The following is a 576,716-nucleotide window of genomic DNA, read 5'->3' as shown; positions in this document are numbered from 1 at the left end:
TTTTAAGTCTGATTAAGTCTCATTGAGCTTCTTGAATATATTGGTTTATAGTTATCATCAAATTAGAGAATATTTGGCTATTCTTTAAATATTTTTCTGCCCCCATTGTTTGGAGATTCACAATATACATATATTAGATAACTTAATATTGTCCCACAGATCCCTGAAGTGAAGTTCTTTTCTCCCCCTAGCCTTTTTCCCCCTCTCTGCTTCCATTTGAAAACATTTCTATTGCTATATCTTTAGTAGATGATCTTTTCTATTGCAGTGTCTAATCTTCTGATAATCCCATCCAGTGAATTTATTCATTTCAAATATGTCATCTTTTTCAGCTCTGGAATTTCCATTTGGCTTTTTCTTCCAGTATCTTCCATTTCTCACTTCATTATGGCATTTTTCTTTATGTCCTTGAGCATGCTTATACAGAGTTTTATTTATTTATTTTTTTAACGTTTATTTATTTTTGAGACAGAGAGAGACAGAGCATGAATGGGGGAGGGGCAGAGAGAGAGGGAGACACAGAATCGGAAGCAGGCTCCAGGCTCTGAGCTGTCAGCACAGAGCCCGAAGCAGGGCTCAAACTCATGAACAGTGAGATCATGACCTGAGTGGGAGTCGGATGCTTAACTGACTGAGTCACCCAGGTGCCCTGACTTTGCATATATTTTTGAAGCTTTTAAAGTTCTGTATGTTGCTCTTGAGAAGTGTGGTGCCAGCCTAATTTTCTTACCTTTATAAGTAATTTTATCTTTGTGCCTGGAGGCTTTGAGGTGTTACCTTTGTCTTTAAAATTTAGTGATTTTTTTCTAAGATATGTCTCAGAGTTCATCATAACAGGTCATTTTCCCCACGCATGTGGTGAGCCCTATCAGTATTTATATTTAAGTACTGGAATATATTTAGGGACACCTGGGTGGCTCAGTTGGTTGAGCATCTGACTCTTAATCTTAGCTCAGGTCTTGATCTCAGCGTTGTGAGTTCAAGCCCTGTGTGGGGCTCCAAGCTGGGCATGGAGCCTTCTTAAAAACAAACAAACAAACAAACAAACAAACATTAGAATATATTTAAATTCACTTCTGGACACTTAAAAAATTTTTTGAACACTAGTTTTATTCTATTATTTCATTTTGCTTCTTCAGAAATTCCAATTATGTGTATTTTGATTTGTGTGTGTGTGTCTGTTTTCCATCCCCACAACATGCTCTTGATCACTTTTTAAATATCTTTACCTCAGTTTCATTCTGCTGTTTTAGTCACTTTCTTCAATGTTTCTGTTTTTGTCTTTGTGATGAGAACCCTTAGGTTTACTCTTAACAAATTTCCTTTATACCATACAAGCAGAGTTAGCTATAGTCATCCTGCTGTACATCAGCCCCAGGACTGATTTGTTTTATAACTGGAAGTTTATACCTTTTGACCACCTTCCTAGTTCCCCTTCCTCTGCCCTCCACCTCTGGCAGCCACAAGTTTGATCTCTTTTTTATGAGTTTGGTTGTTTTGTGTGTGTGTGTGTGTGTGTGTGTGTGTGTTTTAGATTGCACATGTAAGTAAGAGTATACAGTATTTGTCTTTCTCTCTCTGACTTATTTCATTTAGCATAATGCCTTCAAGGTCCATCCATGGTATTGCAAATGGTAGAATTTTCTCGATTTTTTTATGGTGGATAATCCATTCTTCCATCAATGGATTCTTTTAAATTTTTATTTGAATTCCTTCTTTCTTGGGCATGTTGTAGTTTATCCTTCATTTTTTTTTTAATTTTTTTTTTCAACGTTTATTTATTTTTGGGACAGAGAGAGACAGAGCATGAATGGGGGAGGGGCAGAGAGAGAGGGAGACACAGAATCGGAAACAGGCTCCAGGCTCTGAGCCATCAGCCCAGAGCCCGACGTGGGGCTCGAACTCACGGACCGCGAGATCGTGACCTGGCTGAAGTCGGACGCTTAACCGACTGTGCCACCCAGGCACCCCTATCCTTCATTTTTTAGACACATATGCCTTTTTTTCCCATTCCTTTCCTGAGTTTAATCAATTCTTGTTGCCTTTCATTCTGGGTTCATTTGTTTGTTTATATCTCTTCTTAGTGTTGGAATTTATGATTGTAAGTGCTTTTTAAAAAATTGTCTTTACATGCTTGTTTGAGACTATATAATTCAGTGTAGAGTTTTGTGTTATAGTATACTACTTTGTGGTTGGTTTTGGGGGAGGGGAGACTTTTCATCAGCTAAAAGTATTTTTTTTTGTTTGTATATGTGTTTTTATAGTTGCTTTGTATAGAGTTGGTTTAATATTTTGCGATTCCTGGAAGATGGAGTTCAGCCAAGATGGAAGTACAGGTTTTTGGGGTCTTGGGGTTTTTTTTTCATGAATTTGTGGTAGTGTGGAGGGCAAAATTGTTTGTACAACCTATTTTTCAAGATCTTAATTTAACTTTCTCTCTTCCTTTCATTGTGGTATCTCCAAGGCTTTTGCAGTCATCCAGACAAGAGATTGTGGTGGCCTGGACAATGGTGGCAGCAGTAGGATTGGTGAGAAGTGGTCTCATTATTTTGAAGGTAGGACTGACAGGATTTACTAACAGATCAGCTGCAGAGTAGGAGAGAGAGGGAGATGAGTCCAAGTCAAATGACATCAACATTTTTATTTTTTATTTTTTACCAAGCAACGGTAGAATAGAGTAGCCATTCACTGAGATGGAGAGAACTGATGGAGATGCTGTTGGAAAGGGAAGCTATCAAGAAATGAGTTTTAGGGGTGCCTGGCTGACTCAGTCAGTCGAGCATGTGACTCTTGATCTAGGGTCATGAGTTTGAGCCCCTCATGGGGAGAAGAGATTACTTTAAGAAAAAAGGAAAGAAAGAACTCAGTTTTGGACTTGTAAAATTTGAAATGGATGTTACTGATCTAAATGGAGATTCAACCAGACAGTTGGATAGACAGGTATAGAATTTGAGGGAGAGGCCCAGGCTGGAGATATAAAGTTGGGAGTCACCTGCGTATAGATGATATATAAAATCATGAGACTCAACAAATGTCACCAAGTGAATGGGTATAGATAGGAAAGAGAAGAGGACGAAGGGCTGTGGTAGAGGAACTAACATTTATAGATTACAGAGAAATGAGGAGGAATATGAGAAAAGAAAAAAAAAAAAAGACTGAGGAAGAGCAGGCAGAAAAATGGGAAGAGGACCAGGAGAGAGCAGTGTCCTGAAAGCTAAGAAATGTAAGTGATTCAAAGAGGAGAAAGTAACTGACTATGACAAATGCTGCTAATAGGGTGAGTAAGATGAGCCCTGGGAAGTGACCAGTGGCTCTGAAAAAGTGGAGACTATGGGTGACTTGAGATGAGCAGTTTAAGAGTGGATTGGGTGCACACTTGATTGTAGTAGGTTTGGGAGAGAACAGAAGGAGAGAATTGCTGATAATGAGGATAGGACCTTTATTCTAGAAAGGACAAATAGGACTGTAATTGAAAGGGGTAGTGGAATGGAGCAAGGGATTTTTTTTTTTTTTAAAGATGGGGGGAAGTATTTTCTGATAGGAATAGTCCAAGGAATCCTTATAAAAAGAATGTCTAACAGTGACCGGTGAATTTCCTTGAAATTGTAGGATGACAGTAGAGGCAGGGGAGAGCGTTTAAGTGCAAGTCAGCTCCTGAGGGTAGCTGCATGTGTACCGCAAAGAAGCTGGGGTTGTGGTTGTGGCTGGTGATTAAGATTTCCCTCACAATTAATCATGGCCCCTTTGCTAAAGAGCCTTACACACTGGGTAACGCTTAATCTTTTGTTATTACCTTATTGCGGTATATAAGACAAAGTGAGGACGTTTGCATTTCATCTACGTTGGAGGTCATTATACATTGCTATACTGCATGCCTGTGCGTGTATATATCCTATATGTATTGTGTATATGGCAGTGTACAAAGCAGACAGCTATCTGTACACATACATCTCTGTGTGTCTATATATACATAGACACACATTATATATGTATATATATAGACATGCGTGTGTGTGTGTGTGTATATATATATATATATATATATCTCCCAGTATAGCAATGTATAATAATCTTTAATTATAATGTGTGTATGCATATGTATGAAATATATAAAAATGGGATTCCCATAACCATACATACACACACACACACACACACACACACACACACACACACGCAATGGATCCTATATTGCTGTGGTGGGTGCTAAATAATATACATTGCTATATGTCTGATACAAATAATTGAGAATTCAAAATTTCTTTCCAGTTCTTTTTTTTTTTTTTTCCTTTCCAGTTCTAGTAGTTTTTGAGCTTATCACACCACATAAAACATATAGGTTACTTATTTAATAGCCTGTATTAAAGTGATAAATGGGGGCACTTGGGTGGCTCAGTCAGTTGAATGTCTGACTCTTGATTTTGGCTCCAATCATGATTCCGGGGTCATGGGATCAAGCCCCATGTCGGGCTCTGAGCTGAGTGTGGAGCCTGCTTAAGATTCTCTTTCTCTCAAGAGGGACCCTTTTGCACTGCTGGTAGGAATGCAAACTGGTGCAGTCACTCTGGAAAACAGTATGGAAGTTCCTCAAAAAATCAAAAATAGAACTACCCTACGACCCAGCAATTGCACTACTAGGTATTTATCCAAAAGATACAGGAATACTGATTCAAAGGGACACATGCACCCCAAAGTTTATGGCAGCACTATTGACAATAGCCAAAGTATGGAAAGAGCCCAAATGTCCATCTACTGATGAATGGATAAAGAAGATGTGGTGTGTATATATATACAATGGAGTATTACTCAGTGATCAAAAAGAATGAAATCTTGCCATTTGCAACAAAGTGGATGGAACTAGAAATAAGTCAGTCAGAGGAAGACATATATCATGTGATTTCACCCATATGTGGAATTTAAGATACAAAACAGATGAACATAAGGGAAGGGAAGCAAAAATAACAAAAACAGAGAGGGAGACGAACCATAAGAGTCTCTTAAATACAGAGAAAAACTAAGGGTTGCTGGTGGGATGTTGGGTGGAGGGATGGACTAAAGGGGTGAGGGGCATTAAGGAGGACTCTTGCTGGGACGAGCACTGGGTGTTGTATGTAAGTGATGAATCACTAAATTCTATTCCTGAAAAAATAAAAATAAAAAATTTCATTTATCCTATAAAAAATAAATATCAAGAGTAGAAATTTAAAATGTGAAGGACGTGGCTTTATTTAAAAACCAATATTGCATGCACACACGTGCACACACACACACACACACACACACACAGGAGCTGAATGTTCATAGCCTAGAAGTCCTCTTATTTAAATACTGGTACAGGGGCACCTGGGTGGCGCAGTCGGTTAAGTGTCCGGCTTCAGCCAGGTCACGATCTCGCAGTCCGTGAGTTCGAGCCCCGCGTCAGGCTCTGGGCTGATGGCTCAGAGCCTGGAGCCTGTTTCCGATTCTGTGTCTCCCTCTCTCTCTGCCCCTCCCCCGTTCATGCTCTGTCTCTCTCTGTCCCAAAAATAAATAAACGTTGAAAAAAAATTAAAAATAAATAAATAAATAAATAAATAAATAAATACTGGTACAGAAAATCAAACATTGTTTCAGTGAACAGTGAGTCAGTAGATTCATAGAAGTGTCAAACTAAGATTATGTACTCCAAATGTATATTTTTGTTACAACTGAATGACTCTAAAAAACTTCCAGTGAAGCTTATCACATCAACAATGACATTCTGAAACATCAGAGTCTTCCAGATTGTCAGTGGAAATAATTGATAAACAGTTTCATTAAGTAGCAAAATATCAATCAATATAATATTTTTCAAAAAAGTATTGTTTTATGTTATTTCATTATTAACCCAATCTGTTTTTGAAATTGCAATAATGTCAGACTTCTATTTTTTTATTACTAGAATAATGGAGTTGCATTATATCCACAGAGGTTAGAGAGAAATTATTCCCTTAGTTTGTAACTTGACTGAACAGTTACAGATTTTTTCTAAAATAAATAAGGACATTTCTAAAACAGCAAAAACCTATTTACACTCCAACTATCATTTATTCTTTTCTCAATTATTCTTAGTATTTCTCAGAAACACTATAATGAAAATAATGATACGTATAGTCTGCTATAGTTTTTTTTTTTTTTTCTGCTATACATTTAACATGGCTTTACATATGTGAAAAAAAGGATAATAAAATCATAAAGTCATCTAGGGGCACCTGGGTAGTTTAGTCGGTTAAGCATCGGACTTTGATGCCAGGTCACGATCTGCCAGTTTGTGGGTTCAAGCCCTGCATCAGGTTCTGTGCTGACAGCTCAGAGCCTGCTTCTGATTCTGTGTCTCCCTCTCTCTCTGCCCCTCCCCGACTCATGCTCTGTCTCTCTCAAAAATAAATAAACATTTACAAAATAATAAATAAAATCATAAAGTCATCTAAAAAAAAAGATTCTCTGTGTCCCTCTGCCCCTTTCACCCACCCCCCCTAAAATAAAATAAAATAAAATAAAATAAAATAAAATAAAAGTTATTTGTGATGCAAACCATACAATTAAAGCAATCTTCAACTACTCAGGTCTACTTACAACTCCTCTGAAGCAAGCAGGGCAGGCATTATTTATCAGCATTTTTAGGGACAGATGATGATAAGGCAGTCTGTAACTTGGGGTGGGGGTACAAACTGGTTGGCCAAAGAAGGCCAAAGGAGATACCAAGAGCTAGAGCATGAAGCTAAAAGGTTGAAATGCTGAAGAACCCATAACAGAAAAACAGAGGGCACAGCACCTTCTGTCAGTGTTTTAGACAGGAAGCTTCTGGCTAGGCTTTTACATACTGTCTGACATGACATTTGGGTATTTGGCTCCAGATAGAGGGTTCCAAGTGGAGAAGACAATATCAGTACTTCCAGCAGGCATGTCAAACTCCAAAAGGTTAAGAAGGCTCATTTTGGGGTTGCCTGGCTAGCTCAGTCACAGAGTGTAACAGCTCTTAATCTCAGGGTTGTGGGTTCAAGCCCTGTGCTGGGTATAGAGATTACTTAAAATCTTGAGGTGTCTGGCTGGCTCAGTTGGTAGTGCATGCCATTCTTGATGTTGGGGTTGTGAGTTTGAGCCCCACATTGGGTGTAGAGATTACTTTAAAAAATCTTTAAAAAATAAAATCTTTTGGGGCGCCTGGGTGGCGCAGTCGGTTAAGCGTCCGACTTCAGCCAGGTCACGATCTCGCGGTCCGTGAGTTCGAGCCCCGCGTCGGGCTCTGGGCTGATGGCTCAGAGCCTGGAGCCTGTTTCCGATTCTGTGTCTCCCTCTCTCTCTGCCCCTCCCCCGTTCATGCTCTGTCTCTCTCTGTCCCAAAAATAAATAAACGTTGAAAATTAAAAAAAAAAAAAATTATAAAAAAATAAATAAATAAAATCTTTTTTTTAAAAGACTCATTTCCACGCCCCCCCCCCCCCCAACAGCCTCCTCTTTCAAGTCTTTGCTAATCATGCAGTTGTCTGAGAAGGACATGTTAGAGCCACCATTGGCTTCTTCTGGTTTATCTCTACATCTGTTTCAGTGTCAAGTAAGCCCTACCAATCATATTAATGAAAGGGCTCTCAAGTCAGTCTTCCTGTGTCTCCATCACCACTTCTTTACATGGTACAGTGTAGGGGCTGCACAGACAGAAATTGGGAAGACATTTGTAGTCAGCTCTGGTTAATCCACAAGGGGAGCATGCATGTAACCATGGCTCATGAACCAGAATGTACGAGAATAGCAACAGCTGGTAACAGGGGTCAGGACAGTCAGAAAGATCTAATTCTGTCAGGAGAGTGTCTTGAAGAACAGTCAGGCCCTAGTCAGGCTACCAAGAATTGGGTCTATATCCAGTTCTTTCCAGGGACTTTTTCCACCCACTCATTGCCAGTCTAGGTTGGGCCTCTCACATGTGGATCACTGGAGCATTCCCCTTCAGTGTTTCAAAGATGCTGCTTGGGCTGGAACAAAACTGACCTTCCCCAGTTTTCCCTAAATTATTGTCACTATCTCCTGTCTCTCTCCTTCCAATACCTATCTCCCACACCATCAATCCACCTTCCGAAACAACTGGTTCAGAATTATCTTTCTCAACGTGGAAATTACATACTGCTCCTGTGTAAAAACAAGGAAACAAACTTAGATGTTGTCCATTCAGCAACCTAAGTCAGACTCCTTAAAGTTGGACCATATTGGACACTCCCCACATTTGCTGCACGCTGATTCTCCAACCTCAGCTCCTGTCACCTCTCCTATTATCCTCATGGGAGTTCTTCTACAAATAAGTGCAGTTTCTTCATGCCTGTGTCTGGTTACATGCTTTCTTCTGCCTGGGATTCCCTTCACTTTTTTCCCTGCCTGGAAGAGAAGGAGAAGGAGACAGAGAGGGAGAGGGAATAAGGGAGGGAGACAGAGAGAGAGAGAGAGAGAGAGAGAGAGAGAGAGAGAATAGATTTATTAAGTATATAGGAATTTTGCTAGAGTAAAAAATAACTCCATGGAAATAAAAATTTTCAGCCTTACTAAGACGCCTAACATAGAATTCTGCTAAGTATGTCATGAGGACTTGGAGAAATTCATAGAGAGAGAAAATCAATCAGCTCAAAGGAACTTAAATATAACCTGATTATCTGCCTCTATAGCATAAAGAAAAAGTAATCCCATGAAATCATTGCTTATAATAAAGACATCCTATGTTGACAAATGGACTATATGATAGTTCAAGAAGTATGTTTTCTCAACATTTCTCCTAATTAAAGTCATGTACATACCATTAAGCCAAAGTTAACTTTGGTCTAGGAGGAATGTCTACCCAATAATGTGGGAAATAACTTGGACAAGAACTTCAGTTCTTTAAAGAAATTCATACTGGATGTGGTGAAGAAAATTTGAAACTCCAGAATATTGAAAAGTCAAGATCTGGGGTTTGATTAAAATTCTGGAGGGCAAACAAATTTTTTTAAAAAGATGGAATATTATGAGTAAATATTTAAAGAAACCAATAAACAAAAATACAGATATCTATGATGGAGGGGCTGGGATTAAAGATATAATCCATGAGCTTGAAGAAGATGGCCAAAACATGTTGAAATATATGCTTGTCATCTTGAAACCAAGAAAGAATATTGTGTAGAGAAATGGGATAAAATATTGAAAAGACAGAAATCCATATAGATGTTACAAGGAATTACACAAACTTTTCAAAAATATAAAAATATGCCTAATGAAGACATTAAAGGGAATGTGAAGTTTAAAGTCCTCTTTCCTATGGAAGAAGAAAATGCAAGATTGAAAAGGAGCATATAGGAGGAAGTAGCAGCCTGAAATGCAGAACTTACTGAGAGGACAAACTTAATGAATTCAGAAGTCTCAGACACAGAACTCTTGTTCACAAGCAAAATGAAACCGAACATTTTAATCATTGCATTGTGCACTTGAAACAGCCAGGTCTGCATCCTGAATGAGGCAGCAAACACGATATAATGAAAGAGAAAATGAAAGATGGAAATTCATTGACAACTGGTAAATCATTGGAATGCGGTGCTAAAAGATCAGGAAAAAAAAAAAAAAAAAGATGATGTATGTCCCGCGTGCGGAAACTATACGAATATTAGTTGAAAATGATAGATTCAAATCACAATTGAAATCATAACCCAAAAGGAGTAATAGGAAAAAAAAAAAAAAAGGAGTAATAGGGTGTGAGCAGGGAGAACAACAACAAAGAGTTGTGGCTTGACTTTGGATCTCTGCAGTTAACCAAAGTACAACTGGAAAATAAGTACAAAGCCCTCTAGCTGAAAATAGAATCTCTTAAGGAACTCCCTGAGCAGATATACATTCTTTAAAAGAAACGGACTCAGGAAGACTATAAGGACTAAATAGAAACAGCCAATGTAGAGGAGACAAAAATTTACAGGCAGAAGAATTCAAGACATGGAGGGTGATTTCAGAAAACAAAGAGTCCATGAATAGCAATTTGCTATCATTAAGAGAGAGCCCATGACAACTGACTCCCTGTTGATGCTATGGAAGGAGCCCTTTCTGGAGAGAAGAAAAAAGTAATTGGCCTAAGATAGGAAGAAAACCAAAAAAATCACTGAGCTTCTAAAAGCAATGATCAGGAAGACCTGATCCTCTAATCCCTTCATAGAGAAGTCTTCTGAGTCGATTCTTTTGACTCATTCCTGTGTCAGCCTACACCATCCTCATCAAAGCCTGTTTCACGGATTCTCATCCACTCTTAGTCAAACAGAGTATAAGAAGTGATTTGGAGACTGTGAATGGGACTCCACCTACTTTGAGATCTTCTTAAGAAAGATCTATATAAACATCTACCTCTGATTCATGGTCTGTTTAGCTTCATCAATGAAGTTGGTGACCAAGATGTCCACCGTCCTCCCACCTCTTAGTGGTAGGGAATCCCATCTGCCCCTCCCCACCTGCACCTTAATCAAAGGGATGAGACTGAAAGAGACTGGGAAAATCTTTGTGATCCTGAGATCCTGAGGCAGGGAAAGGACATCCACCACCTGCTCCTATGATGACAAATGAGTAATCTGCCTCAGAGGTCAGCAAACTTTTTCTGTAAAGAGCCATAGAGAATATACTATAGACTCTGAGAGCCCTGTGGTCTCTATTGCAACTACTCAACTCTACTATTGTAGGCAACAATGTGAGTGGGTGTGACTGTGTTCCAATGAAACTTTATTTACAAAAACATATGGTGGTCTGGATTTGGCCCTCAAGTAGTAGTTTGCCAAGCTCTGATCTTTCTGACAAAAACTTTGCCTCATAAACTTCATTTAGGAAGACTGATCACGATATCCCCTTTAGCCCACCCTCCAGGAATGTTAGAGAATCCTATCCTCTACTGATCCTGGAGATAACTGTGACCATATGGCCTACTTGTCATTGAAGAGAGGTGGCTAGTAATGGCTTAGAACTTGAGAACTAAGTCACCATCTCATAAAATGGGGCCTAAGGAAGATTTATGTCTTTTCCAACAACAACAACAACAACAACAACAACAACAACAACAACAAAAGACTTACATGCTCTTCCAGATACTTCATCTCACCCAATTAATTGGTGGAAAGTCTTTTATCCTTGAATGTGGTGATTCTTTGTGATGACCTCAGAAATAAGCCTCCAAAGTTAAGTCATAAAAGACCAACAATTCCAATCTGGCTCTTTCTGTTTAGGAAGTGTACCCTTAAATTTTGGTGCCACAAGTAAGGAACCCCAAGCCACACAAAGAGGCCACATGTAAGTGTTCCAACTAATAGCCCAGGTGCTGGCCAGATGACAGCCAACATCAACCACCAGAAATGTGAATGAGGAAGTCTTTGAGATGCTATCAGCCCCTGTCTGACTATACGAGAGATCTTAAGCAAGAACCCCTGAGGTCATTCAACATGTCCCCAACCATTAGAAGTGATAATACAATAATTGTTTTTTTAGGCCATTAAGAATATATATTAACTAACTTGGATTTAAATTAAAAAATAAAATATTAATAAATTAAAAAAAAGAATGGGGTGTTCATTATGCAGGATATGTAACTGGGGCAGATTTTGCTAACTGAAAATGGGGTGCTGCTATAACAAAACATGCAGTGGCTTTGGGAGCAGGCAGTGGGATGAAGATAGTAGGGCCTTGAAGATACTGGTCGCTGAATCCTGATGGCCCTCCAGGTGAAGGATTAAAGGAAAGTGAAGAAAATATTGTTGGAAGCTGGATGAAAAGAGACTTTTGTTATGTAGTGGTGGAAAGTTTAGCAGTGTTGCTACCTGTAGTAACGTGGAAATTAGATGGAGTACCTAATGAACTGATAGATCCAGCTAAGCAGATTTCTGGTCAGATGTCAAAAGCGTTACCTAGTTTCTTTAAGCTGCTTATCACAAGGTAGGGACAGAGATAAGCAAAAGAAGGAATTGTGAGGGGTGCCTGGATGCCTCAGCTGGTAGAGTGTCTGACTCTTGATTTCGGCTCAGGTTATGATCCCAGGGTTGTGGGATCAGGCTCTGCGCGTGGAGTCTGCTTAAGATTCTCTCTCTCTCTCCCCCTTCTGCCCCTCTCCCCAACTCGTGCTCTCTCTCTCTCTCTCTCTCTCTAAAAAAAAAAAAGTCTATTAAAAAAAAGAATTGTGAAATATTAAGGATTGAGCAAAATTAAAAATAAAACTACCATATGATTTAGCAACCCCACTTCTGGGTATATATCCTAAAGAACTGAAAATAGGATCTTGAAGAGACATTTGTACCCCCCATGTCCACTGTAGCATGATTCACGGTAGCCAAAAGGTGGAAGCAATCTAAATGCCCATTGATGGATGAATGGATATAGAAAATACGGTATTTATACACAACGGAAAATTATTGCCTTAAAAAGAAAGGACATTTTGTCATGTGCTACAAAATGGAGGAACTTTGTTTGTCATGTGCTACAAAATGGAGGAACTTTGAAAACATTACACTAAGTGAAAAAGGGCAGTCATGAAAGGACAGATACTGCATGAGTCCATTTATGTGAGCTAAAGTAGTCAAACTCATTTGAACAGAAAATAGGATGGTCGTTGCCAGGAGCCAGGGGGAGAGGGAAGTAGGGAGTCGCTCTTTAATGAGTGTACAGGGGTTTAGTCACGCAACATGAGCTGGGGGTTCTTGGGATGTGTTGCACAACAACGTGCATGGGGTTCACAGTATTGTACTGTATACTCAGAAATTTGGGGGAGAGTGAATTTTATGATGCTTTACCACAGTAAGAAAATATTAAGGATCCAGGACTTTATGGGTTAAAACATTACAACGTTTCTTATTTTCAGACTCTCCAAGTGAAAAACATGTTGAAGAAATGAGTTTCAAGGCAGAGATCAAGTCAAGTGCACTGTCATGTTTTCATGGTGTAGACATGAAACCAAGAGTGTGACTATAAAACTTTTTGTAAAGGTCTCAGAAAGATTTGGGGTGCCTGGTTGCAGAGCATGTGACTCTTGGTCTCTGGGTCATGAGTTTGAACCCCACATTGGGTGTGGCACCTACTTTTTTTTTTAACCATTTCTTCCTTTTATTCAATAACATCTATAGCTGCTAATAGCTGCTGACAGAATAGTTAGCCCTTTTCTCTTTCTGTAACATATTATTACCTTAAATAATTACTACTTATTATAAACAAAAATTAAGACAAAAAATAGACAAATTAAATGTAAATGTAATAACCACCCTAATATCTCAGGTTAGAGCCTTCCAGAAATTTCCTATGTAAATATATTCATATTGTTATATTTTCAAATAGGAAACATTCTTTACATGTTGTTTTTCAAATTACTTTGATAGTTAAAAACTTAAAACAAACTTTTTATCTCAACAATTGTAAATTTGCATCAACATTTAGGTACTATGTAATATTTCTTTTCCGAGCATTCCATTATAATTTGAAATCAATCCTAACAGTTGAAACTTTGTGATTTCTTTTTTTTTTTTTTTTTTTTTTCATTTAAATTGAAGTTAGTTAACATCTAGTGTAGTGTTGGTTTCAGGAGTAGATTTCAGTGATTCATCACTTCCATATAACACCCAGTGCTCATCCCAACAAGTGCCCTCCATAATGCCCATCACCCATTTAGCCCATCTCCCCACTCACCTCCCCTCCAGCAATGCCCCCATTCTCTGTATTTAAGAGTCTCTTACGGTTTGCCTCCCTCTCTGTTTTTATCTTATTTTATTTTCCCTCCCTTCCCCTATGTTCATTTGTTTTGTTTCTTAAATTCCACATATGAGTGAAATCATGATATTTGTCTTTCTCTGGCTGACTTACTTTGCTTAGCATTATACACTCTGGTTCCATCCACATTGCTGCAAATGGCAAAATTTCATTCTTTTTGATCGCCAAGTGACATTCCATTGTATATATACCACATCTTCATCTGTTGATGGACATTTAGTCTCTTTCCATAATTTGGCTGTTGTTGATAGTGCTGCTATAAACATTGGGGTGAGTGCAAGTGCCCTTTGAATCAGCATTTTTGTCCTTTGGATAAATACCTAGTAGTGCAATTGCTGGGTCATAGGGTAGTTCTATTTTTAATTTTTGAGGAACCTCCATACTGTTTTCCAGAGTGGCTGCACCAGTTTGCATTCCCACTATCAGTGCAAAAGGGCTCCTCTTTCTCCGCATCCTCGCCAACATCTGTTGTTGCCTGAGTTGGTAATTTTACCTATTCTGACAGGCGTGAAGTGGTATCTCATTGTGGTTTTGATTTGCATTTTCCTAATGATGAGTGATGTTGAGCTTCTTTTCATGTGTCTACTGGCCATCTGTATGTCTTCTTTGGAAAAATGTCTATTCATGTGTTCTGCCCATTTCTTCACAAGATTACTTATTTTTTGGGTGTTGAGTCTGACAAATTCTTTATAGATTTTGGATATTAACACTGTATCCAATATGTCATTTACAAATATCTTCTCCTATTACATTGGGTGACTTTTAGTTTTGTTGATTGTTTTCTTTGCTGTACAGAAGCTTTTTATCTTGATGAAGTCCCAATAGTTTATTTTTGCTTTTGTTTCCATTGCCTCTGGAGACATGTCTAGTAAGGAGTTGCTGTGGCCGAGGTCAAAGAGGTTGTTTCTTGTTTCCTTCTCTAGGATTTTGATGGTTTCCTGACTTACATTTAGGTCTTTCATCCATTTTGAATTTATTTTTGTGTTTGGCGTAAGAAAGTGGTCCAGGTTCATTCTTCTGCATGTCGCTGTCCAAGTTTTCCCAGCACCATTTGCTGAAGAGACTGTCCTTTTTCCATTGCCTATTCTTTCCTGCTTTGTTGAAGATTAGTTGGCCATACATTTTTGGGACGATTTCTGGGTTCTCTATTCTGTTTCATTGATCTATATGTCTGTTTTTTTGCCAGTACCATACTGTCTTGATGATTACAGCTTTGTAATACAGCTTAAAGTCCTGAATTGTGATGCCTCCAGCTTTGGTTTTCATTTTCAATATTACTTTGGTTATTTGGGGTCTTTTCTGGTTCCATACAAATTTTAGAACTGTTTGTTCTGGCTCTATGAAGAATGCTAGTATTATTTTGATAGGGATTGCATTTAGTGTGTGGATTGCTTTGAGTAATATAGACATTTTAACAATATTTGTTCTTCTAACCCATGAGCATGGAATGTTTTTCCATTTTTTGTGTCTTCTCCAATTTCTTTCATAAATATTCTATAGTTTTCAGCATACAGATCTTTTACTTCTTGGTTAGGTTTATTCCTAGGTATCTTACGATTTTTTTGGTGCAATTGTAAATGGGATTGATATCTTGATTTCTCTTTTTGATGCTTCATTATTGGTATGTAGTAATGAAACTGATTTCTGTATGTTGATTTTATATCCTGTGACTTTGCTGACTCCTTGTATCATTTCTAGCAGTTTTTTGGTGGAGATGTCGTCTGCAAAGAGTGAAAGTTTGACTTTTTCCTTGCCAATTTGTATGCCTTTTATTACTTTTTGTTGTCTGATTGCTGAGGCTAGAACTTCCAGGAGTAGGTTGAACAGTGGCCATCCCTGTCATGTTCCTGGCCTTAGGGGCCAAAGGTCTCAGTTTTTCCCCATTGAAGATGATATTAGCTGTGGGTCTTTCATACATGGGCTTTATGATATTGAGGTATGTTCCTTCTATCCCTATTTTCTTGAGGATTTTTATCAAGAAATAATGCTGTATTTTTTCAAATGTTTTTTCTGTATCTATTGAAAGGATCATGTGGTTCTTAGGGCATTGAGCCTACTTTAAAAATCATCATCATCATTGGAGCACCTGGGTGACTCAGCCAGTTAAGCATCTGACTCTTGATTTTGGCTCGGATCATGATTTCACCTGTAAGTTCAAGCCCTGCATTGGGCTCCAAACTAACAGTGGGGAGCCTGCTTGGGATTCTCTCTCTCTCTCTCTCTCTCTCTCTCTCCGCCCCCCCCATCATGCTCTCTCTCTCTCTCTCTTAAAATAAATAAATAAACTTAAAAAAATTTAAAAATAAAAATCATCATCATCATAATCTTCATTATCATCATCTCAGAAAGATTTAAGTGGTGCATCAAAGACCCTTTCAAACAGACAAAAGTCTCTCTGAAATCTTAAACACATGCTTTTGGGATTCTCTGTACTAAACAATAAGGTTTCTAAGAATCTTAAAGTTGTAGTTCCACAGCAATCTTACAAGGAGCCAAGGTAAAAAGAACTTATCTTTGTGATATTTGTGGGTGTGGTTTTTGTTGAATGTAATAAACTCCAATAAGATTCTTAAGAAGTCCACTAAGTTTTTAAGAGAATTGCATTGGTGGAAATATCACCAGCTTGGTTTAAGAGGGACAGAGACATTACAAAATAAAAGAAGGCCTTTGGATCTCTGAACTACCATGAGCAGGAAGCAGTGTATAAAACAAAAACTCCAAACCAGGAAAAAACCCACTCAGCTGAAAACACTAGTTCGTTCTTTCTTTCTTTCTCTTTCTTTCTTTTCCTTCCTTCCTTCCTTCCTTCCTTTCCTTTTTAATTTTTTTTTCAACGTTTATTTAATTTTTTTGGGACAGAGAGAGACAGAGCATGAACGGGGGAGGGGCAGAGAGAGAGGGAGACACAGAATCGGAAACAGGCTCCAGGCTCTGAGCCATCAGCCCAGAGCCTGACGCGGGGCTCGAACTCACGGATCGCGAGATCGTGACCTGGCTGAAGTCGGACGCTTAACCAACTGCACCACCCAGGCGCCCCCCTTCCTTTCCTTTTTAAAGTAAGTTCAATGCCCAATGTGAGGCTTGAACTCATGACCCTGAGATCAAGAGTCCCATGTTCTACTGACTGACTCAAGAAAGGATGACTCACATAGAACTTGCAGAAATAGTACAGAGAATTCCCATGTATCCTTCACCTAGCTCTCCCCAGTAGTAACATATTACATAAAAAGAAGCACAATTATGAAAACCAGGAAATTGATATTGGTACAATACTATTAACTAAACAACAGATCTTATTTAGATTTCACCAGTTTTTACATTTTGTATGGCATATCTTTTCAATATTTCTATGACTTTATACTTGAAACATATTTCTTGTAAACACGTAAAGTCTTGCTTTTTGTCTATTGGTTAATCAATGCCTTTGAATAAAGCATTTATTCCATTTACATTTAATCTAATTATTGATATGGTTGGGCTTAAGTATCCTATCTTGTTATTTGGGTTTTATTTTCCCATTTGTTCTTTGGTTTTCCATTCTTCTTGTATTCTTTTGTGTAAATAGCATTATTTTGTATTTTATTTTTATTTTATTTTATTTTTTTAAGGTTTATTTATTTTTAAGAGAGAGAGAGAGAGACAGAGCGCGAGTTGGGGAGGGGGAGAGACAGACAGAGACACAGAATCTGAAACAGGCTGCAAGATCTAAGCTGTCAACACAGAGCCTGATGTCGGGCTCGAACTCAAAATTGGTGAGATCATGACCTGAGTTGAAGTGGGATGCTTAACCAACTGAGCCACCCAGGTGCCCCACTAGTATTATTATTATTTTTTTAATGTTTATTTTTGAGACAGGAAGAGACAGAGCATGAAGGGGGAGGGTCAGAGAGAGAGGGAGACACAGAATCTGAAACAGACTCCAGGCTCTGAGCTGTCAGCACAGAGCCTGATGCGGGGCTCGAACTCACAGACTGTGAGATTATGACCTGAGCTGAAATCGGACGCTTAACCAACTGAGCCACCCAGGCACCCCCCAGTAGTATTATTTTTTAGCATTTTATTTTACCTTACCTCTTCACTTTTTGGTGTTATATCTCATTTTGTGTAATGTTTAGAGGTTGCTCTAGAGATTGTAATAAGTATTTTCCAGTTACCACAGTCCATCTTCAAATAATATTAACTGTATTTATAGTATAAGAGCCTTATGATTGTTTACTTTCATTTACCCACTTCCACCTGTGTTCTTATTCACTTATGTTTTCCTTCTACATATATCATAAACCCTACAATTATAATTAATTTGTTTTAAAACATCAATAATTTTTAAAAGGAAAATTAAAATATATTTAAGAGATTGAAACAAATTTTGAATTTGTTTATTTTGAGAGAGAGAGTGGGGGAGGGGCAGAAAGAGAATCCCAAGCAGACTTTGCACTGCCAATGCAGAACCTGATGCAGGGCTTAAACCCACAAACCATGAGATCATGATCTGAGCCGAAATCAAGGGTCAGATGCTTAACCAACTGAGACACCTTGGCGTGCTGAAACAACATTTTAAAAATAATTTTTTTTAACGTTTATGTATTTTTGAGAGACAGAGAGAGACAGAGCATGAATGGGGGAGGAGCAGAGAGAGAGGGAGATGCAGAATCTGAAGCAGGCTCCAAGCTCTGAGCTGTTAGCAGAGAACCCAACGTGAGGCTTGAACCCACGAACCGTGAGATCGTGACCTGAGCCAACGTTGGATGCTTAACTGACTGAGCCACCAAGGCACCCCCAAAAACAAAAATTTTTTAAACCACATCTACCTTTTCTGTTCACTATTCTTTCCTGCCAGATGAGTTTCATCTGGCATCATTTTCCTTCATCCTGGAAAATCTCATAATACAGGTCTGCTGGAGATAAATTGTCTCCACTGTGGTCTATTTGAAATGCCTTTATTTCTCCCTGGTTTTTGAAGGATATTTTCACTGAACATAGAATTCTAGATTAAGTTTCTTCTTTTAGTATTTTATTGTCTATTTTCATCTATTCACCACTGTTTCTATGAAAAGTTAGCCATTGTTTCCTATATTTAATGTGCCATTTTTTCTCTGCTTTTTTTTTTTTTTTTTTTAATTTTTTTTTCAACGTTTATTTATTTTTGGGACAGAGAGAGACAGAGCATGAACGGGGGAGGGTCAGAGAGAGAGAGAGGGAGACACAGAATCGGAAACAGGCTCCAGGCTCTGAGCCATCATGAGCCATCAGCCCAGAGCCTGACGCGGGGCTCGAACTCACTGACCGTGAGATCGTGACCTGGCTGAAGTCGGACGCTTAACCGACTGCGCCACCCAGGCGCCCCTTCTCTGCTTTTTATATTTGCTCTTTATCTTTGTTTTTCAACTCTTTGATTATGATGTACTTAGATTTTTTTTTCCTTTGGGGTTTATTCAACTCTTGGATTTGTTAGTTGATGCCTTTCACCAAGTTTTAGAATATTTTCAGTCTTATCTTGTTATATATTGCTTTTGCATGCTTTCTCTCTCCTCTCCTTCTGAGGCCTCAATTACCCATATGTTAAAGCATTTGATGGGCACCTGGGTGGCTCAGTCGTTTAAGTGTCTAACTCTTGATGTTGGCTCAGGTTTTGATCTCACTGTTGAGTTCCAGCCGAAAGCATTTGATATTGTTCCACATATATTGAGCAGGGGTTTTGAGGGGTTTTGTCCCTGTGTTTTCCTCAGCTTGGCCACTTTCTATTGTCCTGTGTTCAAGTTCATTGATCCTTTTTTCTGCTGTGTCTGGTTTACTGTTAATCCTATCTAATGAAATTTTCTTTTCTGATACCATACCTTCTACTTCTCACTTTTCCATAAGGTTATCTTTGTATGTTTCTGCTAAATTTCTCTACTTTTGTATGCATAGGTCTGCCTTTTCTCCTAGATCCTTAAGCATTTTAACAAAGTTATTTTAAAGTTCTTGTCTGTTCATTCCAACTTCGAGTCCATCTCTGTATCTGTTTCTATTGACTTCTTTCTTTGCTTTCCATGGTTCACATTTTCTTGCTTCTTCATGCATCTTTAATTTCTGATTGCACACTGGGTGATATGTATAAAGAAATCACAAAGAGGGGCACCTGGCTGGCTCCGTCAGTAGAGCATGTGTCTTGATCTCGGGGTTGTGAATTCAAGCTCCATGTTGGATGTATAGGTTACTTTAAAAATAAAATATTTTTTTAATCATAAAGAATAAAGCAAACAATATTTTCTTCTAGAAAAGTGCATGCCCCTTTTGTGTCAGGCCACTAGATTTCGCGGTTGAGTCAATTTGTTCAGTAGTTAGCCTGGGTCTGAGCTTTGTTGCATCGTTAGTTGGATTTAGTTCACCATTGTTTCTAAATGTTTTGATGGTAGAATCAGGACTTTCCATTCTGCAAGGCATAAGATCTGAGCAATGGCAAGTTTCCAGAGATCTCTTTGTACTTTATAGCTTGGCTATTAGTTCTTTAAACCATGGGTGATCTCTTTCTGCTTTACAGCTTGGTTGCCAACTTTTGGGGTTATTGAAGAGTTCTTTGTTCCCTAGTACTTTGTTCTCCAGCTTTCTATACCTCGGGAAATCTCTGTCTGTCCTTCTGTAATGATACCAGCCTTTCGATGACAGTTGCTTTCCACTCTGTAGAAAACTATATTTCTTAAGCAGAGCTTCTCTCAGTTCTTTTCTCCTCCCCTCAGCATTTGTAACTGAAAGTCATAGGTGTCTATTACCACACATATTTACAATCTTTTTTTCTTGTAATGGGAACTTCCAAGATCCACTCTCTTAGCAACTTTCAAATATGCCATATGGTGTTGTTAACTGTAGTCACCATGCTATAATTACCTTTCCACGATTTATTTATTTTATAACTGGACGTGTCTATCTTTTTACCACCACCAATTTTCTGCTATTGAGTTGTATGAATTCCTTATATATTTTAGATATTAACCCCTAATCAGATACATGATTTGCAAATATTTTCTTCCATTCCATAGATTGCCTTCTCATTTTGTTGATGGGTTCCTTTGTCATGCAGAACCTTTTTACTTTGATGTTGCCCCACTCATTTATTTGTTGTTTTTGTTGCCTTTGTTTTTGGTGTCAAATCCAAAACATCATTGCCAAGACTAATGTCAAACAGTTTACTGCCTATGTTTTCTTCTAGGAATTCTATGGTTTCAGGTCTCACATTCAAGTCTTTACTCCATTTTCAGTTGATTTTTGTGTTTGATATAAGATATTGATCCAGTTTCATTCTTTCGCCTGTGGCTGTCCAGGTCCCCGACACCATCTATTGAAGAGAATATCCTTTTCCCATTGTATATTCTAGTCTCCTTTTTTGTGTTTCAATTGATCATATATGTGTGGGTTTATTTCTGGACTCCTGATACTGTTCCATTGATCCATGTGACTGTTTTTATGCCAATACCATACTATTGTGATTACTATGGCTTTGTAATATAATTTGAAACCAGGAAGTATGATGTCTCCACTTTGTTTTTTTTCTCAAGGTGTTTTGGCTGTTCAGGGTCTTTTGTGGTCCCATACAAATTTAGAATTTTTTCTGTTTCTGTGAAAAATGCTATTGGCTTTTTTTTTTTTTTTTTTTTTGAGCAATTGCTCAAAAAATCTGTAGACTGTTTTGGGTAGTATGGACATTTTAACAATATTAATCCTTCCAATCCATGAGCATCCTTCCATTTATTTGCGTCTTCTTCAATTTCTTTCAGCAGTGTCTTGTAGTTTTCAGTGTATAGGTCTTTTATCTCCTTGTTTAGATTTAATCCAAGGCATTTTATTCTTTTGGATGTAATTGTAAATGGTATTTTGGGGAGGGGGAAGAAGGAGCATGAGTGGTAGAGGGAGAGAGAATCTCAAGTAGATCCACACCCAGTGTGGAGCCAATTCAGGGCTCGATCCTACAACCCAAAGATCTTGACCTGAGCCAAAATCAAGATTTGGACGCTTAACCGACTGAGCCACTCAGGCACCCCTTTATTTGTATTTTAAAATTTAAATTTTTGGGGGCGCCTGGGTGGCTCAGTTGGTTGAGCATCTGACTTCGGCTCAGGTCGTGATCTCGCGGTCCGTGAGTTCGAGCCCCGCGTCGGGCTCTGTGCTGACAGCTGAGAGCCTGGAACCTGTTTCAGATTCTGTGTCTCCCTCTCTCTCTGACCCTCCCCTGTTCATGCTCTGTCTCTCTCTGTCTCAAAAATAAATAAACGTTAAAAAAATTTTTTTAAAAAAATAAAAATTAAATTTTTTAAGGTAATCTCTACACCTTCACTCGAATGTACAATTTTGAGATCAAGAGTCGCATGCTCTACCAACTGAGCCACGCAAGCACCCCCCCTTTGTCTTTCAGAGAGTTCATTATTAGTATAGAAACAACAGATTTTTGTATATTGTATGTTGATCTTGTATATACAATATTTGAACATTGATTTTGCATCCTGCAAATTTACTGAATTCATTTATTAGTTCCAACCATTTGTGTGTGTTGGTGGGGGGGGGTAGCCTTTAGGGTTTTCTATATATAAAATCATGTCATCTGCAAATACAGATAGTTTTACTTCTTCCTTTCTGATTTTGATGCCTTTTATTTCTTTGTCTTGCCTAATTGCTCTGGCTGGGATTTCCAATACTATGTTGAATAAAAGTGGCAAGAGTGGGCATCTTTGTCTTGTTCTTAATTTTAGAAAAAAATGCTTTTAGCTTTTTCCACTCTTGAACATGATGTTAGCTGTGGGCTTGTCATATATGACCTTTATTTTGTTGAGGTACATTCCTTGTACACCCACCTTGTTGAGAGTTTTTAGTCATAAATCTTTGGTAGAAGGGACACCTGGGTGGCTCAGTCAGTTGAGCGTCCGACTCTTGATTTCAGCTCAGGTCATGATCCAGGGTTGTGGGATCGAGCCCCACTTCAGACTCTGTGCTGAGCATGGAGCCTGCTTAAGAGTCTCTCTCTCTCTCCCTTTGCCTCTCTCCCCCCTCATGTGTGCTATCTCTCTTTCTTTCTCAAAAAAAAAAAAAAAAAAAAAAAATTAAGAGGCACCTGGATGGCTCAGTTGGTTAAGCATCCAAGTCTTGGTTTTGGCTCAGATCATAATCTCACAGTTCATGAGTTTGAGCCCCAGGTCAGGCTCTATGTTGACTGTGTGGAGCCTGCTTGGGATCCTCTGCCTCTCTTTCTGCCCCTCCCTTGCTCATGCTTTCTCTCTCTCTCTCTCTCTCTCAAAATCAATAAATAAACTTAAATAAATAAATAAATAAATAAATAAATAAATAAATAAATCTTTGGTAGAATTCACCAGTGAGGTCATGTGGTTCTGGACTTTTTGGTGGGGAGGTTTTTGATTACTGAATCAATCTCCTTACTGGTAATCTCTCTGTTCAGATGTTCTATTTTTTCATTATTTCAGTTTGGGTAGGTTTTATCTTTCTAGGAATTTTTCCATTTCTTCTAGGTTGTCCAAATTGTTGGCATGTAATTGTTCCAGTTGTTTCTTAGTTCTTTGTATTTCTGTGGTATCAGTTGTAACATCTCCCAGTTCATTTCTATTTTATTTGTTTGAGTCCTCTTTTTTTCTTGGTGAATCTAACTAAAGGCTTGTTGGTTTTGTTATTTTTTCAGAAAACCAGCTCTTAGTTTCACTGATATTTTCTTTTGTCTTTTTTAGTCTCTATTTCATCCATTTCCATTCAAATCTTTGCTATTTGCTGCCTTCAACTAACTTTAGGCTTAGTTTGTTCTTTTTTATAGTTTCTTGATGTATCAGCTTAGATTGTTGTTTATTTGAAATCTTTCTTGTTTCTTAATGTAGGTGTTTATTGCTATGAACTCCCCTTTTAGAACTGCTTTATCTGTATCCCATAAGTTTTGGTATGTTGTTTCCAATTTCATTTGTCTTAAGATTTTTAAGATTTTTTTTTAAAAAGTGATTTCCACACCCAATGTGGGGCCCAAACTTACAACCCTGACATCAAGAGTCGCATGTTCCAGGGGCACCTGGGTGGCTCAGTTGGTTAAGTGTCTGACTTCAGCTCAGGTCATGATCTCACAGCTGGTGGGCTCGAGCCCCCCCATCGGGCTCTGTACTGACAGCTCAGAGCCTGGAGCCTGTTTCGGATTCTGTGTCTCCTCTTCTCTCTCTGCCCCTCCCCCGCTCACACTCTGTCTCTCTCTGTCTCAAAAATAAATAAACGTTAAAAAAAAAAGTCACATGCTCCATTGACTGAGCCAGCCAGGCACCCCTTAAGGTATTTTTTGATTTCACCTTTGATTCATTGGTTCTTCAGTAGCATGTTGTTTCATCCCCACACACTTGTAATTTTCCAGTTTTCTTCTTGTGATTGATTTCTAGTTTTTTAACATTGTAGTCAGAAAAAAATGCTTGATATTTCTATCTTCTTAAATTTACTAAGACTTGTTTTATAATCTAACATATTGACCTGTCCTGGAAAATGTTCCATGTGCTCTTGAGAAGAATGTGTTCTCTTGTTGCTTTTGTTAATGTTAAGCTAGAATTTCTGATTGTTATCGTGACTGCATGTTCATGTGATCATCAGGTCAGTGGTCTTAGAAATAGCAGCCTGCCCCATAGTCATACTGTAAGTTTGGCATGTGGCTGTTACAGAGATGGTAAATAGTGGTAGGCTTACGCTGGCAGAGGCAAGGAATCTTTTAAAGTTTTTTCTCTGAGAATCTATCTACTTTGATAGAGCACTATTAGTTTATATTTTGTCAATTATGTACAGAACAGTTTGTAAAAATCTGGAGGAAGTGACATAACAGTTCTAATTTTTGAAATGGTGTGTTAGTAACTCTTTATTGATGGGGGACCTGGACAGCTGCCCTGCTGGTCTGTATCTTAATCAAATTCTGGTTTTACTTCAGGAAGTTCCCTCAAATAAATTCTTTCCTTCTTCTTCTTCTTTTTCTTTTTTAAGTTCATTTATTTATTTTGAGAGAGAGAGAGAGAACAAGTGGGCAAGCGGTAGAGAGAGAGGGAGAGAGAGAGAGAATCCCAAGCAGTCACCACACCATCAGCACAGAGCCCTATGTGGGGCTCCATCTCACGAACCATGAGATCACGAAACCAAGAGTTGGATGCTCAACCAACTGAGCCACCCAGGTGCCCCTAGATTCTTTCCTTCTTTATTAGTCCTAGTGATCTCGTTTAAGTCCATAGTACTCTGATCTGGGTTATGATAATACTCCTCTCATTAGCCCCTGTCACTTCCCATCCATCATGCATATCATCACAATAATCTTTCTAAAAGTATCAGTTTATAAATCAATCTTTCCCACCAGACTGTGAGTTGGTTTTTATTCATCCAGTGTTTCCCTAGGACCTAACACTGATCTGACCGTAAGACAGATGTTTAAACATGTTTGAATGAAGAATGGACAAATTAATGAACCAATATTTAATAGTTGATGTTTAATTTTGAAATGTTCACAGACACCCACCCAACCCCTTTCCTCCACCATGCAAACTAAATTTTCTTTGTGTAGGATTAAAACACAGTCTTGGCTTTCCCGAACTCTCAATAGTCCAAAATTGGAAACTATAGCCTAGACATGGGAGGACATGGCCAACTAACAGCATGGATGGGATGGGGAGAAAGTCGAAATAAAGAAAAGTGCCTCTGGGTTTACTCAGACCATCCCAGTGAAAATCTACTTGCAAGAAAGTGAGAATTAATTGCACTAAGAATTAATTTTACTGAATTCTATAGTTCCTTATCTTGCCTTTGTTTGTCTTTAGTTTTTAAAAAATAACTGATAGCCCTTATTTGGACTACTAAAAAGAACTGATCTAGAATAATACCACTGGGACTGTCAGAATTCATAGTTGTTGGTTTTTTTTAACGTTTATTTATTTTTGAGAAGAAAGCAGGGGAGGGGCAGAAAGAGAGAGAGAGACAGAATCTGAAGCAGGCTCCAGGCTCTGAGCAGTCAGCACAGAGCCTGACGTGGGGCTCAAACTCACAAACTGTGAGATCATGACCTAAGCTGAAGTCGGACGCTTAACGGACTGAACCACCCAGGTGCCCCCAGAATTCATAGTTTTATCTCTTAACTCTCTAGAGTGGTATTTATCCCAGGGACTCTGCAATATGCATTGATTAGCAGGTAGAATGTTTTCTGCAGTCCGATCTCCCACCCCTAACTAAGAGCTCTATCTAATTTTACAATTTTATATTTTACAATATTGTTTATAGATTTATACTAGCTTAACTTCAAAGTTAATATAATCGTTAATAGGGATAATAGCATGTAATACATTATTGAGATTTTCTTCTCTTATATTTTGGCCTTCATGCCCCTTTCCTTAGCTGAAGATGGCAATCTGCAGGAAATCAGGGACTGTCAGTTAGGACAGTGTCAGAGGAATGTAAAAAGAAAGTAAAGAGTTACTATTTAGCTTGTGACATTTAAGATGAGATTTCACACAAAGGCAATAACGTTACAAAAGAGGTTTGTTAAAATAGAGAGTTTTTCAAATTCCTTCATTTCCCCCTTAGCATATCTGTTTTTTGTTTTACACCCAACGTGGGGTTTGCACCCACAACCCCAAGATCAAGAGTTGCGTGCACTTGATAAGATAATAAGATAAGATAATAAGACAGCCAGGTGCCCCACCCCCACCCCCCTTAGTATATCTAGATCCAGTCCTGAGGGAAAGACACCACACAATTTTAGGAAGAGGAAAATGGAAGTGGGGGAAAGCTTGCCTTTGGTCTTGGAGCCTTGCGGGGAAAAGGAGAGAGACAGAAGTGGGGGTGCTGGTGACTCCTGATCTCTGTCCCTTTTTGCCAACAAACCTGGTCAACGCCATATCACATTAACATTGGTGGAGGAGTTTGGTGAGGCAGATGAAGGGCAGTCCTTTAGCTTTCCTTAGCTCTCCTTCATTCCTGGATCATTTGAGAAGGACTTCGGAGTCCCTACAAGCCCCCAGTAGAGCTTATGGCAGGTAGCTGCACTGGGGGTTATGGGAGCCTAATATGTGAAAAGCAGTCATAGCTGAGCGCTGGATTACCTGGGCCAAAACATAAAGGAAGACAAAGTAAAAATGCAGAAGGGTCTTCATTATCAGTGAGGCCCAATTACACAGGGAGCTCCACTTGCATCACAAAACTAAGAGCCCCAACTATAAATTACACCGACTGCAGACCTCGCCCCAGGGTTCTGGGAAGACCAAATGTAACCAGGAGGATGCTGTTATCACTGCAGAGGCCAGAGAAAAGAGCACATTTCCAAGGCAGCTTTTCCCTCCTGGCCGCAAGGCCACAGCAAGCCACACCTTTTCCTTTCTTCGAGAGAATCAAGGGAAGGGCAGAGAGGAAATCTGAGACTGGTGATTTTTATCTTAAACACACGAAAATTTGTGAAAAAGCCCTCTTCAAAGTACTGCGTCAGGCAACGATTACCATTTAAATAAAATTTAAATTTTATTTCATACTACTCAAACAACGCTAACTTGTCAAGACCAAATCAATTAGTTATAAAGAAAAATAAACATTTTTTCTGCTCATGCAAGTTACAGTGTGAATGAAATTTACAGAACCCCCCCCTCTGGAAACATATATAATAATATTTTCTTTTTTTTTTTCAAGAACACCGTAACAAATGGTTATTGTAGAATTGTACTTGTATTACATTTCTTGCTAAAATCAACTCTTTGTATTACAAATATAGAAACCATTTAAATATGGGATTTAAAATACTGTACCTGTGTATTGAGCTATACATCGAAATAACATTATTTTCTCCAAACTTGTTCTCTTTCTTTATTTCCCAAATTTAATCCTAGCTTTTATTATTTATTTAAATCCAAGTTAGTTGACATGCAGTGCAGTATTGGTTTCAGGAGTAGAAGCCAGTGATTCATCTCTTACATGTGACACCCAGTGCTCATCCCAACAAGTGCCCTTCATAATGCCCATCCCCCATCTAGCCCAGCCCCCCCCCCCCACCACCTCCCTTCCAGCAACTCTCAAATTGTTCTCTGTATTTGAGAGTTTCTTATGGTTTGCCTCCCTGTCTGTCTTTAACTTATTTAGTAACATTTTCAAAGTTTCACAGTATGTTGTCTTCTAAGCAACTAAGTAAACTCTGAAAACTCATTTTTAACCTAACTTATAGAGTACAGGGTTCACCAGACATGAAGCAACATATAATACTGGAACAAGTTGTGGTAGGTGCTAAAACCCTAAGCTTTAAGGACTTCAAACTGGCCATTGTGAGAACAAGGATGGATTTTCACCCTCCAGAATGTATTGTTCAGAAAAGAACAATATCAGCTATTTGAGAAAAGAACAGATATCAGCTATTTCCATAGACACTATAAATAATCTTCCTTGAAATGACAAAACAAGGCAGAGATATATCATAATATTCTTTAATTAGGGAGGTTTAAATCAGTTCATTAAATTTTTAATGGGTTTATAGACATTCATTGGGTAGGGGCAAGATTAAATAGGACCAGAATATCTATTTCACATCAAGTCAATAATTACTTAAGAATTTATTACATGTAAGGCATCTTTCCAGGTGTTATAGAGGATCCAATAATAAGAACTCAGTTTCTATTTTAAAATAAAACAATAAAATAGATGCTATAGGCAGCAGATAGTTATTGTTAAAAGAAGGTGATATATGAAAAAAGATAATGAAAGTTCAGAGAGGGGAATGTGTCTCTAGCACTGAGTATAGCTCTTTGTACTCAGTGAAGACTGAATATATATTGTCGAATGAATGAATGGGCCTCACCTATGAGGTTAACACAAGACCCTACAGATAAGGTTTAATTTGAACAGGATTTTGAAATGCAGAAAGGATTTGGATCTGGAAAATGAGTGGGGAGGGCATTTGTAGGGGAAGAGGTATATTTCAAAGGAGTAGAAGAAGCACAGGATATGTTTAATAAGCAGCGATAAAATCAGTTTGGATGGAGTGGGATTTTATATACTACAGTCATAGGCAACACCAGAGAGCTTCAAAGCAGAATTGACCTGGACTAATCTGACTTCTATGGCTGGTCTGAGGAGTTTGGACTCTATGTTACCAATATAGGAGTACCACTGAGATAATTGGGTGGGTGATGTGGTCAAAGGGGTATTTCAGGATGATGAAACTAATAGCACGTGCAGTATGGGTTGAAGTAGGAAGAGACCAAAGAAAAGAAGACCAAGGATAGAGCTTTTGCTATAGTAGGTTCACAGCTTTTTAAGGACCCTACGCTCTTTGAGGAGAGAAACTCCACCTCTGTCTTTTTAACTCACTACATGCCTAAACACCATTGTTACTAAATATATGTTCATTTCTGCCTGATCTTGGTTAGTGTTGGGGGCAATGGAAAGAAAGGGATCCCTTAATTTTTTTAAATTAAACAACCAACAGTTAGGGGCAACTATATTCTCGGCACTATATTTAAGAGATATTATAGAAGATGGTCAACAAGACTTAAGAATATTGAAGATGAGGAGAAAGGACGTTCATGTTCTTATATACGTGGACATCAAATGTGGTAGATCTGGTGGAAAGATTGTCATTTATCACTTCTTTGAATTGTCATAACCCTTGGTTTTCTAAACCATCCACCCTGCAAGAATGAATAAGGGAGTAGGTAACAACTTCATTGGTAACAAAAATTATGCTTGATTCAGACTCCATAGTCATCAGGGTGACCAGTCTAGACACTGTAATTTGGCCCAGGGAACTTGTAAGTTCTAATTGGCTCCATTTGGGTTTTCTTGGTGTTTCACTCCCAGAAATGCTAGATCTGTTGCCATGTTCCATTTCAGACTTACCTTAATCTGGCCACTGTGGTCACCTGTGACTGCTTCCACACCTTCCATCGAGCTCTCTCTCTGCACCTGGATTGTAATGACTGTATTAGCCTCTGAGAAAGCATTACACATTCTTAAATTCCTCGTCATTTCTCTGGGGTGTTTTAGGAAGGTGTCTGAGTGGCATGGTAAAGTCAAGTCCCCCCATATCCCTTGCCTCCGTAATCAATCTGTGCCCTAGGTATGTACATTCCATTCTTCTCAGAATAAAATGTCATCTCTCCATATGCTACGTTGTTGGCTTCTTGCATTTTGAAGTCTTATACTTGATGCAAATTGGATGTGATGTGCCAGGCAAGTATATACATGAGGTTCCCCCCTTCTTGGAGTCATGCTTAATAAACTACTTTAATACAATATTCCTGGAGACAGATGATAGTTTTGTTGTTTTACATCTGAGGAACAACTATAACAAGTATAATAAGAATAAATTATTTGCTTTATATGATTAAATTATTAAAGTTCATCAATTATAAGCTTGACTATGTAACACTGTCTCCCCCATCCCCCATAATGCTGATAAATGCTTAACAACCAGCTCTTGGTGAGAATCTGGGTGCAATCTGTAGCATTTCCCAGTTTTTGTGGTATAAATACTTCCAACATGGCTGACTTCAAGCTACCAAAGCGATGTCACTGAACTTGGAATTGGAGAGAGGTGTGGACAGTCAGCTCCTACAAGCTCCAGCGTACCTCTGCCAGCCTCTAGTGGGAATTTAGAATTTCCTTTTCCCTCCTTGAGCATTTGCCATCACAAATAGCCGGTCACAACACATTTCTTGTAGCATATCTGCTTTGGGCATCTTGTTTTTGATTCTAAAAGCCAACCTTGGGGAGGCACGTGCATTGCTAGTTGCTGGTTAATTCTTTTCCAGAGATAAACAGCATTAATTTAGGTACAGGCGGTGCAACTTTGCCCAGTTTTTCAAATAACTAGTAAGACAGTAGGTGGGAAAATATAAGCCTGTCTTTAACAACTTTTAAATTCAAGCAAAAGAGGGGACGGATGTTCCATCAGGTGGCCACAGGGGGGGCCTGTATGAGAGCCACCTCTCTGAACTAGGGGTTCAGAGGCTTGGGGTCTAGTCTCAGTTCTGCTGCAAACTAACTGTGGGACCTTATGTATTAAAGCCTGCTGGATGTTAGTTTCTTCACGTGAAAAATGAGAGAGTTGGGCTAGATCTATAAAGTCCCTTACAACTCTGTAATTCACATTACACAAAATAATATAGAATATAATAATGAGGTGAGGTTAAAAATTATACACATAGAAATTGTATGAAAATTATAATAATATACCCAAGATAATTGAAAACAGGCACACAAAGAGATATTTGTGCACCTGTGTTCATAGCAGCATTATTCATAATAGCCAAAAGGTGGAGGCAACACAGGTGTCCACAGACAGATGAATGGATACATAAAATGTGTTATACACATACAAGGAGGATTACTCAGCTTTAAAAAGGAAGGAAATTCTGGGGGCAGCTGGGTAGCTCCGTTGGTTAGGCGGTCTGACTCTTGGTTTCAGCTCAGGTCATGATCTCACAGGTCATGGGTTTGAGCCCTGAGTTGGGCTCTGTGCTGGCAACGCAGAGCCTACTTGGGATTCTCTCCATCTTTCTCTGCCCCTCCCCCACTCATGCCGGGCACGCCTTTGTGTGTGTGTGTGTGTGTGTGTGTGTGTGTGTGTGTCTCCCTCTCTCTCTGCCCCTCCTGCTCTCTCTCGCTAAATAAATAAACATTTTTTTTTAAAAAGGAAGGAAATTCTGTTATATGCTACACATAGATGAACCTTAAAAACATCACGTTAAGTGAAGTAAACCAGTCACAAAAGGACAAAAACTGTATGATCTCACTTATACGGTGCACCTGGAGGAGTCAAACTCATAGAGACAGAAAGTGGAAACTAGAGGTTGCTAGTGGCTAGAGGGAGGGGAAAAGAGGGAGTTGTTGTTTAATGGGTATGACAGACTCTGGAGATTGGTTGCAAAGTAATGAACTGTAAACTTAAAATGGTTAAAATGGTGAATTTTGTTATGCATATTTTGCCACAATTTAAAAATCATATAACCCAAAAAATCATGAGGACATTTTGCAAAAATTTTGTAGTGATCTTGGGGCTTTGCCAAATCTGGTTCCTGAAATAGCTCTTGGAAGGTGATAATGGAGTCATGAGTATAAATTAACATCCTGGGGATTTCCAGTGAAGTTGTTAGGAGACACTGTTTATATGTGATGACTAAACATTAACTTTCTGAATTTTAAACATTGTAGACATGCTGATGTGAGGATTAACTAAAATTTTAAATATCCATTTTCTCTGATTACACTAAAGAATGTGCTCAAAGACAAGCCAAAGTAAAAGAAAGAAATCCAGTTGTAAATGATGGAACCAGTGGCTGCCCCCATCTGCTGCGATCTGTCTTTTTCTGAATGATCATTTAACCCTCCCTGGAGCTCACAAATTTCTAGCCCAAGCATAGGACTTTGCCAGGCAGCCTGGCTTCCTGGAGGAGAGGCAGTGGGAGAGGAAGTTCTGAACATCTGGCTTTGTTTCCCCAGTGGTGCATTCCTGAGTCACCTCTGCTGTAACAAACTGCTTAATTTAAAAAAAAATTTTTTTCTTGACGTTTATTTATTATTGACAGACAGAGAGAGACAGAGCATGAGCATGGGAGGGGCAGAGAGAGGAGGAGACTCAGAATCTGAAGCAGGCTCCAGGCTCTGAGCTGTCAGCACAGAGCCGGCGCTGGGCTCGAAATCATGAACCACGAGATCATGACCTGAGCCGAAGTTGGACACTCAGACTGAGCCACCCAGGTGCCCCAAAATGCTGAATTTTTAAGTAATATAACATTGTCCTGCATTTTATTCTTCACTGTCTTGCAAACTGAGGCATATAGGTAAGGGGAAGTGGGAAGTGTGGGTGACAATTCCCAACAGTTTGCTATTAACTTTCTTTTCCACCCAGAAAAGCAGTGGTTACACAACCATTTAAGGCGATGTAAGGTCAAGGCCCTTCCTTTGAATATAGACCTCACTGATGGGTGGTTCCTGTCACCTTTCTTGCACAAACTACATACTTTTTATTTCCAGTTTTAGTTCTTGAAACTACAGCAAGAGACAAACACTGTGAAGCATTTTGAACAGAATTTATCCAGATTTTCATTTTTTCCAAATTTCTTATAGTTATCCTACTTATACGTAGTTCTACAGAATTAAAATTTTTTATTAAAATATTTTTAGGGGCACCAGGCTGGCTCAGCCTGTAGAGCATGCAACTCTTGATCTCGGGGTTGTGAGTTCGAGCCCCATGTTGGGCATAAAGATTACTTAAAAAATAAAATCTTAATTTTTTTTTGGCATTTGTCATTGTTGAAGATATCTAAAACTTTCAAAGAAACGGGTCTTACTTTAAATGAGTATTAATCAGTTTTTCTAATGTTCACTTGAATGTTAGAATTATGGAACTGACATAATAAGTTTGGGAATAAATTCAGCTAAGTGATTTACAAGTCTTGGTATATTTACAAAACTCACAATATTTCCAAGAATATTTCTGCTCTGGTGGGAGGAGAAATTTGTGGCTATACCAAAGTTGCCTGCTAGCCCAGCAGCAAGCAGCCAGCCCACCCATCTCTTCTGTACCTGCACTCGTTGCCTAGATGACCTCTTTCCTCTCATGGCTTTAAATGCCATCTACATACACTGATGCCTTCCAGAAATGTATCTTTAGCCTTGGTCTCTCCCTTGAACTTCAGTCTCCTGTAGCCAATGGTCCACTCTACATCTCTACTTAGAGACCCATTTAGTAGGCATTTCTTCTTGAATGTGTTCAAAGTGAAACTCTTCATTCCACGTCCCTCAGACTTGCCCCTTTCCCCTTCTTTCCCATCCTATAAATGGTTATTCCATTCTTCTAGTTACTTAGGCTAATAACCTGGCTGTCACACCATACCCTCAACCTGCAAGTATATTCTGTCAATTTTACTTTGGAATTATATCTCAAAGCTAACACTTCTCTCCACTGCTGAGAGATTAGTGCAAAGCATCTTTACCTCTTGCTGCGACCATTGCAATAGCATCCTAATTGGTCTTCCTGCTTCTGCCCTCACCCCCGGTTGTGTATTCTCCCTAGAGCAGCCGGAAAGATCCATTCTAAAATGTTGTTAGATCTTGCTGCTCCTTTACTTGAAAGCTTTCCGTGAACTCCTTGTCATTACAAAAAAAAAAAAAAATCTAAACAACTTATTGTGGTCTCTAAGGCTCACTGTGGTTTACCTCCCAACTCCCTTGTCTAGACTGCATTTCCTAATGCTTTACTCTCCTTAGTATCACTGGGCCACACAGACTTCTTGCTGGCCCTTGAATGCACTAAGCATATCCTCCCAACTCCAAACTGCACCCCACCACCTTGGTCCCAGGACATTTTTACTTTAGGATCTTTCCAGAATGGTCTTCCCTAGATATCCCCATGGCTCCCTCCTTCATCTCCTTTAGGTCTTTGCTCAAACATCACCCTCTCATCAGCCTGTGGATTTGTCTGAGATGATAATGATAATGATATTAATATCCACATATGCTGATTCATTAGCTCCCTACTTCTAGAGGCTGAGTCCCCAGGTATGTCCGAGTGTGTTCAGAGGCAAGCCTAATTGTTCCTCTCCACTCCAGTTGCCTCTTGGAGGTTTAATTTCAGCAATGCCCTTGAGAATACTGCTCAGCCCTGCCACAAGTCTACTCTACTCTCAAGGTACCCGAGCCACACTCTCCCGTACCCTGTCTTGGCTTCGTGTTTCCACCTAGGAGCCTAAGCACAAAAAATACTTGCTACCTCCATCATTCCAAAAGGAAAAACCCATCTCTGGAGCACCTTTCAAAAACATCAGGCATGGAGGCTGGGGAGTGTGGATGAACACTGCCCACAAATTATTTTCAATGTAAGAGAGCCACAGAATGATTGAATTTGGGGCTGGAAAGAGTGTAAGGACCATCTAAAAATAGACTAAAACCATCATTGTGAATATTTTCAGTGAAGTTGTATCAGATTGTCAATGAACTTACTCTAAAATATCAACTCACTTGCATGCACAATAAATGCCAATGTCTCCCTGTTGTATCTGGGACAGATGGAAAATCCTCAGCTAATCAGTAAAGCCATCTGTCAAGTGACTCTCTCTATGTGTGCCTGTACCAACCACTATCTCCTTCTCTCATCTTCTCTTTCTTTGCTCATCTTTCAGGTGTTTCTTCTGCATTCCACAGCCTTGGGTGAAGTTTAAGCTCATTCATTTTTGAAAGAATGCCTTGTGCATTGTCTTATATTACTTAGCTAGCATGTTTTTAAGAGTGTAGACCATGCTTATTTCTTCTGTTGGCTCCCCTAACAGTTCTATGTTCACAGTAGATTGTTTATATATATATATATATATATATATATATATATATATATATGTATGCTTCATGCCCAGCATGGAGCCCAACACGGGGCTTGAACTCACAACCCCAAGATCAAGACCTGAGCGGAGATCGAGTTGGCTACTTAACCGACTGAGACACCCAGGCACCCCTAAATAAATTTTTTACATGAATAAATTATCAAAAAGTTCACATCATATTTCACCATTAAACCCACCTATGAAGTGTGTTCCTTTGCAATAGATCATTCATTAGTTCATTTCATTCCTTCATCAGCAAATGTTTGCTGTTGTGGGAGATGGAATAAGGGAGTGAGAAGAAAACTTAAGAATACTCTCTTGGCTTCTGTGTGAGCAACTGGGTGGACTCTTGCACCATGTATTGAGAGGGGATGACTAGGAGAGGGAGAAGCTTGAGGATGTTTAGGAATCCAGATTCCTTAGAGATAATTCAAGCATCCCAAGACACTAAGTTGCCAGGTCTTCCTTTGGACCTTCATACATGTATGGTGCTCAGAGGACAGGTTCAATCCAGACAATTTTGAGAAACAGCAGGAGATAGATGACTTCCAAGAAAATTCATGTGAGGGACACAGTCTTTAGACTGTTGGTGTTAGGGAACAAAGATAAAAGAGGGATTTATAAGAGGGGAGGAAAAGAAAATGATTTTTTTTTAATGTACACAGTCTGAATACAGTGAAACTTGTTTGCACATTTTTTTTTTTTTTTGGTAAAATGATTATGTGGCAGCTAGAAAAGAGTTGGTCTGAGCATTCTGTTGTAGAGCATCCTATGGAGTATCAGAGAAAACAATTTCAGTTGTTTATGGATTCTCTAGAATCCCCTGAGAGCTTTGCTATGGAGCAGAGCTGGCTTGCTGTCCCAGTAACATCACAAATATCCTTCCATTTGCCCATCACATCCATACCATTTCCCTCTCAGGACTTCTCAGTGGAACTCAAAGCCGTGGAATGGATGTAATCATCTAGGGAGGGAGTACATACAGAGAGGAACAGAAGCCCATGGTGGAGTCTAAATTTACCAGAAATGTTAGAGATTAAGTAGAGGAGGAAGACCAGCAAAGATAAAAAATAATTGTCACTAAAGTAGAAGGAAAAGCAAAACACTGTCATAGCTTGGAAATTGAGAGTAGAGAGTTTTTCCGGAAGAGTGATCAACTGTGACTAAAGTTGCTAAGATGTCTGGGATTTAATTAATTCTCTTGTGCAGTGTATTTAGTAGAACTAAGAGTTTCAACCCAAGGCCACAATACACAGAAGGAAGAAATAGGTTTATTTTCAAAAGTGTTTGGATTAATTAGATGCGGAGTTCATTGCGGTTAACATTCATGAACTGGTATGCATTATATATTATATACTATATATATCAAATATTCCTTTATTTTTTAAATCGTGGTAAAATAACATTACCATAGGGGCGCCTGGGTGGCGCAGTCGGTTAAGCGTCCGACTTCAGCCAGGTCACGATCTCGCGGTCCGTGAGTTCGAGCCCCACGTCGGGCTCTGGGCTGATGGCTCGGAGCCTGGAGCCTGTTTCCGATTCTGTGTCTCCCTCTCTGCCCCTCCCCCGTTCATACTCTGTCTCTCTCTGTCCCAAAAATAAATAAACGTTGAAAAAAAAATTAAAAAAAAAATAACATTACCATCTTAACCATTTTTAAGTATACAATTCAGTGGTATTAGGTACATTCCCATTGTTGTGCAACCATTATCACCATCCATCTCCAGAACTCTTTATATTTGGCCAAATTGGAACTCTGGCCTATTAACCAATAACTCTCTCATTCCCTCTCCCTTACTTCCAGCTTCACTCTAGGTACCTTTTTACAAGTGGAGCCATACAATATTTGTCATTTTGTGACTGGCATATTTCACTTCGCATGATGCCCTCAAGGTTCATCTCTGTTGCAGCACATGTCTGACTTTCTTTTTTAAGGCTGAATAATTTTCCATTTTATGTGTAAAACATGTATTTTTGAATTTTTTAAAATGTTTATTTATTTTTGAGACAGAGAGAGACAGAGCATGAACGGAGGAGGGTCAGAGAGAGAGGGAGACACAGAATCTGAAACAGGCTCCAGGCTCTGAGCAGTCAGCCCAGAGTCCGACGCGGGGCTCGAACTCACGGACCGCGAGATCGTGACCTGAGCCGAAGTCGGACGCCCAATCGACTGAGCCACCCAGGTGCCCCAAAACATGTATTTTTGAATCCATTCATCAGTCAACAGAATTTGGGTTCCTTCCACCTTTTGTGAGTAATGGTGTCATGGACATGAACGTACAAATATTTCTTTGAGACTTTGCTTTTTTATTTCTTTTGGGTGTGTGCCCAGGAGTGGATTGCTGGATCATATATTCTACTTTTTTATTTTTTTGAGCAACTGACATACTGTTTTCTACAGTGGCTGCCCAATTTTACATTTCTACCAACAGTACACAAAGTTTTAAATTTCCCCACATCCTTGCCAATACTTATTGTTTTCCATTTTTTTATAAAAATTTTTTAATGTTTATTTATTTTTGAGAGAGAGACAGAGCATGAGTGGGGGAGGGGCAGAGAGTGAGGGAGACACAGAATCCAAAGCAGGCTCCAGGCTCTGAGCTGTCAGCACAGAGCCCTATGTGGAGCTCCAACCCACGAACTGTGACATCATGACCTGAGTCAAAGTCAGACGCTTAACCAACTGAGCCACCCAGATTGGTGGCTCATTGTTTTGATAGTAGCCATCCTAATGTCTATGAAGTATATTTCACTGTGGTTTTGATTTGCATATCCCCAATGATTAGTGATACTAAGCATCTTTTAATGTACTTATTGGTCATTTTTATATCTTATTTGGAGAAATGTCTATTCAAATCTTTTGCCTACTTTTTAATTGGCTGGTTGTTTTTTTATTGGTGAGTTATAGAAGTTTGTATATATTTTTGATATTAACCCCTTATTAGATATAGGATTTGCAAATATTTCCTCCTATGTCACAGGTTGCCTTTTCACTCTGTTGGTTATGTCATTTGATACACAGAAGGTTTTTGGTTTTTTTTAACCTGTATGAGGTGGAACTCTCCATTCCCCCCTAACCAGTTTTATTGAGAAATAATGTAGAAGTTTTAAAATTTTGATATAGAGAAGTCATATATTCTTATAATTGATTAATTCCATCTCAGTTCAGTGTGGCTTATGAATTATGAATCAAACAACCAAAAAAAAAAGAAGAATATTGGTTTCTTTTCCATGTTTTACTCAGAACAAATTTGACAATAACTGAACATATTGTTGACCACCCCGTGATTCTTTTCCTACCAGGAAAATTTATGGTGTTTCTATTGAAAATAAATCATTCAACCTTTTCAGTACATTTTAGGAGAAAAGAACTTCAGAATAAAGTTTACCTTATTTTCCTTTGTTTTCTAAGCAGGTTGATTTCATACTTAGAAAAGTGGTCAGGTAGCAAAAAATCTAACGTTCTGAATGTATTTTCAAAACTGTCTTTTTAAAAAAAATTTTTTTTCTAAGTTTATTTATTTATTTTGAGAGAGAGAGAGCAAGCAGAGGAGAGGGAGAGAAGGAGAGAGAGAGAGAGGATCTTAAGCAGGCTCTGCACAGTGCAGAGCCTGACACAGGGCTCAAACTCACAAACCTTGAGATCATAACCTGAGCTGAAACCAAGAGTTGGACGCTTAACTGACTGAGCCACCCAGATACCCCTAGTTTCAAAACTTTCTGAAGGTGGTAATGAGGACTGTGAATCACATGCTACCTTATCATATAAGAGATGGATTCACTTTGATAGCTGAAAGAGATATCAAAGTGTCAATACTGTCCACATTGTTTTGATAAGAAAAGCTATTAACAACATCTCTCCCCCAAACCTGCAACCCCCTATGAGAATTTACTGGCTTGCGGATGACTACAATGGCAGGTTTTCCATTAAAACTAGTCCTACACAGGACTTCTGGGGAAGATGGAAGAGTAGGAGGATTGTAAATTCACCTCGTCTCCCAGAGACACCTAGATTAACATCCACATAAGTGTAACTAACCAAGAAAATTACCCAACGACTGGCAGAACAGACTCTCCATAGCTAAACATTGATAAGAGGCCACACTGAAAATAGAAGGAGGCGTGGAGATATGGATAGAAACAAAACTGACCTACAAGACTGTCTGTGGGAGGGAGGGACACTACAAACAGGGAGACCCCACACGGGGCACAGGAGACCCGCACTGGGAAGATAAATCCCCATAACACTTGGCTTTGAAAAGCAGAGGAGCTTAGCATCATGAGTTTTTGCGGATCAATGGGGTTTAACACCTGGAAATTTAAAAATCAGTGGCTTGGCTTTAGGATAGGTGGAGGGTGATGGAAACGGAGTCCCTGCCCTTAAAGAGACAGCACAACAAACAGCCCCACTGAGATACAGCATAGAAGCAGCAGTTAGAAAAATGCCTGGGGTATACAGGAAGGAGATTTATCTACTAATCTCAGAACATGTGCTGGAAGGTTAGAGATTTTTAAGAGATTTCTTCAAGAACAAAGAGCTGGGGAGCGCCATTTCCCTCCACTTCCCCTGAGGCTAGATACAGACAAGCATCAACACTCTCCACTTAGCTTGCTAACACCGTGCACCCAGCCCCCTCCAACCTTCCCTTAGCAGGAATCCACCCCAGGCTGGCACTGTGCAAGCAGCCCTGACAGGGGCAAGCACCATCCCAAAGTCACTCCTGCCCTGAGGAAGGAAGTTCCACTGTGGCCCAAGCAGTGGGCTGGGGGCAGACATCTGGTCTGACTCCAGGCCTTGTGCACCAACAAAGCTCCTCAGGAGACAACACAGGGATAGCACCCTGCATTTTGGTACTACCACAGCTCCAGCAAAACCTAGTCTGACTCAACTCAAGCCCAAGGCAGCCCCAGACTGGCCTACTAACAACACAAGGACAAAACCCTGCCCACAACAGGCAAAGAGAGCCTCTGCAAACAACTGGACTGAAGGCACATGCAGCTCAGGCACTATGGTGGGACATGCAACACACATAGGAGATACCCTTGAAGTGCCAGGTTCTGTTGAACAGGGGACACTGCATTGCATGGTACCACAGGACCTCTATTCATAAAGCTTTTCTTTCTTTCTTTCTTTCTTTCTTTCTTTCTTTCTTTCTTTCTTTCTTTCCTTCTTTCTTTCTTTTTTTGGGCCACTACTTTCAAGATCAGGAGATGTAGCTGACTTTCCTAACCCATAGGAACAGGCAGAGAGTTAGACAAAATGAGGAGACAGAGGAATATGTCACAAATGAAAGAACAGGATAAAATCACAGCAAGAGAGCTAAATGAAATGGAGATAACTAATGTCTGATAGAGAATTTAAAGTAATGATCATATACAAAACAGATGAACATAAGGGAAGGGAAGCAAAAATAATATAAAAACAGGGAGGGGGACAAAAACATAAGAGACTCTTAAATATGGAGAACAAATAGAGGGTTACTGGAGGAGTTGTGGGAGAGGGGATGGGCTAAATGGGTAAGGGGCATGAAGGAATCTACTCCTGAAATCATTGTTGCACTATATGCTAACTAAGTTGGATGTAAATTAAAAACATAAATTAAATTAAAAAAAAAATAAAGTAATGATCATAAAGTTACTTACTGGACTTGAGGAAAGAGTGGAAGATCTCAGTAAGTCCCTCAACAAAGAGAGAAAACCTAACAAAGAACCAATCAGAGATGAGGAACTCAATAACTGATATTAACAATACACTAGAGGGAATAAATAGTAAACTAGATAAAGCAGAAGAATGGATCAGTGACGATAGAAAGCAGTGGCTAATAGAAAGCAATGATGTGATACAGGAGAAAGAAAAAAGATTAATAAAAAATGAGAATAGACTAAGGGAACTCAGTGACACCATCATGCATAACAACATTCACATTATAGAGATCCCAGAAGAAGGGAGAGAAAATGGGGCAGAAAACTTACTTAAAGAAATAATAGCTGAAAATTTCCCTAATCTGAGGAAAGAAACAGAATTTGAGATCTACACCAAGTAGGTCCACACCAAGATACATCGTAATTAAAATGGCAGAAAGTAGTGATAAAGAGGGAATTTTAAAAGCAGCAAGAGAAAATAAAGGAGTTACATATAAGGGAAACCCCATAAGGTTATCAGCTAATCTTTCAGCAGAATCTTTGCAGGCCAGAAGGGAATGTCATGATATATTCAAAGTGCTGTAAGAACAAAACCCTGCAGGCAAGAATATTCTATCCAGGAAGGCTATCATTCAGAATAGAAGGAGAGATAAAGAGTTTCCCACACAAACAAAAGCTATAGGAATTCACTGCTAAACCAGACTTACAAGAAATGTGAAAGGGGATTCTTTGAGTGGAAAGGAAAGAACATAAGCAGGAGTACAAAAAGTAGGAAGCACAAAAGCAGTAAAATTAAGTGTATCTATACAAATCAGTCAACGGAGTCACAAAATAAACGGATGTAAAGTATGACAATATACCTAAAACATGATGGGGTTGCAGAGAAAAGTAAAAATCTAGTGTTTTTAGGATGGGTTCAAACTTAAGCAAAATTCAATTTAATATAGACTGTTATATGCATAAGATATTATAGATACACTTAATGGTAACTGCAAATCAAAACACTGGTAATAGATATGCAAAACATAAAGAAAAGGAATCCAAGACATCACTAAAGAAAACCAGAAAACCACAAGACAGTAAGAGAAGAAACGAACAGAGAAGAACTACAAAAAGAGCCATAAAACAAGTAATTAAAATGGCAATATGCACATTCCTATCAATACTTTGAATGTAAACTGATAAGAGCTGCAATCAAAAGACATAGGGTGACAGAATGGATTAAAAAGCAAGACCCATCTTGCTGCCTACAAGAGACTCATTTCAAACCTAAAGACAAATGCAGATTGAAAATGAAGGGATAGAAAAACAAATGGAAATGTAAAAGAAGCTGGGGTAGCAATATTTATGTTAGAGAAAATAGACTTTAAAACAAAGACTGTAACAAGAGACAAAGAAGAACACTACATAATCATAAAGGGAACAATCCAACAAGAAGATACAACAATTTTAAATATTTATGCACCCAACATGAAAGCACCCAAATACATAAGCAATTAATAACAAACATAAGTAATCAATACTAATACAATAATAGTAGGGGATTTTAACACCCCAGTTACAAAAAAGGATAGATCATCCAAACAGAAAATCAACAAAGAAACAGTGGCTTTGAGTGACACATTGGATCATATGGATCATACGGATCATATGGATCATATGGATCAGTTTCAAATCAGAAACTTCCATCCTAAAACAGCAGAATACACATTCTTTTAAAGTAAACATGGAACAGTCTCCAAAATAGATCACATATCAGGTCACATAAGTCTCAACAAATTAAAAAAGACTGAAATCATACCACACATCTTTTCTGATCACAATGCTATGAAACTAGAAATCGACCACAAGAAAAAATCTGAAAAGGCCACAAATACATGGAGGTTAAATAACATGCTACTAAACAATGAATGAGTCAACCAAGAAATCAAAGAGAAAATAAAAACTACATGAGGACAATTGAAAATGAAAACAATGGTCTAAAATCTTTGGGATGCAGCAAAAGTGGTCCTAAGAGGTAAGTTTATAGCAATACAGACCTACCCCAAACAAGAAAAATCTCAAATAAACAACCTAACCTTACACCTAAAGGATCTAGAAAATTAAGGTCAAAACCCTAAACGAGTAAAAAGAAGGAATTAAAGAGTAGAAATAAACAAAACAAAATAGAAACTAAAAAATATATAGAGAGAGATTAAAGGAACCATAAGCTGCTTCTTTGAAAAGATCAACAAAATTGATAAACCTTAGGCAAAACTCAAAAAAAAGGGGAGAGAGGGAGAGACAGAAAGAGAGAGAGAGAGAGGAGATACATTAAAACCAGAAATGAAAAAGGGGAAATAACAACAAACACCACAGAAATACAAACAATTGTAAGAGAATATTATGAAAAATTATATGCCAACAAATTGGACAACCTAGAAGAAATGGATACATTCCTAGAAATATATAAACTACCAAAACTGAAGAAGGAAGTAACAGATAATTTGAACAGACCTATTATCAGCAAAGAAATGGAATCAGTAATTTAAAAAACTCCCAACAAACAAAACTCTAGGACCAGATGTTTTCACAGGTGAATTCTACCAAACATTTAAAGAAGGCTTAATACCTATTCTTCTCAATATTCTAAAAAATAGAAAAGGAAGGAAAATTTCCTAATTCATTTTATGAGGCCAGCATTACCTGTATACCAAAAACAGATAAAGACAGTACAAAAAAGGAAAACTACAGGTCAATATCTCTAATGAAATAGATGCAAAAAACCTCAACAAAATATCATCAAACCAGATCCAACAATACATTAAAAATATCATTCAGCAAGATCAAGTGGGATTTATTCCTGGGATTCAAGGGTGATTCAATATTTGCAAATCGATACATAATACATCACATAAGTGAGAGAAATTATAAAAACCACATGATCTTTTCCTTTCAATAAATGCAGAAAAAGCATCTGACAAAGTACAACATCCGTTCATGATAAATACTCTCAATGAAGTAGGTTTAGAGGGAACATACCTCAACATAATAAAGGTCTAATGTGAAAAACCCACAGCTAATATCATACTCAAAGATCAGGCACAAGACAAGAATGTCCACTCACACTACTTTTATTCAACATAGTACTGGAAGTATTGGCCACAGTAATCAGATAAGAAAAAGAAATAAAAGACACTCAAATTGATAAGAAGTAAAACGTTCACTATTTGCAGATCACCTGATACTCTACATGGATAACCTTAAAGACTCCACCAAAAAGCTACTGGAACTCATAAATGAATTCAGTAAGGACACAAGATTCAAAATCAATGTACAGAAATCTCTTGCATTTTTATACACCAATAATGAAGCAGAGAAAGAGAAATTAAGAAAACAATCCCATTTACAATTGCACCAAAAATACTAGTATACCCAGGAATAAACTTAACCAAGGAGGTGAAAGACCTGTACTTTGAAAACTATTAAAGCATTGATGAAAGAAATTGAAGACAAACAACCAAATGGGAAGATATTCCCTGCTTATTAATTGGGAGAACAAATATTGTTAAAATGTCTGTATTATGCAAAGAAATCTAGATATTTAATGCAATCCCAATGGAAATACCAACAGCATTTTTCACAGAACTAGGACAAATGATCCTAAAATTTATATGCAACCACAAAAGACCCCAAATCGACAAAGCATGTTCTTTTTCTTGAAAAAGAACAGAATTGGCAGTGTTACAATTCTAGACCTCAGGTTATATTACAAAGCTGTAGTAATCAAAACAGTACGGTAGTGGCACAAAAATAGACACATACATCAATGGAATTGAATAGAAAGCCCAGAAATAAACCTATGATTATGTGGTCAATTAATCTTTGACAAAGGAGGCAAGAATATGTAATGGGGGGGGGCGCCTGGGTGGCTCAGTCGGTTGAGCATCCGACTTCGGCTCAGGTCATGATCTCACAGCTAGAGCTGTGAGTTCGAGCCCTGCGTCAGGCTCTGTGCTGACAGCTTGGAGCCTGGAGCCTGCTTCAGATTCTGTGTCTCCCTCTCTCTCTGCCCCTAACCCACTCGCATTCTGTCTCTGTCTCTCTCAAAAATAAATAAACATTAAAAAAATTAAAAAAAAGAGTATGTAATGGGAAAAAGTTCTTCAACAAATGATGTTGGGAAAAATGGACAGCTACATGCAAACGAATGAAACCAGACCACTTTCTTACACCATACATAAAAATAAATTCAAAATGCATTAAAGGCCACGGGTGAGGCCTGAAACCCTAAAGCTCCTGAAAGAGAGCAAAGGTAGTAATTTTTCTGACATTGGCTGTAGCAACATTTTTCTGAGAAAAGGGAAACAAAGGCAAAAATAAACAATTGGGACTACATCAAAATAAAATCTTCTGGGGCGCCTGGGTGGCTCGGTCGGTTGAGCGTCCGACTTCAGCTCAGGTCACGATCTCGCGGTCCATGAGTTCGAGCCCCGCATCAGGCTCTGGGCTGATGGCTCAGAGCCTGGAGCCTGCTTCCGATTCTGTGTCTCCCTCTCTCTCTGCCCCTCCCCCGTTCATGCTCTGTCTCTCTCTGTCTCAAAAATAAATAAATGTTAAAAAAAATAATAAAAATAAAAAAAATAAAATAAAATCTTCTGCACAACAAAAGAGACAATCAACAAAACAAAATGACAATCTACTGAATGTGAGAAAATATTTGCAAATGATATATCTAATAAGGAGTTAGTATCCAAAACATATAAAGAACTCATACAACTCAACACCAAAACCAACAAATAATCTAATTAAAAAATGGACAGAAGTCACAAACACACATTTCTCCAGAGAAGACATCAGGATAGCCAACAGACAGATGAAAAGATGCTCAACATCGTTAATCATCAGGAAAATGCAAATCAAAACCACAATGAGATACCACCTCACACCTGTCAGAACGGCTAAAATCAAAAACACAAGAAACAAGTGTTGGCACGGATGTGCAAAAAGCGGAATCCTCGCGCACTGTTGGTCTGAATGCAAACTGAAGCAGCTACTGTGGAAAACAGATGGAGCTTCCTCAAAAAATTAAAAATAAAGTGTTGTATTATCCAGTAATTCTGGATTTACCCAAAGAATATGAAAACACTAATTCAAAAAGCTGTGTGCACCCCTATCTTTATTGCAGCATTATCTCCAATAGCCAAATTATGGAAACAGCTCAAGTGTCCACCTATAGATGAATGGATAAGGAAGTGGTATATGCATAAAATGCACTATTACTCAGCCATAAAGAAGAATGAGATCTTGCCATTTGTAGTAACATGGATGGGTCTAGAGAGTATAACGCTAAGCAAAGTTAAGTCAGTCAGAGAAAGACAATACAGTATGATTTCACTCATGTGGAATTTAAGAAAGGAAACAAACAGGGACAACAAAGAGACAAAACAAAAAACCCAGACTTCTTAACTATAGAGAACAAACTGGTGGCCACCAGAGGGGAGGTGGGTGGGGGGATGGGTGAAATAGGTGAAAGGCATTAACAGCACTCTTTTTTTTTTTTTTTAATTTTTTTTTTCAACGTTTATTTATTTCTGGGACAGAGAGAGAGACAGAGCATGAACGGGGGAGGGGCAGAGAGAGAGGGAGACACAGAATCGGAAACAGGCTCCAGGCTCCGAGCCATCAGCCCAGAGCCTGACGCGGGGCTCGAACTCCCGGACTGTGAGATCGTGACCTCACTGAAGTCGGACGCTTAACCGACTGCGCCACCCAGGCGCCCCATCAGCACTCTTATCACGATGAGCACCGAATAATGTACAGAATTGCTGAATCACTATACCATACAGCTAAAACTAGTATAACACTGTATGTTAACTATACTGGAATTAAGAAAAAAAAAATTTTTTTTTGAGAAGCAGTACAACACAAAATAAAGTTAGAACTAATTTTAAAATCCTGTCAATTTATCATACTGGTAAAACCAAGAATAGAGACATACTGATATTCTAATTATAAAACTAGTGAAGGGCGCTTGGGTGACTCAGATTGGTTCAGGTCATGATCTCACGGTTTGTGGGTTTGAGCCCCTTGATGGGCTTTGCACTGGCAGCACAGAGCCTGCTCTGGTTTCTTGGTCTTCCTCTCTCTCTGCCCTTCCCTCGCTCATGCTCTCTCTCTCAAAAATAAATAAACATTAAAAAAAACCACTAAAGGGTGCCTGGGTGGCTTAGATGGTTAAGCCTCCAACTCTTGATTTCGGCTCAGGTCATGATCTAATGGTTTGTGAGTCTAAGCCCCACATTGGGCTCCGCACTGACAGCGTGGAGCCTGCTTGGGATTCTGTGTCTCCCTCTCTCTTTGCTCCTCCCCTGCTCTCTCTCTCTCTCTCTCTCTCTCTCAAAAGTAAATAAACTTTTAAGGGGTACCTAGGTGGCTTAGTTGGTTAAGCGTCTGACTTCTTTCTGCTCAGGTCATGATCTTCCGGTCCTTTGGTTCGAGGCCCTGAGCCCAGCTCTGTGCTGACAGCTCAGAGCCTGGAGCCTGTTTCAGATTCTGCGTCTCCCTCTCTCTTTCTGCCCCTCCCCCACTAGCGCTCTGTCTCTCTCTCTCTCCAAAAAAAAAACAACAAAAAAAAACAAAACATTAAAGAAACACTAAAGATTTAAAACATAAATAACAAAACTAGTGAGAAGTGTCACAGCAGAATCCGAACTGTATAAATATCATGTAGCTATTACTATGCTAGACTGGTAATTTCATGGACAAAGCTATGAGAGCTGCAATATCTGTTACAGGGTCAGAGAAGTTTGCAGAACATGAACTCTATAAATAAAGTGGAAACAGATCTTTTCCAATGGAAAATTCCACCGGGATCGTGACTTACACACATTGTGCTGCCCCTTGCCAAAACTGATTTGATTCTTCATCAAGGTGGCTAGTTTAAAATGGTTAAATATTTGTATCAAATAGATTCAATTACTCCAACAACTGAGCTGTTCAAACAAGAACAAGTAATAAGTGTCCTTTCTTTCTTTATTTTTTAAAGCATTTTTTTTTCCAACGCTTTTTTATTTATTTATTTTTTTTGGGACAGAGAGAGACAGAGCATGAACGGGCGAGGGGCAGAGACAGAGGGAGACACAGAATTGGAAGCAGGCTCCAGGCTCTGAGCCATCAGCCCAGAGCCTGACGCGGGGCTCGAACTCACGGATCGCGAGATCGTGACCTGGCTGAAGTCGGACGCTTAACCGACTGCGCCACCCAGGCGCCCCTCTTTCTTTATTTTTTAAACGTTTATTTTTTGAGAGCAAGAGAGAGAGAGAGAAAGAGCCCATGTGCGAGGAGGGGAGGGGCAGAGAGAGGGAGGCAGAATCCCAAGTGGGCTCTGTGCTTACTACACCAAGCCTGACCAGGGGCTCGATCTCACCAACGGTGAGATCATGATGTGAGCTGAAATCAAGTCAGACACTTAACCGACTCAGCTACCCAGGTGCCCCAAGCGTTCTTTATTTTTTTAACCACGTTCCAAGATTACTACCCACATTCCATGTCTGCTGATAGTCGGATGGAACTTAATGTGGTGGAGGTGGGAAAGAGACAGGCTACAAACTGGACGTATCTCCATGCCCTAAACTACCCTTTTGCTACTGCTCAACAAGCCCCCAGCCTGGAAAAGCATGTAGCCTACGTTTGGGAGGCTGTATCATAGAGTAGAAAGATTTTAAACCCTGAGATATCCAAATTCAAATCCTGGCTTGACCAATGACTTGGTATGTGAACTCAGGCAAGTTACTGAACCTTTCTAAACTTAGTTTTCTCATAAGTAAAATGAGGATTCATTGTTTAACTACTATGGGCGAGGGTTTACTGTGAACGGGAAGATCTTGGGGGAAGTCACTTTTCCTCAGGCAAACTAAAGTGTCTAGAGTCCCACTTCCAGGATGGATACCTGGTCAACCTGCACTTTAAGTCTTCCTGGGACAGTATATTTAAATTAAATGTGAAACCCATTGCTGTACAATCTTGTTTAAGTGATAAACATAAAAACCTTTTACTGCGGGTTTTTAATGTTGGAGAGAGTATAGCATATTAATTTAGAGAATGGACTTCTGAGTCCATCTGACACAGCTTCAAGTACCAATACTATGTGTTAAAGTAAAGTGAGTTTCCTTTACCTTACTTGAGGTCAAATTCAATTTTCCATGGTTCAATACAGTAAAAGGACCAGCATCTTTGCTAGGCCCTGGGTACATATTAATACACAAGATACATATGGTCCCTAGTCTCCAGTGGAATAATAATAACACCTATCTCATAGGGCTCAGTATAAAAATAAAAATAATGGTAATAATTCTTACCAGTAATTCAGTGCTCTCTGTGTGCCAATTTTAATCATTTTATGAAAATAATTTATTTAACCTCCCAATAACTTTATGAGATGGGTATTCTAATTATATTCCATTTTATTTCAAGTTTTTAAATTTTAAAAAATTCTAGTTAGTTAACCTATATGGTAAAAGTGGCTTCAGGTATAGAATTTAGTGATTCATCACTTACATATAACACCCAGTGCTCATCACAAGTGCCCTCCATAATACCCATTACCCATTTGACCCATCCTCTGCCCTCCTCCCTCGATCAACCCTCAGTCTGTCCTCTATGGTTAAGAGTTTCTTATGGTTTGCTTCCCTCTCTCTCTAATTTTAAAGTTTTCCCTTCCCCTGTGTTCATTTGTTTTGTTTCTTCAATTCCACATATAAAAGTGAAATCATATGGTATTTGTCTTTCTCTGAATGACTTATTTTGCTTAGCATAACACACTCTAGCTCATACATGTCCTTGCAAATGGCAAGATTTCATTGTTTTGCTTTTTGATAGCTGAGTAATATGCAAACCCCCCTCCCTCCATCTTCTTTATCCATTCATCAGTTGATGGATATTTGGGTTCCTTCCATAGTTTGGCTATTGTTGATAATGCTGTTATAAACATTGGGGTGCCTGTGCCCCTCCAAAATCAGTAATTTTGTATCCTTTGGGTAAATAGGGCAACTGCTGGGTCATAGGGTAGTTCTATTTTTAATTTTTGAGGAACCTCCATTCTGTTTTCCAGAGTGGCTGCACCAGTTTGCATTCCCACCAATAGTGTAAGAGGGTTCCCTTTTCTCCACATCCTCGCCAACATCTGTTGTTTCCTGTGTTGTTAATTTTAGCCATTCAGACAGGTGTGAGGTGGTATCACATTGTGGTTTTGACTTGTATTTCCCTGATTAAGAGTGATGTTGAGCATCTTTTCATGTGTCTGTTAGCCATCTGTATGTCTTCTTTGTAAAATGCCTATTCATGTTTTCTGCCCATTTCTTAATTGAATTATTTATTTTTTGGGTGTTGAGTTGGATAAGTTTTTTACAGATTTTGGATACTGATCTTTTATCAGATATGTCATTTGCAAATATCTTCACCCATTCCATAGGTTGTCTTTTAGGGTTTTTTGTTGTTGTTGTTGTCTTTTAGTTTTGTTGATTGTTTCCTTCACTATGCATAAGTTTTTAATGAAGCTTCCAATGATGAAGTCCCAATAGTTCATTTTTGCTTTTGTTTCCCTTGTCTCTGGAGACATGTCTAGTAAGAAGTTGCTGTGGCTGAGGTCAAAGAGGTTACTTCCTGTTTCCTCCTCTAGGGTTTTGATGGTTTCTTGTCTCACATTTAGATCTTTCATCTATTTTGAATTTATTTTGGTGTAAAAATAAATGGTGTAAAAAAGTGGTCCAGTTTCATTCTTCTGCATGTTACTGTCCAGTTTTCCCAACACCATTTGTTGAAGAGATTTTTTCCATTGGATATTCTTTCTTGCTTTGTCAAATATTAGTTGACCATATAGTTGTGGGTCTGATTTTGGGTTTCCTTCCTTCTTCCTTCCTTCCTTCCTTCCTTCCTTCCTTCCTTCCTTCCTCTCTCTTTCTTTTATCGGCTTCATGCCCAGCATGGAGCCCAATGCAGGGCTTAAATTCACAACCCTGAAATCAAGACCTAAGCTGAGATCAAGAGTCGGATGCTTAACCAATTGAGCCAGCCAGCCCCCCCCCACCCCATTTCTGGGTTTTCTATTCTGTTCTATTGATCTATAGGTTGATTTTTGTGCCAGTACCATACTGTCTTGATCACTACAGCTTTGTAATATAATATGAAGTCCAAAACTGTGATCCAGCTTTGCTTTTCTTTTTAAATATTGCTTTGGCTATTTGGGGTCTTTTCTGGTTCCATACAAATTTTAGGATTGCTTGTTCTAGCTCTATGAAAAATGCGTTGGTATTTTGATGGGGATTACATTAAATGTGTAGATTGCTTAGAGTAATACAGACATTTTAACAATATATGTTCTTCTAATTGATGAGCATGGAATGTGTTTCCATTTCTTTATGTCATCTTCAATTTCTCTCATCAGTGTTTTATAGTTTTCAGAGTACAGAACTTTTACCCCTTTGGTTAGGTTTATTCCTAGGTATCTTATGGTTTTTGGTGTGATTGTAAATGGGATTGATTCCTTGATTTCTCTTTCTACTGTTCATTATTGGTATATCAAAAAATGCAACATATTTCTGCACATTTATTTTGTATCCTGCGACTTTACAGAATTCATGTATCAGTTCTAGCAATTTTTTTTTGTGGAATGTTTTGGGTTTTCTATATAGAGTATAATGTCATCTGCAAATAGTCAAAGATGGACTTCTCCTTCGCCAATTTGGATGCCTTTTTTTCTCTGTTTTGTCTGATTGTTGAGGCTAGGACTTCCAGTACTATGTTAAATAAGAGTGGTGAAAGTAGACATCGCTGTCATGTTCTTTATTGTAGAGGAAAAGCTCTCAGTTTTTCCCTATTGAGGATGATATTAGCTGTGGTTTTCTCATATGGCCCTTATTTATGCCGAGGTATGTTTCCTTTAACCCTACTTTGTTGAGGGTTTTAATCATGAATGAATGTACTTTGTCAAATGCTTTTTCTGCATCTATTGAAAGGATTATATGGTTCTTATCCTTTCCTTTATTAATGTGGTGTATAACATTGATTGATTTATGAATATTGAACCACCCTTTCAGACCAGGAATAAATTCCACTTGATCATGGTGAATGACTCTTTTAATGTACTGTAGGTTTCGATTTGCTAGTATTTTATTGAGAATTTTTGCATCGATGTTCATCAGGAATATTGGCCTGTAGGCCTCTTTTTTAGTGGAGTCTTTGTCTGGTCTAGGTATCAGGGTAATGCTGACCTCATAGAATGAATTTGGAAGTTTTCCTTCCATTTATATTTTTTGGAATAGTTTGAGAAAACTAGGCATTAACTCTTGTTTAAATATATTGTAGAATTCATCCGTGAAGCCATCTGGCCCTGGACTTTTGTCTGTTGGGAGATTGTTGATTACCAATTCAATTTCTTTGCTGGTTATCAGTCTGTTCAAATGTTCTACTTCTTCCTGTTTCAGATTTGGTCTTTTATATGTTTCTAGGAATTTATCCATTTCTTCTAGGTTCTCCAATTTGTTGGCATATAATTTTTCATAATATTCTCTTATAATTGTTTGTATTTCTGTGGTATTGGTTATTCCTCCTCTCGCACTTGTGATTTTATTTATTTGGGTCCTTTCTCATTTCTTCTTGGTAAATCTGGCTAGGGGTTTCAATTTTATCAATTTTTTCAAAGAACCAGCTTGTGGTTTCATTGATTTGTTCTATTTTTTTTTTGTTTTAATTTTTGTATCATTTATTTCTGCTCTAATCTTTATTATGTTCCTTCTGCTGACTTTGGGTTTTGTTTGTTGTTCTTTTTCTAGATTCTTTAGATGTAAATTTAGATTGTCTATTTGAGATTTTTCTTGCTTCTTGAGGTAGGCCTGCATTGCTATATACCTCTCTTTTATGACTGCTTTTGCTGAATCTCAAATGTTTTGAACTGTTGTGTTTTGATTTTCATTTGTTTCCATGTATTTTAAAATATCTTATATGATTTCCTGGTTAACCCATTTATTGTTTAGTTGCATGTTCTTTAACCTCCAGGTATTTGTGGTCTTTCCAATTTTTTTCAAATTTCATAGCATTGTGGTCTGAAAATATGCATGGCAAGATCGCATTCTTTTTGTACTTTTTGAGGGCTGATTTGTGACCCAAAATGTGATCTATTCTGGAGAATGTCCCATATGCACTTGAAAAGAATGTGTATTCTGCTGTTTTAGGATGAACTGTTCTGAATATATCTATTAAATCCATCTGATCCAGTGTGTAATTCAAAGCCATTGTTTCCTTGTCGATTTTCTGCTTAGATGATCCATCCAGTGCTGTAAGTGCAGTATTAAAGTCCCCTACCAATATTCTATTATTTCCTATTAGTTCCTTTATGTTTGTTATTGTTTTATATATTTGGGTTCTTCCATGTTGGGGGCATAAATATTTATAATTGTTATATCTTCTTGTTGGATAGTCTCCTTTAGTATGATATAATGCCTTTCTTCATCTCTCATTACAGTCTTTAGTTTAAAATCTAATTTGTCTGATATAAGTGTTGCTACTCTAGCTTCTGTTGATGTCCATTTGCATGATAAATATTTCTCCATTCCCTCACATTCAATCTGCAGGTGTCTTTACATTTAAAATTAGACTGCAAGTGTCTTTACATTTGAAATTAGTTTAAAATTAGTCTCTTGTAATGGGTGATGGGCATTGAGGAGGGTACTTGTTGGGATGAGCACTGGGTGTTGTATGTAAGCGATGAATCATGGGAATCTATCCCCGAGACCAAGAGCACACTGTATACACTGATGTTAGCTAACTTGACAATAAATTATATTCTAAAAAAAATAAAATAAATGAAGTCTCTTATAGGTAGTATACAGATGGGTCTTGTTTTTTTAATCCATTCTGACATAATTTTTCTTTTGATTGGAGCATTTAGTTCATTTACACTCAGAATAATTATTCATAGATATGTAGTTAGTGCCATTTTATTACCTGTTTTGTCATTGTTTCTGGAGATTTTCTCTCTTCCTTTCTTGTCTTTGTCACTTTTGGTCTTTTCTTTCCAGTTAAAGAGTACCCTTTAATATTTCTTGCAGGGTTGGTATATAGTGGTCACAAATTCCTTTAGTTTTTGTCTGGGCTACTCTTTATCTCTCCTTCTATTCTGAATGACACAGCCTTGCTGGATAGAGTGTTACTGGCTGCAGATTTTCCCCATTCAGCACATTGAATATATATCATGCCATTCCCTTCTAGCCTGCCAAGTTTCTGTGGAGAGATCTGCACCTAGCTTTATGGGTCCTCCCTTGTAAGTCAGGGGCTTCTTTTGTCTTGCTGCTTTTAAGATTTTTTCTTTATCACTATATTTTTCAAATTTAATTACAATATGTCTTGGTGTTGGCCTGCTTTTGTTGATTTTGATGGGAGTTCTCTGTGCCTCCTGGATCTGAATATCTGTTTCCTTCACCAGATTAGGGAAGTTTTCAGCTATTATTTACTTAAATAATTTTTTGGGGGGGCCCACTTTTCCCTCCCTTCTTCTGGGACTCCTATAATACGAATGATATTATGTCCCATGGAGTCACTGATTTCCCTAAGTCTATATGCTTAGACACACTTCTTAGATACAAGGAGTCTTGTATACTTCTTCTTTCTCTCTTTTGTTCAGTTTCATTATTTTCTATTACTTTGTCTTCTAGGTCACTGATTTGTTCCTCTGCTTCTTCCAGCCTGCTGTTATTGCATGAAGCCTGTTTCCGATCTCAGTTATTGTATTTTGCATTTCTGACTGATTCTGACTTTTATCCCTCTGTCTTCCATTCAGGGCCTCCCTGAAGTCTTCCATTCTTTTCTCAAGCCCAATGAGTATCCTTATGATTGTTACTTTAAAGTCTCCATCAGGCATAATATGTATATCTATTTTGATTATGATACTTAATCTAAAGTTCTTATTCAAATTCAACAAATTGTCTCAGTCATATCCTTTATAGCAAAGGGGAAAAAACAGGTTTTCCTGGTTCAGGATCATGTGTTTCAGTTCGCTGCCATGTCTTTTTTTTTTTTTTTAATAGGCTTTATTTTTTTAGAGCTGTTTTAGGTTTAGTGGGAGGTGCACAGTTCCCATAGATCTTGTCTTTCCTCCTCTTGTCCAGATTCCCCTATTATTAGCATCTTGTGTTGATGTGGTACTTTTGCTACAATTGATGACCCAATGTTGTTGACATGTTATTATTAATTAAAATCCATAGTTTCCATTAAGGTTTACTCTTTGTGTTGTACATTCTATGGGTTTTGACAAATGTACAATGATAGGTATCTTCAACTACAGTATCATATAGGAGAGTTCCACTCCCAAAAAATCCTCTGTTCTCCACTATTCATCATTTTCTCCCACACAGCATATAGCCTTTGCATACTGGTTTATACCTAGCAATATGCATTAAAGGTTCACCCACTTCTTTTGTGATTTCTTTTCTTTTTTTTTTTAATTTTTTTTCAACGTTTATTTATTTTTGGGACAGAGAGAGACAGAGCATGAACGGGGGAGGGGCAGAGAGAGAGGGAGACACAGAATCGGAAACAGGCTCCAGGCTCCGAGCCATCAGCCCAGAGCCCGACGCGGGGCTCGAACTCCCGGACCGCGAGATCGTGACCTGGCTGAAGTCGGACGCTTAACCAACTGCGCCACCCAGGCGCCCCCTTTTGTGATTTCTTTTATCATGTCTTTTTTGTCTCCCTTCATCTGAATCAGTTCCTCAGCCTTCCTTTGTCTTCTATTACCCAGGTATTTTTGAAGACTAGAAGCCAGTGATTTCATAAAATGTCATTATCTCCCTATCTTCACTCTCTTTGTTTAAGATAATGCCCATGTTTATTGTATTATTTATTTTTAGGAACTTAAACTGTTTTTTAAATTGTGCTAATATTTTTATTACATTTTTTTACAGTTGTTAGTCTTCTAGTTGATAAAGTTGCATTGGTTTCAAGTGATTTTACTTAATCCAATTTTCCTGTAAATCTATTATTTTTAGTGTGCAATTTTGCCAAAGGCAAATTTTTCTGTAAAAAGAATCAAAGGCAAATAGAGAACTAGAACTGGAAGACAGGCAGAAAAGTAATAATATCCTGTTAGCAGAGTCCCTGAAGAAGAAACAAAATAACGGAAAAGAGCTAGTACTTAATTCCATTAATTCAAGAAAACTTTCTGGAAATGCAAACAGGACTGGCTCTATACACTGAAAGGGCTCACTGGGCTGTTGAGAAAATGAACCCAGAATCATCAACTCTAAGACGTATCCTAATAAAGTCATTAGATTCAAAGATAAAGTAAAATTCTCACTGTCTCTAGGTAAAACTGTAATGTGAAAAGGCAAAGGAATCAGACTAGCATCAGACTTTTCAAAACCAAATGCAAAGTATGATAACAATTGAGGAGAAATTTCAAAGCATTTAGTCAAAGAAAGTGTGAATCAAGGATTTTATATTCAGCCAAGTTACCCAAATATCAAAGCTATAGAAAATGAGTTTCAACAGACAAAAAAAGTATGGAATTCTACATCAATAAGCCCTTATTGAGAAATTTACTAGAGAATGAACTTCATCCAACCAAGTGATGACCAGAATAACCATGGCAAAAGGGCTGAGGGTAAGCATTTAATAATCTATAAATATACATGCAAGACAAAAACAAAGTAGGGTATGAGGGTGGACCACTAACATGCAAGTATTATATATTATGACACAGTAGAAATAATGCATTTTAAAAATGGGGAAGGGGGGCGCCTGGGTGGCGCAGTCGGTTAAGCGTCCGACTTCAGCCAGGTCACGATCTCGCGGTCCGTGAGTTCGAGCCCCACATCAGGCTCTGGGCTGATGGCTCAGAGCCTGGAGCCTGTTTCCGATTCTGTGTCTCCCTCTCTCTCTGCCCCTCCCCCGTTCATGCTCTGTCTCTCTCTGTCCCAAAAATAAATAAACGTTGAAAAAAAAAAATTAAAAAAAAAATGGGGAAGATAGGAGAAGGGAAAAAGGAAAATAGAAAAAGTTCATCGTTAGATAGGTATTAGGTGGGTATTAAAAGATACTGAGAAATTTGGGGTGCCTGGCTGGCTCAGTAGATGGAGCATGTGAGTCTTAACCTTGGGGTTGTGAGTTTGAGCCCCACATTGGGTGTGGAGATTCCTTAAAAATAAAATCAAAAAAAAATAAATAAGGGGCGCCTGGGTAGCTCAGTCGGTTAAGCGTCTGACTTTGGCTCAGGTCATGATCTCTTAGTTCCTGAGTTTGAGCCCCCCGTCGGGTTCTGTGATGATAGCTCAGAGCCTGGCGCCTGCTTCAGATTCTGTGTCTCCCTCTCTCTCTGCCCCTCCCCCTCTCAGGCTCTGTCTCTCTCTGTCTGGAAAGCAAATAAACAGAAAAGTTTCTTAAATAAATAAATAAAAGATAGTAAAATAATTAAAAACTGTGGTAAACCAGAAAATAAAAGGTTAATTAACAAAACAGGGGACTGAGAGCATTAAAAAAGGTATAAGTGCAAGAGTGACCACTAAAACAAAAATATAAACCTTTCTAAAAATTATAAATAAAAGAGCAAAGAATGCACAGCTCATAAATTAAGAAAGAGAAAATGAAACAAAACATAATAAAATGTTTTGATAGAATTAATATCAAATATTTCAGCCATAATAATAAATGTGAATGGGCTTAATTTATTTATTAATACAAAGAGATTTTCAATTTGGCTCACAAAACTAAACTCAACTATATGCTGGATACAGAGATAATACCTAAAACAAAGAGATTCAGAGAGGTTAAATGTAAAGGGATGAACAAAAGTGTATCAGGCAAATGGAAACAAAAAGAAAACAGAGGTAGCAATCCTGATATCAGACAAAGTAGACCTGAAAATATAAAAACAAAACCTCATATTAACTCTTGGCTAAAAGGGGAATTCAAGCTCAAAGTATCTCATTTTTTTTTATTTTTTATTTTTTTAAGATTTTATTTACTTATTTCCAGAGAGAGAGAGAGCACACGTGAGTGAGCTGGGAGGGGCAGAGAAAGAGGGAGAGAGAGAATTCCAAGTAGGCTCTGCACTGTCAGCACAGAGCCGGACTCAGGGCTCCATCCCACTGAACCACAAGATCATGAGCTGAGCAGAAATCAAGAGTCAGACATATAACTGACTGAGCCACCCAGGTGCCCCTGTAAGCATATCATTTTAGACAAACAATAGACAGTGAAAACGCTACATATCAGAATCTATGAAATGCATTTAAAGCAATGATTAGAGAAAATTAATAGCACTGAATACTTTTTCAATAAAAATGAAAGACCAAAAATAACAAGTTAATTTGTAGTTTAAACACCTAGAGAAAACAGCATAAAGCAAAAGAAAGCACAAGGAAGAAAATATTAAAAGATAAAAGCAGAAATTAATGAAATAGAGAATAAAAAAATAGTACCTCTAATTAATATATCAAAATCTTGTTGGCTTTTTTTTTTTTAACATTTATTTATTTTGAGCGGGGGAGGGACAGAGAGAGAGGGAGAGAGAGAATCCCAAACAGGCTCTGTCTTGTCAGCTCAGAGCTTGAGGCAAGGCTCTAACCTTGGAACCATGAGATCATGACCTGAGCTGAAATCAAGAGTCCGATGCTTAACCAGAATGAGCCACCCAGGCACCTTCCCGTTCGCTTTTCTTGTGGAAAAATTAACGAAACAGACAAATCACTAGCTAGGTTGGTCAAGAAAAAAGAATGTACAATATATAGAATGAGAAATGATGAGGCAAAAGCCTTTCGAACAAATATTTTTAGAAGTCTTAAGATACTACTTTCCTGACCTCTATGTAAATAGATTGCAAAATCTAGATGAAATGCACAATTTCTTGAGGAAATATATCTTACCTAAGCTGACCCCTTTAGAGTTAGAAGACTTAATCAGATTCCACAGAAGAAAATGGAGACAATTATTAAGAAACCATCCAACAAAAATGCACAAAGCCCAGATGGTTCCAGAGATGAATTCTACCGATTCTACTATTCTTCCCATTATAGTACTTCTCATGCTGTATTGTGATTGACTATTCGTTTGTCTTAATCCTCCTGTACAATGTAAGTTCCAGAGGGTCCATCCAAATCATGTCCAACTTGCTCACCACATTATTCTAATAGCTTTGTTTATATAAACTTTGTAAAATGGTCCTTACGATCTATATAACAAATATTTCCCTACAATCAAGAGGTCAATTATTCATTCGTTTATTCATTATGCTACAGGAAGTCCTCACTCTGTACAAAGACTCTTCAGGTACAGACTCTAAAGCTTGTAGTTGTGTTGCCTCCTGTCTCCCAATGATTCAACCCACATGATCCATTAGAAAAATGGATAATTGAAAGAGGAATTGGCCAACAAAGATAAAAGTGGAACAAAGGAAGCAAGTGATAACCAGGAGTGTAATGCAGATCACATGTAAACGGGATTAATAAGAAATACCTCATCATGGGAATGTTAGCACTACTGCCATTTGAGGAACTCTAAATATGCAGCAGTAGCTAATCAGTGAAGGCAATCTTAACAACATAAATGAAGAAAGGGATTGTGACTGAAAAAGATGAAGATGCCCAGAGGAACTGAGGCTGGCAAAAAAAATTCATGTTAAAGGAACTCTCAGCGGTATTTCCCCACATTGAATGTTCAAAGAATAAAATGTAGAAAGTTGATCCAAACTTTGACAGTGTGCCAAGGCATAGAGAAGATACCCCCGTTCCAGGTGAAAAGTTGCACAGTGAGAAGGCAAGCACTGTCCAACCCGAGAAATAAAACATTTTATTTTTCCATGTATCTCATTTTTATTTATTTTTTTATTTAAAAATATTTGTTGTAAGTTTATTTATTTTGAGAGAGAGCGATCACAGGAGGGGCAGAGAGAGAGGGAGAAAGAGAGAGAATCCCAAGCAGGCTTCACACTGTCATAGTGTGGAGCCCAATGTGGGGCTCGAACTCATGAACCATGAGATCATGACCTGAGCCGAAATCAAGAGTTAGTTGCTTAACTGACTGAGCCACCTAGGCACCCCCATGTTTCTAATTCTTAAAGTACGGTAAATTAAATATTAGTTTTACTGCCTTTTCACTTTATCATGCACTTGTAACTGACATTAGAGCATTTTTAATGTTTTGACAAAAAACTTGATGGTCACAGAACAATTGTAACTTTTTCTATTGCTTATTAAGAATGCTTTGCCAGGGCTAACGTGTAACTAAATATGGAAGCATCCAGGTTTTTGCTTGTTTTTGGTAATTATCTGCAATGTATTCATATTTTCAACCATCTACTTGCATATCATAAATCTAACTTAGGATTTTGAGTTTTATAGCATTTGATTGAAGAGAAGGTATGAATCACATTAAGAAACCATCTTCGTAAATATTCCTGGATGAATTTAAGATAAGATTTCTGTGTTTTCAACATTGACCCATTGATGCTTCCTGAAAAATAGTTGTTATTTACCAGTAAGGACTCAAGAATCAGATTGCCAGAATTCAAATCTCAACTTAATTTCTTGCTGTTCTGCCACCTTGGGCAAGTTACTTAACTTCTCCCAGCCTCACTCTCCTCATCAGAAAACTTAGGGAAAATAAGAGTACCAACCTCATGGATTGTTAGAACTTATACATATTAAATGAGATAGCAGGACACTTGGAACATAATAAATTCTCCATAAACTAGAATTGATATTGGAGTGGTCATGAATATCACATCCTCCTGGAGATTAATTTTCACATGTGTGTTGTCCTGATTTGTAGAAGCAAGATACATTGAATTCTGCTATAATTTGAAAATGAGACTGTTGGGCCTTTGTACAAAATCATAAATGATTTCTTTTTTTGTTTTTGTTTTATTTTCAAAGAAAATAAATGATTGTTAGAAAAAAAAAGATGTTTTGCCTGTTTACTATAGCTAAGATATGGAAGCAACCCAAGTGTCCATTGATAGATGAACACATATATATACACATACATATATGTGTATTTTTTATGGCTGAGTAGTATTCCATTAAATGTAATTATACATATATATTATAGATTTTCCATATATATAATGGAATATTATTCACTATAAAAAAGAATGAGATATTGGGGCACCTGGGTGGCTCAGTCGGTTGGGCATCCAGCTCTTGATTTCAGCTTGGGTCATGATCTCATAGTCATGGGATTGAGCCCTGCATCAGGCTCCACACCCAGTTTGGGATTCTCTCTCTCCCTCTCTCTCTGCCCCTCCCCTGCTCCTGCTCTCTCCCAATGAAAAGGAAGGAAGAAAGAAAGAAAGAAAGAAAGAAAGAAAGAAAGAAGGAAAAATAGACGAAGAAAGAAACCTTCCTATTTGCAACACAGATGAACCTAAAATGTCATGTTAAGTGAAATAAGTCAGACAGAGAAACACAAATACCATATGATTTCACTCATGTGGAATCTCAAAAACATACGAACAAAAACAAATACTCTTAAGTAAAGGGAACTGGTGGTTGCCAGAGGGGAGGTGGGTTGGAAGGGGTGAGAAAAATTGATAAAAGGGGTGGGTTGAAGGGGGTGAGCAAAACTGATAAAAAGGATTAGGAGGAACAAACTTCCAGCTATAAAATAGGTCATGAAGATGAAAAGTACAGCCTAAAAAATATAGTCATAATACTGTAATAACATGGTATGGTGACAGATGGTGACTATGCTTCTCATGGTGAGCACTGAGTAATATATAGAGTTGTTGAATCATGATCTTATACAACTGAAACTAATATAACATTATGTGTCAGTTATACTTCAATTACAATTTTTTCAAAAAGATATTAAAAAAAGAATGCTTTGCTCAGTTTCATCACATTTTATGGCCCCACACTACTGTGCAAAGCAAGGACTGCCTATAATGTATTGCCTGGCATTAATATATATGCTTGGTACTATTCTAGGCCCTGGGTCCCAGTGGTGAATAAAACAAACAAAGCCTCTGCTCTCATTTACCTTATTCCAGTGGGTGTAACATAATAAAAAAATGTGCAGCATATATACAAATATGTAAGGATTCAAAGAACATAATTAATGGGGAGATAAGGAAATCATTTGGACTCATTTGTACTGAACCAAGGGGGTAACACAGCACACAGACTTAGAATACTCCCATGATGACTTTATAGCAATTATGTATTGAATTATGTATTGAATGCATATATAAAATATGAATGATGAAAGCACAGAATATGACAAGAAGGGAGCCATCAAAGAAAGGCCAACTGAAGTCCCATAATGGTGATGTGACTGGTGAAATCATTATATTATGTGCTGTAGTTTGTCCTCAGAAATGCAGGCACAGGCACTGATTTTGTTAATACATCAAGAATGGCTCAGTCCTCACTTTCTGGCACCATACACAAAAATAAATTCAAAATGGATTAAAGACCTAAATGTGAGGCCTGAAAACATAAAAATCCTAGAAGAGGCAGTAATTTCTTTGACATCAACTGCAACAACATTTTTCTAGATGAGTCTTCTAGGCAAGGGAAACAAAGGCAAATATAAACTATTGGGACTACATCAAAACAAAAAGCTTCTGCACAGCAAAGGAAACATTCAACAAAACTGAAAGACCACCTGCTGAATGGGAGAAGATATTTGCAACTGGTATATCTGATAAGGGGTTAGTATCCAACATATATATATATATATATATAATTTATACAACTCAACACCCAAAAAACAAAAAATCCATTTAAAAAATGGGCTGAAGACAGGACCAGATATTACTTCAAAGAAGACAAACAGATGGCCAATAGACATGTGAAAAGCAGCTCCGCATTATTAGTCATCAGGGAAATGCAAATCAAAACCACAATGAGATATCACCCACACCTGTCAGAATGGCTAAAATTAAAAACACAAGAAACAACAAATGTTGGCAAGAATGTGGAGAAAGTGGAATCCTTGTGCACTCTTAGTAGGAATGCAAACTGGTACAGCCACTATGGAAAACAGTATGGAGGCTCCTCAAAAAATAAAAAATGGAATTGCCATATGATCCAATAATTCCACTACTGGTATTTACCCAAAGAATACAAAAATACTAATTCAAAAAGATATGTACACCTCTATGTTTATTGCAGTACTATTATAATAGCCAAATTATGGAAGCAACCCAAGTGTCCACTGATAGATAAATGGATAAAGAAGAAATGGTATGTGAACACACACACACACACACACACACACACACACACTGGAATATTACTTAGCCTTAAAAAAGAATGAAATCTTGCCATTTGCAGCAACATAGATGGATCTAGAGAGTATAATGCTAAGCAAAACAAGTTAGAGAAAGATAAATGTCACATGATTTCACTCATACGTGGAATTTAAGAAACAAAACAAAGAAAAAAAGAGGGAACCCAGAAAAACAGACTCCCAGACAGAGAACAAATTGGTGGTCACTGGAGCGGAGGTGGGTGGGGGAAGGGATGAAACAGGTGAAGGGGATTAAGGACATACTTATCTTGATGAGCACTGAGGAATGTATAGAATTGCTGAATGACTATATTGTGCACCTGAAACTAGAATAACACTGTTTTCATTATACTGGAATTCAAAAAAAAAAAAATTATAAAACTTAAAAAAAAAAAGAATGGTTCAGTTTTACAAAGATCTTGAGAGATAAAAGTATAAACCCAGATACCAATATATTAACTTGTGGAAAGTATAATTGGCAAAGTGATCAGACCTTGTGCCCTATAGACAGTGAATTTTTAAATTTTGATTTCTGGTTAGAAGGTTGCTTAAGAAGTATAAGAAGCATAATGTACTAGCCATGTACCTGGCATCTATTCTCCACTAGACCCTATCATATCCTTCCTAACAGAGTGCCAGTTTTGTTCATTTGCAGCTTGTGTGATCACAGGGAATCTGACTCCATCCTCAAACTGGGAGAAAGGTTCTATCTGGTCTAAGCCTGTAACATTAATTTTATCCTCTGGTCAAATAATTGACTGAGGGATGAAGTAAGCTAGTCAGTGCATGACATTTCCATATTTTTAAAAATTTATTCATTAAGAGAGAGAGGGAGAGAGGGAGAGAGGCGGGGAGAGAGAGAGAGCAGGGGAGGGGCAGAGAGAGAGAGAGAGAGAGAGAGAGAGAGAGAATCCCAAGCAGGCTCCACACTGCCAGCATGGAACCCGATGCAGGGCTTGAACCCATGAACCATGAGATCATGACCTGAGTCAAGACCAAGAATCAGATGCTTAACCAACTGAGCCACCCAGGTAACTCTGACATTTCCTTATTAATAAGTGATGCAATAGTGGGCACCTGACCTCTACCAGCCTAATCAGACTGATGAGAAAGTTCTCTCTCCACTCCCCCTCTTCTCTTCTCTCTCCTTCTCCCCCCTCCATCCCCCTCCTCTTATAGTAACAGTGGAAGATAGCCTGAGGACAAAGCAAATTCACAAGAAGCAGAACAGTAAAAATAAACAGAGCCAGAGCCTTTCTTATGAGGCAGCTGGAGCCTGTCCTACACTTAGACTTCCTGTTTGGTGAAATAATACCTTTCCTTCACACATTTAGGACAGTTTGAGAGTTCTGTTACTTGCAGCCAAGAGCATCTTCCAGAGAGAGCATACAGTCAGTACAGAAGATGTTTGTGGTTCTTCAATTTACTCTAGACAGTGCTGGACGTGCCCCTGCCTCACTCCTCATTCTCTGATGCTCACCATCTCCTTCTGACTCATGCCTTCTCCATTTAGATATATTAATACCAATTTTTCCAGAGCAGATTTTGTTCTATTAACTCAGCAATAATTAACTTTCTCTTTAGGCCTGAGGCCTAGAAGATGTTCTATAGTTAAGATGACTTCGTACAATTAGCACAATACACGTGTCTATAACTTAGCTCTCACTGACCTCTGTAATAGGACAAATCACATATCAGTTGACATGAGCACATTCCAGAGTAAACATCACTTCGTGTTCAACCACTTGGTTCAAATTAAGGTCTTTATACAGTCCATTCAAATCTCTACTCTTGGGTGCCTGGGTGGTTCAGTCGGTTGAGCGGCTGACTGCAGCTCAGCTCATGATCTTACAATTTGTGAGTTCGAGCCCCACATCAGGCTTACTGCTTTTAGTGCAGAGCCAGCTTCCGATTCTCTGTCCCCCCTTCTCTGCCCCGCCCCTGCTTGTGCAGTCTCTCTCTCAAAAATAAACAAACAAACAAACATTAAAAAAAATCTCTACTCTTTATACCAGGCTTTAGTATGTCAGATTCTCTTATTTCGAAGCAAGATACAACTATATTGTGAATCAATAAAAAACTTCACTGATTTTGACCTGGAGTTTTTTCAGTTCCCAAAAAAAATAGTAAGTGGCTTTTCCTCAGATAATCTCCCAAACACAAATGTAATGTCACCCATGGGACTGCTATGAATAGATGCTACTAGAGTTCCAACTACAGATTCCAACACCAGCACATTGTAACATTCTTTGGGATTAGCTGTCCCTTGTGTTCACTTGGCTTCTACAAAGAAGTTGAACCATCATGAAATGCAGGACAGTTTTGTATATGGCTGTACTGACCTAACGTCATCGTAAAGCAAGAGAGGCCAGGAACAATACTTGCGTGTTGACTAAAGATATGAGGTGAGAACTTTATGGCAAGATCTAACACAAAAGCAACGAACAACAAATTGTCACATGGTGACAATAAGAAAGGCATTACAGATGAATTACTGAATTCAAATAGCTTCATTTTATCCAGGATCCTACAAAATTAAGCACAAGAAGAGCACAAAATTATTGTGAGCTAATAATACTATTTATTGAGAACATACTATGTATCAGGTGACATCACAGAAGGCTTAGATAGGTTATCTCATTCTGACCTCACCACAACTCTGTGAAGTATTGTTCTACCTATTTTCCAACCTTCTAAAAAAAATGTTTTTTTTTTTTTACTTCTTTATAACTTTGTTTATTTTGAGAGAGAGAGAGAGAGTGCAAGCAGGGGAGTGGCAGAGAGAGAGAATCCCAAGTAGGCTCTGCACTGTCAGCACAGAGCCCGATGCAGGGCTTGATCTCAATCATGATCTGAGCAGAAATCAAGAGTTGGATGCTTAACCGACTGAGCCACCCAGGAGCCCCTAAATATTTATTTATTCTTGAGAGAGAGACAGAGACAGAGACAGAGAGAGGGAGACAGAGGATCCAAAGCAGGCTCTGAACTGACAGCAGAGAGCCCGATGCGGGGCTCGAACCCACAAACTGCAAAATCATGACCTGAGCCAAAGTTGGATGCTTAACCAACTGAGCCCCTTATTTTCCAAATCTTAATGAAAATGTCTTACCCAAGTCCCAAAGCAAGTAAGTGCTAGAAATGAGAGGCACTGGGGCGCTTGGGTGGCTCAGTTGGTTAAGCGGCCAACTTCGGCTCAGGTCATGATCTCATGGTCAGTGAGTTCAAGCCCCGTGTCGGGCTCTGTGCTGACAGCTCAGAGCCTGGAGCCTGTTTCGGATTCTGTGTCTCCCTCTCTCTGACCCTCCCCCGTTCATGCTCTGTCTCTCTCTGTCTCAAAAATAAATAAACGTTAAAAAAAAAATTAAAAAAAAAAAAAAGAAATGAGAGGCACTGACAGGTCTGCCTGGCTCCAAGCTCTGTGGTATCTCCACATTTCCAAGCAGCATTTACAGGCATTTTATTTTCTCATAACTACACAGAACCATCTATGTAAGTACTTACATGGAATTATGAAAGGACATTAAAAAACTATGACATATATAGATTTATGGTTACCTGCAGCCCCAGCTTTTTAACTTCTCTACAACAAATCCCAAGGCCTAGACTTTGTCTAGATTAATTTCATTACGGAAACACAATTGACAAATTTGAATTCAAATGCTCTATTATAGAGGACTTTATAAATCATTGCCATCAATTAATTTCTGTAAGGTTGGGAACACATTTTAAAATTTGATTTACCATAACATGGAGCACGCAGTTGGCTCAGTCGGTTGAGTGTCCAACTTCAGCTCAGGTCATGGCCTCACAGTTGTGAGTTTAAGCCCTGCATTGGGCTCTGTGTGGACAGTGTGGAGCCTGCTTGGGATTCTCTCTCTCCCTCTCTCTGCCCTTCCCTCGCTTGTGCTCTCCCTCTCAAACACAAACATTAAAAAAATAAATAAAAATAAAATAAAATTTAATATACCATTACAATTTGTCTCAAAAAGGATGTGCCATTTATAATTCCACCAATACTAATGTATGAATATGTTTGTTTTCCCCTTACTCTTAGCTATCCTGGATGTTATTACACTTTAAAATTTTTGCCAATCTGGTAAGTGTAAATAGTATTTTCTTTTAATTTGCATTTCTATTTACATTTATTTATTTTTGAGAGACAGAATGAGACAGAGGATGAGTGGAGGAGGGGCAGAGAGAGGAGACACAGAATCTGAAGCAGGCTCCAGGTTCTGAGCAAGCATTCAGCACAGAGCCTGATGCAGGGCTCAAACCCACAAACTGGGAGATCATGACCTGAGCCGAAGTCGGACACTTAACCGACTGAGCCACCCAGGTGCCCCTAATTTGCATTTCTATATTTAAGGGTGAAGTTGAGCACATTGTCACTGATTTATTGTCCATTTAGATCTGTTTTGCAGAGGTCTATCTGGTTGTCTTTTGCTCATTTTTCCTAAGTATTGAACATTTTCTTGTTAATTATATGAACTCTTTTTTCTAAAGTTTATTTATTTACTTTGAGAGAGAGAGAGGGGGAGAGAGAACATGAGCAAGCAGGGGAGGGACAGGAAGAGAGAGAGAATCCAGTCAGCACAGAACCCAATGCAGGGCTTGATGCGGGGCTTGAACTCATGAACCCTGAGATTATGACCTGAGCTGAAACCAAAGAGTCAGACACTTAACTGATTGAACCACCTAGGGGCCTCTACATGAATTGTTTTTATAGTAAAGTAATGGACCCTTTGTAATGTTTTCCCTTTTGTCATGTTTTAAAAACAAATGTTCTAAAAAGAAAAAACTGTTCTAAATTGTCATTCATCTTACATTGTATATTTTTGTCAAAAAGAAATGTTTTAGCACTATAAAATATATTAATTGTAATGAATAATCCCATCTTTCCCTCAATAATTTGAAATGTCATACGTGATATTTCATTATTTATTAGATGCACATCTTTTTGACATTTTAAAACCTTTTAAATCAGAATATGTTTTAGAATCGGTAAGCTTTCATTACTGCTGCCGGTCAGATGAAGGAGTTGTCATTGTTTGTGTATGCACGAATTGTTCATGGTTGTTAATATTTCCATCACATCAACTGACTTATTCTTTAATTTTTTTAAGTTTATTGATTTATTTTGAGAGAGAGACAGAGCATGAGCGAGGGAGGGGCAGAGAGAGAGAGGGAGACAGGGAATCCCAAGCAAGCTCCACTCTATCAGTGCAGAGCCCGACAAGGGGCTCGATCTCCCACGCTATGAGATCATGACCTGAGCCAAAATCAAGAGTTGGGCGCTTAACCGACTGAGCCAGCCAGGCGCCCCTCATCTGACTTATTCTATAATTAAGGAAAGAGAATTCAGTGGTGCTCCGGTCAGCCTAGCCAAGTCGACACATTAACAAAGCCACCACAAGATTGTACATTGCTTTTCACACATTAATACAGTGAGCTACATGTATAGAATTAATATTGCGCCGTTTTTATGTTGCTACAATAAGTGCTACCTGATTTTTATGTATTATTTGACTGGGTCCCTTTGAACATAATTTTCTTTACAATTTTTGCAGTGATATGTATTAGCGAGATTGGGCTATAAGATTTTTTCTTTTTGGTGTTATCTTTATAAAGTTCTGATGTAATAATATTGTGCTAATTTTATAAAATACTGGAAGTATTCTTTCTTATGCAAAAAGTTAAAAACCTGGTCTAAAATAATTTATTTCATATATCTCTAAAATTTGAAATAAAAAGTGCTGAAACTCAGATCATGAATAAAAGTGATGGAATGTTACAGCATTTACTGCATTTCCAAACAAGTGAGTGTGATAAATCAGGAGCTATATAATACTTCCATTAAATTTTTTTAAATAAAGTGATTATTTTATTCTTTTTTTAATTTTTATTAAAAAAATTTTTTAATGTTTAATTTTGAGAGGGAGAGACAGAACGTGAGTGGGGGAGGAGCAGAGAGAGGGGGAGACAGTGAATCTGAAGCAGGCTCCAGGCTCTGAGCTGTCAGCACAGAGACTGATGCAGGGCTTGAACTCACAAGCCATGAGATTACGACCTGAGCTGAAGTCAGATGCTTAACTGACTGAGCCACCCAGGCGCTCCTTTATTATTTATTTTATGTTTATTTTATTTTTGAGGGGGTGGAGGGGCAGGGAGAGAGGGAGATACAGAATCTGAAGCTGGCTCCAGGCTCTGAGCTGCCTAGCACAGTGCCTGATGCGGGGCTTAAACTCACAAACCGTGAGACCATGACCTGAGCCAAAGTCAGATGCTTAACCTACTGAGCCACCCAGGTGCCCTTATATATAATACTTCATTTTATATTCAGTTGGTATTATGGTTATTTCAAAGGTCTGGGACAATTTAAACTCTGATAAAAAGAAGTGGAAATTCTCCAATTTCTAATTTTCAGAGTTATATGGAAGATATGCAACATTTATTTATATATATATTATATAATATATAATATATATATTATATATTATATAATATATTATATTATATGTATTGTATATATAATATAATATATATTATATATTATAATATAATATATAATATATATTATAATATATATTAATATATATTTATTAATAAATAAGTGAATGTTGTAACTGTAGTGGCTCCTTAATGCTTGAGTATCTCTTATGTATCACTTTCTATACATCATCTCACTTAATCACCTACCGTCATGTACAGATGAGGAAACTGAGGCTCAGAGAGATGAAGTTACAAGCCTGAAAGCGTGAAGCTTTAGTCTGGTGAGACAGCCAATACTCAAACCAACGTTCACCTAGTACTTAAAATTATGTTCTTTTTCTCCACTGTGCTGCTTCTCCATAGGAGACCTACTGCAATCCAAGAACATACTTAGCCCACCAGTTCTTATCTCGAATATCTATAAACGAGTAGGGAATTTCTATGTGTGAACTGTCAAGGGCCACAAATTTCCTTGCTCTACAGGTACCTACTCATCACTGAGAACTGAGATAATCCATTAGGAAATACCAAGTGTGAGAAACTATATTTTTAGTAGACTTGAAAGCAACATGCATATGGCAGAAAGTTCTACTTGCATGGGCTCGTTCATGCACTTGAAAGGGTGCTGTAAAAAAATGGAATGTACACGGTTCATTTCTGTCTCACATGCCAGATAAGAGAGCATTTCTGGTTTCTTTCTCAGAGTTCTGAACAGCCTCACCAAAACCAGAGGCAGATTTGAGATTAAGATTGGATACTCTCCAGGTGACATTAATCTGTCCATCACTGAGTTCTGAGTCAAAGCGACAGCATGACCCGCACTCGTAAACTTGTGTAAACCTCGACGTGCTCTGAGGCAGGTACAGCTCGGCTTCCTGCAGTGGTGGGTGAAACCTTAGGCACCAAACATGTGTCATATTCATAGGAAAATTGCAGGGGAAGTTTCTGCTTGGCTCATGTCATAATAGATTTGCTTCTTTTGCCCAAACAAGTTGATTTATTTAGGGATTTACTAATTTACTCTTGCTAAACATGTTGATCAAACTTGATCTGAGCCAGGCAGAAGTAGGCCAAGCAGTTTACCAGTAATACGGACAAAAATAAAACTTGTTTGAAGTCAGGTAGCTTGACTAATCACATAAGGAACTTGTTTTACACTTGTACACACCCTTCACCAGAATGTTCAGCTACTCAGACTTAAGAAAGAAAGGCAGATGCATTCTATTGTAGATGGCTTAATTCATTTGAAAACATCTCATGGCAAGAGTTGGATATCGATCCAAATCAAGTCAACATATGTTTATCAAGTGGCCATGGTATGCAGGGTCCTGTGCTTGAAGAAGAAGAAGGGGAGGAGGAGGAGGAGGAGAGGTGAAGGAAGGCGAAGGAGGAGAAAAAGAAAAAAAGCAAAAAAAGGAGGGCAAAAAAGTATCTCCTTTGGCGTTGGGAGTGGGGAGTGTTTCATCTTTCCTTGAAGCTCCATTTCAAAGAGCCCAAGTCAGTGGTGTCCTAAGAGTGAGTAAAGTCAGACTGAGCTTCCGAATGACTGCATCTTTCAAAGTACCGTTCATCCAAGAAACTCACAATGTTTGACCATCAAGTTTTAGCTTTGAAGAGGAAAAGGCCTAGACGTTTTCTGGGAAGAGGAGGCTCCTGGCTCCTGATAAGAAGGCCATCAGGATAGGCTTCTGGCTCTGTCTCCCCAAAGCAGACCTGAGAGTAAAGCAAGACTCTGAGGACCCAACCTAAAAATTGTGGACAAACGCCGGTAGAGATGGGAGGATTCCTAAACTGGTGAGAGTGAGGGCTTGGCGAGCGGGAGCCTCAGCCTGGGGGAAGAGAATGGCCAGGCCCCAGAGAGCCAGGCCAGAACTTTTCTATTGTCCGCTAGCTTCTCCCCTACACTGCCTTGGGAGAATTGCATGGAAGTGATAGCTGGGCCAGCTGGAGTCTCAGGTTACCAACAGGGCGGCCCAGAAGCCTGCTGGGGTTAGGTGAGGCACTGATGAAGACGGGTGCCGACCCACCAGGCTCTCCTAAGCACCCACACCTGCACCCACTCCTACCCTAGACACCGGGACTGGTACGACACATTCCAAGAAAGTTGTTCCTTACCAGCACAGCAGCATGTTGCCGTGACTGAAGAGCAAATCCCTGACCCAACCATGAGTTTCCAAGTGTGGTGGCAGGAAACAGGGCTGTAGACTGTCGCTTTGTGGTACCTGGGGGTTCTCTGCCCTGAGGCTCATCTCCTCTATTATCTTAAAGTCACCGAGGGGAAGACAGACTGGGCCTGGGCATTGGCTCTTCGCTAACACGTAGAGTTAGCCAGAAACATGACAAAACTGAATAGTGTACACCACATGAATTCAGAGAGCAAAATTATTCGTACAGATGGATCATGAATTTCAAATAAGCAACAAATATTCTCACGGAAGTTATTAGTAATATGAAGCTGGTACAGGAGATGAAAAAAAGAACGAGTGGAAATAAGTTATGAAAAATATAATACATCACACAATAATGATAATAATGATAGTAACGGCTAGAAAGTATATATTATTGGGGTGCCTGGGTGGCTCGGTCGGTTAAGCGTCCGACTTCAGCTCAGGTCACGATCTCGCGGTCCGTGAGTTCGAGCCCTGCGTCGGGCTCTGTGCTGACAGCTCAGAGCCTGGAGCCTGTTTCAGATTCTGTGTCTCCCTCTCTCTGACCCTCCCCCGTTCATGCTCTGTCTCTCTCTGTCTCAAAAATAAATAAACGTTAAAAAAAATTTTTTTTAAATAAAAAAAAAAAAGAAAGTATATATTATTTACTTTGTACCAGGCAGTACTCTGCGTGCATTTCTTACAGTTACAGATTCAACAACAACTCTATGAGATGGGTACTACTATTATTTCTACTTTACAGGTGGAGAAACTGAGGCACAAAGAAGTTAAAAGAATTGTTCAGGTTGGGACTAGGATTCAAACACAGATCTTCTGGCTCCGGAAAACAAACAGCAAATGGATACGGCCAAAGCAAGAATTAGTGAACAAGATCAAAGTGAAGGGAGGAGAACAGGATAAACGTAAGTGAAATGAAGGACAGAAGTACCAATATCTGGCTAAAAGAGTCTGAGGAAAAAAAACAAAGGGAAGGGAGGAAATATTTGGAGTGAATGGTGGTAAGACTTCTAGATTTAAAGCGCTCAGAGAGTGCCAAAGAGGACGGATAAGGAAAAACCCACACTTAAACCCACTATAATGGCATTTAAGACTAGCAAAGACAGTAATATTAGAAAGCTGACACAAAGAGCCAATCCTTCTCAAAGAAGCAAGACTCAGAATCCATGTTACAGACCACAGAATTAAAGTTGTTTGACCAAGTAAGAGAGCCTGATTAGGTGCAGATCAAAGTCTTTCACTTCTGGGAGTTACATTTTCTGGATGTGGTAAAGTTTCCTTCTTGCTCCGACAAAATTTAAAAGTGGAGAATGGGGGGCGCCTGGGTGGCTCCGTCGGTTAAGCATCCGACTTCGGCTCAGGTCATGATCTCACGGTTCGTGAGTTCGAGTCCCATGTCAGGCTCTGTGCTGACAGCTCGGAGCCTGGAGCCTGCTTCAGGTGCTATGTCTCCTTCTCTCTGCCCCTCCCCCCATTTGCACTCTGTCTCTCTCTCTCTAAATAAAATGCAGACATACAAAAATGTTTTTTAAAGAATGGAGAATGAGGGGTGCCTGGGTGTCTCAGTGGGTTGAGCGTCCGCCTCCTGATTTCAGCCTGTGGGATTGAGCTCCGCATTGGGCTCTGTGCTCAGTGTGGAGCTCGCTTGGGATTCTCTTTCTCCCTCTCACTGAGCCCCTCCCCAACTCTGCGCATGCTCTCTCTCTCAAAAACAAGCATTACAAAGAAAAGAGTGGAGAATGAGAGGGATGCGTGGCTCCAATGATAGAAAGGCCGCTGTGCTGTGTGGTGCCCCCCATCTGTGCTGTTTTCCTCTGCGCAGACACTCTTCTAGGGAGGAGTGCACTCCACTAGCCACTGCTGAGATCCCACATGAAAGTTCTAGGAGACATGTGAGACGAGGAGAAATAAAATTAAAGTTAGGCTGAAGTTAATCCAAGGCTAGTGGAAAACCGTTTTAGGACTAAGAAAAGAACAGAACGTGAAGAGAGAGCTATACAAGGCAAAGTTGGGACAATTTGAGAACTCAGATGACTGGAAGAGACTGAACCACACCGAATATATTTAAATCCACAAGTTCATAATTACACTCTCCTCTCCCCCAAATAAGTTCCTCATAGGTCACTGTTAGAGGATGCCAGTAAAGCAATTCATCATTTAGAAAACTAGTAAATAAAGGGAAAGAATCAGGCATTTATTCTGCCTTTTCTATACTCACTACTGAGTAACTTAATAGATTAGAGGAAGCTGTTTTTCTGAGAAGTATAATAAAGAGGAAATAATCGAATTGAATATTATTCATTTGCTATAAATTAATGGAACTTACCAATGCTCACCATACCTGCTGACATTACACAAAAAGAAACAAACATGATGTGCTCCCTCACGGAAGAACATAGCAGCATGTTTGAAGCAGCTTTGCCAAAAACTTTAACCTGAATCTGAGAAACGACCAACACTGCATATGAAGAAAGAGGAACATGTTAAGCCACACCATGGAAGTGCCATTGGCAAAATACAGACTATAGAAAACTCAGTCGCATCTGTAATCCAGTTTTCCAACAAATAAAGAATCCTACAGTGTATTTTGTGGTTAAAAAATAATGAAGATGCACAAATAAAGAAAACCTCTTAGATCTCTTCAAATATGACCAGTAGAGACATTTCTGCTTGACTAGTTTTATTGATTGTATGTAATTTGAAGATGATTTCCAGTAACAAGAAATAAGCAGTAGATTCAAAAACCAGCTCTTAACATTAAAAAAAATGTGTTTTCCTTGCCTCCTTTTCTAAAAGCCCATTATTTGCACTGACCAGTGGCTTACGTAGGGACTGGTAAACAAATAATCATTTTTCTTCTATTTTTCTACCATCTGTTCCAAAAGAACAAAACAAAAATAAAAGACTCTAGAAATATTTCTTAATAAAAATAATAAAGAGCCACAATTTGATTGACAACTAGCCTGAAACCAATGCAAGTCAGAATACAATGCGATGCCATTTTAAATAGCTGAAAGAAAATAACTACTGGCTTATAACTCTATGCCCAGGGAAAGAGCAAGGAAAGAGCAAATATATATATATATATGTATATATACATATATATATACACACACACACATATATATATAAACATATATATATATATATATATATATATATATATATATGTTTTTAGACCAACAAAAATTCATAGAATTGGCCATTGAACAGATCTACACTCAACACCAAAAAATAAATAATCTGATTAAAAGATGGGCAGAGGACCTGAATAGACACATCTCCAAAGAAGACATATAGGTGGCCAAGAAACACATGAAAAGATGCTCAACAGCATCCATCATCAGGGAAATGTAAATGAAAACCACAATATCATTTTACAAATGTCAAAATGGCTAGAATCAAAAAGACAAAATACAGCAAGTGTTGGCAAAGATGTAGACCCACACTAAAGGAAATTTTAAATGGTTTCATTCAGGCAAGAGAAAATAGAATCCCAGATGTAAGACTGGAAATGCAAGAAGAAACATGGTAAAAATGTGAGCTAAACCAGTCAACACATTACCTAAACTAATAATAATAATGATGATGGCTTGTAGAATTTAAAATATATAAAATACTTTATTTAATTTTTATTTATTTATTTTGAGAGAGAAAGTGCTCTGGATTGCCAGCCCCGGGCCTGGCATGGGGCTGGAACCATGAGACCACGACCTGAGCCAAAATCAAGAGTCAGTCACCCAACCAACTCAGCCACCCAGGCACGCCTAAAACATTTTAAAACATGACAACAATAGCATATAAATTAAAACAAGGAAAGTGGTACTTGCGCTGTTCAAGAGGAGGGTAAAAGAAATAAATAACAATAGGTTTTTTAAAATAAGTCTTGGGGGGCGCCTGGGTGGCGCAGTCGGTTAAGCGTCCGACTTCAGCCAGGTCACGATCTCGCGGTCCGTGAGTTCGAGCCCCGCGTCGGGCTCTGGGCTGATGGCTCAGAGCCTGGAGCCTGTTTCCGATTCTGTGTCTTCCTCTCTCTCTACCCCTCCCCCGTTCATGCTCTGTCTCTCTCTGTCCCAAAAATAAATAAACTTAAAAAAAATAAATAAATAAAATAAAATAAGTCTTGGGTATATGCTGCAATCTTTAAGGAACCACTAACAAATAGTAAAACATATAAGTACAAGACTAAGAAATGGAAGAGGGGGAAAGGAATTTAAAAAAATGAAGTAAATCCAAAAGAAAGCAAGTAAGGAGTAAAGGAGTGACACAGAGCAGGTGAAACAAATCAAAAGCAAATGGGGGTGGATTTAAAGTGAATATGTCAGAGATGCACAGCTGGCTCAGTGGGTAGAGCATGCAACTCTTGATCTTGGGGTCATGAACTTGAACCCCACGTTGGGCACAAAGATTATTCTTAAAAAAATGAAATTCAAAGTGAATATGTCTGTAATTACACTAAATGTAATTCTATTAATTGGTCTAATTAAAATACAAGGACAGGGCACCTGGCTGGCTCAGCTGGAAGAGCATGTGACTCTTGATTTCTGGGTCATGAGTTCAAGCCCCACTTTTGGCCGTAGAGATTACTTTAAATAAATAAAATTTTAAAAATAAAACAAAATACAAGGATAGGTGCATTAAATAAAAGAAGAAAACCCAGCTATATGCTGTTTAGAAGTAACATATCTAACATATTAGGGTACAGAAGAGCTAAAAGATGAAAAACGATTATGCAAACCTGATCTGAAGAAAGCTGGTCACTGCCATATTAATATATAAAAAGTTGATCTTAAAGCAAATACTGCTACTGAATGAAAGAAGTTCACTTCTTAATGAAAAATAGTTCAATTTAACAGGAATATAATCTGCATATAAATATATATACTTTGTATGGAGCTAACTTGAATATATATGTGTATACACATATAGATATACATATATAGATATACATACACATATATACATATGCTTACTGCTCACTGGGTGACCAGGCTGTGTCTCAATAACCAATCCAAGGAATGCAAGAGGAGACATCACTAAATATCCTTAAAAAAGATAATCATGAAGAATTTTGTGCTACATGGTTGGAAATTTGGATAAATGGGAAAGCTCCTGGCAAAATACAAGTTACAAAAACAGACACAAGATGAAGCACAGATATAAACAGTCTTATAATTATTAAAGAAATTCATAATATAAAAACTCTCACATACACATATACAAACACACAACCCATGGACTAATTATTTCAGTGATAAATTCCAACAACATTAAAGGAATAAATAATGCCAATATTACAAAACTTCTTCCAGAGAAATGGAATAAAAGAACCACTTCCCCATTTTGTTTTAGGAGGACAACATCATTTTGATACCAAAATCTGATCAGGAAGATTAAGGGACAGTAAGGACAATCTGTCTCAGAAAGATTGATGCAAAAATCCTAAACAAAACAATAGCAATGCTAATTCAGCTTGTCTAAAAGGATAATGGATCTCAACAAATTTGTGTTTATTTATTGTGCTTATTCCTGTAGTGAAAGCTTGGTCCAACATTTGCTATACTGAATACCAAGATTTACTACAAAATTATGGTAAGTTTGACAGTGTAGTATATGGACACATAATTTAGGACAAAGGTGACACTACAGAGCAGTGGGTAAAGAATGGATTTGTAATAAATTATGCATAATTGGACATCTAAGTTGGAAGAAAATGAAGTTTGGCTCTTAAACTGCACACAATAATCAATTCCAAGTGGATTGGAGCTTTGGGTGTGAAAGGCAAAATAACAAAGCTTCTAGGAATTGATACAGGAAAGTATCTTCATTACTTTGGCATAGGGAAACACTTCTTTTTTTAAAAAAAAATTTTTTTTTCAACGTTTATTTATTTTTGGGACACAGAGAGACAGAGCATGAACGGGGGAGGGGCAGAGAGAGAGGGAGACACAGAATCGGAAACAGGCTCCAGGCTCTGAGCCATCAGCCCAGAGCCTGACGCGGGGCTCGAACTCACGGACCGCGAGATCGTGACCTGGCTGAAGTCGGACGCTTAACCGACTGCGCCACCCAGGCGCCCCAACATAGGGGAGCACTTCTTGAAAGAGAAGCAAAAAACCCTAGCCATAAAGGTAATAGATTGTTAAATTTAACTGGAATAAAAATAAAGACTTCTATCCTTCAAAAGACACCATTGAAAGAGTAAAAATGTAATTCAAAGATTGAAGAAGATACTTTCAATACATATAAATGGCAAAGAACTTGTGTGCAGAATATACCCCCAAATATCTACAGAGCAATTTTTAAAAACACCAAAAATATGATGGCAAGAGACTTCAAGAGGCCCTTCACATGAGAAAATATCCAAATGACCACTGAACATAGGAACACATATTTCATCAGTAGTCCTCAGAAAAATGTAGATTAAAATCACAAGGAGGTGGAATATATATGAAATTTAAAATGAATCTCAACAAATTTTAGAATTGGTCTCATGAAGACCACCTTTTCTAATCAGAATGCGATTAAATATATAAGATAATAATAAAAGATAGGCAAAACAAAAAATAGCACATGTTTGGAAATTTAAAGCCACATTTAAAATAACAGGTCAAAGAAGAAATTATATTGGAAAGTTGAAAATGCTTGAACAGAAAGAAATGAAAAAAATACAGTACCTGAAAATCTGGTGGAACACAACTAAAATGGTGCTAAGTAAGATATTTGTGTCATTGACTTCAAACATTACAAGAGAAGTGAGGTTGAATTTTTGGGAGCTAAGCAGGTGGGTTCTTTAAAGAAAAAAAGTCACTTGCTAAAAGAGGTTTGATCTTGTTTCAAAATCTTCAGGCTCTATACTGTGATTTTCCTGTTGTGACTTGCAACACACTTCTTAGAGCATCCAAATTAGTGCAGGTTCTTTGAGAAGCATTGGATCTGCTGAGGCACAAGGACCAGAGCTGTTTGTACTGTAGTCTGAACTGGCTAGACACAAATCAAATCTGGCAGCTTTCTCAGTCACTTGGCAAATGTATTGGAGCAGGAAAATAGGAAATTAAAAATGCTGCCTCCAGAATTCAAACACCCAGCAAGTATTGTATCACCTTTTCTGGGGTTGTGGACAAAAGATGAAACATCTTTTCTGTGATATGGGTGAAAATATCTCGACAGTGTCTAACCCACTAAAGGCATAACTTCTGGAATGTGGCAGGATCTTATATTTTCACAGATTCACCCCCACCAAGAGATGCTGTAAATATATGACATACATAGCATCTGGGGTCTGCTATTTCCAGCTCTCTGGATCCTACTGGCATGCTATCATCCATGTAGCAAATTAGGGTGTTGCCCTAAAGTATAACAAGCCAGTCCATCATGTGTGGCAAAGAACAAGAGTTAACTATCCTGAGCCAGGAGAGTAAATGTGTACTGCTGTCCCTATCAAATGCAAGCAAATGGTTCTACTATTTCTTAAATTATTTACATCTATTAAAAACAACCACATTACCCTTCACAATTCACATTTTCTATGTTTCCTTTAAAATGGTTTGTGTAGGGTGCCTGGCTGGCTCAGTTGGTAGAGTATGCCACTCTTGATCTTGGGGTCATGAGTCTGAGCCCCATGTCGGGTGTAGAAATTATTTAGAAAATAAAAAATAAAGTGGCTTGTTGCACTACCTCCTTGTTCCCCTAGAACAACTCTGAGCGCTCAAGGTTCCAGGTGGCCACAAGTAATAACATTTTGCCATTATGTACTAGGAGCTGCTACCTTCCCATTCTGGAGTATAAAATGATTCTCTTTTGCTTCTTATTCTTATAACCAACACTATGTTCTCGACAAATCCTTCAATCCACTCTGGTTATGATTTCTGAGTCAAAGATGTTATGTGGCAAGCAACAGAAACGAATTTAAGCAATATTAAAGAATTTGTGGGGTGCCTGGGTGGCTCAGTCGGTTGAGTGTCCGACGTCAGCTCAGGTCATGATCTCACAGCTCGTGAGTTCAAGCCCCGCATCGGGCTCTGTGTTGACAGCTCAGAGCCTGGAGCCTGCTTCTGCTTCTGTATCTCCCTCTCTCTCTCTGCCCTTAACCCACTCACATTCTGTCTCTGTCTCTCTCAAAAATAAATAAAAACATTAAAAAAAAAAAAAAAGAATTTGCATGAGATTCTGGAGAGCAGCCAGCATCAAAATAAAAGATGAACAATGGGGTGCCTGGCTGGCTCAGTCAGTAGAGCATGTGATCCTTGATCTGGCAGTCGAGAGTTCGAGCCCCATGTTGGGCGTAGAGTTTAAATAAAATAAATAAAGGATGAACAATGAATCCTTGGGGAGGGTAGGAACCAGTGTGGTTTCAGGGAAGTCATGGACCTGCAAATGACTCATCGAAAACCACCTTTCCTCCCAGGGCGTGTCTGTTTCAGAGTTAAATTCTAGGAGACAGAATAGATTGATTTAGGATTAATATAGCACAAGAAGAACAAGTGATTAAAGGAAGTGATAGTAGGCAGGGCAAAACAATATATTACATAACACAATAATACCATACACTCAAATATGAGCCCATTTTTGGAAATGAAAAAATTAGGAAATGGAGGAATGGGAACATACCAGGATCCACTAAATAAACATATTCACTGTTATTAGTTTTCTAAGTAATGTTTTCCTTGATAGATTAGGAAAAATACCATAGGTATTTGGAACGATTCAAATGCGTATCACTCATAAAAATTGCCAATAAACATGCAAGCAGACACAAACAACTTTACATTTTGGTGATATTCGTGCCTTCATTAAAACTTTTAAAGTTGAAAGTTTTTCCTCATAACAAACATAGACATGCGGGTTACACTGCAGAAATATATGCAACATAAAGCAAAGTGTTTCCTATAATTCTGACTAGCATCTGAGTATGGATATTCAAGTGAAGCTTCTATTTGCTAGTAATTTAGTGGGCAGTTTGGTGCTAGGGTCTATAGGATCTTGAATCATTCTGATTATTACTCCTATCGTACTATTATAATAATGCCTATAATATTTTGTTTTTTAGGTGTATCTTCTGGCTATTGCCTAGGATGCTATTAACCTCATTGAAACATGGAGCCCACTTCATTGGTACCTACCTTCATCCCCTGACTACTGAAAACGGTCACTACAGCACTTTGAAAATTTGGATCCCTTTCTAACCATTGTACTTTTCAACGTCGTAATGGGGAAAATGTATTTAGAGTTCTCCTATTAAAGGATGAGTGAGTAGATGGATTTGATAAATCCAATCTAGCATTCCTATCTCCCTTTCTCTATTTGATAAAAAGGAATTATTGCAACTTCATTCCATTTAGTGTTGGTCACCACCGAGGCCAGGTTTCAGATAACTGAGTAAGCAAACTATTAAAATCACTCTCATCTGCCTGAGCAACTATCAGCAAATTTGGTTCTATCTGAAATTCTTCCTCATTCCCTAGCCTGACACTCTCACAATGCTTTCCATGGCTGTTCTTTTGGGTTCTGGCATGAACAGAAGTCTTTTGTTGTGTGAGCTTTCTCCTGTAGGGGGCCTTCTCCCATTTAGGGTTTCACTTTGCAACTGACTCCAGGTGCCTGCTGGGATGTGGCCTCACCGTAGACACAGAAGCAAATGAAAAGTGATGGAAATGAGGCATGAGGCAATTTGGCTACCTCTTACCTGGCAACCATTCGAGGCGAGGTCATTCATTATAAGATCTCTAGGCAGAGCGGGAACATCTTCATCAGATGCGTGGAGTGAGACATTCCACTTCTGCCTGCGAGGAATGCTCAGTGGAATGTGAAGTGGTCTACATCATTCAAATTCTCCTCTATCTCAATTCTTGGGATCTTCCACTCTATTCCACTTGGTGTCCTAATTTTGCATGAGGTCTGGTGATGCGGTCAAAAGCAACTTAACCTTGCAATTTTGCAACCCACAGGATGGAAATTTGAGTTTGATTTTCTGTGACATCAGTATTGAGGCGAGTAACCTAAAAGGTCCTTCGCACAGTTCAAGGCAGCTCTTAATTCTCTATGCTGAGCCAAGAACTTTGATCTTAAGTCTGTTATTAGCTTTCTTTAAAGTTCTTCAGCACACGAAGACACTTGTCGCCCAGCCTTCCTTCAGCAGGCACTTCATTACAGTTGGCCTAGGTAATAATGGAAGCAACTCTTGACTCTGCATGCCGTAGTCCATCCAAGAGACACTCTCACTAATCCCCAGGCCCTCAGAACCAACTACGCTCAATAACCATTTCTTGAGGATCTGTGCCCTGTAACTGTTCCCCACAACAATTCCTGTATCAATCAGAGTTCTTTGTAACTATATAATCCATTCCAACTAGTTATCAGAAAAGGAATTTGGTAAGGGATTTTGGACTGATCTCCAAATTGAAGGAGTAGTTTAAATATGAGGAAGATACCTTTTTTAAATCAAAATATATATTTTTTTCAGGAATAGAATTTAGTGATTCATCACTTACATATAACACCCAGTGCTCATCCCAACCAGTGTCCTCCTTAATGCCTTAATGCCCGTCACCCCTGTAGCCATTCCCCCCACCCAACACCCCACCAGCAACCCTCAGTTTGTTCTCTGTATTTAAGAGACTCTTATGGCTTGTCTCCCTCTGTTTTTATATTATTTTTGTTCCCCTTCCCTTATGTTCATCTGTTTTGTATCTTAAATTCCACATGTGTGAAATCATATGATATTTGTTGTTCTCTGACTTATTTTGCTTAGCATAATACACTCTAGTTCCAAACATGTTTTGCAAATAGCAAGACTTCATTCTTTTTCATTGCCAAGTAATATTCCATTATAATATATTATTATTATATATTATATTATTAATATATAATATATAATACACACACACACACACACACACACCACATCTTCTTTTTTTTTTTTTTTTTTTTTTTTTTTTTTAAAACATCAATGTCTGGATCCCACCTCCCAAAGTGGCCGATTTATTTGATCTAGAATTTTGCCTGCGTATTAGGAGTTTTTTTTTCAACGTTTATTTATTTTTTTTGGGACAGAGAGAGACAGAGCATGAACGGGGGAGGGGCAGAGAGAGAGGGAGACACAGAATCGGAAACAAGCTCCAGGCTCTGAGCCATCAGCCCAGAGCCCGACGCGGGGCTCGAACTCACGGACCGCGAGATCGTGACCTGGCTGAAGTCGGACGCTTAACCGACTGCGCCACCCAGGCGCCCCCACACCACATCTTCTTTATCCATTCATCAGTTGATGGACATTTGGGTTCTTTCCATACTTTGGCTATTGTCAATGGTGCTGCTATAAACATTGGGGTGCATGTCCCCTTAAAATCAGCATTTTTGTATCCTTTGGATAAATACTTAGTAGTGCAATTGCTGGGCCATAGGGTAGTTCTATTTTTAATTTTTTGAGGAACCTGCATACTGTTTTCAAGAGTGGCTGTACCATTCCCAAGAGGAATATACTTTTAACTCAAGCACAACCCTTGAAGTCTATTCATATGATTTCATACTTAGAGGTTATCCTGAAAATGCAACTGTTAGTTCCTCCCCACTTCCTCAAACACTGGAAAACATGTCTAAGAAATAAACTCTGATCTGGGGCGCCTGGGTGGCTCAGTCAGTTAAGTGTCCGACTTTGGCTCAGGTCATGTTCTCACGGTTAGTGAGTTCAGGCCCCACATCGGGCTCTGTGCTGACAGCTCGGAGCCTGGAGCCTGCTTCAGAGTCTGTGTCTCTTCTCTCTGCCCCTTTCCTACTGGTGCTCTCTCTCTCTCTCTCTCTCAAAAAGTAAATACACACTAAAAAAAAAAAAAAATGAAATAAGTAAATAAACTCTGATATTCACTGATAATTTCCTGAAAGGGTAGCATACTCCCACCTGACTTAGATTACATTCACATTTGTATATATATGTATATACACACACACACACACACTTAGACACACACACACACACACGTATGCATATATGTGTATATACACACATATTTGAGTATAGTTGACTTACAATGTTACGTTAGTTTCAAGTGTACAACATAGTGATTCAACAAGTTTATACATTATGTTGTGCTCACCATAAGTGTAGCTACCATCTGTCACCATACAAGACTATTACAATGTCACTGACTATATTCCTTATGCTCTGCCTTTTATTCCCATGATTTATTTATTCCATAAGTGGAAGTCTGTATCACCCACTCCCCTTCACCCATTTTGGTTACCTTAACATTAAAACATTTTTTTCAGGGCGCTTGGGTGGTTAAGCATCCAACTCTTGATTTTGGCTCAGGTCATGATCTCAGCTCAAGTCATAATCCCAAGGTTGTGGGATCGAGATCAGGACTCTATGCTAAGAACAGAGCCTGCTCGGGATAGTCTCTCTCTCTCTCCCCCTCTCCCCTGCTCTCTCTCTCTCTCTAAAATAAAAAAAAAAATTGCCTATGATAGCCATCAGTGAGATTCTTAATTTTCTGTGTCTATTAGTTATCTACATGCAGATACATTTTTTTGGAGACTTCTGTGCTATCCAGAGTTTGTGATTTCTATTCTTAGGCATTCAGAGAGGTTCAGTTTTTCAGGAAATTCTTATTTTGAATTTAATCTTTGTGCAGTCTGATGGAATTGGAAGACAAATATTCCAAGGGATATTTTGGGCCACTGTTCCCTGAGTTCAAGATCCTCTTAGTTCATTTCTATCCTAGTTTATGGTCCATACCATCACCATACAAACAACAAATGTAACAATTATTATTACACCATAGGTTGACACAATAGCATGGGTAAAGAAGAGGAAAGAAAGAAATTTTATGTAAGATACATCAGCAAGGAAATGGAGGTAGAGCCTACGTTCTTGTTTCTATAGCTGGTCTTGAGGCTATAACTTGCATTATCCTCCCCTATGATGTATTCCACATTTTGCATATCTCTGGCTAACACTGTGGCTGGTTGAAGTTTTTTGCTTAATGGGGCAACCTACATCTTTCTTTCTGTGGGGCGTAAATCCTTAAATCCTTAGCGGTGCTACTTGTAAAGGACTACAATAATCTGCTGATAATTTTGATCACTGCATACAGTATACAGTATACAACAAAGGACCGCCGGGGATCACTGTTCTAGCTGGACTTCTCCCAGCATCTACTGTGAAGCAGCAATCCTATTTCCTTCTGATGGTCAAGGGTGATTAGATTTGCTCCTACCCAGTACCTCCTACTCTCTACCTGTTTAGTGCTAGATTGCTCAATCTCTGTGCTATTGACATTTTGGATAATTCTTCGAAGAGCCCCAAAGGGACAGGTGAGAGTCTCTGTCCAGTTTTCCCCAGTGAATGCTCTTTTCTTGTTACTATCACTTTTTTATTAAGTTTATTTATTTTGAGAGAGAGAGAGAGAGCATGAACCAGCAGGGGAGGGGCAGAGAGAGAGGAAAAGAGAGAGAAAACCTTCAGCAGGCTCTGCACCAGCAGCACAGAGCCTGACTTGGGGCTTGAACTCACAAACTGGGAGTCGGTTTTGGCTCAAGTCATAATCGACTCAGCCACCCAGGTGCCCCATCATTACTATCAATTCTTGACTAGTAAAACCTATGTTTGGAATATTGAACATCCTCCAAATAGCAGCCACATCAGAAATGTTGAAAGGCAATTTAAAACTAGAGTGTGAAGGGGTAATTTATGCAAGGAGGGAATGCGGGGCAGAACAAAGGAATAAAAGTTCACTCCATCCATTTTGGAGTAAGCAATAAACTTGTGATAGCAACTTTGAATTCACAGAGAGAAGAGGGAAAAAAATCCCCATATCCAGACATTCAAAGACAAACACTGTTAATATTTTTCCAAATGACATTTTCTCCCTTGTTATAAATATAATGCACACTTAAAAACAATTTGGGAAATGAAAATAAAACTTCCCATAATTGCATCATTTAGAAAAAAACACTTTTAACACTGAGACATATTTGCTTTCATCTTTACAACAAAATTTAAAACCTGTATTTTCTTTTATAAAAGTAATATGTGGGGGTGCCTGGGTGGTTCAGTCGGTTGAGCTTCTGACTCTTGATTTCAGCTCAGATTACGATACTGGGAATCACATATACATGTGTCCTAAATTACATTTTTAAAAATTTATGAAATAAAATCTCACTCTAAATACTGGTTTGCAACTTGCCTTTTTCTTCTGATGATGTATCTTGGGTATCTTTTAACATAAATGCATTAATCTATCTTATTCTTTTAAAAGTCAACATAGTATTTCATTCTATAAGTACATCCAAATTTAACTAAATATGGCAGACATTACAATAATTTAAGTAATTTCCAATTAAAAAATTTTTTTAATGTTTATTTTTGAGAGAGAGAGACAGACAGAGCATGAGTGGGGGAGAGGCATAGAGAGGGAGACACAGAATCTGAAAAAGGCTCCAGGTGCTGAGCTGTCAGCACAGAGCCCGACGCGGGGCTCGAACTCATGAACCGTGAGATCATGACCTGAGCTGAAGTTGGACGCTTAACCAACTGACCCACCCAGGCGCCCCAATAATTTCCAATTTTTAAGTTTTTTTTATTAAATTTTTTTTAACGTTTATTTATTTTTGAGACAGAGACAGCATGAATGGGGGAGGGTCAGAGAGAGAGGGAGACACAGAATCTGAAATAGGCTCCAGGCTCTGAGCAGTCAACACAGAGCCCGACGCGGGGCTCGAACTCACGGACTGTGAGATCATGACCTGAGCCAAAGTCGGACGCTTAACCGACTGAGCCACCCAGGTGCCCCAATTTTTAAGTTTTATAACAATGATCACAGGCATTTAGTGTGTGCATATACATACATTTGCACAAATCCGGTATATAAATCATTCATTCATTCATTCAACAAGTATGCATTTAATGTGCATTATGTGTCCGATGCTATACTAAACAATGTGGATGTTGCAAAGCACAAAACAGATATAAATCCCTATCCAAATGGATGTTACATTTTTAGTGAAAGAGATCAGACAATAAATAAAATAACTAGTAAAATGTATTATATATTTGTATATATATACATATAAATGTATGCATACATACATACATATAAATGTATATAGAAGGGATAGAGGAAGGGATATAGGGACATAAAGGGGACATTTCACATGGATTACTAGGAATCTATGTCTGTAGATAGATTCTACTGCTGCCATAACAAATGATCACAAATTCGTGGCTTCAAGCAACACAAATTTATTATCTCATAGTTCTAGAGGTCAGAAGTCAGAAATGGGTCAAAATTTTATTGGGTTAAAATCTAGAGTTGGTAATGCTGTATTCTTTTCTACAGCTCTAGGGAAGAATCTGCTTCCTTGTGATTTCCAGCTTCTTGAAGCTTTTTGCATTCCTTGGCTCATGGCCTCCAGTCAGTAACCTCATCATTGTACTTCTTTCATGGTCTTATCTCCTTTTCTGACTCTCCTGCTTCCCCCATTTACTTATAAGTATGCTTGTGATTACACTGGGCCCACTCAGATAATCCAGGATAACTTTCCTATCTCAAGATCCTTCATTTAATTACATTTGCAAAGTCACTTTTGCCATTAAGGTAACATATTTACAAGTTTTGGTGATTAGGATGTGGACATCTTTGGAAGGCCATTATTTGGTCTACCACAGAAGGCATCCTCTATTTTCAGTGAGGATATGTGGGAGGAAAAGAACAAGTCTTGGAGAAATCCGTGGAAAGAGCAATCCGTGCCAAAAGAACAGTAGGTGCTAAGCTTTGAGGCAGGACTATGCCTACCCTGTTTGAAACAGAAGGCCAAAGAGGATGGAGTAGAGTTAGCGAACAGTGGATGAGAACAAGGTAATGAGGTGGTGGTTGGTGCCAATTATGTAGGGTCTTGTAATAACCTTTGACTTTTACTCTGAGGGACGTGAGTATCCTTGCAGTTTTAAGTAGAGGAGTAACACCATTTATGTATATTTTAACAGAATCACTAAGTGCTGTGTGGAAAAATGAAAGTTGGCAAAATTGAAAATGGGACATCAGTGTGTATCAGTTATCTATTGCTGCGTAACAAATTACCCTAAAACTTAAAGACTTTAACATGACTTATTACTTTTCATGATTCTTGTGGGTTAGTTGGATGGTTCTTTTGCTCCATGGTGGTGACTGCTGGTGTTCTCATTCTGTTGCATTGAGAAGGGAGTTCAGCTGGGACTAGAATGTCCAAGATGGCTTCACTCACATGTCTGGCACCTCAGCTGGTTTGGTTTTAAGGAAGGGGGGCTGCTCAGGCCTCTCTCATAGAATAGTCAGACATCTTACGTGGCTTAAGGTTCCAAGAGAGCTAAAAGGGAAGCTGTTGGGTCTCTTAAGGTCTAGGCTTAGGTACTGACCCAGTACCACTTCCCCCCACATTGTATTAGTCAAAACAAATCAAAAGGCCAACTCAGTTTTAGGGGGTGAGAAAACTGACTCCACCTCTTGATGAGGAGGATTGACATGTACATTCAGTTAGGCGGGTACTACAGTATTTGAGGTAAGAGATAATGGTAGCTTGGGGAAGGGGATAATAGAATTGGTTCTATTATTGTATAATAGAATAGGAGATTGGTTGTAAGCTGAATATATGTTGAAGGTAGAGCTAATAGGATTTGGTAAGGAATAGTGGCTTAGTCTGCTTGGGCTGCTGTAACGAAATACCATCAACTGGGCTGCTTAAACAATGGATAAACAAGTTATTTTCTCACACTCGGAGGCTGGAAGTCTGAGATCAGGGTTCCAGGATGGTCAGGTTCTGGTGAGATCTCTCTTCTTGGCTTGTGGATGGCCACCTTCTTGCTGTGTCCTCAAATGGCCTTTCCTTGGTGTATGCTCACGGAGAGAGATCTCCCCCACCCCGTCTTGTTGTAAGGCCATCAGTCCTATCAGATTAGGACCCCACCCCATGACCTTATTTAACCTTAATTACCTCCTTTTAAAAGCCCTATCTCCAAAGATAGTCACATTGAGGGTTAGGGATTCCACATAGCAATTTTGGGGAATGCAATTCAGTCCATAGCAAACATGATGTAGAATGTGAAAGAAAGAGGAGTCAAGGATGACTATAGTTTTTTAGTCTGGTCGATTGGAAAAAGAGATTCACATTAACTGAAATAGGGAATAATGCTGAAGAGCTGGGTTTTGGGGGATTGATATGTTCAGATATGTGAATAAGGTACTGGGATATGGGTTTGAGCTGGATATGAATTTTCTGCAGTAGGGACATAAAGTGGGGTTATTAGGTTATAGATGGCATTTAAAATCATCAGAATGAGAGCAATACGAAAACAAGTGTATCAGAGAGGAAGTCTTTTGAACAATTGATTGTTCGGTTTGGGGAGATGAGAAGGAACGACAAAGGACTGAGAACTGGCTAATTAAACTGGCTAACCAGATTTATCAATGTGGAAGTCATTAGTGATACTGGCAACAGCAATTTCTGAGCAGTGACAGCCTGATTACGGACAGACCCAGGAAGAATGGGAATAGAGGTATTGTAGAGGTTTTACTGCAAAGAGGAGAGAAATGGCGGGTAAGTTGGAGCTAGAAGTGGAGTCAGCAGACTCTTTTAAGATGGATGATAGGGCAGCAAGTTTGTATGGTGATGGGAATGACGCAGTAGAGGACAGGAGAAAGAAGAATAATATAGGAGAGAAAGGGAAGAGTTACTAGCACACAGAGAAGGAAAAATACTCCAGTTCTTTGCAAGGCATGGCCCCTTCTCAGTGAGGTACTTCCCAACTACCCTCTGTCAAATGCAACTCTCACCCTCACCGCTGGCAACCCTATCCTTCATCTTTTTCTTGCCTTCACTTTATTTTTCTTTATAGCAACGATCACTTTCTAATACTATACGCTTAATGTGTCCTCATCTGTCTCATCTCATTAGAAAATAAACTTCATGTGCCTCGGAATCAGCAATCCTTAGAACAGTACCTGTGCATGGTTCTGTTCATGCAAAGATTTGTTGAAGGCATTGAAAATGGTTGTGTCCTCTATGGCACAAATCACATTGCCAGGCACAAATTAGGCATGGAAATGTCGGTTGAACATTATCAAATCTGTAAGGTTAAAGTACTTTGCATCTTCTTCATTATAGATTTAAAAAAAAATTTTTTTTAATGTTTATTTATTTTTGAGAGAGACAGAGACAGAATGCGAGTGGGTTGGGGCAGAGAGAGAGGGAGACACAGAATCGGAAGCAGGCTCCAGGCTCTGAGCTGTCAGCACAGAGCCCGACGCGGGGCTTGAACTCACGAGCTGTGAGATCATGACCTGAGCCGAAGTCAGACGCTCAACCAACTGAGCCACCCAGGCGCCCCAATTATAGATTTTTAAAAATAAATTGAAGCTGTACTGTTTAAGGCTCTTCCTCAGTAACACTGAAGTATGTCTATATATCTACCAGGATATAGTTACAGGATTTGAAATGAATGTTTCCTATCATTCTTTCAAAAAATTTTTTTCATAGCTTTATTGATATAATTCATTTATCTGCAATTCCATTGATTTAAAGTGACAAATACAAGTTTTCAATATATCCATAGATATGTACAACCATCGTCACAATTTTAGAACATCTTTATCACCTCAAAAAGAAACCCCATGCACTTTAACGATCCTTCTCCTATCCCCGTCTCCCAAGCCTCTCAACCCCAATCTGCTTTGTATAGATTTGCATATTCTAAACATTTCAAAGAAATGGAATCCTATACTACGTGCTCTTCTTGGAATGGGATTATTTCACTTAGCATGTTTTTAAGGTTCACTCATATTATAGCATGGATAGTATTTCATTCTTTTTCGTTGCTAAGTATTACTCTATTACAAAGATGTTCCATATTTTGTTCATCTATCCATTTGTTGCTGGCCATTGGCTGGTTTCCACCTTTTCATTGCTGTGAATAGTGCTGCTATGAACATCTGTGTCCGAGGCATACATTTGGCAGTGGAATTATTAGGTCACGTGATAATTCTGTGCTTAACTTTTTGAGACTATCAGTCTTCTTACAACTGCTGCACCATTTTACATTCCTACCAGCAATGATGAGAGTTCCAATTTCTTTGTATCTCCACTAACACTTGTGTTTATTTATTTTTATTATAGCCATCCTTGTGGTTGTGAAGTGGTATCTCATTGTGGTTTTGCCCATCCCTTTTTATTCCCTCCAATACCAGCTTCCCTCTCCAGTAAAGAACTAGAAGGAAAATCCTTTTCTCCTATCATGTCCTAGCATTGCTTGAAAAATAAATCTGTGAATTGGTATGTATACACTTCACAATACCCCTTCAGACCCTATAGGTATCTTTTAAATATTATGGTTATTGCTTTAAAACTGGTCCCTGGGGGCGCCTGGGTGGCTTGGTCGGTTAAGCGTCCGACTTCGGCTCAGGTCATGATCTCACGGTCCGTGAGTTCAAGCCCCGCGTCGGGCTCTGTGCCGACAGCTCAGAGCCTGGAGCCTGTTTCAGATTCTGTGTCTCCCTCTCTCTCTGCCCCTCCCCTGTTCATGCTCTGTCTCTCTCGGTCTCAAAAATAAATAAACGTTAAAAAAAATAATAATAATAATAAAAATAAAACTGGTCCCTGAAGGTTCTGGCAATTTCCCATGATCCCCCCCGCCTCCACTGGAATTTACTTAATAACTACATAACCAGGCAAAAGCTAAAATAGAAAATATCCTGAGAGCCTGTATTTCTCCTCTTTGTTGATTATGTGATTGTTTTTTAATACCTCAAACCAATTTTGATATCAGATGTTTTTCCTTACAAAGGTGACAAATGTGAGGATTTATAAACACAGGTGTGCTCCAAAGGCCTAGAGCTTTATTCGGAGTCAAATGTGGGCAAACGGAATGCAACAGTAAGAGGGGGAAGGAAAACCATTCTGAAAACCACACCAACATTTTTTGCTGAAAATGTTTTACCTTCTGCTTCCAAGTTGGGGTGGCAGTTCTCCTTTAAAAGCAAACAAAAATATGTTTTGCCAAATACCCAAACTATGTGCATGCATCTGAAGCAACAGAGCAAGGAGACAAGGTGGAGTTACCTTCTGCAGGTTACCCAAGGTTGAGAAGTATTTCCTCCCCAAAGGGCAGCTACAGATGGGACCCCTGGAGCAATGCCTATGCAAATAAGTGCTGGCAAAGAGTCCCTGAAGTACTTTGAGAAGTCATCACGGGTTATGAAACTTTGTGTTCTAATCGTTATGGGAAGCAGTGAAAAGCAGTTTGAGTAACACAGCTGTCAACAGCTGAACAGGAGTGGTGGCTGGAGAAAGAGAATGAATACAGCTGATCTATGTTTTTTGGACAGTTGAGGTCTTCGGAGGGGCCAGTCCAGCAGAATTAGGAAAAAATACCCTTTCTCAGACTGTGGCATAATAAATACTGACTTTAAAAGTGTTTGTAAATTATGGGCTTCTCTGGATCTAGAGGGAGACATATGAAAATGATTATATTTCTATCAGAGGGGTTCCCCCCCCACCCCCCTGCCCCCATGGCCAAGTCATCTCTAATCAGGGAAGGAGGATACTGGTGGATGTTAGCAGGGGCAGACCTCCCACAAACTCAGAATTATTCGTCCCAAATCTACAAAGCAAGAGTCTTCAGAGCCTATTTCATCCACAAGGAATTTGGTTAATCAATTCACGTATTCAGAGAGCAGCAGGTATGCAGAAAGGTATGGATGGATGGTCATTACTTTCTTGCTTCGGAGTTGGGAGAGGCCCTAAAGCTTACCCAGGGCAGAAAACCTTCCTATGACACACTCCGGCCTGCGGCTCGAAAATACCGCCATGGTCTAGCCAAATTGTTTCATTTACTGTTTCTTTGCTCCTAAATTAACAAGGAGGAAAGACCATGTGTACAACACGTGCTCACAAGCATCACCAAATATACTTGTGTTTTCCCCACTAGGCCTAGGCCATCCAGTTTACCAAGTCTTACCCTGAGTTTTATCTAGAAGATGCTGGATTGCCACTCAGTTACCCATCTTGATGACACGAACCTCATTCTTCAAAAAACACTTACAGAGACTTACAAGCGCTATGGGTTCTGGGTGGTGGTACCTCATAGTAGTAAGTCTAGTAAGATATGGCAGTACCTGTCCCAAATAAAAAGCTCACAACTTAGTGGTGCACACCTATTATTATTATTACCAACCTCTCTCTCTCCCCCCCTTTTTGGAGAGCGACGTCGGGAGACGGGTATCAAAGCTAATATTTAATTGAGCACTTACTATGCGAAAAGATACTCTTCTAAGAGCCTTAGCATGAACTCACTTTGTCCTCAAATAACCCGAGGACGCAGGTACCATTCTATCCCTATTTTACAGATAAAGAAGCTGAGGAACAGAAGTTAACTACCCCTCAGGGTCGCACAGCCACTCAGTGGCGGAGCCAGCAGGCCGTCTAGCTATAGAGGCACAAGGAAAAAGGAGTAAAGCGAGACCGGGCGGAGAAGGGGGCAGAAACGGGGAGACAGGCGGGGAGCAAGGGGGAGGAGCGCAGAAGGCGGGTTTTGCCCTCGTCAGACAGAACGCTTACTGATTTTCATTATCTCCATCATTTGACCTCCAGGTGTCACGCCCAGGAATGGAAAGTGTAAACTCCCAATTCCCCAAGGTTCGGCCTCGAGGCTGAAAAGACCTTCCCATTGGTAATCGAGGGCTCGCTCTTCCTCACAACCTGGTCGGGACAGCCGCAGGGCCAGCAGCTGCGGGCGAACTACACTCCCCACTACTCATCGCGCGGAAGGCTGGGTCCACACGGAGGAAACGCGGGGGTGTTCCAAAGCAGCCTGGAGGAAAAAAAAAAAAAAATCACGTACATATTCCGCCTCTTTCCACTTTCACACACGCCTCGCTTCCGTCGTCTGTTTTATTAACAGACCATGCAGTGAAGTGTGTGAAGGCGTTCTGTCTTCAGGCACAGCAGAGGGCAGGCACCACAACAGAGCGCGGGCGCGAGGTCCCCGGGCCGTGCGCGGGGCGGAGCCAGGGGCGGGGGGGAGGGGGCCGTCGTGCAGGCCGGAAGTGTGCGAGGGCGGAGGGAGAGGCGTGAGTGGTTGCAGCCGCGCGCTTCCGGCCAGTGCGTAGACGTCGGCCGGCTGCAAAGGGCTCCTCGGCAGGTCTCCGGCCGGCACCTTGCGCACTCGTCTCGCTCCAAGGCCCTCAGTCTCCGCTCATCTCGCCGTAGGCCGTGACGACATGAGCAGCAAAGAAGGTGGCGTCCTCGGCGGCACTGGGCGTTATTTGTTCGAAGGGGGAGGATCTCCATCCTTTTTGTCGGATTTTCCACCTCTCTTCACCCTTGAGGGATGCCCTCTCCCCTTGCAGGCTCGGGGAGGCGGCGGCCCCGGTGATTTCCCGGCCACATTGGTCCTGTTGACACCTCTCTTTTTCTTAAAGACCTGTTATTTTTAATCTTAGTTCGGTAATTGCTCCACCTTGTGCCAGATCAGGGAAGCCATTGGTGGAAGCCTGAGTGAGGTGAGCTGAAGGTTTGGGGAGAAAAGGCAAGGCTGCTTTTCTGCGAGTCCGCTGGGAAAGCCTCTAAGGCGAGAGCCCCGTGGACGCTGGTTTAAGAGGAAGGAAGGGGTTAGCTGACGTTACGTTTTAAGTCTTGTTGGTGGAAGAGCCCTGTCCAACTTTTTTCTCCTTCTCTACATAAGGATCAGGAGGGTTCAGGAAAAGGAAGCATGACAATTTCCCACATAACCAGAGAAGAGAAGGGAAGGATGTTAATTCATCTTCACCTGTGATGTTGGCCTTCAAATGTAAGTTCTCTGTAATGTAAGTTGACGAAGGGAAGAGAACTAAAGAGGTTGTAACAAGGATAATTTAGACATGTTGTGCACGCAAAAAAAAAAAAAAAAAAAAACAAACCCAAAAAACAAAAAAACAGCCCATCAGAATTTAAGATGTGGGTGTGTGAATCTTTTACTTTTCCTGGAGGTTGGCTATGGTGCTAGGTCTGCCATTAAAGTCGAGATTACGGAAGTCTTGACTTTTTTTTTTTTTTTTTCATTACAGGTCTACAGGTAAACAGTTAACATCAGACATGCCATATAACTAAAAATTATTGTGTACTTGATATATAAATAAACGTCAGATGTGGTATATGTATGTATATATGTGTGTATGTGTATATGTTTGTGTGTGTGTGTATATATATATATATATATATATATATATATATATAGTTAATAACTTTTAAGCATGTGATGGTTTTGTTTCCTCAGCCAGACTTTTGAAGACAGGGACCACACTTTTGTTTTGACTCTTAACATTTTGCACAGAGTGGGAACTCTGTTAGTAAATCATATATATACGTGTTATGTATATACTATTCGTATATATAATGTTTGTGTGTATGTACGTACTTTTTCACAGTTGTCCTTTTAACTGGGTCAAGTTGCTCTTTATTTCAAAACAAACCCTAAAACAAAATTCTCCTTCCCTGTATCCTCCAGCCACCCTCCTATACCTTACAGTTGTTGTGGTTCAGGAACCTGAGAGGGCTTGAGCTGTCCCTTCTAACTTGCAGTCATCTGAAGGCTAGATTGGGGCTGCAGGATCCACAGCAATTGGCAAGTTAGGCCTTCTGCCAACAGCCAGCTCTCACTTCCTCACATGGTCTCCTCCATGGGACTACTTGAGTGTCCTGATGTTACGGCATCTAGCTTCCCCCAGTCAGAGCAAGGAGGAAGCCATAGTGTCCTTATGCCCTGATCTCAGACATGATACATAGTCACTTTTGCTACCCTCTCTTAGAAATGAAGCAGCTTAAAAACTTCATATTTAAGGGGAAGGGAATTAGTTTCCACCTACTGAAGGTGGAATAATTTGTGGGCATATTTTATTTTATTCATTCATTCGTTCTCAAGTTAGTTAATGTACAGTATAGTCTTAGGTTTAGGAGTAGAACCCAATAATTCATCTCTTATATATGACACCCAGTGCTCATCCCAAAAAGTGCCCTTCGTTACTAATGCCCATCACCCATTTAACCCACTGTCCCCCCATCAACCCTCAGTTTGTTCTCTGTATTTAAGAGTCTCTTATGGTTTGCCTTCCTTTCTCTTTTTATCTTATTTTTCCTTTCCTTCCCCTATGTTCATCTGTTAAGTTTCTCAAATTCTGCATATGAGTGAAATCATATGATATGTCTTTCTGTGACTAATTTCACTTATCATAATGCCCTCCAGTTCCGTCCACATTGTTGCACATGGCACGATTTCATTACTTTTCATCGCTGAGTAGTATTCCATTGAGAGAGAGAGAGAGAGAGAGAGAGAGAGAGAGAGAGAGGGAGAGAGAGAGAGAGAGTGTGTGTGTATGTGTATGTATACATACACCACATCTTTTTTATTATTATTATTATTTTTTTATTCTCAAAAAATACACTGTCTTGGCTTCAGGACTAGAACCCAGTGATTGATCACTTATGTATAACACCCAGTTCTCATCCCAACAAGTGCCCTCCTTAATGTGCAGGCATGTTTTAAAACCACCACAGCACTTACAGTGATCTTCAGAGGTATAAGACCACTTGTGATTGATTAGAGAGTGTATTGATGTGACTGTATACACAGTGGAAAACCTGCAATGGGCCACCTATTCCCCAGCCTGATACTCTGTGGCACATCTGACACAGAGCTGCTTGTTTCCAAGCACATGTTGCTTTTGTATGTTTCTGTGCCTTTTCACATGTAATTCTTTAAGCTCGGGGTTGCTTCTCATTTGGTACCCCCATTGTCCATCTGGTGAACTGTGGTTTTCCTCAAGACCCTGCTCAAGTAGCTTCTTCCTTTGAAGCCTTTGTGATTTTTCTCTCAAGCAAATTTATTGACAGATACTGCATTTATTAATTAACCATTCATCCATTCAGTCATGAAATACTGATCATCTGTCATGTTCTAGTATGTGTTAGGAGTGAACAAGAAGAATGTGGACCCTGCTTTCCCAAACCTTTACATAGATTTATTGTGTATTTTATTTACTTATTTACAATTTTGTCTTATACTGGACTAAGCTCGAGGATAGGAATTGTCTTATATAACTTTGTGTTCATAGTATTTAATTCACACTAGTCATTAATGTTCATAATAAGTAAAAACTTTTGATTGTCTTGAAATAGTAGACAAAATCCGAACTTAATTATTATCTCAATAATAAAAGGGCAGATGTCTTTGGTCCTTGTCAGCCTGTTATTTGGTTAATAGTTTATTCAAGTTTTGGGTTTTTTTAATTCATGCAAAATACATCTGGGTGCTCCCTATAGGGCAGGCAGTTTGCTGGGTCTTTGGGGTAACAATGGTTCTGAAATAAAGCGGTTATTAATTAAGAGTTAAGTGGTTTATGGGTATTTTATTTTATTTATTTATTTATTTTTTCAACGTTTATTTTTATTTTTGGGACAGAGAGAGACAGAGCATGAACGGGGGAGGGGCAGAGAGAGAGGGAGACACAGAATTGGAAACAGGCTCCAGGCTCTGAGCCATCAGCCCAGAGCCCGACGCGGGGCTCGAACTCACGGACCGCGAGATCGTGACCTGGCTGAAGTCGGACGCTTAACCGACTGCGCCAGGTTTATGGGTATTTTAGTGACTAGGGCTTGGAAATTCAGAAAGTTGATGTCATTAAAAGTTATAAACTTTAATTTTTTAATGAAATCAATTTTTTTGAGGGGGAGATAATATTGCATATGATTAAAACAAGGTGATTAAAAATGTTATGTAACTTAGGTAGTTGGAAGGAATTTTTTAAAGTCCTGTGTGATAGTTCTGTGATAACAATCTCATGTTTACTAGATGGGGTATTTTTTTACAGTATATACATCTTATTGTGAGGCTGTGAGTGGCAAAACCCAGTTAAAGCATACCTGTGTTCAAAGAACACAGTCTGTAATTTCCAAATACTTTAAAAGTAAATGAGATGATTTGCTCTTTATTTTTATATTTTATATCTTATATATAGAGTAAATAATAGTTAAATAAGAGTAAATAAATAGTTTAAGAGTAAATAGATAAGAGTTAAATAGAGTAAATAATAGTTGCTCTGTTGTGCCTAATAACAATAATAGTTGCTCTATTGTGCCTATCAACAATGTTTGATAGGCTCAAAGTATAGAATATGCATGCTTATGGTTGTAATAATGTGTTCTTAGCATTTCAGCAGGAACTTGATGCAAGACATGACAAATACGAGAGACTTGTGAAACTTAGTCGGGATATAACTGTGGAAAGTAAAAGGACAATTTTTCTCCTCCATAGAATTACAAGGTGAGTAAATATCTCTAAAATTTGTTCCAGTGGCATACACTTTGATATGTGTTATATACGTACTTTGTAATGCTTTATACTTCAGTGGACAGTACATAGCTGGTAGAAGATTCTGTGATTCTATGAATACTGGGATTGGAGAATGTTAGCAGCAAGAAGATTTTAAGAATAAATATTTTAATCAGAATAGGGAGGAAAGTTTTTTTTTTAAGTATTAGTTTTGAGAGTCAGTGAGTGTGAGTGGGGGAGGAGCAGAGAGAGAGAATCTTTTTTTTTTGGTTTTCTGATTTTTAAGGAAATAGGTAAGGTATTTCTTTTTTCTTTTTGTTAAATTTACATCCAAGTTAGTTAGCATATAGTGCAACAATATGCTAAAAGAATTTCAGGGGTAGATTCCTTAATGACCCTTACCTGTTTAGCCCATCCCACCCCCCCCACCCCCCCACAACCTCTCCAGTAACCCTTTGTTTGTTCTCCATATTTAAGATTCTCTTATGTTTTGTCCCCCTCCCTGTTTTTATATTATTTTTGCTTGAGAGAGAATCCTAAGTAGGCTCTACACTGTCAGTACAGAGCCCAATGTGGGGCTCAAACCCACAAACCATGAGATCATGACCTGACCCAAAGTTGGACACTTAACTGACTAAGCCACCCAGGCTCCCCAAAAGGGAAAGTTCTTATTTTCAGAGCAACTAGGAATTTTGTGTTGTTAAGAGCACTCAGTGATACAGGTATTGTTTGTGAAAATATTAAATTTCTAGTGATTTACCAGAGCTTATTACGTTAAAGCTTTACTTAGATGATATATGCAAAATTTCAATATTAGATAAATGTGGAAATCTGCTTTATTTATGTTCCCACTCGTTTTCCAACTCATTGCAATCTGCTTTTCTGCCTCACAGCTATTGAGATTGCCCTTGTTACCCTCATGTTGCTAAATCTAGTACATACTCTTAGTTTACATTTTTGCAGCATATGATACTACTGACTAATTTTTTGAAAGTTCCTTTTCCTACAGCTCTGAGACATCTTTTCTTTGAAATTCCTTTCTGTAGGATTTTGTTATTTTATTTTTCTACGTAGGCTCTGTATATATCCTAGATTCCTTGGTTGTATGTATGTAAAAGAAAACAGCTTAAACTAGCCTAAGCAGAGGAGGAAAATAAATTTTAAAGATTCAGGAATTTCTTATGAATGCAGCTGAGTATCTTCGTCTTTCATCTTTGCTTCTTTGTTTGCATCCTTTTTCATTTAATCAGCTTTCTTTGCTTCTCTGTTTTACGTGAGGTTAGAAAGTGCCCACCCTGGGGCACCTGGGTGGCTCAGTCAGTGTAGCATCCATGCTTTCAGGCCCCGTGTTGGGCTCTGTGCTGACATCAGGCTCTATGCTGACAGCTCAGAGCCTGGAGCCTGCTTTGGATTCTGTGTCTCCCTGTCTCTCTCCCTTTCCCAGCTTGCGCTCTTTCTCTCAAAAATAAAATAAGACATTAAAAAAAATAAAAAAAAAAAAGAAAGTGCCTTTCCCACCAATGCCCAGGGAGAGATTGTTACAAATTACAAATGCCCCTAGAAGGATTTGCACTATGTATCTTATAAAGCATTTAGGGAAATCCAAATATAATTTACCATTTTTCATTATTAAAAATATTACTGAAGTGTTCTATTCACTCATTTGCAACTTTTAAGATAACTCTCTAATAGTTTAGTTTTTATTCTATTAAGTGGAAGTGAATTTGCCATACATAGATTTCTTGGAATTAGGCACTGTTAACCGTTTCTTCATCTTAACCTGACTAAAATTTTTGCTTGTTTTTTTTAATGAGTTCTCAGTTTATATTATGAAAGGAAATTAAACTGTTTTTGAACTTGAGCTTATGGAAAGAAGCAACACTGTTTTGATTAATTATGAACAGTTTTTCAATACATATTGCAATTTAAAAACAATTGACATCAATATTCATCGGTTTAAAGAAATAACAGAATTGTGGAAGAGCATCTTAATATTTTAGAAAAAGCCATGTTATTTTGTAAAGTCATCTTGTAAGGATTTCTCTACCAAAAATAATAAATTCTTATTATAGTAAACTTAGAAAATAGTAATCCTCAGAATAAATTGTAGAAAAATAAAGATACCGAATGAAAGAAGTCAGTCATAATACCAAAGATAGCTACTGTCAGTGAGCAGATTTCATATTTTATGCACTTTTTTTTAAAGTTCTGTGCCTAATGTGGGGCTTGAACTCATGACCCTGAGATCAAGAGTCCTATGCTCTACTGACTGAGCCAGCCAGACACCCCTGATTTTACTTTTTTTTTTTTTTTTACATATTTTGATTTGATTTGATTTTTTAATTTTTTTTCTTTTTTTAAATTTAAATTTTAGTTAACAGACAATGGAATATTGGTTTCAGGAGTAGAATTCAATGATTTATCACTTACATAAGCAGCCAGTGCTCATCACAAGTGCCCTCCTTAGTACCCACCACCTATTTAGTCCCATCTCCCACCCACCTCCTTCCATCAACCCATAGTTTGTTCTCTATCATTAAGTCTCTTGTTTATTTCCCTCTCTTCTCTCCCCCTCCCCCCACTTCCCACATGTTCATCTGTTTTGTTTCTTAAATTGATTTTACATATTTTTTTTTAAATGTTTATTTAATTTTGAGAGAGAGATGGAGCATGAGCAGGGGAGGGGCAGAGAGGGGGGGAGACACAGAATCCAAAGCAGGCTCTAGGCTCTGAGCTGTCAGCACAGAGCCCAACATGGGGCTCGAATCCAGGAACCATGAGATCATGACCTGAGCTGAAGTCAGATACTTAACCAACTGAGGCACCGAGGCGACCCTGATTTTACATATTTTTAATAAATATAATAAATAAAATAAAATTATGGTTTTGAGTTAGAAGCATCCAGATACAATATTAATTCAGTCCTATGTTTGTTGATACTTACTATTTTAATAAATTTTTTAAATGTTTATTTATTTTTGAGAGAGAAAGGGAGAGGGAGGGAGGAGCAGAGAGAGGGAGACACAGAATCCGAAGCAGGCTCTGGGCTCCGAGCTGTCGGCACAGAGCCCGGCACAGAACCCGACGCAGGCCTGGAACTCACAAGCTGTAAGATCATGACCTGAGCCAAAGTCGGATGCTTAACCGACTGCGCCATCCAGGTGCCCCTGTTTATTGATATTTAGATGATTTCAGTTTTTCACTAACAAAGCATCTGGCTGGTATATTGATTATAGTGCTCCTGATATGGAAGAGATTTTGACAGAATCAGAAGTGAAATTGGATGGTGTTAGACAAAAGATCTTGCAAGTAGCCCAGGAGCTCTCAGGAGAAGACATGCATCAATTCCATAGAGCCATTACCACAGGTAAGTCCAGGTTCACGTCAATGGTAACTTTTTTTTTTTTTTTTAAACCAGTGTGTTACATGATTTCTGTGTGGGTTGCGTTAATTTTAATGGACACTTGGTGAAATATTATTAGCTTTTAAAAATTGGGACTTCTGCATAATAATGTAAAGGTAATCCAAAAACATTAAATTGGCTTTATTTTTCTGAGTAGAATAGTCATCAATAGCTTTTAATAAAGTAATTGAAAAAAGACCTAACAGAGTGAACTTTAGCCTTGAGGGCATAGGGTGTATTCAGACAAGGCACGTCGCATTTCCCACTATGGGGATATCTTACTGGTGGCTCTAAGTTTCAGTTTCAGGGAATGTATCACCTAGCCAGATGGACCCAAACATCTCGCAGGGCGACTCCATAGTGGAGTTTTAAGATAGTACTGGGTTTTATATAAACACAAATCACTTCAAATATATACAGATGAATCGCATAAATAGTAAAGTGCTTGGTTCTTTTCTCTTCACCCTTTTTTTTAATGTGAGTTCACTGACAGGAGAGGTACTGTATAATTAAGAAAGACAAATTCAAAGGTTGATTTATAGAAGTATGTGAAATTATATGTTCTTTCTATCAAATAGCAGATTCCACTGAACTCCAGGCGTTTCATCATGAGAAATGAGTTTATGTGGTATCTGCTCAGTGTATGTCCAATTTTAGGGTGAACATTTATAATTTCACTTGTTTTCAGAAATGTCAATCTAGTATGTTCAGATGTCTTTTGTTGTTGTTGCCCAATGATTACATGTACAGTTGACCCTTGAACAATGCTGGGATTAGGGGCGCTGACCCCTTGCACTGCCAGAAATCTACATAAAACTTTTGACACTCCCCAAACTTAACTACCAATAGCCAACCATTGACTGGAAGCTGTACCAATAATGTAAACGGTTTATTAACATGCATTTTGTATATTATGTGTATTTATTGTGTTCTTACAATAAAGTAGGAGAAAAAATGTTATTAAGAAAAACACAAGGAAAATACATTTATAGTTCTGTACTAATTTATTGAGAAATCCACGTATGTATGGACTATTACAGTTGAAACCCATGTTGTTCAAGGGTCACCTGTTGTGTGTGTGTGTGTGTGTGTGTGTGTGTGTGTGTGTGTGTGTGTGTGTGTATGTGTGTGTGTATTTTCTATTGAGGTATAACTGACATATAACATTATATTAGTTTTAGGTGTACATTGTATATATTATGAAATGACCACCAAAATAAGTTTAGTTAACATCCATCACTGTATATACAGAATTATTTTCCTTATGATGAACTTTCAGGATCTATTAGCACATTTTAAGTAGGCAATACAATATTATTAGCTATAGTTGCCATGCTGTGCATTGCATGGCACTTTAGACGTTTGTACCTTTTGAGTCCCTTCACCCATTTTGCCCATCTCCTGCCTCTGGAAACCACTTGAAATGTCTTTTGATATTAGTGAAAGAAAGTACCTGCTCATCTCAGTTAAAGCTGGGGTGTATTACTAGAAACTGAAGTGGTAACTCAAACAGTTAATGAGGAGTCATTATAGTACATTTCTGTCATTATTATTTACTACCAGGGATTTGTTTTTTTAAGTAATAGTGCATATAATGGAAAAGGTTTAATGAACTCAGTCTGTACTGTCATGTGGCACGACCTTGACCATGACAGATTCGGCAGGACTGGGAGAGAAGATCTGAGTATCGGTGAGATGGGTGAAGCAAAAGCTGAGACAATCCTCGTGAAGAAAACGTGATAATATCTTCATGATCTTGTAGCAGAAAAGATGTTTTAAAAATGACACAATCATTGGGGCGCCTGGGTGGCGCAGTCGGTTAAGCGTCCGACTTCAGCCAGGTCACGATCTCGCGGTCCGTGAGTTCGAGCCCCGCGTCAGGCCCTGGGCTGATGGCTCAGAGCCTGGATCCTGTTTCGGAATCTGTGTCTCCCTCTCTCTCTGCCCCTCCCCCGTTCATGCTCTGTCTCTCTCTGTCCCAAAAATAAATAAACGTTGAAAAATGACACAATCATTGCAGTGCCTGGGTGGCTCAGTCACTGGTTAAGCATCCTACTCTTGGTTTTGGCTCAGGTTATGATCTCACAGTTTGTGAGTTTGAGCCCTGTACCGGGCTCTGTGCTGACAGTGCAGAGCCTGCTTGGGGCTCTCTCTCTCTCTCTTTCTGCCCCTCCCTCACTTGCCCATGGGTGCACGCATGCTCTCTCTTTTTCTCAAAATAAATAAATAAAGTTAAAAAAAAAAATTGGGGCACCATGGTGGCTTAGCCCATTGAGTATCTGGTCTTGGTCTTGGCTCAGGTCATGGTCTCACAGTTTGCGGATCGAGCCGCGTCGAGCCCGTGTCAAGCCCTGTGTTGGGCTCTACACTGACCGTGCAGAGCCTCCTTGGGATTCTCTCCCTCCTTCTCTGTCTCTGCCCCTCCCATGTCATGCTCTCTCTCTCTCTCTCTCTCTCAAAATAAATTTTAAAAAATGACACAAGCATTAACTGCCGAAGGAAAAATGGATCAATTGAATTTCATCAAAATTAAGACATCATTTATCAGACCTCCTTTTCTTAAGTTGAAAAGGCAAGCTGAAGTCTGAGAGAAGACATTTACATTCATGTGTTGGGTAAAAGACACATATACAGAATTCCTACAAATCAACGAAAAGACAAGCAATTTTTTTTTTTTTAACGTTTATTTATTTTTGAGACAGAGAGAGACAGAGCATGAACGGGGGAGGGGCAGAGAGAGAGGGAGACACAGAATTGGAAGCAGGCTCCAGGCTCTGAGCCATCAGCCCAGAGCCCGACGCGGGGCCCGAACCCACGGACCGCGAGATCGTGACCTGAGCTGAAGTCGGACGCTTAACCGACTGCGCCACCCAGGCACCCCGACAAGCAATTTTAAAAATGGACAGGGGCTCCTGGCTGGCTAGTTGGTGGAGTTTGTGATTCTTAATCTCTGGGTCATGAGTTCGAGTCCCATGTTAGGTGTAGAGATTCCATTTTTAAAAGATGGACAAAAAACTTGAACAGGGGCCTCATAAAAGTGAATATTCATATGGCTAAGAAGCCTATGAAAAGGTGCTGAGCATTATTGCCTAGAGTGATGCAAAGTAAAGTCAAATGAGATACTATTCACTCACCGGCATGATTAATTATAAAGACTGATGATGCCACTTTTTTTTTTAAGTTTATTTTTGTTTATTTTGAAAGAAATAGCAGGTGGGGAGGGGCAGAGAGAACAGGAGATAGAATCCCAAGCAGGCTGTGCACTGTCAGTGCAAAGCCAGATGTAGGGCTCGAACTTACGAATTGTGAGATCATGACCTGAGCCAAAGTCAAGAGTCAGATGCTTAACTGACTGAACCCCCTGGGTGCCCCTGACGATACCACTTTATTATTATTATTAGAGAGAGAGCATGAGTGGGGGAGAGAGGCAAAGGCGGGTGGGGGGGAGAGAGAGAGAGAGAAAGAATATCCCAAGCAGGCTTGATCCCATCACCCTGGGATCATGACCTAGGCTGAAATCAAGAGTCAGGTGTTCAACCGACTGAACCACCCAGATGCACTAAGACTGACAATATACTTTAAAAAACTTTGGCAGTACCTAGCTAAAAACATGCTCCTACTGTATGATTCCTTTTGGATATGTACCCTTAATAAAAGTGAGGCTTGTGTCACCAAAAGACAAAGGCAAGAAAGCTTGTAACAGCTGTAGTCATAATATTCTAAAACTGAAAAATGACCCAGACAGGAGAGTCGATAAGTACATGATGGTATATTTGTACAGTGTAATACTACATAGCAATAAAAAATGATAAACATGCATCCCAGCAAGTATGAATCTCATATACATTCTGTTGGGCAAAATAAGCAAACACAAAGGAGTATCTATACTGTATAATTCCACTTATGTAAAGTTCAAAAAGGCAACATTAATCTAGGGAGTTAGAAGGCAGGATAGTGGTTATCTAGGGGTGGAGGTTAGGGGCAGGCGTTTCTGACTGGAGGCATGAGGGAACCTTCTGGAGTGATAGAAATGTTTTGTTTCTAGCTGGGTGGTGTTACATAGTTGTACACGTATGTAAAAATTCGTTAAGTTAAACATTTGAGATTTATGTTTAAGATTTATGCAGCTTATATATAAATTATAACTATCTTTTTTTTTTTTTTTTTTTACAAAGTCACTGTTGACATTTTCTTTTTTTTTTTTTTTTAATTTTTTTTTTTTTTCAACGTTTATTCACTTTTGGGACAGAGAGAGATAGAGCATGAACGGGGGAGGGGCAGAGAGAGAGGGAGCCACAGAATCGGAAACAGCCTCCAGGCTCTGAGCCATCAGCCCAGAGCCCAACGCGGGGCTCGAACTCACGGACCGCGAGATCGTGACCTGGCTGAAGTCGGACGCTTAACCGACTGCGCCACCCAGGCGCCCCATTTTCTTAGTTCTTTTTCCAGAGCCGATCTTTGTATTGGGAAATCACATCAATAATCTCTTCACGGCCTGGGCACCTGGCTGGCTTAGTCAAGAGTGTGTGACTCTTGATGTCAGGGTTGTGAGTTCGAGCCCCACTTTGGGTGTAGAGATTACTTAAATAAATAAAACTTAAAAAAAAAACCCTTCATGGCAGTCTTGTGGTGAAAATATGTGCCATGTTTAGTGAAAACAGCCATACCATTCATATTAATGACGTCCTTTGTCAGAATCCCTTTGGTGAGGTTTCTCTTGGGCACCCTGACATTTCTAGTTGTTAGGCTGGGCAGATAACGTTTGCGGCAACGTTTGCCTTGTTCTCTTTGATCTCCTGAAATTTTTATCTGCCTCTTCCAGTGGAAGTGGATTGGGGAGGAGGTAAGCTTAAACATCCAGCACGTTGACCTTTGTCAGTTCTCAGGGTTGACTGGAATCCAAAAGTGGCATTTCCAGGCCACAGACATGTTGTAGGTCTTTTCGTGGCTAGAGATCAGGAGGAGTGGTATTTATCATTTGTTGATACGTGAGTAGTATACTGCCATGAGGAGTGCCAGTGACTTAGTGCTCTTGTTCCCCCCCCTAGAGCTGGAGTAGTAGCTTTGACCACACTAGAGAGATCCATGGCAGGCAGATTTCAGTCATGGTGGTCCTGCTATGTGTAAATAGGCACGCGTGTATAATCTCAAGGACTGTACTAGGTGGTGGAGTTGGTACTGGGGAGCAAGTTGGATCTCTCTCAGTTTCTAGAAAGTCCTTGATCTGAAGAAGCAGTATGGTCTAATGTCTTACTGCATCAGAGTAACCAAATCACATTCTACACCTTCTAAACATTCGATTAACTTGGGTAACTAGAGGCAAGAGTTGGAATAGCTTCCATAAGCTTGATCATTTTTCTGTCACATCATGCAGTAAGCCTATCTCATAAAAATTCATGGCAACATAGTACATATACTAAAAGCTGACTACAGTTGTCTTCACTTTGACTTCAATCCGTGCTTAAAACTTTTACACTTTGGTAAAAACTTGCATATTTTCCTCACAGTGTTGGTGTGTTGTCATGTGATGATGTATTTAGATCTGAATTTCAAGTTAGTTCAAGGTTAAGCCCTACGAACCCAGGCAACTTAAAGTTCTGGTGGGACATTGTAGATCTGCTTGACTTGGCCCAATAATGTGTTTGGTATGTTCTTCATTCATCACTGAGTAAAGTGTAAGGAAAGACTTTAAACCAGAGCGAGGACCATATGGATAGTGATATGAAAAGAAACTAGAAAGTTGCACTTGGCTCATAGAACAAAACAGAGAAATGCAGAAAAAAAGGCCAGAGGAGTATTAGTCGTGTTTCTTAGGAAGGAAACACTGCACTCTTGGAAAGAGCTTAGGTAGGGCATTAATACAATGGGAGCGATCTTTAGATTTTCCCACTTCAGTGTATCATTGAGGATTATTTTAAGCACCATATTTCATTTTAGGTCCCTGTCTCTTCTTTGTCAGTGTATTTAAAAAATTTTTTTAATGTTCTTTTTTTTTTTTTTTTTTTTTTGAGGGCGAGTGGTGGAAGTGCAGAGTGAGGGGGGAACAGAGGATCTGAAACCGGCTCAGGGCCGATGGCAGAGAACCCTATGCGGGGCTTGAACTCAAAAACTGTGAGATCGTGACCTGAGCTGAAGTCAGACACCCAACCGACCCAGGGGCCCCTTTGTCATTTTTTTCGAAGATTAGCTACGTATGGATTAAAATTTTAAAAGTCCTTAAAATGAGATTCTTTAAGTGGAAACAAAGTTTTTTTTTTTTTTTTTTCTTTTAAAGTTAAGGAATAAAGCAGTTCAATAAAGAGGTATCTGGGACTTAAATTTTTGCTGACAGATATTTTATTTGATACCATAAGGTTATTTACAACTAGAGAAGCATTAACAATATGATGCTTCTGAATAGCTTGCTGCTTGTAATTGTTAAATGCTTGTTTTGGTGTTACTCCAAATAGTTGTTCTTTTGACTCGAAGATAAAACAATTCTGGCATTGAACTAAAGGAGTTCTGTGCTTTTCCTCATTAAGAATAGTGCTAATGGCACGCAGAGCATTTCCCTAAGGGATACTTGTGTGAGCTCAAATGTCGAGTATCCTCCTAATAATTGAACAACAACAAAAAGTTAGGTCTGTTTTCTACACATTTCTTATCAGAGTAGATTACAGATTGTCCCAAGGGATGGTTAAACAAATGAACAAATAATTAGTTGCTTGAAATAAGTCACTTAAAAAAATGTTGGGCTCTGTCATGTTTTTGTTTTGTGTTTTTCTCCTGTGGAGGAATTAACAGTTGGGGGAAAATGTTCCCCATCTCAAAGAAAAAAATTGTTTATACCACTCTGATAATAATGAAATTATTTAATTTTGAGACATTTTGGTGCACATAACTAAGTTCAGACCCTAACTAATATTTTAATTCTCTTATTCAGGAATGTGAATGATGTGTTAAGTGGATGTTTTGTGTCAGAGATTTTTTTTAAGCCATTGTTCTTTGTGACCTTTGCAGTATTTCTAAGTTAGAGATATTATGTTGCTAATATTCCTGAATTACAGATATATAAGTTAGAGATATTATGTTGCTAATATTCCTGAATTACAGATATTATATTTACTGCTAAGTAAGTGGGGAGTCTCACAGTGTTTAAGCAACTTGCCCAAGATAAGTTACTATAAGATATGGTTGGTTTCTTACCATATGGATTTAATTTACCTGTTGACTTTAATTTTTTTATGTTTATTTTTGAGAGAGAGAGACAGAGACAGAGTGAGAGCGGGGGAGGGGCAGAGAGGGAGGCACAGAATCCGAAGCAGGATCCAGGCTCTGAGCTGTCAGCACAGAGCCTGATGTGGGGCTTGAACTCACGAGCTGCAAGGTCGTGACCTGAGCCAAAGTCTGATGTTTAATTGACTGAGCCACCCAGGTGCCCTGAGATTTATTATGTCTTAAAAAAAAATTTGTTTTAATGTTTATTTAGTTTTGAGAGAGAGAGAGTATGAACAGGGGAGGGACAGAGAGAGAGGGAGACACAGAATCCAAAGCAGGCTCCAGGCTCAGAGCTGTCGGCACAGAGCCCGATGTGGGGCTCGAACTCGTGAACCGTGAGATCATGACCTGAGCCACAGTTGGCTGCATAACCAACTGAGCCACCCAGGTGCCACTGTTATTTCTTAAAATAAGTCCAGAGGTGGGGAGAATTTCAGAAAGGACATCTCTTCACACTTCAACATACTTTCTGATTTTGTGCAGTGCAGCTAGGGGGCAAGCTGCAAAATTATGTTATTTGAGGGGTGGGGAGACTAGGGAGTTGCTTTAAGTCCAGAGATGCAGCTGTGAGGATTTGTGTTGTGCAGCTGAGTTGTGGCCCCCACCTGTGAACCTCCAAAGAAATGTGCTAAGGGGACAAGCAGATAGCATTTGGGAGGTTTGTCAGGAACCAGTGATATAAACAGGTGTTTCATGCAAAGCATATGTGCTCAGATTGCGTAATAGTCTTTGAGGTTGGTTCAGCAGAGCTTTGCTTTGTTTTGAGACATACCCCATGATGGTGAGGGTAGCAACTGTCTCTGCACATAGGGGAGAGGTCTGGGGGAAGGGAATCTGTCCTGGGCACACCCTTCCCCCCAGCCCCCCCAAAAAGTGACGTCCAAACTTTTCTTCTCTTCCACTCCCTTTATATATATCCCAGGGGTTAGAGAGAGGATGATGAGAGAGGAACAGAGATTTGATGAGTGTGGAGAGAGTTGGAAGCTGAGATGGAGGCAGGCTCCCCACACAGTCAGGGTCCCCGGTCACCAAATGACTGTCATTTTAATGGAGACAGTCACGGGAAGAGTTTGATGATGTTCCCGATATCAAATCATGCCTCTGACAGTGGCTTCATTTAGATAAAGAAAGACAAATGCAACAAAAGATCTTTCCATCAGCATCTAAAAATCAAGAAATAATTTGAGAGTTATCAGAATGATTTGATAAATAACTTATGCTGTATCTTATAGCACTTGATAAGCGGTTTTATAATAAACAGAGTTTAGCATAGTACGATAGTACAAGAATGTATTTGAAATTTGCGGTTTATATTGCCTTACGTAACAATTATGTTCCTGTTAAAAGAGTTGGAATATTACTGCAAGGGACAAGGGAGTTGACGATGCTGACAGGAGACGTTTAAGGGATCGCTATCACGAGTAAGTGAGATAGGAAGAGAATGTGATCCTCTGGTATTAGCAGAGTCATCTTGGAAGGATTTAGAAGATCCCCAGATTACTATTAACTTTTCTACTCATTCATGTTTGCTTTTTGAACAGATAAAATCAACTGACGGAGGTGAAGTAGAAAGAGAGCTTTTGCTGTCAGACAGGCTTGGGCTTATGTGTTTTCTCTGATGTTCCTTAGATCTATAACCTTGGAGCACAGTATGCAACTTGTTTAAATTTCAGCTTTCTCACCTGTTATGGGAGAACAATAGTAGCTGCCTCACGGGTTGTTTTGAAAACTAAATGAAATATGTGTACGGGAGGCATTTCTTACTTTGTTTGGCACATCACTGTTAATGTGTTTGTGTTCCCTTCTGGAATTTAGCAGAATTAATCTGTAATAGTGTGCTAAATTAAATTTATTTTCATTTTGGATTAAAAACTCAGTAATACTTATTTTCTGAACACATACTCTTCAGTGCTGAAGAAAAAGCCCTGTTCAAATAGACAGTATCCAATTAGGCAAAATCCAAATTAGTGAACTTGTGTTTAAGTTTTACTGTTGATAGTATAATTGGATATACTCTACAAAGCTAAGGCTTATGGATATATTTTTGGTGTATAATTTATATATTTGAGAGTAGATTTTTTTTTTTTAGCAGAGTGGCATGTGAATCAAACCTACATCTGATTTTACTTAAACATTTCAGGGATCTGAAAAAGCTAACTTTTGAAAAAAAAATCTGATGGTATTCTTAAAAATAGCTGGGTGGCTCAGTCAGTTAAGCATCTGACTTTGGCTTGGGTCATGGTGTTGTGGTTCGTGGGTTCTGTGCTGACAGAGCCTGGAGCCTGCTTTGGATTCTGTGTCTCTCTCTCTCTGCCCCTCCCCCACTCACGCTCTGTCTTTCTCGCTCTCAAAAAATGAATAGCAAAAAAAATAGTTATAAATGTAATTTTTAAAAATTGAGATACAATTTATACACCATAAAATTAACCCCTTTAAATTGTGTAATTCATTGGTTTGTTTTTTTTTTGTTTTTTTTTTTTTAGTGTTTATTTATTTTTGAAGGAGAGAGATACAGTGTGAGCAGGGAGGGGCAGAGAGAGAGGGAGACACAGAATCGGAAGCAGGCTCCAGGCTCCAAGCTGTCAGCACAGAGCCCAACGCAGGGCTCGAACCCACAAACCGTGAGATCATGACCTGAGCTGATGTCGGACACTTAACCAACTGAGCCACCCAGGCGCCCCTGTAATTCGTTGCTTTTTACTGTGATTATAAGGTTGTGTAGCTTTCACCACTGATTCCAGAATGTTTTCATCACCCTGTAAGGACACCCCCTACCCATTAGCAGCCACTCCCCATCTTCCTTCCCCCATGCCAAGCCTAGGCAGTCACTATTTGACTTTACCTCTCCATGGATTTGCCTATTCTGGATATTTCATATAAATAGAATAATACAGAATGTGGCCTTTTGTGTCTGGCTTTTGTCACTTACGATAATGTTTTCAAGGCTCTCGTATATATCCTAGCACATGTCAGAACTTTATTCCTTTTTAAGGCTGAATAATATTCTCTTGTGCATATATACCACATTCTATTTATCCATCAGTCGATGGACATTTGGGTTGTTTCTGCTCCTTGGTTATTGTGAACGATACTGCTATAAACGTGTCCACAAGCCTTTGTGAACCTGTGCTTTCAGGTTCTTGGGTATATATATACCTAGGAGTGGAATTGCTGGGTCATATGGCAGGCAATTTTTTTAAAACACTGAAAGCCTAGGGGTGCCTGGGTGGCTCAGTCGATTAAGCGTCCGACATCAGCTCGGGTCATGATCCCGCGGTCTGTGAGTTCGAGCCCCGTGTTGGGCTCTGATCTGCCAGCTCAGAGCCTGGAGCCTGCTTCGGATTCTGTGTCTCCCTCTCTATCTGCCCCTCCTCCACACACACTTTCTTTCTCTCCCTCTCTATCTCAAAAATAAATACACATTAAAAAAAAAATTTAAAACACCGAAAGCCTGGAAAAAAAGGCTAGTTTAGAATGAAATCTCTGCCTGGTCTGTTTGCCTTTCTTTATATATGGTTTTTTTATTTTTTTTAATCTTTATTTTTGAGAGAGAGAGAGACAGTGTGAGCGGGGGAGGGGGCAGAGAGAGAGAGGGAGACAAAGAATCCGAAGCAGGTTCCAGGCTCTGAGCTGTCAGCACGGAGCCCGACACGGGGCTCGAACCCATGGACCGCAAGATCATGACGTGAGCCGAAGTTGGGCGCTTAACTGACTGAGCCACCCAGGCGCCCCCTTTATATAGGGTTTTTGATGGAGATTTGGACTGGGTGTATACTGCTTAAATATTATAAGAATAAGTGAAAATAATCAGAAGCGTTTAATTGGGTTTCCTTGTATATGTTCTAATAGGAGAACATGGAGAAAAATAACAAATTACATAAAAACAACCTACAGACTTCTCTCTTACTGGCAGCTGATTCTGTAAATAATTCTAATTGGATTTCATCCAAGGCAAAAGCAGAAGGGGAAGGCATTGTTTGATGGAATATGGCAGTAGGTTGAAATTTTTCACCTTGGGGATTATTCACTGAAAATAGCGGATGTCCTTTTTATCAAGTTGAAACATAACTTGTTTAAACATCCTTTTACCTAGATGTGACCAAAAATGCTTTTCAGTGTTTGGGGCCAGATGTCCTTGAACTCTCTGTGTGGTATATCATGAAACCTAATAACCATGGAGCAAAAATGGCCACCTCATCCATGAAGTAACTTTAAACAAACACATCCCAGGGACAACTTAGATGGTGACTTTAGATACACTTGAAAATGTACTGTTTGACAGCCATGCACATTAATACAGACTGACACCACAGATAGATTTTGAGGGCTGTTGTTCTGTATTTCTTTCTGCCCCCGTGAAAAATAAATCCGATACCTTGAAGACCTCGAATTCTGAACTTTATCAGTTTGAACTTTATCTTATAAGAATATTTCTTTCTTAGTGGACTTAAATCCAAAGTACTATATATTAAGTAAAATTGGAGAATTCTGAACATTTGAATAGCAGATTTTAAAATAGTTTTGCCAGAGCACTTAAAGTTTCCTAAAACCAGTAAGAGTAGGGAGAGATTATTTTGAAGAATTTACTAAACATTTGAGTCTCTTTCTCAAGGTGCTTTGGGGTGGGGAGAGGAGAAAGTTGTGAAGACATCATTCCTTCCCTCAAAACTCTGGGGTGCAAAAAAACGGGCATTCGTAACTTGGAGCTGGCTGACTAAGTTTTATGTAGTGGGTATGAAGAAATGCCTTGGCTGGGTGTATCAGAACATGTCAACTTTTTTTTACAGGTGGAAGAAGATTTGAGAGAAGGCAACATAGGCACAGAATAGCACAGAATCATGAAAGTATATGGTGTGAGAGCCTAGAGAATAAAGTTAAGGCCTGGAGAAGAGCTGAACTGGGGATTTAGTGGGGGAAAAGTTTGAGAAAAAGTGAAAATGTTTTGTATGGACTTGAATGTAAGGAGGCAGGTAAAGCGGGAAGGGCACGAGCTTCTGGGTTGTAGGAATGTCTTTTTACTATGTGACCTGGGTGAATTTCTGAATTTCTTCTGGGCCTCGGTTCATCTATAAAGGAAGGATAGTGATACAGTCATGTAAGGTTATAATGAACATTAAAAAGATGGATGTAAAGTACCAGATACATTATCTTCTGTATAACTGACACTCAAGACTTAGTAAGCTGCTACTAATATTTTATTTATATTTTTAAAAAGTTTTGTTGGAGGCTTCAGGGACTGGGAGATGTTTGTATACTTCTGTTCATAGCAGCATTATTCACAATACCCAAAAGGTGGAGGCAACCTAAGTACCCATTGATGGATGAACAGATAAACAAAATTTCACATGTCCATACAATGCAGTATTATTCAGCCCTAAAAAGGAAGAGAATTCTGACACAGGCTAGAGCGTGGATGAACCCTGAGGACCTTGTGCTAAGTGAGATAAGCTGACCACAAAAGGATAAGTTCCATACCATTCCACTTCCACGAGGTAAGTAGAATAGTCAGATTCAGAGACGGAGAAAAGAATGCTGGTTGTTAGGGGCTTGAGGGAAAGGAGAAGGAGGAGTTATCTAACAGGTACAGAGTTTTAGTTTTTTAAGAAAAAATAGGTGGTGGTGACGGTTGCACCACAGTGTGAATGAATGCCACGAAACTAGACACTTAAAAATAGTTAAAATGGTTAGTTTTATGTTGTCTGCTCTATTTGGTGAGTTTAATACTACTGCGTATGCATTCATTTGTAAGAATGCAAACATTTTAGCAACAACTTACTACTGATTTTTACGTCATTCGACAGTGCTTTGTTGCAGAAGCGAATGACGTTTCTGTGTTGTTGCCGTATAATCTAGTTTCACTAAATGGATTTTTTTTTTTGACATGTCATTAGGAAGATTAGTTCCTACCATTCTGAATTTGAAAAGTACCATAGTGGGGCGCCTGGGTGGCGCAGTCGGTTAAGCGTCCGACTTCAGCCAGGTCACGATCTCGCGGTCCGTGAGTTCGAGCCCCGCGTCGGGCTCTGGGCTGATGGCTCAGAGCCTGGAGCCTGTTTCCGATTCTGTGTCTCCCTCTCTCTCTGCCCCTCCCCCGTTCATGCTCTGTCTCTCTCTGTCCCAAAAATAAATAAACGTTAAAAAAAAAAAAAAAAAATTTAAGAAAAGTACCATAGAGATCATTGTATCTAGTACTTCTGTTTTACAAATGAGGGACAGGCCTGGGAGTTGGTTGGACTTAGTTGATTTTATTAACTACAAATCATTTTAAGAATGTATTCGTTGGAACCGATTTCCATGCTTTGAGTGGGCTCGTGGATAAAACAACTGTACAACTGATGAATTTAGCCAAATATATTTTTCCAGTCACAGAGGAGTGTGGTTTTACCACTATAGATAGCATCTTGGTTAAAGAAAGTCCATTAAGAATCAGGAATAGTTTTGTTTTTTTTTTAATCTTTTTCTGTTTCTTATTTATTATTGAGAGAGAGAGAGAGAGAGACAGAGCACAAGCAGGGGAGGGTTAGAGAGAGAGGGAGATGGAGAATCTGAAGCAGATTCCAGGCTCTGAGCTGTCAGCATAGAGCCCGATGCGGGGCTCGAACTCACGAACTGTGAGATCATGACCCAAGCCGAAGTTGGATGCTTAACTGACTGAGCCACCCAGGTGCCCCAGGAATAGTTTTTAAAATACTGGTTTGCTATTTCACTGCTTGTCCCCCCCTCCCATTGTTGAGCGATAAAACTTAAAATTATTTCTCTTTGACTATTCAAGGCATTTCATCTGTATGGTCCCTGTACTAAATTTAGCTCCATTTCTACCCTTTCATGTCCCACCATTCCTTAAAGGACTTCTAAACAAAGGGACATCTACTCTGGGATGCTATCCTTAAGCATCATGAAGAAGGTCCTAGAATTTCAGTTTTGAACAGGATCAAGTTCTTCCACATGATTTGACATGATTTGCCCTTGCTGATCTTTGTAAGCAAATTAGTGCAATATAGTGGTATTTGTTCTAGAATCACTAGAATGATTTCAGCCACCTTGTTCAGAGAGCTGAGGTGGTCAGAATCCTTTTGATGTTGTTTTAACTTTAAATATTTTTGTTTTTGAGAGAGAGGGAGAGTGTGAGCCGGGGGTGGGGGGGTGTGGGGGAAGAGAGAGAAAGAGAGAATATCTTAAGTAGCTCCATGTTGAACGGGGCTTAATCCCACACAGCTGGGATCATGACCTGAGCCCAAATCAGGAATTGGATGCTCAACCAACTGAGCCACCTAAGTGCCCCCAGATGTTGTTTTATTTACTTATTTTATTTATTTTAATTTTTTTAATATTTATTTTTGAGGGAGAGAGAGACAGAGCATGGGCTGGGGGAGGGGGCAGAGAGGGAGGGAGACACAGAATCTGAAGCAGGCTCCAAGCTCTGAGCTGTCAGCACAGAGCCTGATGTGGGGCTCGAACTCATGAACTTGGTCTCAAGTGAGACCGTGACTTGAGCCAAAGTCAGACGCTTAACCGACTAAGCCACCCAGGTGCCACCCCTCCAGATGTTGTTTTAAGTAGCAGGTTTCCTGTTTCCCACTGTTTGTAATCACTGCATGTGTATTACATTTTAATTTTTTATTTCTCTATGATTTTATGGGGTTTTTCCCCCCAAATGGGCACTTCCTTGTTAATTGAATGTTCTTATAAAACGTAATCAAAAATTATTAAATAGTTTTTCAGAAATGGATCTACCTCATTTAATCATGTTTTTTGGTGTCTGTTTGTGCAAGACGGGCTAAGCACTAGGGATAGAACTGTGCTCAAGGTAGTTGTGGTACTGCCCTCCTAGCAGGGGATACTGCTAGGTATTAGATAAGGAATTTTACATTATTGAAATACAACTTTGATTAGTGCTAGAAGGGAAAGGCACACGGTACTAGGAGAACATCTGATAGGGGTTTGGCTTAGAATGGGGGTTGTCTGAGGCAGTTTCTTCAGAAGTCGATACTTCCTGGAACCCTACAGAATCAGTAACAGTTTATTAGGTGAAAGAGTGAGAAGACCGTGTTATGATGCTGAGGGAAGAGCATATAAAATCCCTTGAGGCAAGGGAGGGCACAGTATAGATGAGGAACTGAAAACCGTAGGCACAGAAAGTGAAGGAGGTTACAAAAGTTTTGCATTATAGACACATTCATGTTCTCTGAATTCAGCTTAAGCATTTTGCCTACTAGCATTTCACAGTCAGGATTCTCCAGAGAAGCTGGAGAGAGAGCAAGCGAGGGATTGATACATGTGTTTAAAAAATTGACTCGTGATTGTGGGGGCTAACAGGTATGAAATTTGCAGACTAGACTGGAAGGCTGGAATTTTAATACAGAGTTGATGCTGCAGTCTGGAGTCTGAAATCTACAGACTGGAAATGCAGGCAAGCTTTCTCTGTTGCAGTTTTGGGAAACCGTGTTCTTTGTTCATAAGGCCTTCAGCTGACTAGATGAACAACCTCCGCCCACCCCCATTATGGAGGGTAATCTGCTCTACTCGGGAGTTCTACTGATTTAAATATTAATCACATCTAAAAGTAGCCATTGTACACAGTATTGCTGTAAGAGAATAGAAAATAGGCTGGTTTAGTTTAAGCGATAACCTCACTTCTGGTATCTTCTACCTTGACTTGCACATTGGAACTCGTACCTTGACCATCAGATCAGCTTGAGATTATCGGTGTATAGATGTGATTATCCTCCTTCAGGCTTACACTGTTAAGCTGAGACAATGACTGCTTGGTGGTGTCACTGAGCCATAGCTTGAAGGTTCAGAGAACCTTGAAGGTTCAGAGAAATTTATGTTACCACCTTCAGCTGGTACATGACATAGTCCTGGTTCCTGTGCTCTCCCATCCCTGTCGATTAACATGTGTAGAACAAGAGCCTTGCCACTTGTGTTTGATTCCAACATTTAAAGCACTGCTATTTTTGTGTAACCTGGCCCTGAAATGTAAGCCAGCTGCAGGAATTTGGGGACAGGGTTATGCCTAGAAATACTGAAGTAGTGAATTCTATTAACTGTAGGGAAAATTTGTATTGTAGAATATATACAAGTCTTACTGATTTTAAGGATTTTAAGAACAATTCTGACATTATACAAATATGGGTTTATGGACCCATCTTTGAAATTTAACCTTTTGTGCGTTATAACTTGACTGTAGTATAAGTTGAGGCTGATGTAGGTGGAGGGTGAAATTAAGCAGGGTCTTACAAGCCATGTTAATGATTTTGCTCTCTATTCTGAGAACCATGGAGAGCTATTTGGGCTTTAAGCAGGAGAGTGATGTGATAATTCTTTATTAAAAAGGCAAATATTCAGTAGTGTGAGAATGGATGAGAAAAGGTCAGAAGTGGATGGGGTGGGGAGATCAGGAGACTCTTAGAATTGGCAAAACAAAGAGGGGGACTGCATGTGGAAGGAAGATTGTGAATTCATCGTTGGGCGTATTGATTTTGAGGTCCTTCTGATGGAATTGTCAAGTATGTATTTAGATATATGTGACTCTGAGCCAGAGATGTGAAGTTGGGGCATGGCAGGGTTCACTGAAGCCAAGTGTAAGTGAATTTGAGAGAGCCTGGGGCTGATAGAGGCAGAGACTAACAAGACCTGGCCAGAGAAGTAGAAAAAAAGGGAAATCGGAGGATGATGCATTCAAAGGGACCAAATGAAAACTTGTTTAAAGAATTCCTCCTTTCAAGTGGTCAGACTACTGACTGCTGCTAAGATTGAGACTGAAAACATGTCCATTCAGCTTACGAAATAGTATAATCTTAGTGAGAGCTGTTGTGGTGTAGCGATGGGCTCAAACTAGGATGAAGTAGGTTGAGAAGTATGAGGTGTGGTTATCGAGGAATGTGGCAGAAAGTAGCTCTGAAGAGGAGAAGAGAGAGAGGACCAATAGATGGAGAGATCTGAGCATGTTTTACTGACCATTAGCATCCAACAGAGAACGTAAATAATGTGGAGCATCGAAGGGAGAATCTGCCTTCAGCTTCCCACTGGGATCGCATCTTTATCCTGATCCTGGGGACAGTACAGCCTCAAAAGATAAAGTACCTCCTCTATAATGATAGGGGTAAAGGGGAAATAATACCATTTTTTATTTTCCTAATTCCCTATTATATTCATCAGGGTCTGAACAGGAAACGAGCCGCACAGTAATTTGAACAGGGCAAGTTTAACACAAAGAATTAACTGTGTATGAGGGGAAAAAAAGAATTAACTGTGTTGGAGATTATCTGATGAGAGGAAAATTGTACTCTAAAGAGTATAGGAATATCAGAGGGACAGCCACTACCCCAGGGCTAAGGCCAGGGCATCCAAGAGAGGAACAAATCTGGAAGAGTGCACCCCTCAACCCCTTGAGGGCGTGGCCCATTGGGTGGCAGGGGAGTTTGCTGAGGTGTGGAGCAGATAAAATTCTCTGGGAAGCTGTCTATGGGGAGGTGCTGTGCCATCAGACTCCTTGCGCACAGTGGTGGCTCCCTGGGGAAGCTGCTCCCGAGGAAATGCCACGTGCTACTGGCCACCTCAAGCACCAGGTTGCCCCACATGTAGAAGGCTGCTGGGGGGGGGACACACTAGAACGAGGAAGAGCGCCTTCTCCTCCTCTGCTTTCCTTCCAGTGCTGTCTACCAACAAAGTTCAATATCGTGCCAGCTGGCAAAGGAGAAACGTTTTAGAGTCTGCCTCCATTATCCGAAATAGTGGAGCTGAGAGACGGTAAATTGGCAAGTGATGTCTATTATTGATCTTTAAAACTTTTTCCACTGTTTTGCTATAATGATTATAAGGATGAATATCCTTGCGCACGTGTCTTCTGTGTGGCTCGTTCATAAGAGCTGACCGAAGGAGAGCCTATTGACAGATACAACGAGTGGTCCTTAGGTTTTGCTTTTTCTTTTTGTGTGCACGAAGTTCTTTCTGGAAGGAAATGTGAAGTACAGATTGTCTTTGGGAAAGAGAAGTGGGTGGTCACCTATTCTTAAAACTAAAATTTTACAAAAATATTTTTTATTGTAAACGTAGAAGATGTTATCTATTCTGTCAACCTGAAGTTTATTGTTTCATTTCTCAGCATGTTATAGTTTATTAAACAGTGACCTGTTCTATCCTGTCCTGTTCTGTCAGCTAAAGGCACCGATTTCTGACCTTGCTTCAACATCACTCATGGCCCCAAATGAGTCAGGATATTTTCATTCAGTTGTTTCCTCTTACTGCTATCAGAACCAAGTCATCCACTTCCTTTTGTGTCTTTGACCCTGCTGCGGCATTTGATGCGACGATACCACAGTGGGGTGAGCCTCAGCGCTGAGGCCGCCACGCCTGACTGTCGGTGTCAGGGCTGGGAGTGTTCTTCCCAGGTGCCAGGGAGACAGCTGGGACTCTGGGGATTCTACTCAGTCCTGAGTTTTCTTTCTGGAGACAGAATTCCTTCTTCTCTTGTTTCTACAATAAAGCCTTTACAAAGAATACTGTTTCTTAACTCAGCAGTAATGATAATCATTTTAAGAAATACTTTCTCCCTGTATCATGTTATAGATTATGCCATAATAAACTAATATTGAAAATTGTGGCCATAGAACTTTGGTTTTTATATATATATATATATTTTTTTTTTTTTAATGTTTGTTTTTCTATTTTTATTGTTGAGAGAGAGAGAGAAAGCGCGTGCAGGCCGGGGAGGGGCAGAGAGAGAGGGAGACTAAGGATCCGAAGCAGGCTCCATGCTGACTGCCAGCAGAGAGCCAGATGCGGGGCTCGAACTCATGAACCATGAGATCATGACCTGAGCTGAAGTCGGATGCTTACCTGACTGAGCCACCCAGGTGTCCTAGAACTTAGTTGTTTTAAAACACTTGAAAAAGTATAGTACTACTTTCGACCTTTACCAAAATTTGTTTTAATTCAGTGTTAATTTTGTAGAACTTACATCTGATACAAGATTGTATTGCTCATTTGTTTGTTTGGTTTTTTTTTAATGTTTTTATTTTGAGAGAGAGAGAGAATGCACATGGGGGAGGGGCAGAGAGAGAGATTTCCGGGCAGGCTCTGTTCTGTCAGTGAGTCCGAGCAGAGCACTACACGGGCTTAATCTCGTGAACCATGAGATCATAACCTGAGCCCACATCAAGGTCGGACGCTTAACCGACTGAGCCACCTAGGTGCCCCTGTTTCTTTTTTTTAATTTAAATTATCAAAGTGGAAAGGAGTTATCTATTCTTCGATCCATTTTGGAGTAGGAGGAGAAAAATAGTATTTTGTATTTTGACTCCTTATTCTGCATTATTTAAAGTGTTTTCTACCTATTAAAATTTCAAGAAAGATCCAAATGGTGTTTAATTTTATGCTTCATTTGATTAAATCGTTATCTGTTTTGTTGCTCTAGAGAGCAAAAATTAATTATATAGTTTCTTTTAAAGCGTTAATAATTTTTATAATAGCCTTTCCTTAAATCAATTTTTTTTCTAAAAATCTTTGACATTTCCCCATAGCAGAGAGAGTAGATTTCTAAGACTAATGCCGCATGAAGTAGAAAGAAGAACTTGAATCCATTTGTATTTGAGCTGTTCGTAAAGTTCAGTGACAGAAATGTTTGCTGTGTTCAGTACTGATCCCCACCATCTATCCCCAGGTAATTCTTAGTAGTCTAAGTATTGAATCCAGTGCCACCATTATAGTAGGCATCCATTAAGCTTTTGATGAGCTAGGTGTTGTGCAATTTGAAGTTTTTTTTATTAATGACAGTCTGACTAATGTAATGGTTGTTCCTTAGCAATTTTCTTGGTTGGTATTTCAGGACTGCAGGAATATGTGGAGGCAGTCTCTTTTCAACACTTCATCAAAACACGATCACTTATCAGTATGGATGAAATTAATAAACAATTGATATTTACAACAGAAGAATATGGAAAAGAAAATAAGACCGTAAGAATTTAAAATCACTTCACATTTTTATATAATTTATATAACCGTATAATGGTTATAGGAGGTTTGCTGGCTTATAATGCTAAGAATATTGAGATGGTAGTGTTCTTTTCTAGAGTGTGGTTTCCAAGATTCCCAACTAAGGAAACGGTTTTTTAAAATAGTTTTGTTAGTGGATGGAACAAGAACAGCTATGGGTATGTTGGGGGGAAAACAATGCCATTCACCTAAAGCGCTGTTAAGTGATTCCTGTTAAGTCCACTTTTGATTTTATTGTGCATTTATAGTGTGCCTTTCGTAAGCACTATCTCATTTAATTCTTTCATTAACTGTATGAGGTAAGAATTTTTACTCTCATTTTGCAAAGAAGTGGGCGTTAGAGAATTTAAATAACTTCTCAAAAGCCACACAACTAATTAAGTGTGGCAGAGCTAAACTTTGAAACCAGGTGTTTTGAAATGTAAGCCAGGTGCCCGTGTCCACCCTGCCACTGTTTCTCAGAGTGTGCTGCAGGAACCCTTGCACCAAGTATCTACCTCAAAGGAGTGTTTTACAGGATTTGATTGAAAGGCTTTCAGTTAGGCAGTGTATATAGCATATGACCCATACGTGCTCAATAGTTAATATAAAATTGTTATTATATTAGGTGAGAGCTCTTAATTGCTTACTAAGTCCCTAAAACTTGTATCTGAAAATTATATAGCTATTCCGAATTAAGAAAAGAGAAACTTTTGCACTTTGACTTTTAAGTGCATACTATTTTTACGCTGGGTTTCAATATATAGTGTTCAGGCAATGAAAGAGGAGATTTTGAATATTTGGTACTTCCTGAGATACCAATACACTTAAGGATAAAATTAGTTTTTTCCTGTCTTTATTTTTCATAATTTTTCCTTTATTGTTTTTTTTTTAACATTACTCAGAGCCGGAATGGGCAGGCAGAAGATGGAGGAAGCTGTAGAAATACTGTTTTCTTGAATATTAACTAAAATGTTAGCATCAAAAGGTCAGAGTTAATTTGGCATGACAGATACAACCTACTTTAAGGAAGCCACGTATATATTTTCTCAGTTTTTAAAATTATATGAAGTTTATTAAGGAGGATATTCATTTTTGAGAAGTAAAATTCCTGTATGTCTTTTATGTGTTTAGTGAAGATTGCATTGCAGAAAGAAGTAAAGAGCCTATTTGATCCTCTATCCGAAGTTACCACACCCTTCTTTCAAGTTCTTTCTAATTCAGAATGAAGATATCAGGGCAAGAGTGTAAAGAGAAACTGAGAGTAAATGCGCTGTTTTCAGGATTTAGGTAGTAAGTTATTTGAAGATTATGGTGTCATCATATTCGCATATGCTTTTCAAAACAAGACCACATTCATAAATAGTTTTTCCTTTTAGTGCTAAAGATTCTTGGTGCTAAAACTTCTGGGATTTGATAGCGGAAGGTATTTTGTTCTGACTTGCCTGTTGAGAATATTGTCAAAACCATTTAAATTTCTCAGTGATTAAAGTTCACATTCCTTAATGTGACTTTCTACCCCTGAAAGAGTCATCCTTTTAGAGTCCTTTTAGAGACATCCTGTACCATTTCTTACTTTAAACTTGACTCAAGGAGATACCTCACTCGTTCCTCAAACATATGACACAATTCTCACCTGCATGCCTTTGCGGTTCTCTCTGCCTAAAATGGCCTCCAGTATAATTGCAACTTCACCTAGCTGAGTCTCATATGGACTTCCAATAACAATTTAGGCATCTCCTCTTCCAGAAAGGCTCCAATAGAGCAAGGAAAAAATTGTTGTGGAAAGAGGAGATTGACATGATGGTAATGATGATAGCAGCTAACATTTATTGAGTATTTACTTTGTGTTGGGCATTATGCCAAGAACTTGGTAAATGTTATCTCATCCTTAAAATAAACCTCTGAGGTAGGTACTGTTATCCCATTTTACAGATGAGGAAACTGAGGTTTAGAGAGATGAAATAACTTGCCCAAGGGCATACACCTTATGAAGCAAGGTCCTGGAAGAGGTGGGAGGAGATGGGTCAAGGTCATTTGGAAGAGTTAACCTCAAACAAGAGGAGGGACAACTCATCATCTGAGACTGGAGGATAGAAGGTAAAGATGGATATGGACATAAATAAGTTTTTTTTGGTTTTGTTTTGTTTTGTAGGAATAAGGTAATTGAGAGAGCTTGTGCCAGATGATCTGGCACATGGCCAGGTCAGTGACAGTAGACAAGATTGTCTACTCAGAGTGGAGAGGTTTGGGATTGAGTAGGGGGCTAAGGAGAGTTCTGGTAAAGGTTTGGAACAGTGTTTGAAGAATCAGGAGAGAGAACTAGAGGAATAAGTAAAAAGGATTGGTGAGTAATTTGTATAAATTCTGTATAGCTGTGACTATCATTACTGTTTTTTGGGTTTTTTTGTTTTTTTTTTTTAGCTCTGTGGTACTCAGCCACTTGAATAAAGCACTAGTGCGAGTAGATTTTAATATTGATGCAGGGTTGTGTTTTTGTTGGGCAGGTGCAGTAAAAAAACAAACAAACAAACAAACCCACAAAGGAATCTAAGGGCACTGAGGAGGAGGTAACAAGAGAGTAATAAATCATGATGGTCAGTGCTGAGTGGGGATGGAGGAGAGGCCAGAAAGGGACTGTAAGGGACTTAGGAAAACGTGAGTGTATCACCAACCTAGAGGGCTTTATGACTTGTCATTTAGATAACTAAGTGACCGTCATGCAGTAAAGTCATCAGACTTTGTTTTCAGAATGTTTTAATTTTATTTTGTATGTCAAGTGAGGTTGGGAATAGTTGATTTTAGAATGCTACAGTATTAGATTATGAAATTATCTTGAAGTCATTTAGTTCAACTTTCTACCCAGGGCATGAGTTCTTCTTGTAGCGTCCCAAATGGTCATTAAGCAAAAAAGATCATTTTATTTAGAGATTAGCATGACTGATCTGCTCTTGATTTTATACTTTATAATAAATGTGATACATGCATATTCACTCTTTTTCACGTTGTATTTTCTTTGTGTGTGTGTGTGTTTTCTTTACCAGCCCTCCTCTGATGCACAGGATAAGCAGTTTGGTACTTGGAGACTGAAAATCACACCTGTTGATTACCTTCTGGGAGTGGCTGATTTAACTGGAGAGTTGATGCGGATGTGTATTAACAGTGTGGGGAATGGGGACATTGACACCCCCTTTGAAGTGAGCCAGTTTTTACGTCAGGTTTATGATGGGTTTTCATTCATTGGCAATACTGGACCTTACGAGGTTTCTAAGAAGTTGTATACTTTGAAACAAAGTCTGGCCAAAGTGGAGAATGCTTGTTACGCCTTGAGAGTCAGAGGCTCAGAAATTCCAAAACATATGCTGGCAGATGTCTTTTCGGTTAAAACAGAAATGATCGATCAAGAAGAGGGCATTTCTTAGAATACCGTCCTCAGTTGTTATTCTCTTGAGAGACCAGTTTGTAAGACTGTTATTTAGTATTTCGTGGGGCTTTATTGTGGCTTTTAAATAGAAATGTTTTCAGTCGTACTTGTTTTAAATTGTAAACAAGCTGTACATAAAATTATCGAAACGAATCATTTCTTACATCTTACTCATGAAAGTTTGCATACAAAGGTTTGCATATATGCCTATCTGTATTTTTGCTGGCTGTAGTTGATCGTTTATCTTTGTAACGTGAACATGCTTCAGAGCGCACTTTCTGCCATACCTATTTTAATTTACGTTGTGTGAAGTGTGGAGTGGTAGTATTTAGCGGAAGCCATTTATAATTTAAGTTGGTGATTTTGTTATATATAGAAAAGATTTCCTAGCTACACATCTGGACTTGAGCTTCCTGTTAAAATTTCTTGGTAATATTTTGTGAAGCCTCCAAAATAGGCTTATTCCGTAGAATAAGAATTAAAAATTATTAAGTTATCAATATACTTAATTTTATGAAGTATTATAGTGAGAATTCATATTATATTCTGGCCAGTTTTTAGGCCATTTTGAACCCATTTGAAAGAGCCTTCCAGAAAAATTAACAGGTAACCTAGATTTTAGTTTCTACATTTAATTTTTTTATCCTTTAGCACATAAAGTCTGGTAGTGAATTGGAGCTAACGTCGTAATATTTTCCCTGGTGTTTGAGTTCAATTATATACTTGTACATACATCTGAAAAGCTTTTAGTAGTGATTATTTAGCAATTCTTTTGTTGTCGTTCTATTACATTAGGCATGTTTCTTATAGATGCATCTATAAGAAATTACATTTAAATAATTACAGTGAAGTTTGAAATTTTTGAAATACTGAGTTAATTCAAGCCTTTATAGTTGTCCAGTTGTGTTACTTAATAGTATAAAAAGTTGCCAAAGAAAATTTATCATGTACAATTCAGCAATAAGACAATTGTCAACACAGTTGGGAATAACAGTGGTAGTCTTTAGTAATATTTAGAATTGGAACTTGCCTACTGAAATTAGTTCTAGATTATTCCCTGTGATGTGAAACTGATGTGAGCATGACACTATTGGCTGACAACCAGACATTTCCATTTGGTTTTGTGAGTTTTGAGAATCTAGATACTGGATTTTATTTTTGGAACGATTAGCTGCTCTGTTTGCAAGGCCTGATTCTTTGAAAGTGAAATTTTCCAAAAAAAATAATCATGTAAAGGCAAATAAAACATAGACATGCCTAATAAATTAGGTTGGTTGGTTTGTTTTGGTGGTAGCATTTCTTTTGGTTTCCCTATTTGAAGACACACTGCTAAAATATAGTCTCATTACGTATTTCTGTTTCTTCTGCCACTTGAAGTTAAATTTATAATGTTAAGGGTAACATAAATAAATGGATTGATGAATGTCTTAAAGATGTTTAAAACTGAAGTCTTTAAATAAAATATTAAAAGAAAAGTTAAAGCTTATTTTTTGATCATATTGAGAAATATTTAATCAAAAGGTTGTAGAATTTTGGGCCTAAATAGGAAGCCTAGTACAGACTAACTTAATATGGAGATTTATTACTTAAAAAAAAAATTTTTTTTAATGTTTATTTTTGAGAGAGATAGAGTATGAGTTGGGGGAGGGGGGGTGTCAGAGAGAGAGACAGAGACACAGAATCTGGAGCAGGCTCCAGGTTCTGAGCTGTCAGCACAGAGCTGAACATGGGGCTCAAACTCAGAAGCCATGAGATCATGACCTGAGCTGAAGTTGGACACTTAACCGACTGAGCTACCCAGGTGCCCCAAGATTTATTATTTCTCAAAATAAGTCCAGAGGTGTAGGGAGGGCTTCAGGAAGGACATCTCTGTACATCCCATTGACCCAAACTGGGTGACATTCTTATCTTTCTAAATTATTTAGTGGAGAGGAGAATGATATCACCTAATAGACCAAAATACCGTTTTTCTGAGAGGAGAAGGGCAAATAAAAGAAACTGAATTAGGGCATTATCATCATATGAGAAGGGGAAAATAGCCTTGGGGTAGGCAGTCAACAGTATTTACTACCCATGGATTGGTGCCATCGCTGTTGGCGGTGCATATTGCATATTAATATGCAATAGTAATTGCATATTAATATGCAATAGTAATTGCATATTAATATGCAATAGTAATTGCATATTGTAATTATATATTGCATATTAATAGAGTAGGTGTTAGGACAGGATAGTAGAGGATCTCTAAATATATCCTGAATGTTTTTCAGTTTTAAAATAGTTGCTCTGATAGCATCAAATGTTGTCATGTTTTTCATTTTTCATCTTTATTATAAAAAGAAAGTGGTTCTAGGTTACATGGCAAGTTACTGACAATTCCGGAATAAAATTGGGTTGTTTCCTTCATAAGTAATTCCTGCATGTATTAAATCAGTGGTTTTCAGAATCCACATTGCATAGCCATAGGGCTTTTCGAGGGTGCCTCAAAGAAAGGTGCTACGTAAATGGGTGATTGGCAGAATGGATTTAAAAACTTGATTCAAAGTCTTTGCTCTCTACAAGGATTCACCTTAGATTCAGACACAAATAGATTAAAAGAATAGAAAGATATTCCATGCAAAGAGTAACCAAGAGAGAACTACACACAACATAGACTTTAAGGCTGATGTTTTTGTTTTTGTTGGAGACAAGAACAATATGTAATGGTAAATGGCTCATTCCATTGAGAATATATGGCGATTATAAACACACACACACACACACACACACACACACACGTTAACCACAGATCCTCAAAATACACGAAGCCCGATCTGACAGAACTGAAAGGAAAAATAGACAATTCAACAATATTAGTTGGCAACTTCCATTCCCCACTTTGAATAATGGATAGAAGAACAAGACATGAGTAAGGGACTCGAGGACTTGGACAACATGATAGACCTGAGAGACCTACGTAGAGCACTCCACCCAGCAACAACAGCAGACAACGTTTTTTCTCAAGTGCGTGTGGAACAGAATCCATAAAATGTCAGGTTACAAAACAAGTCTCAATACTTTTAAAAAGCTAGAAATACAAAGCATGTTCTATGACCACAAATGGAATGGAATTAGAAATTAATAACAGGGGCGCCTGGGTGGCTCAGTCAGTTGAGCGTCCGACTTCGGCTCAGGTCATGATCTTGCAGTCTGTGAGTTCGAACCCCGTGTCAGGCTCTGTGCTAACAGCTCAGAGCCTGGAGCCTTCTTCGGATTCTGTGTCTCCCTCTCTCTGTGCCACTCCCCTGCTCATGCTCTGTCTTTCTGTGTGTCAAAACTAAATAAACATTAAAAAAAAATTAATAACAATTAAATTGGGAAAATTCACGAATCTGTGGAAATTAAGCAACATATTCCTGAATAACCAGTGGGTCAAAGATGAAATCACAGGGAAATTAGAAAATCTTTCAAGAGGAATGGAAACCACAAAACACAATGTATGGGATGCAATGAAAGCAGGATTCAGAGGGAATTTCTTTGTATCTTTAAATCCCTACATTTAAAAAGAATGGGGTCAAGTCACCAACCTAAACATCTATCTGCCTTTAAGAAACTGGAGAAAGAATAGCAAACTACAAAACAATTAAAAGAAAGGAAATGGTAAATATTAAGAGTGGAAATAAATGAAACAAAATAGCATCAGACCAAAAGGTGGTTTTGAAACAATCAACCAAATTAACAGAATGGGCGTGGGGATTGCAGGTGACTGCTAACAAGCACGGGGTTTATTGCTGAGATGATAGAAATGTTCTAGAATTAGTGGGAATGGTTGCACAACTGTGAATATATAATACCCACTGAATTGTACACTTTAAGATGGTGAAATTAATGTTTTGTGAATTGTATCTTTGTAATCATTTTTAAATGCTTTTTAAAAAGTGGATTGATTGCTTCGTTGAAATTTCCTAGTATTGCCTGTGAAACTGGGTATGATATTTTGCTTGTGGGAAGATTTTAAGAAAAAAACTATTTGTTCAGTTTCTTTATTGTTTAGGACCATTCAAGCTTTTCATCATTTCTTAATGGTAAGTTTCAATGAGTTATATTTTTCTCAGGTTTTTTGATACAAAGTGTTATTAGTATTACTGCATTTATATCTTGGCTATATCTGTAGCCATAATATATATTTGTGTTATCTCTCTGTATATACTTTTTTTCCTTCTACTCAGTTTTGCCAGATGTATTTCCATTATGTTAGTCTTAAAGAGTTACCTTTTGCTTTATTTGGCTTTTTTCTTTTAATTTTTCTTTTCTTTCTTCTTTTTTATAAATTCCAATATGGTTAACATACAGTGTTATATTAGTTTCAGGTATACTGAATTCAACAGTTCTATACATTACTCACTGCTCATCATGATAAGCGTACTCTTTGTTTGTTTGAGAGAGAGAGAGAGAGAGAGAGAGAGAGAGTGGGGGAGGGGCAGAGAGAGCGGGAGAGAGAGAATCCCAAGCAGGCTCTGCACTGTCAGTGCAGAGCCTGATGTGGGGCTCCAGCTGACGAACCAGGAGATCATGACCTGAGCTGAAGCCGGATGCTTAATTGACAGAGCCTCCACGTGCCCCAGTTAAGTGTACTCTTAATCCCCTTCACCTATTTCACCCATCCCCTCCACCCATCTCCCCTCTGGTAGCCATCAATTTGTTGTCTATAGGTGAGAGTCTGTGTTTTTTTGGTTTGTCTCTTTTTTCTTTGTTCATTCGTTTCTTAAATTCCATATATGAGTAAAATCATATGGTATTCTTCTTTGACTTATTTGACTTTGCATTATACTCTAGGTCCATCCATGTTATTGCAAATGGTAAGATTTCATTCTTTTTAGTGGCTGAATGAATATTCCATCGTGAGTGTGTGTGTGTGTGTGTGTGTGCATATATACACCACTTCTTTATTCATTCACCTATATTGCTAGACATTCGGGCTGCTTCCATACTTTGGCTGTTGTAAATAATGCTGCAGTGAGCATAGGGGTGCATAAAACCTCTCAAATTAGTGTTTTCGTACGCTTTCGGCAATACCCAGTAGTGGAATTACTGGATCATCTGGTAATTCTATTTTTAATTTTTTGAGGAACCTCCATGCTGTCTTCCACAGTGGCTGTTACAGTTTGCATTTCCACCAACAGTGCATGAAGATTCTTTCTTCTGCACATCCTTGTCAACAACATGTTGTTTCTTATGGTTTTGATTTTAGCCATTCTGACAGGTGTGAGGTGATATCTCATTGTGGTTTTGATTTGCATTTCCCTGATAATGAGTGATGTTAAGCATCTTTTCATGTGTCTCTTGGCCGTCTGGATGTCTTAGGAGAAGTGTTTGTTCATGCCTTCTGCCCATTTTTTAACTGGGATTTTTTTGGGATTGAGTTGTATGAATTCTTTATATATTTTTGGATACTAACCCTTTAGTAGATCCGTCATTAGCAAATATCTTCTCCCATTCAGTAGGTTGTCTTTTAGTTTTGTTGATTGTTTCCTTTGCTGTGCGTTAGCTTTTTATTTTGCTATCGTCCCAATAATGTATTTTTGCCTTGTTTCCCTTGCCTTAGAGAAATCATTGCCTTTGCTCTCTTCTAGGGTTGTTACAGTTTCAGGCTTCATATTTTGGCCCTTAATCAATTTTGAGTTTATGTGTATGGTGTAAGAAAGTGGTCCAGTTTCATTCTTTTGCATGTGGCTGTCCAGTTGTCTCAGCACTGTTTGTTGAAGACTGGCTTTATTTTTGGTAGTCTGTTTTCTGTTTCATTGATTTATACTTTTATTCTTTGCTTTCTTCTACTTTTCTTTGGGTTATGTTCTAGTATCTTTAATGATTATAATATTTTTTACATTTTTAAAAAGTGTTTATTTATTTTTGAGAGAGAGAGAGAACACGAGAGCAAGCGAGGGCAGAGAGTGTGGGAGAGACAATCCCAAGCACGCTCCGCACTGTCAGCGCAGAGCCCAACACAGGGCTCAAACCCATGAACCGTGAAATCATGACCTCAGCCAAATTTGGAAGCTCAACTGTCTGAGCCACCCAGGTGCCCCAATATTTTTTACATTTGTAATTTTTTTGAGATTTTTTTTTTTTCTCCAGGTCTTGAACACTGGTTTTATGATTTGTTTCAATAAATGCTTCTGGAATACATAGTAGTAAGGTATGGTGCTGACTAGTCTCCTTTCTGTATAGCCCTGGATTGACCCACCTTGATTTCCTGTTTTTAGAGGTCTAAGGGTTCCCCCCCCCCCCTCCCCAGTTGGGGAATTAGTGCGTGCCTGATTAGCTTCTATTGGCTAACTTTTATTGTTTTCCTCCCCATTCAGCTGTTAACTCTGTGGCTTCTCTTAGTATCCTCTATCTTGTCTGTTCAGAAAAAGTACCTTTGGATTGTTACAGAAGTTACAATTGTTAGTTTGTTTTTGAAGAAGTGCTTTGATTGTCTCTTCATGTACAGTTTGTTGCATCCAGAATTACAAAGGTGTTTTTGGCAACTGTTGCTGCCCAGGGCTGTATTCATTGCTGCTAAGCCAGAGATCAGTTGGTCTTCCAGATCCTTCACTAAGCCTCTGTCAGTTCCCAAATTGTTTGGGATGGCTCTCCAAACAATGAACAGGGTCCTAATTTCATTGGCATTCGTGAGGTTTTCAATATCACTGTTCAGCACCCTCTTATTCTGTGCTCTGGGGATCCCAAAGGGATTATGGACAGGATCAGTGTCCTTGGACCCATTGTACTTAGAGCCACCCAGAAGTCTAGGAAGTACCTCATGGTCAACAATTTGTTCAGTATGATAAGTGTCACATTTGCAACTCATAGCTATTTATTTATTTATTTATTTATTTATTTATTTATTTATTTAAGGTAAGACTTGAAAAGTTTTTAGGTGATTTGTATATCAAATTCTAACCCACAGGTTAATAGCAGCATTGCTGTTTGTCTAAAAGTGCATTTACACAAATGCAGTTGATTCTTACAGCTCTGAGGTAGGCAGGGAATGATCATATCCCCTCCCCATGCATATGCTTTCCTTCAGATCCTTTTATAAATAATGTAACTAAGACCTAGAGAGGTTGGTTAAGTAACTTGCTCAATGTTATCTACCACATGTTAGACAAAAATTTGGGTTAGAAGCCACATCTAATGAAGTTTAGATTACAGCTTTTCTGCATAGCACACTACTTTTTGTGGTTCTAATATTACATGGGACCTTGAGCGGGTTTACCTTCTGCCTTAATCTTTCTGAAACTTCATTTTCTCATGTGTTGAATAATACCTACCTTACTTTTCTCAGATGTTTTTTAAGAGTGGACAATATAATCTGGGTGAAAATGCATTACAGAGTATGAAGAACCCAGGAATATAACTTACTGACTAGACTATACCTGCAAAATTTTGCATGTCATTTTAAGGAGATTCATCAACCCTCAGAAATCTCTATGAATGCTCTAAAACTAACTCCCTGAATCCCAGATTTAAAACATTTTTCATAAGAACAATCTGAAAATGTCTTTCACCCCATACCCTTGTATAAGCATGTTTCCTCCATTGTGATCTATTGACAAGGGCAGAACTCGATTTTGTTCTTTAAGTGAAATTCTGATGTTACGTTAGAATGTTTCTCTAGTGAGAAATGTTCCTGACTTTCATGTCCTTCTCAAATGGGTCTTCAACCTTAAAAAGCTAAGAATCACTGGTCTAGATGGTGTTTCAAGGTCCCACGCATCCTCAAAGTCTTTGTAAGTCAATGGATCCTAACTAGATGAAGCAATTCTCAGGGTTTATGAAGTAGTGGGATTTTCTTTTGGTCATTTGTTTTTTAATAATAAATGAATTTTTGTTGAATGAATGCCCCAAAGTTGTGCCCTAATAAAAGTTTTAATTTGTAGAATCACACTGATATTTTAATTCAGACATTCACCTATCATGACTGTTCTTAGGTTTATATAATTTGTGTGTCTCAAGAGAAAGGTTTTTTGCTTTTGTGGAATAAAATATACATAATTTTCAGTCATGCCATTTTCAAATTTAGGGTTCCTGTTTTTTAACCTTTATGATCGTTTGATTCCCCGCCCTTGAGATATACTTGACAGGCAACACTGTACCTTTAAGGTATGCAAAGTTGATTCGATACATTTATAAATTGCAAAATTATTACCACAATAGTATTAACACACCGCCTCCATCCCATCACAGTTACTTTTTTTTTTTTTTACACCCATTACCATACTTAGTTACACACCATTTCTTTTTTGTGGCAACAAACATTTAAGATCTCTTTTAGAGACATCTAAGTATATGAAACAATACTATTACCTATGTACATTAGATCCCCAAACTTGTTAGTCTTTGTGTACTCTTTGAGCAATACCTCCCTGTTTCCCCACTTCCCAAACCCTGGCAATCACCACTTTTTGTTTTTTTTATAGACTCTGTGTAAAGGTGATATCATATAGTATTTGTCTTTCTCTGTCTGACTTACTTTACTTAGCATAATGCCCCTCAAGTTCTTTCCAACTTGTCGCAAATGGCAGGATTTCCTTTTTTCTCATGGCTGAATAATACTACATTGTGTGTGTGTGTGTGTGTGTGTGTGTGTGTGTGTGTGTATTGCATCTATATCCATATACCCATGGACGGACACTTAGGTTGTTTCCATATTTTGGCTATTGTGAGTGCTGTAGTCAACATGAGAGTGCATATATCTTCAGTATCCAGTTTTCACTTCCTTTGGATATATACCTTGAAGTGGGATTGCTAGATCATATGGTAGCTCTTTGTTTAATACTGTTAAGGACCCTCCACATTGTTTTTGATAGTGGCTGCACCAATTTATATTCCCACCAGTAATGCACTGGGAGTCCCGTTTCTCCACACCCCTGTTAACACTGATTATCTCATGTCTTTTTGGTGGTAGCCACTCTAACAGGTGTGAGGTGATCTCTCATTGTGGTTTTGATTTGTACATCCCTGATGATAAGTGATGCTGAGCACCTTTTCACGTACCTGTTGGCCATTCATATGTCTTCTTTAGAAAACAGTTCCTCTGCCCATTTTAAAAGTTGTTAGTGTTTTTGCTTTTGAGTTGTATGAGTCCTTTATATATTTTGGATATTAATCCCTTATCGGATGTGTGATTTGCAAATATTTTCTCCTATTTGGTAGGTTGCCTTTTCATTTTGTTGATTGTTCCTTTTCCTGTACAGAAGCTCTTTAGTTTGATGTCATCCCACTTATTTATATTTGCTTTTGTTGCTTGTGCTTTTGCTCCCAAAGTGTTTATTTCTTACTGGTCTGCTTTTCCTGGAAAAATCCTATTTGTAACCCCTCTCAACGATCTTTTGAATAGTATATGCAGTTGGATATGCCAAATCACAAGTGTTGCTTTAAGAACCATGACAGAACAGAATCCAGGCAACAGAAGAACACAGGACTCAAAGTCCAGAACTTTTTTCCCCATTCATAATGCAAATAAAAGCCTCCCAAACTTCCTGTCTGATATAATGCACACATGCAAACATGTCCCCATAGTCGTTCCTAGAACACTTCTTAGTACTTGTGTGTGGAGGTAAAATGGATAGAAGGCTACAGCAACATCAAGTGGGCAGAACCCTAATGCCACTGATTCTTTAGGAATGAAGATTTGGGTCATCCACCAGGTAGAGAATCTCAATTAACTGAGGTTTTGGCTCAAGACAAAGGGAACAGAGGATGAGTAGTACAAGAAAATTCTAAGTATCAATGATCCCGTCAAGAGCAGTTGCAGAAACAAGGCCTTGAGTGACGATGCCTATTTTCTCCTTGCTTTTCAAAATGTGTGTTTTATGTATTAATCAGTTGTGTCCCTTTTTCTTCCTCTCCTTTTACTTTGTTATTTTATATAGAGCGTGTCATCGGTGGCCACCCTTTTTAGTTTAGCGTTCAAGTTACAGGATGGCCAAGGCAGTTGGTATTAAACTAGAAGAGGCATAAGCCTCAGAGATGGAGAGTGAGTGATAGAACTTCACTGGGGAGATGAAGGAATGTGGGGGAGACGCCTTGATGGCATGGAGGATGGTTGCTGCGCTTTAGGTGGAGGCATGATGTTTGGGAAGTTTCAACCCTGCTGGTGGGATGTGTGTGAGCTCCCGGTACAATGCGGTGGAGTCTGCCGGGCATTACCTGTTGCTACTAAACCTGCCTTCTAAACTCTCCCTCCGTGCCTAGGGGCTGGAGGCCTGGAAACCACATTTCCTTGATCCTCTTGCTAAGAGGATTTTACTTTCAGTGTACCAATGAGAGGCACACGTACCGCTTGAAAAACAAAAGAGAAATAGAAGCCGTTATCGTTCCCTCAGCATCAGAGGGCAGGCCTCGCGGCTCGTTCCGAAGGCATACGTGAGGTTTCGCAGGGGCTTTTGCATTCTGTTAATCATCTGCTTCTGTGCGACAGGCAGCTGAGATCATCCGCCGTGGTTTCCTGTAATTCCTGTGACTTGTGGATTTCCTGAATTTGCTGGCAGCTTTCCCTGACCTCCCTTTCACCCAGCTCTTCCAAGGTTTTGGAAGCACCTGTATTAAATCCTTTCCTGAGTGTAATACCTAGAGTGCTTTCTGTTCTCCTGGCCAGAACGCTGACTAATAGAGACAGTTTTCGGATACGAGATACAGATGGTTCTTAATCATAGGAAGAGATGCCTCATCTCTCTCATAAGAGAAATGCAAATTAAAATGACAGTTTATCAGATTTCATTTCTCAGATGGGCTAAGATTTGAGATTGAGAACACCGTTGGTATGGGGAAAATAGGCACTCATGCTGCTGTGAAAAATGGAAATTGATATTGGCCTATGAAATTGATACTGTTCTCCACGGGGATGTTGAGGCAGTGTCTATCAAGTTTATTCATACATTTATGAAATTACACGTTCAAAAAATACTCCTACAGCATTGTTTAGAATACAAAAATGTTTGAAATATGAGTGTTGTCTTATAGAGGACAAATTAAATAAATTATGGTACAGCCAAGGGCGCCTAGGTGGCTCAGTCGGTTGAACGTCTGACTTCGGTTCAGGTCGTGATCTCTGGGGTTGGAAGTTCGAGCGCAGCATCGGGCTTGCTGCTGTCAGCCTGCCAGTGCAGAGCCCGCTTCAGATCCTCTCTCACTGTCTCCCTCTCTCCCTCCGTCTCTCTCTCAAAAAATAAGTCATTAAAAAAAACTTATGGTACAACCATACGATTAAATGCTATAAAGCCATTAAGAATGAGACAGTTTTGGGGCGCCTGGGTGGCTCAGTCGGTGAAGTGTCTGACTCTTGATTTCGGCTCAGGTCGTGACCTCACAGTTTCGTGGGTTCGAGCTCTGTGTCAGGCTCCGTGCCAACAGTGCAGAGCCTGCTTGGGATTCTCTGCCTGCCTCTCCGTGCCTCCGCAATTTGTGCTGTCTCTGTCTCTCTCAGAGTAAATAAATAACCTTAAAAATTTTTAAAAATAAGAATGAGACAGTTTTCGCATGTACTGTTATGGAAAGACTTCCAAGTTATTTTAGCTGATAATAGCAGAATGTAAATATGCTAGTATTGTGGGAAAAAGTTAAAAGAATATGTGTATATGTTTTTGTTAATGCACAGGATACCTCTTATTCAGGCATGAATCCGTACACAGGGCTGAAAAAGCCAGGTGACATATTTATAGGCTTTCTATCACGTAAAGAGCTCAAAACCAAGGACAATATTGGTGTTATTATTTTTATCAGTTTTGGTTCAGTCTTGTCCAAGGAAGATTTGAGATGTAAAACGATGTGGGTTTGTGGAAGGTAGACCAGGGAAGGCAGAAGCTTTTGTTTTTAGTAAACAGTGAGAACAGCTGCTAAAATCACATTTTGATCCTGAGTTTGATAGAATACACGCGAAGACTTGTTTCTTAGTGTCTGCAGCTAAGTTGGGGTACACTTTTTAAAACTATGTTCCAGGCTATTTTTAAAGACTTACAGTGTTACAGAGTTTCATTCCACCTCTCCATCCCCAGAAAAACTACCAACCACAAGATTGGAATATATTTTCTTCTGATACATATTTTAATGTTTTTACTATAGATAATATATTGATCCGTAAATAATTTGTTTGGTTTACATTTATTTATGTTTTCTTTTCATTTCTTTAAAAAAATTTTTGGGGGGGTTTACTTTAAAAATTTATGTCGGGGCGCCTGGGTGGCGCAGTCGGTTAAGCGTCCGACTTCAGCCAGGTCACGATCTCGCGGTCCGTGAGTTCGAGCCCCGCGTCGGGCTCGGGGCTGATGGCTCAGAGCCTGGAGCCTGTTTCCGATTCTGTGTCTTCCTCTCTCTCTGCCCCTCCCCCGTTCATGCTATGTCTCTCTCTGTCCCAAAAATAAATAAACGTTGGAGAAAAAAAAAAAAAAATTATGTCAACAGTGTCCCAGTGTACGTATCTTTTTGCAACTAGTTTTTTTTTTTTCATTTAATATTAGGGTTTTGAAAGTCACCTTCAGCAATATGAGTAATTCTAGTTAATTCATTGTAGCTGCTCCCTGGTGTTTTACTTTTCAGGATAAACCAGTTCTCCATTTCCCTTCTGCTGTTAATCTGCTGTACCCCAGACCACTCCTTCTCATTTCTTAATGAGTTTAGCTCCTGATTTACTCTCACTCTCTCCAACACTTAGGCCCATTTTAATCCAATGGCAGGTTCAAGATACGTGAAGATAGGTGCACCTGGGTGGCTCAGTTGGTTGAGCTTCCGAGGTCGGCTCAGGTCACGATCTCACGGTTCTTGAGTTCAAGCCCCACGTCAGGCTCTGTCCTGACAGCTCAGAGACTGGAGCCTGCTTTGGATTCTGTGTCTCCCTCTCTCTCTCTCTGCCCCTCCCCCACTCACACTCTGTCTCTCAAAAATGAATGAATGTTAAAAAGAAAATGGAAAAAAAGAAGATGCATGAAGAGAACTCTTTTAATATACTGGCTTCTCACGTATTTAAGCCTCTTTCTTCCAGTTGTATTTCCTCCACTGTACCTCTGCTGTCCACTCCCATGGTTATGCCCAGGACCTTACCGTCACTCTATACTTATTAACTCGTGTTCTCAATTGTCTGCATCCCATTCTCTGCTTCACGCCTGTCTTTTTTTTTTTTTTTTTTTTTTTTTATCGGTTTATCAGTTTCTAGTATCCCAACTTCAACAATTCTTAGAACCCTGCCCTGGGACCTTCAACCTGTCAATCCAGTTAACTTTCCACTGCTCATTAACCCCTTTGTAGCCTCTTTTCCTTTATCTCCCACCTTCAATTTCATTGCTATTTATTACTGCTCCCTTGCATACAATGTCAACTCTCTGGCTCCTCTCTTACTTCATCATACTTGTTGGCAAGACTAAAATCCAGATCGAATCCATCTCTAACTACTTCACACCTGCCTTTATGACACGGAGCTAGGACAGGAAAAATAGCCACACCAACTGGGCTCATCTCAAGCTTAAGACCATGAATTTCATGTGGGTCTGTCTGATTATTGCCTGGCAATCCTACTGTGTTTCCTTATTCCATTTCTTCTTCCTCTCTCATAGATGACTATTTCGCCTTGTCCCCTCTTTTAGTTACCTCCCATATCACCTCCCTATCCTTCCACTTGGCCAATGGCTATGAAAATTGAAGTAAACAAAGGCGCCTGGCTGGCTCAATTGGTAGAGCGTGCATGCGACTCTTGATCTCAGGGTCATGAGTTCAAGCCCGACGTTGTGCGTGGGGCCTGCTTAAAAAAAAAAAAAGTGTTGATAGTGTTAAAAAAAAGTTTTGAAGTAAACAGAGGAGAATTTCCACAAGCTCATCACATTTCACAGCCGGCACACGCAGTCACACACTCGATACCTTCCTGCCTCCTGCTACTTGTGCTTTTCTCTAGGGTCAACCTCTCCACTTGTGTACTGGCTCCTCTCTCGTCCATTCAAGGACTAGTCCAGCAGTTCTCATCTCTATCCTGAAAGACTGATTTTTGTCTTCCTACTGGAACGTCCCATCAGCATACAAATGTACTTTTATTGTGCATATCTTTGCTTTTTGAGAGAGAGAGAGAGAGAGAGAGAGAGAGAGAGAGAGAGAGCACGAGATCTGGAGAGGGACAGAGGAAGAAGGAGAGAGGCAGGCTCCACGCTGAGTGTGGGGCTCCATCTCATGACCATGAGATCAAGACGTGAGCCAAAATCAAGAGTCAGGTGCTTAACCAATTGAGCCACCCAGGTGCCCCTTATTGTGCATATCTTAAAAAAAAAAACAACAAAAAAACCCCCAAAACCCCCAACTCTTTATCGCCACTTTCTGAAAGAGACGTGTATACTTTCTGAATCCAAATCCTCTCTTCCCATCCTCTCTTGAACCTTAGACTTTTATCCCTAACATTTTTTTCCAGAACTGCTCTTCTCCAGGTGTCCATTATGTTATTTAGTTCAGTATCTAACCTTCTGTCCTCATCTGACTCCACCTGTCAGCACTATTTGACAGAAGTGATCATTCTCTCCTCCTTGATACATTTTTCTCCACTTGCTTCCAGCCATCACACTCTTGTCTTCTTCCTGTTTGACTAGCTGCTCCTCAGTCTCCTTCGCTGGGTCCTTCCCATCCCCTTCACCTTCTAACATTGGACTCACTGCCTAAAGCTCAGTCTTGAACCTCTTCTCTAACTACATCCATCCCCTTAGGTGTCTTATGCAATCTCCTGGATTTAAATAAATACCATGTGTATGCTGACAATGGCAGCCCAGACCTCTCTTCCGAACTCCCGATGCACATGTCCAGTTCCTAATTCAACATTTCCCTATGAATGTCTGATACACAGGTGCAAGTTAACATGTCCAGAGCTCAGCTGCTCTTCTCCGTTCACACCTGCTCTACGTGTTACCTGCTGCTTCTCAGTTGGTGATGATTTTATCCGTCTGGTTGTTGAGCCATACATGATAATTAATAGTCATCCTTGACTCCTCGCTCTGACTCACATTCCACATCCAATCTGTCAGAAATTCTGTAGGCTCTATGTTTAAAATACAGCCAGAATCCCAACATTTTTTATTGTCCTGGTCCAAACCATCACCATCTCTTACTTGGGAGTGTGCAATAGCTTTTGGCTTCTGCCCTTTGCCGCTGAGAAGCCAAAGTGATTTTTTTAGCGGGCAGTCAGATCACTTTGCTTCTCTAAGTCCCTGCAGGGGCTACGGATTCATCCAGACTAAAACAGGCAAACCCTTGCAACGGCCGACAAGACTCTACAAGAAATCTGCCCGCACCGCCCCCTCCCCGCCCCCGCCATTCCTTCATTTTAATCTAATATTCTCCCTTTGACTCACCGGCTTCCAGTTTATGGATGTTTACAAGGTCTGTTTCTTCTGCCTGGTTGCTCATTTTCCCCAGGCATCTGCTTGTTAATTCCCTCCTCACTTTTAAGTTTGTGCTAAGATGCCACTTTCCCAATGACGCTTACCTTGACCTAATAATTTCACTTGCCATGTGCCACTTAACTCCCAACTCAATACTGCTGCTTTATACATTTTCAGAGGGTGGCATTTCATAAACTATACCATGAATGGAGTCCTTGAAGTTGTGGGAAGTAGCGTTCTCTTACTACCTAAGTAATATGTAACTTACTTATGCCACGATACTTACTATGTTTCCCTTATCTAATAGGTAAGCTCCTCAATAAGAGGAATGCTTGTCTGTTTGACTCACTGGTGTATCCCAAACATCTTGAACAATCCATGGCATACACTGGTTACGTAGTCAATATCTACAGAATAAAACAGATTACTGTCAAGTTTTTGGGGGCATCCCGCTGGCTGGGTTGGCGGAGCGTGCAACTCTTGATCTCAGGGTCATGAGTTTGAGCCCCGTATTGGGGGTAAGAGATTACATAAAAATCAATAAAATCTTAAAAAAAAAAGAAAAACAAATTTAAAAAGATTACTTTCAAGTTTTTAATATTGCCAATAATCCTGTAGTGAATATCTGTGATAGTTAATTTCATCTGTCAATGTCACTGGACCATGGAAAGCCCAGGCATTTGATCAAGGGTTGTTCTGGGTATGTCTGTGAGGATGTTCCTGGATGAGATTAACATGGACTGAGTAAAGCCGATTGCCCTCTCTAATGTGGGTGGGCCTCGTCCAATCAAGTGAGGACTTAAATGGAAACAGCTGAGTAGGAGCGAATTCCTCCTGCCTGCCGGCCAAAAGACATTGGTCTTTTCTGGCCTTTGGACTCAAGACTGAAGTACCAGCCTTTTCTGGTTCTCGAGCCTCCTTGGCTTTTGCACTTACACCACGGGCTTTCCTAGTTCTCGGGCCTTTAGATTTGGACTGAAACCGCATCGGCTGTCCTACATCTTCAGCTGACTACTTTGAAATTTCTCAGCCTCTGTGACTGGCATGAGCCAAATACTTAAAATAAGTCTCTTTATACAACACACATATACCCCGCCACACCCTGCCCCCCATGGGTTCTATTTCTCTATAGAACCTGAATGCAATATTTTTAGGTGGCCTCTGAGTGAGCATGTGCAAGAATTTATTGGATAACATAAGAGTGAAATTGCTTGGTCTTAGAATATGCCTATTCAATAGTTTTACTAGATATTACCAAAGTCCTTGTACCAGTCTACGCTTTCTTTTGCAACTGTATAAGAATTTGTGTTTCCACATAATTTTGCAAATCCTGATGACCAATCTGATAGGTTTTAAATGGTATCTCTTTTAATTTTTATAGCCCTTTCTGCTGCTAGTTTTTCCTATACTAAATTGCATTTTTGCCAAAAACTGGTATATGTTGGTAATTTTGATGTGGTTTAATCTAATAGTGATTTTTTTTGCCATTCATATTTCTTCTTTTGTAAATTACTTGTTCATATATTTTTGATATTTTCCTATTAGATTCTCATCCCCAACCCCCTTGCTGCCGCTCCCTCCTTTTGTTCTTTATAATTACCTCCTCCTGGTCTGTGTTTGGGAGTGTGCTGTTTTTCTCACACAGAAATGTTTTATTTTAATGCCATCAAATTTAGTAGTCCTGTATGATTTGTGTTTTTATTGCCTTATTTAAGAACATCATCCATATCCTGAGCTCACAAATATATTATCCTGTATTTTTGTCTAAAAGTTTTTAGACGTTTAAAGTTTTGCTTTTTCTCTTTAGGTTTAAAATAAATCTGGATTTATTTGTATTTTTTATTTCTTCTTATTTCTTTTTCTTCTACCTCCTCCTCCTCCCCTTCTTCTGCTTCTTCTTCTTCTCCTTCTCCTTCCCCTCCTCCTCCTCCTTCTTTCTTCTTTCTTCTTATTTGGTACTCCAGCATATGGTGTGTGATGTGTAGTATGGAGAAGAGAAGTTATCGTAGCTTTTCATATGGATTGAAAACCCTATTTTTCCCCATGATTTACCATGCCATCTCTATTATCTCAAGTTCTCATAAGAAACATGGGTTTCTTTTCTAGGCTCCCTTTTTTCTGTATCATTGGTCTATTGCTTATCCCTATACTGAGAAGACATTTGTTAGTTGCTATAAATTTATAATGAGTTTTGAGAAATTACAATGACGCCCACCTTGTTTTTCTTCCAAATTGTCTTGATATTCTTGTATTATTTCTTCTTTCAATATTTGATAGAATTCCACATTGTGTTTTCTTTTTTTTTTTTTTTTTTAATTTTTTTTTTAACGTTTTATTTATTTTTGAGACAGGGAGAGACAGAGCATGAACAGGGGAGGGTCAGAGAGAGGGAGTCACAGAGTCTGAAACAGGCTCCAGGCTCTGAGCTGTCAGCACAGAGCCCAACGCGGGGCTCGAACTCACGGAGTGTGAGATCGTGACCTGAGCCGAAGTTGGCCGCTTAACCGACTGAGCCACCCAGGCGCCCCAAATTCCGCATTGTGTTTTAATCTGCTAGTGACTGTTTTCACTTGAAATATATCTTTTCATAAGGAGAAAAGTATCTGTAGCTTTGTTCCTCTTATGCATGGTTGATTTGTCAGGGTGAGCTATGTGGAATCATAGAGAATTAATAATCGCTGAAGTTGGCAGGGAAACACCAACCGTCCATGCAAGTAAAGATTGCAACTTTAAGTGATCTACTTTGTATAGCAGACATTGTGACTTTCCTACAACTAGCATGTTCCAGTAACAGACTTATAAATCAACAGTTTCTAAAACAATTAAAATAAATATTAATATTACAGGAAAACTCAGGATGACTTTATGATAGATTTAACTTAAATTTTACAATCACAGGCCCGTAAGTTTTTATTAACCTTTTCTTTATCTACTTAACAAGAAGTCAGAGCTAATTAAGAGCCTGTTTTCTCAAAACACCTTTGTCAACAGACTTCCCGACTCCTTTATGCCCACTCTGCCCAAGATCATCGTTAACAATTGCAAACAACTGCAGGGCTGACTTGACTTTGATTCAAGTACCCTTTGCTATCCAAGGGTAGAACAATGAATTTAGGACACATTTTTTTTTTTTTCTTCATGTCTTTTATTTTTCTTGTTCTGGATAGGACCTCCCTGACAGAAGCATAATGCATAAGGATCTTATTTATGATTGAGTGGAACACTTCTATAATTGTACATTTACTGTGATGTTTGCTGTAGGGTTTTTGAATTTTTTTAGGATTTTACTTTTAAGTAATCTCTACACCAAACATGGGCTCGAACTCACAACCCTGAGATCAAGAGTCACATGTCCCACCAACTGAGCCAGCGAGGCACCCCTGCTGTAGGTTTTTGATACACACTTTGAAGAAGTTCTCAGGTTGCCTGGCTGGCTCAGTTGGTGGAGCATGTGACTCTTGATCTCAGGGTCGTGAGTTCAAGCCCCACATTGGGCATAGAGACTACTTTGAAAAAAATGTAAAAATAAAATAAAGAAGCTTTTGTCCTAGTTTGCTAAGGCTTTTTCTTTTTAAATTTATGATTATGCTAATTCTATCAAATATTTTTTCTTGCATCTATTAAGAATATCAGATAGTTTCTGTACCTTAATCTGTTTATATGGTGAATTACATGAATAGATTTTTCTTGTTAACTAATAGATTCTTGTATTCTTGTAATAATGCCGGATTTTTTTTTTCTTATTTAAAAATCTACACTCAGGTTTGGTTTTGCCAATATTTTATTTAGTATTTTTGCATCCTGTTTACAAATGAGATTGGCCTATACTTTTTCATTTTTGTGTTGTTATTCTCTGGTTTTATTATTAGCATTAAGTGAGATCTACTCAGTGGGATGGGAAGCTTTTCCATTATTATTTATAATAATTTTGGGGGCGGGGTTGTGCCTATGAGTCTTCTTTGTCTGGAATTAATTTATCTATGATACTGTATTGTGTTTGCTGTTAGATTTTGGATTTTTCCCTCTTCTTACTTTAGGTTTTCTATTAACCAAGTCTTCTCTTGTAGTTGTTTTTCTCATTGCTTCTTTCCTGTCTTCTATTGGGATAATGAAGTTTTCTTTATCTTCCTTTTCCTTCTACTGGTTTAGAAGTTCTATATTACTTTTTTGGTAACTCTTGTGTTTACCATGCATCCTTGACTTAAAATCTAAGGTTAATCTGTGTTTCTGTCCTCCTCCTGAATTACGTAAGACCCTAGAATTGCTTTGACTCTAATAATCCCTCATCTGATATGTTGTTATTGTTGTCCAGTCTTTTAGGTGCACTTTGTTCCTTCCCACCCTTGCCATCTCCTCTGTGTTGTTGGCTTAGTTTTAGTTAGAGCTCATTTAGATCTACACACAGGCAACCAGATTCTCTGAGTACCATTGTCCTTGCTCCTGTTTCTTCTAGGATCAGTTTGTTTCTTACCAAGTTCTGGAGATGCTAAGCTGTTTCAGTCTCTTTGTCTTCAAATGCTTTGATTTTGTTCTTACTCTTGAATGACAGCTTCCCTGGGTAGAGAACTTTAACCTGACAGTAATTTTCCTGAAGCACTTTGAGAATAATATTCCATTATCTCCTGGTGTCAACTGTGCTATTTTTGTTTTTCCTTTGTGGAAATTCTCCCGCCCCCCCCCCCCCAAGCTGTTTTTAAGATTTTTTTTTTCCTTAGTGTCCACAGTGTCATTACAATGGGTTTAGAAATATGTGTGTGGGATGTATGTGTATGTGTACAGTACTGTCTGGAACTCATTGAGATTCATTGGATATGTGGATTCATGTCTGTCATCGATTCAGGAAACCCTTGAGCATATTCTCTTTAAATACTGCTTTTACCTCATCATCTATATTCTTTCCATCCCCTTTTTGTATGTCTCTTGGACATTTTCCTTTTATCCAACATATCTCTTAGCCTCTTTTTCACATTTTTTCATACACTTCTTTATCTTTTTGGACTCTATCTGGCTAATTTTCCAGTGCTGTTTTGCAGATTTCTAACAATCCCTTCATTGCAAGTTTATTTAATTCATTGACTTAACTTTTTTTGAGGAAAGAATCTATCTATGGAGGTTTTTGTTTCAGTAACTTTAAATTTCTATATATTTTATTTTTCAAATCCTCCTGTTCTTTTTTCATAATGTTCTATTCTTTCCTTTTAGGAATCTCTTTAATAATTTTAAACATACTTGTTTCAAAATCTCTTTCAGACTCTTCCAAAAGAACAAGTTCTTGAGGGGCCAATCCTGTTGCGTGAATGGGGTTCATTTGCTCAAGTATATTATATTTTCTTTATTTTGAATTTACCACCTAACCTGAACTTTCATCTCCTGTCCTTGTGTGGTATTAAAATCCAAGCTTCTGGTGTTTAGTACCTGTTGCTAGGTCCTATTTCTACTGTGCTCACAACCTTGAACATCATCAATTCATGTACGACCCAGTCAGGATTTCGGATCCCTCTGTGTTTCTGAAGGATTTGCTTTCCCTTCGCCTGTTTTCCTTTCATGTGTTATTTCTCTGGATGGCATGGCATTTTACTATAGGTCATTTTTCCATGTTGCCAGATCAGTAGTCGAATTTTTAAAAGAAAAAAACTTTTTTACATAATTTTATGTATACATGGTGGAAAAATCTAGAGACAAAACATTTTTGCGTTCTACTTAAAGAAATAATTACTATTAGCATTATGTTAACGCTCTGTCTAATCTTGTTTCTCTGAGTGTGTGTGTATGTATGTGAGTACATATACACATATCCAATTATAATTAAAGAGAAATTCCACTCTTTTTTCTATTTTTTTAAAGATTTTTTAAAAGTTGACTTATTTTGAGAGACAGAATGCATGAGCAGGGGAGGGGCAGAGAGAGAGAGAGAGGGAAAGAGAGAACTGCAAGCAGGCGCCACATGGTAAGCACAGAGCTCGATGCAGGGCCTGAACTCATGAACCATGAGATTATGACCTTAGCCCAAGTCAGGCACTTAACTGACTGAGCCACCCAGGCACCCCTAAAAGATTTTTTAATTTTAAGTAATCTTTACACCCAAAGCAGGGCTCGAACTCACAACCCTGAGATCAAGAGTCACATGCTCTATGGACTGAGCCAGCCAGGTGCCCTGGTACTGTTTTATAACATCTTTCACTAAAGATAATGTCAAAACATTAACATGTCAGTCCATGTATCCCTACCAGGGACTTTTAAATGGCTACAAAGTATACCATCATGGTGCTATAATGGAAGTCACTCAACCAGTTTATTGTTGAATGTTTAAAGGTTATTTTAAAATGTTTGTCATTACAAACAACACCAATACAAATGACCTTATAAACGCATCTTTGCCTATATCTGTTTCTTCCTTTAGGATACATTGCTGAAAGTAGAATAGGTGGGTAATATGAATGTTTTTGCTATTTACTGACAACTTGAATTTTTTTTTTTTCTGGAATAATTATCAATCAACCCGACTCCCTCTTCTAAATCCTTGTTCCCCAGAAATCTAAGATCTAAATGACATGGACATGTATTTATAGGTCTCTTCCCAGAGCCGTAGGCATCTTCCCAGGGTTACTTAGAGGTAGTTTCTGGCATGACTTTCCTACCTAAGTCCACCCTATCCTGCTTAATAGGATTTCCATGTGTCACACGTGCTCTGAAGTATCAGTACGTGCGCCGAAGGAGACAAGGTTCTCTGTGATTACTTTTCAACATTGAAAAAAAAAAAAGTGTATATGCCTCACATTTATTTATCTGCTCCATTTACCAGCACCCAGCCTCATCCTGCCTCAATGAACTTAATGAGATTAACAGATGCTATTTCTTTAATCTTCAGCAGAGCCCTTTCAGGTAACAGCATCGTTCTGGGGTTATTGGAACTGAAGCATAGAACAGTGTTGAGATGGAATAAAATCCATGGGAAGACAGTCCTCAGGCCTTCCAACTTCTAATTACAATGTATACTTTTTTTTTTTTTTTTTTAATTTTTTTTTTCAACGTTTATTTATTTTTGGGACAGAGAGAGACAGAGCATGAACGGGGGAGGGGCAGAGAGAGAGGGAGACACAGAATCGGAAACAGGCTCCAGGCTCTGAGCCATCAGCCCAGAGCCCGACGCGGGGCTCGAACTCACGGACCGCGAGATCATGACCTGGCTGAAGTCGGATGCTTAACCGACTGCGCCACCCAGGCGCCCCTACAATGTATACTTTTCTAAAGCCATTTTTATGGCAATGCTATATCAGAAACCTCTGGTTTATTATTCAAGTATCATTTCTTGTTAAATTGTAAGTTATGTAAAATATTGCCATTATTCTTGCTTCAAAACATTGAAAAGAGACATGATCTGACTCCAAGAAATTAATTTTAAGTTTCATAATGGCATTCTGATTACGTAAGAATAAGCATATATTTTTTAGATGGGTACATCTAAGTGTAAGGAGTGAAACTACACGATGTCTGGGGTTTGCTTTAAAATTCATTGGAAAGGGAGATAGGAAGAGAGAAAGATGGGATAGTTGAAGGAAGTATGAAAAATCTTGTTTAACTTGTGTGTGATGGGTTTGTGAACATTTGACATATTCCATAATTTAATGAAAAGGTGGTCTTTAAGTTAGGGGAGAGGGAGAGAGGGAGAGTGAGAACCCTGTGGAGACTACGTTAAAAAGAAAAAGTCAGGGGCGCCAGGGTGGCTCAGTCAGCTGAGCATCTGACCCTTGATTTCGGCTCAGGTCACAATCTTACGGTTTGTGGGTTCAAGGCCCACGTTGGGCTCTGTGCTGATGGTGTGGAGCCTGCTCGGGATTCTCTCTCTCTCACTCTCTGCCCCTCCCACTCTCTCTCTCTCTCCAAGTAAATAAATAAACATTAAAAAAAGAAAAAGAAAAAGCCAAGGGAAACTTTTCTGACAGCAGAAACAGCTGAAGACAACTTTGCTATGACTTAGCTTCCTGCTGCCATCTAATGGCACAAATATAGATATGGGACGTGTATGTGCATATACATACACTCCCTCCCCCCAACACACACACACACCATTTCTACTGCTGTAAGCTTGTGTCTGGGTTTCAATTCTTCACTTTTGCTGGTTAGAATGTTAATACTGGAAGGGATATTAGAGATTATATAGTCTATCCTTTTCGTTCTACTGCGAGGAAATTGAGCAAAGCGTATATATATCCCTGTTTGAACATCTCTTTATCTCATCTCATTTTTGAGAGGTAAAAAAAAAAAAAAAAAAGAAAATGTTGCTCTATTTTTAGAAATGAAATGGAGGCACTGGGGGAAGTGGCTTTGCCACTTTTAAAAAGCTAGATTGAAATGATCTCTTTCCTTGAATCCGGGCCCTTTGACATCCATCCCAGAACTGATCCTAGTGTTGTGTTTCCAAGTGTTAACCCTTAAAATGGAATTAGAAGCTGTAAATATCGTTGATATGTGAGTAGGGAAACTGTTCTGAAATTATCTCCTTTTTACACGTAAGGCCTAAATTTTAATTCTGATACCACAACTTCCATTCAGTGGCTGTAAAATTGTGAATGTTCAAGTCTGAAATTCAGTAGTAAAATGTTTAAAGCTGGGTTCAGCAGGAAAAATTTTCATAATTCAATATATATTTTTTCAACCTTTGTATACTCATATTGACAAATGGCTCTCCTCCTCTTCCTCTAATGTTCTCTGCCTGTTCTCCTTGACCCTCTGTAGGTTCTAAGCTAATCTCAAGTTCCCAAGTACGCTCAATGTTTTTCTACCTTCTATTTTTCTGAATGCTCTTTCCTTCTCTTTGAAAGCCCTTTCTTTGAGGCTGAGCTTACATTTTATCATCTTCATTTAAAAAAAAACTTTCTAGAGAGAAAGAGTGCAAGCAGGGAAGAGGGCAGAAAGAGAGAGAGAGACAGAAAGCGAGAGAGAAAGAATCTGATTTGGGGCTTGATCCCACGACCCTAGGATCATGACTGAGCCAAAGTCAAGAGTCTGATGCTTAACTGACTGAGCCACCCAGGTGCCCCTTATCATCTTCATTTCTAATGAAATCTTCCTTAATAGCCTGTGACAAGAAATCTTGTTTCTTTGGTTTGCCATCAAGTACCAGAAGACAAGAAGCTTCAACAACTGGAATTCATTGTCTTCCAGATCTGGAGGCTACAAACCCAAGATCAAGCTGTCAGCAGGGTTGATTCTTTCTGAGGGGTGTGAGGAAGAATCTGTTCCATGCCTTTCTCCTGGCCCTGATGGCATCCTGGCAAGCTTTGGTGTTTCTTGGGAAGTAGAAGCATCATCCCCAATCTCCGTCTTCATCTTCTCATGGCTTTCTTCTTCCATGCATGTCTGTCTTCAAATTTCCCCCTTTCTAAGGATACTAGTCATATTGGATAGAGTCCAGCTTACTCCAGTAGGACCTCGTCTTAACTAATTACATCTGCAAAGACCCTATTTCTAAATAAGGTGACACTCTTCGGTATTAGGGTGTAGAATTTCAACATATCAATCTTGTTGGGGATGGAGTTGGGGAGGAACCACAATTCCATCCGTAAAATTTCTTCTTTTGAACTTTTTTCACTGCCTGGTTTGTATTTTGTTCATGGAATGTATCGCATTCTTTGTGGTTATCTGTCTTGCCTCTCCTTCTAAATTATAAGGTCTTTGAAGGCTGGTTTATTCTTTATATAACCTGTAGCGTCAAGCACGGATGATGCAGTGTTGCATAGTTTTCACTCTAGCTACCTCTGGCACCCAGAGGTACCTCCAAGTGGCAAGAGGCAGGATTTTATTAAAATGGAGGGAAATCCAGACTTTTCTAGGTAATTGCATGTGGTTAAGTTTGTGTACATTGTAGGAATCAGGACAAAGTGATTGGGATTTGAAAGTCAGGCTGAGAACCACGTCTGTGTTAGTCCGTCTCCTGGAGTCAGCTAGGAGTGAGGAATGGATGGGAGTGGGGTGGGGAGTGAGAGAGAGCGAGAGAGAGACAGAGAGAGAGAGAGAGAGAGTGAGAATCAATGAATGAATGAAAGAATGAATGAATGAGGATGAACAAATACAGCTATCAGAAAGCCAGGGAAAATTCCGAGTTAATGACTGAATATGTGGCATGATGTCAGAACACGAGAAAGATGCCACAAAAGACGTGAATACGAGGGTTAGGATTACAAGAACATTCCAAAAGCTGACGCCAGTGTTCAGAGGACAGAGATCCTGCAGGAGCTCAAGGGAGGAAGTAAGTAACAGAGCAAGCACCAGGGTCCAGGATATAAGGCAGAGGCGCAAAATACCTGTGCAAGGGTCTGGGCAACACAAATACAAAGCAAGAAACTAATTTGATGATGGACCAGGCTGTTGCCTTTTCCCAGGGAGCTCGCATCACTGTGAAGGCCAGGAATAGATGCATGAATCCAGCCAATCGAGGCCCCGGTTGGAGAGAGAAGGGGGAAGTTGTCTGGAGCAGGGGGTTATGGACTCACACAGCCCCTGACAACCACTACAGACAGCCTCAGTGCCCAAGTGCGTGTCTCACAGGAGACCAACCTTCATTTGTGGTTCGTGGTCAACAATACCGAACTAGTCAATACTGAAGAATAGCCAAAATACTGAACTAGACAACTAGAAAAAAAAGAACAAGTCGTTGTTCCTTCTCCCAAGATCCTTACGGATCGTGGGGAAATAAAACACATTTGAGAAAAAGTCCACTACCATCCGGGGCCTGGTAAGTATTTAAAAATCCCAAGACGAGTGGGAAAGGAGGCCTTTCTGCAGAGGGAGATTCTATCTCTAAGGCCATGCTCCTCAAAGTGAGGTCGTTGGGCAGGCAGTATCAGTGTCACCTGGGAGCTTGTTAGAAGTGCAACTTACTAAATCAGAGTGTCTGGATGTGGGGCCAAGGGATCTGCATTTAACAAGGGGGGATTCTCACGCATACTGGAGTTTAAGATGCACTGCATCGTGGGGTGGAGGGGAGGATGGGGAGTCATACCGGGAGGCAGGAAGGGAAAGGGGGAAATGCAGGCGGGGACGAGTGATGTAGGAAAGACCATGGGGGCTGATTATAGAATTTGCAATTTTCCAAGCCTTTAGTTAGGAGCTGGGAGCCTGGAGGAGTGGAGAACAGGACAAGCAGGAAAGCAGCACGCACACCTGGAATGCCAGAACGTGACTTTATCGCGTGGACCAGCGTTTCTAAAAATGTGTTCCTCTGAGATGTTCCATGAAAACAGGATTCCAAGAGCAAATCTGTTGGGGAAACACTAGATTCTGTGCACTCCTCTTGGGAATTTACAGGGCACGTGAACACATTAGAGGCATTAAAGTTCTTAAAAAAGCACTTGTGTGGAACTCGCTTCGGAAATGCTGCTTTAGGCAATGGGAAGCCAATGATTTTGAGTAAGAAAGCACCATAATGAAAGCAGACTTCTCCTGGTTTCCCTCAGTACACAAAGCCTTCGCTCAGCAACCCCAGGAAAGAATCTTTTCCTGACTCTTCTTCGTACTTACTCCCAGGGAAAACTTCCAGTTGTTCTATTCCACCGCAAGAGATCTCGGTCAGGACGGTCAGCACACTACTCTGCTCAGAGCCACTGTGGCAACCTGTCAACCACTGCCCCGCTGGTTCTTTGGTCTCGTAGAAACTTAAATACCTGTTCATTAACATGGAGGGCGGCCATCATTCATATTGATGGTCACGTTCGAGCGCTTCATCCAAGTGATCGTGGCATCTTTGGAGCCCTGTTAACTGAAGACCCAATCAGTTAATGGTCTATATCTCTGGGCAGTTTTTAGCTAAGATATACCACGGTAGTCTTTTCAAACATGGTTGTTTAATTACAACTTATCATATATATATGATACATGTCTAGAAAATGATATATATGGACAAATATATCACATATATCTTATATATGTATATTTTAAAATATACATTATCATATATGTACATCTTATACATGTATATTTAAAATATACATGTATATTTTAACATTTCTTTGAAGGAATCGTTCTTTTTTTAATGTTCTTTTCATGTTCTTTTTTTTTTTTTTTTTTTTTTATTTTTGGGACAGAGAGAGACAGAGCATGAACAGGGGAGGGGCAGAGAGAGAGGGAGACACAGAATCGGAAACAGGCTCCAGGCTCTGAGCCATCAGCCCAGAGCCCGATGCGGGGCTCGAACTCACGGACGGCGAGATCGTGACCTGGCTGAAGTCGGACGCTTAACCGACTGCGCCACCCAGGCGCCCCTCATGTTCTTTTTTAATGTTCTTTTTTTTTAATTTGAGAGAGAGAGTGAGAGTGAGCATGAGTGGGGGAGGGGCAGAGAAAGGGGGACAGAGGATCTGAAGCGGGCTCTGTGCTGACAGCAGAGAGCCCGACGTGGGGCTTGAACTCAACTAACCGTGAGACCATGACCTGAGCCGAAATCAGACGCTTAACTGGGCCACCCAGGTGCCCCCATGCTTGTCTTTGTGAAAGCTAGTCTTGTTCTGAATCCCCCAACAGGAACATAGGGGTTTACTGACTAACAGCAAATGGTGGGATCTCCTGGAGCCATATGATGTCGAGAGTTGGTGGGGACCCTCAAAAGAAGCCCGATTGTTTGAATTATTATGTCCCAAAGGTGGTGTGATGTTCAAGGGGGTTAACTGAAACGGTGACAGTTGAACTGTCAAAAGATTCTGTGGGAACAGTCATGGTGGGCACCCGTAGCCCACGGGACAGTCTCTGGAAGATGACTGAGGAGGAGGCATGACCAAGACTGGGGACACTGCAGTGAGGGACCCACATCAGAGAAGAGCAAGCATCGGGTCAAAAGACGAGCACAGGAGGTCGTTGGACAAATCCTGATAAAGGCTTGGAGAGTTCATCCTGGAACCAGGAAGTGAAAGGCCTCAGTACGAACCCTCCAACGACTGCCAGCACTGCCTGCCTTTGTGTTAAAAGGAGGCCGGAATGGGGAGCAAGCTAAAGAATGGGGACCAGCTTCCTCTCTTTGTGCCCCAGTTTCCCCCCTCCCCCTTTGTATACAGCCTCCATCCTGAATAAACTCTGGTTCTCAGAGCTGAAATGGAGAGCATTCATCCTGTACAGAGGCAAATACGGCTCAGAAACACACAGCCAAACCAAGAGAGTCAGGAGGCGAGACCCCCGCCCCGGACAACACCTGGGGGAATTCAGTGGATCTAAAAGAACCCGTGCCATTAGTCGTCCAATGAGGCCCAAATGGAAATTAACAAAGAGTGTGTGTGTGTATCTGTGTGTGTGTTTCCTTCCTATCCTGAGTCAGCACTTCAGTAGAAGAGCAACTGGGTGATGGGGTTTGAGACACTTAAGCCACAGGGGCCACACTCAGATGTGGACGTTTCCCTCCGTTGGCAATTTGCGAAGTGAGGATGTGACTGCAAAGATTTCCTGCCAACCTCTGCCATCTAGTGCCTGGCACGAGAGGTAGTGTCACCGCACCTATTCTGGCTTCCCGTGTGAATGTACGCATATTGATACAGTGTGAGAAAATTCTAAAATCAGCAGGATGGAGAGGACAGCTGATACATGGCAAATTCTATAAAGATTAAAGACAAGACTGGGAGAATATAGTTTGGACCTCAAAGCATGCACACAGCAGCTGTTCTCCTTTGTTGCCTTCCCTTCCCCGAAGCTGTTTGCTGCCCCTCCTTTTTGTCCCTCTGCCCCAACCCTGCCACCCAAGAAAGGTGGGGCCAGGCCAAGAGTCCCTCACCTGTCACCTCTTTGTGTTTCCCCCTTTCTCTGTTCCGTGCACGGAGAGAAGGTCAGTTACCCTGACGGAAAATTCTCTAGAATCCAGTAGACATCATGCCTTCACACAGGCCTATATCCGTGATTTATCGATCCTTTTCAACAGATTTTTATGATCACAAAAGTGACACGTGCTCATTTGGAGACACAGACAAAATAAAAGGGCCCCATCATCTCCGCACCTGTTTATTATATTAGGGGCGTATCCGTTGGGGAGTGGGCGTAGGTAGGTAAGGCATTCTGGCGTGGGAAGGGAAATCCCTGGAAGAATGGCTAAAGAAGCTTCTAAATGAGCCTGGTGAGGGAATCGCTAGCGGCCTCCCGGGCTCCTCGAACGCGGTGCTCCCCTGCCAACGGGGGTCCCAGGCGGCTACCCCCCACCCCCACCCCCGCCGCCGCGCGCGCGTGCGCACAGCCTGTCCACTTCCGACCTCGGGGGGGGGGGGGGGGGTGGGGGGGGGGGCAGCGAGGCTGGCGCGGGGTCGGGGAGGAGGCTGGTGGCTGGGGACCCGGGCGCGGGAGAAGGGACGCTCAGGACGCCTCCTACGTACGTGCTGCGGCTGTACCCCTGGCTGCATCTGGTATCTTCTTTGATTGCATCTGGCACGTCTGCGACGGGAGGTGCAGCCGGAAATAATAACCTGTTCAAATAACAAAAGCCCTTAAAGTTATTTGTAATATGGAAAAGTAAAAAAGCAAAAATGGTTCAACCCCATCGTCTAGCTAACCTCTCTGGGCATTAAAAAAAAAAAAAAAATTCAGGCACAGATTTGAAATACGCAACACAGCATAGAAAGTTAGAAATGAAAAGTACATAGCCTTCCTTCCCAGCAGTACCTTGGTCCCTCTTTTCCAAAGATAAGCATTTTTATGTTCCCCCAAACATGTATGTGTGTGTGTTTTAACATTTACACAATATGTATTTTTACTCTTCTCTTTTTCACCTCATCTTCCTTAGGGATATTTCCCTATTGGCACATCTAGGTCTCATACTTTATTTATTTTTTAATGTTTATTTTTTGGGAGACAGAGACAGAGCGTGAGTGGGGGAGGACCAGAGAGAAAGAGAGGGAGACACAATCTGAAGTAGGCTCCAGGCTCCAAGCTGTCAGTATAGAGCCCAATGCAGGGCTTGAACCCACCAACTGTAAGATCATGACCTGAGTTGAAATCGGATGCTTAACCAACTGAGCCACCCAGGTGCCCCTGAACATCTTTTTATATATAGAAATGGCAGTTATTTGTTTTTCTGTGAATTGCTTGTTCATATTCTTCGCTTATTTTTCCACTGGGTTCAACTTTTTTATTACTAATTTGGCTAGGCTTTATAAATAAGGGAAATTATCTTTTGTCAGTCATTGTATTTGCAAATGCTTTCCACAGTTTGTCCTCTGTGTTTTAACTTTGTGTTTAGTTATTGGTTTTGTTTGGGTTTGGTTTTTGTGACACAGAAAAATGTTAACATTTTATATGGCAAATTTGGTAGAGTGCCTTTAGTGTTGTGGGTTTTTGTCTAATTTTTAAAAAAAAATTTTTTTAACATTTTATTTATTTTTGAGACAAAGAGAGAGAGAATGCATGAACAGGGGAGGGTCAGAGAAAGAGGGAGACACAGAATCTGAAACAGGCTCCAGGCTCTGAGCTGTCAGCACAGAGCCCGACGGGGGGCTCAAACTCACGGATCGCGAGATCATGACCTGAGCCGAAGTCGGACGCTCAACCGACTGAGCCACCCAGGCGCCCCGGTTTTTGTCTAATTTGAAAAGCCCCCCCCCCCCCCCGCCACTGCAATAAGTAAGTAAAAAAGTAAATAAATTCACCCATGCTCTTAATGAGTTAATAAATTATTAATTCAAAGTTTATTTATTTAGAGAGAGACACAGAGACAGTGAAAGAGGAGAAGGGGCAGAGAGAGAGAATTCCACACAGGCTCTGCACTGCCAGCACAGAGCCTGACGTGGGGCTCGACCCCACAAAGAAGCTGAGAGATGATGACCTGAGCTGAAACCAAGAGTTGGACGCTTAACTGACTGAGCCACCCAGGTGCCCCACCCCTGCTTTTAATTTAAAACAGACACACAGCTTTTGTTGTTAGGAAAGTCATATGGTCAATGAAGAACGTTATAAAATACACGTAAGCAAAAGCAAAGAATCCTATAGTCTAAATGTCAGAGAGCCACTATCAGCATCTTGCCATAGAAATTTTCAGCCATTAATTCTGTGCAATAATTAATTAAGATTGTGTTTTAATTATGTCATGAACTATACTTGTTAAATATTTGCATTCTATTTTTAAGAAAGAGCTTCATTGAGGTATAATTGATATATCACAAAATTCACCCATTTTAAATAAATGATTTTTAGTGACATTACAGAGTTGTGCAATCATCACCACAATCAAATTTTAGAACATATTCGTCACGCCAGAAAGAAGCCTTCTGTCTCATTTGTGGTCACTCCCTGTTGCTACTGCCAAGCCCTGGCAACCACTAATTTACTTTCTGTCTCCATCGATTTGCCGTTTCTAGCCATTTTGTATAAATAGAACCCTAGAATATGTCAGCTTTTTCATTTGTCTTCTTTCACTTAGTATAATGTTTTGGATGCCTGTCTGTGTCATAGCTTAGATCACTACTTCATCGTTTTTATTACAGAGTAATATTTCATTGACTGGATATACCACATTTTGTCCATCTACCGATCAGTTAGTTGGTGGACATTTGGGTTGTTTCCAATTTTTGACTATTCTGAATAATCCTGCTATGAACATTTGTCTACAAGTTTTTGTGTGGACACATTTTCTTTTCTCCCAGGTATATACTTAAGAGTGGAATCGTGGAGTCACATGTTTACATTTGGATTACATTTTGAAGTGCTTACTGAGACCAGTCTGTATCCAAACCTTCACTAGAAAATGAAATCAGAAAAAAAAAAATAAAAAAAAAAAATAAAAAAAAAAAAGAAAATGAAATCAGGAGCATCTGAGGGAAAACCACCACTGAGAGACAAGACCTGTCTGGTAAAATTAAAGTTACAGGAATTTCAATAGGGCCTAAGATTACCGTTGGGTCTTATGCTAGCAGAATGTTAAAATGGGTTTCTTCCTGTCTAAATTTTGACTGAGGCACTGATGTAATGGACATCAAATACCAAAATAAATGTGAGACTGAGTCGACATGGGCAAAATTTAGAAAAGATCAAGGATATAAAAGGAGAATCAGAAGAAATATCTATATACCTATGTTCATCGCAACATTATTCGTAACAGACAAAAGGGGGAAGCAACCCAAGTGTCCATCAATATTTGAATGGATAAAAAAATGTGGTATGCCTGTACAATGAAGTATTATTCAGCCTTAAATAGGAAGGAAATTCTGACACATGTTACAACATGGATGAACCTGGAAGACATTATGCTAAGTGAAATAAGCCAGTCACAAAGGACAGATATTGTATGACACCACTTATAAGAGGTATCTAGAGTTGTCAAATTGATAGAAAATAGAATGGTGGTTGCTAGGGGTTGAGGGGCAAGGGGGTAGGGAGTTATCGTTTCATGGGTACAGAGTTTCAGTTCGGGAAGATAAAACAGTTCTGGAGATGGACGGTGGTGATGATTGTACAACAATGTGAATGTAATTTAACTGTACACCTAAAAATGGCATATTTTATGTTTTTTATATATTACAACAATTAAAAAAAAACCGCAGAAAAGGGGTATCAGAGTGTAGTGAGAAGAGGGGAATTCACACCATTGCCCTTTCTCCACATCTGCCCCTCGCCTGCCCAAAGTTAGAGAAAGGAGCTTCAAGGTGGTCACTCTGAGAGCTCAGGTGTCTGCTGAAGTTGGGGAGTATTTGGAATGGGGTCTGAACCTTCCTGGGAAATGCAGAGGGTGAGAAGTAGGTTCACTAACCAGGAGTCAGGCACCTGCTGCTGCCTTGGGAACCTCAAGGCCAAGGATTCCTGAGTATTTCCTGTTGATCACAGTGGGCCAATACAGGCATGGCGCCGTCTGGAGCCTTATATAAGTCCTGCCCAAGAGAGCCACCTGGGAAAGCAGGAGGCTGCAACAAGAAGATTATGTGGATTGGATGGTGATGAGGGTGGGGGGTGGGGTGCCTCAGGAGGGCGCGTGGGAGAAAGAAGGTCATCAAGGTCATCGTGCCCTGGATTGACTCTAAAGGAACGCCCGCTACTTAGCTGCTTGGAACTGAGGCTCCAGGAAAAGCATTCCAGCAACCCCCTACACGTGATCTTTGTGAATAAACTTCAGTAACAGCAAAAGCAGTCCAAAAGAAAGGTATTACAATTTCTCCCTCTTGCCTCTGAGTTTAGAACAATAGGCTAGAATAGCAGCCTCCCTCTACCTGCAGTTTCGCTTCTGTAGTTTCGGTATGGCGCGGTCAACGGCCCCTTGAAGCAGCCCATCCTCCTTCTGTCGAATCTGCCGGAAGCCAATAGCAGCAGAAATCTGCATCACATGCTACGTCAGGATGCACGTCACTGGCCTCACTCCAGCGCCTCAGGAGGCATTTCGTCATCGCACGTCACCTCCAGAGGGGTGAGTACGAAGCAACACGATGTTTTGAGAGCGAGAGAGACACTACGTTCACAGAACTTTTGTTACAGTGTATTGTTTTAATTGTTCGATTTGTTCGGAGCTATTGCTGTTTAATCTCTTACTGCGCCTAATTTGTTAAAAAAAATTTTTTTTTAAATGTTTATTTTTGAGAGAGAGATTGAGCACAAGCAGGGGAGGGACAGGGAGAGAGGGAGACGCAGAATCCGAAGCAGGCTCCAGGCTCTGAGCTGTCAGCACAGAACCCAAGCCTGGGCGCGAACCCAGGAACCGTGAAATCATGACCTGAGCCACCCAGGGGCCCCTACTGCGCCAAATTTCTAAGTTAGACTTTATCATACATTTGTATAAGAGTGAACTTAGTATACACAGGGTTGGGTACTACCCCGGGCTTCAGGCATCCGCTGGGGGTTTTGGAACGCATCCTCTGTGGATAAGGGGAACGACTGTATGGGGGTGAGTTACAGTCCAAAGCCTTATGTACGCTCACGAATGCATTCCAGTCCGTGCTCTGCAACATGCAGAGAAACCACAGAAGGAAATCAGAGATGCTTCTCTCCTAAAGACTAGAGGAGAATGGATGCCAGCCGAGCAGACCAAATTTAAATTTTACCGACCTTGTAAATTTTGGAACTCTAGATAGATTCCTATGAGAAGACAGAGAACTGGACAAGAAAATAAAAGTTACGGACATTTCTCTGTTCTAGAACGACTCCATGACGTGCAGGTCAAATTCTGTGGGGATCCCATGTTTTCCTCAGAAACACCCAGAAGCCTGATTGTTTTTTGTTTTTGTGTTTTTAGTTTTTGTATGTATGCATGTATGTATTTATTTACTTATTTTTGAGCGAGAGAGGGAGGGGCGGAGGGACAGAGAGAGAATCTTAAGCCCAACGAGGGGCTTGATCTCACGACCTGAGCCTAAATCAAGAGGCAGAGGCTTATCCAGTTAACCATTTGAGCCACCCGAGCCCCGCACCCCAACAGATTTTAAAGGGAAGAACTGTTTATATATAAACTTGGTGTACAAATTGTCCTGTAGTGCCTTTAGTTCCACCTCATTTAAAATTTTGAGTAAGGGCAGTTCTAGACCCTATAATGAATATCTTTATTCAAATGCAAATTCATTTATTCAGGTATGTTTTATCTAGAAATATTCTATTTCTGTCCTTTCCTTCCAGTCCCCAACTCCTCAAGGACCTCTCGTATTTTGAAATCTTTAAACCGGCTACTGACCAGGGCTCTTAGTTGCATAGAGACCTTATATTTTAATACATTTTGTTTGTTGTCACGGAGTATAAACTTTATGATTTAGCAACCAGAGGTAAAAATGCGGGTTCAGAATCCTAAAGAAATTGTACAGAGGACCCTAAAAAACTTAGGTGTATTCTGCTTATCTTTTTATTTCTGTTTTGGCTGGGTTTTCTCTGACATCTGTGTCGAGAAATTACCGCTGCGTTGTCTTCTTCCGGTATTCTCGAAGCCGGGTATTGAGGAACCAAAATTTATGACTTGACAAGAAGGAGATGGTGTTGATGAATGTGGGTAGGCCCAATACCAATGTAAGAGATTGTAAGTTGTACAGTCCCTGTGATTTTTGGAAATCTGTACACGACACTCAAAGGCAACTGCAGTAAGGAACATCGAACACAGAAGGGAAACGTATCTCAGCCCAGGTAGAGTCCAGCCATGCGAGGCTGTGGCATCTTGCACACGGAGTAAGATCCATAGTGTCCATGTCACCTAATACATTTGGGCCTTGGCCAAACTACAGCTTTCACAGTGACGTGTAAATATATAATGTACATGGACAAATGACCAGTAAACTTCAACATCTGTTTTTTATCTTGAGTGTGTTTCTTTGTCTTGTCTCTGTGGAAAAAAATCCCGGAAAAGTCTTGAAAGCTAATTAGCTCCAAATTTACTTTAGGAAAGAAGGGCCAAAGAGTTTTGATGACAAATTTGTCTTTGTTCCAGCTGCCAAGCTGGTCTTTGACCCCTTGATTTAGCATGGGTGATTATTTATTTATTTGCACATAGTTCCTTTGTTTTTTTTTTTGTTTTTTTGTTTTTATTTTCAATACAGACATCTCTTTCCTGGAATAGGCACCTGGCTTCTGATTCCCATTGCAAAGTATTTGCCATCTCAAATAAGCTTTAAAGTACTGTACTAAGTATCTGTTTTATAGTAAATTTGTAGGCATTACAAGAGGAAATGTGTTATGTGTTCTGTTTTGAACTTAACTTTCTCCAAATTAATGCATTTTCTTTAAAAATTCTGATTTTCTATCCAGTTTACATATTTTTACTATACCTATGCATACTTTTCTATACTCTTGTCTTTTTCATTGTATTTTGAAATATCTTCTTTTGAGACAGGTGGAGATGAAAAATTAATACTTTAAAATGAGTTTTTAAGATGATCAGTGATGCTCTATTATCTTGGAAGACCAGAATTTGACCAATTCCATCTCATTCTATTATCACAAGGCTTCTGATGGGCAATCTCATTAAAATAATAGCTTTTTACAAATACATACACACATATTTGAGAAGTATATATTTACATATATATATAACATATGATATATATATGAAGGAATCCACTGATCCACACACATTAATATCTCTTTCTCTGAGTTAAAAAAATTTTTTTAATGTGTATTCATTTTTGAGAGCGAGAGCGAGAGCGAGAGAGAGAGAGAGAGAGCACGCAAGCAGGGGAGGGGCAGAGAGAGGGAGATGCAGAATTTGAAGCAGGCTCCACGCTCTGAGCTGTCAGCACAGAGCCCAACGCAGGGCTTGAACTCGTCAGCGCGAGATCATGACCTGAGTCAAAACCAAGAATGGGACGCTTAACCAATCAAGCCACCCAGGCACCCCTCTTTCTCTATGTTTTAGAGCAAAACGTTTTTAGGGTGAAATGAACAGACACTAGTGAAAGATTTGCCCTTTTCAGTTCCTGATCTAATGATGATCCACGGGAAAGGCACAGAGGACCCCTTAAGGTTGTTGGCTCATTTCTTGTAAACTGCAAAACTTATCTACTCCTCCCACTCTGAACGCTGTGAAAGTTTGTAGCGTCAGAAACTGTGTCTGTGCGCCAGCCAGGAAATAGTTCTTTCTGTTGGGGTCAATCAACCTCTGCTGCCCTTTGGTCTTTGTGGAGGTCCTGGGATTGCAGGTTCTGGACCCAGTCCAAGGAAGCTCAGTTTCCTTGCCAAAATCCATGCAACTAACTAGAAGAGTATCATTTTCCCCTTTTTTTAAAGTATGAATTTGAGGGTCACTCATTGTCTCATATAAGCATTGGCATAAATAGCTTATTTTGTCCTTGGGGAGCATGCTCTATCCTACGACTGCCAAGAGAACCTGGAACCTTCCGTGGGTAGAGCAGCTCCTTATCTTGCATGGGAAGGACATTTATATGTTTATAGGCATTTTGTTAACAGACTGAAAATTTGAAGCAAAATGTGAACATGGTGGTAACGTAGTTGAGAGTAAATTTATATCACTATGGTTTCAAAATGAATAAAATATACTTTAATTAGTAAAGGAAGGTTTAATATTTTTATTAAAATAAATTTTACCGCTATGACAACTCTAAAACACAAAGGCAATAAATAGATAACCGCAGTGTGACATTACATCACATTTGTAGGTGACATGAGGTTGGGATTGAGGGATCGAATTCTTGGTAATTGTTAGGAAAACAGAGTGCTTCGGTCAACTTCTGGGTCTTACTATTGGTATATTGTTATGGAAAAACATTTTCTTGCTTAGTCTGCTTTGCCTTTAATAGTCTCGATTATCTCCATGTCTAAAAAAACCTGTAAACCTATAATGCATGACTTTATCATTTTTCATTGTCTTCAAAATGATTTTCATTTTAGATAATGATCTAGTAAATTAATATGTTATAATTAATTATTATGCAAACATTGGATATATAAGTTTGTATTTCCACTTTTTCCTTTCCTTTTTGTAGGGTTTTTTTTTTTTTTTTGCCTCTATTGAAATATTTTCTTAGAATAAAATTCTGGGAGTAAAATTTTTGGATTAAAGCATTGTTCATATTTATTTATTTTTCTTTTTTAAACATTTTTTTCCCCTTTTACTCACTCGACTACTTTTGTTCTCAGTTTCTTAGCATCCTGAAATATTTTGGTCATGAAGAAAAGTATAGAGAATGTTCTCAAATCTGTAAGACCTGTTCTGCTGCCGCTTAAGCACTTGGGTTGACTTAAGGAACATCTAATGAATGGGAAGTTACTCCTTCAGTGCTTTAGGAGGGTGGTTTTGAGATCAAGTCAAAACAATAGGTCTTTATTGAGCATTTACTGTGTGTAGTGAACACAGACCAAAGCACAAAAAAGATTCGGGGAAATTTTAACATGAGCCAGCTCACTCTTTCTACTAGTCCAGAGGCTGTTCAGAGGTCTCCCCCTTCCTGGGCCACAGGTGGGCCTGCATCAAGAGCTAATCTTTCACCAGTGGCGCTTTTACCTCGGTAGGATGGGAGGGTGGAATGTGGTATCGGAAGCAGAGTGGGAGGCCGCCATTTATACAGGGGCACAGAGACATCTGGACATGCTGCATGTGACAGAGTGTGCCTGTCTTGTGCTTTCACTTTGAAAGAACTGCCTTTAGAGCCTTGTCCTGCTCTCTGGGAGGTGAGATGTTGGTCCTCACATCTCCGCTCATGCACAGTCCGAAATGGCCCCAGGCAGTGGAAGCAAGAGGTCTGGGGGAGCTGATGTTGGATATATGAGGCTGGGGCCTTGGAAGAACCCCGTCTTTCTTCCATGAACTTCTTTCTAAAGGGAGAAAAGTTACCCAGAGCAAGTGAGATGGCGGTCCTTCATGTTTGCATGTTTTAGTTGACTTCTACCACCTAGTGGCCATTTTTGAGAAACTCTTTTTCCCCTTTATTTTTAAGAGTATTTTGATACATGCAGACATTTGTATCTGTCAATCCATGTTTTCTTTAAAAATATTAAGAGCAGGGGCGCCTGGGTGGCTCAGTGGGTTGAGCGTCTGACTGTGGCTCGGGTCATGAACTTGTGGTTAGTGGGTTCAGGCCCCTCGTCTGGAGCCCCGCGTTGGGCTCTGTGCTGACAGCTTGGAGCCTGGAACCTGCTTCGGATTCTGTGTGTGTGTGTGTGTCTCTCTCTCTGCCCCTCCCCTGTTTACACACCATCTCTAATATGAAAAAAACAAAAAGGCTACTAAGAGCAAGATACTATAGTATGACAAAGGGAAGTAACCACTGCAGGTGCCAAAAATGAGAGATGCTCATTTCTATTTCAGTTTGTTCTCTTCCATACTGTTTGGATTTTTATGGTCACGTGTAAGATACTTTTATAATATGCATTTTAAGTCTTTAAATAGAAAAAAACTCTTATTAAAAATACAAATGGGAAAACTCAACAATAAAAAAAACAACCCGATTAAAAAATGGACCAAAGACCTTAAAAGACACCTACCAAAGAAGATATTCATATGCAAACAAGCATTTGAAAGATGCTTTAAGTAATATGTCACCAGGGAAATGCAAATTAAAACAACAAGAGACCACTACAACATCTATCTGAATGGTCAAAATTCAAAATTTCCACCACATGGCAGAGGGCTTCCTGGGTGCCTCAGTTGTTTAAACGCCTGACTCTTTTTTTCAGCTCAGGTCCTGATCTCATGGTTCGTACACTGGAGCCCTGCGTGGGGCTTTGCCCTGAGGACTCAGAGCCTACTTGTGATTCTCTGTCTCCCTTTCTCTCTCTCTCTCCCCCTCCCCGACTTGTTCTCTCTCTCTCTCAAAATAAACATTAAAAAAAAAAAAAACCAAACAAACCCAAATTCTAGCAGAGATGAGGAGCTATGAGAACTCTTCATTGCTTGAGGGAATGCAAAACGGTACAGCCATTTTGGAATATAGTTTCGTGGTTTTTTACAAAATCACTTCTGTATACTTTTACCACATGATGCAGCAGTTGTATTCCTTGGTATTTACCCAAAGTAGATGAAAACTGTGTTCACACAAAAACTGCACATGGCTGTTTATAGCAGCTTTATTCATAATTGCCTAAACTCGGGAGCAACCAAGATATCTTTCAGTAGAAGAATAGGTTAACAGACTGGGACATCCAGACAGTGGAATACCATTCAATGACCAAAAAAAAAAAAAAAAAAAAAAAAGAAAAAAAGAAAAAAAAAACCCCAAAACAAGAAAAGAGCTACAAGTCATGAAAAGACATGGAAGAAACTTCAACGCATATTACTAAATGAAAGAAATGAATCTGAAAATGCTACATACTGAACGATTCCAACTGTATGACCTTCTGGAAAAGGCAAACTCTGGAGATAGTAAAAAGACCAGTGGTTGCCAGGGGTTGGGTGCAGGGGGAGGTGTGATGAATAGGCGGAGGATTTTGAAGGCAATCAAACTATTCTGTATGATGCTGTAATGATGGATACACATCATTACGTATTTGTCCAAACTGATAGCAGGTAACAGCACCAAGAGTGAACCCTGATGTAAACTGTGGACCCTGCATGGTTATGGTGTACCACTGTCGGTTCATCCATTGTAACAAATGTTGATAATGGGGGAGGCTGTGCATAGGTGGGGGCAGAGGGCCAATGGGAATCTCTGTACCTTTATCTTAATTTTTTGTGAACCTAAAACTGCTCTGTGGCATTCAAGAAAAAAGCCAGATGAACATAGGAGGGAAAAAAAAGAGAGGCAACCAAGAAACAGACTCTTGGTGAAAGAGAACAAACTCTTGGGTTGATGGAGGAAGGTGGATGGGGGATGGTCTAGATGGGAGATGGGTATTGAGGAGGGCTCTTGTGATGAGCACCGGGTGTTGTATGTAATTCATGAGTCACTAAATTCTATACCTGAAATTAATATTACACTATGTTAACTATCTGGGATTTAAATAAAAACTTGAAAAAAAATAAAACTGCTCTAATAAAAAAAGTTAAAAAATATAATATACATATAATATATAATAATTTTTATATTAATATATAATATTAAAAAATAAATAGGAGACATTTTGAGGGGGAATAATTTCTTTTTCTTTCTTTTTTTTAGAATGGCTACTTTTATTTTAAATGTATTTCTCAAATTCCGGCATCTTTTTTTTTTTTAATTTAATTTTTAATTTTTTAAAATTTACATCCAAATTAGTTAGCATATAGTGAAACAATGATTTCAGGAGTAGATTCCTTAATGCCCCTTACCCATTTAGTCCATTCCCTCTCCCACAACCCCTCCATCAACCCTCAGTTTGTTCTCCATATTTATGAGTCTCTTCTGTTTTGTCACCCTCCCTGTTTTTATATTATTTTTGTTTCCCTTTCCTTATGTTCATCTGTTTTGTCTCTTAAAGTCCTCATATGAGTGAAGTCATATGATTTTTGTCTTTGTCTGACTAATTTCACTTAGCATAATACCCTCCAGTTCCATCCACTTAGTTGCAAATGGCAAGATTTCATTCTTTCTGACTGCCGAGTAATACTCCACTGTATATGTATACCACATTTTCCTTATCCATTCATCCATCGATAGACATTTAGGCTCTTTCCATACTTTAGCTATTATTGATAGTGCTGCTATAGACATGGGGGTGCATGTGTCCCTTCAAAACAGTACACCTGTATCCTGTGGATAAATGCCTAGTTTTGCAATTGCTCGGTCGTAGGGTAGTTCTATTTTTAGTTTTTGAGGAACCTCCATACTGTTTTCCAGAGTGGCTGCCCCAGTTTGCATTGCCACCAACAATGCAAAAGAGATCCTCTTTGTCTGCATCCTCGCCAACATCTGTTGTTGCCTGAGTTGTGAATGTTAGCCATTCTGACAGGTGTAAGGTGGTATCTCACTGTGGTTTTGATTTGTATTTCCTAGATGATGAGTGATGTTGAGCATTTTTTCATGTGTCAGTTGGTCATCTGGATGTCTTCCTTGGAGAAGTGTCTATTCATGTCTTTTGCCCATTTCTTCACTGGATTATTTGTTTTTTGGGTGTTGGGTTTGGTAAGGTCTTTATAGATTTTGGATACTAACCCTTTATCTGATATGTCATTTGCAAATATCTTCTCCCATTCTGTTGGTTGCCTTTTAGTTTTGCTGATTGTTTCCTTCGCTGTGCAGAAGATTTTTATTTTGATGAGGTCCCAGTAGTTCATTTTTGCTTTTGTTTCCCTTGCCTCCAGAAACATGTTGAGTAAGAAGTTGCTGTAGCCAAGATCAAAGACGTTTTTGCCTGCTTTCCCCTCGAGGATTTTGATGGCTTCCTGTCTTACATTTAGGTCTTCCATCCATTTTGAGTTTATTTTTGTGTCTGGTGTAAGAAAGTGGTCCAGGTTCATTCTTCTGCATGTCGCTGTCCAGTTTTCCCAGCACCACTTGCTGAAGAGACTGTCTTTATTCCATTGGGTATTCTTTCCTGCTTTGTCAAAGATCAGTTGGCCATATGTTTGTGGGTCCATTTCTGGGTTCTCTATTCTGTCCCATTGATCTGAGTGTCTGTTCTTGTGCCACTACCACACTGTCTTGATGATTACAGCTTTGTAGTATAGCTTGAAGTCCGGGATTGTGATGCCTCCTGCTTTGGTTTTCTTTTTCAAGATCGCTTTGGCTATTTGGAGTCTTTTCTGGTTCCATACAAATTTTAGGATTATTTGTTCTAGCTCTGTGAAGAATGTTGGTGTTACTTTGATAGGAATTGCACTGAATGTGTAGATTGCTTTAGGTAGTATCGACATTTTAACAATATTGTTTTTCCTATCCAGGAGCATGGAATCTTTTTCCATTTTTTTTGTGTCTTCTTCAATTTCTTTCATAGGCTTTCTATAGTTTTCAGTGTATAGATATTTCACCTCTTTGGTTATATTTATTCCTAGGTATTTTATGGTTTTTTATGCAACTGTAAATGGGATCACTTCCTTGATTACTCTTTCTATTGCTTCATTCTTGGTGTATAGGAATGCAACCGATTTCTGTGCATTGATTTTATATCCTGCAACTTTGCTGAATTCATGAATCAATTCTAACAGTTTTTTGGTGGAATCTTTTGGGTTTTCCGAGGGGGAATAATTTCTGGCAGTTAGGGCAAAAGGAGTATTAAATATGAATGTGAAAAAAGATTAAGAAGGAAAATATTTAAAATGATTATTTTTCAAATGACCTATATAGCATGGAAAATAGACATTACTTTAAAATTCAATTCACTTCCCCCACTTCGGTAAATCAAATTAGTTTACATTTTCCATGCATTTTCAGTAGTTTATCCATATGCACACATGAATGTGGATATTCAGAATTGCCCAACTGATTATGGAAACATCACCATCTACAAAGGAACACAAACAAAATCAGTAGAATTTTCTTTGCTTGAAATACTAGTTGCCAGAAGGGCAATTTGCTTTTGTAAAATGAATTGTATTATAATTAGGTAGCGTAGCTGACACTCAGAGGCCTGGAGCAAACCTTACTGTACAAGGGCCTTTCTGTTGCATAGGTTCTTGTGTCTCATTGGCTGAGCTCTCATCTCAGCTCTCGCTAGATTTGTGATCATGGACAAGAGCTAGGCTCCCCAGCCTTGACTCCCTGGTGGAGGTCTGTCGGTGCTGTCATAAGTACCACTGAGTGGCGTATTTCCACCTACAGGTTTATTTCCTCATGGTTGTGGAGTCTGGAGATGCAATATCAGGGTGTGGGCAGGTTTGGTTTCTTCTGAGGGCTTCTCTCCTTATCTTGTAGATGGCCATCTTCCTTCTGTGTGTGTCCCTGTCCTGATCTCCTCTTCTTACAAGGACACCAGTCATATTGGATTAGGGCCCACCCTAAATGAGCTCATTTTACCTTAATTACCTCCTTAAAGGCCCTGTCTCCAATTACAGTCACATGTCCTGAGGACTTCAACATACAAATGTTGGGGGGACACATTTCACCTGTGATGCCTGACTTGGGAGCATGGCTAATAACCTCTGCCCTGAGAAATTGTGTGGTTTTGAGGTCATGTTTTGAAAGCTCCTGGTGCAATGCCAGACACACAGTTAGGCACTCACTGGGCAAGTGATTATCTCTACTTGTTAAGTTTGGATTTTGAATGTCAGATTTTCTTAGAGTGTGAGGCACTTATAACAGAATCTAGGGGTTTTCTGTATTGGATCAAAGTGCCATCCAGCCAGTAACGGGCTTGCATGCTCATATTGTGTCACCTCCAGCCTCAACACCATTGCACATAACTCCCCTTTAATGAGATACCCTGTCTCTTCACTGAAATCCATCCTTCTCCTTTTGAACGGAAACACTGCATGTACTAAACACACCACTTTCAGGAATGCTTCCAGACTGACTTGTCTGGTTCCAATCTCTCCAGTCACTGCAGCTCACCTGGGAGGCAGTAAGCCATTTCAAGCATAGCAGGTAGGATCATGGTTCTGGAGTCCCATGGTGTCCAGCTCCATTGCCCATGTCCTGTGCATGGGCACGGTATTTATTTATACCCTGTTTCCCCATTCATAAAACCCACAGCAGTATTGTAAGGACCGAATAAATAGGCCAAAGTAAAGCCCTTAGTATAATGGCAGTAAACTATCAGTAAATTCTTCACTTCTGTCAGCTTTTCTTGCTCTTTTTTATATGCTCCCCAGTACCTGTTGCTTTCCGGGTATCTAATTACAAGAGGAGTATCTTTTCAGTGTGCCTGTCCAGACCACTGCAGTTAACTGGGTTACCCCTGTGTATTCCTGAGAAAGGATAGCCCAGTGACTACTGTCACCTATCTCACCCCTGCCCAGTGAGGAAGGAGCCTGGCAGGGGGTGGGCATCTCCCTGCCTGCAGAGCTTTGCTGGGCCTGCCGGTCTCTCTTGCCTCCCCACTCCCTGTGCATCACCTCAGTCTTTCCCAGCATCTTCCCGGTTCCTCTCTTCAATCGCTCTGTTTTCTTTCTTTCCTCTCTGTGTGGTGATAAGCATGTTCACCCTATTCTGAAAGAACCTTCTCTTTTCCCCACATCCCATTGATGATTCCTCCCCTAACCTTTCCCTTCCTTCTCTGTACGACTTCTTGAAGAGGAGGCTGTGTGCTGGGATTTTGTTTCTGTGCCATCCACACCTTCCTGAGCCCCTCCACATTTTGGTCCTGCCCCTGAAGGTCTCCAGGAAACTGCCCGTTCTTCTCTTTGTTTTCAGGCTTGTTAATGTTAATGTCTCTGGGTTTCCCCATTGTTTGTGTCCTCCTTTCTGAAATCCTCGTTTCCTGGTTTTCCCCGACCTTGCTCTGGACTGTCACAGGTGTGGTCAGTATCCCCAGTTTGGTCAGAGGGTCTCCCAGTTCTGGCTCTGTGCCTGGGGGCCTCTGCCCAGCTTAGGGGTGTGTGCGGGCAAGCCCATGTGAAGAGAGGACCTGGTGCCTTTGGAGCCAGGGGCCTGATTGGGAGGGCTTCCTGGAAGTGACACCTTCACTCTGTTCTGTTCCTCTTCCCATTGCTTACACCTGTTTTCTTGCTCTGATTCCCAGTTGCACTCCTTAACAGTGGTAGAACCCATTTCAGTGTTCCGTTCTCATTCTTTCCTTCTCTTCTCTCCTAAGAGCTCAGTTATCATATTTGCCCAGATAACTCTCCCTTACCTTTCTCCTGAGCATCTGCCCTACATCTCTTATCACTTGCTAGGGGTTTCCAGCCAGGTCCACCTCCATCTGCAACTTAACGTCATGCCACCATTATTTCTTCATCCATCTGAGCACTTGCATCCTTTCTTTTCAATGTCTTCCATCCCCACCATCTCTGTGACTTCGGCCCTCCCACCTCCCACCTGTGCTGCTTTCTCTGCTACCTGTCTTGAATCTCATGTCCATCTTTCTCCAAAAATCTGCTTTGTGCATATCACTCTCCACTCTAAAGTCTTTAATGCCTTCTTGCTGACAGGAAAAAAAATGTTCCTGGCCTGGCATTCAAGACCCTTTATCACATGGCCTTAACCTCCATTTCTCTCAGGACCTTCAGATTATGAGACTAACACGCTGCTTACTGCACTAAGGAGGCGCTTTTTAACCTCCATCTCTAAAGATACTGCCTCCAAATCCTCACCTACATGAGCTCTTAGCTTTAGGTTGGTGGTTCGTTTTGGCAAGCAAACTGCCCATCTTTGCTCCCACTCTTCCCTGTGCCTGGAAAGCCCTCCTTCCCCTCTCTCCTCTTTTAGGAAGACTTCCCAGCCATCTGAGCCCACAGTGCTTTTCTGCCTCTCCTGAACTTCTAACTCATCTTTCTTTAGTTGTCCCTGTATAATTCCCAAAGAGCTAAGACCCCTGCAGGCAGAACCTGGATCTTAACCCGGCTGCAGAAAGTGCTTTGGGCAACCCAGGACTCCTAGATATACTGCTGTTTACTAACCACAGTTGTGGGCAGCTCTCTGCTTGGCAGTTTCTGTTTCTTCTTCCCTTTTAAAAAATAAAATTGGAATGATTCCTTCCTGCTTTCTCATATGGTTGTTGTAATAATTGAGAAATAATAATAATAATGATAATAATAATAATTATAATAATTGACAAAATGCTTTGAAGCCCCAGGGGTATAGACAGTGTCAACTGTTGTTGATTATCATTTCAGATCACTCCACAGTCTCTTACTTGTCAGTCTATCTGTGTCTCTTTCTTGCTATAAACAGGTCTAAACCAGACTGCCCAGCTTTAAGCTTTGTTTGGAAAGAACAGTTGCAAAGGGCTATCACTCCTTAAGCCCCAGGACATAAGAAGATTACCAGCTGGGCACAGGGAGCCCGGCTCCTTCTGCCACGCTGCTCAGATGACTGGGTGCCCGGGAAGAGCAGTTTCTTGCCATCTGTCAAGGCGTCTGGCTTATGCTCAAGGATGCAGCTCGGTTTCTCAGCTAACAACACGCACTGGACCCAGAGCGTGAACCTCAGGTTCTTGGACACGCGTGATACAGGATGGTTCTCTTCGCTGTGTGGCCCCATGGAGCAGTCTACACCTCACACGTTTTCTCTCACAATCGGAGCGCCGGTGGGATGCAGATATTCAGTCTCTGCTCACTCCATTTGCCACTGCTGCCAAATGGTCACTATTGTTGCGGGCTTTTCTCAAACTGGTGGGCTTTTTGCCTCCTTGCCTCGCCTCATTTCTCCTCTCCATTTCCTCCAAGTTGGGATTAAAAATGACATACTGATTTAACCTTCTTTAGATATGTACAGTGTTTGACAGTTCTTGAGCCAATTTTGTAGGCTTATTCTTAGTTGGTCCTGGCTGCTGCTGGAAAGCTCATAGTCCCAGAATTTAAAGTGCAAAGAATTACAAAGAATTGCAAGTGAAAGAAACGTTACACTCGGTGCCTGGACCTTGTCACTGCACACCTGCTTACCTAAGCCTTGTTTTGCTTGTCTTTTCAAGCAGCCTGTTAACATTTTTTAACTTAATGGACTTCACCTTTTAGAGTTTTAGGTTTGCAGAAAAATTGAATAGAAGGTACAAAATTTCCATATACCGCACCCCCCCAACCCCACACGGAGCGGTTTCCCTGTTATCAGCATCTTGTACTGGTGTGTTGTAATTGGTGAGCCAATATTGATACACTATTATTAGCCGAAGTCCTTAGACTTCATAGTCCATATTAGGGTTCTCTCTTTGTGCTGTATATTCTGTGAGGTTTGCCGAGTGCATAATGGCATGTATCCATCATTACAGTGTCACACAGAATACTTTCACCGCCCTAAAATTCTCCTGTGTTCCACCAATCTGTCCCTATTGTCCCTGGGGGCAATTGCCCTGGGGGAAGGGAAATGGGGTTCATTTCCTTGGAGGTTTCAGGCCAGAGACTTGGACATGCCAACCCACTGAGAAGAGAGGGTTGGATGACAAAAATCCTCAAAACCCTACCAGGGTGATCAAAGCTAAAGTTCCTTAGCCACCCTCATCCAACCCTGCTCACGAGCGAGCTGAGCCTCAGACGCCTGAAGGAGAACAGTCTGGAACCCAGGTGGTTCCTCATGCTCCGTTTCCCACATCATGGGCGTCAAGCTCCAGTTGTTTATCCACTAGTGAAAAGAAGACATCTCCTTAATAAATCTATATTTCTTTTAAAATAAGTTATATACATTACTTTTAAATAATAAAAGTCCTAAAAACAAATGTAAAAAATGAGATACACGTTATTTTTCAAATAATTTTTATTTTATTTTATTAAATTTTTTGAAAATGTTTATTTTTGAGAGGAGAGTGAGTGTGAGTGGGGGAGGGCCAGAGAGAGAGAGGGAGACAGAGAATCCGAAGCAGGCTTGGCTCTGTCAGTGCAAAGCCTGACGTGAGGCTCAAACCCACAAACTGTGAGCTTATGACCCGAGCCAAAGTCGGAACCTCAACCGACTGAGCACCTCAAATAATTTTTAAAAGTATGGTATATAATAGGGGTGCCTGGGTGGCTCAGTCGGTTGAGTGTCCGACTTCGGCTCAGGTCATGATCTCACAGTCTGTAAGTTCGAGCCCCGCGTCGGCCTCTGTGCTGACAGCTCAGAGCCTGGAGCCTGTTTCAGATTCTGTGTCTCCCTCTCTCTCTGCCCCTCCCCCGCTCATGCTCTGCCTCTCTCTGTCTCAAAAAGAAACCTTAAAAAATTTTTTTAAATATGGTATATAATAGATTTAGCTTCGTATAAGAAAAAAATCAAACCGACAGCAGCATAAACATATCACGTAAAGGAAATCTGAAGGAAGGGAACCCAGGGGTGGTATGCCAACCCCACAAAGCTGTCAGGGAGCCAGACTACTTTTATGTCTCTGCTTTGCTATTCCCAGGCTCCAGCCGTCACATTCATAATTAAGGATGTGGAACGAATTAAAGAAAGAAGGGTCTTCCCTTTCATTTTTAGGACATTTGCCCAAAGTCCCATGAAACACTGAAATACCAGATTCTTCTAACCTCTTCATTCCAACCCAAGGAGGGAATCCTCCGTGGGAGGCTCCACTCTGCACCTGCCTCCTCCCAGTGCTGTCATGGGACCGTTCTTGTGTGCTCTTGCTATTGCCAAGACTTACCTTTCATTCCTGGAGGAACGCCTTGCTAAATACTAGAATAAGTTTAGTTAGAACTTGGGGGAAATCCACACAATCGAAGAATATGAGTATTGTTGGTGACAGTTTGAAGGTAGCTCCCAGTTCCAAAACACGCGATCTGAGACATCGTGTTGCCATCCACGTAGTAAGGCTTTCAGAATGGGGAGTGCTTTGGTGTACTAGTCAGAATGAGCTAAGCTGTCCTGTGACATCCAAATTTCAACAGCTTACTTCAATGTAAGGTTTTTTTTCTTGTTCCTGCTGCATGTTCAATGAGGGTTTACATAGAACTCCGGGGGTGGGTGGGGGGGGGGGGATCTCTAGTAATAGAATCACTTAGGGCCCAAGGCTGACAGAAGCTCCATCTCAAGACACACTTTCACTATCTCAGCGTGGTATCACAGAAAAGAGCCATGAGTCAAGCTTTGGCTGCTAAAGCTTCCACCAGATATGACACATACCCCCTGTGCTCACACCCCAGTGACCAGAGCAAGTCATGGGGCCATAGCCAGCTTCGAAGGAGTTGGGAAGGGTATTCCCACTGTGGGTCTGGAAGATAGCAACTCGAAAGTATTTGGTGAAGGTACTACGACTACTAGTAATTTAGCTCTAATCCGCAACCATGTGCCAATTTTGTCCTTGGAAAGCCCATTTCCAAAATTAAACCTTATGAACAGGCAAACAGTTTCATAACACAAAGCCTGATTATATTCATGGCTTTGTTGTGAAACTGTGCATCACACATCAGAGAGAGGCTCTCTAGGTTCCTGGGCTCAGAGGCTGTCTTGTTAGGTGGAGACGGGTCCTACTGACCATGGAAGGTTCACTGGATCAAGGCAAAATGAGAGAAAGGGGGAAAAAAAACCCTTAGGATAAACTAATGAATTTTCCAAAAAGCAAAAATTTATTCCATTTTAGCCAATGCCCTTTATTCTGATATCACGTCTTTATTATTTGAGTTTACAAAGGCTTTTCTTTATGAAATAGTGGTAATGGAAGTTGGTAGAAAAAGTTTTAAATAAACTTCCTTGGCAAAATAAAATATTAGTAATATTCTATATCTGACTTAAAGACTTAAAGTCACTTAAAGCTTTTTTAAATCAATCATCTGAGAAATCTGATAGTCTAAAAGCCACTCATCTTGTTTTCCTCTTGTTTTCAAAGAAGAAAACTAGGAAATAAAACAGTTCACTCTCCAAACATATGCACCTAATTGGAAAAAGAATCCTCAATCGATTTTTGGACGCAAGTTTCCAATTGGCTAACTGATGTGAATTTTCTTGCCCAGAAGCATCCTTATAGAGACCGGGCCATTGAGGGTGTTTGCCAGAGAGGATGAAAGAACACATTTGCTTTACTCACCGTGAGACACATGGAAAGAAAGGGCTAACTGGGGAAACGTTTTGTGGGCTTAACTTCAGGCACTTTTGTAATAAGACTGTCTCATGACTTTGTGGACAGTTGTCCACATAAGCCACATGAGTGGTCCGTGTTGGACCCACCTGCATGGCTTCCTAAAACTTGGCAAGCCATGTTCTGTATGAATGTGACTTTGTTGAACTGGGGCATTCACAAGCTCACAACGGTTGCAGACACCATCACTTGAGGGGGTCGCCTTTCTCCCGTTAGGAAAAGGTGAGCCAGGAATGTATGCAGATCACAAATCAACTGTGAGAGAACTGGAGCAGGAATGCAATAAAGAGGGTTGGCCAAAGTTCTCCTCATCACAGAGAGGGAAGATTGAAAATCAGAACAGAAGCCTTGAGGTCACTGAGCTGTTTGATGACAGTAAGGATGCCGTGTAATATTGTGGTGATTCATGCTGTCCCCTGTAAATGAGCACTGTGAGAGCAACCACGTGTCATCTGTCAGATGGAAAGAGGGTGGAGGAGGTGGTAGGGAAATGGCCCAGGAGTTAAACCGAAGAATGAATGAGAGTCAGTGTGAGGGAGACAGTGTCTCTTGGGGGATGTTGGAATAAGTGTAGATCCTGGATTTCTAATAGAGAACAAAGTCTATTTATTCAAAGCAGAGAGCGGCAAGGAGGAGGAGCACCCTTTGGCTCTCACACAATGAATTATGTAATAATGAATAAACATCTGGAGAGATTATTATCAGTGGGATTAGCTGTCCCTGCATTGCATGTGGTAAACCAAGGCAAGAGCAGGTAGAAAACGTTGAGTGGTAGATCTTAATATGGAACAAAATGAAGGCACCCTTCCTTTATGGCATTGGCCATTTGACCATACAAGCCCATTGTCAATGCCAGATCTCTAGCAGAGGCTAATCACTGGGAGATAAAGATATGCCACCAGTTAGGGATGTCCCAGGACCACATGTCTAGAAAGAGAGCCCACACTTTCCCATGTATTATCTCGCTATTATAGCTGTTAGACAAAATGCACTGCAAAGAAAGGTTCTTTATAGTATATATTTAGCCTAAAGCTATGATAACATCCTTTGGCATGGCCATTATCTGCTGGTATTTGAAACTGAACCAACTTCCTATTTCCAGGCATTAACAAATGAGTCTTCATGTTGTCATAATGTTATTTCCTGAGTTTAAGACAGATTTCTTTTCTCCAATTCATTCAAGTTTATTTTTTTTTTAAAGAAAAGATCTCCTTTAGACAATTAAATTTCCCAGAATTGTTTAAGCATTGTTATTGTTCTCAATGAGAATTGTTCCTCTTTAGCTATGTAACTGGATGGGAATTCTCGTGCTCATCTATCATTGTGGTACTCAGAAAATTTGTAGGTGACCTGGGAAATAAGTCAACTAGCCTGTCAAGTAGCAGAATCCCAATTTAGAACATTTGTTCTAGTAAGTCTTTGCCCAGAGGATACAAGGATGAATTAGGCATGACATTGCCCTCACAGAACTTACAGTTTAGAAGGGGAGATAAAAAGATACGTGACTTATATAGAAGGCATGATTGTTATGTCTTACTTTTTCTCCTCTCATTGACTGTGAGAAGGGACCTGAGGGAAAGTGTGTGTGTGTATGTGTGTGTGTGTGTGTGTACGTGTTGGGGGGAGGAAATTATGCGTGAAAATGCTGTGGAATGAATGAATGATTACCTAAATAGAAGTCTTGTTGTGTGAAGGGAGAGTGATAGTTTGTGCTCAGGCATTACAGAATGCCATTATTGTCTAGCAACAGACAGCATATCATTGTGGTTAGGAGTGTGGCCTCTCCAGCTGGAGTGCAGATTGAAATCCCTCCTCTGCCACTTACTATGTTTATGATCTTGGGTAAGCTTTAACTTCTTTGTGCCTCCGTTCTCTGGTCTCAAAATGGGTGTAGTAATAATTGGGTTGTCGCAGAGGTGAAATAAGTTGAACAAGTTTAAATTGTGCACAACAGTGTCTGGTAATAAGTGCCCAACAAACATTAGCTATTACTAATAAACTCCTAAGAGATTCCTGTATCTTTAAACACAATTTTTGAAATTCACTGCCCTGGCAAAAGAGTTACACATTTCCCCCCACCTGAGCTCCTGGCTTCTTGCTGCACGTTTTCACCTATAGTATTTAATGTCCACTGGCTATGTCAGAGTTATCTGTAGATATGCATAATTTTAACACAGCAGAACGATTGCCTTAGCAGGAAGGATGGAGGGAGTCCAGGCTGCAACCTCAGATTGTACTGGCATCTATGACGTTGCTCCATTTCTGCTCTTAGGAAGATTTTGGTAGCATTCATGAAGGAAAGCTTTCCAAAATTTTATTTTATTTTATTTTTTTAAGTTTATTTATTTTTGAGAGAGAGAGAGAATCCCAAGCAGACTCTGTGCTGACACTGCAGAGCCTGATGTGGGGCTCGATTCTATGATCTGTGAGATCATGACCTGAGCTGAAATCAAGAGGTGGACATCCAAAGCCATGATGGAAATTATATTAAAAGCAGAGAGAAACTAAAGGTGTCATCTGTTTGTTCATAAGCTACAGAATTCTTGTTGCCTGGCCCTCACCGTGACTCTTTTTTTTTTTTTTTTTCAACGTTTATTTTTGGGACAGAGAGAGACAGAGCATGAACAGGGGAGGGGCAGAGAGAGAGGGAGACACAGAATCGGAAACAGGCTCCAGGCTCTGAGCCATCAGCCCAGAGCCTGACGCGGGGCTCGAACTCACGGACCGCGAGATCGTGACCTGGCTGAAGTCGGACGCTTAACCGACTGCGCCACCCAGGCGCCCCTCACCGTGACTCTTAAAGTACACACAGTTTGGCTTGGTTGTCCAGCTCAGTGGTCCCTGCCTGCCCCTCATCCGAATGTCCAGGGGTGGTTTCAGGGGGCCTATCCTATATACTTATATGGTCCCACTTCCTTGGCTATACTTGATGGTGTGAGAAATGGGCTCCTGACCTGCTCTGGACCAATCAGGATCTCATTCCTAGAAATTTCGAACCGGTTCCATGAGGGTCAGGCTTTGCATGGGGCTGACTCAGAAACATGTGAACTTGGGAGCGATGGGAAACAGATGTGCAGAGAGAAGCATGGAGGCGTGAGAGGGCCAAGGTCCTGCTGGCTTCCCAGAAATTGGCTGTCAGCTTTTCAGAGGACCACCTTCATTATGCCTTTGGACTGTGTGAAATGCCCCTGTACCCTCATGACAATTCTTATTACTAAAGTTAGAGTATATTGGTTTTGGATAGTTGTGATTAAAAGTCTTAATTAATACAATGGTGTGTTGGAATGGGAAAGCTGTCATTGTGAGTAAAGGGAGACTTCTGCAATGTCCATGCCAGAGATTTTGAATCAGATCTGGGTTACAAGTGAGGGTTCAGTTGGGGAAGCAGAACCTCTGTGCGTCTTGTGGAGTAGGGAATATACTATAGAAATTAGACCTTACACAACTGTGGTTGTTTCTGGTGAAGCAGAAGTCTAAAAAGGGGAACTTGGGAGCCTGAGAAGAGTCTTTAAGCAGCCCTGGCAGGGGTTAATGATTTGGAGCTCACAGGGAACCTAGAAGCTGTGCATGTCCAGCTGTAGGGTTGGCATGGTGGAGGGGGCTGATACGGAAATCTGTGGAAGGTTGATGTATCTGTATGTATACTTCCTCTGTGAGAGTATAGAGAAGCATCTGGTGCTGAGCCTGGGATTGCTGTTGGTTAGCATGAGTAGTAGTTGAGAAAGATGCCTGGGCATTGAACAGGGAAGAGAAAGGATAAGCTGGAACCCACCAACACCTTTGTGTTTATCTCCATTGCCTCTGACCAACAATGACCTTTCAAACAAAATAGCTACTGCTTCACTGCCACTTCCCAAATGGCATGCTTTTGGCTACCTGCAACTGGTAACTGTCCAGGGAAAAGGATTCTGCAAAACATAATCCCTAGAATAATCAAGTTGACAATAGAACAGCAACATTCAGTTGCTAAGTTTTATATAATTTTGCTTCTCAAAGTATCTCTTGAACCTGGACCCGTCTTCTCTAGCCTCATTACAAATGCTTATAACCTCTTACCTGGACTGTTGCCTCTTTCCTAAATGGTCTTTCTGCATCTACCACAAACCCATCCATACTACCAGTAAACCAGTGGCCTTAACCCTGACTACACTTTTGAATCACCTAGGGGACCTTTAAAAAACCCAGTTTTGGGTGCCGGGGCGACTCAGTCAGTTAAGCGTCCAACTGTTGGTTTTGACTCCGGTCGTGATCTCACAGTTTGTGAGTTCAAGCCCTGCATTGGACTCCATGTTGACACCATGGAGCCTGCTTGGGATCCTCTCTCTCTCCTTCTCTCTGCCTCTCCTGCTCTCTCTCTTAAAATAAGCAAATACACTAAATAACATAACATAACATAACATAACATAACATAACATAACATAACATAAAAATTCCAGTGTGTATGCTCCACCTCAGAGCCTCCCACAACAACCTCATGTGGTATCTACTATTATTAATACGTTTATGAAGATGAACAAATTGAAGGTTAACAAGGTTAAATGACTTCCCAAAGTTCACAGCTGAGAAGTAGTGGCGCTTAGAGATGTGCATGCAGTTAGCTGAGGGCAGAGCCTGTGATCCTAACCATATGGTAGGATGCCTTCCAAACTGTGCTGCAGAGTTGATTAGATGGATAGCAGCACCAACAGGTGATACAGGACACACAATTGGAAGTACAGGATTGAGGGAGAATTGATGGTAATGGCTTTGAACTTGGTTGGTTTGAATGGCCTCTTAGACAACTAGGTAGTGATGTTCAGGTAGCAGCTGAGATACAATGAGGCCCAGTAAAATTCAGGGGTAGTGGATATAGAGAGGAGGGCATAGACACAAAAGAAAATTCTGAAGTAGAATGGACAGGATTTTGTGATTGAATGCCAAAGGATGAAGTGAAGGAGTATGTGGCATTGTCTCTCAGGGTTCCAGCTTGAGGGAAGGGAGAAAGGGGGCGAGTAAACCTATCTGAGAAAAATGGTTAACACAGGAGTATGGGAGAAGACAGTGAGAATCCTTTTGGAGGTATTAAATTTGAGAGACCAGTGGAGTTTATAGGTTGGAAATAGGAATCTGGAGTTGGAGAGAAAATCTGTAGTCAGACGCACCGATTGATGTGGGATCAGGACAGTCGAACCCTTGGAAGTGGATGAGATAGGTCAAGTGCGAGGTATGCCTAAAAAGAGAAGGTGGCCCAGGACACAATTCTGGGGAAGATTAACATAAGGGATGGGGAGCCAGTGAAGGAGACCCAAAGGAAGGAGTTAGCAAGCAGGAGGAGTACAGGAATAGATAGATTATCAACTGATCAGTCATTGGATGATAAATAGATAGATAGATAGATAGATAGATAGATAGATAGAAAAAAAAAGTTTAAGGAATTGGCTCAAGCAATTGTCAGGGCTGACCAGTCTGAAATCTGTAGGGCAGGTTGGCAGGCTGGAAACTCAGGCAGGATTTGAGGCTTTAATCTTGAGGCAGAATTTTTTCTTCTTAGTTTTTACTCTTAAGGACTTCAACTGATTGGATGAGACACACTTATATTATCTAGGGTAATCCTCTTTACTTAAAGTCAGCTGACTATAGATGCTAACCACATCAACAAAAATACCTTCACAGAAACACCTAGATCAGTGTTTGATTAGATGGTTAACACACAGGAGGTACATCACAATCCACGTCTTAACAACTTAACACCCATACACGTCTCCTTAAACCATTATTAATTTCCAAATAAAGACACTAATATAGCACTTCCATGTAACCTGATATAACTGTCCTGAGTACAACCAAAAATACACTATCCTTTCCCTGAAAGAAGATGCAAAGTCCTGGGGTGATGCTCACTCTTCTTCATATATAACTTACGTGTTGTACTGTAAATTCGATTATTATTAATGCATCTTATGTTATAGGATAAGGTGATAAGGGAGGGGAGAAAACAAAGGTAAAGTATAAAATAATATATCAAATATCTTTTCTTTCCTTACTTAATCCATGTTAAACATGGTCATTGCAGCACCCTCTTAAAATCTTTAATTGGTTGCATCTAAAGAAAAATTATATATATGTCTCTCTCTCTCTAGATATAGATATGGATATAGATACAGATACACACATACACACACACACACACACACACACACACACACACATGCACACACTCACACATCTGGCCTCCCTGATGGAAAACTATATCTCTAAAACCGTAGACTGAAAGGCTTATGGAAATACATTAGGGTATCAAAAAACTAAATATTTAAACTTTGCTTTATGAGAAATATCTATTACATGTTAAATAAAATAGCTTAAATAGCTTAATTCCTTTGGAGTTCTTTTTAGGTTTCAACGAACTGTTTGACAGTTCTAGGTGATACAATGTTGATTATATATTGTACATCATTAGATATAGGTATCACAGACAGATTATTTATGCTAATTGAACCCATAAACGATAATTTACTTTTTGAGGCAGTGCAGAGCTCATCAAAAAAAACTAAAATTAAGAAATGTTATGAAGGCCAGGGGTGCCTGGGTGGCCCAGTCACTTAAGTGTCTGACTCTTGATTTTGGCTCAGGTCATGATCTCACAGTTGTGAGTTCAAGCCCCACTTCGGGCTCTGCCCTGACAGTGCACAGCCTACTTGGGATTCTCTCTCTCCGCCCTTCTCCTGCTCATGCTTGCTTTCTCTAAAAATAAACAAACAAACGAAAAGAAATGTTAAGAAGGCCAAAGCTTTGGCAGAACTTAAGAAATTGGGGTATGTGGGGCACCTGGGTGGCTCAGTTGGTTAAGCATCTGACTTCAGCTCAGGTCACGATCTCTCAGTTCCTGAGTTCGAGCCCCACATTGGGCTTGCTGCTGTCAGCGTGGAGCCTGCTTCAGATCCTCTGTCTCTCTCTCTCTGGCCCTCCCCCCTAAATAATTAAACATTAAAAAAAAGAAATTTGTGTATGAATTATGCTTATGTAGATTAAATTGATTATTTCCCAACAAATAACAAAAAAATAAACAGTCATTACAAAATAAGGAAGAAATTCTCACAATTACAGGCCTTGGTTCTGCAACTGGTCATAGCTGGTGTTTGTAACTACCTTCTTAAACTACCCTGTCTCTTTGCCTTTAGAAAACATCTCAGCTGGCCATGGTTCTTTGCCTGGTGGGGTCACTTAAACTTTCATTCTTAGGAGAGTCTTGGCCATTGGCAGCCTTGCCTGAATTGGGTTGTTACAGTTTTGCATTGACCTTAATCACAGGGCATGGTAATATTAAAAAATGCCCTAAGGGATCTCCTGTATTCCAGACATAGCCTACCTTACCTCCACTGTGGAGTAACAGTCCAGTGTCCCTTTGGTAATCAGGATCAATTAGCCTAGCCACCACTGTACCTCCCTTCCTTGCCTATTGATTCAGAGACATGAGGAGCCCAAAGTTTCCAGGTGGCAGTCTTAACTTCCAGTTAAATGGAATTGTTGTGTCCCTTGGTGGAAGCATTCCTTCCTTTGGAATGCCTCTAGGCCAGCAGAGCTTAATGTTGTAGGAACAGGAAACAAAACTTTTTCTAGTGGATCGTTAGAGCTAAGAATGAGAAGTTCCATTCCCATATCCATCTCTTGATTCCTGCACCCATGAATCCTGGCTGTGGGAGAAACAGTACCATAAATTGGACATTGAATCAGCGTACATACAGAGAGGCTCACGCAGAACCTTGCCCCAGTCCTGCAAGTTATTGCCACTGAGCTGGCACTGTAACTGTCTTCGAAAGGCTATTCCATTATCTATCAAGCCAGCTACTTCAGGGTGATAAGGAAAATGGTAAGACTAGTGAATTTTGTGAGCATGCGTCCATTACTATGCTTCATTTGTTGTGAAGTGAGCTCCTTGATCAGAAGTAATGCTGTGTGGATAAGGTATTCTGATAGTAGTTTTGGCAGAAGCAGGAAAGGGAAATCTGCATTCAGTGTGTCTGTTCCAGTAAGAATGAAATGCTGCCCCTTCCATGGTGGAAGAGGTCCAATGTAATCAATTGCCACCACGTAGCAAACTGGCTGATCACCCTGGGGAATGGCGCCATATCGTTTGTCTCTGGCTGATTGGGCACTCAGCAGTGGCCATAGTGAGCTTGGCCTTGATGAGTGGAAGTCTGTATTGCTGAGCCCATGCATAACTTCCATCCCTGCTACCATGGGCATTTTATTCATGAGCACAATGGGCAATGTGAAGAGTGTCTGGGGAAAGAGGCTGACTGGTATCCACAGAATGGGTCATTCTATCTGCTTGATGGTTGAAATCCTCCTCTGCTGAGATCATCCTTTGGTGAACATTCACATGGGACACAAATACCTTCAAGTTTTTTTGCCCACTCAGTTCTGTCCACATACCTCTTCCTTAGATCTTCTTGTCACCAACTTTCCAGTCATGTCCCTTTCAAATCTCTGGCCATCGAAACCATTGGCCACAGTCCATGAATTGGCATACACTTATACCTCTGGCCATTTCTCCTTTCAAGCAAACTGAACAGCAAGGTTCATTGCTCAAAGTTCTGCCCACTGGAAAGATTTTCCTTTACTGCTGTCTTTCAGGGATGTTCCAGAAAGGAGCTGTAGTGTTGTAGCTGTCTACTTTTGGGTAGTACCTGAATAATGTGCAGGACCATCTGTAAACCAGGTCTGAGCTTTCTCTTTCTCAATCCACTGATCACGGGGAACTCTCCATGAGGCCACAGGTACAGGGTGGGAGAGAGAAGGTTATGTAGCAGGAGTGGGCCCCATGGGCATTTGGGCCACTTCCTCATGTACTCACTTGTGCCTTCAGTGTCTGCTTGAGCCCAATGTCATAGATACCCCTTCCATTTGATGATGGAGTGCTACTGTGCATAAGCCCAACTTATGGCTTATAGGTCAGACCACACTTAGCTCACGATGGGTAGCTCAGGTTGCATGGTAATGTGGTGACCCATGGTTAAATGCTAAGTCTTTATTAAGGCCCAGGAGTGAGTCAGAAGCTGTTTCTCAAAATGAAAATAGTTATCCAGGTGGATAGCAGGGCTTTCCTTCAAAATCTTAAAGGTCTGTGATGCTATTCATGGATGGGGGCCTGACAAATCCTCCATAAGCTTCTCTTATCACCACTGACGCTTCAGGCATCATTGAATCTGCTGGATCATTTGGCCCAAGAGGCAAAGCAGCTTGCATGTCAGCCTGGACCTGTTTCGGAGCCTTCTTTTGTTCTGAGCTCCACTGAAAAGTAGCAACATTTCAGGTCACTTGGCAAATGGGCTTGAGGAGCACACTCAAATGAGTAGGTTGCTTCCAAAACCCAAAGAAGACCGTTAGGTGTTGTGCCTTTTTGTTGTTGCTGTTGTTGTTGTAGGAAGGGCCAAATACACATATCCTTAGAAGGGATGCCCCATGCCAGTGGACCTCTAGAAAATCCACAGAGATGGAAGGCCCCTAAATTTTTGTCAGATTTTTTCCCCACTGTCTGACCTGCAAATGTCTCACCAATAAGTCTAAAGTTATTATTTCCCATTCACGAGGCCCAGTCGGCATAATGTCACCCACGTAATGGACCAGCATGAAGTCTTGTGGAAGGGAAAGGCGATAGGTCCCTGCTTGACTAAAGTATGATGTAGGGCTAGAGGGTTGACATACCCCTGAGATGGGACAAGGAGGTGTATGGCCGATCTTGCCAGCTGAGAGAAAGCTGCTTCTGGTGGTCTTTACTCACAGATATGGAGAAAAAATACCTGCCAGATCAACAGCTGCATACCAGGTACTAGGGGATGTGTTAATTTGCTCAGACAATGAGACTACATCTGGCACAGCAGCTGCAGTTGGAATCACCATCTGGTTAATTTATGATAATCCACGGTCATTCTCTGAGATCCATCTGTCTTCTGCCCAGGCCACATGGGCAAGTTGAATGGGGTGTGGTGGGAATGACCACCATGCCTCCTTCCAGTCCTTGATGGTGGCACTAATTTCTGCAGTCCCTCTTGCAATGCAGTATTGCTTTGGTTGACTTTTCCTAGACAGAGGCAGTTGTAGCAGCTTCCGCTTGGCCTTTCCTACCGCTAGAGCCCTCACTGCACAGGCCAGGGAACCAGAGCGGGGACTCTGTCCACTGCTGAGTATGTCTATTCCAATTACGCATTCTGGAACTGGATACCCACTGTGAGAGGACCTGAGCTAAAACTGGTCACCTGGCCTCCATAAACCTTGTGGAGCTGGTGGAACACAGTGATGTTTTGGGCTTCCTGGAATCAGTGTCAGGACCAAGCCAGTGTCCAGTCACTCATGAAAGGTCTGATGATTTCCTGTCCCCCACTGCAGAATCACTCTGGTGAAAGGCCATGTGTCCCTTTGGGGGAAGGCCAGAGGAAAGATGAACAGGACAGATTTTGGGCAGTTTGGCAGGTCTTCCTCCTTCATTCGAGGAGTTCTGGGTCTGTACACTGACTCAAGTCTGGGAACTGACGGAAGGCCTCAGTCTCTGTGTTTTAACTTGAAACCAAGTTAAGCATTCATTCACTTGACCTAGAACTTTTCCGCTTATACAGATCAAGGAAGAATTTAATAGACCTGCCATCTATTTGACCTCTAGGAACACCATGACTGACCACATCCACCTTACCTTTGGTGATCCATTGCCACCAGTGGCCCCTGCTGCCCCGGGATCCAGTTATCCCCATTGCATTGAAGGATCCGAGTACAGTGGCTGCAGCTGCCACCGTAATTTCTGGCCTACAGAGAAAGATGCTGGGTCACAAAGCTATTTATCAGAGCCCTAGTGAAAGGTGTGATCTCAGGACCCTCCCAGAGTGAGCAAGCAGGTCTTACATGATAATTTCACTCTAATAGTCCAGTCTCCCTGAGCTGATGGATGCTTCCTTTACCGTGTACCAAGACAAATCTGGCATTGCTGCCTTTAGCATTTAGTGTAGGTCGTCTCCTGGTCCATGTTTCAGCCAACGGACCAAACAAACTGTGACAGCTCTTTTCTAATCTCTCAAACTAAATCATTGAATCCAGATCTCTGCCTAGTGGTCTGTATCATTAAATTCAGCCTGATCCAACTTTATGTTCCTTTCACCATTTCCCCACATCCTTAATATCCATGCTTGTATTCATTCTGTCCCCAGACACACCGACTTTCAAAGCACATCTGTGTGTTTGCACCCACAAGGGTCTTATCTTTTGAAACACCTTGGCCCTAAAATTCTGCGATCTTCCCTTTCCACTAGAAATTCTTCCTGACACTTCTTCACACTTTCTTACCCCCCAAATTCTGCAACAGTTTTTTTTTTTTTTTTTTATGCCAAGCCTCTGGCTCTTGGCATATGTATGTTATTTAGTTTTATATGCACGTGTTTATGTTCCCAACTGGAGGTCAGCTCCTTAAGGATAAGAACCATTGCTGGCAGGTGCTAGACGGGGTAGGGGTGGGGAAGGTGCCCCAGCAGCCTCCTTTAATGAACCAAACAGAAGGGGTGAAGGTCCGTCAGGGGGCCTAGAAGCTCCACATGGACCACAGCCTTCCTCCTGCGCCGGCTGCCCAGCCTGGGGAGGGGCTCTGGGACCAGTCCACCACTGCCAGAAGATTCAGAAAGTTGGATTCACATTTCATTTTTGAGCAACTGCTCTCGCATCTCTTTGCCGGTGTGACCTGACCTCTTCCAACCTTCTCCCCACCCTCACATCCCCTCTATGCCTTCCATCAACCCTTTGGTCACTTCCCTAATCGCGCGTCTGGGAGGCAGACTCCCCCCTCCCCCACCCAGAGGGCTGCCAGTCTCCTTTCTAGTACACCCGTTCTCCTCCCCGCACTTCCCCTCTCGGGTTCTCCCAGAAATGGGCGAGAGAGCGAGCGGCAAACTTTCAGAGGTCCCGGAGACAGGCTGTGCGCCGCCCGCCCCAGGCGCGCGGGAGTGAGTGAGTGTGTGTGTGTGTGTGTGTGCGCGTGTGTGTGCCTGCGCGCGCGAGCGCGCGTCTGAGTGTGTAAGGGGCCGAGGCTGGAAAGGAAAGCGGCCGCCTCGCGGAGAAGGAAGGAGCCTCCCCCTTCCTCGTCGCCCCCCTCCCCACTTCCCGTCCAGCTTGCTGTCGCTTCCCTCTCCGCGGGCCTCGGGGCGCACGGAGCCTTCCCACGGCCGAGAAGCTGGAGGAGCCTGTGGGGTGCATGCTGGGCGGGGGACCCCAAGGCGCCCCGGCCGGTGGCGGCGGGGGCCACTGCGCAGGTAGGGGCGCTGTCACCGCAGCCCGGGGGTTCCGAGGGATGGGGGTGGATGGGAGAAATCCAGGCGCGGAGGGCGCGTTCTGCCCCCTGGAAATCGTGTAGGTCTGGGGGTGTGCCTGTTACCATCTTGTGTGAAGTGCACCCCTTTCGAAGTGAGGGAAACCGAGGGCGCGTGGCGTGCCGGGGTAAGAGAGACGTGGGTCTGGGGCTTCCAGGTCCCTCCCCAAGGACTGTGTTGAGACCCCGGCCAGCGGCAGTTTTTGAAACTGCGCTTGTAGGACCCGCCCCGCTAGGCGGGTCCCGGTGACAGGGGAAGGAGTCAAGGGCTTGGGGTTGGGATCAAAGCGGAGACCCTCACACTCGCCCTAGTCCTGAGGCTCAGCTGAATCTCGGGTTCCACCCCATCGGAGACCTGGGAGGAGGAGATTGGGGGTGGGATATGGAACACAGTGCTGGCACTTCCCCAAGGGTCTGCTCTGCAAACAATTTCACCTCCCACTTCCGACTTGGTGACAGGAACGCCCAAAGCCCGGCTGTGGAGACACCGCTGCATTTCCAGCGGCCGGAGCACGGGTCACGCTGTTGATTCTCAGTGTTGACAGAGGCCCTTAAGTGGATTGTTGCTTTCCAAGAATGACAGGACTTCTCCCACAATCCCACTCTTAAAATGTATGCAAAGGAATCTGAGACTTTCGGAGGGGAATAGGTTCGGAGTCAGGGAGCGCTGGGTTGTGCCCTTGCTGCACCAGAAGAGGGCCCAGTAACTTTAGACACATCCCTTAACATCTTGGAGCCTTGGTTTTCTCCTATGTAAAAGGGAACGTTACAAACCTTCAAAATGTGTGCTCAGTTAGACAGATGAGATTTGGGTAATATCAGAGTCCTAAGAGCAGGAGGTTGGAGACAATCTGCCTCCATCTGAATCCTGGACTTAGTCATACCTCAGGTTCCCCTTTTATAAAGTGGGGGCAGTGTCAGTGCCTACCTCATAGGGTTGTCATGGGGTTTAATTGTGGCGGTGGGTGTGAAGCACCTAGTCCAGAGCCTGAGATACACAGTAAGGTCCAAATAACCCTGAGTTCCTATTTTTACCTAAAGCCTAAAATAATTTGGCGTGGTGTGGAAATACCAGTTGGATTTGATTCAGGTATAAATAGCAGAGTGTTTTAAAAGACACTTAATTTTATTATATTCAGGCATGGCACCTGAAGTCTTTTGAAGTTTAGCTGTGAATCTGTGTCACTGATCACGAAGAGCCTGGATCTGGTCTCTGAGCTCGGTAACCTTGGGCCTCAGTTTCCTCATCTGTTCACAAAAAAGACCAAAGAAAAGAAACATGGGGACAGTAATTACCGCTGTTTGTACTGATAGAGCTTCCTGAAGATCAAATGAGGTAAAAGATCTGAAAGTGCCTTGAAGAGTATGAGTCACTAAGCAAATCCAAGACGTCACTGCTACCAGCAGGGATTAATAACATCTGCAATTTTTTAGAGCCCCCAATGTGTCAGGCAACTCTCTTAGGAATTCCTTTGATGAAATCTGCCCTAAACCTTTGTGAGGTGGGTATTTATAATCTTCATTTCCCCTGCATAAAGCTGAGGTCAGGCTTATCCTGCTTCTTTCCCAAGGTCACGTAGCAGGTAAGGGTAAAGACAGGATTAGAATCTTAGTGTGGGTGCTTCTCACACATGTGTTCTGAACCACTGGCCAAACTGAAGTTGTCGATACAAGCTGTGGTTCAGAGTAGACCTAGTTACATTAGAGGAGATAATATATCCTAACATATTTATAGATTCTAAAATATGAGTGAGGGTGCTTGGCTGGCTCAGTCAGTAGAGCATATGACTCTTGATCTCAGGGTTGTGAGTTTGAGCCCCAGGTTGGGCATAGAGATTACTACATACATATATACGTGTATATACATATGTACATACATATATACGTATATATGTGAATTGTTAATTCTGGTAGATGAGACTTTGAAATAATCTTAATTCTTCTTGCACAAATAAACAATGAGAATCTGCAGAGAAGAAAGGTATTAAAATCTTGAAAGGACATATCTCAAGAATTTATTGCAAATATTAGACTAAATGACCTTTGAATTAATGTTTTATTTTAACCTTTAAATTTGCCAGAACTTGTAAGGTGGTATCATGGTGACTTTGCAAGGCTGGGACCTAGGATATTTCTGCAGGGACTTCGCTACTCATCTGACATGCTCCCCCGGAGGGAAATGGACCTTTATTATTAATATTATTATTATTATTATTTATTTTTTAAATATAATTTATTGTCAGATTGGTTTCTATACAACACCCAGTGCTCATCCCAACAAGTGCCCTCTTCCATGCCCATCACCCACTTCCCCCTCTCCCCCACCAAAATGGACCTTTAGAGAAAGTCTGCGTCCCTGAGGGAGAATGAATGCCAGGCCTCTATGCTGCAGAAACAATTCCAAATTCATTTATTTCCTAAATGAAGTTTCTCTTATTCTTCCCCCACCCCCCCCACGGCCAAGCAACACATGCTCATTACAGGAAGCACAGAAAACTACAAATAAGAGAAAGAACATTACAAATCACTATAGTCCCGGGGCACCGGGGTGGCTCAGTTGGTTAAGCATCCAGCTTCACCTCAGGTCATGATCTCACAGTTTGTGGGTTTGAGCCCCACATCAGGCTTCACGCTGATAGTGTGGAGTCTGCTTGGGATTCTCTCTCCCTCTCTCTCTGCCCCTCCACCACTCATGCTTTCTCTCTCTCTTAAAAATAAATAAACTTAGGGGCGCCTGGGTGGCGCAGTCGGTTAAGCGTCCGACTTCAGCCAGGTCACGATCTCACGGTCCGGGAGTTCGAGCCCCGCGTCGGGCTCTGGGCTGATGGCTCAGAGCCTGGAGCCTGTTTCCGATTCTGTGTCTCCCTCTCTCTCTGCCCCTCCCCCGTTCATGCTCTGTCTCTCTCTGTCCCAAAAATAAATAAACGTTGAAAAAAAAAAATTAAAAAAAAATAAATAAACTTAAAAAAAAGTCACTATAATCCTATCAATGCAGGCAAATAGCTTGACATCTCTGTTCTTGTAATCCATTTCTGTGCTATGTTCATCAATTTATATCTTTAAAAAATGGGATGCAAACTATTATTGTTTTGTTGAATGACAATAATAGTGCTTGCTCATTGCTTAAATATCAAGATATTAATCTGGGAAACCAGCCAACATTTGTGATGTGCATTATAACTTTTTCTTTAAAAAAAATGTTAACATTTTGATTGGAAAAGGATTAGAGATGGAGTTGTTGATGTTTGAGTTTTATTGTGGTTTTGGTCAAAGTTTGATGAAAGACCGTCAGAGCAAAAAGAGGGTACAGTGGTGATCTTTAAATAATAACATCTAAAGCCCAGCATAGAACAAAGTTTTTGAGTATTAAAATAGCTAACATTTTAGATTAGGGTGATTGGAATTAGTATCATTGCTTTGATAATGATGATAATAACTCAGTTTATATGCTGGGTTCTTATGCAGAGCAAACGAAGAGCACTGCTTCCAGAGATGTCTTTGGCAGCCACTCTGGGGGTAGGGATGGTCCCCTTGGCACAGCCTGGGCCACTTGCGGCCAGTCATTTTTCAACCAGCACCATTTAGTAATGTAAGACTTTTAGCCTTTGGGAGTCTTTATGCTGTTTGTTCTTGACATTAATAACTTTGTGGTAAAAATTCCTTAGTGAATGTCTTCTGTGCAACAATCATGCAATTTAATGGTCAGATGCTTTGACCATCCTGAATCCATTTTTTCTGTTGAAATCAGTTTACCAGCTGCATATTTGAGCACAGACTTTGCAATCAGTTTAATTTTTTACAGCAAGTGGAAAGGGGAAAGAACTGTGGCTGACCAATGGATATTATTTCTATTTGGCTTTGGAAGGCAGTCAGGAGCCCCCATGCTGTGCTCAGCGGCTGACTTGACCACCGGTTTGGCCCCACCCTTCTTCCTTTTGGCCACTTGCCTACTGTCATGGCTCAGAAATGGATGGTAGAGATTGTGGGGCTTCCTGTAATCATTACGGGCATTGGTCATCAAGTGTTACAAACAGAATCACAGAACTTATTGCTGGATGAAACTTCAAAAGATCATTTGGTTAAGCCTCTTGAGTTCTGGCAGGTGAGGCATTGAGAAGTGCATTTACCAAGTGTGGGTGCTGAGAACAATGTATTTGGTCAATATAATGTAGTTGTAAGTGCAGGAGACCTGTTCACAAATGAAGTAATTGAAATAAATAGGCCTAGATCATCTTTCCCTTGTCAAATTCAGGTTCGTTTCCCAGCCACATCGCCTTGTGTTCATCCATTTAAAATACATGGAAATATTCTACTTGCTCAACTTCAACATTTACCTGTCATGGTAGGACTTTTTCCCTTTACTTGCAGATCGGGTTAAACTCTCAGAGAAATGCAATTTAAACAGTAAACTCCTTGAGGTGCGGGATAGCAGTCTCTGAGGATAAGTCAGTCTGAGAGTACTGACAGTCTGAGTGACAGTAGAGGTCAGAGTCTGACCTGCTTAGTTTATAGGCAGAAAAGGTGAGAAATGGGAGATGAGTGAGTATTAGAATCTAGGTCCTCTCATCGTACTCAGAGCTGTTTTCATTAAGCCTTGCTTCACTCCATAGTTCCTTATTTATTTAGGAATAGGCTGCCTTGGAAAGCAGTGAGTTGGTTTTTTTTGCCACCAGTAGCATTTAAGTTGGTGTTGGCTGATTCTGTGGTTGACTATAATGGGTGAGTCTGCATGGAGGGAGGAAGGTTGGATTGGGTGAGACTTGTAGGAATCCTTATAGCTCTAGGATTCTGTGGTTTTCGTCCTAGAGAATTTGAGCTACTATGTGAATTTCCTATTCCTTTCTCATTGGGGTTTTACATTTTGAACCACCAACCCTCAGTGCCCCCCCCCCCCCGCCCCCGCTCCCTCCCAGATGGCCCTATGTGGAGACAAATTGCTTTCATGGACTGAAAGGTAATATATCTCAAGTTTAATGAGTGAATTGTGTCCTGAATATGGAACCTGAGTTTAAATTTAATTTTGTAGCGTGCACACCAACTTAACTTTTTCATACCTGTTGTCTTCTAATTTGTGAGTGGATTGATAAGATGATTTGGCATAATTGTTAGGCTTGATTTTTGACACAGGAGAATGTATGTGTTTTGCATTTACAAATGAAGGCATGCCTCATCTTACTCAAGCACTGATAGAAAAAGGTGGGCTATTTTACAGGGGTCAAATGAGAAAAGAAGTAAACATAAAGATAAGTTGGGGTTCTCCTGTTTCTAATACACTGGACAGTTAGAACTGCAAAAGCTGTTTTGGGATTGCAAATCCTCTGATAAAAAAAAGTTTATTTCAGCACAGTTCTTAATATTTCCCCAATGCTTTTCTTGATAGCCACAGGCCAGGCATAGTGAAATATGAGACAGCTGTCCTTGGGTGTAGATAATCTGCATCCGATTCGAACAGTAGACTTGGAGGCCTTAAATTACCTGGACTTTTTAAACTGAGATATAATTGGCATACATTATGTTAGTTTCAGATGTACAACATAATGATTTGATATTTGTGTATATTGTGAAATGATTGCCACAATAAGTCTAGTTAACATCCTTCACCACACATAGTTACAAAAATGTTTTTCTTGTGATGAGAACTTCTGAGATCTGCTTTGAAGATCCTGTAAGATCTACCTTGACTGTCAATCCTTTTGTTTCCCTTGGACTGCTTATAGAATTCTAGAGACATTAATTTATGCATTTATTCATTCCATTGTATTTATTTGTCCATTTAAGAATATTTATTTGGCATGTACTCTACACATAGCACTGTGGCATGCACAGCAGGCTGTTTAAAGATGTATTAGGTTATCCTCACCAACTGTCCAGTCTAGAGGAAAGATGTAGCAAAGCCTGCTGTTTTTTCCAAGTGTTGTAAGGTGACCCTTATTGGTTAACAACATTCCTAGGATGCTTCTTGGGAAGGTGTCTCAGGGCTTCCCTATGTCTTCCTGGTCTTGACACTTGATTGTATTGGGATTTCTTTGCTCCCTTAAGTCCTTCCAGCCCCACGCTGCTGCCACGATAATCTTCCCAAAGCACAGATCTGATTAGGTTACTGTTACTCTGTGCAAAGACTCATTGTCCCACAAGCAAATTCTTACCGTTCTTCACATTCCTTGCGAGGCCTTCCGTAAACTGACCCCTAAATCCCTAAAACTGACACTCTGGCTCTTTTATTGCACACGTTATTCTGCCCAGCAAGAATATTATGGAATCTGTCCACTCCCCCACCTCCCCCACCCCCCAATCTCTACACATCAAAATGTTATCACTCATTTAAGATCTAGCCAGTAAAACTTCTCAGCCTTCCCTGGTCCTCCAGAGTCATCCACTCCTTCCCTCTTTTTCTGTTATAGTTTGTTATGTATTTAAGCTGCTTTTCTGACTTTAGCGTAAACTCCTTTAGCTCAAGGGGGCAGTCTGGTTTATTGGTTTACTTCCTTACCCCCTCATCTGTGTACCACTCTCAATGAATTGAATTAAACTCTTTATTATAGTTTACATGCACTAATCCAGTGTGTAGATTAACCACACCTGTTATTTTTATGTCTTTCAAAAGCAATCAAGAGTTTTAAAAGTTCAGTTCAAATGTTTATTGAGATACACAAACCACATTGCCAGGAGCCATTATAGCAGTTTAAGGTAAGAAAAAAATATAGAGTCTGCCCATGCCCTTGAGGAGCTTACAGTTCAGTGGAGAAAAGAGAATTCGTTCTTAGAAAATTTCTGAATGTTGTTTTATCAGAATGATTGGGCGCATTGGGATACACCAAAATCATTTTTTTTTTTTTCAACGTTTATTTATTTTTGGGACAGAGAGAGACAGAGCATGAACGGGGGAGGGGCAGAGAGAGAGGGAGACACAGAATCGGAAACAGGCTCCAGGCTCTGAGCCATCAGCCCAGAGCCGGACGCGGGGCTCGAACTCCCGGACCGTGAGATCGTGACCTGGCTGAAGTCGGACGCTTAACCGACTGCGCCACCCAGGCGCCCCTGGGTACACCAAAATCATTAAGAGTAACGAGCACCCAACAGATACCCAGGGAATGTTGTCCAGGTTGGATAGATGGATGGATGGAGGGAGGAATGTAGGAGGAATCCTTTAATTTATAATTTATCAACTGCAGTCTTTATTCCTAGATATACTAATTTTTTAAATGTTTTTAAAAATGTTCATTTATTTTTGAGAGAGAGAGAGAGAGAAGGGGAGGGGCAGGGGGAGAAAGAGAGACACAGAGAATCCAAAGCAGGGTCTGAACCATCAATGCAGAGCCCAATGTGGGGCTCAAACCCACGAACTGTGAGATCATGAGCTGAGCTGAAGTCAGATGCTTAACTGATTGAGCCACCCAGGCGCCCCCCTCCTAGGTATAATAATTTTGAAGATAATTTACTCAAGTATTGATTCTCATGCTTGTATATAAAATGTGCTACTCTTCATCTAGGAAGAGGTATCCTAGTTCTCCATCTGTAGAAACTGCATTAATCCCCTGGCTGTCGTGTTGTGTTTGCCTAATTTCATTGACTTTCTCCTCTCAGGCAGCTCTGTCATGAGGACACATGTTTTCCAGGCTGGGGGAGGCCTCCAGCTGTCTGGGGACCATGATGAAGGGGAGTGTCTCACACTGATGCAACACTCATGATCTCATCCTCTACCCAGACAGCCAGTTGGCCTTGGGGGTTGTGGAATGAGTTCTGAACTATTTCCCAATCATGCGGCTTTTGTGTGTCTTTCTTTACTTGACTTAAATAGTACTTTGATTGGAAAAATGGACAAATTCTATCATTTTAATCCAACTGTTATTTTCCTCTTTGATTTGGGATTATCTAACACATTTATTCAAATATTGTTTTAGAATTTTTTTTTGAAAAGCATAAGGGATATATATGAAAAGTATTGATATTGTATATGAAAAAGTATTGATATTGTCTCATTTTTCCCATTTTGCTGAGGTAGACTAGGGCTCAGTGGAAATAAAGTGAGATATTCCAAGGGAGTTGCTTTACCTTAGGCTAATCTTGGGATAAATTCATATTGACACTGCCTTTAAATTTTTATTCTGCTTTTTAATGAGGAAAAGATCCCCTCCCTCATTTTTAAACAATATTCAACTCAAATTTGGAGACTGCCTTTTCCAATAAAATGAATAATTATTAATCATTACAGAGCTGGGGAAGGGGTGAGTCAGCCACAAATTTAGTATAGAGAAACACACTCTTTTGGACATGCCTTTGCATTAGTCTGGGCTGAATTTGTTGAGGGCAGGCCAGGCCAGGCCAAGTCTTATTTATCTTCTTACCATTTCTACTCGACCTGAAGTAGGAATAAAGGTTTATTGAGTGGCGTTGGTTTAAAGTAACCTGTGTAATACAGCCCCCAGGGTTGCAGGAGAATTGTTTCTTAACCAGTGGTGGCTCCTGCCATGCTACACGGAGAGGCTTAGGCAGTGGCTGCATTAGAAAGGAGAAGGTAGTGTACTTGTTTTAAAGTTGTTTTATATGCAAGCCCACTCTTTAGACAGACTGCGTGTTCTAGATCAATACAAGTGGGGACAATTGGTAAAGGTGCTTTCATTCACACATTTCATAAGAGAAGAATGTCAGTTGCCCATACCAAAGCACATTGCCATGACTTTAATTTGGAGTGGCAGTAAAAGACTGTGAAGCACGTGGGGGGCTGCAGCAACCCCAAGCCAACTCTTGGTGCTCCCACTGCTCCCAGCACCACCTACGTTCTGTTGCTCATGACGTTCATCACTTACTGTGATATATTGTGAATTCCTGAAGCATCGGACAAATGCATCTCCTCACGAAAAAGGGCAGAGATGCATTGCCAAGACAAATTTCATTTAAATTGTGATGAAAATACTTCAAGTTACTCGTTGTGTTGTGGAAAAGTGATGGTTAGCCATGTTTGGTCAGGAGGCCGGATGGGAGTCGGACCCTGGGCAAGTCCCTTAATCTCTCTGGATCTCAGTGTCCTCCCTTGTGGAAACAAGGGGAATGAGATCAGCCCTCAGTGTAGAATTGTGGTAAAATCCTTCATATAAAAGCTCATCACAATCTATAATATTTTTGTGTAAAGAATTGCTTTTATTATAAACTTGCTGATACTGTCCCTAAGGTCAGTCCTTCCTTTAATCTCAGTTTGCCTTATAGCTTGTCCCTCACATCCCAGTCTGGGTCCCTGATCCCTTAACTAAATCACATTAGTGTTTCTGTGGCAAACTAGCTGCTTGTTCCCAGAACTCAGTGGAATAAATAAAGGCCCTTGATCGCTTTGCATCTGTGCGCACGAGGTTTGCCACCCTACGAGATCGAGCTCGGTGAAGTCAGATGTCTGCAAGACAAAGGAGAGGAAGCCTGTGGTTCTCAGACGGACACTTCTGGGTTCTGGAATTCTAGATGATGCATCACGAACTTGTACTTAATAGTTGTTGTCGTTTTGTTTCCTCTCTCCTGGCCCCCCGCCTCTCTTTTCTTCCTCCTCCATTTTCAATTCTTAGCCTCAGCTACTGTTGGGTTGTCTCTACTGAGCCAGGCTGCTGATAAGCCGTGACCAAGCCCAGCACTGTACAAGGGGTGAGCAGAGGGCCACGGGAAGTGGTGCAGGGAGGGTGGGAACGAGACTTTATGGAGGGTGTGTTGTCCAGTCTAGCTTCAGCACACTTCTGGAACAGGTGTGCACATGGTCCCTCTGCAAGGCGGCACGGGTGGTCTGCTTTGGGTGGTGGGGAGGTTCCTGGACTCAGCTTCCAAGACTGTGTGCTCACTAGGCCTCCTTGGTTTTTGATTCTTGGCTTGACACTTGGATTCTTTGTGCTTTGCCTAAGCCACTAGGGAGGGCCACATTGTGTGGACTGCCTTGCATGAGTTTTGAGTCTTCTCTTGAGGCTGCGTCTTAGATTAATCCTGTATGGCCACGTTCTGCAACCTGAGGGCAAATGATACCTTATACTGTATGCTTCCCAGGCTCCTGAGACTGCTCGTCTTGGAGGGAGCACAGGACAACTGTTGTCATTGACAGGCCTGCAGGGGACAGGGTTGCAACAGTCAAGGTGCCCCCTTACATGCCCACCACCTGCAGTCAAGGTGAGCGAGTCCTTTGGCATATGTGATGCTGTCTTGGGCTCTGAGCATTCTAGAGTTCCTTGTGATAAGGCTTCGTGTCAGTGATTAATACCAAATGTATCACGGAGAGTGATGGTTGCATGACAGAGTATATTGCATTGGCTCTGCAAAGGGAATTCTGGTCTAGACCCAGACAATCTTTGCTTTTTTCAAGGTGCAATTTAATTTTGGTTTTCTCTTTATAAAACGTTCATCTGTATGAAATGTAAGCTTTGTAAGAGTCTCCATTAGGACACTGTCTGTGTTTCGGTTTCTTCTCTGATGGGTTGCCTCTTCCATCGCAGAAAATTCGCCGCTCCTGCTGATATCACTTCATACCCAAAGAGGGCATTCTAACCTTAAAAGAAGTTCAGCTCAGCAGCATGCCTGCCATTGCCTTTCTCTCTAAACTCGGAGTTTGCTCACTCCCTTGGCTTCTCAGGTGTTTTGGCTCCGGGGAAGAAACAGTCATGGTTCATGTGTATTTAATAAAACCATTATGAAAACGAACCCAACCCCAGCGCACACTGGGGTGGAGCAGGACCTGGCTGCTTGCTTTGCCACCGAACCTCACCGGCTCCCTGTAACTTTGGGGAGCTGTTTTCACTGAGGGAGAACTTCTGTGAGCTTGGGGACTTGGCAGGCCAGTTGGCTGATCCTTTGGGTATTCTTTCAGCATTGTCTGCAGCGACTGTGGGAGTCAAAGGCCCTTCAGTGCAAAGATAATGCCAGCTTGTTCCCTGGAACCCCAAAGGAGTCAGAGTCAAAGGGACTTTTTGTTTCGCCAACAGAAAACCCACAGGAAATCCCAGCTTCAGCTACTCCTGTGCGGTCTCATTGTGCCGTCAGATCCGACTGTGCTCAGGCCTCCTTTGAGAGAGGCAGTAACTCATACAAAAAAATAAATGAAAGGATGCCGTTCGCAGTGGCCGGGGATCAAGTGCACACGCCATGTGCACTAACGTGCAGGTTGGGCACTTGCCTTAGACCCCAGTGCCCAGGCTCTTTCAGCAGTGAGCTCTTGGCGAGCGGACTGAAGGGGATGATAGCCACATCCTACTGTTAGGAGAATCGACTGTGGTCATATGAGTAAAGATCTGAGTAACAGTGTCTTTCTCATTGTGGGCACTTGTATTATTATTATGATGATTATTATTGATGGGTTATAATTAGATTTCAAATCTCTAATAGCAGTTCTGTCACTTGCCCTTTGTTAGCTGGGCAGTAGTTATGCTTATTTTGTTGGACTGTTGTGAGCATTACAGGAGATAATATACACGAAGGACTTAGAAAACAGTAGCAAACTAAAACAGGGGAGGCTGCAGCCCTCCACGTGCGGGTGATGCCCTGCCCAGCATCCCAGTTGAGGGGTGAGTGGGGCTGACACTCAGGCTGGGCTGCTGTGCCGAGGAAGGCCTGCCTTTTCCTAATTCATTAGCTTGGAGACGCTACTTTTTCCTAACATAGTTTCCTAGAGGGGATGTCTTTTCATAGTCCATCACCCCCGAGGAGGTGCCCGTTGAAAAATGTGCCCAGTGATACCATTTGTGCCAGCAGTGGCTCTGTCGACAAGAGAAAGATGCTGTTGTCAGGGTAGCAAGCAGGGTCGTCTGGAGGAGGGTGTGGCATGCTTCAGCCGGCTCTGTCTTGCTCACTTCACTGTAATTTCAGTGATGGGATTACCATAGTCGGAGGAACAATTTTGCCATATCCTCAATTCTGAATTTTCTCTAGGATTCTCCTTGAAGCCAAGGGCTATAGTCCTTTTCCTTCCAAGGCCCCCTTCCCCACCACTGCTCTGCTCGTGTCCTCCAGCGCAGACAGTTGTTAACACAGGCCGGAAAAGAATGGGCAAGGGTGTAGGCTGGGTGCTGGTTGTTGACTCTTGGCCCCTCACCCGCCCTTCTGTGCTTTGCTCTTTACTGCTGGGGCTGGGAGTCTGAAAGTGGCGCATCCCTAACTCCCTTGCCAGCTCCCTTCCTGTTAAATTCTGCCAGTAAGAGGCACTTGTGGGACACCAGAGGCAGGAGGAAGAGAAAAGCTTGTGAATTCTGGGTTTTTCAGTGGGGCACCTGCAGACGTGCACTGTAGCAGTGGCAAGGCTGTGTGATTTGGGGACTCCAGCAGCCCTGGCAGGTGGCCTTTGTTTCCCAGGCCCGAGAGCCAATGCCCACCACCTCTTGCCCTGCAGCACATACGCAGGCTCTGGGACACACAGCCCAGGAGCACCAGCCCCTGATTTTTAGCTACTATCCTTTCCTCCTCTTGGCTCCACCTTTCCTTCTCCTTTGTTCTCTTCTAGTTCTTTCCACACCTCTGTGACCAACTCCCTGGATTAAATGTCCTCTGTTTGGTGTACCTGGAGTGGTCCCAGGTTTCCTGTACTCTGTGTATAGCTTGTGTGGACTCTAAATCTGTTGGGTGCTTAGGGGCTGGTACACTCCCTAGGATCTCATAGCACATGGACCCTTCCTCCGTGTTTCATCTTCGTCACATGTGTTAGGATTACTGCCATAGCCTTTAAAGTAGGCTTTCAGCCTTTAGCCTCTTCCTAATCACAGTGGACATTCTGGTCTGATTAATTTCCCCAAAACTCTACTTCACCTGGCTCACACCTCTGCTTAAAATCTTACAATTCTTATGACAGCCACCCTGATGGTGAGAATCATAACTATGGACACCTCTTCTGCGATCCTCGTAACGGAGAGGTCTGTGCAGTCAGAGAGTCATTCCTTCACCCTGGCTGGGAGGAAGGTGGTTAACTCAGCGGTAAACACACCAGCAGTCATGTGAATGTGAGGAAGATTTCATACTGGGCTGTGGCTGCCTCCTCCTTCTTCCCTCCCCTCTCTGGTTCCTTGTTCAAGTCAAACTGCACTGCGCTGGCTGCTCCTCCTCTCCTGGAGGGCAAGTTCAGCTTATAAGCCCCGCCCAATATCCTGGGAAGTTTAAATCATGTCAGTTCTTATAAACTGATGGAAATACATGTACTGTGAGAAGTGCAGATGGTTGTAAGCCTAGATAAGATTGTTATTGTCTTGGGAGGGGGGTTTCTCACCCACAGGTTTTCTGACTTCCTTGAAGTAGTGCTTTTAGGGAATTCCATATTGAAGAAGATGGGAAGACTTAAGGGAAATGAATGGGACATTGTAGGGTCGCCTGGAAGAAAAATAATACAGTTAACGTACAAACATAACTTTATTGATTCTATATAAAAAACAGAACATAGTCATAATAAAAAAAAATCAAACAAGCCTGAAAAATACATCATGGAAGAAGAAATGATCCCTCAAGTCCCACCTTTCTCACTCTTAATTTTTTACCAAACATCCTTCTGGAAGGTTCTCAGAGCCTATGTTATATGCACTACAATATTATAGAAATGGGATCATGCTGCATCTTGTTTTTTTTTTTTTAACTTAATTTTATTCCCACTTATTAGTATAGCACAGAAATGTTTTCATGTCAACAAATACTGCTTTACATCATTATTGTGAATGGCTACACAGTACTCCATGTTTGTACCATAATTTACTCATCCAGTCACATTAAATCCAGTACCATAATTTACTCAATACAGTCACAGTTGTCATCCCATTATTTGCCTTAATTTTTATTAAGTTCTTGTACTTAAGGTGATGCTAGTGCCATAACAGATATTCAGAGATATCGGTGGCTTAAAACATTAGAAGTATATTTTTCTTGAAGGTAAAGTTCAGACTCTCCCTCCCTGTTGAGAGACCAGGCTTGGCTGGAGGGGCTGCTCCGCCTTGCATGACCATTCAGGGTTTCAGGCTGACAAAGGCCCCACTACTTTCAGCATGTGGCTTCCAAAGTTGCCCAGGACTTTGCCACCCAGCTAGCCGGTAGTGAAAGGAAGAGCAGAAGACTTCATGGGAGGTTTTTATGCATTAGAACCAGAAGTGGGGGATACTGCTTCTGCCCACATTCCATTGGTCAGTCAGTCACGTGGCCATATCAAGCCATGAGGAACGCTGGGAAATCTAGTTTAGCTGTGCATGCAGGAGGAGAAAGCAGTAGGTTTGCGGAACAGTGGCCATTCTCTGCCACAGCTTTCCCTACTGGTCACCAAAACTCCTTTCACTTCCCCCTGCCTCACATTTCCACTCACACTTCCCAGAAGGAGACACTGGAGGTCCTATGCAGTCATTGCGTCTTGATCACTTTTCAGGATCTCTGGCTGATGTGCAGTCTTCTCTTTCCTCTAAATGAGGATCCTCATGTTTCTGTGACTTCTGACTTAAAAAGGAAAACCATTATTTGCCTTCTCCCAGCCTCTGTCAATTTTCAGTGGTGGAGCAGAGACGTCATAAAGCACAAAAAACTCCCACCTGGAAGAGGGTAAAATAGGATGTGCACAGTAGTCCCGTGTGCAAAGCAATCACCAAAGCCATTGGGTAGGCAAGGTGGAGTCCCCCCAACAGGCGGTGGGAGAACTTTCTCCATTAGACCTTGATTCTGCTTTCTTAGAGGAAATCTCTAATTGATTGGTCTCCATGGTCTGTCCCACCAAGTTCCTCTTTGTCTTTTATTCTCCCTGGCAACATTTGAAGTGGTTGCTGGGGAGTCTGCCATCTTCATGAGGGTGTGCATAGCTTTTGCTGCTCTCTGTTTGGTGGCCTGAGGTTTTTAAAGGCTCTTCCAGACTTCTTAATTTTTTGAAATTCAAGCTCATGGTTTCTTAGGCCATACATTTCTGTCAAAAATGTAGTAGGGTTCTCTTCTGTTTTTTTTTTTTTTCCACTAAGTTCCTTACACCAACAGATAATCCCAAAGTTTTTTCCCAGATATTATTATCAAGCTCGACTTATTACATTACTTTATCATCCCATGCCCTTCTTTCTCAACCAAATGGTGATTATTTTGAGGCCCATAAGCTCAGATGGGAACGCAAACTCTTAATCAGTTCCTTGTTACAGGGCTGAGTCTTTGGGCCTTTGTCACTCAAGGTTTTTCAATCTTATTTCTTACCGTTTGAGATTTAGAAGCAGCCAGCTTTCAACCCTTTCCAACTCTTACAGTACACACGTTTCTTCATTCTAACCCCTTTCATTTATGCTTGCAAACCAACAAATTCTTGAGTGAGCGTATCTCTTTTTTTAATATTACTTTAATATTTACTACTTCTTTCATTTTGTTACTACTAGCGTTCTACTTTCCAACTCTTTCCCTGGAGCTACAAGCATGGTAGATACTAGGTATGCTTTTTAGTTATTGCAGGTGATGATTTTATTAAATATTTTGCCACTGCATAACTTGGGCCTCCAGCTTTCCAACCTCTAAGATCAGTTTCCTTGTTGTCTCCTGCCTTGTTACTAAACCAGTGCTCCTTGTTTTAGGTAGGGACTTACTTTAAGGCACTAATCATGTATTAGTTCACCTGCTGTTGTAATGTAAAAACCCAAATTCTCAGTGGCATGTCACTTTCAAAGTTTGTTATCTTGCTCATATATATAAATTACATTTTTTTAAATGAAAATTTTTTTTAATGTTTATTCATTTTTGAGAGAGAGAGGGAGAGAGAGAGACAGGAGCAGAGAGAGAGTGGAGGACACAGAATCCCAAGCAGGCTCCAGGCTCTGAGCTGCCGGCACAGAGCCTGAGCGTGGGGCTTGAACCCACAGACTGTGAGATCATGACCTGAGCCTAAGTTGGCCACTTAATCAACTGACCCACCCGGGCGCCCCTGTAAATTACATTTTGAAGCACGGTTGTTGTTTGTGGTGGTAGGGGGTAGGGGTTCTATCCTAGTTAGTCATTCAGGGATTCAGATAGACCAGTTCTCCTCTGTTTGCAACAAATGGCTTCCAGAGTCACCCAGTGAGTCAACATCTAATCAGTAGATAGAAGAAGACAGAGCATGGGACAACTGCAAAGGGGGCCAGGCCTAGAAGTGGAGGATATCACTTTTGTTCACAATTTCATTGACTAGGACTCAGACTCACGGCTATACATAATTTCAGGGGTAGCTGGGAAATGTAGTCCAACCATGTGTCCAAGAGAAAAGGGAAATGGGCTAGTGAGCCTCTATCTGTTTCTGCCTAGGTGGCCGTGTAGCAGAGACTCTTCTAAGAGCCTTACATATATGAACTCCTTCAATTCTATGTGATGGAAACTGTTGATTCCTCATTTAAAAATAGGAAACTGAGATACTGGGAGGTTAAATAGCTCACCAGAGTTCACATAGCTACTAGTGGTGGAGACAGGAGGCCCTCACCTCCTGGCCTGCTGCCTTATTTACCACTCTATACTGATAAAATAGAATACAGGTGAAACATAAAAGTGAAATATAGAAACGATAAAAGTGGTGATCACAGATTGAAAGATTAAAAAGTGAGATTTAGAAGTGATAAATTTTAAAACTACATAAAATAAAGAGAAATAATCATAATTTAGAAGCAGAGATACAAACTTGAGAGAATGATACACAAACTTCAATGTTGCTTAAGGATAAGATGTGATGAATGAACCATAATGGAGAAAAATTAAAGAAAGTAGAAATTAAGAAAAAAGTGTTTATATGTTGGTGGGAGTGCAAACTGGTGCAACCACTGTGGAAAACAGTATGGAGGTTCCTCAAAAAGTTAAAAATAGAACTACCCCATGATCTAGCAGTTGCACTACTAGGTATTTACCCAAAGGATACAAAAATACTGATTCAAAGGGATACATGCACCCCAATGTCTATGACACCATCATCAGCAATAGCTGAACTATGGAAAGAGCCCAAATGTCCATTGACTGATGAATGGGTAAAGAAGATGTGGTGTGTATATATATACAATGGGATATAACTTATCCATCAAAAAGAATGAAATCTTGCCATTTGCAATGATGTGGATGGAGCTAGAAAGTATTATGCTAAGTGAAATAAGTCAGTGGGAGAAAGACAGATACCATATGATTTCACTTATATGTGGAATTTAAGAAACAAAAGTGAATATAGGGGGAGGAAATAGATAAATCAAGGAATAGATTCTTAACTATAGAGAACAAACTGATGGTTACTGGAAGGGAAGAGGGTGGGGGGGGATGGGTGAAATAGGTGATGGGAATTAAAGAATGCACTTGTCATGATGAGCACCAGGTCACGTAGGGAAGTGTTGAATCACTGTATTGTACATCTGAAACTAATATTACACTGTATGTTGACTAACTGGAATTTAAATAAAAATTTGGAGGAAAAAACCCAAAAAAGTGTTTATAAAAATACATGTAGGGGCGCCTGGGTGGCGCAGTCGGTTAAGCGTCCGACTTCAGCCAGGTCACGATCTCGCGGTCCGGGAGTTCGAGCCCCGCGTCAGGCTCTGGGCTGATGGCTCAGAGCCTGGAGCCTGTTTCCGATTCTGTGTCTCCCTCTCTCTCTGCCCCTCCCCCGTTCATGCTCTGTCTCTCTCTGTCCCAAAAAATAAATAAACGTTGAAAAAAAAAAATACATGTAAATTGAAATAAAACATCCAGATGAAGTGAAAAAGTAGTAAAATATAACAAAGGAAGAAAAATGTTAAATAAGTGAAGTAAGAATTAATTAAGTGAAAATAAAAATGTTAAGAAAGGCAAAGCAAATTCAGGACTCAGTATTTAGTAAAACAGAAAAGTATGTCTCAAAACAAAGGAAATATAGTCATACCTTTTTTTTTTTTTTTTTTGAGAGAACACACGTGACCAAGTGAGCAGGGGGAAGGGTAGAGGGAAAGAGACAGAATCTTAAGCAGGCTTCACACTCAGTGCAGAGCCTGACGCGGGGCTCAATCTCCTGATCCTGACATCATGACCTGAGCCAAAATCAAGAGTCAGACGGTTAACTGATTGAGCCACCCAGGTGCCCCTCGTCACACCTCATTTTATTGTGCTTGCAGATATTGCATTTTTTTTTTTGAAATAAATTGAAGGTTTGTGGCAACGTTGCAGTAGGTGAGTCTGTGGGTGCCATTTTTTCCAACAGCGTTTGCTGTCTTCATGTCTCTTTATCACATTTTGGTAATTCTTACAATATTTGCAACTTGCTCATTATTTCGTTATGGAGGTTTGTGATCAGTGATTACGACTTGCTGGAAACTCAGATAATGCTTAGCATTTTTTAGCAATAAAGTGCTTTTAAATTAAGGTACATACATGCTGTTTTAAGCATAAGGCACACTTAAGAGACGACAGTACTGTGTGAATATAACTTTTGTAAGCACTGGGAAATCCAAAAATTGGCCTCCCTTTATTGTGATACTTGCTTTATTGTGGTGGTATGCTTGTACAAGCTTCCTCAATGCCAAATGAGAACAAAATTGAACTAAAAATACAAAATAATAAGTGAAACCAAAACAATATAAAATTACAAATCCTTTAGAGGACTATGGGATTTTACAAATTAACTGGGAAAACAGGAAAAATTAGTGGCATCATAAATTCTGCCCTCACAGTGCTCCAGTCTGAATTGATGCCTGTGATTAGGGGGTTCCAGGTAGGCATTTTCAGAGCAGAGAAATGGGGGGTGGGGGAGCACCACTAGGTCCCCTCCTCCTTTATAGGCCCTAAAATGCCTGAGTGGAATGATGTCCACAGGATGGCAGAATAGGAAGCTCCAGGCCCTTGTTCTCCCATGGAGATGTTTAAAAAGACAAACACAAATGATCAATTAGAGACTGGCTGAAATAACTTCACAGGAGCTCTGGAAAATAGTCAAAGGTCTATAGTAACTAAGTGAATGCCCAATTAAGAAAAAGTCACATTCAGAATGGTAGGTTCTACAGAGTTTAAACAGCAAGTGAATAAAAAATAATTATAAATCTATGCTAATAGTATAAAGATGTCATTTGTGACACCAATAACAAAAAGAGTGGGTGGAGCTGGGCAGAAGTAGAGTTTTTGTATGCTATTGACATTTAGTTGGTATTGACTCAAATTAGATTATTATAACTTTCGGATATTATATGTAATCCTCACGGTGGCCACAAAGAAAGCATCTACAGAATACACACAAAAGGAAACGAGAAAGAAATCAAAATGTGCCACTATAAAAAATCAACTAGACACAAAGGAAGGCAATAAAGGAGGAAATGAGGGACAAAAAAGCTGCAGAAAACATGCAGAAAACAAATGGCAAAATGGCAGAAGTGAGTCTTTCATTATCAGTAATCGCTTTCAATGTGAACAGATTAAATTCACTGCAAGGCATAGATTGGCAGAATGGATAAAAAAACCGTGATCCAAGTGCATGCTGTCTACAGAGACTTACTTTAGCTCTAAGGACACATACAGGTTGAAAGTAGGAAGCTGGAAAAAGATGCTCCATGCAAATCAAAAGAGAGTAATCAAAAGAGAGCTGAGGTATCTGTACTGATGTTAGGCAAAATGGACTGTAAGTAAAAAACTGTTATAGGAAACAGAGAAGGACATTGTGTATTGATAAAAGGCTCCATTCACCAAGAAGAATGGACAGTTATATATGTACCAGATATCAGAGCTCCGAAATATGGGAAGCAAACACTGCCGGAAGTGAAGGGAGAGAGAGTCCTGGGATGGAATGTCTGTGTAATGCAGCAAGCAGGCTGGCTCAGCCTCTGTCGTGAGTCCCACAGCACTTGATGCGGACATCTGTAATCTGTCAGCCCCTGTACTTCTTGTGAATTCTGACTTCAGCTGTGCTGCCCCTGCAACTTGGTGATGAGCCTCCCCACCTTCCCACTCTCCTGTCCGAGGGCTTCTCTTTCCTCCAAACCCCGTCCCCTCCAGCAAGGCTTTTTGTACGTGTCCAGATTAATGACGTGGATCACTTGCCCTTGGCCTCTTGCACACATGGTCTCTACCACCCATTTAGCACCTTTGACAATTGATGCTTTTATTTTTTACTTATATTTTGTCTACTTGTTGGTATCCTTGAACAGATCTTCAGTTCCTTGGGGGCCAATGCTTTTTTAAGTCACTGGCACTTAGCACTGTAACCTGGGTGCACAATCTTATTTTTTTGTTGCATTAATAGATGTCTCTTTAAATTGGACCCAAACACCGATCTTAACCTTTAGCATTAGCTAGTGGAAGCATCATAGCTATTACATTGGGCAGCATAGCTAAGCTACTGAATTTTGTGAGCCTTGGTTTCCTAATTTTTAGGTCTGAGGTCTCTTTTTTGTGCCTCTACTATATGTGTTAGGCCAAGTGCTAATGCTCTCACTTAACCATCACAACAGCCTAAAATGGAGGGGGTACTATTCTTATCCCCATTTTTCAGATGAGAAAATAGAGGCCCAGAGACATTAAGTAACTTGCAAAAGTTATGCAATTTATAAATGGAAGACTGGAATTTGAACCCACATCTCCCTCTTTGCTTATTATTATTATTTTTAAAAATTATTTATTTATTTATTTATTTAGAGAATCCCAAGCAGGCTCCATGCTCAGTGCTCAGCCTGATGTGGGGCTCAATCCCACAACCATGAGATCATGACCTGAGCTGAAATCAAGAGTCAGGCACTCAACCGACTGAGCTATCCAGGCGCCCCTGCTTATTATTTTAAAGATCTGCATATACTTACCGTTCAGTCCTTGAAGTTCTTCATCGTGCTTGTGATTTAAGTTCAAATGCTTTGTTACTTCTTCCCCTCCTCCGGTGCTAGGGAGGCAGGCAGAATAATGGCCCCCCAAAGATCTCTGTATACTAATCCCTGGAACCTGTGAATATGTTACCTTACATGGCAAAAGAGACTTTGCTGATGCGATGAAGTTAAGGATCTCGAGATCAGGATACTATTTCAGACTTTCCAAGTGAGCCCAATGTAATCACAATATAAGTGAAAGAGACAGGAAGGAGATCTGAAGATGCTAAGCTGCTGGTTTTGAAGATGGAGGAAGAGGCCATAAACCAAGAAATTCAGGCAGCTTCTAGAAGCTGGAAAAGTCAAGAAAACAGATTCTTCCCTAGAGCCTCCATAAGGAAAGTAACAATGCTGACACCCAGATTTTAGCTCAGTGACTCTTATGTTGGACTTCTAACATTCAGAACTGTAAGATAACACATTTATAAGTCTTCCATTTATAAATTGCATTACTTGAAGCAAGTAAATTTGCAGTAACTTGTTACAGCAGCAATAGGACACTGATACAATAGTTTTTCTGCTTTTCTTGCTCTCTGGGAGGTTACTGAACTAGTTCTAAAACTCCCTCTTTCCCTTCACATCTCTCCCCCGCCCATCACCATTCCAAGTCACATTACAGAGCTCTCTGTCTCCACTGGATTGTCACTCTCTGTGGGTGTGGAAATGTTCTCACTTCTACTTAAGGCCATCCAGACTAGTGGCCTTCCTGGCTGTTTTCTCTTTATAATTTGTTTTAATGTTTATTTATTTTGAGAGAGAGAGAGAGAGAGAGAGAGAGAACTCAAGTGTGGGCAGGTGGTGGTGGTAGGGAAAGAGAGAGAGAGGGAGAGAGAGAAAGAATGCCAAGCAGGCTCCATGCTGTCAACACGGAGAGCAGGGCTTGAACTCATGAACTATGAGATCATGACCTGAGCCAAAATCAAGAGTTGGCCCCTTAACCGACTGAGCCACTAAGGTGCCCCTTTGCTGTTTTCTCTTAAAAGGTGGTGCCCAGAAAGGAAAAGAATAGGCCATATGTGTTCTTAGTAGAACAAAGAACAGTAGGTCTCTTGCCTCCTTAACTTGAACATTAGGTCCTTTTCAGTGCAAGCCAAGATAATGCTTAATTTTGATGCCCACATCACATCACATTGGCCAATCAGGTTGAGTTTACTGTTCACTACAACTCCTAAGCTTTTCACATCATATTAAAGCAGAATACCTGATGAATTGTTCTTGTATCTTTTAGAATGTCTGCCATCTTGACTCATGTAGCTTTTGGCTCAAAGAGGGAAGAAAAGTGTACTGAATTAATCTCTCCAGGGAAAGATTTAAAGACCGGGCTAATAAGGAGAGACAGATGGAATTCTGAAAGAAAGATGGTGAATTCTAGAGCTAATTTAATTAAAAGGCTATGGGAACATTGCGTTGGTGCATAAATAAAATATGACAATCAGTGTCATCTAAGAAGCCCTCAGCAAAAATCTAATCTCATTTTTAAAATATTACATAGAAATGTTATTTAAAAAAATTTTTTAATGTTTATTCATTTTTGAGAGAGAGAGAGAGAGCATGAAGAGGGTAGGAGCAGAGAGAGAGAGGGAGACACAGAATCTGAAACAGGCTTCAGGCTCTGAACTGTTAGCACAGAGCCCAATGTGAGGCTCGAACCCACGAACCGTGAGATCATGACCTGGGCAGAAGTTTAATCAACTGAGCCACGCAAGCGCCCCACATAGAAATGTTATTTTTAAGCAAATGGTGTTATGCCATAAAAGAAGCTGAGAGAAGCACAGAGGCCAGGATGGACCCAGCCAGACAGGACCTGGCCATACTCTGCCCATCCCCTCCCCACATGCTCTTTAGAGGGCATAGGATCTCCCAACCATTTCACTCAGTGAAACATCTGTGACATTGACAGCTTGAAGGGTAAAGGGAAATGCTCTTAGGGAAAAGAGAAGGCTTTCATCCTTGCCCAGCCATCATGGGCTCCAAGGATGACTGGGAACTTGAGAATCTAGAGAGGGGGAGTTCAGGATTAGCTTTAGCAAAGGAGGGTGCTGAGGTTATTGAGAATTTCAGAAATGGAACAGTTCTTCCCTTTAAAATTCAGAACAGCTGTGCCCAAGCCCTCTGGGCTTCCTAGAATTTGTGTTTAAATGTTTATGTATTCCTATGCAAATCTTTCAAACAATGTAGCTAAAATGCAGTACCTCAAAGTAGGTAAACCAGTTGGCTCCCCTGCATGGTCACCTTGCATAGCCTGGTTGAGTGAAGACAGGAGCCCATATCCTGAAGGATGTCCTTACAGAACAAGTGGGATTTAGTGCCTCCTAAAAGAAGGAGGAAAGCAATTGGCAAGATTATTTCCATTAACTTTAAGGTACCCAAGAGGACCACGGAGGTGTCATTCTCTCTGATTTGGATAAATCTGGGGCAGCCCAAAGGTTGCCAAGGGATGTAGGGAGAGAATTTTAATTTGCACACTTGAGCTTTGCAGTCTGGCTGACCCTTTTGGAGTTTACCTGTCTTTAAATGGCAGAATCAGAACTTTGATGCTTTCTTACCTTCAGTGACCTTTCCTCAGCCCTCCTCTCCCTGATAAGCTACAGGAACATTATTCTGCTTGTATGATCTGTTGTGGTAGTAACACACACAGAGTAATTGCCATTCAAACTTCTTTTGGATGTGCTTCACCCTTGTTGAATTAAGATCAAATTGCTTTCTACTTCGGTAAATCCAATTCAGATTTCTAACTGACCATAGGTTCAAGTTTTAATTTAAAATTCCATTTCTTTTAAAAATTAGCAATTCAAATTGCAAAGTTGGTAGGGCAGCCCAGAGTCTGAGTCTGTTGGTGTTGGCATGTGCCTTAGCTGTCATCTGTCCTGAGGGATGCTTTGTTGAACTCTTCTGGGGACAGAATAGTCGCTACTTTAAACAGATTATGTGTAATAATGTAAGAGAAAGTGCTTTGTACACCATAGAACATTCAACAAATATTAACTATTATTAGCATTTGTAAAGGTGCTTTTTCCATCGTTGCTCGCTTTACTTATTATAACACATGCTTCCATATTGGACTCCTAGTTTGCTTTATGTGAATATAAGTCAGAATAACCTTATAAGTCATTTAGGAACACTTTTTACTGCATGCACTCATTCCTGTACAGGTGAGGGATGTGTCACCCAGTGGTACAAGAGACGATTTTCAGAGTCACAGGACTTGACAAGGAATAGCACTAACTCACAGTCTAACGTTTTCCTTTTGCCAAGGAGAAAGTCTGTTTGCTGCTGGTGTGTCTTTAACTTTCTCTAAAACTAATTTCCCTTGTAATAAAGATGGAGGCAAGTGGGCTTCTGTCCCTAGAATCTTTGGCCAACAACAAAAAATGCTGTTTTTCATGGTCTTTATTTGTACAGTTAGCTTCTAATTATGGCAAGTGATCGTCATATCCCAGTTACGGTAGTAGTACCAAAAAAATTGTTCTTCAAAATAGATTTATTTAAGCAAAAGAAATGAGTCAGTTTATGCAAAAGTATAAAGAAAATATTGTTACAGGTGATGATCTGCCATAACAGGCACTTGAAGTGGTGTTAGACTGGGTGATTTTGGGGACACATGGCTCTCCGTGGTTCTTGAGAGTCAGGCCATTGATCAGAGTGCTGACCTTTATAACAGACAACATGTGCTTTACTCTGTGTCACATGGCAGTCTCTTAAGGATTTGAAGACAGTACTCATGTTTCCTTCACTTAGGAAAGCATTCCCTCATTCTTCCAGTTCTTTCCATGTTCTTTGTATGTTGCCCCCTTGGCCCTAGGTATGCGTGAGTCTGTTTCTCTGTTGGGGAAGCTTCCTGTTCATCGTGTATATAAAAGCAGTCTTTGTTCTGAATGCAGGGATCAGTTCCTAAAATGAGATGAGAAAGGGAAACTGGGGCTCAAAGGAGACTAATAATGATGACATAGAAAGAAGAATCACCGTGAGGGAGATGCCTGGGAATGGTTAGGAGGAACCACTGGGTACAGATCCAGGAGTGATGTCTCTGTCCTCAGATGTCTTTATATCAGTGTACGAAGTAGGGTTTGTAAGCAAAATGAAATTGAAATATTCATATCAGGTAGTGAACATGGACAGACTTGTGTTGGAAAGTCTGCAGGGGTGTGTTTGCAGCTTGCTTCTCTGAGCTCGAAAGTTTCTTATCTCTAAGATCGTCTGGTTGATTAAATAAGGGGTTACATGGGAAAGGCTTTGATAATTCCAGAAGTGCTTTGCAAATATCAGAAATGGTTTCTTTTTCATTAGATCTATTATTACTTTATACTGTCACCATTTTAACATTTATATTCTATTCTATATTAATACTTCTCATAGTCGTCTAGCCTAGTGCTTTATTTAAAAGGCTCTGGGGCCCACTGGCCCCCCCCCCACCCCCCCACCATCCCCGTAGTCTTTCATAGAAGGGTCTTACCCTTCCTGTGTCCTGTACCTTGATTTATTGCTTGATTGTCTGGATTTCACAAACTGGAGGTTTTTATCAAGAAGGCCCATGGTTGTATCCAAATCCACGCATATTGAACAATGACTTTTTATTGTCTTTATAGTGTTTGACAACTTGGCTGGCTATAAAATTCTTGAGTGCCTCCACCCCTATCCCCAAACTGTATCAGCAGTGTCACTCAGCCTTGAGTGTTGTTTTGGAAGCCAGCTTGAATTTTGCCCTTTGTGTATGTGACTTGAGTTTTCGGAGATTCACATAGGATTTATTCTTTTTCTTCGGAATTCAGTGATTTTACCAAGATATCTTGGTGTTGGTCATAATATTTCAACTGTTTTCCCTGAGTGCTGTGTATACCTTTTTTTGTACAGTTCGTTAGGTTTTTTTGTTTTGTTTTGTTTTGTTAGGTTTTGTTTACTTCATAAATGTTTTCTTTGATTGTATCTTTCGTACCCTATTTGTTTTGTCTTCTTGAGGGATACCTGTCATCCACATGCTTGTTGTCCTGTATGTATATTATTTTCTCTTTAATAATTTTTTCTTTCCCTTGCATTTTGTCATTTTCTCAAACTGATATTCCAAGTTATTGACTCAGTTTTCAATTGGAATGGTACTTCTTGTTGCTTCTGAAATGGCTTCGTTTTATGAATGAACTGAACAAAACACTTGGGCAGGCATCAGCTAGCCAGTGGGAAATCTTCTTAGATTATTGTTTTCTAAAAATGTTAATGTTTCTCAAATTAACAGTTGAACAGCAGCTGCTTTCTTCCAAACTCATTCTTGCACTCTTCTTTTTTTCTGAGTGGAGTATCTTGGAAAAATACTTCGCTTCTCAAGAACTGGAGAGGAATGTATTAATCTTGGTGTCTGCTATTAATTTCAGCCAAATTTTACAGTATTTGGCAGATATCCCTCATAGGATGGAGATGCAACTTAGTGTAAAAACCATGGCCCTGGAGCACTGTGTTGGTTTTAATTTCTGCTCTGTCAGTCGCCAGCCACGTGAGCTTAGGCAAGTTACTTAACCTCTTGGTTGCCCGCTTTTCCTCGTCTGTAGAAAAAGGCTACTCATAGGGCTGGTATGAGAATGAAATGAATTAATATTTGTAAAATGTTGATAGCAGTGCCTGGCACAAGTGATAAATGGGCATTTTATAAGGGCATATTCAATGAATGTGGCATGTGATCATGCATTGTCAATAAAGTTTTTTCCCCAACTTCTCATGCTTTGTCCATTTTAGTGGGCTTCACAGAAGTGCAGTTAACTTGCCTTTATTCCATTCCTTGCTCCAGAGGTTGCCTGATTTGTTTTGGTCATAACATGTTTGTTTGAACATTCATTTGGAATTGTATGCAGGATATGTGTCTGGCTGACTAATCAATGGCTCTTAGATTCTACTTTTTCCCTTCGTGAAGCCAGATCACTTGCCAGTCTTTGGCACTTAGTAGGGCCATGATTTCTCAAAACCCACTGAATATATTTCTGGGATCGTGTCCGTGAGTTCCTTTAGTACTGGATCATCTTTTATCCGCCCTCATTTGGGGACATGAACTCATTTGAAGTGGCTAGGTGTTCTCTTTCCATCTTTTTGCCTCTCTTGGGCTTCAGTTCCTCCTAAATTATGCTACCACTATCCTTTCCAATCTGAAGATCATTTTCTTTAATAGAGGTTAAGGCTGAACATCTGAGCTATGTAATTCTGCCCTGTCTTCTCTTTTATCTATTACCGTTGTGCCCTAACTTGGGGGCCTGTCTCCACCTGCTTAACTTTCTTGCCCAGGTTTTGTTTGTTTGAAACACACATATTTTGCTGTTCTGTGGCATGGATTTTTTACTCTGCGCTTCTTGGTTCTTTGGCTGTTCTAATAATCAAATTAACATAGGGCAGATTAATAGGAGAAAAGCGAATTTAATTGTGTACATATGGGGGCCCCAGCAGAATATGAGACCCATAGGCAACCAGGCAGTTAGGCTTATATGCCATTCTGAGCTAAGGAGAAGGGGGTGGGGGTCTGGGACCACAAAGTGGAGGGAGGCAATTTACAGGTTGCCATGCAGAGACAATGGGACCCAGAGAGGTATTTGATCGCTAGGCCCTGCTCACTTTCCCACCTGCTTACCACACCTGCTTACCTTACCTAGCCCTGATTCCTGGTGGTTGCCTCTGGTGATAGTTCTCTTCCTGGATCAGACCCTCTACCTAAATTCTTTTAGGCAGTTAAGGAAGAGGTAAAAGTTTTTCTTGATTCAGTTGGGTCTTGATTGCCTTCAGCTCAAAATAATCCATGTGCTAAAGTAGCATATTTTGGGGAGATTTGTTCTGAACCTCTTCACTGTCCTTAGCATATCTACAGAAGGTGTAACTCATTCTGGCCTTTAGTATTTTTGACTTGTTCTCATTTCTTTGTGACCCATTTGTCCTTATTCCTTGTTATTTCCTTTCGGTTGATCTTTTTTTTTTTTTTTAATTAGGTTTTTATTCCAGTACAGTTAACATACAGTATTGTTTGGTTTCAGGTGTACAATATAGTGATTCAACAATTCCATACTTCACTTAGTGCTCATTGTGATAAAAGTACTCTTTAGTCCCCATCACCTGTTTCACCCATTCCCCCACCCGCCTTCCCTCTGGTAATTATCAGTTTGTTCTCTAGAGTTAAGGGTCTGTTTCTTGGTTTGCCTGTGTCTCTCTCTTTTTCTCTTTGCTCACTCATTTTATTTCTTAAATTCCACATTTGGGTGAAATCATATGGTATTTGTCTTTCTCTGTTTCACTTATTTCACTTAGCTTTATACTCTCTAGCTCCATCCATGTAGCAAACGCCAAGATTTCATTCTCTTTTATGGCTGAATAATATTCCATCATCTTCTTTATCCAGCCATCTATCAACGGACACTTGAGCTGCTTCTGTAATTTGGCTATTGTAAATAATGCTGTGATGAACATAGGGGTGCATGTATCCCTTTGAATTAGTGTTTTTGTATTTTGGGGGTAAATACTCAGTAGTGTGATTGCTGAATTGTGAGGTAGTTCTATTTTGTAAGAATGTTTATTTCTTTATTTTTGGGGGGGAGGGAGTGAGTGGAAGAGGGGCAGAGAGAGGGAGAGAGAAAATCCCAGTAGGCTCCAGCATGTCAGCACAGAACCCAATGTGGGGCTTGATCTCATGAACTGTGAGATCATGACCTGAGCTGAAATCAAAAGTTGGTTGCTTAACTAACTGAGCCACCCAGGTGCCCCTAGGGTACTTCTATTTTTAACTTTTTGAGGCAACTCCATTCTGTTTTCCACAGTGGCTGCACCAGTTTGCATTCCCACCAAGTGCACAAGGGCTCTTTTTTCTCCTTGTGAATACTTGTTGTTTCTTGTGTTTTTGATTTTAGCCATTCTGACAGGAGTGAGGTGAATCTCATTTTAGTTTTGGTTTGCATTTCCCTGATGATGAGTGATGTTGAACATCTTTTGTTGTGTCTGTTGACCATCTGTGTGTCTTTGGAGAAATGTCTGTCCATGTCTTCCCATTTTTTTTTTTTTACATACTTATTTATTTATTTACGTATTTAATTTAAATTCAAGTTAGTTAACATATAGTGTAGTATTGGTTTCAGGAGCAGTATTTAGTGACTCATCACGTCTATATAACACTCAGTATTCATCCCAACAAGTGCCCTCCTTAATGCCCATCACCCATTTAGCCCATCCCCCCTACCTACCTCCCCTCCAGCAATGCTCAGTTTGTTCTATGTATTTAAGAGTTTCTTATGGTTTGCTTCCCTCTGTGTTTTTCTCTTATTTTCTTGTTCCTTCCCTTCCCCTACGTTCATCTGTTTTGTTTCTTAAATTACACATATGAGTGAAATCATATGATATTTGTCTTTCTCTGACTGACTTATTTCACTTTTCTGCTCATTTAAAAACTGTTTATTTTTTTGAAATAGAGAGAGAGAGCAAGATGGGGAGAGGCAGAGAGAGAGGGAAAGAGAAACCCCAAGTAGGTTCCATGTTCAGTGCAGAGCCTGACGTGGGGCTCATACTCACAGACTGTGAAGTCGTGACCTGGGCTGAAACCAAGAGATGACGCTTAACCGACTGAGTCACCCTGGCACCCCCTGCTCATTTTTAGTTGGATTTTTTTTTTTTTTTTGGTGTGGAGTTGTGTTAGTTCTTTATGTATGTAGGATACTAACCCTTTATCGGATATGTCGTTAGCAAATATCTTCTCCAATTCCATAGGTTGCCTTTTAGTTTTGTTGGTTGTTTCCTTTGCTGTGCAGAAGCTTTTTATTTTGATGTGGTCCCACTTGTCTATTTCTGCTTTTGTTTCCCTTGTCTCAGGAGACATATCTAGAAAATATCTAGAAAAATGTTGCCATGACTCATGTCAGGGAAATTACTGCCTGTGCTCTCTTCTAGGATTTTTATGGTTTCAGGTTTCCCATTTGGACCCTTAATCCATTTTAAGTTTATTTTTGTGTATGGTGTAAGAAAGTGGTCCACTATCATTCTTTTGCATGTAGTAGTCCATTTTTCTCAACACCATTTGTTGACAAGACTGTCTTTTTCTCATTGGATAGTCTTATCTCCTTTGTCGAAGACTAAATGGCCATATAATCATAGGTTTATTTCTGGGTTTTTTATTCTGTTCTGTTGATCTGTGTGTCTGTTTTTGTGCTAGTACCATGCTGTTTTGATTACTACAGCTTTGTGATATAACTTGAAGTCCAGAATTGGGATACCTCCAGTTTTGTTCTTTTTCAAGATTTCTTTGGCTATTTGGGATCTTTTGTGATTCCATACAAATTTTGAATTATTTTTTATAGCTCTGTGAAAAATGCTGTTGGCATTTTGATAGGGATTGCATTAAGTCTATAGATTTCTTTGGTGAGTATAGACATTTCAATAATTTTTGTTTTTCCAATCCATGAACATAGAATGTATTTCTATTACTTTGTGTTATCTTCAACTTCTTTCATCAGTGTTTTACAGTTTTTAGAGTATAGGTCTTTCACATCTTTGGTTAAGTTTATTCCTAGGTATTTTATTATTATTTTTGGTGCAACTGTAAATGGGATTGTTTTTTTAATTTCTCTTTCTGTTGCTTCATTACTGGTGTGTAGAAATGCAAGAGATTTCTGTACATTGATTTTGAATCCTATGACCTTACTGAATTCATTTATGAGTTCTAGTTCTTCTTCTTCTTCTTCTTCTTCTTCTTCTTCTTCTTCTTCGCATAGTCTTTAGGGTTTTCTATACATTGTATCATGTGCTCTGCAAACAGTGAAAGTTTTAGTTCTTCCTTACCAATTTGGATGCCTTTTATTTCTTTTTCTTGTCTGATTACTGTGACTAGGACTTCCAGTACTATGTTGCACAAAAGTGGTGAGACGGGACATCCTTGTCTTGTTCCTGATCTTAGGGGAAAAGCCTCAGTTTTTCACCAGTAAGTATGGTGTTAGCTGTGGGTAGTTCATATAAGGCCTTAATTATGTTCAGGTATATTCCTTCTAAACCTACTTTGTTGAGGGTTTTTATCATGAATGGATGTTGTACTTTGTTGGCTGTATTCTCTGCATCTATTGAAAGGATCATATGGTTTTTACCATCTTTTCAATTGACGTGATGTGTCACATTTATTGATTTGCAAATATTGAGCAATACTTGCATTCCAGGAATAAATCCCACCTGATTGTGGTGAATGATATTTTTAATGTATTGTTGGATTTGGTTTGCTAATATTTTGTTGAGGATTTTTGCATCTGTGGTTCATCAGAGATATTGGCCTGTAGTCTTCTTTTTTTGTAGTGTCTTTTCTGGTTTTGGTATCAGAATAATGCTGGCCTCATAAATAAATTTGGAAGTTTTCCTTCCTTTTCTATTTGTTTGAATAGTTTGAGAAGAATAGATATTAATTTAACTCCAACTTGACCTGGTCACTTTTTCCACAGGTTTCCTTCCTTTGCATGTGAAGGATACATTTTGTGTGGCTGTCAGATTAAATTTGATGCCATCCGCTGTAGAGAATCTTTAATAAGCAGCCTCTGTTTGAAACCAAACCGGCTTCAGCACATTTTCAGCTTGGAAAGCTTTTGTGTAAAGAGCGTTGTAAATCATGCAAGGTCGTTAAGTTTGGACATTATTGCTGTGCAGGTTTCGTCTTAGAGTTTTTAGTAATCTACTTTTTCTGGAATATTTTATAGATAATCACTAAATACCATTGAACAGTTATCCTTTGGAGGATTACATCTGAGAGTTAGGTCCTGTAGACTCCTTAGGAGTTAAATCCCAAGCTCTTAGAGACCTGTACTTATCCAAGACTCTCATACAGAAAGTCAGTGTTTGTTGCCTATAGGGAAGGGTTGAGGCTGAGAGGGACGCCAGACTTCCTGGGCTCTGGTCTCGGCTCCAGCACTGGCCAACTGTCTGACTTTGGACAAATTACTTCTCTGCTGTAAGCCTCAGCAATCTTATTCTGGAAACAGTGATGATAATCCTTACCTTATTAGGTTTTGGTGAGGATTAAATGACATAAAAATATGTTAAATCCTTAGAATGTGCCTGGCACCTTGTAGATACTCAGTGAATGTTGGATGAGTTCATGGACACCAGTTATGTCAAATGCACCAAGCTAGTTTTGATGTTTATTTTCAAATCCTTGCATTCTGAGTTGTCTTCTAGATCACATTTGTTATGTGTATCATAAAGCCTTATAATTTGGGTGTAGGTGGTAGTGTGGACTGAATATCGTGGGCAGTAACTAGGCTGTTACAATAACTATATTGGATCCATAAACTATTGGGATAAGACTGGGCTATCAATCTTAGAAATAGCATTAGTAAGACTCTTCATTTCTGTAGCACTTTCTGGTTTACAATGTGTTTTCTCATGTCCTATCTCATTTAAACATGTAGAAAAAATGCAGTGTAAAGAAACAATTTTCTTTTTTTATAAGGTTCATTTATTTATTTTGAGAGAGAGAGTGCATGCCTGTACACGCATGAGGGTGGAGGGGTAGAGAGAGAGAGAGAGAGAGAGAGAATCCCAAGAAGGCTCTGTGCTGTCAGTGTGGAGCCCACTGTGGGGCTTGATCCCATGAACTGTGAAATCATGACCTGAGCCAAAATCAAGAGTTGGATGCTTAACTGACTGAGCCACCCAGGCACCCCATAACTGCCTTTCTTTATGTTTCAGCATCAGGCTGGGTCTGACCCTGGTATGCAGAATCAGATCGGTGGTCTGGGATGCCATCAGACAGCTCTTTGTGAAATATTGGAGCATTTGTTGGGTACATAGAGTATCCAGCACTATGCTAAGCTCTAAAGGTGGTTATAAGAAAAAGAGCTTTTTTTAAAAAAAATGTTTATTTATTTATTTTGAGAGAGAGAGAGAAATAGGCACAGAGAGAGGGAGAGAGAGAGAGAGAGAGAGAGAGAGAGGAAGAGAGAGAGAGAATCCCAAGGCTCCACGCTCAGCACAGAGTCTGATCTCATGTCTGTGAGATCATGACCTGAGCGGATATCAAGAGGCAGATGCTTGACCAACTGAGTCACCCAGGAGCCCCAAGAAAAAGAACTTTGAACTTCTGTGGCCATGTGTATTTAGTTCTGCTTAAGAACATAGTTAGGGGGCGCCTGGGTGGCTCAGTTGGTTAAGCGTCCGACTTCAGCTCAGGTCATGATCTCACGGTCCGTGAGTTTGAGCCCCGCGTCGGGCTCTGGGCTGATGGCTCAGAGCCTGGAGCCTGCTTCCGATTCTGTGTCTCCCTCTCTCTCTGCCCCTCCCCCGTTCGTGCTCTGTCTCTCTCTGTCTCAAAAATAAATAAAACGTTAAAAAAATAAAAAAAAAAAAAGAACATAGTTAAATGAATTTGTAGTCCATGTAATTATAAAGCCTGATGGCCTCAAACGTTCCACAAATAACCTTGAAACTCAACTTCTAGAGGGTGAGGATTTGTGTGGTGTCCCCGATGCCCCTTTGTTTCTACCCTGCCCCGACCTCCATCCAGACTTACCCCTCATTGTAATTCTGTCTGGCTCTCCCCCAAGATTATTGTATAATTGAAAATATGCCCACAGACATAATCTCTGGATGAGCAGATTTAAAAGAAAGCTGATCAGAGTGTTCCAATTGTAAGCATGTGAAAAGAATCTCTCTAAGAGACGTTCTTGATAACGAAAAGCTGAGAACCGTGATGCTCTGCACACAGCTTGTGGAGATTTATATGGAATCATGTGTGCATCTTGCTGTTGGGCTACTCCTGACCCTAAAGTGGTGTATCTTGCAAAAATGACGTGCCTGTTTTCCCTTGGATGATCGCTGGGCTCTGAGGTTCCTCTCCCTTCCCCTTCCCCTGCCCTGACCTAACACACTTCTAGTGTGGCCTTGCTCTAGTGCGTCTCTGGTTGTTAATGCTCATTCTCAGAGTCAGGGAACTAGGTGAGAAGAGGATTTTATGTGAAAACAGTGGTAGGTTGATTTTTTGACCTCAGAAAAAGAGTTCACTTTATAATCAGACATATATGCTCTTTATAGATATTCCCTTCACACACACATTTGCTCTCAGAATTTCCTCAGCCAGGATGTCCCCCCAGGTGACTGCATCCTTAATGGCTCTGCCATGAAGGAGAACTGCAGAGAGGTCCATGCACGCCATTGGCTGCATCCGTCAGAGGCTCACTGGTTGAGGATTTACTCTTTGTCTTGTTTTCCATCCTTAAGGACTCTTCTTTGGTCCCTTACCCCCCTTGTGACGTCCTTCCCCCCTGAGCTGGAATTCCTGGTCCTGGTAACTGTGGGTGTTCTGCAGGTGTGCCATAGTTCTCTTCTCCCCTTTTCTCTGATTGTTTAGTTGAATTACTTCTCCTTTGTCATCATTGGTAACAGTTGTATGTGAGTCACCCTCTTAGGGACATTTTTAGGTCTAGATGCTACTATCATCCATTATATTGAAGAGGATAGTGCCAAGGGGACCGGAAGAGCCCTGCATCAGAGATCTGGGCCTCTCCCTGTGGTCAGTCATCCATTCAAAGTCCAGGACCCTTTGTCCTGGAACTGTCCTTCACTAGCTACGAATCCACCTGCTTGTCCTGCCTTCAGCCTCTACTTGTACACAGGGCAGCTGGGAGAGGCCTTCTCAGATCCTTCGGGTCAAGTCCAGATATTTATGTCTACGCTTTTCTTCTGACTTACGATTCCTGACGTATAGTAGAGTTCTCACTAAATGCTATGGTCTTTTCCCCTTTCTTATTTCCCGTTGAGATAAAATACAGTCAGTTTGACGTGATTTATTTTCAGTAAGCCCATGTAGGCCCTTTTCATTTGTAAGCACTCACAAAATACCTTATTATGAATCTTTGGAAATTTACCAGGTGTCTGTGTCATGCTCATTGGTTTGCCATCACTGGACTTCACTTTGCAGGAATGACCTGTTTCCCCTTTTGGAACACGGGAGGGTGTTTGTGTGTCTCCAGTTTGTTGACATGTCCCCTATCCTCCCGGGTTCGTCCAAGACGACCACAGCAATTTCCCAATCTCGTTTTCACCTTCCTTCGGTATCAGTGAATTAAAGCCAATTTATTACCCAGAATTGCCTCATTTATTTCAAAATAGGCTGTGTGCAAAGGAAGCTCTATTCCCTTAGCGGGAGCTAACTCAAGTTTTAAAGCCCATTCTAGAGAAAAACAGACGTATCTAGTTTGTGTTAGCTGTTAAAAACCTTTTTTTTTTTAAAAAAAAGAAATAGGCCTTTGGATGTTGCTTCAGGGTGAGAAAAATAGCCTAAAGACTGAAAAGGTAAATGAGGAGAGAGAAGGGAAAACCCTGATTTTGAGTGTTTAGAGTGTGTGAAATGTCACTCTTTGCCTTAACTGCTCCCCTAAGGAAAATGAGGAGGTTTTAAAGCAGTTCTTGGTCAAGGAATGTACATGCAGAGGATTTCTGTAGCTCTAGGGGAAAATATAGATCTACTAAAATTTTACTAAGTTTCTTTTATTTGTCAGAGATTGCTTAAAGGTTGTCTGATATTTTTCTGATAGTTTGGACCTTTTTTTCGGGGACTTTTATGTCTTAACGCTCACCCACTTATTTTCTCTTTCTACCCTCTTAAGAAGGTGAGACAAAAAAATACCCCAAACAAAACTAACTCTGAAGCAGACTGTTGAATAACAGATTCCACTCCCCACCTCCACCCCCCAAAATCTCATGTACACGAAGGAAGACAAGGGAGAAAATGAACAGTTCTTTTAAAGACTGTCCACGAAAATTCTGAGATGTTATAAGCATTCAGCAGTGACTTTAGATGCTGGGAAGAACTTGGGGAAAGAGACTAAAATTTATCGAGCATGTGTTGCCGCTTGCCACAAGCTATGATGGCTTTTGCCAATTCACGTTGGTGATTTTATTGTGTCCTCAGAGCGGTCCTTCAAGGTGTGCAGGTTATGCCCGTTTTACACCCGAGTGCACTGAGGCTCCACATGCTAAGTGACTTGCTCAGCATCACTCAGATGGGAACTGACAGAGGCAAGATCCAGCCCTTGTGCTATCAGACCCTCTCTGAATATTAAACCGGTAAACCTCATGCATAACGGATGAAATTAGTCATTTACAGAGGTAACTCAGGGCTTGTCTGTAAATGTCCTACACTCCCAGGTGACTTTGCTGTGATCTCCAGGCAGGGCTGCAGTGAGATTGTAAATAGGAAAACTGACATCTGAACCATGGTACCGGTCTTATCTGAAGAAAGAGCACTGCCAGAGAGGGCTGATCGGGATGGAGCCGTAAACAGGAGGACAGAGAGGAAGAACTTGTTGTTTCTGCCCTGCTTCGCCTGGGAAGGGTGGCGAGAACCAGTGAGGAAGGGTGCCTCACTGTCCTGTGTGGCAGGCAGGCAGCTTCGTGACGTGAAGATGTTTGCTCCACTGTCCTGGTCGATGCCAGCAGGTGTGAGATTGCGGCTATGCTGAGAGAAGGTGGTGTGGACACGTGGCTCAGAGCGCAGGCTCTTGAGGGCCTGCACCTTGCAAGGAAGGGTCGAATAACATTTCCAGATGAGAAAGCTGAGACTCGGGGAAGGTGACCTTGGACGAGCCAAAGAGGGGCAGTCTAACTTCAGAATTCTCTTGAGAACATCATTCATGTCACCTCGGGGATGTTCGGCAGTAGCTTGTCTTCTGGTGGATAGTTGATGGTGGACATCAGGTCGCATGGGTGACTTGAGCTCACAGAGCTGGGCACTGTCGCAGCTTACCGGTGAGTGTGTGCCCAGTGGGGCAACCATCCCTCACCGACGCACACCCACCTGCCGGGGAGCACGGCCTCGGATTGCGGGCGTGACTTCCCCTGCTTGCTGTCTGGCGGTGTGCCCGGCTGTGCTACCCGCGGCTGTGTCCTCACCACAGGCGAATCCTAGCCCTCAGGGGAGCGGCCAGCGCCTCGGGCTCTTTGCCTCCTCTGGCAGATGGCCCTGATCTGAGTGCACATGTGGTATCTATCTGAGAGGAGTGACTGGTGGAGACGGGAGCATCTCATTTTAATAATTTAAAAATCATAAAATATGCCACTTTGGGAACAAAAGCTTTCAAAAGGAGTTTAGTGAGGGTGATTAGTCGCTTTCCACAGTGTGGAAACATATTGCTGTAACCAAAGCGTGCTTCAGACACTTGAGCATCAAAGCGTCTGCGGGGGCTTATTCTTAGTGGTAAAATGTATTGCTTTGTTCGAGATCATTCCACAGTAACGAGGCACTCTAAAGGCAAGAAGAGACAGGAATTCTTTATGATTAATTTGCACTGCATGAATGTAAATGGATACTTGAAAAAAGTTTGTTCTCTTAAATATCCTAAGTATTCCCCAGTGTCATCTTCCGAATTAGTGTTAAAGTATTACTGTTTAGACAAACCCTTCCTTGGTGGGTAGCATGAAGGTTACCTCCAGTCCACCCCTGCCTCGTTATCATCAACTCCAAATGTCATTTGGATTTGAATGAGTCAGAGAGATTTGAGCTTTCTGGATGTAGTCATGGCCTCTTAAAACCTGGATGCTATATATAGCATCTCAATATGAAGTGAGACTAGAAAAGTTTTATAAAAGAGGAATCCTCAAGTGTAGACAAAAGGCAATCATATTCTATTAAAATATATTTCCTTACATCTCAGACCCAGGTTGAGATACAGGTCCCCCTCAGCACCTAGCCGCGTGCATATGGAGTCCAGATCTTTATGCCACAGGAGTTGTATAATGCTGATCTCTCTTTTATTCCCTCGGACCAGTGCGCCAAATTTCCATAGTGAAGTGTGGGGAAAAAAATACCGAATTTCCTCCTGTTTTCTAATAGGGCCATTGAGCAGTACATTTGCAATGCTATAATTGTATCATTTTTAAGGTCAGGCATTTAGAGTGGCACAAACCTTTGATGTGGGCTTAAATTCTGAGTATTATAAAAATTTAGTGCCAAGTAGGGACTTCCTTGAAAGACGCTCCAGTCTCCAGGGCACTACTTATGTGCAAAGTGCTGACAATTTGGGATCATTTTTTAATAAACATATCGCAAATTTGGCACACAAAGCAGGGCATTTAGAAAGCCATGAAAATAAGCCCCATGCATAAAATACGGCATTAAAAAGGTAACTGTGAACTTTGCAGATGGACTAGCATGAAAAAAAGCGATCTTTTGCTAGGGTGCATGTGAGAGCTTGCAACTCTTTGCTGCACGACTAAGAGCAGGAACTTAAGTTGTTTGGTTGTTTTGAAATAATAGCTACAAAGAGGGCTCCTTCTGGTTCATCCATATTTTATTAGGGCAGCAGTTAAAAAATTCATTAGAGACACCCATCTGTAGCTAGCAGCACTCTTGAGGGGGGTTCAGATGGCGATCAGAGTTTTGAGTAGCACTTTACATGAAAAGAAAAAGACAATCGTTTATAAGAATTAATAGCACTGCGGAGAGAGGTTGTTCAGTGACTTCAGAGCAAACGCTTTCACGTGGTCTGTGAATCTCTTGCTGCTAAATTCCTCAACTACTTGCTTCAGCTGGAGGAAGTAAATCCAGGCATAGAAAGAAAAGAAAACAGAACACAGAAGAGTGGGTCAGAGAGGTAGGAAGGTATTGGTTGGCAAGAGAGTACAGGTTGTGACTTCGTGCTGGATGGTGTGTGTGTGTGTGTGTGCGCGCGCGTGTGCATGAGAGAGTGAGAGAGACAGAGAGACAGAGAGAGAAGAGAAAGAGAAAGACAGAGAGACAGGGAAGGACGGAGAGAGAGACACACACACACAGAAAGAGACAGAGAAAGAACAGATCGCTATTGGCCTCTAGGAGTCTACTAACAGTACAGAAAAAGGCTTAGAGTCAGGCCTGAGGCTGCTTTGCTTTAGATTTGCCTTGAACTCTGCCTCCAGGTGCCCATGTCCAGGTGTCTTTGCTTCAGGATGATATTCTTGCCTTTATTCCTGAATTGAAAATAAAAACAGCTTTTGAATGGTTACTCTGTGCCAGGCGTGGTATAGGGCAGTGAAGTTCATAATCTTATCTATCTCTCCAGCAATTCCATGAACTAGAGCCCCCTTTAAGGAACAAGACAATGCAAGCAGAGAGGCTGGTGAACAGCATTCACCGAGAACTGGGAGATCTACATTTTAAACTCCAGCAGTCTGTCTCCAGCGTCCATAACCTTTCCTAGTGTAAGGTACAGGTCCATAAACCATGTGTGCACACATGTGTACCTGTTTTTTAAATAAGTTTTTTTTTTTTTTTCGAATACTTACAGATTTATAGAAGAGTTGCAAAGACATGACAGGGTTCTTTTTCCTCAGTTTCCCCTAATGCTAACAGCTTGTATAATCATGGCACAGTTATTACATCTCAGAAATGGACACTGGTACAGCGAACTAAACTACAGATCTAAATCAGATTTTCCACCAATATCCTTTCTTTGTTGCAGGATCTAGTCCAGAATCCACACTGCATGTTGCATGCGTGGGTTTTGGCCCTTACACTCCAGAGTGGGCTGAATGTTGACCTGCTGTTTGGCCCCCCGTTCCCCTCCCTGCGCCTTAGGGAAGTGAGACCGCTCACAGCAGCTGCCTGCCTCCTGGCCCCTTCCTCATGGGAGGGCATGTTCTGGGGCCCAGGACTCCCACTGTTTGACTGAAAGTGGGAGCCTTATCCAGGCTAGAAGATTTAGAACAGATGTATGGGCACATATTTTAACTTCAAGCCACACTTTGTCCACATGTAGAGGCTCACAGCTAACAGCCACATTTCAAGAAACAAAAAAGTTGAAGGGAAAGAGAAGATTCTGCAAAGCAACATTCTCTGTGGTGTGGCGAACGTTGTTTATGACGCACTTGGATTCTGAGCACACCAGGATGTTAAATAGGACTTTCTCCTAGAGCAGAGGTTCCCAGGCCTGGTTTCCCACTGGAATCCCACTGGGGGCACTGAGTCTCATGCCTCGACATTGTGATTTCATCAGCTTGGGACTTTGGAATTTTGGAAGGATACCCCAGTGACTCTGCTGGGCAGCCAAGTTTGGGGACCATTCAATGTTTCCACTGGAGAGCTAAAACTGAGGACAAGAGGTGACTAGTGTCCACACACCAAGAATGGTGCCAGACGCATCGGGCTGCGCGTGGCAAGACCGATATCCCACAGCCCACGCGTCCTGGAGCCCACATGGTTACCCTCAGTCATTTCCAGTCACTTCTTTCCCCCAGCTTCCTCTTTTTTCAGAATTCTTCCTTAGGTGGCATCACGGGCTCTTCTGGATTTCCACCAGCCAACTGTGCTTCCCCGTCTCTTCTCTCCAGCACAGGGCCCTGCCTTGGGCCCCAGTCCCACCTGTCTGCCACCTGGGCTCCTCACAGCCTGCTGTCTGCCTCCTTCTCCACAGGGGGCACGCCTGCCTGGGCCCCAGACATTTTGAACTTCTTTGAGCTGTTACCTCCATTCCTTCCCTCCACTGACAGTGACCTCACCTCCTTTATGGCCTCCGTAGCCTCAGTCTTTCAGTTCAGCTGCAGGGTCAGCTCCTCCACGAGGCCCTTCCCTCCCTCCTGTGGTAGGATTGCTTCTGGCCCATTCTGCACCTGCTTGTTGACGTTTCTGCCTTGTCCACCAAGCTGTGAGCCCCTTGAGGGCAGGGACTGTGGCACTGAAAACGCATTACAGACTACCTCACGGTTATAAAAATTCTGTTATTCATAGGTTGCATATATTGTCAGCGCCCACGTAACTACCACCCGCTTGAGCGATGGAACGTTACCCTTGAAGTCCCTTGCGAATCATGTCCCCTCCCCCAGCCAGCTTGTGCTGTGTCTATCATTCTTTTGCTCATTTTCTTACTTTTAGCACATACCTGTCTCCTGTGTTCCAGGCAGTGCCGTCTTGTCAGTTTCCTTGACTCAGTCAGGGCTGACATTCTTGCCAGTTATGCCACAATTCTGGGTGGAACCTGTCCCTTTTGACTGTGAGGCTATTATAGGAAGTGATGTCTGCAGCTTGGGAGTCCAAACGCTGGCATCTGGGTGACCACAAGGCCGATAGGAAACCAGACAGAGCTTTGCTGTCACAAACTCCCAGCGGCTGGCTGCGAGGGCCGTGCCCTGCAGACCTGTCTGTACCCGCAGTGCGTATGGCTTTGAAGATTATGGAAATGCTAGATCATGGTGAAGTGGCTGTGCTTACCATGAGCAGCTGGTGAACAATCCCATCTAGGAAAACAATCTGTCTTTCAAAGGGATGGAGAGTGTCAGCTTGTGAAGAACAACATGTCAGCAAGTCTGTGGTGATAACTTTGCTGGGAGAATTCATTGACAAGAGCACTCGCTTGGCCCCCAATCGTTTGTGTGTCTACACACTGCTTGGGGAAGGGTGGTGGAGGGTGGGAGACTGTGCTGACAGCACAGAGCCTGACTTGGGGCTCGAACTCACAAACCTCAAGGTCATGACCTGAGCCCAAACCAAGATTTGGTTGCTTAACTGACTCAGCCACCCAGGCATTCCTGTGTGGTGTCCTCTTAACTGTTCTCCTGGTGGCCTCTCTCGCTTCCATTTGGTCCCTTCTCCACAGAATGATCTGTCAAAACGTGCAGATCCGATCATGCCCCTCCCCTGCTTCAGGTCATTCAAAGACTGTCCATCCCTCTCCAGGCAAAGGCCCAGGCTGGATGTGGCCAGGACACACGGCGGCGTCCAGCCCCGTCCCGCCCCTGCCCATCAGCAGCGTCCTCCACACCACGCCACCAGCTGGCCTTGTTCCTTCCTCTCTGGCTCTTCCCCGCAGCATCCCCTGTGACCTCTTGCTCATCTGTCAAGCTCAGCCAGATGTCACTCGGAGACCCCGCCAGACGAAGCCAGGTGCCCCATTCAGCACCATGGCTCAGCACCATGGACCTGTCCATCCCCCCGCCGCCAGACCTACCTGTGTGCATGTTTGATTCCTCTCTCTGCTCCCCCAAAGATGGCAAACCACGAGCAGACAGGGCCATGTGCACCTGCGTGCTGTGCTTTCTCTAGGGTGGGGTTTGGGTTCTCTGAGAGGCGGACATCAAGACAGAGTGAGGCATGCAGGAGGTTAGGTGAGGGAGCTGCCCGTCTGTGCAGGGTAAAGGAGGGGAGGAGCGCCTGGGTAGCCCAGTTGGCTAAGCAACTGACTCTTTAAAAAATTCTTTGTTTTAAATGTTTACTTATTTTTGAGAGATAGAGAGAAACAGAGCATGAGTGGGGAGGGGCGGAGAGAGAGGGAGACACAGAATCCAAAGCAGGCTCCAGGCTCTGAGCTGTCAGCACAGAGCTGGACATGGGACTTGAACTCACAGACCCCAAGATCGTGACCTGAGCTGAAGTCTGACGCTTAACCCACTGAGCCACCCAGGTGCCCCAAGTGTCTGACTCTTGATTTCCACTCAGGTCATGATCTCACGGTTTGCAGGTTCGAGCCCCACGTTGGGCTCTGCACTGACAGTGCGAGCCTGCTTGGGATTCTCTCCTCCTCTCTCTCTGCCCCTCCTCTGCTCATGCGCTCTCTCAAAATAAACAAACTTTTTTTTTTTTTTTTTAAAGGAGGGGAGCAGGAGCAGGCAGGGGAGCTGCAAGGGAGGTGGGAGGAAGAAGGTCTCAGACCACAGCACAGACTTGCTCCTTAGAGTTGCCCTGTGTCCCAGAGGCCTCTAAATCACCCTTCTTCTCGCCAGTCCCAAGAGATGTTTGTTTGGGGTGACACGAATTCAGAAGTGTTCTGGAGTTCATAGAGTCTCTGCTTTGCTGAAGGGCAAAGAACTGTGAGGTAAACCAACAAAGCCAACTAGATTACCCCATTCATCTAATGTCAGATTGAGTTCTCCCTCTTCTGTGATGGAAGCATAACATCCCGTCCTGGGACATGGCTTACATCCCTTGCAAGCTGTTAGGTCACAAACAGCTGGGGGCGGGGGTGCCGTCTTGCTCACGTCCGCATCCCACACAGAATCTAGCGTTCAATAAGGAATTGTTGTATTAAAACGGATTGCACAGTTAAAATGGAAGCGCCATAAATGTTGATTTATTCCACACTAGGACTCGCCCTGCTTGCTAGAAGCTTCTCACAACAACCCGAAGCCACTTCCGAATCCTCAAGTGCTCTCTGAACTATCGAAGAAAGATGAACTCGTGCTCAGCAGAGTGTTTGTGTTTTAGTGTGTATATTATTGGATTCTGATTCTTTGAAAACAAGCTAATCCACAGGGATGTGTGGTTTCTTTACGATTCAGAATCTTTGGTTAACCTGAATGTTTTAGAAAAGACTTCGGCCTCAACCATGACAAATAGGATTAAAATTCTTTCCATGAGAAGAATACATTCATTTATGCTTCCACACTGTACATTTCTATCCAAGTCGTGTTTTGTAAAGTCTTATGTGTCTATTCTTCTCTGACTATTCTCTGCGTTCTCAGCAGTGGCCCCGAGTGCCCGTATTTCTTCTTCGGGAGACAGACATGCTTTCCCCACAAGGCCCTGGGATCATCAGATCATTGGTGACTCACCCAAGCCCACATGGGCACTTCATGTAGATTTGAACTTTGGGTCTTGGTTTTAGGTTCTTCCAAGTAAATTCACATGTATCGTGTTTTCTTAAATTACATATTTTAGATTTCCTATTTAAAAATAAATATTATCTGGCCAATGTGTATTGGAATGCCTTCTCTGTATACTAGGATTTTTAGGGAATTGTAAGGGTATCAGGAAGCTTATATAGAGCATAAGAGGGGAACAGTTTATATACACCGAAGAAAATAGCAAGCAGTGCTGGGTGTTAGTTAGTAGAGGGGCAGGAGTGATGTGGACCGTTGTTGAAGCCCTGTGAACTGGGTGATCAGGACAAGGGAGCTGATGGGGAAGGGCGTTGGAAGCTGAAGGGTGGGAAGGATTTGTCCGGTAGAAGGAAAGCACTAGAGACAGGTAGATAGGATTCTCTCTGATCTGACTGGTTGACTAACCTAGGTTTCCCCCAGTTTTCCCCGTAAGTTAGATAAGCTCATGTTTCCAGACACCTTATTTATTTGGACTGTGTGTAGAGGCCTTCTGACACCTGGGTCTATTCTAAGCTCTTGTCTTTCACTTGCTTCCAATCCCAGAGCTCACGGGGCTGGAGGGGGGGTGGAGTTGGGGGTTCTGCACAACCAGGGACCGGCAGGTCTGCGTTCCTCCCCCCAGCGTCTACTATGGAGTGGGAGGCTGTGAGGGATGGAGAAGGCCACGTGAGGCACCTCTCCCTCCTCAGCCTGTCCAGGGCCAGACGGGCAGAATGCAGCCATCTCTGGGTGAAAGAACAGAAGGCACACCTGGTTTCCCTGGCCAGCTCTCAAAGCCTGAGTGCACTTCGGGCCTCCCTGCACCTTACCGTGTTTTACTTCCTGCCCGCTCCACCCTGAAGTTAGGTGTTAGGAAAGAATGTTGTCCTCCAAGGTCTGAATGTGTCACAACCTTTCCTTAACTGCAGGCAGGGCATGATGGAGGGCTTGGGTTTGAACAAATCTAAGATGTAGTATCTCAGCCTGGATATATGGTAATCATTGATTTCTCGCCAGAGGGGACATCATACATTTCTTCAAAAAATAAAAATCGAAAAAAAAAAAGTGAAAAAAGGGGACTTCGCATACAGGGAACTGGGGGTCTTTTCTAGAAGTTTCAGAGCTGCCATCTGCCCAGTGTGGGTTTCTTCTAATCCTTCTAGCTCATTCCAGAAGTGCCCTCCAGATCCGGCTCTCTTGAGGGTTAGGGTTCATAGAATGTGGTGGTCCCTGCCTCTTGGGCTGCCCTCTGAGAAGGCCCACGCTGGGAGATGGGATGTATGAGTGGTCCGGTGGGTGCAGGAGCTGGGCCATCCACACACCAGGCCCTCTTGTCTCATACCCACATTTGGTGAGCATTTTTCTCATGTCTGGTCTTCTTGGCTTGTTGTTCATGCGGCACGGTGGCCCCCTGACATCTCACCAGAACCCAGTAGGAACGTGGGTTTCCACCCGGTAGCTGCTTTGTGCAGCATCTGTAACCTGGCTTAGGGGGATTTCAGAACCCTCGGTTGAGTAGCTTTAGAAAAGGCTCATCTAGCTGTAAAAGAAATGACATTTCAAAGAAATTACTTTCCCCTTGGCATCGCTGTTTCGACTTTAGAAGGGTTATCTGGGAGACAATTACCTTGCATTAAAAAAAAATAGTTAAAAGTCTTTTTAAACCAGAAGACAATATAGGTATCACAGGACTCCTTTCTCAAGGTAGGAAATTGCTGAGTTGTTTTCTGTTGGTAATTGGAGCTAGAATTCAGTGTTCTCCCTACTGCCTTTGGGATTCACTGTATGGGCATATGAGAGTTAGCCCCTCTTTTTAGCCAACCCCTGCTCCCTCCTGAGCTCCCACGGCCCCATGAATCCTCTTCTTCTTGTGATTGGGGCCCTAACATGCAGGGGACATCCTCAGGTGGTGACACCCCTGAGGGAGAGAATGGGAGGCCCTTTGGGCCACATAGCATGGTGATCCAATTTGACCTCTTTAAACATTTAAAAAAATTTTAATTGGGACAAATACATAGAACATAAAATTTACCCTCTTAGCCATTTTTTAAAAATGTTTATTTTTGAGAGAGAGAGAGAGAGAGAGAGAGAGAGAAAGAGCATGAGCTGGGGAGCATGAGCAGTGAGAGAAGGGGACAGAGGATCTGAAGTAGGCTCCACCTTGACAGCAGAGAACCTGACATGGGGCTTGAACTCACAAACCATGAGATCATGACCTGAGCTGAAGTCAGAGGCTTAACCAACTGAGCCACCCAGGCACCCCTACCCTCTTAGCCATTTTTATTAAGTGTATAATTCAATGGCATTCACATTGTTGGGCAACTATAGCCCCATCTGCCTCTAGAACTTTTTTGTCTTCCAGACTGAAACTCTGTCCCCAGGAAACACCAACTCCCTCTTCCCCAGCCCCTGGCCACCACCATTCTACTCTCCATCTCTGTGAATTTGACTGCTCTAGACACCGTATATAAATGTATATATGTATGTAAATACAGTATTTAGTATTTGTCCCTTTCTGACTGGCTTATTTCATTTAGCATGATGGCCTCAAGGTTCATCCAAGTTGTATAGCCTGTGTCAGAACTTCTTCCCTTTTTAAGGCTGAATACTATTCCATTGTATGAATCGACCACATTTTGTTTCTGCATTCGTCAATACTTAGGTTGCTTCCACCTTTGGCTGTTGTGAATCATGCTGCTACGAACATGGCTGTACAGGTATCTCTTTGCGACTCTGCTTTCAATTCTTGTGGACAGATAATGAGAAGTGGAATCTCTGGACCATGTAGTAATTCTATTTTTAACTTTTTGAGGAACTGCCATGCTATTTTCAGCTGCACTGAAAACACTTTACATTCCCACCAACAGCACACGCTAGGTGCAGTTTTTCTACATTCTAATCAACATTTGTTATTTTCTGATTTTTAAAAATCATTTTCAAAGTCGTAATTTTTTTTAAGTTTTAATTTAAATTCCAGTTAGTTAACCTACAGTGTAATATTAGTCTCAGGTATACAATATAGTGATTTAATACTTCCATACATGACCCGGTGCTCATCACAAGTGCCCTCCTTAATCCCTGTTGGTGTTCTTTCTTTTTCTTTTTCTTTTTCTTTTTCTTTTTCTTTTTTCTTTCTTTCTTTCTTTTTTTTTTTTTTGATAGTAACCATCAGAATGGGTGGTCCAGTTTCGCCACAAAATGATTCCTTCTAAACATTTTCTGTACCTTTTCATGTACATGTCCATTTCTACTGATTCCAACTTTGCATGCCCTCTGTCAAGAAAAAGAAAGTCAATGTTTCTTCTGACTTCCTGTCATTTCAAGTTCTCATCCTAAGTGATATACTTGGAGGCAAAGGGTATAGGAAGAGGATGTGTTTTAGAACCAGATAGGCCTTCGTTCATGCATCCCTCCCTCCTTTCATCCATGCATCCATTAATTCATTCACCTTTTATCAAGCAACTTAAATGCAGGGCATTGTGCTGGTTTATTGTCTCGTAATGAGCAAAACAGGCTTTGGTAAGCTATGATCTGGGAGTTCTGGGGCAAGTTAAAATTCTGAGCTTTAATTTTATTATTTATAAAATGAAAATGGTATCACGCTCCTAGGGTTGTATGTTACATACTTCCTTCCTTTACCCTGACTTCCTCTCCCACCCTCATAGCCCTTACATTCCTCCCTTCACTGCCAGCTTCCAGAATCCTATGGACACGGGTGGTATTAGCCCTTCCCCCGGACCAGGCAGTTGGCACGCCCGGTTGGCAAGAGAAGACACTGGCTGAACACGTCTTGGGCTCTCTTGTCCTTTGATGCTCAAATTCAGGGAACAGGTGGCCCATGGGTCATTGCGCTCATGTCCCCAGGGATTATCACTGACACCCATTCCAAAGACTGGTGTGTGCCACGATCATAACACAGGGAGAGCCTAAATGCCTAGCACTTTCCGTTTACCATGACAAAGATCCTGGACCTGTCCATGCTCTGGGGGCAGAGCAGGATGCGTGGGCCTGGTGTGAAGCTGTGTTTCACTCCTCACCACAGACCGTAGTATACCTACAACTGTGCTCAAGTACTGCCTGGTGTTACCTGTATGCTTTCCATCTCATCTGATTCATGCTGTGGCAGAGAGCCCGATGACAGCACCGTGTGGGCCTGGAGAATCGGGAGACTTTGACATTGGCCACTCAGTCACTTGCAGGGGTTTCTGGAGTATCCATTTCTCCGTGTGTCAGTGTGCTTAACTGTAAAAAGAAAGTTATAATTCCTGGTTTGGTTGATTCACAGGATTTTGGTAGGGAGCAAGTGAAATGAATGTGGATGATGTACTTATTATGAGTAACAACATCCTATGCAATGTAAAAATAATAAGTAGCCCTTTATCATACTCACTACCAGTGGCAAGCGCTGTTCTAGGCTGTCTCGACATAGTAACTCATTTAGTTAAATGCTCACAAACCACCCTGTGATGAGAGAGGTACTATTAATATCTCCATTTTCCTGATAAGCCAACTGAGGCACAGAGAGGTTAAGTAACTTGTGGAAGGTCACAGCCAGCAAAGGCACATCCAGGTTTTGAGCCAGGCAGTGAGGTGCCTGAGTCTATGTTCTCATCTGCTCTACGATCCCGCCTGTGAGGTGTTAGCGTTTTTTACCGTTTCTGTTCCTTTTGCAGAGCTGGTTTGTAGAGCATGTCAGGCAGGGCCTCCTGTGATCCACTGTGTGAGAGGAACTCATGGGGATAAGCTGTGTCCCAGCTGGCTCTCCATGGTCCAGAGGCACGGGGGACATGGACAGCTCAGATAGTGAAAACTCACATCCTGTTCAATAAGTAGCTAGAATAAGTGATCGCATCTCACTTTGAGGAGTGTGCTGGCATTTGCTTTCCAATCGCTGGCTTTCCAGGCCCACTCTGGGATAAAAGTGCTGATGTGCCTAAAAGCCCAACAGGCAAGATGCCGGAGGGGTTCTGAAGGAGCCGCCGAGGTTGTGTCTCCACTGGGCCTGCTGACGTGCTGGCATAACTCAAAGCAACGCCAGCTGCTCTGCTAAACAGAAGAGCTGAGATGCTGTGTTGCTTCTGCACTTTCGAGGCAAACACTTGGAGGGAATCATCAGAATTTTCATCCCGGGTTGGCCCCGTGACCACTGAGCCAGCATCTTCTTTGACAGATGCACAGAGCGGTGACCTCTAAACCTAGGATGCTCTCCAAATGCAGTTCCAGCTGAGCCAGTGAGATTTGCATGTTTATGGTGCTGTTTTCTCTCTTCCTCCCAGGCAGCCGGGATTGCTTACCACCTGCAGCGTCTTTTCGGAGGAGGCGGCTGGCACGTAGGCCGGGCTACATGAGAGGCACAGCTGGGCCCCGGATCGGGTTCCTCTACCCAGCAGTGGCCACTCCGTTACGGGCCCAGGGAGCGGCGTGCGGGGAGGAGTCCCTCCAGTCTGAGTCCAGGGCCAGACACTGTGGCCTTGAACTTGGAGGCCAGTGGCGAGGCCCCTCTGTTGGGAGCCCAGCAGCCTCGTCTCTGACCATTGTGGGCCGCCCAGGCCTGGCTCTGACAGCTGTGAGGGGACCCTCGGGGCTCTTTGGGATTCAGCTCAGAGCTGACACCAAACTACCTGCCAGGCTCACCAGGTCGTGTGGCCCTGGGGACACTGGGTGGCAGGGGGCGCTCCCACCCATGGACAGTTCTGAGGCCCCAGGCCCTGGCCGGGAAGCTGCCGGCGGTGAAAGAGCAAAGGGCACCTGGACCAAAGGCTGTCTGTCCTCAGAGGAGGGGAATGGCAGCAGGTGCAACCTTGAAAGTGGCCCCAGGGTCCCCTCTGCCCCGGCTGGCTCTCAGGATGGCTTCACTTCCAGCTTTAGCTTCATACGGCTCTCTCTCAGCTCTGCTGGGGAACGTGGGGAAGCGGAAGGCTGCCCGCCGTCCAGAGATGCTGAGGCCCCTTGTCAGAGCCCCGTGGAGACGGAAGCCAAGGACGCCAGCTTGGACAGGCCCCACGCACACCCTCGACTTCTCTCTCCCCACTTCAACGTCAAGGCTGCTCAGAGCCTGGCCGACCCTGCCCAGATGGCAGCAGGCAGCCCTCGGCTGGAGTGTGAGATGCGTTCTTTACCGGACGTGGACACTGCCTCCTCCTGCCCCCTGGTCCCCTCGTGGTCAGAGGGCAGCGGCGTGGGGGATGCTCCCCGTTGGGAAACACTACTCAGGAGGTGCGAGCCTGTGCTGCTGGACTGCCTGCTGAGTGACCAGAGGCAGCTGGAGGTTGGTGTCTTCTGGCGGCTGGGGCCCGTGATTGTCACAAGCCTGGACCCCTTTGGTAACTGGCTGCAAAAAGATGTTGCTGCACTCCTGTTTCTTCTCTTTCAGTTTGAACACAAATCTGTTCTCGTTCTCATCTTCTCTGTCATGCGGATGCTCAGATTCGCTCTCTCTTGGGCTGTACGTTCCTCTGCAATTCCTGGCCTGATGGATGTGTGGTTAGCTCTGCCCAGCTCTGCTTTGAAACAGGGGCCCCGGGGGGCTGGGGAGCTGGAACTGGCTGGTGTGTGGGGGGGGAGCGGCATAAAGACAGCGATGCCCCATGTTGGGGAAGATGCCGGGCGTCGTTTGCATTTACTGTACTCGCTGTATTCCATCCTGCCCCGGTGGGAACCGCCTGCCACAGTCAGGAGACCTCGCTCCTGGTCATTACATCTCTTGGACTCTCAGTTTCCTTATTTAGAGATGGTGATGCTGCACAGGAGTGTTCTGTGGCTGCGGTGAGAATGTCAGGGCTTTGGAAACTAGGACGGGCTGTATGCACGCGAGCCCTGGCGGTAGGACGGTTCTGTTCACCCAGTTGTCCTACAAGTGTGTACAGAGGGTTGTTCTACTCCCGAAAGATCCTGGAGAGACCCAGGCTGACTCACTGGGCTGTGCGGCTCCTCCTGCTGAAAGGCTGTTTTCCTCCTGGGGTGTGTGTGCGTGTGATGTGTGCACATGTGTGCATATGTACGTGTGCATTCATTTGTACATGTACGTAAGGAAGTGAGGGCCCACTCATCAGGCATTTGGTAGAAGTACCTGAAAGTGTGAAGGTCATGCTCATTTCTGGCAATCGCACCTCATTTACTTTCCTTTTTCTTTTTTCTTTTTTTTTTAAATGTTTATGTATTTATTTTTGAGAGAGAGAGAGAGCAGGGGAGGGGCAGAGAGAGAGAAAGGGAGAGAGAGGATCCGAAGCAGGCTCCGCAACAGAGAGTCCGACGTGGACCTTGAACTCAAGAACTGTGAGATTGTGACCTGAGCAGAAATTGGACCGTTAACCGACTAAGCCACCCAGGTGCCCTGCACCTCATTTACTTTCAGTTCTTTACCTATGACCTGATGTTCTTGGCCCTGTCCCTGTTTGCCCCGTTGTAGCCCTCAAGGACCTCAGCCTAGCCATCTGATTTATAACTCCAGTGGACCGCGAAGCCAGGCCAGATATGCACGCAGGTCTCCTTTTCCAGCTGACGCACAGAATCCCAAGTTAGATGTGTTCAATACTGATGCCATCGTCTTCCCCACCAAACCCGTTCTAAAGGGCCCCAGTCTTGATACCTACTTGCTGATTAAAAAAAATTTTTTTAACGTTTATTTATTTTTGAGACAGAGACAGAGCATGAATGGGGGAGGGTCAGAGAGAGAGGGAGACACAGAATCGGAAGCAAGCTCCAGGCTCTGAGCCATCAGCACAGAGCCTGACGCGGGGCTCGAACTCACCAACCGCGAGATCGTACCTGAGTCCGTACTGATCGTCGGACGCTTAACCGACGGAGCCACCCAGGCGCCCCTTGCTGATTTTAATTAATAGACTCCATCCAGTTCCTGAGAGAAACTGCAAGCATTTTCACCACCCCCCTCCTCCTCGCTCTGCACATCTGGTCAGCCCTCATAGTCCTACAGCTAACCTGCCTCTCACGGCCGTGGCCTCTGCCCTGGTTCAAATCCTTGTTAGTTTTAACCTGGGTTTTGTAAGAGATTTGCCTTCCTCCTGTGTCTCTCTTCTCCAGGTCATCCTCCGGATGGCCAGCAGAGTTATCTTCTGGAACACTGGTGGGAAAGTGTTATTTCTTGGCTTGAAACCTTTGGTGGCTCATTGCTCTTCTGGGGATGGTAGCCAAGTCCCGTATCCTGATAATTGAGACCTTTCCCGACCTGCTCCAGCCTGCCCTCATGCCTCACCCCTGCCGGCTCAGCCATCTGGTGCTGCTTCCTGTTCCTGAAGACACCAGGGAAAGCTGTGCCTCAGGCCTTTGCTTACAGTTTGCTCTCTGCCTGGAATGACCTTCCTGCACTTTTCCATCTGCCAAGCTCCTGTAATCCCCTTGGTGTGGGTTTAAAGCCACTTCCTTGTGAGACATTTCCTACCCCCTCTGGACCAAATGAATCCCTCCTTCCATTTTGCTCCCGTAGCAATCTGGATGTGCCCCTTATAGCACTCATCACATTTGATAATCTTTTGCTTGAGGGTCCAAGTTCTGCACTCGGCCATGAGCTCTATAGCCACAGGTCATGTCTCTTAGACAGTTTTGGGTGCCTGAAGCCTGGCATACTTTCCGGCCCTTAGAGGTTGCTTGGGTCATTTTTGTTTTTAGTGAAATAATTAATCTTGTTAAGAGGGCCACAGATACTGAATTGACACCTTTTTTGGATTGACTGGCTAAGGCGTAAGAAGACCAATTCCAGCCTTGGAGGGGTGTTTGCCCCTACCGACAATTTTCCAACACCAGCTGGGTGTCCTGTAACTCAACGCAATTCTGACTGCAACTATCCAGAGATAGTATCAGATCCCACAGCTTAAAGGCTCAGTCTCACAAGACCACCTGCCTCTTCTTCAGATGCCCATTTAAGTTCAGAGCATCACCCGTGCTTCTGACCCACTGGCCATGGATAGGAGGCTCCAACAACTACGCTCTCCTTGGGTTCGATTAATTTGTAGAGTGGCTTGCGGAACTCAGAGAAGCAGTTTACTTAATAGATCATATATTTATTATAGGAGGATATAACTCAGTAACAACCAGAAGGAAGGCAAGGTGTGAGGAAAGGACATGGGGTTTCATGCCCTCTCCAGGCACACCACTCTCCCTGAATGTCCACCTGTTTACCAACCTGGAATTTCTCCCAACTCGGTCCTTCGGATTTTTAGGGAGGCTTCACTACACAGGCAGCACTGATTAAATCATTGGCCATTTGGGATTGATTCAACCTCCAGCCCCTCTCTCCTCCCAGGAGGTTGGGGGATGGGGGCTGTAAGTTCCCCTCCTCTCCAGTCATGTGGTTGGTTCCCCTGGCAACCAGCCCTCAGCCTTCTGTGTCTTCCTGGAGTCACCTGATTAACATAACAAAAGACAACTTTATTGCCCTCCTCACAGGAAATTTCTAGGGTTTTAGGCATTCTGTGTCAGAAGTGAACAAAGACCAAATATGTATGTCCTTTTACGAATCACAAGGTCACAGGCACTAAGAAGAGGTTTGTATCATCATTCCAACTCTAAAGGTCAGTTTTCAGTATTTCATTGCCAAGATCTCTTTTAACAAATCTTGACAACATCTGTATTTCTCCATCTCAAAAAGTCAGGCTTTGACTCAAGTGAAGCAAAAGTAGAATGCCGTTATAATGACCAGCTTCTCCCCTTCCCAAATAGCCAGACAAACAGAACCTCCCCTCGGTAGGGACTCCTCTGCAGTCCACACGATTCGGCTCTCTGCGTTTTGGTGAAACTGATAGTTTTTCCCTTTCTTTTAAACTCCTCTTACCTGCAGGTAAATCACATCCTCCTGAAAATCTTTTTTTTTTAAATTTTTTAATGTTTTATTATTTATTTTTGAGAGAGAGAAAGACAGACTGTGAGTGGGGGAAGGGCAGAGAGAGAAGGAGACACAGAATCTGAAGCAGGCTCCAAGCTCTGAGCTGTCACCACAGAACCCAGTGTGGGGCTCGAACCCACAAACAGCAAGATTATGACCTGAGCTGAAGTCAGACGCTTAACCAACTGAGCCACCCAGGCACCCTAATGATTTCCCTGTTTAAAATGGTCCACCAGCTTTGGGCTGCCATGCTGACCAGCATTCCCAGGTGCAAGGAGGCTGCAATGTGCCTTACCGAGGAAACATGTGTTGAATGAGCTTTGTTCCAGCATGAGCTGTAGCGCTGGTGGCCATGAGTTCTATGTTAACGAACCAGCCATATATATTAAAGAAGGCATCTTTAAATGGAAGCACACATAAAACAAGGTTACATCTTGATCAGTTGACAAAGATGTTGTGATCAGAGGCTCTCAGAAGCCCAACACTTGTTTCCCCTGGAAGCAATGGTTTAGTATTTGCTAACTGAGCATTTCCCGTGACTTTATAGAACACGACGACCACGAATGAGGATTGACAGAATGTGTGTTTTATGCTGTTTAGAAATAGCCACCCAGGGACACTGCCAGGGATTGCACGGGGCTGAGAAAATTGTGATCAAAGGAAATGCTAACTGGGTGTGCAGAGGAGGGAAGAGAGAACCTTGCAAGTTAGCCCTGCCTCAGCTTGTGGAAGCTGGAGGAAATGGAGAGAAATCGCCTGTCTTACATGGTTGTGTCACTGGATGAGACATGACCATCAGTGCCTCTGCTTCCAGCAAAGATGGACATTCAGACATCTCCCGGGGCATCAGTTCGGTGTCCTACAGGGATCATTGATTGAAGGGGACAAAGTGAAGTGGATGTTGGCTATAAATGAAGTTTTCTTTGACTTTCTTTCCTGTAGTTCTTCTGCTTCAGCTCCAGTAACCGTTCAACAGTACCACCCCATGGGTGTGGTGATGGCAATGGTACGCTTTATATGGCAGCTGAACCACCCATACAGACTTTCTTCTATCTCTAATATGTACGACTGAGTTATTGGTAAAATTTGCACTTGTAATATGGAGCAAATCAAGGATAAAGGAGTTAATGTAATCATTCACTCGTTCAGAAAGTATTTACTGACTTACTTGTGTCTGGCTTTGGATTGTATTAGAGTTGGTTAGAAACAGACAGCAACACAGTATCAGTGTCTTCACGGGACAAAGTTGTGTTTCTTGCTTAAAAGTCGCGTTTCACAGAGGTGATTGGGGGATCCGCTCCGCAGAGTCACTCAGGAAGCCCGCCTGTACTACCTGAACGTATGAGTCAGTCACTGGGACAAGGAGGAAAGCAGTAAGGATCCTACAAGAGCAATTAAATGCCCAACGCCGAAGTAACCTCTAACACTTGCAGCTACACCCCATTACCCACAGCAAGGTGGGGAAGGAAGTGTCATCCTTCCATGTGCTCAGAGCAGTGGAGAACCAAACAAGGGTGAGCACTGCCATTTTCTACATGATTAGAAAATAGTTCTTGCCCTCAAGACGCCCAAGGGTGAATGGAGCGCACAGACAAAACAAAACAATGGCTGTACTGTGGTGTCCTGAGTACTACGGTAATTTCTTGCAACTCCATTTGTCCCGCAAGCTCAGATCAAACACCCAGCCTTATTTTGACTTTCGCGTCTCCTACCTGCGATCTGTTAACAAATCCCATTTTTTCTGTCTTCCAACAGCCATTTTCTGAATGTGTCCAGGATCAGATCCCTTTTCATGGTCTTCACTGTTCCCACTATCATTCAGGCTATCGTCACCTCCTTCCTGGGCTGTTTCCATGGCCTCCCCTGGCCATTCGACTTCTTCCTTTGCCCACTGCAGTCAGAGTGAGGCTATTCAAACCTCAAACAGGTCGTGGACTTTGTGCTCAGAACCCCCCAAGTGCCCCCCCATCACCCTCAGCATCAGAACTTTTCAGTTGTCTTTGTGTCTCTTCATGATGCATTCCCCATCGCCTCTCTGACCTCATCATCTACAGCCGCCCTTAATCAGGCCATCCCAGACTCAGCGATCTACTTTGCAAGGCCAGCAACACTTTGCCAAGAGCCTCTGCTCTGACTTTTCTCTTTGTTGAAATGTTTTCTCCAGGAGCCCCAGGGTTTCCTCTCTTACCACTTTTAAGTCTTTGCCCAAATGTCAGTGAGATCTTATTTAAAACTGCAGCCCCACCGCCTGCCAGCATTCTTGATGCCCCTTATTGGGTTCTACGGTTTTTCTTCTTTCCCGACACTCATCACTTTCTAAGGCTCCATAAACCGTACTCATTATCTTAATTTTTGTCTTCCTGCACAAGAATGCATGTCGAGAGACGGTTTAGAATTTTGTGCTGTACCCTCAACACCTCAAACTGGTGGCTGACACCCCGAGGAGACACTCAGTGAATATTTGTTAAGAGGGTCATATGACTAGGTCCAAGGACAGGTCACCATGGCAATATAGAGGAAGGACATTTAACACAGGCTGGAGAGGGTGACACCTGAGTTGGGTGTTGAAGGACATACAGGGTGAGGCAGGCAAGGGTGGGAGGAAGGTGTGTTTTAGGGAGCAAGGCCAAATCCATTCACTGATAGGCCAAGAATCCATCTTCAGAAAATATCTGGGCTTCCTGTCGAGAAGAAAAATACTTAAAAATGAATGTATTGTTAACTCTCCGACAAACGACGGGATTACTGTGTCTACATGTGGGTTAAATAAGACGATACTGTTTTCTGGAAGGGTTTTGTGAAGTCCTTCCTGTCATTGTCACCCAGCCGGCGGGACAACCTGCTGAGTGGAAGCTCATGTTCTTCTCTTGGCTTCTCTTTCAGTCTCAGAGTGTTTATCTTCATAATTTTAATGTGATTTTGAGAACAGTGAGCATTCAGTCAGGTCAGGAAATTTGCGTTCCTTTTTATTATGCATTTTTTCATGCAGATAAGGGTACAATGTGATGTTTTTGTTTAAAATAACTTTCTAACTCTTTCTGTGGACTTTATACTCAAATTACACTTTCTCTTTATATAACTTTTTTTTTGAGAAGCTAATGCATCTGGCATGGGAAAAATGTACATTTGCGGTTCTTTTTTTAAAGGAGAATAAAGAATTTCAGTTTTGAAATAGTTTCTAAATGTTCTTGGCTTAGAAAAAATAAGTTTGCTTGAGTGCTATTGTAATTTGGCTTTCATTTTTCCCCCCTCCTTCAAACCAACATAGGTAAAGTCCTTAAGATTAAAGCTTCAGAAACTTCAAGAAAAAGCAGTTGAGGAAGATGATTATGACAAGGGTGAGTTTTATTTTATTTTTTATTAATTATTTCTCATTTTCTCTGGAATGTACCATTTCTCTTTTATCCTCATTCATACCTGCCTTCTACACCTCAGTGAATTGTGTGGTCTGTTCCTCTGATCACCTCCACTCAATAACAATTGACTGTTTTACCGCACTGTTATTTTGTGGATTTCAAAGCACTTTATGAGCATTAATCATTGGGCTATAAATTTGTTGATAATCCAGAAATACTCAGAGTACTTGCACAATGGAAGTTATATTAACTCATCATCTGCCTGCTTAGAGTGTGATATATCTATAATTTATTCATCCATTGAAAAAATATTTGTTGTACACCTATCGTGTGCTGCGCAATGTGGCAGGAATAGAAAAGTAAGGTGGACGCATTATCTGATCTTGGGATGCCTGTAAATATAAGTCCCCAAGAAGCTTTTTGACTTCATACTCTCCGGGACCAGAGAGAGAAAATGGGATGAGTCTGAGAAATGCCAGGCTGTGCCAAAGGGGTCAAATGTATCAAATTCCCATGTAGATGCCCCCAAATATCCATACTAGAAAGGAAAAGTAACATGAGACCAGACGATGTAGGAGTTGGTCAGATGCCACAAAAAAACAGTTAACATGACCGTCCCAAAGTAGGATCTGCAGCAGAAACAGCTGACGTGGCAGCTGAATGGACACAGAGCAGACTGGGTCAAAGGAAGGATTTCAGGAATGGTTGGCCTGGGAAGAATCTTCAAGATTACGGATGCCGATTGCGAGATGCCACAGCCATTTCTGCTGCATCTGGGGAAGAGAGAGGACTTAACATGCAGGTTCCCCCAGACACTTAGGAACTTGGTAGATAGTCCTGGTGATAACCAGGTTCAGCACACTCAGGATTGGTCTGGAAATAGAATGCAGACTTAAGGATTCTTAGCCTAGAGGCTTGAACCTTCAACCTTCTTGACCCGTTTTCTCGTGTTCCCAGTGAATACGTCACAGACCACTGGCACCGGGGCACTACAGGAGTGGGATGAGCGATCTCCAACAGGAGGCGGCAGATCCTATTCTGGAAACACCCGGAGCTGGTGCTGTGTGGTGTTGTCAGTACATTTACCACGGAGGTGGGGGTTAGAGTGCGCCGGGGTGGGAGGAGGGGGAGGAATTGGGGAATGCAGGTGGAGGTCTAAACTCTCCTGCTCTTTCTACAGGCGGCCTTGATTTTGTGAGGGTGCTAGGTGGGAGAGAGGAGCGAGTCTGAGACAAGGGCCCCCATGAACCCCGCACAGCTGTGGGCAGAGAGCACATGAGCGGTGCCTGCACCAGGGTGCCCCCTGCTGAGTTTTGTCTGTGAAGGAAGCCTAGGTTTGCAGCTCCGAACTGCTGCCCAAATTAACTTTCTCTGGCGTGGGCCTTTAGCACACAGCTCTGCTCTAACACACAAAACTGAAGACACAAGTGGAAAACCAAGCCCTCTTTTTCTGATCGAGGCCTGGTGAACTTTTCCGGACTTGGTTTTCTCAGCGGGCTTCATTAAACAAAGGCCTCGCTTCTTTAGTCTTTTCTCCAGATAGCTCTGAAACACCCAAGGGAACAAGGTTGGATAAGATACGCCTCATCAGGGAAGCCAAAGGAACAAAGACACCTTTATTTGGTGTTTCCGTCTGATTTTTTTTTCTTGTTCTATGTCAAGAATGAGAATGTCTCCTCAATGAGAACTGGGAGGGCAGGCCGGGCCGTCCGCGTTCCACAAGCCTTCTGGGTGGTTGGGAGGTGTACTGGTGTGTGAGAAAACCCCGGTGCAGGGCTCTGCTTGCTGGAGGACCAGGCCGTGGTGCAGCAAGCCGCCAGCTGAGTTCTGGAGGCGGGGGCTGGTCAGGGGCTCTGTCCCTCCTGATCCACCAGGAGTCTGTGGGCAACCACCCTGGGAGGCACTTAACACAGCGAGTCACATAGCTCCCCCCTCCTGTTTAAACTCCCAAACCTTGCAAGTCTGGTTCAGGGTGTTGAGAGGTGAATGTTCGGATGAAGTGTGCAGAGGGCCTGGCACGTAGTGGGTCGGGAGTCAGTCAGTATTTTGTGATGAACAAGTGAGTTGCTTGCTGCTGAATGCATATGCACCACCCCCCTCCCTCCCCCCCCCCCCCCCCCCCCCCCCGCCCCCAGATGTCAGGCTAGAGTGAGCGCAAGAGCCGAGAACTCTCACCACCTCAAGATGGCTTACGCAGCTCATCCGCAGTCTGCTGGGGCGGGGTGCATGTAGGGAAGATGTTTGTGTGGAGCGTGGCTTATTACTTAAAAAAATTCCTACTGAGCATCTATCGTATATAGGCTTCTCAAACTTTAACGTGCATGTGAATCGCCTGCGTAATGTGTAAAATGCACATTCTGACCAAGGAGGGCTGGGCTGCGGTGGAGACACTGTTTCTAGTAAGTTTCCAAAGGATGCTCGCGCAGCGGTCCAGAGAACCGCACCTGGAGTAGGGATGGGCTACAAGGACGACATGAGGCCATTTTTAAAGACCCACCGTGGGGCGCCTGGGTGGCGCAGTCGGTTAAGCGTCCGACTTCAGCCAGGTCACGATCTCGCGGTCCGTGAGTTCGAGCCCCGCATCAGGCTCTGGGCTGATGGCTCAGAGCCTGGAGCCTGTTTCCGATTCTGTGTCTCCCTCTCTCTCTGCCCCAACCCCCATTCATGCTCTGTCTCTCTCTGTCCCAAAAAAATAAATTAAAAAAAAAAAAAAAAAAAAAAAGACCCACCGAGCACTGTCCTTAGGATTTTCATCTCAGGTGTTTTATGGCCCGGGAGGGGAAATAGCACAGTACACAATAAGGGTAGTGAAGTTACACATAACATGTCCCTTAAAATATAAACAGAGGGAGTTCTAAAAGGGGAGAAATTACTGCTGGTGGTGGCGTGGGTGCAGATCCAGCCCTGTGGAGAAGGTGATAGTGTAGACGCGCCTCGGAGGGTGTGGGGGTTGCCATCTGAAAGAGCATTTTAGAGAACGCAGAGGGGTGTAAAAGCCACCGTCCAGCAGTTTGTCTGGACGTGACATGTGAAGTCGGCTGTTGTTGGAAATGGATCACTGCAGGGCCCAGTTGGAACAGTGCATGAACTGGCGCATAGCAGGTGATCACTAAATTCTCATAAACCAATGGCCAAGTCATTAGGGAAGTTGGATTGATATTGAGGTGGAGAATTTGTTGTAATGAGATTTGTTGAAGTAGGATTTGAATGAGATTTCCTTTCTCACATGGCTTATCCAGGGGTTTAAGAATTGTGACTTTTCTTTATACTCAGCCTTTGCAGTCTGTGAGCGGACTCACTTCTGCCTCAGTGTTCGTGGCAGCTGTGGGGCTGTGCTGTGTCTCAGGGGAAGGGGGCTGCTGGAGTCTGAGAGGTTTGCCGGGAGAACCTGGAGGGCTCTCCTCTGGTTTTGTTGCCTTTCTCTCTTTCTTTCTAGTTTCACTCATAGAAATGACTTTGAATTCCAGAGAAAGGAGCACTTGGCACAGAATAGAAAGTTTCATGTTTTATCTCCTCAAAGTGCCAGCAAATTGACCCGCTGACGCCTTGTGGGGAAACCTCCAGGGCTCTAATTACATCTCTACTTCGCCTGGGAAGTAAAGTCAATAATTCCTTCTATTCTTGAATGGGGCCGGGAGGGCTTGGCAGGAAAAGAATACTACTATTTGGTACTTGCTTAGAGTTTTTCTCCAGAGGCTCAAAATGCTTTACTGGTTTCATCCCGTCGGTGCTTGTCCCATGTCTGTGGTCAGCTGAGGGGCGAGTGTGGGACCTCAGAGTCCTTCAGAAGGAGTGAGTGCCGCCCAGGAATGGGAGATGGGGCTCAGGGTCTGTGACACGCTGGGAGGGGAAAAAGGAGAGCATGAACAATGACGTCCACTGTGGTTGATGTTCTAACTGTCCCTGCACCGACGTGACGTGTGGTCTAGAACGTCCCCCCTGCCTGTGACCATGTTCACTGCTCATTTCTGAAGCAAATGGGGTGAGGTCGTGGGGAAGAAGGAGAAAAATTTTGGGAATTCGCCATTTCAGTGAGTCACATCACTGTGATCTGTAGCACAGCTGGCTTTACCCTGCTTGTTTAGGATTTCTTTCCTGGTGCGAAAAGCAGCCAGCACTGAATTGGTTCCTCTGTCCTTTGTCTCCACCAATGTCATTAGGACAAAACGAGGGTATGATGTGAGGCATGGAAGGAGGAATGATGACCGCAGAGGCCAAGCATAAAACCAGTCTAGACAGTGCCCAGTTCTTGCCTCAATTGTCATAAACTTGGCTTTGCTTTCTTTAGCAAGATTGGTTTGTCCACAATTGCTCTTTGGTGACGGTGTGCAAATCATCCAAGCTGACAGCCCTGTCTGTTGGGGGGATCCCACTCTCTATCTCCTCTAGGGTTTGGCATCTGAGTGGCTTCCTGGAGGTTTGTGCTTAGAACCAGAAGCCCCGCTTCGTCTTCTCTTAGCTGTAGAGGTGCCAGAGCCCTTTCAAAATGGCAGCTGGATGCCACTCGGGGGTCCCCAGAACGGGAAGGGCTACTCTTGGCACCCTGTGTTGTTCTGTGTCCCTGTTGAAAAGGTAGGCTGCATTTGGGGTCTGCTCAGAGACACGACTGGCGCTTGAAGATGTTTCCAGAGAAAAGAGCCACACTGAGCACACATGGGAATGAAGAGTGCAGTTTCTGTCCGCGGTCCCCCTGCACATGCACTTCCTTTTCTCCCTGCACCCCAGGGTTTGGAAACACCCTCACTTGGTCTGCTATCTACCGGAGTCTGTCTCTATTGCTCTGGGGGGTGCTTGCAGGAAGTATCAGGAAAAGAAGCTAAGACAATGCAACCAAGTGAAATAAATGACATTTGGTACACATTCCTTTTCTGGGGTGTGTTTGTATGTGGTGTGTAATATTAATGTGCAGCTGTCCCACATCCTCTCCCAGCTGGGCACTTTCCCACACGCCGCTGATCACATCCCAGCATCACTGTGGGAGGAATCGGCACTGCCCCTGAGTCTCCGGCCAGGCCACGGAAGCTGCTCAGAAGGGACTAGCCATGTGCTCCAGACACCCATCCCCTTTGCCTCCTGTCCTCGCTGGCTCTCCGAGCATTGTGTAATCCAGCATGGAAAACCGAGCTCTTGAGGAGTTGTGGGGACCGATCCTAGCCAGGAGGTTTCTGGGTTCTGGAATCTCTTATTTACATGACAACTAGGGAAGGAACAGAGGAGGGTTCCACGATGGGATACGGGGGGGGGGGGGGCACGGGGGGAAGACTTTCCATGATTTTATCTTAAAACATTAGGCTGTTAGGAAATTTGCTCTTGAATTATTTCAATTTTAGTCTTCAACATTATCCTCACCAAAGCAGAACTTGTGTGTCTGCTTCCTCTTATTTTAAGTAGAAACTTAAAAATTGAAGGATGCCTGGGTGGCTCAGTTGGTTAAGCGTCCCACTCTTGATTTCAGCTCAGGTCATGATCTCACGGTTTGTGAGTTCGAGCCCCATGTCGGGCTCTGTGATGATGGTGAGGAGTCTGCTTGGGATTCTCTCTCTCTCCCTCTCTCTCGGCCCCTCCCCTGCACTCTCTCTTGAAAATAAATGAATTTTAAGAATTTTAATTCAAGAAAACTTAAAAATTGAGAGATGAGCTAGACATTAAAACGCGTTGTAAACGAGAATGCGGACAAACGCCATTTACTTCACCTAGTTGCATTGTCTTAGCCTCTTTTTCTGTTGACAGAAGAGTTTATGACTCTGTAAATTAAGGGCCACAATCTCTGCCGGTATTGGCTTTCAGGTCACCATTGGTATTTGCAGTTTGTGTGTTGGCATTTTTCATGAGTGCTAGGAGTGTAGTACATCGTGTAACACCTACTTCAGATGTGGTGAGCTTTGTGCACAGACCCCGATGGTCTACCTGTGTATGATAAGCTTCCTTCTCATATGTAGCACAGGATGTGGTTGATGGAGCAGGAAGGTGGGCAGAAGGCCCTCTTGTTTTTAGAAGACTGACTTTGAAGCTTCTCCCACAGGTTTTCCACGTTGCTGCTATCCTCCCAGAGTTGCTGAGAGGCTGGCTGGGATCCCAGGAGAGCAAGCTCCCCTGAGGGAATGTTCCATCTGGGCCCGAGGAACTCAGCTGCTCTGCAGGTGCCAGACAGGACCAAGCAGTGACTTAGATTGTCTGGGGCCAGCTCACTGGGATAGAATGATCATCTTGTCTGTGAGGGCACTTAGGGCTTCAGAAATGTCAACAATTTCACTTGATTTATCGCATGTTCAAGGAGTGTTTCATCTCTTTCTATAGATTGAGAAATGGGTAACAGGACTGGAAGGGGTGTCCCTTCCTATACAGCCATTTGATAGAAAAGTTAAAAAAAAAAGGCAGACTTTAGTGATTTAAGTGGGCTGATTATGCCTTTCTCTGTCTGCAAAGGAACCTGGCTATTATTGGTATCTTTTTTTGGTCTAAAACCCTGCAGATAGTTAAGAGCAGAGCCTGGCTTTTAGGCCAGTATATCACAGTACCTTTTCACATGAACAATCTTTTACTGAGTTTTTTCCAGGTTCACCGTGCCATGGTGGACCAAAAGAAATGTGGTACAGGATGTTAGCTTTTTTCTAGAAGAATGTTAGCTTATTTGGGATAAAATATAAATAATATGAATGTGTGAAATTTCAGTTAACATTAGAATTGATTGAGTGTGTGTGTGTGTGTGTGTGTGTGTGTGTGAGGGCTGTCTACTTTCAAGAGGAAGAGACCCAAGAAGCAGAGGAGAGGACTTACAGTTTGGTGTGATGGTGCTGGGGCGGTGAGTGGGGTCAGGAGATCCAGAGTGCCAGGGCCCTCACTTTTCTCTCTGCAGTTTGATTTAATCTCTCAAAACACTTGTTTCACTTACCTGTTGTTGCATATAGTAGGCTGAAAAATGGCCTCCAAAAGACATCCACACTGTAATTCCTGGAATTTGTAGATGTTACCTTATTTGGAAAAGGCTCTTTGCAGGCATGATTAAATCAATGATCTTGGGATGAGATTATCCTGGATTATTGGGGTAGGCCCTAAATGCTATCACATGTGTCCTGAAGAGAGAGGCAGAGGGGGGACTAGTAGAAGAAGAGGAGGTGATACGATCACAGAAGCAGACATTGGAGTGATGTGCCCACGATACATAGAATGCTGGCAGCCAACTGAAATTGGAAGAGGCAAGGAAAAGATTCTCCATGAGAGTCTGTAGAGGGAGTATGGCCTGGCAGACAACTTGATTTCAGCCCAATAAAACTGATTGCAGACTTATGGCCTCTATGAAACTATGAAAGAATATGAAAGAATAAATTTGTCGTTTTAAGCCTCTAAGTTTGCGGTTATTTTTTACATAGGAAACTAATATAGTGCATAACAAACCACCATAAAATTTAGTACTTAAAACAATGTCAGGGAGTGACATCAAGAAAATGGCAGAATAAGCAACTCCAAGCGCTCATTTCCCTCATAGAAACATCGAAAGAGAAGTAGAAAGTGTGAGAACCAGCATTTTCAGAACTCTGGAAAATACACCAAGGTTTAGAGCAACCAAGCAAACATTGAACCAAGAAAAAGGCAACTTGAAAATGATGGGAGAGCTTTGTGGCTTTTGCTCTCGTCCCACCCCTTCTCAGGACAGCAGTGACCTTGGAGATAACAGCTCACATTCCTGGTGTGGGACTCTGGTCCTTGATTCCCCAGGGAGCAAAGCAGACTTTACTTGAAAATTATTGCATGAGTCTGTTCTAACCTGTCTAGGGTTCCCTAAAGGACTGAAATCCAGTGCTTGTCTCTGTTTTGGCTAACTCAGGGGAGAGGCTGGGAAAATGGCAGACATTGCTTGAAAACACTGCCAGGTTAACTAACAAACTTCAAACACCTGGGAGAAAGGTCACTGGTTGTCTAAAGACCAGGAGCAATAGCTGGGGCACATCTTTGGGAAATTCAGAAGTACCTGTGTATATAGGGAAATTTAGAAAACCACTTGCTTGCTCAGGGCAAGATACATGCTCGGAGAAGAGCATAGAAGACACTAAGCTTTCATCTAAGGATGATCCTGGGGCTCAGGGCAAGCCTGCTCAAGTGTTGAAAGAGTACTCCAGCACAGAACCAATCTGCAAAGACTGGAAGAGGAATTTGTTTGTTTTGGTGTCTCTGTGTGTGTTTCTTCTTTTTTGCTTTTTCCCCCCTTGGCTTTCTTTTCTGTTTTTTCTTTTTCTCCTGGCATTTGAAGAAATCGTTGTCTAAACACTTGCTGAACACTAGCTATAAGAACAGAGACTGCAGTGACCACACTCCTCAAGGAATAGTCTTTAAAAAAATAGTTTGGAAAAGTATCTAAACAGATAGACTACTTCAGCCTTCAAAAATGTTGATGACAACAAAACAAAAACAACAGAAAGCCCCACAAACTGGGGAGTTTGGAGAATCTGATTTCCAGAGTCACCACATTATAATATTCAAGTGTCCAGTTTTTAACAAAGCATCACAAGGCATACAAAGAAACAGAAACACATGGCCCACTGAAAGAGGCAAAATAAATGGACAGAAACCATCCCTGAAGAAGCCCAGACCTCAGACTTATTGAAGACCTTAAAAAAACTGTCTTAAAGATGTCCAAAGAGTTAAAGAAACATGGATGAAGAACTAAAGGAGATCAGAAAAACAATGTATGAACAAAATGAGAATACCAATAAGGAAATAGAAATTGTAACAAGGAATCAAATCTGGAGCTGAAAAGTATAACTAAAATAAAATATTCACTAGAAGGGTTCAACAATAGATCTGAACAGGCAGAAAAACAATCAGCAAACTCAAGACACAACAATTGAAATAATTGAGTCTGAAGAGAAGAAAGAGAAAAGAATGAAGAAAATTAAAGATGGTCTCAGAGGCCACTGGGAGATTATCAAGCAGACCAACATATACCTATGGGAGTTCCAGGAGAAGAGAGAGAGGAGCAGGAGAATATTTGAAGAAATATTGGCTGACCACTTCCTGAATTTGGTGAGAGACGTGAAACTACAAATTCAAGAGCTCAATGAACAAGTGAGGTAAACTGAAAGAGACAGGGAAACAAATAATCAAATTGCCAAAAGTAAAAGATAATCTTGAAAGTAGCAAGAGAGAAGCAACTCATCACATACAAGGGATCCTCAATAAGACTGACAGCTATTTTCTCATTACCACAGAGACCAGAAGGCGGAGGGAAGATATATTTAAAGTGTGGAAAGAAAAAAATCGGCAATCAAGAATTCTATACCCAGAAAAAGTGTCATTCAAAAAAATGAGGGAGAGGGGAGCCTGGGTGGTTCAGTTGGGTAAGCATCCAACTTCGGCTCAGATCATAATCTTGAGGTTTGTGAGTTTAAGCCCCGCATCAGGCTCTGTGCTGACAGCTCAGAGCCTGGAGCCTGCTTCAGATTCTGTGTCTCCCTCTCTTTCTGCCCCTCCCTCACTCTCACTCCATCTCTCTTTCTCTCAAAAATAAATAAACATTTAAAAAATGAGGGAAATAGTAAGAAATTTCCAGAAAACAAAAGCTAAAGGGGCTCATTACCACTAGACCTGCTCTGTAAGAAATGCTAATGGGTGTCCTTCAGGTTGAAATAAAAGGACATTAGAGAGTAAGTTGAAGCCATATGAGGAAATAAATAAATCAGTAATGGTAAATAGATGAGCAAATATAAAAGCCAGTATTACTGTATTTTTTGTTTGCAATGACACTTTTCATTTTCTACATGATTTAAAAAAACAAATTCATAAAATTTATAATTTATAAATTATAAACCTATGATACTGAGTGCACAGGGTAAAAAGATGTAATTTGTGACAGCAATAACAAAGGAGCTGTATAGGAGCAGAGTTTTTATATTTTATTGAAGGTAAGTTGATATCAATTCAAATCAGGTTGTTATAACTTTAGAGTGGTAAATATAATCCCCATGGCAACCACAAAGAAAATATCAAAAAAATATACACAAGAGGAATCAAAACAGTTTGGTACAAAAAAATCAATTAAACCCCAAAGAAGACAGTAATGGAGGCAATGAAGGACAAAAAAAAAAAAAAAAGACTTACAGAAAATGAATAAGAAAATGGCAGAACTATGTCCCTCTCTCTTTTTTTTTTTAAAGTTTATTTATTTATTTTGTGAGAGAGAGGGTGCATGCTCCAGCATGGTAGGGGCAGAGAGAGAGGGAGAGAGACAAAGAGAAAGAGAGGGAGAGAGAGAGAGAGAATCCCAAGCAAGCTCTGCACCATCAGTGCAGAGCCTGATGTGGGGCTCGAACTCATGAACTGTGAGATCATGGCCTGAACTGAAGTCGGATGCTTCACTGACTGAGCCACCCAGGTGCCCTAGAACTATCTCCTTCTTTATCAGTAATTACTTTAAATGTAAATGGATTAAACTTTGTAATCAAGGGGTGCCTGGATGGCTCAGTTGGTTAAGCATCTGATTTCAGCTTAGGTCATGATCTTGCAGTTTGTGAGTTTGAGCCCTACATTGGGCTCTGCTGTCAGCTCAGAGCTCACTTTGGATCCTCTGTCTCCCACTCTTTGACACCTCTTCTGCCCAAAAATTAAATAAATATTTAAAAAATCGTAATCAAAAGGTAGAGACTGACGGATAAAAAAAATGATCCAACTATATACCATTTACAAAAGACTCACTTTAGACCCAATGACACAAATAGATTGATAGTCCATGCAAATGGTAACCAGAAGAGAGCTGGGGTATCTATACTATTAGACAAAATAGACTTCAAGTAAAAAACTGTTATGAGACCAAAGAGGCACTATATTTTGATAAAAGCATCAATTCATCAAGAAGATACAATAATTTTAAACATATATGCACCAAACAACAGAGCCCCCAAATATATGAAACAAATATTAACAGAATATGATTCTCCATTATAGTTGGAGACTTCAGTACACTACTTTTAATAATGCTGAGAACATCTGGACAATTGATAAGGGTATAGAGACTTGACTAACACTGTAAACCTTCTAGACTTAACAGATGTGTATAGAACACTCCAGCCAACAGCAGAATGCATTTTTCTCAAGTGCACATGGAACATTCTCCAAGATAGACCACGTGTTGGGCCACAAATAAATCTCAATAAATTTAAAAAATTGTGATGATACAAAGTATCATTTCCAACCACAATGCAATGAAGCTAGAACTGAAAACTGAAGGACAATTGGAAAACGTACAAAATATGTAGAAAACTAAGCAAGACACTCTTAGAGAACCAATGGGTAAAAAATACATCTCAAAAGAAATTAGAAAACATTTAGAGGTGAATGAAAAGGAAAACCCAACATCTCAGAACTCATGGGATACAACCAAGACAGTGCTCAGAGGAAAATTTATAGTTGTAAATACGTATATTAAGAAAGGAGAAAGATCTCAAAATCAATAACCCAGCTTTACACACCAATGAGCTAGAAAAGAAAAGCAAACTAAACCCAAAGCTAGCAGTAGGAAGTAAAGATTAGAGCTGAGATAAGTAAAATAGAAAATAGAAAACCAATAGAGAGAATCAATAAAACCAAAATTTAGTGCTTCAAAAATATCAACAAAATTGACAAAGAAAAAAAGAGAGAAAATGGGAACAACTAAAATTATAAATGAAAATGAGAACATTACTCCCAAATGTATGAAATAAAAATGAAAATTAGAGAATACTATGAATAATTGTATGTCAGCAAATTGGATAACCTGGATGAAATGGTCCAATTCTTAGAAAAGCACAAATTACCTACATTGACTGAAGAACGAGTCAAGAGACGGAATTAGTAATCAAAAACCTTCCAACAGAGAAAGGTCCAGGACCAGATGGCTTTACTGGTTAATACCATCAATCATTTAAGAGGAATTTAACACTAATCCTTCTTTAACTGTTATGAAGAATAGTAGAGGAGAGAACACTTCCTAACTCATTCTATGAGGCCAGCATTATCCTGATACCAAAGATGAAGTCATCACAAGAAAGAAAATTACAGATCAATATCACTTATAAATATGGATGCAAACATCCTTCACAATGTTGAGGTATAGATGCAAATCAAAACCATACCCACTAGGATGGCTACTATAAAAAAGTATTGTATAGTATGGCTACTATAAAAAAGTAACAAGTATTGGTGAGAATGTGGAGAAATTGGAACTCTCATACACTGCTGTGGGAATACCAAAGATGAAGTCATCACAAGAAAGAAAATTACAGATCAATATCACTTATAAATATGGATGCAAACATCCTTCACAATGTTGAGGTATAGATGCAAATCAAAACCATACCCACTAGGATGGCTACTATAAAAAAGTATTGTATAGTATGGCTACTATAAAAAAATGGTCAGTAACAAGTATTGGTGAGAATGTGGAGAAATTGGAACTCTCATACACTGCTGTGGGAATGTAAAATGATGCGGTACTATTGAAAACAGTTCAGTGGTTCCTCAAGAAACTAAACATGTGCAAACAATTCTACTCCTAAGTATTTTCCCAAAGCAATTGAAAGCAGGGACTCAAACAGATATTTGTATGCAAATGTTCATGCAGCATTACTCGCATTAGCCAAGAGGTAGCAACAAACCCAAATGTCCATCAGTAGATGAATGGATAAACAAATTGTGTTATGTCCACTACAAAGGAATATTATTCAACCGTAAAAAGGAATGAAGTCCTGATACATGCAACAACATAGATGAATCTTTTTTTTTTTTTTTCTGGCATAGATGAATCTTAAAAACATTACATTCATAGGGTGCCTGGATCGCCCAGTTGTTTCAGCAGCCGACTCTTGATTTCAGCTCAGGTCATGATGTCACCATTTGCGAGTTCGAGCTCTGTGTTGGACTCTGCACTGACAGTGTGGAGTCTGCTTGGGATTCTCTCTCTCCCCCCCGCCCCCCGTCTCTACCCCACTTATGCTCTCTCTTTCTCTCAAAAATAAACATTAAAAAACCATTATGTTCAGTGAAATAACCCAGACACAAAAGGACAAATATTGTGTGATTCCACTTACACGAAATACCTGGAATAGGCAAGTTCAGAAACAAAGTAGAACGGAAGTTAACAGGGATGGGGGAGGGGAATGGGTAGTTACTGCTTAATGGATGCACAGTTTCTGTTTGGGAGTATAAAAGGTTTTAGACATGTTAAGTGGCGATGGTCACACAACATTGTGAATGTACTTAATGCCACTGAATTGTATATTTAAAAATGGCTAAATGGCAAATTTTGTATTATACATATTTTACCATAATTAAGAAAATTAATGCAATGTGCCCAAACCCATTGAGTTGTATACTCTAAATGGGTGAATTGTATGGCATGTGAATTATACTCGACAAAACTGTGTAAGAAAAACAAGGACAATATTTATTTTGCTCATGAATCTGCATTTTGGGCAGGGCTGAGTGAGTGTAGCTTATCTCTACTCCAGGCGTCAACTGGGATGGCTGGAAGGCTGGGGCCTGGAGTCACCTGCAGTGTTGGTCACTCAAGTGTCTGGTGGTTGATGCTGACTCTCTTGTGGGTACTTGGCTGGGTCTGGGACACCTGTAGCCTTTCCATGTGGCTGTTTGGCTTCCTCATTGTATGGTGATGACATCCTGAGGGACAGTTGGGCAAAAACTATTACTTCTTATGGACTGACCTTGGAAGTCAGGCAGTGTTACTACTGCTGCATTTTACTCATTAGAAATAAGTCACTAAGGGTGATGTGACCCATGCTTGCGGGCAGAGTAATTGCCCATCTTTTGATGGGAGGAGTGGCAAAAGAACTTGTCGGCATCTTTTTGAAACCACCACAGACTGCCCTTTATTCTTGTGTGTTTTTACATTCTTTCCACATCCAAAATATCCTCGTCCACTCTCAAAGCCCCTCAACAGCCACATATGATGGCATCAGGTTCAGGGTGGATGTCCAGGAGCTCCATGTGTAATTCACGTGCAGCTGCAGGTGAGGCTCCCAGGGTGGGATTCTCCGAGCACAGCTTCTTGGGTACAGTTTCTCTCGATGATCGCTCGGAACACTTATGTTCTGAAGCTACAGCTTGTCAACCCCCACAGTCCCAACATAGGATGGTGGGACAGGTGTGAGATCACTGCTATAGATACGTCTTCAGAAAGAGGGGATGTGGGGGCCACACGGCAGCCACGGGTCCACGGCGATTCTGAAATCCAGCTGGGCTCCTGTTGCCAGTTTCTTGTTTAGGGTTTATCCCTACTGCCTGGGAGTGATTTTCCGTGGTTTCCCTCGGCTCTGACCCGTGGGCTCCTGGTTCTACACCCTGAGTCACCCTTCCTTGTCCATAAGCAACAGCCTGAATTTGGAGCCAAGTAATTTTCTCAGCCTGCTTTCCACCCGTACAAGTTTGGGGGCCTAAATGCCTTTTTTCATCTCGTACTTTCCTTGTTCTCTCCAACTTGCCATGATTCTTTGAAAAATGTTTTGGATTTCATATGAATCAATTTATAATCCACTCTATCAGACAAAAGCTATGCCCACAGATCTCTTCAAGAATAGCCTCTTTTTCAGGCTCCCTGTAAAGTTTGCAGGAGGTGAGGCAGCGGGAACAATGCTCCTAAGATTCTTACAGGGCTGTTTGACTGTTTGAAAGGGTCTGTGATCTTTCTGAGATCTTAGAAAGGGTTTTACAGTTTACGTCCTTGGCCTCATGTCTTAACCATATTTTCCGGCAGCACTCTGGGGTTGATCTTTGCCTGGGAGCTGTTTTTAGCCTTGTTTGTCATCTGATGAAGCTGGGGATCAGGACCAGTGTTAATTTCAAGCCCAGCAAGTCCTGACTTCTTTATAGGAAGTCGTTTCCTTTGCTTCTTTCTCTGTTCTCACACCGTACTGTGGGTAGTAAGGAGAAGTCAGGTGGTCGCTTCAGCCCCCTGCCTGGAAATCTCCCTAGCCAGACTACCCAGCTCAATGGACACACTTTCTATTTTCTGTGTCAGTGTCACTTTCAGGCGACAGTGTTTTCAAACTTACGTTCTTTGTTCCAGCTTCTGATAACATTTTCCTCTGTCTCCTTGATGTCCTCACCCCCAGCTTCCTCAAGCTCAATCTAACTCTTCTCCTGTGTCGTTAGGGCCCTTCCAGCTTCCCAAACCTATGGCCCAGTCCCAAATCCGTGGCCACGTGTTTTGGGTTTTGTCATGGCAGAACCCCACTAAGGCACCAAAATCTGTTCCTGTTATCTGTTGCTTTGTAGCAAATGACCCCTATCAGGCTTAGGGGCTTATCAAAATGACAACATTTATTGTGCTCAGAAGAATCTATAATTTGGGGAAATCTCAGCAGAGATAGCTCTTTTTTTGCTCCATTTGGCCTTAGCCGGGCAGCTCACAGAATGAGTGAGGCCTGGGGTCATCTGAAGGCCCGCTCTCATGTCGGGCAGTTGATGCCTGTCAGCTGGGTTGTGGCTGGACTGCCCATTTGTGGCCTTCCCGTGGGGCTGCTTGTCTTCCTTACAGCGTGATGGTGAGTGTCCTGGGGGTGGGGAACGGGGGAGGGAGGCGGAGGAAAGTCTGTTGTCTTTTATGACTTCATGTAGAAAATTGTGTGGTGTTAATTCCACCACATCCTGTTCACTTGAAGCAAGTCACCAAAGTTAGCCCATCTTCAAGCAGAGAAGAGTTAGGCCAATGTTTTGTTTTTGTTTTTGTTTTTAATATATGTATATTTAACATTTATTTTTGAGAGAGAGAGAGAGAGAGAGACAGAGTGCTAGTGATGGAGGGGAAGAGAGAAGGAGACACAGAATCTGAAACAGGCTCCAGGCTCTAGCTGTCAGCACAGAGCCCAACGTGGGGCTCGAACTCACAAACAGTGAGGTCATGACCTGAGCCAGAGTCGGACGCTCACCTGCCTGAGCCACCCAGGCGCCCCTGGACAGAGGAATGTTTTAAGGCGATCATACCAGTTTACTCCACCTGGCAGTTCAAGACTTGTGTACTAACAGCACCATGACTTGAGAAGAAAGGAGACTTCCCTCCGCGGCTCCAGTTTGAAAACTTTCAGGGCGGGCTTGGGACAGGTGCCAACTCCTTGGACCAGTTGCTGTAGCTAAAGGGGTGAGGTGGTGCGATTAGCCAAGTTGTGTTTACCTGTCTGTCTCTGTGATGAGGTGGGTACATCTGTTATGAGAAGGTGAGGGAGCTGGGGCCAAGCAGATAAAAATAGTAGCCTAGTGAAGCACACACACGCATGAAGTAATTAAGAGTGGTTGAGAACAACGTATGAATTTCAAAATGAGGGATGCTAAAAATATACAAGAAGACTAACATGGAAACACTCTGTACAGAGTTTATTCATTTAGTCAGGAAACACTTATTGAATGCCTGCTGTTCCTAAGCACTCTGCTGGATGATGGGAAGCCGTGGTGAATTAATACAGTCCTTCCCCTCCCAAAACCTGCTCTCACATATTAGTTTGAAGTTGCCTTTTATTTAGAGACTTTCCAGAGACTTTTGTCCTAATCCTCCCTAGGGAGCAAAGTAACCTTTGATGTGTCTCTGACTGTGGTGACATTTAGGGGGGCTTTGTGTGTTAGATTAAGAAAAAGTTCAATCCATCACTTGGTTATTATGGGGCTGATTGGCCCAATGTCCTGTCAGTGAATTGACCAATTGATGAATTCAATTGGCAGGATTAACCCTTCTATTTCAACATGAAGTGACAATTAGAAATAATTAACTCCTGTTCAAACTGGGATAGTCAGTGCTTAAAAATACCTTTAAGCAAGCTGTGAAAGATTTAACAGGTGTTTATTTACATATTCAGTTCTAACTTTCCGTATGTTTTTAGTTGAGGTACAATTTACATACAGTGAACTGTGAAATGTTTAATAACCCCCTGTGTACCTCTGGGTGAGGTCAGCTCAGCAGGCATAGCGGAGAGTCCCAGGACTAGATAAGGAGACTCAGTGCCAGTGTGGCAGTGCCTCTTTGTCCTGTAACGTGTCCTTGAACACCAGTGTGCTCCTGGATAAGCGAGGAGTGAGAATACCTATCCTTCTGTGTGGGTGGAAGGTTAAATGTGGTCATGGTGTATGTGAGGTGCTTCGTGCACAGGTGTGAAAATGCTGAGGTGGGGCTTCTTCTGAACAATGTTTACCAGCAGTTAGCATCTGTACCATGCAAAGAAGATAGAATGATTTGACTTCTTATTTTCTGTCTGTCAATAAGAAGCTTATTGGCACCTAGCCTGATTTCTTTCCAGCTGCAAAAAATTCGGAAATGAGGCAAAGCAATATATATTAAAACATGCAAATTATAATGAGGCATTTAAGGCTTGACTACTCTTCACATCTTCCTTGTGACAAAGTATTTTTCTTCTCGGTGGTAAATCTCATGACCTTGAATCTCATTCTCTGCCTCATTCTCTGTTGCATGACATTGGATGACATTGAGGAAATGAGTTTGAAACTCTGCTTGGGCTTTGGAAAATTGGGTGTCCTGGTTTTGAGGGTGGATGGAAAAAGAATAGAAGAGGAGGAAATGGAGACATAAGTGGAGGGTGAAGACAAGAGGAATTGAAGAGAGGTTGATTTTGTGCTCTGGTCATTTTTTCTGTGGGTCTCTACTGCTTTGTGACCTGTATCTTCTTGAGCAGAGAGGGTTAAGGTTCACTTCCCAGACAACTATTTAATCCATCCATTTAAAACGGTCATTTACAAATGTGGTGTCCATTTCCTCTGCGTAATGGCCATGATATGGTGCCCCTGCCCCTACTTGGGGCTCCTTGCACTGGTGATTTATCATGGGACAGCTAATCTGTTTTTATAAACTGCCCAGGCACTTAATTAAATCTGGCATCCTGTCTCATGTGAAACTGACAGCAAATTTCCTACCCACACATCCTGGATGACGGAGGGTCACAGCAGAAGAGAACCTTGAGTGGCCGTTCCCTCCAGATTTAACAAGCACTGCAGCCTGTCGTCTGCTGCTCCTGCTTCCAAACCAACGAGGGCTGAAAGCATGGCATGAATATATCAGCTGCTCTGGAGGCCCTGCTTTTGGAGATGAATCGTGACCCACTCTGAACAAAAGTTACATAGGGAAATTTGAGTACGTTTCCTATGAGAGGTGGAAACAAAAATCTTTGTTTACCAAGGTCTTCAGTTGGAAGGGGGCAGACGCCGTGCCGAACCAAAGAGTATCCCATGGGGTTCTGAGTAGAAAGCTCTAGGGACAGTGTTGACCTTTACTTTGGGGCTGGTGGCTGGGGGTCATGACCAGGAGCCTTGACACAGTTTTGAATCAGCTCTGCCTGGTGCGTCTGCCTCCTCGAGCCATTAGTGTGAGATCGTGCATTGGCCTTTTGGTCTTGTTTCAGTGAGGAAAGACAGACCAAGTGGGACAAAGTGGCAAGGCACTTATTCAGTGTGGGGACTGAGTGGCATCATAAAATAAAGTGGTGAAGGGAGAGAGTATCTCGGCAACCTCCTGAGACGATCTCAGCCAAAGTCTCTGAACCCCACGACCTGAACACCTCTCAGTTCTGCGTGTTCTGTGAGCACATTGACCTGACAGTTCTGTGCACCGCCCCCCGCCCCCCGCCCCCCGCCCATACTTTGTTTGTCTGCTCATTCTAGCCTGAAAGTGGTTTTCAGTATACCTTTGTTTCCTGACAGTCAGATCTCTCCATTAATAAGGGAAAGGGGGGGCATCTGAGTGGCTCAGTTGGTTAAGCGTCCAACTCTAGATTTTGGCTCAGGTCATGATCTCGTGGTCCGTGAGTTAGAGCCCTGCATCAGGCTCCATGCTGGCAGTGTGGAGCCTGCTTGGGATTCTCTCTCTCTCCCTCTCTCTCCCTCTCTCTCTCTCCCCCCCTCTTTCCCCCTCGCCAGCTCGCGCTCTCTCTCTCTGTCTCAAAGTAAATAAACTTTAAAGAAAAAATAAGGGAAAGGACTTGGAGATGTGACATCACGTTCCCCTCAATACTTAGGTGTAGAATGTGAGATCCATCCCTTCCTCTATAAGTTCTTGATCTCTGGCACAGCCCAACTCCTCCTGTTCTGGTTCCTGCTGCAGTGAATGGGGCCAAGCAAGAAAAACTGGGAGTCATGCTGGACACTCCCCCTGGACTTTGAGCCACTGTATCTTTTAGATTTCGTCCCCTAAATATCTCCTCCTTCTGTCCTCAGATCTCACCAGTTGTTGCCTGGACTGTAGTCTCTTAAAGGGTCCCTGCTTCCATTCTCGCCCTGCTCCGATCCATATTTCACCTTGTAACCAGTCTTCCTTGTCAAAAGCATATAGGGTCACGTTTCCATTTCACGTCTCTCCATAATGGACATTTTCAGGATAACTGGTAAACTTAGCCCGCAGTAACCCTGTCTCACCCTGGCCCTTGCGTAGCTCATTAATTTCTTTTCTTGCCACTCCTTTCCCTTTCTTTCTAATGCTTCAGTAGTTCCTGAAGGCAGAATGTCTGTTCCCGATCAGTTTACACCTCTTCCCACATTGCCTCCCTCCTTCTCCTTCTTAGATCTTATTAGACCATCAAGACTTGATTTCAGTGCTCCTTCTTTTGGGTTCTCTGCATGTTTCCCTAGCCTTGTCCATATTATGTTCTAATATAGTTGTTGGCTGTCCTCTTGGCTGAACCGTAAGCTGTCTGAGGGAGAGAACGAAACCTTGTCTGATTTTATCTCCGGCATCTAGCATAGTGCCTGGTCAAAGTTGACTTTTTTTTCCTTCTAATGTTTATTTATTTTTGAGAGAGAGAGAGAGACAGAGTGCAAGTGGGGGAGAGGCAGAGAGAGAGGGAGATACAGAATCCGAAGTAGGCTCCAGGCTCTGAGCTATCAGCACAGAGCCTGATATAGGGCTCAAACTCACAAACCATGAGATCATGACCTGAGCCGAAGTTGGCCACTTAACCGACTGAGCCACCCAGGTGCCCCTCAAAGTCGACTCTTAAGAAATGGTTGTTGGATGAACAAAGGAAAGATCAAACTACATCCCATCTACAAATAACAATTGTAATCTTTATCTTGTTATTAATAGTAAGTCTACTAACATAAAGTCACAGAGTAACCTAGTCATAAAGTATTAGTGCCTTTCAGGTCAACATAGTTAAAAACCTGACAACGAAGTTAGGTTCTTCCATTTACTAGCTGTTTAAGCTTGGAAAATTACATAATCTTTCAAAGCTTTGATTTTTCCCACCTGTACAATGGGTATCAGAGTTGTTTTGAGAATTAAATGAGGTGGTGTATGCTAAGTATTAGTGTTATATAAAATGCTGAATGAATGTCAGTGACTACAATTACCATCAGCAGTAAACTATTTAGATATTTAGGTATTATGAGTCTATACAGATAGTGTTTTAGACCTGCCATCTTTGTGTTTTTCTGTTCTAATTTGTTTGTAAACAAGTTATTGTCAGAGCAGCAGCTGGAAGTACCCTGGATTGCCTAGTTTAATACGTTTTGAGAGCAGAGAGAAATCAGAAAGCCCATACATAGCAGAGGGACTTTTTAATATTTCACAGTAGACAAACAAAGTTATTTTCCGTCATGGCAATGTATTGGGTGGAATGACCTTTATCAGTTGATGACAGTGATGGAGCAGAAGGGACAGTTTTCCACTTGACCTTTATACAATGTGCCAGCTTGTCTCCTAACACAAAATAAGTTACAATTGACAGGCTTGATAGAACAGTAACCTGACAGAAGCTTATTGTTTGGAAGGAGACAGTCACTCTCGCAGCCCCCGTTTGCTATAGAACGTGGTGACTTTCGTATCCCCAGGGGTGGCTTAGAAATGAGTACTACCTAAGTCAGTGCCAGAACATTTAGTGTAATTAGTTCCTCTGGGAGTTTGTTTTTAAATGAGATTTGTTCATAATGAATGTTTATTGCCATGGACTTGATTACTCTGCACGGACCAGACTATATTCTTTCAACTTTTCTTTGTTAGCTCTCTTTCTCTCCTCTTTGCCAAAACATCACAGAATGTTTTCTGCACATCTTTCTTCTATTGCTTCATTATTGCCTTTCCATAAACTTTACTATTCCCTTTAGTTCTCTGTGGCGGGGCATTTTCCCTTGAGGCTTTCCTCCATGAGGGCTAACATGTGAACTTTACAAGTTTACTACTTTTCCTAGGTACTGGTGGTGCAGAAGTGGCTTTGAGAAGCAGGGAGGGAATGTGTTGCAGTTCAGCCTTGCAGGCCAGGTGGGGGAAATGGCTGCGGAGGGTCAGTTGATCTGGATTGTAGCCTTACTTCTGACACTAAGTGCATGGACAGTCACAGGTAATGTACTTCTCTTTAGGATGTCAGAGGAGGGATTACATTTTTATTTGGAGGAGATGGAAAACTGGTAGCCCCATCATGAACGTTACAAGTAGAAAATGGGCATGTCATTCTGGGACTTTTCCCAGAGCCAGATCTGTGATGTGACAGATCCTGGCTTCATCTGCTAAATGGTACGGTAACATCTGCCCTATCCACCTTGCTGGGTTCATGTGAGAAACAAAGGAAATATTAAATATGGAAGGTGTCCTGGTTGGAAGAACTCTGGCTAGGCCCGTCTCTGGCTGGAGAGTAGTGGATTGTCCTTTCTGCCCTTTAGACTTTTCCATACTACACATTAAAAAAGAAAAAGAAAAAGATAAAAAAAATAGGAAAAATCGGAAAGAAATATACAAAAAAAAAAAAAGCTTTCCGAAAATGAGAAATCTAATAAAGCCCTCAGTACCATAGCTGAGGATTTGGCCTCATGTTCCGAGTAAGTAAATCTCACTGAGATTAATATTTTATGCATTTCTGTGGAATCAGCAATTCACTCGCGTGTCTGAAAGCGGAGTCTGTCCCTAGCAAAACAGAGGGTGAAGATGCACATCTTCTCTTTTTCTTGAAGACCTTATAGGACGAGCTGTTCCCTTTCGTCACGTGGACTCGGGACAATAACACAAAGTTGGCGGCTTGCGGTTGGCAGTGTTTATAGCTCCTCGACACTTTGAATCTGTGTATTTTTTCCGAATGCCGGCCGACTGATGGTCACACTGTGTTCCGGGGGGGTCACGGGGATCCTTAGGGGAGCTGGAAGGGAACACCATCCCCAGTCTCAGAGGGTCTTGGCTTTTATCAGTTGTCGGTACCCAGTGAGACTGCATCTCCAGGGGGTTCCGTTGCTAAGCAAAACAGCAGCAACAGCAATGACAAAGTACTCGAAAAGTTTGCCATAAGGGCTTAAAGATGATACCTGAGAAACTCTGAAACTGTATTGAGAGGAAGGAAGAGAATCCTTCCAGACCCAGGTTTCTTCTTCGTATTGAATGAGGCTTGGCGTTTGAGTGGCCACAACCACAGCACGTTAGACGTGGATAGCCTACGTCTGTGCCTACGACGGCATTGACCTCCGCTCAGGTCCTGAACGCTGAGGACAGGATTGCCCAACGCGCTTAACTATGAAACAGAACCTCCCAGTCATCCCCACGGGGGCGGGTGCTTCTGATGAGCTCACGTGAGGGTGGTTTTCCAGCAGGAGCAGCAGTGTGCTTCCAACACTGTTAGTCCCAGTCAGGGGTGTTATTCTGTGTCCATTCCACTTAGTGGTGTTCATTTGCTTCTCGGCAGCTGGAACCAATTGCTTTGGATCCACCATGGAAACCTCAACATCCTGAACAAAACTCCTATTAATGAAACTCCCTGGGTTTAAATAAAACAAAACAAATAGATACTGACACAGAGCCAGCTAATTCGTCTTTAGACATAATGAAAAGAAAAAGAGGAGTCAGGTGGAAGAATGTGCCCATTTTAGATAGGGTGGCATCTCCTCTCTCTCTCTCTCTCTCTCTCTCTCTCTCTCTTTCAGGATACCAGTTGTTTGGATGCTGGCCACGGGCTTGAGAAAAGTCAGCTGGGCACCGTCAGGCCTGTCCCAGTAATGTCCCCATCCTCTATCATGGCATGAAAAAAACACTATTGTTTGACATCTGTGTTCGAACAGTTAGATTTTGGTAGGAAAAAAACCCCACCCAAAAGTGACTGCAAAAATATGCTACGATTAGTGTCAGTCATGAGAATTCAACTTTTGGGGCCTTGAGGACCATAACTAAGCACGCATCTCCCCCCGTCCCTGCCTCAGTGACAGTATGTACTCATTGCAGGTACAACATCTGGGCAAGAATTTGCTTGCCCTGCAAACCCAGGTCCGTAACATGATGACAGTCCTCGTCCCTCCCTTCCAGAATTGTTGCTGAGAAGTCGGATGCACTGGCTGTGGACTTTCTCTTGTCACACAGCTTCTTTCCGTCCTGGTTTAAGTGACAGGCATTGCTTTTGTGCAGTCCAACACCTCCATCAAAGGTTAAATTTCTTTCTTTCTTTTTTTAATATTTAATTATTTTTGAGAGACAGAGAGAGAGAGACAAGCCAGGGAAGCTCAGAGGAGAGGAGAGAGAGAGAGAGAGAGAGAGAGAGAGAGAGAGAAAGAAAGAGAGAGAGAGAGAGAGAGAGAGAGAGAGAGAGAGAGAGAGAGATGGAATCCACAGCAGGCTCCAGCAGGGGCCAGGTCCTGTAGGTTGATGGCATCCCTCCAACATGCATTCAGGCCAAAACAATTCTGTAAGTAGCCAGCATGATGTGGTCACAAGTCATGCCACTCTGCTGTTTTGTCCTCATTCAGGAGGTGGCTTTAGAATACCAGGAGAATGGAAACGGAAGGACCGCATAATCCTTCTGGAAATATCACAGACCTATCCTTCCCTCGCCTTTGATAGATAAGGGTGAACAGTGAGATCTCACCCTCCTTGCAAGAATTTTGTGTGCACCTGTTCAGGATTGCTAATTAAGGGAGGACTTTCAACCTTAATAGAATCAACCAAGGAGTAGAGCTGGCATTATAATGCAGTCACTACTTAGTAGTTAATGATCTTATAATTTCTTTTCATGAAAACACCAGTGCATTGGTGCCTGTTACCACTTGCTTGCTGCTGCCTGCAAAATAATAAAGTGGGTGAGCACATAGCACAAGATTATCATGGGAAACTCAGAAACTCTTCATTACACCCAAGTCTGAAAGGTTTTTTTGTTTGTTTGTTTGTCTCTTTTCTTCATGGACACCAGTGTTCTCACTGTAATATGTATGTATGTATGTATGATGTATGTATGTATGTATGTATGTATGTATTTATTTATTTTAGAGGGAGAGATAGAGCATGAGGAAGGGAGAGGGGCAGGGGAAGAGAGAGAGAGAGAGAGAGAGAGAGAGAGAATCTTAAGCAGGAGAGCCTGACTCGGGGCCCGATCCCACGACCCGCGATCATGACCTGAGCTGAGATCAAGGTTCAGACGCTCAACCAACCGAGCCACCCAGGTGCCCCCCTCCCCCCACGGTAATTTTATATAATTAAAATTATACATAAATATATAAATAAATTTATATTATATTATAGGTATGTCTGTCGCTGATATTGTTGCTAACACTTATGATGGAATTTAGCGTATCCGTGTGTCATGGCATTCCTCAAAAGGTTCTGTGACTTCTGGGTGGTTCAGAGCCACTGGTACGGGGAAGCTAAAGGTAGCCTGCGCCGTCTGTATGTGTGGGTGGAGGACTCGGGGTGAGCCAGGAGGAGGGACAGGAATCTGCTGTACATTGTACATTATGAAGAAAGAAGCCCGGAGCAAGACTGGCTATCAATGCCTCTGAATCTGACAGCCCTCCAGGTTGGGTCACCCTGAATGCATGCTGAGTAGTTATTTACTTATTTATATTTACAGAGCGAGAGCACACGAGATGGGGAGGGGCAGAGGGCGAGGGAGAGAATCCCAAGTAGGCGCCACGTTCAGCTCAGCATGGAGCCCCGTGCGGGGCTCAATGCCGCCACCCTGGGATCATGACCCGAGCTGAAATCAAGAGTCAGACGCTCAACCTACTGAGGCTCCCAGGCACCCCCAACTGCTGAGTTTTAAAGAGATTTAGTCTGAGTTGAATTAAATCTGAATCAACAAAGTAGTGCTGTCAGAGTCGCTTTCACTTTTGCAACAAGTCTGCCACTTGTATTTTTCACAACTGTTCACAGGCATTTTTCACTTTCACCACAATTTGGTGGCAGAAATTGGACTAATATTCTCATTCCTAAGATAAGGAAACTGAGTCATAAGGAGGCTACATAGTCTCAAGGTTACAAAGTTGTCCCCGGTGAATCCAAGACTAAAATCTGGATCTCTAGATCCTTTAAGCAAAGAAATCAATTTAAAATGTTGATTTTCTTCCTGTACCAGAGACTCATACATGCAGAGAGAAGAATCACATCACTTTCCTCTCCATTGTTTATGTGATTTTTTTAATACATACTTAGATGTTTATTTTCAGGATAACATCTTATACAATCTATGATGTTTATCTTTAAGATTCTAGTTTTAACAATTATAAAGCCAAGATTTATTTTGGCCGCATGCATATATCACTCCTCACTTGTTCCATAAATCCTGGTTAAGTGCCTTTTATAGCACACACTACATTAGGTACTGGGGAGATAGTCATCGACAAGGCAACATTGTCTTCTGCCTTCAGAAGCCTCTGGCACAGTCTTCCTGCTGTGGGATAGCACTTTCTGTGAGTGCCCATCTGGGCCCAGAAGTTAAACTTTTCCACCAAGTGTCTGTTACTCTTATCGTTATTGTTAAAAAAAAAATTTTTTTTTGTAGCTTAGGGGTTTTGGAGCTCTGTCTTTGGAGTTATGCTTAATCATCGAGAGTCCTAAATGCCGTCTGAAACCACATGGGGAATTCAGTTAGTTCTGTAAAGGACCTAAGGTGTTTCTTGTTTCTGCTTTCTGTTACTATTACATTCCTGCTCTGGGAAAGTGTTCCCACTAACTCCAGTTTTGTTTCGAATATCTGCACGGTATCTTAGGACTCTGGGAAGATACTCTTACAACTAGTCCTGCAGAGATTTCTAATTTCTTTAGCTTCTTACTATTTTATAGAGGCGTTGCTTGAAACTAGTACATATGCAGCTTCCCAGCATGCTAAAAGCATTGCTCTTTATTAGTCATTCTTATCATTGGCTGCTGTTTTGTGATTTCTCTCTATTAACATCGCCTTTGAATTGAAGGTCACTGTTTTATTTGCATTGTGGTGCTTCTGCCAAAAGAAAACAGCTTAATTCTACTTTGTTCTAAGGAACTAGTATCCTAGTATGCTTTATTCCTTCTGATTGGATTTCATCCTAATGGGAATGGTTCAGGCTAGTGGAAATAATTTATTCAATCTTCTTAGTTTTTTTTTTTTTTTTTTTTTTTTTAGAATATGCCGTTTTACCTAGATCCCTTTATGCCACTCAAAGAATTTAAGCTGTTTGTGTTGCCGTGTTGTTAGAGATCAATTTAGTACGATCCTCTTGGCACTGAGCATTACACTGGTGTGTTCTATTTGCCTGTTGCAGAAAGGGTATGCACATCAATGTGGTTTGCATTATCTTTTTAAAAATAATGATGGTAGCGGTTGCTCGACAGTGAACTCCTAATGTCTTGAATTCCATTAGAGACAAATGTGTTAAAAGATCTTCTACAAAAAACAATTAAGTCTTAAAAGACTGCAGGCTGTGGTGGTTGCCATTACAACAGAAGAGAGCCTGTGGTTTTTGAGCACTGACAAACAGATGTGTCCGGCTGATTTTTTATGAAAACACCAGCAGAGCAAATTACTCATGAAAAGTCCATTCATGGGAACTAATTGAATGCCACGTCCAGTTTAATAATGAAAACTGAGTGCAACCAAAACCAGGAGAGAGAAATAATGAATAGGCATTTGAATTCTTCCATTTGTATGACTTCTAAAAATAGCCTCAGTGCCAATAGTATGTTCTCATGTCTGAGAGGCACATCAATCTATTAAATGGCCCAAAGCTCTTTAACATACATGGAGAAAGATAAAGCAGCCCTTGAAGGAGAAACTCAAAAGTGACCATTTGGGTTTTCAGTAGTGTCGTTTTACAAGGTTACGAGTGATGTGGAAAAGGTCCGAGAATCATTGGCCGGATCTTTAAGTTGTTTTCTAGCTTGCCAGAAATTTTCCTTGGCCAGTCAGTGTGCTGTAAGAATTATTCTTTTTAATTTCTGTCTTAACTAGACTATACCTAATAAGCTTCAATATTCAGTGTACGGAGCTGGTTCATTTATCAGCCATGCATCTAGATTGCTAAGTGACTTAGTAATTGCCTAAGTGATTAACCCATTTCAGTAATGACTGATCATATATCCAAATTCAATTAAAATAATGAACATGACATAAAAAATAGTTTCTTGTGGGAGGATCTGCCATTACATGTTCAACAAGAGTTTCTCTTTCAGAGTTTACACAGTTTGAAGTGGCCGAAAAGAAAAAAATCACACTCAAGTATTTGACTTCATAGTCCATGCTGGTTGACCCCATGTGATTGCCTGAATGTACTAGCTGATGATTGCCTTTTATTTCTAAAAGTGGATTTTCTTTCGCTAGTTATTAAAGCAACACACGATCATTGTAAAAACATTTAGAAACTTCAGAAATATAAATAAAAGAAAAAATCATCTTTATTTGCGTGGCACAGATAGGGCCACTGTTAATGTTACGTCCTTTCTGACTTTTCTTCATTGTGCTGTTGAGTGGCTTTTCGTCTCTTGTCCTTTCTCTTGGGTTCTCTGCATGGTAACTATTTGGAAATGATCTAAAGAATGTTTCTCCTTCTTGGGTAAGTGCTTTCAGTTCCTATCTCCTAATAAGCAGCAGGTGATGGCAGTGGTGGTAGGAGTTGGTGGGGTGCTGGTGGAGAAAGTGGGGGTGCTGGTAGAGGCGGTGGGGGCTGGGGGGGGAGGAGACGGTGGGAGTAATGCTGGGGGATGGTGGGTGCCTTCTCTGGCACTTACAAAGAAGCAGACAGCTGACAATTGCCAGTAGGGAGGGTCAGCCAGCCCAGATTCTGAGCCATGAAAATGGACCACATGTATACCGTGATCTGGTTTTCCACAGTACCTATGAAAACATACTTTAGGGAAGGTTTTTAATAGTTCTAAAAATATGAAGCCTCTATAAAAGGTAACTGGCCAACTTTGGTTGGTCAGTTACTTTCCTCTAAGACATTCGGTGATTGACATTTGATGAAAGAAACATTTTCCTATATTTTTAGTTTTAGGAGTTGAGGCAGAGAGTATTCCAGAGTGATCCATACCCAGCCACACTTTCAGAAACTTATGATTCTAAGGAATTTTGTGTGTTTTCTGATATGTGTGAATACTGCAACTTTAAGCATTATTTGTTTACACCCTTAAACACACTCTTCTACACACACACACACACACACACACACACACACACACACACAGAGCTTGCTGGTCATATGACCCACCCAAGACCTGGGGAAGTCCCTGGACTTTTCATTACTTTTGTTATTTTGATCCCTCACAATTTATTTTGCTTGGTAAATTCTTGCTGAGAAAGAACAGATGTTTCAAACCAAACTGTCTACTGAAATATTTCAGGGCCAGTCAACAAATGTGTATGAAGAACAAGGCGATAGGCTAAGTGCTGAGCAGGTGAGTATCGTGGCAGAGTATTGCTTGTCTTGCAACATTTTTCTGTCTCCCCCAAAGGTTTGTTTTTCCTTTCATCCCACAACCAAAGTGATTTCTCAGTCTTCTTTCCTCACGCCGGCCGGCTTAAAATATAACATTTCTAGAAATCCTCTTTGGCGTACCCTGAAAAGATTGGTGGCCCAGGGAAACGAAGCTTACCCTAAGCAGTTTAGCCTTAAGAATTTGAGGAACCAAATCTCTATTTTTATGCAGAAATCAAAGGGTAGCACAAGGAATCAGTAGGCTATTTTTAAAAATATACTACTTTTCTAAATAATAAATGACCCAAGATTTTATGGCTGATTTTGTAAGAAAAGAAATTAAAAGAAAGTCACTGACAGTCTCACTGACAAAACTCTTAGTTCTGCCTCTTTCCCTTTCTTTTTCTTTCTTTCTTTCTTTCTTTCTTTCTTTCTTTCTTTCTTTCTTTCTTTCTAAACATACTGGTAATCATAAAAGTACAGGTAACATCTACATATAATCTTGTATCTTGCTTTTCTCTTGTAATGTTCAAATATTTCCTCTTAGTTTTTCTTTTTTTTTTAAATTTTTTTTTTTTCAACGTTTATTTATTTTTTGGGACAGAGAGAGACAGAGCATGAACGGGGGAGGGGCAGAGAGAGAGGGAGACACAGAATCGGAAACAGGCTCCAGGCTCTGAGCCATCAGCCCAGAGCCTGACGCGGGGCTCGAACTCAAGGGCCGCGAGATCGTGACCTGGCTGAAGTCGGACGCTTAACCGACTGCGCCACCCAGGCGCCCCTCCCCTTAGTTTTTCTAACCGGGTTTTGATTCGCCACATATCCGAGTGGATATGCCCTTATTTATCTAACCATTTCCCTTACATTGGATCTGAGGCTGTTTCCGCTTTTTGCCAGTTTGTTACTTTGTGTCGGCTACTGACTGCTTTCTGTGAGAAGGAGAGGACCAAATGGCAAGCGAGTTGCTGGAAGAGTTTGTACCTGTGTGATGCATTCAGGTGTGTGTTTCAGGGGGTTGTGGTCGCTGGGGGATGTGATCTGGCCGGTAGAACACAGCAGTTCAGAACACAGGTTTCGGAGCGGCAGATACTGGCTTTATTTCTGAATCTACGTAGTCATGTGACTGATCTAGGAGAAGTTTGTCAGCTTCCCATGAGCCTCAGTCTTTTGATCTGCAAAGAGGGAACAGCCCTGTTTGCCTCATGACATCATCGCGAGGGTAAAATGTTCGGCGCTTGGTGTATGGCAGGGGTCGTAAGGGGGTTGCTGCTGTTCAGTGTCTCCACTCTTCCTCATCCAGGTACAAACAGTCATTCGTTTATTTACTCAGCTTTCACCCAGCCCCTGTTGTGTGCCTAGCACTGAACGAGATGTTGGCATGGCAGAGAGGGATGAGGCTCAGGGCCTGCTCTGTGGGTCCCACAGTCTCCGGGGACCCAGACAAACGAGTAGACAGACAAGGTCCCTGTGTGACTAGGGAAAGTCTGGGAGCAGTCACTGCTTCAGGGATGGCTCCCGGGAAGCATAACAGGAAAAGCCCAGAGTTTTTATGGAAAAAGTATGGAAAAGATCAGTGTTCACATTCTGGCTTTGCTGCTAACTCATTCTGAGGTCCTGGGCACGTTATTTTAATTCTCTGCAACTTTGGGTCTGCGTTTGTATTCCTGCTCTACACGTTGTTGCAAAGCTTGGAAACAGTGTATACATAGTGCAGCCGCCTTGGATGCTTCGAAATGATGCGTGACGTCTTCGGTGCTCCGATAGCGGTCGGTTTTATGATAATGAATCTGACAAAGTCCAGCATTTGAAATGTCAAAGAGTGGCTCAGTTGTGCTCAGGTTATTCTGAAATACGTTTTATTACAGTGCAGTTCTTTGTAAACTGGCCATCTACACATGATGTGTATGGTAATGTGGACATATTAGAATATTCAGCTCGCGATGAATAGCGTGTCTTGGCCATTATGTAAAAACCAAGGAAAAATGACTTATGAAGACACTGATTGCTTCTTAGCTTTAAAGAGCCTCCTCAGAATGTAGAATGGCTGTACAGCCAAGAATACGGCTTATTCCATATTTTCTGTCATCCCATAGACAGAGCGAGGCAGCAGAAATTGAATCTGTTTAGCAGAATGTCTTTATGTGTGAAGATTTCTTGCTGCTCTGTAAATGCTTATTTGCTTATTTATTCATAGATGTAGAAAGTACTTTTCTTTCATTCCGTTCCCGAATTATAGCCCCAAAGTAGCAGGCACTTAGTACTGATGTGCTAAGGAATACAGATGAGCCCTGACCCTCAATTAAACATTAATAAATATGTTGTAGTGGCATCAAAAAACGCATTTACTTGGCCCAAAATGGAATGAGATGATGCTTAGCATTTTTTACTCTGGAGGTCCTACAAGTAAAACATGTTAGATCCATAAATTGAATATACTGTATCAATTAGAACATATTATTCAATATATCATTTTGCTTAACCCTTGATAATGTCTTCTGTAGTTAACTTTGAGTTTTGTTTATGTTTTTTTTTTTTTTTTTTACCATTCAGCTATATTTACAAAATGCAACCAAAATTTCTAATATCATTGCTATCCTGTCACTCAGATGGTCAGTGGACCACATTTATTCAGCACCTGCTGTGTGCATCACTCTCTACAATTCTGGCTTTAAATCTTGAGCTTCAAACTGAGATCAGATTAACAATGTCTACAGAAAGCTTGCAGAGGTTTTAAAGGAAGAAAAGATGGAGAAAGTGAGTTATTATTCCTCAACCACTGGGCCAAATAGAATGATAGGAGAGATTTTCTTTTTTCTTTTTAACGTTTATTTATTTTTGAAGGAGAGAGAGACAGAGCATGAGTGGAGGAGGGGCAGGGAGAGAGGGAGACACAGAATCTGAAGCAGGCTCCAGGCTCTGAGCTGTCAGTACAGAGCCCAATGCAGGGCTCGAACTCATGAGCCGTGAGATCGTGACCTGAGCCGAAGTCGGACACTTACCCAACTGCACTGAGGTGCCCTGATAGGAGAGATTTTCTTAAACACATAGCAGGATTCATATGAATAAATGGACATAATAGTCACGAATACAGCATTTAAAAGTTCTGTGGTTATCTATTTTTTTAAAATAATAATTTAAAAATGAATATTTAAAAAAATTATGAAAATATAAGTTTGAGAGGCACCTGGATGGCTCAGTGTGTTGAGTGTCTAACTCTTGATTTCTGCTCAGGTCATGGTCCTGGTGTTGTGGGATCGAGCCCTGGGTCGGGCTTCATGCTGGGTGTGGAGCCTGCTTGGAATTCTCTCTCTCTCTCTCTCTCTCTGTCTCTCTTTGCCCCCCACCCCTAAAAAATAAAATAAAATACAAATTTCAAAAATAATAATTTTCCACTCACAGAAAAGTTGTAAGTATAGTACAAAGAACTCGCATATCTCCCTCACTCTGATTCTCCAACTGGTGCACATATGCATTATCACTATCCTTTTTCTGACCACAGAGAGTGAGCTGCAGACATGATGCCCTTTCAGCCCTATGTACCCCCTTCGCTATTTCCCCAAACAAGGACAATTATAGGCCAGCAAGTGGCAACGCTCCAGGACAAGAAATCAACACTGATACATTCCTCCTATCCTGTCTACAGACCCCATGTGCATTTCACCAACAAGGCCACCATTGTTCCTTCCTATTCGGATTCAGGAAAGGTTCACACACTGCATGCAGTTGTGTGTCTTCAGTCTCTTATTTGGAACAATTCTGCAATACTCAGTCTTTTACATCCTTGAAAGTTCTAAGGGGTGCAGACCTTACATTTTGTCAGATGACCTTCAATCTGGGTGCACTGATGTTTCCACATGACTAGATTCAGGTCATGAGGACCTTGACAGGAATACTGTGGAAATGAAACTGTGTACTTCTTGGTGTCTCTCATCAGGTGTCACACAAGGTAGACCCGTCATCCCACCACTGCCGAGGGTAGCTGTGACCATCTGGATGTGCTGGTGGTTTCTAAGTCTTTCCGCCACAAAGTTACCATTTGTCCTTTGGACACTTATTAGTATATTGTGGGGAGATATTTTAAGAATACACTGGTACCCTGCACCTTACCAAACCTCCATTCCTTTTTTTTTTTTTCAAAAATTTATTTATTTAGTTAGTTATGGGACACCTCGATGGCTTAGTTGGTTAACGATCCAACTTTGGCTCAGGTCATGATCTCATGGTTTGTGGGTTCAAGCCCCACATCGGGCTCTGTGCTGACAGTGCAGAGCCTGGAGCCTGCTTCAGAATCTGTGTCTTCCTCTCTCTCTGTCCCTCACTCGCTCACACTCTGTCTCTCTCTGTCTCTGAAAAATAAATGAAAATGTTTAAAAATTAAAAAAAAATCTAGTTAACATACAGTGTAATATTGGTTTCAGGAGTAGAATTTAGTTATTCATCACTCATGTATAACATCCAGTGCTCAACACAAGTGCCCTCCTTAATGCCCACCACCCATCTAGCCCACCCCCCTTCACCTCCCTCTGTTCCTTTTTATTAGTTGGCATTCTGTTAGCATGGTTGTATGGGTTCCTATTCTATTCAATGGATTGTACTTCATTGATAGTATTATTTATTTGATTCTCAAATGACACCCGATTTGGCCTATGGGAGCTCCTTGTAATTTATCGACTCTTGTATTCTATGGACATGTCTCCATCAGTCCTTGAGCACATCCTAATTTTTTGTTGCAACAAAGTATTCAGATTCTGGCCCTGCCTCAGGCCTATAATCAGCCATTTCTCCAAAGGGCTCTGATTCCTCTCACAGAGGATGGTGTTTGGAAATCAGGATCTGTGTGCTTGGTTTACTCGTTGCTCCTGGGGTTATCGTTGCTTCTAGGCTTTCTTGGTGGGTAAAGACAGAAAATATACGTAACTGCAAATACACACATCTGTAACTCTTTCCATCTCTATGTGTATCGATATTAAAAACCATCAGACCACACTAGTACTTCCAAATTTCAATGCAACACACCTACGTGCTTTCTACCCTTACCCCTTTCCATAATTGTAAGTATATGCTCCAAATACTAAGGAACCTGGCTCTCTCTGTCCTCCATATATTTACTTACTTGTGCCATTACTTTATTTATTTCTCAGTGTATCCTATCTCCTAGCCTTCTGGCCGTCTCTTCCACCTGCTCTCCCTCTCCCCTCACGTCCCTCATTCACAGGTGCTACTGGGCACACCACCTCCATGCCACTGCCTGCCTCTGTGTGGCTTCCGGAGGCCCCTTGGCCCCCTGTACCCTTGGTGCTGGTGGGAACACCACCCTTGTGTTCCTTTATGGCCCCCCTATACCAATGGGGCACGTTGCTGGCCACCTTTTCTGCACAGGAGGATAAGAAACTATTTGTAATTTTGACCCCTGTCCCCAGTCACTGAGTTCCTTAAGAACCAAGGAATTGTCTTGTTCATCTTTTCAGCCCCTACAGCCTAGCAACACTGAGTTATCAGAAGTATTTGTTAACTGAGCGAATACATGAAATAATAAGCATGGCATTTACGAGGTGAAAGATGCATTTTCAAACATTTCTGAACCCTCCTTTCTCCCAGAGGAACCATTTTTCTTCTGGCTGAAGGTTCTCCCTTCACGGGAGTTCTCCATTCACGGGCTGAATGTTTGTGTCCCTCCAAATCCACGTGTTGAGACTGAATCCCACTGGGATGGTGTTAGGAGGTGGGGCCTTTGGCACGTGAATTAGGTCCTGAGGGTGGAGTTCCCAAGAGTGGGATTAGTGCCCTTATGAGAAGAGACCAGCGTACTCTCTATTGGTCACGTGAGGGCATTAGCAGGAAGCTGGCCATCTGCCACCTCACGGCGGGCTCTCCCCAGAACCGGGCCGTACTGGTGCTGTGATCTCAGACTTCTAATCCCTGGACTGTGAGAAATAAATGTTTGTTGTTTCAGCCGCCCCGCCTGTGGTGCTGAGCTGACGAAGACAGGGTGGTGTCCAATATACCTCTTTGCTGTTGGATGACATCCATGATTTCATTAAACACCTTGTGGAGATGTTATTCCCACCTGGTGGATGAGGCTCTAAGACGTGAACGGAGGAAGTGATTTGTCAAAAAAGCATGCTCGCTGCTGAAGCCGGTGATAGAATTCAGGTGCCCTGATTCTTAGTGCTGTGAGTCTGTGTCCTTACCGTGTCACTCAGGGAGCAGAGTGTCAGTGTGGGAGAAGAGAGCGAGGCTGAGCAAACCTGCTGATGCCCTTGCTGGTGCCACAGACGTCGGGCCTTTGTTCTGGAGGCCGGGCGGAGTCCTCCAGGATTCCAAGAACATTCTGTGATGTGTGTATGAATGTGCTTGGCACGGTGCGAGGACGTAGCTGATGTCTCTGCATTCCTTGGTCTGGTCACTCATTCGTTGGCTTGTGCACATCTGAGCACTGGGAAGGGCGGTCTGCTGAGCATGTGCAGGAACACTGGAGGAACTTGGGATTTTAGGCAGAGAGGTGACTCATCCCGCGGAAGTGAGGGAGATGTGGCCTGCCTGGAAATGGGGAAGCGGGCCTGAGTGACGTGGACACCACCGAGGTGTGGAAGCCTGGGATGGTGACAAGTCCAGGAGCCCAAAGCCTGGGCCCGGCTGGCAGTGGCCCCGTGAGGGCCTGTGGCAGAAAGAGTAAAATCTTGCAAGGTAGTCGGTGGATTTCCTTTTAGACTTGAAGAGTTTTATGTTTTTATGTTCATTTGCTTGCTAATGAAAACGATATAAAGTGGCTTAAGAAAACTTACCAAGCAAGAAAGCCCATGAGGGAACCTAACTTGAGTGTAGCAGGACACTTGTGTGCTCACTCTGAGCCAGGCAGCCTCCCCGTGTGGGTCTTTAAACAGTGACAAGCATGGTGACAGGTCCCTCTCTCACGGACACAGGAGGTCTTGAATAAGTGGAGACAAGTGTGAGGCCCTTGTGTGGCAGAAGCCTGGGTGTGCTGAGGGGGCATAGAGCCTGGGGAACCCACTTGAGGGGCCGGAGATCTGGAGGGGGAGGATGGCTTGCCTGGGCCGCTGTGGGGAAGGGTGTTTCTGACAGAGGGAACGGCAGATCACCCCAGCTCAGCTCACAGTAACCTTGTCCTGGTGGTTTGGGCCACAAATACTGGAGTCACTGTCTTCCTCCATTCCCAACATCCCATCTGTCAGAGAATATCCCAAATCCCGGCACTTTCCACCACCCCTGTTTCACTTGCAGGTCCTGGGCACCATTTGGCCTGGTCCAGGGAACCGCAATACCCATGTGACTGGTTTCCGAGATTCTGCCCCGTATGGTCTCTTCCCAGGGGAGCAGCCGGCTTATCCTGTTCAACAAGAGTCAGTCACGTCATATCACTGCTCAAAATTCTCCAGGGGTTCCCCCTCCCTCCAGATAAACAGACAGTCCTTACAGTGGCCTCTGCAGCCCTGATGACCAAGTCCACCCCAACACTCTCTCCCCTTTGTTCACTGCCTCAGGGCCTTTGCTCTGGCTGGGAGCTCCCTCTGTCTGCAATAGCAAATTAGTGAATAGGGGTGTACTTTGGGGGAACCAGCAGAATGCACCCTAATGCCAAGCAGAGCTGATGCCAGCCTGTGAGGTGGAACCCGCAGTAGCCGACAGCCATTTGAGAAGCTCAGGGAGTAGGTCATTTAGAGACTGGGGACAATAAGCTATAGAATCAGTGGTGACTGTCCTGGCACACCTTTCTAATCGTAACATGGATATAACTTTAGATGTCATGGTTTCGAAGGTGAGGGGCAATGCAGAGCACAGCTAGTCACAGGTATTTCCTGGGATAATTCATATTTGTCTTTGAAATTCATGGCGAATGTGATTTTGGCAGCCAATTTACTGTTTTATTTGGCTAGGTCAGTTTGCAGTCTCTGAGCACTTTTCACCAGGCAGTGGGAGGGGACAGTTTAGAACACAGCTGGTGGCAGAGGGAGGCCAGGCTGGGGGTCTAACATCCGTGCAAACACTCCAAGGCCACTACCTAACGGCACTACTAGAGACAGCCTTTGGACACGTGCTAGGTGCTGGGCTGCTGGGCATATGCTAAATGCTTTGCGTAGATGATCTCAGTTAATTCTCAGGAAACTTCAGGATGTACATGTTATTAGCCCCAATTCCACAGATTAGGAAGCTGACGTGTAGACAGGCTAAGTAAAATAACAGAGGTGGATATATGGTCATCTGTAACATAGAATTGGAACATGGCTTCAGTGACTTTAGTGATTGTAACTGGTTCTGTCTTGATGGGAAGTTTGTAAGGGAACATTCTTAAAATGGAGGTGGGACAGCTAGGAACGGCAGAGCCAAGGTGCAAACACAGGCTTTGTCCTAATCCCTGTGTAACACACCTCTATACACATCGACAGCAGGAAGACGGGATTTGAAACCACGTGTAAGGCATTTATTGCTTTTCATGGCAGTTTTGATTGTATATAGCACGAATGAAGTAAACAACTAAGTAATAAAATTAATTAAAAATTTTAAAATTAACTAAAATAAAATTCATTTCGGGGCGCCTGGGTGGCTCAGTCAGTTGAGCGTCTGACTTCGGCTCGGGTCATGATCTCGCAGTTGACGAGTTCGAGCCCCGCGTCGGGCTCTGTGCTGACAGCTCGGACCCTGGAGCCTGCTTTGGATCCTGTGTCTCCCTCTCTCTTTGCTCCTCTCCAGCTTGTGCTCTGTGTCTCTATCAAAAATAAACATTAAAAAAGTTTAAAAAAATAAAATTCATTTTTTAAAAAGGTTGAAGCTTTTGGTGTTAGAGAATAGGTGTATCTTGGTGTTATCCTGAGACAACTGCCAGGCCAGAGTCCACTCTGTGTTGTTGGTGTGGTGTCTTGTCACCTTGAACAAGGTGGCACCACCTGAGAACCCTTGTCAGTTCCCTGTGACTTGGTCTTGAAGTAAGTAAACGACCCTTACTGGTATTGTTAGAATGAATCCTTGGCAAATTCTCTTAGCAAGTTCCTGGCCGTTGGTCCCACTGTATATGGCTGGGGGAGGTTGTCTGCTGCCCACAACACCTGAGGCCTGCTTTTCCTCTGCCCAAGTGCGCACCTTGGGAGTAGGGCAGGAAGAGAGAAGCGTCATGTTGAGGGTGCACCGTGCTTAGCGTTGACCTCTGCTGGTATACGGCAAAAAGTTTTGTCCAAAGAGTTTTATAAATAAAACTGGGTCTTCTAGAAACGACCTAGTTGGAAAATGCCCTGAGGGCCATGGATATGTAAAGCATGGTCTAGGGTTGGGCCTCCCAAACATCTTCCCATCATGGCACACACAGAAGACGCTAATGTTTCCACTGCACATCACGGTAAGCAGTAGGCGCTCGTGGCCAGAAGTGGCTTCCTGGGGTCCTGGATGGCCCCAGAGCCCACCTACAACCCAAGGGTGGAGGCCATCAAATTTCTGCCGACTCGCCTGGCAAGGAGAAGCAGGAGTGAAGATCTGATGGATGATATTTTTAAAGATTAATTTTTTTAAAAGCTTATTTATTTATTTTGGGGGAGGTGGGCAGGTGGGGGAGCGGCAGAGAGAGAGAGAGAGAGAGAGAGAGAGGGAGGACCCGAAGCCGGCTCCATGCTGTCAGTGCAAAGCCTGCCTCGGGGCTCAATCTCATGATCTCAGATCATGACATGAGCCGCAACCAAGAGTCGGACGCTTAACTGACTGAGCCACCCAGGCACCCCTGATGGATGGTATTTTTGAACCCAGTCTTTATATTAATGCAAAAATAGCTTTAGGGGAGACTTTCCAATTCTTCAGGTGTTTGGTTATGAAAGTTCTCATTGGAGGGGATTCCAATTTCTCAAGCTTACTTTTCTAGAGAAAAACTGTTTTACAGTGATTCTGCATCTGCACCTTGTCCTAGGGAAACTTAAGGTCATTAAAAAGTAATAGGACCCCTACCTGATAATGGAGGTGGACATATGGTCATCTGTAACATAGAACTGAAACATCGTTTCAATGACCTTAGTGATTGTAATTGGTTCTGTCTTGATGGGCAGTTTGTAAGGAAACATTCTTAAAGTCCAAGCTTGGGCACTGACATTTTTCAATTGAAGACCCCAAACTCATCAAAACGAGCAGGTTTTCTCCCGAGTGAAAACCATGGTTTTAAAAATAATATTGGGGTGCCTGGGTGGCGCAGTCGGTTAAGCGTCCGACTTCAGCCAGGTCACGATCTCGCGGTCCGTGAGTTCGAGCCCCGCGTCGGGCTCTGGGCTGATGGCTCAGAGCCTGGAGCCTGTTTCCGATTCTGTGTCTCCCTCTCTCTCTGCCCCTCCCCCGTTCATGCTCTGTCTCTCTCTGTCCCAAAGATAAATAAACGTTGAAAAAAAAAAAAATTAAAAAAAAAAAAATATTGGGGTGCCTGGGTGGCTCAGTTGGTTAAGCGTCCGACTTCAGCTCAGGTCATGATCTCACAGTTTGTGGGTTCAAGCCCTGCGTTGGGCTCTGTGCTGACAGACAGCTCAGAGCCTGGAACCTGCTTTGGATACTGTGTCTCCCTCTCTCTCTGCCCCTCCCCTGCTCATGCTCTGTCTCTGTCTGTCTCAAAAATAAACATTAAAAAATTAAAAAAAATTAATATCAAGTGTCCTCCTATAGGATGATCATAATTATGACCATGATATAAATATCTACAGTGTACATTCTGATATTTAGAAGCACAAAAAGTAGGGGGGGCTGTGCAGTCAATGAAAAGAAGATTCTCGGAAGCACCAACTGAGAGGTGGAGTTGCGGGCACCAGACACGGTTGTGTTGCATCGTTAAGCTGAACGTTGGCTGGGAGTGGGGCTCTGGGACGCTGCATTACCTATTTTGAGTTTCATGGTTCTATCTCTCTCTCCTGTTTTGGGTTGTCAGCCGAGGCGTTAAGACACAGATTGGAAGAGCTGGAGAAGGAGAAAGGCAGCCCACACTTCCAGCTTCCTTCGAGGCAGCCGGCCCTCTGCAGCCTCCTGGGCCACCTGGACGCACAGGCCCAGGCAGCCTTGCGCCACAGGGCCTCCCAGCTGTGAGTACTTGGATCGCCCCCACTTTCCTCTCCTGCTCCCACGTGGTGAATACCTAGGGAGACCCTCAGCTGCTTTTTCCTGGGAAGCACCCTTTTGTTGGCTGGGCAGGTGGGGGTGGTTCCTTCCAGAGGGAGTGACTGGTGTGGATCACACTCCCCTAAGAAGCTGCTTCTGCTAAGTGACGGGAGAGACCCTTGGTATCCTGGCGCAGCCTGGATACCAAGCTTCCCCTGGGAAGCCAGCCTTCTCAGAAGGAGGGATGGGTTTCCTCTTGTCAGGAGCCCCTTGGTCAAGCCTGTGAGATCCACAGGTGGTCGTCTCTGACTGAAGGGGAAAAACACATCCTCCTGCCGGTCACTTCCAGCTGCCAATCATCCTCTGCTGTTTCTGCTACCCGAGGGGCCCCTGGGATACCTGCTATACAGGGAGCAATCGCTCTTTGTGATGCAGGGGCTCTCAATCCTGGCTGTGTGTTTGAATCACCTGGAGACTTGAAATGCCCAGCTTCCACCCAGACGGACTGAGTCAGGCTCTCTGGGGTGGGTCCCAGGCGCTGGCATGTCTGAAAAGTCTGAGAACCACTGCTCTCCTCTACCTGCTTGTTGCCTCTCTTCTGGGGAAGGGGTTGCCAGGGAACAGGTTTGCGATGGGTGCTGTCAGCCTAATCACAGCCCAGGCCGGCTTCTCCTTAGTGGTAAACATGGCCTCAGCAACCACACTGTATTTCCGACTGCCGGGTGGCCCCGGCAATCACAAGATGGTCTGGCTCATTCCTATGAAGTGTACGTGGCCTTGTACGTTTCATCTGTCTTGGTGTCTCCCTACAGCCTGTCTTGACAGCTGTGCCAATCATTTTCTCATGTTCTTGCCCTACAGTTTTGCTGGTAGCATGTGCCAGAGTGCCTGGCACCTGGGAGGTGCTTCCTTATAAATATTTGTTGAGTGAACTTTCACTGGGCTTCTTAAAGAGCGGGTGGATTCCACCTCCTTTATCGATGCAGTTTTTCATCGACACTGAGGTATCGCCTCATTTCCCCTCCCTTTCTCACTCATGTGGGGTCCTTCCCAATTTGACTTTCTACTGAATTCTTTCTTTCTTCTGTTCTTTGGGGTTATTTCTGGTCTTGGGTCATGCGACATCTGCCAATGCATTGTGTTTCTATTTATTTAACAACATTTGCATAACAATGACTGAGTGATTTAGGAATTCACTACTTTTTTCCCATTTTTATTGCAATAAAGTGTATGTGACACGAAATTTGCCATTTCAACCATTTTTAAGTGTACCGCTCAGAGACGTAAAGTGCATCCACATTGTTGCGTTACCATCACCGCCAGCCATCTTTAGAACTCTTTCCATCTTCCTAAACTGAGACTGTGTCCTTGTTAAGCACAGACTCCCCCTCCCCATTCTGTCCCCAGCTTCTGGCTCCGAATTTGACTCCCCTCGGAACCTTATTTCACTCAGCAGAATGTCCTCAGGGTTCATCCATGTTGTGTCATGTATCAGGATTTCCTTCCTCTGTAAGGCTGAGCAGTATTTCGTGGCGCGGATGTGCCACATTTTGCTTGTCTATTCTTCCTTCAGTGGATGGGAAGTAGTTCATATTTAGTCCTCTAGACAATTCTAGGAGGTAGAACTATTTTATTAACTGCATCGCTATGGAGATTGATGTCATCATCATCATCATCATCATCATCATCATCATCATCTGTCTTTATATTTATACAAGGTCCAGGAGAGGTTAAGGAGCTTGTGCAGACCCCCCAGCAGGTGGGTGCTGAGCCCGGGCATGGTGCTGGCTGCCTGGTGTGAGTCTTGGCTTGGAACTAGCTCGCTGAGCTGCCTAAGTCTGGCCAAGGCTTGTCCATTATTAGCCTCCATGTGATTTGAGTGGAGAGCGATGCGCTGATCTTGGCTGAGTTTCTCGCAGAACATGACGTAAGGAACGACAATACAGTCGGTATCACCCATTCTCACTCAGTTGGGTGACAACATCTGACATTCCTTATATCTGACTGTGACTTATAAATATGGAAGTTTCATAGGGTCCAACTTAATATTCTCCTCATAAAAGTGGAGGCCTTTATTAACCACTTATTGAGCCAGTAGAAACTGTTGGCTTGCTTTGTTGTTATCCTCTGTCCTTCCCCGCCCAGGGGTTACCTGCACGCTGTGCTTTTAGTTCATGTTCACTTTTGGAGTGAATGGGACCTGACCTCCATGGTCTGATATCTGACCTGATTTTTATCTCTGATCTCTGTCTCTATCACTGCAGCAGTCAGCAGTGATTTTCTGTTAAACCCAAAAGGCATTTTCCACTCTTATTCTGCTCTGTATCACCGTGAGGTCTGTAACATTTCATCAATCAAATTCATTCTTAAACTCTCTCTCCCCTAGACTATCACGATTCACCCTTTTCCTGGTCCTCTTGCTACCCAGCTGGCCATTCTTCTCAACCTCTTGAGAACTCCAGTTTCTCTCCCCATTTCCTTAGTACTGATGTTCCTCTGTCTTCTGCTCTAGCCTATCCTGTCTTCTCACTGTATATATTCTCCTTCTGGGTGACCTCAAATACCCCTGTGTTTCGGGTACCCTTAACATACTAATTTTCCTCTAATTTGTATCCTTAGCCCTGATCCCTCTCCAGAGTTGCAACCTACCATTTGGCCTTTATTGAACATCTCACTGACCTTTACTAAGTTTGCTGTCTGTTTATTTTATCCTAAAAAGTTTAGTATCTTTTTATCCTTGCCTTTAGGAAATTCATCTTAAAACTATCTATTTATTAGATTCGCTATTCTTCTCCCCCATCAGCCCCTTCTCCGACATCCCCACTCTCAGTTACTGACTCAGTCATCTACCCAGTTACCCAAGGAAGAACTCTGAAACATACTTGGCTCCTCCTTTTTCCTCACTTTCAATTTCATGGTTGACTCTACTGTCTAACCTCAGCTCACCACCCACTTTGCTCATTCATGTCAAACTGCCTTGGTTGTGCTTTAGAGTTTCTAGTCTGGATTATTGCCATGGTTTCCTTGCTGGTGTTTCTGACTCCAGTATTATTCCCTCTCACTCATTCTCCACAGTGCCACAGATGGGAATATCATGTGACACCCAGTCGCCCTCAGTGTTTTCAGGATAAAATCTGTGCTGCTTACTTAGCATGGCATTCAGTGCTTTTCCAATCTAGCTCTTCACCATCAGGAGCCCAGAATATAACTAGCCATCACCAACACCTACAATCCACACCTACTGAAGTATTAGAAGTTACCTAAATGCTGTGAATGTTTCTGAATTCTATGATCTTGCACCTGCCCCACCATTATCACCTCTCAAGAGCTCATTGTTCGAGACTCAGCTCAGCTACCATCCTGTGAAGCCTTGTCCAGAAATCACACCGTCTCCCCTTGAATCACCTTGAATTACTTCACCCCTGTCTTGGGTCTTAAATAAATAAATCTGTTTCCTTGAGTATCTGTCTACTCTTCAGGCTGTGAGCTCCTTGCGGACAAGACTGTGTTATATTTATCTTTCTATCCCTGGAGGCTAGAACGGTGGCTGACCCCAAATAGGTATTCCATAAATGTTCACTGAATGAGTGAATGTGATCATATGTGGATGTATCTATGTAGGGGTTCACAAAGATATATGTGAATATTTATTGAAAGAGAAAGAGAGAGAACTTTCACTCTAATGTGGTTCAGTTGCCCTAGAGAAAATGCTCCTTCAGCCTTTGTTCTGACACCTCCAGTCGGAAGAACTTTTATAGAATCTTAGAGAACCCTGGATTATAGGTCAGGAAACCTGAGTTCTGATCCCGTGTCTTCTGCTAACCTGGCATAGTTTCCTAACTTCTTCACACTTCACTTCCTCACCAGAAAACGAGAGGATTGAATTAGATCACTATTTTCCAAACTTCAGTTACGTACGGATTATTGTGGTTTTTCTTTTGCCAAATCCACCTGGCCTATTATTAACACAATTAGAACATAATGATTCAAAATCAACTTCTTAAATTTTTCTAATGCATATTACTAGAATTACATAGTTATTAATAATTTTTAGAAAATTGTCTTTCAGTGGACCAGCTGCCCATCTAGCCCTGTAATATATATCACCCACAGGGGTGTCTGGACTCAACGGGTTTCCCCTAAACCAGGGACTGTGGCTGCAGTTCTCACGGCGGCCACCAGGAGGCCACGGTGCAGGGCTGGAGCTCACACAGCCTTGGAGTCAGGATGGAGCCGGGACAGAAATATTTCTTACAGGCCGGGGGCTCTCTCTGAGTCAAGAAGGAAACGGAATACTTTTTGACGAACTGTACTTTTCCTGTAGAAACGAAATAGTTGCATTGACGTGGGAAATTTTCAGTACTGATGAACGGCACAAATAAGTGACGCCTACCCTTTTGGGGATCAAGTATTTCTTTGAGAATCTGATGAGAGCTAGAGGCTCCTTCCATAGTCACCAAACCACATATATACAACCATGCAAACGATTGATTGCCTGCAGTTTCCACAGGCTCACAGATCTTCTGAGGCTTAGCCATTCACTCTGCAGGGGAGGAGGGGTCTTTGCATCTCAGGTTAAGCAAATTTGCTTTAGAATAAGATTGAAGGAAATGTAAACACCCAAGTACATCAGTCACTGTATTTCATTTTTTATTTTTACTGTCACTTTGTTGTTAATAATCTGGTCCATTCCACTTAAAAATTTTTCTTTTAGTGTTTATTTATTTAAAAAAAATTTGTTTAAGGTTTATTCATTTTTCAGAGACAGAGACAAAACGTGAGTGGGGGAGAGGCAGAGAGAGAGAGGGAGACACAGAATCCGAAGCGGGCTCCAGGCTCTGAGCTGCCAGCACAGACACCGACTCGGGGCTCGAACTCATGAACCGTGAGGTCATGACCTGAGCTGAAGCCGGACTCTCAACGGATTGAGCCACACAATCCATATTGAGCCCTACAACGGTGCCACTGGTCCATTCAGCTTTTTAAAAACCACTGTTGAATTCTCTGGGTCTCGAGTAGAATACAGGGCCGAACCATACTCCATTCGTTCAGGTTCCTTCCGCAGCCCAGACAGCTTCACCGTCCCTTCGCGGATTAACCTGACTCCACCAGTGGCAGGTACCGGCACTCACGTGGTTGGGAGCCTGGCCTGGTTTTTGGTCCCACTTTGCTCAGTAAGATAACCGGTTCACTGTGGCGTCTCTGTTCAGGGGAGGTACAAACACACCATGGTCTTCCTGTTCTCCGGTCTCTGTCGTGTTCTGCTGGATACATCTTCCCATTGCCCACGATAGCCTGGGCAGGTACCACGGACGTCGGGCTCATTTTCAGTTACTGATGTTCAGCCCCCCGGGTCCAGTTTGAAACTTTAATCTCCCGTATCCATTTCGAATCTCTCCCTGTCCATTGTCTGTAACCCTCTCCTTGTTGGTCATCGCTGCCTCCCTGGCTAACAGACTGGAACACCCCGTGTGCAGGCGTTGGCACGCTCACTGTCCAGGGGCACCCACACATGGGTTCTCCAGACGACACCACAGCCCTCCCCCCCCCCCCCCCCCCATGCCCAGACCCTGAGGTGAATTCAACCTTTCCCAGCCCATCTGGGCAACCACCGCTTTTCACATATTACTCAGCCTTTTTTGGTGGGTCCCCTTGCCCAACGGGCACACTTTTGGGGAGGTTAATGTTTGCGACGTCTACTCGATTCACGGGAAGTTCACCTATTTTGCTACACCGAACGGTAGGCATTCAGGCTGTCCCGTTGCAGACCTCTCTGCCTTGCCGTGGCTCTCCAATTTCTTCTTCTTTTTAAGTTTATTTATTTATTTTGAGAGAGACAGAGAGAGTGAGAGGGGGAGGGGCAGAGAGAGAGGGAGAGAGAGGATCCCAAGCAGGCTCCACACTGTCCTCTCAGAGCCCAGCGTGGGGCTCGAACTCACCAGCCATGAGCTCCTGACCTGAGCCAAAACCGAAAGTCGGACGCTTAACTGACTAAGCCACGCAGGCGCCCCTCCAACTTCTTTATCCCTGCTTGAGGGGGTAGTGATACATCAGAAAGTCAGTTGTGTGAGCACACATTGCTGCAGACATTTGATGTCCTCTATCTCGATCTCTTGGCCTCCCTCCCGATTTCCGTTCCAGCTCTGGACAGTTCTGTCCACCTGCGGCTCCCAACAGGTTTGCGTGCCACACGACGTGCTCTGAAGCTTGTGAGGACGGGGAGTGGGTAATGAATGCCCCTGAGGGCAGCTGTCAAGCACTGGGGTGGGAGTTGGTGGATAGATGTGCCACCCTCCCCAGCCTCTGGGGCGACAGTTCTGAAGCACATTCCACACGTTTTTCCAGGGGGTTCCTGGTAGGATTGGGCCCCAGTTGTCCCTGTGGTGATCAGCTCAGTAACATACCGTTGGTTGACTTTTCCTGCTTCTCGCTTCCTCACTCTTAGTTTCTTGGGAATCACTTCTCCAGAAAATAGCCCAAACTCAGATTCTTGTCTCAGACTTTCTGTTAAGAGAACCCCAACTTAGACAGATGTCCATGTCGGAGAATCAGGTGTTCCTGCTTACAGAGCCCCCCCCCCCCCCCCCCGGTCTTTGTGAGTGGGTCTGGTGGATGTTCTTGCCTTTGTTTGGATTGAGTCGGAGCGTTTCTTCCCTCCTCACCTCCCCCCCCCCCCCCCCCCCCCCCCCCCCCGTGGGGCTGTGGAAAGGGGAAGGAGAAGCATGTCTCGTGAAAGCTCCATTTCCTACATGGCCAGCAGGTGTGTGTGTTGAGTGGTGGTTGGCTGTGGTAGTATTGCTTGTGCAGTGCCTGGCGTGGGGCACCGTACCCCGCTGTTAGAGCAGTTTAGAATGGAGAGCGTTTGGGCCTGCGTTTCAGCTCTAGCTTCTGATTCTGGAGCAATCAGAAAATTACATTTCAATATCCTGTGACAGCAGCGATCAGAAGGGGACAGAGGGGCATCTATTCCTACTGTATCTGTCCTCTAGTCAAAAGAGTTATTTTTTACTTTCTGTTAAGAGAGGGCTTTGGTTGACTATCACACCTGTGACTGATAATTTTCTCATTAACGTCCTGTATTTCTTGGACTGTATGCCTCCTGTGTATTTTCCCCTTGGACCTTCAGCAATATGTACTTTAAAATTGGTCATATCTACAGCCTAAATTGTGTGCATGTGTGCAAAATGTCCTTTATCAAAGACTGTTTCCCGACGGGTAACTTAAAACACAAAGCGGATAAAATACAACCAAGTTTAAAAACAGAGATATACAATGGTTTTCCGATGGGGCTTATCAAGGCGGAGCTCCTCCGGTTAGCCTGTCTAAATATTTCCTGCTCACATACTTCCTTTCAGGTGGGGAACAGGAGAGATGAGTATCGTGTAGTCCATGATGCTTCTGGGCTGAGTCATTTTTCCGCCGACCAGTTCTTCCTCTAGTCCCTTTGAAACGTGTGATTCTTTATTTTCATTTAATTGTCATGTTGGGACCACCCCACCATGGAAAGCCATGACAGTGGGCTCCGTAAGATGAGAAAATGACTGTTACAGACACGTTTTACCAGAGGTGCAAAATGGGATGGCTACATTACGGTACCACGTAACAATGGCCATCATTGTCCAGACACACCAGGGCATGTTTCTGAAGCCTGAATCGGGGCTCAAGGTGAGGCACCAGACTGGCATCAGTATGGCTAATGGAGACCCACCGCCTACTCCTTGTCACAGCCTGGAGTTGGGAGGGAAGGAAAAGTGGAGAAGAGTACGTGCGGTGTGCCGCAGAGGACTCCTCCGAGTTTGTTTTCGAATTAGTGGATTCTTTTTTTTTTTTTTAATTTTTTTTTTCAACGTTTATTTATTTTTGGGACAGAGAGAGACAGAGCATGAACGGGGGAAGGGCAGAGAGAGAGGGAGACACAGAATCGGAAACAGGCTCCAGGCTCTGAGCCATCAGCCCAGAGCCCGACGCGGGGCTCGAACTCACAAACCATGAGTTCATGACCTGAGCCAAAGTCAGACGCTCAACTGACTGAGCCACCCAGGTGCCCCATCATAACTCTTTAAGATAGGTATTATTATTATTCCCATTTTATAAATGACAAAATTGGGGCTCAGAGAAGGAAATTAACTTTCCCAAGATCACACAGGTAGAAAGTAATAAGGGCAGAATTCATACCTAGGTGTGTCTAACTTTTTATTTATTTTTTTTTTAATTTTTTTTTTCAACGTTTATTTATTTTTTGGGACAGAGAGAGACAGAGCATGAACGGGGGAGGGGCAGAGAGAGAGGGAGACACAGAATCGGAAACAGGCTCCAGGCTCTGAGCCATCAGCCCAGAGCCTGATGCGGGGCTCAAACTCACGGACCGCGAGATCGTGACCTGGCTGAAGTCGGACGCTTAACCGACTGCGCCACCCAGGCGCCCCAAACTTTAAAAAAAAATTTTTTTTTCCAATGTTTATTTATTTTTGGGACAGAGAGAGACAGAGCATGAACGGGGGAGGGGCAGAGAGAGAGGGAGACACAGAATCGGAAACAGGCTCCAGGCTCTGAGCCATCAGCCCAGAGCCTGACGCGGGGCTCGAACTCGCGGACCGCGAGATCGTGACCTGGCTGAAGTCGGATGCTTAACCGACTGCGCCACCCAGGCGCCCCACGAATTAGTGGATTCTAAATAAAATCTTCCAAATAAATGTCTCCCATGCCATCCTCTTTGCTCCCATTCAACTGAAGTCTGTCCTGGAGCCATTTGTATTGGGCGTAGCTGTCACAAACCCACATAAATATCCGTGTGCCCCCTTGCAGTGTAGTCATTTTTCTGAGTGGGATAGGACTATAGAAGACAATGATGTTTCGTTTTCTATTCTTACTCTTCATTTATTTAAAAACTTTAAAAAAGTATTTAGTTTTGAGAGAGAGAGAGAGAGAGCGCGCGCACACAAGTGGGGGAGGGGCAGAGAGAGAGACACACACACACAGAATCTGAAGCAGGCTCCAGGCTCCGAGCTGTCAGCACAGAGCCCGACGGCAGGGCTTGAACCCACGAACCGTGAGATCATGACCTGAGCTGAAGTCAGACGCTTAACTGACTGAGCCACCCAGGTAGCCCTGTTCTGCTTACTTTTTAGATACAAATCAGATTCATATCTATATGTAGATCTATCTATCATAGATAGAACTACATATATATAAAGGCAGAACTGTAAAGTTATCTGCATTTTTATGGTATTTGTGCTTTCACAGTGGCCTTGATAATTTACAATATTTCATTGGATGAGGAAGCGATGTCTAGATTTTTTATTTTTATTTTTAATTTTTAATGTTTATTTTTGAGAGAGAGACAGAGTACGAGTGGAGTTGGGGGGGGGGCAGAGAGAGAGAGAGGGGGACACAGAATCCGAAGCAGGCTCCAGGCTCTGAGCTGTCAGCACAGAGCCTGACACGGGGCTCAAACCCACAAACCGTGAAATCATGACCCCAGCTAAAGTCGGATGCTTAACTGACTGAGCCACCCAGGCGCCCCAGCGATGTCTAGATTTAAACCACACTTCAGTGATTATATGGCTGGCGCAAACCACTTCTTTCTCCCCATCTTCCCAAAGAGGGAGGGATGGAAACACGGAAGTCACATGACATGAATTTGTTAGAATGGTCATCCATGGGGAACAACAATGAGCAAAGGTATTCAGAGGGGCTGTAAGAAATAGTCATCTGAACTGAGGTTTTCCCAACTGTAATAATGAGAGCACTGGCCTTGATAAATGTTGGTTTTCTCCTTGACTAAAATTCTTTGATTCCAGAAGTGGCAAAAAACAGCAATATTTTTAGCACCATGAAGACACATTTCTGTCCGGGAAAGGGACCTTCTGTGTTATATAGACAACTCTGTAAACCATAGCCATTGCCGTGAGCCCTTCTGGCATGGGATGTCCTAGCAGGTGCATTGTCTGGCCTCTCTCCTGCCCTGTAACATTCTCACTCTACATACTTCTGCAGGCAACCATCAGAGCAAAAGGAGGGTGCGGGAGAGCTCTGGGGCCTCGGGTGCTGGCTAGGGAGGAGGTAGTGATGTGTGTTCATCTCAGGCACACACTTAACCACGTGATTCCAGAGGCGTCAACCCCCAGAGGGTTCATTCCTTCCTCAGCACTGTTGAACTACACACTCACAAAAGCCACATGGTGCGTGGGGTCACTGGGAAGAGAAATGTTCTTACTGCTTTCAGTGGCGTAGGACCTCATTTTCCAAATGGGTTTATCCTTTAACTGGCTAGTGGAAAAGACACAAGGAGAAAGGCCAGGATTTTTCCAGCACTGGGCAGCCCCAGATGGGGGCCTGTTTGAAACCCGGCGGCGGAGGGTAGGGTCTTAGAGACCCCGAGTCCCTGTTGGCACCCAGGGCTGTTCTAACATTCCAACCCTCGTGTTTTTAATTCTTGCCCCTCAGGGACTTGCTCATTTTACATACTGATTAGTTTATGGCAGCAATGCTAATTTGCACTGACATTAGGGATTACACATTGAGAATTATTAAATATAAAGGGAACAACACGGTAGAAGGAAGAGGGAGCCTGGCTCAGAGGACTGAACATCTGAACAACAGACACCTGTCCCTGGCTTCATTACTGAGCCACAGCGTGTCCTGGGGCCGCCACTCAGCCATCTATGGATGGCTTTCTATACTCAGAGTCAAAGAGCGCGAGACAGGGAGATGAGTTTTGGTTAATCACAGGGGCTTTTCTTATGGCTTTAGTAATGAATGTGATTAACAATAATACGGAGAATTCCCAGTTACCCACCTGTAGCGTCTCTGTAGCTAATTTTCAATTCTATGTTGATTTCCTTCAATAACTCCCAGCCCGACCCAGATGGTATCTATTTAGGAAATTCAGGAAACTCTTAATATTTGCATAAGCAGAGCAAATTGGGAAATAAATTAGTGCAAAGAAATGATCCAATGCAATAGAAAGCTGAATATAAACGACTTCTGGATTTCCTAAGGCCACGGACTCATGAGATCATTGAACAAATATTTGCTAAGCCCCTACTCAGTGCAGAGCACAAGATGAGGTGAGTTCTTTCCCCTTCCTGAGGCTGTCAGTCTGGAGCACGTGGCTGCAAGACAGGCCAAGACTCTGGAGCCCAGAGGGGGAAGCACGTCCCATTCCCACGGACGTCAGTAGTTGGTGATGGTTTTGTTCCAGAGACTTCCTCTTCTGATACGTGTAAAGATCCTCGGGGACATTTCATCTGTAATCTTCACTGTGTAGGACCGTGTGCCCACTGGACATGCATCCAGAGGTCATTTTCCCGATGCAAACACGACACACGAGGGACGGCAAACAGCAAAGCTCTCTGAGGGCAGAGGGGTTCTGCCTCCTTCTTCCTACCTGGCGCGAGAGTGGGGCCTGCGCCCAGTAGGTGCACGGCGTTCATTTGTTGAATAAACTGATTAGGACCCTTGTAATCAGCCGTATAGGGAAGGCATCATCATCCTCACCACCTTCCTCGTTTTAAAAACGAGGAAGATGAGGTTCAGAGAGCTTTAATGAATCCAAGGACTCGCGGCTAGAAAAAGGCAGAACTAGGGCTCAAAGCTCACCTCCCTCCCCGTGCTGAACCCTCCCTTTCATTCTCAGCTGGGCCTGCTGGGGAGCAAGCAAGGGGACTTAATCTGTGGGTGTGGGTGGCGTGTGATTAGAAACCAGGAGGAAACACAAGTTTATAATCTTGTCGAGAGCCTAAATGGCATCAGGTTGTCCAGGAAAGGACTGGGAAGGGGGGGGATCAGCCGGATGCACCCCTGACCCCTGGACTCTGCTGTTTGTTCTCATTGTGACCGAGAGCAAGTCACTGAATGCCCCTGACACCTGCTTCCTCAGTGACAAAACTCTAATAATAATACTTCCTCTTAGGTCTGTAAGGAGAAGTGAGTGTGACAAAAATGATAGTGTCTGGTGCACAGAAAATTCTCAACTCATACTAGTTTGTTTTATTATGATCAGCCTAAGCATTTTTATTACAACGACTCCTGTAATTTGCCTTCAAGCACATGAATCAGAGAGTAACAGGTCTTAAAATAAATTTCTAAATTGCGTGGTCTGTTACAATAAGCAATTTTCGAGATTATTCAGAGAATGTGAATCTGTGTCAGGCCCAGGAATACGAGGAGGGTTCCCTTTTCTGTAGCTTCTGTTTCACAACTTAGAAAAGCTGAGGTGACTTATTTTCTACCATTGTTTCCAGAAATATCAGGGCTGCAGTGCTTGGTTGGCTCCCTCATTTGTAAATGCCACGTTAAGATTGAGGAAGTGGGAGACTCACTTCCACCTTTCAACTCCTAGAGTAATAGGTTTGAGACCTGGGTTGAGCATTTGCCCGTTGTCTTATATTTTCCTTTCGGTGTGTGTCTCCCCTGCTCTGGGCAGGAACCAAGTCTTCTTTACTGCTGGGTCCCTAGCACCCAGCACAGTCCATGGCACATAGTGGGTGAGCTTGATGGCGTTTGCTTTTTCAGAATGTTTGAACGAAATGGGGTAAGAGTGAAAGGAGATGAACAAAGAACAAACACATGTTAGGATCGGTTACTCATTTTCTCCTACCTCCCTGCCTTCCTTTCGTCCTTCCTTCCTCCCTCCCTCCCTCCCTCCTTTCTTCCTTCCTTCCTTCCTTCCTCCCTCCCTCCCTCCCTCCCCCCTTCCTCTTCCTTCCTTCCTTCCTTCCTTCCTTCCTTCCTTCCTTCCTTTCTTCCTTCCTTCCTCCCTCCCCCCTTTCTCTTCTTTCCTTCCTCCCTCCCTCCCCCTCCCTCTTCTTTCCTTCCTCCCTCCCTCCCCCTTCCTTCCTTCCTTCCTTCCTCCCTCCCCCGCTTCCCCTTCCTTCCTTCCTTCCTTCCTTCCTTCCTTCCTTCCTTCCTTCTTTCCTTTTTGAATATAGCTGACACACACTGTTACATTAGTTCAGGTATATAACTTAGTGATTTGACAAGTTTATACTGTATGCTGTGTTCATCACAAGTGTAGCTACCATGTGTCTTGTTCCATGGCTGTGACAATATCATTGACTCTGTTCCTTAGGCTGTGCCTTTTATTCCGGTGACTTACTCATTCCGGAACTGGAAGCCTGTATCTCCTTTTCACCCATTTCACCCAACCCCCCACTCCCAACGTTCTGGCAACCATCAGTTTGTTCTCTGTATTCATAGGTCGTATTCTGGTTTTTGTCTATTCATTGAATATTTACCCAGAGAAGATGAAAATACTAATTTAAAAAGATACATGCATCCCTCTGTTTATTGCAGCATTATTTACAGTGGCTAAGACATGGAAGCAACCTCAGAGTCCGTCAGGAGACAAATGGATAAGGAAAACGTGGCACATGTGCATGTGCATATACATGGTGGAATATTATACAGCCATAAAAAAGAACGACACTGTGCCATTTGGGACAATGGATGGACCTAGAGGGTATTATGCTAAGTGAAATAAGGGAAATAAACTAGACTAAGAAAGACAAATACCATGTAATTCCACTCATAAATGGAATCTAAAAATAATGAGTTGTTTTCTTTCTGAGAAACGTGGAGGGACTGAGACCCTGTGTGCATGCACAGAGGGGAACATGCAGCTTTGGGCTCCTACTTGCTGAATCCTGAAGTCGGTATGCATGTGCAGGCTAGGTACAGCTCTCTGGAAGGAGATCCCGAGGGAGGGGACAGGTGTACTTTATGCCTTTGACTGTCTGAAGGTATCGATACCTGCTTTCCCACAGGGGATGACACCCTTGATCATTAATGTATGAAATGTGATTGATTTCCAACACAGACATGTCTGTTTTGTCCAAGGGCTACAACAGACAGGTTGGCTATGTTAAAATATTTAAGTAAACAGTGTAGCTACTTAGTGTATGTGGTAGAAAACATTTCCATTATGGTGTTAAAAATAACATCCACTTACTAGAGAAAACTTAGAAAATCAAAGATTGGCCAAAAGAAGAAATTCCACCACTCAGAGGCGAGAGCTGATAACATTTTGGTGGATGTTTTCCTTTTTTTTTCTTACAATAGTTGTTTCATAGTATACATATTACCATAATAGCTGCTTTGAAAAAAGTGATCATTTTCCATGGGGTTATATCTTCTTTGGTGACCTAATTTTAGTGGCTGCATAGAGTGACTGCCGTTGTTGACTGCTCTGGTCCTCATTTGGGGTACAATTGTGTGAGTTCAGTTTTGGGCTATTAAAAAATGTATTTTTGCAGTCAAACTTTGTGCACATCTGTGATCATTTACATATGATGAATTCTTAGGAGTGGGAATATAGGATCCAAGTTATATTATATTTTATGCTAAATTCTTATTCCCTTCCCTCACCAAACAATCATGGTTCCTGAAAACCTTTGCCAGTTAGGTGAAAAATGATATTTTATGTTGTGTGAATTTGCACTGAAAAGTATTTTTTATGGTAAACATTTTCCTTGACTGTTTGTAATTCCTTTGTTTGAATTTCTGATTGACGTGTTCGTCTTTATTCTTCTTGGTTTGATAGAACTCTTGAAATTAGCAATATTTTTCCCTTTTCTGATTCCTGACTGGCAATATTTTCCCCAGCTTGTTGTTTGCCTTTTAATTGTAGTTGGTGGTGTTTTCCTAGACCGTAGCCTCCTTGAATGGTTGACATGGGTTTTCACTTAGGGTATATATTTTTTTTTCTGTCCAACTTCATTGAGCCAGAAATTGAATACTTTAAGGATGAATTTATCGTCCTTTAAGGACAAATGCCCGCAAGACCCTTACAAAGGCAACTCACCAGCATGAGCTCAAGCCTATGCTGCATTTTCCTCAGCTTTGACCAAATGTGTCAACTCCTGCAGGAAAAAGACACAGAGCCAGATTTTAAGTGGGTTTTGACAGTCTTTTAGCAAACCTTTTCTGAGAAGCTCTGACCCAGGCATCTGCAAACCAGTCATACCTCTTCTTAATCTCCACAGCCTGGAATTTGGCTCTGGACGATCAAGTCAGTGCTGTCCAATAAAACATAATGCAAACCACAGGCACGATTTCAGATTATCCAGTAGCCACACTAAAATAGAAGAAGAAACAGGTGAAATTAATTTTACAAAATATTTAATGCAACCCAATACATTGAAAATATTAGCATTCCAACCTGTAACGCACAAAAAATATTGAGATATTTTTGCCCTCTTTAAGTCTTTAAAATCTGGCGTGGGGGCGCCTGTCTGGTTCAGTCGGTAGAGCCTGCAACTCTTGATCTTGTCAAGGTCTTGAGTTTGAGCCGCATGTTGGACATGGAGCCTAATTAAAAAACAAAAATATCTGGGGGCATATTTTACAATTTCAGCACATAGCACACGGGACTAGGGGCCATGGTACTGGACGATGCAGGTGTAAAACAGTCTGGCTATGGGTGAAAAAGCAAAAGCCCCAACAGATTGTAATTAAAACAGAAACTTACATTAGGGACCTCATCCCTATGACCTGCCTAAGTATGAGAACAGCTGGTGGCCACTTGGTGAAATTTCTCTCTCTTTTTTTTTTAAAAATTTCAGAGTGAGAGAAAGAGAGAGCATGAGCAGGGGAGGTGGGGTGGGGAGAGAGAGAGCGAGAGAGAGAGAATCCTAAGCAGGCTACACCCTGAGCGCAGAGCCCGACGCAGGGCTCGATCCCACGACCCTGGGATCATGACCTGAGCCGAAATCAAGAGTCGGACGCTCAACTGACTGAGCCACCCAGGTGCCCCTGAAATTTCTTTCTCTCAACATTTTGTAGATCTGGGGATTTCAGCTTCTCTACCTCTGTACCAATATGCATGTTTTACTTTAAGGGCCAGCAGTGACAGCGCCCAAGCCCTGCTCAGAATGGAGCCAAAGCGGTTCGAACCCACTGCCCAGGACGCCCTGCGTGTGTCCATCACCAGACGAGACTGGCTTCTTCAAGAAAAGCAGCAGCTGCAGGTAAGCAGGTGAAGAAGAATCTTCAGGAAATAGGCCAGCATTTTTCTTACCCATTTAAGCCACATGGGGCAGGGCGGATCTTTGCTTTGCTTGAATGTAGCAATTAGAGCTTTGGCCGTCCACCCGTGAAGTACAAAAGGGAGAGATGGGTGGAGATGGCTGGAGGGCTTGTAGGAATCTCATTACCTACTAGGGGTTTGAAAGCTCAGTGGTGTTTGTGCCTGTTTTCGATATTCCTCATTACCTTTTGAATACGCTTTCCTTGTCTGCCAGGCCAATTTGTCACCTCTTATCATTTTGACCTTTACGAGGTTCTTTTGAAACGCAGGAAGAAATCCGCGCTATGAAAATCCTTTATGGAAAATCGTATCCAGTTAGGACTGTAAGGAGCAGCTGTTAGAGGGCAGAGTTGTAAGTAGGGACTGGGCAGGCTGGCATGTCTGGGAAAAGCTGGCGGGCATTGCATGTGCAGGTTGGCCCAGAGCAGTTGGCCAGGGGCTAGAAGTCTTGGAGCAGCACTGACTTAAAGGCAAGAGGCAATCAGGAGGTTGAAAGCTCCTCTAGCCCCACCTTAAAGCTGGGTCCACAACTGCTGGAACCCGGAGGCTTTGAGGCAGGAATGGGGAACAAGAAGGAAGCATCCACTGAAGGCATCTGGACTTCCAGAAAGAGCATGGGTCTTTTTTTTTTTTTTTTTTAATTTTTTTTTTTCAACGTTTATTTATTTTTGGGACAGAGAGAGACAGAGCATGAACGGGGGAGGGGCAGAGAGAGAGGGAGACACAGAATCGGAAACAGGCTCCAGGCTCTGAGCCATCAGCCCAGAGCCCGACGCGGGGCTCGAACTCACGGACCGCGAGATCGTGACCTGGCTGAAGTCGGACGCTTAACCGACTGCGCCACCCAGGCGCCCCAAGAGCATGGGTCTTTAATACCCGAGAGTTAATCCTGGTTTAGGCTCTAAATAACAGAATGAATTTAGATCAGTTTATGGGGCTTGGACAAGTTACTGGACCGCCCTCCTCCCATCCCCACTCCCTCATGCAGGGTATTCTTGTTATCTGAGTTTGCCCACCCAGATCCCCAAAATAGCAAGGTGGCAAAGGGAAGCAAAAGTCATCACAATTTGAACATATTCTCCAATAAACTGAATGCTTATATATTCAATGAGCATTACCACAAAAGTTCGGGTGAAAATGTGAAATCTTGTTTTTGGTTTTGAAGAATATGTATCAGTTAATGGTCTACATAATTCCTGCTGATGTCAAAATAATTTTAGCTTGGGATACTTAGTGTTTGAAGGGAATGTTCTTGGCAGAACTCTGGGGGAGAGGTGGATATTCATTCAGCAGGTATTTGAATGCCTCCTCTGTGCCAGATACTGTTTGAAATGCTTAGGATTGAATGCTTAGGGTGAAGTTGATGTTCTAGTAGGGGTGGGCTTGGGGAGATACATAAGAAATGGCAAACATAATAAATACCTAAATTATCTACTTACCCTGTTGTAGGGTGGTAAGAGCTATCATGCATAGGCTCAGGTCAACTCATTGAACAGTGAGATTAAAGCAGAGGGAACAGCCATGTGAAGCCTGCAGTGTGGATGTGCCTCCTGTATGCAAAGGGCAGCTAGGAGGCCAGGCTAGGATAGAATGGTGGAGGAGAAGGTCAGAGAGAAAAGGGATCTTGCAGGGCCTTGCACACCTTTGTAATCACTTGAGCTTCTCTCTGACTGGAATGTGGAGCCGTTGGAGGGTTCTAAGCAGTGAAGTGACATAATCTGATCCCATTTTAAAGAATCACTTTGACTTCTGTGTTAAGAATAGGGTGTGGGCCGTTTGCACTGCTGGTGGGAATGCAAACTGGTGAAGCCATTCTGGAAAACAGTATGGGGGTTCCTCAAAAAATTAAAGATAGAACTACCCTACAACCCAGCAACTGCCCTACTAGGTACTTACCCAAGGGATACAGGTGTGCTGTTTCTAAGGGGCACATGCACGCCAATGGTTATAGCAGCACTATCAACAGTAACCCAAGTATGGAAAGAGCCTATGTGTCAATCGATGGATGAATGGATAAAGAAGATGTGGGGTGTGTGTGTGTGTGTGTGTATGTGTACACACACACAATGGAGTATTACTCGGCAGTCAAAAAAAATGAAATCTTGCCATTTTCAACAGCATGGATGGAACTGGAGTGTATTATGCTAAGTGAAATTAGTCAAAGAAAGACAAATATCATATGACTTCACTCATGGAATTTAAGATACAAACCAGATGAAGATAGGGGAAGGGAGGGAAAAATAATATAAAAACAGGGAGGGGGCGAAACATAAGAGACTCCTAAATACAGAGAACTGAGGGTTGCTGGAGGGGTTTTGGATACGGAGATGGGTTAAATGGGTGATGGGCATTAAGGAGGACACTTGCCGGGGTGAGCACTGGGTGTCATACGTAGGGGATGAATCACCGGATTCTACTCCTGAAATCATTATTGCACTCTATGCTAACTAACTTGGATGCAGATTTTAAAAAATAAATTAAAAAACAAAGAATAGGGCATAGGGCCACTGTGAAAAAGCACAGTGAGTCTTCAGAGCATTAAAAATAGAATTACTGCGGCACCCGGGTGGCTCAGTCTTTTGAGTGTTTGACTCTTGATATCTGCTCAGGTCGTGATGCTGTGGTCAGGGGATCGAGCCCCACATAGGACTCCACACTGAGCCTGGAGCCTGCTTGGGATCCTCTCCCCTACCCCCCCTCCCCCCCTTTGTGTGCCTCTTCCCTGCTGGTGCTCTTTCTCAAAATAAATAAATAAACATAAAAAAAAAATAGAATTACCACACAATGAAGCAATTCTACTTCTGGGTAGATGCCCGAAGGAATTGAAATCAGGGCCTCAAAGAGATGTCCATAGCAGCGTTATTCACAATAGTCAAAAGGTGTCCCTCTGTAGGTGAGTGGATAAATCAAATGTGGTACATCCACCCAATGGACTATTGTACAGACCTAAAAAGGAAGGAAATTCTGACACATGGTGCAACTTGGATGAACCTTGAGGACATGATGCTAAGTGAAATAAGCAAAAGGACAAATGCTCTGATTCTACTTCTATGAGGTTTCTAGAGATTCATAGACACAGAAAGTAGAAGGGTGGTTGCCAAGGGTTGGGGGAAGGCAGGGTAATGGGGAGCTGGAGTTTAATGGGGACAGAGTTCTGGTTTATGAGATGAAACGAGTTCTTGGACAGACAGGGGCAGTCGTCGCAGAGCAGTGTGAATGTACTCAGTACCACGGAACTGGCATTAAAAGTGGTTAAGATGGGGTGCCTGGAATTTTGGCTCAGGTCATGATCTCACGGTTTTGTGGGTTCGAGCCCTGCATTGGGCTCCATGTGGACAGTGCAGAGCCTGCTTGGGATTCTCTTTCTCCCTCTCTCTCTGCCCCTCCCCTACTCACCCTGTCTCTCCCCCACTCTCTCCCTCAAAATAAATAAATAAACTTCAAAAAAAAATCTTAACGAGATGATTAAGGTGGTGAATTTTATGTTACATGTATTTACCACAGTTTAAAAAGAAGAAAGAAAGAAAGGAACAGGGTTTGGGCAGAGGCAGAGTTGGGGAGTTTAACTGGGAAACAATGGCAATAATACTGTAGTGTTGGACCAATGGAGATACACATTGTCTTCTTAGTGTGTCTTAGGGGTGGATCTTCGGCTCCGCCTCAGAGTCTGTCCCCCACCCTCTACTGGAAGTGGGGTCAGGAGGTTGCAGTTGTAGGTGATCTGTACCTTGGGTTTAAGACAATGTGGATAAGAGCTGGGGAGGCGCCCAGGATTAGCGCTCTGCTCTTATCAGCCAGAAACCCATGCACACATCATGGGAGGGTGGTGACGGAAAGAGCCTCATTTTAAATTCAGAACACCGTGCGCTGTGAGATGATTATGTGCTCTAACACCGTGCACACAATGTGTGTTCAGTTGCCTGCTGCTTGTTTTCTTCTTTGACCTCAAGAGTGGATGATACTCTATAGATTCTTTGGATTTTGGTTTGCTATTTTAGTGGAAATTAAATTTACTTAATATTTTTTATGAACCTTAGACTGCATCAAACTATCTGCAGCATCCCTTTGCTCTTTCAATCTTGTACACTTAGGAAATTGTGATTTAAAAAAGATTTTTTTTTTTAACATTTATTCATTTTTGAGAAACAGAGAGAGACAGAGCGTGAGTGGGGGAGGGACAGAGAGAGAGGGAGACACAGAATCCGAAGCAGGCTCCAGGCTCTGAGCTGTCAGCACAGAGCCCAACGCGGGGCTTGAACTCACGGACCGCGAGATCACAACCTGAGCCGAAGTCGGCTGCTCAACCGACTGGGCCACCCTGGCGCCCCAGGAAATTGTGATTTTTAATCTTTCTCTACACACTAACTTTTCATGTTTGGGGACAGACCGACCAAGGACTGTCTGCTTTTCTTTTTCGGTCTGTGACCTGTGTTACCTGCTTAGCTCGTACCTCAAGCACATGACGTTTGCTGCTCTGTGTTGTAGCTCTTCTGCCCGAAAGGAAGTCAGTCATTTATGTATCTGCTTGGTTCTTCCAAGTCAAATTCCTGGCTCACCCCCCATAGTTATTTAATACTTGGGAGAGAATGTTTTCCCTTATGCCAGCTAATCAGAAATACAAAGCTGGCGTGATTTTTCCACTTCAGCAAACCTCCAAAAATCTGCCCGGCTCAGAAGGGGAGCTTCACGGCTCTCATACATATGGCTGACTTTCATTTGACGGACTCATTACCAGCAGAGCGGTTTGCCATGAGCAGGGTTAACTTATAAAATCTGGTTTCTCCGCTTTCTACAGAAAGAAATCGAAGCTCTCCAAGCAAGAATGTCTGTGCTGGAAGCAAAAGATGAGCAACTGAGAAGGGAAATAGAAGAACAAGAGTGGCTGCTCCCGTGGCAGGGCTGCGACCTGGCCGCCCTGGTGGGCAGGCTGTCCCTGGGCGAGCTGCAGGAGGTCAGCAAGGCCTTGCACGACACCCTGGCCTTAGCCAACCAGGTTCCCCTCCATGCAGAACCACCTGACGCCGTAAGGAGGTATTGATTTCCTAACTGACTTCAGATCACTCGCCTCCTTGACCTGTTTATGGGATTGATGCTGCCTGCTGTCCCTCATACACAAGAATTTTCTGAGCAGGGCTGTAATTTTTCAGCAGAAGCACTATTATTATTTTGAACAGGAGAATTCTTCATTGTGTGGGGCAGACCTGAGTATTTCGAGGTATTTTACAACCTGGCCAGCAACCCAACCTACTAAATGCCCATATTCCTTCCCATTCTGCTGTGTACTAAGTTATCCCCAGGGGCATCTTCTCTCCCTTTGAGGTCTGTTGGAGATTCTGATGCCAGTCTTGGCTGAGGACAACCATCTGAAGAGAGGTGAACTATACTGTCCCTGAGGGTGGGGGGTGAGCCGTTAAGAGGGGGAAGCTCAGTCAATGACAGTGTTTCCGTCAGGAAGAATGCATGGTTGTTAATAATAGCTAGCATTTGGGGCGCCTGGGTGGCGCAGTCGGTTAAGCGTCCGACTTCAGCCAGGTCACGATCTCGCGGTCCGTGAGTTCGAGCCCGGCGTCGGGCTCTGGGCTGATGGCTCAGAGCCTGGAGCCTGTTTCCGATTCTGTGTCTCCCTCTCTCTCTGCCCCTCCCCCGTTCATGCTCTGTCTCTCTCTGTCCCAAAAATAAATAAACGTTGAAAAAAAATATTAAAAAAAATAATAATAATAGCTAGCATTTATTGAGCGCTTCTCTTTGCCAGGCATCGTGCTAAGCTTTATGAGTTGCTTCTATTATCATATTTACTTTATAGATGAGGAAAACAAAGTTCAAGGTTAGCAATTTGCCGGAAGGCCCAGTAAGAGGCAAAATTGATACTTAAGCTGCTGTCTGTTCCTTCTCAGCCGAGTTTCCTATCTGTTTCCTGTGGAGTGAGAATCTTGCCTGTATTCTGTATTGTGCAGTGCCCACAAGAGGCACTTCACTGTCTTATACTTCAATGTCATGTTCCTATTTTGGTGAAAGACAGAACTCGCACATCCACGTGCTTTAGATAAAAGCCGAGGAGTGCCCGGATGAGTATGCAGCTGGGTAGTGAGGTCTGCAAGTGCTGTGGGTGTCGAGCAAGGGGGGCGATTCGTGTTCTGCTTCGTTGGTTTGCCGAAGACAGTGCTTCATAAAACTAACCGCCTGTCATGGCTGAGAACATGGACTCCGCCATCTGATTATCCTCACTCAGCCACGTGGCAGCTAGAATACTTTATTATTTGGGGTAGGGGATGATAATAATAACGCCTATGTTACAGGGCTGTTATGTGGACCAGATGCTAACACATATAAAGCTCTTATAGCAGTTTACTATGGTTACCGCTTGTCGGTTTTTTTTCCTAAATATTTTAAACATTTTTTATTTTTTTATATATAGAGAGAAAGTGCAACTGGGGAGGGGGGCAGAGGGGGAGAGAGAGAGAGAGAGAGGGAGAGAGAGAGAGAGAGAGAGAGAGAGAGAATCTTAAGCAGGCTCCAGGCTCAGCACAGAGCCTGGCACGGGGCTTGATCCCATGACCCTGGGATCATGACCTGAGCTGAAATCAAGAGTCAGACACTCAACTGGCTGAGCCACCCAGGCATTTGTCATTTTTTAAAACTTATTTTTTAAATATTTATTTAATTTTGAGAGAGAAGGAGAGAGAGCATGAGTGGGGGAGGGGCAGAGAGAGAGGGGAAACAGAGGATTCCAAGCAGACTCTGTGCTGACAGCAGCGAGCCCGATGTGGGGCTTGAACTCATGAACTGTGAGATCATGACCTGAGCCAAAGTCGGAAGCTCAACTGACTGGGCCACCCAGGTGCCCCTCCACTTGTCATTTTTATTATGGGATTTCAGGCTCCTGAAGGCCTTCAAACTGCCTGTCCCAATGTGTCTTAGACTATTCAGTGAATAACGGTCCCCTCTTATACACATATCACATCCTATCCAGCCAAGAAAAGCCAGCCCCGGATGCTGTTCTAGGGAGGTGCTCAGGACCCCTTCCAGCCCTAATACTTCCCTTCAGAAATCTAACTCATGGCCACGGAGAAGAAGAAGAGATTTGGATTGTTGCCAAATTTCAACTAAAGGAAACTGACCACTGACTATGCCACGTGCTCTCCCTCTGCACCTTCATATGTATCCTTATACTGTTGCCTCAGCCTGTAAGGATCTTTCCCACTCCTGCTTCCTGTGGAAGTCATTCTACATCTTTATGTGTCCACACACACACACACACACACACGTACATACACATACATAGGTGCAAGTCTATATAATATGTATAGTATATACTTTGTATGTCATATATCATCCGTATGCACATAGTAACAGGTGCATTGTATTATACATTATATGCATGTATCATGTGTAATGCATAAGATGACATATCCATGCGAATTTATTATTCTCTTTACACATGCATATATTTACATGTGAGACTTAAAATGATCCCTTTTTGGTCCTGCCATCCACATGTGTCCTACTTATTTCTCCTTTTGCTTTTTTTTTTAAAAAAAATTTTTTTTTCAACGTTTATTTATTTTTGGGACAGAGAGAGACAGAGCATGAACGGGGGAGGGGCAGAGAGAGAGGGAGACACAGAATCAGAAACAGGCTCCAGGCTCTGAGCCATCAGCCCAGAGCCCGACGCGGGGCTCGAACTCACGGACCGCGAGATCGTGACCTGGCTGAAGTCGGACGCTTAACCGACTGTGCCACCCAGGCGCCCCTCTCCTTTTGCTTTTAACAGCACAGAGGTTTCTTATATGCCTCTCCTCTCTCCCGCAAGCTGATGACTCTTTGCGGGACGGAGCTGGGGCGTGCTTAACTTAGAATCCGCTGCAGTGTGGCACAAAGCCTCTGTGTTTTGAGCTGAATTCACGGGCAGCACCCTTGCGGGTGTGTTCTGGGCCTGTACAGAGATGCAGAGGGCGTGCTTTCTCACACACTAACTCGTGGCGATCAGAGTAGCCCGGTTTGGCAGGCGGGCCGTCCTCCTTGTCGGCATTTTACAGACGAAGATGCAAAAACTCCAGAAGTTTTCCTGGTGATGCAGCTGCTAAGAGACCTTGTATACATCCACAGCTGCCGTGGCGTCCGAACCAATAAAAGATAGTCTCTTTACAGAGCTCCAAGGAAGTTATTTCTCTTTGTGTAAAACGAGGATCCCCATGGTACAGTAGGCTGATAGAGCGGGGCCCCTAGCTTGGATCTTATCATTTCTAGTCTGTTATTCTGCCCAAGTTCTCAGCCTGGGATGTTCATCAGGAGCTCAGAGCACTGCTGGCACTGAGCGGAGTTTTGTGTTGCTGGAGGGTGACCACCCTGGGGCATCACATAATCTGGATGACCCTTGGCATCTCCTTTATTTACTCAGAGGTACAGGCAGGCTCCTCCCTGCCTTAGGGCAGTTTGGGGTGTGTAGGTACAGGTTTTGACCCATCAGCTTCCTTTCTTCCACACTAGGGAGGTGAGGCTTCACGCTGTTCCTGGCCAAAAATATTAACTGGAAAAATCATTGTTATTATGTGGGCTTTCCATTTAAGAAGGAAGTCACACCTTTTCCAAGCTGATGGGCTGCAGCATGGACTCCCAGAAATGGAGAAGTTGAAAGGAGCCAGTGTGCAGTCATATGGCTTCATAGATCAGACAGTGCTTGGTCTAGTATTTTTAACTAATCGTGCATGATCCTGTTAACTTCGTTTTTCCTATGAGATACTGGTTTTCTTTTAGAAGATGTTGACTTGGGTGGGGTTGGGGGGGCGGGCATATCTCATAGGAACCCCAGCCAGAGGAATGGATCTTCCGTGCATCAATAGCTTTGTTGACAAACATCTTTGTTTTTTATGAGAAGAGTTTCTTCTTAGGCCAGATGGGGAGATGCTGACAAATTGTGAAACAGGCCAATCTTGAAGTCTTACGAAGACAAGGTGTAGGGACTGGTATTGTTACAAATATCTGGAGAAACAGACCACTCAACATCACAGCTGTTATCATCATCACCGGTGAAGATTTTTCATAGAGACCAGCTCAGAACCCAGGGTGCTGTCTGGGAAGAAGCTGTTTCTGATTTACTCAACTCAGTAATGTGCAAGTTCAAAGGGAAGGATATGCTTCTTTCCTGGATAAACTACACATTCAGCTTGAAAAGGAACTAGGATAGCAATCGGCATTTCTGAGAAAATCACTGGTGGAGACTGCGTGCTTGCATGGTGCCATCGTTTCTGAGCGTTGCTTGTTGGGAATCATCTGGAGGATGTCAGGGAAGGACTGGAAGTAGAAGGTTGTATGCTGGGGACCAGAGACCCAGTGGCTTTTATTTGGACATTCTAATAGAAGTCAAAGCGGCCCTCTGAATTTTCTGTCTGCGTTTTGGATCAAATATCTTAGGATGGAATGAAGAGCTGCCTTCTCAGAGGTATCCTAGCTGCCTTTTGATAGAGCCAAGAAAAATCGTTTTCCTTCAGTGGTCAAGGAACATTTTTAAGGCCCTGGGAATCAGAGACTCCACAGTGTGGAAGCCGACAGAGCAGGGAGGTATAAAGGACAGGGGCCACCGGAAAGATATGTTCATCCGAAATTCCTTTATTCCCGGGATTCCAACCCTTAAAACATACTCCTTGTCTTCCCTTGTAAATTTCCTTTACTGGGAGAGGTCTAGATGGATGTCTTTTATCCAGTGAGCTTGATTCGCTGTCCACATTAACCATCCCTTCTCATTCCATCCCATACTGACTCCACTCGCATTATCGGTAATGGGATTGGATGTGAGGGGTGTGGGTGGGGAGAAGGATGGGGACACAGAGAGGAAGGATGTGACAGGTTCTGGGGTTTTCCTTGAGCCACATCCCTGTATGTGGGGTGTGAGTTTCCATCTGTTTGTTTGGCATAAAGTGAGGAAGGTCACGACTTATAGCTCATCTCTCTCCAGTGCCATTAGCTCAGCCCCCCGGCCTTTGTAGTTCTGTGTGCCTTGCACACCAGGGAAGAGTCGGGCTGTGACCCTGGCCAGCAGCATGTGGCCAACTATAAAGCAACGTAGGAATAATCACAAGTGATAACAATAGAGATGAGGGCTGCGTACGGTACTTCCTAACATTCTTTAGATCCTCATGGCTGGCTCCTATTAGCCTGTGGTCGAGCTCTTCATTCCTCAGCTCCTGGAATTTTTCATGCTTCACGTGAAATGTGTCCTGGAAGCTCATGGATGAATTGTTTCTCGCGCATTTGGAAGAAATGTGTCACATCGTTTTACAAACCATTGGCACACACTGTGAAACGAACTCAACCCCTGGTTGCAGGGCAGCTGGCTGGACCTTGGTGCACCCGGGACCTCAGTCAGCATGACTGGGCAGCACGGGCCGTGGGCGGCAAGCCGGGGCTGCTCCCTCCTCCCTGTCGTGTAGCGCTCTGGGCTTTCCAGTGAGGGTGGCAGACGGTTCAGGAGCTCGGGCATCCGGGTTACATCCCTGTTGCCCAGTCCACGGTGAGCAGCCCAGGCCGATATCATGGTTCCTTTCAAGACAGACTTGACATAGTGAAATTCAGCGGTTCACAATCGACTGGGGAAAAAAAAAAAAAAAATCAATAGTCCCACTTTCCCCTCAGATACATTTCTTACCAGAGTGAGGAGACACAGTGAACAGCAAGGCCTGGATTGGAAAACAGCCTCCCACACCCTTCCAGGAGGAGCACGGTGGATCCCTAGAGTGTGTACAGGGAGGTGGCTGTGGGTCCCTGTGTGCTGGGGCGGTTGCGTGAGGTGGCCCCAAAGTGGGGCAGCGCGGACGCTTCAGGAGAGCCCCTCAGGTCTCCCAGCCTCTCTCCATTTGAGTGGCTGCGTTCTTCAGTCTCTCCATCTAGTCTTTGTTTTTCTTCCTTCTCTGCCTCTGTCCGCCGTCACCTGATAGGTCTGTCAAAAGCAGTAGCTGTATGGAACTAATCACCATTAGAAATCATTCGGCAGGGGCGCCTGGGTGGCTCAGTCAGTTGAGCTTCCGACTCTTGATTTCAGCTCAGGTCATGATCCCAGGGTCATGGGATCGAGCCCCATGTAGGGCTCTGCACTGAGCACGGAGCCTGCTTAAGATTCGGTCTCTCTGCCCCCCTCTGCCCTTCTCTTCCGTTCTCTCTCTAAAAAAAGAAAGCAAGAAAGAAAGAGAAAGAAAGAAAGAAAGAGAGAGAGAAAGAAAGAGAAAGAAAAAAGATCCTCTGGCAATGGTGGCTCTGTTGTTGCTAGAACTGCTGTTCAGGAGATTCTGACTTTTCTTTCTTTATTGTAAAGCATATGCCTTGCTTTCCCCAGGAATTGCTGAGACAGGCAGTATTCTTCCAGACAGTCGGTGCATTGAGTTGGTGGCACAGTAGCAAATCAAGATTGATGTGTCCTTGTAGCAGTGTGTCTAAAGCAGTGTCATCACTGTTTGGGACTGCTCTGTAGGTGTGCCTTTCAAATCTCATATTTATCATGTCTTTCTTTCTTACTTAGACCTGTAATCATCATCACACATTAATTTTAGCATTGCTAGTGTTTACAGAATGCTAATTTTGTTCACTGTGACTCTATAAGATATATTGGACAATATATTTGTTTTATGCGTATTTTGCATATGAGGCTGCTGAGGGTCCCAATTCACACAGCAGCAATGTTCTGACATCTTTGGCCAACCTTTGATATAGCGGGACTGGGAGAGAGATGGTTAACACTGACAGCCCAGGAGAGACTGGGGCTTTGAACCCAGTGCCCAGGCAGGCAATGGAGAGAAGTCTGGCTAGCCAGGGCATGGGTCCGTGGGTCCAAGTCAAAAGAGAATAGATGTCATTCCAGACTGGTGATGGTTGTCTCTCTGCCCCACAGATCACCTGGTGTCACCTGAGAGGGATCAGAGCAAACAGCTCTCTGCACACAGGCAACCAACTGCTTCAGGTCAGAGAGGGCAAGGAGCCAGTCCTGGCCCTCCAGGCGCTGGAAGTCTTGTTTATAAAATGAAGGTTTGAACCAGCCAATGTTGAAGGTTCCTTCTGGATCTAGAACACTTTTGCACTTTAAGATTTTGTGAAGTCAGCTAAGACAAACAGTTTGAAAACACAGTCATTCTGTTCCTAATGGCCCCCAGATGAGTTCCCCTGCCAGGTTCCCTGCAGACTGTGACCATCTGCAGGGCACAGTGTTCAAGTTCTGTCTTTTCTCAGCGAGTCAGTGCTAATGACCAGCATGTCACTAGACGCGGGCTAGAACCCAAACCCACATTGTAGCTACTGCTCAGAGTTTGGAATGCAACTCACTGCCGTCAACTCCTGTGTCCTTTGGAAGGTCATCATTACATGCAATGAGAAAAGTATACCCATCACAACTTGGCAGAGAAGGAAAGGGTTTGAAAGAAACTACCACCTCTCTGGGTGGGTGCAGTGGCCACTCACTCCAAGAAGACAAAAAACTCTGTGTTTGTTGAGTGTATTTGAGAACTTCAGGGAGGAATCTCCCCTTACGTACAGATATTTTTTAAAAAACTTCATTTTGTGCTAGATTAAGTTTAGTATGATTTTCTATCCTTGTGCCTTGTTTCCTTCAAGGAATTTATAATGTCGGTCGTCACTTAGGTGGTTCTTCTTGGGAGGCTAGTAATTTGTAGACTTATCCATTCCTCTTCTGTAATTTAGCGATCAGAGTAACTATTTTCAGCTAGAACCCCAGGGATTCTTAAAGATGGGAGATAATCATTTTAAAGTGATTGCAGCCAGTTCTCCTATTATTGCGATTGTGAGCCATCTCTCGGCATACTTGAATGCATGTGGCCTATTTTAAAAGTTTCTCTTCTGGTCAATTTCAATGTTTTATTTTCCGTGATGATCACCTTGAGAACTGTTGTGTACTTAACTTCTTTGTAACTTGAGTGTCTCCTACAATCTTCTGTTCCTTTCCACTGATTTTCTTATTCCTGACATATCCCAAGAGTGTTTCCCTGTTTGTAGGTTACACGTTACTGTTCCCCATTCTGACCCTTCGATGTTAATTTAACACACCCCTAGACCGTTCTTCAGACCTTGAGCTGAAGGTTGAAAGCACTTCCAGTGAAAGGTAATTCTGTTCTGCTCAGATACAACCTTTTCAAGTGACTGTAGGGTATAGCCCCAGGTTGGGAATGCCAGCTCATTGGTCGTGGCAGTTTAGTTAGTTAAGAGCACTTCTTAACTACTAATTTAATTACTAATTTAATTAACCCATTCTGTGCTGATTCCTAGGCTGCTGGGACAACCCGAAACAGTACCTCTAGGTTTCTGTAGAAACCCTGCACTTTATATATTAAGGTCATTTTTCTTAAGCTCTTCGTCTTGGCTGCCATTATCGTGACTACTTTGTACATCCTTTTGGGCAAATTTCTTCAGTTTTCTCTGAGTTGTATTGATATTAGTGTTTGATTTTTTTATTCAGTCGCTTGTTTAGGCAGCTGGATTTTTTTCCTGATGTTCATTCATTTCGTTCATCAACAATCTATTTTTGAAGTCTTTAGTAAAATGTGTGTATCTTTAGTTTACCCATTGAAACATTTTAGGAAATAAAATATATAATATTTTCTAGTTTCAGGCATCTGACAGATCTGTAGCTTGGTCAGCAGATTTTGAAAGAGCCTGAGAGAAATGTAAGGTTTACACTGTTTTGCAGGCTTTACTGTGCGAATGCTTGCTCTTCGACAGACAGCAGGTAATTAAAGATGACTCGGAAAAGCGTCATAAACCCAAAGCAGAAAGTACAACCTTTTGGGCACGCTTCATCGTTATGGAAAGTATACGTGTTTATAAATTTAGGAAAACAGCACACATTTTGCAATGTTAATATTAAATGGAAATGCAAGCAGTTCAGGGTAGTTCTTTAAAAAAGCAATGAGACGTCACTTATTAAGTAGTTGGAATTAGGGGGATGGTGATTGAAATGGAAATCTGAAGTTGCCTTTGAATCCCTTAACAGAGTAAACCCAGAGGCAACCTCATTTCCCCCTTGAACCACATTGTAATGTTTTTAAGGATTAGACTCACAGGAGTTTGGTGGAGAAAAGCTCTATAGCCCAGAATTGAAATCTTTTTGAATGTTTAAATACCTTTGGGTTATGATAAAAGTTGAAAATGTGGAGCCCACTTGGTTACCAGTCTTCAAAAGGCTGGTAATTTATTTTCTCCTTGTGTGTAAGAGGAAGGGGTAGAGAGCAGAGTATTTATGATCTGAATGTAAGGCTTTTCATATTTTTGACTTCTGCTCTCATTTCTTCTTCATTAGACAGCTTAAAATCCCTTACAGATAGACAAATGCCTGCAAATCTCAATGCTTCTGGCCTATGAATTACACTTTTGGTTTGGAGTAAGATGTTTTGAGAAGCACTGAACGATCTGCTTGAATTAACACTAAGAGTATTTGGGTAAGCCAAATACCAGGTTAATCAGTTGGAAATAAACATGTGATTGTTAAAGGACCTGGCCTCAGAGGCAAGCTGTGACTCTTGTGGTGTCAGGCACTCTCCCAGTGGGGGCGGGAACTGGCAAGGGTGGCGGGCGAGGAGCGCATGCGCACGCGCGTGCGCACATCCGCTTCGTCTTACTCCTATCAGTAAATTCGCGAGGCTCTGCAAATCCAGTGAATTCAGCGCTAGCGCTGGTTCTCTCTGCTGCCTGTCTTCGCATCAGCTCCCCACTGACCACGGGAAGTCTTTTCGAGAAGGTGGAAATCCTTGCCCGCTCTTGCTCATTCTCTCTCTGCTGTCCCCTTTAGGAGTACTTACATAAGCTACGTAGATACATTTTATTAAGAATTTAGAGTCTTACAAAATACGACATCTCCGTCTCAGTTTGCTGAGTTAGTTGGGGAAGTCGGACTTTACCACAATAACTCTCGAGAGTGTAGTGTTTCAGTTAGAGCTGAGACACAGGATCCTCGGAATTAAGAGAAAGACTCAGTAAGAGGACGAGTCACTAATGAGATCCATCCATATCCAGAGAACGAATCAAAGGACTGAACATTGGAGTGTTTCTGTGGCTTGTTTTTCTTCATTTCTTTCACTTAATCTCTTTTGCTTGGGGCAGAGAGGGAAATATCACACATATTTACTTTACCCTGGTTAAAAAACCATTTGCTTGATTTCTGTCAGATTACTCAAACTGTTTTCTTACGCTGATACAGTCATGGTTGTTTGTATGAACCGTTTATTAAAAAAATCTTTCTGGACTTCATTCTTCCCAAGGTCCCCAGGACGAATATGGGTGTCTGTCACGTGAGCAGGCACTGCTGTCATGCTCCTGTCCTTGCCACTGAGCATGCCCGAAATTATGTGCTGTGCCAGAGGTGGTAAGGATGGCCACAGGTTGCCAGAGCTTGGGCCCCTGGGCACAAACCCTCTCCACTGCACCACGAGGGCTTCCTCAAGGGTAAATGTTCCAGGTAACCAGCTCCATAGCTTTTATAGACTTAAAGAATGGCTTGCTCCTGATGAGTACATGTGCCCTATCGTGCCTTCCTGAGATCATCTGAAGCCTGGAGGAATTCTTGGCATTTTTTTTTTTTTTTTTTTTGGTCTGTGCCCTGGGTATGTCCCACTGATGACATGTGACATTATCAACCGTGAGGCAAGAAGGGTCCAAAGAAGGAAAAGGCCAAGGAGATAAAATCTTGCATTTCCTAAAGCTGTTTTTGCTGTCATTTCCTTAACCACTTGCCCCCGACAGAAGGTTAGAGGACAGAGCAGTAATTGGCAAGGTTGTTAATGTCAACGGATTCCTGCACTTTTTTTTTTTTTTTTTTAAATTCAAGACCCGAGTAATGCCTTTGCGAGGGTGGCTGTCATTTTGCCCTTTATGTCATTTCTAACTTGCCTTAGTAACAATCTCTCATTCTTTAACTTATTTTTATTAAACAAGACACAAGGGATAGAATTGCGAACGGGGAGAGAGAAAGGAGGTCAGGGAGAAGGCTGTTCAGAGATGACATTGATAATCCTCCTTTCCCAGAGCTTTTTGCTAAAATGGAACTTCAGCATCAGGCCACGTATACACATGCAAAGAGATGGACAGGTGACTGCCAACAGGCGGCAGATTTTCTGCACAACTCTGTTCTGAGGGCTGAAAAACCGTGCCTTGCTTTGAAAAATGACAGGTGTCTGGCCTCTATTTCTGCTTCTGTCACTAACGTCCTCTGGCACTTTATGTAACCTCTGTGTCTTTTAGACTCTCTGGCTCTCTGCAGACAAAATAATGTTGGTAAGAGAATCTTGAACGGCAGAACAGTAAAAGAATCTCAGATCGTAGGATTGAAAGTTTCTCAGAAATAACTTGGCTCAACTTTCTCGCTTTGCAGGTAAGGAAATAGAGCTCCAGAAAAAAGTGACTCGTGCAAAGTCTCGCAGAGAGTTAGTGGGGTGGTGGAATTCTCAGAACATCATTAGTATTCTTGTAGTCAGCAAGGGTCAGATAAGAGTAGGGATGGGGTTTGTGGTTGAAAGGCTCATGTTTGGGGCTGGTATGTGCTTGGCATCCTGAGTGTGAGTCTAACATGTAGGGCCACGGCTGGTGCCAGGGGTGGTGACGACAGGAGGAAGCAGAAAGAATAAAGGAATATCATATAAAGTGAGAGGTAGTTTCTCTAAGACACGAACACATAGGAGTTCATCCAGGCCTGCCTGACGTTTGTGGCCCAGAGGAAGAGGGACCAAGGGAATGCCCCCCTGACCCTATCTTTCCACCCTGGGATTCTGATGGGTTTTACATGTGGATACTAGGCCTGCATGTCCAAGAAATATCCATACCTTCGAAGTAGCCACCGCATGACCACTGCTTGGGCCTATAGGTATGTCCCCTGTGCCGTGCTCCACCCTTGAGAGGGGTACCTTGAGAAGACACCCTGGCAGGAAGCAGGTTCAAGGCTCTTCTGGAAGGCATTTCTGGTCTTGGCTGCCTGGCCCAGTTCTGGAACGGCAAGTACCTTTGGCCTTGTGGATGCTTCACTCCAGGAGTAGAGAGGATCAGGGCAGGGCCCTCTGATGTCTGGATCTATGGGGAGTATTGAAAGTATTACTAAGAGAGGGTGCAGCTTCAAGTTTCTTTAAAAGGCTTTTGAGATCTGCCTCCCTAAGTCTGGAGAAATAGCGAGTGAACTGTGGTTGGCTGCTCTCTGACTATGGGGTGGGATTCTTTAAGCAAATAGATACCTAATGTGGCGATAGGTCTTCTGAATAAGATGAGCAAGATGCTGTCTGCACTGTCACTCCGAGCTTTACAGAGCGAACCTCTGGCCTTGGCAGCTTGGCCGCAGAGAGGACTCATTTGCATTGGCTGGAGACAGGCTCCAGGCTGAGACCTCTGGGTGCCCTTTGCACAGCCCTGGTCCGTCCTTCCAGCCTTCTGGCTCTACACACGTCCCCCTCCCCATGCCAGTGTGCATGAGTGTGTTAGGGCTGCCGTAACAAAGGACCGCAGGTGGGTGGCTTAAACAGAGACGTTTATGTGCTTAGGTGTCCAAGATCAAGGTATGGGCAGGGCTGGCCCTATTGAGGGCCTTGAGGGGAGGATCTGTTCCAAGTCTCTCTCCTTGGCTTGTAGGTGATGTTCTTCTCCTGTGTCTCTCCCTACTGTCCTCCTGTATGTGTTTTTGAGTCCAAATTTCCCCTTTTTATAAAGATACCAGTTATAGTGGAGCAGGGCCCCCCCAACAGGCTCCTCTTAACTAAGTACATTTGCAATGATACTATTTGCAAATAAGGTCACATTCTGAGATGTGTGTGTGTGTGAGGAGGGGGTGGGGGTTAGGACTTCAAGATATGAATTTTTGTGGAAAACTGTACAGCCCATACACAGTCGATGAAAAGAAACTATCCAAAAGATACAAGTCAAACAGAGCAAGAGTTCTAAGAGATGGAATTTAGGAAAAGTTGTAAGAGATGGAGATCTTAACGAACAGATGCTGGGTTTAAAATTTTTTTTTTTACATTTATTTTTGATAGAGAGAGACAGAGCACAAGTGGGGGAGGGGCAGAGAGAGAGAGCGGGAGACACAGAATCCAAAGCAGGTTCCAGGCTCTGAGCTGTCAGCACAGAGCCCAACATGGGGCTTCAACCCACGAGCCGGGAGATCATGACCTGAGCCAAAGTCGGACGTTCAACCAACTGAGCCACCCAGGCGCCCCATTTTTTTTTTAATGTTTATTTATTTTTGAGAGAGAGAGAGAGAGAGAGAGAGAGAGAGAGAGAGAGAGAGAATGAGCATGAATGGAGGAGGGACAGAGAGAGAGGGAGACACAGAATCCAAAGCAGGCTCCAGGCTCTGAGCTGTCAGCACAGAGCCCGACGTGGGGCCTGAACCCATGAACTGTGAAATCATGACCTGAGCTGAAGTTGGACGTTCAACTGACTGAGCCACCCAGGCGCCCCATTTTTTTTTTTAATATTTATTTATTTTTGAGAGAGAGACCGAGAGAATGAGCATGAGTGGGGGAGGGACAGAGAGAGAGGGAGACACAGAATCCGAAGCAGGCTCCAGGCTCCGAGCTGTCAGCACAAAGCCCAACGCGGGGCTCGAACTCACAAACCACGAGATCATGACCTGAGCTGAAGTCAGACACCCAACCGACTGAGCCACCCAGGTGCCCCTAGACGCTGGGTTTTAAACCTCTTCTTCCTCATATAAAGCTCCACCTACAGCAGGACGGTCAAGATCAATCATGGCCTTTAATCTTCACTGATGCTGGGACTGTAGTGGAAGTGAGGACAGAGGTGGAACCTCCCACCATCCTGCTTTGACGGTGCCTCTGAGAGAGGTGAGGGTTCCCACGAGGCCTCACCTACCACAGCCCCCCTTATCCATGGGGATGCGTTCCAAGACACCCAGTGGATGCCTGAGACCGTGGGTATCACTGAGCCCCACATATATTGTGTTTTTTCCTCTACATACATACCTATGATAAAGTTTAAGTTATAAATTAACAACAATAACTAATAATGAACAAGAACTAATAATAAAATGGAACAATTATACCATGTACTGTGATAAAAGTTATGTGTACGTGGTCTCTCTCTCAGAATATCTTCTTGTACTACACTCACCCCTTCTTGGATGACGTGACATGAAAACATGCCTCCGTGATGGGATGAAGTGAGGCGGGTGATGGAGGTGTTGTGACGTAGCAGTTAGTGCACTATTGACCTTCTGACGAGACCTCAGAAGGAGCGTCGCCTGCTTCCAGACTGGTTGACCACCGGTGACTAGAACCGTGGAAGGTGGACCACAAACAAGGCAGGGACTACTGTATTCCTTAGGAAGAAGACAAGAAGGTGATTAGCACCCAGGGAGCAAATATCGAGCGCCCCCTGTGCGCCATCCACAGAAGATCATTGCGCCTGTGCAGCCTTTTTTCTAGTGGGAGAAGGCAGAAACAATAAACATAATAACTAAGTAGACCGCACAGTGGGTTAGGAGGTAGTGAATGCTGTTGTTGAGGAGGAAACAGGAGAGGATGTGAATTTGCAATCTGACATGGAGTAGTCAGGCGGGGCTCACTGAGGGGGTAAGGTGGAAGGGGGCAGCGGGAGCGTCCAGACAGAGGGGCCTGCGCCCCCCCCCCCCCGCCCCCCCGCCAGGGCGGACTGGAGGAGCTGTCAGTCCTCTGTGGCGGGGCAGAGCCAGCGAAGTGGGCCTTGTGGGAGAGGCGGTCAGAGATTTGATGGCAGGCGGCTGCGTTGGTCCTCGGCTTTCCCTGGGTGTACGGGAGCAGGATCTGAGCTGATCAGTGGTGAGGGCGGAGCGGGGACCAGTTCAGAGGTGGTGTCCATGGGCCAGAGTGGCAGCGGCACAGGTGGCTCTTCCTTAGAACTGTTCCTCACCCTGAGGCATCGAACCCAGATTACTGGGCTGAGGGTCTCCCGCACACGCCTCCTCCTGGCCCTTGACCAGTCTTGGCTTGTACTGTTTAGATTAGTTACCACAATTGACTCCCATTCCCTTTCCCCTTCTAGTTATTGCTGAAAAGCAATCTGTCTCTCCCCAAACTGAATGTTTTATTACTGATATTTTTGACACCAGCAGTAGCATTCCCGTGATATTGCAGGAGTGTTTCAGGGAGCCCCTTTTCATCCCTAACCTGAAGCTCAGGCATTTATTTGTGAGCTCCTGTACTAACCCAGTGGTCTCCTAATCATTTTTTTTTTTTTTTAAATCAAAGGCATTCTTATGTGAAATTTTCTTATGGCTGCCCCTCAAACCCGTAGTTCCCACGCTACCAATGAGAACATTCACATCCTGCATATGTCTGTTGCTGTAACCTCTCTCGGTCTGCCACTTGGGTGGGTTGAAAATGAAACCGTCTTGGGGTGCCTGGGCGGCTCAGTCGGTTAAGCGTCCGACTTTGGCTCTGGTTATGATATTGCAGTTCCTGGGTTTGAGCCCCACGTCGGACTCTGTGCGGACAGTTGGGAGCCTGGAACCTGCTTCGGATTCTGTGTCTCCCTCTCTCTCTGCCCTTTTCTCTTTCTCTCTCTTGCTGTCTCTTTCAAAAATAAATAAATATTGGAGCACCCTGGGTGGTTCAGTCGGTTGAGCATCCGACTTCGGCTCCAGTCATGATCTCGCGGTTCCTGGGTTCGAGCCCCACATCGGGCTCTGTGCTGACAGCTCAGAGCCTGGAGCCTGCTTCACATTCTGTCTCCCTCTCTCTCTCTCCTCCTCCCCCACTCACACTCTGTCCCTCAAAAATAAATAATATTAAAATAAATAAATAAACATTAAAAAATTAAAAAAATAAACATTAATTTTTTTTTAAAACTTATTAAAAAAAGAGCATGAAACCATTTGTTAATCTGAAGCAAACAAAAGAGATATCATGTTGTCTGCTGTCTGCCTGCTGCTACATAAGGAAGTGACTTTTTTTCATGTTGGACCCAGTATGTATGATCTTAATAATACATATGATTAATTGTGTGTTAATTTCAGTTGAAAATTGAAAATCCCGCCTGTGTTAGGTTTCTTGGGCGACTTTAACAAGGTATGACATACACTGAGCAGCTTAAATAACCGAAATCCACTGTCTCACTATTCTGGAAGCTAGAAGTCTAAGATCAAGGTGTCGGCAGTTTTAGTTTCTTGTGAGGCCTCTCTCCTTGACTTTTTGATGACTGTCTTCTCCCTGTGTCTTCACATGGTCACCTCTCTGTGTGTGTCTGTCTGTATCTGAATTCTCCCTTTTCATAAGGACACCAGGCATGCTGGATTAGGGCCCACCCTAATGACCTTGCTTTAACTTGATCGCCTCTGTAAAGACCATGTCTCTAAATAAAGTCCGTGATGAGGACACCAACTAATGAATTGGGGTGCAGGGAACACAGTCCACTCAAAACTGACCTCCTTGCCCTCGATTTCCCTTTGTCACCACTAGCTCCGGACCCATCTGCCCCTGATGTGCTTTCTCTGCAGCACATTCTTGCCAGCAGTCTTGATTTTTCTGAGACTTCATGTGTTGAAGGTGAATTTTGGTCATTTGATTTAAACACCAGTTTGTGAGTGAAGAATAATGTGCATTCACAAATCATGATATTGATTGCATTCAATTTAACGTAATTCTGAAATAGGATTCTAGGGGCTCAGTGCGTTAAGCACCCGACTTCGGTTCAGGTCATGATCTCATAATTTGTGGGTTCGAGCCCTGTGTAGGTCTCTGTGCTGACAGTTCAGAGCCTGGAGCCTGCTTCAGATTCTGTGTCTCCCTCTCTCTCTGCCCCTTCCCCACTCGTGCTCTGTCTCTCTCTCAAAAATAAATAATAAACATTAAAAAAATAAAAAAATAATAAAGTAGGATTCTAAACTCCAGTCTGGACAATGAGAGCATGTTTGAATAAGTACAACGGCTTCCAGGAGAGGTGGTACGGGTTGAGTTAGCTAGCGGTCAGGAGAATAGACAGCGGAACTGCTTGGGTCATCATTGACCCATTTACCAGCTGGTTAACGCTGGGAAAGGTACTTACATCTCTCTTTTGAGTTTTCTTGTCTGAAAATGTAGATGTTATAGTACCTATTTCATGGAGTTGTGAGAATTTTAAATGCTAATGTGTGTGAGGAATATGGAGAAGTGCCTGGTACGTAGTAAGCGCTCAATAAATGTTTGACGCTCCTATTCCTAGCATGGCTGCTTTGAACAAAAGATACATTTGAGTAAGTGAGGTCTCGTGTGTTTGTTAAAACGTTGTTTGTGGAGACGGTATATGTGCTTCTAGGATACAGTGTAATTGGATCTGAGAAGACAGTTCTTAATGTCATTAACAGTATACAAGCTTGAAACAAACATGGGGATGAGTTTTAATCATTGAGGTACATGTAACTCTTGTTTGCAAACATTTAACTTCTCTAATTTGATGGTTTTCAATTTGAATTCCTGCTCCTGGAATCCTGGCTCAGGGGCCACAGTGTGATGGTAGAACACTAAGTGTGTGGGGTCATTGTGACATCGTTTGTACCCCAGGCCAGGCACCCACCCTCAATCAGAACGGATCTCCTGTTGCGTATTTTATATATTATGGTTCTATGTAACATTTGTTGGAAAGAGTTCTGCTACTAAAAATAGCTTGAAAACCACTAGCCTGGTGTGTAGATTATTCATATTCTTCTGTCCCCCCCCCCCCCATTGCTTTCATTTCATTGCGTTCATCCCCAGGGATGCAACCAATGTTAATATTAGCCTGAGCAAAACATAATTAGGGAGGTAAATCTACTGCAAAAAGCAATACAGCATAAATTAAATAAATTAAATATAAATCAAATCAAATATGAAACAATGCATTCAATTATCCGCATCACTGCCTCCCTGCTCTAACATGGATATTTGAGAGGAGACTCATCTTCTTTCTGGGATAGGACCAGAGCTGAGCCAAGACCAACGAACTGTGTCAACCCCTGGAAGGCTAGTGCTTGACCTACTGAGCAGTAGCTAAAGGCACTGCCTCTTGGTTAGCTACATTTTCAGGGTCAGCGGGTGGACCCGATACCTATCTGTCTTCATTGTTAATGCATGAACTGGTCTGTGTGTGTGGCTGGGAACACCTCCTTATAAAATACTATTAAATGCTCACGCAGCATCAATTTCGTGGTGAACCGTTTGCTGAAAAATTATTAGTTGAATGGGCTCCCATGAGCCTGGCGAGGGAAAGTGCATCTCCGCCCTCGGCAAGTTTGAAGTTCAGACAGCAGACATTAGCAGCAGGAAGCTAGTGCTGCCTCTGGAATCAGGCAGAATCGGTCCAGGCGCATCTTTGGCACCCTCTGCCCTTCTCTCCCCAGCATCTCAAGGGGCATCTTCTCCCTGCCCTCTGCGTTAGCATGCCACCCAAACTTACCTCCCTTCAGAAGAGCCAGTCCCCATCCAGCCGGCTAGAATTCTCCAGGGAGGATTCCACATGCGCCTTCCCACCATTCCCACACCGATTTTTGTCACATGGTGACTCGCGGATTCAGAAAACTGCTGCCTCATGCCCTGCTGTTTGTCAGCTCTCCACCGACCCCGGCTGGCCTGGGCTCCCCTCCTCTGCTGGACGGAGGTCTAAAGTGGGGACGACTTGTTTAGAATGGGCCTGCCCCAGTTCTAGGGCATTTGCAGTGGGCACTAACTTGCTTGTACTCAGAAGTCACAGATGGTGGAGGCGACAACTTTCAAAACCAGTTCGTACAGCCGAAGAACAGCAGCAGGCGGGCAGACTGGCAACCTGCCTGTCATCGTTTGCAACCCCTGCTGCAGCAGCTGTTTCGAACGCCACCCCCCCGCCCCCCGCACACCCCAGGAAACCTGACCTTCTCACTTTTGCAGCTCACCATTTTGCTCTTCTAGTACCTGTAACTTTCTTTTCTTTAATTTTTTTCTTTTTCTTTTTCTTTTTTGGCTACTGTTGAGAAGCAGTGAGCTGTTGAGGGCTGGAACCATGTCTTTATGCTCCAAGTTCCTAACTTACTAGGAGCCCAGTAGATATTGAAAGAATTAATGAGTATGTGAATGAATGAATGAATGAATGATGAGCAAAAAACTCCAGAGCTTATGCTTTTCAGCATCAACCTAATGAAAGGTTCCAGGCCTTCCTTTCCTTCCTGACTTCCATGCTCTGTGCCCGCCCTTCGGCTTCACAGCTGGGTTTCTGCTGAAGGTGCCTGCCTGGTCTGTCCCGTTCAGCGTTCCCTCCAAACCCCCTCTCACAGTGCTGCCCAATTAATTTTCCTGAAAAGCCCCATTTCTTTCTTATTGCTCTCCTGCTCAAAACTGGAGTAATTTCCCACTGCCTGTGGAATAAAGCTCAGAACTCCTTCACCCGGCCTTCAGTATTGACTAGAGCCAGTCCCTGATATTCCTTTAAGGATTGTTTTGACTGTAAATATTCTAAACACATTGGAAAATGTAACATACACTAATTTACCCACCACTGAGATTAAACAAACATTAGCGTTTCCCCCACTTATTTTCCTAAACGAGTAAGCACACATTTCAGATGCAGACAGACTTCTCCCCTTCTGTCCTTGCCCCTCCTCCCTCCCTTTAGAAACAGTCTTTCCCCTTCTCATCCATCACAGTTCACCTCTGTGAACCGTATGGTCTAGCTGGCCTCATCTTTTCCCTGGAGTTTCATCCTTCCCTTTTCCCCCTGAGGCCCAGTTCACTTTCTGCCTCTTCCAGGAAGCTTTCCACCTAATCACTTGTTTTCCTAAATCGCTACCTAACTTACTGTCTCCACTGTGCCCTTGGAGACGGTATCTGCCTGTGACAATCTTTATGTAACAGTTTGATCCTACTGGATTTCTTTCTTTCTTTCTTTCTTTCTTTCTTTCTTTCTTTCCTTCTTTCTCCCTTTCTTTCTCCCTTTCTTTCTTTTTTTCTTAGTTTATTTTTGAGAGAGAGAGAGAGAGACAGAGTGTGAGCAGGGGAGGGGCAAAGAGAGAGGGAGACACAGAATCTGAAACAGGCTCCAGACTCTGAGCTGTCAGCACAGAGCTGGATGTGGGGTTTGAATTCAGAATGGCAAGATCATGATCTGACCTGAAGTCGGATGCTTAACCGACTGAGACACCCAGGCGCCCCCTAACACTGGATTTCTATTTTTAATAGTAATTTTTCATCTTGTTTTATATTGGAGTTGATTGTCTGGGTGTACTTCCTCTCTTTTGGTAACAACATTGGAAATAAGGTCTGATACTTAGTTTCATTCATTCCTTCGTTCATTTATTCATTCTGCAGATCTCAAATGAATGCCTGCTTATACGCTGCAGGAATTGTTTTAAGCACTGAGGATACGGTGTGAACCCAACTGACAGTTGCTGCGGTGGTGGAATTTATATTCCCGTGGGGGTAGAGAGAAATTACCTGAATAACAGAAGTGTCAAGGTGGATAGTGCTTAGGAGAAAAAAGAAGAAGGGATAAGCCTAAAGAGAGTGAGGATAACCTATGTCAGATGTCCTTTAAATACACGTATCTCCTATATGTTCCACCTCACTGCTAAACACAGTGCTCTGTGCATAGTTGTTGGATTGCACAGTGTAGCTGAATAGATCATATTTGATTACTGCCTGTGAAATGCGACCCTGTGTAGACCATCCTGTGTACATTTTCATTCTTTCCTGCTAGGAGGAGCACATCTGGGTTGTTCCTTCACCCTATCTATGCAGTATGGAGATGTGCACTGTGGAAATAACAGATTTTAGTACTAGCCAAAGTAGAGCGTAATTAGGGAGGAGAAATCTGCTTCCTAGCAACATGTTAATTCCACAGTCAAATGGAACCAATCTGGCATCATGTTTCCCACTGTTGTTGAGCCTTTGGGCTGATGGAAGGTTCACTGTTTCACTGTGTTCCTATATTTGGTGGTATTGAACTATGATCCAAGAAGACCAATGTCTTCTTTCTAATTCTTCCAGCCTCCGGGAACGGATAAAAACCCTCAACTTGTCACTGAAGGAACTCACCGCTAAGGTAAGTACCTTTCTATACCCACTTTCTAAAGAAGTCTCTAAAGTTATCTTTTTAACTTATGTGATATCTAGCTCACATGAAATTCTGTGTCTAGCTGATGGCTCCACAAGAAGTGTAGACTTTACAAAGCCATCCTACAGGCCAGGTGACGAGGCCAAACAGCCGGGAGCGAGGGCTGCTCCGTGGTGGGGGTCCTGGCTTGTGGTCCCCCAGCAATTGATTGGTTTGGCCTTTGCTTCACCAGGAACTGTCAGTGTTAGGGGACAGAAATGAGTGCTTCTGGGTACTCTCAACTGCTTTTGCATGAAGAGGCTTTGGGGATGGGAGTAATCAAAGAAATCAATTGCTTTTCTTCCAGGAGGACAGGGTTCAGGGATCCGCACAAACAAGTTTGGAAAAGACGTAGTAGGTGTTTGTGTTCTAAACTTTTTAAGTTGACTTCAGAGTCATTTTGCCCATTTTCACTGCCACGTGTACTTCATATCAGGCCCTCGGTTGGTGTGGAGAGAGCATACTCCTGCATTATTCCCTGGGAGCACACAGTCAATTAAATAGTCAATGTCGTGGTTAGTTAGGGTAACCACAGTTTACAAAACAGAATGCTTCCCTGCAGAGATAGTTGTATGTGACCGAGAAGGATCAATTACTCTGTGAACTACTACATGTGTGGCACAGAACTGGGTAGGAATTGTTAATTATTTGTGTTAAGTCTGGGAGCCAGGGGTGGTTAGGAGATGACCAGGATGTAAAAAGAATGGGTTTCAGAGCAAAGAGCAAAGCAGATGAGAATCCACTGTCCTGAAAGAAATGGTTTTTTTTCATTTTCAGTGCCCAGGGGAGGTCAGGAAGACCTGCCAAGGGGCTCACAGATCACCACAGCTGAGCTGAGACTGGGGCTGTGTTGTCGGCAGAAGTGTCCACGATTATTCTGGCTCTCTTTTTTTCAGTTTTTGTGTCTGTTTCCAGAAACAAACAAACAAACAAAAATACAACAAAAAAAAAATCCAAAACTAAAACCAAACCAAAAACCATGAAATGGTTTTGCTACAAAATCACACAGCAGTGGTTTGATGGGTGGTTATGTCCTGCCAGAAGGTTTGCCTGGAGAAGAGCAAGATGAGATTTGAGGCACTGCTTTATTGGGAGCCACGTCAGGAGCTGAATCCCCCTGGTAGGACTCTGGTAAAGGGCTTTTATCATGTGTTCTCATACTGTATGTGCTGAGAGACCTTCTTTCCTGCTCAAGGGAGACTGGCTCGGTTTACCCACGTTGTCATGTGAAGCAGCAGGGAAAGTGCTAGAGGGCATACCTTGTATGTTTCGGTGATGTTGTCGACTAGTGTTCATGTTCTATGGATGTTTGCCAGGTGACCTCCAGGGGGAGCCACTGGGGAGGTGAGGAGAGGCCCCAGCTTTCTGCACGGGGCAGGGGGTAGGAGGATTCCTTCTCCTGGATTTTCTGATGTAAATACGTGCCATTTATCAGGTGCATCCTAATTTCTTTTAATTAATTAATTAATTAATTAATTAATTAGAGAGTGAGAGAGCAAGCACTAGTGGGGGAAAGGGGCAGAGGGGGAGAGAGAGAGAAAGAGAGAGAGAGAGAGAGAGGATCTTCAGCAGGCTCCACACTCAGTGCAGAGCTCAGTTCAGGACTTGATCCCATGATGCTGGGATCTTGACCTGAGCTGAAATCAAGAGTTAGACGCTCAACCGACTGAGCCACCTAGGCGCCCCAGGTGCATCCTAATTTTTGCCCAGAATTAAAAGGTGGAATCACTCTAGTGTTTGGGCGCTTATTGAGTATTGGAACATGCTGTGTGTAATCTGAACGAGTCCCTGCCCCAGCAGTGAGCATGCAGGTGTGCCAATGACAAAATACACATGGTGTTTATGTATGAGTGTGTTTTACGGGACATTTTATACTGTGCACACACATAGTGACATATGCACATGATAGTAGGATTTGTTGATAATCTCCAGCTACTGTGAAAGCTCTTGGATTTGCCCAAATGCTGAAAGTGATTGGCTTTGTTTGCGTACTTGCTCTCACGCACTTACAAAAAAACTTATAATTCCCTTGCTTTTCCATAAGATTAAGGAATTCATATCTAAGATTTTAAAGTGTAAATCTGAAAGCTCTATTTGGTAATGAGTTCCTCAGGGTCCAATTTTATCTGGAAATTAAAAGGAGATGCAGATTTTCCGGGGCGTGTATGTGTGTATAAGTGGCTATGTATGTGCACACAGCCATGATTGTGTGTGTGTGGGGGGCATAGATGAGTCCACACGGAATTGAAACAAAACTGCTCAGTCACAAAAAAACAACTTTGCACTCTGGACTTGACTGACTCACGACCTTGAGGTAAAAATTGCAGCTTGGCCCAGTTTTCTTCCTTCAGTATGTTAGACACATAGACCTGATATTGTTTTGATTCCTCCCCCAAAGAGAGACGGGGCCTTCCTTCATTCATTACATTCCTTTGACTCTAACGGTTACCCACACCAGGTAATTAAAGGATAAATGAGATGGAAGAAATAGTTAGAAATAAATGGAATAGCTGGAGATTGGTAGATATTCGATTACATCCAGCAGTGCCTGAAAGAAGGTACATTGCAATTTAATAAGATTTAGAGAAGCTGTTTCATATTAATAGTGACTGCTTGAAGGATAGGTTTGCTCAACAAAGGAGAAACTGGCCCAATTATGATTAACAGAAACTGTTACCAAAATCAGAAAGACTGGACGGACTTTGGATGAGACATAAGAATTATGGCACGTGTTACGGACTTAGCAGCAGTGTTCTCGGACCTCCGATGACATTCTTAGACGGATGGAAAGGGATGAGCCATCGTCGGGCACTGGGCCAACCTGAGACCGGGTGCTGGGAGGAGGAATCCAGAGCATCTTCTTTTTAACAACCAGTTCTGACTTCCTGACAAATGTCAGGACCACCGTGAGGGTCTAGGAATTAATCACTTGGGACATGGGGACGCTCATCCCTGCTGATTCCAGCTTTGGTGTGGAGGCCACCACACTGTCGCCTTCATCAGAGAATGAGTTTTATAAAGAGATCTGGGAAATTACAGCTGCTTATGGAAAAGAACATATTTAAGGCCATGAAAGAAATAGTATAATGTTTTAGGCAGGATGGGTGAGGTCTGCTTTGATTCCAAAAATAATTTCAATTTAAGTCTAAGATAAGCACAACAATTAAAGTCGATGGTATCTAGCAAGATCTAGATTCTTCTGGGGAAATTAAATTTTGTATTTTCTCTGGGCTCTGTGAACCCAAGTGGGTTAATTTTAGTCTTTGAATGGAATCAGATTTTTAGCAAGAAGAGGGGGACGTTTCTAGGTAACATCCTTTGTGGAACACCCAAAATGTCTCTGTACACATGTTCATTGTTATTCAACTGAGCTGTGTGCTTTTGTTGAACTGGATGTTTTTCTAGGTAGCTCACTTATCTGAGTGTAGATATCAAATGAATATGGAGTTTTTGCTTTTTATTTTTTTAATGTTTATTTATTTTGAGAGAGAGAGAGACAGAGTGTGAGCAGGGGAGGGGCAGAGAGAGAGGGAGACACAGAATCTGAAGAAGTCTCCAGGCTCTGAGCTATCAGCACAGAGCCTGACACGGGGCTCGCACTCATGAACCATGAGATCACGACCTGAGCCGAAGTCAGATGCTTAACCGACTCAGCCACCCCGGCGTCCTGGGGTTTCGCTTTAAATAAAAGAAAAGAAATGTGATGTTTCAGTTTCAAAGAAAGTAAAAGATAACCTAAGACATTTGGAAAAGGAATGTGAGATTTAACATTTTTGCTATTTTTGAAAGAGCAAAGAAAGAACACAGGAAGTGTTTGGAGCATCCTGGAAAAATACATAATAAAACTTAAAGAGCTCATTGAGGTCTCCTTATCTATTTTTCAAATATGACTTTCCAGCAACTATCTGCCCTTAAAGTTTCATTAGACAACATCTACTAGTAATTAGCCTGCCGCTCTGCCCTTGATCTCAATTGCTGTGCACCTTTACTTACTGTTTACTGTGTGCCAGACACGGAGCAAAGTCCCTGCTCACAGAGAGCTTGCATCCTAGGGGACAGAGATTCTAGAAAAACTGAGGAACAGAAACAAATAGTGTCAGCTGGAGAAGTCACTATGGAAAACCATCATGCAGGGTGAAGACGGGAGGGTTGAGGGGGTTGCCATCGTCCATGGCTCATCAGCCGGGCCTTTCTTCCCAGGCAGTGTGTGAGCAGAGGCCGGAAGGGTGTGAGTGGGCTAAGTCACTTGGGTCAAGAGTATTTCAGGCGGGAGTAACCCTGAGGAGGGAGTGGGCAGAGTGGTGAGGTTATTGTGGTTTGTGGTTGCGCTTTGGTGTGTTAACTCTTGTCATTTTTGCGTTTAGATGTGGTGAAGGTATGGGACCTAATGCTTGAAGTGTGCCCCCGATGCCCACTTCATTTAGTCCTCCCCCCTCCCTTCCTTCCGTCTTCCCTCCTCCCTTCTTTCCTCTTTTACTTCTGTCTGTTTACGTTGCTTGCTTTTAAAGAACTCTCCTTCAGTCACTCTTTACCACCCCTCTTAATTACTTGCAGACGCAGAAAGAAGCCTCTGGCCGGCTGCTCCATTGCTTTCTGAGTTTTACCTGAGTAAACGATGATTCATGGCCATTTCTCTCCTTCTAGGTGTGTATGAGCGAGAGAATCTGCAGCACTCTCAGGAAGAGAGTAAATGATATTGAAATCCAACTGCCGGCGCTGCTTGAAGCCAAAATGCTAGCCGTATCAGGTAACTGAACACGGTGCGACACTGAAGCAGCTGAACGGAGTAGTGACGGCTGCCACCACACCCGGGCTCTGTCCTCGAGTAACCTCCTACCCATAACCCATATCAGACTTGGACATTTCAGAGCTTTTGTGGGAAGTTTCACTAAAACTCATGGAGTAAATGGGCACCATGGCCATCTTTTTTAAAAAAAAAAATTTTTTTTTAACGTTTATTTATTTTTGAGACAGAGAGAGACAGAGCATGAACGGGGGAGGGGCAGAGAGAGAGGGAGACACAGAATCGGAAGCAAGCTCCAGGCTCCAAGCCATCAGCCCAGAGCCCGACGCGGGGCTCGAACTCATGGACCGCGAGATCATGACCTGAGCTGAAGTCGGGCGCTTAACCGACTGAGCCACCCAGGCGCCCCACCATGGCCATCTTGTAAAGGGATGGATAAGACTCTTAAAACTGCATATACACAGGGGCACCGGGGTGGCTCAGTCGGTTAAGCATCCGGCCTTGATTTCGGCTCAGGTCATGATCTCACGGGTTCGTGAGTTCGAGCCCCACATGGGGCTCTGTGCTGACAGTGTGGACAGAACCTGCTTGGGATTCTCTCTCTCCCCCCTCTCTGCCCCTCCCCCACTCATGCTGTCTCTTTTTCTCTCAAAATAAATAAACTTAAAAAAATAAAACTACATAGGCACATATAATAAAAGATAAGTTATCAGTGTAGGTACCATGTTTTGGACTCCCCAGTTTCTGTTTCTTTATGAGTTGAGAGACTAGAGTTAATCCTCATGCCATATAATTCTAGCAGATGTTTGTACAGCATTATGTAGCTGCAGAGGCTCCGTGAAGCTTGTTGGATGTGGTCAGCCCCTTCCTATAGGAAGAGAAAACGATGACATGAGACAAGGTGATGTACTCATTCAACATACTAGTCAGAGATATTAGATTTCTGGAGGATTCTCAGTGGATCATAATCCCTCTTTAATCTGGTGGTTATTAGGAATATATTTTCCCATTAATTAGTAGGTCGAAAACACAAGTCTCTGAAAATAGTATCTTACCCTGTCATTTGAAGAATGCTTTTAAACGTTCCTCTATATATTTTTTAAGTTTATTTATTTATTTTGACAGAGACAGAGATAGCATGAGTGGGGGAGGGACAGAGAGAGAGGGAGACAGGGAATTCCACTCAGGCTCCATGCTGTCAGCTCAGAGCCCGACTTGGGGCTCACACTCGTGAAACCGTGAGATCATGACCTGAGCTGAAACCAAGAGTCAGACCCTTAACTGACTGAACCACCCAGGCACCCCTCCTGTGTGCTGTTATTTTATTCTATGTTCACAACAGCTGTATGAGGTAGGTGGGAGAGGTGGGAGAGATACTGAGGTCCCAGTGAACAGATCAGGAGGTTGAGGGTATATCTGTTGGTTAAGTTCACTCAGTCAGCTCAGTGGTGGCAAAGCAGGGACTCAAGTCCAGGTGTGACAAATGGAAGGTTTTTTTTTATTAATTTTTTTATGTTTACTTACTTTTGAGAGAGAGAGACGGAGACAGAGCATGAGCAGGGGAGGGGTAGAGAGAGAGGGAGACAGAATCTGAAGCAGGCTCCACGCTCCGAGCTGTCAGCGCAGAGCCTGACGCGGGGCTTGAACTCATGAACCGCAAGATCATGACCTGAGCCGAAGTCAGATGCTTAACCGACAGAGCCACCCGGGTGCCCCGACAAATGGAGTTTTAATCTAGTTACATAATGACATCCTTCAAGTATTCTCTGAGTTTTATAGGTTGAGTGAGCCTCCAGCTCAGCAGATTCAGAAGAATCATAAAAATTTAACGAAAAGGTATAATAATTACATGTATGGGTTTTAAATGGCATTTTAAGAAGGAATACAATAATTGGCATCTTCTGGTATTCAGATCATTAAACAACTAATGTTGGCAGTTAACGAGCAATTTGGTTCCTGATGCAGTCAGGCGTATTATTTACAACCAGCGCAACATCAAAATGTGAATGTGGGGCTTGGCTCTTAACAGCTTCACATGCCATTTACTTGGAATTATGGCCCCATTTTCTAAGAGAAAAAAAAGAAGATTGAACACAATCTTGCTTCTGAGTTAGTGTTTTTGCCTTTCTTAATCCATATATCTTCCTGAGGAATACAGGTGGATGTGTCTCTATTAAGCCCAAGGGAGGAGATGTATCATTCAGGCGGCAGAGATATCCCTCTTTCAAATGTGAGTAATCTCTTTTTAGAATCCCGAGGAAAATTCTTGAGATGGTATATTGCATATGGGGCCTGGGTTTTGTGCTTAGTTCTTTGATCAGCTGAGAAAATTGGTGAGGCCTGATGGGAGACTTAGCTGGGATGGGAGCTTACCTTCTTACCTCTCTGTTTCTGGATGACACTGCAGGCCCTTGGTGAACAGGCTTTCCAGCCAATGGGGTCTCCTCACCGGCCGTGCCAGGGCCAGGGTGGTCATCATTCTTTTGCGTCTTCTGCACACAATGTGGTTTCTGTTTCCTTTTGAGCTATACTCCACAGCGGGGGTGGGGGTGGGGGAACCTGAGCAGGGAAAAGGCACTTCCCTCAGGATCCTGACAGGACACTTCCAGTCCATTCAGAATGGCAAATCCTCACTCCTTTAGACAAAAGCCATGACGTACTTCTCCAAGAGAAGCCTTCCTCCATTTTGGGCCATCTGTGAGAACGCTGAGGGGCAAAGCCTTTGGGATTCTTGGACGCACTCTTGAATGAAGAGGGTCTTGGGAGTGTGTTTAAGATTATCAGGGGGCCTTGTGTCTGTCTGAAAGTTTCTATGATTCACCATGTTAAATCTCCCACCCTTGATTTGATCTATAGACTGAGACCTTCTCTTCCTTCGAGAATCATTTGCTATCTCCAGAGACTAGGAATAAGAAAGTAGTTTTATTTTCAGATTCAGCAAATCCTAGCACCTTCATATTGAACAATGTATTCTTTAACTCGCTTCTCTTTTCTTGCACTGTATCCTAGGCAGTGACGGGAAGCCAGTCGGCACGTCTGCATTCTGCCTGGAGTCTCCTTGGCCATATGACTAAATTTATTAGGAAGTTTTTCTTTATATTTATTTATTTATTAATTTTAATTTTTTTAAACGTTTATTCATTTTTGAGAGACAGAGAAAGACAGAGCATGAGCGGGGAAGGGGCAGAGAGAGGGAGACACAGAATCCAAAGCAGGCTCCAGACCCTGAGCTGTCAGCACAGAGCCTGACGCAGGGCTCAATCCCACGAACTGTGAGATCATGACCTGAGCCAAAGTCGGATGCTTAACCGACTGAGCCACCCAGGCGCCCCATTATTTAATTACTTTTATTTAGACAGAGTGTGTGCGTGCAAGAAGGGGGCGAGGGGCAGGGAGAAAAGGAGAGAGAGAATCCCAAGCAGGCTCTGTGCTGCCAATGCAAGCCTGCCTTGGGGCTTGATCTCACAAACCATGAGATCATGACCTGAGTCGAAATCAAGAGTCAGACGCCTAACCCACTGAGGCTCCCAGGCACCCCAGGAAGTTTTTCTATACTCCTTCAGTTGGTAATGTTACCAAACTTTCCATCACTACGTGGCAAGGATCCCCTTTCTTCCAGCTTCCAATTATATTTTTCTTGCTTCTGTTTTAGCCTGCACCGAGGCCTGTCGAGGCTTCTGCCTGCCACCTGGTGCAAGCATCAGGGCCTCAGATTTTAGGGTCTGTTCCAGCAGCGTTCAGATACCAAACTCTGTTCTCTGTTCTCAATTATCGATTGTCGTGTAATAAATCAACCTCAGGATTTAGTGACTTAAAGCATCACTGACCTTTCATTTTGCCCAGGAATCTGCAATTTGGGTAGGCCTTGGCAGGGACAGCTAGAGTGACTCAACTGGGGCTGGAGAATCCACTTTCAGACAAGGGAGCCAAAACAGATGAACATATGGGAAGGAGAAAAAAGAGAGGGAAACAAACCACAAGAGACTGTTAATGATAGAGAACAAACTGAGGATTGACAAAGGGAGGTGGGTGGGGGACGGGTACTAAGGAGGGCACTTGTGATGAGCACTGGGTGTTGTATGTAGTGATGAACTACTTGAAACCAGTGTTGAACTGTAAACTAACTGGAATTTGAAATTTTTTTAAATGTTTATTTATTTTTGAAAGAGAGACAGAATGTAAGTGGGGAGAGGCAGAGAGAGAGAGAGAGAGAGGGAGAATATGAAGCAGGCTCCAGGCTTCGAGCTGTCAGCACAGAGCCCGATGTGGGGTTCGAATCCATGAGCTTGTGAGATCATGACCTGAGCCAAAGTCAGATGCTTAACTGAGCCACCCAGGTGTCCCTTAACGAACTGGAATTTAAATAAAAATTTGAACTAAAAAAAGGGGTGGGGGGGGAGTAGCCCAGCCTGGACAAGGGCTTCTTAACCTCTTTGTGACCCTCACTGAAAACTCTGTCCTCTGCCCCACAGATTGATTGCTTTGGCCCCTTGCTAGGCTGCTGCTGCTTGGGAGGCAAGGTGAGGGGATGGCCCTCACCTTGTGTGGTGGGTATGGCTGATCTGGGCTCTGTGGTTAAGATGTCAACATCAGAAGTTCGGGCCTATCTCCTTTAACACCACGCTGGACCCCTGCCCGACTGCTGGCTTCTAGGGATGAGCCCTGTGCCTTAACTCAGTCCAGTCCCACCCTCTGCACACATGCCTCCCTTCTTGTAGCTGTGGCCTCCTCAATGCTCCTTCAATTCCCAGGACTTTTCAGGCCCAGACACAGAAGGTATTTAAGTAGTGTGGTACTCACGTGTAAGTCTCAGCAGCAAGCATCCTTCCTGCATGTTGGCCTCTGGGTCTGCACCACTGCTGGGACCCAGTCCTTGGATGGGTCCCCAGGTCCTGTAACTGGGCTCTGTCTCTATTTGTGCTCTGTAACCTGATTAGCATCCCAGTCTTCCTCTGGCACGGGGCCTGCCATGCTGTGACCATTTCCCCTCCGCTAGGATCAAAGCCTGGCTCTCTGATGCCCCCCTTCTGATACTGCTCTGATGTTGACATTTTGTGCGCGTTTCTGGCTCCAGCCTTTCTCTCCTTGCATCATCCACTGTTATTGATGGCGTCCATCTGTTGAGTCACTCTCCCCTGTTTTTCTTGGGCTTTGCCTGATGCCTGGCCCTTGGGAGACAGTCGGTGAGACTAATTATGTTAAGAAAAAATGGACCTCATTTGTTGATTGCTGATCCTCAGAATCTGTTATTTTCACACCTCCCTTGGGTCTTCCCTCAGTTTGTGGTATATTTTCTTTCCCACCTGCCTCCCGTTATTTGTTTCCAAGGAACAAATAGTTCAGATAATCATTTATTCTTAAGTAGCATGTCAAGATGTCTATGATACTCCAAGCCAATTTTTTTTAGACGATGGTTCTATCCAATTCAACTTTTCCTTTACAGAGAATAAAAATTAGCTGCACTAATGGTGTCTAAATGGAAGGCTATCTAGATATCAACTAGATTTTCCAGATAAGCGCAAAATATTTCACTGTCTCTAAAAAAATTGGATCAGTGACTGGAGGGGATGATAGGCCCAGCAAAGATTTTTCAAAGATGGTATCTATCCCGTGTAGAAATAAACAAGACTCACCGAATGAGAAGTGAAAGCTGTTTCAGTGGTTACTACAGCAAGGGAGTCGGCCACCATCACCTGTGTTTTGGTAGAGACTCAAAGGCGGGTGGAGGAGTGGGAAAGCTTTGTAGTGGGGAAAAGGGAAGGCTTCAGGTGTGCTCCGACTGGAGGCTGGGGATACTGGAGGCGGGCTACTTACAGCAGCCTGTGTGATTGGTTAGGGGGCATGTTTGGTTCTCTCTGGCTGGAAGCAGGGACAAAAATTAGGGAAGCTGTCAGTTATTAATACAATCCTGCCATCTTGGACCAATTGTTACAGAAGTGACTTTTTTGTTTCCTGGATCGTTACTAGAAATAGCAACCTGGCTTCCTACAAGCCTGCCTTATAGCAGCCTGGGTCCTGGACTGGTTGTTGTAGATTGGGTGTTCGTTTCCTGGACAGGTTCTGCAGGCTGTGGGTCAGAGTGCTCTTTCTAGAAATGATCTGGCCATTATCTGTTTGTATATTCAGCCTCTCACCAGGTACTACGCTTTCTCAAGCTGTTAGAACCATGTGTACTTGAGCTTGGCGTTCCCCAAAAGATATGGCGTTGTGCCAGAAAAAAGATGCAGGACTCTATTACTTTTGGAGTTTGATGATTTTCAGCACTGGCTTTCTTTCTTTCTTTTTTTCCAGTAAAGAAGGATAGCTGAAATTTGAGTATATAAACATGAATAATTTTAGGAGAATCGTTACAGATGGAAATGTCTGTGGGCCTATGCAAGTGCTGTGTGTGTGTGTGTGTGTGTGTGTGTGTGTGTGTGTGTGGCTTCCCCCTAAAGTCACGTGAGGCCTAGAGACTGGGTGACACAGCCTACAGGATTCATTCTCCAGCTGCCTTTGTACTCCCTCCCTTTATGGATGATTTGTGGCCACATTTTCACGTTTTGACCAAGTGACTTACTGAGCTGTATTAGCAACCAGTGTGACCTTGGAAGAACCCAGTTCAAATTCAGTAACCTCCAATGGAATCTTAGAACTCCAAAACTTTGTGACCTTGGGAAGGTCACTCTCTGGGTCTTAGTTTCTTCAACTGGAAATCAGGGACAGTCATTATAAGGTCCCCATCCTGGCTTGTTGAGAAGGCTAAATGAGACTATTCCTATAACAAGGTTCCTGTAATCTATAAAATCAGACTCTCGGGGCGCCTGGGTGGCGCAGTCGGTTAAGCGTCCGACTTCAGCCAGGTCACAATCTCGCGGTCCGGGAGTTCGAGCCCCGCGTCAGGCTCTGGGCTGATGGCTCAGAGCCTGGAGCCTGTTTCCGATTCTGTGTCTCCCTCTCTCTCTGCCCCTCTCCCGTTCATGCTCTGTCTCTCTCTGTCCCAAAAATAAATAAACATTGAAAAAAAAAATTAAAAAAAAAAATCAGACTCTCAAAAAATGACCTAAAAAAAAAAACCCAGAGATACTGTGAAGTAGAAGAGGGAGATATTTAAGTTTAGGATACAGCATAAAATTAGAAGGAACACAGTGGGTAAAATCAGTTTTGGCTTTGGCATTAACCTGGGTTTTTTTTTTTTTTAATTTTAAATATTTATTTATTTATGTTAGAGAGAGAGAGAGAGAGAGAGAGAGAGAGAGAGAAGAGGGGCAGAGAGAGAGGGAGACAGAGAATCCCAAGCAGGCTCTGGTCTGTCAGTGCAGAGCCCGATGAGGGGCTTGATCTCACGAAACTGTGAAATCATGACCTGAGCCAAAATCAAGAGTCAGACTCTTAACTGACTGAGCCACCCAGGTGCCCCTCCCCTGGCGGTTTTTAATTGTGGCATTTGTAGAAGAAAAGACTTTGACAGGTTCTCTAAAAAATCTCTGTGAAGGCCCAAGTACTGTTCTCTTGCTGAAGAGCAGCCTGGTGTATGTGTGGGATGATGGCAAAGGCAGGACGTTCATCTGCACAAATCCTCCTGTGGCATTTAGGAAAGGGCCCATTAGAGTCACAGAGATTGGGGTCACGGGGTCACTGATGGGACTCCCTTCAGGGATCAGCGTTTACTTTTCTGTATTTTCATCACAGAGCCCTTGGCCAGTTTCAGTAATGAAGGAGGGCTAAATCAAGCAGGATTTACCTCATGGGCTTGGATCTGAGACCAAAATGCTTATAAAATATTCACCGGGGGCAGTGTAGCATTTTCTCATGGCTTCGGTTGCGATATTAACTGTCTCTCTGGGAATTCACACTCTTTCTGCATACATAAAATTTACACGTCTGTCACCATGCATTTTCCCTCAGGATCAAGGAAGGGACCCAGGTTTTAATTAATGATCTCTTTCATGTTTTATTAAGGCGCTCCGTCTCTAGAGCTTTCTGTGAGTTGCAGGGGTATCTGAGGATGTATTTCCTATAAATCCAGCAAAGCTTCTAGGCAGGCACTTGCCCTGTGTAGTCTTTTCTGGTTTGTTTTTAGAGGTCTTTTCTCCCTGAACTGTTCGTAAGAGGAGATTACACACTGGGGTATATTTTGCCTGGTGTCTCTGGGGACACAGGTGGTGCCCACTTCACTTTTCGTCACCTCTCTTGCTTGAAAATATGCCCCAGCAGAAAGGTTGGGGCTCCCTGAGCCCAGCCATGGAAGGGACATTTGAAAGCATCACCCTGTGCTCGTGGCTGCCCTGTCTAGAGGCAGTCACACCTCTGGGCTGGTCTTCCCAAAACCACCCATGGAACATGGCATGTCCCTTGAGGTTCTTTTTGTTTTTTTGTTTTTTTTTTTTTAAAGGATACCTTTTTATTATGATAAGATAAATATACACATAAAATTTGCCCTTTTAACCATTTTTAAGTTACAGTTTAGTGGCATTAGGTACATTGACATCATTGTGCAAACATCACCACCATCCAGGGCCAGAACTTTCTTCATCTTCCCGAATGGATACTCCGTACTTACCAAACTCGGGGTTCTTTGTGGAAGTCCACAATACATCCCACAGCGGCCCTGACTTGGTCACTGGGAAAGAAATCATGGGTCTAGGAAACGGTTTAGTTGTGTTGCTATTTCCAGCTCAAAGCTCATGGAAGTCCAGACTGCGCTCCTTATCCGGACTTTGTTTTTCCTGAACGGGTCAAGCCCATCAGCTTGGCATCTTGGACCCTCTACCATTTGAATCCAGCTTTTTTGTGGGTCTGGTCTCCATCTTGGCCACATGCCTCATACCACCCTCTGAAGCCAAGCCCTTTCCTCTCTAACCACGTTTCCGTTTTTTCTTTTGGAAACCTTAACATTCTTTCCTCATGAAACCTGCCTCTGTTTCACCTTCTGGAACAGCCTTTTTTCTCTGAGCTCTCCTAGTGCATATGTGTCCACTTCCTAGAATACGGCTTCTCTTCTTTATTTAATGGTACTTTCTGGAAAGCGGGTGGTGCCTTGTCTCTTGCATTTGCCCGCTATAGGGGCAGCCAATAAATAGCATCTCAAAAGATATTTATCCAGTCATGGAATTGGGCACTATGGATTACAGTGACAGAAATGTATGTGCTAGGTGTCCAGAATGCCTTTATTTATTTTTTATGTTTATTTATTTTTGAGAGAGAGAGAGAGACAGAGACAGAGACAGAGCATGAGTGGGTGAGGGGCAGAGAGAGACACACACAGAATCAGAAGCAGGCTCCAGGCTCTGAGCTGCCAGCACAGAACCTGACGTGGGGCTCGAACCCATGGACCGGAGATCATGACCTGAGCCAAAGTCGGACGCTCAACCAACTGAGTCACCCAGGTGCCCCTCAGAATGCCTTTAAAGTGGGACAATATTTTGTCACATTTCTCCCATTTATATCGGGTTGAAATCTGCCTATTAATAATAAAGAAGTAAACAGCATAGTTTATAGTACCGAAGAAGGGTTCTGGAGTTATGTTTGAGTTGGAAACCTGCCCTCCATTTGATTGCTAGGTAACCTCAGCAAGATATTTTTTTTTTTGTTAGATTTCAGCTTTCCTGATTGTTAAGCAGAGATAACAACTTGTATTTCAGTGAACATAAAATGCACTGTTATTTTATACACTACTACGAAAGAAAAATCACTGTCAACTAAACAATGATATGCTTTCTATAGCTTTGAATTTTTATTTTATACATATTAAAATAGTTCTTCTAGATGTATTTAGGCTTTTGAAAAGTCATGTATCACTCTTCCAAGAGGAAAATTAATCACTTAGGGTGTTCCTAAAATGTCTTCATGTTCAGAGTCTGAGTGTTCTGAATCACATTTCAATTCCAAGTGGTCGGAGCTCAGGTTATTTCACACTTTCTCATCCTCTGCGGCAGTGAAACTATTGGTGATGGAAGTCTTTATCCTCTAAGAATGAACTACCGTTTCTATGGGGTTCTATAGGTTTCTGCCAAGCTGCAACACCATTCTTGAAGTTTTAAGTGTCGGTGCTTTCCTGATCTTACAGATCCATTACAATAGATGGCAACAGCCAGGTCCCAAATGATCCTTAAATGGTTTGTACTTTGAGACACCAGGGGGTTGCAGATGGTCCTCTAAGCCACCAAGAAAGACAGTCACCCAGTAACAGCTTCATCCAGACTACCTCCTGCCTGATAGCAACTGTAAGAGGCATCACCACTTCAGAGATGTTAACATGTGAAAACCAAAGCGTGCATTTCAGAATAGATAACATAGGGCCTAACTTCCTTCATAGGGATGTGGTAAGAGATTGAGGAGAAAAGGCTTGTAGCTTTTATTGTGGAAGCATCACGGAGCCCTCTGGTAGCAATAACTATTATTTACAGAGGGCTCGTTAATAGGATATGCTTCTTAATTGATAGTATAAGTTTCATGTTAAAATTTTCCCTAATATATTTTTCCTTTTTTATTGAGGTATGATTTATATTCAGTGAAATGCACAGATCTTCAGTGCCCCATTATAGGAATTTTGACACCTGTTATCTGCAGCCCTATGCAGATATTTTTATCACTCCAGAAAAGCCACCTTTGTGTTCCTTCCCCAGACAGCCTCTGTTTTGATATCTTTCACCATGGATCAGCTTTGCCTGTGCTAGAACTTAATGGAATCATGTGATATGCAGTCTTTTGCACCTTTTTTCTTTCTTTCTTTCTTTCTTTCTTTCTTTCTTTCTTTCCTTCCTTCCTTCCTTCCTTCCTTCCTTCCTTCCTTCCTTCTTTCTTTCTTTCTTTTTCTTTCTTTCTTTCTTTCTTTCTTTCTTTCTTTCTTTCTTTCTTTCTTCTTTTTTGAGAGATTCCTACATCACCGTGTGTATGAGGCCCTTGTGCCTTTTTGTGGTGGAGTTGTCTTCTGTTGTGTAGATGTGCCTCTGCGTCTGCTTTTCTCCCCTCGATGGGCATTTAGTTTGTTTCATTTGGGCTACCACAGGTGAAGCCACGATGAGCTTTTGAGTACAACTATTTTTGATTACACGTTTTCATTTCTCCTGGGTAAATACCTGGAAGTAGAATGTTTGGGTCCAGGGGTAGGTGTGTTTTTAACTTTATGAGACATGGACAGAAGTCTCCACAAGGTGGTTGTGCCATTGACCCTCCCATTATGCACAGGAGTCCACAACCTTGGGCTTTGGTGTCATTCACTTGAGCCATTGGAATGGTTTTGCAGTGGCATGAATTTGTATTTTTCTGTTGACTAAGAGACACCGACATGTTGTCATAGGATCACCAGCCCTTTGCATATCTCACCCTGTAAAGTCAGTTGCCTGTTTTTCCATGGGGCCATTTGTGTTTTAATTACTGAGTTGTAGGATTCCACTCCTTCGTCAGATAGACGTATTGCAAATATATTCTCCCCGTCTGTGGCTTGCCTATTCATTTTCTTAATGGTATTTTTTATGAGTAAAGGTTTTATCATTGTGATGAAGTCCACTTACCTATTTTTTTTATAGGTAGTGTTTTCTGGGTCCTAACCAAAGTTTTGCTTATTCCAAGGTCAGAAAGGTATTCTGTATTTTCTTCTAGAAGCTTTATAGTTTTTGCTGCTACGGGTAGCTCTGTGATCTGTCTCTAATGAAATTTTGTGTATGATTTGAACTATGGATCAAGGTTCATATTTCTCCATCTCGCTAGCTAGTTGTTCTATTGCTATTTGTTGGCAATACAGTTGACCCTTGAACGATGTGGAGGTTAGGGGTGCCGGCCCCCCACGCAGTCAGAGTATAACTTTTGACTCCCCAAAAATGTAACTGCTGGTAGCCTACTGTTGACCGGAAGCCTTACCAATAAACATAAACAGTTGATTAACACATATTTTATGCAACAGGTATTACATACTGTATTCGTATAATCAAGTAAACTAAAGAAAATGTTATGTAAAAAAATTTTTTTAATGTTCATTTATTTTTGAGAGAGAGACAGAACGTGAGCAGGGGAGGGGCAGAGAGAGAGAGGGAGACACAGAATCTGAAACAGTTTCCAGGGTCTGAGCTGTCAGCACAGAGCCTGATGCGGGGCTCGAACCCACGAGCTGCAAGATCATGACTTGAGCCACCCAGGTGCCCCGAGAAAAGAAAATGTTAAATGTTATTAAGAAAATCACAGGAAAGAGAAAATATATTTGCAGCACTCTACTGTATTTATATAAAAAAAAATCTATGTTTACATGGGTCTACATGTTTTAAACCTGTGTTGTTCAGGGGTCCATTGTACTCTTTTCCTCATTGACTTACTCTGGCGCTTTGTTGAAAGTCAGTTGACTGTGTGAGGTCTACTTCTGGACTATTCTATTCCATTGATCTGTTTGTCTATCTATTTATCTATATGCCAATGTTATACAGTCGTGAGCTGTAGCTTCAGCATTATTTTGAAATCAAGTAATATATCTCCTCTTCGTTCTACTTCAAGGATTTTTTTTTGGCTGATCCAGGCCTTTGCATTTTCCTTTATGTTTTAGAATAAGCTTGTCACTTTCTACAAAAGACCATTATGAGATTTTGACTGGAATTGTATCAAATGAATAGATGAATTTGAGGAAAGTAGAAATGTTAAAAATACTCAATTTTCCAATATATGTATATATAGTTTCTATTTTTCTGATTCCTTTAAGTCTTCTTTAATTATTCTTTCAGGAGTTTTAAAAATGGTTTTCTGTGTGGAGGTCTTCCACATGTTTCTTTAAATTTATCCCTAAGTATTTTGAGTGTTAAAATCTTGTAAATGGCATTCTAAAAAAATTCATAGACCACTTGCTGCTGATGCTTAGAAATGCAATTGCTTTTGTATATTGCCCTTGTATCCCGCAATCTTGCTAAATTCAGTGTGTGATATATTTTACTTAGTGCTTTACAGAATTTCATGTTTATTCTTGAAGCCACCTGTGATGCAGGTGTTAGTACAATCAGATTTTATAAGAAGTTTGCCCTGAAATTGCACATGCCTCTTTCTTTGCTCAAGGTCATGCAGGTTGAGTGACAGGAGGAATAGGATTTGAATTGAGGTCTAGGCCGACTCCAACGGCTCGTCCCTTTCCATTTCTCTTTGACATTTGGATATTTGAATGGCATGATAGCATGTGGCTTCCCTGGATTTCACTCGGACACTTTTGTGTCATTGTGTTTCACAGGGACACGAATTGGTCAATGGAACGTTTGCAGCAGACGAAACGAGAATAAGGCGATAAAGAGACTGGGGGTTTTCCTAGCAGAAGGAGGATAGTCAGTGTTTTCCCGGACTCCTCCACGGAAGACCATTCATGCAGTTGGATGCAGTTGCAAAGCTCAGCCCTCTTTCTCCGTACCGTTGGTGCGCCTTCGCTGTCGCTAAATCTTCCACATGTGGGGATGCTGTAAAACTTGTTTTCCCTCCTTCTCTCTTGCAATGTGCTGCAGGAAACCATTTCTGTACAGCCAAGGAGCTCACGGAGGAGATGAGATCACTAACATCGGAGAGGGAAGGGCTGGAGGGACTCCTCGACAAACTGCTGCTCCTGAGCTCCAGGAATGTCCAGAAGCTGGGAAGTGTGAAGGAAGACTACAGCAGACTGAGAAAGGAGCTGGACCAGGGGGAAACTGCCCACGGTAAGTAGTCACTGCCGCCTGGTGAAATATCTACGGTACCAATTGTATTGTGTGGTGGTAGTGTGACCGTCACTGTGAAGGGGGTCCTGGAGCACACGACACTTTTCCTGGAGGATCTATTTAGCAGGAGCCTTGGCGAATGGGATAGAATTACTTCTCAGCTTTTGTTTTGCTATTAGCAGGCGATGTCTTTTCTTTTTCTGTCTCCCCCCCTTCCCCCCCGCCCCCCGAATTTGCTAATGGCCTTGTGATTATTTAGAGCAATCCCTCCCTTGGCACAGGTCTTGAGAATTTTCTCTGTTTGACAATTATGTTCCTTTTGTTCCTTGGCTCAGTCTTCTGGCTTGCACAATCAGAGACGAAAGCAGGCTGACTCAGAAAACCGAATAAAGACCATGAAGTGGCTCTTCTATGTGTGAGGTTTTCTGAGAGCTTCTTTCCTCAGGAAGAATGATGTAGAAGAGGCCAGTGCTGCCCTAGCTGAAGTGTCTGCCTGTCAGGGGAGTTACTGTGTTCTTTGCTTTGCTTCTTTTCCTGTTCCGGTTGTTAAGAGCAACTGAGGTCACCTTGAGGTTGGTTCCCTGGGGCATGGTCTCAGAAGATGCTGGTTCAGTCCAAATTGATGAAGTGAAAACTTATTTCTTTAAAAACATGTAAAGAATTTACAGTGGTTCAGTTTCTAATCGGAAGAATGAAATCACGGAAAATAAATTCAGATTTAAAATATGTTAGACGCTAGAACCTGTTTTTTCACTGGTAAAATGAGGAGAATAATATCTAGTTCATAGGCTGATGAAGTCATGCAGATTAAATGAGGCAACTTCTAAAGATTTTGAGGATGTGTGTGTGTGTGTGTGTGTATGTGTGTATGTGTGAGACTGCCCTTGTATTTCTTCTAGGGAGTAAAGGTTGCTGGAGGCCAGAGGTCATACATAGTATATCATGGTCCCTAAATAAATGTTGTTCACTAGAAAAATGAAAGACCTATCTACTAATAAATAGCTATATTTACAAAGTGTGCTTATTTAAAAGAAATAAGAAAAGAATGGGGATGTTAGGTACCCCCACAGATTCAATACTCCACAGATTGAAGTAAATGAAGACTTGTGCTTAAGACTGAATAAAGGGGCCTCCTGAGTGGCTCAGTCAGTAGTTAAGCGTCCAACTTTGGCTCAGGTCATGATCTCCTGGTTCATGCCTTTAAGCCCCTCATTGGGCTCAGTTACCGTTACCGTTACTGTTACTTGTTACTGTTACTGTTGTGAAGGTGTTCTTTATGTTTTAGGGTTGGATTTTGCTGGATCAGCTATCCTTTTCCCTGTGCTTTAGACTGAAGCTAAGTTTTAACCAATCTGAGGTGACCTGGCATTGGGTCAACCAAATTAATAATCTTGGGTCAGAGAGAGTAATGGGAGACAGATAAATAAATAAATCATAAATTCCATAGTAGATTGAAGCTTTTATCCATTGAAATGCAATAAAACTAGGCCAAAGTCCATATTCTGTCTTTTGTTGGCTTTTGAGAGTTAAAATTGAGAGGGAGCTCTAAAAGTAGAGCTTTAAATATAGAGCAAATACAGAGGGCCAGGATGCACATGTATGTATGTACCATGAGCTGACTTTTTTTTTTTTTTTTTTAATTTTTTTTTTGTTTTTCAACGTTTATTTATTTTTGGGACAGAGAGAGAGCATGAACGGGGGAGGGGCAGAGAGAGAGGGAGACACAGAATCGGAAACAGGCTCCAGGCTCTGAGCCATCAGCCCAGAGCCTGATGCGGGGCTCGAACTCACGGACCGCGAGATCGTGACCTGGCTGAAGTCGGACGCTTAACCGACTGCGCCACCCAGGCGCCCCTGACTTTTTTATCCTTAGAGAAAATATTTTAAAATAAGACTATTTAAGAAATGAGCAATATGTAGAATTCTTAAAGCAGATTTTGATTTCTAGCTATAGTTGCACCCGGGAAAAAGTCAATTCGGATACCGATGAGCAACTCCATGATGGTCAGGGACCCAGGCTCTTCTATTCTGTTCATCCACACCCGGGACGTGTGGTCCAAGATGGCTGACACACACACACATGTCCAAGGCCAGCCAGGGGTTCTGTTTCTATAGCAAATGGAGAGTTTTGTTTGGTTTCGTGTTTTGTTTTGTTTCCTTTTGTTTTAAGGGAAAGAGAGAGGGAGAGTGAAGCAGGGGAGGGGGAGAGGGGGAGAGGGAGAGAGAAAATCTCAAGCAGTCTCCATGCCCAGAGCAGAGCCCGACATGGGACTGGATTTCATGACCATGAGATCATGACCTGAGCCCAAATCAAGAGTTGGATGCTTAACCGACTGAGCCACCCAGGCACCCTGAGATTTGCAGTTTTAGGGGACAATTGGTAGTCTGTCTCACACAGAGAACTCTTTTGATGGAAAGTGCTTTGCTGATCACTTACGATATTATTACATCTATGCCTCTGGCTAGACTGAGATCAAAGAAAAGCGCTGTGATTAGTTTCATTTGTATTGTCTCAGTATCCAGGGTGGTGTCTTTGAAAATAGTAAATGTGCCATAAATTTTGGTCATTTACACCAAATGGGCCAGATGTTAAAATGAAACATACCTTTATTTCTTTTATTCCTTTACTCCTTTACTTTGAATTACAGACCCAGACCTTGGGTCTTCCTTTTTTTTTTTTTTTTTTTTTTTTTTAATTCTTAAAATTCATTCTAATTTAGTGAGCACAGAGGTAAGTTTGTCTTTCATGGAAGATGCTTGAGTTATCTGGTTATCTGAGTGGGATTTTCAGATGGGGGTGTCAGCAGACAGAACAAGATGATGAAAAAGTACTGAAATGTGCCAGAGTCCTCAAAGGCAAAGAGAGACAGAGATCATCACTGAATCCATTGACTTTGTCTCAGTGACACATAGTCTCTGTGAAGAGATGCAAAGGCTGTGTGTTTTAACCTCTATCAGCCGTTCTTAAGACTTCGGGAGAACACGTTTGAATTCTGAGCAACTTTACAGTGAAATAGAATGGAAAGCTAAATCTATCTTTCAGCCCCTGAATACTTATGGAGGTTAGCTATAAACCTTTAATTTTTATGGATTTTAATGTTTTGTTTTTTTTAAGGAGGGTAGGACAAAAAAATCAGTAACTTCTTTAGTTTGCTACACCTGCTTTTCAGAAAAAAGACAACCATGAGATTTATGTAACTTTTTCCATCCCTTGTGTATAACTTGGTAATCTGTATTGTACTTTATTAATATTGTTGATTTCACACTATAACTCAGATATAAAGGAAGCAGACGTCAAGGGGAGAGATTTAATCACAGAATAATCAGGGCTAGAATTTTAAATAGGACATCATTAGCATGTTAATGAATTTTCCCATTTTATGCCAGCTGCCTGAATGGAAAAGATGTAGCTCAAAAATCTGGCAGGATCTGTGGCCCACTGAGCTGTCAGGAATTCGTGTAGAGGGTCCGTAAAGTACGTAAAGGAGTTTTCTGTGCGACTATCAAACGGCAGGATTTCGTTCTTACCGGCAGTGATGGCTGGCTCTGTTCAGCTTTAACTCATTTGCCTTTCAATGAATAAGCACACATGGAGGGTGGAGCAGGAGCGGTTTTTTAAGTGCAATAAAGTTGGAGTGGAGTCAATTTTTCAGTTATGGTTTGGGGCTGTTACAGGAGATCCCCCTTATCTGCAGTTTCGTTTTCCAGTGTTTCCGTTACCCACAGTCGACCCCAGTCAGGACAAAGATGATCCTTCTTCTGACGAATCATCAAAAGATCAGTAGTAGCCTAACCCTACATCACCATACCTACATCACTCCCCGACTTTATCTTATCACGTAGGCATTTTATCATTTCACATCATCACAAGAAGGGTGAGTGCAGAATAACAAGATGTTTTGAAAGAAAGAGTGAGACCACATTCACAAAACTTTTATTACAGTATATCATTATAATTGATCTATTTTATTTTTAGTTATTGTTGTTCATTACTTACATGCCTAATTTGTTTTTTTTTCTTTAATGTTTATTTATTTGTTTTGAGAGAGAGAGAGAGTGTGCATGCGAACTAGGGAGGGGCAAAGAGAGAAGAAGAGGGAATCCCAAGCTGAAAGCAAGGAGCCTGACACAGGGCTTGATCCCACAAACTGTGAGATCATGACCTGAGCCAAGGCCAAGAGTTGGACGCTCAACTGACTGAGCCACCCAGGCGCCCCTTAATGTACCTAATTTGTAAATTAAAGTTTATCATAGGTATGTACGTATACTAAAAAACATAGTGTACATAGGGTTCAGTACTCTGCATGGTTTCAGGCATCCCCTGGGGGTCTTGGAATGCATCTTCTGTGGATAAGGGAAGACCACTGTACCTACCTTTTGCGTTAGATTAGAAAGGTCCTGTGTCCATGCTGACATTGTCCTGCCCTGATTTTTGGACTGCCTCATGATTTTTGACCTTGAAATAGCTGATGAAAGGAAGTGTGACATTCTCTAGTGAGATACTTGTTCCTTAAACTTTGAAGTCCACAAGTGAAGCTTCTTTTAGAAGTCATCTCACACCTAGTAAGAAAAGACTTTCAGTTTAGAGATCCTGTGCTTTACAAGTTCTGCATAAATAGGCAGTAATTCTCTCTCCACGTTTATCCCGTGTATTTAGAAGAAACTTTCAAGAAAAAATAGAACAGAAGAATCGAATTTGCATGCCTTTTGGGTGTGTGTCTGTATGGGGAGGAAATGGAGAATTGGAAAATGTACAAATAATGGAAGTATAAACAACACAACAACAAAAAAATAGAATTTGAAAGTTGAGATGGAAGAAAATCCAATGACAAGTGTTAATTATTCTGGTTGAGAATATGATGTGATAAGGAGCTTCCTAGGAGCCAGAGCAAAAAAGACAATTGAAGAGTCATCTATCTTTCTTCCTCAAAAGCAGCTTGAATCAGAAGGTTTTCAGGAATGCAGAGTGGTGTTAAATTCTTAAAGGCTATTTTTTGGAGAGCAAACTGAAAAGTCCTCACGAACAGATTCATAACAAATGCAAAAGCATTCTTCATGTGGCTGTTATCAGCCACTCCTGGAAAAAAACCACAGGGGATGCCTTCAAAGGAAGACTTCACGGATAGACTGAAATATACACATATCTTAGATCTGTGGGTGTGTACATGTTTCTCCACAAAAATTTTGATCCAGTGTTTCAGCAAATCCTTAAAGGAACCATTCTAAGATCTCCCAAATTTTAAGCAACATGTTAAATTATAATAATTCCATGGGAGTGAATTAGGAAGGGCTCAGGCTAATTATGTTTAAGTATGGAAACTTTCAGTGATCTGACATGATTCAAACATGAGACTTTGAACCTAGAAGAGTGGCCAGAGATCATATTCTGTAAACTCACCAAATGTCACTTCTTCCCTCTGAGCTTTGACGAAGGTCTGCATGGTAGACAGCTTTACTCTCTTGAGGCCGGGACAGTGATCAAGCTCTTAATAACTGAGGACCAAGCTGTTTGTCTTGGAATCAGATGTGGGATGCAGGGTCTGTATGTGGAGGAACTGAGATTGTTATATGGGGAATATTCAGTTTGTGTTTGCATTTGTAGATCAGAAATCTTTGTTTAGGTTTTAAAACATAGAGAATATGAACTTAGGGAGAAAAGCTTCTTTTAAAAAAATTCATCATCTTTTTTTTGTCTGTTTTTTTTCCACGGGATGAAATTTTACATTTTTAATTGTTTATGGTTGATTAATCTTATTAATAAAATTATTATTTTATCAGGATCGCTGTTAAATACGTATCTGCATTTTAAATTTCTCTCCATTTTTTTTTTTCCTTATCTACTTCTATCATTGCATCTCTGTTGGTATTCCACTTTTGCCTGTGAATTTCTCTGGTTGAAATTTGCAATGAACTTCTTTCCTCTTTTATCAAAAAATTGTGATAATTCTTTTGGGAGGCCTCTCCACCGCAGTGTAAAAAGCCTGTGTTAGGATGTAGGAGGCCTCAGTTTAATCTCGCTTCTGTTGTTGGCTAATCATCTGTGCAACACTTGGCATAGAGAGGCATCACAACATGAGGTTTGATGAATGACTGATTTTTGGCTGATCTCTGCCTCTCAGTTCCTTCACGTATGCCAGTGTTTTCATCTATCCATGCGTCATTTCAGTAAGCATTTATTGAGCACTTACGTATGCCAGGCACTGTGGTAGGCCGTTGTGGTCCAGAGTGAATCCTGCAGTCCCTGAGGCCACTAAAGTCCCCAGAAGGGACTCTAGTCCCTTCTGATCTAGCATTCCCATGATCGCATCCATACTTTGTTCATTTTTTCCCTTGCTCTCCACTCTTTCTGATCTTCTCCTATTTCTATGTAATTTTTTAGAAGTCCTCACCTGTTACTTTCTTTTCCACCTGCGTCCCTGTTTGTTATCTACACTCCCTTCCCAATACTTCGGTCACATATCCCTTGGGTGGGAATGCAGTGATGATTTTAATTGTATTTCACACCCAATTGCAAGAGGCAGTTTTTTGATTCGCTACTTTGTTTGGAGTGGGAACGGGATTCTCCGTAATAGGGTGGGTGTGCGTGACGCTGAAGCATCTGGTGGATGGCTCTTGGCAATAGTGTCTTTCCTAGTCTTTCTCGATTTCATGTGGACTCTGGGCTTTTGATGACATTGGTGTGTGTGCACATGCTCCTACACTCCTGCTCCTACACTCCCTCCTGAAGATTAAGCTCAGAATGGGGAGTAGGTGGAGCGCCACGATTCCTAGAGGAGAGTCCGTTGGCCGCGGTTTGGGTGTGGTGTGGTGTGGTTGAGGGGTGATCTGTTGCATGAGACCTGTCATGTCCTGCAGAGTGCTTCCTGCCTCCTGTCTGGTGTCTTCTGTGCAAACTCTTCCCCCCACTCTCGTTTTTAAATGTCCGCAGGTGGGAGTGGTACCACCCTCAGTTAACTGAACAACTTCAGCATTAGGTTACGATTTGAAAACAGATTGTTATTATTATGATACTAGAACTTAGTTAGAATTAGTAGGACTCCGATCTAAGGGATTCATAAAGGGATTCATATTACCTTTTATATAGATGCTTACAGGTGTAAAATTGAGTTCTCTTAAGATTTCTTCTTCCTTGGCTCTTTGTTGTCTATCTTCAGCATGTATTTATTGGACCCCTTGCTGTGTGCACAGATTAACTATAGCTATTATGGATTTACTGTGTTCTTTCAAAGGAAGGAGTGGTCCCCTGGATGTTGTCAGTTTCTCTTCAGTAATAAATGTGGATTACTTTTCATTTTGTTCTTTTAGCCCTTACTCTGTGCCAGGCACTGAGCCAAGTCTTGACACATATTTAGCTGCCTAATTCTCTGGACAGTGTGTGGCCGGCCTCAGTCTAGTCTCCATTTTATAGTTGAAGATGCTGAGGCTTAGGGTGGGTCAGAGCCTTGTCCAGAGGCACAGGAACATGAAGGGTAGGGGCCAGGATTTGAATTTTTTGTCTGCAGTTTTATGTTTGTTTGTTTGTGTGTGTGTATTTGTTTTTTATGTTGGTTTATATTCTTCATGAACTTGATTTCCAACACGAGCTTCTCTATGCATCCCTCAACCTCACTGCTCTACCTAAATGCTACACTCACAGTCATAACTATTAAGAACAAATTCTAAAAGTCATCTCTTGGTAATGTTGAGTGCCCTGAAAAGATTTTTTTCCCCACTTTTGAAATTTCTATGTATGTTCTCTGTATTTCATTCCTGAAATGATGATATCTTATCTGCAACTTCCCTGACACCAGATGGATCATTTCACTTGATAGGAGGTTCTGTAGCTTATCATCGTTATGAAAACAACATATTTTGTATTACAACCAAAGCCTTTGTTGTTGAAGGGTGACTAAGAGGAACCTAGCATACCACAGCTGATTGGAAAAAAAGTTGAACTGTAACAATTTAATTGGATGCATATTTGTTAACTTCAAACCGCTGTTTGATATTTTTTCAAAGACCTGTGGATAGTTATGTTTCCTGTTCTAAACTCCTTAGATGTCAGTGTTTTCCTTTGTGTTCTTATAAGTACGGGCATTGACAAGTAGGTCGGCATACTCTCCAGAGTTTCTGGTGTCACAAGCCCAGCTTGTCTACGAATTGACGAATGGGTCATCCTACTGACTACACGGAATTCAACTTGCACAATGTGATAGTCCTCTTTTTAAGCTTCTTGGAGTGAGTTTCTAAACTTTAAATAAAACATTTAAAATATTCTACAATTCAGGGCTTTGAGGAACTAAGACTGGTTGTTTTCACTGAGTCCAATTTTGTGAGGTTTCCCAGAATTCAGTGCTGTTGGTGCTGTGACATCTTTTGTGCTGTCACAGTTTTTTTCAGTTATTAATTTTGTACGAAATATCTTGTTTTCCTCGTGGACGTTGCCCTGAGTTAGGGCCTCCTGCCATTTCCCTTGGGTACTTCCTTTTCTTTGAAACTGCCACATATTTAGCAACCCAAGAGAGACAATACTTGAGAGGCCATTCTTTGTTGTCACTTTGATTTTTCAGGTTTTCTTAGCTCTCGTAAAGGAGAAAAGATGTGCCGATAAATGTTTTCCTTCTCTGTTTTGCTGCACCAATTTTTGCGGCCCTGGGCCCACCACACTTTTGCATTTGGGGGGTAGCCATCCTGTCCCATCCACTTTCCCTCCAGATTTTTATACAACTGGGGAGAGTTGGATCACCATAGGGGTGGGCAATCCTAAACTGATGCACTGCAATTTAATATTTATAGAGTGACAGAAACCATCAAGAGTTGCTTAAAGACATACTGACTTGACATCATCAAAAATTTATAAACCAGAAATGCTTGTATTTTGCATGCTCACGTAGTTATAATGTGATGGTATTTTTGTCTTGATGTTATACTTTCCAAAGTCTTGATAACTCATTAGCAACTGATTGCATACTTTGCTTTTAGATTTATTTATAACCGAGCTTTGTAATTCTCCTTTTATTTACCAAAATGATGTTAAACTTTTTGTTATTTTAGCCTATTTTGAATGTCTTTCTTTTTTTGTATGTGTTACTGTGGCTGCTTTATACTTCATGGATCCCCAAATATTATACTACCTTTCCCTAAGAAAGAACCGAATGCAAATATACTGTGACTTCAGGGTGTGCTTAATGAAAGGAAGCTTGGTCTTGCTCAGACAAAGTGACTGTAGTGTTGAGGCTTCTTTTTAACTCTGTGTGGCCCAGCGTTTGACTTTGGTCCACATGTCCCAGTTGTATTAGCAAGACAGAGCACTAGAATTTGGCAAAAGTCTGCCTTTCGCCCAACCCCATTTTTCCCCCCAGAGACTGAGGAACAGCAGGGGCTGAATACCAAACTCCATGTCTGCCCTGAGAAGGTCACCAAATACTGAAATTCCCTAGTCGTCTGCAGTTTCCTAGGAACACCTCAAACTTTGGAGGCAAAGTCATTTCCTCTATGCATTATACAAGAATCCTCTGAAGTTCAAGCTTATCAGAGTCCTGGGGTTACTCTAGTGGCTTAAATTTTTTAAAAAAATTTATGCCACAAAATAGCATAAATAAAGCACATTTTCAAAGCTGAACAAAAAATGTCCATTATACATACAACTTCTGTAACAGAGCTCCTGGTGTCATTTTTAGTGTCCCTCCCCTCCCCACCTCCCAACTGCCACCCCCCCAGTGCCTAGGGCACATGCAGACTTTTTGCACTGTGTGTCCTCTCCCTGCCCTTAGCCTTATATGGCGATAATGAAAACGTTACATCACTCAAGCCTCGCACCTGTATGTTGCAATAAATTTGTCATTCCCATTCTGCAGATGTGGACACTGAGGCTCAGTGAGCTCAGGGAGTTGTAGATGGGAAGCAAAGAGCTAGAATGGGACTCAGACCTTCTGGCCCCAGAGCTGTCCTCCTCATCACACACTTACATTTCCCTGTTGTTACATAGCATTCCAGTTTATTATTTGTGATCTCTATAGCATTCCAAGACTCAGTATACCATGATTTGCTTAACCATCCCTTATTTTGATGTGTGTCATGATCATTTTTATGAGTTCTTTTCTAAAGATAAAGTGCCAGATCGGCATTACTGGACCAATGAGCATAATCATCCTCATGGTATGTGTTACATGCTGCAAATTGACTTTCAGAAGAATTACACCAGTGTAATCGATGTTACCATCCTATCCGTTCCCATCCTGGGTGTTATTTCTTAAAGGTTATTAGTATAACAATAATTAGATAGTATTTAGTTCATGCCTTCTTTTTGCATTTATTTGGCCAGCTGCAAGGCTGAATTCACTTCTTTTTGTGCCTTTGTAATTTTTCTTTATAGTTTATTGTCCATGTGTTTGCCTGTTTTGGGGGATGGGGAGGGGAAGGGAACTTGATGATTTCCTCATCTTTATAGAATATGGTTATTCTAATTTTTTTCCTTTGTGTGTGTGCATGTGTGTGAAATTAACCCCTTACCATAATTAGTAACAGACCAAGAAAAGACATTTTTGTAAACAATGATAACAAGCTGAGATGGCAGTTTAGAATAAATTCTGTAACTTCTTAAGGCATCAGGGTGCAAATAACGTAACAAACAGTGGCATAGACAGGTCTTCCCCAGGAAAAGCGTGCTGTCTCCACTCTGTGCATTAATATTCATTGGGCCTGGCCTTTCAAACAAATGTGACATCTTGGGAAGTCCCGCATTTGGGGGCCATAATGAACTGGCTTCACTGTTTACAATAAATCTAGGGAAGGAATTGTTTTTCGTGTGCACGTCCATGAAAATGCACCAGCCGGGAGAGGTGTGCGGCTTTCTACCCGCTGCCTACCTCCTTCTGCATGACGCAGCTCGTGTTTAGTGCCTCGCTGTCTTTGGCTTTTTTTTTTTTTTTTTAATTTTCTCGTTTTCTTGAATAGATCCATTAGAAAAACAGCTCCTGCCTGTCGGAATTTTTTCTTCGAAAGCATGCTGTTATTTCATAGACGGAAGGAGGGTGTCTATTTATAATGTGTGTGTGTGTGTGTGTGTGTGGCCTCCGAAGCAGCAGTTTGAGGGAGAGTGCTAAAGAATATGGTAGGAAAAGGACATCCCTGTCTTGGAAGAATTCCAGAAGGGATGACCTTTTAAATTGTCACCAGCTTTTCGTAGAGGGCTGTTGGGTTTGCCACGGCTCCCTCTCCTTCTCTCCACAAGGAATAGTGCTGGGCGCTAAGTCGAAGATCCCTTTCCATGCATGATGTGGAATCATCATAAGTTACTATGATTCGGGCTTCATGAAGGCACCTTCTTGCCTGTTGCAGCTGTTGGGCATCAGACTTCTCCCACGACTCAGACTGCCGCGTCTTCCCGCGGCTTTCTGCTGCCCCACCTCGGCTTCCACATGCTTCTCTGGTTTCCTTCCAACACCTCTAGAATGCCCGTATCCACCATGCGCCCACTCCCTACATTCCTTCTAAGCTACACCCTGCCAGCTCCCTCAGACCCTCCGAACTGCCCACGATCGCTGTGTGCTCTGAGTGAAGTATATACAGCCTCCCCACCATCTCCCCAGGAGTGGATCCCTATGACATCTGTGTTGGGATGCCCTCTCACCACCGAATGCACTGACTCTCCCATATGTACATTCCGTGTCCTCCTTGAGCCCATGTTTAAAGTCAAAGCCCTCTTGTTCTCACTCTGCTTGGATCTTGGCCTAAAACTGTGAAGGTGATCGTTATCCCTCTCTTAATGTTCTGTGATTATTCATTTGGTTTTGCCATGTTTAATGGAATATTTAATAGCATCTATGCAGAAGCCTGAAGACTATAAATAAATACTGTCTTTGGTCTTGAAAGGGTTTTATACAATATAAAATTTAGAGCACATTTTTTCTCAGGAGCCCTGACATTAATATTCATCATGAGCCCCAAAGTAGAAGCTATTCTATTTTAGCATAATGAAGTTTACCATATGTTTCAAAGTTACTTGCAATTGTGCTTCTCATAATGACAATTAGAAAGGTCATCTTGTCTTGCCAGGTTCTGTTAGATATATAAAGCAGCTCATGGCTGTCAGCGTGAGACGTATGAGGACAGTTGTGTGCAAATACGAGGGGAAGACATGATTCTTCTTATCCCAAAGTGTAGCTGTTTGCATCTAAGTACCAAACGTGGAACATGCTAGTCTTTGGCTGGACATAGAAATTGAGACTTCCAAAGCAAATTCTCTGTGTTCTCAATGACTAAATTATATGAGGCTTCCCCCCGCCCTCCCTGCCACTTCCATTAAGCACGATGTGATGGGGCCTCTAAAACATTAGAGAAATTTGACATTAAGATGCTGGTTTGTTTCTGATCTTTTTTCTGCCTTATTAAAAAAAAATTATTTATCTGCATTAAAGTATGGGAGCAGTATTGTATTTAATTCTCCACATCTGAACTTTGATGACAGAATAGGGAGAAGGTGAGGAGGTGGCCATGAATCAGGGTAATAGGTTTCCTATGGAGCTTATAGAGGGATAAATCTATGTTAACATTGAAACAGGTGATTCATGGAGGGGAGGGTCTCAGGAGCTGATGCCAGAGGAAAATGGTTCTTATTCTGGTTTGAGAATAGCAAATTAGGTTGCCATAGTTGAAATATTAATATATCTCTATCTATAAATTCCCCTTCATTTCTTTTCTTCCTTCCCTGGCTCTTTCTTCCTTTCTTCCCTCCCTCCTTCTTCCCTTCTTCCCTTCCTTCCCTCCCCCTACCTCCCTTCCTTCCCTCCCTTCTTCCTGTTCTTTCCTCCTAACTCCCTCTCTCTTTTCTTTTTCCTTCCTCCCCTCCTTCCTTCCTCCCTCCCCTCCCCCTCCCCCTCCCATCTCCCTCTCCCTCTCCTCGCCCCTCCCTCCCTTCACTTTCCTTCCCTCCCTTTGTCTCCAAGTTTCTTTGCCTGAATTATGACAGGCCAGACTTCTGTATTCAAGTCTTTAGAATTACAAACATTTATCGATAGATAGGAAAGACAGGTAAGGACATGTTGGATTCATTAACACAAGCACATGGTCTCCATTGTTTTAAAATTCCTTACTTAGGAGAATACTGGAGAAGATTCCATAGCCCATGAAACCTCTGATTGTTGCCATTTGATACTATTAAATGCCTCAGTGTAAAAAATTAACCTGTTTATTCCACATATATTCAAGAATGCACAGTGCGGAGAGCCGCCCCCTCCAAGCCTTTGGGGTTGAGCTGCACACCATCTTTCTGGAATGTTTTTTGTGGTCAGATTTGCCAGAGACACAGAATTAGTCTACATCCCCCGAGGTGCTTTCCAGGCTAATGAATTGATTTTAATTATTTTTACTGTTAAAAATGATCATTAAAAAAAAAAGTTTTATTCTTTTTTTTCTCCTTTTCGAGAGAGAGAGAGAGGGAGACAGAGTTTGAGCAGAGGAGGGGTGGAGAGAAAGGGTGATACAGAATCCGAAGCAGGCTCCAGGCTCTGGGCTGTCAGCACAGAGCCCGACGTGGGGCTCGAACTCATGAACTGCGAACTGCGAGATCATGACCTAGGCAGATGTCAGATGCTTGACTGACTGAGCCACCCAAGCATCCCTAAAAATGATCATTCTTAATTGAGAGTGCTAGAAAGGAATAAACAGTTTTAATTATCCTCTTCTACATAAATGAAAAAAATCACAATGCTTATGTTAATAAGGAAGAAGGTGGTAGCATGAATATGAAAAGGGCTTCTGTCTCCTTCCATCTTTTTTTCCTGTTTGACCTAAAGCTGTTAACCTTGGGTGAGTGTCCCCGTTGTCATCTTGTATTATATCTTAAATGCTGTATATGCTGATAGGGGTGGATGTCTGGGTCTGTCTCAGGACACGTAAGATTGTGTAATGGCCTTTTTTTTTTTTATTGTACATTTGACTCCTATATAATGCCCTTATGTGGCTGGATTTTGCAGGACTATCACCTCCTGGGTTTTTAATTTTTTTTTATTTTTGAGAGACAGAGAGAGAGAGAGGGCCAGCATGAGTGGGGGAGGGCAGAGAGAGGGGAGACACAGAATCCGAAGCAGGCTCCAGGCTCCGAGCTGTCAGCACAGAGCCCGACGCGGAGCTCGAACTCAGGAACCGCGGGATCATGACCTGAGCTGAAGTGGACGCTTAACCCACTGAGCCACCCCGGTGTCCCAGTCAGCTCTTGCTTAAAGGTCCTGGCAGTACTGATTCTTGCAGGACCTGGCCGGTGTCTCTCACTCGGAAGCCTTAGCTGGCACTCAACACCACAAGGGGTTTGAGCACCTTCTAGGTACCAGGCACAGGGAAAGAAGGCTGGAAAGGTCTGCATCCTCGCTTGTAGTCATTGACTGGCGAGGGAGGCATACACAGCAAACAGGATACTGTGTGGGGAGGGTGAAATAAACAAAGGTGAAGACAGCAGGGAGGAGGACAGCTGAGTGTGCCCTGAAAAGGCCCTGGGCAGCCTCACTGAGAAGGCAGAGTGGGGCTGTGGCTTGTAGGTGGACGAGGGTGGAGGTGCCAGAGGCCTCTAGGCTGGAGGACAGCCCGGCTTAGAGGTCAGGGGCGCATGGCACGTTTGGGGCATGATGGGACCAGGGACCTGGCCCCAGCCCTGCCACATAGCTGCTGTGTGAATTTGGGTAAGTTTCCCGATCTCTCTGAGCACCGGTTTCCTCCTCTGTAACAGAAATGTGACCACCTTTCTGTGATTACACAGAGCTGTCAGAGGATGAAATGAAGTAACACACGGGACAGACTTAGCTTGGACCGCTGGCTTATAATAAGGACTCAGTTAAACTCAGCACTATTATCGATCCGGTCTGATAATGGGTCCAATGATAAGGGTCCCAGAGTGGGAAGGATAGAGGGTGAGGCTGAAGAAGTGGGGAAGAGCCAGACCCTGAGATGTCTTTTTGCCATGCTGGAGTTGTCAAGGTTTTCTGAAGGTGGTGGTTAGTCATTGAAGAAACTTGGTGCTTGTGACCTTAACTTCCCCTGAACATTCTTATCTTATAAAATAGATGACTAGGTGCAATCTTATACAAATGTGTCTCTCTTAAAAATGTAACATTACACGCCTATTATGGCTAGATTAAAACAATCCTGATGATGTGGGGTGCCTGGGTGGCTCAGTTGGTTGAGCATCTGACTTGATTTCAGCTCAGGTCATGATCCAAGTGATGAGGGAGCATAAGGGAGGCTGAGGGCAAAATACAACCTAGCACACCCTCCCCATCCCAGGTGGGATGCGTGTGATATTCCTCAGGCACTCCTGGCTGCCTGAGGACAAAGGAAAGAAAAGAAAAGAAAACAAATGGCTAACTGATAGAGATCACAGTCCTGCAGGATGAGTGTCTTCATCAGTTTGTAAATATCTTAGTAAATTACAAGAAAAAGGCAGTCTTATCAATAGCTTAGTCTCCAGAAACCTGTGGACTCCGTTTCCTGTAACCCCAACATCACCCCTCCATAGTGATACGGGGAACAAAGGCAAGAAGGAAATGGTAGGTAAAATTCAATTTCCTTATAACCTGTAGCCCGTTAACAGATATTTGAGGCAGACAGAGTAAAACTTTCTCTGGGAACTCCCTACTGTCTTAATGTTTTGCTAGAGGGAAAAACAACCTTGGTTGAAGATAGCAGGCCTCAGATAACTTAGCAGTCCTCTTTAGCATATCAAAGTCCCTCTGGAGGCCTTTCTTTTGACTTTATGTCCCCAACTCCATAGTATAAATCCAACCGTTCTTCACAAGCCCTGTGCAGCTCTTTCTGCCCAAGGGTCCTGTCCCAGTGCTTTAATAAAGTCACCTTTTTGCACCAAAGACATCTTCAAGAATTCTTTCTTGGCCGTCGGTTCTGGACCCCCCCCCCCACCATTACCCCAAAACCCCATCACAAGGGAGGTAGAATAGAGCCCTGCATCGGACTTCATGCTGGTGTGGAGCCTGCTTGGTATTCTCTCTCTCTCTCTCTCTCTCTCTCTCTCTCTCTCCCTGTGCCCCTCTCCCCTGCTCACGTTCTCTCTCTTTCTCAAAAAAAAAAAAAAAAAAAAATACTGATAATGTCTAGTGTTGATGTGAAGGTGAAACAGCTAGGTTTCTCATAGCTTGCTGGTGGGATATAAATGTAGAGTCATTCTGGCAGAACAGTTTGGCAGTTTCTTATAAACTTAAACATTGCACTTGCCATGGTGACCCAGCAATTCCATGTCTGGATATTTATTTATCCTATAGAAATAGTTATGTCTGCACAAAAATGTGTCGTGAATGTTTATGGCACCATGATTAATAACCACCCATAACTGGAAAAGCCCAGTGTCCTTCAATGGCTGAATGAAATAGCAAGCTCTTGTGCATCCCCATGGTAGAATACTACTCAGCAATAAAAAGGATCAATTATTTAATACTATGCACAACTTGGATGCATCTCAAATGCATTATGCTGAGTCAAAGAAGACAGATACAAAACTTTATCCTGCATGACTCAATTTATTTAACACTGTACAAAAGGCAGACCCCTAGGGATGGGGTTGCAGAGTTGGGGGAGAGTCTGACTACAAAAGGCAGCTTGAAGGAATTCCTCGGGAGTATTGGGATTTCTGTATCCTGTTTGTGGTGCTGGTTACAAAATCCATCCATGGTATTAAAACCCATACAGCTATATACCAGGGGAAAAAAAAAAGTAGGAGCATGTGAGTGGCTCAGTTGGTTAAGCACCCAACTCTTGGTTTTGGCTCAGGTCATGATTGCATGCTTCCTGAGACCCAGCCCTGCATCAGGCTCTGCTCTGACAGTGCAGAGCCTGCTTGGGATTCTCTGCAGATCCTGCTTGGGATTCTCTCTTTGCCCCTCTGCCCCTCCCCTGCTCATGTTCACTATCTCTCTCAAAATAAATCAATAAACTTTTTTAAAAAAGTAAATTTTACTGCATTACATGAAAAAAAAAGTTTAAAAAACTCTTAAATTTATAGCTCATTTCTTGCATGCCTTAGCTGTTTGATCTCATTTAAGCCTCCAACAGCCCTAAAGGTTGATGTTACTATTTTATCTATTATATTATCCACTGTTGTTATTATTGACTACATTGATGGTTTTCAGGGTTCAGCCCAAGGTCACATACCTTCCAGAAGGCAAAGCCAAGTTTGTGTCTGTCTTTAAGCCCCCAGGATTGCACGCCATGCCTCCAGGAGTTGGAGAGAGGGGGTGGGAGTCACTTCTCTTGGGCTCTGGTCCAGGCTGCTCCCCAGTGACCCAGTTACCCAGCTGAATGGTCAGTGTCCGTGGCTCTGCCTATCATGTGGTTCAAATTTTACAAATGGGCGAAGGTTTTGAATGACTTTCCTAAATGCTTAGTCTCAGAAAGGGAGTTGGCTATTGAATATTTTATCTCTAACTTCTTAACTTGTACTGTTGGCTAAGTTAAATTTGGCTTCTTTTCAAGAAACTACTATCTCCCCAGAGGGCTTTTTAATGGTGAAAATACTACTGAAAATCATGTTCAATTTTTGTTCACTTCACAGCTTCAACTTAGTCTCCTTAAGTATGGGTCAGGTTGTAACCCAAGGCAGCTCTGTGGCTGAGTAGAGCTGTTAATTAACTAATAAACCTTAGACCAGAGGGTAGGAGATATCTCCTTAGAGAAGAAAAGAGCAAGATATTAAACAAAGAGAAACAGTAAAAAAGATGAAGAAATTTAAGTCTTTTTACATATTTTATACTTATTTGTTTAAATATCTATTTCCCCAACATCTGTGACAGCTTTTTGAGATCATTAATCTTTTGTACCCCCACCCCCCCCCAACCCCTGTCTGTGCTTTGCATATAGAGTAGGGGCTTAGTTAAAGTCTGGCTGAATTAGATGGATCCTGAATTGGAGAGCTGAATGGAATTTGTGATGTGCAGTATTTCAAAGTATTATCCTTCCAACTGTCCTCTATTCAGAATCATGTGTGTGTCAAGTACTATGTAGGTGCTTTTAGAGATACAATGTGAATTATTCCTCATGAAATCCTATGAAGCTTATATCCTCCTTCAGGAAGGAGGAAACTGCAGCCAGGAGGGATGAGCTGACCTTCTCAGTACACACACCAGACAAGAGTGTGAACTGTGTGGTCAGATGCATGCAAATTCAGAGCCAGATAGTCATGTCATGAAGTGGGACATGGGACGGGGTAGTTGTTTAACTTCTGGGAGCCTCATTTTCTGACTGATTTACTCACGTAACCAGCAGTGGATCTGTGGTTTGTAGGCCCTGAAGCTTTTATAATTTGGAGGTAGGTCTTATTTAAGATAAAGCACATAAAACTATGAATCAGAATTGGTTATATGGCTTGGAAGGGACCCATAAAGTTAAGTTGCCTTGACATGTATGTCTCATTAAATTTATGGTAAATCTGTTCTTTCTTTCTTTCTTTCTTTCTTTCTTTCTTTCTTTCTTTCTTTCATGTTTATTTATATTTATTTTTGAGAGAGAGAGAGAGCAGGGGAATGGCAGAAGGAGAGAGGGAGGCACAGAATCTGAAGCAGGCTCCAGGCTCTGTGCTGTCAGCACAGAGCCTGACGCGGGCTCGAACCCACGAGCCGCGAAATCATGACCTGCGCCAAAGTCGGATGCTCAACTGACTGAGCCACCCAGGCACTCTGCCCTTGCTTTCAACTGGTTTTCACTGTGGGCTACTCTGTGTCCAGCCCCAGAGATGTAAGAGCTGCTGGGAGGCACCAGCAGAAAACAGACAGCTGCACTGCAGTGTGACAAGTGCTGTGGCAGGGGTGCTTGCATTGCCAGGGCAAGGTGGCTGGAATAAATGTTATCTGAGCTGTGACTTAGGGCACAAAGGTTAAAACAGAGAAAAATATGGAAGGCACATTTGAGGCAGAAGAAAGAGCAAGGCTTGGCGGTAAGAAAAAATGTACTTCCTTCAGGGACTGTAGGAAGTTCAGTGTGGCTGGTTATTTAATAAGATGGAAGAGTGGGGAGGGCTTAAGTTTCAGAATGAGGGAGGGCCGGGTGGGCTCCTGTGCCGTTTAAGGAGCTTGGAAATGACCAGAAGAGCAAGATAGAGCATTGAACAGATTTAAGCAGGGGGTGATTTCATCAGAGCTGCCTTGAAACAAAAGCAACAAAAAACAAAGCCTACAGTGGGTCTGGCTGCAGACTGGCACCCCTCACTGGGCATGAGGGCCCTCCTCTTCAGGGAGACAAGTGGGGGGCTTTAACATGGAGAGGGGTTGAGGGGAGGTGGCTGGAAACAAGACAATGGCCGTGAGGGCCGTGAGGAGTAGATAGAGGGTAGAGATGTTTAGCAGTTAGAACTAACAGGGCTTGCTACTGGGTATTTAGAGATGAGAGTGGCAGGGTGACGACAAGGGGGTTTGGCCTTGAAGGTCAGGTTCCTGGCCTGTCTCCTGGGTGGGCTGTATTCATTGGAATCAAGACTATAAGAACAATAGATTGGGAAGAGCTCATACATTTCCTTTTAGCCAGTTGACTTTGCAGTTCTTATGTGACATCCGGGTGGAAATGGGCAGCAGACAGCTGGTTCTGAAGAGCTGGGCTGACCATGTGGGTTTGGGCTGTTACTGGCATGTGGCTGATACAGCCGCGGGGATGAGGAGAGGGCACAGGAGAAGCAAGTGCAGAGAAGAAGAAGCACACGGGAGGACGCTAAAGAGCACTAACATTTAGGGGACAGGCAGAGGAAGGGGAGCACGAGGAAGCATGAAGGACTGTGGCCAGAGAAGAGACAGGAGAGGCAAGAGTGGGAAGTCCCAGAAGCTGTGAGGAGCACGGGTTGCTTTTATTTGTCTGGCTCCCTTCCATTAAGGATTCACTCCTCCCATTTCCTGCAGTCACTGTGAACGTGACCTTAGTGATCAACCCTGGGGCCACTGATGTGGCGGTCGCCCAGCATGGGCGATCATAGAACACTTACAAGCAGCAAGGATTGTTCCGGTGGTGGAAATGTGACCTGAGCAGGGTCCATGAGAACCTAGCCTCCCTCCCCCAGCCAGGGAAAGGAAAACTCGGAGGATGAGAAACCGGGGCTGATAGGGGGTCATTTTCCTGCCACACGGAAAGGTCACCTGCAAAGTGAAGCCATGAAGGGAGAAGCAGGGACGAGAGATGGATGGAGAGGGGAGGTGGAGAGGCCTTGCAGCTGCAAAGCTCTGGCTCCTTTTATCCAAGAATCTGGGCCCCTAACCTTTTCCTGCCTCTGGTCCTGGACTGACCCGATTATCCTTCCCAGTACAAAATGCCAGTAGATCCATTTTTGCTTCAGCAGGTTTGAGCTGGGCTGTGATATTTCCTTTTCAGCCTTCCACATGGCAACGAGAGCATTCTGACTAGTAGAGAAGGGATGATATTATCTCAGAAATAGAGAGGGTGGTGGTGGCAGATGCCACAGAGAAAGGAGGTGCAGGGGGCCTGGGTGTGTCCGCTGGCTGCAGGAGCACACAGGTCCAGGGAGACCCACAGGATAGAATCCTGTCCACTGGCCGGGTACGTGGGGAGAAAAGGCAGAGGAGGCAGTGTGTGGAGAGCTCATTTTATGAGTTAATTGTGAAGGGAAAGCAAAAGGGAATGGAGAAGAGGAAACGAGTTAAGGAATTTCTTCTGTTTCCCTCCCTCCCTTCATCCCTTCCCTCTCTGTCTATCTCTCTGCCTCTCTTTCTCTTTCTCTCTTTCTGACAGTCATTGTAGATGGGGAACTTTCACATACTAGTGATGGAGAGCCAGTGGAGAGGATGGGGAGAAGGCAGAGAAAGGAGATAGCTGGCTGGGCTCAGCATCCGTTCTCCATGGACATTTTGGAACGAATACGTGAACCAGTGAATGAATGAGGAGGAGGGCCATGGGGTGGAGGGTCGAGATGAGTGGAGAAGGTTTGTAGCAGTTGCTCTGGAGATGGGGGAGACCCACAGCAGGAAAACGGAAGAATTGCCATTTGGGATTTGACGCAGTGACTTCTAGTGGCCCCTGCCTCTGGGATTGTGTCATCTTGTCCATGCTCAGCAGCCTGGCTTTAGGGAGTGAGTATGTCCCCAGTAGACATGCCAGGCTTGGGTTTTCCCAGATAAGCAGAGAAGGGCAGCTGGATTTGGGAGAGGGAGATGGTAGCAGGAAGGTGGGGAAAGTGATGGACGGTGGAGCCTAGGTTGGAGGCTGACGAAAAAGGGAAAGTGAAGGGGTCAAGGGACAGATGGCCTAATGTGGCCACAGAACGGGGACAGAATAACAGGTGGAGAGGGAGGGGCAGGAAGGATTAGGCTCGTGAGTGGCAGAGTCCCCAGAGTGGCTGGGGGCCGGGTAGCTCATTTTGGGTGAAGGCAAAGGTCACTGCAGGTGAGGCCAGGGAACTGAGAAGCCAGGGTGCTGACCTGTTTATTGGTGGATGACATCAGGGCTTTGGTAGGGCAGAAGGGGACCATCGAGGATGACAGCAAGGAGAAGGAGAGCAGAAGGTCACTGTTAGGGCAAAGAGGGAGAGGCAGCCTCAGGAAGACGCTGAGGATGCAAAATTCGGTAACCAAGGACTGAAGGTTCCAGACAGCATCGCAGAGTACAGGAGACAGGGGTCCATGTGACAGGAAGGCCGTGGGAACACCGCCCAGCCCCCCCGCAGTGTCTGCCCCAGCCTTCTGAATTGAAATCTGCCCCTTTGCCACTCCGCTCCGTTGCTCCTGGAGTTCAGAAAGGAAAAGGGCCCTTGTCCTGGCTTTTCACTGACCTTTGCGAGAGCAATAGAACGTCAGCGCATTCTCTCCTGTCTACGATGCCGGCAGTTGTAAGATGCCCCGCGGATTTGATGGTGGCTTTCAGGGGGACAGACATAGAGGCTGAAGTCCACTTTCATACTAGATTGCCTCTTGGGTTTTTGGGGAAAAAAAAAGTGTATAACAGAAGTTAGAATTTAGGCAATGGTAACTAAAATGAAGAGACAATTTTAATGGAGTCTGTGGGGTTTTTTTGTTTTTGTTTTTGTTGTTTTGTGTTTTGTTTTTGTTTGGCTCGGAGAAACTGAGGTAGGAAAACCTGAGAAGAAAATTCACTCCCTCCCTATGATTAGCTCAGGAGCTGCTGGAAAAGGGCCCTGGGAATTAGCACCAGGTGTTTAGATCAATGGTCTGAGGACTTTGAGGCCAACTTGAGAGTCACGGAGTTTGGCGGGAGCACTCACAGAGGGAGCACTTTACAATGACTCGTGTCATTGTAAAGATGGCTGTTCTTCTGTTTACACTGGGTACGTGTTGGTCTGCTGGGGCTGCTGGAGCAGAGTACCATGGACCCGGCGGCTTAAACCACAGAAGTTTATTTTCTTGCAGTTCTGGAGGCTGGAGGTCTGAGATCAAGGTGTGGGCAGAGTTCGCTCCTGAGCAGATGCTGTGCAGATGGCCGTCTTCTCTGTGTGTTGTGTCTCCATATACTCATCCTTCTGCGAGTGCGTCTTCCTCTTGTCATACAGACGGTAGTCCTATTGGGCCAGGGCCCACCCAATGACCTTATTTAATCATTATGACTGCTCTAAAGACCCTATCTCCAGATCCAGTCTCATTCTGAGGTATGGGAGGTTCGGACTTCAACATATGAACTTGAGGAAAGGAGCTGCACGATTCAGGCGATAGCAGGTTACTCCGTATTACATTTCAGAGTAAGAGAATTTAAAATCGGACCACAGCCCACACTCACAGGAAATAATTCTGCTCCTTACCTTGGCTGCCCAGCCTCGTGCAGCCGGGGGGCCCTCCCTGGCTGATGGGCCGCACCCCAGATTTCGCCCTCCTCTGCCCTCCGCTCCCAGAACCTTGTTAATCTTACAGGCCCGGATGCACCCAGCCTGTGCACAGCTTCAGGATTTGTTCCGTTGTCCTGAAACGGTTTCCCCCTCAGTTGTACACAGGTCTGTGTTTTTGCCACTTTGGGTCTCTGGTTAAATTCTGCGCCTCCAAGAGACCTCCCTCACCACCTGGGACCAGCCACCCAGCCGCAGCACAGGATCTCATTACCTGTTTCCGTTTTTGCCACCGCACTTACCGTCGGCTTATAGGACCTTCACCTTGTCACCAATGTGTTCCCAGCACCTACGCTGTCCCCAGAAGATACTACAGGCCCCAGACTATAATCTGTGATGCAGGGAATATGGTGTTTTCATATTCCGCAGTGTCTTGCACATAGAGGGCTCACTGCAAATGTTTGCAGAGTGAAATGATGAATAAATGAGTGAATATTTAAATGTTAAGAGCAGACGGTCTTTTGAAGGTCCCCTAGGGCAGTGCTCCTCAAACTTTAATGTGTGTCACTCACCTAGGGAGCTTGTTAAAATGCTGATTCTGATTCAGGAGGGTGTAGGAGGCCTGACCGGCTGCATTTACAGAAGCTTTCAGTGATCCTGCTGTTTTGGTCCTTGTACCTTTCCTTTTCTAGCAGGGCTCTGGTAGGTGTGCGAGGTGGTCTGCCTGCAGGTTCAGAGATAATCTTGCGAACTGCCCTGTTGTCAAAAGACCCGGGTTTATATCCTAGTTTGTCCCCAAATGACGTATGCCGCTTCCAACAGCTTACTTAACCTCTCTTGATCTTTGGTGACCACTTCTGAGGAATCTAGTCTAGATATCAATAGATGCAACTTATTGAGTGCATACAGCTTGCCGGGCTCTTGATACGTGTTATACCTCCTTCTCACAACAACCTGCAAGATGGAGTCATGTCCCCCTTTTGCAGGAGAGGAAACATGCTCAGAGAAGTTAGCCAGGCCCTGGCTCTGTCAGCATCCCACAGGGCTCTGATGATGATGATGATGACGACGATGGTGGTGGTCGTAGTGATGCTGTGTGTGTGTGCATCCCTCATGGCACTTGGCTTGCCAAACAATCACTGAAGTCCTTTCCAGGAGTACCCTTTTATTTTTATTTATCTTTAAAAAAATTTTTTTGATGTTTCTTTATTTTTGAGAGAGACAGAAACAGAGTGTGAGCAGGGGAGGGGCAGAGGGAAAGGGAGACAGAATCCGGAGCAGCCTCCAGGCTCTGAGCCATCAGCATAGAGCCCGACGCGGGGCTCGAACCCACAAACTGTGAGATCATGACCTGAGCCGGAGTCAGATGCTTAACTGACTAAGCCACCCAGGCGCCCCTCCAGGAGCACGCTTTTAAAGACCAGGTATGTAGCTAACTACTAGCCTGCACAGGGCTCCAGATCCTTCTTTGATCCTTAATATAATGTTACCTTTTAACCACTGCAGCCCATCCATCTTCTCTCCAGGTACTAAGTTCACATTCTCATAGGCTCCTATGCTGTTTTCTCCTAATAGGCTGTAGGCTATTTAAGAGCAAGACCTGGGTTTTATTTTCCATTTTATTCCCTGCGGCGCTCACTCATTATTGCTTTGGTGTGGTTTGAATGATACAGAATTTGGGAAGCATGGGAGCAGCCTCTATGCCAAAAGGCCTTCCCCAGTGCTCTAGGTCACCGAAACTCCGGACGCTGGAGGTTTCTCTATCTTGATTAATTTTGATTTATGGTATTTTCTATGATAGAACAAAAGTCCACGGGAGGGCCAGGCCCCACACAGAGAGGACTCTGGCAGCTTGCTAAGAGCAAGAGTCAGCTAGAGCCAGATTGGTGCTTGCTGTGTGCTCCAGGCAAGGCACAGAAGGAAGTGGAAGAATCCAGGGGTAACCATCAGGTGCTCAAGGCAGTGGAGGGCCTTCCCTGCCGCTGTGTTTATTTTGTCCCCACTGGCATCACTGATGGCTAAATCAAGGGACAGACGGAAGCATTCGGTATGATCCTGTGGCAGACAGACCTTAGGGAGTCAGGCATGATGCCAGACTTTGCCATCAAATAAATCCGTTGCCTTTTGAAAAACTTGCCTGTCTGTGAAATAAATGCATGTCCCAAACAAGTTTGGACTTGAGTCGTTGAAAATGCCAGTAAACCATACGTTTCTCTCCTGTGTCTTTGGGGTGATGAAAATCTTCCAGAGTTGTGCAAAAACAAAATAGAAATCCCTGCTTTGGCCCTAGCAGGGAATATGCTGACATAACTGTGTGGGTCGCGATAGGTGGAAAAAAATTAAGTGGTAGAGATATCAGTACTATACAAAGTACATTGGCACTCATTTAAAAAAGAAAAAAAAATAAAGAAAAAAGGGAGCTTTCTCTGTTTTTGTTTTTTGTTTTAATGAAGTTGTAAAAGAGGAATATACCAGAATTGTTCTAAACACGGTAAAAGTAGGGAAGCCTCTGTGTAAAGGGAGCATGTTTGGTTTATTTTTTATTTTGAACTGTTCTGATGTGATTTTCCTTTTGTGAAAACCTGAGGCCCTGGCCTTTTGCTCCATTTCAGTCAGTCATTAGTAGAAGGGAGAACCACAAATTGCTTATTGTTTTAATTTTAGATTTCCTCAGGCTCTTGCTGTCACCGCATCATCTCAGACACCCTTTCAGGGGAACCAGCATGCGTGGTGTGCGAAGGTCACAGCAAAGGCAAAAAAAAAAATGCTTCCCAAAGGAATGTGTCTGGTGAGGTCTGCGTGTCCCCCGAGTCTCCAAGGAGCCCTGCTTTTTCTGATTTTTCACTCTCTGTGTAGTTTAGAATATACATTTTGTAGTTGTTACTTAAACATTCTACGTCTCTTAGGTATTTCGGATTACAAGAGCCTCTGAGTATATTTCTGAATAGTGTTTTTTGTTTTTTTTTTTTAATTTTTTAAATCTTTATTTTTGAGAGAGACAGAGCGTGAGTGGAGGGAGGGGCAGAAAGAGAGGGAGACACAGAATCCGAAGCAGGCTCCAGGCTCTGAGCTGTCAGCACAGAACCCAATGTGGGGCTCAAACTCACGAACCACGAGATCATGATCTGAGCAGAAGTCAGACGCTGAACCGACTGAGTCACCAGGTGCCAAGAGGGGCTGATTCTAAGTCCTCAGGCCTCAGACTTGAACCAGTCATATTTGTTTTTCAACATAGGTTGCTTTTGGCCCAATTTGGCATTAGCATTTCACCTGTTAGCTCAGTAGTAATGAAGACACCTTCTGCTTCTGGCATCTCCCATCTGGGATGGTCAGGAGGAGCAAGGAGTCTGCATTTGTCAGACTACAGATGACAATGAGTGAAAAGAAGTCAGAGACTTTTTTTTTTTTTTTTAATGTGAAAGGGAAATTGAATTGTAACTAAATTTAAGTTTCTCCACTGTGCAAATCCTATCTTAAATGACAAGGGATTATACCAGATAGTTTTGGATTTGGGCCCAATATTTGACCTTATAGCAACTCTGAGAGATCAGACTGTAGTTCGCTGGAGAATACCCTCTAGATTTGATCTTTAAACAGAGCCAAATTAATTCCACTCTTTTCTGCTTTTAAGAGTAATGCTGTTTGGGGATGCATGGAGGCTGTGTTAGACATCTTTGCTGATATTTGCCTTCAGCATTCTTTCTGGAGGCATTTAGACTTCTCTAATAAGATGCTACCGTCCTTGGAAAAAGGACGGGTGTGAAAAATATTTGTCAGAGACAAAGTAATCAAACACTTATTGAAAGGCTTCTGAACTGAGAGGGTGGAGAGGTAACAGACACAAACTTCTTATTTTAAAAATGGTTGAGGGGTGCCTGGGTGGCTCGGTCGGTTAAGCAGCAGACTCTTGCTTTTGGCTCAGGCCGTGATCTCACGGTTTGTGGGTTGGAGCCCCACATCGGGCTCTGTGCTGAAGGTGCAGGGCCTGCCTGGGATTCTCTCTCTCTCCCTCTCTCTTTGCCCCTCCCCCACTTGTGCTGTCTCTGTCTCTCTCAAAATAAATAAATAAACTTAAAAAAATTGCTTAAAAAATAATGGTGGTTGAATGATGAGGCCCGGGTCGTAAAGAGCCGGTGGGTAAAGGGGGCTGCATGTGGGGTGGGTGCAGCAGCTGTTCTGTCCTGGCTCTGTGATAGCTGTTGTCTCCCTTGCCTGGGTCCCTGATTTCATGGTAGAGCTTGAGGTTTGGGGAACCTAGTACCCTGATGAAACCAGAGAGGCCCTCCCTTCACAACCTCCTTTACAGCGAAGTTGACAATAATAACATGCTGTCTATTGCAAAGGGTTGGGAGGAGTGTGGCCACACTCCAGAGAAGGAGCCAAGCCACCCAGCCACGTGTCTGGGGTGTCAAGCCTTGTGGTGGTGATGCTCGACGTCAAGTCCCAAAAGCCTCCAGGAGATAGTTTCCCTGGGCTGACAACCAGCCCGTGAATCAAGAAAGAAAGACACTAAATGAGGGGCACAGTCAGTAAAGTGTCTGACTTCAGCTCAGGTCACGATCTCATGGTTCGTGGGTTTGAACCCTGTGTTGGGCTGCATGCTGCCAGCGCGGGGCCTGCTTGGGATTCTCGCTCTCCCTCTCTCTCTTTCTCTCCCCACTTGTGCACGCTCTAGCTCTCAAAACAAATAAATGAACTTAAAAAAGAAAAAAAAGAAAGGCACTAAATGAGGCCAGCCTCCGTGTGAGCTTTGTTGCTTCATGGGCCCCAGCAAGTTTTGATCCTGGCTGGCCTCCCATTGGTTGGTCGATGGTATGTCAATCAGCTAACTTCTCTCTGAGCGTCAGATTCCTCACCTGTAAAATGAGAATGAGTCTTATTATAATCATTGAGAGGGACACTTGAGCTAATGTATATGATAATATAGAATATAATAGATGTGAAACATAAACTATGTAACAGTTTTGGGAAATTGCCTGTCAGATTGTGAAATACGTGTATATATACCCTACCTAGTATATATACCTGCCATATATAATAAATATATATGACCCTATATATTTATTTATTTATATTATTTATATTTATTATATATAATATATATTTATTTATAATATATAAATATATATTTATATATATATATGACCCTATATATATCCTATATACCTAGTATATATGCCCGCTAATAACTCCTATTGCATATACTACTACATAGACGTGTTGTAAATATTACATATCCTACTACATATAAATCTCTTATGTTATATGCAGACTAGTAACATATCTGGCTGTAATTATGAATTTTCATGAGCCCCTCCTGCTCTCAGATTTTTATCCTTCTGAGAAACTTTGCAGGAGTGTCTTATATTTTCCTGTGTTCAACTTTGCATCCTAGACTTCCAAAGTTGTTTCCATAATTCCATGTGCTGTGAGGTATATATTGCCATATACTTGGTGTATGAGATATAAGACTCTAAGGAAATTTTCTAGATAAGGAAAAGGCGTTTCCTGAGTGGGTTTTTTTTTTTTCTTAAAATGTTGGGGATAATTATGGTGTTCAGTGTCAAGGCAGTTTCCTTCACAAATTCTTAAATTGGTGAATGACACTTCTGAAAACTTATACCTTATTCTAGGCTTCTTCATTAATTTGGTGCTATAGGGTAAAGAATCATAGAAGAAATGTCTCATATTTAAATAGTACCTTTCTATAAAGGATTTGTTTCACATAGTGATAAAATGTTCCTCATTTGATACAAGCAATTAAACTTAATTTCCATCAAAACAGTCTTCCCTCCCAAACTTTTAGTTCCACCTGAGTTTTTGCTCTCTTTCATTAAGCAGCCCCTCTTGTATTCACAGTGTAAAACTTAAGCCACATGGACTAGAGGGCAGGGGTTAGGGATATGAGTAAAATTGAGGTGTTACTCCCACCCTTAAACCAAAACTGTTGTATGCGCCCTATTTCCTAACTAGGATTTATTTTGCTAACTGTGAAATTACTTTATGGATGATTGTATCCAACGGGAAAAGTGCCCTTTTCCTTCTTTTTCTTTTATTGATCCATTTCACAGCCCACAAAAGTGAGACTACTAATTTGGAACGTGATTCAAAGTCTGAAAAGCCTTGGATACATCTGATTATGTTCACATGTACATTCTTTTTTTTTAAATTATTTATTATTTAAAATTTTATTTTATTTGGGGGGAGGAGGGGGTAGAGAGAGGGGGGAGCAGAGAGTCCAAAGCAGGCTCCATACTGAAAGCAGCTAGCCTGATGTGGGGCTTGAACCCATGAACTATGGGATCATGACCTGATCTGAAGTCGGACGCTCAACTGACTGAGCCACCCAGGTGCCTCTTATTTTTTTATTTTTTAAATATTTATTTATTGAGAGAGAGAGAGTGTGTATGAGCAAGTGGGGGAGGGGCAGGGAGGGAGAGAGAGAGAGGGGGAGAGAGAGAGAGAGAGAGAGAGAGAGAGAGAGAGAGAATTCCAAGCAGGCTCCGTGCTGTCAGTGCAGAGCCCTACATAGGGCTTGATCCCATAAACTGTGAGATATGACCTGAGCTGAAACCAAGAGCCTGACGCCCAACTGACTGAGCCGCCCAGGCACCCCCATATGCACATTCTTAAAAAAGATTCTCCTTGCAAGGTCAGCCATTAGTTTGATGTAATATCCAAATTAAACAGCCACCCTACTGTTTAAATTCAAATCCTAATATTGCCTTTAGCACGTGGGTGTCATGAACCAAGGCTGTTACTCTCCTTGTGATTATCCAACTAATGTACTTAAAGCGTCATTTTTTTTTGGCTTGATGTGCACGTTGAAGGCTCCGCAGAACATAAATCCATGCAAATGTTTGTGGAGCTGTGTGGGCCTAAACGGTTCACTGGCTGCTAGAATTATTGGATGGGAGATGGGTTGCTCAATTTGGATGGTGACCTTTCTGCGCTCTTAGCTGGATCGCATATTTTTGTGTCGTAGTGTATTGAAATGCGGCGAGTCCTGTCATGTGGGAGGGTAGAAGGCAGGAGAGACACTCAGGGCAATGAAGAGGGAGGAAGACGGTGGCAAGACTGAGAGCATGGGAACAATTCAACATCCCTTTCCTTCTGTGCCTTCCCCTCTGCTGCTCCGGGTTACCGATTCAAGCGTGGATGATAAAGCAGATCCTGTTTCCAAATCAGTTTTTCAAACAACTTTGTGGGAATCTGTCTTCATTATTTTAACAATGAATTTACTTACATGTTCTTTGAGCTAGTGCAAGCCCAGTTAGTTCCTCCCGCATCGATTTTCTCCCGTGTTCCTGCTGCGGGCTCATTCTCTCGTGCTCAGAGGCATGACCTTCTGGTTGGAAACCTGCCCACAAAGGCGGCAGGGTCTTTAAGTAGATGTGACCCCCAGTAGTCTCCCAACCCTGCTGAGCAGATTATGGGGAAGATTCCCAGTTCTGCTCAGTGGGGAGCTGAAGACAGGGTGTTTCCCTTCATGTGTCCGCTCTGAGCTGTGTGCCGTGACCCAGGGACTCAGTCCACTGTCAGCCCCCAGCTTTTCAAGTGCAGCCCACCTCAGAAATGAAAATGCTGCACTTACTATGTTACAGTTTTCAAACAGTCCTTTGCTGAATAAATGAGTCATGCTAGACTCATGGCCGCTCTCGCTCGGGAAAAACTATGATTTATTTAATTGATTTTAAAATTTTATATTTGATGACCCGGATTATTGTCATCGAATTCACTACTGCGGAATGTTCAATGTTCCAACTGAACGCATGCTGTCAATTCCCCCGAGGTGGGGAGAGGCCACCCGCGGGGCAATTATGACATGTGGGTCTTGTGCCAGGACTCTAACCAGCTGAGTAGCTTTGGCCCTGTGGGTTAAACCCCTGAGCTTGGGTCTTCTCACAGCAAAGTAATGATTTGTACTGGATCTTCCGCACGGACCTTGGCGGTGGTCTTCGGTGACGCTGTGGATTTATGGCTACCGTGGGCGAACAGTAACCTAGAATTGTTAGCTAGAAGCTTGAAGCGAGCTGCAGTCTGTTTACTTTCTTCTGGAATGGGCACAGCCCAAAACGCAGCAGCAACCTCCCGTTGTCAGAGAGCTAGCACGCCACACCGAGGCAGACACGGAGGTGCTCGGCAGGCGGCCCTCACGTCCAAGAACGCTGCTTAGTTTCTGGGCTCGCCAAGCACTCTTTAGAAGGTGGACGGAGAGGGGCCTCAGTGCCCTGCCCTTGCCACCACCCACCTTGATGTCAGATTCCTCCTACCACAGTCGAGCAGAGAGAGAATGTCAGCCGCTCGCTCAGCTGCGTGCCCAGGTCAGTTCCCGGGGGAGAAACTCACTCCGTGGTGGCCTCCCTTGGCGCACGGCAATTTTAGATCGAGCCTGCCGAACATCAAAACAACCGTTTGTGCCATTCAGTTGTTTCAACAGGAAAGTAAAATAAGACGTTTTACTCCCAATCAATTATTCAGTTGCCCGGGAACAGCGAGCCTAACTGACGTTCCCGTCTTTTTCTGGGGGACATCAGGGCAGTATGCTCTGTAACGGTGGCTCTCGCCTGGCTGCACGTCAGAACTGCCTTCTGGGCTGTAGGTCCGGGGTGGTGGTGAGACTCAGCACATTTTTTCAGAGCTCTCCGGGAGACTCTGATGTCTAGCTGGTTCGTAATTAATTTATGGCTGGTTAATTTCCTCAGGGCTCTTCTTGAATATTAAGCCTTGGTAAGAGGGCAGAGGATGGATTTCAGCGTGGGTGGTGGCCTCTGGTGATGGCCAGCGTCCTGTCCTGTCCTTCCCAGCCTGGCTACTCACTCTCCCACTCACTCGCCGTTTCAGGTGGCTTTTTTGTTGTTGTTCAACTGGAGGTTATAATTCGGGGCTGATTCCTGTCGCTTCCTTTTTTCTATTTATTTTCAAAAAAGTGCTTCAAAGGCCAAGTTTCCTCCTCATGCTCAATTTCTCTGGGGAATAATGCAGGTGCTACCTTACTCAGCTCCTGGCCTTGTTGGTATTTTAATGTCTCCTGCGTGGTTCCTCGGATGTTCTTGTGCTGGACATCTGGGGAAAGTAGAAATGTCAGTAAGGGAGTCCTGGACATAAGACATCGATGGGCTGCAGGGTGACCTTGACAAATGGCATTGATCGGTCAGTGGTTTTCAGGAAAAGCCTTCAAAGTCCAGAAGTCACTTTCTATTTTAAAACCCATCCTATAATCGTGAACGCTCACCCACCACTGAGTGGCCCCAGGGAATGGTGTCTGAACTCACTGTCTCATCTATGGAAGCCATTATCTCTTTACCAGACACATTTTGGAAACCAGCATTCTTCAGAGATTTCAACTTGAAAACAACCTTCTGTTTACAGTTCTTTCGTCTAAGGCTTTTGCACAGTTCCCTGTGTCTCTCACGTATTTTCACTTGTTTCTTCTTCAGTTACCTAAGTCTGTCTGTTATTTCTTTTCAGTTTTTCTCCATTTTATGCCGACTTCAAAATCTTGTTCTAAAAGCAGATCTCTGCGTGCCTCTGATTTCTCTTTCCTTTTGCACTTTTTTGGAGTTTTTGTTTTGTTTTGTTTTGTTTTAAGAAAACAAAAGCACCATCGGATGGTGGGGCCCTCTGAGTACCCAGAAGTCAGGAAGTAGGGGTTCTCCTGCCCATTATGAGCTAGTCAAGCCTGGGGATCCGGAGGGGCCATGAGCTGAGATCCCCGTGGGGACTCCCCCATCCTTCTGTCCATCTAGTGCCCCAACAGTAAGTGGTATTTCTGTCAGAGCGCATGTGGGATCATAACAGCAAGCTGACCTCCTACTTTTATCACCTGTAAAAGCCTTGGTGATGAAGGAAATTCTGTTAAGTGCTTTCACCTGGATTTAGTAGACATCTTATATCTGTGCCACAGAAATTTGGAAATCAAGGGTGAAATGCACTGGTGTCTTTAAGAAATTATCAAAAACGATGACAGAAAAGATTCTTAGAGAACCCAAATATAAGTGCTTACATTAAGAAAGGTAGTGGATTCCGCCCCCCCCTTCCAGAATAATTCACGTTTACCAACTAAACTGGTTTTAAATAGTTTAAGATTTTATTACAAATTAATCCATAAGGCTACTAAAGCTTTAAGCACTCTGCATCTGATTGATTTTTCTATAATGAAAAATGGATAGTACTCAAAGCCAAAGACACACTCAACATAATAATATATCAAAGATTTTTTTGGAGGGAGTAATGTCTCTATGGTGTGTGTGTGTGTGTGTGAGAGAGAGAGAGAGAGAGAGAGAGAGAGAGAGAGATAGGGGCATCTTTAGAACCTCCTCGGATTCAAGCAGATATGAAAAGTTCACATTCTCAGGACAAAAATTAAGAGAAAAGGGCCAACATTCTTCCTGTCTTTGCTCCAAAGTCATTACATTGCTGCCCACCAAGGACAGTAAACTCAGATTTAACACTACCAAGAATTTTCTATCCCTCTCATTGGTCATTGTTGTTGTCTTTATGTGTTTTTATGGAAACTGAAATTTTGACTTGAATGAGAGTCATTTCTCTACCCCTTATCTTCCATGCATTCATTCCTTGATTTGGGCAAATCTTTCCAGTCACAGACAGTTTCCTTCCATATGACATAGATGCTGGAGTCTCCTGTGTTTGGTGCAGGGTTGGTGGGACCAAAGTCCGGCTCCTGTGACAGGGCAGACGGCAGGATTCAGGATGAGTCTGGCAGAAATCCAGATGGCATTCTTGGACTGAGCATCTGAAAATGGTCTGTACCTCATCAACATTTTCCGAAGGGCATTTTTACCTTCGAATGATATTAGTGAAAACAATCTTTTTCCTGCATTTCTTCTGTTCCTATTCATGTCAGCACATGTAAATGCTAAGCCCCAACATCGGCAACAGGGATTTTATTCAGGCTCTCTGGGGAAGCCCCCGTTTGAATCGAGATCCTTCAGGGTGCAGACTGGTTATCCACGATGAGACTGTCCTTCAGGTAGAATGCTTCTTACATTTTTGGGTTCTTTAAGAGCCCTTCCTGACATTATTTTTGGCAAGTTTTTTTGTTGTTGCTTTGGAAGCTTCTTTCCCAGAGAAGGCATCCCTACTGAGTTGTTATCAGAGGCCTACTATTCTTTGTATTTCTCCCCTCTGGTTTCACAACAACAGCTTTTATATCTTGTGTAGCATTTACCTATTTTTTTTTTTTAACTTTTCTTACATTTTGGTAGATCTTTAATGATTATGTAGCCTAATGACGCCACTCAAAATCAGCTTCAAACCAGGGCTCCTGGTGGGCTCAGTGTGTAAAGCATGTGACTCTTGACCTTGGAGTCATAGATTCAAGCCCCATGTTGGTTGTAGAGATTACTTAAAAAAATAAAATCTTAAAAGAAATCAAATTCAGAGCACAGAAGGTACAAAAGATCACAGTAGCTTGTGTTATTTTCCCATTTTTTGTCTTGTAGCATGTTCTCATATTACTTGCACTGGTCATAAAGTGGATGTTCTCTCACCTTTTGGTTTAGCATATCTGATTGTGTGCTACCCTATGTCATTCTCTCTGAAGACAATGCTTCTTTAAGAATCTGATTGACGTTTACCACCTCACAATAGATTCCTTTTCCCTGAACTTTTGTTCACTCATCTGTAGGCTTAGGAAACTTCATATGTTTATAACATTAACCCAAACCAGTGGCGTGTTGGTAAATGTTTAATAACCAGCTCTCCCCCCCAAAATGAAAAGACCACTGGTTTGCAATATCTGCCAATTTCCATGGTGTAAATACTCTCATCGTAGTTGATTACAGGCTACCCGTGGTTTAACAACTAGCTTTAAATTTTTTCAAATGTTTATTTATTTTTGAGAGAGAGAGAGAGAGAGAGAGAGGGCAAGCACAAGCAGGGGAGGGGCAGAGAGAGAGGGAGACACAGAATCCGAAGCAGGCTCCACGCTCCAGCTGTCAACACAGAGCCCAACGTAGGGCTTGAACCCATGAACTGTGAGATCATGACCTGAACCGAAGTCAGACACTTAACTGACGGAGCCACCCAGGTGCCCCAACCGTGATTTCATTCTGATTCACATCTGATACTTTACAAGATGAGCCTGTAGTGTAAATATAGTATGTGGGACGATTCTGACAGCCAGAGAACTGGAAGGAGAGCTCTACCAGTGGTTAGTAGACAGAGCAGGGATGGAGTTCTGCCTTTGAACCAAGCATCCTTGGTGCTTTTGTCACTCATGGCAACTGCTTCCCACTGTGAAGACTCCTTCATGGTCTCGTACTTGAACACTAGAGAGGCCTCCTCAAGAAATGACTATTAGTGTTCCATTGTTTTAGCAGATTATTCATTTTTGTTATTTGAGAATATCTTTCAAGGATAATAGCCTGCCGCGACGCCTGACTGGCTCAGTCGGTAGAGCATGTGACCCTTGATCCTGGGGTTGTGGGTTTGTGCCCCACATTGGGAGTACAGATTACTTTAAAAGATAAAATCTTAAAAAAAAATTAGCCTGCTTATAAAAAAGCTTGGTGAATTTTTTTCCTCTCTGATCTTTGGACATCATTTTTGTCTTCAAATCAAGTGTTTTGGGTATGATTGCTTGGTAACATTTTATTACTCGAGGGCGATATTCAGGCAACCCTTAGTTAATGTTATAGTAGCAGAGCCAGAGGGACTTTTTCATTCCTGTTTTCTTACAGAGGATCTAATAAATGTGTCTGAACCACTTCAAGTGACCCAGGAAACATTTGGACGTTTTTGTTGCATTTGGAAAAGCATCTAGTTTGGCAATATTGTCATAACACTTATGTGATCATCTCGAAATGACTCGGAATGTGGAACAGTGATGGCAGCAAAGCCATTTACTTACTGGAGACTTCTTGTGTGCCAAGCCCAGTTGGGAGTACTTTATACACATTACTTTCTTTGCTCCTCCTTGAAGATAGACACTAATGTATTCAGTTTGCTGAAACCGTGTAGGTAAAATGTGCCCACGTTCCCACAGCAAATGAGTGACAAAGCCAGCATTTGAACCAGTATTGCCTGACTCCAAAGGCCACTTACTGTTTCCATACGACAGAGTTGGTCACCCCATCTTGATAAGGGATAATAAATGACAAACACATCTTCATCAGCTTGTAGATAAGCGTCAAGTAATGGCACATACGGAGTTGATAACGATGTCTCCTCGGTGCCTGCTGCTTCATTGACACAAAAATATTGGACTAATAAAAATTCAGTTAGAATAAAATTCAGTTATGATTGACATAGTTTATAAAACGTTCTTTTTGCAAAAGTATAGCTTCCTGTTGAATTCAGATAAATTTGAACCATTACGTTTAATAAGACAATATGGTTTCTTTCAGACACTTTGTGTAGATTAAACTCATAAAGCTGTCAAGACGCGGATCACAACTTCTTTCTAATACCGGAATCCTTAGACTCGTTCGTTTGTTTCTTTGTCCTGAACTTTTTAAGAAAGTAGGGTAATGAGTCCCTTGTTTCTACTCTCTGTGAGAATAGAAGGAGGCTGCCGCCAATGACTAGCGTACTTCCAATCCCCGGAGGCTCGGTGGGGAGGGAAGGACGTGCTCTGGAGCAGAAGTCCATGGGAGGAAACTCAGAATCAAAGAGGAGATTCAGTTCTTCCTTTCCTTGAGGAAATCACTGCACCCCCAAAGAGAAAGCCACACCCCTTGCTCTTGCATAGGGGAAATCTGCTTTTGTGCCTGTTCGTGCCAAAGGGCTGCAATGTCTTGTACTGTAGATATTAAAAAAATTTTTTTTAATTTAAATTTATTTAAAATTTATTTAAAATTTAAAATTTAAAATTTATTTAAAATTAATTTTAAATTTATTTTTGAGCGAGACAGATTGAGAGAGAGAGAGAGAGAGATAACACAAGTGGAGGAGGGGCAGAAAGAGAGGGAGACACAGAATCCGAAGCAGGCTCCAGGCTCTGAGCTGTCAGCACAGAGCCCGACGTGGGGCTGGAACCCATGAGCTGTGAGATCATGACCTGAGCCTAAGTCAGACCTTCAACTGACCGAGCGACCCAGGCGCCCTGCTTTCTTTTTGTTTTGATATGTGCAATCCTATATTCAGTCTTCCACTCTGCAGATTATTCCATAAAGAGAAGAGAGATTTTTTGTTTTTTGTTTTTGTTTTGTTTTGTTTTTTTTTTGGTCCACGATACTGGAACTTTAGGACAGTGGGATCTTTTTCAGCAGTTTTCCAGTTATGTAGCTGTGGATAGTACCCTGCGCCATGACCATGGTAGACTCAAGACCAGTTTTTGGCCTGAAAGCCTTTAGACCTCACCTAGCAAGGAGCTTGGTGAGCAAGCCGAGGAGCAAGCCGGGTCCCGGAAATCATGCTCTTTGCCAAGTCCCTACAGCTAGTGAGGGGGTGAGCTGTGTCAACAACCCGGTCTTCTCACCTGGATTCTGGTCTTTTCATACACACATGCCGGCTGGGTGCATCTGGTGATTGCCATATGCTGATATTTGAAATCTGAAGTTTCACACAACTTTGCTTTGGAAGAAAGTTTTCTAGTACCTTTCATTAATGGTCACCCTTCATGTTTGCCAAAAACTGCAAAAGACATTGACCCGTAACTGTGTTTACACCTGTTTGTTTCCACATTGGCATTAGGTGCTCTTAGGAAATCCAAAGGGGGTTAAGAAATCCCAGAGGTTCACTCGAGGGGAGGTTGTGTTACTTCATTAGGTCTTTGTTGTATTATGAGTCTTAATCCAAGATACGGTAATCTTTACTCCAATAAGATAAACATTAAAAATTTAAGAACTAAGCAGTCTGCATGATTGGCATTATCTCCTCGGCAATATTCGCCATACATGTTAAACATCAGCTCCCCATTCCCCTGTCCCCAGCCTCTGGCAACCTCTGTCCCGTTCTCTGTTTCTGTGAAGTTACCTACTCCGGGCACCCCATATAAATGAAATCATACATTTGTCCTTTTGTGGTATAGTATCTTTACGAACAAAATGAGCGGAAGTTAGTTCCAGAGCCAACATACCTCTTTGTTCCTCATTTGTGCCAGGCTCTCTGGAACCCTGGCCATTGGAGTCAGATATGATCTTAGCAGACGTGGGGGGTTGGGAATCTAGTACTCTGGAAACAGATTTACAAGCATCAGCCTTTAATTTTTGTGTGTGTGGTCATGTTAGGCTTCCTGAAAATACGTGAAGCCAGTACTTTGAGGTAGACCGTACTGCACATCGCCCTGTTCTCTCTCCATCTTGGATTATAGGTCTCGTCACCCGGACACTATCCTCATAAAAGGTGGGCAGAGATTACCCATTACTCTGGTGCCCAGACTTCTAACTGGTATTTGAGTGAGGCTCGGTACTGATCCTCCAGCGTCCCCTGTGTCCCCAGGGCCCTGCTCCAGCAATATACACCCTGCACACTCAGAGCAAAAGGAGCACTTTTTAAGGAGCCATTCTGCAGGGAGGCCAAGGGCTCAGACCTTCTAGAGTCAGAAGACTGAGTTCTTATTGCAGTTCTCCCATAAAATGGGTAGGCAACTGGGGCAGGTCACTTTGCTCCTGGGAACTGGAGGTTTCTCGCCTGTAAACTGACATCGGACTTCATTATCTCCAAAGTTACATCAAGCACAAATGTGACAATTCGTGGATTTATTTATAAATAATGACAACCATAACCAATAGCTAACAGTTTTTCTAAGGTTCCAGGCACTTTCAAAGTCCTTTTTAAAAGTAATTAATTATTTTATTTTATTTTTTAGAGATTGAGCATGACTGGGAGAGGGGGCAGAGGGAGGGAGGGGGAAAATCTCAAGCAGGCTCCACACTCAGCACAGAACCCGGGGTGGAGCTCAATCCCACGACCCCGGGACCAAGAGCTGAGTCGAAATCAGGAGTCAAACGCTCAACCAACTGAGGCACCCAGGCACCCCTCAAAGTGCTTTGCTTTTACTCGCTACAGCACCTTAGGAGGTAGGTACTGGACACAGAGGCATTGGTAACTCGCTTCAGGACAGACTGCAAGCCTGAGAAAGGTGACTTCAACGTTGAGTGTCTGATTCCAGAGCCCGGTTCTCAACCACTAAATTGAAAGAGCATTGAAAAGAAATGATGTCACAATAAGAAGAAAAGAGCACAAAGCATGTCTTCTACTCTCTAGCCGTCATGCTTTGTATGGAATCTTCTCCTAACCTTGATGAAAGGGTGTAATTAATCTGTAATTAAAGTAATAATAGGGTTTCTTAGGGAGGGGGTTAGGGAAGAGTGTCATTGTGCTTCTGTGGACACAAGAGGGCGCTGTGGCAAAGCTTACTGTCTGCGCATCCTCTGTGCCTGAGGAGGGCACAGCTTCCTGCGACAAACTTGAGAAGAAATATGGCATTTCTAAGACATCATTTATCAACTTGAGTTAACCGGTCATTATTCCTGTAAAACTCAGAATGAAAATAACAGATAAATCAACACAATCACGCTCCTCTTTGATAATATCACCAGTCTCCCGGCCTGCCTTCAAATCTTGGGTCCTGCATTAAATTATGGAGTACGTGTGCCTTCTCCAAACCCACCTTGCTATAATGCTCCAGATGGCTGTCTTCTTAGCAGTGGATAGAATTCAGCACGGTAATGAAGGATATTTTATTTAAATCCGCTTTTTCATCTTTCATTACTTATTCATGTGTACGGTCAGCTATCACACTGCCATTCCGTGTGATGGGGAGTGAGACAGGTTTAAAGAAAGTAATTGTCTAATGTTCAACTGATATACCTATTTTGCTTCAGATAAGATTAGGCAGCACAGAATAGCTGGGGCTGCTTTGTATAAGGCTCCCGCAGCTCGATGCTGGAACTGTGTTTAAAAAAATAATAATAGAGGGAATAGCAAGGTAGGCAGGAGAAGCAGCGAGTGCCTGTTCTAGCCGTGGGAGAGTCCCCGTCAGATAGAGAGATGCTTTCTATTAGTTAGGCTGCTAGCAAACCCTCTGGAGTGTGCAAGACAGGAGGAATCATTTTCAAGCCTTAAGACAAGAAGAGAATCCATCACAGAACCCCATGGCCCGTATGGGATTGTCGTGTTACCCGTCGGTCAGCAGCTTTTGGCTCCTGCTGGGCCAATACAGAGGACGGATCTTTCCATACACTTCTATTTGTTTAGGGAAAAAAAATGTGACGTCCTTGTAAATGATTATAAACTGATGAACTGGTGACTCTGGTCGGGAAACACTCAGAACACTGTGTTTGGCTTAATACAAGGACACACTCTTTTCAATCCACTGAGCCTTGAGTCATTTCTGGGGTGAGGGCCATCTCTAGAAAGTGAGATGAACACTGGAAGCCCCACTACGGGGAAGGGAGGGAGGAAAGCCCCACCTGCTCCTAAGCGTGCTGGTGCTCATAATGTTAATATTCCATTTGTTCTGCAGTGAGCATGTCTTGGTACTGAGTGAACTTTAAAGCTCCTGCTTACTGGCTGGCAGACGGGGGAAAAAACCCTCAGAGGACGCCGTCTCCAGAGGAATAAAAAACAGTTACTTCTGCTTTTGAAAAAAAGCCATGTATACATAGCCTGGGACTCGGGCGAGCATAAAGCAGCCCTGATTAACATCTGGCACCCGAACGTCACTCTCCTCTCTGCTCCTCTCCTCCCTCACTCTCCTCTCTGCTACTCCGCTTCCCTGCCCTGTTTCCTTCATTTTCCCTCTTTTCTCCTTCTCCTTTTCCTCTCCTTTTATTCTTCTTTCCCTCTTTTCTCTTTTCTCCTCCTTTTATTTTCTCCTCCTCATCTCTTTTCTCCTCCTTTTATTTTCCTTTCCATCCCTCTCTTCCTTCTCAGGGGTGCCATGGTCACATGGGGCAGCACCGAGCTCCAAGGCCAGCGCTCCTGGATGTCCCCGGCCTCTCAGCTGGGCTTAGGTCAGCCTCTCGCCAAGCATCCTCACAGCAGCTATTAGCCTAATCAGATTTTCATTTTGTTGTTGTTGTTCCCTTGGCAAGAGCGGGGAAGAAGATAATAATGAGAAATCAAATCCGGGGCCTTTAGAAAGGGCCAGCAGTTGTATATTTTCGAAGCCAGTCATGGGGCCGGTAATAATTAGGGCAAGGGCTGAGGTATGTACTGCCTCCCCCCCAACCCTTCCCTGAACGGAAGGAGGAAGGGATAGTGTTGGATTCCTGATGGGAAGTCCTTGAAGACATAGTCTGGGATGTTCACAGACTACTCACAGGTATCAGTTTGGTGGAATGAATGAATGAATGGGGGAGGGAGGGAGTGATTGACAAGGAAGCAGATGGTTGGACCTGAGAGGAGCATCTGTCTGCAAGGTATGTGGGCACGAGCGAATATCTTGTCTTCATGGACACTTTTTAACCCAGAAGCAGAATTGCTAGTGTTTCCAGCGTGGAGTGAAAAAGGTCCAGGTGCCCCTGACAAGAATGATGTAAACCACAGGCCTGGACATTTTCAGTGTTAAGAGTCTCTTCATAAATATCTCGAAATGAAATGGTGTGGCCTTCGTTCCTGAGGACGGTCTTGCCTTGCTCAGCCATCACCATTTTTTCCTGGGTAAAAGCTCTCTCGTCCTTGGTTTCTGGAGGAGAGCTGGCCTCTCACAAGCTGAACACAAGGCTGACTTTCACATAGGAAAAAGTTAGAAAAGGAACCACCTCTAGGGGGCACTACACAAGCCGTAAACAGTGGGTGTAGGAGGCCCAAAGATTCTGGGAGTCTGGGTGGGGTGTGTTTCTGTGAGGGGGTGGGAAGAAGAGAAGGAATGTGGGGAAGGCACAGAAGATGAGCTTTAAGCATCTGGCCACCATTTTGCTGTGGAAACGTCGTTCCCAGGGTGGGACTCCAAGGTGTTTTCCCTAAAGGGGCAGGACCATCCTTCCTCCTCCCAGTGGCAAGAGCCAGTCTGAAATATACATGGGGCTCCATAGACATCCAATGTCGTGGTCGGAATAAAACATTGATACACTATTGCAATTTGAAAGTCCTTTCTGGGGTGCCTGGGTGGCTCAGTCCGTTGAGTATCCGACTTCAGCTCAGGTCGTGATCTCACAGTTTGTGAGTTCGACCCCACATCGGGCTCTGTGCTGACAGCTTGGATCCTGGAGCCTGCTTCGGATTCTGTATCTCCCTTTCTCTCTACCCCTCCTCTGCACGAACTCTGTTTCCCTCTCTCAAAAATAAATAAACATTAAAAAAATTTAAAAAAAAAGGAGAAAGTCCTTTCTTAGACCAGCTAGGCAGAAAATTCTAATTATAGACACCCATCTTTCCTTCTTTTCCCCATAATGCATCTGATGATCTCCCAGGCAATGGTGCTGCGCTGTATCTAACTGATCTAACTGGCTTGTGCTCAGCAGTTGGCCAACCTGTGCTGGTCTTCTGCGACCTGCCACTCTGAGGGCCCGAGCCATCTGTTGATGTTACCCCGAACCCATGGTTCGAACACTGCTGGACCAGGGGGGTGTTGGCCAGCTGTGGCTCCTTCAGTCCCCACAAAGCTCCAGCTTGCTCAGTGGGAGCATGGACTCATTGCATGTTAGAAGCTGGGGAAATTGGCATCAACCAAAAGGGCTACCAAAGAAGAGGAAAAACAAGAATGGTGGACATGTTTTCACTTTTGCTATCATACTCATTTAGGACAAACTCTGATTTTAAAGATTGGCAATTAATGCCCCCACCCCCCTCAGCTTAATATGCCATTGTCTTTCCTCCATAAACCAAGATATGCCTGGTGGGTCTTTATGATCAGTAAAAATTGATTTGGATTATATTTCAAAGAATAAATGTTTTTCTCAGTTATGTTATTTTTAGCATACTGTGGATTTAATTTTGCTCCAGTAATCCAGTTTCTGAGAATAAACCTGAATCTCACGTTTTGTGATGTGTATCCAGAATTTTTCTCCTTATTGCTATTAGGGAGGCAGGCTGTTGGGGGTGAGGCGAGGGCTCCTCCTCAGGGGGAGCTTCAGAACTGACTTCTCCTATTGATGCAGTGAGCCCAGAGCCTTGCTGTCTTCCTTCAGAGTCTAGAGTCATGGCTTCCCTTTGGATTAGGCTGTAATTGCTTTGTAGAGTGTTGCTGATTAGTTGTCATTTTCTCCTCAGAGTTCTTTTATTTTTAATGTTTATTTTTGAGAGAGAGAGAGAGAGAGCGCACTTGAGTGGTGGAGGGGCAGAGAAAGAGGGAGATACAGAAGTAGGCTCCAACTCTGAGCTGTCAGCACAGATCCCCATGTGGGGCTTGAATTCACGAACCTTGAGATCATGACCTGAGCTGAAGTTGGACACTTAACCGACTGAGCCACCCAGGTGGCTTATGATTTTCTTAATATTTTATATAGCTTTATTATAAGAATACAGTATGGAATACATATAACACACAAAACATGTGTTAGTTGACTGTGTTATTGGTAAGGCTTCTGGTCAACAGTAGGAAGTTTTTGGAAAGTCAAAAGTTACACGTGGATTTTCAACTGCACGGGGGCTTGATGCCCCTCCACCTTGTGTTGTTCAAGGATCAACTATTGTTGAATCTAGATGATTTGTGGCTGGTGGTCCCTTCCTGTTGGGGGGTTGTCTACCGTGGTTAGCCAATGGTGCTTTAATCTCCCCTCTTTGCCTGATGAACTGCCTGATGGTCCACCCCAAACTGAAGCCTTTGTAGGTTTACCTGCCCGCCACGGGGGTCAATTCCATAGTCTCGGGGTCTGTCATAAGGTTTGAGTTTGGTTTCAGTGTGTCCTTCACATCTTTTTCATGTCCAGCGTAAGCCTCACCTTCAGACTTCGTTTTGACTTCTGGTGGTTGATGGTCTCTTTCTCTTGCCAGGTTGTGCTTAACAGGTTCCTGCTTCTGGGTGGTGGGGCTGACTGTATTTCAAGACCTACGTAATTGCAGTTCATCTCTTACATTTTTTTTCTTTCTTCCTTTTCTTTTTTTTTTTTATGGATCAGGTTTTTTTTTTTTTTTTTTTTTGAAGTTTATCTATTTATTTTGAGAGAGAGAGCAAGAGAGTGTGTGGGAGAGCAGAGAAGGAGGGAGAGAGAATCCCAAGCCAGCTCCACACTATCAGCATACAGTCTGACTCAAGGCTCGAAGTCATGAACCGTGAGGTCACGACCTGAGCCGAAATGAAGAGTCGGATGCTAAACCGTCTAAGCCACCAGGTGTCCCATCTTTCTTCTTTTTAACGATAAGGTTTGTTTTTAGGTAACATGGGCACAGCATCCTGCGTCCAGACTGAATGTCTGTAGCCAACATTTATACAGCAGTTGGATGATAGCACATGTGGTTGGCTCACCAGGGCCGCCCCTTCCTCCTCCTGGTGGTCTCCTTACTGATGCTCCGGCTTTCTTGTTTCATTTCTGAATGCTTTGTTCTTGGAGTTGAAGACTCACTTGGCAACTGATGAAGCTGGTGTTCCCTTGGTGATGAGTTGGTCCCCACCTGCCCACATCTGCCTACCTCTTGCACTTTTATGCTGGCACAGCCTCTGAGGCAATGAGAAGTGGCCTGACACTTTTTCTTCCCTGTTTTTGGGTAACATTTGAGATAGGCTTATTTCTGGGGTCATGTGCTTGCACTAACCCCCCGTGCCTAAACCAGCCATCTTTTGCTGTGTCTGATAGAATGTGTCTGATAGAATGGTTTTTCTATCAACTTCTCTTGCTTTGGGGGTCCAACTGTGGGTCTGCAGGGAGCGGGCAAGACTTCCAACTATGGCTGCGTCTCCTGAACAAGGAATGTCACCTACCGTGGTGCTGGCTGGGTCCCGTTGAGTGAGGACTAAAGGCAGCCTGCGTTCTGCCTCAGGGCTGCCTCTGCTCAACTTTGCCATGGGCTCTGTAAGTCTCCACCCTCAGGGAGGCATCCAGGCTCAAGATGGGGAGCCTGAGTCCTAATTTGTCCTGCCCTGAACGCAGTTCCTCACACGGTTCATGCCAGACCCTTTCTCCAGGGACTCATTCCCCCAGTTCCCAGCCTCTTCTGTATCAGTTGCCCGGACCTATTTGACCTGTGACCTCTTTACCCTAAGCAACATGTCTGGAACGCATCTGTGCACCGTGGCCAGCCCTGCTCTTGTGTGGTCAAATACCATCCAGGTTGATAACCAGCTTTGCTGGCTCTGAATAATCAAGTCAGTGTGGCTTCCTGGACTTGAAATCTGAATCTGCACCTGCCGTCAGCCTTCGCGCCCCCCACCCCCGGCCTCAAGTACAGCGTTCAGTCGAGAAGTACCAATTATGACATAGTCACGAAGACTTTTGGTATTAATAGCTAGTGGGGTTGGACAAGATGTCCCTCCTACGCCACCTTCTCCCTAAAAGGCAGCTTTTAAAAATATCAACTCTATGAACAAAGAACATTTGAAAAATTCTTTACAAGATTTCTGTATCATTCATGACCACCTTCCATGTATCCTAACAACCAGCCTGGTCTTAATGAATCTTTACTTCATAGCTAATTTAAATTTCATCTTATTAATGTAGCTGGATTGACCCTGGGGAGTTTTGTCTTCCCACAGAGCAGGGCGTCTGGACACTGCACAGGGGAGGGGACCCTGGCATGTCATTTGTCATGGCGGCAGTGGTGTCTCGAGGGGCCCAACCTTGATGTTCGCCGGGCTCTGTCTCCTCTGCCCACACCGGCTTTCTCCAGACCCACTCCAGTGTACTGAGAGTAGGACTCCGTTCATCTTCGAACCTGAGTGACAGCCGCAGGCCCACCTGGTGCCTGTGAGGTAGCCCACGGGTGCAGGTCCACGCGGGCTGGGTGCGGACAAGAGGTGGCAACAAGAGAGAGACGGTAGAGGCAGTGAGAAGATAGGGCTGAAGAGGAGGTGAAGTGTGTGGTGCGTGCATGCATGCGTGTGTGGTGTGCATGCGGTGTGTGCATGCATGTGGTACACATGCGTGTGGTGTGCACGTGTGTTGTATACACGTGTGTCGTATACGTGTGTGGTGCGCATGTGGGGTGGTGGTCGCGTGTGCAGTGTGCACGTGTGTGGTGTGTGTATGTGTGTGTATGCACATGTGTGGTGCACATGTGTCTGTGTGCAGCATGTGCATGTGATCTGTATACATGCAGGCGTGCGGCATGCACACACAAAGGTGTGGGGTACGTGCATGCGATGTGTGTGCATGCGCACACATGTAGTGTGTATGCGGTATCTGCATGCGATGCGTGTGCATGCGTGTGGGACGTGTGGTACGTATGTGGCATGTGCACGTGATGTGTATGTATATATGTATATGTGGATGGTGCGTGTGTAGTGTGTGTGTAAACACGGGTGCATGCGCGTGGTGTGTGTGCACGTGTGCGACGTGTGTGTGGCGTCTGCACACACGTGAAGTGTATGCGTGTGCGCGTGCGTTTGCGTGTGTGCCATGGGCACGTGTGTGTGTGTGGTGTGGTGTGTGCACGCGTGCGTGTGTGTGCGGGTATGTGTGTGCTATGTGTATGGTGTGCGTGTGCAGTATGTGGCACGTGTGGCACACGTGTGTATGTGGGTGGTGTGGGCGTGTGTGTGATGCGCTTGTGCCTGGTGCACGTGTCTGGTGTGTGAGCGATCCTGAATCTCCTCGGGGGCCCTCGGGGGCACCTCGGCCCACACAGTGCCTGCTGGATGCTCTTTGCTGCCTTCCTCTTCTCCTGCCACACGAAAGGAGAGCCACTGATTGTTTGAAATAGATGCACTGCGACAGGGGAAACCCAGGCTTCCTCTGGTTTTCCTGTGGGATTGTGCCACGCGAGCACCGCCCCCCTCCCCCACACCCCCTGCCCCCGGATAGTGGGGCAGCTCTGCGGGTGGCGTGTGGGAAGCCTTCTCCGGACCCCAGATCAGCACTGTGAAGACAGCCTGATTGATGCCATACATGCAGATGTTATTGTCTGGGCAGATCAATCCTGATGTCTCAAAAATGAGAATTTCGCTTTGGTAGTTGATCATCTACTCTATTGAGTTATGTAGGCATTTCACTCCCTTTAACATCGGCTTGCTTTCGTTCTTTAAAAACAATTTCTCATCCCCGTAATGAAAAAAAATGTACGTGTCATACGGGTTCTTGTTGTAAGGTTATTTCTCTCCATTTGCTTGAAAACACTTCCTTATTACTCTCAGCTCCCTTTATTGATTTAACTATATGAAAAGCTCCTGAAAGTCTGGCTCTGGTCTCGTGGTTCCATGTGTCGGGCCCTGAGGACCCTGGCTCCTGACAGGCCCACGGTCTGATGCGTCGACTGGAGACGGAATGATGGAGATTGTTCATCTTGAAAGCATCTACGTAATAGGTCAGAAAACACCTTCCTAGGACTGAAGTCATAGCTGTTTCCTAGACTTGTGTTTATTTCCCATTTCTTTACCCACTACTGTTTGAAGTTCTGCTGTTGTTTGCATACTGTTCGCCTTTGTGTCCCTCTTTCCATCTGTTCTTGAAAAAAAAACCCAACAGAGTTTTATTTTAAACCAATCCAGATGACAGGAGCACAATCTTGACGATGCTTTGGAAACCAGTAGAAGAAAATTCTTGTTAAATTACTCATCTACTCAACTCGTTTTCCATATACAATCTATTGTTGGGGTTGCTGCATATTTCAAGATAAGTGCACATTTCTGAGGCAGGGTCCTTGTACCCCAGATAAGCAATTACTGGAGAAATTGGTTTTGACATGTGCTTTCGGTTTTAATATTTCCTTTTACATTCTAAAATAATCTCTTGTTACATGTAATTTCCCACTACCACATATACAGATGCATTCCAGGCTGTCCCTCAAGAGCTCCCGTTTATTTCGTATAGAGATGGTTAAGGAAGAAGATTGGTAGAGGGGCCCTGACATCCTTCACGTGTGGCTGTGGAAGGGACTTCATACCCAGAGCCCAATCCCACAGGTACCCTCTCTACTCCAGATCCTGAACAGATCTTTTGCCGTAAATTGCCATTTTAAGAAGCCCCTAGGAGCAAAAGCTCATTATCTAATATCAAGTCACCAGGAAAGATTTGGGATTTGGGTGTCCTTTCTCATCAGGGCCTGAAGAGAGAGAGCAGGAAGAATGATCTGCTGTGGCTACTGATTAGGATTTTTAAAAAATATTTGTTCTTGACAGAGAGAGAAAGAGAGCAGAGGAGGGGCAGAGAGTGAGGGAGAGAGAGAATCCCAAGCAGGCTCCACACTGTCAGCATAGAGCCTGACACGGGCTCAATCTCATAAACTGTGAGATCATGACCCGAGCCAAAAAAGATTTGGACACTTAACCATCTGAGCCATCTGGGCACCCCTGATTATGATTTTAAATCCAAGAACAGGTTAGCAGCTTACAATAGGGCTACAGATTGGAAGCAAAGCTGAACTTTGCCTGATGAGCCCGTCCAAGGGCTGGTGTCTCAGCACCTTCCTGTGGTGTCCTTGCCCAGCGTCCCACCCTGGTCTCTCTGCAGCCCCTTAGGTCAGGTCTTATGCAACAGTCATTAGCGGTTTGAAAACTAAAGGGGGTAGAGACTCATGGAATTCAGTGGAGCGCCCATGTAAGGAACAGAACGGAAAGTGTTTGGAATTATAAGGACAAGTTTTACCGAAGTATGTTAGGAAACGCATTAAGGAAAATTCAAATAATAAAATTCAAGCTGTCAGGGAAAATTGGTTCAACCTCACAATCAGATCTTTTCTGCAGAGCCAGAATGGAAAAGGCATACGTCCTCTCTAAATGGGATATGGACTCCTGGAAAATAATGTCACAGGAGGGCTCTGTGGGGAAACTGTAATTGAAATGCCCAAATTCCAATTTCTACAACGGAAGAGGGCATCTTACATGATGCTTTGAGTATCATTTTCTAGGGCCCCACCAAAGACTTAGTGAATAACTCACATAGTAAATAACTCACTTGGTTTTCTCTCTCCCACTCCAAACCTTTTTTTTCCCATAGCCCTCCAATTCAGAAAAACCACAGTTCATCCCTTTAGTAACCATCTGAATTGTTAAGAATACAGTTTTAGGTATTTTTTTATTTTCTTACTTTTAATTTTTAAGTAAACTCTACACCCAACGCAGGGCTTGAACTCATGACCCTGAGCTCAAGAGTCACGTGCTCCATTGACTGAGCCAGCCAGGTGTCCCTAAGGATATTGTTTTAAATTATATACTAATGAAGGCCCTAAAATGGTTTCTATCAGAATCTAAGGTGCCAGCACTCCCAAGGCCCATTCAAAGCAACCTCTGCTGTGACCACAGGAGACTGGCTCTCTCTGGCCTCACTTTGACCTCAAACTTGTCTAATACCTGGGTATAAACACCGATAGAGAAATCAATCTGCCCTGTCTGGTGGCAAGCTGAATTTTCATTAAGGCTGTGACACAGCCATATGGCAATAATGTTTGGAGGAGGTGGTGTAGGATGCTGTTAGTGGTAATGAGAGAAGTCGCTGCAGCTGAGTCTGTGCGGAAGCAAGCCACCAGGCAGATGTGGGTCTTGGTGACTGAAGGCCACCTGCCATCGATTGTTGGCCACCCTGAGACTCCCGTACTGGAGCCTGGGGGCGCTGGCTGAATGTCTGTGTGTTTGGTGACAGCCAGTGCCTGCCTACCAAGGTGACAGCTGCCTACCAAGACTGCAACGGAACTGACCACTTGAGGGGTCTTAGGCAATTTCATGGTCTTGACCTTACTGTTTTCTCGTTGGTAATAAGCAGAATAGCTGAGATAACCCATTAATTCTTCTCTAGCTCCTCTGGGTCTGTCATCTAAGCATATTCTTTGGATGTAACTAAACTGTTTTCACTCCAGTCACAAAGGTGAGGACTTCATGCTCATTTTTTCTCACTTCTTTGCAAATAGTAAGCGCTGCTTGGCTTTGCCTTCCTCTTAAGGTCTGTGATGGAGGGCTTAGACAGTTCATGAGTATCCAATATAGTCTGGCTTTGGAGGTGGGACCACAAATAAAGAGACCCAAAGGGGAGAAAGAATACAGCAAAGAACACTGGAAGATATGTAAATGGCTGGGTCACTGGTTTCCAGCTGCCCTGAGAGCACCCCCGCCCCCGCCCGGTATGTTGCAGGATGCCCTGAAGGACCTCTTTTCACTTTGTAAATCTTTTAGCATCTTAGGTTCCTAACTATATGTAGCAATAGTTGTGACACTTAACTGTCCTAGCAGTCATGAAAAGCAACCATGCCTTTTGCAGAAATGGTATGAGTGTCATTGACCCAGAGCAGCTGTTGTCTGGGTTTGAAAGCTTTGTGCCTGAACATCTGTACTGGTTTCAGCATTCTAGAATCCAGAATTATGTGCAGCAAATGAGCGTTTAGAGGGCTTATGGTTTTCAGGGGGCCTAACAGGTTGTTTCTGAAGCCAAACAGAAATACACAGGTAGCTGTTGGTGAGTCATGACTCCGGGATTCTTTTCTGCCTGATGCTACCTCAGGAGCTAGGGTGTGGACTTCTTTTATCTCTCTCACCTGCCTTTGTTTCCCACCCTCTCCCCCACCATTGTTAATGGTGAAGTGTGAAGCCTTGGAGGATTGGGGCCAGTGTACTTGTACCCACAGCTTAGGGAGTCCTATCTGGATGGAGAATAGTGCCAGTGGGGGCCATGGAACAGGTACTAATTTTATACCCAACTAAAGGGCCACTCTGGAGGGAGAGCAGACTAGGGGCTACATGATCAAAGGGAAAGTCAACAGTCACAAGGAAATATCCCCTATGGGTGAAGAACTAAAAATGAGAAGGGGAGCATTTAGTTTACTATGAGAGTGCCCTTCCTCATCAAGAGATCTGTGACACTCACCTTGATGAGCACTGAGTAATGTATGGAATTGATGAATCACTATATTCTACATCTCAAACTTATATACCACTGTGCTGGAATTAAAATAAAATCAAAATCAAAAGAGATCTATAACATCTGCCATTCTGGTGGATGACTAAAACAGGTTTGATGGCAGAGGAGGATTCATTGGGTGGTGCCAGATGTCTTTTTTCATTTACAGTATTCCTGATCCAGCTTATGGACAAGCTATGTTATGGCTCGGAGCACTAAGGGGATAAGATCATGTGCTACTTCGTGGGTCATCATGAATTAGAGGCTAAATTTGATGCCCTCTGGGACTACAACTTACCTCCATTACTGTTTAAAGAAAAGTCAAGATACAGTGATCCAAAGTGCTGTATTTATATAGCTCGTTTACTGGTGGATGGGGAAATAGTAAGCATTACTGTATTCTCACTGAGTAAAGGTTAAGATGCTCAAGCTAGGCTGATTGTTTTCTAGTCCTACCTCCGGATCTCTGTAGCTGGGTCACTTGCCATGCATTACTTGAGTGCTCTGAGTCTCATCTTCATCCAGTTGGTGTTCAATGGGTGATAGGTATTAATATTATTTTAGGTATGCTCTATGAGCTCGTGTGATGCAAATGTCCTCTATCCTTGGTGAAACATATATGTTCAGATCTGTTTTTCCCTCCACGTAAGTTTGCCCGGCTGAGTTTACAGTCAAGCAAAAGCTGTGTTAGAGAATAGGAACCCATAATCTGCATGGATCAGCTTATTTTGACTGAACAGATGAAAATCCAAAGTGACTTCACAGCTAACTTCAAAGATGTCAGAAAACGTGTATGGAGAATGGAGATTCAGTGGTAAGTATCTCAATTTATATTCGCTGAGGGCAAGATGAACATAAATGAGCTCAAATTGCAGCAGAAAGGAATTAGACATGAGGAAGGAAACTTCAGAAGTTGGAAGGGCTAGTCTTTTGAGATGTCTGATGCCAAGAAATGACACTGCCATCTTGGGCCTTAGGCTGGCTCACTCTTTCAGCCCATAAATATTTATTGAGCATATACTGCCAAGCGGGTGCTGGGCTTGGTGCTGCAGATACAGAATGAGCAGACAGATACACACCCTGACTGCACGGACCTTAAGTCTAGTCAGGGAGACAGACAGTGATCAAAGGCACAAATATGTAGCTGTAAACTGGGACAAGTGCCACGAAGGGATGTACAAGAGTGCAACATGTGCACCGTGGTTTGGGGGCCAGGGGAGATCTCTTTAAGAAAGGGAGGTTTGAGTTGAGATTTGAAGGATATGTAGAAAGTTACAAGTGAGGGGAGGGGCTGAGCAAGCAGCCTATGCAAAGACCCCAAAGCCGGAGGGAGCTGGTGGCTTCACGGGACAGAGAGATCCATGAGGCCAGTACAGCTGCAGCCCAGAGACAGGGAGAAAGGAGTGGGTGTCCTGAGTTCAAAATGTAGGCAGGAACCAAAGCAAGGAGGTTCTTGAAGCAAGTTAGGACTCTGATCTTTATGTAAGGAGGAGTCAAAAGTTGTCAATGTTGTTTAGTTTTACATGCTGCCTTAGTGCATTCAGGCTGCTGTAACGAAAAGCTGCAGACTGGGTGGCTTATAAGCAACAGAAATGTATTCCTCACAGTCCTTGAGGCTGGGAAGTACGAGATCAGGGTGACAGCACGGTTGAGTTCTGATGAGAGCCCTTTTCCTGTTTGTAGATGACCGACTTCCTGTCAAGTCCGTGCGTATCTTCAGCAAGTGCTCTCTCGACTCTTACGAGGACACTAGTTCCATTCCCGAGGCTACAGCCTCATGCTCTCATCTAATCTTAATGTCCCGACCTCCTAATGCCATCATATCGGGGGGTAGAATTTCAACATAAGAATTTGGAAGGAACACAAACACTTAGTTTAAGCAGGTGCATACAGAACAGTGCCCGGGTGGGTCAGACTTTTCACAGCAAACTCATCATGTGACCAGCACCCAGCTCAATAGACAGAACATCATTAACACTCCAGAAGCTTCTCTGGATCCCTTCCCAGCCACCGGTATGCTCCCAAAGGAACCCCCTTTTATAACTTGTAAGACCATTGATCAGTTTTGACCATTTCTGAACTTTACATAAATGTAAAGTTTACAATTGTATTTTTTGTTCGACTTCCTTCACTCAACAACATAAGACCCCTCCATTTGCTGCTTGGAGCAATAGTGTACTGTGTGAACATAACATAATTTATTTATCAGTTGTGATGTTGACGGACATTTGGATAGTTTCCTGTGTTTTGCTGTTTAGAATATCCTACCATGAACTACTTGGTGATTCTGTTTACCCTTTCCACTGGGTGTTTTCCTAACAGTGGGATTTCTGGGACCTCAGATACATATACGTATGTCTAGCTGAGCAGTTCTCTAATGTGGCCATTCTGATTCGCACCCCCACCAGGAGTGCGTGAAGGTTCTCACAGATTTTCTGTAGACGGTGACATGACCAGATCTGTGCTTTTCAAAGACCACAGGGGCTGCCGTGAGGAGACTGGAGAGGCAGGGGTTCCTGGGAAGACCTGTGGTGGGGGGCTGTTAGTGGTGGGTCAGGGGGCAGTTGGGGAGAGGGTGAAGTCAGCTGGGATGGAGAGAAATAATGTGGATTCTGGAGAGACTAGTGGGGGAAACGTTGATGGTTCCAGGAGTTATACAGTAGTCTACCCCTTATCCACGGTTAGCTTTCCATGGTTTCCAGTTACCTGTGGTCAACCAGAAGCAGAAGATCCTCTTCCTGGCTTATCATCAGAAGGTCAGGGGGCGCCCGAGTGGCTCAGTTGGTTAAGTGTCTGACTTCAGCTCAGGTCATGATCTCCTGGTTCAGAAGTTCGAGCCCCACGTCAGGCTCTGTGCTGACATCTCAGAGCCTGGAGCCTGCTCACACTTTGTCACTCTCTCTCAAAAATAAATAAACATTAAAAAAAAAGATCAGTAGTAGCCTAATGCTGTGTCACAATGCTACATCATTCACCTCACTTCATCCCATCACGTAGGCATTTTATCTCCTCACATCATCACAAGAAGGGTGAGTGCAGAACAATAAGGTATTTTGATAGTGAGACCGCATTCACGAAACTTTTATTACAGTATATTGTTATAGTTCTTATTTTATTATTAGTTATTGTTCACCTGTTACTGTGCCTAATTTATAAGTAAACTTTATCATACACGTATGTATGTATTGGGTTCGGGACCATCTGTGGTTTCAGGCATCCAGCGGGGGTCTAGGAACCCCTGTGGATAAGGGGGCATCTCTTGCGTTGGGCAAAGGAGTAAGGAGAGGCACCAAGAAGGACCTGAACTTGCTGCCTTGTGTAACTGGTTATATGGCCAGTGTTTTCTGAACAAAGGACCAGGGATAGGCAGGTGTGGGTCTTAGTTCTGGTTTGGGACATGTTGATTTGAGGTGCATTAGGGGCATCCGAGTGGGAATCAAGGAGGCAATTAGACATGGAGGCCCGGACTCGGGAGTCCAGTGGACAGGTAATACTGTGTCCTCACAGCAGCATCGGGGAGGAAAGGTGCCTGGGATGAGAATAGTGAGAAGAGCCAATTCAATTCTATGATATCTTAGTTTCAGGGCGTTTTTTCAAATGAGGTCTCACTGAGATGTTGAGGAAGCTGGAGGTCACATGCTAGGCCAGTGGAGACTCAGCGCCTGCCCCCCACACCCATGGCTCCTTCTTCTCCTTCCCACTGCCAGCTCAGGCCACAGCAGACACAGGAGACTTTGCTCTTCTCTCAGGTTCTACAAATACAATTCAGCAGGACAGAGCAAATATTGGCACAGGGATTTGTAATTGTTGCCTTTTGGGTGAATGTACTATTCCCGCTGACTTATTTGCAGAGCTCAGAAGTTAGGGTCCTGACAGCTGGGAAAGAGACGATCTCTAAATACTCCTGGGGCCATGAGAAAGGACCAGATAAATAAGCACATGGTGATGGTCCCACCCTCTCAAACTGAGCGATCCCCAGAATCCCCCCATTTGTCCACGAAACGGAGAGAGGTGAACTCGACTGGAACCGGATTTGGATCTTACAGAGAAAATGTGTTTGATTTTCCTGGTCTTTACCTTGGAGCAGCTGTTTCCCCTTGCCCTCAGCGGTCAGTCTGTCTCTCTTCTGGCACAAACCCTTCAGACGTCGCTCGAACAAACAAACACGTTGAGTGGGAAATGTAGTCTGTCATGTCCTATCTCATTATAGTGTCCGCATATTGTAAGTTGTACTTATTTGTCGTCTACACAGTGAGGTGATTTTATGTTTCTGGGGGAGGAAGCCAGAGTCATCGTCCCCCATCAGATTTCCACCATGGAACTGAACGGATGGGGTGCGTCTGCGCATGTCCTTGGTAACGCCGGGCCCGTGGGTTAGCCAGGAAAAATGATTCCTTACCTCGGTGTGGCTGTGAAACGGCCTAAAATGTATGGATAGCATATTATGTATTTGTCACTGAGCCCAACGATGGGCCTGCCTTCTGAGATGCTCATAACACACGGGGTACAGGGCTCGCCACCTGGTTGTTTGTATCAGATGTGCAGGAGAAGAGAGAACCAGGTAAGGGGGAGAGAGGGAGAGGGAGAGACAGAGAGAGAACACAAGAGCAAACATAAGACAGTTCTTCTCTCACGAGGCCTCTAACATAGTGCTCAGCATATGCAGCGAACTGGGCAATCAGAGCTGAGCGGCAGATGCTGTAAGACAGGTGTCTGCAGGACAACGGGGCAGAAAGAGACACTCAAATGAAGGATTACACATTTGGTTGTTGCGGTTAAGAAGAGGAACCAAGAGATGCTCCCAAGACAAGAGGCTGCTTACTCAGAGTCTCGAGTGACCATTCATGCATTCTTTCAAGTGTTCATTAGGGTTCTGCTCTAGACACCATGCTAGGTTCAGGAACCAGAACAACGAACAACAACAAAAACCCCCCACATCCCCGCTGTACCCCCTGCCCCTGGGGAGCTCACATCGTTGTAGGTCAGTGGTAGCATGGGCCATCACGCAGAGCCCATGGTGAGCATGGTGTGAGTAGATACGGGGTGGGTCAGAGGGGAGGCATGCGGGGGCCGTGGGCCAGGGGCCAGGTCCCGAAAGAGGAGTGCCAAGCCAAAGAGCTGGAACTTTCTGCTGGAGGCCATGCAGAGCCACTACTGATTTTAAGGGGGTCACGTCCTCGGACTTAGAGCACTCGGCAGCCGTGTGCAGGGTAGAGCAGCCAAGGGTGCAGGCAGAGAACGCCCTCTGGAGGCAAGCCTTAGGGCAGGAGAGAGGCAAGTGTGGACACCAGGGAAGGACAACCAGCAGGCTGTATGATGGATTCCTGGGAGCGGACAGGGTAAGGACTGCACGGTGAGTCCCACTTTCTAGCCTTCCAGTCAGTGATGGTGCCACTGACTGAGGGGAAGGATAGAGGAAGAGTGCCAGTTGGCAGGAAATGTGACAAGTTCAAGTTTGGTGGCTTTGCTTGTGAATTGCAGAATTCCACAGGCTTCACCTGAGAGCACCAGAAATAGGAGGGTGTTCTTACTGCAGAGGAAATATGAACCCAAACCAGAGGGCGTCGGGTGTTTGGGGAAGCTTGCTCTCAAAGTGTCTAGTCAAAAACATCAGATGCCTTCAGCAGACGAGATGCTCACTATTAACACCCGCACTGTAAGGAGAGGAAAGCAAGGCTCACACTTGTTAAAAAGAAGAGCGTGTGGTGGGGCACCTGGGTGGCTCAGTCGGCTAAGCATCCAACTCTTGATTTCAGCTTAGATCATGATCTCACGGTTCATGGGTATGAACCCCACGTCGGGCTCTGCACTGACAGCACGGAGCCTGCTTGGGATTCTGTGTCCCCCTCTCTCTGCTGCTGCTGCCTGGCTCCTGCTGTCTCTGTCTCTCAAAATAAATACATATACATTAAAAGAAAAAGTGCATGGAAAGCCAGAACATGGATCTGAGGTTAAGGGCTCTGGATCTAATGCTCTTCCATTAAGATCCATCTGGTCTTTACCACGCTGTCCGAGCCCAGGGACTGAAACTGTTGCTGATACCAGCTCCTGGCCCTCCTGTCATGAAACAGCTTCAGGAATGCCAAAGGCGGAGGGTTGGACCAATAAATGACAACACTAGGCGACCTAATGTGTAACATTCTGAGGGTCCCTGGTCTAGGGCGGGTGGCAGGGGAAGGACAGCCCTGGGCTCAGCATCTGAGCTTCGACAGGTGAGGAATACACTGCCCTCTGGGGTTGGGGAGCTGCGTCTCACACCCACCGTTCCCCCCCGCCACCCACTGAGCACGCTGATGTCTGGGTTGACGGGTTCTCTGGGTCCGATGGTCCGGCTGTGTGCAAATACCCTCCCGGCGTGGAGAACCTGAGTCTTTTCTGGGGCGTTTTTGTCTGACACGTACGTTGTTGGTGTTTGATAGCATATGTTATGCTAATGTCACAAATATGATATCGGGAAAACCGGAATGTGATTCTGGGATGTGTCTTTGCGTGATCCAGTTTTACAAAAGCAACCAGTGCAGGATGGGGGAAAGAGTGCACTTAAGACACAAATTTGTGACTGGAGAGGGAAGTGAAAGGGAGGCTCCCCCCCATCTCTCTCCGAATCTCCCGCCTCCTGTGGCTCACCTGGCCCATGGCACACCAGCTTTAGGGGTGGCATTAATAGTTTGAAGCTCTCATCTTCATCAAACAGAGAGAATTGCAGGCTCTTCCATTGATGCCTAGTTAGCAAACCAACGGTTTGACACCAGCTGGCTGTAACAGGCATTTTTAATAAAACTTACCTCCGAGTTAAAGTAAAAACGCTGCCTCAGAGATTTTGTGCTGAATCAAACGAAAAACTGACAGGTGGGATCTTTCATGCAAAACTTCTGCTGGGGCTGAAGGAAAATGTCTGATAAGGTTGTTTGCCCACGGGGGTAGGATTAATTGGATTTTCTCTCTTGCCCCCTCACGTCTGGCCCGCCATTATTATGACAGGAGCACAGAAGTTTTAAAAGCTGAATCATAGTTTATATTTTTAACACTTTGAACTTTTGAGACAAAACCGAGGGAAGGAGAGTACATGTCTGCAGTCTCCTGGTATAATTTTTGTTTGTCTGAAAATGGAGGCCAAATACCCAAGCCTGATACAGCCTGTCCAGAGCAAGCTGGCGGGGAAGAGAAACAGCTGAAGACAGGATTTTTCTAGGCTCCCTTCTTTCAAAACCTGAACGAGTGCCTTCTCATGCTACTGCATGTGGCTGGTCTGGTATGTGGGCTGTCTCACCATTTTCTGGATCTTTCTCGAGTAAGTTGATATACAAATGAATGAGTCTCTGAGGACTTCTCTTTCTGACCCAGTCTGAGGCGGCGGTGTGTAAGGTGGAGGAAAGAGCAGGGGCAGGAACTGTAGGGATCTTGTGTGAAATCAGAGGAAGCAAGACAGTAATGTCAAAGGACTATTACTCCCTCAGCGCAATGAGCAATCCCCTCATGGTGATTTCTCTCATCAAACAACACTGGCAAGACTCCCTCTTTATAGTTGACTTGTGGTTAGCCTTCAAAACCCTTGGGTGGTTTCTGTGAGCTTAAGGTTCCAGGTGACATTAGTTGTCAAGGAAAGAACCTTCGTAAAGGAAAGGTGTGTCTGAGTTTTCAAGAAAAGAATACAAACACGAAGACGACCAAAATGTCCTTTTCTTTCTTTCTCTTTCTTCTCCAGGCGCTAAATATGGCAGTTGGGTCCGTCCAAGTTTGCGTGTATTATTTCCAGACATGTGTCTTATGGAATACAAATAATATAGATTTCTCAAGTTTTTTTTTTTTTTTTTGGCAATTTATTCCTCTCAGCTAAATTTCGCAAAATGATCTAAAATACCCAGCACTCAGCCCGAGAAGCCAATAAAACAGGATGAAGACTTCGGTCGTGATTTGGAAACAAGCAAAACAGAACAGACCTGTCTGCTTTCGAATACGATCTTATTTTAAATGCAAGTTCTCATTCGACTTTCCCCAGACTCAGACAGCTGGTTCCTTCTTGAAGCAACTCTTGAAGACAGATGGACCAACCGTTTCTTCAAAGTGTTGGCTTCTCCCGTGGCTGCCATTTTCCCCATTTTTCTTAGTACCTCCTTTTCGTCACTTGCCAACCCAAGTTCTCTCTGGCACCGAGGAGATTATCTAGGGTTCACTGTTTCTTTTCCATTTGATGATGGAAAGATGAACATAAGGTGCCAGACTCGGTTATTGCATTCATTGACAGATGGATTTGCTCCATTCATGTAAAGAGTTCTGTAGACTATCTGAGTCCTGGTGCATCTTTAGCTGGATATGTAATCCTTCTCACCAAGCTTCTCTCTCAAATGTGTCTGTTAGGAGTTATGCCATTAAATCTACAGGATCAGCTAGTTGGGACCTGGCCATTACTCTGGTGTTTCTGGTGGTAATAGAAATACCTATAGAAATAGAAATACCTATTGCTATTATTTAAAACATGGGATTATGTGGAAGTGATCTCTCTAGAAATGAACATAATTGAATTTCGTCAGCGTTTAAATTAATCATGGATATCAAATCAACGTGAAGGCATAGGGAAAACAAATCAGGGCTTGACAACTGTCATCTGTTCCATTTTCATTTTGGGATCCGTTATATGTAAAGGTGGACTGCTTCCTGCTCTATAGTTGGAGTATTTCTTTCATGAATAAGTGACTTACATACATGACCAAATGCTAGACAGTGGTGAAAGTGAGTGGGCTATAGCTATGCATATCAATGTGGACAGATCTCATATACATAATCTCGGCGAGACAAGCAAGTTCCAGAAGAATGCATATAGTACAATACCAACTATTTACTTGAAAACATGGAAAACAACATTCTATGTTTTAAGGATACATACATAGCAAGGGAAAGGATAAATCCGTGCATGGGAACGATAAACACTTAAAAATCATCACCTCTGGAGCAGGCAGTGTGTACAATGTAATTTGAGGGTCTTTAACAGTTTCGGTAAAATTTTCCTTTATAAACTGGGTGATCGGCCCGTGGTGGTGATTTTACAGTCTTCATCCTTTGTATATTGTCAGGATAGGAGAGTATATTGCCAAAAAGGAGAGGAACTGTGGCAACGGACGAGGTCTGAGAGTGGACGGGGATGGGTCTAGGAGCACCTAGAGAAAAGCACCTGCAGAGGCTAGGTGTGCCGGCCCTTGGCTCCCAGGCACGTGGGAGGTGGCCATGGATGGGGAAGGCGTGGGTGCTCGAACAGGTGAGGCAAGTGGCAACAAGAGCAGATCCCCAGCGGAAGAAGGAGATGAGAGAAACCCAGAAGTCTCTCTCATGGGGACGTGACGGTCCACACAGAGGCAGCCTTGCCTTGGCCCAGGGAGCCTGGAGAAGAGTGTCCTCCCGACTCCCCCAACTCTACTGAGCTGCTGTGCACCCTGACCCTGGGCGGCTCACTCCAGGGCCTTGAGATTGTTCTCTTCTTCCCTGGTCCGCCTGTGTGATGAGTTGTGGTTTGGAAAACAGAACTCCAGCCAGGACCAGCTTGCTGCAACCCTGTAGCCTTGCATCCCGGTATGGAATCCTCTGGGGAGGCCGGCAGCCCCATATTTCTGGACATGAGAGCCGTCTTCACCCTGGCTCTCAGAGTCCCAGGGCCATGTTCCTGGTATCCTGAGTACTCTCCCTGCAGAAGTAGGAACTGTCAACTGGCAGATTTTGTGGACTTCAGTAAGTAGAGGCCTCCAGGCTCCAGCTGGAAAGCACCTGAGTTGTCTGCAAGGGTTCAGAGTTCTGGATCTGCCCGTGGTGGCTGTTTTGCTTTTCTCAGGCTCTGTGTCCTCATGTGCCAGGTGGGACGGCATGGGTGCCTGGGCAGGACAAGCCATCCTTGCTTGGAGTGTGGGGTACCTGCCATCAAGAGTGGGGCGGAAACCTGGGCAACGCTTGGGAATATTTGTAAGTACATTTGTTTGGTATGTAAGAGAAACATACCAAATTGAGGGGAAGAACGAGGCAGATGTGAACCCAAAGCCAGAGAGCAAAACCATTTTGTATGTAGGGTACCATTTGCAAACCATTGTTTGTGTGGTAAAACGTCACAAGTCCCTGCTTGTTAAAGAGTGGTAGGCAATGTGTTGGTGCAGGAGTGATGAGTTTTCCTTTTAGGTAGAAAGGTCACCTGTCTCTGAAATCTTAAGGGGCACCCTTCCCTGCTTTACAGGTGAGGGTATGGAGGCCCTTCAAGGTGAAGGGCGTGGCTGAGCACACGGAGGAGGTGACAGAGCTACAGCACTGGATTTCTAGTGCTCTGCCTGGAGATTCTCTCACCACACACAAACCTGTTTCATTCTGTGCCATTTTACCTCTTTCGTCCGTCTTTCTTCCCGTCTACTGCCCTTAGTAAGTCTGTGAAGGAAATAGGGGTTATACTAGAAGATGTTACCGGGAGCGCCTTCTGAAAATTACCTCCCTGAAACCTTTTCAGAAGAGTATATTACACATCGTCCATAATTCAGGTTGTGTTCACAAGACTGAAATTGGCTAATGCTAAAGGGAGCTGTGGCTTGTTCCATATTTATTATTCTAGTGCTTTTGGTTTTCGGAACTGTTGTTATGAGAAATTGTTTCTCCTAGACTCCAGAATTTGCTTAGGGACTGCTTTGCTAAAAATTTGATTTCCTCTCATAGAATTTTTAAGGAGTACCATTACACTGTATGGGTTGCTCTTAATGGTACAGAGCTTTAATACAAACCAGGCATATTTTAACTCTGCACACGGGGTGATAGCTGTACCTCTGATGGCTCTGATCTTGGGTGAGCTGCAACACAGCAAGGGCAAGTTCTTTTTCCACAAAGTCCCCATGAAATTCGGTACAAAGGGTACACAGAATAGGGCATTGTCTATACAGCGTTCATCAGGCACAAATCAGTCCACCTTCACAAAGCAAAAGCCAAGGAGAGAAGAAGCCACATCAATTGTGCTTTTTTTATTTTTTAAACAATAACATGGAGTATGTGGAACTCCTTAAAAATGACACTCTGTACAATTCCACTTTTAATGCATTCTTTTTTTTTTTTTTTTTTTTTTTTTCAACGTTTATTTATTTTTGGGACAGAGAGAGACAGAGCATGAACGGGGGAGGGGCAGAGAGAGAGGGAGACACAGAATCGGAAACAGGCTCCAGGCTCTGAGCCATCAGCCCAGAGCCTGACGCGGGGCTCGAACTCCCAGACCGTGAGATCGTGACCTGGCTGAAGTCGGACGCTTAACCGACTGCGCCACCCAGGCGCCCCTGTACAATTCCACTTTTATGCCATAACTAGAATAGTCAAATTTATACAGACAGGAGGTAGAATGGCAGTTCCCAGGGGCTGGAGAGGGGGCAATAAGGAGTTCGTGTTTAATGGGGCAGAATTTCGATTTGGGAAGATGAAAAGTTTGGGGACAGATGGGGGTGATGGTTGCACAACATCGTAAATGTACTTAATGCCACTGAACTGTACACTTGGAAATGGGCAAAATGGTCCATTTTATGCTACACACTTTACCATAATAAAAAAAAAAGTTTAAAAACGACACTATATCCTCGTGATTTCAGACGAATCTCCTATTTACTGATAATTCCACCTGTGAGCACGTTCTCTCTCCACACTGAATGTGTTTTTTTTCTTTTCCTTTGGGTGTTGTGTTCAGCATTCTTGATTTTTTTTTAATAGCTGAAGCTATGTCACATTTCCTCCTGTGACAAAGAGAGGGATTAAGTGTGGTGCATTCAGCCCCCGCCATCTGTTTGACAGCTCCTCTGAAGCCTTCTGGAAGCTGAAGGGCGGGGACGCTCACATGGCATCTCTCAGCTGCCTTTCCCTGTCCACTGGCTCGGGGAAACCTGTCCTTCCACAGTCTTAAAATAGAGTGCATTAATAGAAAAGTTGAGGTGGGGTCAGGGCAACAGATTTGGGAGGCAACTGCCATTGAAAAAGAAAAGGTAGTTTGTGACTCACGGATCTGGAGGCCCTGACATGGCTTGGGGCCCCCCAGGGAGGCTCCAGGGTCAGTCAGGATGCGGAGGGAGAATGGGAAACTGTGAACCTCTGTCTCATCCATAGAGATTTCACACGTGTAGCGGGCACCCCTTTGTGTCAAAATGTTACCGCCTTTGGTTCACATCAACCTCTGTTTTAATTTTTTCAGTTTTTTTAAATGAAGAAAAAATGATAAATCCACTAATGCCCTGTATCCTACACTGTGGATGGTCTGTTTTGTTTTGTTTTTGTCCCCCTCTGTGTCTTTGCCATACAGAGTTTTAAATTTTAAATTAGATGACTCTAACTTTTCCTTTATTGTTCGTTCTTCCTATTTCTTTTTTTTATTTTTTAAAAATGTTTATTTATTTTTGAGAGAGAGAGAGAGAGAGACAGAGTGTGAGCAAGGAAGGGGCAGAGAGAGAGGGAGACACACACTCTGAAGCAGGCTCTAGGCTCTGAGATGTCAGCACAGAGCCTGACGCGGGGCTTAAACTCACGAACCGTGAGATCATGACCTGAGCCGAAGTCAGACTGTTAACCGACTGAGCCACCCAGGCGCCCCATCCCATTTCTTGTTTAGGAAGTTCTTGCCAATTTGTGTCAGTATCTTCCCTATTTTCTTCCGATTTTTAAAGTTTTGCTCTATCCTTTACTTTTTTTAAAATATAGTTTTTTATTTACATGTGGGATTTATTGTTGTGTTTGGCATGAAGTAGGGACCTAATCTTGCCTTTTTACGTTTGAAAACTCAGTGGCATCATGATCTCCATTGATGTGTGTGCCGCTTGTGTGTGCCTGCGTCTACTTAATAGGTCATTATACTATTCGATTGATCTGTTTGTCCTTCCCTTCACTAACACCATGCTGTTTAATTGCTATGGCTTTATGATTTATTGTACGTTTTGGTATGTGGTAGGACATAACTCCCTCCACCTCTCGGCCCCCTCCATCTCTGCCCGTATAGGACTAATCGTCCTTTGTCTTCAAAGTTGTCATTGTTATTCATGGCCCTTTAGGATCAACTTGTCAGATTTTAATTGGATTGCATTGAACTTGTATATTAAATGTTTGAGAGGAGGGCCAGATGTATATTATTGACCTTCCCATTCATGAACATTTCACGACTACAATTATAGTGTTCCTTATTTATACAGTTTGGTTGTTGTTATTAAATTTATCCTATGTACAGTTCAGATTTTTTTTTTTTTCTATGACAAATGCTAACTAAAACGAAACAAAACAAAACCAGGGGCATTTGGCTGACTCAGTTAGTAGAGCGTGCGACTCTTTCACGTCATGGGTTCAAGCCCCACATTGGGTGTGGAGCCTACTTAAAAAATTTTTTTTAAATTAAAAAAAAAAAAAAAACCCTCTCTCATCAGTGTTTGTTGTTTTACACTGTGTTTCATATGATCTTGTTTCCAGCAACTTTGCTGGAATTGTTTTGGTTTTTTATAGATTCTCTTTGATTTTCTATGGAGGAATCATATCCTTTGTAGGTAATAGCATTTTGTTCTTTTCTTTCCATTCTTTATTCTTTTCATTGATTCCCTCACTTGTCTTATTTTGTATAGATGCAGTGATACCTAATGTCCTTGTGTTTTATCTGATGTTAGAAGGTAGAATTCTAAGGTTAGACTATTACGTGTGATGTTTGTAATTATGATAGAGACGCTATTAGATTAAGGCTGTTGAGGTGCCTGGGTGGCTCATTCGGTTGAGCGTCTGACTCAGGTCATGATCTCCCAGTTGGTGAGTTCAAGCCCTGCATCAGACTCTGTGCTGACAGCTCAGAGCCTGGAGCCTGCTTTGAATTCTGTGTCTCCCTTTCTCTCTGCCTTTTCCCCCCTCATGCTCTGTCTGTCTGTCTCTCTCTCAAAAATAAATAAACATTAAAAAAATGATTAAGGCTATTTTCTTTAATTCCTTTATATATGTATTTCATTTAACATATTGAAATGGTGAATTAAAGCCATAATTAAAATTTTGCTTTATATAAGCAAGTTATTAACATACATATATTATATAATATGTATATATAATTATAAATATATATTATGTGTAATTTTGCTTTATATATAATCTACACGCAGTGAAATGCACAAATCTGAAGTGTGTGGTTTGATGAGTTTTGAGAAATGTATATATCTATATAAACCCTGTAAAGCTATAGAGTCTCCCCCACCCAAAGTATCCTTTGTAGTTAACGCCTCCCAGTCTCTGGTCAGACAAATATCAGTCTCATTTCTGTCACTATAGGTGAATATTGCCTATTCTAGAAACTCTAGAAAAATGGAATGATACTGTATACATTCTTTTCTGTCTGTCACCTTTTATTCAGCATGTGGTTGACATTCATCCGTGGTGTTGTGGTGTCAGTAGTTTATTTCATTTTTATTACTAAGCAGTATTTCATTATATAAATGCACTACAATTTGTTTATTCCCTTTTCTGCTAATGGACATTGGGGTTATTTCTAGTTTTTGACTAATATGACTTAAGCTTCTATGAACATTCTTGTCATAAGTCTTTCTGTGTTTTCATTTTACTTTGGGTTAATACCGAAAGTGTAATTACTGGGTTGTAGTGTAAGCATACATTCAACTTTACGAGAAACTTCCAAAATTGTACCATTTTATATCTCTTCGAACTCTGTTGTAGAGTGTCCTATATCATTATCAACATTAAGTGTTGTCTGTCCTGTTTGTTTTAGCCATTTTAGTGGCAATGTACTGGTAACTAATGGTTAAGGATTTTTTTCATGTGTGAATTAACCATTCACATATTAAAAAAAAAAAAAAAACTTTTCTTAATGTTTATTCATTTTTGAGAGAAAGACAAAGAGCATGGGCAGGTGAGGGGCAGAGAGAGAGAGAGGGAGACACAGAATCCTGAGCAGGCTCCAGGCTCTGAGCTGACAGCACAGAGCCCGACGTGGGGCTCAAACCCACAGACCGTGAAGATCATGATCTCGGCTGAAGTCAGATGTGTAACCGACTGAGCCACCCAGGTGCCCCATCCATTCACATATTTTTCTTTGTGAAGTTCCTGTTCAAATATTTTGGCCAGTTTTTTGTTGGGTTCTCTTGTAGCTATTAAGTTGTAGAGGACCTATTAAGTATTTTGCAATCAAGTCTTTTGCCAGGTATATTTACTACGGATATTTTCTCCTATTTGGAGAGCTTTCTTGTTCATTGCTTTTTTTTAAAAAAATCTGTATTTTCATAATTTCTCCTGTTTATTTTGAAAACAATCTTTTCTGACATGTATCTATGTGAGTTTTAGATTAATTATCTCACAGTGCACAGAAATGACCTATATTTGCCTGTAAATTAAGCACTGATGAATGCTCATTAACATATCAATATTTAAGTATTCCAACATAAAAGAGCTTTTTCTAACTTTGTAATTACTTTCTTCCCTCCTAAGCTAATTTATTTTTGACATTTGGGTTACACACGCACATAAGAAAATGACACGTTTTGCACACTGACCGTGAGATAAACCAGCGTATAAGTGTCTTTCTGGATCAGATTAAATTTCCAGGGACAAAGTGGTTCAAATGGGAGCAAATAAGCCTACTTCCTTATAAAATAAACTAAATAAACAAAACCTAGGAAGTATTAAAGGTGCTTAAGATTAATTCCATAAATATTTTTCTGTTTTCTTTAAAAATTTTTTTAATGTTTATTTTTGAGAGAGAGAGAAACAGAGTGTGAGCGGGGGAGGGGTAGAGACGGAGAGGGAGACATAGAATCTGAAGCAGGCCCCAGGCTCTGAGCTGTTAGCACAGAGCCTGACATGGGGCCCGAACTCCCTAAACACGAGATTGTGACCTCAGCCGAAGTCCGACACTTAGCTGACTGAGCCACCCAGGCGGCCTTCTTTTCTTTTAAGTACGCAAGTGTGTATGATGAGCGTGTGTAAATTAACACTTTTCATCTAGGTTGTGCGCTCCTGTGGATGGTGAAGGGCTCTGGTATAAGGAGGCAGTGTGGGAGAACAGGGGGTTTTTATCCTCGTCAAGCCGTCCACACTTAGGGAAGAGGTAGGGCAGATGACTTACAAGCCTCAGTGGGCTCGGATTTTGATCTGGGTCTGAAAGTAATGCTTATTTCATCCTGTTCTATTTTGTTTGTTCCATAATTTTTGTAACTGGAGGAAAGTGGTAGGTTAAACTAACCTAAGGACACTTTGCCCCATAAACCATGTGAATCAAAACTCTTCATTCATTCTTCTGCCAAACACAACAACTGATTTTCGTCTATAATTATTTTTTAAGTTAAGAAGGAGCAAGTCAACCAAAGAAACAGCGGTGGCCTCGAGCTATGGAATGTTACCGCACTTTGACACATTGACTGAGAGATGCCGAGGCTGTGGGGACTAGCCCCGCTGGCTGCAGCCAGGAATGGATGCAGTGTCATTGAACCTCCTCTAAGCAGGCCCTGCAGCACCTTCCACGCTGCTGGGAGATATCCCGAGGCCGGAGTCACTCCCATAATAGGGATCTCCAATAATAAGTTGCTTTCTTGGATAATAGCTCCCAAGTGGTTCAATTTTAGCTTTGCAGGTTTTAGTTTGTTTACTTTTTCTAGTCAAATCTCTCAGATTGCTTTCATCCGTACATAGTGTATAATCTAGTGTGGCAAAGTCTTCTTGGTAACCCACCTGGACAATGTGATTCGTGGGAGTACCATGCTCCTTCATGCAATTCTGCCCTTGATAATCGGGAGGGTTTTCTGTTTCATGCGTGGATGTTGTTGCGCTGTCTACCCTCCAATTATTTTAAATGTTTTGATCAGTTACAAGTTTTCTCAAAACTGCTCTTGTGATGAGTGATTGACAGATGTTACCCAGACACAGGAACAGCACTGAGTTGGGCATCTGCTCAGCCATCTTCCCTTGCACACAGAGGCACCTGCTGACTGCATCAGGAATTTTCTCCTGCTTATTTTCATAATGTGTCTTTTGATGAGTTAAAGCTTCTAATTTTGATGAAGTCCATTTCATCTGTTTTCTTCCTTTATTATGTTAATGTGGTTAATTACACTGATGATTTTCAAATGTTAAATAACACTTTTTTCCTGCCTAAACCATAGTTGATCAGGAAATATTATACTTTTTACAAATTGCTGGATGTGGTTTGCTTACTATTTGACTACATTAATAATGAGTGTTAGGTCAGTGTTATGCTGCCCTCATAAAATTATTTGAGATGCATTCCTTTCTTCTGAAATTTTCTGAAAGTATGTGTGAAAGTGGTATGTTTTTCTTCCTTAAATGTTTGATAATATTTAAGAGTAAAGTCACTTGACTTTGGAGTTCTTGAAAGAATGCTTTAAATTATAAATTCACTTTCTTTAATAGATATATGTGTATATATAATTTTGATAATTTGCACCTTTGAGGAACTTTTCTATTTCATCTAAACTGTTGAATTTGTTGGCATAAAAAGATGTTCATAATATATCCTTATTATTCTTTTAATATCTCTAGGATCTATAGTAATGTGCCTACTCTTTTTTTTTTTTCCTTGATGGCATACCTGGTAACTTGTGTTTGCTTTAATTTATGCTCTATCAGTCTAGAGTTTTAACAGTTTTACTGATCTTATAAAAAACCAATTTTTGGGGGGTGCCCGGGTGGCTCAGTTGGTTAAGCGTCTGACTTCGGCTCAGGTCATGATCTTGCAGTTTGTGAGTTCGAGCCCTGCGTCGGGCTCTGTGCTGACAGCTCAGAGCCTGAAGCCTGCTTCAGATTTTGTGTCTCCCTCTCTCTCTGCCCCTCCCCTGCTCATGCTCTATCTCTCTCTGTGTCTCAATAATAAATAAACATTAAAAAAAATTAAAAAAAAACAATTTTTTGCTTTTATTAATTTTCTCTACTGTTTCTCCATTTTATATCTCATTGATTTCCATTCCTAGCTTTATTATTCCTTATTTCTAGTTACTTTGGGTTTTATTTGCCCTTCTTTTTTACCTTCATAAGGTTGACACTTACATCGATGATTTTAAATCTTCTATTCTAAAACTATAAATTTCCCTCTAAGCGTGACTTCAGTCAGGCCCACAAATTTATTAAGTCTTCATTATCATTCAAATTTCTAATTTTCCTTGTAATTTATTCTTGCTCTGTGAGTTACTTGGACATAGATTGCTTACTTTCCAAGCGTTTGAGTATTTCCCAGATATCTTTATGTTACTGCTTTCTAATTTAATTTTGTTGTGTTTCAAAAACATTCCTGGTATGATTTAATCTTTTTTGAAATTTTTGAGACTTACTTTATGGACCAACATATAGTTTATCTATAGTTCTATGTGCACATGAGAAGAATGTAAATTCTGCAATTATTGGGTATAGTGTTCTATAAATGTTGATTAAGTGATTCTGGTTGATAGTGTTCACATCATTATCCTTACTGATTTAATGTCTACTTGACCTAATAGTTATTGAGAGAAGTTTGTTGGAATCTCTAATGAGTATGTTGGCTATGTCTGTTTCTCTTCTCAGTTCTATCAAATTATATATTTCAGTGCTTCATTATTTAAGTACTTTGATACTTCAAGTATTTTCATCCTCTATCAGAAACATATACATTTAGGATTGTTTACGTACCCACTTTATTATTATGAACTATTCCTCTTTACTTATAATACTTTTTTTTTCCTGAGGTCTGTCTGGTAGGAATATAGTTACTTCAGCTTTTTTATGACTAGTGTTAGCATGATGTATCTTTTTTCATTAATTTTAACCTATGTCTTTACGTTTCAAGTGGGTCTCCTGGAAACATACTAGCGTTTGATCTTGCTTCTTTATCCAGACTGATAATTTCCTCCTTTAACGGGAATCTTTAATTCATTTATATTTAGTATAGTTATTAATATGTTTGAGCATAAGTCTACTGTCATGCTATTGTTTTCTATTTTTTCCATGTGTATTTTTTTCTTTTTTATTCTCTTTCTGTTTTCCATTAGAATTGAGTATTTTTCAGTATTCCATTTGATCTCTTCCCTTAGATTATTACTATCGCACTTTGTTTTGTTTCCTCCATGGGTTGCTCTAGGGTTTACACTCTGCAACTTTAACACTCTTAATTCAAACAATATTATACAACATGATATATATATATATTTATTTATTATTTATACCGCATATTGCTATTACTATTCTTTTACTTCTATATATGTTATAAACCCAAATTAATAAGGTTTTTAAAATTAAATTTTTGTTAACTTTCCTGGGATAAACTCTATTACTTTTTATACTGTGTTGGGGTCTTACTAATTTTTTTTTTGTATTATTATTATTATTATTATTTTCACTAATCTCCACCCCTAGCATGGGAGCTCGAACTCACAGCCCCAAGAACAAGAGTCATATGTTCCACCAACTGAGCCAGCCAGGCACTCCTGGAGTTTTGCTAATTTTTAAAGCATTTTTGCATTATGTTAATAAGTGAAATTAACTGTAATTTTATATCCTCATACTAAGTTTTTCCAAACTTGGTATCAAGATTATACCAGTCTCATAACATGACTGGGAAGATGTCCGTCTTTTATATTCTCTGAGCACCATCCTCCTGTGCCTAGACGGTTGCAGTAGCCTGAGAGCCGTTCTTTACCCATTCAGTCGTGTCTTGTCATATACCTCTGCCTCCAAGTCCATTTGGCACAATGTGGTGATTCTGCTAAAAGACATGTCCCTTGCCTAAAACATGAAATGGTTCATGGCTCATCTTAGCAACTCAGTAATCATTTGTTTTCTGGAGTTCCTTTGGCATCATACATGCTGAAGTGTTGTCACGTGACCACTGGTATCGTCCGGTACAGGCTCACGGCAGCTTTTCTACCTAACATATTCCCACTTCCTATGGTGTTTTGATTTTGACAACAGTGCCTGTTAACAGCTGTCATTTTTCATGCGGTTACCTGTGTGGTATGATCTGGGGTCTAGTTAGATGGGAAACATTAGGGAATGGTCACGAGCATGACATTGTGGATGCAGTGACCAAGAATTCTCTGCATTTTCCCTCGGTGTGGGGGCCAGGGCAGACTTTTACAAGAGTGATACAGTGTTTAAATAATTGGCGTCAAAATCTGCCCATTTGAAAGCTGTGTCTTCTTAGAGGCAGCTCTACGTCTAAGGTATAGCTTCTATTAGGAGCTGTCCCTTCAGGAGAGGCACATTAGGTGCCGTTTCTGAAACATTCAGTAAAAAAATATGTTCAGTGCGCATTTTTTCCATTTTAGGTTATCTTCTTTACTGTTCTCCCTTCTTCAATACGTGGTGGGATTTCATTTGTTTTCCCGATGCCCTTGTAGAAAGTAGGCCAAAGCACTAAAATATAATCATCCCAGTTTCGTAGAGGAGGACTTCAAGGCTCACTTAGAGGTTATGTCACTGGTCCAGGACACATGTACCATGCAATAGAACAGGGGTGCAAAATAAGACTTGGTTGGGGTCTTGGTGTCCTGGTTTCCTTATCCCCCTGAGCACTGCTTTCCTCATAGGATTGATGCGAGGGATTGAAGACCATGGTATGGGAAGCACCAGCATAGTGTCCTGTCCTGGGTCGTCTTGTACATATCATACCTGCAAGACACATCAAATAAAGTTCCCACCCCAGGGAACTGAAGTACTGTTTATTATCCCTTCGCACAACTCAGTAGATTTTTAGAGCACTGCCTTGCGAGGTGCCAGGCCTTCTGTTAGGTCCTGTGGGTGAAACGGAGGGGATTGAGCAGTGCTCTGCACCCTTCTGGCATCACCGACTGGGGTGGGGGGACTCAGAACCACGGCGCTACCCCGGGAGAGCAGTGGGAGCAGGGAGGCAGGGAGGTGACTGATTTTACCGGGCAGCATTTTGCAAGAGACTTCAGAGAGGAAGTGACACTGGAGGTAAATCTTGAAGGCTGAGTGGACTTTCCTCAGACGGAGGATGTGGGGCAGAGCACTTGCGATGGAGTCAAGGAGCTATTGCAGCCAGACCTCGGTGAACTGACTCGGGCATGCTTCCGCCGGACTAGCGAGAGATCTCAGATCAATAGTCAACCCTGCTATGGTTTCTTTGTCACTCTGCCTTTTCTTTGGAACGAATGGAGCTTTCTTGTCTTTTGTCCTTATTTTTCTCCTCTCTGGGGTACAGTGGCAGGTTGTTTTATTTTCCCCTGATAAGTGACTGGTCCGAATAGTATTTCAGTTACCATTTATGGAACAAGGCCAGTATATGTCTTTCATTTATACAGTGCTGACTAAATTGTGCCTTCCTTTCCTCTTTCTGCAACAACCTTCAGCCTATTTGTAACATTTGAAAAACTTCCTTGCGGTGACATGTTTGCAGTTATTTGTTGTAGAGTCTGCTGCCTGTTGGGCTGCTGTCGGTGTTTGGAAGCAAAGCTATGTGGCTGATTGGAAGCTGGTCACCACGTCCTGGTGTAACCAGGCCCCTGGTGCATCGTGACACCCCATGTACCTCACACCTGATCTTGGGAATGGATAGAGCTTTATCTTTAAGTTACTTCTTTAGGGTTACGTTAAGCCAGGGGTGTTTTATTTATTGCTTTGCATTTTTCCTAAAATCAGAGATGATTTGGTTTCAAGGGGTAAACCACCAAAGTAGAATTTTAGCAGCTTGTTCCTGGGACAAGGGGCAGAGGGGACACTCTATTAAATACATACAACGAATATCTTTTGAATCTCTGTACAACAGTTTTCTGCTTCATGAGAAGTAGGAGGTGTGGTTGTTGCCCTCCAGGAACTTATAATAGAATCATGGAGAAATACACATTAGATAAAATAGCAAGATGCCATCAAGTGAATTAAAGCAGTATGGAATATATGCAGAAGCATGAGCAGAGAAAAGGTTGAAGCTATGTATACTCAATTTAGGTCAGTCATGACTTCGACCCGCAGCAAATGAAATAATGGTAATAATAAAAATTGCTTACAATCACATGTCATAATCTAACCATGTATCTGTCTATGTTCTTAGGATCTAAAAAAAAACCACACACACACACACACACACACACACACACAACACGCACACACACTGACTTTAAAGAAAGAAAGATTTGCGTTTTCTTGTTTTTCCGATGTTTTCGTGTTGAGGGGAAATTTCAGTCTCCCAGCTGGACAGATTGTCCAGAACACAAGGCATGGTTGGCCAGGAAGGGTCGGCGTCTATGCTGGGCAGGGTAAAGGACATTTTGACCTAACACAGATTTTCTTTAACGCAATCGTGAGGAAGGAAAAAGGGAGAAAAACCTGGCCTTTCACTCCACCACGGAAAGTTTTGGAGTAAATGGAACACGGCAAAACAAAATGTAATTTGGAACTGATGTTGAAAGTCAACAAGTTGGAAATAGTTGCCGACTGTTCCATATCAATAAATAACTAGAGCAGATGGAAGAACCAGGTGACAAATATTACCAGAAAATTCTCCTAACACTGGCTAAGCAGTGGGAATTTTCCCCACCGTTCAGCCACAAACTGCTTGTGTCCTGTGGATTTTCAGACTACTTCCAAGGAGTCAGGAAAAGGATAGAATTCTACTTTATGCCTTTGGCAGTGGTTCTGACTGTACTGTGTGTTAGAATCACCTGGTGGGCTTGTTAGACACAGATTGCTGGGCCCTTAGTGCTTCGGATTCCATAAGTGTAGGGCCTGAGAATGTGTGTCTCTAAGAAATTCCCAGGAGATGTTGACGTTGCTGGTCTGGGGGCCACATTTGGAGAACCACTGCTTTGGGGAGACGTGGCCTGTGACCTGCTTCCGGGTTTCTTGCATTGACCTCCTTGACTCTCATCAGGAATGATACAACTTTGGAAAAATCGAACCCTATATGAGGATCTTGTCTACCACTTGATCTATTCCTTTCCCTTTGTTTTACCTAATTTTAATTTTACCTAATTAAAATGCTGCATCTGGTTTTGGACGGTCTGATTAATTTTGAGGATGGAATTACCCTGAACAGCAATATGTATTTGTTTAGAGCTTTGCTCCCTTCCCTATCAAAGCCTGAGGTTTGATTTCTTTACACATGTATTTTAATAATCATCATCATTAGTGCTGAAATTAGAGATAAAAAATCACAATCACCCCAGTGTATTTTTAGCATCTAAGCATGAACATTTGATTATTGTTTTCTGTTGAGTTTGTCATATGTTCCAGTAATTTCCAATACAGAAGTACTTTTTGTACCAAATAGGTTTGCCTACAGTGGCCAAATGTAGAGACTTCCCATTCTGTGTTATTTTATACTTCCTACTCCTCTCCTGCTTCCCCAAATAGACACAGTCTATATAAGACTAGATTTATTGGATCTTCATGATTTATACAAGGAATGTATAAGTGATTTTAGTTGTCTCCAGAATAAAGATCTCGTTCCCAGAGTAAAAGCTTCTGAAGCCATGTATTGAGAATAAAATGATTTTATTCATTACGGCATTAACTTAAGATGCATTCTTTCAAAAAGTCCAGCCTGTGTCTGGGATTTAACTTTCTCTTGCCCCTGCTGCCTTTCGTGTCTGTTTTCATCAGGGACTATGGCTTAATCTTCTTCCTTGCCCTGCAGCAGGAGATGGTTATTAGCAGCTAACACCGAAGCTCCGAAAAATGCTAGCTTGCGTTTATTTTGTCCACAGGCAGGCCGGCACACATTCCCCAATCAGGGAAAAATAATGCTGCTGGTCTACTGGAGACGAGTCTTATCTCAAGCACCGGTGGGATGCAGTCAGATAAGTGAGAGAGAGCTACAAATAATACATGTAATTGACCTAACGTGCTTCCGTATTAGAAGGCCTTGCATTTATGTCCTCCTGAAATAAGACGAGGGGGGTTCCTGGGAGGCAGTAGTTTGCTAAATAACTTGCCCAAGGTCACCTGGTAAAATGACCGGGTAAAGAATTATGGCTTTGTGATCCATTCTTTTCCTCTGCAGCCACATCCTTCTGTTCCTTTCTGAAGAACAGAGTCCATGGCTTATACACAGACACTTGCAGAGAGGCACTTCCGAAAAAATGGAAGATCATGCGTGCCAGATGAGTTTATTCTGTTCATTTGAAAAGAGTTCTTGGAAGGAAAAATAAGATAAAAACAGAGAGGGAAGCAAACCATAAGAGACTCTTGAATACAGAGAACAAACAGGGTTGCTGGAGGGGAGGTGGGCGAGGGGTGGGCTAAATGAGTGAAGGGCATTAAGGAGGGCACTTGTTGCGGTGAGCACCGGGTATTATATGTAAGCGATGAATCACTAAGTTCTACTCCTGAAACCGTTATTACACTATATGTTAACTAACTTGGATTTAAATTTTAAAAATTAAAAAAAAAAAAAAAGCTCTTGGATTTTATTGCTGGTCTCTTGGAGTAAGAGTTGGAGGGCATGGAGGTGGTGACTCCAGACAAGGAGATGGTGATTTTCTTCTTTTTTTTTTTTGAAGTTTATGTATTTATTTTGAGAGAGACAGAGAGCGTGCAGGCAGGGAAGGGGCAGAGAGAGAGAGGGAGAATCTCAAGCAGGCTCCGCACTGTCAGCCCAGAGCCCAACACCAGGCTCGAACCCAAACTGTGAGATCAGGACCTGAGCAGAAATCAAGGGTTGGATGCTCAACCAACCGAACCACCCAGGCACCCTGGGCACGGTAGTTTTCTATGCCTACAGTAATTCCTGACTATATCCAGAGCTATTCTCTCTTCATTTATCCAAGAATGTAAGTGGAAGGATTTTAAATATAGGTACATTTTCTTAGATGCAGGCAACACAGTGTTCTCCGGCTCATTAAGAAAGATTGCTTGGACAATGTTAATTTGCTGTAAAATTTCTATGAGGTCCAGAGAACCAAACATGGATGCTTTACACCCAGAAGTGAAATAGCCAGGACAAATGTCCAACCTCACCATGCAACTGGGGCAGTGGAAGGTGCGACTGCCCTCCACTGCTTGAACCTTGCAGAACTAGGCACTGGACAGAGGATATTATGCCCAAGCAGCTTCAGAAATGCTAGACGCCTCTGACCATGCTTCTGGAAGAACCCCTGGCTGCTGCTTCAGGATACCCATCATGGCTTCCTGGTCTCACGTGGGTGTGACAGCAGGGCAGGTCAACCACAGACAGAACCTTAATGACAAGGGGATGTGGGAGTTATCGTCTTTCACTTTAACTCTCTACTGTGGAGGAAAATGTGTTTGGCGGGACCAGAGTGGTTTTGAACGAACCAACTGGCAGAAAATGCCACAACTTGTTCTCAAATTTTATTACTTACCATGGTGTGTATGAAGTCATGCTGTGAACCCATTCCCCTTGCAAATGACCGGCCTGGCTTTACACTGGCTATCAGATGAAAACTAATTTCCGAATTTACGTATAGTATATGAAGACGATTAGTACACAGAAAAGCCTAGGCATGTGCTATGATTCTTATTTAGAACGGAAAGTTGTGTATACCTAATTTGGAGAAACTCCCATTTCACTGAATTTGCATGCCTATAATTTCCTTTAAACTTGCTCAAAGATGGCAGCGTGATGCATGACAAGGGCAGGCATTGTAGCCAGTTGGATCCAGATTCATATCTCAGTGTTGCTACTTACTTAGCTATGTGATTTGGGGAAAGTTGCTAAGCCTTACCGCTTTTTGCTGGCGAGAACACTGGTGCCGGTATTAGAAGCCTTTAGCCTGTTGAGCTCTGTGTAACTTAAGTGGGGTCAGGTTTGTCTGGCACATGGCAGACACTGATAAATAGTAGTTTTTCCTTCTTCTGACCATGGTGCAATGATGCCATCATCTGATCCTTTCATTCTGGTCTACCTGTGTATTTATTTTCCAATACGTATCATGTGTTTAATCACACAGTTTATTGCTTTAATATTGTTCTCAGGTTATCCCATGTTTACGTTGTCTCCCGGTTAGTGACTGGAGAAGAGAGGGTGTGGCTTCTTGTTATTTTGCCCTATATCTTCTCTCTGAATTCTACTTCCTCCCTAAGTAACTGAAAGAAGTGTGATTGACTAGATCAGAGCCGCTGTGAATGGCTGCACAGGCTGTACACTGAGCAAGAGCCCCACATCTCATGGAATACCAGTCACACTGAGTATTCATTACCCTCATCATGTATATTTTAATAATTAATCATATTACACTTACGTGTAGTAGGTCTTGTCCTGATAAAGTCAAGATGATATGGAAACTTTTCAACAAAAAGAAGTGGCATGTCTTGAAGAAGGGCACCTCCTTCTGTTTTGCACAAATGGAAGATGTAGGCACCACATAGGCTGGCAGTGGCCCTGGATAAGTTAAAAAAAATTTTTTTTAATGTTTATTTACTTGTGTGAGAGAGAGAGAGACAGACAGACAGACAGTGTGAGTGGGGGAGGGGCAGAGAGAGAAAAGGAGACACAGAATCTGAAGCAGGCTCCAGGCTCTGAGACGTCAGCACAGAGCCCCACGCGAGGCTCGAACTCACGAACGGTGAGATCATGACCTGAGCCAAAGTCAGACGTTTAACCAACTGAGCCACCCAGGTGTCCCAGCCCTGGATAAGTTAATGATATCAACCAATGACAGAGCAGTTCCCCTCTTCATGCAGTGATCATTTTTTTTGGTGCCTCGTATGTACCAGGCACTATTTGCAGCAGTTAGAGATACCATGGTGATAACATACAGTTACACTAGTTTCCTAGAGTTGCCTTAAATCAGCACAAAGAGAAATGTGCTCTCTCATAGTTGTGGAGGCTGGGAATCTGAAATCAAGGTGTCAGGATGGCCGTGCTCTCTCTGAAGGCTCCAGGTAGAACCTCTCCCTGCCTTGTCCTAGTTCCTGGTGGTCGTAGACAATCCTTGGCATTCTTTCTTTGCCTTGTAGACACCACTTTAATCTCTGTCTCTGTTTCCACATGGCCTTCTTCCCTGTATATCTGCGTGTCTTTGTGTATCCTTTCCTCTTCTTATCAGGATGCCAATCATTGGATTTAGGGCCCACCCTGATCTAGTAAGTAACTTAACTAATTACATGTGCAAAGACCTTGTTTCCACGTGAGGTCATCCTCACAGATCCCGGGGTTAGGACTTCAGCATATCTTTTTGAGGGATTCAGCCAGTTACAGTCATGGAGCCTATATGATTATACCTGGAGACGGAGGACAGCAGACAAATAAAGGAACAATAATTATATAATATGTGAGTGATATTAAGTGCTAAGAAGAAAACCCAGCCTCAGGGCACAGGAGTGGTGTGTGTGTGTGTGTGTGTGTGTGTGTGTGTGTGTGTATTTCTATTTCAGATTGTTGGGTTAGGGAAGGCCTTACTGATAAGGTGACAGTTGAGCAGAGACCTGAATTAAAGGAGTAGGCCAGCAGTCTGGATTCTGGGGAGGGATTTTCCAGGCAGAGGAAACAGCCAGCATGCTGAGCATCTGAGAAGCTGCCAGGAGGCCTGTGTGGGAGAGACTCGGGGGGAGGGCAGTAGGAGGTGAGGACAGGGAGGAAAGTGGGGACAAATCATATAGGACGGTGAATAATAGGATGTTACAACCTTTCTGATTAAGATGGGAAGCCATCTCAGGGTTTTCAGCAGAAGAGGACATAACCTGATTCACATTTTAAAGGATAGCTCTGTTGCCATAGTGGATAGACTATAGCGAGTCAGGCTGGACACAGAGGGGCTCTACTCACACTTAGTGCAGTGGTGTAGACAAGAGGTACTGGGTGTGCAGGCTGTGTGGAGTGAGAACTCTGACCCTGCAGGAATCACATGCCCAAGCTAACCGGTCCAGAAGCCCAGCCCTCTCTTCTCCTCAACCCTGAGTTCTTCCCTGGTCTTTTATCATCTATGGCATCTTTGAGGTAGGTATTGGATTGGAGGCTTTGCTCATCCTGTGGGTACAAATTTGGGGGCTCAAAAATCATTTTAGGAATTAATAGTTACAAGCTGCCACAGGCCAGGCTTTCTTTCACATTACATTTTCCTCAAAAATTCGTTGGAAGTCTTTCTCCTGTTTCTTTTCCCATCCCTTCCCTTCTTGAACAACTTAGACATTAGGTGAGTGAGGTAGGTAGGCATCCATGATGGGGGAGCTGCAGTGTCTCTTCTGTGGTGTCCCTCCTAACAAGCTCAGTTTCTTACTGTCGAGGATGGGGGTTACCGTTGAGGAAAGGGAGAAAACTGGAAGGGACCCTGTGGTATCAGAGTAAAACCAGAGGTACTACCGTGAACTCAAAGTTTTCAGTATGTATAAATAGAGAAATACCAATGTGCAAGTGTGTGTGTACATGTGCATTCATACATGTATCTTCCAGCTCTGCCACTGAGAGACCCTGGGAACAGTGACACCCCAGCAGCAGTAAACACACCCAGAGTCCAGTTCTTGGCTTCTAAATACTACTTTATACTGAGAGGAACCAGGGCTGTTGGGAGCCACTGATGAATGCAAGCAGAAATAGTACAAGATGGGGCTAGAATAAGTTGGGCCTGGAAAGCAAGGATGTGTTCACAGAATTGTGGGACAAAAGGACCCAGAATTCACCTTGAATGCTCCCCACCCCCCATGCCCTCTGGCCAAACTGGACATAATTTGAGCATCAAAATAAATGAAGATGATACTAGGGGATTATAACCCAAGAATAAAATGGAAAATAACGAGTCCACGTATATGCAAATAAATACCCTGAAGAGATTCTTGAGGAATGGGATATTTACATAGCTTCGATTACATTCCCTCTGAATACTTATTAAATACGAAGATGAGGGGTGCCTGGGTGGCTCAATCGGTTAAGTGTCTGACTTTGGCTCAGGTCATGATCTCACGGTTCATGGGTTCGAGCCCCGTATTGGGCTCAGAGCCTGGAGCGGCTTCGGATTCTGTGTCCCACCCCACCCCCCCACCCCTTCCCTGCTTGTGCTCTGTCTCTCTCTCTTTCAAAAATAAATAAACATTAAAAAAATACAAAGATGAAAAGAGTAGCTCTACAGTGGAAAAGTCTGGCAGGCCCCATCTTGATCAAGTGATCACAGTTAATATGACCAGTAATTCCCACCAAAAATGCAAAGCTGACTCTACTCATGAGCAAACACCAGACAAACTCAAACAGAGTGACATTTTGCAGAATAACCGGCCCGTAGTCCTCAGAAGTGCCAAGGTCATGAAAAGTCAAGGGGAGACTGAAGAACCATTTCATACAGAAGGAGGCTGAAGAAACATCAGAACTCTGTGCAGTGTGTGGTTTTTGAGGTTTTGGGGGGTGGGGTGGGGAAAGCTTTTGTCACAAGAAAACATTACTGGGACACTTGGAAAAATTTTGTTGGAGCCTGAGGATGGATGATACTCATCTATCAGTATTAATTTCCTAGTTTTGGTAGTTGTCTTGTGGTTATGTAGGTTATGTCCTTGTTTGGAGGAAAATACCGCTAAAGTAGCCAGGAATCTAGGGGCATCTGGTTAACAACTCTCAGATGGTTCAGTAAAAAAAAAAAAAAAATCATACTATATTTGCAACTTCCCTGAAACTTGTGTTTGTTTAAAATAAATTGAGAGAGGGCATGAATTTTGGACCATGCATCAATAAAGGAGATGCCGGTATAGGATGCCCGAATTATTTGGTCTGTTCTTGAGGTTAGCATCCTCACCACTACTAAATTCTCTCCTGTGTGTGTGAGTGTGGAAATCTCCAGGGTCCCCAAGGGTCCCGGTGCTTCCTCTACATGGGATACGGCGTGAGCTCTGGAGGGATGCAGGCCCTTCCTAGCGACAGTGGGGTGGTATGTGAAAACGAGGGCTAAGACAAAGCAAAACAAAAGAAGCACTGACTCTGGGCTGCAGGTAGCCATAGCTGAGCGGCTCTGACAGCGGTGTGCTTCCCCAAGCTTTCCGACGGATGAAGCGGATTCTCTAAAGCTCGCCAGGTTAGACATCGCCCTGATATGATTTGGCAGATATTGTGGTCGTGTCTATTAACTCTATTTGGCTCCCTGAAGGCAAAACATGAGCCGCATATGTATTAAGGAAGAAAACAGGAAGCACAAATAGAAAAAAAAAAGTGGTGGGCTTCTGTTTTATTTCCTTCCAGAGTCCCATGAGTGAACAACTGTATTTAAACATTTTGTCTGGATGTGGTTTTGTAAGCCTGGAGAATCTTGTCTCTTACATCTGTGCTTTGTCACCCCCCCACCCCCCACTCCCAAGGCGATACCTATAATCCCATTTTTTCCCAACAAGCTTGCCCCTTATGGCTGGTGGGGCACCAGTTTTATCCTGGCTAAGGCTGTCATTCTATGGCTAATGTTTAGTAATGCTTTGCTTTGGGATAGAGAAGAAATCAGCTTTTTCAGCCATGAAAGGCTTCGAATTATGGGACTCCTGATCATCTTGTCTTGGCAGAGGACTTTTTATAGAAGAGCCACCTTTCCTTCCTTTCTCCTCTGCTTGCAGCAGGGGGGGGCTGGGACAAGTGTGAGGCCTGGAGGCCCCTAGCACGTAGAATTTAAGGGGGCATCACTCTCAGGGTTGTGCAGGTGCAGGGTCAGCGCCTGAGGGTCGTCACCTTCTTAAATGAGTTGTAGGCAGCTGCAGTCATGTGAGTGTTTCTCCCTTTTGTGTGTCACGAAGGACCCAGCAGATGCCAGTGCTCTGAGTTTTTCCTCTATGTTCCCCAGTATCACTTCTTTTGGCAAGTAGCATTTCCAAGGGACGGTAGATGATGGTTTCACCATGTTGCTGCCACTCCTCAAGACACAAGATTTCCAGCCATGTACCAGGGCGCCATCTTTTCTACTCCACCAATTTCCCATTTGGGTCCTGTTTCTTGTACCATTTTCCTCCCGGGTAATAAATTCTGTATCAGAAAGTTCAAACAGCCGTGAGCGACAACAGCCTCCACGTGGTGACTTAAATCAATTGGAGGGCTTGCTTTTCTCTTGCAACAAGAAGCCTGGAGACAGGTAGCCCAGAGTCAGCAGGGAGATGTCCCGAGAGCCTGGATCCTTCCATGTTTCCACTCAGCCATCCTTAGCATTGCTTGTCTCCTAGTATTCACAATATGGCTGCCCCTCTTCTGGCATCACATTTATGTTCTAGGCAGGGACAAGGCATGGGCAAGAGGTGCATAACTGATAAGTCCACTTCTCTAGTAAATAGCTTTCTCACAAGCCCAACCAGTGGCTCATGCTTATGTCCCATTGGTCACTACTGTGTCCTTCAGCTGCCCAGTCTGCAAGACAACCTGAAATCCAGTTGTTGTTGCATTGTGGTTTTTTTTGTTTGTTTTGAGTTTATTTACTTTTAGCTAAGGATGTTGCCATCCCCAATAAGAGGTTGGTTATGTTGGGAGAATAGCTCTTGGGTAGGAAACTGGTGGTCTTGTCATGGCTCTGCTTGGCTGCAAACAGCAGGTGACAAGGAAAACGGCTGCCAGGTGGCCTTTGGCTGCTGCCAGCTTGCATCCCCCCCTTGTCATCCCCACCACAGAAAGGAACCTCTTTTCTTTCAATTCCTGAACGTCAGTCTCGGGAAGACTCTGGTTGTCTTGGGTGGCACGTCCATCCCTGTGATGACAGGGGACAGGAGTCATTCTTGTCATCTCCACCTTACCACCCGGGGCAGGGGTGGCTTCCTGAGGATGGGACAACAGATAAAAGCAGGTTGCTGCTACAGGCACGCTACATTTCTATCCCAGATATTAAAAGAAGTGATCAGTATATGTGGGCAAAGACAAAAAGAGAGGCCTGTCCAAGGGGAGAGAAAACAACATTCATGATGGGTGTGTGAGAATTGTGTATGCGGTTCTGGTGGTGGTCGGGAACCTAGCTTGGCTGCAAAAGAAGGGAAATGAAGAATGAACTAGGTAGGGCATCAGGGGTTGGTAGTTAAAAAAACATTTATGTTCTGTCTAGTAAGATTCTGTAGAATCTTCTCTCTGAAGAAGGAATGTTGTTACCTTGACAAAATACCCACCTCAAGCTGTCTCTTCTATCCTGTATGTTTTTGACCTTATGTTAGTTAGCATTAGGCTCAGCTATGACAGAAAATCCCAAATAATTCTTAATTATAGCTGCTTACAATAGACATGATTTGTTGTTGTTCTCACATTAATGTGCAGGTAGGCAGTCCAGGGCTGTCACGGTGCCTTCACGGTCTCAGGGACCCAAGCTGCTGCCATGTAGCTTCTTCACGTGTGACTTCAACCTCATGGCCTATAGAAATGTGGTGGTTGAGGAAGAAGGTTGGATGCAGAGACACAGCATACCGTGCCTAGGCATTCTGTCCCTTGGGGAGGGTTCCCAGAAGCTGCCCAATGACACTTCCAGTTATGGCCCTTAGCATAGGTCTTAGTCCCATGGCCACATCTGGCTGCAAGGGAGGCCCAGCCCCAGGCCCTATTCTGTGGATGGAGAGGAGAATGGAAGCTGGGGGGCACTTAGCAGTCTCTGTCCGGGCACAGCCCTCTATCTGAAGGTCACTTCAGGGATTGCCAAGCCATGAACCTGTGCTTGCCCCTCTCAGCAGCCCATGGGCACTTCCTTCACAGGGTGGACTATGCCTCTGAAGGCGGCCTGAGGGAGCTTTAACAGCAGCTTCTGTGAGGCTATAAAGAATAGCCCTTGTCCACAGCACAATTTTGAATCTCTGCAGTGATAGGAAGTTACACTAATTTTTAGCTGAGGTAGAAAAGAGAGGTAGACAGTTTTCGAATGGAAGTTACCTAACTGGATTCTCCAAGGGGGCATTGTAGCACCAACAGGTTGCAATTTCTTAGAAGGATGCTGAGTTGGGGTGCCTGGGTGGCTCAGTCAGTTAAGCTTGATCTTGGCTCAGGTCATGATCTGATGGTTCATGGATTCAAGCCCCGTGATGATCTCTGTGCTGACAGCTCAGAGCCTGCTTAGGATTCTCTCTCTCTCTCTCTCTCTCTCTGCCCTCCGCTTCCCATTCTGTCTCCCTCACTCTCTCTCTCTCTTTCTTTCAAAAATAAGTAAATATTAAAAAAAGAAGGATGCTGAGTTCTTAGACCTCAAATCTCTGCCATTTCTCCTGTATAGTATTTACACAGCCCAGCATGCCTCCTGTGACTTACAGAAGGTCATTGCGTCTAAACTGAGACCTCTCATATGATGCTACAGTTTTCTTTCCTTCGGATATCCACAATCTTTACTCATGTTTAGAAAAGTTCCCAGAGCTTTGTTTCATCCATGGGTCTTGTTAATGATGTAAATACCGTGGCCATTGAATTTATTCTCCTTGAGAAGATGAATTCACTTTGGCTGTAAAAAATTACAGCGTTCATGTTCCACACACAGACAGCAATTTGACCTCTTCTTGATGACTTAGGATGAATATTATGTATACTAATTATACTAATTAAATAATATTCTTCAATTGTATACATAATCACACTTTAATTCTGAGGCTGTGTTCCTACTGAACACAAAGATCAGGAAGGTCAAGGTGATTATCTTCATTTTATGATTCAAAGAGGCTAAAGTATTTGTGCTCATACTTGTAGCAAAATTAGAATTAGAACTGGAACATGTGACCCCAAGTTCATGACTGTGCGCACAGCGATAGCCTCAGGGTCTGTGGAGTGGTGCATGGCTGCGGGCCCCTTCGTCAAATGGCCATGGGGACTGCTGTGTTTTGAGTCCTGTGTTCTCCTCCTCATTTTCCTTTTTCTCCCCTCTCTCCCCCATACAGGCTACGAGCTATTTTTGTGCTAGCAACGTTCCTATTTCAGCTCTTTCCCATTTTAATCTGTTTGTTTTCATCTGTTAGGACCTTAGCAATGAGGAGCAAGATGGTTTACGTCTTTATGCAAGGCAAGAGAGGAGGGACTGGGCTGAGTGGGGGCCTGCCAATAGCATTCACGGGATCTCTGACCTCCCTTGTTGGTTCCCAAGTGACTGTTCAGATTCGGTTCCTGGTTCTGGGTTGCGTTCCAGGTCCTGGGAGCTTGCTGATGGCTGCATTCCAATCAAGTGAGATCACAGCCGTCACCTGCCTCTGTGCACGCCTGTCTGTGTTATACGTGTATTCGTGAGTGACTGGTCCAGAGCTAGTATTATCTTGGAATACAACATTTGCAAAATCCAAGGACAGTTTTCCAGTTTGTATGTCACCTACAATTATCCTGTGGGACCCTCTGTTCGGAGACATCTGTCTCTTTTGCTCTCAGGGTTCCTTGGTATATATTCTTAAATGCACTTCGAATGCTTTACAAGGTCTGTGAGACCCTAGGTCAGCAGGAAGGAAGAGACGTTTGGGGAGGGAAGGAAAGAGGAACGGCAAGAAGGAGACAAATGCCTAGTTCCTTACCCAGGAGGCAGCCTGCACCAACTCCCTACTCCGGAAACCTCAGTAGCAGCTGTCCCATTGTGACCTAATTTTGATTATAGCTTTCCTTTATTATTTATATGTTTTCTACATTCCCTTCCCTGGGCAGAGTTGTTTTTGTTTTTTGGTTGTTTTTTTTTTTCTTGGTCTAACTTTCCATAAAGCCCCTCAATTTTAAAGAATTTGTCATCTTCCACTCTAGTGCCTACTTTGTTTGACATTTATTTTCCTTTAGATTTTACCCTTTGTGTTGCACTAAGTCTTTGTTGATGGATGAATCTTGATGGTTTTTAAGAAGCAGGAAATACTTTTTTCCCCCCTCCTCACTGATTGATTTTCTTGATGGAACATGAGTGTAATTTATATAATTTATACACATCTCAGCGGTACTAATCTTGTTTTGTTGTTGTTCTCAAGACAGCTTTGACAATGAGCTGCTACTTTCTCTTTGATTCTTAATTCAGCATTAATAAAACACCATGCATTCGTGTTATCCTCGATAATAGTGAAAAATGTGCTTAAGACTTCGCCATAGTTGTTTTCAAGTTCTTGGTAGATTTCCTTTTCTTCTTACTCTTAAAAGGTTTAGCAAGTAAATTTAAGGTCAAATGGGGAGAGCTAAGCTTCTCCCTGGCACGAAGGCTTTCTGGTTGGGTGTTTTTGTCGCAATAGGCTAAGTGTATGCCTTCTGGCTAGTGCATGGAACTTTGCTATGGGGGTTTGCTCTAAGTTCATCCTTGGCTACTTTTATTCCTAATAAAATCTCCTAATTTTATTTTGTGGCTAAAGTCCTCACCAAACATATTGATGCTGAGACTGGACAGAAAGACATTTTCTGGTAAACTCTTTCTTCTTTAAAAATTTTTTAAATATTTATTTTTGAGAGAGAGAATGAGAGAGAGAGAGTGTGGAGCAGGGGAGGGGCAGAGAGAGAGAGAGAGAGAGAGAGAGAGAGAATCTGAAGCAGGCTCCAGGCTGTGATCTGTCAGCACAAAGCCTGACGTGGGACTCAAACTCATGAACTGTGAGATCATGACCTGAACTGAAGTTGGACGCTTAACTGACTGAGCCACCCAGGCGCCCCTACCTTTTCTGATAAACTCTTAATCTTCATCGGAATGAGTCAAGATGAATTCTGTAAGGGCGTCTATTTTGGAAAATGTATAATGGCAATTGTGGTTTCTCTCACAAACAGACGTTTGTGTATAAAAACAATGTGCACAGTGATTACAAATAATTTTTAGGTGTGCCTGACTACAGATAGGATTTGTGTGCTTTGATTTATTTCCCTGTGGGAATCTGTTGTTTGTGATTGCGGCTGAAGTTTACATTGCCAGGCACCGGGGCCAAAGCAGTGAGGGTTTCCCTGCTGGCTCCCTCAGGGGCAGAGGCTCTCCCCCTGGGCACTTTTGACCTTCCGGACCAGATCGGTCTTGGTGTTTGAGGCTGTCTAGTGCACTGCAGGATGTTGGGCAGTGTCGCTGGCCTCTACCTAGTAAATGCCAGCAGCATCCCCTTCTCAGTCATGATGGATCAAAGATGTTTCCAGACCTCACCAAATGTCCCCTGGGGACGGGGCTGCGAGAGTCAGCAAACTAAATCAGGGGATACCCAGTTAAATTTGAATTTCAAGTCAGCCGCAATTTTTTTTTTATTGTGGTTAAATACACATAACATAAAATTTGCTATTTTATCCATTTTCAGGGGTACAGCTTGGTGGCATTGAGTACATTCACTTGTCGCGCAACCGTCACCTCCATCTGTCTCCGGACATTTTCATCTCCTTAGACTGAAAGTCTGTCCCCATGGAACAGCAAATTCCCATTCCTTCCCATTCCTCCCTCCGCAGCCCTTGGCAACCACCAGCCCACTTTCTGTCTCCACAGATTTGACTATCCTAGGTACCTCATGTAAATGAAATTGTACAGTATTTGTCCTTTTGTGACGGGCTTATTTCACTTAGCATCATGTCCTCAAGGTTCATCCAGGCTGTAGCCTGTGTCAGAACTTACTTTTTTTTTTTTTTATTAACACTGAATAATATTCCATTGTGTGGATAGACCATCGTTCGTTTATCCACTTATCCACTGATGGCCATTTGGGTTGTTTGTACCTTTTGCCTATTGTGTATAATGCTGCTATGAACATGGTTGCTGCTGCTGATTTCTAAAGGATAAGTATATCCCATGTAGTTTTGGGATATACTTATATTAAAAATTATTCATTGTTCATCTGATATTCAAATGAACTAGGCATCCTGTATTTTATCGGGTAATCTTACCTGGTTAAGAACCATGACCCTAGGCACTACCTTCCTTCCTCAGGCCCTGGCTTGGGGCTGCATGGACAGCAGTTGAATTTAGGATTGCCATGTACAACTTACATGTTAAATCCTGGGTATTCCCAGACTTTGAGCACCGTGCAGCACATGCAGAGCAAGGTGGGCACGGTAGCATTTGCTTTCTTCGACTTTGTGAGTCAACCACTGGGGAAAGGTGATGCAGCTGCTGACCTTTCACTTTGATTTGCTTCTCACCCACTTTATCTGGTAAATTAATGTTTATTAAGGTGTTTATCGAGAGAATAATATCGCGATCGAATTCTTCAAAGAGTCAAGCTAAAGAAACAAGTTGGGGTCCTCACTGTCCACTGGTCTCCATTACAAATGATCCCTTTCTTCCCGTTTTGCATTGCCTACCACCCAGAGAAAGCCACTTAATAGATTATTCTTACCTGATTGAGGACGGTTGAGTGTGGCCACCTAGAACTTTGCCTCTGAGGCACGGGGACTTGGGCGGACCCTGGCTGCGCCACCCACTTTGGGCAAGGGGCCTATTCAGCTTCAGTTTCCTATCTGTAATAAACAGATGACACAAATGCCTTCTCCAGTGGGGTCACCCTAAGAGATGACGGAAATAATACAGATAATGCTCCCTCTGGGAATATCTGGCCGGTGGCAGGTGCTCAGCTAAGCTTAGCTGTGGAGCTGGGGTGAGGTTTCGATGACACAAAGATAGCGATAATTACTAGCATTTATTAAGTGCTTGCTGTGTTCTGTGCACGAGCCTAAAGGTCTTAGGTGCATTGTTGCACTGAATCCTTACACTGAGCCCCGGAGGCTTGTGTCATCATCATGATTCCTTTTCCCAGGTGAAGAATGTGAAGCACAGAGAAGTTTAGCTTCCCTGAGAGTGAGTCTACTGAGTGGCAGAACTGGAATTTGTGTCAAAGCATCCTGATTCCAGAGTGAATAGCCATCCTGACACTCAGCGACACATCAGCCTGGGGGACGATGCTTCTGGAAGGATGTAGAAGTGACACATGCGGGGGAAACTGAGGCAGGAGGTGATGTGAGGTTACCCTGGAGGTAACCTTCTTTCAGAATTTCTGGAGAGGTGCTTTAGAGCCCCTTGAGCCCAGCCCTCAAGAAGGATGCTTTTTTCCAGAACGCCTTCTGTGTTTCCAACCTACTCAGAAAAATCCAACTTACAGAACATCATCTGATCAGCACCAAGGACTCCAGCCACCAACCCCCAACTTGAGGAAATGCAATATTTATTTTTTCACAAAAGCCAAAATGGTTTTAATCTACCTACACTGGCTCAGAGGAGAAGTCAGCTGGTGCCCACGTGGCTCTCCTGCACCGCGGTTTCCTGGGGCCCTCCCCCCACATCTGCTCTCCTGGGGGCTCCCTCCTCCATCTCACCCCTGCCACCAGGTGTTCGGAGGTGTCGGCAGTTAAACTTTTGATTGAAAATTTTGCCTCATCTTTCTTTCCTTCGCCGATGTTTTGCTTTGGGGCCTCGAAAGGAGCCTTTGGTCCCTGGGCTGCTGTAGACAGACATCACCTCACCTGGTATGTTTTTCTCCACTGAAAAAAACTTTGCACCAATTCCTGCACCCTTTCAGACTCACCCCATGGAGTGCACGTTCAGGCTGTTTCTTGGGGCTTCTTCCCGAGACAGCATCTCTCAGGGGGGTATGGATTCGGTCATCATGAGTTTCCAGTGTTGCGTCATTGCTGAAAGGATGTCAGCCGTCAGCTCTGGCTTACAAGATCTTCCTGTTACGACTTTATATAGGGTGTCAGATGGTGAAAACCAGAGCAGCCTGGGAATGAGAAACGAGAATTCTGCTTCTGTGCGGGTTTGTCTTTCACTAAGCGCCCTGTTCCCACAAGAGGAGGCCCGATGGGAGCTTAGGGGATATGTGTCTGGCTTCCAAAGTCACAGATCGGAGCGTTCTTTTGTATTCACTTGACAAGTCCTGCGTGCGCCTCTTTACCTGTTCTCTCCTGTATTATGAGCCTAAGGGTCGCTTATTTCAACATCTTTGTATTTTCTCTGGAAGCTCAATGGGAATTTAATCACAGAATTTAGGGAGCTTGTCATATAAATACATGTAAAGTGAAAAAGATGAACCTTTCCCCCGGGTGAGTAAGGGCAGCAATCAATCAAAGGAAAGCACCAGGAGAAGGAACGGAGGGAACGCCTCCCTCCCTCCTGGGACCACCTGTCCCGGGGAGGACAGCCCACACATGGTGTGGCAGAGCAGACACAGCTGAACATACAAGCGAGGCTGCGTGCTTATTCACATGTTGGAGCTGGAAGGGTAAGGAGCATTCTTGTCGAAGAAGGCGCGTGTGAGCACCAGAGTTTTGGGACAAAAATATTTCTCCTGGAACATCTATCGAAACATTTGTGTGATGTGCAGCAGAGTGTGTGTGGGGTGGGTGTGAATATATCTGCGTAGGTAAAATGAGGATAATGTGAACAATCCGGGGGAAGAAGGGAAGGGGTGATATTGGGAATCCTAATTTTCGTTGGAGAGACGCGTGTGAAGGTGCTCACAGCCAGGCAGAAGGAAAAAAGGCAACGTTTCTGTCAATACAACATTTGCAACACGGTTTTTTGTTTTTTGTTTTTTTTTTTTAATGATTCTTTTGCTCCGATTGTTGGGCTGGCACCAGTCAGTTCAACATTTGTGTTACGGATAAGGCGAGGTTGGGATGGCATTATATATGGCCAGGTCATTGGACTTGGAGGTTCATCTTTACGGTGAGCTCATCTGGAAGCTCTGCCTCTTCCTCTGTAGTCCTTCTGCAGAGTCAGAATGGTGTGCAGTTAAGAATGTGTGGGGCCTAGATCCCAGCTCGCTATTTGCAGGACCTTCACTAGTTCACATACTGCTTTGGCCTCAGTTTCTTGTCTAACAGACGGTAATGATAGAATCACCAACTCTGCGGTAAGGCCACCCACCTAGCACGATCTTCCGAGCACTAGAACGGTCTGAAGCTGGCATGGCTTCCATCAGGGAGTTGAGAGCTCCCTTGCTCGGGAGCTGGTCAAGCTGCTACTGAATGGTCGGTGTTGGGGATGTTGCAGAGAGAGTTCGCAGGTGGAGGGACAAGACGACCTCAGAGGTGTCCTCCATCAGTGAGATAACACACGAAGAGTGCCTCCTCTTATACCTGTAATGGGGTACATCATTCCCCCCCCCCCCGCCGACTCCCGCCCAAAGATATGTCCAAGTGTTAACCCCTGGTACCTGTGAATGTGAACCTATTTGGAAATAGGGTCTTTGAAGAGATAATGAATTTAAGTATCTCAAGATGAGAGCATCCTGGATTTGGGGCAGACCCTGAGTCCAGTGACTGGTGTTCTTTTACGAGAAAGGAGAGGGAGACTTGAGGCACTGAGACCTCCAGAGGGGAAGGCAGAGATGGGAGAGATGCATCTGCAGGCCCAGGAACACCAACGGTTGCTGGCGACCACCAGCAGCCAGGTGAGAGGTGTGGAACAGATTCTCCCTCAGAGCCTCCAATGGGAACCAACCCTACCACACCATGATCTTGAACTTCCGGCTGTCAGAACTGCGGGACGATACATTCCTTCCTGTTGTTTTGAGTGACCACTGTGGTATGATGTTATAGCAGCCTCAGGAAGCTGATGCAATACCTGACCCCTAAGAAGCTCTCCGTGATGACAAGCTCTTCCAGGTACCACTGCTGTGACTAACAGCAGTGGGTCTGTGTGTTCCTGCAGAGATCAGTTATTCCACTTCCAAGAACATTCCCAACCCTGGATTGTTGTTGTCGGTTAACTTCCTGGAAGTAAAAGCTCTTCTACAAACCCTGCTTGTCGATAGACTTAAGAGGACAGGACGCACTTATTTAGGGGTAGCAAATTAAGACCTTTAGGATTAGTGGCATGTCTCGACAGCCCAGACCTATGTGAGAAGTAGGTTTACGTAAAAAGCACTAGTGTATTATCTACGTGAAGTGTGGAACATAAAATTCAGGAGAGTTCCGTTCAGAATGCCAGGCCAGGTATCACAACGTCTGTTATGTCAGGGGCAAGGGCTCTTACCGGAAATCTGTCCTTGCTACACATTTCTTCTGTGCTCATGGCTCAGGACAGCTGGATCTGGAGGTTTAGCTGTTGCAATCACAATTTTTATAAACTTGGTGATGAGTCTCAGGCTCACCTATCTGTACCTGACCCAGTTTCAGTGGCTACCTTTGAGTCTACATGTTGAGAGATCAGGCTGAACAGAGAACTGAGGGAGTAACGGCACTTTTACGCACAGTAGGAGAAAAGCCAAGGGGAACAAAAGAGAAAGGAAGCTCTTTGGATGTAAAGGCAGGGGCAGAGATTTATCCTTCACTAAATCTAAGGACTGAAAGCCTGATGGAGGGAGGGTTCAAATGTGAATTCAATTCTCATGCTCCTTTTGTGACCTCCTTTAAGGAAGGCCAGCTTTGAGGAATGAGGCTTTCCCAAGGGGATGATACATTGTCTTCATCACTTTATGTACTTTTCTCAGAAGTCGATTGGTTTCCTGGAATTTTTACTTAGAATTCCAGATAGTCCAACAATAAGTTTTCAAGGGCCATGGTTTTTACCAATAAAATGAATGGCAGATGTTTTTGTTGCAGTGTGTTCCTGTAACCTGATTGATTACAAAGCCTTTGGGGGATGGTGATGGCGTACTGATTGTCTTTCCAACTCGATGTTCTCCCGATACGAAGGAGAATCTCCTTTGCTTTGAGACAGATAGGATGGAGAAGGTCAGCATTCTTATTCCCTGCCTGAATTTCCCCCCGCTGTAGCTGGGGCCACATGATCTCCATGGGTAGCCCTTTATTGGCCTATAAGTCCAAGACCAATACTTGATCCAAAGCATAGGGCCTATGTGTACACTTGTAGGTTAGGAACATTAAAGGTCATGCTAATCAGGTCATTTTCTGCTATTGACATATGTCTGCATAATCTGGTGCTTCAGTTTCCTAAGACCTGTTTGGTAGTTGAGGTAGTTGGGAGCCTGTCATGTGCTGGCTAACACATCCTGTCTTGGCAACATGTCCGGTGTCCCAAGAATTCGGAAAGTTGGATCGTTCTTGCTGTACCGCTCTCCCCTGTCTTACCGCTCTGGCTGTTTGTGGGAACCAGGCTTCCTGGAAACTCCCCACCCACTTGCATGCATTGCCAACGTTCCCTGCCCCCAGCTCGCCCTTCCTGGTGCCCCACTCATGGGGAAGCATTCTGTGCCAAGAACCGTGCCAAATGTTTAGGACACAAAGGAGGTAAGTGATGGAGAGGACATACAAAATAAGTGGATAGCTCTCATAAAATGTGATGACAACTCTGTAGGTGGATTTTTGTGGGAACAGAGAAAATGGGCAAGTGGTCCAGGAGCTGGTTTCCAAATGCTGGACTCCTTTGGTAATGGGCTCTGTCGAGCAGACTCAAGTTCCTTCAATGCCTGCAGCTGGGGGGATCCCCCATCGTGGTCTCGCTGAAACCCGAAAGTGTGGTTCCAGATTCCTTCCCCTTCCAGGCTGCCCCATTCTTTACAACCCCATGCTGGGACCCGCATGGCCGATTCAGACCTGGGTGGTGCTCTCGTGGGTCTGTATCTAAGCCACCCTGTCCAGGAGCATGGGCTCTGGCTTAGGGAACTTGTTTTTACGAGAGGAAATTACTACCTGTCTAACATTGCATTCTCCTGGTTATTCAGTTAAGTCAGGGAAGGCGCCTACTAAGTGAAGATGCCCACTCTTAGGATATTAAAACTGGAGAAGCAGGCACAAGCCAAGGTAGGGATGATGTGGGTACACAAAGCTTCTCAGAATATAGGTGAAGTCAGTATCAGGGGACGCATAAAGGACGGTGGCATTCGGAGATGACTCTGTTTCCGCTGCATGGAAGGCTTTGCCCTCCTGTTTGCGACAGGCTAGTCTTTCACAGAGCCAGCCTCGAGTAACCTTATTGTTCTCTTCATCCTTCCTCTCTTGCTCGCCTCCCCCACTCCTGACAAAGTATGGAAATCCTGTCCCCAAGTAGTCTTGATCACAATACACGATCTCACAGCCAACAGAATGTATTTTTAACCCCGAGACTTCGAAAATGGCTTAAATCATTCATGCTGTCGTCTGTTAGTCTGCCGCCGTGTTGTTATTTTTCCCAGGCTTAATGAACCCCCACGGCACCGCGCTATCAGGGGCACACCACCGGCTTCAAGCAAAGGCAAGCCGGCTCTCCAAATGTGCAGGTCGTCAGCCTTCCTCAGAGTGCGCCGCAGGGAGGCTGCTTGGGACAAGCCAACAGACAGACCCTTCTGGAGCCCATCTGGTTCATGAAGCCCAGTGTGGCTCCAGGAGTTCAGGGGGCAGAAAAGGGACTTGCAGTGGCTCAAAACCCAGATGGGAAGAAAGAAAACAATGAAGGGTAAGGCTAGTTTTCTCTGGAGACAGCCAAGAGAAAGTTGTTCTAAGTGAACGTCACCTTTTCTTTTTCTTCAAGAACTACTTCTGATTTCCCCCTGGTCTTGTAATTTAAGGGGCATTTGAGGAGTGGGTGGGACGCAGCGGCTACTCACACCTGACTGCTAATATGGTGCCAGAGTCTGGGCGACAAAGGGGCCCGTGGGCCAGCTGTGGGCTCTGGGCATCGAGCCGGGGGGAGAGGTTGCCTGGAAGCCTCTGGGACTCGTTACAAGCCAGGGAATTTGAGATCAACCAGGCTCTCACTATCAACATCGCTGGAAAAGAAAAAAAAAAAAAAGGGTTTGTTTTTTTTTTTTAAATAGGGAATTTTAGAAAACACATTGCCAAATTTCCCCAACATTATTTTTCCTTGGTTTTTGAATTGGGAGGACCTCCGAGATCATGTAATTTAAATTCTGATTTACAGATAAGAGATGTGAGGTCAGAGAAGTTCAGTGGCAGCTTAAGGTTCAAGTTTACGGGAAGTGCACGGCCAACCGTTTACTTCTGGCTGCTCCCACAGTGCTTTCTCTCTAACATTGAGTGCTGGGTGTGCCAGGCATGGTTCTAAGTGATTTACACACGTTAAACACATTTGATCTTTGCCGTAATGGTGTGAGGTTGCTGTCGTTACTTTGATCCACAATGAACCCGAGGCAAGGTGAGGTTCAGTCTGCTGCCCAGAGCCAGGAAGTGACAGCCGGGGTCCCACCAGACAGTAAGCTTCCGGAGCGATGCTCTGAGCCACTGCCACCTGTGACCTGCTCAGCCTTAAACAGGTTTTGGTGGCTAGTCTGAGATGCTAACAACTGTTGAGAACATTGTATCCCTAGCGGAAGGTGTGTTCGGAGGTACTGAGAGAGAAGACACCCATGAACACAGGCGGGCACCAAGGGGACATGAGGATTCACTTGTAGCTGTTTGGCAGAAGGAGAACAGAATGATGTCATATGTACAAAATAAGTAGATAGCCGATGACTTGGGAACTAAATGTAGGAGATCGCAAGCCAGATACAAGTCTGGTTCCAGAGGTCCACTCACTGGTGAGCAGAAGTCTGGGTAGAGGTCCAGAAACCTGGCCGCCACTCAGATTTACTAGTAGATTTACTACATGTTGCTTGAGCAGCCAGCCATCACCCTTCTGCCTCTCACTTGATAGATCAAGGCTGGGCAAGTTGCTTCCCCGTTAGTTATCTGCTCTGGGTCCACTTCTGAATATCGGTTCCCCCTCTGAATATCAGAGACTTACTTTTGCTGAGTGCTGGGCTCATGTTTTGTCCTGGGAGGATCCCTAGGTTAAGGTAGTTCTCCATCGCCCAGAGTAGAGCCAGACATCTCCTGCATGCTTGGAGGTGGTCCTGATTTCCTGGTGGTCCCTCACATGAGAGAAGCCAGAACCAGCCTGGAATCCTCACGATGTTCAGAACCCTTGTTATGATTCTTGTAGTGTTGGGTTGGAGGAGTGAGTGAGTCCGAACAGCTCCTCCCTATTCTGATGCGTTTGTATTGGTGTGAAGATGTATAGCAGACGCCTTAGGGACTTGCTTATGATGTAGTGACCAGGAGAAAATTTGCTTACAAAACTTTAACTTGACTCAGCAGTTCCCGGGAAGGTTAGTAAATATCTGTTGATTCACTAAGTGAAAGAGTGAGTGACTGAGGGAACCAAATCTGCTAAGAAGTGTTTCCAGAGCAATAGGATGTCTGTGCTATACTGACACATGACTAATCTACCTGCTGTATGGCTGAGTTTCAGCATTGACTTGTATATCTATTACTGCTCCTGGCTGTGGGAATCTAGATTGTTTGTACCCTGTGGTTATTGCTCAGCACTGACACCTGGTGGCAGTGTCTTAAATTGCAAGCACAGTACCTATTAAATCAGTGGTAGTGCCATGGCCTGGCTTTCCATGAGAATGGTGCCCTCAGAGCGGTGCAGAATGGTAGCCTGACCTGGGAGTATAACCTTGCAAAATAACTACCGAATGACATTGAGCCTCTTGTCTTCTCTTAGGGCTGCACATTCAGGCAGTACCATCTGATTAAATGGTAAGAGGAAAGATGCTTACAGAAAACACCATTATTTAAAAATACTTGGAAATGACTGATCTAGATGAAGACTAATGTTTGTCCCACATTGAATATTAGGACTAAGAGGATGATAGAAGTAATTTTATGGTAATATCGATAGCTCCTTCTGCATTGAGCACCTGTTGAACTATGCCCTACATAAGTTATTATTCCTAATTCTTACAGTAACCTAACATATAGGAATAGTTTTTCTCACTGTGCATATTAGGAAGTGCATCTGAGGCTCAGTAGTATGCCTGTGTTCATATCTGGAGCTGGGCTTGAATCCCAGTTTATCCAACCTCAAAGACTATGCTTTTTCTCTGGCTTCAATGGCACCACCAAGTCCAGGGACACCATTCACATTATAGTTCATGTGCACAGTGCTTTTGGAATTGTGAAACAAGCAGCTCTCTCCTTTCTACTGTGCCTCACTGCCTCTCCAGGAGCCAGTCTCATGTCTGTTCAGTATTCTAAACTCAGTGGGTGACTGAGGCTATGAAATAATTCTAAAATGAATAATAATTTATCTCTACTGGATACTTTGAACATTTATCTGGTATTAATACACTACAATTCAAAGTTTCTGTTATTCTCACAACTTGTGAAAAATCCTAATATGCCTCTGATTCTCAACCTTGGAGAGCACCGATCAAGTTGTAAAGCTTCTTTATAAGTTAAGCTCAATTTATACTCATATTAGAAAAAGCCTTCTCAACAAAATGCTAGCAAGCCAAATTCAGCAGCATATTAAAAGATTCATTCACCACAGTCAAGTGGGATTTATCTCTGGGATGCAAAGATAGTTCAATATATGCAAATCAATTAATGTGTTCCATCATATTAATAGAATAAAAGAATCATATCATCTCAGTAGGCACAGACAAAGCAATCAACAAAATTTAACAACCATTCATCATAAAAACTCTTAACAAATTAGGCACCGAAGAAATGTATTTCAACATAACAAAGGCCACAGATGACAAGCCCATAGCCAACATCATACTCAATGGTGAAAGACTGAAAGCTTTGGGGCACCCGGGTGGCTCAGTCGGTTGAGCATCCAACTTTGGCTCAGGTCATGACCTTGAAGTTCGTGCGTTCAAGCTCTACATCAGGCTCACTGCTGTCAATGCAGAACCCACTTTGGGTCCTCTGTCTTCCTCCTTCTCTGCCCCTCCCCTGCTTGTGCTCTCTCTCTCTCTCAAAAATAAATAAACATTAAAAAAAAAGATTGAAATCTCTTTTTCTGTAAGATCAAGAATAAGACAAGGGTGTCCATTCTCGCTACTCCTGTTGAAAATAGTACTTGAAGTCCTAGCTAGAGCATTCAGGCAAGATAAAAATTAAAAGCATCAAAATTGGGAAGGAAGAAGTAAAATTGTCTCTATTTGCAGATGACATGATTGTATATACAAAATATTTTAAAGGCTCAACCAAAAAACTGTTGGAACTAATCAGTGAATTCAGGCAAGTTGCAGAATACAAAATTAACATATAAAAAACAATAGCATTTCTATACACTGGTAATGAATTTTCTGAAAAAGAAATAAATAATTGATCTCATTTACAATAGCTTCAAAACAATAAAATACTTAGGTAAGCAAAGGGTAAAAGATCTCTACTCTGAGAACTATGAAACATTGATGAAAGAAATCAGAGAAGACATAAATAAATGGAGAGATACCCTGTGTTCATGGATTGAAGAATTAATATTGTTAAAATGTCAGTACTACTAAAAGCCACCTATAAATTCAATGCAATCCTATCACCATCCAATGGCATTTTTCTATGTAAGTAGAAAAAAGATTCCTAAAATTTATGTGGAACCTCAAAAGACCCTGAATAGCCAAAGAAATCCTAAGAAAGACCAAAGCAGGAGACATCACAATACCTGATTTCAAGTTACATTGTAAAATTCCAGTAATTAAAACAGTATGGTACAGGCACAAAAACAGATAAATAGACAATGGAGCAGATTAGAGGACCTGGAAATAAAACCAAGCTTATATTTCAACTAATCTGTGACAAGGCAGCCAAGAATACTCTGTGGGGAAAGAGTGAAACTTGACCTCTGTCTTATACTCCTCCTCCAAATTAACTCAAAATGAATTAAAGACTTAAATGTAAGACCTAAAACATGAAACTTCTAGAAGAAAATGTAGGAATAAATCTCCTTGACATGGGTCTTGGTAATGATTTTTAGGAAACCATGCTTAAAGCACAAGCAACAAAATTAAAAATAAGCAAATGGAACTACATCAAACCAAAAGGCTTCTGCACAGAAAAAAAATCAACAAAGTGAAAAGACACTCTACAGAATGGGGAAAAAGTATTTGTAAACCATATATGTGATAAGGCTTTAATATCTAAAATATATGAAGAAGTCATAAAATTCAATAGCAAAAAAAAAAAAAAAAAAAACCATCCAACTTGAAAGTGGGCAAAGGTCTAAGTAGACATTTTTCCAAAGACATATGACTGGCCAACAGCTACATGAAAAGATGCTCAACAATACTAGTCATTAGGGAAATGCACATTAAAACTACAATGAGATATCACCTTATGCCTTGTTAGAATGGCCACATCAGAAAGACAAGAGATCACAAATGTTAGTGTGGATGTGGAGAAAAGGGAGCCCTCGTGCACTGTTGGTGGGAATGTGAGTTTGTGCAGCCACTGTGGAAAACAGTATGGAGGTTTCTCAAAAAATTAAAAACAGACGTACCTTATGATTCATTCATTCCACTTCTGGGAATATATCCAATAGAACTGAAAACACTAACTTGAAAAGATATTTGCACCCCCTACCCCCATGTTTCACTGCAGCGTTATTTACAGTAGCCAAGAAATGGAAACAACCTAAGTGTCTATCAATGGATGAATAAAGAAGCTATTTCATTTCACACATGGGAATATTATTCAGCCATAAAAAATGAGGAAGTTCTACCATTTATGACAACATGGATGAACCTTGAGGGCATTATGCTAAGTGAAATAAGTGAAAGGTAAATACTGTATAATCTCATTTGTATGTGGACTCTAATACAAAAACAACCTTAAACTCATAGAAAAAGAGATGATGTTTGTGGTTACCAGATGAGGGCTGGAGAAACTGGAGGAAGGGGGGTCAGACTTCCATTTATCAGATAAATAAACACCAGGGCTGTCATATACACCATGATGACAGTGGTTCACACTGCTGTGTGATACACAGGAAACTTGTGAAGAGAGTAGATCTTAAGGGTTCTCATCCCTTGGAGAATTTTTTTTTCTTTTAAGAAAATTGTATCTATAGGAGATGATGGTTGTTAAGTAAACCTATTGTGGTCATCATTTCACAACATATATAAATCAAACCATCATGCTGTTCGCCTTTCACTTATAAAGTGATATATGTCAGTTACATCTCAATAAAACTGGAAAAGAAGAGAAGTCAAAAGTAATAATATGTGAAATGGAAGGCCATGTCCCTGTGCCGCCCCAACACCAGCATCGCGCTGTTGATGGTGAAACTGATGATGATAGCAAAAGCAGGAAAAGGTAAAAGTTAACGATTATTGAGTGCCCATTATTTCCTTCATTCCTAACAGCCACCTTAGGAGGGAAGTACAAGAAATATCCCAATTGTCAGATAAGGAAATGCTGTGTAGAGACAGTAATTAGCTTGCAAGTTGACTGAGCTCCTAAGTTGCAGAGCTAACCCAGATTAGCCTGAATCCATGGGATTGCTCTTAACCACTCATATTCTACTGTCTTTCAATTATAAGAAGAGCTTGGGTTCATGCTTTGCAAGCAAAAGCAAATAAATAGCTATAGTTATGATCCTAAAGATGATCCTGCACAAAACATCATCCAACCATTTATTGCCTCCTCTCACACAATTCTGGGTCTTTTTGATTATGACACACCAGCTACATCTCCTCAAAACATTCTTTCCTATACCTAAGTTTGTGACATTTTGTGGCATCTCTGATTTTCATACAGTAATTCATGAATGTCCAGAAAAAATTCTCTAATCTCATTTTAACCCAGCTTCCTTTAAAACTGAATATTCTTTATCAAGCAAATTATTGGTGGGTGCTATAGACTGAATGTTTGTGTTCCTCCCAATCTCACATGTTAAATCCTAACGCTCAATGTGATGGTATTTATTGGGAGGGGATTAGGTCATGAGTGTGGAGCCTTCATGACTGGTATTAGTGACTTTATTCTCTTGCCCCTTCCATCATGTGAAGACACAGTGAAAAGAACAGGAAGCAAATTCTCACCAGACACAGAACTTGGAAGTACCTCATTCTTTGATTTCCCAGCCTCCAGAACCATAAGAAACAAATATCTGTTGTTCATGAACCACCCAAGCTACTGTATTTTTGTTACAGCAGCCCAAACAGACTAGGACAGTGGGGAAGACTTTGTGTCGTAAATTAAGTAGGGATATACTTACAACCCAAAACTTTGGGACAAAATCAAGTCGTTCCCTCAATGGTCAGCCTCCTTGGCCCAGCCTCCCATCCTCTCCAAATCTGAGTGTATGTGGGTCACCTAGACATATGCCTGTGGGACATACGCCCCTTGGAAGAGCCACCCCTCATTCCCCCTACAGGATCTGCTGCCCAGACCCCACAAACTCCATGGTTGGAAATGACACTGGATGAGGAGGCAGGAAGCCAAGGTCAACCTGCCCTTTCAACCTTCAACATGGCTGAGGTTTATCCCGTAATATCTCTGGAAGGAAAGTTGGAGGAAAGAGGCAGGAAAGCAAACAGGAGAAGGAGAGAGAGGGGAGGAGCAGTGATGTGTAGCAGTAGCCGTGAGGGCCACCAGCATCAATCAGGCACGCTCTGTGATCTAGGGACATCATTTCTGTCTCTGTCCTCTGCCTCTCCTTGACCCAGCCTCTAAGAGGCTGCTTAAAGAGTAAAACAAACTACTTTATAAACATGGTAGAAATCTAGCCAATCAGCATTACGCATATACATCCATCACCTGCCTGCAGGCCACGCCCTCGGAGACAGGCTCTTCCTGTCTTTGCAGTTGGGCACAGGTACCCTTAGCATGTCTGTGCTGAGTTTTAATGGGCCCCACATAGCACAGATAAAGGAAAGAAAGAGGGAATGATTTTTTTTTTGAAGTAACACAAATCCCAGTAGAAATATTAAACTTACAAGTTGAAATCTTTTTAGCGTTAATTCTTTCTTAAATGTACAATAAAAGCTTGGGTTGCGAGGAACTTGTTCTGCGAGCGTTCTGCAAGACGAGCAAACATTTCTAATACATTTTCACTTGATAAACCAGCGATGTCTCGCAATAGGAGTAGCACGGGTCGCCAAATGTCACGTGATGACAACTGAGCCAACGGTTCTTGAAATTCGCTTTGATATACCAGTGCTTTGGATGACCAGCATGTTTCCGGAACAACTTATGCTCACAAACCAAGGTTTTACTGTATGCTGCTCTGTAGCTGTAAGATGTGCATTTCCTACATTGTGACCAATTGGATGAATAGCAGCTAAACCTATCATTATGATGAAATTACAGAAAATGCGTAGTTCCTTATTTTGATCAGATGGGAAATTGTTTCATTTCATAATTGAAGTTTGACCTCCGCTTCTGAGGAGGTGATCTCCTTTCTGGCAATGAAGGGGGTACACAGCCCCCCAGCCCAATTTGAAGGGCGAGCTTGCTCCGAGATGCGCAGCTTTCACTGGAGTTGATTCAGAGAGAGGTTTGGTGAAACCGGAGGAAGGGGTTTATCTCAGAGGCTCCTGTTCTTGTTTGAACAGCCTGCAGGGATTAACTTGTGGTTGGGTCTGAGCCAGAGAGATAAATGACACAGCCCTCGTGTGCTCGCATTCAGAGGGAGCTCTTGCCAAAATGGGACAAGGAAGGATTGTGTTCAAGAGAGTTCAGGACATCTTAATACAGCAGGATGATCCTGTCTGTGCTCAGGACTTTATGGAGAGCTATGAGCCAACCCTCCGGGGACACTAGCTCATCCTGAGTGTTTAATATCCAAGTGGCATCTACCAGGGGAAGCCATGCCCCTTGGGAACAATGCTGGGTGGGTCCCCCACCTCTTTTCTAACACAGATTTTTTTTTTTTAACAACCTCATGAACACAAAGGAAAGAAATCCACAAAAGGAAGGGGGAAGCACTAAATTTTATTAAAGTGGTTCTCAAAATTCAGATCCTGAATTTTCTAAAGCAGGAAAGTTTAGATGAAGGTTGAGCATGTCTCACAAATGTGCATATTGTTCTTCACACGCAATATAGGATTGCTCAACAATATCCGATTTCAGAGAACATAGTTAGCATAAAGCCTTTTATGAGGAAAGTTATGAAAACACCTTTCAAACAACTTGCATCCCTGTATAATCCTGGTGTTCACTGGGCAGCCGGAGACAGCCAGTTGAGGAAGTCGAGGGGCTTTTACCTTATGCAGGGGTTGGGTTATAAAGGTAAAGTTTAAGGGCGCAATTAAGCATATTTAAAATTGTCCTTGAAAATCTCTTAAATTGAGCATAAAATACACTATACAAGGTTATGTATATATATATATACATATACATATATATATACATATACATATATACATATACATATATACGTATATGTCTTTTCACTAATTTGAGTATGTAAGTGTACAATGCACAACACTAAATGGAATAATGTAATAATATAATACATAATGAGGTGTGGTTTTCCAGTATTTTCATTGCGTAAACAGTCACATGGAACACCCCTAGTCGCATGTATGGAGTTTATGAGTGTCACCTCGGGTTCCCAGCCCAGCCACCCTCTGCTCTGCTTTCTCCACGCAGACTAGCCGCGTTCACCCTTGCCTGTGTTCTCCCGGAGTCCAGCCCTGCCCCAACCCAATTCTGAGTGCCCGGGGCGGACACTTACGTGCTCTTGTCCCTCCCCAGCTGAGAGTGAGTAGAGGTGGGGTTACCACCAAAGGGAGAGCTGGTCGCTCTGTCCAGGAATCCAGCAACACGTTTCTAGGCACCATGGGGCCAAATGAGACCACGTGGGTTCGATATGGTCCCTCTCCACCCCCTCCCGCCATGCATGGACCGCAGTGAGTGACAGCATTGCCATTCTTCATTTTCAAGGAGTTTTCTCCTCTTTTTGTTGGCAGAAGGTAGATGGCAGACAGAATTGTACAATGCACGTGGTGGAGGTCAGAAAACCCACAGGTCTGGGTTCACACAAAGGCGGACAACACCAGTCTCCAGAGATTCGGCAACTGTGTCTGTACTAGGGACCGAGGCCGCTCACCTTCATGTCTCTGGATCTCCACACCTGTTGCTGAGAACAAGCCAACAGGGGTTCCACCCACATTATCTTCTGGTATTTAAACAAAAAAAATCTAGGGGCTCCTGGGATGGCTCAGTTGGTTAGCCGTCCGACTCTTGATTTTGGCTCAGGTGGTGATCTCAAGGTTCATGGGATCAAGCCCCGAGTCAGGCTCTGAGCTGACAGTGCAGATTCTCTCTCTTGGGATTCTCTCTCCTCCTCTCTCTCTGCCCTTCCCCTGCTCCCTCCCTCTCTCTCAAATAAGCATTAAAAAAAATAAAATAAAATAAACAAAATGAGTCTATTTTAACAATGCCTTAAAACCAACTCCCTGCTCAAACCTTAATAGGATTCTGAGGTGGTAACAGGGCCTTCCTAATGTTATCTGTAAAATCAAAAATAAGGCTTAGACTTCCCATTTTTTCCTTTTTCATTGTGGTCAGAAGGGTCACCATTCAACTCCCATATTTATGACATGGCCTGTGATAAGGAGAGACTGCTCACTTATCTCTGAGGCGGATGACAGAAAAAGTATCGGGAAAAAGATACTGCAATCCCTCAACTGCCCAGCAACATGAGATGAAAATTACCCTTTAATCTGCAGCCTAGCAGGTCCTTCTTTCCATTAAACCTGAATCCCCATTTTATTATAGACTTGGGCCAGTTATATATGACTCACTGGGAAAGTGCATTTTATGATCTTGTCAGAAGAAATGGTTTCACTGGGATCATTTTAAGCCAATAATTTTATACCTACCTCCTCCTAAATATCTAGGACATTAACTTATTAACCATTTTAGTGTCAAGCCTAATGCATTTTAAATACTTAAGACAAATACCAGGAAACTACGGGGATCGGAGAATAGATTTTCTGTCAGCATTTAGTGCTTCTACATATCAGGGGGATCAGCCTCCACGGATTTGCTGGGAAGGGGCTCCATTCTCTACCTTCTCCACGCATGGAGCTCTCCTTTTGTTCTACGGGAGAGAGAATGTGCACGTGGGGTGAAAGCCGGGCTGATTATTTCAGACCCAGGCTCATGTCTGTGTGACTGATGAGGTCCTGGCCCTCGGCCTGTGTGACAACATTGAAACCTTGTCCCCTCCTTGCAGCTCTGCTGGCCGGTCCTGGGATGTCCAGGCTGTGGTTGGTGTGTGTGTGTGTGTGTGTGTGTGTGTGTGTGTAGGTCCCACAGACCTGGTTTCTACTGATAACCTTGATTTCATCCTGTGAGGCTCTGAGCAGAGAACCAGCTGAGCCACCACCAGCTAGAGACTTTCTACGTACAGAACTGTCAGGTAGTACGTTTGTGTTGTCTTCAGCTGCTAAGGTCGTAGCAACTTGCTTTAGCAGCCATAGCAAATGGAAACATTCACCCTGAAAGCTCTTCTACACTGTCACAGCTTCAACTAACCACGTAAAGGACAGCGAATCCCCGTTTTGCACCTTGCAGAATTCCTTACCCTCACAACCACCTTCTGTTGGGCAACTCTACTTGGATATCCTAAAGACGTGTCCAACTCTACCTGTTAGAAGGTGAACTAATTTTCTTTCCTCCCAAATCTTTTTCTGTCTCTGGTGTTCGCCAAGCCAGAGAGCGGGCTGTAGGCTAGATTCTTCCCTGCTTTACTGCTTGTGTGGTCTCACCTCCATCGGGTCTTTGTTGAGCTGTGACCGTCTCAAGGAGGGGCGCCTTGATCGCCCTGTTTCAGGTGGTGGCTCTCCCCCTGTTACACACGTTGTCTTTTTTTCACATCAGCCTCTGGTGTATCAAACTCACTTCTTTGCTTTTCCCTCCCCTCACTTGGAATGTAGGCTCCATGTCTGATTTATTTTATTCATTCTATTTAACAAGCAGTAACACACTAGTTCCCAAACATCAGGCATCTCTCTACGCAGTTGTACAAATATCCACTTATTTAATACACATTTTATCCCCACTGCTGTATTTCTAGGTTCTAGACTAGTGCCCAGCATGTAGTAGTTGTTGAGTGAACAAACGAGTGAATGAATTCAGCCGAAAGCCAAATCCTGTTCATTTTATTTCCCTACTGTCTTTTAGATCAGCCCACTTTGTCCATCCCACGAATGCATCCTGAGTCCAGTCATTCTGCATTATAGCCGCAATATTCAAGAGCTCCCCTTACGTGCCTTCCTTTCCCCTAGAACCCACTCTGCAGTGTAGCTGCAGGGAAATTGCCACACGCCTCTCACCCGCTCCCTCCTTCCTCACTCGCTAACCTTCAGCCAGCCTGAACGTTCAGTTTCCCAAATATGCCCTTTCTCCCTTTACTTCCAAGACTGTGCAGTGATTCCTCGCCCTGGGATGTGCCTCCTTGCCACCTGCCCAGTTCGCCATATTTCAGCTTAGTTGTTCTCCTCTGTGACATCTTCCTGACCTCCACCCACCTCCATCACGGGAAGTGCCTGTCTCTGTGCTCACTAGCTATTCTGTCTTGACTTCTCTCCTCTCCCCCATCCCCACATATTCCTCCCCTTCCTTCCAGCCCCGTGTGTAAAGACCTCCTTACCCCTGCCGTTCCTCGCTAGTTCACAAGGTCCTGGAGGCCATGGGCTGGGGCTCACGATCTACTTCAGCACCTAGGCACCAGCTGGCACCTAGCTGGGACTCAGGACATACCCACTAACCCAGTGAATTGGCTTCCTGGGGCTTGGTGAGCCCAGGCCAGGCGACCTCACCGGCCAGAAGGGCACCTGTTCTGCCAGTGTTGATTTCCAGGCACAATTATATGTGTAAATGCATTTTCACTGTTCTGCCTTAGGACCCAATTTTTGAAAATTAGATTTTAAATGTCCCATCCTCCTCACTTACATCCCATGCTTCTAGACATTTAGCGCATAATTTAAAATGAAAGGCATAGAAAATTGGACTCATTTAGTTTACTCTACTTGAAATCCATGTTAGGCTATTTTTAAATTCTCGTGGATCTTGTGCTCTTTAGGGTGTGTGTAAGAGGGAGGGAGGGAAGGGGAGAGGGAAGGAGGGAGGGAGGGAGGGAGGGAAGAGGGAAGGAAAGAAGGAGTGGAGGGAGGGAAGAGGGGAGGAAGACACTTGCCGTAAGCAGTTAGAGATGCGCCATGTTATTATTATTGCACGGTTTTTTCTAAATATAATTTATTGTCAAGTTGGCTAACATACGGTGTGTACAATGTGCTCTTGGTTTTAGGGGTAGATTCCCGTGATTCATCGCTTACGTACAACACCCAGTGTCATCCCAACAAGTGCCCTTCTCAATGCCCATCACCCATTTTCCCCTCTTCCCTGCTCCCCATCAACCCTCAGTTTGTTCTCTGTATTTAAGAGTCTTTTATGGTTTGCCTCGCTCTCTATTGCACTTTGTTTTAATACGGTTTCGCATTAGCATTGCCCCAAATACAGTTTCCAAAGTCAAACGCTGAAGTTAAGACTCAGCCTCAACCTTGGCCGCACTGTGTTCTCAATTGTGATGAGGTGCCAGCTTGCACTGTGGGTCACAAGTGGGGAGTCTCGACATTCTTTCCCCTGCTTTCCATACGTTCCCCTGTCTCAGCCACGCCCACTGCAGACGGCGGGCAGGAGCCGATGAAGATGCCGGCATTGGCCGTGCGTACAGACCCCCTGACTTCCAGACCCTGCTCTCCTAGGCACCACGCGCACAGGTGGGCTCAGGCACCCCCTTCATCCCCGGTCCTGAATCCCCATCCTCACATTAGGAGTGGGCGCAGAACCTTCCGCTCTCACACGTATTCCTCTACCAAGCTCTCTGTACCCCTTGGGCGTGTGGTGGAGACGCCATGCCACTGGTGGTGCTGAATGTTCGCGCCGAAGTTGAGCCCGTAAGGCACCAGTGACCCCTCCTGTCTCCTAACGCGTGGCCCACAGCTGGCCCTCGCTTTCCCCAGGGAGGCCCAAATGCCCGCCGCCTGTGCCCATTGTTTCCCCACGTGTCATTCTCTGCTTTCTGGAGCCGTCGTGAGACTCAGCGGCATCGCCAGAGCGATGTGATAGAGCTAATAGACAATGTAACAAGTGCCGAGGGGAGCCCACTGTGGGGTGCCGTTCTCCTGAGAGTTGAAATCTAACGGGAGGGACAGAAAAATAAAACCAGAAAAAAAAACCCACCGCCAACACCAACAACAGGTAAATGAACCCGTAAAGAAAATAATGACAGGATTTTGTGAGGCCTACGAAGGCAACAATCAAGAATCAGAGAGAAGATAATCAGGGTGGGAAGCAGCCAATGCCTGTGGGGGAGGAGCTCTCCCACATGTAAGCTGAAGCTTAAGGATAGCAAAATCACCTCTACACAGGCGGCAGGGGAGTGCCAGGCACAGGGTGGGTAGAGAGCCTGTATGGAGAGAACGAGGACAGGTCAGGGGGTGCCGGATGTGAGGGGTGGATGGGGAGACCGGGTCAGGGACCATGCAGCCCCCCTGCGTGTTTTGTGGAGAGCTTTAGATTTGGTTCCCAGGGCAAAGGGAAGCCAGCGCGGGGTGTTCAGCAAGGTTTTGTGGCCTCTCTCTCACGAGAAGGGCCATCGTAGGAAGGTTGGGAATCTCAGGCTCCTTCCCTGTTGGGGGCCTGGCGGAGCGGCCCTGGAGAAGACAGGACTAATAGTTTCTACAGAATTCTGCAAGCCGGCCCCCTCTGCTGAGTGGAAATAGAAAACACAATGGCCGGATGTGCCAAACCTCTGCCCCTTCGAAGCGCAGCCAGGGTGGGCACCCTCGCCCCCCCCCACCCCCCCTGATAAGCACCCAGTATTGCCTGCCTCCCTGATGCCTCTCCCGGCAAGGTGCCGCCCGGGAGCCTCCTACCACGAGGCGCTGCCTGGGCTGTGGAAGATCTAGGATTATGTTCCCTGGCGGCTGTTTTGATAGGGCTGAAACTCAGCTCTTTCAAAATGTCGTGTTCATTGCTGATAAGGCTTGTCTTTTTCTTTTCCCTTGTCCATTACGGAATTAACGGCACATGTTGGTGAGAGCAGGCTCATCACTAATACATGTGGGGCTGGGGCAAAGATACAGCACGAGGCACACATACCGTGTATCTGAATGTTCAGAGCTCTAAATCTGCCTGGTAAATGGCCGAGTATTGCAGGTTCTATTGTCCTAAGTTGCGGCTTTGAAGTATAAGTTTTATTATTATTCAGGTACGGTAAGGCCACCAGGTCAGGAGATGACTGTCCTTGAAAAGAGAGTTTGTAACTCATAGGTTCCCAGGGGAGGGACACACCACACCCTGGGGGCCCCATGGGAAAGCACGGGGCTCAGTCAGGAGGCAGAAGGACGGAGGGGAAATGTGGGCAAGAGACTTTATTTTGAGGGGCAAGGAACAGGTGCATCAGGGCACACAGGCTGAGGACTAGTTAGTTCGAATCATTCCAGGACTCCAGAGCATCGGGCTGTCCTCAGTTGTCTGGTACCTGGCCCTGGGTGACAAGGGCCAGGGGATGGTGGCCCTGAGTGAGAGCTGGATGAAGGAAGTGGCTCTGGATTGGTTGGTTTTCATACGAAAGGCTTCGTCTCAGGCGATGTGTTTACTATCTCGGGTGGTCCTTCCAGGATCAGCAAAGCTCATAACGTATGGAATTATTGACTCACGGTGTTGTATATCTGAAACTTCTATAACATTGCATATCAATTAGACTTTCATTAAAAGATTAATTAATAAATTAAATAAGTAGCCATGAACAGTAAGAAAATAAAAATATGACTAGTACCCTTGGCAAATATAACTTCTTAATGGTTGGAGACCAGGTATGGATTTAGAATTCTTGGATCCCTTGGATTCTGTGCCAGAAAGCTGACCGCAGGACGGTTGGCCATGGCCCCCAGCCCCCCGCTTGAGGGCTGGCTCCTTTCTTTGTCATCTCTGTCATCCGTCAACCATAAGCACCACACACACAAGACTAAAGACACACTAGCTTGCATGTCCAAGCTCTGTCCACCCCTTTGTGGTGAGGCTTGAGTGTGCTACCACATCCCCTTCTGTAAGGAGGGATGGGCTTCCTCTGGATGCTGAGTGTGCTGGGGGGAGACAGCCCTCAGCTCTCAGTCTCTTTGGGGATTGCTGGGGATGCCAAGGTTCATGCCTGGACCCAGCACCCAGTTAATGCAGGGGCATAAAGGCCTGGTCCATCATTACAGCCTGGAACAACTCTGGAGGACTGCCTGGCTCCGGAGCCCCCATAGGTTGGGCTGAGGCATTTGTCAGGGCTGTGCTGCAGCCCAGCAATCCTGCTCCTCTCTGAACTCCCACAGGCTCTGAGCTGAAGAGCACTCCTCCATAAACATCTAGCTCACTTAGCAGCCCCTCTCGCAGCCAATCTCCTTACACCCTCCCCTGCTGACCACCAGCCTCCCAGCCTCCCAGGGCCCCTTGGGCTTAGGGATCCCTGGGCCACCGGTGCTGGATACCCTGAGGACACTAAGTTGGGGAAGAGGCTTGCCTGAGTTTAAGAAGTGGGCCCAGGGACATTTGGGTGGGGAAATTCCAGCGTCCTGGGTCCCAAGAGCACAGATAGGAACTGCAAGGGTTGTGGCCCCCTGGCCCTGTGGGGAGGGGCTGTGTGGAGAGGCCCAGAATGGGGTCTCTCGGCTCTAGGCCCCTCCTGCGTAGGTCGTAGGGCAATCCTGGACTGAAGAGTTTCGGAAGATGAATGGCTTTGGGCAGAAACAAGAAGCTTCACTCAGGTACTTTCCTGGGAGATTTTATACTGTGTGATCTGTCCCACCTGGCATGCGTTTGTCATGTTTTCTCTCTGTTAATTTTCTCAACGGCCTGGCTTCGCCGCCGTGCGTGGGCTGGGTGTTGAAGGAAAGGAGAGGCACACGGGCTTGCATCTGGCCCTCTGTGAACACTCGGTCCATGAGCAGCAGATGCGTGGTCCTGCGTGGCTGGTCACGGGGCCACGTGGGGGTGACGGGAAGTGTCTGGACGTGGGCACCACGTGTGCGTGTATGTGTGGGGAGGGTTGTCCCTAAGAGGAAGGAACCTCAGAGTCAGCTAAACGCATACTTTTGTGAAACTGTCCCCAAATGGAAAATGTTCCCATCTCACCAGGTGGCTCAGTGTGACCCATCTGGCCTTTCCCCCCCTTGTTACGGAAAAGGTTTGAGACAATATGTCAACAACAAAACTGTAGGTAGGAACTTAGATTTTTAATTCGCAGATATATTTGAAACATTTTTAAACATTTATTTACCTTTGAGAGAGAGAGAGGAAGAGAGAGAGAGGGCGAGCGCACGAGCGAGGGACGGGCAGAGAGAGAGGGAGACAGAGGATCCAAAGCAGGCTCCACTCTGTTAGTGCAGAGCCTGGGGCGGGGGCTCCAACTCACAAACCGCACCTCATGCCCTGAGCAGAAATCAAGAGGCAGATGCGTGATGGACTGAGCCACCCCAGCACCCCAAATTCACAGATATTTTATCTCCTTGGGGATGTCTTATTGAGACGCCTGAGCCTGCCTGCTCCTTTCGGCATCTGGGCACGGTGGGGAGAGGCTGGAGGTGCTGCGAGCTGGATCCTCCGGGCTGAGCGTGCCTTGGAGGTGGGTACTGTCTCCTGGTTGGTAAAAGGCATGGCCTCCATTCAGAGCCTTGAACGGAACCACACCCAGGGGGAGGGATCACCGGGCAGTGGTGGCTGCTAGCTGGCCCTTACGTGGACAAAAAAGCCAGTTCACTTTTGGCCGCCCTCACAGCCTGCAGGAGGTAGTTGTCCCCACATAGCCCAGGTTCATCCGGATTTGTGCTGTTCCGGCGCCCGCCAGCTAGGACGGACGAGGCACAGGAAGGACAGGGAGTTGGTGCCTCTGTGTTGCAGGAGGCGTTGTTGATGTCTTGGTGTTTATTGTATTTTATTGTTTTTATAGGTATGAATCACCTTAATCTCTATAATAACACAATGAGATAGGCATGTTAAGGTCCCATCAAAAAGACAAAAGCCTGGGGGTGCCTGGGTGGCTCAGTCGGTTAAGTGTCTGACTTCAGCTCAGGTCATGATCTCATGGTTCCTGGGTTTGAGCCCCGCGTCGGGCTCTGGGCTGACAGCTCGGAGCCTGGAGTCTGCTTTGGATTCTGTGTCTCCCTCTTTCTCTGCCCCTTCCCTGCTCATGCCCTCTCTTTCTCTCTCTCTCTCTCTCTCTCTCAAAAATAAATAAACATTAAAAACTTTTTTTAATTAAAAAAAAGAAAGATGAAAATCTGAAGCACAGAGTGGTTAAGTGTCTTGACCAAGGACACACAGCTAATACGTGGCTTAGCTAATGTTCACCTTGGCAGTCTGAATCCAGAATCTATGCCATTAACCACTGTATATCATGGAGTCATGGAAATATGCATGTCTTAATTTTCTCTCACGGTGAAGCCAACCTGTGCAATCAAATCCTATGCTTGAAATTACCTTCCTGGTTTTCCACCAGAAATTTTCTTTTTTTTTTTTTTTTTTTTTTTTTATTTCACGAATAGAACCCAGTGATTCATCACTTGCATATAACACCCAGTGCTCGTCCCAATAAAGGGCTCTCCTTAATGTCCATCCCCCATCTAACCCATCCCTCCCTGCCAACACCTCTCCAGCAACCCTCAGTTTGTTCTCTGTCTTTAAGAACCTCTTGCGGCTTGCCTGATGACTTGGTATTTAAACACGGGAGTTTTGCCATCTTCTCTGTTTATTTCATTCCTCTGGCACCTGCCCCTCTCGTCCCCATGTGCTCTGTTTTGTTTGTAATAGAAACTGAAGTGTGTCTGTAGATTCATTTCTTTCTCAGCTCGTAGGTCCTCTTTTCCAGGGAGCCTGTGCGGCCCACTCTCTCCTCCTCAGCCTGGATTGCATTTGTCTCTCTCCTGCACTCTCGCCTGAGTCGTTCTTTGATGACCTCAGGTGCTTGGCGTCCTGATAATCTGTTCTGATTTCTGTCTCCTTATCAGGTTGAGGACATAAACGGCATCATCTTCCTTGTGCTTCCCCAACGGCTGGCACAACACCCGGCCTGTGCTGGTGTTGCAAGACATACTGGGCACCTTCTCTGAGCTCAGGACTGCGCTAGGCACTAAGGGTTCAAAAAAAGAAAACCCTAAAGCGTCCGGGTGGCTCAGTCAGTTCAGCATCTGCTTGATTTCGGCTTAGGTCATGATTCTAGGGTCGTGGGATTGAGCCCCGCATCAGGCTCTGCGCTGAGCGTGGAACCTGCTTAAGATTCTCTCTCACTAGGGGCGCCTGGGTGGCTCAGTCGGTTAAGTGTCCGACTTCAGCTCAGGTCATGATCTCACAGTTGGTGAGTTCAAGCCCCATGTCAGGCTCTGTGCCGACAGCTCAGAGCCTGGAGCCTGCTTCGGATTCTGTGTCTCCCTCTCCCTCTCCCTCTGCCCCTCTCCCCTGCTGTCTCGCTCACTCTCTCAAATATAATAAAAAAAGAAGATAGAATCCATGAGGATCAGCCATGTCCCACATGAACTTGATGGCTATAGGAAGGTCTGAAAGGTCTGGACGCCTGCAAAAGGCAAGAGCACCATGGGAAAGAGGGGGTTCAGGGCAAGCAATCAGAATCTTGTAGCCCAGAGAGCATTTCGGTGGGCGGAAAGGCAGAAAACATTTGAGGAGAGTGTTCCAGGCAGAGGAAACAGAGCCAAGATGTAAGTCTAGGAGTCAGACAAAGCAGCGCATTGGGTCAAGACACCACCGTGGAGACGGGGTGGGAGGGCATCCGGATGCTGGACCCGGGGGCTCTGAAGTTGCGGGACTCTGTCCTTCCCCCTTCCCTGTTAGCCCGTGTCTGCTTTGTCCTCTCACTGTGCCTAAACTCACTGTGCAGGCAGCATCTAGCCCTCGTGTTTCAGCTTTGGCTATGGAGAGGGCAGGTCCTCTTCAGCCAGTGCACGTTTGAAAACTCGGGAGCGAGGAGCCACTTGGTTCATACGAATGTGTCTTCTACCCGGGACAGACTCAGCTAAGATGGTGGGTATGCCGGCAAGGGGCCGAGTTGAGGATGGTGAGCACCCCAGAAGGGAAGGGTGCCGGGCAATCCCTCTGCTAGAGGTGGTGAACGTTGGTTGATATGCTATGGGACTGCGGAGCAGAGCAGTTGGTGTTAAAAGCATTCCCTCTGTATCCCCACGCCTCCCTGCCAAGATATGCTGGGTGCAAGGGGCGGGCCATAAGTGGGGTGGCTGCTTAGTTACTTCTCAAGACAGCTGACAGGGGCACAGCCAATATGGAGACCCATGTAGCTGGGGGTCAGATTGGCTTCAAAGGGTTGCCATTCCTTGCCCTTGAGCACAATCTGACTTCTGCTGCCCACATTCCAGGATCTCGCTTCCAAGGGCGATAACCCAGGTCAGACCTAAGGTAGAGCACCTAGGGTTTCAAACAGAGAGATGCCAGGTTCAAATATTTAACAGTTATGTATGTAACTATGTAGCCTCTGTGTTAGAGGGAAAAGTAAATTCTTCTGTGAAATGTAGAATGCCTTGGGTGGGGGGGGATTCGTCAATTATGTTTCATGACAATTGGGCAGTAGGATTATGTATTTGAGAACATATAGACTTTGTCATAAAACTGAAGTGGGTTGGGGCGCCTGGGTAGCTCACTCAGTTGAGCATCTGTCTTCAGCTCAGGTCATGATCTCATGGTATGTGGGTTCGAGCCCCACGTCGGGCTCTGTGCTGACAGCTCAGAGCCTGGAGCCTGCTTCAGCTTCTGTGTCTCCTTCTCTCTCTGCCCTTCCCACCCCCCAACTCGTGTTCTCTCTCTCTCTCTCTCTCAAAAATAAACATTAAAAAAACCCAACAAATGAACTGGATCTGAATTTTTTATTTACTCCTTGAATTAACTTCCCTCAGCCTCAGTCTCTCTATCCTCCAAAGGGATTTATTTAGAAAGTTATTGTAAATGAGATCATGCACACACATGGCCATCATGCCAGCACCTTGTGTGAACTCACTTTCCTTAGCTCAAGAAGATCAAATATGGATTTGGGCTTTTTTTTTTTTAATGTTTTTATTTATTTTTGAGACAGAGACAGAGCATTAGCAGGGGAGGGGCAGAGAGAGGGGGAGACACAGAATCCGAAGCAGGCCCCAGGCTCTGAGCTGTCAGCACAGAGCCCAACGCGGGGCTCGAACTCACGGACCGCAAGATCATGACCTGAGCTGAAGTTGGACGCTTCACTGACTGAGCCACCCACGCGCCCCTGGGCTTTTTCTTCAAACACAGATTAAGAAAATAGTATTCCGTTTTGAAAACCAAGCCCCACATTCTATTCCTTGTTCTGTCTGTCAAAAAGAGGGGAAGTAAATCATGTGTGCATGTGGTACGTGCATGCGTGTGTGCATGTTTGAGGGAAGTGAGGAGAAGGAAAAAGAAGAGTGTATGTTCTCAAATGTACACTACTAGGCAATGCAAATAAATAGACATTTCAAGCAGTTTTTAAAATATCACAGGGGCCCCCCGGGTGACTCAGTAGCTTAAGAGTTCGATTCTTGATTTTGGCTCAGGTTATGATCTCGTGGTTTGAGTTTGAGCCCCAAGTCAGGCTCTGTGCTGACAGCCTGGAGCCTGCTTGGGATTCTGTCTCCCTCTCTCTGCCCCTCCCCTGCTCATTCTCTCTCTCGCTCTCAAACAAATAAAACTTAATTTTTTTTTTTAAATATTGCAAATGGATGTTCAGGGCAGAACTCTTTCAATTACATGTGCTAGAAAGCTAAAGACAAATCACAGCCCACAAAGGTCGGTCTGCAGGGAGAGCTGGGGAGAATGGAATTGTCTTTTCATTTGGTAGAAACATTTGGCTGGCGAGGACATGTGCATGGGGGCTGTGGCGCGAGGTGCTGGGAGCTGATAACTGTTACCTTTTTTTCCTGACCTGCTTCCCATACCACGCCTACTTGGTTTTCCTTCTTGCCATTGCATTGTGCTGATTTATTAGGCTGTGTGCTTCTAGGGCACCAGCAGATTGCATGCAGGAGCAGGTCTGAACTGGGAAAGTGAGAATTACTGTATCAGATGATACCCAATTAACTCATGACAAGCACAGCAGGTGAACCTGGAACTCGGGCTTTATCTTTTATGTAGCAGAATCAGTCACTGTATATTAAAACGTTTTTTAAACCTCATGGAGCTTAGCTACTCATTTCTCCTTTCTTCCCACCTGCCCGCCATCTCTTCCCATATCCGCAGCGGTGGTTTTTACAGACTTGAGTGTCAAAATGGACAAGTCCCTGAGATGCGCTCTGAGTTCAAGGGCAGTGGGTCGGGGCTCCCTGAGGCAGCCATGGGGCATCTGGGCAGCCAAAGCCACACGCCATCAGGCAGAGCTAAATAGTGCAAGCGGCAGCATAAACATAACTTCAGAATAATTAGTTTTACTTTCTTTGTGGGCACCTGAGTCCCATGATGATGCTCTAGCTCTGAAAAAGCTTTGCCACCCCCTGACCTTTGGTGCCTCTGCCAGTGAGGTTATTATAACACAACATTCTCACTCAGATTCCCCCAAGGGGAACGTCTGGATGAAGGAGTTCATCTCTGCATCCACTTCCAGGTGTGGCTATGACATTGGCAGTGGAAGGTCGGATCCTGCGCCCTTGGACCGGCCCATGTCCTGCAGACACCCTGTCTTCCTTTGGCGTGGGATCATGTACCCCATCGACGAATCTTTTTTTTTTTTTTTTCAACGTTTATTTATTTTTGGGACAGAGAGAGACAGAGCATGAACGGGGGAGGGGCAGAGAGAGAGGGAGACACAGAATCGGAAACAGGCTCCAGGTTCCGAGCCATCAGCCCAGAGCCTGACGTGGGGCTCGAACTCACGGACCGCGAGATCGTGACCTGGCTGAAGTCGGACGCTCAACCACTGCACCACCCAGGTGCCCCCCCCCCCCCATCGACTAATCTTAATGTAAGCTCAGGGAAAAAATGATTCGGAAATTAATGGGAAAGTAAAATAATATGACTTTAAATGCCTGATATTCCAAAACACAAATCTTATTTTCTGTGCAACTGCTGTTTTGGATTATCCATGCCTCCCCTGGCTTCAGCCAGCATGGAAAATCCTTCAAGATCTCTACTTCATTCACTTCCGCAGGGAGTCATTTTTTAACCCCCTCAAGCGGGGCGGCATCTCTTTGGTGATTCTCCCAGAATGAGTGCTGCTTTAAGTTTCCACCACTGAACTGAACAACCTGCTTTTAGTCATCATGCATTTATGTCACCGAACCTGGTGTTCTTCAGGCAAAGGGCAGCGTCAGATTCAACTCTGCAGCCATAGTGACCAATGCACAGCCGGGCACGTTTAAGAAACTCTGGACGGATATAAGAATGAGAGTCAGGCACACCCCCAAAGAGAAGTCTGCTCTCTGGTAGCATTTATTAATTCTGTCAGGTCCATATCTGGTCATTTTTCTTCTCCCTGCAAATCTCTTATGGACATCAGAGGAAAAGAGAAAGAGAGAGAAATTAACAACAGCACTGAATAATGACCTGCCAATGAGAAGTGAATCCATTGCTAATTTAGTGATGGTGTATTTATTTGGTTCCAACCCTAGGGAATTGACCATAACCACTCTAAGACCCAGGCGGGATTGTATCCTGTTTAACTCAGGAACCCTCTCTTGAGATTCAGTTTAAATGACTACCACACATCGTGGTAACAGAAAAATCCTGTAAATAAACAAACTTATACATGCACATAAAAATCTGTTTGTGAAACCACATGAAGTTGTGATCTTATTATTAGGAGTGAAGCAACATGAATATAATAACAGAGAACTGTTAATCATTTTTCTCATCTCAACCTACTATGAAACCACCTATATATGAATATATATTTATATTACAAAATGGTAATTTATTTTAAGCAAATTTGTTATCAGCCTTCTTCCATACAGTTTATATACAATCAGGTTTCCGTTTGTTGATGGCTGTTTTCTGCAATTGCCTGTGCTCTTTGTAACTCTGACTTCTTACAGCATCTTTGTACTGTCCTTAATTTACTCTGTCTGTGAACACCTGCTCCATTTTGTTGGTGGCTAAAATTTCGCATGCATTTATTCGATGTGCATTTTCTGAGCCCTTGTGTTATTTAAAATAGAAGTCATGGGCTCCCTAACAATGGGCTCTGGGACATTCCCTCACTGGCTGTGTGACTTTGGTCCTACTGCCCCTCTGTTACCTATATAAAATAAGGATAACGATAGAGCTGCTTTGTAGGTACCATCATTATTTAATATTTAGAACAAGGTGTTTAGAACAGTACCTGCCACCCAAGAAGTTCTCAAGGATATCATTATATCATTGATATCATTACCTTGGTATCGCGTTTTCTGCACAGTGAGTTTCCAATGTGACGAGATCACTCTGGTATCAGCAGGGACTCATGGCTGGTGTTTCCATCTTGCCCTCCAGTGTAAAACTTGACTTGCACTTCATGTCATGGATTCTGCCATCTTTCAAGGTCCTAGACAATACTGTTCCATCCCACGTATCAAGACAATCAAGCTGCAAGTCCATTTTTCTGTGCCATTGACTTCCCTGGGTCTTTGTTAGCTTGATGTTACCACTTCATCTCCGTGCATGGTTTAATTACTCAAATAAACACATTCTTCATTCACTCAAGTAGAATAATACTTTAGATATTTCACAGTTTCTCAGAATTCAGCAATTTCTCTTTTGCCTTTCACTTCTTCCTTTTGGAGGATTTTACTCATGGGAGCTGATGGTGTCTACATTGATCCTTGAATAATGATCTTCGAAATCTGATGACTTCTTTCTGTAAACCAAGGCCAAGCCTTGTGTTACTAGAATTATTATGTTAATTGAAAATTACAAGAAAATGGCAAATGTTAGACAAAATTTGTGATTAATGCTAAACTGATGGGGTGCCTTCGGCTTCCATTTTCAAATTTGACGTCCTACTGTGCTGATCTCATGATGCTGTCTTTATTGATTGAAGGTGGTGGGGTTGAAGTTCTTTATAGTCAAATGCTTCACTCAATCTGACAGCAAGTCATTTCCTGTACTACTATCGTGACAAATATTGCTGTCCCTTTATTATGCAAAGAAAAAATATAATGCACAGAAAACCTCGTTAGGTTTGTTTTCCACTTAACATTCTCTTACCTTCCTTGTTTACACCGTAAAGGATATTGCTGGATAACGCGGTAATATTTTTTCATCAGACTCATCGGGACATTTTTGGATCATCAGTTATCATGAAGATTTATGGAAAATGTTGCTGTGCTCTCCAGGGGGAAGTCAACGTTAGAGTCTGGCCCCCAGCTCTCTCGGTGTCCCTTGATGGCATGTCTCTTTCAGATTTAAATAGTGCCTGGCGTGAAGTAGGACCCGGGTTAAATTCCTGAAACGTTGATTTGTGTTTGTACCGTGCACTCCGCTAAATGTTTTCACAGATTTACCGCATTTAATTATCAATCAGTTTTTGTTTAATTGGCTTCATGAAATTAATTATATGAATCCCATTCTGATAATATTGCCTGAACCTGGAAACCAGATCCCCTCAGCAAATGGAGCAGAGGGGAGGCATTTGTGCATTTTCCCAATTAGGAGGCCTGCCGACCTGTAGTGGTCAGCCTCCTTCAGCCATCCTTGGTTCCTGGAAGCTTGCCTCAACACCACTACCATCGTTTTGGTCTCTGCTCTAAGACCCGGTTAGAAAAGGAAGGGAAAAAAGAAGGGAAGAAAAGATGAGCTCTATTCTCAATGCATCTGGGGCATATTATTTAGGAAGTTAAAAACTTAAACTCCCTGTCTACAGTCCTGGCTTCTCTGGAAGGTTACCAGTCAACCTAGTGAAAATGTGTGCAAGGCATTTGAGGCTGGCTGGCTGGGAGATGGGTCAGGATCCAGTATTTCAATGCAACATCCTTTTCGGATGGTGGCCTCCAGGCAAGTGGAAAGGCTCATCAAACTGCCTGGGTGTTCCTGTGTGGGTCCTAACTACCATAGTTATTTCTGAACAGAAGCATGAATATGGTAAATACCCGGATTACTTTTAAACGTAAGAATATGGCTTTCTTGTCCTCAAGGGAGGTGCTGTGAATTTTTGTCCTTTGGAGGAAAGGTGGCATCACCATGTAATTGTAGTTACATATGATCACCGCGGGCTTCTTAAGTTACTCTCACTCTGTCAGTGACATCATCTAGTCTCATCGCTTCACACACCAGTGCCTTGCAAATGTCCATCGGCACGCCAGACCTTTTCTTGACTCACATAGCCAACTTCCTACTTGACATCGCCACCGGATGGCTCATAAGCTCAACTTTATCAGATCCAAAATTGGACTCTTTTTAAGCTTCTCAATTGCTTTTATCGCTTCCAGCTTATTGAGGTGTAATTGACAAATAAAATTGTGTAAGATATTTAAAGTATACAACGTGATGATTTGATACATGTATGCGTTGTGAAAGAAGCCCTCCCCCACCTCCATCTGGTTCATTAACACATCCACACATATTTGACTTTTTTTTTTTTTTTTTTTTTTTTTTTTTGGTGAGAACATTTAAGTTCTACTCTCAGCAAATTTCAGTCTGAGATTGAACTCTTGCTCATCTCCCCAAACTGGTTTCACCTGCATTCTTTCTCCCTCGCTTCATGGCAACTCTGTCTTCCAGTGGCTCAGGGCAAAAACCTTGTAGTCGTTCGCGATGGGTCTCTTTTTCACACTCCTGAATTCAATGTATCAGGCACTCCTGCTGCCTCTGTCCTTAAAATATATCTAAAACCTGCCTCTTATCACCAATTCCTGAGACACCATGGCCTCAGTCCCGCCCCGTCCCCTTGTCCCGGATGATCGCTCTAACCTCCCTGTGTCTCTCTGCTTCTCTCGTGTCTTCCTAGAGTCTATTCTCAACAGAGAAGCCATGAGCCAGTTTGTGGCCTTTCTTCTCCAGTGTTTTCCCATTTCATTCAGGGCACGCAAAATCCTGACACAGCTTTCCAGTAACTACTGCTATGTAACGAATCATCCACAGACCTAATCACTCAGAGCCATTTATTGTGTGTACAAATTCTGAGAGTCAGGCATTTAGACCTAGAGCAGCAGAAATGGCTGGTCTCTGTTTCCTGATGTCTGGGTCCCTCAGACTCTATGGCTCAAATTATCTGAAAGCTTGCTCACTCACATATCTGGCTGTAAGTTGAGACCTTCACCTGGGCTGTCAGCCAGAACACCTGTGAATGGCCTCCCCATGTAGCTTGGGCTTCCTCACAACATGGTTGGCTGGTTCCCCGTAGGAAGAGCCAGGCAAAAGCTGGACCCTAGCCTCAGAAGTTAAAGAGCATCCTTCCTGCCATTCTCCATTGGTTGTAATGTCATAACCTGTTCAGATTCAAGAGGAGGGAGACAGATTTCACTGCTTGATGGGGAGTGGCCAAGTTCTGGACTAGTGTGTGGGACCAGGAATATGACTGTGGCCATGTGCTGGAAATGTGATCTGCCACAGTGGCCTACATGATTGGAGTTGGCCTATTTCTCTGCCTTACTCTTTCTCCCAGAGAACATCTCCAGATTTTGCTGGAGGACTCACGTACGTTCCTGCCCTAGAATCTTTAGACTGGCTGTTCCTTCCGTTTACTGTGCTCCTCCCAGTATGGCTGCTTATGTGCTCCTCTCCGCCCTCTTCATGCTTTAACTCAAATGTCACCTTCCCAGTGGTGCCTGACCACTCTGCTGCCCCGTTCTGATCCCCTTCTCTTGCTTCGTAGTACTTACCGCTTTCTAAGTCTTCTATGGAACTTTTATGTTAATTATTACCTGCCCCTACCAGAATTAAGCATTACATAAGCAGGAATCTTTATCGCTTCTGTTCACTAGTTTACCCCCTGGGCTTAGAACAGCGCATGGCACAAAATAAGCATAGAATGTGAAACAGAGCATGTCTGGTTGGGACATTCTGAGTTTTTGCAGTTCTTGTTCCAGAAGAACCAGTGAGCAGATCTCAGCTACCTGGAGCCATATCACCACAACTTATTCCCCATGCTAGCGTAGTGTCTGCCACATAGTAGGTGCTGAAAATAAATATTTAGCCAATTTATTTGGAGAAAAAACTCAACACAGCTTAACTTGTAAATGAGACCGACATAAATCAACACGACAGGACGCCAACTTAAATAGTTGCTTTCGTTGCGTACATTTCTGTTTTTATCTGTTATGAACTGATGAACCAGAACTTTTGTTTTAGTTTCTGTATAAATATTTGGTTTCTTTTTGAGGAATTTCAAGGTATGTTTTCCAGTTCCAAATATACCCTCTGTCCCTCACCCTTGCACATACATGTTGGCAAAAATAAGATCCCGAGAGCCCTCGAGGCAGAGGCTCAGGCAATAGGACTTCTGCTTTCCACATCCCCCAACTTTAGAGTGTCATGCATGAATTACCTTTGAGAATAAAGGGTGAAATGAAAATAATAATGGGGTGCCTGGGTGGCTCAGTCGGTTGAGCATCCGACTTCAGCTCAGGTCACGATCTCACAGTCTGTGAGTTTGAGCCCCACGTCGGGCTCTGTTGTGACAGCTCAGAGCCTGGAGCCTGCTTCGGATTCTGTGTCTCCCTCTCTGTCTGCCCCTCCCCTGCTCATGCTCTCTCTCTCTCTCTCTCAAAAATAAATAAAAACGTTAAAAAAAATTAAAAAAAAATAATAAAGTCCACCTTAGCAATAATAACAGTGATGATAGAAATGGCAATAACATCAATGACAGCTGCCATCTGTTGGGGGCTTCTCTGCTGCCACCTGCTCTTCTGGGCACTTCATATTCACATCTCCATCAGCGGTCACCTTCAGAGGAAGGCACGTTCGTTCCCCAGAGGAGGAAACAGGCCATCAGGGCTTGCCCCAAAATGTACCAAGTTTCTTTTTATTGGTAAAGTGCCTCTTTGATCCACGGGAGGAATAACAATCATCTGTTCCTTCAACATTTGGTGATTACGAGGCTCTGAGTTTCTCTCGAGGAGCCCGCTGATCTCCCAGCTTTGGAAGCCAAGCCTCTGATGTCAGCTACTGTCAGGATCACGTTTCCATGCGTTCCTCAGTTAAAGGGGCCGCAATCCCATGCTACCACTGGTGAGGTTTTTTTGCTTCGTCCATAGGACGGGACTTGTTCCTCTTTCTGGTCTTTTTTTCATACTCTGCAACCAAGCTCTTGGCCACCAGGTGGGAAAGGGGAAAACGCACAGAACACAGCGGCTTCCATTCCAGACACCAAATGAGCTGTCTTGCCAGATACCACGCGCGGCATGGTGACCTTGCCCCCTGGCTTCATCTCCGGCAGAGATGCTGAAGGCCTCAGAGCATTTCCAGCACCTCGCTCCAGGCAGCCGCCTCAGTGCATTCGAGTGTTTTCCAAACCTAGGATGTGATCATCGCTATCGGCCTGACGGCGATCCTTTGGGTTTTTGGCTTTTTTTAGTCGAGCATTTTTGGGCTGTGTTCAATCTTTGCGTACAATTGCATCAACTTCGGGTTTTTGTTTTGCAGAAACGAGTGTGAAGGAGAATACTGCGAAGTACATGGAAATCCTTGAGGATAAACTGCGTAGGTAAGGAGAAGAATTTCTACGTTACAGACTCCATGGTTCATCTGGATTCTTAATTATAAAGGGAATTTAGTGAGAGCAGAGAAAAAGGCTAGCCCATTTGTGGAATGAGTTGACAAAGAAAAAACACACCCAAAGGAGCCCTTGGAATCCTCTAAGAGGATTGAAGCAGGTGCCATATAAACATCTCCTAGCCCTTTTCTCCTCTTTATAAAAAGTAAATAGATTAAGATGTTTTAAAAGTGGGGGAGATCACAAGTTAGTTTCCATGTTCCATAAGAAGAATCTTCTTTGCCATGTTAAATTCCAAATTCATGCCTTGGTCTGTTTTGTTTTTGTTTTTTTTTTTAATTCTTTTCTTTTTAATGTCTGAAGTGGATTTCGACCCAGCTTATACACGTTTTGGAACAATGTAAGAAATACATATCTGAGGTTCTGTTTTGAATCCCGAATCAAAACCAGCGTGAAAATTTGTGGTCGCTTTTTTTTTTTTAAAACCCAATTAGGAATTGAGATTTGAGAAACATTATGGATGTTGCAGCGTGTCAAGATGTTTCTCATTTTTGTGGATGTGTGCTCATGAAAATAAATCCCAGCCACCAGGATCTGTTCCTAATTAAGGAAACAAGTATGAGAATGTCATGTGTTCTTTCTTCCCTGGGAGTCACTTAGCTTTATGGAGACCGTTTTGCTACTATTTTGGAAATTGGTAAATAACTCTTTAAATACACTATGCCTTAAAACTTTGTCAGCTGAGATAATGCCATTGGCAAAATACTTCTCCCTTAAGGGATTCTGGGAGGGGCTGCCTTGCTGAGTTCAGTTCTGCAGGGCAAGGAAGGTACTATGGGATTTGTTCCAAAGCTTGCAAAACAAGTTCTTCCAACCACTGACTGATAGCTCCCTGCCTCCAGACATGGAGAGGCTACGACCAAGGTAGTAGGTAGTGTGGGGTTAAGGAGGGCATGCAGGTATGGGCATCCTCGAAGGAAATGTCTCCCCTCCTTGGAAAGGAGGATATTCATCTGGGTCAGGTGCACTGCTCTGAGTCCGGCCTCCCCTCCCCCGCACGTTCCAAGGCACGTTTCAGCACATGCCTTGTTGATCTTATCCGGCTACCATGTTTAGCCATAACCACCACACATATCGTTCGTTCCACTAGGTTACTGGGCAGCAGGTTGGAATTGTAGGAGCTTGGGCGTTGGTAGAGAGACGCCCATTTAAAATGCAGCTTTACAGGGGCACCTGGGTGGCTCAGCTGGTTAAACGTCCCACTTTGGCTCAGCTCACGATCTCACGGTTTGTCAGATCGAGCCCCAAGTCCGGTTCTGTGCTGACAGCTCAGAGCCTGCAGCCTGCTTCACATTCTGTGTCTTCTTTTCTCTCTGCCCTTGCCCTGATTGTGCATTCTCTCTCTCTCTCTCTCTCTCTCTCTCAAAAAGAAAGAAATAAACATTAAAAAAATAAAATAAAATAAAATGCAGCTCTGCAGTTTATCCAATTCCTTCACCTTCAGTCAACATTCACCGTCAGCCTCTGTAGCTGTAAAGCTAAAGGAAGGTACCTGTCCTCTGGAGTTAAGGTGTGGGTTTTACCGAACAGCAGGGAAAAATCCCTCACCTAGGTGGCAGTCAGAAAATTTTAGTTCCCTCCTCCTTCTGCTGCTCCTGACCTTCTCTTGCCTCCTCACTGGAACTGAGTGAACAGACATGCCCAGAACTCATCCTTTTCCCTCCAAGCCAGCTCCCCTGCTTTGTATCCGGCCCAGAGAACGGCCCATCACCCACCTGGACCAGTCCTGGGACCTGAACCTGGCTGCCTGTGGGGCATCACCAACTCAAGCTCACTCCCCGGGCCCTCACCTCCCCCTCAGAGTCACAGAGTCCCCTGAGTCCTGCCAGGCGGGCCCCTTTTTTGTCCTCAAGCCCACCTCCCCCTCCCCCTGCTAGTATGGGTCTGTCTTCTCCCACTGAAGGACCGTAGTAGCCACTTTTTGATTTTCTGTTTTGTGTTGCCCTTCCCACTCCATTCTCCAAGTGGTCTTGAGTGAGCATCTTAAAATACAAATTTGGTCATTGCACATCCCTCTCATCTTAAGGATGAAGCCTGAGGATAAAGTGTGGCTCCTCACTCTTCCAAGTGGCCTCTGTGTGTCCTTCAGCAGCAGCATCCGTCATCACCCTGCCACTGTCCTACTCGTACTGATTCTCTTGTGTTTCTCAATGCTACTGTGCGTTTTTTCCGGTGGAGACACTAATTTAGACAGGGAAATGGTCAAGGGAAGTTATCCGGGGAAGTATTAGGTTCAGCCGTGTGAAATTACTGGTATTAGATCACATTGACCTAAGGAGTCTCAACCCAATATGTAGGGATTTGAAGTCATCTTCAGGAGGGTCCGAAGCTCTGGCCTGAGACTGGCCAGTGTCCTCGCCATGGCACGCTGGCATATTGGGCACACTTGCTCTCACCGCCCCCTCCCCTTGCAGGTGCACCAGTGGCTGCCCCCCCTCCCCCCCACCCCAGCCTCCACACCAACTCTGCCTCCAGCTCCACTCCAGCTTTGCCCTTGTTCTACCCCACCCGCCCCCCACTCTGCCCCACCCCTCCTCTACTCTGCCTCTGCTCCGCCCCCTGCTCTGCCCCCTCTCTGCCTTCATTCCGCCCCCTGCTCCGCCCCCTCTCTGTCTCCGTTCCGCCTCCTGCTCCGCCCCCTCTCTGCCTCCACTCCGCCCCCTGCTCCGCCCCCTCTCTGCCTCTGCTCCGCCCCCTCTCTGCCTCCGCTCCGCCCCCTCTCTGCCTCCGCTCCGCCCCCTGCTCCGCCCCTTCTCTGCCTCTGCTCCGCCCCCACTCTGTCCCACCCTCCCTTCATTTGTCTACATCTTTTCATCCTTCACGTTTTAGGTGTCTCCTCTTTGAAGACTTCCATGACTCCCGAAGACTCCCAAAATGTGCTTTTTCCCTGAACTCTTTGCTTTCAAAGTGCTTAACAACAGGTAGTGCAGATGTATGCCTTGTTCAGAATGTGTCCACCGTGATGTGACGGCGCTGAACAGTGTTAAGGGTACCCAACAAATACTTGGTGAGTTAATGGCTGAGTGAATGCAACGAATTTATAGGCACCGCAGTCCCATCTTCCGTCATCTTCTGCCTCTCTCGCTGCCTCTCCGGCCATGTGGACACGGGACTCACATACATTCGTCACTTAGGCTCCTTCGTCATTTAGGCTCCTTCAGCAGCCTCAAATGACCAGAGTGGTAGCTGCCCCATCCTAACAGCCTGCTTCTCGAGGGCCCTTTCCTTTGCTCTTTTAAGCTGTCAGGAGGCCTGGCGCAGATCTGTTTGAACTGGCGTCACAGCAACACTGGACTGGGAGGGAAAGCGGCAAGCGGCAGGCAGAGTAGCAGGCAGAGAGGCTGGGTGCATCTCCAGGTGTGCGCAGGTGCCTCAGAGCTGGAGGCCAGACTGGGTGCTGGGGAAGTGTGGTCACGTCAAGCTCTCTCCCTCCTGCAACGTCCTCCCCGCCGGGCCTGAGGAGTGATCCTGTACAGTCCCGGTTCTTTCCCCGGAGAACAGACTTCTTGAAACACAAAACCAGTTGTCGGGGTCTGAAGCGGTTTGCGTCTGGGTGGCCGCTCAGTGAATACTGCAGGATGTTGACCAAAGCAAGGCAATAGTTGCTGACAGAAGTCTTTGTTAGTTACTTACAACCATCTGTAGCGTCTCTTGGTCTTACCGGGATTTCAAAGTGAAAGTGGCTGAGAACTGAATAGATTGCTCATTTCCCATGAGAACGTATAGAATTTATGACCAGTGCAACAGCGAGATTTGGATCTGGCCAGTCATGATCTGGGAGACAAGTCTAAATGACGAGATCTTTGTTACCATCTGAGTTTACGCTGAGACGGAAGAGGTTGGGCTCAAGGTCCCATTCTCTATCAAGAAAGTCAAGTGAATAAGGAAGTTAGGAAGTATCCGATTCTATCGGCTGTTCAAAGGGATACCTGCATAGGACAAAACACAAAACAGGCAAATGTTAAATGGGGGCTTTTAGTATATATTCAAAGATTTGCCTTTTAATGATCTGAGTTAAAGAAAAAAGAAAAGAAATTCCTTTCTAAATTTGAGTGCTTATAAAAATTCAGAAGTTTTTTTTTTCAAAATGTGGTTTTAACCATGGTTTTGTGTGCTATCAAACAGTTTTTTTTAATTTTTTAATTAAAAAAAATTTTTAATGTTTATTTATTTTTGAGAGAGAGACAGAGTGTAAGTGGGGGGGGGGTAGAGAGAGAGAGAGAGAGAGAGAATCTGAAGCAGGCTTCAGGCTCTGAGCTGTCAGCACAGAGCCTGACACGGGGCTCGAACGCACCAACCCACCAACCGTGAGATCATGACCTGAGCAGAAACCAAGAGTCAGACACCTAACCAACTGAGTTACCCATGCACCCCATTATCAAACTATGTTAAAGCTGCAAAATATTTAGGGGCATCTGGATACCTCAGTCAGTTAAGCGTCCAACTTCAGCTCAGGTCGCGGTCTTGCGGTTTGTGGGTTTGAGACCCGAGTCGGGCTCTGTGCTGACAGTTCAGAGCCTGGAGCCTGCTTTGTACTCTGTGTCTCCCTCTCTCTCTGCCCTTCCCCTGCTCATACTCTGTTTCTCTCTCTCAAAAATAAACAAACAAACAAACAAACAAAAAAAGCTGCAAAATATTTGATGCACTTTAAAGTATATCAATTATGCTATTTTACATCCTCAGGATACCTATTTAGTCAAGTATAATTGTAAATAGATAATGAAGTTATATATTTGTAAATTACATCCATAGGCTCTATTTCATATAATGTATGTGAGAATAAATATAGACATATATAAATATACATGGATATGTACACATACTCATATAAACACACAAACTTGCAATTGAGAAATAAACATATTTCATAATTATTATACTTATTTTGAAAATTCTCTTTTAGTAACAATGCATTGACTGGAAGTCTATGGATCAGAAAGAGGTAACATTCTCTCCTTTAATATCTAACCTTACTATCAGGGAGTGACTGAGGCACTGGGGAGAATACGGCTTACCATTTCTGTATGTCGGCAAAAGGCAGAGACCCCCAACATTCCTCTGGCAAATACACCTCGTTCTCCACAAGAAAATGAACTGATGAAAAAAATAATCTGAGTTATAAGTTAGATGCAGGTACATTCCTATTTCCCCTTGTACAAAGGAGAGATACTATTTGAGGATTTTTCCTTGCTCACGTGTTTCACGGATGTTCCTCCTTCCCTTGTCTTAGCTGGATAGGCAGGAGGGTGGGGGCAACCAGAGTGACATGGCCATGTGACAGACCCGGTCCCCTGGTGCTTTCCTCTCTATTCTCACTGTTACATCCCTCCAACCTAGTGCCCCTCAACCTGGAGCCCTCTCCAACCTAGTGCCTGGCTGCACATTCATCCTTAATGCTCAGCACAATATTCCTTCTCTATAAAGCCTTTATGGCCTTCTCCTGCTTCCTTCTTGGTACCCACAATGGCAGCCACTACCGACAATTTGTTGCAATGATTTGTGTCTGATTCTATTAGGCTGTGAGATCCTTGAGAATGGGTTCCATGCCTGACTTGCTCTGTATTCCAAGTGGCCGGCTTGCTGTTTGGCATGTGATAAACGTTCAATAAGATTATATTTAGTGCAAGAATGAATGGCTAAATAGCAATTGGATCTGGAGACTTTATTTTTAACTATTAGATTTAAAAAGTTAAGGCAGTCTAAGAAGATATAATGCCCCAGAAATCCATTTGTCTTGCCATCAAATCTTAATGGCATGTAATAGAATAGAACAACAACAACAACAACAACAACAATCTACTCTTAAAGAGTTTTCCCCTCTTAAAGAGTAAGAATAATCTTACTCCCTCAGATTTATTGTTTCCAGAGGTTAAGAGTTAAGTGTGATATTTTGGCCTGGCTGATTTTCCCTTGTGGCTAAACCTTGCTTTAATTTCCATTGTCTCAATGATTACATATTCTCTGTTAGCTGTCTTTCCCAAAGACTCAAAAGAAATAGTCAAAAGTTGTATGGATGGGTTACCTTTTTTACTGACCATGTGTTATATCTCTAAGCATGGTGCAGGAGAAATTAATTATTGTCCAATGGCAAACTTGTGTCTCTGGCTAGTGTGAACCAAGCCCTCCACCCTATGGCTATGAGTAGTGGTTCCGTTTAACCTTGTGGAATCTCTTATATGCGTGACTAATGGGAAACGGTCTCTTCTTTTAGCATCTCTTGGTTCTATTGCTATCTTTTTTTTCTGCAGTTGAATATGAAACTTTGTAAGTACAGTTCACTGGATTATAGGTTATTTTTGTTTCCTTGTGGTCTTGTGTGTTTCTCGAGTGTTTTTCCCCCTTTGAGTACGTATCATATTTTTGTAATCAGAAAAGAGAAAAATCATTAAAATTTGTTTTGAATATACAAGTAGTTAGATACCTTCTTAGAGGCGCTTCTTAGCTTTAGAAAGAACTATCAAACACTCATCATTTGCATCTGAATTTACTTTCAATTTTGGAGACTGATATATTTTTCTAAAGCGGATTTGGTTCTTTTTTTTTTTTTTTTTTTTTTTTTTTTTGAGAGTAATACAGAGAGAGTGTGGGCAGGAGAGGGGCAGAGAGAGAGGGAGACAGAGAATCCTAAGCAGAGAATCCCGACACAGGGTTTGAACTCACAAACTCATGAAACCGTGAGATCATGACCTGAGCAGAAATCAAGAGTCAGATGCTTAAACAACTGAGCCATCCAGACACACCCTTAAAGGTGATTTCCTTCTTTTTAAAACATTAATGATTAGTTTCTAATTATCTTGAAGTTTTCGTATGGACAACTTGGTGGGAAATGGTAGTGGGGTGAACTCACTCTGCTAATGAACACCTAGCGGGAGTGAGCAGAGAGGGGGAGTCCTGGTGGCTTCCTACCTGGACCCCCTACTACCTCTCAGCTTGCCTGTGTGGATAGCTCTGCCTTCACGCCAGAAGTCAGCGGAAACTGAGAGTCAGACAGCTTACCGGAGTTCGAGAGTACCTTTCTGGCAAAATTCTATTGACCTTCTATGTAAGCCAGTACAGCGTTAGACAAGAAGGACACGCAGAAGACTAAGGCAGTGTCCCTGCACTCAAAGGGCATGCCATCTGGAGGGGAAGCAGCATTGTACATAGAACTGTGCCTGGTATGGGGACAATCTCAGACATGCCTCAGAGACCAAGGTCTGTTCCCTCTCGCAAGGCTCTCAGAGCCTGTCAGTCATGACCAAGAGCAAGTGTTGACGACCGATTGCCCACGATGTAACGAAGATGGGAATCACAGCTGAGGATGTGCCCTCTAAGGCACTTGTTTCTGAAGCAGCTACTACCCACACTTGGGTGTGGGAAGAACATTCTAGAATTATATTTTGCTTTTTCATTTTACCCATTTACATTTTGTCCTTGAAAACGGTCTCATTCTTGAAATGTTTTAGATGTTGGTAGTATTACAGGTACACAAGTTGTGAAGCAAATACTAGGGTGCAGGCTCATGATTTTCATTACCGATGAGTTCAGACATAATAAAAAATACCCGACATAGTGCCGAAGACAGTATTCCTTTACTTACTTTCTAAAACTGAACGAGATATCACATTTAGGATCCACCCACCCCATCCAGCAGCTGTCTTTGTCTCCGCATCCACAAAGGAAAAAGGGAGTTAATTCTACGAGGGAGGGGGCAACACTGAGACTGCACAAAGACGATGAAAGAGGCAAGGCATGGAGACTGAGGGGGCAGGGTGAGAAAATGCAGAGGAGAGGGGATTGAAAATGTGGTAGCAGCTATTGGTGACTTGGGGGGAGAATTCAGGAGCCTTATTCAGGTGTATGGCCCTTGGCGGCATAATGGCTGAAAGCCTAAGAGCCTGCATATCCTAGGAGTGTATTCCAAACTTGACCCAGCAACGCTAGCTTTCATGGCAGGCTTGGAGGCTTGCTCACCCCGAACAATGAATGGAATTCTTTGAGATCCGGCACATAATGCCCTTTATGCCAAATTATGCAAGGTAATTTTGAAGTTCCTGTGCACCTGGAACAATCCATTTTCAACCCATATTGAACTTATTTCAAAAGCTGTTGAGGGAAATGAATGAAAGAAATGGCAGCCGGTGGATAAGCAACTGGCTGCCATGGGAACCCCCTCCCCCCTCTTGGCACAAAGAAAAGGGAAGCAGACACACGTGGACACCTCCGTTTGTTTTTTCATACTTTCTGTTTCATTGCTGACATCTGCCTTCCTCCTCGCTTTCTTAACGGGCACACGTCAAACATGTTACTTCTCACCCCCAGACCTCGCTCCTTCACAGCGGGCTCGGTGCCTTTCTCGCGGCTTCTGCGCGGCCTTGACCCCTTTTTGCTTTGCCTCTGCTGTTCTCGGAAAGATGGAGATTCTCAGCTTCTTTCTTTCCCCTCCCTGATTTGGCGTGATCCTCCTACATCCACCTCCATTCCTCGCTGGGGGCTGTTTCTATCAGCTGTGTCTCTCTCATTAGCAGGCGACTTTTCATCCCTGCCTGAGAAGCAGGCTGTCTGTTGAGTTGAACCCTGTCTGTCCTTTCAGATTTTATTTAAGTAGACGTGGCCCCCAGTGATTTCTCTGTCTTCTGGCTCCTCTCTTGTCTTCTGGCTACCGCATGCTTGCTGTTTGTTCACACTGCCTTTTAACTGTCCGTGTCCCGCCTTCTCACCTCAATTGCCTGCTCAGAGTTAGTTCTCCAACACAGGAAATACTTGTAACTTCATCCGTCGGTTGATACCTTTGTTAGCAAGCCCACACTTCCCTTCTAAAACCAGACAAATTGATCCTACGTATCTATGCAGCCGACCTTTACACTTTTTTTTTAACGTTTATTTATTTTTGAGACAGAGAGAGACTGAGCATGAACGGGGGAGGGTCAGAGAGAGGGAGACACAGAATCTGAAACAGGCTCCAGGCTCTGAGCGGTCAGCACAGAGCCCGACTCGGGGCTAGAACTCACAGACCGAGAGATGATGACCTGAGCCGAAGTCGGCCGCTGAACCGACTGAGCCACCCAGGCGCCAACCTTTAAATAACACGGTTTGAACTGCGCTGGTCCACTGTGCTGGGTTTTGTTTCGTTTTTGTTTTTTATAAATCCAGTACAGTACTGTAAGTGTATTTTCTCTTCCTTCGTTTTTTTTTTTTTTAATTTTTTAATGTTTATTTATTTTAGAGAGAGAGAGAGAGAGAGAGACAGAGCACAAGTGGGGGAGGGGCAGAGAGAGAGAGGGAGACACAGAATCCAAAGCAGGCTCCAGGCTCCGAGCTGTCAGCACAGAGCCGGATGTAGGGCTTGAATCCATGAGCCTTGAGATCATGACCTGAGCTGAAGTCAGTCAGACACTTAACCAACTGAGCCACCCAGGCACCCCTCTTCCTTACGATTTTCTTAATGACACTTTCTTTTCTCTAGCTTACTATAGTGTAAGAATTTGGTATAAAGGACATAAAACATACAAAATATGTGTTTATTGACTGCTTTTGTTATCAGAAAGGGTTTCAGGTAACAGTAGGCTATTAGTAGTTAAGTTTTGGGGGAGTCAGAAGTTCCATGTGGATTTTCAGCTGTCCATTGTTCAAGGACCAACTGTACGTGGAAAGCCTTTATGAAAACATTCATGATTGGATTTTCCCACTTTTGAATTTGGGGGCAATATGGCCATATTGTCTAATTTTCCAAGAGAAGCAATGATCAGTGATCAATATAATATGTCATCATTGATTGTTTACATTTAATTTTTAACTTCATTTCCTCTTATACCAGAAAAACCTTAAGCATACTTAAAATAATAATGCTTAAATACATAAAGGCAAACATGCAGGAAAAAAAATAATACATAAAATATAACAAGACAGCATGAAGTTTTAAAAAGTAGGGGGAAAACAGAAGGAAAAACAAAGATAGGGAAAGTATTGGTCACATTTATATGGAATTGAGTCTGCATGTAGTAGTTTACTAGAAATGGAATTGAGGATGACTGATTATTATATAAAACTAAGTTACATTTTTTTATGTGTATGTAAATGGTGTCATTTATAATAAGCCTTGTGGATCTACATTTGCCTTACAATTCACTATAATACTTTCCAGTTTCCAAGAACTCTAGTAATCAGTTTTTGCTCAGAAATAACTTTTTCCCCTGAAAGGTTCAGTTATGATGAATTCAGTTTCCAGAGTACTCAGATCAGTTGAAAAAGGCCTCCATGCAGCTCTTCAGAAAGAGGAAGAGCTCCTGCCTCTAGAAACCCAACTCCTCCAATGAGGCATCTTTTCTTCAGGGCTGCCTCCACCTGAGTCCCATCTGGCCTCTACCCCTGGTCCATAAAGTGGGGCCAGAACCCACTCTTTCCTTCTGGGTGCACCTGCCAGCAACACCCAGAAGCAGGAGTTAATATAATGGGTCTCCCTCCCCCAGAGTTATTACCATAAAAACAATCCTTAAACTCTCTCTCTGTCTTGACAATGATAACGAACCCGAGACATTTCAATTTTTTTCAAGTTTTTGTTTCAATTCCAGTTAGTTAATATACAGTGTTATATTAGTTTCAGGCATACAATATAGTGATTCCACACTTCCATGCATCACCTAGTGCTCATCACAAGTGCCATCCTTAATCCCTACCACCTGTTTCTCCCATCTCCTACCCCTCCCCCCCCCACCCCCACCCCTCTGGTAACCATCAGTTTGTTCTCTATAGTTAAGGGTCTGTTTCTTGATCTGTCTCCTCTCTCTCATATTTCGTTGCTTTTTTTTTTTTAAGTTTATTTATTTATTTTGAGAGAGAGAGATAGAGAGTGTGAGTGAGGGAGGGACACAGAGAAAAAGAGAGAATCCCAAGCAGTTCTGCACTCTCAGTGCAGAGCCCAAGGCAGGGCTCGATCCCACTAACCATGAGATCATGACCTAGGTCAATATCAAGAGTCAGCCGTTCAACTGACTGAGCCACCCAGGCGCCCCTTGTTTTGTTTCTTAAATTCCACATGTGAGTGAAATCATATGGTATTTGTCTTCCTCTGGCTGACTTATTTCACTTAGCATTATACACTTAGCATTATACTCTCTTAGCATTAGCATTATACTCTCCATGTTGTTGCCCATGGCAAGATTTCATTCTTTTTTATGGCTGAATAATATTCCATTGTACATGTATACCACATCTTCCTTATCCATTCATCAATCGGCGGACACTTGGGCTGCTTCCATATCTTGGCTATTGTACATAATGCTGCTATAAACATAGAGGTGCATGTATCCTTTTGAATTCGTGTTTTTGTATTCTTTGGGTAAATACCCAGTAGTGCTGTTACAGAACCAGGCTGGATCGCTGGTGGAGAAACCAAGCGGCACTCAGAGATCTTGGTGGATCGGAGTTTTATTTCATACCAGCAGGCTCAGAGGAGACAACTTCTCCAAAGGTCTGAGTCCCCAGCACAAGCATGGGGGACAATTTATCATCTGTTACTTACACATTCCGCATTAGTAGTAATTTGGCCCACAAAGCAAGTGGGGCAGGAAGAAGAACCTGGAAGGGGAGTCTTCGGTCGGGGACTGGAATTTCCCTATCAGTCCTGTTGACCATCTTGTAACACATTTTTCCCTATCAGCGCAATTGCTGGGTCATAGGGCTGTGCAGAGTCTGCAACCAGATTGCCTCGGTTTGAGTGAGGCCGCTTTTGAGCCGTGGGCTGCCATTAGGTCAATAAATCCCTTCAAGATCCAATTTTCTGTTATGAAAATGGATCAATAATAGAGTAAGATAAAGAATGTTTCTCACATACATTAAGGGCTTAATAAATGCTAGTTGTTATTACCTTAGTAGCGGCTATGACACCATAAAAATTAGGAAACCCAAATTTTACATTAAAAAAAACCTCTAATTTTATTAAGCCAGAAGAGAGCCCCTTGTCTTCCTGGTGAAATTATGGGGAGAAGAGAGATGTTTGCTTGTAGTTAATGGCCTCCACTAAGAGTCTGCCAACCCTTGTTGATTACCCAAACACCACTCTGTCTGCTGCCTGCCTTTAGCCAGCTGTTAGCACCTCCTGTAGCGGGTGGAGAGGGAAAGAAAAGAGGTAATTGAGTTGTTAATGGCTACGACAAAGGTTTAGAGCCTCCTGTGGTTTCGGGACCAAAACGTTAAAATCCTGGAGCAAACTTCTGTCTTTAGAACCAGTCTGGCCAGTTCTGGAGTTTTTGAGACAGAGAAAACCCAGAGCTCAGGCTGGAAAGAATGTACCATTTCTTCTCTGATTCATAGAACTCCAAGGCACCTCATCTTGACCCTCTGTAGAGCTCAGGCCACAGTCGTCTCACTCTCAGGGATAGCATTTTTTGAGGAAAGTGGCTCCAATACACTTGCTTCTCTTCTCTGATATTTTCCTTTGAGGAAGCAAAAATGTTGCGTGGGAGAAGGGGGTGACAGAAGGGAAGAAGAGAAAGGAAAACAGAAGCCCTCTGGGCTTGTCTGGTGACGGGCTTCAAAGAGAGAGGTCTTAGTAGGGAGAATCTGGGGAGCAGAGTGACAGGGTACAGGGAGAAAACAGGTTTTGATTGCCAGGTCAGAACTGAAAGGTGGGAATACCTGTGAGGAGGTCGTAGTCACCTGTCATCCCTGTCTTTGTCATTGATACGTTAAGGCTTAATTGGAAGTGGGGCCGTTTTTAAGTAGCCTGAAAAGCAAACAGGAAAAAAAGGATGACCGTGATTTTGACCAAGAGAATAGAAAATAGACAAGAGATTGATTATAATTCAAAACAGAAGGCTCTGCTGGCAGATTCTACTGTGGTTTGTGCAGCTCAGCCCAAAGTTTCTCTGCTTTAAACCTGTGATATGATCACTCTGTCCACTGAGATCAATTAAGAAACCAACCAATTTTCAAGGAGGCTCAAGACTTGGCCAGATGCCCGGTGATTCCTGTTTCTTTATCCGTTTCATTTAGGTGACTGAGAGACAGACATTCAGTTGTGATCACCAGGTGAGACTGGCCAGAGGTGATGTCCACCACTATCCCTGAGCCTATGTGGCCATTGGCCCACCAGATAAGCCAGTGTGCTTCAGAGTGTGTGCATTTCAAGGTGCCTGTCACATTTTTTAAAAAGCAATTATAATTAATCAATAGGGAATGTCCAAGCTAAGGGGAATTTTGCAAACTCAAAAGAAACCATGATAGCTTGAGTGTTTTTGGTGCCTTTTGGCAGAGTTGAGAAATCTTAAAGAAAAATTAATTGCTGTATCAATGGAAACCCCAGTAGGTAGATATCCAATTTGTCATTAATTAAAATGAGAATACTTTTTAAGAATTCAGGGAAGCATTGTCAAGATTGCATGATAGTTTAATTTGCTAACATGGTATGAACCTGTTAGCTTCAGACACATGATTAATACAAGCGAAACTCCTCACGGAATGTTTCTGATGCTCACTTCCAGCATGCTGTCATTTTTAAGACTTCACTCAATGCCCTTATCTCACTTTACGTGAGACGCCAGTTCTGCAGCAGCCTTGGAAAATGTACGTTAGACAAAATATCACATACAACATTTTCTGTGACTCATTTTGCTCCTTTTTCCTCCCCACCCGGCCACCCCCCAGCCAGCCTGAGTCATAGAACAGCTGTGTGAACATTAGCTAGGAAGCAAGCAGCGAGCTGCAGACACTTTCTGTGCTGGGTTGCATCTCATTATATCTGGGAGCTCACACCAGGATGGGCTCTAAATCCCTTATCACAACTGCCTCAGGCGGAAAGCAGTTTTTTTCCCCCTGTTGTTGCTGATGTAAAGATGACATTTCTTGAGCTGGGAGAATTTTATGTGACTGCATTGTATGCTAAGCCTCAAAAGATAATTCTGTAACTCCCATTCATCACAAAAACGGGGTCTTTTAGTTGTGCTTCTTAAAAAAAAAAAAGCCCCTAAAGAAATTGTGAGATTATTTAGTGGCCTAAGGAGGAGAAGAGAGTCACCAAGATGATGACTTACGACAATTACACAAAGCAATTTGAGTTATTATTCTATAAATGAGTTATTATTCTATAAATGGGAAAATAAGCGAATGCCCTGGTTAGTTAGATGTGTTTCACTGGTGCAGATTGGTCACGGCGCCATATACCTTCCTATTCTGTAAGTGAACTCAAGCCCGCCTCTTTTAATTGATGCTCTGTCTCTAGAATGTTCTTGATCTATTGCCATTCAGTGGAGTTTCCTTTTGTTTTGATAATGGTGTTTGTCCACTCTTGTAGTTACGGGATGGAAATTGTTCTAGAGTATCGCTTTGGTGCCAGGGCCCTCGTTAGGGGCTCCTTCTTGTGGTTTATTGGAGCGTGAAGGTGGAATGTATTTCTGTAAGTCGCATTGCCCTCCTGCTTGCCAAAGGGGCAAGGTCTCACCTGGAGTTATGTTTCACCTGCTTCTGTAAGTGTCTATGATTCCTTTGCGCTACAAGGGTTTAGTCAAGTGGAACTGTACAGCTTCGGAAGGAATTTGGTCCCATGTTTGTTTTCCGGGTTGTCGGCATTTAGACCCTTCTAGAGCAGCTGTGACGATGGGAGCTTAGCTGAGTCTCAAGCTACTCTAGTCTTAATCTAGGAGGAAACAGTCTTCTCGGGGACAGACACGCTGAGAGATAGTCTCGTGAAAGCAAACTGGCCAGGCGTTTGCCTTCCGTCTCTGTGCCTCGCTGTCCAAGTCTGACTCCTGATAACACCCCCAGTACCTCATGACGTGAGGGATTTGGAAGTAGACAAAGAAAATGGTGAATGCTGTGCCAACCTGTTGCTGTCGTAGTCTACGCTGAGGTATCAGCACCGTGTGAACCCAAGAGGAAGAAGAAAGAAGGAAAGCGGCTAGAAGGTTTGGGAAAAGCAGACAGGCTGCCCCAGGGAGCTGTGGCCATACGCCCCTTGGAGGGCACGTGGGCCCTAGTTCCAAGTGAGCCCTGTCAGCCCTCCTCAGCAACGCACCCTCAAGTCCCTCACAATCATTTGGTGGATCCTGATCAATTGTAACTGGAGACAGTGAGGAAAACCAAGTCAGTGTCTTGCCCTTTCGGGGAAAACTAAGTAAATATTGGGGAGACGTCCACTTCTTTACTCAAAGGTCTAAAAGCAGGAATTCCTGGGGCAGGGATTGGCGGTCTGGGAGTGATTTCAGTCAGGGTAGGGTTGTTCAGTGCCTTCAAATCCACCGCATTGATGAGGCTTTTTGGGGGGTGACAGTGGGGTTCGTGGGGTCCAGAGCCGATGGTCGAGAAAGAATTCTTGAAGATGTCTTGGTGCAAAAAGTTGATTTTATCAAAGCACGGGGACAGGACCCGTGGGCAGAAAGAGCCGCCCCTGGGACCACGAGGAGATACCGGTTATACGCTATGGAGTTGGGGGAGGTTAAGTCCAGGGGAAGTTTCCAGTGAGATTTTCCTATGCTAAAGACTCACAGGATATTGGAGGCCTAGCTGTTGTCAAGCTAAGGTTGTTTTTCCCTCTAGCAAAGCATTAACATTAAGACTGTGGGGAGTTCCTGGGGAAACTTTAACTCTGCCGGCCTCAAGTATCCGTCAGTGGGCTGCAGGTTATAAGGAAATTTAGTTCTGTCTGCCATTTCCTTCTGCCTCTGTTTCCCACATCACCATGGAGGGGTGATGGAGACTTAAGTCCTGCGGGACTATGAGCTCTATCAGTGAACCATTCATTCTCCCCCTCTCCTTTGTTCTTGGGCAGCCAGGAGTGCCCGAGGAACCTCACACACATCCCACCTGGTGGGGGTAGAGGGTGTTTGCACCTGTCAGCTTGCCTCAGGCTCCCTCATCAACATCACATGGATCGTGGTCACTGCTGGCCTGGTTTCCACATATGAGAATGGGTGGCTTTGGGGATGTGATTTATAATCACCGTCAACGGCCCCCTCCCCCCCCCCCGGGACACTCCTCCCCACCCAAAGCATCAGTCGATTTCTCTTGCCTCTTGAGGTCCTGTGCGTCTTGCCCATCCTACAGCTGCCCTCCACACCCCAAGCAAGGGAGTTAGCATCTCCTTACCAACGGAGACTGCGAGATTCTGGTTGGGAGCCAAGCATCTGTTTGACAAAATAGTTGCGTTAATAACAATAACAAGGAGACACTCTAGACAGCACTCAGTATTTTCAGGGCCCAACGGGTCAAAAGCTAGAAAAGCCGGCTGCTTAACCATTGGCAGGTTCCAGCATGGAAGACCTTCCTCACCCCCACCCCAAACTAGCCCTTTTCTTTTTCTGAAGCTAATGGCTGTTTCGGTTGTTCTGATTTAGTAGTGGGTTTTCCATTCCCTTACAGATGTAGGTGTCAATGTCTGCAGAATGATATTTCCTGCAGCTGTAGCCCTCCAGCTGCCATCTTCAAGGCCCACAAGCCAAGCAGAGTCAAGTGGATGACAGCAGGAGAGAAGCGTAATTCAGGGTCTGTAGGGCGCGCGTTCATGTGCGCGAGGCCGACCTGCCTGTGGTCTCAGGGTGGCCCAAGCTGTCCTGTCTCCCTGCATGTTCAGCTTCTGTATCTCCTCAGAGTTTCGGTTTGATTGAACAACAACAAAACGGACACTAAAACCACACCACCTAAAATGAAGCGGACGACCTTTAAAATCAACGTTATCGGTCCTTTTCCTATTAGACTATTTTATTGGCCTTTTTAAAAATGTTCTATTTTTTATTTTTTATTTTTGCGAGAGAGAGAGAGAGAGAAACATGAGAGGGGAAGGGGCGGGGGGTCGGGGGAAGGCGCCAAGGATCTGAAGCAGGCTCTGTGCTGACAGCAGAGAGCCCCATGTGGGGCTTGAACTCATGAACGGTGAGATCATGACCTGAGCCAAAGTTGGACACTTAACTGACTGAGCCTCCCAGGTGCCCCTATTGGTTTTTTTTTTTCTTAAGTCAGGATGTTATAGAGCCTGGTCTGGATCACCCAGTAGAAGAACCAAGCGGCACTCGGAGATCTTGAAAGACAGGAGGTGTATTTTACATGGGCGGGCTCAAAGGAGATCAGTCTCCAGAGATCTGAGATCTGAGCCCTGAGCGTAAGCAGAGGGAACAATTTATCGTCTGTTGCTTCTGCATTCCAAATTGGTAGTAATTTGGTGCCCTGGCAAACGGGGTAGGAAGAACCGGAAGGGAAACCTTCAGTCGGGGACTGGGACTGGAATTTCTCTATCAGTCTTGTTGGCCATCTTATAACAGATTTTTCCCTATCAGGGAAAATAAGTATCATCCCTTACGTTCAGGTCCTCGGAAAATGTGAAAAATGAGCCAAATGAAAACCTGGCGACAGACATTGCTTTACCAACCCCCTCATATCCACGTGGATTTTAAGGGAGAAACTTGGGTCCCCAGTTTGCCGGATGCGTCTCTCTTCTTAACTCCCGTGATAAGAAGCCCAAGAAAAACCTGGGCATATTAGAAGGGAGGCAGCACGATTAAACTCATGTAGCCACATTGTTTTGTCAACCGATGTGTTTTTTTGTTTTTTTTTTTTTTGCCAGTTTTAAAAGTCCAGTCTAGCATTATAATAAAATGAACTGGTAATGCCAGTCAATCTATGTTATCATTTTCTTTAAGAAATGCATTGAGTTATTTGAAAAATACTGCAGCCTTAGCTGATCAGTGTACTTATTACGTGTCTACACAACCCTCTTTGGCTCACTGCGGGTCCCTCTGAAGTGCCGTGACCTTTTTTGTTTAGTTTATTTATTTTGAGAGAGAGAGAGAGAGAGAGAGAGGACAAGCAGGTGAGGGGTAGAGAGAGAAGGAGACAGAATCCCAAGCAGGCTCTGCACCATCAGCACAAAGCCCGATGTGGGGCTCGAACTCATGACCTGTGGTATCATGGCCTGAGCAGAGATCAAGATGCTTAACCGACTGAGCCAGCCAGGTGCCCCTGAGGTTCTGTGACTTCTGTGACAGGAAAGGCCAGACCAGCAGGAACTTCTCAGTCCCCTCCCTCCACTGCTTCCCTGGGAAGCCAGCGTCCCAACTGTTTTGATGCAAAGGGTTTAATAGGCTTGCGAGTCCCAGTTCCAGCTACATGGGAGACTCCAGGGCCTCAAATGGACTTGAGACATTTCAGTGCACAGAGAAAAGGAGCGTTTTTTTCTTTCTTTCTTTCTTTTTTTTTTTTTTAAAGTGCCGATTATTTCGTAGCCTCTGGGCATCAGCCCGGACTCCAGCTTTAAGCCCCACGAGGAGCCTGTTGCCACCAGTTAGCAGAAAACACAGTGCTTCTGAAAAGGAGCCTGGCACAGAGTAGCACGTACAAATTTGTTCGTAAAAGAGCGGGTCTGACCTTCCTTGCGGCTGCTTCAGAGGAAGAGATAACTTTGGGGCAGGAAAAGGAAGTTCTCCCTTCAGTTTACATAGGATAATGAGAGTTCTGATTCTTCCATGTTGCAGAATAAGCCGGGAACAGAGGCATTCATCCTGCGGGAAAGGACTAGAGAAGATTTGGAATCTGAGAGGCCAGCCATTATTCTCCCAGGACAGAGATTTCTTTATAGCCTCCCGGTTGGGCTTCACAAGATCGCTCTGGCTCTGAGTTGCTCATTATCTGGGGGAGACCATCAGAACAAAACAGTCAAACAAAGACAAGAGCTTTTTAAAGTGGAATATGGGTGATTCAAATAGGTTCTAAATACTAGTGTCACAAATGCATTTTAGAGGGTTGCGGTAATGAGGATAGAGACAGATTGAGACATTTTTCAAATGTTTGTTGGAAAGCTGGAAAGGACATGCAATGATAATATCGAGCTAACCTTTATTAAGAGAGATACTGTGTGTCAGATAATCCACTAAATGCTTGAAATGGATTATTTTACTTAAGCCTCCTAGTAACCCAATGAGATGTAAGCTCCGTTATTAACCCAAATATATAAGGCAGCTGGGGCTCAGAGAGAAGCAGCATGTTGCCCAGATCCCACAGGGAGTACTCTTGGGTATCATGGTCTATTTCAACCTCCCTCAGAGCCTCTATTCTCCAAGACCAATGTTGGTACAACATTCTGGAGTTGGGTATGAGCCACATGTGTGAAACTTGAAAACTGCATCTTAAAAATAGACTTTTTGGGGGGGACGCCTGGGTGGCTCAGTCGGTTAAGCGTCCGACTTCGGCTCAGGTCACGATCTCGCGGTTTGTGAGTTCGAGCCCCGCGTCGGCTCTGTGTTGACAGCTCAGAGCCTGGAGCCTACTTTGGATTCTGTGTCTCCCTCACTCTCTGCCCCTCCCCTGCTCATGCTCTGTCTCTCTCTCTGTCTCAAAAATAAATAAAACATTTAAAAAAATTAAAAAAAAATAGACTTTTTGGTTTAAATCCCCTCAGTAAGACTTAGAAAAAACCTGATTACTATGAAAAATTTCACACATGTACAAAACCAGAGAAATTATATAATGAATGAGGATAATGAGTTCCCATGTACACATCACACACATTCAACAATTTTCAACACGTGGCAATACTGATTTCAGCTATACCCCCATCCACCCTGCCACTGTAGTACTTTCTTATTGCTGCTGAAGTGAATGACCACAAACCTAGTACCTTGACCCAATGCACATTTATTCTCTTCCAGGTCTGGTGTTCAGAAGTCCGTAATCACTTTCCCTGGGCTAAAGTCAAGGTGTTGGCTGGGCTCCTCCCTTCTGGAGGCTCCAAGGGGAGAATCTGTTTCATTATCTGTTTCAGCTGCTAGTGGCCCCCAGTATCCTTGGCTTGTGGCCCCTTCGTCCATCTTCAAAGCACATCACTCCAGTCTCTGCTCTTGTCATTACACCTCCTTCTCCTCTGATTCTGATCCTTCTGCCTCTCTCTTTTGAGGCCCTTTGTGGTGACATCATCGGGCCTGCCGGATAATCCAGGATCATCTCCCCATCCTAAAGCATTTAATTTAATCACATCTGCAAAGTCCCCTTTACCATATAAGGTAACGTTCACAGGTTCTGAAGCTTAGGACATGGATATCTTTGGGAAGCCATTATTCAGCCTACCACACCCACCCCACCCCCAACAGGAAGATTTGGAAGCAAATCTGACATTTTATTTCATCCATAAATATGTCAGCTCTATCTTCAAAAAGAAAAAAAAGACTTTTAAAAAGTAATACCCTTATCACGCTTAAAAACATTGACAAGACATTCTTGCTATTAACAGGTACCCAGTCAGTGTTCAATTTCCCCTAATTTCCTCATGATTTTATTTTAACAGGTGGTCTATTCAAATTTAGAAATGTGTTTTAGGTTTCCTTTAACCACCAGGTTCTCTCTTCTTTTACTTTAGTTGTCTGTTTTTATTGTTGAAGAAACCAAGTTTTTTATCTGACAGATTTGGTCTGATCGTGTCCTTGTGGTCATTGTCATGTTTCTCTTTTCCACATATTTCCCACAAACTGCTAGTTAGATCTAGAGATTTGATTATACTGAGGTTTGATTTTTATGGTCAAGAGGGCTTCAGTGTTGTAACTTTCTATGGAATCACGTAAGGAAGCAAAGAATAGTTATTGTCTCTCTCGTGTGGCGTTGAGCTTGATTGTTGGGTTCAGGTGTCTAAAAGTCCTCCCCTTTTGTACCAAGTTCCCTATCAGCTTTTTTACCTACATTGGTGATTACTGACTGGCTTTGTTATTTCGCTAGTGAGTTTCAGAACAGTCATATTCGAATTCCATCACTGTCCTCATTCTTTTTTTAGCTAGAATTCTTCTCCAAAAAAAAAAAAAAAAAAAGAAGAAGATTCCTTAGGTCATTTTAATGGGGGCTTGTGGGCTGTGCAACCTGGAGCTCTAACAGGTCTTTGTGACCAAAGACCAAAGTTCTGCGCAGGATGGCACAGAATTCAACAGTGCTGTTTTTCCAAGGAGATGTGTGGTGCCACCATTCGGTTCGCTCACAGTGACCCATGACTGGTGATGAGAGAAAGTAAATACGTGTCTTTAAGTTAAAAAAACAATTTTTTTTTTGTTTCAACATCTATTTGATTGTCCTGAGCTACAATTATGAAGGACAAGATAAATGTTTGATTCTTTCTCTTTGTGTACCAGTTTTCAGAATAATAATTGTTTTTCTAGTATGCTCCAAAGGCGAATAAAAAGTGTGGTGTGTGTATCATTATGAGGTCAGAGATTTTGAACATATGTGTTTTCAGTTCTTTGCAGAAATTATTCTTTTTCAAATTCACCCATCTTTGGCTGAGAGCCCTTTCCAGTTGGCTTCTGAATATTTCAACATCAACCTAGAAGCTTCCTTGTTTTCTGATGTAACAAGAGGTTTCAGGCTCATCTTGTACATTTCTGGAGTCAGAATTTTCTGCAAGGAGTCCTTGCTACTTTTAGAAGGAAATGATATTTAGAGGCCACAATCTGGGCCCTGGGAGCATTCGTAACTACTGGGTTGGTTATTATTTCTTGACTTTCTCAATAGACACAGCTAGGATATTTTTAGACAAATTATATCACGGATTCATACTGTTATTTCCAGTCCAAATTAGGATTACATGGCTTCACTTAACTTTTTTAGTTTTATGTTTGTACGTCTTTTCTTGTACACTGAACATTTTGATTTTTAATATTACTAATGTAATTATTTTATCTGCCATTTATCTATATTTATATATGAAATAGCATATTTGACTACATATACATGTATACTGTATGTATATAGTATGTTTATATATAATAGTATATTTGGTATATCCATATTTTATATATATAGTTTCAGAATAATCATATTGATAGTATTAATCATGCAATAACTAAAAGCAACTTAAAACTTGTTTGCAGTTCTTTCTGTTCATTGGGATGCAAAGGGAAATTCCAGAGATTTAAAATCACTTTAATTTCCCTAGGTGTAGTTCGACTATCAACTCAACGCACAATTAGCTCAACGCATGGTGGGCTTATCTATTTCCTTTTGCCTTCTATTTTAGTGGTTGCTGTTTCTAGGAATATGTAACACAATATTTTTGGTTCAAAATCACATGTGCAAAGCAAGGTACATTCGGAGAAGTATGGCTGTCATTCCCTCTCTCCAACCTGTTCCTTACTTCCCCCTGCAGGAAACCATTTTTTATTCAAGTTTGGCTTCTCCTCCTGCTTTTTAATAATGTAGCCATATATATTCACAGTCTCCACTTAGATGAAAGGTGCAGCCCTGCAGACAGTGTTCCGCACCCAGCAACATGACTTTGAATGTAAAACTTTCTAGGCATAGGAAACAGAACCCATCATACCATTAGTCACCTTCTCATTGTAAGCCCATCAGTGTCACATCCTAAGGAGCTGGGAGCCAGAATCCACTTGAGACTCCTATTTTGAAGAGCTCTGTTTGTGACCCATTCTGTGCTGACATCTATATTTTACTCCTCGTACTTGGAATATACCACCCTGAGATCTCTCAGGACTGACAACAGTTATAATTAGCTGTAAGTACTGATTTTGGAAATTCTGCTTTTTTCCACCAGGTGGTTTGTCAAAAAGTATTTTTCCTATGTTACTATATGATATCTATAACCATAATTTTAGTAGTAGTTCATGTCCCAGTGAGTGCACATACTACAATTTGCTTCATTGTAAAGAAAGTCTTTTTTTCCTTGACAATTTCAAGAGAAGGCAAATATGGAAAATGCAAGGGATGGTGGTAGACAGGAAGAGGCCCTTTTAAAAAAACAAAAACCCCGGGGCACCTGGGTGGCTCAGTCAGTTGAGTGACTGACTTTGGCCCAGGTCATGATCTCCTGTTTCACGGGTTCGAGCCCCGCGTCGGGCTCTGGGCTGACGGCTCAGAGCCTGGAGCCCGCTTCAGATTCTGTGTCTCCCTCTCTCTCTGCCCCTCCCCCACTCGTGCTCTCTCTCTCTCGCTCTCTCTCTCTTTCAAAAATATATTAACAAAAACAAAAACAAAATCCTTTGTGAAAAATTCTCATTTCTCATTTTTTTCCTCAAGTACAATTTCCATACAAGTTATATGCAAAATGTGACATGTCAGATTTAGTATAAGAATAATGAGAAAGACTGTGATATGGGTCAGATGATGGTCTTAGAGCATTCTGGTGGAACAGGATCTTAGAATGCGGCAAGGCAGGTCCTCCAGGAACCGGAACTCCTATCGATCCTCAACCAGGAGGCTGTGACTTCTTTATCCCTTCGTCTCCCACTGCTTGTTCAACACCCAGCCTGAAGCCACAGAAATCTAGGGAGCATCACACTTCTTTTGATAAGATGAGAAAAAGGCAACACACATTTGTAAAAGAAATCCAGCTGTTTTGTGGAGCAGAGGATTTGAGAGAAGAAGCTGATCGATCAGTGACCCTGGGGTTGCCAGTGAAGACTCTGTGGGAGCTGCCCCCTTTCGGGATATCAGGAGGGAGAGAGCCCCCGTGAGGAAAAGCCCTTGGATGGGGATGGCTTGGCTCATGCATGGGTTATTATGGCGAATGGGCAGGGAGCAGGCAGTCAGTGTAGGAAGGAAGGCCTTAGAAGGCAGACAAGTACATTTAGGCTGATGAAACAGGTGACAAGAGTCTGTAAAGAAGTGGAGAAGGGCTTGATGCAAAAGCAGTGTTTTAGAAAAATTGGTTGGTAACGCTATTCAAAGCAGATTAAAAAGGCAAAAGAACATGGAATTAGAGAAGCCAGTAGGGAGGCAGTTGAGGTAATAAAGTCAAGATTCCACGGAGACATGACTGATGTCTGTGGAGAATGATGGAGCTATTGGAGAAGAGGGAGCGAAAATAAGGACAAATTTAGGAAAAACTCTGTGGGTCTTAGTGATGAGTGTGGAGAGTAACAGAGAATGGGGAGTTAGGGATTTGGGATCTGAAAAGTGATTAGGACATTACTTTCCTTAAAGTAACTGTTACATCAGGGGCACTAGGACTGGGGACTAGATTAGAATGAGGGGCACCTGGGTGGCTCAGTTGGTTAAGTGTCTGTCTCTTGATTTCGGCTCAGGTCATGATCTCACAGTTTTGTGAGTTCGAGCCTTGCATCCGGCTCTGTGCTGACAGCGTCGAGGCTGCTTGGGATTCTGTCTTTCCCTCTCTCTGCCTGTCTGTCCCCCACTCGTGCACCTGCATGCGCGTGATCTCTCTCTCTCCCTCTCAAATAAATAACTAAGCTTAGAAAAAAGGAGAATGAGAGGGGGTGGTGTGATGGGTTCCCTCCTCCGACTCTCCTTATTACCTTTCTTCTTTTACCTTCTCATCTTCTTTATACAACTATCTATCAAGTACTTTCACATTTGGCTAGGATTCTCCGTAGCTACAGTAGCAGATGATACAGGCACAGTCATTGCGGTCATAGAAGCTGCATTTAATTAGGGAGGGAAGCAGGTGAAGGACCAAGGTAATTCATGCAGTGGTAAGTGCTATGAAGAAAGCAAAACAGGCCTCGATGGTGATTGAGGTCACGGGCACTGGATAGGACTGCTTCAGATTGGAAATTTGGGAGAGCGACTCAGAGGAAGTGCCCAAGAAACCAGCCATGAGGAGATCTGCTGATATTTCAGGACATTCAGGGTAGAAAAAGCAAATACCCTAAGACAAGAATTGACCTGGAGTGTTTGAAGAGCACAGAGAAGGCGGAGGGTCCTGAAGTGTTCTCTGGAGGGTTCCTAACAAGGGCAGAGAGTGCTTCGGTCAAGGTCTGATCAGGAGACAGAACCCAAACAGTAAGTTGACCAGAGACAGTGTAATACAAAGGATTATTCATGATAACAGAGGATTGGAATGAGGAGGAGTCCACCAGTAGGAAGGGAAGAGTGGCAGACATAAGCCGTGGCCACCACCCACAAGGCTGAGATAGGGTGCCCCCAGCTGCAGGCTAGAGTGCAGACCTTGTTAGGGAGGCATGACTGTTGGCCAGCCAAGAAGTAGCTACGGTGCTACACCGTGTACCTCGCTGGAAGTCCTCTCTCTGGAACCTTCTGGAATCTACTTTCCAGGGTGCCAAACAAGACGGTTCATAAGGAGCTGTCTCACCAGAGGCAGTCTGCTAAAAGACTTTTGAGGGGGTCTTCGGGGAAAGCGTTGGCTTCTGGGAGCTGCTGACACCCCTGGAGCAGGTAGGCCCGCCGCAGCGCCTTGGTGCTGGAGAAGCTGCCTGTATAGCAGGAGCAGACACGGGGGGCGCTGTGTGTCTGATGGAGCCCAGTGCTGCAGAGGCTGCAGAGGCTGAGCCCTGGAGCAACCGTCTCCACTGCAGGAGTTGGGACCTGGGGGACCCACGTGTGCATCAGGAGCTGGGTGAAGCCGTGCATACCGCGGAAGCAGGGTCTAGAGAAGCCATCCACTTTTCGGGAGGTGGCTGAGAGCGCTCTGGACCTGGGAAGGCACCCCCCCACCCCTGCCTCCAGCCATGTCTCTCCAGCTTCCTCTACTGACAACACTTAATATTGTGCCAGCTGGCTAAGAAAGAATATTTAAAGGGACCAAGCTAAATTTTTGTAGGGCAGGCGATGAGAGATACATTTGGAGCCAAGAGGCAGTAAACTCATAACTGGCATGTGGAGGTAATCAGGGCCCTGATCGTGGTGGTAGGAATGGTGGCGGTGGGGTCTGTCAGGGACAGGTACTGTTCTTGGTGCTTTATGTATCTTAACTCCGTTTTTATCCACAACCCAATGAGGTAGACACTGTCATTACGAGGTACCTGAGACACAGAGAGGCTAAGTCACTTACCCACAGTCACATGCTAGTAAGGAGTGGAGCCAGGGTTCAAACAAGAGCAGTCTGACTCCAGATCTGCCAGCCAGACTCTCAAATCACTGCTCGTCCTTAACCGACAGATAATTACATCAGGAAAGACAAGTACTTGAAAGGGCTTTGCAGGCAGCCCTTCTGTGATTAAACCAGCTTCCTCTATTTTCTTTTTGTTTAATTTTTTTAATGTTTATTTATTTTTGAGAGAGAGAGAGAGAGAGAGAGAGTGAGTGGGAGAGGTGCGGAGAGAGAGGGAGACATAGAACTCGAAGCAGGCTCCAGGCTCTGAGCTGTCAGCACAGAGCCCAGTGCGGGGCTCGAACTCACGGACTCATGGACCGTGAGATCATGACCTGAGCCGGAGTCGGCCGCCCAACCGACTGAGCCACCCAGGTGCCTCTTCCTCTATTTTCCATATTTGTAAATTCAGAAATTTTAATTACTTTGAAAACAAAGTACAAATGTACCAGTAAACATTAATTAGAGTAGGGGAAGGTGAAAAAAATTGGTGTGATGAGAATCCTAGAAAATAATATTTTGAGTATAGTTTGATGGACTTGGGGCTCCTTCAGCTAAACAAAAACCGAGGAGGGGGAAGTTCAAAACTCATTGCTATGGGTATGAGAGGATGCCATTTGGAAGATGTTGATAAAATGTTCCTCACAGCTGGTGGATGGGAAGGGGGAACAAAAAACATGGACCCAGTGGATGGGCTTGTAGGCACTTCTATATGGAGCATTGACCAGGCACCAGACACTGCACTTGGTAGTATGGTCTTCCTTCAAGGAGCCTCTGCCTCGTGGCTGAGACGTGGCTTCTTTATGCTAAGTAGCAACCAGTTCTGCCCACCGAGGAGGTCGAGGGCCAGTGCCAAGGAAAGGAAGCACTGAGGGCAGATGAAGAGCTGGCCAGGATGGCTGGAGAAAGGAGGACCTTGTAGGTTCAGGGCCAGCACTAGCAAAGGCCAGTGCCTGAGGGATCCGTTCCAATAGGAAACGCTGAGGAAAAAAGGATAACACGAGACCAAAATTAATGGGTTCTGGGGTCAGATTATCTAATCCTTGGCCTCCTCTATACTTTCTAGTTTTGCGACCTTGGGCAAATTATTTAACCTAAGTCTCAGTATTCCTGTCTATAAAAGGAAATGAGATCGTACCCTTGTTACAGGGCTATGAGGCAGATTAAATGAGATACATAAAGCATGTTCTCACCAATAAGGGCACAGGCTCAATAAATGTTTGCTGCCATCATCACCATTATTATTTATGATAATATAACATTTTATTCATATAATACTATAATATATAATAATAATATTTACTATTTATGTATTATTGGAAGAGGCTGAAGAATAGAGTCTTGGGAAGAATAATCAGGATTAGACATAAAATGTGTCATGATATGTATGCGCATATGTATGTGCATATGTGTGTGCTTGTGTGTGTATGTGTATGTAGAATTTTGACATCGTTTTCAGTCAAAACCTTTGTTTTTGTAACAGGCAGTGTAAGGAAATGTTCAATATTGCACATAGTAATGAATGCCTATTTTGTCCATTACCATTTACAACAACTACTGTTGTTTTTGCAATCACAAGAGAAACGTTCCTAGATTTGCACAATAATGGATAAGGTCTACCACAAAAAAAAAATCTATCAGGTAAGGACAGTTTTGTGCGTCTCAGCCTGTGCATCTGATATTAGTCCCATAATCTCCTAAGTGTTTTTGTTTGTTTTCAGTATACATTAGGAAATTGTATTTCCAGGTGGAGAAAGAGATTAAATATATTTCTCATAAAGTGAGTGAAAATCTGCTGCCATCAGAGCATAGGTTTTGTCATCGGGATGGGATTCGATCTGAGCTCCACCAGTTAGCTAGCTAGGTAAGTGAGCACACGTCAGAATCTCTCGAGCTGTGTCCTGATCTTTAAAGTTGAGATCACCATAATAATCATATTCCCCTTAAAGTGAAATTGTACACTAGAAAGAAATAGTGCACGAAAAGTGCCTGGAACCCTGCCAGGCACAGAAAAGGTGATTCACGTCACTTACCTCACCCAGCATCTTCTAATTCAGCCCTCGATGTTGCCCACATTCCCCCTTTGGGGATCTTGAGTTGCCAGGGGCCAACTTTAATGAAACTATCGTGTTTATGTGGACCTTGAGGCAGACGGTAATTGGAAATTCAATGAATAGGTAAGGCAATATAGGGGAGCTAGTTTTCAGGGTCTGATATAAAGACAGAGAAATTGCACACTCCCCTCTCTACCTACATCCCTCAAGGTCCCTTTGGTTCTTTAAACATTTTATTTTTATTTTTAATGGTAGTTGATATATAATATAATACTGAATTCGTTCCAGGTGTAGAACACAGCGATTCAACAGTTATGTACATTACAAAATGCTCACCACAGGAAGTGTACTACCGTACCATTGACTATATTCCCTGTGCTACTTTTCATCCCCACGACTTACTTATTTTATCAGTGGAAGTTTGTACCGCTCAATCCCCTTCACCGATTTCACCCATCCCCTCATCCCTCTCCTCTCTGGCAACCACCTGTTTGTTCTCTGTATTTATGAGTCTGTTTCTCTCCTTGTTGTTGCTGTTCTTTGTTTGTTTCTTTTATTCTTTCTTGACAAATGTACTTCACGCTGCAATAGCGTTTCCACCAGGGGCTGAAGGAATTGATGGCATTGTTTCCTTTAGAAGGAGCCATAACATCCCTTTGTTCACAGCGATTGTAAATCCAGCATCCTCCAGATTAGATAATGTACGTTCAATATCAGTAGGAAAGAAACAGAGAAGTAAATATTTGCTACAAAATGTCTTTCTGATGTCTTGAAAATTAGTTAATTTCCTGTATCTGACAAGTCAGTTCCCCCGCTACATATCCGCCTCACATTTAGAGGCTAAGAGAAAACAATCCCCCACAGCAAGGAGCCTGTCACTTGGGGATCCAGGGGAGATAATGTGGCCATAGTGCAGTGGCATTGAATATGGATAAGGATGTGACAGGCCATGCTTAAAGTTTGGTGTCACATTCAAATGACTGGGTGAGAGGTGAAAAGGAAACAAAAAATTAATTCCCCCTCTTGGCATCTCACGCAGATTCACTTAGTGGTTGGTCTCTGCTCAGCGGTCTGTCTCCTTTTCTCCCCATTAATAATCATAATCAAATATCCATTATTGGTTTTCGGCAACAGTGTAATAATTGCTTTCCCTCCCTTATTTTCTGGGGCAGTCGGTCTGCTGGTGAGAAAGGGCAGTTGTGTAATCGTTCCTTCCACGTAAACGCCAAGCAGTCCGTTGTGCCCCGCAGATATTGATGTCAGCCGGTTTGCTCTCTGGTGGAGCGAAAGAAGCAAATAATTTTATTGTGCTATTTTTAGCCTTCAATTTGGGCTTCAGCCTTTATGATACTTTGTGTACCAGGGATAGAGCTGTGGATGCACAATTCAGCGGCAAGACACTCCTCTTTCTACCAGCCCTGATAGACTTCCTTTCTCGGACCAGACCTCAGCACCGCTCAGTCACGTCGTCCCCCTCGGTGGCTGCAAGCGCAACCAGGCCCCGAGGGCTGCGATGTGCTCCGTATCCACAGCGTTTGCCAGTGGAACCACTTCTCAGAGGTGGTAGGTGAAAGCCAGAATGAGGGAAAACTCTTTGCTGGATTTCCTTCTGAACAAACAAGAAGGGCTCAGACAACTGGGGACGCCAGGTTATGTTTTCTCGCAGCGTTGATGTCGGGCAGCCTCGTAGCTCTTCTGTATTGTAGTGAGCTCGTCCACAACTCCAAAGGGATCTTAAAAAGTGCCAGGAATACCTGCCTGAGCTTGTCTTGCGTCTTGCGTATGTTGTCACGTGTGCTAAAATTCAGATCGTTTTGTGGCACACTGAATTCCGTGGGTGCACACGACTTGCTGATGCAACTGGTCCTGGCAACTGAGGGTGCGGGCTGCGGACCAGCAGCATTGACATCACCCGGCTGTGGTTAGAGCACAGCGCCTCATGTCCCGCCCTGGCTTAGGAGGCAGAACCTGCATTGTCACAAGATCTTTTCTTTCCTTTTTTTGAAATGACAAACCTTTTTTAGAATCGCACGATATCCGTAGAACCGATTCTCCTAAAAGTGCACCCAAATATAAGATCTTGCATCTAATTTCTTCACTCAGCAGACTCTGAGGGCATGCCCGGTGGAGACCCCGAATGCCGTGGCCCCCCGCTCTGCCGACCTTGTTGCTGTTTGGCCGTGATATGGAGTCAGCCTTCACTTTGATGCCTGGATCTTGTACATCTAAGGAGCAGCAGCTTCAGGGACAGTCACCTGTTGGCCTCTCCGGTCCCTAGCTTCCCTGGGCTCTCATTTTTCAGTCCTTGCTTTCGTGTTCCTGCTTGGTTACTTTGCTCTTTCACTTTCTCCTCCCTCAACTTAGGGACGGACACTGAGTGTTGTAGGATGACTTTGTGGTGAGACCTGCCGGTGGAATGCTGTCACTACCAAAGTTCCGCCCCGAGAGTTCCTGAAGGGACCAGGTTCTCCCGCTCTTTCTGCCCACGGCAAATCCAGCTCTTACTGGAAGCTCATCCGCAGTTCTGCCATGCGCTTTGATTTCCCCCGATGGGGGCCGAAGGAAACGCAAGACAGACTGAAGCAAACCCCGGGAGTAAATCTGTTCACCCACTGATTCCTTTGTCAAGGCTGTGCCCCGACCTTGAACAGTCTTGCCTTGGGAGGGAGTGAATACATGTGGATGCTTACAACATATGATACGTGTCAAAATAGAGGTGTGGACAGATTGCCGTGGTTAATCCCAAGGGAGGAGTAACCAGCTTTGTCCAGGAGGAGTGAGGGAGAACTCCAGGGAGATGAGTTGGGGTTCATGGGATGAGGAGGACAGTGCCTGAGACCAGGGCTGTGGGATTGATGACGGTCAGAAGAGAGTTGGGAAGACCAAGTTGAGGAAGTCACATGATCGGAAGTGAGAAAGCGGGTGGCCATAACAGTTCGCTCATAGCTGCTGCGCCCTGTGGGACAGACCCAGCCTGTTATCCTCTCCATCCCACAGTCCTACCTTGATGGATGAGGAAGCATGCACAGCGAGGTTAAGGAACTTGCCTAAAGATGCACAGTTGCATGTGGTAAAGCTGGGCTTCGAACCTGTCCAGGGGCTCCTGCACTGGTCCCCCTGCAGAGAGCACCCCTTTACCTGGAGGAGAGGGCCTGCAGCCCCCCGCCCCCCGCCGCCCCGGGACTCAGGACGGGCTGGCTTCCCCCCTCCCTGGGTGTCTCATTCTTTCCACCCGTTCTCACTGCATCAGTGAGCAGCAGCCATTCCAGTCACCATGTGAGCTATGGGGGAGAGAGAAATGAGTATTTCTCTGGGTTGCCTAGTGGTTCTGTTGTGTGGGAATCTGATCACACCACACACAAGGCATTCCCCTTCTATCTCGGAGGAGCCCGCCATTCCACTGCAAGAGGAGGGAGCCCTGGTCACCTCAACAGATGACACCAGAGAGCAAACTCACAGGCAGCCTGACAGCATCTCCTTCCCGGCCAAGGCGCACTGCGTCCCGTGCAGGAATCCTGGGGTGGGGGCGGGGTGGGAATTGGGGGCAAGACTGCTTGGGAGGAAGGCAGACGTGGTCGCTGGGCACCGCTCCTTAACGTTGTCACATTCCTCTTCCTGCCCTGCCACCTGTGCGCCCGAGCTGTCAGCTGGAGTTCTAGTTTCTCCCTCCTGCCCTTTGCTTCTTGCACCTGTGGCCTGTGTGTCACTTGTGCAGAAGACACCCTTAAGCTCCCTGAGCCAGAGGTAGACGTTGGTCGGTCCCGTCTTTGGTTTCGGGTGCGAGCTCAGCCTGCAGACACACACCCCATGAAGCTGAAGATCACTGGCACAGATCCTTTTTCAAAGTCGGAAACTAGGCTCTGCCCCTCGTAGGCAGGCTCTTCACGGTCTCCTGAGCCACGACTATTGTCTGTTTAGAGGAATGTTGCCACCTTCTCACCCGTCGATAGGGAATACCAGACGCCAGGGAAAGCCCATCCAAGATGCTCCACATAACTGAACTCCACGGTGGCGTCGGCCTGGCTCCAGACCCTGCCGCCCGCGCTGGGCTGTCCCATCGCCCCCACGTAGCAGCATCGCGTGTGCCTAAGCAGCTTTTACTGTTCTGCCTAGGACCCCAAATAGTCTGGGGACATTTCTGTATCTGCTTTTCCCCACAGCCAGATACACGTGTCTGCCCAGCTGTGTGGAATCCTCCTGCCCCGATTAACACTTTGGGCCGCACATTTGTCAGATAAAATTCTTGGGGCGTGAGCTCTTCCCCGGGTCCGTCCTCCGTCCGCTCTGCTGACATTTATTACCGAGATCTCTGGAAAGTGGCGTGTTCTGGGAGGTTGGCAGGATCATATATTTCACCTACGGTGCCGGCTCTGGTCTGACCAGTCCCTTTTCATTCCGAGTTGAGCTACTGGAATGGACCCAGGAGATAAGCCGAGGGGTGATTTACAAGCCCCGGGCTTTCTTGTCTTGCTCCTGTTTCCCTTTAAAATTCCTTGGCCGCCCTCCCTGTGGGCATGTGCTTCCATTTATCCTGTAGCTCTCGGGACTGAATGCAGCCTTGTATTTCTGAGGAGCTCTGATTAGGAAGCCACTTCCCCGACTTCCAGCTTGCACTGATCAAAACGTGGTCCCCCCAAACCATGACAAGGATTCTGCAAAGCGGGGGTGGGGGTGGGGGGACGTTTAGCATCGAGGTTAAGGACTGTGCAAAATTTGACAAAACGACAAAAAGGAAAGAAAGTGGATATTTTTTTAAAAATTTAAAATTTATTTCTTGTTATAAAAGGATGCTTGTGGTTTCTTTGAAAGGAAAAAAAAAAAAAGAAATACAAGTGAAAGGGGTAAAATATAGAGTCAAAACCCCTCATCCCTCCCCTAATCACGAGGAAACAAGTACACCGCTCTGGAAATATCTCACTCCCACATAGGCCTGTGTGGATATATATGCTTGCCCGTTTGCTCTTTTAAAAAATTCAAATGAGGGGCACCTGGCTGGCTCAGTCGGTTAAGTGTCTGACTTTGGCTCAGGTATGATCTCATGGTTCGTGGGTTCAAGCCCCGTGTCGGGCTCTGTGCTGACAGCTCGGAGCCTGGAACCTGCTTCGGATTCTGAGTCTCCCTCTCTGCCCCTCCTCCCCCACTCGCACTTTGTCTCTCTAGCTCTCAAAAATAAACATGTAAAAAAAAAACTGAAAAGAACGCAAGAATTCGAACGCGATCACAACAGAGTAGTATTTGTTCCGTGCTTTATCTCTTTCCGCTTAATTTCCCTTGGAAATATTTCCATTTTAAAAGATGCAGTCCAGCCTTCTGTTGTGAATGGTTGCATGGTATGTAACAATCAGTGTGCTTGCTTCCAGTTTTCTCCATTTGGTTTCCAGTTATTTCTCCTGATGCGTTGACTGTTATCTTTCTTTTGTTTGTCCAGATACATTTGTAAGGTAAATGCTTAGAGGCGAATCAGCTATCTCGAAATCGAGGTGCCCTTCTAATTTTGTCAGATATTGCCAAATTATATTCCTTACAAAAGGGTGCTGATTTGTCCGCCTCCCCCTGAAAGAGTGAACGATACCACTTTGAGACTTTCATTTCCCAGACGGCACGTCTCTGCCTTGAACGTGGCCAGTCATCTGTTCATATATTTATTGGCTGCTTGCATTTCTCTTCTGCTTCTGCTTCCTGTTTTCTCTTGCGATGTTTGCTTTTTCTCGTAGTGGTTTTCAAAGCTCTTTGAAGGTTAAAGAATTTGACTCTTGTTTTGTTTTTTAAAGTTTATTTATTTATTTAGACAGAGATGGCATGCATGAGCTGGGGAGAGGCAGAGAGAGACGGAGAGAGAGAATCCCAAGCAGGCTCTGTGCCGTGAGTGCAGAGCCCAACGTGGGGTTCGAACTCACGAACTGTGAGGCCGTGACCTGAGCCGAAATCAAGAGTCAGACGCTTTAACAGACTGAGCCACCCAGGTGCCCCACGAATTTGACTCTTGGTCCATGTGCCACAGGTTAGAAATATTTTTTCCTAATAGGCCATTTGTATTTTAACTTTCACCTATGGCATTTTTGCCATGTAGAAGCTGAAATATATGATTCCAGATTTAGCACATTATTTTTTCTTTTTCCTTTCTGACTTCCAGGTTTTGTTTCTTGCTTAGAAAGTCTTTCTCCACTTCAAAATTATAGTCAAATAATCTAAACTTTCCATTTAGTCATTGCACACAGTACAAGCCAATACTGCTCTGGCAAAGTTGAGTGGCAGATTGAGACCCTACCCTGAGACTTTAATTTTTAATGTGGTCAATCCACTGGGATCTCTTATCAGGAAAGCTTTTCTTCTATTAACCTTTATTAGGATGGATTTTTTCAAACTCAATTATTTTCTTTGCTTCAAATTGGAGGAGTCCTTTAAATGCAACTTTCCTGAAAGTTCATTCAGTCAATTAAGTACTTACTGAGTTCCTGTTATGGTTAATACCTTGCTAGGCTATATGCTTCATAGGATTAAAAAAAAATAAGTCTGAAATAGTCTCAAACCTCATCAAGTATATACAGTAGAAAAAGTATCTGCACACACAACCCAGACATCAAGGCACAGTGTAGTAACAGTCTGAAGGGTACTGTAAGATGCCATGCGGGTTCAGAGAAAGGAGATATTACATGTGGTGCGGGGATCGGGGCAGAGTTCTTTATTAAAGTGACATTTGAGATGGGTCTTGATGAATTGGTTGGCTTTTAACGGGTGAAGATTTTGAAGAGAGGCATGAGAAATAGTCGTCTGTAACTTGAAACTTGGGCATTTGTCCTGGGAAGAGCAAGTGGACCACTTTGCTGCCATCTGTGAATGCACAGAGGGACAACAGGAGAGGAGTCCAGGGCAACCTGAGGCCATCTTGGGAAAGAGCTCGAAGGGCTTTACTTTCCATTTATAGCAGGCAACGGGAGCCACTAACGTTTGTGGAGCCGTGGTGGAGAGGACAGATCGAAAGAATGAAATATTGGAAGGCAGAAAAGCTCATCATTAATTGTAGCTTTGCTGGGGGTGAAGAAATGAAATGCTTAATTCGGGGTAGCAGTCATAAAGGGGAAAGATGGATCCGACCAATATTCTCAACATAGAGCGTATGGTTGGATTTGGGAGTTGAAGGAAAGAAGCACATCACAAGTGACCATGATTGCTGGCCTTTATTCAGTTGACTCTTCTAACATGTAAGTGCCCAGTATGTGCTACGCTCTGTGAGCCACGAGGAGCAGAGGATTCGCCGTGACAGACAAGATTCCCACTCTCAAGGGATAGAATTCCAACGAGGCGAGAACACCAAATGAGCCAGGATGAGGCAAGAAGAGAGACTGTGGATAGAAACAGAGAAACTAAGAGGAGAGGTGGTTTGATGGGGCTCCTGATGACTTTGACTTCAGGTCTTAAAACTGAGTGTTCAGTGCTTGTTCCTGATAATTATCTACCTGATTATTTCTGGAGGTATTCTCTTTCCTTCTTCACCTGGTGTGCACCACGGAGTGATGCAGGGGGGTAAAAAGTAACTCGTTACTTAGAGTTTTAAATAGACGGCAAAGGTGGAAGGACTTCCGGGATCCGTGGCTGTCTGGCTCATCCACCATAGGAAAAGGAGGCTGATCATGCTGGTGATCAGAACATCTCTTTGATTTCTGAAGATGCCTTAATTTTCTCACCTGGTGAAACAGAGGTCTGCCCCAGCACATGTTTACTTTGTTCACTGTTTTGTGGGGCATAGCCCGGCTAGGGCTCGGGTAGGCAGTTCTCCCTTGGGATTGTGACATGAGGTGGAGATTCTGGTTCCATCAGCTCAGCTGGGCTGGACAGGCAAGATGGCTCACTCACGTGGCTGGCAGCTGACAGTGGGCATCAGCCGAGATTGCACCTGATGCCATTGACCTAGTGACTCTATGTAGTCTCTCCCGCGTGACGATTTCAGAATGGATAGAATTCTGGCATGGTGTTGGGCTGCCCTCAGAGCAAGGGTCCCAAAACATCTGGTGAAGGCTGCAGGGCATTTTCTGACCTAGCCTTAGACGCTGTGTGGCATTACTCCCCCTGTGACCCATTGATTACGAGAAAGTAAGGCCAGACCAGATTCTAAAGGAGAGGACGTAGACTCTACCTCTCGACTATAGCAGTGTCAGAGAATTTGAATTATGTTTTAGAACTCACACAATGTAGCAGCAATATCTACTTCTTAAGGTTGTTTTGAAGATTAACAATTCTCAGGACAACTCCTCACCAATAACTGTTAACAACAGCGATGATGGCAGTAGTGATAGTGATGGGGATGATGATGATGATGATGAGTAAACTGCATCACCCTTCTGCAAAATACCTTTTCTTATTGCTGGCCGGTTGACTCTTGGGTGGAGTTAATCATTGGTCTCAACCAGTCTCTATGATTACAATAAACTAATATGGACCTCAATGGTCACATCTTGGCCATCATGTACCGTGTACGTTTTCAAGTGATTTTCATTTTGTTAGTGCCTCCTACAATTCAAGATTTGAGAACTTATGTACTTTTTATTGTTATATATTGTATGTATCATTTGTAGCTTCCTTTTTATAATCTATCCTGTGAGATAGACATAAAAGATGTTATTATATTACAAATGTTGAAGTTCAAATTGAGATAAAGTGCTTCCCAAAGGTCACCAAACCTTTGTAGCGGAGGCTAAACTCCAGCCAAAGTCATGTGACTTTGGTTGAATCAGCTTTGTGTTTGGTCACAATTAATAGGAATGCCAGGTCTAAGTGGCTTCAACAAGAGTAGGATGGGCAGCTGGGTTGATTGATTCAGCAACTCTGACTTGTCATCAAAAACCAGATTTTTTCCGTTTCTCTGCTTAGCTATTTCCTTTCATAATGCATAGGCTTTGTCTACAGGCTGATTCCATTAGGGCCATTAGACAGATAAGGTGGTGTTTTGCTCATTGCTACTGGGAGAGAAGAGAGTAAAAACTACTCCCCACCTGCCAACATCCCAGCATGGACCACAAGACATGGTTCAGCTCTCTGTGTGGCCAACCTCTGAACTATAAAGGCTTGTCTGGTAGAATATTATAGGTTGATTGCTCTCAACTAATCACAGTCTACCTGAAGAGCTAGGGAGGAGTCACCGTCCAAAATGTCCTAAAGGCAGGGGGGAGGGGAGTTGCTTACCTGAATACTACCTAAGTTCTGTTAGGAGAGACCAAAAGAGGAAGACGTGTTGGCTCAGCAAACAACCGTGTCTACAACAGTTTCCTAGACAAACACTCCTTCGTATACTACATGTCCTTCTGTCATATTTTCAGATGGCATTTTGCGAAGGAGGCTAAAATGTTTAAAGGTCTTTGTTCAGTGAAGAATTGTGTTAATTTTTCTTTTTTGGAAAATAGAAGACAAAGGAATACAATGTAAATATTCCTGGTAACAACAGTTTTGTTTAAAATTAGAGATTAAGTCATTGTTTCCCGGGGAATGAAAAGGTTTCAGAAGTATGGGGACTGTCGGTGTTGACACAATTTGCAGTGAAAGTATAGTACCATTGGCCATTCATGTATCGGTTTGATATTTTATTCCATTTTGGTTCTGTAAGAAAACCTGGTTATCTTTATAAAGTGTCCAAAGAATTTGGTAAAACGCTAATGCCTTTGAAGTAAAAACATGAATAAGTCAAGAAAGAAAGTCTGGTACCAAGAACTGAAACTCTTGATGTCTGTGTTAAGAGTTCAGTATTTCCATTCTTGGGGTGGAAGCTTACCTGCAAACTTCCTGCTCCTTGCCTCACCATCGTTCCCCATAAGTAACACACACGGGTCTCAGTTCCATAAGGATTCAAGCCATGATCAGATGATCTGTGAGGCCTCATTTTACTTCCAACTGGCAGGAGTAAGAGAAATAATGAATTTCAATTCTCTATTCAAGAACTTTCGCCCCAATACTGAAACTGTATCTTTAAATCGCCTCATTACTGGTTGTAAAACATCACCAAAGACCTCACATAGCTCAAGGAGCTGTGAGTCATTAATTTAAGGGATTATTATTAATGACTTAATTACTCTCCTGTGCAGGAATAGCAAAACATCTCAATACTTCGAAATCAACCATTACTCTCTTTAGCACAAATGAATTCAGTAAAAGGGTATTTTAAAAATCTAAAGCTTGATGAAATTATTACATGGGCTATAATAAAGCACTGCAATTTTATATCTACAAGATTTACTTACCATTCAGCATGAGTCTCTAAAATTGGCTTTGTAGACTTTGAGACTTTGATGTGTGTCTTCCGGGAGATATTTCAGGACAAACCCACTTTCACTCAAAACTACACAAAATGTATTTTTCAAATAGCAAAGTGACATGAACTTACAGTATTCAGATTGCTGTAATGTAGAAAGTTGCTGATGGAAGCAGAAAACATTTTTCCTTAGTTATGAGAGCTGGGCTGCTGGATCTTTCCCTTGAATCCAGCCCTGCCCTCACCATTAGAAGCCAGACAGGCCGATGGATCTGTCAAGTTAATAATAGAAATAACTGAGGATCCCTCAGGCAGATGGAGGTGATTTGGTCCCCATAGAGGGAAGGAACAGGTAAAGTGGAGGAGAGGTTTTTAGGCATGCCCTTTCCTTTCTCTCACATTGCCTGGGAAGGCCCGTGCCTACCCCATTGCTTCTGGAAGCAGACAAGCACCTGCCAACTGGTGAGGCAGGGAGAAAGAACTAGAACACTAGCCTCGGAGATGCACTGCTATGGGGGGGCATCAAACAGAGAGCTTGGATCTTGAACATTCCCCGAGCCCTCCCTGTTTCCTGAGGGGTGGGTAATTACAATCGAGGGACCCCATGTGTTCCTGCAAGTGCAGGAGCACAGATTGTTACACCAGAGACATTTCTCCCTGAGATGGTGCCCCACCCACGACATACCCCTGTTAGGATGGGCACCAATTAGGGCTTTGACATTATCTCCTCTACAAGGGCTCATTACCAACCAACACAGTTAATATGCCTAAGGAAATCTGAACACATATGGAAAAGAAAAGAGACTTATTAGGAGGGTAACTGCTTTAAAAGTACAAGTGGAAGGACTTATACCTGACAAAGCGTAATTAGACACTACAGCATGATCAATAAACATACTAAGTATTTCCCAAAGAGAAGGGAGGATATTGGAGACATGAAGTAAAAGAAGAAGTCATAAAGAAACCCAAATGGAAATTCGGGGAACGCAAAACATAAAAGTTTAAAAGAAAAAATCTCAGTATGTGGGATGAACAGCGTAATGAATTCAGCTGAAGAACCAATTAGTGAGCCAGAAGCTATCAGAAGGTATTTGGAGGGCATTAGGAACAGAAAGGAAGAAGGATAATAGAAAAGATAAATTAAGCAATACACAATAGAGTTATTTGATCAGCGTTCATCTAAAAAGAATCCCAGAAGGAAAGAAAACAATAGAGGGGAGGGAGGAAATATTTGAGAGACCAGTGACTGAAAGTTCCCCAGAAGAAGGAAAAGATACAAGATTTTAGGCAGATGGGCTTGATCGAGTACAGAACAGGACAGAAAAGGGTGAGGGGTGGAACATCAATGGGTTATAGTTAAAATTTATATATAACAGACAAGGAGAAGACTCTAAGAGAAGATCATCAGACATTCCAATAGCAACACAGTCTGTAAGAAGGCTGTGGAATAATATTTTCAGAGTGTTGAATCCAAAATATTAAGCTATATTATTATTTAGTGTTTAAGTATGAAATAAAGATGTTCTCAGACCTGGAAGTCCTTAAAATGTTTGCCATACCTGGTATTCTTTGACACATTCTTGGATGACGTATATTAACAAGATGAAAAATAAGACCAGTATGAGCTATGTGAAAGAGGGCATGAAAAATACTTAGTAAATTTTACTGTTGATGAAATAGAAAACTTATGAGAAAACAGAAATGTGTCTTAGTAAAAACCTAGAACTAAGAAAGCCTCAATATATATACAAATATGTCATCTTGGAGGTGGGATGGTGGCAGCATGGAAGGGAATTGATGGTAGGCCAAGGTGTGGCCCAGGTGTGCTCATTCTACTCCATCTAATGGGATTCCCTCAGACAACATAGGTGAGAATGCATCAGCAGCACAGGGGTTAACCTGCTAATGATAAGCACACGGTGGGGGGGGGGGGGGTTGGAGTGCTCTCCTTTCCTGCTGGCCTGAGACTCCCCTTCCCTCCTAGAGACATTCAGTGGCCTGGCCTGGGGAATCTCCTTTGTGCCTTAGGCAGTTCAGCTGGGACCAGTGGAAGCCCTAATGGGAACAGATATTTTAAGCAGATAAAACCAAACCCAAACAGCTCTCCCTAAGAAGATCACAAATTCACTGCAAAGTCTCTTAAAATTAAAATGTAATTGGAACCATCACCCATAAAAGCAGAACAGCACCTGTGTGATAAACCTACCATGATTATTGCCTTCTAAAATAAAACATTTAAATAGGACTCAGAATCTCATAACATAATGGCCAAATTTTTCAGGATGCAATTGAAAATCCTTCGTAATAATAAAAACAGAGGAAATCACAGCTTGAATGTGAATAAAACAATTACTTGATGTCAACATGGAGATGAATCAGATGTTGGGATCACATGACAAGGATTTTAAAGCAGCCATCAAAAATGTTTCCATAAGGAGCTGCAAATTCTAAAGAAGAAAATGTTGGCAAAGAGGGAGCAGTTATATAAAAGGAATTGAGTGGAAATTATAGAACTGAAAATACAAAAACAGAAATAAAAATCTCACTGGAAAGATTCAGTAGTTGAGTGGAGATGACAGAGGACAGAATCAGTGAACTTGAGAATTAACCCAATGTGAACAAAAGAGAATAGACAGAAAAAATAATGACCAGAGCCTAAGAGACCTGGGGGACAAATAACAAAAAGTCCAGCGCCTATCATTGGGTCAAAGAAGGAGAAGAGTAGGCTAAAAAATTATTTGAAGAAATAGTGGCTAAATACTTCCAAAATTTGGTGAAAGACACAAATCTACAGATTCAAGAGCTAAGAAAATCTCCCCTCCCATAGAATAAATCCAAAAATATCCATACCAAAACACATCAGAGTTAAATCTCTGAAAGCTTATAAGACTAAGAAATAACCTTAAAGCAGCCGGACAGAAATTGTATATTACCTGTAGGAGAACATCAATTTGAATAATGGTGGATTTCTCACCTGAAACCATAAAAGCCAGAAAGAAGTGGCATATTTTTCAAAGGATGAAAGAAAACAACCCCCAATTCTATATGCACAGGCCAAAAAAAAAAAAATGAACTTCAACCTAAATCTCATACTTTATATAAAAATTAACTTGGAATGGATCATGGACTTAAATGTAAAATATAAAAGTATAAAACTTTTAAGAAAATATCGGAGTAAGTGTTGGGCTAAATTTCTAAGACTTGACACTGAAAGCATGATTCATTAAAAGGAAACATTGATAAATTGGACTTCTTTCAAATCCCATGTGAAGAGGATGAAAAAGCAAGCTACAGACAGAGGAGATATTTGCAAACCACGTATCTGACAAAAGACTAGTGTCTAGGATAAAGGAAGAACATATTCTTAAAATTGAATGGTAAAAAAAAAATCAATACAGGTAGGAAATAGGCAAAAGACATGAACAGACACCTCATTGAAGAGGGTGTATGGATGGCAGATAAGTACTTGAAAAGATACTCAACATCCCTATACATGAGAAAGATGCCACTTAAAACCACAGTGAGCTACCACTATGTAACTATCGGGAAAAAAACAGCAATAGCCCCAAATATTACTGAGGGTACCAAGAAACTAGATCACTTACACATTGCAGGTAGAATTGTAAACTGGTATGGTCCCTCTGGGAAATCATTTGGCAGCTCTTTAAATCTAAATACGTAACAACCATACAACCCAGCAATTGGACTCTTGGATGTTTCAGAGAAATAAAAATGAATTTCATGCAAAAACCCATATGTAAATATTCACAGAATCTTTATTCATAATATCCCCAAGCTGGGAGCATCATAGATGTCCTTCAGCAGGTGAAAAGGTAAACAAACTGTGGTATAAGCATAGCATGGAACACTACTCAGCAATAAAAAGCAAGGACATAAGCTGAATGGAAAATCCAGTCCCCAAGGCTGCATACTTTATGATTCCATTTATGTAGCATTTTTGTAGTGAGAAAAATTTCAGGAATGGAGCACAGATAGTGGTTTCCAGAGTCTGTAGGTGGGGGACAGCGTGGAACAGGTGAGGATGATTATAAAATGTGACCAGGGATCCTTGTGGCTGTGGAATTGTTCTATATCTTGGATGTGGTGGTGGGTACGTGAACTTGCACAAGTGATAAAATTGTATAGAACTATAGACACATTCACTGCCCACCACACACACACACACACACACACACACACACACACGTGAGAGGAAGTCTGAACAAGAGCAGTGGATTGTACCAATGTCTGCTCCCTGGTTGTGATAAATGCACTACAATTTTGCAAGATATTACCATTTGCAGGAAACTTGGTGAAGAGTCCCTGGGATCCGTCTGTATTCTTTCTCACAATTGTATGTGAATTAAATAGAAAGAAAAAAGAAGGTAGGAAAAAAGAAATAAAGACACAAAACTTGTTAAAAAGTAATAATCTTGGCTTCATAAATAAGAAAAATAGCAACAATTACACAATAATTACAGTACTTGTGAATGCGTGGTTTAAAATTGCTGATTCCAAAGATAAAATCCCAGAATGGATTTTTAGAAAATTCAACAAAATGTTTTGTGCTGGATTCATTTTCAAAAAAAAAAAAACAAAAACATAAAAGTTGAAAATAAAGGATGGTATGTATCTAATCCAGGAAAAATTGAACTAAAAGTATGTTTGAGTAACAATTATAATATCAGACAAAATCGATTCTAAGGCCAAAATATCATACTAACACATACTAACACTAACAAAGTATCATACGAACAAATATCATACGAACACAGAAGATCATCATAAACTGAAAAGAAGCAGTAGAAAATTTAATGATTGGAAAATATGTCCAACATCATAATCCAAAAATACATAAACCAAGGCTCCTGGGTGGCTCAGTCCGTTAAGCGTCTGACTTCTGCTCACAGTTTGTGAGTTCGAGGCCCACATCGGGCTCTGTGCTGACAGCTCAGGGCCTGGAGCCTTCTTTGGATTCCGTGTCTCCCTCTCTCTCTCTGCCCCACCCCCACTTGCTGTTTGTCTCTGAAAAACGAATAAACATTAAAAAAAATTTAAAACAAACAAGGGGCACCTGGGTGGCTCAGTCCGTTAAGCATCCAACTTCGGCTTAGGTCACGATCTCACCGTCTGTGAGTTCGAGCCCTGCGTCCGGCTCTGGATCCTACTTCAGATTCTATATCTCCCTCTCTCTCTCTGCCCCTCCTCTGCTCATGCTCTGTCTCTCTGTCTCTCTCTCTCTCTCTCTCAAAAATAAATAAACATTAAAAAAAAGTTAAATAAAAAAAATAAAACAAACAACGCCCCCCCCAAATACATAAACCAGTCAATAGAACTATGGGAAGAAATAAATGAATCAAGAATTATAGGAAAAATTTAATTGTAGGAAATGTAAAACACTCATCTTAGAAACTGGTAGATGAAGCAGGTAAAAAAGAGAAAAAAGAGCAAATGAATAAAAAATTTTAATAATGTAATATGCCTCAGCTTTAGATGCAATAAACAGAGCACTGATCTCTTTTGGCTACATGTGGGACAGTTACAAAGAACTATCAAATACTAGGTGGTAGAGGGAGCCTCAATTAATTTTTTTTTTTTTTAATTTTTATTTTTTCAACGTTTATTTATTTTTGGGACAGAGAGAGACAGAGCATGAACGGGGGAGGGGCAGAGAGAGAGGGAGACACAGAATCGGAAACAGGCTCCAGGCTCTGAGCCATCAGCCCAGAGCCTGACGCGGGGCTCGAACTCACGGACCGCGAGATCGTGACCTGGCTGAAGTCGGACGCCCAACCGACTGCGCCACCCAGGCGCCCCATGTTCAATTAATTTTATAAAGTTTATTCTTGACCATTATGCAATACAATTAGATATTAACCTAACAAAAAGGGATCTGAAAAAACTCTTCTATCTAGAAATTGAAAAGCGTACTATTAAATGGTCATTGAGTTAAAAGGTAATCATGAGGAAAGACAACGAAAGCACTAAATATAAAGTTTGTGGTCAAATAATGTTGTCAATTCTGGAATTAGATCTGATGCAGTTACAGGAAAATATTAAAAATAAGTTTGACAGTAGATATAAAGATGTCTGTGAAATTATTTCCCATATTGCTCTGTATATTTAAAATATTCAATAATTTTCAAACTTAAACATGTATTAGACATGGTTAAATTATAACTCAGACAAAAATTTAGAGCTTTAAATATAATTCTCAGAAAATTAAAATGGCAAGAGAAGAAAATAAAAAATAAAAGGAAACCAACAAGTTAAGCTTTAACAAAGGAAGCTAATAAAAAGATAATAAATCCAAAGAAATGAGAAAAAGGAAATAGATAAGATCAGAAATCAAGGAAATAGAGAACAAAAATCAATAACAAAGATTAACAAAGCAAGGGTGTTTCTTTGAAAAGATTAATAAGATAGCAAACTTCTGATAAGACTAAACAAGATAAATCAGAAGAGTAAATAAATAATGAAAAGGAGAATTGTCTTTATACAGGAATACAAGTTGTTCTAAAAATAATTTTTGGAATTAGGAGCAAACATTATAATACATACGAAATCCATTAGAAAGTGGATTGATTTCTATAAAGGAGATAATGGGTCAAATTGGACCCAAGAAGAAATAAAAAATTTAAGCAAGGCTATAAAGATAAAGGTATTGAAGTGGCAATAAAATATCTCCTTCAATAAAAACCGTAGAAAAGGCACGGGGAACCTAAGAAAGGAATAAATAGGAAATGGATATGAAAGGAAAATTCATAGGAGAAAACCTGAGCGGCTATGAACCAATCTTAGTGGCGAGATGAAACCTTAAACAAGATGCCACTTTGCACCTGTCAGCCTGGCTCCGATTAGGAAGCTAGAGGGTGAGTCTAGCATGCCGAACTGAGGACTATCGCTTCTCACGTGAGACTCTATTCTGGGTCTTGCTCTTTGCTTTGTGCCTCTCATTGTCATCATCCCCCTCCTCCCCTAAGTAGCCGCTGTCCTCATTTCTAACACCATGGATTAGTTTGGCATAGTTTCAAGTACAAAATAAATGCAATCATAGTGCCTCCTCTTTTATCTTTTTGTTTTCTCCCAGCCTTGTGTTAATGAGATCACTACACTGTTGCCGACTGTGGTAAATTATTCATCTTCTTTGCAGTGTGATATTCCAACAAATGGATACCACACCATTTGTCCATTCTTCCGTTGACGATGTTCGTTTTCTCTCCCAGGTTTTGGCTGTTACAATCAATGTCGTATGGTCAGTGTACACGTTGATCTCCATTGTTCATGGATTCTGTGAATTTGCCTGCTCACTAAAATTTATTTGTAACCCTGAACTCAATACCTGCAGCACTTTCACTGTCATTCATAGACATGCACAGAGTGGTGAAAAATTCGAGTCACCTGACGTGCATGTTCTCAGCTGAGGTCAAACAAGGCAATGCTCGGTCTTCTTACAGTTCTCATATTACAAACCAGTGTCATTCTCAGGGTCTACTTAGTGTCATGTTTTTTAAATTTTTGCACGTTTTCATGGTGATTTCACTATTTAAAATGGTGCCTGGGACAACTGGGTGGCTCAGTTGGTTGAGCCTCTGACTGTTGATTTTGGCTCAGGTCACGATCCCAGGGTCGTGGGATTGAGCTGCGCATTAGGCTATGTGCTGAGCACGGAGCCTGCTTGAGTTTCTCTGTCTGTCCCTCAGCCCCTCTCCTCTGCTTGCATTCTCTCGCTCTCTCTCTCTTTAAAATAGAAAATAAAACAAAATGAAATGAAATGATGCCCAATCTGAATGCTGAGGTGCTGTCTAGTTCTCCTAAGGGCAAGAAGGCCGTGATGTGCTGTATGGAGAAAATAATGGATGTCCAGGCGTGAGTTATAGTGCTGTTGTCCATGAGTTCAGTGTTAGTGAATCAACAGTATATTCTAAATAAGGTGTCTTCAAACAGAAACACATATAACAAAGTGTTATATATTGATTGGTCGATGAAAATGCTGTGACCAGAGGCTGGCAGCAGCTTCACCCTGCATTTCCCTGGGGAGCACCTGTTCAGTACTGGCTAGGTCAGCGGTCGTGGTGACTTTATGGAACATAATCGCCATGAATATGAGAATTCACAATATAGGCATTTCATTGAGTACATACTTAGGAGTTGCATTGCTAGGTCTTAATGATTGACATGATTTCAACATCAGTACATCCATCAAAGAGATTTTAAAGACACTGCATTCATGTTCACTCCCACCGTCAGTATGTGAGAATACTAATAGCTCCGTACCTTTTCTGACACTTGGTATTGCCAGACTTTCAAATTTTAGCCACGTTGTTGATGTGTAGTCCATCATGTTGTGGTGTAACATGCATTTTCCTGATGATTAATAGTGTTGAGCATCCTTTCATCAGTTACTTACTGGCCATTTAGAAGTCCTCTTTTGTGAAGTACCTGTTTCGGTCTTTGCCTTTTTTAAAAGTGGGTTGTCGGGGCACCTGGCTCAGTCAGTCAAGCATCCAACTTCAGCTCAGGTCATATTCTCACAGTCTGTGGGTTTGAGCCCTGCATTGGGCTCTGTGCTGATGGCTCAGAGCCTGGAGTCTGCTTTGGATTCTGTGTCTCCCTCTCTCTCTCCACCCCTCCCCTGCTTGTGCTCCCTCTCTCTGTCTCTGAAAAATAAACATTAAAAATAAATAAATAATTAAAAATAATAAATAAAAAGTGGGTCGTCTGTCTCTTTCTTATTGAGTTGTAGGAGTCCTGCTATGTTTTCAAATCAGTCCTTTGTTGGTTACATGTGTTACAAATAATTCCTCCTACTCTGTGGCTTATACTTTCATTCTTTCAGTGGTGTTTTTTTTTTGTTGTTGAGTATATAAGTTCATGATATAAATGAAATCAAATTTATCATTTTTTTCTTTATGGCTTGTCCTTTTTATATCTCATTTAAGAGATCTTTGCTTACTATGAAGTCATAAAGATGTTATCCTACATTATCTTCTAGGAGTTTTGATGTTTTAGCTTTCACATTTTGATATACAATCTACTTGTTTGTCTGATGTGAGCCAGTAATCATGATTTGATGTTTTTCCTATAGTAATATTCAATCAGCATAAGTACAATACATTGAAAAACTGTCCTTTTCCCACTAAAGAGTAATGCTTTCATAATGTGTCATTCCTACCCTGTTACTTGTCATCTGTTTGTGTCCTTATTTTTAAAGCATATCTTTTGTAAGCAACATATAGATTTTGATTTTTTTTATTCTAGTCTGAAATCTTTGCCTTTTAAATACAATCCTTATTGTTTATATTTAATGTAAATCTAATATATTTGATTTTTCTATGGTAAAAATGTTTCCACTTTTACCACTTTCCCCATCTGTACCATGTTCATTCCTGTCTCATTTACTGCTTTCATTATAGCAAAACAACAATAAAGTAGGTTTAATTTTTAAAATGTTCTCTCATATTAGCCTGTCAGTTATATACTCTTTTAACCCGTTTTACAATTACCATAGAAGGTTGCATATGATTTGTTGACTTTTTAAAGTCTGATATAAATGAGCACTCTTTCGCTTTCTGGACAACACAAGGACCCTCCTTCCCTTTGTGCTGGTTGTCATGTCTTTTAATTCGACATGTATTCTAGATCACAGAACAACTATTGCTGTTTTTTACATCCACGTTTACTTAGACTTACCTACATATTTATTCTTCCCATTGTTTTTCATTTCTTTATGCATGTCCTTGTTTTCAACCGGGATCCTTTCCTTTTTTCTGTATGTGTTGCCAAAGAATTATTTCAGTTCTTATGTATCTGAAATATCCTCATTTTACTTCTGTTTTTGAAGGAAATTGAATATGATTGTATAATTTATAGATTGACAGTTATTTTCTTACAGCATTTTAAAGATACTGTTTTATCATCTCTTGGCTTCTACCATTTCTGTCACCCGTATTATTATTACTTTGAAGTTAATGCCTTTTTTTTTTTTAATCTGGCTGCTTTTAAGAATTTTATTCTGGCTTTGGTGCCTAGCAGTTTCACTGTGATGAACCCAGGAGCATTTTTTTTTCCTTTTGATTTTTCCTGTTTTAAGATTGTAGTGTTTCCTGAACGTGTAATTTGATATCCCTTGTCAATATTTTAACATTCTTAGCTAATATTTTAATAATGTTGCTTCTGTCTCATTCTTTTGCCATCAGAATTCATCATTTATAAATGTAGGCTTTAAAATAATGATGATTAATATGCTTAAGAAGCTGGAGGGCATGATAGATCATTTAAACAGAGCACCGAAATGTAGAAAAGAAAGTGAAATAAAAATTGTAGAACTGAAAAGTAATCAAAATTGAGAGCACAATAGATACATTGCATAGCAGATTAGTAGACATAGTAGAAGGAGGGGTTGTTAAAGGGAAGACAGATGTCTAGAAAATACCCAGCCTGAAGCTGAATGGAGAGGTGAAACATGTTTGTTTTCCTATAAAATCCCAGATTTTTGCTTTTTCATGAAAAATCAAAGTTTTTGTGAACATCGAGCCTATATATTCCTTCAGTTGGAATTGAAACTTTAGTTGGCCTGGGCTGATGGAGGGCTGTCTGTAGTTGGATATACTCTTCCCATTAGCCGGAGTCCACTCTTCCTCATTTCTTTTTGCTACTGAAGCTGCATAGCTGTTGCCATGGTTTATACTACCTATGCACTGCTTCATTCATTTACGTTGGCTGAGTGGGTGTCGGTAGGGGAGTGTGCGGGAGGGGAGGGACAGTCTAGGCATATGAAATAGCACATGAAAATGCACTTAGCTGGGTGAGTTGGACAAGCCTGGGGACTCAAAGGAAGCCAGCAGGGCTAGAGCACAGACATGAGCAGAGGCCGTGTTGTATTACACCAGATCCAAAACAAGTAGCTACGAAGGACCAAGAGTTATTTCACTGTTAACTCGATGGTACACATATTTGGCCCCTCTCTACCTTCTGGTGGAAACAGTCCATCACTATATAGAATTCAGTTGTTAACAGTAAGAAGACTAGCTAACTTTTAGCCAGGTAGACAGGCTATTGAGTTGGTAGGATGAAATGTCACTGAATACATTTTCATGCCTTCGTTTCCCCTGGGTCTTAGCTGCAAGTGTCCACTGCTTGGAAAAGTGTGGGAAGCTGACTTGGAAGCTTGTCGGTTGCTCATCCAGAGCCTACAGCTCCGGGAGGCCAGGAGCGCCCTGTCCACAGAAGAGGAGAGGCTTATAGAAGACTCAGGGGGAGCTACCGGTACAGCCACTCCTGCTATGCCCTCCAGGCTCCACTCTGAAGACGAGAGGAGGATCCCTTGGCAGGCCTTCGAAGAGTGGCAGGTTCACCTGACCGCATCTCTACACTGCGCTGGCAGCGAACAGAAGGAGGTCTGTCCATCCCCATAGCCCCAGCAGGGGGCCTACCCTGAGGGGTACTCTGGACCCACCCTCCAAATGGGAACAGTAAATATTGGGAGGGTGACCCATTGAACCATGCAAACTTTTGAAGGTTTTAATAACCCTGGAATATGACTACAAAATAACGTAGAATCTTTGCGGAAGTTTAAAATATAGAAGAACAAAAAAAAAATCACTTTTGACCTATTAGTTCTATGTTCTAATTTAATGGCTAGAGTTAGAATATAAACCTGGTATATAATTACCATGTATAGCATATGCCATATATGTCACATATAACATATAATTATTGCATATACTATTACATATGTCATCTGTGATTTTAATTATATATTTAGAATCTATATATCATTATTTATTAGAATCACATTTTCAAATATATGCACATATCCCTTTGTTTTGGCCCAAACAAGGTGGTAATGGGCCTTTATGCTCTTTGTAATATGCTCTTTTCATTGCTTTAAATATTTTTCCCAGTTTATTTATTTATTTTGAAAGAGAGAGCGAGCGCCAGTGGGGGAGGGGCAGAGGGAGACAGAGAGAATCCCAAGCAGGCTCCACACTGTCAGTGCAGAGCCTGATGCGGGGCTTGAACTCCTGAACCACGAGATCATGACCTAAGTCGAAGTCAGATGCTTAAGTGACTGAGCCATCCAGGCGTCCCATGCTCTTTTCATTTTTTTAAAAAACCTAATACTTGGCTTATGATATATATATATATATATGTATGATATATATCATATATATAATGAAAATGTGGATTTATATAACATTTTACTCCAAGGCTGACCTAGATTAACAGGGAAGAGCTCCCCTCCCCTCTCCTCTCTCCTCTTTCCCCCCTCCCCTTCCCTTCTCTCACCAGTCCATCTTTCTCCCCCCAACCTCTCCAACCCTAGGAAGACACCTTATGATAAAAGGACTCTAGGAAACTTCTTTTCCCATTTTAGAACCACAACAGGGGTCCTTGGAGCTTTTTCTGGCCAGGTACCCAGGCGTTCTGAATATTAAAAGGAAGCAAAAGCCTGATGAGGCTGGAGGAACATGTCATTTCATGTTCACGGCTCACATTTGACATTAGAGGTCCCCCCCTCCCTGGGCCTTTGCTACCACGTCCCCCGCCCGCAGGTAGGCCTGCCTGTCCTATCTGTAGGCCCTTGGTCTTCCCAGAGAGCAGACACTTGCTGACAACACATGCTACAGTCACCGCCTTCTGCTTGGGAAATTGATACTTGATCCTATATTTAAATTGAATAACCTTCTGAGAAGGAAGGCTATTGTCAGTCTCTGGAATCCTGCTGGCCTCATAAATTAGGCTCTAAATTAGGCTATAGATGATCTCAACTCCTTTGTTAGCTGAAACACTGCAGGTGGAATCCTCCCCAAAGCCTGGCCACCAGCCCTGTTGGTAGAGTGACTGAAAACTCGCTGCCTGTTGCAGTTGGCCGGCCAGAAAGAAAATTCTGGTGTGGAGGGAAGTGGCGCGCAAGCAAGCGAATGGGAGCCCCGAGCTGAAGAAACAGTGGGCTCAGGGTCCTAGGCTTTGAAGGTGGGGTTGGCTGCCCACGGTGGGCTCCCAGGAGCTCAGTGCCAGGACAGGCAGGGGTCAAGCCAGGTGTGCGAGGGGGGTCAGGCTGGGACATGGGCCTTCCCCTGGAGTTCAGGGCTGGTTCAGCAAATTCCACCTGTTGCGGAGTCTGTCTCCCTGCCTCCCTTCCTTTGTTGCTGTGCTCATCTGTTCTTCCGGGCTGTCTGAGGGATGACTTTCCCAGGTATAGGATTATTCTTCCTCCATAAGATTATAAAGCACCTACCAGTGGGCACAAGATTGTAAGCACCTGCCAGTCTGACTGTGGGAAAACAGCTCTGTTTGCCTAGAAGTAGGAGCTTCAGAGCCAAGGAAGAATAGTGTAGAGCCTTACCATGGAATGATACTTAAAGTTTCTGGTGAGGAGGAGGCCCGGACTGTACCCCAGGGAGCAGAACTACAGTGGCTGCTTCTCTGAGCTCTGGGGCCCACCCCCAGCTCCCCACCACCCACTGAAGTTCTGAGGGTTTCCCACAGGTTTTTTGTGGGGTTTTTTTTGCTGCTATCATGGTAGGGGTGGGGGAGACAGAGGGTATTTTAAAGCTTTGCTAAACTTTCAGTGATGTCTTCGTGTCCTGCGCCAGGCCTCATCCAATTTACCGCTTTTCTGGGTTTACATTCACATCGAAGGGTGGTCGGTCACCCTTTGAATTCGTGAGTGGCAGATGTGTTAAGATGGGTAGATATTTTCTAGAAAGGGTAAAACTAATGAGCTGTTGCCAAGAATTGGGGGAAGAGAATGATTCACAAAGTGCAACAGAGAGGAATTTGGGGGGGTGTGTAACAGAACCATTCTGTCCCTTGACTGTGGTGGTAGTTACCTGACCGTGTACCTATGTCTGTAACTTTGCACCAGAGTGAATTTTATCATCTATAACTTTACAAAGGTGACCAAAGTTTTAAAAATAACATCCGCCTGTTTAAGAGCGAGGCTATAGATGTTGGGATCGGGGCACCTGGCTCGGGGCTCTCCTTAAGACAGTAGAGCGAGGCAGGCAGCCTGAGCCTCAGAGTCTCTGCTCTGATTCGAGTTAGACCATCCACAGGCTGCATTTACGCTAAACACCCTGCCCCTCCCCCCCTCCCCCCAAAGAGGACAATAAAAACTATCTTGTGAGGTTGTAAGGATTTCAATAAAATAATGCATCTAGCAGTGAGGAGAGGCTTTAAAAAATGGCTTTGTTGTTTTGGGGGTGTGTTATCACTCTTTTTTGGAAACCACAAGTTTCCCTAAGACCTTTTAAAAATAATATACCTGGCTTTCTTTATCAAGAAGCAGAAGCAGGCAACGAATTAGTGGGAGATAATCCAAGAAAGGAAAGGTTTAATAAAGGAAGAATCTTGTTTGTATTTAGATGGGATTTTAGACAGCAGCAGGCTCGTTAGGAAGGTGTTCCCGTTTTCCCGCCTGCCTTTTCCAGGGAACCCAGTGAAGTCTGGGTACTTGTGGGCTTACCCAGTGGCTAAAGCGTGTACTCGCTTTGCAGCTGGGAGTTGGTTTTGCTCCGGAACTCCCTGCTGGGGCTGGCCGTCCCGCACAGGGTTTCTCTACTGAAGCATGACCGCCCGAAGGCAGTCAGTTTCTTTATAACCCAAATCCTCCATGAAAAATTGCTGACTTCTTAGGGAGGCCCACCGGGGCACGGATTCTCAGAGCCTTCACCGTGTGCTTCAAGTGGCCCACGTGGGTACGTGCATTTCCGCTGTACGTTGTTGTAACGAGTGGGAGTGTTTCTCGTTAATTAAAGCTTTCACCCCGTGTGCATCTCCGGACGGGTTCCCCCATTTTACAGCTGGGCCCATTAAGGCAAAGTCATTTGCTTGGGGCTTCGCTGCAGAGGAATTCGGCCGCAGGGCCAAGGGCCAATTTTAGCATGCACTTCCTCCGATTGGAAGAACACTTCTTTTTCTGTTTCATTACTGCTGGCCCGCAAGACTTTCCGCGGACTCTGGAAACAATCAGCTGCTGTTGGCCCTGGTTTACAGACGGTGCAGAAATTGCACCGGGGCCAGACAGGAGCTGGGGAAATCAGTGAGCCAGCTTCCTCCACTGTGAAGTTGCTCTTTTGTACTCGCTGTTCTGGCCATAATACCTGCGTAATTCTCTCTTTCCTGTCTGCAGACTGTCCTGCTGGGGTGCTTTCTGTTTTTCCTACAAAGTGGGCTCCCCTCCCGCGGAGTTCCCTGGACAGTATCACTCTCCCCTAACCCCAGCTGCTTCCTTTCCAAGCCAGTAAGCTGCCACCAAAGAGGCTTAAAAAGGCCAACAAAGGACCAGAGCTTTCTCCCGCAGTATTGGAATAGCCAGCGTGCTGTCCGTGACGAAAGAAATTCGCAATAAGACACAGCCAGACGGTGTAGCTTTTATTATAGGACACAGGTCTCTCAAACCACCTCCTAGTTCCTCTTCTCGTGGCCCGTCTTGCAGAAACCGCAACCATAATGCATCGCTGACACTTTCCAGTTTGGGTTTCCCTGGAGATGGACAGAGCACTTGCAAAACAGTCGTCAGCCTCCTCTTTTTTCTCTCTCAAACATGACTGAATTTTCCCAAGGTTTTGAACCTTGGCGTATGTAGAGACAAGAAGTCTCCTTCACGTGAATGTTTCATTGCTCTACATAGTGTTTGTTTAAATCGTGTAATTAGAATTTCAGGTACAGCTGGCATACCCAGAATTAGAAACAAACACAGCTCATCCGATAGGAGCAGGAGTGCGCAGGCTCCCCGGGGCCCCGCCCTGGCCCCGGTCCTGGACCGGCCTTGGCCCCCCAGAGTTGTTGAGAGGCCGCAGAGCCGCAGGGCAAGCTGGGAGGTGGGAGGGGGGGTGGGGCAGGGGCTTCCACTGTCATCATTTAGCGGCCCCTGCTGCTTCTCTCAGTTAATTAATGTTGTCAGCAACTCAGCCTCCTTCACCTGCCCAAGGAAAGGAAGTGGGCTCTTCTGATCAGCCTGCTTTGCCTCCTTTTTTTAAAACCATGGAACCACGTTTCTGTGCTCCAGGGCCTAACTGTGGCATTTCTTTCACTAATTAAAAATAGGTCAGTGCTTCTGAGGAAACCAGCCTTGGGGGGCTCTTGGAGACTCTTTCACCTTGGAAATTCCTTGTCATTCCCTGACTAACGAAGGCTGAGGGATCGATAGAAAATTGTCACCTCCTACATGGCAAGGACTAACGGCATTTGGAACGCTGGAGGCTTATCTGAGGCCCGTGCGGTGGTTTCTTTGGAGTTGCTGAGAGATTTTTAAAATGCAGGGTTGCACATTTCTGCAAAATGAATTCACCCTCTGCCCCCCTTGTCATGCCTAGGCTGCTGTCTGATTCTCTCACCTCTTGGGGGCCGGAGCTGCTAAAATCAGGAACTTCCTGTACCCCACAAGCTGGCTGTCACAACTTCCCGCCCCTTTGAGCCTGAGCAGGTGGGAGACCTGGATCTGCATAGAGCGGAAGACGGGCTCTCCTACCGGGTGACATCCAGAACCAGAATTAAACATTGGCATTTGTTTATTTATTAATTTTTTTAATGTTTATTTATTTTGGGGAGAGAGAAAGAGAGAGACAGAGACAGAGTGCAAGCTGGAGAGAGGCAGAGAGAGAGAGAGGGAGATACAGAATCCAAAGCAGGTTCCAGGCTCTGAGCTGTCAGCCCAGAGCCCGATGTAGGGCTCGAACTCAGGAACGGTGAGATAATGATCTGAGCCGAAGTCGGATGCTTAACGGACTGAGCCACCCAGGCCACTTAGTTTGTTTATTTTATGTTATGTTATGTTATGTTATGTTATGTTATGTTATGTTATGTTATTAATTTAATTTAAAGAGAAATAGAGCAGGGAAGGGGCAGAGAAAGAGGGAGACAGAGAATCCCAAGCAGGCTCTGCGCTGTTAGCGCAAAGCCCAGCATGGGGCTTGAACTCACAGACCGTGAAATCCTGACCTGAGCTGAAATCAAGAGAAGCTTAATTGACTGAGCCACCCTGAAGCCCCCATTGGCACTTAAAAACAGTAATTCTGGTAGTTTCATATTTGCATCATTTACAAAAAATATTCAGAGAGGCGGGGATACTTACCACTACACTAACGAGGAAAAAAATATTTAGAAATGCAAAAATTTTTAATCCGAAATGAACACAGGTGAAAGTTGTCATTTGATTCTGTTCTCATAATTCCTCTTTATCAGTATTGGCAAGAGGCAGTTTGCAGAGCACATTCTCCTCACGTGGAATCCCTCCAACTGTGTTCTGTTTTCATTTTCTTATACAAAAGGGTTTTAGGATTTGACATCACTACCCCCCAAGTCTGAATGCTTATGTTGCATAGAAATTATCTAAGTACTTGCTGATGGCATGACTATTATTTACAAATAGATTTTTCCTAGAAGTTTCTGGTAGAGTCTGGCCTTATTGGACTTTGATGTTCAACTGATGTATGCTAAAAGGAAAACAGTGTAAATTCTCTTGAGTGATCATGTGATATAAAATATAGCCTTTCAAACGTTGTCCTTCCTGTAAGCTGGAAACCGTAGGCTAATTAACATATACAAATTAACAGCTCATTCTTTCTTTTACTGAAACAACTTTTGTTGTTGTTCTGTTAAATGGTCCTATTTAGAACCTGTTTCTCGGCACCTTCTCTGTGATAAGTGTGCACGTACGTGAAGACAATTTATTGCTCACTTTGACCGAAAGACATCTAAATATTTCAAATGCTTTCCTTACCACTCACAACATCTGGATGCTTTTAAAAGAAATACCCAGTGACTCCGGGTGTAGCCATATAACTTGGGTATTTGGATGAATACTTGAATTACATGGAGTAGTAAAGATATGCCTTCAATTTCTTAATTTGTGCCTCTCTGCTTGCTGGCATTAATGACTGTAGAATGAGTGTTCATGTGTAAAGACAAATACTCATGGAGTCTATTTCAAATAGAGGTACAAGATATTATTTGTAGTACGGACAGGAGTTTTTCTTAGGTAAATATTCTTTATGTGGACAATAAAAAGAAAAGAAAAAGAAAACCATAGAGCATTCCTGGAATGTATTTGCCAAGCAAATATTTTGGAAAACAGCCCAAAGGAACATATTTAAGGCTGTGATTTTAATACCGAGCTAGGGAAATGCTTTAATGCATCAGCTAAGCTCACGGATGGTGGTAATCACATCTGGTTTACCTCAAGCTATAGAAGAGGGAATGAATCTTAACAGCAGAACAAACATCATGAGGCTCAAGTCACATTTTTTTTTTTTTGCAGGTATGTATATGTGCAGTGTGGGGTTAAGTTTTTTTTTTTTTTTTTTTAAACTTAACTACTGCCGTGGCTCAAGTGATCCATTAATGCAAGTGGCTTGCCAATCATAAGGGAACACTGCTCTGTCACCTGTCCTTTCTTTATTATGTAGCCTGTGAGTTTTAGTGCAGGAAGTAAATATGTTTATGGATATGCAGCTACTGCTGATGCCTTAGCACGTGGCCAAGGAAGACGGGGGTCTAAGTCAGCTGTTCAGTTACAGCAAAGAGTAGGGTATCCAAAGTAGGGACTTCTTTCCTTCACTGACCCCATTCCTTAGCAAGGAGGGGGGGGGTATTTGATGACTTTGAAGGGTAGCACCCAACTCAATGCATTTCCCACATGACATGTAGACCTAAAAGGTCCTTGTTGATTTTATCAGGTGAATTTTTTCTTTTTTTTTTTTTTTTTTAATTTTTTTTTTTTCAACGTTTATTTATTTTTGGGACAGAGAGAGACAGAGCATGAACGGGGGAGGGTCAGAGAGAGAGAAAGAGACACAGAATCGGAAACAGGCTCCAGGCTCCGAGCCATCATGAGCCATCAGCCCAGAGCCCGACGCGGGGCTCGAACTCACGGACCGCGAGATCGTGACCTGGCTGAAGTCGGACGCTTAACCGACTGCGCCACCCAGGCGCCCCTATCAGGTGAATTTTGAAATCATGGCAATAATTCTTACTTTGGTTATAAGGTTTTCCCATTTCAGACATCACACTGCCTCTCCCTTTGGAAGTACTTCTGACAGCATTAAAAAAAAAAAAATCAACAGTTTAAACTTCTCGATCCACTGACTCAGCGCAAGGTGTAGCCCATCTGCTGAAATTTGTGGTGGATAACCAGTGATGGACAACATTTCTGGAAATGTGTGCTCTCTTAGGGGCGGGAGCCTTTCATAAGTAAAAGTGGGCAGCTACGGCGTTATCTGCCTAACTAGCAAACTAAAGTACACGGCTTCCTGTTCACACGCATTTTCTATTCAGAATGAAAATAATCGATATGATTTCCTTACGGCTCTAGGTGCAGCCTGAGGAAATATTGTTACCAGATACTTACCAGATACTTGTTCATTTCGAAACAATTACTATTATGTAATATATTCCCTATCCTTTGCGTCTGGGCTCTAGTTTTATTTTTTATTTATTTATTTATTTTTTTTAGCATTTATTTATTTTTGAGGCAGAGAGAGACAAAGCATGAACGGGGGAGGGTCAGAGAGAAGGAGACACAGAATCTGAAACAGGCTCCAGGCTCTGAGCTGTCGGCACAGAGCCCGACACGGGGCTCAAACTCACGGACCACGAGATCATGACCTGGGCCGAAGTCGGCCGCTTAACCGACTGAGCCACCCAGGCGCCCCATGGGCTCTAGTTTTAAAACGAAAACGTTAAATGTTGGTATGTTCGAAATGTCTTAGGCAAGGATTGGGAAATACGGCTAAGTAAAAAAGTTCTCAGAGCCCCGGGCCACGGAGTGTGTGACTGGTTTTCACCAGAGTGTGAGATGTCGGCATCTGTTCAGACTAGCACCTGAATGCAGTTTGGGATCTGAGGGTAAACTTTTGTCAATCAATGTTGTAGAAAGTCATTTTGATGGGAAAATCCTGCCCGGCAAAGGAAATCCTCTTTTCTGTTTTAAATCACGCTTCCCGGGTTTGGTGAGTAGGCTAGCTTTTTGGCATCATCGCTGATTCAACACAGCTGAACATTTCTGCCCACACATTCAAGTCTACAGGTTTTGGTCATGAGCTGAGTTAGGCAAATTATATCTGAAATACCACCCAGCCGAGTTGGTGCTCCCGAATCGCACCCATGTGGGACAGAAGGGGAGATGTACGGCTTTTTTTCTGAGGCACCTGTAAGATGCATTTGTATAGAAGGGACTCGCCAGTGACCCTGGAAAACAGGGATGGATCCCAGGCAAGCCTGTTCCTGTCTGCACTGAGGGAAAGGGACTGCGTTCAGAGAGGTGTCCTCACGTGCCTCCCGCCTGGCTCTTCGCACTCTGGCGAGAGGATGCCACGGGCATTGCAATCTGAGAAACAGCCTCGCTTCCTCTAGACGTGGTGTAAAGAAGGATCCCCATTTGTTTCTTCCACACATATTTACTGAGCACCTCTGGAGTGCTAGGCAGGGCATTAGGCACTGGGTTCAGGGATGGCAAGACACCCTGTGCTACCTTCTGAAGTAGCAGGAGGGTATGTACCCATTAAAAAAAGTAACATGCTTGAGTCCTAACTGGGTTGAGGTGGTATAGGAGATCGAGGGATCCAGAAGCCTTCCTAGAAGAAGTGGGGAAGAAATGGAACTTTTAGGGTTAATATATATTATATATATGAATATTATATTATATATAATATATATCATATCATATCATATCATCATATTATATTATATATAGGGGCATCTGGGTGGCTTAGTTTGTTAAGTGTCTGGCTTCAGCTCAGGTCATGATCTCGTGGTTCATGAGTTTGAGCCCCACGTTGGGCTCTGTGCTGACAGCTGGGAGCCTAGAGCCTGCTTCAGATTCTGTGTCTCCCTCTCTCTTTGCCCTTCCCCTGCTTGCACTCTGTCTCTCTCTCTCTCAAAAATAAATAAAATATTAACATATATATATATATATATATTTTTTTTTTTTTTTTGAGAGAGAGAGAATGAGTGGGGGAGAGGCAGAGAGAGGGAGACAGAGGATCTGAAGTTGGCTTCACACTAACAGCACAGAGCCCTCTTCAGGGCTCGATTTCACAAGCTGCAAGATCATGACATGAGCCAAAGTCGGACACTCAACTGACTGAACCACTCAGGTGCCCCTACAGGGTTTGTTTGTTTTTTTTAATGTTTTTATTTATTTTTGAGACAGAGAGAGACAGAGCATGAGCAGGGGAGGGGCAGAGAGAGGGAGACACAGAATCTGAAGCAGGCCCCAGGCTCTGAGCCATCAGCACAGAGCCCGATGCGGGGCTCAAACTCATAGACTGTGAGATCATGACCTGAGCTGAAGTTGGACGCTTAACCGACTGAGCCACCCAGGCGCCCCCTTTTTTTTTCTTAATGTCTTTATTTTTATTTAAGAGAGAGAGAGCGTGAGAGCAAGGGTAGAGGTCCAGAGAGAGAGAGAGAAAGAGAGGAGAGAGAGAGAGAGAGAGAGAGAGAGAGAGAGAGAGAGAGAGAGAGAATCCCAAGCAGGCTCCACTCTCAATGCAGAGCGTGACATGAGGCTTGATCCCACAACCCTGGGATCGTGACCTGAGCTGAAATCCAGAGTCAGACGCTTAACTGACTGAGCCACCCAGGCACCCTGAATCTGTAGGGGGTTGAAGAGAGAGATGGTATTAGCCAGGCAGAGAAGGGGAAATGCTGAACAGTGTGGCCATTTACCTGGTGATGTTTCTTTCATTCGGACCCATAGGGAAAAATCCTCCTAGGGCTAAGTGAGAGGATAGAGGTACAGAAAGGAAAAAAAAAAAACCATACTTTGGATTGCTGAAAAGATGGCCTGATTGGGCAAATTACTGGAGAGTTTTCAAAGCCAGTTTGAAATGCCAAACAACCTGTAATTCATCCATTCCGAATCTCAAATCCTACAAAATTCCATTTCAGCTAGGAACACCAGTGACTTTGTAGTGGGTGATGTGTTTATTTATCAAGGATCGGTCATGTGGGGTTTTTGGTTTTGGGTTTTTTTGTGGGTTTTTTTTTTTTGCCACATTTAATTTAATAATGCAAATGGAAATGAATGTTACAAACCAGCCTCATGTTTTATGGGCATGTGGACAAAAGGTTCCTGGCTCACCGCTGCAGCCAGCTTGTCCTGTGGCCATTATCACCACCTCCAGCTGATACGTATCTGAATCCTGGAGGACACACCCCCTTAATGACACAGAGCCCTCCAGGAATCAGAGCAGACTTCGCAGAGTTCTGAGGGTGGAAGAGAGGAGAGGTCACATCTTCAGGCACCGTTTACTTCTCTGATTTCTATCCATCATCATTTTGTGCCTTCCCCTCCCCCCCAATTCCCACCCTGGGCCAGCCCGACAAGAATCCCTTTCTGTGTTTCCCCTCTGCACGGCTAAGTCAGACTCTGGGGGAAGAACCTGCTAGATCTGGGAGATCCGTGTCTTAGACCCCAACCTGCCCCTTTCTCAGTGTATGACCTTCAGGCTCTTTGAGATGCTTTCCGTGTGTACAAAAGGAAGAATTGAACTAGATGATTTCTAAGTCCCCCCCCTGCCAGCTCCAATTCTCTCTGCTCCTAGGTATCAAGATCCTCCGGAAAGGGCTCATGACATCCTTAGTGGCCCTGACTGAGGTGGCCCTTTATAAATGCTTGCATTTGATGTCCTGGAAAACAAGGTGGGTGTTCAGATGAGGGGTTTCATTGTCACGCAGTTCTGTCCCAAGCTGTCGACTCCCGAACAGTATGGCTGACTTACAGTTCCCTTTAACAGAAATGCCAGAGATTTCTGTTAAAGATTTCATGGAAGAACAACTTCTTTGAAAGACAAATAAGCAAACAAAACCCCTTTAATAGCTCCTGTTTCCTTTGCTTGTTTTAACTTTCCATCGAGGTGTAGACAAATAAAGCGGATAAAATCAGAAACTGGGGTATGGTTGACGGCAAAGCCCCCTGCTCTCCTGCCACGTCATCTCTGCGGCGTAAAGCCTTAAAACCCACTGGCTTAAAAGAACACACTCAGGAAAGGCGTTCTCAAGGCAAGAGAGAAAGCATGCTTGGTGCTTCCCGTAGAGGCTGCCATCTTGCATGACTGTAGAATGCAACACTCAAGTTCTGAGGCGGACATAGCCATTCCATGCAGTGAGTGTGTCCCCCGGGGTGAATGTGAGACACCAAGGCAGAAATCCACTGGCCTGTTCCTTCTACCTCTTGTGCTGGAAGCCCCTTCCTGTGCTGAGACGTCTGCTACAGGAAGAGTCAGTTCTCCCAAAGGCAGAAGGGAGTGAGGCCCTGTTGGTGTTATCGCAAGCAGATATGTTGCTGAGGATGTGTGCCTGCGCTGGTTCCTAGCCCTGCCTGCACATCTGACCGGGAGCCAGGGATCTGGGGACCAGGCACCGATGGTAGTGGTGGCTCATCAAGATCTCCTTCTTGAACATCTCAGCTCATTGCCGCAGTTCTGAGCACGGCTGGGACCTCCCCACCTGGGCCCGGCGTGGGCATTAGCACGTGGTTGAGTTTCAAGAGCTAGTCAGTGTTGGGTGTGGCTCTTTAGCTGGGACCGGTGAGAGTGTACTTCCGGCTGGCGTTCTTCAACAGTCCCCCCACCCACGCGGGATCCTGTGCGGTAAAACCTGCATAGCCTGCTGTGCTGGCTAGACAGCTGCATAACAGATCACCCCAACTTAGTGATTTAGAACAACCGTTTGCTGTAAGCATGGATCTGTGGGTCAGCAATTTGGATGGGGCCTCGTGGGGAGGGCCGTCTCTGCCCCACACTGTTTGAGCGTTAGCTGGATGACTGGATCGTGGAGCTTGGAATCATTTGAAGACTTACTCCCACCCACGTCTGGCTGATGGGGCGAATTAGTGGAGAGTTTTCAAAGCCACTTTGAAATGCCAAACAACCTGTAATTCATCCATTCCGAATCGCAAATCCTACAAAATTCCATTACAGCTAGGAACACCAGTGACTTTGTAGTGGTGCTGTGTTTATTATCAAGTCATACGGTCATGCGAGGTTTTCATTTTTTGGCTTTTTTTTTTTTTTTTTTTTTTGCCACATTTAATTAAAAAAATTTTTTTTTTCTTAACGTTTTATTTTACTTTTGAGACAGAGAGAGACAGAGCATGAACGGGGGAGGGGCAGAGAGAGAGGGAAACACAGAATCGGAGGCAGGCTCCAGGCTCCGAGCTGTTAGCACAGAGCCCGACGTGGGGCTCGAACTCACGGACCGCGAGATCGTGACCTGGCTGAAGTCGGACGCTTAACCGACTGCGCCACCCAGGCGCCCCTTGCCACATTTAATTTAATAATAAAATGGAAGCAAACGTTACAAATTTCAAGCCAAGAGGAGCCTAGTGCATGAAGAGCACTGGGAGCTTCAACCAGACACCCACACATGGCTTGACCATGGACCCTGGACTTCCTCACTGCATGGAGACCGCGTTCCAGGGCACGTGATCTGAGAAAACATCATCTATTATGAGCTGGCTTTGGATGTCAGGAAAGTCACCTTTGCCATGTTCTGTCCATTGAAAGATTCTCAGCGGCCCAGCCAGGCTCAAAGTGGAGTTGGGGAGGGAATAGTAAACTGTCTCTTGACAATAGAGAGGCAAGGTTCTGGAAAGCTGTATTGCTGTGGCCACACAGGCACTCTGCTCTACCTGGGCATAGCATGGAAAATACAAGGAAGTTCTGACCAGTCCCTCGAGTTTAAGGTTAACAGGCAGGACCTCTGCAGTTGTGCTCAGCTTGTAGTAATGGCTCTGGTCCCACTTTAGCCTCTACAGACAACTAGGATTCCTCTGGAGAGAGCAGAATTTTTCACCAGCTTGGTAGAAATATGTAAATCTGCCCTTCATCGGCTGTCACTGCTCGGGTGGGGTCTTAACCTAGATTCCCAAGGTTCCAAGTGAGAGCATGAGAGTAGAGCCATAAACTCCTCAAATAACACACATCGAGGCCACACGCAGGACCAGGAGTTCAGGAGCAGAGTCGGCCAGGCCACCGAATAGTGGTTTGTGCAGGAACCTTGTAGAGATTCTGTAACTTAGGGAAACAGCCAGTGTCAGGATGCCAGTCAGATCTTCTGTTAGTGGTCATAGAACCTTGAGCTCTTTGAATCTGATTATTTTTGCCTCTTTGTGTCCTTTTTTTTTAATATGTAGAGATATTTATTTATTTATTTACACATTTATTTGTCTATTTATGTATTCATTCATTCATTGCCTGAGCAGGGGAGGGACAGAGAGAGGGAGAGAGAGAATCCCAAGCAGCTCCCGGCTGACAGCAGGGCTCAATCTCACGAACTGTGAGATCAAGACCTGAGCCAAAATCAGGAGTCGTATGCTTAACTGACTGAGCCACCCAGGCGCCCCTCTTTGTGTCTTTTTAATCTGTAAAATTATTCTATAAAATATTCACATGTATTCCTTCCATACTTTTCCATTATGGTTTGAACTAGCGTTCTTGGTAACGTTTTTCTTTCTTCTATTTTAGAGATACGGAAAATACAACAAAGTACAGAGAAGAAAATAAAAACCTTCTATAACACCACCCCTTGAAATACTAATTGTTAACATTTGCATGCTTTATCTATTATGTATTGCCTCATCATTAAATATTTTGTTAATAGCTAAATATGAATCGAATATACCAGAATTTATTTTAACCATCTCTTTTATTGTTCAGCATTTATTTCCTCTTTCCCATACTTCTCATGCAATTACCTTTGCATTACTGAAATACATTTTTCTTTAACATATATGATAACATTTTCCATACTTATTTAAAAGGCTTAATAAGAAGTATTTAAATCTAAATAAAAGTTTTTCCATTGTGATCGATTCTAGGAAACAGAATTATTGGATTAGAGACAATGAACAATTCAAAGTGTTTGTTATATGTCTGAAATTGGTTTCCCAAATGCACACAATCACTATCAGTCTGTACATAATTTTAAAAGGCAAACAGGTGGGAGTTGCCTGTTTGTGGTGGGGTGTGGGGTGTCAAGCCAGGTTTTAAAGGAACTTAATTCAGCTTTGATTTATATTTATTTCAGCCTGAAGATGAGGATTTTTTAAAATTTTGTTAAATCTTTATTTATTTTTGAGAGAGAGATGGAGTGTGAGCAGGGGAGAAGCAGAGAGAGAGGGAGACACAGAATCTGAAGCAGGCCCCAGGCTCTGAGCTGTCAGCACAGAGGCCGACGTGGGGCTCGAACTCATGAACCGCAAGACCATGACCTGAGCCAAAGTCGGACGCTCAACTGACCAGGTGGCCCTGAGCCTGAAGATGAGGATTAAGTCATTTGGCTGCATCTTATGTACTTTCTGTTCCTCGGGTCCATGTTCTGAGCCTATACTTTTCCCTCTCTTCAAGTGTATTTTCAGTCATATATATTTTCCCCCAAAACACTATGCTTTTCTAGGGCACCTGGATGGTGCAGTTGGTTAAGCATCCGACTTCAGCTCAGGCCATGATCTCAGGGTTGGTGAGCTCGAGCCCCGTGTCTGCTCTGTGCTGACAGCATGGAGTCTGCTTCACATTCCGTGTCTCCCTCTCCTTGCCCCTCCCCTGTTCACACTCTGTGTGTGTGTCTCTCTCTCTGTCTCAAAAATAAAGATTAAAAACAAAAGCGCTATGCTTTTCTCCACATAGGACTTGTGGTTTCACCTCTGTCCATCGTTTTCCTCCGGATGCTCTTTTTCATCATGTCTCCTTTATTTCATGCATGACTGTGGCGTCGCTCAGTGCCCACGGCCTCTGCTTCCATGCAATTTGTCTGCCTTGTAATTCTGCATCTTTGAATGATAATGTTATTACTTTTAGGATCAGTAGAATATGGACGTATATGTGATTGTTACATATTTGCTGTCTTCCCGTCATCCCAGCTGTGGTCAATTATGGGCAGACCTTCATGCACGCTTCACGTGCCTTTTTGTCTAATTGTGTCCATTTGTCCTTGAAAATTGTATGAGGTTGTCACTAGATTTTTTTTCCCTTCTGTATATACATTTACTTGCAGTATAAAGGACTTCTCCAATATTTGCAATAGTTATTTGTCGTTCCCCTTAGCCCTGTTCTATTCTAAGATAGTTGACCAATTGGGATATAAACTCAAAAGCATTGTGGAGTTAATATAATGAATATTAAATTACATATCTGGACTTAATGATTATTCATGGAATCCAATTATAATATTACATAACTCAGGATCTCTAAGGCCTTTTTAACAGTAAATATCACCACACCTGGGCATTTTGTTGTTGTTGGGTATTAATTGTAGCTTTGGTCATAACCCTGCAGTTTAATCTAAATATATATCTTAATTCTTTTCCTTGTGCAAAATTCTTTTTAGCATACTTTTTTAAGACTTTCACTCTGGGTTGGGAAAATATTACTTTTACATTTGGTTAGATTTTAATTCTGAGTCTACTTTTTGCTGCTTATTTATCTATTTATTTATGTATTGTTATTAGTTTTTTTTTTTTTTTTTTACTGAAATATAATTGACATAGAACAGGGTGTAAGTGTAAGGTATGCAACATGTTGCCTTGGGATGTTTATGTATCACAATATGATTATCACCCTAGCTTTACCTAACACTTCTATCACGTCACATAATTATGGTTTCTTGGTTGTGGTGAGAATGTTTAACATCTAGTCTGTTAGCACTGTTGAAGTTTATAGTATAGTATTGTTGGCTGTAATCACTGTACCGTGCATTAGATCTTTAGGGCTTATTCATCTTCTAGAGACACGTTTGCCCCTTTGAACAACATCTCCCACCCCCACCCTCCAGGCCCTGCTAACCACTATTCTACGCTCTGTTTCTACTAAGTTGCCTTTTTGGATTCCACAAAGAAGTGATATCATGCAATATTTGTCTTTTTCTGTCTGGCCTCTCTCACTAAGCATAATGCTGCTTTTTTCCCTTTTCCCTTATTCTAAGATTCCCTATTTCCTCTCTTTTTTTTTTTTTTTTTTTGACCTTGTTCATTCTTTTCTTTTAAAACTCTGTGGGCTTCTCTATGCCAGGTCATGTGCTTGAGGGTCTGGGATGAGTGGATAGCCCATGCCTGTGAGAACCTAACGCGGATCAGAATGGCAGGCGGAATGGTGTGCCAGAAGGCAACGGGGCCATCCAGTCGGCCAAAATGCGGCTGTGTGTAAGGGTAGGAGGGGACAAAACTGGGGTGGGCCTAGTGGCAGGTTGTGAGAGGGGAGAGTGTGGCCTCTGCTCTGTGGTGGTTTTGTGGTGGCAAGTGAGATAAAGAGGGCACTTCGGGGTTCATGTGTGGGGCAGAAGTTTGAAGGGGGAGCACTGGGATGGAAGGAGCTCCAAGACTTGGATATTCATTCACGGAACCAATGGATACCTTGTGCCCGCCATGCGTCAGAAGCTCTGTACCCCACAGTGAGCAAGACACCATCCACCTTGCTCTTATGGGGCTTGTGCTCGGGTAAAAGAGAGAGCAAATTAGCACCCGTGGTCGTGGCAGCAGCAGCTGCATATACAACAAACACCTAAAGTCGCCCTAATTGGGCACCTGGGTGGCTCAGTCAGTTAAAGCATCCGGCTCTTGGTTTCAGCTCAGGTCATGATCTCACAGTTCATGAGTTCGAGCCCCCCATCGGGCTCTGCTCTGACAGTGCACAGCCTGCTCGGGACTCCCTGTCTTCCTCTCTCTCTGCCCCTCCCCTGCTGGCTCTCTATCTCTCCCTCTCTCTAAATAAATAAATAAGCTTTTAAACAAATAAAAATAAAAATAGAGTCTCCTTAACTGTCTAACTTTCAGGGATTGTGACTGGTGTGTAAACAAATACCCAGTGCTCTGTTAGATCCCTATGCTCTTAAAGGAGTAGCTTCACAGGTCAACCTGGTTGTTCCTGTGACTCACCCCAGCCTCACTTGGATTAGAATTCCTATTTTAATGTGAGTTTGCCTACGGATGCTGCTGGAAAACTCATGCTTCCCCTTTGATAATTCGACATGAGGAGTTGACATACTGGAAATAACCTTTGAAATGACCACAGAAGGGAGGTCACCTGTGGAGCTCGTCATTCGGTAACAAACTGAAATCGGCCCATGTTGTCTCAAGAATGACCTCCAGGGAAGACAGAGGTTCTGGCATGGTTCTCCTGGGTTGCAAATCCGGGAGAGCTCTGTTGGGAGGTCTTTCCTCTGGGTACCACCGGGTACTACAGGTGGGTTCATGGTTCCGAAAAAGTCTATAGCTTACGAGTCATCTTGCTCTTTTACTCTGGCCAGGAATCTTGGGTCCTTTCTGCCGAACTTGGAGAAAAATGTGAAGCCATCGACAAGAAGCTATTGTACTTGGAAGATCAGCTGCACGCGGCAATTCACAGTCATGATGAAGATCTCATTCATATCCTTTTCATCGTGCAGATTAAGCACCTGCTAGGTTCTTTTGTAAAAGCAAGTCTTAAAAAAAAAGACTCAGTGTTTCCATGCCCTAGCACATGGAAACAGATACTGCTGTTATTTATAGCACGGCACACCTTAGATCTCTGAGATAATCCTGTGTGCGACGTTCGCTCTCTAGCTTTTGGTAATTCAGCATTTTCGATGATTAAGCCTGACCGTTAAAAATTAACCATGAAGTTCAGACCTACACACAAGGCCAAAACAAAATGCAGTTTTCAGCAGGTGGGACGCTGGGTTTGTGGGGCTCAGATGGTGGTGACATGGACTGGCTCAGTTTTCTAGGGGCTTCTCTGTACCAAGAAACCCAAATCCATCTTTGGTTTTCTTTACCGTACAATCCTGCTCTGTAATGAGTGTCATAACTGACAGGACTTTGGATCATTCCCTTTCAATTTCTTCTTGCACGAGAATCCACATACTTGGTGTCCCATCCGCGGATGCCTTCACCAACACCAGTTGCCACTGAGCAAGGCGGCAGGAGAACATTCGGAAGCATCGTTATGTGTCCGTATGGAGCCCTACATCCCGGGCTGATGGGTGGACGTCGTCAGTTCTGGTTAGTTATTTTGAGGGCAAATGGAAGGGTGAGTGGATGGATGAAGGGGTATGAAGCCCCATCCTGTCAGTTTTCAACGATTCAATCAGAAGTGGGCATGTCTGTAGACGAAAACACTTCTCCGTTCACTCATACTTTCTATTCAGTATTGCGACTCTAATTACGTGTGTTTGCGGGAAATGTAGCTATAATGTGGGAAATGTATTCTTCTCATTGCTGATTTACTTTTCAGAATTCCAGCTCTTTTTATACTTTATCTTGAGTGGCTCTGTGTGTGTGTGTGTGTATGTGTGTGTGTGTGTGTGTGTGTGTGTGTGTGTGTGTGTGTGTAAGTAGCTTTGAATGGTCAAGGACTAATCGTAATCACAAATATTCAGATCCACAGTTTAATGATGGAGTCAACGCTGTTTCCTTCTTCATTATAACCTTAAATCTTAGACCTAGGTTATTAAACTTAGCAGGAAATTTCTTCAACTTAATCAGTGGTTACTTTCACGTTGCTCAAGGTAGATTTTTAAAAGCAGACATTCTGTTCTTCATAACCTCCTGCCTCTTACAAAACTGGTGTTTAAGCCATTGTTAGAAAGTTGGCCAAAGAAACAGCGGAAGAATTTTTTGCATTTTTGCTTAGTCCATGTTCACGGGTCACCTAAATTTGAGTACTTTAAGGGGACATGGGCTCCAGCAAATGGACAAATGAGTCTCTGTGCCTGGGAGCAAAGCACTGCAGAGAGCCAATGTGTATAGAGGGGTGCCTGGCCCCAGCCCGGCAGGTGGGGGCTTCCCCAGTGGGGCTTACAGTGATGTCAGGTAGCAATTTGGAGGGCAGCAGGCAGGGTCTGTGTTGATCTAGAGACTTAAATTTTCTAAAATTAATAGTCGAGTTTGTTTGTAGGGAATTAGGTTTTCTCCCTAATAGGGTCAAGTGGCAGGGACGGAGGCTGGGAGGGTAAAGAGATGTGTATAAATAAGTTGTCCTCCAGCCAATCCAAGATTCAGAGGCAGTAAGACCGTGGACAATTGATAAAGCCTTGTTATGAGTCAGCTTTCTCGTCTGCAACAGTGTGACATGTGCCCAGCAGGTTCATGAGGCTAGATTCAGGAAAAATCTTGAACTTGTTTGGACATGACAAGTGCTAGGTTTTCGGTAGAAAATGACATTCTACAAGTCCATTTGCCTCAACATTTTCAGTGTTTGTGTCAAAAGCCTCAGCCACATCCCATTTATATGTAAGACCTTTCAAGGTAGGCATACTCCATTATTTCGTCATGATGCTTGAATGACTCCACTGGTCACCACACAGTGGCCTGTATGAAAAGTTATTTAAGTTTAATAAAACAGCTGTAGACGCCTAGGGTTCATTATTCCTACTTGAAAGTTGAGAAAACCAAGGCTTAGCAATTCCGTGACTCATCCGGGGTCATTTCTAATGAGTGGCAAGCTCCATGGTCCTCGGTCTATTTGGGAGGTAGCTCAACCTCTAAGGAAGAGGTCAGGCCTGTTCTGTGGACACAGAGATAGTCTAAAGTTTTTAAGGTATAATAAAAGTATTTCATTGACATTAGGGTTTTTGAGAATTTTGCCGATCCTTGCGGAGATAAGCGGAGACGTAGTGGGGGGCATGTCAACCCAGGGCTGGGAAACACTGTTTTAGGTACTGAAGACACTCCCCTCCCCACCCCTCAAAGCAAATCTGTACTACCATATGGATTTCAATCCAAACTTTCCTCTGAAGCCCAAACTTTGTTCTGTGTCACTGACTGAAAGCAAATACACAGAAGGTATCTTTGAACTCATACAACACAGCCCTTAGATTGGAGTGGGGTATGGCACCTTAAAATAGAAAGACATATTTACAAGGCTCTGCATAGGCTCCCTGCACAAACCAAAGCCCTTGTTTCAAATTAGACCTTATCTACAGGTTCAAAGAGGCTGCTGAATCCGCCAGCCAAACTCTGACTGGTTTGTGTTTCCTTTCTTGATCAAAGATACAAAGCTGAGTACAGTTGAAAGAAACAGCTTGCCATCAACAACACGGAAGAATTACACAGTGAGTGTAATGTTTTTGTTTGATTCCATTAAGCACTCTGCCAGAGCCTAGCGCGCAGATGATATGGCGCGAACGTGATTAACGTGAGTCCACAGTGAATGTCCACGTCCAGAAGATTCCAGCCCTGGATGCTACGAACGCTCTTTTGGCGTGTGGAGGGCACTGGGCTTCCACATAAGCCCATGCATGTGAGAAAGCATTGTTAGTAAGGTGTCAACAGAGGGCTGGACCACTCGTCGACAGTGGGGATGCGTTTCCAGACAGATCCCCTGGGCATCCTGACTTGATATCGGGGCTTTGGGCAGCCTACTGGGAGTGTCCTGCTTTTATGAAGAAGACATTGGATTGACAGCTCCAAGAAGGGAAAGAAAATAGACCCCGTGTCTTCATCATCCTGACGGACTCACTAAATTACACGTAGCATGACCAGACGGTGACACAGACCTGTGACTGCTACTGTACCGGCAAGTGTCTGAAAAAAGTCTCCACCATTAATTGGAAGAGCCGGCATCAGGGAGGTGACTCATGCCTGGTGCCTGAGGAGAGGACAGGAGGCGTGACTCCCCTGCCAGTCAAGTCGGGATTTCCAAGAGCATTAGTCTGAGTCTCTAGTGCAATTTCACAGTCCTTTTGGGTCCTAATTAGCAGTTCTGTTTTGAAAACCATTTTGAATGGTTCCTCCATGCTCGGAATGCTTTAACTGAAAATTATCCAAGTGAGGTGGATTTTTTTAAGCAGATTTCTTCTCGTTTTTTTTTTTTTTTTCTCCTTCAACTTCTACAACACATTTCCAGAGGGGAAAGAAAGAGTGCATCTCAGATTGGGACACTTTTGGCATATTTCAAAGCCCCCAGGGCAGTTCTGCCCACCTCTGAATCACAGATGAGATGGGACAGGCTGCTTCTCTCTTGGTTCTGTTTGCGTCCATGTCCGGGAGACCATCATGGAATTTTGTTCTCTCTGCTTATTTGGAATGCATGGTGCCCAATCGATTCGTTTTGGTGGTGCCTGATGGCATGCAAATGCTCTAATACAGCCAGGCGCGTGCACAAACATCACATCCCCCTACGATCCCTTGTCTGGCTCAACTTTCCAATGTGTAGCTTAAACAAAAGTAACAGGAGTCTGGGGAGATTTGCTGTGCCTTCTTGGAAATGTTTTCCCCTGAAGAGCTAAAAGCCTGGAAGAGACACCATGAGGATCACAGAACTAACTCTACTTGGGAATCTTACGGATAAGAAAACAGACCTTAAGAGGTTGTCCCTGAAAGCATCGTGTGCGCTGGGCAGATGCAGATATGGTGGCCAGGATTTTTTTTTTTTCTTCCAGGGGCTTCCACCAAAGGGAGCCGGGTGGGGAGAGGAAGCCTAGGAGGCGGTGTGGGCACCGGGCTGTCCTCCTGCTGGCTTGGCGCACTGCAAACTGGGCACTTGGTGGGCACCATGAAGAGTTTCTCCTGTAAGAGCATCAACCCCACTGAGGCAGGACACGTGTATGGGTGAGGCTTTCCTCTTGACTCTTCAGCAAGGTGTTCCTTGCCTTCCTTTTTCCTGAAGGTAAATCCTCTCACTGTCAGCCACAGTGGCTGGGAAGGCATCACTGCTGATCCCGTAGAAACACTTTAGCAAACGAGAGGCTGTTTCAAAGGAATACTGTTGTCTCTTTTTGAATTGAACCAGACCAGATGAACTGACCTACTTTTTCAACGTTTATTTATTTTTGGGACAGAGAGAGACAGAGCATGAACGGGGGAGGGGCAGAGAGAGAGGGAGACACAGAATCGGAAACAGGCTCCAGGCTCTGAGCCATCAGCCCAGAGCCCGACGCGGGGCTCGAACTCACGGACCGCGAGATCGTGACCTGGCTGAAGTCGGACGCTTAACCGACTGCGCCACCCAGGCGCCCCTGAACTGACCTACTTTTGACCAAGCTACTAAAAGATTGCTTGGAAACCCAATTGACAGTCAAACCCTCAACGGTTGTTAAACGTAAACAAAAGGCCTCTTTGAAAGAATTTGAGGTCTTTGCAAATGGCTGCCCCAACTGGCAATATCGTCTTACCACTGTATTCCTGGATGACATCTGTGAAAGTTGACTTACTGGCTTACTTCTTTGCTCATTGCAAACATATTTTGCCCTATTTTATTAGCAAGGGTATAAGAACTTAGACCCTTGCTTAATATGTGTATAGTCTATCCCAAAGTGGTAAAGAATGGTTTTGGGTTCCCAAGGTGTTTTTAAAGATGTTGGCATATTAATCCTTGTGCCATTATTGTAATTAATGTGCTACTTTTCTTAGATGCCACAGATATCTAGTGACATATCTGTTACAGGGGAAATTTCTATTTAGCTATATAGAGGTCTCAATGGCACAGGTGTCACAAGAATCATTCAGCTCTTCGAGACTTTCTCTTATACTTAGATGTAGTGAGCACCTCTATCATATATACCTAAAATTCTTGTAATTTTTACAGGAGGTACTTTATTTGCTCAGCACTTGGATAAAAAGGAAGGCCAAATATGTCAGTGGGCCTCCACTTTGAGTTTATTGGACTGGCAATCAGACATTCTGACTCTAGATTTAATCACTTAGTAGCCTCAAGATCTTGGTTAGCTGTATCAAATGGAATACAATGAGAAAGTATGAAAATATTTTTTAAAATCTGCTTTTCAATATAACCTCCAAGTACATGTGTGCAGGCTGGATCTCACCCCAAACCTCAGATTCATGTCCACTTCCTATTCGACCTCTCCCCTTGACTGACAAGTAGCATTTTCCAAAAATTCCTCCCCACCCTCAAAAAAGTCCAACACGTACTCAGTCTCCTCCTTGATAAATTATAAGTTCATTGCTTAGATAAAAAAACAATCCGGGAGTCATTCTCAATGCCTTTTCCTTCTTTCGCCTTCCACATCTGGTCCATCACCGTATGCCGTTGGCTCTACCTTCCGAACATATGCAGGATCTGGTCACCTCTCACCTCCATGGCCACTACCCAGGTTCAGTATGTGACCTTTTCTTGCCTTTTATTGCAACCGCCTCCTCTCATCTCCATGCTTCTGCCATTGCCCCCTTTAGCCCATTAGGGATGAAAGTGGCCAAAGTGATCAGCCACTGCCCTGCTCCAACCCTCCATGGCCCCCATCTCACAGTCTACGGGTTTGCTTTCTGCTCCACTCACTGGCACTACACTCATCTGCTTCTTATACCCAGAACCTTTCTTAGTACCCAGCAGGAGCTCAGGAGATGTTTGAATATTCGAATGAGTTAAGGAGAGAACAAGGATCTTTTTCTGTTTTATTTCCCCAACTGCTTAATGGCGGAACCTTTCAAGTGATTTCTTTTATAAACACATTGATTTAAATGTAAAAGGATGTGTGTCCATTTGAAGATTACAGAAGTATGGGGGAGAAAGGCTACATATTCCTCCCAGGACCAATACCTAGAAGCTTACCACTGTGTCCTTCTAAGGCACTTTTCTAGGTAGAAATCACTTCTGTCTAGAGTTTTTTGCTTTTTTGGTTTTTTTTTTTTTTTTTTTGTAAAATTAGGATAATTCCATATAAATTGTTCTGTAACTTGCTCCCCACCCCACCCCCCACTCCACATTTTATCCTGGATTCTCTTCCATTTTAGCGCATTCAAAATGTTTTGGAACTTATATTTAATAAGGCATCACACAGGCAGGTTGGTTAGAAGGAGGTATTTTATAAATAAGAACGTGATTTATTTTTAGTTTTTTTTTTTTTTTTAGTTCCAGTATAGTTAACATACAGTGCTATATTAGTACAACATAGTGATTCAACACTTCCATACCTCACCCGGTGCTCATCAAAACAGGTGCCCTCCTTCATCCCCATCACCTATTTCCCCCCTCCCCCCACCCACCTCCCCTCTGGTGACCATCAGTTTGTTCTCTATAGTTAAGCGTCTGTTTTGGGGGTTTGTTTTGTTTCTTAAATTCCACATATGAATGACATCATATGATATTTGTCTTTCGCTGACTGACTTATTTCACTCAGCATAATACTCTAGATCCATCCATGTTGTTGCAAATGTCAGAATTCCATTCTTTGTTATGGCTGAGTCATATTCCATTATACCATTACACACACACACACACACACACACACACACCACTTTTTCTTTATCCATTCATCTATCGGTAGACACTTGGGCTGCTTCCATAATTTGGCTCTTGTACATAATGCTGCAATAAACATAGGGATGCATACATATTTTCAAATTAGTGCTTTTGTATTCTTTAGTAAATACCTAATAGTGGAATTACTGGATCACATGATAATTCTATTTTTAATTTTTTTGAGGAACCTCCATACCATTTTCCACAGTGGCTGCACCAGTTTGCATTCCCACCAACAGTGCTTGAAGGTTCCTTTTTTCGCCACGTCCTCACCAACACTTACTGTAATAAAAACATGATTTTAATCATTCTGATGATCATTACTCCATTGGCTCACTAAATGAGGCATCCAGGATCTCGATATCCAGTCCTGCTTTGACAGAGCCTGAGGTATTTGCTGTATCTGCTACATTAGTGCATAAACCTTAAGTCTAATAGTGCCTCACAAAAGGCACGGTATGCTCACAAGAAAAAAGAATATTTCTTTTAACTCTAGCCTTGTGAGGAAGGTATGAGACTATGTGTTTTATTTTTATTTTATTTTTTGAAGATCGAATGGTGAATTTATTTCATTCACGAAGATCATGAACTATTTAATAAGGTGCTTATTAAATAGTTCATGAATCGAGCAGCATCCCTTCTAGAAGGTAGAGGAGAGATTCCCGAGCATATGCAGTTTCTGAGTGAGACAGTGAAAACATCAAGTGATTTGCCAGCTTTCTGTTGCTGGTGATCATTTGCTCCAACCTCTATCCTCTGGCTTCTCTGTGTCAGTGCAGCTTGTCGTGTGAAGGGCTGACGTGCTAGTTTAATTCTGTAACTTAGCCTTCTTCCTTTGTGGCTTCTCCCTCGGTCTCTTTTAAGAAACCTTTCAGTGTGTTCTGCGAGGGCTTAGAAATTGTACAAGTTCTTTAAGAAGCATCTCATTTTGGGTCGGTTCTCTCAAAAACCTGTGTCATCTTTTAGCCTATTACCAATAGGGGCGTGTAGTCCCAGGCTGAGTATCAAAGGTAATTACATCTCAGGAATTTGTCAGGATTCATACACTGCTTAAGCTCTGTGCATACTCTTTATAAATGTGACATAATTTTGTGATTAAATTGCAGCTTGGTAGTTAGTCTGGGACCACTTATGCTTTTACTCGTACAAAGTCATATATGTTTTCACTAAAGATTAGCAGAGCTGTCCAGAGAAATGGAGGAAAATGAAGCCTTTTAAAAAAGAAAAAAAATACATATAAATATCGGATTATTTCTTTCCTTGCACCCGCTTATCCCCACCCTCATTCCCCTCAAGCTCAAGTGCAAGGAGTGAACCATCATAGTCAATGAATGTAAATTACACGAAAGATGAAGTCTGGAGGGGAGCTTCAGGAAGAAAAGCTGCCAGAAGCTTTTCAGGGTGGTTCAGCATTTTTGCTTAGGAGAAGTTCATTTGCATAACTCCCAGGATCCTCCGGAGTTCTTTATTTAAAAAAGAAAGAGAAAGCTTTCTACAGTCATAACCCGGAGGGCTCTTTTTCTCTTGACATTGCACTGGCATTGTACTTAAATAAAACAACATTGTAGCCTTGGCAGGCTGTGAATGGTAAAATCTCTACAATCTACTTTTCCCAAAGCTTTCTGTTTTCTTCATATCTGGTCTGGTAATGTTTAAGTCGTCTGACCTCATGTGATGACTTAACAGTATTGAAGTGATGTTTAACTGACATATTTCCATATCCCCCTTCATTCCTCTTGGATGAAGTTAAATTAATTTGCTTATGAATCGAAAAGGATGTCATCTGTCTCTCATCCTGTTCATCTTTGAGTTGTTCTGACTCCAGGTACAAGAGGAAACAGGGACCTGACCATGGAGAGAAATACCACCATTTGTTAAATGTAGTCCCAGGAAAGGGCTCATTTCTTAAGAGAATGACAGCCTTGTTTATTATTTGCTAAGTTCTCTGCGATGGTTTTCTCTATGGGAGAAGCAACTTTACAGGTCAGGAAACTAACAACCCAACAGTTGATGGAAAACCCAACCAGCCCACCCAGAAAAGGCAAGCTCCCTGCATTCTGTCAAATCTTGAGTGGGCTGAACGGCTATTTCACAAGTAGCTGGGGGTTATAAATGCAGGCGACGGCACAGTGGAATCGACAGGGGCTTAGAAATCATGGTTTCACGATAAAACTGAGGTTCCAAGTGATTTGCACAAGGTGACTTACGGCCCACATAAGTCCAGACCCACGGTGGCCCCCAAATCCTAGATTTCTTGAGGAAGCTCTCGTTTCCAGCCTTCTGCCCTTTTCGGCTGTCTGAGCACCGGGAACAGTTGCCCCGCCCCAGCCTGGGCCTTAGCAGGAGTCAGTCAGGCTGACCCAATATCAAGGAGCGTCCCAGTTGGCCATCTGTTTCGGTCTAAGAGCTGAGTCTCCCTTTTCCGTGTTGAAACCTTCCTTGAGAGAGTTAATAACCTCAGGCCTCATAGAGATTGCCATCGCTCTTGCACGAAGTGTAAAATTTGTATTAATATTTAATTCCTACAATTTGGGAGAACTCGACACCGCAATTAGATGGCAGTGCCCATCTGCTTCCGGCAGGCACACGTGCTGTTATGAGATCCCTGGGAGGCTGCGGAGGGCCGCCCGTCACCTTCGCGTGTGTTCCTTAACAACGTTCGCACAGTCTCTCAAGAGGGAGCTCCAGATGGTGAAGGAAACTCTGCAGGCCATGATCCTGCAGCTCCAGCCAGCAAAGGAGGCGGGAGAAAGAGAGGCCTCAGCTTCCTGTGTGACAGCTGGTGTCCGGGAAGCGCAGGCCTGAAGCAGGACAGCATGGGGGGGCGGAGGGGGAGTGGCCACGCCATCAATGTAGATGCGTGGGAGGCCTCGCTCACCTCCCCTGCATGACCCATGTGCCTGAACCCACTGTGGAGATAGGGCCTGGAGGGCTCCGTGCAGGGAGGTGGTCCCTGTTGGCTCTCCTGGGGCCGAGATCCTGGAGACCGCGTATGGGAATACAGGAGGGGACCGATCTGAATTTCCTTCCGAATGTCAGCCAGAGGCACCTGCCCCGTGTCCCTACCGCGAGTCTTCTGCGCAAGACTTGAACGTCTTCTCGTCTCAGCCCCCATTAGACAGAAGTCGGGGGTGAGTCCTGCTAGAAAAACGTCTCTTTCCCTGTGCCGTCTTGTTTTCTGCTGCAATTAAAATATCTCCTGATTTAAGAACCCGTTAAAAGGAAACTAAACGTAAGTCTCTCTCTCGCCACACCTGTTATACTTTCCTACAGGCACATGATATAAGAAGGCTAATTAACCCCAGAATCTGGAATTAACAGCTTTTCACCTTCTCCTGTGAGTCACTAAAATCTCAGAAGAATTCATATGAAGAATTCCAAAAGATATTCCTTTAAAGTAACAGCCTGTCAGTGAGGCACAGTCATTCGGTTTCCCTATCGTGGCAACACCTGTTTGTGCGGCAAGGGTGTTTCACCGGGACATCCCGAAGTTCACCCGCAATGACAGCAGGAAGGGGAGCAGGGGCATGAAGGGATCGGGTGACATGTTTAAACATCTGGGCCTCTCCCGTTTTCCTCGCAAACCTGTTTGGCTCAGTGCCAGGCAGGGCATGGACGTGGAAACCTTCAGTGCGGTATAGTATTCTGCCCTGAGTCAGTGCCTGCTCAGTGGGGCAGTGCATACTCAGGAAGGCAGCACAGGCCTCTGTAAGGTGGTAAATACTCAGTAATGTGGGGCACTGCAGGCCCCTCCCTGCGGAGGCAGCTGTAAAACAGGCTACGTTCAATTAGCCAGCATTTCCCAAGGTGCAGGGAGCACAGCAGCCTCTAAGAGCTGCTCCACAAATGAACGGGTCTCCCTCGGTCAGATCCGTTTGGGAAATACGCCATGCCATCATTTCCGGTTGGAGAGCCACAGTGCACATTAGCATATCAGACCGGGACAGAGCTCAGTAAAGAAACCCGCTTGATTTTTTTTTTTTTTTTTTTGGTCTAACCTACACTTTAATGGATCGTAGATTTTATTAAAGTCCTATTAAGACCCTGCCAATCTATGTTGTGCAGCACCGCGTTCTCTGGGGGAAGTCATGGTCCAAACAAATACTGATTTCCATCATGTACACGGCTGTGACAGCAGCCAGACTCAAGCTTTTGCACAGTGTTGAGCTTAGGAACTGCTTGCCACAGTTTGATAAGTCTAATTGATTTGTTGAGGTTTTTTTTTTTTTTGCTTCTGTTCTCATTTATACTTACAAGAATAGTGATGGCCCTCCTTTCGTTAGGATCCGTGGGGGCTGGACAGTTCTTGTCATTTCCTGAAATCGCACTGTCATTTCCGGAAGCCAGCTGGTGCTTTGCGAAGCCTCCCGTGCTGGGCAGCACTTATGTCCTCAAAGAGATGCCCTGCTTCAGCCAGCACCTGGCCAGGGTCCAGAGAACAAAGCGAAAGCACAACATGTGAATTTGCTGATTGTGGTTCCTCAATTTTATCTTGAGCGTTTAAAAAAATACACTGTACACATTTCAATAATAAGTATAATTAATTTGTTCTAGGAATTCTTGTTTTTTTGTTTTTTTTTTTAATTTTTTTTTCAACGTTTATTCATTTTTGGGACAGAGAGAGACAGAGCATGAACGGGGGAGGGGCAGAGAGAGAGGGAGACACAGAATCGGAAACAGGCTCCAGGCTCTGAGCCATCAGCCCAGAGCCTGATGTGGGGCTCGAACTCACGGACCGTGAGATCGTGACCTGGCTGAAGTTGGACGCCTAACCGACTGCGCCACCCAGGCGCCCCTTCTTGTTTTTTTTTTAATGATGGACCAAATTAGTGAATTATTTATGATCATGTCAGGAAGGTGTGATGTCCTTGTGACATGCCGCTTGGAATCCTTGAATCCTTGAATTAATTCCAGTGAAGCCAAACTTGGGAAGAGTCAGGATTGACCATACCACCAGTAACAAATGTCTACTTTGACATGCATCATTTTGGGAAGGCTCCCAGACACAAGACATCTTAACAGGCACTAAGCCAAGTGTTTCGTGTTACTCAGATACCATCATGAGTGTTTCTGTGACGTTATGATGTATTTGAAAATTCTGGAAGCTAAGAACAGCTGTCAATGTGCCCCAGATAAGAGTTCTCTAGGACCTCCAAGTGAACAGGGTGTTTGTTTCTTTGTCGAGACGCCTGAGTAAGTATCAGGGCAGGTGAATGATGCTCTAACCACGTGCTGCCACCCATCTGTACTTTATGCTGCTGTCAGAGTCAACCAGGAAGCCTGCTAAAGGCCAGCACATTTCCTCTGGCCATATGACCTCCTCAGGTCCCTTCTTCAGCCACTGTGACCTTCGAGGACCTGGGACCTTGTGTTCCAAACCATAATATAGGACAGTTGTTGTCAGGGCCTGAATTTAAAATCACCAAAACCACAATGCAAATGGAAGCCTTTACGGAGATAGTCAAGACCACAAGCCAAAGTGCAGATTGAAAATGGTGACCTGGAGTCTGATTTCCCTGTGACGTGGTATGACAGAATGAGTCACAGGTTACTCTGCCCACCAGGCTGAGATGCTGGCATTCAAATGGCCGCCCGTTTATCTTTGACCAGCCTGAGTTAGGGCATGATCTCATTTGGTAACAATTCTGTTCCTTCCAACTTCCTGAAATTTCAAGATCGAAATGATGTTCCCCCAAATCTAACGTTGGAAACCTTTCTTCCTCTGTAGTAAGGCTGGATTCCCCATTCCAGGAATGTGGAAAGGCTCAACTGTGTGCACTGGGTGTGCACTGGGACTGTCCCAAGACCTCTATAATCATTATCTCGTTAAATTCTCGCGTCAGCCCTATAGATGTCTGTAGATGACGAAACAGAGCCTTCGAGGACCAGTGAGCTTTCCCCAAGGCACAGAGCTGGGGGCCTGTGGAGTGACAGTAGGGGTCAGGGACGGGTAGAATGCGCTTCCTAATATGCTTCAATGTCTTTTCGAGGCTTCGAGCCATGGGGCTTTTTTGTTCACTTAAGAACGCATGATCACCTTGGGATCCCACACCTTGGTAAGCCCCAGAAGTCCGGCTCAGCTCAGACAGGCTTCAACAGACCTACCCACCCTGCTGTCGTAATCAACCATTCAGTCCCGATCCACCACAAAAACCATACCAGGAACAACCACTTACTGCTTGGCAATGGAGAGATTTTCTTGGAAATCTGAAAAGAAATCATTCAGAAAAAAGAAAGAAACCCTTCCTGAGAGCATTCGAGAAAACAACATTGTACCCTTTGGTTAATGCCTCCTTGTATAAGTGATTGAGTACTTTTATTTTTAATATCCTCACCTTATCTAATCTGTGAATTTTGTCATATAATTTATTGCTTCATAAATTTTACTCTTGTTACATGAAATTAAAGCTGATATCCAAACTGTGGTGCACCTTTAACTTTTTTTTTTTTTTTTTTTTTTTTTTTTGGTCTTCTGGAGTATGGATGATAGAAAAATGTATCAGGTTTATCCATTTCATCTTTTTGTTACAGGATGATTGATTGTACAGTTACATTGCACAAAACGTTTCTAATAAAGCAATGCTTTAAAATGTGTGTGTGTTTACTTTCCATTTCAATGAATCAGAAAACAATGGAATTTTCTATTCCAGGCTTCTTAATTGAGGATAATGAAAATGATATTACTACTATAGTTGGGAACAAGACAAGGGTATCCCCTTGAAATATTTTACTCGAGATACTGGCTAATTCATTTAGGAGAGAAAAACAATTGAGGGTTACAATCTGGGAAGGAGGAGATACAGCATTAGTTTTTACAGGTGTTGTAATTGTAAGCTAGAAAACCTAAGAGAGGGGCGACTGGGTCGCTCAGTCAGTTAAGCGTCCAAATCTTGGTTTCTGCTTCAGGTCATGATCTCACGGTTCGTGAGTTTAAGCTCCACACTGGGTTTCGCTCTGACAGTACAGAGCCTGCTTGGGATTCTCTCTCTCCGCACCCCGCCCCCCCTCCTCAAAATACATAAACTTAAAAAAAAAAAAAAAAGAAAACCTAAGAGAATTAACAGAAATGTGTTTTTTTTTTTTACACCATTAACACATCAAAGTCGATGGGCTTTGCATATACAAACAACAATCAGAAGAGAAAGTCTAAAGAAAAGACCACATTATTTAATAGCAACAAGAATGGAAGAGAGAACAGCTAGGAATAAAATTAAGTCAGAAATGAGGAAGTTTTAGATGAAGGAAGCTTTAAGATGAAGGACACAAGAGAACTCAATAAATAGAAACACTCATCAAGCTTTTGGATACGAAATCATCAGAAATTGTCCAATCTCTGTAAATTAATTTATAAGTTTTATCTGGTCTCAGCTGAGTCATAGATGTCTAGATATCCCCAGTATCCATTCTTTGTTCCATTCCTTCTAGCAATTTCTCATCTAGGCACAGTGTGCTACAGACATGCTTACACGTGCACACAATTGATTCGATTGCCAATCTGATTAAGCAAGGGGCCGTTAGACGGATGTGGCAGACATAAACAGACCAAACTCTAGGCCTGAAAATGCCTCAAGGTCGCGAAATGGAAACCCAAGGGCAGCCAATCAAAACAGCCAACTAGCCTTCAAGCTACAGCCAGTCAGCATTTTCCATGCTTCGTTTCTGCCTTTTCTCTACCCAAGTCTCTGCCAGTGGAGTGCTCCTTGCCTCGTCCAGCCTGCGGCTGCCTGATTTGAATTGCTGTTTCCCCAAACTCCTAAAATGTCTTCATACACCTCAGTTTCTTTTTTACCAGTACCCCTGGGTGCAAGAGTAACCATGGGAAGCAACCTCATTTGTAATCAATAGGAAACTGTTTAAACAAATTAAGTATATCCGCACTATGGAATGCTTTGAAGTTGCTTTTAAAATCTTTCTATGTGCATATATGTATCTGCAGAGATATCACTGGAAAGGGACGCAGGTGACTTAGGGAAAAGGGGTAGCAAGGAGACTTACTTTCCCATGTACTGCTATTCTTTCAAAATTGTTATGCCACATGGTTATATTTACTTATTTGAAAAATAAAATAGGGGTGCCTGGGTGGGTCAGTTGGTTGAGTGTCTGAATTTGGCTCATGTCATGATCTCTCAATTCATGGGTTCGAGCCCCGTGTCGGGCTCTGCACTGACAGCTCCGAGCCTGGAGCCTGCTTTGGATTCTGTGTCTCCCTCTCTCTCTCTCTGCCCCTCCTGGGCTTGTGCTCTCTCTCTCTCTCATAAATTAATAAATAAACCTTTAAAAAAAAGAAAAAATAAAGTAATTTCTTGAAGAAAAAAACCATCAATCATGGAGATATAGGAACAGGCCCTAAGGTAGAGCAGGGCACATAGGCCCAGGTTTCCCTGATGTTGACGCAAGGCTCACTCCCTATTCAGCACCCACTGTGTGCCCAGCATGATGCTGGAGAGACAGCGTGCCACATATCGGTGACAAAAAGACAACTATGACATATTATGATTGAATGACTTGAAGGAAAGTAATTGCCGTGATCATTGTAATTATTATCATCCTTAAAAAAATTTTCTTAATGTTTATTTTTGAGAGACAGAGAGAGAGAGAGTGCACATGCACGCTCGTGCGAGCAAGTGGGGGAGCGGCAGAGAGAGAGGGAGACACAGAATCCGAAGCAGGCTCCACGCTCCCAGCTGTCAGAACAGAGCCGGGCGCGGGGCTCAAACCCACGAGCAGTGAGATCATGACCTGAGCCAAAGTCCGCTGCTTAACCAACTGAGCCACCCAGGTGCCACTGTGATATTATCACCTGGAAGAAATGGATGTGTTTTGGCACTTTGTTGAGCACCTATCGACGTTCAGTAGTTTAGTACCAAAACTTCGGTCCCGTTTGGGACCTCAGTTCTCATCCTAGGTGAGGGAATTCGGTAAAGCCTCTTCCTCAGAATAGTAGACCAAAGAGCCCTGTAGGCTGGTTGTGCAGGCAGAGTGGGGAGTGGGAAAACACAGTCACATCTGTCCCCTCTTGTCCCTTAGGGGGACCTACTCATTCCATTAGTGTTCTGTTGCAACAGGTATGCTTTTGAGTATACCTATCAAACGCACTTTCCTACCCTAGAAAGGAAGTTCTGACAGACACCGGAATGAAGGGCAGTTCAGAGAACACCTTTTCTTCCCTTCCTATTCCAGGAACACGAAAGAAGTTCTTGACACTATAGCACCCTTTCTCAAGAGTTTGAAAAGCATCTACTAGAAACAAAGCTCATGTCTGTCACGGGAATTGGACCTCTTCCCAGTGCCCATGAAACACTTACTGAACTCCTCCTATAAAAATTGTTCTTCCTGGGGCGCCTGGGTGGCGCAGTCGGTTAAGCGTCCGACTTCAGCCAGGTCACGATCTCACGGTCCGTGAGTTCAAGCCCCGCGTCGGGCTCTGGGCTGATGGCTCAGAGCCTGGAGCCTGTTTCCGATTCTGTGTCTCCCTCTCTCTCTGCCCCTCCCCCGTTCATGCTCTGTCTCTCTCTGTCCCCAAAATAAAATAAAACGTTGAAAAAAAAAATTAAAAAAAAAATTGTTCTTCCTATAAACAGATGAATTTACAACTAGAGGTGTTAAAAAGGTTAGTGAAAATCATCCAGCAAGTAATGAAAATGGGTTGAGTGTTGAGTCCTAGGACCCTGGTTTTAAATCTACTAAATAAATGATTAGACCGTACACACACATGCAGACACACATATACACGTATACACATCTGTGCACACACACACACACACACACGCAGACACACGCACGGAGACACAATAATAGTTCAGCTAATATTGAGCAAACAAGTATTTATTATTTTCTATTTCCTGTATGATTTTTATTGGTGAAAACCACATTAAATTTTTTTCAGTGTTTATTTATTATTTTGAGAAAGAGACACAGTGCAAGCAGGGGAGAGGCAGAGAGAGAGGGAGACACAGAATCCAAAGCAGCTACTTACCAGACTGAGCCACCCAGGTGGCCCTGTAAAAACAACATTTAAAAGACATTATTTAAAAAAATTCATGCGTAGCCCACTATCTTTATTTTTCCAGTCTCTATGTATATACAAAAAAAAAAAAAAACTATAGCCAGCATATTTTTATTCCACTTCTTATGTTTAATATGGCATTTCCCATTTTGCTACATAATTGTTATCGTCATTGTATTTATTGCTATATAATAGTCTCTCAAATCGATCTACCATAACTTAGATATTCCTGTGTAACAGGGTATTTAATCTTTCTAGTATTTTGCCATTCTAGAGACAGCTGCAATGACATCTTCGTGCGGGTAGCTTTTTCTTGCCCTTGAATTATGCCCGTAGGAACAATTCCCAGGAGTGAGGGGACAAGAAAAGGTAAGAAAGTGTGCCACAGTTGAAATGAAGTTTGCGCTGGGGAGTGAACCGAAAGTAACAGGCAACGTTACGTGCAGCCCGGCATTGATCGGCGTAATGGATTTTGTGGCGTTCCTTGCCAGCAAGAGTAACCGCATCAGGCAAGTCACTGTTGGGCAATCCGTGCCATTTAAAATGAGCAGTGTGGACTCTGTCTGCAGCTATATGGCACTGAGCTTTTCCGAAGCTGCTCCAGCTGGTCTACCCAAAGATTTTTCAAAAGTAAAGCCACATATACAGGCATTTAAAAGTGAGGAGCATTTTCTCCAATGGGGAGTGAACAGAATCAGCCAAAGAGGGAGCACAACCCAGGCCAGACCACTGTGCCCGTCCTGAAGTACATTCTGGGATGTACTTGGCGTGGGGTATGGGGGGGGGAGTTGTTAGTATAAAAAAGAAGGTTTCCAGGGAGCCCGGGGGGCTCAGTAGGTTAAGCCTCCAGGTGGGAAACAGAGGCAGAAGGAAATGCAGGTAAAATGAAATGTTTTTATAACCTGCAAATAAACTATTGACAAATAGTTGAGGCAGGTGCAGTATAGCGTTTCTCCAGGAACTCGCTACTGTCTTAATGCTTTGCTAGAGGGAAAACGAACCTTAGCCTGACAATAGCTAGGCCTCCAGTATCCTGGGAGTCTTCTTTAGCATATGAAAATCCTTTGGAAACTTCTCCTTGACTTTACCTCCCTCCCACCCCACCCCCGACTCCCAAGTATATATAACAAGTCAGTCCCCACAATCCCAGTCCAGGGGCAGCTCTTCCTACCCACGGGTCCTGTCCCCATACTTTAATAAAGTCACCTTTTTGCCCCCAAGATATCTCAAGAATTCTTCCTTGGTTGTGGGCTTCAGACTCCTAACACCACTCCAAAACCCTATCATTTGGCCACCACCAGACTCTTGATTTCAGATCAAGTCATGATCTCAGTGTTCATGGGTTCGAGCATTGCAGCCTCCCGGCGGGCTTCATGCGGTCAGCACAGAGTCTGTTTGGGATTCTCTCTCTCCCTCTCTGCCCCTCTCCCAAACCGAGTGCTTGTTCTCTCTCTCTCTCTCTCTCTCTCTCTCTCTCTGTCTCTCAAAATAAATAAATAAACTTAAAAAAAACAGGGTCTCCAATTTGTGGCTCTGGCCACCCTCCCCCGCCAGACCCTGTGGTGCTCTCACTAAGAAGAATATGAAAGTTTGAACTAGAAAGTGCTCTGGATTACTTTGACTTCATCTACTCAGCCTAGCAAGGGTCTTTTTCTAAGGCATCGTCTTGCAATATGCAGACTTGCATGTCAACCTGAGCTTGGCTTTGGATGACCTTAGCCAGAGCTCTCCCTCCCCAGCCTGGCCCCCACCCATCTCATGTCCTCAGCCCCTGAGTGACATGAGAATGAAGATTCTAGACCCTTGTAGGTTACCCCAGAGTCTGGTCTCCTTCCCAAAGATGCATTTTTTTTTTTAAGTTTACTTATTTATTTTGAGAGAGAAAACATGAGCAGGGGAGGTGCAGAGAGGGGGAGGGGGAGAGCATCCCAAGCAGGCTCTGTGCTGTGAGCACAGAGCCTGGTGCGGGGCTCGATCCCACAAACCACGAGATCATGCCTTGATCATGAAATCAAACGTCAGACACTTAACCGACTGAGCCACGCAGGCTTGATTCACAGTGTCTTTTTACCTGCACCCAACTTTGATGGCCCTTTGTCCTCACTTTTACCAGTCCTTCTCACTGGGTGCTTTTGTTGTTTCAATCTCTTTTCCTCACCTCATTTATTTGCATTTCCTCTTTAGGGGAGAAAGGAAAAGTGGCAGTTTCTGATTACTTGAGAGCTCCCGGGTGAACTCCCCGTGATTCTAAAGCACCCTCTTCATTTACCAACATTGAAGCCGGCATTCATCTCCGCCTTCGCCTTCGGTGGGGGCACCAGCTCTCAGCAGGACCGTAACATCTGTGACAACCACACAGCTGGGGACGCTGGGAACGGAGACATCGTCGCTTGGCTTTCCTGGGAGGCTTCAGTCAATAAAAACCCCACGCCTCTCTTCATCCGGATGGTAGCTTCTGATGCTTCGTGTCGGCCCAGAGAGTTCCCTCCTTTACAAGTAGCATGAGTAAGAACCGCTTTATAGAGGAACCAGAGAACCGGAGGGAAATTGATGATGCACGACCCTGTGGGCAAAAACGCTTGTCGCGTGAGGAAGATGTGGAAGATGCGAAGGGGACAGTGAAACAAGGCGCTCTTGCAGAATCCGGGAAGAGACAGACAGTGTGCACGAGGCCAGCGGAAGGCAAATGACAGGTCGCAGCCTCGGAGGAAAAAGGAAAATGAAGCAGACCGCTGTGCGGTGGCGGGGACCACACGATGCACAGAAAACGATCGCTGAAGGATTACTTTCCAGACAAATTCAGAAACGCAGAGGGCATGTGCCAAGTGGTGCCTCGTTAAGCGCGGGTTTTGAGTTTTAAGGACAACCGTACAAGGGCGCCTCATCCTGGCCCCAGAAGCAGGCAATTACCTGGGAGCTGCTTAACTCTGAGAGGTTTGAACTAAGGGCATCTGGTTGTGTTCTGCTAGGAGGATTCTGCGTCCTCTCACATAATGAGACAGGTGCACCGCGGGCCTGTCTCAGCTGTGAGGAGGAGTTTCCTGCCAGTCCACACAAAATCGCAGTGAAATCGTTGGTTTGGTGTTCCGGTGCACTTTTATGTTTGTGCCCCCCTGGCAAGCAGTGAGCGGGGCGGGGGGCAGGCAGAGAAAGTGTGGAGGCATCAGGCCTGGCTGGTCCCCCCTGCTCAGGGTCTAGGCTATGCCAGGAGTCCAGGGAAGAAGTCCAAAGGCAGACAGGGACAGGCCGGTGGGAGGATTGACCTAAAGCAGGTGTCCCTAGGGTGAAATTGGGGTCGCCTCATAGAGAATTGCAAATGTCTCAGCTGGGCAGGATAGGAGCCAACAAAGAAACCTTTCCCGGCTCTCCCCGCCCCACCCCCATCCCCACTCTCCCTTTCCCTGTGGTTAAACCTCTTTCCTGTTAAATCATCTTTTCATTTATGATGGTTCTGGCAAATCTGAAATCATAGCCTCTAAGAAGATTACTAGAATCTCTCTCAACCTGCTTAGTTCTTATTTTTCGCTTTGTTATCAAGAGACGACGACTCACTTTACCGTGATGTTTTTTTCCTCAATCATGAAGAGATCCCTCTCTCCCCTAGAGGACGTAAAGAATTTTCTTGAGCTACCGAAAGGCTTTCTAAATTAGGAGCAACGTTTATAAAGGCACACAGGGTGGAAGCTTTTATTCCATCCTGCCCCAGACGTTTCTTGGGGCAGATACATGATTCCCCTGGGACAGCCACACGGTGTTGTTGGGGTAAGATTTACGCTTTGGTTTGGAACCATGATGGAAAGCTGAATAGAACTGTCACAACTGGCATATTTCACATGCTCATAACAAATGATTATATGCATGGACAGAAGGACTGAAAGATTTATTAATGCCCATGTAACTACCAGAGAACTATAAAGCTGCACTGGGGAGATATCTAAGATATTTTCCAGGACTCAGCACTACAGGATATCTCTGTATCACTGGGATCTCATGTCATACACTCACTTCTTAGCCCCTGTGCTGTGGCTCCTGGTCCCACCACTCCACTGAAGATCTTGAACATGATCTGCCAAATCCAACGGCATTCTCTCTGGGCTTGTTCTACTCTACATTTTGGCAACAGTGTCCAGTGTTGAAGCAAACCTCTCTCGTTGAACCTCCCTTCTCTCTGGGGTTCCATGACACTACATTCCCCTGTGGTCTCATCCTAACATCAGTCTTCTTGCATGATTGTTCTCTCTCGCGGGCTTAGAAGAGGGATACCTCAAGGCCCTGTCCTCCAATCCCCTTTCCTCCTGGGCATGTTCATCTGCTCCAACAATTTCAACATCATCTTTATAATGATTGTTCCCAAAGGCATAAGATTCGATTACAATATTTATCGAGCACCTAGCACCTTAGGCACTAGGCGAAGCCCAAATTCAAAGTTGTTTATGGGACAGTACACTCAAATCATTCTCTGGTTTTGCCCTCCTTTCTGAGCTTTGAATTCTGCTGGACATTTCTTCACTACATTTTAGGCATCGCAAACTAAAAAACCAACTTCGTTTTTTTTTTCCTTCTAAAAATCTACCTACCATTCAGCGGTTCTTTACCCTGGAATCTGGCTCTTTTATCTTCTAAGAGACACTAACTGGAAGGTTCACAATTGCTTTATGTTCCTACTTCGTCCTCATTCCATGTCCCATCAGGAAAGTCTTTCTGTTTTTAGCATTGAGAGTTTTTATATCTCTTTCATTCTCTGTCTAGTTCAGATTCTTGCCACACTTGAACGATGGCTACAGGTTTCTGTTTTTTCTTTCTCCAATTTCTCACAATTTAAATCCACGGTCAAAGCTATTTTCCTATACCAACGCAGAACAGGCTCAAAATCCCTCAATGATTTGCGGTTGCCCGAAGCTTTTTTTTTTTTCTTCCAAATTTTTATTTAAATTCTAACTAGTTAACATTCAGTGCAATGTTGGTTTCAGAAGTAGAATTCAGTGACTCACCAATTACTTACACAAATTACTTACAACATCCAGTGCTCATCATAACAGATGCCTTCCTTAATACCAATCACCCATCTAACCCATCTGCCATCCACCTCTCTCTATCAACCCTCAGTTTATTCTCTATCTTTAAGTCTCTCATGATTTGCTTCCCTCTCTTTCCCCACTTCACATGTTCATCTGTTTTGTTTCTTAAATTCCACATATGAGTGAAATCAGGTGGTATTTGTCTTTCTCTGACTGACATATTTTGCTTAGCATAATACACTCTAGCCCCATCCACATTGTTGCAAATGGCACAATGTCATTCTTTTTGATGGCTGAGTAATATTCCATTATATATGTTTACACATACCACATCTTTATCCATTCGTCAGTGAATGGACATTTGGGCTCTCTAAATAGCTTGGCTGCTGTTGATAGTGCTGTTATAAACATCGGGGTGCATGTACCCCTTCAAATCTGTATTTTTGTTTCCTTTGGGTAAATACCTAGTAGGGCAGTTGCTGGGTCCTAGGGTAATTCTATTTTTAGCTTTTTGAGGAACCTCCATACTGTTCTCCAGAGTGGCTGCACCAGTTTGCATTTCCACCAACAGTGCAAGAGGGTTCCCCTTTCTCGGCATCCTCGCCAACACCTCTTATTTCTTGTGTTGTTAATGTTAGTCATTCTGACAGGTGTGAGGTGGTATCTCATCACAGTTTTGATTTGTATTCTCTGATGAGGAGTGATGTTGAGAATCTTTTCATGTGTCTGTTGGCCATCTGAATGTCTTCTTTGTCTCCTGCCCATTTCTTAACCGGATTATTTGGTTTTTGGGTGTTGCGATGGCTAAGTTTTTACAGATTTTGGATACTAACCCTTTATCAGATCTGTCGTTTGCAAGTATCTTCTCCCTGTCTGTAGACTGCCTTTCCATTTTGCTGATTGTTTCCTTCGCTGTACAGAAGATTTTAATTTTGATGAGGTCCCAACAGTTCATTTTTGCTTTGTTTCCCTTGCCTCTGGTGATGTGTATAGTGAGAAGTTGCTAGGGCTGAGGTCAAAGAGGCTGCTGCCTGCGTTCTCCTCTAGGATTTTGATGGTTTCTTGTCTCACATTTAGGTTTTTCATCCATTTTGAATTTTTTTAATTTTGAATTTATTTATTTATATGCTGTAAGAAAGTGGTCCAGTTTCATTTTTCTACATGTTGCTATCCAGTTTTCCCAACATCGTTTGTTAAAGAGACTGTCTTTTTTCCATTGGATATTTTTCCCTCCTTTGTCAAAGATCAGTTACAATATAGTTGTGGGTGCATTTCTGGGTTTTCTATTCTATTCCATTGACCCATGTGTCCATTTTTGTGCGAGTACCATACTGTCTTGATGACTACAGCTTTATAATATAGCTTGAAATCCAGAGTCGTGATGCCTCCAGTTTTGTTTTTCTTTTTCAGGATTTCTTTGGCTACTTGGTATCTTTCATGGTTCCATACGAATTTTAGGATTGTTTGTTCTAGCTCTGTGAAAAATGCTGGTGGTATTTTGATGGGGATTGTCTTAAGTGTGTACATTTCTTTGGATAGTATAGACGTTTTAACAATGTCGTCCTTCTGATCCATGAGCGTGAAATTCTTTTCCATTTCTTTGTGCCGTCTTGCATTTCTTTTATAAATGTCCTATAGTTTTAAGAATACAGATCTTTACCTCTTTGGTTAGGTTTATGCCTAAGTGCCTAATTGGTTTTGGTGCAATTGCAAATGGGATTTATTCCATGATTTGTTTTTCTGCTGCTTTGCCACTGGTGTATAGAAATGCAACTGATTTCTGTACATTGATTTTATATCCTGAAACTGCTGAGTTCATGTATTGGTTCTAGCAATTTTTTGGTGGAGTCTTGCAGGTTTTCTACATAGAGTGTCATTGGTCTGCAAATAGGGAAAGCCTGACTGCTTCCTTACTGATTTGGATGCTTTTTATTTCTTTTTGTTGTCTGACTGCTGAAGCTAAGACTTAAGTACTATATTAAATAACAATAGTGAGAGGGGACATCCCTGTCTTGTTCCTGACCATAGGGAAAAAAGGCTCTCAGTTTTTCCACATTGAGGATGGTATTAGCTGTGGGTCAACAATAAAGTTTTTATTCAAAGATCATCATTGTCTGTGACCAAACCATCCTTCCAGACTCATCTTGAAATACTTCCTTCCAACTGCTCTAGGTTATTCACCATTTCTCAGCTTTCCATCTATTTTTGCATAGCTTTTCTCATGGCTGTGCTCTTAACCTTGAATGCTGGTATTCACTTATCTAACTTAGGCTCACTTGTCAAGAGTGCAAGAGAAGGAAAGCAATCAAATATGAGCCCCAGGTTTTGGACCTGAGCAAGTGGTAATGTCATTTATTCATATAGTGAAAGCTTTGGCAAAGAGAGGATAATGGTGTGTGTGTGTGTGTGTGTGTTGGGAAGGGGAGAGGCTACCAGTAATTTGTCCACGTTGAGTTGAAATTATTTTTATTAGACATGCCAATGGAGATTCCAGGCAGAGAGTATCAGTTTGAATTGGACTGGAGAGTCATGTCACATGGATGGTATTTAAAGCCATGGAAATGGGTAAAACTAAGTAGCAGTAGAGAAATATTTAAAGGAAAGAGAAATCCAAGAGGAGAAAAGGAGAAGTCATGGGAGTCTGCAATAATCACCAACCCTTGGGGAGGAGTTTTGATGTGATGAACAGCAGATACCTTGTAGTAGATGGTAGGGAACTTAAGGTCGGGGACCTTTCACGCAATTCATATAAATCATCTTAATCCTGGTAGCCCTGCAAGGTGGTTACTATCATCTGTCTTCTGCAGATGAGGAAACTTGACCTTATGGGTCACTCCATATAAAGAAATATATTGGATTCCCTCTATCCAGATATCCAAAAAGAGTAATGTTAACAGAAAAGGAAAACACCCTTCTTCCCTTTTCATGTTGTCTTATGATTAAAATAATGTAGCCTTAAGCCAACGCACAGGCAAATCCTGTTCTCTTCTAACTGTTAATGACATAGTAGGTAGACGCAGAGCTAATACATCCACAGCTTGTCATTTTCATGACCAAATTACATCAGGTGATCCTTGAGACAGTAGGAGCCGATGAGCGCCCCACTGTTGATAAATAGTTGAATGGGTACTTCACAGCAGAGCCCATCTTCAAAAAGATCACAGCTTTCTCAAAGCTTCTATTTTGGGTCCTCCTTCCTCCACATTTATAGATACATATATGATAGCCTAATCTGCCTTTAATGACGCCGACTCTGTTCCCAAAACCCTTTCTTTGCTGTCTAGGGAAGCTGAGTACCCACATCAAATATGAATAAGGTAAACCCCTTCCCAAGGTGCGAATGATGGTTGGAGTTTTGTCTGGTGCTGTTGAGTCTAAAGGCAATAATCACAGAAAATATAAGAAGATGCTGGTCGGTTCAGTCCATCCCAGTGTCCGGGCTTTGTGGAGGAGGAGGAAGAAAAGTGGTAACTGGGGCACCTGGGTGGCTCAGTCGGTTAAGCGTCTGACTTCAGCTCAGGTCATGATCTTGTGGTCCGTGAGTTCGAGCCCCGCGTCGGGCTCTGTGCAGACAGCTCAGAGCCTGGAGCCTGTTTCCGTTTCTGTGTCTCCCTCTCTCTCTGCCCCTCCCCTGCTCATGCTCTGTCTCTCTCTCTGTCTCAGAAATAAATAAATGTTAAAAAATTTTTTTTTAAAAAGAAAAGTGATAACAATGGTGGTGGCAGGAAACACTTTTCTTCCCTTAGTTCACAGCCTGTATATCCCCCAGCATAGAAGGGACCTCTGAGCATAAGACTTCAAGGCATGATTAAAAATTAATGGCTTATGTAACAACCAATATTGAAAAACTCATCCATACAAGTGGTTATTATTCTTTAAAAGAAGGATTTCTAGGAGATGACAGTCTTACTTTAGTGAGCTTAATTCCACTTTGGCAATTGTCTTCGGGTCCCATTTCTACACCATGCGTGAATACCAATTTCACCCAGATAGCCACTTTTTTTTCGACTTACGGTGTTTTTCCCATTTTGATCACCTTCTTCTTTTTCTTGTCTTTTCTCTATTTTTTTTTTTTTAGCCTCCAGCACTGTGAGAAACAAATAGTTATTGTTTAAGCTCTCCAGTCTACAGTTTCTGAACGAAGTAAGACAGGCACCTACAGTTCGTTTGACAGGGCAGATCAATGCAGGTGGGATAGTCGATGGCAACACGGAATCGTATTGACCATACGGTTACACAGAAGAAATTGTGAGCTGGCGTGTGAACATCACAGAGGAGTCTGGAGCAAAGGGCATTTCTAGAATAATGTGGACAGTGACAGGGAAAGATTTAATCAGCTGCTTCTTTTTTAAAATTTGTATTATTTTTTAAAGTTTTTTTGTATTTATTTAAGTAATCTCTGCACCCAACGTGGGGCTCGCGCTCACAGCCCCGAGGTCAAGAGTCACACGCTCTTCCCACTGAGCCAGCCAGGAGCCCCTCAGTCATCTTCTTTCTTTTTAATGTTTTTTTTTTTTTTAATGCTTAATTTGAAAGAGAGAAAGCACACAAGAGCAAAGGGAGGGGCAGAGAGAGAGGGAGACAGAGAGAGTGCCGAATGGGCTCCACGCTGACAGTATGGAGCCTGATGCAGGGCTCAATCCCATGAACCTCGAGATCATGACCTGAGCCAAAGTCAAGAGTTGGACGCTTAACCAGCTGAGCCACCCAGGCGCCCCCCCTTCGGTCACCTTCTTAACAATGGTAATACCTATGGAATATTTGGGGGCAACATCTTAAGCATATTAAATACATCATTTCATTTAATATATTCAGCAATCCCATGACAGATCAGTTGTTCAATCAGAAGAACAGAACCCTGCGAAGGTTTCTAAGCAGTTTGGGGTTTAGAAGGGCTAGCAGAAGAAAAGTTAAGGAAGGTCACCACCAGCCCTCAGCTTCACCACTACGGTTCAGAGAATCGGACAATGGCTGCTATAGTCCATATTTAGATACTACAAGAGATTTCCACTAATGTCATGGTCAACCATCAACACAAAGGTGGGTGAGGGCAGAGGGGCACCTGGGGGCCCCTGCAGAGGCTCACAGAGCCTGACACACATCTGTGTGCCCACAACCCGAGAAATATCAGATATCCTGGGAAATATCGTTCTTTCCTGTGATCTAGTAAAGGGAGCAGAAGGGAGTATGAATGGATGCCAGTTACCAAAAATATTCAGCACTATTATTGTTCCCATTCACAGAGGATCTCCCTGAGTCAACTGCCACAGAAACAAAAGGGCAGAGCTGTGATTCAAATACAGGTGTGCCTTGATCTAAACTCATGCTCTTCCCCATTGCAATGTCCTTGGCTGTGATAGGCTTGAGGTTGTTCTCAAAGAGTAAATGTGCCGTCAGAAAGATGAAGCTCTGCCTCTCTTAAAGATTTTCAAAAGGGACTCTGGAGGTAATTCCAAAAGAGAAGTTTCAAAAATGCTTTGCATTAAAGCAGCATCACTAGGAAAAATAAAAAGCTTTCCCATGGAGGCAGTATCACTTTGGTAGCTGTATACGTTATGAAACTTGCAACAACTCTTAAAATTTCTGTTCGAACATGGAATATGTCACTTCTGCTTACATGCCATTGATCCAAGAGCATCACATGGCCAAGTCCAACCGAAGTTGGGTGAGATGGACACCCTTCTCATGGGAGGCACACTAGTCTTATAGCAGTAGGCAATACAGCAAAGGGGGAAATAAATATTTGGAAAAAAATAACATAATCTCCTGTAATAGCTTATGAGAAAGGAAGGAGAAAGGGGGAAAGAAAGAAACTAACCAAAGACCCAACATAAATAACAACAAAATTGAAAACTAAAATGCATTTTCCAAGAGATATAAAATAAAATAGAAACACATAAGGTTATGCTTTAGACTCATGAAAAGATTAAAAGGAAAGAGTTTTTTTTAGCTAAAAAGGAAAAAAAATTGTTGGGGAGCTGAAAATACAGAAGTATTCCAAAGAACCCCTTGGATATCAGTAACCGAAGTAGTACCACAAACAACTGTATTCCTTCCATAGACTGAATCAGGATCAGGAAAGGATATTGTTTAAAATTGCTCAGATTTATTATGATCAAATCTTCAAGACCCAATAATTCATATCCTAGGTTGCTCAAGAGGCTGGCTGAAATTATCTGCTAAAGAGCCGCTAGAAGTAATCTTCAGGAAAATTATAAAGGCCTACTATATAAAAGGAGAAAAATATTGTGTATTATCATTTAATTCTTTTTTTTTTCTTTTTACTTATTTTAGTGTTATGGTTAAGTTCACATAGTAAAGCCCTTCTTTATGTTTGTTCCCAGAAAAATATATGACCCCATGGAATAGTTCCAAGAATACATTATGACCAGGTAGGGCTTATTTCAGGATTGAAAGGATGGTTAAATATCTTTAAATCCATTAATTTAATTCTACATATGATTAGAACTGAGGGGAGAAAAAAATCAAATGACCTTTTCCATAGATGCTGAAAAAGGAGTTTGACAAAATTCACACACAAAAATTATAATTAAAAACCCTGAAATAGGGGTGCCCGGGTGGCTCAGTCGGTTAAGTGTCGACTCTTGGTTTCTGCTCAGGTCGTGATCTTGCGGCTTCGTGAGTTTGGGCCCACATCAGGCCCTGTGCTGGCAGCCTGGGGCCTGCTTGGAATTCCCTCTCTCCCTCTCTCTCTGCCCCTCCCCTACTCGTGCTGTCTCTCAAAATAAACAAACTTAAAAAAAAAAAACCCTGAAATAAATAGAAGTCAGATACTCCTTAAACATAAAAAGTATACGAGTACTTCAATATCTCAGCGTGTTTATTTGATGAGGAAAACACTGGCATTGCTGCTAAAACCAGGAGCACTAAAGTCACTGTTATTTCACATAGTGTTTGGGGGCATTAGCCAACAATTTAACAGTCTTTATCCACGGAAACAGGACACACAGAAATTATAGAATAGAATAGAATAGAATAGGAGTAGGACACTAATTAGAAGACAGAAATTAAAAACTTCATCTACAATAATTAGACATATGAAATACTTAGGTATATTTTAACGAGAAGTGTCTCATACCTGGAAAGACCTGAGATAGAACTGAACATTTGGAAAAGCCTACCCTGTTCTCAGACATAAAGACATCGCCAGAACTCAGAGTAGAGATCGACCCTGCTCGGTGGTGATGAGGGAGGACACATTTCCCTTTACTGCCCTTCATCAAGCCCTGTCATGTCGCCTGCGCAAGTCTGTGCATTTGTGAGCATGGAGTTACGGAAATCGAATGGCGGTGAGAGCTGAAAGTTATCCTGGATGCTAAATACAACTATTCCTGGGGTCCAAGAAAGAAGATAAAGAAGTACTGTTTTGAGGGGGTGCCTCCTGTCTTGAAATCTGCTCTGTTTCCTCAGAAATAGGGCCACTCCGCTCTACCCTAGGCAATACAAATTATATCCTTATTTTGGAAAAATCCCACTCCCTTCTTTTTTTTTTTTATTTTTTTTTTAACGCTTATTTATTTTTGAGACAGAGAGAGACAGAGCATGAACGGGGGAGGGTCAGAGAGAGAGGGAGACACAGAATCTGAAACGGGCTCCAGGCTCTGAGCCATCAGCACAGAGCCTGACGCAGGGCTTGAACTCACAAACCGCAAGATCATGACCTGAGCCGAAGTCGGACGCTTAACCGATTGAGCCACCCAGGTGCCCCAAATCCCACTCCCTTCTTATAGGATTAAGATTCTGCTGCATTCTACCACCAGGGCAATAACGTGAGCTACTCCCCAACTCTGAACGAGTATCTTCAGTGAAGATACTACCATGGGAGGTGAGTAGAAAAGGTGTGGAATTTGTTCAAGTTCAGCCCTGCCTCCCGATGAGGTCTCTCCTCCGCTCTGAGGTGTGCCCATGTCTCGTTCTTCCTGTGACCCTCCAGCGGCCATCTGTCGGACAAAACGTGCAGGTTTGCGTCTTCATACTTCACCATATCTCCTTAGTTATGAGTTAACGGTGTACAAGATGGCTGAGGCAATGTTCAGGGCTGGTGTGTCCAGACTTCTGTAGGCTCAGGCACTCTGAATCAAAATAGACTTCACCCACACCATTCAGCAATTACACCCCACACCGAATGCTGTTTTATGTTTGCAAGAATTTCTTCATGGAGGCAAGGAGTTTGTCTTTTTTTTTTGTTCAAGGTTGAATCTCTCGCACCTAAAACGACACCTGCTGGGCAGACCATCAATCAATGCTTGTTGACTTGAAGAATGACTGGCTGGTAAGAATGCCTTTCCGTTTAGGGTTAGCTGTGTTTTATCCAGCAAATGAATTGGGCTTACTCAGGAACTTGTTAACTTAGGAATTCTAACCTGCAAATTGGTTTTCAAATATGGTATATTTTTATGAGAAATGCAAGTAGAGTGGAATCGACATAACATTACGTGAATAACCTCGGTTAATTTTGATGTTGTTGGGAGTATTGTGCATGTGATCTGAAGCTATTTATTTATTTTTCAGATTTTAGATGTTTTTAGAAAGCAGCAGTTTGTTGTGTGTGTGTACTCTGTCTAGAGAGTCTGGATGTGATGGCCCTGTTGCAGTGCCGGGGCGGGGCTGGGGCAATGAAGGCAGATCGCATGTTGGATAAGGAAGGGAGGTGACTTCTTGTTGATGGTACAGCCAGTCTGAGCTGCCCAGTCCAGACGGGCTGGGTCTCATGCTGGTGGGGGGGGGGACCGCCCGACACCGGTTTTGGTCAAGCCCACCACCCAAGTTGTTCATGAACCTTTTGTTCACAACTAGATCAGTGAAGAAAGGAAGTTGTCTTTCAGCCCTTCTCCCAGAGCCCCGTGGGTGGCTTCCCTCTACCATATGTTCCCCTGGAACTGGGCTGCCGAGCTTCCTGCCTGGGGCTCCTTGCAAACACATCTCCAAAGCGGTGTGCTGGGGAGGACGGAAGTGCTGTTTCCAGATGGCACCAAATTAGCCTCTTGAGATTAGTGTTTGCAAGAAATATGCTTATAAGGAAGGAAAACAAAGAGTCCCTGGGGATTTTAAACAAACCAGGGCCTTGGAAGGGAAGTCGGGGCGAGAGCTGGCAGAAGGGGCTAGAGGAAGGTAGTGAGATATTAGAGTTTAAAGTATAAAGATATTAAGGTTTAGAGGAGTTTAAACAAATTTTAAAAACTTATCTAAGATCACACAGACGGTAGGGAGCAGAGCTGACCTGTGCACGAAGAACTGTGAAGTCAAAGCCAGTGTTGATAACCTCAGTGCTAAACAACCTCCATGTCATTAAAGATCTGCCCTCCCTGTTTTCCAAACTCATCACTCCTTTCTGTCTGAGCCCTGCCTTACTGGAGGAAACACAAGACCCTCCACAATCCCGGTCTCAGGCCTTAGGTTGTGCCCTGGTCTCTCAGTGATCTGGTCTTCCACACTCTACTCTGTAGGATCACTGGCCTGGGGTTGGGGTGGATGTTATTTCCTTTGTTCCATCTGGATAGCAACTATGTAGCTGTCTGGGAGGTCAGCTCCCCAGAAGCAGATCCTGAGATAAGGATTTGAGTGCACATGCTTCATCTGGGACATGCTTTCAGGAAGCACCTGCAGGGGATGGGGAGGTGGGATAGACAAGAAAGGAAGCTGGTCAAAGGTAAAGCCAGGTTACCGCCATGTGCAACTGAGACTTGATCCTGCTGGCCAACTCTGGGACACACTATAGAGAACCCCTCGGAATATTCCCCGCATTGGGCACAGAAGTGAAGATACTTACCCTGAAGCTCTCGTCTATCAGAGGGGACTCACTCCACAGCACTCCAGCCTGGCCCAGGGCAGATGAGGAGAAATTTCCAGGCAGAGATAGCAGGTGCTGTATAGGACCCAATGCAGAACACTCTGGAATGGATAAGCTCCATGGGGCTGAAGAGGTGGGGCCCAGCACTGTCTGCATCAGTGACTCTTAGGCTCCCTCTCCTGACCATGGTAGAATCACCCAGTCGTCACAGCCCTTCTTTCTGCTGAGCCTGGAGAAGGATTCAGAAGTCTCAAAATCAGTTTTCCGGACAGTGAATTGCCATTGGTTAGCATTGGTACCCCAGATGGAACCCGTCTTATATCCATTCTATTTACTCTTCTGTGTAGCCTCTGAAGGCTTCAGTCCCATAAGGTAATGAAGGTGGGTCAGATGACCTTTAATGTCACCTTCAGTAATAATTTTCTTTAACTGCATGACTGTGTATGTCCATGAACATGTCGTTAGTTGCATTAGCTTTCGTGGAAGTTTCTCCATAAACATTTGAGTCAACTGAACACTTGAGATCCTTTCCACAGAGATCGTTATTATTGGTTTCCTATGCCATGTAGCAGTGATTTTGACATTCTGAACCCAAGTTTAGGATTTTGCATTCATTCCCTTAAAGTTTTATCATTATTTTTGGGACCCATCGTTCCAGCTTTTAAAAAGCTTGTTTTGTGATATAATTCTGTCATCCAAGGAATGAACCACGTCCCCAAATCTTTGGCAGCTGCAAATCTGATAACCAAGTTGGTTTGTGTTTACAAAAATCGTTGCAAATGATAAGCCATGGGGCCGCAGACAAAGCCTTGGACTAGAGACCTCCCCTTCCTGTGGCATGTGATTCATTCTTAACGGAAGGGAAAGTTTCTGCAGCCCGGGGTCCCATGGGGTGTCCAGGGCAGGAATGCTTGGGATGGCAGTGTGCAGGCCGGATTCCCAGGCATTTGAACTAATCCAATGGAGAAGGCTCAGAGCAAGGACCCTGGGTGCCTTCCCCATCATGCTTACTCATTGCCCCTGGCCAAATGGATCCAGTTCTTCTCCCTAAAGCATCCCCCCCCCCAGCCAAAATGGAAGTGACAGCCCCTCTCCAATGATGCTGGTAAAGCCCTCGGAGATCTCTGGCAGAAAGCTGACACATAACCCCAATCCCGGTACCACTTCATGATTGCTCCTGCAGTTTCGGAAGCACTTTCCTCCCCCCTCTCTGGCTGGGCATGTCCTTCTGTGTTTCTCCTTCCACATTTCCCCGTGGCTAGCATCTGTTCTGTTCTATTCTGACTCTCCCTCCTGAGAGCCAGCCAGCTGTCCACACTGGGTGAGTCTTTGGGAGGACACCGGGGCTGACAGTGTTTGCATGTGTGTGTGTCTACGAGTGTGTCCATGTATGTGGGGGCGTGTTGGTGGAAGGGGTGAAGTGAGGAAGCGGGTGCAAGGTGGTTCTGGCTGGCCTGGTGTGCAGGAAGCGTCCTTTTATACATTTCCAACAAGCTGTTCACATCAGTTCTTGCAAGAGGTGACGCTGGCCCCGGCCACCTGCACCTGCGCTCTGGGCAGTTGCTTGATGTGACATTCTTTGCGCCCCTTCTGATGTCGCCCCTCTTCCAGACTGCCCTGGTCCGACTTGCAGCCTCTGAGATGCTGCCCCGTCCTCAGTGGCCCTTCTTGGAGCGCGGTGCCCATGGCTTCACGGGGAAGGTGCCAGGCTACAAAGGTTTGCTGGGAGAAGCAGAACAAGAAAGAATCCTTGGGGCTGATGGCCATTTCAGGAAAGGCTCAACTCCATTAGCTCGTGCTTGTGACCTAGGACCTCAGAACACCCACGTGGCCCCTTGTCCCACCCACAGACTCACAATGTTCATCCAAACGCATAATGTATGAAAGAACACACAAGAACGTGCTTTGAAATTTTTAAAGCTTTGGAAAGCATGTGAAGTATTCTTGGTGTGACTTGTGAAGCTTTTAGGGGCCCCGTACATATTTTTGGCACATTCTCACACACACACACACACACACACACACGCACATGCACACAGTCACATTTTCTCACTTCACATCTGTTGAGCTGGTCCTGAAGGGCACAATCTAATTACCTGTTAGCATGAATAAATAATGTTAGCAGAACAACGAAGAAGAACAGGAAAACACAAAGTGTCTGTGCATCTGATACTTGGAATCTCTTTTCGTCGCCTCTTTGGCTCTATTCTGTTCTCCTGAGTGAGCCCCAGAGGGCTAAGCGGTGGCTACGAGGCCACGTCTCTGTGCCTGTGGGTTCCACCCTAAAGGGACCCACTCCGGGTGGCGGATCTTCCTAAGTGCGATAAGCACACCGGACACGGTTGCATGCTCATCCGCAAAGTTTGATGCTGCTACGGGTAACTATTTTCTTCTTCCTGGGTAATGCAGCCTGCGGTGTGTGTCTATTCACGCACAATTCCTTCAAAGCCACCTGACGTGGAAGGGGACTGTCCTTTTCCTGCCCGGCTACGTGGGCTGGCGGCGCTCGCTGTGACAAGCGGTGATTTTAAACATGAAGAAAATAAGCGTGGCTCTAGCCAGTGACGATCTGCAGCCAGGTCAGGAAAGCATCCACCAGCCATTCTCATGCCCTCTTTTCTTCCACCGGGTACCGTCCAAATTTCGTGCTGTGTGTTTACGTCCTGAGAACTCTTAAGCACCTCTTACCGCGTTTGACCCTCAAGGCAACCTTGTAACATCTGTAAGGCAAGGACTTTATTATTCCTGTTTTAGAGATAATGATGCCAGCGGCCTCAGGCTCCTCGAACATACACAACTAGGTCCACTCTGCCTTTTGTGACAGGATGAGTTACTGAAAAATTAATAGTGCTGTTGTTTATGCTGTGTTGATTCAGTGGCAAAAAAAAAAAAAAAAAAAAAAGAGACCATGGAATTGATTACTTTGTCCTCATAAAAAGGATGGCTGGGCGGTTGTGATCTGAGTGCTGGATTCTGAACTCAGCCCCTGGCGCAAGTCGATGACTGCAGTGCATGTAAAAAGTTGAATTTGTTACCAACCTCAAACACTGGAGAGATTTTCCCATATATTAGAGATTTCCAGTTTCTCTTTTCTTGCTCTGGAGCTGGCAGAGCTTCAGGGTGGGTGGTTGCCTTGGCGATAGGCGGCAACAGCCATCCAGGGGCGGAGTCTGGTGGTGGGAGGGTGGAAGGCAGGGTGGAGGGGAGAGGCACCGGCAGGTGTCGACTGTCCCTCTTCACACCCCCAGCCAGCCTGAGCGCTGAAAACCAGGAAGCCTTTTTCCATGTCCTGGGCTGTGTCAGCCATGAAGCTCTTATAAAACCCCAAGGAGCCCAGAAGCTGGCAGGGGTCCTCGAAAAATGGTGGAGATTGAATCTTTTACTAAAGTTTACGAATGGGAAGCTTACAGCCAGCTAGAACTTGATCAAGAATGACCAAAAAAGTTAAATAACGTGCCAACATGGTACTTTGTGATAGCCAAGCCTTTTGGTGTAGAAACTTTTTCCTTCAGAGACTCCTCTGGGGTCTCTATCAAAACAAACAGACTCCCTCTGTAAAAATACAATAGTTCCTGAAGATACATTTTTCTAGTCAATTATTTTCTTTTCTTTATTTACTTTTTAATTTTTTAATGTTTATTTTTGAGAGAGACAGAGACTGAGTATAAGCAGGGGAGGGGCAGAGAGAGAGGAGACACAGAATCTGAAGAGGCTCCAGGCTCTGAGCTGTCAGCACCGAGCCCAACATGGGGCTCGAACTCAAGCGCCGTGAGATCACGACCTGAGCCAAAGTTGGACACATAACTGACTAAGCCACCCAGGCGCCCCCCTCCTCTAGTCAATAATTTTATAATTCAATTTTTCTGCCTTCTGCTTATTAAAGTAATACTCATTGTACATAATCTAGAAAATTCAGAGTGGAAAAAAAAGGAGAAAAAACCCCACTTTTTGTTTTTTTAGGGAGTGAGAGAGAGCATGTGTGTGAGCTGGGGAGAGGGGTGGGGAGGGGAGAGAGAGAGAGAGAGAGAGAGACAGAGAGAGAATCTTAAGATTCAGAGCCTGATGTAGGGCTTGATCCAGGACTCTGGGATCACAATTTGGGCCAAAATCAAGAGGCAGACACCCAACCAACTGAGCCATCCAGGTGCCCCAACCCACATGTATTTCTATTATCCAGAGCTACTATTTAACATTTTGGCACATAGACTTAGAAAGAAGCTATGGAGAAACTAAATAGTTTCTTTTTCTTTGTTTTATATGTGTGTGTGTGTGTGTGTGTGTGTGTGTGCTGTATACATATACATTGTATACATATATAATATGTATTTGTACATAATTATGTTATATATCCATAATTATATTCATATGTACATATATCTATGTACAACTATTATGTACAACTATGAAGACAGTTTATATTTGTATATACACACATGTATATATATATATATATACACACATAAATACACATGCATAATAAATTCATGTCTTCATATATCCATGTACAACTATGTAGACACAGTTTACCAAAATCTTCCCTCCTTTTAAATTCTAGCTAAAGATCTCCTTCCTCTAGGGAATCTTAGAATCCATTTACTGGCACATTCTTTGCCCTACCTCTTCACCTCAAGATATTCTTTTCTACTAATTACTTCTTTTTTAACCTGGGCTCACGTATCAGCTTCCCATGCCTCTCCTATTTGTCTAACTTCAAATGAAGATGGTAATATTAAGAGGCAGCCTGTAATTACAAGGAAACTTGAAAATTGCAGAGTCATCTCCCAAGAAATCTCAAAAGCAGTGCCCTTGACTGTCTTAGGTCACATCAGCAGACAATGGGGCCCCTCAAGGCATGGTTTTGTGAGTGTGTTATCTGCCAGCCAGTGGTTCTAGTTGGGCAACTTTGTTGTCTTTGCTTATTGGTCTTGGCCCATGCAATTATTATTATTATTATTATTATTATTATTATTTTGCATTTTGCCATTTTAAGATTTATAAAGTAGAAACAGAAAGATAGCTAGAAGTTCTAGTGAGGAGAAGACTAATTGAATTGACACAAAGATAGAGCATTCAGATGGGCCCAAAGTATCAAACCTTTAGTCTCAGCAAAATATTTATTGGACTTTCACTAGTCAGTAGCATGGTCATTTGGGAAGGGAAGGAACAAAAGTGATCATGTTAGATACTAAAGTACCAATGACTGGATCTCAAACATGTGGTCTGAAGAGGGATTTGAAAATGTTTTTTCAGCTGTCTGGATATGAAACATTTATTGGCACCTGCTATACATACTGGGCATAAAAAGTCACTTCTAATTCTGAAATACCTAAAAATTCAAAGTTACACTTCTGTTTAGTGTTCTGACTGTACCTGGAGGTTTCTGATTCTCCCATTCTGGATTATTCTCCACTTCCCCACCCATCATTTCATTTCCCCCACCAAAAAAAGTATTTCTTTTTCAGTGACTTTTTTTCAGACTCGGTGCTAAATATATATTTCAGGGAAACAGACACAATGAACAATGTAGGCCTTTAGAACTCTCAACCTTTGACAGAATTTTTATTCAAATGCAAGCAGAAATAGGGACTAATGTGAGCAAATGACATCCAATAATAATTTAGTAAACTCAGTTTTGGTGGTTTCTAACTGCCTCACCGGTTACATCTTCAAGTCTAAATAGATAAGTTGGGTCTATTTCAACACAGCTGTGCGTACATGGACGCTTGATTTATAACAAAGATATTTCTGCAGTGGAAGGAGAAAGAATGGTCTTTTCAAATGTGGACATGTGGGTGGGGAGGTGTTAAATAAACATCTGCACACACACACACACACACACACACACACACACACAAACCTGAACCCTACTTGATACTATACACAAAGCAGAATTCCAGGTGGATTGTGGATCTAAATGTGCAAAAAACAACACATTTCCAGAAAATAACAAGGAGAATCACTTCATGACCTCGAGGAAAGCAAAAATTTTAAAGAACATACATACAAAAATAGCATAAGAGACTTATAAGTTGGTCTTCATTGACATTTAGAGCCCACCCTATTGATCAGAAGTTAACATGAGAGTGAAAAGGGAAATCCACTGAGCAAGAGAAAGATATTTGCAATATATATAACTGACAAAGAACTCACATACAGAATATTAAAAAATTTTTTTAATGTTTATCTTTTATTTTTGAGACAGAGAGAGAGAGACATAGCATGAGCGAAGGAGAGGCAGAGAGAGAGAAACACAGAATCAGAAGCAGGCTCCAGGCTCTGAGCTGTCAGCACAGAGCCTGATGAGGGGCTTCAGCTCGTCAACTGCAAGATTATGACCCGAGCAGAAGTCAGACACTCAACAGACTGAGCCACCCAGGCGCCCCCAGAATACTTTTTAAAACGTGTACAAATCATTAAGAAAAAGGCACACAACCAACTAAAAAATGTACCCCCCCACAAAAAAATGGGCCCAAAACTTCAATAGACACTTTACGAAGGATGATACCAAGCATCTCAAGGTCATTATTGATTGAAGAAATAAAAAATAAAACCACAAGATATTATAACACCCCGGACTCCCCATCCCAATTCTTGAATGGCAAGAATACCAAGTGTAGAGTATGGAACAATGGAGACTCTCATGCCCTGTTTGGTGCATATACCTGAGTAGATATAATATATTCCCTGTAAACCAGCAACTGTAGCCTTGATATATACCAGCAGAAATGAAGGCATATATGCACAAAATGCATGCACAACACCGTTTACAGCAGCATTATTCTTAATACATAAAAATTGCAAATAGAATGAATATTACCCAGCCACATACATGAATGAATTACTACTATCCATGACAACATGGGAGATTTCCATAAACATAATGTTGGATTAAATAAGTCATTTGTACAATAACATATACTATATAATTCCATGTGTATAAAGTTAAAAAATAGTCAAACCCAATCTGTGGTATTAGAACTTGGAATAACAGTTACTTTTCAGCAGAGGTTAATGACTGCACAGTTCTGATCTGCTCACCTTTCTGTATAAACGTTACCTCTCAATTAAAGTTAAAAATCTTTTTAGAAACAAGCTTTTCCATGGTAAAACCTGCCTCTTCTTCCCATCTTTGAATTTATGAGCCATCAGCAAAAGCTCATCATAGTCTCACAAATCAAGAATGCTACATCTATCTCTTCTGTGGAATTTTTTTTTTCCAATCACGTCTGTGCCTAGAATGTTACCTGCCCCTCCCCAATTTTACTTTTATTTGATACTATTTTCTTCTGGTTTTCTACACTTTAAAATATTTATATCAAACTTTTACACTAGCGTATAGTGTGGTGAGAATCTAAATTGATTTTGTCCCCAAATTACGTACTTGTTATCCAAATGCAACTTATTAACTAATAGTCTCTTTCCTTTTTATAATTCTGTATACATGGAAAACTTGGGTGGGTCAGTCTGTTACGCGTCTGACTCTTGATTTCAGCTCAGGTCATGATAGGAGGGTCATGGGACTGAGCCCCGTGTTGGGCTCTGTGCTGAGCAGGGAGCCTACTGAGGATTCTCTCTTTCTCTCCCCCTCTGTGCCTCTCCCCTGCTCATGCTCTCTTTCTCTCTTAAATACAAAAAAATTTTTTTTTTAATTTTGAATACAAAGGAGGTATATATTCTATCCCAACAACTTACTGGTAATTTTTGTACCAGGACACTTTCATTATAATTGCACTGTGATGTATTTGTAACTCATTGTCCTCTGTGGATTCTTATCATTTTCTCCTTGAATTTTCTCCATATTCTTTCATGTTGATTGTTTGGATCAAGTTCAGAATTTCTTGTTTGTGCTGCAAGAAGAGAAGATAATTCTACTGAGATCAATCACATAACCATGTGATTCATTTGGACAGAATGGTTACTATTATCATATTCGTCCTCTCCTGCCCCTCTCAACATTGGCCGACCCCAATCACCATTCTGTGGGTATAATAGAAAAGGAGTCAGGAGATCTCAATTTTATTACTTGTTCTTCCACTAAATACTTGTGTGACTTTGACATAGCCATGTACCATAGGGATATTGTATTTCCCTGTGTGCACATTGATTTTTCATATTTTTTACTCATTTCTTCTTTGAAAGAGTTTGCTTTTATGGGTTTATAATATCTGTTTACGTGGAAAGGATATGACTTCTTTATCTCTCTTACATGCTTGCCAATAATTTTCTTAATTTGTAATTTTTTAACTTTGATATATCATTATTTTGTTGTTGGCTTTTTTGTAGAGAGTGTTGCATTTCCTTTTTTGTAGGTTTATTATTTTACTGGGGTTTAATTACACGTAATGACACATACAGGTCTTAGTGATTTCTGACAAACTATGCGTTCCCCTGTATTTCACACCCCATCAAGATATAGTATATTCCCATCATCCCCAAAAGATCCTTCCTGACGCTTCCTAGGCCATCTCTGGTCCCCATCCTGACAGGAGCAGCCACTGTCTGTGTATCTCATCAGAGTTAGCTTTGCCTGTCCCAGAACATTATATATCTAGAATCATATATAGGCTATTCTCATTTTTTATGTGTGATTTTGCTGTTTGCAATAGCCCCAAGAGCCACGCTGCTATACTGTCTAGTGTCCCTAAGTGCAAGAAGGTGGGCATGTACCTTATGGAGAAAATATATGTATTAGAAAAGCTTCTTTCATGAGTTGGAATGCTATTGACCATGAACTTAATGAATCAGCAGTATATATGAAATAAGCTGTCTTTAAACAGAAATACACAGAAAACAAGTTTATGTGTTGAGAGAGAGACGAAAGTCTCAGGGATCTAACCTTAAATTTTCCCTAGAGTTGGTTTCTGATTTTGCTAATTCAGTGTACACTGCAATTTCATAGAACGTAACTACAGCAAATAACAAGAACTGACTTTGGTAAGGCTCATCCCAGTTGTGTATCTGTACTGTGTTTTTGTTTAGAGCTAAGTAGCGTTAGATTGTAGAGAGATGTATTACAAATTATGTTTTCATTCCTTTGCTAGCAGAATTTTGCACTGTTTCCAGTTTGGGGCAATTCTGAATAAAGTTTCCAGGAACGTTCTTGTACAAGTCTTTTTGTAAACATATGTTTTCATTTATCTTGGGTAGATACTAAAAAGTGGAATTGCCCCATCATAGGGCAAACTTAATTTTAGGAGGAACTATGAGAACAGTTTCCAGAGGGGTCAAAGGACTTGTCCCACCAGCAAACTATAAACATCCTAGCTTTCCCGCGTTTTGGGCAACATGCAGTGGTTGGTTAGCAAATCTAATGGGTGTGCAGTGGTATTTCATCACGGTTTTAATTTGTATTTTCCTGGTGAAAGATGATGTTTCACCAGTGCATAGGAGCCTTTTGTATATCTTTCTCCAGTGCATAGGAGCCTTTTGTATATCTCTGTGAAGTGCCCTTTTAAGACTTCTGACAATTTTTGAAAATTGGGCATTTGACTTTTTATTATTGAGTTACAGGAATTGTAAATATACTTTGGATATAAGTCCTATGTCAGATAAATGGGAACATTATCTGCTTTTCTGCGGCTTGCCTACCTCAGTATTGTTTTTTTTTCATGAGTAAAAATATTTTATTTGATAAACTCCATTGTTACGAGTTTCTTCTTTCTGAGTTCTAAGAAATCTTTGCTTACCTTCATGTTGTGAAGACATTCTAATATGTATATTTTTTTGAGAGAGAGAGCATGTGGGCAAGTGGGGGAGGGGCAGAGAGAGAAGAGAGAGAATCCTAAGCTGAGAGAATCCACTCTGAGCTGAGTGTGGAGGCTGACATGGGGCTCGATCCCACGACCCTGGGATCATGACCTGAGTGGAAATCAAGAGTCAGACATTCAACCGACTGAGCCACCCAGGCGACCCTCTAATTTGTAATCTTTTAAAGCTTTTTAGTTTTACCTTTTACCTTTAAGCCTATGATCCATTTTAAATTAACTCTTATAGGGAGTGAGGCATGAGTTGAGTTTTTTGTTTTTTGTTTTTTTCTCCCAGAGAGATGATCTGTTGTTTCTCAATTATTTGTTAAAAAAATCCTTTCCCGGGGCGCCTGGGTGGCGCAGTCGGTTAAGCGTCCGACTTCAGCCAGGTCACGATCTCGCGGTCCGTGAGTTCGAGCCCCGCGTCGGGCTCTGGGCTGATGGCTCAGAGCCTGGAGCCTGTTTCCGATTCTGTGTCTCCCTCTCTCTCTGCCCCTCCCCCGTTCATGCTCTGTCTCTCTCTGTCCCAAAAATAAATAAATGTTGAAAAAAAAATTTTTTTTAAAAAAATAAAAAAAATAAAAAAATCCTTTCCCCATTGAATTGTTTTGGTAGGTTGACCTAAAATCAATCGACTGCACATGCGTGCCTATTTCAAGTTTTCTTCTGTTATTTCATTTGTTCAGTTTTATGCCAATAAGACATTTACTTCATTACCATATATTTATATGCCTTGAAAATAGGTCATGTAAGTACTTCAACTTTGTTCTTTCTTTGGCCTTTTCATGTACATGTAAATTTTACAAGTAATTTGTCAATTTCTGTGAGATAGCCTGCTGGGATTTGACTAAAAATAGTTTGATATACAGATTGATTTGGTAATGATTTGAAAAATTGCTTGGTATTATTCTCTCCCTTAAATGATCAGTAGAATTCATTAGTGAGGCCATCGGGCCCTAAAATCTTCTTGATGGAAGATTTTTTTAAATTGTCAATTTAGTTGTTTAAAGAAGTATACGGCTAATCTGATTTTCTGTTTTTTCTTAAATCAGTTTTGTTGTGTTGTA

General features: G+C 42.9%; 2 protein-coding genes, 5 long non-coding RNA genes and 1 pseudogene across 15 annotated transcripts in view; 4 read left to right on the top strand and 4 right to left on the bottom strand.

The window, feature by feature from the left end:
• Positions 1-93,728: 93,728 nt before the first annotated feature.
• TSNAX (translin associated factor X) lies at positions 93,729-126,492 on the top strand. Its single transcript, XM_045437366.1, has 6 exons — positions 93,729-93,889; positions 94,338-94,442; positions 97,835-97,949; positions 101,195-101,325; positions 121,448-121,575; positions 124,638-126,492. Exons 1-6 carry the CDS (start codon positions 93,874-93,876, stop codon positions 125,013-125,015), a joined length of 873 nt encoding a protein of 290 aa, XP_045293322.1. The 5' UTR covers positions 93,729-93,873; the 3' UTR covers positions 125,016-126,492.
• Positions 126,493-146,535: 20,043 nt separating this feature from the next.
• Positions 146,536-150,225, top strand: LOC123576475. The gene is made up of 2 exons (XR_006701424.1): positions 146,536-147,270; positions 149,467-150,225. It is a non-coding gene; the product is annotated as an uncharacterized LOC123576475 (long non-coding RNA).
• A 1,813-nt stretch (positions 150,226-152,038) lies between these two features.
• LOC123576474 lies at positions 152,039-158,536 on the bottom strand. Of its 2 annotated transcripts, XR_006701423.1 has the most exons (4): positions 158,423-158,536; positions 158,096-158,246; positions 154,362-154,820; positions 152,039-152,146 (listed from the first exon to the last, which is right to left on the bottom strand). It is a non-coding gene; the product is annotated as an uncharacterized LOC123576474 (long non-coding RNA). The 2 variants fall into 2 exon arrangements; XR_006701422.1 differs by lacking the exon at positions 152,039-152,146 and having other exon boundaries at positions 154,350-154,820.
• Positions 158,537-187,121: 28,585 nt separating this feature from the next.
• On the top strand, positions 187,122-544,279 carry DISC1 (DISC1 scaffold protein). Of its 8 annotated transcripts, none has more exons than XM_045437358.1 (14): positions 187,128-187,523; positions 230,749-230,826; positions 236,139-237,130; positions 243,969-244,038; positions 283,565-283,715; positions 299,570-299,699; positions 304,554-304,789; positions 325,693-325,747; positions 330,443-330,545; positions 343,991-344,179; positions 466,719-466,779; positions 516,009-516,285; positions 534,140-534,257; positions 543,734-544,279. In XM_045437358.1, the coding sequence occupies exons 1-14, from the start codon at positions 187,466-187,468 to the stop codon at positions 543,871-543,873; spliced, it is 2,658 nt and encodes an 885-aa protein (XP_045293314.1). In that variant the 5' UTR covers positions 187,128-187,465; the 3' UTR covers positions 543,874-544,279. The 8 variants fall into 8 exon arrangements, with proteins under 8 accessions (XP_045293318.1, XP_045293319.1, XP_045293317.1 ...); XM_045437357.1 differs by having other exon boundaries at positions 230,746-230,826; XM_045437359.1 differs by lacking the exon at positions 230,749-230,826.
• LOC123576473 lies at positions 222,558-228,644 on the bottom strand. The gene is made up of 3 exons (XR_006701421.1): positions 228,171-228,644; positions 227,791-227,966; positions 222,558-224,563 (listed from the first exon to the last, which is right to left on the bottom strand). It is a non-coding gene; the product is annotated as an uncharacterized LOC123576473 (long non-coding RNA).
• Positions 295,700-299,248, bottom strand: LOC123576472. The gene is made up of 3 exons (XR_006701420.1): positions 298,697-299,248; positions 298,535-298,592; positions 295,700-296,238 (listed from the first exon to the last, which is right to left on the bottom strand). It is a non-coding gene; the product is annotated as an uncharacterized LOC123576472 (long non-coding RNA).
• LOC123576471 lies at positions 410,635-412,194 on the bottom strand (annotated as a pseudogene).
• A 19,470-nt stretch (positions 544,280-563,749) lies between the features above and the next one.
• The window catches only part of LOC123576469, a 20,422-nt gene continuing 7,455 nt past the window's right edge, over positions 563,750-576,716 (top strand). The window contains exon 1 of the long non-coding RNA XR_006701418.1: positions 563,750-564,385. This is a non-coding gene — a long non-coding RNA (uncharacterized LOC123576469). The remainder of the gene's footprint in view (positions 564,386-576,716) is intronic.

Source organism: Leopardus geoffroyi, chromosome D2, assembly GCF_018350155.1.
Source record: "Leopardus geoffroyi isolate Oge1 chromosome D2, O.geoffroyi_Oge1_pat1.0, whole genome shotgun sequence".
In the NCBI taxonomy this organism is placed as follows: Eukaryota; Metazoa; Chordata; class Mammalia; order Carnivora; family Felidae; genus Leopardus; species Leopardus geoffroyi.
This window is presented reverse-complemented; position numbering and strand designations above follow the sequence as displayed.

Coding starts and splice junctions, on each gene's coding strand:
- DISC1 (XM_045437357.1), top strand. CDS start 187,466: ATGCTGGGCGGGGGACCCCAAGGCGCCCCGGCCGGTGGCGGCGGGGGC. Junction 230,827..236,138: donor CTGGGATCATCAGATCATTG/GTGACTCACCCA, acceptor TCTTCCTCCCAG/GCAGCCGGGATTGCTTACCA. Junction 325,748..330,442: donor TGAAGGAACTCACCGCTAAG/GTAAGTACCTTT, acceptor CTCTCCTTCTAG/GTGTGTATGAGCGAGAGAAT.
- TSNAX (XM_045437366.1), top strand. Junction 94,443..97,834: donor TGTGATGTTGGCCTTCAAAT/GTAAGTTCTCTG, acceptor ATGTGTTCTTAG/CATTTCAGCAGGAACTTGAT. Junction 101,326..121,447: donor CCATAGAGCCATTACCACAG/GTAAGTCCAGGT, acceptor TTGGTATTTCAG/GACTGCAGGAATATGTGGAG.